Genomic DNA, 499739 nt, shown 5'->3' on the forward strand with positions numbered 1-499739 from the left:
AAGAGTGAGAAAGAGGAAGCGATGGCCCAGGGTGCACTCTGACCCTGGGAGCCCTCTTTGTTATCAACCTGGTTTCAAAAGGCTACACCCTGAGGGGAAAATGAACAGAAGTAAACCTGCCCTGAACTCAACCCCAGGGTACAAGCAAAAGTTGCCTCATGCTGAGGGCAGCTGGTGTTCAACTGAAACCTCCCCAGTTCTTCCTTTTTCCTTAAACTCTGGCCTGATGGTTCTTTACAGTCTCTTCATTTCTATAACATTTTTACTAGGTTTTAAAATATAATTTGGAGTAAAATATATATGTATACATATCTCTATATATTTTGGATTGTATTTACATGCATTTATCACGAGGAAGGGCTTGAAATACCTATCCCAGTGTTATCAGAAACCAAACCTCTTCATGTGGTGAACATATTAAAAAAATCCCTCTAGGAGTTACATACACCGACCTAAAAGGTTAATGGTTATCTGTGGAATGGAAGGGAGGAAAAAGAGATGGAGATGAGTCTTTAGCTTTATTTGTAATGTTTTATATCTTTAAAAGAAAACAAATAATGAAGAAAATTTGCAAAATATTAACATCTTTTAAATCCTGGTAGTAAATGGAAACAGACACCGGTGGATCACTTGCCCGATATCCATTGTCTCTTCCTTATTAATCCCTAGATCAGGTAGATCCTCTGGAGAAGGGAATGGCAATCCACTTGGGTATTCTTGCCTGGAGAATTCCATGAACAGAGGAGCCTGGCAGGCTCTAATCCATGGGGTTGTGAAAGAGTCAGACACAACTTAGCAACTAAACAACAACAATTTTGATGAGGTTGGTAACGTCACCCTTCCAAAGGGTGGGCAAAAGTCTCAGCGAATGGCTTCTTGATGCAATAAAACAAAAACAACAAGATTATGTGTATGTTAAAGGCCCTTTTCTGTCTTCTTCCTACGTGGAATAGAAAAGATGATGGTGGCAGCAGCCTTCTTCACATCATGAGGATTGAAACCACTTAAAGTGAGGCTAAGGGCAGAGGAGAAGCAAGAGAGAAATCTAGCCCTTGCAGGCATTTCTATGGTATTACATCTGCTTTGGACTGCCTCCCTCCAAACTTCTTGTGGCAGCAAAATTAAGTTTTTAAAGTCACTCTTTTTCCTTTTTTGTTAAAAGCTGTTGAACATAGTCCTGCAAAGTACACTGATACCCCAATTGTGTTGTTTGCTATACTGAAATGATTTTAAATTATTCAAAAATTGAAAGAGGCAACAGAAAATATAGGAAAGTAGGAACAATTTTACCAAATGACTTCAGCCTCTCTACTCTGTTTAGGCTAGCTGAAGGGAATTAATGGCTGTAACAGTGTGGTACCCTCTGTCTCTGAGAAGTTTCTTATACAGAATCAGATTTCTGATCCAACTTTGAAAAAGAAACACAAGTGGAGTCATGTTCAATTCTGCTGTGTCAGATCGTTTCTTCTGTGATTCTGAACACTAGTTGGGATGAGGACAGTCTTCTCGCCTGCTTGATACTACATCCCCAGCTTGTGGAACTAAGTCAGTTTGACTGATGTTACTGACATCACTTACTAAACACTGCTTGGTGGCTCATGGTCCTTAATCATATTGTGTCCTAAGGTGAATCACATTAAGGTGTTTTGTTAGCAAACAACAGAAAATAACTAGCAATTACACAGGAAAAGAATGTATGGGAAAGAAGCTCACATGACTGAAAAGGGAACTGAATGAACCGATGCAGGAGGATACAGAAAGAGACATCTTCTAAGATTCTAGTGGCAAGAACAGCTCAAAGGTCTTGGCTGATCACTGATTGACTAAATGACTCCAATCATTTATCTCATCCTTGTGACACTTCAGTCCACATTCAAAGTCACAGATTTGTGTGTGTGAGAGACAGAGACAGACAGACAGACAGACAGAGACATATTAGTTCATCGTTAGCAGACTTCTTGTCTGCTATCAGGATTTAAAGAATAGGACAAACAGAACCTCTAGATTCTGAAAGGAAGAGCATGCCACTGATCTGTCATCTCCATGCACATATGAGAAGGTTCAGTGTTCTGAAAGTAATTTGGGCCACTATGACAAAGGAGTCTGGGTGCCAGGCAGCTAAAACATTACCACTATCTAATGTCATTCTGTTAGGTCCATAAATTTCTGTCCTTTATTGTGCCCATCTTTGCATGAAATGTTCCCTAGGTATCTCAGTTTTCTTGAAGAGATCTCTAGTCTTTCCCATTCTATTGTTTTCCTCTATTTCTTTGCATTGATCACTGAGGAAGGCTTTCTTATCTCTTCTTGCTATTCTTTGGAACTCTGCATTCAAATGGGTATATCTTTCCTTTTCTCCTTTACTTTTCACTTCTCTTCTTTTCATAGCTATTTGTAAGCCCTCCCCAGACAACCATTTTGCCTTTTTGCATTTCTTTTTCTTGGGAATGGTCTTGATCCTTACCTCCTGTACAATGTCACGAAGCTCAGTCCATAGCTCTTCAGGCACTCTGCTGCTGCTGCTGCTGTCGCTTCAGTCGTGTCCGACTCTGTGTGACCCCACAGACGTCAGCCCACCAGGCTCCCCCGCCCCTGGGATCCTCCAGGCAAGAACACTGGAGTGGGTTGCTATTTCCTTCTCCAATGCAGGAAAGTGAAAAGGGAAAGTGAAGTCGCGCAGTCGTGTCTCTTAGCGACCCCATGGACTGCAGCCCATCAGGCTCCTCCATCCATGGGATTCTCCAGGCAAGAGTACTGGAGTGGGATGCCATTGCCTTCTCCCTCAGGCACTCTATCAGATTTCAATAATGGACAGAAATGGTATGGACCTAACAGAAGCAGAAGATATTAAGAAGAGGTGGCAAGAATACACAGAGGAACTATACAAAAAAGATCTTCATGACCCAGATAATCACAATGGTATGATCACTCACCAGACATCCAGACATAGAGCCAGACGTAGAGCCAGATATCCTGGAATGTGAAGTCATATGGGGTTTAGGAAGCATCACTACGAACAAAGCTAGTGGAGGTGATGGAATTCCAGTTGAGCTATTTCAAATCCTAAAAGATGATGCTGGGAAAGTGCCGCATTCAATATGCCAGCAAATTTGGAAAACTCAGCAGTGACCACAGGAAAAGGTCAGTTTTCATTCCAATCCCAAAGAAAGGCTATGCCAAAGAATGCTCAAACTACTGCACAATAGCACTCATCTCACACACTAGTAAAGTGAAGTTGCTCAGTCGTGTCTGACTCTTTGCGACCCTATGGACTGTAGCCCACCAGGCTCCTCCATCCATGGAATTTTCTAGGCAAGAGTACTGGAGTGGGTTGCCATTTCCTTCTCCAGGGGATCTTCCCAACCCAGGGATCAAACCTGGGTCTCCCGCATGGTGGGCAGACGCTTTACCGTCTGAGCCATCAGGGAATCCCACACACTAATAAAGTAATGCTCAAGATTCTCTAAGCCAGGCTTCAACAGTATGTGAACGGTGAACTTCCAGATGTTCAAGCTGGATTTAGAAAAGGCAGAGGAACCAGAGATCAAATTGCCAACATCTGTTGGATCATCAAAAAAGCAAGAGAGTTACAGAAAAACATCTACTTCTGCTTTATTGACTATTCCAAAGCCTTTGGGTGGATTACAACAAACTGTGGAGAATCCTTAAAGAGATGGGAATACCAGACCACCTGACTGCCTCTTGAGAAATCTGTATGCAGTCAAGAAACAACAGTTAGAACTGGACATGGAACAACAGACTGGTTCCAAATAGGGAAAGGAGTACATCAAGGCTGTATATTGTCACCCTGCTTATTTAACTTATATGCAGAGTACATCATGAGAAATGCTGGGCTGGATGAAGCATAAGCTGGAATCAAGATTGCCAGGAGAAATATCAATTACCTCAGATATGCAGATGACACCACATTTATAGCAGAAAGTGAAGAAGAACTAAGAGTCTCTTGATGAAAGTGAAAGAGGAGCATGAAAAAGTTGGTGTAAAACTCAACATTCAGAAAATGAAGATCATGACAACTGGTCCCATCAGTTCATGGTAAATAGATGGGGAAACAGTGGAAAAAGTGACAGACTTTATTTTTGGGGGCTCCAAAATCACTGCAGATGGTGACTGCAGCCATGAAATTAAAAGACACTTGCTCCTTGGAAGAAAAGTTATGACCAGCCTAGATAGCATATTAAAAAGCAGAGACATTACTTTGCCAACAAAGGTTCATCTAGTCAAGGCTATGGTTTTTCCAGTAGTCATGTATGGATGGGAGAGTTGGACCATAAAGAAAGCTGAGTGCCAAAGAATTGATGCTTTTGAACTGTGGTGTTGGAGAAGACTCTTGAAAGTCCCTTGGACTGCAAGAAGATCCAACCAGTCTATCCTAAAGGAAATCAGTCCTGACTATTCATTGAAAGGACTGATGCTGAAGCTGAAACTCCAATACTTTGACCACCTGACTCAAAGAACTAACTCATTGGAAAAGACCCTGATGCTGGAAAAGATTGAAGGCAGGAGGAGAAGGGGACGACAGAGGATGAGATGGCTGGATGGCATCACCGACTCAATGGACATGAGTTTGAGTAAACTCCGGGAGTTGGTGAGGGACAGGGAGGCCTGGCATGCTGCAGTCCATGGGGTTACAGAGTCGGACACGACTGAGCAACTGAACTGAACTGAACTGATCTACTGTCAAGGTGTATGAGCAAAAGAAACTAATTTATTTATCCTAGATATTCTCTTAATCACCATTTTTTCCACAGTTTTAAACTGTACAGATATTGTTGGTTGGGACTCTTATTTTGCAGATTTTTAAAGCATATTTCTAAATATCTCTGTCAGATGAATGCAAAGGTATTATTGTTAACTGAAAAATATACTGCTCAAAGCCTGGACTTGTCAGATATTAGAAAAGAGCACCCTTTCAACTTATTTTTAAGAAGCCTTTATAGCTATGGTAACATGTAACCCCAATGAACAAGGACAATTAATATTACAAAAGCCCAATGGTTATTCCAAGGTAAAGTGTTACCATATAGCATCATTTATTCAAGCAAGATATTTTAAATAAATCAATATGTAGATAGTGATCTTCCATGTACAACATGTTTTTTAAAAAGCCATGAAAATCTTTGAAAATTGCTTTCTAGCAGTGTCATTTCTTTTCCATCATTTTAAAGTTCATTAACTAAATGGTAATTTTGTTTTCCTTAGAACTTAGGTTGACATTTCTATTTATTTTTCATCTGCATTTTTGTTGTACAATTAAAACCACTGAAGAATACAGAGCATATTTAAATCTTAAGTTTGAAAAAACTGTTGTAGTTTATGGTTCAGAATAATGCATGAACACACAAACACATATCTCCTCTTTCTCCAGAGACTACATCAAGATGAAACTAAAGACATGAAAAAGGACAAAGTCAACAACAATCAAGAGAATCCGAAGGGACCACAGATGGATGAGAAATTTCAACACATTTATACAAGATGTAAAGTAGATAGAAATGTTCACTTCTGGGAGCAGAGTGGGTCAAATATTCTGAAGCTCCTGCTAAAAAAGTAAGACCTGCATAAATTACATGACTCTGAACAAATATGACTCTAAATGTATTGCTGAGATCACAAGAAAGTGAACAAAATCTCTAAAAGCTGAAAGTCAATAAAACATGAACAGAAGAAAAGGAGGAGGAGGGATAGGAAGGAGCAAAGAAAAAAAGTAAGTGAGCTAGACCAGTATCACAAAGTTTCATCCTTCATGTCACCTATATGCTTGTAAAAACCACCAAGCTATGGAATTTTGCAGAATAGGAAGAATAGCAGGGGGCTTCCCAGGTGGTTCAGTGGTTGAGAGTCTGCCTTGAAATCCCTGGTCCAGGAAGATGCTACCTGCTATGGGGCAACTACACCCACACGCTGCAACCATTGAGCGTTGAGTGCTGCAACCACTGAGGCCCGTGCACCCAGAACCTGTGCTGCACAAAAGAGAAGCCATGGCAGCAAGAAGCCAACGTACAGTGACAAAGGCCCAGTGCAGTCAAAAAGTAATCATTAATTTTTTAAAAGAAGAATAGGATACAGGATATACAGGAAAGTTAAGCTTTGAGTAACACATTCCAAACCTGTACAGTTTCATTTTTTAAATTACTGAAATATAATTAAGGTAAATAAATATATATATAAATGCTATTGCCAGTTTCATTTTCCAATAATTAAATGCAATAGTAATCGTACACAATTGAATGGTTTGATCTCCTGGCAGAGATCAAACCATTCAATTCTAAAGGAAATCAGTCCTGAATATTCATTGGAAGGACTGATGCTGAAGCTGAAGCTCCAATACTTTGACCACCTGATGTGAATAACTGACTCACTGGAAAAGACCCTGATGCTGGGAAAGATTGAAGGCAGGAGAAGAAGGGGACAACAGAGGATGAGATGGTTGGATGGCATCACTGACTCGATGGACATGAGTTTGAGCAAGCTCTGGGAGTTGGTGATGGACAGGGAAGCCTGGTGTGCTGCAGTCCGTGGGGGTCACAAAGAGTCAGAAGTGGCTGAGCAACTGAATTTAACTGAATGATACACAGAATACATAAGTTTCCTTGCTGTGGTCAAATGTCAGCTTCTGAGTCATGCAGAAAAGTAGAAGGAAGGACAACATCATTCTTAGGCTGAAATATTATGACACCAGATGTGAAGGGTTACAGTTCATTGTTTTCCTTTCTTTTACTCTGGTTTAAAATAGAAACCCTACCTATCTTGTTTCCCAGTTTTTTCCTTTCACAAAGAAGCTGTACACGCAGCTCCAGGTGCTTCCAGACACAGAGTGCCATCTTGCTGCTCTGAGCACTGTAGTTGTTAGCTCCAATCCTTACAAACACTTCCTAAGCCCAACTAGTAGAGAGGAGAACTGGGATGTGTCCATCTCTCCTCTCTTTTATTTTCTTCACAGTGTTGTCTCTGATGGGATACAACATAGACCCCTTCACTCCTAGGATATTACATATCCATTTGTTTCTTTTAAAATTATAGTTCCAGGCTACCCTTCAAAATTTTAAGACTTTCTTTTTTTATTTACCACTTGTATTCATATAACCAGAATTCTTACCTGCATTTGGAATGCTGTCTTAAATATTTATACTAAAAAGAATACATAAGCTTTGGAGAACAGTACAATGCATCCTAGCAGGTTTGATGGATAAATTGAGGAAAGAGGAAAGTTGAAAAGTATATATGTGCATGTATGTTTTGCAGCCTTTCATGCAACATTATGTTTAACAGGGTGGCTTTTTATTTACTGTTGTGTGGTTTTTTTTTTACTCTGATGTTTGGCTCAAGCATAATCAGAGTCAAAATGTGAAAAATCATGGATAGGCTAACACAATTTCTCGGTTTGGTGATTTTATTCTTTTGCTTATTTACCTAGAATGTATAAACTTACTGATTGCAAAGATAGGCACAATAAAGGACAGAAACTGTATGCAACTAATGGAAGCAGAAGATATTAAGAAGAGGTGGTAAGAATACACAGAAGAACTGTACAAAAAAGGTCTTAATGATCCAGATAACCATGATGGCATGATCACTCCCCTAGAGTCAGACATCCTGGAGTATGAAGTCAAGTGGGCCTTAGGAAGCATCACTATGAGCAAAGTTAGTGGAGGGGATGGGATACCAGCTGAGCTATTTCAAATCCTAAAAGATGATGCTGTTAAAGTGCTGCACTCAATATGCCAGCAAATCTGGGAAAACTCAGCAGTGGCCACAGGATTGGAAAAGGTCAGTTTTAATTACAATCCCAAAGAAGAGCAATGCCAAGGAATGTTCAAACTACTGCACAATTGTACTCATTTCACACGCTAGCAGGGTAATGCTCAAAATCCTTGAAGCTAGGCATCAATAGTATGTGAACCAAGAACTTCCAGATATACAAGCTGGATTTCGAAAAGACAGAGGAACCAGAGATCAAATTGCCAACATCTGTTGGATCATAGGGAAAGCAAAGGAATTCCAGAAAAACATCTGCTTCATTGACTATGCTAAAGCCTTTGACGGTGTAGATCACAACAAACTGGAAAATTCTTAAACAGATGGGAATACCAGATCACCTTACCTGCCTCCTGAGAAACCTGTATGCAGGTCAAGAATCAACAGTTAAAATAGGACATGGAACAAAGGACTGGTTCAAAATTGGGAAAGGAGTACATCAAGGCTGCATATTGTCACTCTGCTTATTTAACTTACATGCAGAGTACATCATGTGAAATGCTGGGCTGGAAAAAGCTCAAACTAGAATCAAAACTGCTGGGAGAAATATCAATAACCTCAGGTATGCAGATGACACCACCCTAATGGCAGAAAGCAAAGAGGATCTAAAGAGCCTCTTGATGAAGGTGAAAGAGCAGGGTAGAAAAGCTGGCTTAAAACTCAATATTCAAAAAACTAAGACCACGGCCTCCAGTCCCATCGCTTCATGACAGATATATGGGGAAAAATGGGAACAATAACATATTATATTTTCTTGGGCTCCAAAATCACTGTGGATGGTGACCACAGCCACAAAATTAAAAGACACTTACTTCTTGGAAGAAAAGCTATGACAAACCTAACAATGTATTAAAAAGCAAAGACATCACTTTTCTGACAAAGGTCCATACAGTTAAAGCTATGGTTTTTCCAGTAGTCGTGTATAGATGTAAGAGTTGGACCATAAAGAAGGCTGAGTGCTGAAGAATTGATGTTTTTAGAATGTGGTGCTGGAGAAGACTCTTGAGAGTCCCTTGGACTGCAAGGAGATCCAACCAGTCCATCCTAAGGGAGATCAGTCCTGGGTATTCATTGGAAAGACTGATGCTGAAGCTGAAGCTCCAATACTTTGGCCACCTGGTGCAAAGAACTGACACATTTGAAAAGGCCCTGATGCTAGGAAAGATTGAGGATAGGAGGAGAAAGGGGTGACAGAGGATAAGACGGTTGGATGGCATCACCAACTCAATGGACATGAGTTTGAACAAATTCCAGGAGACAGTGAAGGACAGGGAAGCCTGGTGTGCTGCAGTCCATGGGGTCACAAAAAGTCAGACACAACTGAGCAACTGAACAACAACGGATTACAAACAAAGCAGAAGAAACTGTAATGATGGAAAAGGCAAGACTGCCCCAGAAGTGAATGTTGGTAATAGCTCTGTTATCTGTAGACTAAACCTTTGGCCCACAGCAAAGTGGGTAAGCTAAGTCTTAGATTTATCCATTAAGATTATTAAAGGGGGCTGAAACATTCTTGGTGTCACCCCTACGTCCTAGCAGGACCGGAAACAGTCTTTCTGGCTGAAAGAAATCAAATTTAGGCTTTTGGGATTCCCACAAGCCATGACTATACAGGCATAATATATATTTTTAAATTTCTTACTTTATTCAGTAGTCAGTCAGGAAAAGAAATAAACTTTTGATCCAGCTGTATATATTTCATGTAAGATTTAATGCACAGAGAGGTTTACACAATAATTAGTAAGATTGATGGAGCAAAGATACAGGAACTATTGGTAAGGTGTGAAAAATTAGGAAGGGCAGGAATCATGAGAACCATCACCAATTATCTTTGTTCCATGTGGCAGCAGATAAGTCTCAGAACATCCTATGCCCAGAAGCTGCTGGCATAACAACTCATCTGCCATTTGCTGATACCTACTAGGTTACTAATGCTGAGACCAGTGGTTTCTCCTCCTCCTTTCCCTTCAATTTTACACCAGTGCCTCTCATTAGTACATTTTAGGTTGCAGTACTGCTGGCAACAGGGTCTGAGAAATGTCTGAGACAAGGGAGCGCTTAGAAGAGTGAGAACAATGCTGAGTATCAATAAGTAATATTTGCCACAGCGTCTAAGTCATGTAGTATATGTTCTGAGGTATCCCCAAACAAGGGAGAGAATAACTATATTTATGTGTTCATTTATCCATTCATTCATTGTGTCTGTTAGATGTCGGAATTTTTGCACCTCTAAATAAGATCAAATATGTAAAAGCACTTGTAATGTATGTTATTCTTTTGACTCCATTAACAAATCTCAATTGTGAGTTCCCCAAGTATCCTTCAGACTATTAAGGATGCATAGTAGTACTGTCGAGATAGATATTCTGACAGTGCCAAAGTCATCAAGGAAATACAGGCTTACATAAGTAATCTAGGCTTCCATTTACTTCAACTTTGACTTTTGCATCTGGACTCCTAATATTTCTGGAAACTAGTGTCAAAAACATTTCTGAAAAATCACATCTTATTCTTCCCAACTTTTAAGCAAAATATATGTAAAAGGATCATATATCAAAATTAAGTAGTGATTATTCTAGCAATTCAAAAGTAACTTAATATTTGTGAATAATGTGAATCACCCACGTCAACAAGTAAAAAAGAGGTGTAGATCATATGATAATCTCAATAGGTACAGAAAAAGCATTTGATAATTACTCTTAGCTAATTAGTAATACAAGTAAACTTCCTTAATCTGTTCTAGAGTATCCTTCTAAAAATCTATAGCAAACACCTTACTTCATGTTGAAATGTTAAGAGCATTCCCTTAGAATGGGAAATGAAGCAAGGATGCCTGCTATCTTAACTTTCATTTGTCACTGTGCTGGTTTTAAGGAAAGAAAAGAAATCATAAGGAAGGACTGGGAAGAAAAAAATTCTACTTTATTCACAGATGATATAGTTTTATATACAAAAGTCTAAAAACATCAAAAGGTAATTTCAGAATTATTAAGTAAATTTAGCAAGGTCATTCGATCCAAGATCCAAAACCCTGCTCTTTTTATGTCAGAATAAGCAAATAGAATATGAAAAGTTTAAATGACCCCATTACACTGGTATCAAAAAATTCAAAACTTCAGAGAAATGAAAATAAAAAAACCCAGTCTTACATGACTACCAACCCAATAGAATGGTTACAACAAAAAAGTCAAATGATACAAAACAGTGGCAAAAATGTGGGGTAACAGTAACTCTCCTACACCGTTGGTAGGAGTGCAAATTAGTGCAACTACTTTGGAAAACTGTTCAGCACTATCTAGTACAGTTGAACACATATGTACTCTGTGACCAGTATTACCACTTCTGGGCATATATCCAGTATAGATGTATACATGAGTTCATCAAAAATGCGTAATAATGCTTACTATAACACTCACAATGTCCAACTATTAGACCGACCATAAGTGCCCATCGACATTATTTTCATGTAATAAATACCACACAAAAACAAGAAGGAATGACATATAAGAACACCAACAACAGGGATAAATTTCACAAACAGAATGCTGAACAATAACAGAAAGCCAGGTACAACGGAGAATACACTAAATAGTTACATTTACAGTCAGCCCTCTATGACTGTGGGTTTTGCAATGACAGATTCAGCTGACCATGTATTGAACATGAGGACACAAAAGGCTGATTGTAAGGGATTTAAGCATCTCCTTATTTTGGTTTCCATGGGGGTCCTGGAACAAATTGAGAGACAAGTATATACAAAATTTAAAAAGAGATTGAACTTATCTACAAGTTTTACAAGTCAGAATAATAGTTACATTTGGTAGAAAGTAGCAAGTGGGACTTCCAGGTGGTGATAAAATTCTATTTCTAGATCTAAGTACTGGTTGCAGAGATGTGTTCACTTGTCAAACTTTTCACTATGATTTCTGGATATTTTTGCATATAATTATATCTCAATTAAAAACTTTTTAGAAAGGAAAAGAAAAGGAAGAGCCTAAGAAACTGGGAGGTGAAAGGGGATGATACAGGTAAAAAGGAGGGAGGAAACAATATTTTTATCTTAAAAATTGGGGAGTCAATAGATATTCATGGAACAAATAATGTAGGCTTAACTATTTTGAGGTGGCAAAGGTGGTGAACAGAGAAACAAAGACTAGTGTCAAAACTATAAAATGAGGATGTGTGGCAGGAAGGGGATGAAGTAATGAACTAAATCTTCATTTGTGATAGCAGTAAATTAATGGACAATCCCAAAACCAGAGAAAGAAACTAGGTACCTTAAAACAACAACTATTTGTTATTTCTCATAATTCTGTGGATTTGCTGGGCCCTTCCTCTACTGATTTTGCTTGGGCTCACCCATGGGCTTCATTCTCCCAGAAAGATGGCTGGGCTGGGCTGGATAGCCCAGTCCAAGGCGGCCTTACTTGCACATCTTGCTGTTGACGACGGCTGTCAACTAGGATACTTCAGTTCACCCCTATAGCCTAGGTTGGCTTCCCTAAATGACTATCTCAGTACAGAATTTATCCCAAAGGCCAAAAGTGAAAGCTGCAAGACCTATTAAAAACTCAGATTTTGCAAAAACATCACTTCTGTCTTATGCTATTAAACAAAGAATATACCAGGGCAACCCAGATTCAAGAGGTGGGGCAAATACTTTGCCTCTTGATGGAAGAAGTTGCAAAGTCATATTGTAAAGGGATGAACATAATGGGAAGAGGAACTTGTGGCCACATTTACAATCTACTACCATATTCCCTCTGTTCACAGTTATTTACATTTCCCTCTCATGCAGAAGAACAGAAGCAAAGTTCAAACTGACTGTTTCTGAGAAGTATGTATAATACGGGGTAAAGAAGAGCAGGGGACATTTTTAAAAAAAATTCTAAGCCACATTATTATTGTTATTTTAATTATAAGTCACATTATCCCACATTATTCTTTTAAACACATTCATGTTGTATAAAAATTAACATTTCTAACATTTATATAAGGTTTGGTACTTATAAATTCCTTGCTTTGCAGAGAACAACAGGAAAGGCAGTTTCTCCTATTCTCATTTAATAAACGCTGAACAATATTTACTGAATATGTATTTTAAGATATGTGATGTCATTAAACTACTCAGAACCAATATTCTTCAGTTTTGTCCTACCTACTAAGGATACTGTTTAAAAATATGACTGTATGTATGAAACATGCTTCTTAAACTAAAGATGTTTTATAGCTCACAATACATTATCGACTGCTACTGTTTGTATGCTGTACCTGGCACTTTATTAAGCTGTGCAGAGGCCACAAAAGGACCAGAAAATAAGATTCCTGCCAGCAAGGAATTAACAGTCTAAGTGAAGAGACAAGGAGGCACTCACAAACCAATTATAGGACATTGTGCTGGAATGTAAGGATACATGCAGACAGGGACATTACTCTGTTCACTGCAGCCTCATCAGGACCCCACATATAATAAGATCTTGATAATTATGCATTAATGGAGGGAATGGATCAATTGCCAGGCAGCCCACAATTCAGAGCCCAGACACAGTATTGATGGGAGTGCTGGCACAATCAACAAGGCAGAAATCAGAGTAGTTAGTTGTACTCATCCATGGCATCAAGGCTGGGTTTTATGTCCCATCAGCGTGTGACAAAGTCATAGTGCTACAAAAGGAGAAGACGAATACTCCAGCCCAGAAAAGGAAAGACTCGGAGGTGGAAAGGAGTTCAGACCACCTTGGATGGAAGCAGAGGGCTGTAGGGTCTGGCTGTAGGGTCTTTGAGAGAGCCACCTTCTGCTTCTGTGGCAGCTGAGCAGACAGGAAGCAAGAGTGGGGAGAAGTAGAGAGGATGGGTCTTTGAGAGAGTCCACCTTCTGCTTCTGTGGCAGCTGAGCAGACAGGAAGCAAGAGTGGGGAGAAGTAGAGAGGATGGAGTCGGCAAGGGATGGGAAGTATGCGGGACACCTGAGGAGGAGGGAAGGAACAAACCCCACCTCCCAGAGGACCACAGCAGAGCCCCAGTCACAAATGGTGCTGCCCTCCACAGGGAAGATCTCCCTTCTCCTCACACGCCATTCATACCAGAACTAGCAGAGAAAACGGGTGAGTCGGACATTCTCCCACCCACCAGGGTGTTAAAGCCTTTTACAGTGCAAGAGACACCAGTTACGTGATGACTGAGGGTCTTGGAGCATTCCAGAATGGTGGAAAACCTAGGCTATAAGCGCAGCACCCCTGGGTTCCTATCCTGGTTCCAGTGCTCACAGCTCAAGATCCTCAGGCAAATGAACCTTTGTAAGTCTCAGTTTTGTCCTTTGAGATCAGTCTCTGCCTCACAGGTTGTGAGGATGAAATGAGGCCCTCCATGTAAAGGTCTAGGACCCCAGGGCCCTACAACTGTCAGGGAGAGTCATAGCTGTGAGACCAGGGAGGCTATATGCAGGTGCTGACTTTGATCTAGGGACTCAAAAATGAGTAGAATTTATTTAGTTTTTTATGTAAGCCATCTTTAAAGTCTTTATTGAATTTGTTACAACATTGTTTCTGTTGTTCATGTTCTGGTTTTTTGTTGTTGTTGTTGTTTACTTGTTTTGTCATGAGGCATGTGAGATCTTAGCTCGCTAAACAGGATTGAACCCTGTTCAAGTCAGGTACTGGGATAAACGTTCCAGAGACCTGTAGGTGTTCTCAGACCAAATTGTTTCTTATGAAAAAAATTATAGGAATTACTGACACTAGTAAAGCAATTCCAAAATGAAATCTGATTCCATAAATTTTTTGTGCTGGTTTTAAAGTAAAACAGATTCATAAAACATTATTTCCCTTTTGGATCTGGCAATAAGAGTGTTATTATTGCTACTGATAAGTCCACAAATATCAAGCCATTTATATGATATACATGTGATAAAAAAAAAAATAGACCCTTTCATATTACCCTTTCATATTTTCTCATTGAAAAGACAAGGTTCATGACAACTTTTACTCTCACTAACTCAAATTCTGATTAAGGTTTTAGTCTAGAGTTTAAGTTTTTATCTTCATATTAAAGAGGCTATTCAGTAATGAATGCAAATGTTATAAGACTACGGAACTCATATTTGTCCACATGAAACACTAGAGAGAGTTAAACCCACCATTTAAATAGAACATATTCTTATCTATTCAATCTTCAGTGGGTTTTACCTGTGGCATTTTCTTAGCTCAGATGAAGGTTTTTTATAAAAATTGAAAATAATAAAACCATATTTTAAAACATCTCTGAGTAATTCAAGCTAGACTTTCTTGAGTAGTCTGAACATGTGAAGTTTTATATATTGGCTTTAAGAAAAATTTTGAAAGCAGCCTTGCAGTTACTTTCAAACCATTCAGGTCTTCCCCTTCATCATAATTACTTCATGAAGCAGGATAAATGTGAGAGAATCAGAGTTCTTCCTTGCTGAGAACTAATGTAGACTCAAGAACTCAGGCAGAAAGGGACTATAATGAACACACATCAGAGAGCATAAAGAATTGACAGAATATGTATAAGAAAACCAACAGTTTGAAGGAAAGAAAAACTAGTATAAAACTAAAAAAACTTGATTTTAGGAATTAGAAATAATTCAAGGAACAGAAAGTATCAAATCATGAGCAATTAAGAAAGTTAATACTAAGACAAACTGTCTAATACCTAAAGGGAAATATTAAAATATATTTATTATATATAAATTTTATATACATAAAATTTTAATGCAAATATATGAATTATGTGTACATATATAAACTCAGGGTTTTGTTCTATGTTATTCTTATGTATATAAAAGTTTGTTACCATTTAGCAAGAGTCAAAAAACAAGGTTTGAAATTATAAAAAGTTTAAAAATTTAATAGTAGGGCTAAAAATAAACTAAAAGTAAGTCTTTTACATTAGAAAGCCAAAACCCAAATAGATAAGAAATATGACAGAAAATATGAGACACAGAAAGAGTATTTAAAGATCTAGTAGGCTTACTATCCAACTAATTGGTGTTATAAAAAAAAAAAAGTCTAAAGAAAATGGAAAGAAGGATTTTATCAAAAATAATAGAAAAAATTTCCCCCAAATGAAAGTTTTAAGTCATCAGACAATGACTTTTCCCAGCTCAATAAAACTTCTGAAAGATCTACAACCAGACATACGAATTCAAGACTAAAGAAATATAAAAAGCCTCCATGGTGTTTTGTGGGCGGTGGGGGTACAGAGTACCTACAAAAAACAAGAAACACTCTGACATTGGTATCTCATGAGCAATACTGGATGTCAGAATAAAACTGGAGGGAAATGAATTTTTAAGGTAGAGTTGTATACTCAGCCAAGCTATCAATCAAATGTGACTTACCTAAACAAAAACATTTTTGGACAAACAAGACCTCAAAAACTACTTCTGACTTTAAGAAGTTACTAAAGAACATACTCCAGAAAGACAAAGATGTGGATCTGGAAGGTTGTATAGAAAAGTCCCAGGACAGCTGTACAGAAGACAGAGACAGGTCCTAACTCAGGTCAGGGAGCCTAAGACCTGGAGAAAGACAGGGGCTCTTTAAGAGTTACTATACCTGAAAGGCTTACTAAACTTGAGGCTCTGGGAAAGTCACACTCTTCTTTTGGTCAGAAAGAAAAGAAGAGAGGGTGGGAGGAAGAAAAAAGAAAGATAAAAGATGAGAAATGGCAGGAAGAACAAAGCCTGTTTAAGAAGGTAGTGATCCACATACAGAGCAAAGTAAAGTTACATGATTTTAAGTGACCAACAGAGTGAAAGAAAAGAAAAGCCTTTTGACTTTGATGTTATTGTGACTCCTTCCTTTCAAGTAACCTGACAAAGGACCCTTAGATTGGAATATATAACCCAAGGATACTCCCCCTCCCTGCAGTGGGCAATAATTAGGTAATCATAATAATGTGAAGGCCTTCTTTGTGAATTATAACTTTTAAGATCAACCATAGAGAAAGCAGGGAAGCCCTTATTACAATTGCAGAACAGAATGCAAATCTTATGAATGTTGATAACATAAGAGCAATGTACAGCTGACAAAAAGGGTTCCAGATTAATTCAAATGAAATTGCTGGGGAGGAATCCAGATGAATCACATCACTTTGAAATGCCAAAATCCTAAATTTGGTCGATTCAGCAAATTTGTTATTCATTAATTTGCGCTTTAGAGAATTGGGCTGCTTCTTACAGAAGATAAGAGATTAAAGAGAGAGAGTGATAACCTTAAGGGGACTAAAATTCTCACTGAAGGTGATAGAATAAGAAATAGAGATTTAACCATAAAGTTTAAAATATTAGCTATAGAGGAATTTTAGAAAATAATATAATTATCAAACATCAGGAAGGGAAGAGGTTAGGGATGTACAGGGACATGACTTAAATCCTCATCTATTATAACAAGGAGTCAATAGAATGTTATAAAGCTGATAAAACTAGGCAACAGCAATATAAGCTTATTGTTTTGAATTTCAGACTGAATCACAGAAGAAGGAAAAAGAAACAGCTAATAAAGTTTGTCTTAGAAGAAAGGGACTAGGGCTCGGGTGAAGTAGGCCAGGAGATGTTGCTTTTCATTGAATGCTTGCTTTTGGTATTAGCATTTTACTTTTATACTGAGTGCATCAATTGTATTAATAATATTTCTAGGTGTGTGTATGTGTATTTTCCTTACAGGCAAAGGAATTTTATTTTCCTTAGCTGTCTTTGTTTTCCTAGGTCTATCCTAGTGGTTGGCACAATAGTAATAAAATACCAACAATAATAGTAAAAGTATCTATTTGTTAAGCACCTACCATAACCCAAACATGTGCAAGTGCTTCACATATATATCACTATTCCTTACATAACCCTGCAAGGTAAATATTCCATCTTTCAAATAAAGAAATGGATATGAAGCAGTTAAAAGAAAAAAACTGTCCAAGGACACACATCTGGTTAGTGGTGGAATTTGAACCCAGGTTCTGAAAACCAACAGGATTTGAATCTAAAAAACTGTCTCTAAGAACTTTTAAGCAAAATTTGAAGAAACTATTGTGAATGAATGCGAATAAGTGAATGCATACAAAACTAAAAATTAATGTCAGTTACATTGCCCCATGCCTAAAACAAAAAAATCATTCTATCTTGCTACACGAATCACCACCTAGAACCAACCAAAACACTCTAGATTTATAAATCTCCTGTTCCTGAAATAACTTGAAAAGGCTATTATGTGAGGCAACAAATAAAGTGTGGTGGAAGCCAGAGGGAAAATTTAAATTCTCAGAAGTAAGTGGAGGGCTTCGCTGGTGGTCTAGTGGTTAAAAATCTGTCTGCCCAGCCTTCAGAATGGGAGAAAATAATAACAAATGAAGCAACTGACAAAGAAATAATCTCAAAAATATACAAGCAATTCCTGCAGCTCAATTCCATAAAAATAAATGACCCAGTCAAAAAATGGGCCAAAGAACTAAACAGACATTTCTCCAAAGAAGACATACAGATGGCTAACAAACACATGAAAAGATGCTCAACATCACTCATTATCAGAGAAATGCAAATCAAAACCACAATGAGGTACCATCTCACACCAGTCAGAATGGCTACTATCCAAAAAGTCTACAAACAATAAATGCTGGAGAGGGTGTGGAGAAAAGGGAACCCTCTTACACTGTTGGTGGGAATGCAAACTAGTACAGCCACTATGCAGAACAGTGGAGATTCCTAAAAAATTGGAAATAGAACTGCCATATGACCCAGCAATCCCACTGCTGGGCATACACACCAAGGAAACCAGAATTGAAAGAGACACGTGTACCCCAGTGTTCATCGCAGCACTGTTTATAATAGCCAGGACATGGAAGCAACCTAGATGTCCATCAGCAGATGAATGGATAACAAAACTGTGGTACAGATACACAATGGAGTATTACTCAGCCATTAAAAAGAATACATTTGAATCAGTTCTAATGAGGTGGATGAAATTGGAGCCTATTATACAGAGTGAAGTAAGCCAGAAAGAAAAACACCAGTACAGTAATAACAATGCATGTATATGGAATTTAGAAAGATGGTAACGATGACCCTATATGTGAGACAGCGAAAGAGACACAGATGTATAGGACAGTCTTTTGGACTTTGTGGGAGAAGGCAAGGGTGGGATGATTTGAGAGAATAGCACTGAAACATGTATATTATCATATGTGAAACAGATCACCAGTCCAGGTTTGATGCATGAGAGAAGGTGCTCAGGGCTGGTGCACTGGGATGACCCTGAGGGATGGGATGGGGAGGGAGGTGGGAGGGGGGTTCAGGATGGGAAACATGTACACCCATGGCTGATTCATGTCACTGTATGGCAAAATCCACTACAATATTGTAAAGTAATTAGCCTCCAATTAAAATAAACAAATTAAAAAAAAAAAGGACTGAGAAAAGAAAGAAAGGAAAAGAAAAAAAAGTACATTGACACCAAACACCTACTGTTGGAGAAAATAAAGCGGATTTACAGTACCTACAAAAAAAAAAGAATCCGTCTGCCAATGCCAGGGACACAAGTTTGATCATCCTGGTCACACATACCATGGAGCAACTAAAATCCGTGTGCCACAACTATGGAGCCCACGGTCTAGAGCCCACAAGCCGCAACTACGGAAGCCCACGCGCCTAGAGCCCGTGCTCAGCAACAAGAGAAGCCACCACATGAGAAGCTCGGCACAGCAATGAAGAGTAGCCCCGGCTCACCACCCCTACAGAAAGCTCGTGTGCAGCAACAAAGCACAGCCAAAAATGAGTAAATAAATACATAAATAAATCTTTTTTTAAAAGACCAAATTATAAGGGAAAAAAAAGGCAAGTGAAGAGATTTTGCCCAGTATTAGAACAAATTGAAGTAATACAGGCAGAAGAAACACTGAGTCGTAAATACATATTGAGTCAATCTCAACATTTTCAGCCTTCTGAGTTAAGTATTATTTTCAAGCAGATTTAAATGGTTTAGGGATTAGGGCTTAACACAAAATTAATGTGCCTAAGTGGCTATGTCTTTGAGCCCAAGAAGGTCACAAGGCTGCAAGTGTGTATACTGCCTTAAGAGCACAGTACTGGTCCCTAGGCCCTTTTGATCATCTACTCTATCAATAAAAAAGACATATGTTATACTGATATTGAATTAAGATATGCATTATAGCACATATACAGATCAAAACTCCTTAAAAGAATGAAGTAAATCCAGCAAGTAAACAGAAGTTCTACTTTTTCTTCTTATCCTCCAATGGGTAATCTTTTACAAGCCTACCTTCAATTTAGAAGAACACTTATCTATGTGATTACCACACAATGAGCAAGTTGTGTATAAAATAAAACAAAAATATTATAATTAGAGCTAACCCTTATTAAGCACTTACTTGTACCAGGCTCTGTTCTAAGCAATCTATGTGGTTTTGTTTTAGCTCATTTAATCCTTAAGACAATCTTATGAGCAGTTGTATTATTAACCCCCATTTTACCAAAAAAAAAGCTAAACCGAAAGACTAAATAAGTTTCCTGAGGTCATACAGCTGGTAAATATTGGGTCTGGGCTACTTTTTAAAAAGTAAATGTTTTATTTTGGAATAATGTTTAATTAACAGGAAAGTTGCAAAGATAGTACAGAGTTCCCTTGTAACATTGCACAGCTTCCTCCATTGCTAAAATCCTATATAATCAGGATACATTCAGCAAAACTAAGAAATCAACAGTTGTACATTAACTCAATTCCAGGCTTTACTTGGGTTTCACCAGTTTTCCCACTATTATCCTCCTTCTGTTCCAGGATCAATCCAAAAGTGGTATGCACACTAAGTCACTTCAGTCATGTCCGACTCTTTGCAACCCTATGGACTGCAGCCCGCCAGGCTCCTCTGTCCATGGGACTCTCCAGGCAAGAATACTGGAGTGGGTTTTCCATTTCCTCCTGCAGGGGATATTGCCATACCCCTCCTGATTTGGTGCATCAGTGTTTTAACAGAGAAACAGTCACAGTAGGATGTGGAGGTGGACACGTATATATCGGTCCTTCCCTCTCCCTGATTCTGCAGGTCATCTTTCCTCTATGCATGTCTTTGTGTCCAAATTTCACCCCTGATAAAGACACAATAATATTGGATTAGGGCCCACCCTAACGACCTTGTCTTAAGTTGATCATCTACAAAGATCCTATTTCCGAAAAGTGCACATTAACAGTTATGGAGGGTGAGAACTGCATTTTGGAGGTAGTCACAATTGGAGAAGGAAATGGCAACCCACTCCAGTATTCTTGCCTGGAGAATACTATGGACAGAGGAACCAGGCTACAGTCCGTGGGATCTCAAGAGTCGGACACAACTTAACGACTAAACCACCACCACCACAATTCAGCTCATAACTAGGTACACCTGAAGTCAACAGGGCAGCCACCAGGAAGGGCAGACTAGAGAGACTCTTAGGAAGGGCCTGAGCTGCTGTCTACAGGCAGAATTTCTTCTGCTTCAGAGCATCCTTTGATCTTAAGGCTTTTCAACTGATTCAATCAAGCTCACCCAGATTATCTAGGATAATCATACTCATTTAAAGAAAACTGATTATGGACTTTAATCACATCTGCAGAATACCTTCACAACCATATCTACATTAGTGTTTGAATAACCAGCGACTGTAGCCTAGCCTGACACATAAAACTGTACATACCTTGTAATACATTTGGATTCCTAAACATAAAACATACTCCCTTAACCATGTTTAAGTGTACAGTTCTCCCTTTGTCTTTTGAGGTTGAACAAGTCTTCTACAAAGCCCAAATACTCCTCTAATGTTGACTGGTTTATTATTAAGGCTATGATGACACCTTCCCTTGCTAATCAGCAGAAAGGAAAAACCTGAAATAAATGTTCATAGGCCAAGGCAATAGGCCTTGCAAGATAAGTGCAGCAGGTGGTCCAGGGTTCCCAGGCTTGTGCCTCCACTGGGGGAACGTCCAGATGGCAGCTCTGGGCTAGGGGTAGCAGAGGTCAAGAAGCCAACAGGGCCTAAGCAAACCTCTACAAGATTTTGTTAAGGGAAAATGTAGGTACTGTACAACTTTCTCTTCCTGCCTTCCTGATCTTTAAATTACTGTCAAGTTCTCAAGTGAGAATCTTGATAATCAACCGAAAGAGAGAACAATCTTCGGCTGGGTGTGGATCACCAGAATGGTAGTTAAGGAAAAGCAATCCCACCACCCTATCCACTGCAGACAACAAAGAACTTACTGTCCTGAAGCCTCATCATTAACCAGCCTGGTAACCCCCAGCAATGTCCAAGGCCTACTGAGGTCACATTCTGTACCTTTCACTACTTTACACATTTTTTAACAGAAAGGAACTACTTTTTAGAAGGGATTACAAGATTGTTTCCCTAAAATAGCTGCAGAGACTGGAGGATAGAGTCTTGGGGTATTGAAAAGAGGCTCCTTGGACAAGGGGCCCATCCTACTTCAGTGAAAGGAGCCTCCATTCACCTACAGCTCTTACCTGTTCAACTGCAACATACCTGCAGCTATCATCTGCTCCCCTACAACTCTCACCTGCTCACCTACAGCTCTGCTCTGCAGGTCAGAGGCTGACATCAAAAACCAGGACAAACTCTGAGGACAGAATGAGTAATTCTACAATCCTAGAAATCCAGTCTACTCCAGGTTGCTCATACAATACAACCTACCCCACTGCACAGATGAGATCTAATGCTTTGCCCTCCTTGAGGTCAATAGTGATTTCTCAAATACCACTGTGAACAACAATGACCCAAAGCAGCCCCCACACAGACCGTGGGCATCTTTGGGAACTTCTCTCCTTCTTTCCAGCCAGAGTCTCAGACCCATCCCAGAAAAGCTGAACCAAACATCTCCCCCTCTGCTACAGGAGCTTGCCTGGAGTCAAGGGTATTACAATGTGAGGCTAATTACTGTAGCCTTTTAACATGCTCTCCTCTGAAGCCCTCCCGGGAAGGATAAAATAAAACACTACATAATAATATATGAAATGAACGGTGGACCTGGAACCTTCAGTAATTGTGTGACCTTGGACAAAGCAGTTGACCCAGACTTGCAATCTCATTAACACAGGAGAGAGAGGGGAGAGGCCGTTTCCTTTCCCTTGCCAGGGTAAGAAGGGTCAGGCAGAGCCAGGGAGTTTCAAAGTGGACCCGGGAGAGGCCGCTGCCTTGTGGGAGACACTGAGCCTGGCTATTCTTTACGTACGCCCTACAATTTTTTTCAGCTGACAATCTCAATTTTATCTGCTGAAGTTGGGGTTTTTTTGCCTTGCTTTAACTATGAACTATGTTATACACACAGAAGGGTATAAGAAGCTTACCTACAGCTCTGCTCCGCAGGTCAGAGGCTGGCGTCAAAAAACAGGACAAACTTTGAGGATGGAATGACTAAGTCTACAATCCTGGAAATCTGTCTAGTCTACTCCAGGCTGCTCATACCATACAACCTATCCCACTGCACAGATAAGATCTGTGCAGAAGGGCATATATAAAACGTTTAGAAACCACTAACAACACGAACACCTGTGTATTTGTCTTTGGCAAAGTCCATTAACAATTCCCAGGAAATAAAAATAAAATCAGAGTGGTAGAACAAAATCTAACCGTCCTTCTTCTTTGGTGCTCAGTCTGGTTTCACTTGCTCATACACAAGCCCCGCACCTGGCCCTTCAGACCAGAGATCCTTCTGGGAAATGGCCCAGCGGACACCCGAGCTCCCCAGCTCTGTGCAGAAGCGCCAAGCACGGTGCCTTAATTCAAGATGGCCGCAGCATCCCGGGCAGCAACGCTGCCAACAGTCGCAATCTGAGCCCTGAGCAGCACAGCTGCGCCCAGCCCAGAGAACTCCACCCTCGCCTGTCTTCACCCACCTCAGAGACACCTGGCCTTTCAGGTGGGACTTGTGCTATACAGCAGGGGGTCCCCAACCTCCAGGATGTAATGCCTGATGATTTGAGGTGGAGATGATGTAACAGTAATAGAAATAAAGTGCACAATAAATACAATGAACTGGAATCATCCCCAAACCATTCCCTCCCCCGACACACACGCTGTGGAAAAAATTATCTTCCACAAACCAGTCCCTGGTGCCAAAAATGTTTGGGACCCCTGATGTAGAGCATGAGCTTGCACCCCTCGATTCTTGGATCAAAGCGTAAACCTTTATTCTGCTTCTGAACTGAACTGGATGTCATTCTGTTGGCGCGAATGACACCAGGCAGGAGAATCATAGTTGGGACCCAACTTGAAAGGCTCAGTAACATATTCACCATTGCTGCTGCTGCTACTGCTAAGTCGCTTCAGTCGTGTCCGACTCTGTGCGACCCCAGAGAGGACAGCCCACCATTCGGGAATAGAAATAGAATCTTCCGGCTCAGTGGTAAAGAATCCGCCTGCCAATGCAGGAGAGATGCAGGTTCGATCCCTGGGTCGGGAAGGTCCCCTGGAGTAGGAAATGGCAACCCACTCCAGTATTCTTGCCTGGGAAATCCCATGGACAGAGGAGCCTGGCGGGCTACTGTCCATGGGGTCACAAAAAGCTAGACACAACTGAGAGACTGAGCATGCACAGAAGCAGGTATAGAATCTTACATACCTTAAAATTCCCACTGGACTCCTCCACATCACTTCCTCCTTCTTCCCCTGCTGACCTTACTAGGCTGATTTTGTGTTAATGGTTCTCTCTTTTCTTGTCACCCATGAATGTGTCTCTAAAAAAATAGACTAATTAAATTTGCTTTTTGACATTTATATCAATCCAGTCATACTGTTAGGAGTTGATCTGTGACTTGCATCTTGTGCTCAATTTTATGTTTTTAAGATTCCTTCATGCTTTTGAGGGCAGCTCTTGAGTAAGGCATTCATTTTCACTGCTGTCTCCTATTTCTTAATATATTGAATCAAATAAATCAGAATGTATGTATTCATTCTTCTGTTGATGGGCATTTGAGTTGTTTCCAGTTTGGAATCACTATCAATGCAGCTATGAACACTCTTGCATGTCTCCTGGCACACATGTGTAAGAGTTTCTTCAGCTAGGAGTGGAATTGCTGGACATAGAGTGTGTGGATGCTCAGGTTTACCAGGTAATACTAAGTAATGCTATCCTGTTAGTCAAAGTGATTGTACCAATTTATATTCCCACTAGCAGTTAATGAGCTCCTCGCAAACAACCTCAACACTCTAAATTATCAACTTTGTTGTTGCTAATTTATTAGTATAAAATGGCTTATCATTGCAGTTTGAATTTGTAATTCTCTGGTAAATAATGAGATTGGGCATCTTTCCATATGATTGTGAGTCATATGTGTGTTCTTCTGTAAAATGCCTTTGCCTACTATTTTGTCATTTGTTTTGTTTTTATTGCTTCATAAGAATTGTTATATATTCTGTAGTTATATACACTTGAAGCTATATATTGCAAATCTCTATCTATTGTATCATTTGTTCACTATCTTAAATGTATCTTCTAATAACAAAGTTCTTAAGTTGAACATAGTTGAATTTGCAACAATTTATAGAAGTTTTGATCTGTAATAGGGCCTATCAACTTCTGCAGCTTCTTCAGGATTGTTTGACTATCCTTGGCCTTTAAATTTCTGTGTAAAGTTAAGAATCTTCTAGCCAAGTTCTACCAAAAAATAAGCAAATAAAAACTCCTACTGGAATTTCACTAAATCTATAGATCAAAAAATGAAATTATAAACTCGTTCATTTTTTGATCTATAGATTTAGTGAAATTCCAGTGGTACACATGGTGTATATCTGCATGGTTTTATGACTAAAATCTTTCAGTAAAGTTTTAGAGCTTTAGCTCTACTTCCGTCTCTTTTATAAATGTATTTACTAAGCACTTAATTTTTTATTGCTAATGTAAGTGATATCTTAAATTTGTAGTTTCTAATTACTGCTGGTATATTGAAATACAATTAATTTTTACATTAATTTTATTTGCAGATATCTTGTTGAACTCTTAATAGCCCTAATAATTCATATATATATTGGAATTTCTACTTCTACAAATAGTGACATTTGTTTCTTCCTTTCCAATTTTTAGACTTTTCATTTCTTTTTTTTTGTTTTACTACCCTAGCTATGAACTCCTATACATTGTTGAAAAGGAGTATTAGAAGGGGCCATCTCTGCCTTATCCCTTGAATTTAAATTTTTGACGATTAATAATGATGTTTGCTGTAGGTTTTTAAGAGGTTCTTTTCCAGATTAACAAATGCCTCTTCCATTTTTAGTTTGCTTTAACTGCATTCCAGAAGTTTTAAAACATCATATTCAGTTCCATGTATGTAAATTTCCATTAGACATTTTCTTTGATCTATGAGTTGTTTAAAGTGTGCTTTTCATTGCTAAATATAAGGATGTTTCTCATTATGTTTTGTTATTATTTCTAACTTAATTACATTTGAAATTTATTCATAGGAAATTCCATGAGTGCTTAAAAAGAAGAAATAATCTCCAACTGCAGAGTCCAATGTTCTCCATTTGCCCGTTTTATCAAGTTTATTAATGTGTACTTTAAATCCTCTGTATCTTTACTGATTTTTTAGTTTAGTTCTTACTGTTTAGCTTCCCTGGTGGCTCAGAGGGTAAACCATCTGCCTGCAATGTGGGAGACCCAGGTTCGATCCCTGGGTTGGGAAGATCCCCTGGAGAAGGAAATGGCAACCCACTCCAGTATTCTCGCCTGGAGAATCCCATGGATGGAGGGGCCTGGTAGGCGACAGTCCACAGGGTCGCAAAGAGTTGCACACGACTGAGCGACTTCACTTTCTTTCTTTCTCTCTTACTGTTTAGTTTGTTAATTTTTGATACAAATGTGTTAAGATCTCCTTCTAGTGCAATAGATCTGTCTGGCTTCCATTTGTATTGTTTCTCATTTGTTTGCTATATGTATTTTGAGACTCCATGTGTATATATGTAATATATATTATATACATTTTAAATACATATCTTATTACTAATATATATGAGATGGTATTTCATATATGTCATATACATCTACATATAGCTATGTATGATGTATATATATAAGACATATACCTATGTCTTACAAGTTTAGAATTATTATATATTTGGGCAAAATTAAGCCTTTTACCATTATATGGTGACATTGCTCATAAAACTGTTTGGCTTAAAGTCTGCTTTTTTTTCTTTTTTTAAAAAATATTTTGGCTGCATAGTTGTGGCATGTGTGTGTCATATGGGATCTTTAGTTCCCCAGCCAGGGATTGAACCTGTGTCATCTGCATTAGAAGGTGGATTCTTAGCCATTGGACCACCAGAGAAGTGTCTATTTTTTTCTGATATTATTTTTCCATTTTTCTTTTGATCAGTAATTGCGTATTGTATCTCTTTTCATCCTTTAACTTTCAATATTTCTATATCCTTAGGTTTAAAAAGCATCTCATGTAAATAGCATATGCTAGGTTGTATTTCTTTATCCGAGGTATTGATTTTTGTCTATTAACTCAGGACATAAGTCTGTTGTATTCATAGTAATTACTGATATATTTGAGTTTATTTCTATCATCCTACTGTGTGTATATATTTGTTTCTCTTTATTCTTCTCCATACCCCACATCTTCTGAATTAAGCATGATTGCTGTTTGCATTTCATTTGTCTTTTATTCGTTTACAATTTATCATATCCATATCCTTTTTGTGGTTTGCCCCCAAAATTATAAAATGCATTTCTAACAATTTAATAATTCTATAATTAATAGTTTAACCCCCTCCTGAAAAAGTCAAGGTCCTTAATTTTTTTCCTTAATTCCAATTATCTGCCCACCTAATTCAGTGCTTATGTTGTGTGGTATTTTACTCCTAATATTTTTTTCCCTGAAAATAGGACATTTTAATCATGTTATATGTTAAGATTTATTTAGATTTAAGTTAAGGGTTAGAAGTTATGCTTGGTTGGTTCTTTTTCAAGTCTATTTGCTTCTTGTTCAAATTTTCAAGGCTTGTTCATATTTTGCATAGTTATTTTACTTGTGTTCAATAAATCTAACATCTAATGCTCTGGCTGATCTACTTCTAGTATATGTTTGTTTATTATTATTTCTATTTTTTGCTAGTTCTCTCAATCATAATACTTTGTTTCCTTGTGTGCTTTTGAGTTTATTTGTTTGTTTTAACTATAAGCTGATCATTCTCCTTGGATATTGTCTATGGAAATTCTGAGAGAACTGAGTTACAGCAGGATTCCTCCAGAATATATTTGTGTTTATGCAGCTGGTCATGTCAGATATTACCAAACTGAGAACATGTTAAATGTTTACACCTAGATATTTAGGGCCACACATGTGGAATGAATGTGAATTGCATATACAAGAGAGAGTCAGTTTATGTCTGGTCCAAGTGATTATCGTGGTTGAGACCAATAACTTTTCTTGCTTCTCTTTCTGTGTTCACCATAAAACATTTGTAATCTTTTGGGATTCCAGCTTTATTTAAGGATCTCTTATGATGCACCCTACTTTGATCAAGCTCTGGACTTAAAATCCTCCATCCCATCCCCATCAACCTCCAAAACAGAAGACCAAGGTGCCGGCATCTGGCAGAAACTTCCAGGGTGGAGGCAAGCTTTGGAATTCATTTACCTCTCTGAGTTCTTGGTTTCAGTTTGTTTGGGAGCTAAGAGGATTTCTTACCTCCATGTCAGCTCAGAGAGGCATTTTTAAAGATTTTTTAAAAATATACTTTATTCAATACTTCAGTTTTTTGGGGGGGTGGGGTGGGAAAATTATTCTGGCTATCTAATTTACTCTATTGCTGGAAACAGAAATGATCAAGCTGGTTTATTTTTAGCCAAGGCTAATTTACAGATCAGTCTGCACCTGTGAACCTGAACCAATTTGCATGAATGTGCCTTCCTTTTCCAGCTAAAAAGAATTTCTAAAGATGATAACCAATGGACTTTTGTTGGAGAAAAACAAATAGCATGCCAGTCTGGACTGATGTTGAAGCTGAAACTCCAATACTTTGGCCACCTGATGCGAAGAGCTGACTCATTGGAAAAGACCCTGATGCTGGGAAAGATTGAGGGCAGGAGAAGAAGGGGAGGACAGAGGATGAGATGGTTGGATGGCATCACCAACTCGATGGACATGGGTTTGGGTGGACTCCAGGAGCTGGTGATGGACAGGGAGGCTTGTCATGCTGCGGTTCATGGGGTCGCAAAGAGTCGGACGACTGAGTGACTGAACTGAACTGAACTACCTCTTGCAGAGGCTCCCAGAAATAACAATGCTATCCTACACCTGAAACTATCATGTCAAACGTGTTAATAATTACAATAGCTAGTGTCCTTCAGGGTAGGCTGATTATCATTTGCAGAACCCTAGGTAATGATATGTATTACCTCAGCCTTCACAATAACCATCTGCAGGAGACATTATTGTTAGTTCCATTTTACAGATGAGGAAACTGAAGAGTGGAATGGTTAAGTAATTTGCCCAAAGAATGTGGTGGAAGTGGGAGGTGCTTGGGTTCCAGAACACATGGCCCTAGCCTTATCAGCTCTGTTAGAAGATAAACTATCAGTGAAAAACTAGCTTCCTGAGAAATACAGCCCATATCAGATTATTCAGGAGGACTGAATAGTCTAATATTATTCAGGGGGATTGAATAATCTAATATTCCTCTACAACATGGTCCTTAATTGAGCAGCCCATCAGAAATACTCAGGGAATGTTTAGACATTCTAATCTAGTTGGTATGGGGTGGGGCCTCGACCTCTTTATTTTGTCAAGTCTCCGCAGACAGTTCTGGTGAACACCTTTGATTAGAACCAGGCCACCACCCTGGATAGCCTCTTTTCTCCCTTTGTTCACATGTAAGAACACTTTACTAGGTCTCAACTTCCCAGAAAAAAACAGGCCTTTGGCAGGAAAGAGAGTTGTCATCTTACTAGTCACCATCTGTATGTCCTTAGGCGGTCAAGACTCTCAGGTTTCTGAGTGGGCATTGAATAAACCCTGTCTCTTTGGGGTTAGCACTGTGTAGCAATGGGTCAGGCCAGGGGGAGGGGCAGCTCTGGCTTAAACCCAGGTGCGGGGAATATTTATGCATTTCATGTATCCATCCCTCCTTGCCTGTGGATATTTGGGAGTGAGAGTCACTGTGGAATGCTACACCTAAGTGATCCTGGATGATCTCCAACACATTTCCCTCGCTGACAGTCCATCTTCTCTCCTTCCTAGTTAAGTGCTTGAGAAACGTGAGAAGTACAATTTAACTTGGGAAGAGTCACTAAGGGACAAAGTCCTAAAAAAGAAGGAGAGGCTCAGATTGAGAATGCCACCCACCTCCACACACACACACAGCACCCTTCTGTCAAGGCTTCTGAAGCCATCTGGGCAGAAAGAAACTGCTTTTAAGGAATTTGGCTCTGTTGGGCCTGCATATACAATTCCAACACAGATGTTCCTTGGCAACCAGGCACCTGGCTTCTCTGGGACAACATGGCAACAATCCTCACTCCCCAGCTGGTTCTAGGCCCAGGTCTGCATCACCAACTTAGTCCTTCCATTCAGCACTTCCGGCCTGAGCCCTTCCAGCTGTACTGGGTCCCTCCCAGGAGGTGAGTGAATACTTCACCGCAGGGCCTAGCCTGGATGCCCTACTCAGTGCTCCCTGCTGTGTGCTTTGTAGGGCTTCACGGCTCTGCCCTGCACTCACAGTCTTCCCAGCCCTCAGAGGTGATGGGCAAAAGCCACTCCATGTGCAAATAGAAAGGTGCCAGGGGGGTGGGCTGGGCTTTCTGAGGAGCCTTGACCAGCCATAGGCCCTGGTTCATAATGCAACTTCATCCACTTCAGGCAGGACTCCCCTGAGAGGTGACTGGGCTCACCTGCTAGCCCTGAGTCTGTGTCAGGATCAGCAACGAGGCCTGGCCATATCCCCTGGCCACTTATGCTTCCTGCGGCTGCAGCTGTAGAGCCCAGGTGAGGCCTCAGACAGGTATCAGTTCTTAAGGAGATGGGGTAAGGCCCAAGTTCTGCTCTGCCAGGAGTTTCCTTAGAAAGGCCTCTGGATGGGAGGTTGGAGGGGAGAGTGGCAGAGGGAATGAGGCCATGACGACCTGGTTCTGTGTCAAGTGAGCTAATGTGCTGAGGGCATTACCTGCAGCATTGTGAGCGCTCATTACCTCTCTGCTGTTACCGCAGACTACTAGGCAGTGTGACCGATCTCCCAGACCCTCTACATAGACTCTCCATGAGTCTTAATCAAGTTCCTGCAGGGCAGGTATTAAATTAGAAGTTCAGAGAGGTTAAGTAACTTGACCAATATCACACAGCCTACGACAGAGTCTGAGTTCAAATACGAATGAGTCCAGCTCCAAAACTGGACTCTTTCCTACTTCTAGTCTGTCATATCTCCCTTATACAATGGCAAATTTATCAACACATTTGTTTTTTAAAATGACTAATAAAGCATTTTTTAAAAGACTGCTGCTGCTAAATCGCTTCAGTCGTGTCCGACTCTGTGTGACCCCATAGACAGCAGCCCACCAGGCTCCCCCGTCCCTGGGATTCTCCAGGCAAGAACACTGGAGTGAGTTGCCATTTCCTTCTCCAATGCATGAAAGTGAGAAGTGAAAGTGAAGTCGCTCAGTCATGTCCGACTCTCCGCGACCCCATGGACTGCAGCCCACCAGGCTCATCCATCCATGGGATTTTCCAGGCAAGAGTACTGGAGTGGGGTGCCATTGCCTCCTCCATTTAAAGGACTAATAAGAGCTATATGGAAAAAAAAAAAAAAAAGGCCAAATGCCAATCATTACAATCAATGTGGTGTGTTTGAGCTTCAAACTGCTCTGGCCTCTTGGAACCCCAAAGAGGGAAATAAAATAGGTGAAGTTTGTCTTCCTGGGCCCTCCTTTTCTGATGATTCTTGCTCCCACAACCCCAACCTTTATCCTTCTTACAGAAGAATTCTAGTATATAGTTCTTGATCACCACCTGGAGCAGCATCCCATGTCGTTTTTCATCCCTTGTCCCTACAGCCTGCGGGACATCCGTGATCATTTTCTCCTTCATTCTATGTGAGCATAAAAATCAGAGAATAAGTCACAGGCAGCAAAGAACTGATTTGGGAGCACAGGTAATTACAGGGCAGACCCCAATGAAGGGACAAATTTGAGCTTCAGACAGGAAGGGCAGTAGGCATAGGGCAGTAGGCATGTCTCCAGTGCAGGGAGCATCTCCCCTGGGTGGCAGGGGTGTAAGGGATAATTCAGAGTGGAAATATCTTTGGGGACCCTACATATTGTACCCTAGAGTCCCTGACTGCTCTACCATGGATTGGGCTGCTCATTCTCTTAACAAGGAAGTACAAGGTTAAGTAACTTTCACTAAGTAATCCTGGAAGAACAGAACTTCTTCCCTGAACATGTGTCTATCTCCTGCTATTCTGGTGTGTGGAGCAAAGGCAGCTAATGAAATCCTATTACTAAGATGGAGCAGGTCAACTCATTCTTCCCAATTCCTGGAGACTGAAGGTATTCTGAGAATTCACACGTGCACCAAGCATTTACTGTGGACTGAATCACTAGGTCTCCCACTACTATCAGCACCATTTCACAAAGGTAGTGGATACTACTGAGCTTTTGTGTAGGTTCTTTTGATTTTACGGAACAAAGGGAGAAATGCTCTTTGGTAGCAGTACCATGGAGTGATGCAGAAGGTAGAGTTTCAAGGGGTATCAGTCAGGGCTCTCTAGAGAAAGAGAAGCAAGAGTTGATACTGCCATCTTACAGCAGAATTTCTTCTCGAGGAAACCTCAACTTGTGCTTTTAAGGTCTTCAATTGATTGAGTGAAACTTAACCACAGTATTGAGACAGAACCCCCTTAACTTAAATTCAGCTGATTTTAAATGTTAACCACATTTACAAAATATCTTCACAGCAAAACCTGGATCAGAAGTTGATTAAATACCCAGGTAGTACAGCCTAGCCAAGTTGGCATAAACCAACCTTGACACATGCATACTCAGGAACAGGGGCCATCATGGCTCATGGAGCCAGGAAGGAAGGATTGTCTAGATCTACTAGCACCCAGACATCAATGTGATTCAGCCACCTCATCGTAACTCTTCTATCCCCAGGTAGCAAATTCTTTTGAACATTTGGTTAAGATTTCCAAGAGAGAAAATCTGTTTATTCAGGCCACTTTTACATAGCAGGCTACGTTAAGGCCATAGCAGGCTATGTGAAGACTGGTTGTCCTGGAGTCAGGCAACCTCCCATGACTGAGGCAGTGGTTTCTCCTGTGAAAGACCAGCTAAAAGCTCCATTTCAGAGCAGGTGGCTGTGGGCCATGGAGTTCCTGCTCCAGAGAATGTGGAACGTGGCAAGGCCCTGACTGTACATGTACAACACACCCTCCTGTCTTCACAGTTCCAACCCCGTGTATCTGACTCATCACACACACACAGCTGCACACAACTCATCTGCTCCCAGCAAGAAGACCACCAAAGGCATGCACCCTGCAGGTATGACCAGGTCATGCGTTCACTTATTAAGCTATTTTTCAGTGTTAAACCCATGATCTCCTGACAATACTCAATCCTCTTGTGTTCCCTCCGCTATCCTTTCTAGGGATTACTCCTCATCATTTTGCAAACTCAGGGCAAATAATGAATGTAATCACCACCAACACACCTGATAAATATGGTGGGAGGAATACAGAACACTCTTAAGTTAACAATAGCTAAAATAATAACATCCATCTTGTTTTTAAAAAATGTTGGAGGAAAATGGGGTAAAAGTCTCTCAATTTTCAGATATGTTATCAAATAGGGGAGTGTATACCTGAGAAAGAGGTAGGGACCATGCCTTTAATTCTACAATTGATCCTGAGGCTGTAACTAACATCTATTTCTCCCCTCATCTAAGTTTCTTTCAGTTTTTTCCCAATGGGGTGACTCTAGCTTTTGCTATCAGGAGATCTTTTGGCTGCAAATAATAGAAAATCCAGCTAACAGTGGCTTAAATAAATAGGGATTCATTTTTCTCACATAACAAGAAATTGAAAGCAATTTCTGGGGTTGGTTTAGCTACAGGGTCGGATCTCTGGGTCACACCTCCATTCCACTCTTGCCCTTTGCCTCATGATCAGAAGATGTCACCATGGACATCCTGGCCATGTTCACGGCAGGAAATCTAAAGAGGGATTGAGACCAGCTACAACTGGACTTTTCATCAGCAAAGCCAAAGCTTTCCTTTAAGCTTCCAGCAACGTTTTTTCCATCTTCTTGGCCAGAACCACAACACAGGACCACTCCTGATACACTGAAGACTGCAAAATCAAATATCTAGCAAGGGGGAAGAGGAGGGTCATAACCGAGTTAAAGCAAATGTGATTCTTTAGCTGGATCATGGCAGATTACCTTCCTTTAGTCAAGATGAGCATGAAAAGTGGGAAATGGATCATTGGCACACCTGCTAATCCCTATAATCTGCCTCTGGTTCAATAGTTGGACCTCCCCTGGTAGTCAACATCAAGTTCCTTTGCCAACACCCTGTAGCCTCAGCAGTTAGCACATCTCCAGTTCTCCAGTGGCAGTCCTTGGTCTGTAGGAGTTTATCGTGTCTCTCAGTGGAAGTATCTCTCCACTGGGTAGGGAAACTTGCAGGCTAGCAGGGTCCAGCTGCATGGTGAGACTGCCCTGTCAGGTGTGAGCGTGAGCAACATCCCCATCTCCACCTGGGGATTCATGGCTCTTTCCCCCTGCCTGTGGGGAAAGGTGGCATCATATAAAAGAATTTAAAATTATTAATGAATTCACAGTGGCTTTTTTCATCACCTATTTTCTCAACCAATCATTACCAAGCAAGAGTTACATAAGTATCTCTGAAATGGTTTTGACTTCCCAAAAAATGATTCCTCACAACTGAAGACAGATGAAGACTCACTGATCCCATGGGGAGATGTCCAGGAGTCAGGACACTTTGCGCTAAGCCTGGCTCTGCAGCTAGCTAAGCTGCTGCACAACTCTAGAGAAACTACCTCCCCTCTCTGGACTGCAGTTGTACACACTGTAAGATCAGCAGATTGGACTAGAAAAGTCACCAAGGTCCTTCCAGCTTGCAACATTTTCTACTAATTCACTGGCATCTTGGGATTCTAAAATCCTAAGATCTGATTACTTTCAGGGTTAAACATTCTTGCTCTTCTTAGTTGACTTTTATTTTAGACACCGAAGATAGATATTTTCTCACTTCCTCTAAAGCAAAGGGCTTTCTCTCTAAACTAACTGTCTGGAATGCAGCAGTAGCATGTGAAAAGCCTCCCAGTGGTCATCGGTCCCACTGTATTATTCACAACTTCTATTTTCAAAAAGAAGAAAAGAAAGGAAGGATGGAATTCAGTTTCAGAAATCTTAAATCTCCCCAAAAGAAAAAGGAAGCCAATTGACACTGGCTATTACTGGGGCCTTATACCTTCTAGGCTAATTGCCAATGCATCAAAAGTATCACAAGGTTCTAACAGAATTCATTAATGCCAAAGTTCATTTATTCACACATGGTGCAAAAATGATGATGTTCCATGGCAAAATAAATCTTCACTTTAAAAATAAGTGTCAAAGCTGTTTGAAGATTTTTTTTTTAAATTAATTGTTTGGGTTTTTATGCCCCTCATTCTTACCCATGTGTGATTACATGGTATGCTACAGAAAACACAGAGCTGGGGATCAGTGGTCAGAAATCTTTGGCTGCACTAATTGTGTGATCCTCACCAAGTCCTTTTACACTCTTTAGCTTTAAAATAGAAATTATAATAATTAACCTTCAAGGGCTTTTGTGAGAATAAAATCACACCATAAGAAATATGGTAATGTGTGCCAAAGTTTTTATAAACCATAAAATAAAAGTAAAATTAACTCCTTATGAGCTAACACAGAAATAATAAAAAAAAAGAACAGTTTGTAGAATATGTGATTTGTGATTTATAATTTTGTTTGAAGTTTAAAAAATCCTCTACATCTGAGTTTTTAAAAGATATATTTGCCAAAATTCAAAGCAGTTAAACTCACATAAATATACACACACCCACACATACACATACTGCTTTAGTAGGATTTTATAAATTTGTGTTCATTTACTCAGAAAATAAAGAAAAAAAATTCTTTTCATTACCTTAATTTCAATTATTGTTTTACAGGTATATATATGTCAAAACATCAAATTACACACTTATAAATGTATACAGTTTATTATGTATCAATTATACCTTAACAAAACTATAAAAATATACTGATTCTAGAAGGTCATTTCCCTGTATGTTCCTTCATTTCTAGAAAATTTCTGAGGGACCATCTCTAGTACTGAGCTATTTCCAGTTGGAGTTGACCTAGGGCCAAGACTTCACCACCACCTCTGGCAGTCATGAGGGAGAAAAGGAAGATGGGGACTCTGGAAGAACATTTGTTCCTGGCAGGAACCCAGCTGTGACCTAGCAGGTGGGGGTAGAATGGGCCACTGCCCACCTCTGAAATTTCTCACCCAAATGCTCAGCTTGTCTTTTTCTGGTAATTCAGCACCAAAGATCAGGCTGTCAGCATATTCCTTAGGGAAATAAACAGATGGGGGCAGGGTGAGGGGGTGTAGGGGAGTGTTAGCAGGGCCTGAGTGGAGTTTGAGATAGAAGAGAGAAAAGTCTCTGTAGCACTATTTATAATAGCCAGGACATGGAAGTAACCTAAAAACAGCCATCAACATAGGAGTGGATTAAGAAGATGTGGTATATATACACAATGGAATATTACTCAGCCATAAAAAATAGCAAAATAATGCAATTTGCAGCAACATAGATGGACCTGGAGATTGTCATACTGAGTGAAGTAAGTCAGACAAATTTCATATGATATCACAAATGCAGAATCTAAAAAAAAAAATGGTACAAATGAACTGATATACAAAACAAAGAGTTCTAGATGTAGAAAATAAGCTTATGGTTTTCAGCGGGTGAGTAGGAGAGAGATAAATTGGGAGACTGTAATTGTCATATACACACTACTATATATAGAATAGATAACTAATAAGGACCTACCATGTGGCACAGGGATCTCTACTGAATACTTTGTAATGGTCTATATGGGAAAAGAATCTAAAACAGAATGGATTTATGTATAACTGATTCACTTTCCTGTACACCTGAAACTAAGATAGCACTGTAAATCAACTATACTCCAATGACTGGTACTGACCCCTGTCTCCTAGCATCTGCCCCCTTGTCCTGATGTCTGGCTGCTAGGCACATGGTGGGAGGCCAAACCCAGGACAGATTTTACTGAAAGTCATTTTTACCCAGCACAGAGATCTCTAAACAGATAGACTATTTCAGGCTTAATAGAGAAGAAATCTACTTCTGCTTCATTGACTACACTAAAGCCTTTGACTGTATGGATCACAATAAACTATGAAAAATTCTTAAAGAGAGATATGAATACCAGACCACTTACCTGCCTCCTGAGAAACCTGTATGCAGGTCAAGAAGCAACAGTTAGAACCAGACATGGAACAATAGATTGGTAAAATTGGGAAAGGAGTACATCAAGGCTGTATATTGTCACTCTGCTTATTTAACTTATATGCACAGTACATCATGCAAAATGCCAGGCTGGATGAAGCACAAGCTGGAGTCAAGATTGCTGGGAGAAACATCAATAACCTCAGATATGCAGATGATACCACATTTAAGGCAGAAAGCCAAGAGGAACTAAAGGGCCTCTTGATGAAAGTGAGAGAGGAGAGTAAGAAAGTTGGCTTAAAACTCAACATTCAAAAAAAAAAGAAGATCATGGCATCCAGTCCCATCATTTCACGGCAAATAGATGGGGAAACAATGGAAACAATGACAGATTTTATTTTCCTGAGCTCCAAAATCACTGCAGATGGTGACTGCAGCCATGAAATTAAAAGTCATTTGCTCCTTGGAAAAAAAGCTATGACCAACCTAGATAGCATATTAAAAAGCAGAGACAAAAAAATAAAAAAATTAAAAAAATAAAAATAAAAAGCAGAGACATTACTTTGCTAGCAAAGGTCCGTCTAGTCAAAACTATGGTTTTTCCAGTAGTCATGTATGGATGTGAGAGTTGGACAATAAAAAAAGCTGAGCACTGAAGAATTGATGCTTTTTTTAAAATATAAATTTATTTATTTTAATTTGAGGTTAATTACTTTACAGTATTGTATTGGTTTTGCCATACATCAACATGAATCTGCCATGGGTGTACAAGTGTTCCCCATCCTGAACCCCCTTCTCTCCTCCCTCCCTGTACCATCCCTCTGGGTCGTCCCAGTGCACCAGCCCCAAGCATCCAGTATCATGCATTGAACCTGGACTGGCGATTTGTTTCTTACATGATATTATACATGTTTCAATGCCATTCTCCCAAATCATCCCACCCTCGCCCTCTCCCACAGAGTCCAAAAGACTGTTCTATACATCTGTGTCTCTTTTGCTGTCTCGCATACAAGGTTATCGTTACCATCTTTCTAAATTCCATATATATGCATTAGTATACTGTATTGGTGTTTTTCTTTCTGTCTTACTTCACTCTGTATAATAGGCTTTTTAACTGTGGTGTTGGAGAAAACTCTTGAGAGTCCCTTTGACTGCAAGGAGATCAAACCAGTCCATCCTGAAGGAAATCAGTCCTGAATATTCATTGGAAGGACTGATGCTGAAGCTGAAACTCCAATACTTTGGCTACCTGGTGCAAAGAGCTGACTTGTTAGAAAAGACCCTGATGCTGGGAAAGATTGAAGGCAGGAGGAGAAGGGGACTACAGAGGATGAGATGGTTAGAAGGCATCACTGACTCAATGGACATGAGCAAGCTCTGGGAGATAATGAAGGACAGGGAGAACTGGCATGCTGCACTTCATGGGTTGCAGAGAGTCAGACACGACTGAGCAACGGAACAACAGAGAAGAGATGACACAGGACATTTGCAAGGTGATGGGAAGTCTAAGCAGGGATGGTCAAGAGAAGGCTATTCTGCCCACATTGAGTTGACTGAACAGCAGTTAATGATTAATTCTTGGACTTTAAGGTTTTGACTTTCATACAAAGTAAATTCTTCTAGGAATATAATGTTCAGATAACATTTCTGTTTTCAGATAGGCTTGATAAGGATCAGAAAGCCCTAGCAGTGGTTCTCAGGATTATCTACCCATTGAAAATGACCTGATTATCCGATACCTGCATCACTGATACCTGGATCTCATCTCAACAGATTCTTATTTAGTTGGTCTGGGCTGCAGTCTAGGGCATAGGGATTCTTTTTAAGTCCCCCAGGTGACCCCAATGCCCAGTCAAGGCTGAGAACCTTCTCCCTGGGCAATGTACACACATCTGGCTGATAACCCCCTAAAACAGAATTTCCAAACTTTTTGGCACTGGGGACCAGTTTTGTGGAAGATAATTTTTCCACAGACCTGACAGAGGACAGGGGATGGTTTGGGGATGATTCAAATGCACTGCATTTATTGTGCACTTCATTTCCATTATTATTACATCAGCTCACCTTGAATCATCAGGCATTATATCACAGAGGTTGGGGACCCCTACTCTAAATCCCCCCAGGAGCATGGTGAACATACAGATGTGGGGACCCGCCTCAGACCCTCTGTTCAGGACTTCTGGTAGTTTATCAGGAAGCCCTTGATTTGTCCTGGTACTAATGCCTCCAAGAAAGTACTTACATCCACTGCTGGCCACTCTGATCTCACCCACAGATTAAGGCCAAAAGCAGTGCTTCTCATTGTGCATTCACATTACCCAAGGATCTTGTTAAATACAGATTCTGATCAATATGGAAGAGGTCTGAAATTCTGCATTTTAACTAGCTCCCACCTGATGCCCAAGACACTTGTCTGTGGACCACATTTTAAGGATAATAGCCAGGTGCTGCTGTTAAGTTGCTAAGTCACGTCTGACTCTTGCAACCCCATGGACTGTAGCCCCTGTCAGGCTCCTCTGTCCATGGGATTTCCCAGGCAAGAATGCCAGAGTGGGTTGCCATTTCCTTCGCCAAGGGATCTTCGCAACCCAGAAATCGAACATGAACCTCCTGCTTGACAGGCAGATTCTTTACCATTGAGCCACCAGGGAAGCCCTGATGTCTGGGAAATTCTGATTCAGTTGGTCTGGAGTAGAGCCTGGGGTACACTGGGACTGTTTGAAAGGCTCCCCAGGCTATTCTTAGGTGCAGCCAGAGTTAAGAACTGCAAATAATCAAAAACGAAAAGTGATTTTAAAGGGATACCAGCTTCAGGATTTTGGCAAAGTTCAATGCTTTAAACTTATAACAGAAACAAAAAATGTTAAAGGTATATATAATTTCTCTGCAGAGAGTGGATCTTGGGGAAGAGTGTTTTGTTTGTTGAAAAACAATGGTAAAAATGCAGAAGCTAGTGGTCAAAAGGGAACTCCTTCTACATAAAATGATCCCAATACTGGGTGACATCTGGAGAGAGAGAAAAGGTAGCTGCTGTGAGGCTGGAACTTAGATAAGAGGAAGAAACGTCTCAAGAGCTTTAAGGAAGTTTCACTGTGTGTAGGCCACGTTTCCTCCTTCTTCAGTGTCCTCGAGAAACCCTGAACGAACACCTAGTCCAAACGCCAGACTGCAGTGGGTTTTGCTCAGGTTTTGGCTGCATCACTCCGTCTAATAGGGTCTCTATATCTATATGGAAAGTACTGTCACTACCTGTGTATCACAGATGAGGAAACTGAGATTGAAGGTCAATCATCTGCCCCAAGTCTTGCAGCTGCCATACAGAGCCAGAGCTGAGACCTGAGTCCAGTGACTCAACTGCAGAGCCCAGGCCTCAGGAGTGATCTGCATGAGAAAAGGCCTCCAGGCAGAGAAAATATGGAGCTGGATGCAGGAATGATGATTTTGCTGCAAATGGGAAGTCTACCAGCTCAGCACTGGCCTGTCACTCAGACCACACTCCAGGCCTGAAGACCAGGGAAAGAGGAGTGGGAGAGAGGAGGATGGGAGTGAACAGTGAGAGAGCTTTTTCTTCAGCAATCTCTGGGCAGAGGTGGGTTCACAAGACAGCCTGCCTTGAGATCCAAATAACAGTGAAACACAAAGGTAGGCCAGAAAATCTCCCCACTTTGGCAGGAAACACCGCTTCAAGAGCTCTGTGGAGCACCACCTTCATTCAGCAAAGCATTTACTCAGCACCTACTTTGTGCCAGCATTGAGCATTCAGTGAGGACCAATCCCAGTGCTTGAATAAGGGCACTTTTCCCTAGATGGGACCCTCACCAATCCTTGTGCCTGGCTCAGCCCAGGGCAGAGGTGCCCCCTAGGTTGTTCTGGCTACCCTCACATCTTGAACTTCACTCATCTCACCAGGGAAAAATTATTTCTAACCTCCTTTATGCTTCACGTTTTCTGGAAGGCAAAGACAAGAGGAAAGTGTCCATAAGATTTAAACAATGGCCCAGTGGCTGGGAAGAAGTATCTCTCTTGCTCCTTTAGGAATACACAAAGCATAATATAATCCACAAATCAACAACAGCCTTATTATAAGAGTTTCAAGGGTTATTTCTTCAGTTGTTCACCAATATAAGTTTGCATATCATGCCAAAGTGCAATTCAGCAGAACAATTCCACAGAGGACCATTCAGCAAGAGCATGCCCATGGAGGGGGGGGGATGGGTGGTGGAGCTTCTTCCAGGAAGATGTTAAAATAATAATTCTTACATTTGGAGGTTGGGTGGGGCATGGGAATTCCCCTCAGGAGTCTGAAGAAAGCTGGAAGGAAATGGACAGTTCACACAAATACACAAAATGCTGCCTGGGACTCCTGTTCCCAGAGCCCTGAACCCCAGTCACAGACCTGTTAAAACTGGTGGAACCTAAAGGTGAGTGCCTCACCAGAGGAACAGGCCATCCTTCACAAGTACACCCTCTTTTCAACTGGGCTTTGGAGAAGAAGGCAGCCTTGAGTTTGAGGTTATATTCTCCACAGGAGGCTGAAGCAGCTGCTACTCTACAGTGTCAGGAATGCAGGGGAATCTTCACGACTCCTCAGGCTCAACTAATTCCTGCAGTTAGAATCCCCACCTCCTAGCTCATCTCATGTCAGCTGGCTTTGAAGAGGCATCACCTTCAATAACCCACACAAAGATATAAATGACTAAGAGCCCCAAGCCCTTCCAGGACCATTTCCATTTCAAAAAGTGGTTAACTGTTTATCCAATGGTGACATTTAAAAACAAGTAAAAAAGGAAAATAAACCATTCGAGCTGGAAAAGAGAAAGGAAAATCATCACTGAGCACCTGCCATGTGTCAGGCGCTGATGTATCCATTTGATTTTCTCAGCTGATGAGCTGGGCATTGTCTACTTTTTACTGAGAAGGACTCCTGTGCCCAAAAGACATAATAACTCACTTAATGTCTGAGAGCAGGAGTCTCAACTTGCCTGCACATTGGAGCTTCAAAGACACTGGGTTCCAACCCAGAAATTATGGCCTTTGGCATTTTTGAAAGGTCCTCTGGGGATTCTACTGTGCAGACAGTTTGGGGACCATTGCCAGAGGGTGGGTAGTGGAAATTTAATTGGTCTAGTTCTTTCTTACTCTTAGGCAGTTATTCTACTGGGACACAGCTGTGTGGTCACCCCAGTTGTATAAACTTTGAGCTGGTTTCATATCAGTTGGTATCAAGCTGCTGACTCAAACCCCTGTCCTCTCCCACATCTCTCCTCCTTGCCCTGCCTCACTTGTCCCTCTCCCGCAGAGCTAGAAGAAAACCTCTGACTGGCTCTGCCCAGGCCAGAAATTTTGTTAAATATCTTGACAATCACTCCTGGCAGTTTCAAGGCCCACTTTCCTTTCATAATACCTTAATACATGTGGGCAATATCAGACAGACAATTCCAAGCAAACAGCTTTCCTGACATGAGTTACACAAAGCTGAGAACCTCAACCCTACCTGTTCACATGCTGACACTTACTGGAAATGTCCATAGCAAATTGGAACCTTTGCTCAGGTCTTGCAAGAGACAGCTCCAGATTTTGAGGTTTTGTTCACAAATGTACCAAGTTTATATCCATGTCAACTCCTTGAGTTGTCCAGAGAATTAGAGACACTAAGAAATAAAAAAGACACAGGAAATCATCTCCTATTTCCCAACCAACTACATTTTCCTATAAGATGATGAGTATGCCAAACATATCTGAGATTTGAGCAAGAAATTCCTGTCCTCTTTGGGGCAGAAGGCAGGAGCGCAGTTTTCCATCATTAACCAGAGTAAACCACATTAAATGGGACAATCAGGCAACACAAAACACACTGGCAGCATCTGGCCTCTGCAGATCTGGTCAGAGATAGTAAATAGAGAAAATGAAAACAATGTATTTTACTGGTAGATTTGTGGCTCAGTGGCAAAGAATCTGCCTGCAATGCAGGAGATGCTCGGGAGACATGGGTTTGATTCCTGTATCAGGAAGATCCCCCAGAGAAGGAAATGGCAACCCACTTCATTGTTCTTGCCAGGAAAATCCCACAGACAGAGGAGCCTGGTGGGCTACAGTCCACGGGGTTGCAAAGAATTGGACATGGCTGAGTTACTGAACACATCCTCTTTCATAATTAACTGCAGAAAAATACAAGTAGTGATAAAGGTCTTCATCTTTTTTGGGGTACCTCATCTCTCTATCCATCCCCAGATTTATTGTGTGTAGAAAGTTGCTGTTCAGTTGCTCAGTCATGTCTGCCTCTATGTGAACCCATGGACTGCAGCACGCCGGGCTTCCCTGTCCTTCACTATCTCCTGGAGTTTGCTCAAACTTATATCCACTGAGTCGGTGATGCCATCCAACCATCTCAAAGTAGGACCCTTGTTTATTCATTTAACAAACATCGGTTGAGCAGTTACTATTTGCCAGGGACTCTGCTAGGATCAAGGGTGAAATGCAAGCCTGAGTAAGACACAATGTTGGCTCCCAGGAGCCTATAACCCAGGAGACAGACATGCAAACAAATAATTACAATGCACTCTGGGAAAAGTTGTAGCCAATGCCTGTGCAAGTGTCGTGGGAGCTCAGAGCAGGGAGTAATTAGTTGGCTGCCAGGTTAGGAAGGACCTCATGGGGAGGCAGTATCTGAAACGATATTACAGAGGGACAAGTACAGGTGATTCCAACTCTGTCTTTAACTTATGTAAAAGACAGTGAAAACACACACTAGGAACAGACCTGGATCGAGCATGGATATTTTTTAAAGGCTTAGACCAAGGGTTGGAGACTCCTTATGCATCACTGAGATCCAAAAGACTGGCCTGCTAATATCTGCTGGGTCTTGAAAAGTGTCAGGCTAAGTAAGATATGGCTTGGAAATTATGCCATGACATTAAACAATTGGTCTTCAGGGAGAAAATGGTGAATTCCTTTTCTATGAATCATGTATTTCCCAGAAGCCTCTGATTCCCTGAAATTTCCCTTGGAGATTCCCAGATGTACTAATGAGTTTTTCAAATGGCATCATTTCTGATCATGTTTATCATGTTTGCTTTGGTGTTCCAGTAAGGAAAACTGGATTTACATTGAAGACTCACACTGAAGGTTTGGTAGGGTTTCACTTCTTCATCTCCCGCTGCTTCTTTTTCTGGGCTGCCTTGGAATGGACATTTAAAATAAAATAAAAATTTAAAGGAAACCCTTGATATTCCTAAACAGAGGCCTTGAGGGGAGAAAACCTGACAACCCTTTGGTTTGGGGTCACTGGATGTTCTTCCCTAAAGAAAAGTCCTCTTTCCAGGTCCACTGTCTGGAAGCTGAAGGGAGGTCAGGCAGGGGGAGGGAGGAATTTATTCTAGAAGCAAACCTAAGAGTAGACTTTGGTAGAAGGGAAAAGCAACAGATTCATCAATTCTGATTCCTCTCACTCCCATCCAACCATCTCTGCCGGGAGGGGCTCTTCCATAAATTTAGTTGGTATGTTTATTTCCCTATGCACTAGGACTACAGCCAGGCGCTAAAGATGAAGAATGAGGTTCTCAAAGGAACTTACACTCTATTTATAGACATGCACATTGATTTTACTTTTTAAAAATCTTCAACAAAGCATAGGGCAGTGTGGAATAGGAAAGTATCCTGTTTTGGCTGCTAGACTAGAGCCTGGCATGAGGTGTGAAGAGACAGAAGCAAATTCTGTGACTGAACATGAACTCAGGGAGTCGTCCCAGGTCCGGGGTGGGACAGTTTGCTGAAGAACCAGGAGTGTGGGGTACTCTCTTTGATCAGCTCCTGGAGACTGCCCTCCTCCCAGGCTGTGGGTATCCATGGATTCAAGGCAGCACTGTCTGTGATGGGGCACACAGGTGCTTGCTACATTACACTGAGGATGGTGAGCCCAAGAGAAGACAGATGGCTGACTGAAAGCTTCATGGGGGATAAAAGCACTTCACAGGAAGTCAGGACACCTGGGTTCTGCTCAGCTTTGTCACCCTAGCCCCAAGGCAGACAACCTGCTCAGCCTCTCAACCTTGGCTTCCTCACCTGTAACAATGGAGAATGGTCATATCTTCTCTGAGTTCCATCTCAGGATTCCCCAGGACCTGTGTGAACTGTCACTCCAGGGGCCACCCTGGCCCTCACTGGGGCTCTCAGAATCCTGGGATAACTAATGTAGCTTCCCCGAGAAGGCAATGAATGCCATGGCAAGGAGAATGCCTTTCCTGTTCCAGCTGGAAAGAAGTAAGGTTGTTATCTGGTTCACAACCTTCATCTATCTTCTCCACTCTGGCCAGTCCAAGGTCACTGACAAGGCTGAAGGAATATCACTGGGGTGATACCACCCAGGTCCTCCTGCAGGCACCTCCTGATGACTCCTTATTTAGTTCACTTTCTTCCATAAAGTTGCCAAGTACTTACTGAGACCCTCCTAGCCAGGATCTGCAGTCTAGTTGGGGACAAAGACATTGTTACAGGTTGAATTGTATCCCCTTTAAATTCATAAGTTGAAGTCTCACCCCCAGTATTCAGAATGTGACCTTTTTCAGAAACAGGGTTGCAACAGGTGTAATTATCTAAGATGAGGTCATTAACATGGGCCCTAACTGACATTACAGGTGTCCTTACAGAAAGGATTAATTTGGATGCAGACAGGTACACAGAAAGAACATCATGTAGAGACCCAGGGAGAAGGTGGCCAACCACAAGCCAAGGAGAGGAGCCTGGAACAAATTCTTCCTCACAGCCGTTAGAGGGAATCAATCCTGCCAACACCATGATTGTGGTGTCTAGAAGTCTTGAAGCCCACCGGAGAAGGCAATGGCACCCCACTCCAGTACTCTTGCCTGGAAAATCCCATGGACAGAGGAGCCTGGTGGGCTGCAGTCCATGGGATCGCTGAGGGTCGGACATGACTGAGCGACTTCACTCTCACTTTTCACTTTCATGCATTGGAGAAGGAAATGGCAACTCACTCCAGTGTTCTTGCTGGAGAATCCCAGGGATGGGGGAGCCTGGTGGGCTGCCGCCTATGGAGTCGCACAGAGTTGGACACAACTGAAGTGACTTAGCAGCACCAACAGCATATATATATATATATATGTATATGTATATGTATAAGTGAAGTCAAGTGGGCTTTAGAAAGCATCACTGCAAACAAAGCTAGTGGAGGTGATGGAATTTCAGTTGAGCTATTTCAAATCCTAAAAGATGATGCTGTGAAAGTGCTGCACTCAATATACCAGCAAATTTGGAAAACTCAGCAGTGGCCACAGGACTGGAAGAGGTCACTGTCCAATTTGTGAGGTTAATATGTGTGCCTTTCAGTGTATGTACTTCAAAAATATATAAAGATAATAACCACCATCCCAAATCACACCAGTCAAAGATAATCTATTAAAACTTTTAAAATTATGTTATGGACTTATTTTTCCTTGCAAAGGTAATATAGTTGAGATCATACTGAATATACAATTTTGAATTTTTTAAAGTTTATGTTAAAAAAAATCTTCCTTGATCATTAAAACTGCTTAGTTAACATCATTTTTAAGTAACTGCCTAGGACTGTATTGTTTGGATGTACTATAATCTGAACACCATCCCACAGCACTGGGAATTTAGGTTGCTTTGTTAATAATAAATAATGCCGTGATTAACATCTGTGCCAATACATCTTTGTCTGCAATTCTGATTATTTCGCTAAAAGATTTCTGGTAGAGGAATTACTAGGTAAAGACTATGAATATTTCAAGGTTTTGCAAAGCCTGTTGCCAAATTGCTTTCCTGAAGAGTGTGGGCACAGTGCTTTCCCCCACAGCCTCACCAGCCTTGAGTGCTGTGAGTGCTGCTTCAGTGGTAATCTTGCACAGTGAAGCAGGGGGCAGAAAGTATTTTATTGTCGTGATTGCATTTCTGTGATTACTGGTAAAGCCGAACATTTCCCCATACATTTATAAGCCATTTTTATTTCCTTATCCATGAACTGTCTGTTCATGTCCCATACCCATTTTCCTATATTGATATTGTAGTTTTTTTTTTTTTTAATCAAATAGAAACAGTTTAAAGTTTGAGGCTATCAACCTCTCCACCACATTTGTGACACATACTTATTCCTAGTTGGCTTTTAATTTTCGGGTTTTTTTTTTAACTTGTTCCTAGTTTCCTTTCTTTGTCAGAGCTCCTGGTGACTCAGGGTAGCACATTCTAGGTGGAGCCACCATGTAAGCTACACCTGGAATCTGGAGAGCAGTAATAAGGCTGAAAAAGAGGGACTAAAGATATATATAGATATATCCATTTGAAGAAAATAGACACCTTAACAATATATACAGTGCTATGAAAAAGTGAAAAAAAGTGAAAGTATTAGCCTCACCATTGTGTCCGAATTTCCGTACTGATCTATATATGTATATATGTGCTGTGTGCTAAGTTGCTGCAGCCGTGTCCAACTCTCTGCGATCCCAGGGACTGTAGCCCAACAGGCTCCTCTGTCCATAGAATTCTCCAGGAAAGAATACTGGAGTGGGTTGCCAAGCTCTCCTCCAGGGGATCTTCCCAACCCAGACATCAAAACCATATCTCTTACATCTCCTGCATTGGCAGGCAGTTCTTTACCACTAATGCCACCTGGGAAGCCCATATGTATATGATGTCAATTTTCTTCAAATTGATCTATAGATTCAAATCTATTATAATCAAAATTCCAGATGGCTACTTTAAATAAAGTAACAAACTGGTTCTAAAGGACATAGAATAATTAAAACAAATCTGAAGAAGAACAAAATTAAGTGGCTAACACTACCTGATTTGAAAAATTATTACAAAGCTCTAGCAGTCAAGACAGTGTAATATTATCATAAAGATAGACAGATTAGATCACTGGAACAGAATAGAGTTCAGAGATCAACCACACATGTATGGACAAGTGATTTTAACAAAGGCTCAAGGCAATACAGTGAAGAAATGACAGCCTTTTCAACAAACTATGCTGAGAAAATTAATTAGTGAAGTCACTCAGTCGTGTCTTACTCTTCGCGACCCCATGGACTGTAGCCTACCAGGCTCCTCCATCCATGGGATTTTCCAGGCAAGAGTACTGGAGTGTGTTGCCATTTCCTTCTCCAGGGGATCCTCCCAATCCAGGGATTGAACCAAGGTCTCCTGCATGGCAGGCAGACGCTTTACTGTCTGAGCCACCAGGGAAATTAACTAGATATAAATAAAATAAATTTGAGTCCATAGTTCATACCATATACAAAAATTAAGCAAAATGGATCATAGACCTAAATGTAAAACTTAAAACAATAAAACTTGTAGAAGAAAGCATAGGATAAAATCTTCATCACCTGGGGTTAGAGGAAAATATTTCAAAGGATTTCATATAATGCCAGAAGCACTATACATAAGCAAAGCAAGCTGATCAACATTAAAAAAAAAAAAAAAAAAAAAACTTCTGCTCTTTAAAAGACATTTAAGAGAATGAAAAGAGAGGCCAAAAACATGGGAGGAGCCTTTGCAAAGCATGTAACTGGTAAAGGACTTGTATCTAGAATATATAGAGAACTCTCAAAATTCAGCAAGAAGGAAATAAACAACCCAATTCTTTAAATGTGCAAAAGAGTTAAACAGATATTTCATCAAAGAAGATATACAGATGGCAAATAAACACATAAAAATGCCCAATATCATTAGTCATTGGGGATATACAAATTAAAATCACCATCAGATACTACTACATACACCAATTGGAATGGTCCAAATTTAAGAAGACTAGCTATACCAAGTTTCACAAGAACATGAAGAAACTAGAGCCCTCCACACACCCCTGGTGGAAATGCAAAATGGTGCAACCACTTTGGCAAACACTTTGGCAGTTTCTTAAAAAGTTTAAGATACACCTGCCATATAATCCAGCCATTATACTCCTGGAAATTTACCTTAGAGAAAAGGAAATACGTGTCTATACAATGGCTTATATAGCAATGTTCATAGGAGTTTTTGTAGTAGCCAAAAAATAGAAATTCAAATGTTCATCATAAACAAATGTGTTCATCAACACAATGAAATACTGCCCAACAATAAAAATGAACAAAGTATTGATGCAACAACATGGATGTCTCAAAATAAGTATTCTGAAAGAACTAAGACAGACTAAAGAGTACTCACTGTATATTCCATTTATATAAAATTCTAGAAATATAAACTAATATGTAGTGATAGAAATTGGATCAGTAGTTGCTTGAGAATAGAGACCTGAGCTGGGCAGATAGGGAGGAGGGATCACAAAGGAAACTTTTGGAGGTGATAAGCATGTTCATTTTTTCATTGTGGTAATGGTTTCAGGGTGGATATACATATATGCAGTTTATTGTATGACAATAATACCTCAATAAAACTTTTTTTTTAATTAATGTCTAAAAGATTTTAAAAACCAAACAAAGTAAAAGAAAACACTACCTTAGTCCCAGGACTTCTCTGGTGTCCAGGTTCAGTTTTTAAGAACTCTGGGCAACTCAGGTTGAATTGTGTTAAGGCTAGATCTCGACTTCTAGAACGCCAACTCAACAACAAAGGAAATCCCAACCTAAAACCGGGCAAAGGACTTGAATAGATACTTCCCAACCAAAAAATATACAAATGGCCAATAAGTGTATGAAAAGATACTCAACATTGTTAATTAGTAGAGAAATGCAATCCAAACCACAATGAAACACCAATTCTCACCCATTAGCATAACTGCTATTAAAAAATAAGTGTCGGGAGGATGTGGAGAAATTGTGAGCTTTGTGCACTGTTGGTGGGAATGTAAAGTGGTATAGCTGCTATTTTAAAACAGTACAATGGTTCCTCAAAAATTAAAAATAGAACTACCACATGATTAAGCAATTCCTATCCCAGGTAAACACCCCAAAGAATTGAAAACAGCATCTCAAGGAAATATTTGTACACTCAGGTTCATAGCAGCATTATTCACAATAGCCAAAAGATGAAGACAACCCAAATACCCATCAGATGAATGGCCTGGAAAAAAAATATATGGTGTATTCACACAATGGAATGTTTTTCTGCCTCAAAAAGGAAGGAAATTCTGACACATGCTATGACATGGATTAACCTTGAGGGCATTATGCCAGGTGAAATAAGCCGTTCACAAAGATAAATAAAAATAAAAAGATAAATATTGTTTAATTCTGCTTCTATGAGGTACATAGAATAGTCAAACTCATAGGTACAAAAAGTAGAATAGTGGTTGCCAGGGGCTAAGGAGAAAGTGGAATTGTTTAATGATACAGAGTTTTGGTTTTGCAAGATGATCAAGTTCTAGAGATTGTACAACAATGTGAATAGACTTATTACTAAACTGTATACTGAGAAATGGTTAAGATGGTTAATTGTGTGTAATATGTTAAGTGTGCAGGAGTAAATCCAGGGAAATCTCCTGGAGGATGTTTCAGAAGTGTAGGTTAAGTATGAAGGTGACTTGACCAGATTTGACTAAAGGTGAGGTGGTTAGAAAGGAGAGGAGATAGAAATGGGTGGATTCGAGCAATATTTAGGAGTTCAAATCCACAGAACTTGGAAAGTGAGGAAATGTGGACATCAAGGAAGAGAAAAATATAAATTGGAAGTGAGCGATTTCAACATGAATAACTGAGTGGGTGGTGGTGCCATTTACTGACTTGGGGACATTAGAGAAGGGGCATCTGGGGAGAGAGGAGGTTGGGTTGGGGGAAGGGATGAAATTCCATTTTGATGCCTGAGAGATCCAAGTGTGAAAGTTGGACTGGCAGTTGACAGTATAGATCTAGAGCTAATAAGAGTCTTTCAAGCAGGAAATGAATGCAAGTATAGACTTTCAGTCTGTGCTTGAGTAATATGGTGTGGTAGGTGTGAATGAGAAGCTGGAGAAGCTGGTTGTTTTGAGAAAAGAAAGCCAGAACTGAGCCCTGAGTCATTTCTGGCAAACTGATGTCAAGAATAGGAAAGTCAGCATAACTGTCCCACTTTATAAATGAGGAAAAGCAGAGATTAAGCATCTTGCCCAAGAAAGACCACACAAGTCATTAAGGGGAAGGACCAGAATTGGGACCTGAAATCTACCCTCCCACTATCTTCCTCCCACCACCACCACCACCAAGAACAACAACAAAAACAAGGCAGGAGAAGGCTCAGGACACTGTAGCTTGGGTTGGCCCTGGCTGCCTCTCCTGGCTCCTCACTGCCAGCCGCCTCCTAGGGCAAGTCCCCTTTGCTGAGACTCAGTTTCCTCACTGGCAAAATGGAGATGTGACCTCTCTTAGTACACAAGGCTGTGGTGAAGGCCAGGTGAATCACAGATACACATGACTGTCAACTGTGAAATACTGTTTGATGGAGCTACAGCCTCTGTGCACTGGTCTCTGAATGAGGGAAGATCCTCTGCACGATTGGCCTGCGATAATCTTAAAGGCAGAGGTCATTATCTTCCTGTGATTCTAGACCAGCCATCCTGTTAATCAGTTCCACCTCAGATTCACTTCCTCTTGTTTATCTTTCTCTGGAAACCATTAGCCTAGTTTGCAGTCCCTGCCAGACCTATTCTTCCCCAAGCTGGGGCCACTTGATCCTCCCCCACAGACCTAGCCCCCTCTCTGTAGGACTGGCCCACGGGCTTTTGTTTTCTACTCAGCCACACTCTTACCTGAGTTTACAGGCAGGCACCATGTTAAACAAGCCCTGAACTGTAGGGCTGTGTAATCCTGTGTAATCCTCCCAAAGAAGTGAGGTAGGTTAAATTATTTTCTCCATTTTGTGAAAAGTGAAATGAAAGTGTTAGTCACTCAGTCATGTCTTTGCAATCGCATGGACTATAGCCTGCCAGGCTCCTGTGTCCACGTAATTCTCCAGGCAAGAATACTGGAGTGCTGGAGTGGATTACCATGTACTTAAGAAATAGAGGCAGGAGGTTAAGTGACTTGAGCAGGATCCCACAGCTCATAAAAGTAACAAAACTGAGTTTTTTTTTTTTTTTAAACTGAAACTGTGCTGCTTCATCTTTAAAATATTAGCAATTTGCCCACATGCTCAGCTTGGCTGAAATGTGTTATTTTCAAACCTAGCAATGAACTGCAGAATTCTAGAGGTGGAAGAGCCTCTGAGATGAGTTAGTCCAGGCCAGAGCTACGGGAAAGCAGGAAAAAAGCTGAGCGTACAGGACATAAATCCTTTCCTTCTTTGTCCCTCTGCTACTAAAATAAAACAGAACAAGTGACTAGAAAGTCTCTGGATTTAGAGAATTCAGCGTGTCCCTCCTAACTCCCTGAGATTTTATTATTCAAGATAGCAAGAAGTGCCTATTTCCTGGAGCAAAGAGAAGCTAAAATCCCTCTGCTGGTGGATATGATCTTGAAAGTGGGTGACGCAGAGAGTGGTCCCTCCCTCCAGCTGCAGCCTTTCCCTTCAGCCCTCCTCCCCAGGCTCCGTGAGGCTGAGGACTGTAGATCTAGGGCCCTGAGGACTTGTCAGGATTGGCTGCCCCAGGAAGACAGCCCTGTCCTTCAACAAACTCTCGCCTCCCATCTGCATCCCTAATTGGCATCTTCTGGTGACTTCGTTTTTCACTCTCGGCTAAAAATGGGACTCTGATGAATTATTCTATCCTGGGTGTTGACAAGCTCAAGAAGTTGTGCGGGGCCACTGCCAGGCACTCGCGGTAATAAAGTGTGACTCATCACTCCCAGGTCAGTGAGGGTGGGAGATGGGAGACCAGCTGACAACGGTCTCACTCCATCACCACCAGGCCGCCTGCCCTCTTCTGCGAGGGCTCTCCTCCTGGAAATGGAAGGGCCACTCCCGAGCCCTGGGATGGGGACAGGGCAGGCAGCTTCTAGGTCTGTCACATCTCGAGGATGCTTCTGGTGTTTTTCCCGACTCCCAGTGCCAAATGCTAAGCTGCCTTTCAGAGAGAGCTCTAAAAGGAAGTTACAACCCAGCCCTGTTTGAATCTACCCATCACATGTTCACAAAACATAAGCCCTGGAAGAAAAAAAAAATTTTTTTTTTAATCCTTACAAACAATTTAACTCTATTTTCGTATTTTATGGGAAATAGTTTAAGGCCCAGAGAGGTCAACTTGACCAAGGTCACAAAGAGAGTTAGAGGTGAAGCTGGGACTAGAACCTGGGTCTTATGTCTCCCAGCTCTGGGCTCTATCTGCTGCTGCTGCTGCTGCTAAGTCACTTCAGTCGTGTCCTACTCTGTGCAGCCCCATAGATGGCAGCCCACCAGGCTTCCCCGTCCCTGGGATTCTCCAGGCAAGAACACTGGAGTGGGTTGCCATTTCCTTCCCCAGTGCATGACAGTGAAAACTGAATGTGAAGTCACTCAGTCGTGTCCGACCCTCAGCGACCCCATGGACTGCAGCCCACCAGGCTACTGATCACAATATTATGAAAATTAAACCTGAGCTCATGAATGAGTGGAGACTGACTTCTTTCTCCGTGAACAGGAGCAGGAGGCACTAACCTTTAAGGGACAGACTGCTGGAATTTCAGCTCTGCCCTTTGTTCCTCTCAGATGGGACTCTCTATTTGGCAGTCTTTTCCTCGCTTGTGGGAATCCCTGGAATTCTGGGGGCGCTCCCAGGAATGATATATTAATCATAGGAAGGTGAAAACTAAGGGTGATCCACATACTATTTCTTGGATTAGTCCAAAGCAAGTTGCCCTTCAAACATTTATTGCCTTCTGTCTAGCTGCTCAATGACCCATTTCTCTTTTTCTCTCTGTTGATCATCTGAGTAAACAGTTTGTTATCAGTTTGAGAGACTCAAACTCATGGAGTCTGTAAATCAAAAAGGGCCATGCAGTTCCTTCAATCTGAACCTGTTGCACTCAGTCCAGGGACCCCCGCCACCACGGCCCAGAGGGACACCACCAGGGCTGGAACACTTCTCAGGATGAACGCTTCTCCCTGCCTCCCTCCTCACGGCCCCTCTGCTGGTGCACAGACCCAACAAACAGAGATAACTGCCTAGACCTTCCTGGTGTCAGCCAATCTGCGATGCCAGCTTTGCCCTTTAGGCTGATGCAGAACAACTGCTTTCTAGACTTCAATTGCCTTCTCTAGACTGCAGTTATGACTCATGACTTAAAGGAACAGGTCACACCAGGCAGAACCATTCTTGATCCTCCAAAGGCTGAGCATCCATTTGGTAGACCAGGAAGAACTCTTGTTCAGTTTTCTTTTCCCATCTGATTTCAATGAGTTTGAGAAGGAAAAGAAAAAAAAAAAAAAGCTTGCTCACCTTCTCTAGAGAAATTGAATAAGAAAAATAAGTAGTGAGCCTGCCCATTTGCTCCTTACTAGCAACTCTGGTAAAAGGTCTGACCAAAGAGGAGGTTGAACCTGTCCAAGGTGATTTGCATGGACAGCTGTGCTCTGCAATTAGCCTCTTTCTCTTCCCATCACCATTTAAGTAGACCTGGATTTTCATGAAAGATATTATCATCATTTCAAATTCATTTGCCTTCTCATTCCTTTAGGAAACCACATGTGAATTTCATCCAGTCAAGAAAATCACTTACTTACTATATGCCAGGCAACATTCCAGGGATATAACAGCAAATGAAACAAAGTTCTTGATCCCATGAAGCTCATGTTCCAGAGGAGAAGACAATAGTAAACTAACAATACAGCATCATGTCAGGAACTGGCATGCACTGAAAAGAACAGAGCAATGAAAAGGACAAGTGGTGATGGAGCTGCTATTTTGGGTGAGGGGTGAGGGAAGGCCTGGGAGGTAACATTCAAGCAGAGACTAGAGTGAAGGACTGGATGCCTCCTTGGGAATATCTGGGGAAGTGTTCTAAGGTGAAAGAGTTGTAAGAAATTCCTGATGGGTGTGCCACTTGGATCAGTTAGAATGTTTCAACTGACTTTTCATAGATAACAATCATTTTTGAGGCAAGTATTGCCAATAAAATTCAACATGATATTACTTGTTTTTATGTCTTTAGCCCTTGTAACTTGATTTCCAGTAAGTGGGACCAACGGTATATGAAGTGGCCAAACAACTTTTGTAAAAATCTCCCTAACATGGTATCCTTTTTAAATAGTCACAACAACCCCACAAGGTACACATTATAATTCACAACAGTGTTACAGATGGGGAAACTGAGGCTGCAAGAAATTAATATCTTGAGTATGCAGAGCTAAAACCAATAGTATCTGGTATCCTGACTCTGGTCCTCACCCAAGGCATCAGTATGCAGACGTGCCCTCTTTCTAAAGGAAGTTATCAGGACTGTTCTTCACGGAAACATATGGGATAGAGTACAAGAACACCTAAGCTTGTAATTTTGGAGAAGGCAATGGCACCCCACTCCAGTACTCTTGCCTGGAAAATCCCATGGATGGAGGAGCCTGGTGGGCTGCAGTCCATGGGGTCGCTGAGGGTAGGACACGACTGAGCAACTTCACTTTCACTTTTCACTTTCATGCGTTGGAGAAGGAAATGGCAACCCACTCCAGTGTTCTTGCCTGGAGAATCCCAGGGACGGGGGAGCCTGGTGGGCTGCCGTCTATGGGGTCGCACAGAGTCGGACACGACTGAAGCGACTTAGCAGCAGCAGCAGCACATCTCAATTTGAACACTATATTTTCATCAGAAATACTAGGTCTGTATTGAGATTTCATAAAATTTACCATTAAAAGTAATCATATAACAAAGGTGTTCCAAACAAACTTAATGGTTTCCCAATAAGTTAACTAAATATTAAAAATAATTTTTCTTTCAATATTTGTATCCACATTGAGCAAATTATTGCTTATTTTTTTTTTTAGGAGAAGTGATTTGACTTTGGAGCAAAATCATATCAGTTTCAAAATATTTTTGTTCAAGTTAGATAAATTCACTAATTTTGGGTCATCTCAGTCTTACTGACACAAATTCAAAAGAATATTACATTAACTGAAAAGCAACTCCGAATTTATTAATATCAGCAAAATATCCAAGTTTTTCTTATAGTTTTTCCCAGTCAACTTATACAACACTGTTGACTACAATTAAAATCTTCTGTAATTGACTCATATTAGGAAAAAAGATATAAAATCATTATAGTTGATTTAAATCTTGATTTTAGTCACAGTTTTGATTTCAACTGTGCCTATCCAGCTAGATCAAAAATAAACTTCTCCTTTATTTTGAACTTCAAATTTAGCACGCCCATGTGAAGTGTAATGTGAGTGAGAAAATATAAATCACACTGACATTTTGTGTCTTTGATTATTGACCATTTGGCAAATATTCCTTTTGTTCCAAGAAAAAAAATCTCTGTAAAACTCTTCCACCACTCAAACCAAGAGTCTTAGCAAAGAACATTAGATTCATTAAATCCATTGTATTCTATCTCTTTCAACAGTTCTAGAAACTGAGGAATGGTTCATAGCATTAGTACATCTATAATGAACATCTTAACAATTTCATCCATTACACTTTTCACAGCATCTCTTTCAGAAAACCCAGCCTAAATATTTTCAGTATGTGTCAGAGTGAAATGAAGCAGTAAGGGAAACATCAGTCTCTCATATCAAAATTTCATTAAATTTGAATTTTTAAACAGATATAGCTAGATCTCAGTACATCATGATAAGACTAATTTTTTCATATCTAGCTGATGTTCTCTGATAAATAGAAAAGATTAAAAAAATTCATGCCTTGTGTTCAACTTTTTAGGGCATAAATTGACATTTCTTTGTAAATGTGGAAGTGCTTTGAGAAAAATAAAATCCAAGTGTTACTGTTCCAGTTATAGAACTACCTTCTGCCTCTCCACTCAATTTTAAAGCAGTAGTATGCCTTTGTTTTAAATTTAAATGTTTTTGATCCAAAGGGATACTTGAACCCCAGTGTTCACCACAGCACTGTTTACAGTAACCAAACATGGAAGGAACCTAAATGTCCATCAACAGAAGAATGGATAAAGAAGATGTATCTGCAATGGAACATTACTCAGCCATCAAAAAGAATGAAATAATGCTATTTGCATCAACATGGATGGACCTAGAGACTGTCATACTGAGTGAGGTAAGTCAGAGAAGGAAAAATATCGTAACATCCCTTATATGTGGAATCTAAAAAGAAATGATACTAACGAACTTGTATTTACAAAACAGAAAGAGACTCACAGACTTAGAAAATGAACTTATGGTTGTCAAGAGGGAAGAATAGGGGACGGGATAGTTAGGGAGTTTGGGATGGACACATACACACCGCTATATTTATAATGGATAACTAACAAGGATCTACTGTGTAGCACATGGAACTCCCCTGGATGCGAAGGCAGTTTGGAGGAGAATGGATACATGTATATGTATGTATAAGTCCCTTTGCTGTCCACCTGAAACTATCACAACATTGCTAATAGGCTATACCTCAATACAAAATAAAAAGTAAAAAAAAAATGTTAAATATTTGTCCACACTTAATTTTTAACTAGAAAAATAATTTAATTATATTACATGAAAACAAATGCAAAGTAAACATTTTAATGGGTAATCACCAATTATAATTTACATGAGTATCAGTATAATTCATGTTGTCTGCAGAAAATATTCAAATAAACACAAGTTATATTAGATGCAAAGAAAACAATCATTCAAACCTAACACACAGTAGATGGGTAAAGTGTTTTGGTGTAGACCACCATAAGATTTGATTTCATAAAGCATCTTACCAAAATAACAAAGTTGTATTTCACAGAAAAATATTTTATACTGCTAATGCTTTTCAGTTAAATTAGGTTAATTTATATTAAATTAATAATTCCATTCCTCAGTCACCCCAGGCACAGTTCAGGTACTTAGTAGTCACACATGAGTAGTATCAATATTACAGTGAAGCCCTGTTAGACAAGGACAGGGTCTAGATTACTGGGCTTCTTTAGAGTTACCTGGCATTTCTCTGAGGTTCCAGGAATTTGGAGGGGAGAAAAAGCATTTGCGGCCGGGCTCCTACCTCCCCTTTCACAGCAACCAAAGTGGCTCCACTTTTATCTGCTTTACTTATTAAAATTTGGTTGGAAGAAAGTATCCCAGTGTGTTTTTCTGTAAGGTTTGACAGCTTTGGTCCTGTTTCCTTGCTTCTGAACGTGGCCGCTCTAGCGTAGGCACCCCACCCCAACCTGGAACTGTATGGAAATGCAGATTCTCAGGCCCTGCCCCGGGTGATTCATGCACACTGAAGTTTAAGAAACAGTGGGATACACAGTCTTTTCAGCCTTGTGTTGTCCTCTCCTTCTGAATCGTACATACACATATACACACCCCCAACAGCATCTTAATGAGGAACTAACCCATAGTGAAACCACAGCTGACTCCTGCATTTTAGAAACAATCACACACGTCAGGGGACGCGGCCCCCAGCACTTGCTCTGGGCAGCTGTGACCTGTGTGCAGCTCCTGGATTCTGAGTGGCCGCCCCAGCACTTCCTTCCCACTCTGCCGCTGCTCTGCCTGACAGAGCCCCGAGAGGACTGCGCTGTGGCAGAAGCTTCACGCCTGTGTGTAAGAGGTATAGCAGTACCTCCCACTTAGCAGCAGTTACTAAGTAGTTAAATGAATGTGCCCTGGAACACAACTGAGTGTATTTAAATCCCAAATCCACACTCCAGCTTTGTGACCTTGGGAAATGTTCTTAATCACTAAGTGCCTCAGTTGCCTCATCTATAAAATAGGGATAATAGCAGAAAGTACCTAATGAGCCATTATAATTATTAAATGAGTTAATATGGGTAAAGCATTTAGAACAGCGCTTTGCCTTCTGTATATCCTCAGCCTTCGGTACTAGTCACAGAGTAGGTGCCCTGAATGGTTTTGAGTCAGTGAATTAATGAATGTGGGGAAATACTCAAAGTAGGACTTTGAGTGCTTGAAGGGCTTATACTCCTGGGTAGGTCTGGGGTCTCAGGAGCCAAAGTCAACACAGGCAAGTGTGAGCTGGCCCTCAGCAGTGGGAGGTAACAGAAGGGGACCTAGAAGCCATGTCTTCTGCAAAGGGTCAGAAACAGGAACAAAGAGGCGAATGGGTGGATTAGGGCCTCAGAATTGCAGACACCCAAAAGACACTGTGTGAGGAGGGAGCCTTCCTCTGTGCATAGCAAGCTGGGGGCAGGGAGGCAGCTGCTTGGGCTGAGGGCTCAGCAACCCACCAGTGTCTGTAAAGCTGTTGCCACTGTTTCCTGTTAACTAAAATGCTGCAATGCAGAAGTGGGCCAGGCTGCATCCTTGGAGGTATCACACTAACTTGAGCTCAAGACAATACAGGGTCCTATCTGACCTGCTCCCACTGAGTTATCAGGATCCTTCACACTCTTAGAGCTCCTCTCACTCCAGCATTGTATCTTTTAGATTTCTGCACTGTAGCTTCTTCTAATTCAGGCCTCTCATACTGTCTAAATTCACATTTCCTGTTGCTACCTATTGAATACCTACAGCTTCCTGCCACTCCTTGAGCTATGTTTTCAGTGGAGAGATGAAGGCAGAGGAGAGCAGTGGGCACATCACCCACCCTTCCTCTGCTTTGTGCTTCAAGGAGGAGTTCCCTGGCTCTGGTCCTCACCAGCTGATAGAAGACAGCAGTGATAACGCAAAGTATTTCTGAGGAAAACAACCAGAGAAAGACTGCTATCTTGTATATTAAACTCTGTGTGATCAACTTTATGCTGGAGAATATGGTCTAAAAAAGACCAGAGTTCTTGAAGGAGCCCTGCATGCAGCTTCTGTATATTCCACAGATTCAGTGGTAGGAAGAACACTTTGTGCTGCATGTATGCTAAGTTGCTTCAGTCGTGTCTGACTCTTTGCGACCCCATGGAATGCAGCCCACCAGGCTCCTCTGTCTATGGGATTCTCCAGGCAAGAATACTGGAGTGGGTTGCCATGTCCTCCCCCAGGGGATCTTCCCAACCCAGGGATCAAACCCGAGTCTCTTACATCTCCTGCATTGGCAGACAGATTCTTTAGCACTACTGCTACCCAGGAAGCTAGTTCTGACTTTGAGTTGATAGGGAAGCCATTCCCTATTTGAAGGGATGACACTCAAGGTCCCTGTCCTATATTTTTTAAACCAAGCCAAGGCCCCTGTCTGCTCCAGGCTCTAAAACAGAAGCGAGATGATGGACTAGGATGAGGCAAGAAGAAGGTGATTGAGTTGTTTTCAAATGAGACCAAATTTGCTAGGTGATTCAGGATAAGGTAACAGGTGCTAAAGAGAAAGCAACAGTTCCAAGGAGGCTTCCTAGGTGGCGCTAGTGGTAAAGAATCTGACTGCCAATGCAGGAGACAAAAGAGACACAGGTTCAATCCCCGGATCAGAAAGATCCCCTGGAGAAGGAAATGGCAACTCACTCCAGTATTCTTGCCTGAAGAATCCCATGGACAGAGGAGCCTGACAGGCTACAGTCCATAGGGTCACAAAGAGTTGGACATGACTGAGGTGACTTAGGACACATGCATTGTGCCAAGCATTTGTTTCCTTTCTGTGCAAGTGCTACAACTTCAGTCAGGGATAACTTTCTAATGTTGATGAGCTGGGCTTTTCAGAAGGATGAGGACTTTCTCATCAAACTCGAGAAAACAAAGCTCCAGCAGAGTGGGCCCCAGGCTCTGGCCACAGCAATGTTACACTGCCCAACCTGGTCTCTGCTCTGACAGCCTGCCTGACACTCAGGCCCACTGCTACCTGCAACTCCAGGGCCAAAGTTTGGGGACCGATTGATCCTTTGTTTTTGATGGAGAAAGAAAAATATTTTAGCTCTTCTAAGTTGTCCTTATCAATTTTTAATTCCTAAAGTAATTTATCTTCATTGTAACAACTGAAGCACAGGTTGATATATATCTTTCCTTAAACATAAATGGGAGGTGAGTTTGTTTGTTTTCTTAAAAATAGGATTATCTACACATATGACTTTGGCATCTTTTTCCACTTAACAATATATTATGAGCATTCCTCCAAGTCAATACATACAGATCTAATTTTTTTAAATAGCTGCAACATTGTCCACAGTATGAATGAGTTCAGTTCAGTCACCTAATCGTGTCTGACTCTTTGCGACCCCACAGACTGCAGCACACCAGGCTTCCCTGTCCATCACCAACTTTCAGAGCTTGCTCAAACTCATATCCATCGAGTCAGTGATGCCATCCAACCATCTCATCCTCTGTCGTCCCCTTCTCCTCCTGCCTTCAATCTTTCCCAGCATCAGGGTCTTTTCCAATGAGTCCATTCTTTGTATTAGGTGACCAAAGTATGGGAGCTTCAGCTTCAGCATCAGTCCTTCCAATGAATATTCAGGACTGATTTCCTTTAGGGTGGACTGGTTTGATCTCCTTGCAGTCCAAGGGACCCTCAAGAGTCTTTTCCAACACCACAATTCAAAACCATCGATTTATTGGCGCTCAGCTTTCTTTATAGTTCAACTCTCACATCCATACATGACTACTGGGAAAACCATAGCTTTGATTAGATGGACCTTTGTCAGCAAATCAATGTCTCTGATTTTTAATATGCTGTCTAGGTTTGTCATAGCTTTTCTTTCAAGGAGCAAGCATCTTTTAATTTCATGGCTGCAGTCACCATCTGCAGTGATTTTGGAGCCCAAGAAATAAAGTCTCTCACTGTTCCCATTGTTTCCCCATCTATTTGCCATGAAGTGATGGGACTGGATGCCATGACTTTAGTTGTCTGAATGTTGAGTTTTAAGCCAACTTTTTCACTCTGCTCTCTCACTTTCATCAAGAGGCTCTTTAGTTCTTTGCTTTCTCCATGAGGGTGGTGTCACCTGCATATCTGAGGTTATTGATATTTCTCCCAGCAATCTTGATTCCAGTCTGTGCTTCATCTAGCCCAGCATTTTGCATGATGTGCTCTGCATATAAGTTAAATAAGAAGGGTGACAATATACTTCCTTGACATACTCCTTTCTCAATTTGGAACCAGTCTGTTGTTCCATGTCTGGTTCTAACTTTTGCTTCTTGATCTGTATACAGATTTCTCAGGAGGAAAGTTAGGTGATCTGGTATTACCATCTCTTTAAGAATTTTCCACAGTATCAATGGGCATAGTTAATTCTATTGCTCCAATTTAATGAATATTCAAAATATTTCCTAACTATTTCAAATTATTTATTTTTTGGTTTATTGATTTTTGTTTGGGCCACTACACACATTACTGCCTTAACCATCTTCATAGATACAGTCATACAAATGGATCTCATATTTCTGAAGAAAACATGTACAAAAAATGGAATTGCTTAGAAATGGGGATGTGTTCATTTTAAAATAGGTATTACCAAATTACTTTGCAAAATTAGAAATCTACCCACCCAAATGCAAAATTTAAAAATGTCAGTCTTCCCACATATTCACTAGTACCCTCATTTTATTGTGACTTTTGCTGTTTTTCTAAAGATTACACATTCAGGGGAAAATAAGACAGCAGCTTACCTCCCTACCGCAGCCCTTGTCACATCAGATTCCCATGGCGTCAGACATTTGTCCATCCCATAGGATGTACAGCACCAAGAACAAACCCTGATGTAAATGATGGACTATGGGTGATAATGATGTGTCAGTGCTGGTTCGTCACTTGTAACAAATGTACCGCCTGGGTAAGGGAACTTGAAAATGGGAGAGGCTACCCACGTGCCGGGTCAGGGAACATATGGGAAATCTCTGTACCTTCTTCTCAATTCTGCTGTGAACCTGGAACTGCTTTTTAAAATTACTTTTTTTTTTTTTTGAAGCAAACAAGTATACATTTTATGGTGGACGCTGTGATACACCCCCAGATCCTGAGAATGAAACGCCTCCTTCTTAAGCTGCTGGAAGTGGCACAGGGGACAGTTCTCAGGAGTCAGCCACTCTGGAATTGCCTCTGCTGAATGAAGAGTTACTTCCCCAAAGTCATGTCGCATTCCTGATGGATAGAGGGATATAAATACTAGGTTTCCTTATCTCAACTCTGAAGGGCCATCTATCAGTGACCTGCAGGGTCACTCTCACAGCTTCCCTTAAGATTCCGTCACAGCTGGGCTTCTCCCTCCGCCAAATCCTGCTCCCTTCCCAAGGACAGTTCTGATAAACTCCCCACATGCTCATCTCGTCTGAGTCTGCTTTCTAGAGAACTCAGAAATAGAGAAAGGAAGTCATACAAGTCTTCAATCCATTTCTAACTTACAGAATTTATGACATAAAGTTCTTTTGATTTGGGTGGGCTGATTCCCTGTGATGCCTCCCACAGATGAAGCAGCTGAGGCTGCTTTATACCTCTGTATTTATGGAGACATATATGTACTTCCTAGACAATAATTACACGTTCCCAAGTCCTGTGTTGCTCATCATTACTGTAAGAGAAACCTGAGAGCCAGGGATCATCTGCCAGAACTGTTCTTAGATCTTGCCAGTCATTAGGGTTGTCACTTGTCCTTTTGATTGGCACCTCCCCAGCTAGTGAGGTTGAGAATGTTCGAAGGTGCTTATTAAGCAGATGAATTCCTCTTCTGTGGACTGTCTATTCCTACACCTTTTCCTTTTTGTTTCTCCTTTTCCATAATAACTGGTTTTTTGAATATATGTTTTTCATCACTTTTAAAGAACATTTTATGGTAGGTTTTTGGAGAATTATGAAATTGTTTGCTTTTTTAAAAATCCGTGTATATTAAGGATATAAGGAAGAAAGTAGCTGTCTTAGTCTATTTGGAATGCTGTAACAAAAATACCATACATTGGGTGAGTTACAAAGAGCACAAGTGTATTTTTCACAATTCTAGAAGCTGGGAAATCCAAGGTCGAGGCAACCTCAAGTCTTCCTGGTTCAAGACGGCTATCTTTTTGCCTTGTCCTCACACAGCGAGACGCAGGAGAATGCTCAGGGGTCCTTTGGATAAAAGCATTAATCTCATTCATGAGGGCTTCACTCTCATGACCTAAGCAGCTCCCAAAGGCCCCATCTCCAAATACCATCACATTGAGGATCAGGTTCCAACATACAGATTTGAGCAGGGAGAGCATAAACATTCAATCTATACCAGTAACAATCTCTTAAAATTTCTCCACTTAGAGAAATCACTTAGAAATTTTTCACTTTTCCTTGCAATTTTTCCAGGCCCAGTTTTCCAGAATAATCTTATATCAGTCAATATATAGTTTTGAATTCTAGTTTTTTCATATAATATTATACCCTAAGCATTTTCTCAGATCATCAAGTCTTCATAAATAGCATTTAAATGACTGTCTAATAGCATCAAATGGATAAGCCATCATTTGATGTAATTCTTTCAGAAGTGGCAGACATGTGGATCATTTCCAATTTCTCACTACTACAACTATGATGTGCTTCCTAGGCAGAGATATGTTTATATTTCAGATTTCCTTAAATACATTCTCCAGAGTAGAATTGGTTCGTATTTCAGATTTCCTTAAATACATTCTCAAGAATGGAACTGAGTTAAAAGAAGAACATTTAAATATTTTTGTTATAGATCTGTTTGTTTTTGAGGACTCATTTGTAAACTAATGTTTTATATCTGAAGAGAATTACCACAGTGAAAATATCACACCCAAACTTAGTCTAAGCATTGGTGGTTCCAGCCAATGTCTTGAGGTCTCACATCAATTAAGCAAACATGTCTTACACCTATGGCTTATTTTAGGCATTAGAGGGCTGTGGATAACATTGACCAGGATCCTGCTGTCAAAGAGCAAAGGCCTGAGAAAAAGAGGAACAATGATTGATTAACCATTACAGGAGAAAGAGTGAAATAAATTTTCAACAAAAGGCTAAGTCAGCACGTGTTGGGGGGAAGTGGTGAAATGACACAGCCAGGAAGATAAGTTGTTAGATTTTAGTCTCATAAACACCCTAGAAGGCACCGGGACTCTTCATATAGTCAACACTGGAAGTTATGAATGCCCAGTCTGGGATTTGAGACTTGGTTTTAGGATTTTACGTAATTACATAGGTTTATGGTTTTCACAGCTTTGCTTTTATGATCTACTGTTGGTCATGCTACAGGTTCCTTGATATGAGGTCCCTGGCACGCAGCCCCTGCCTTTTTCCTGAAGAGTTTTATCTGGCAGTGGTCCACTCTGTATTGTGGCTTTGAAGACTGCATTGTGTCTTCAAGGCAAAGGCTGTATTACTCCATAGTTTGAGATACACTGCTCACATCAGTGGTCTCTGGTGAGTGGAAGGAGACCTGCCAGGCTGGCTTCCAGCAAAGCATGCCTATCCACTGCTCAGAAGCTGAAGAGACCCTAAACCCCATGACTCAACCCAAATCACCTAAGGGCAGAATGCTGGGATTGCTCTCAAGTCAGAATTTTTGAATGTGACCCGTGCTTTCCCCACTGACCAGTCATCAAACCTGGACAATCTATTTCAATCTCTTACCTTTCTTTCCCAACTATAAAAGAGGACCAAGAGTGATCATGAGAAGACAAAATGAGAATTAAAAGAAGGAAACTGTCTTTGAAATATCCGCATTTTATTATGTTTGAAGAAATCTAAAGGAAAGATTTTCCAGTCCCTCTTCTCTGAACAAACTTTTATGTTCATGGGAATGGGAAGAGAAGGGTGATAATGCATTAATTTATTCTTTGTTTTTTAAAAGTTGTATCTTAAAGCAAAGTGACAGAAGAGCTATTTTCTTTGTTACATCACTAGAGAGGCAAACTCTGACTAGCTAAGAACCCATTGTTCTGTGTGCCTATGATTTTGAAAGTTAAGAGGAGAGTTTTGTACATATGTACCTCATTTTATTGTGCCTCACCTCATTGTGTGTTTTATAAACTGGGGTTTTGTGACAATCCTGCATTGTCAGATATTAGCATTCTTTAGCAATAAAATATTTTTAATTAAAGTACATATATATTTTTAGATATAATGTGATTGCTTAATAGACCATAACACAGTGTAAACATAACATTTATAGGCACTGGGAAACCAGAAAATTTGTGTGACTCACTTTATTGTGATATTTGCCTTAATCCAGTTGTCTGGAACCAACTCCAAAATATCTCCAAGGTATGGCTGTGGAAGACTAGGTAGGAAAGTTTCTGTAAGATTTACAAGTTGTTACCAGGCTCTACCCCATAACCCTGCAGACATCTGAGCCCTCAAGAATTCCCTTCTACTTGTTTACAAAACAGAGACAGACTCACAGGCTTAGAGAAGGAGCTTATGGTGGCTAGAGGGGAGAGGAGGGGAGGGATAGCTAAGGGATTTGGGATCAACATGTACACACTGCTATATTTAAAATATATAACCAACAAGGACCTACTGTATATCACAGGGAGCTCTGCTCAATGTTATGTGGCAGACTGGACAGGAAGGGAGCGTAGGGGAGAATGGATCCACCTGTATGTATGGCTGAGTCCCTTTGCTGTCCACCTGAAACTATCACAGCATTGTTAATTGGCTGTACTCCAATATAAAATAAAAAGTTTATTTTTAAAAAAGAATTACCTTCTACTCAATCATCTACAAAGAAGATTTGCTTGGGCAGATTTGCTTGGAAAGCAAATTCTAACTTGATGGGGGGAAATTCAGCCAAGCTCCTGGACAAATGAAGCTTGCAAGTGTTCTAGCAGAGACTTTCAGAGAAAGTCTACTTCAGTGAGCGTATGAAGAAACTTGCAGAATTGCTGTTTCTCAGCCTTTTGTTGCATGGAGAAAATATACTGCTCCTTCAAGAGCATAACCAAAAAAGAAGGAAGCCCTGTTCTGGGTGATTTAGGCTCAGGTGGAGGCCAGCTAGAAGAGGCTACACTTTCATTCAGAGATGCTTAGAGAAGAGAGAGGTGACTAGACCCACTCCCCAGTATATCCACCCACCTTCTCACCAACCAACCATGGAACAGCCCCTAGAGAGCAAGGTTGAGGCATCCCTTACCACCCACCACCAAGTCTCCATCCTGGACAGACAGGCGCTGTGCCAGGTTAACTAGGTGCTTCCCAGGGGCCGCTTCCCTTGCTGTTCGCCCACCCACTCTCTCTGCCTGCTGCCTTCAAGAACCTTCCCCCACCCTCTGCCGCATCCCAAGCCACCTGCCTATTTAGATGCTTCTTCTGCCTGATGTCTCCACTGACCCCCACCAGCTACCTGGCAGTGTTAGCCCAGGTTTGCTCTCCCCTTCAGCTTTCATCTCATCACTGTTCCCTAAGGATCCTCTTTCTACTTTCTGCTCTGAGATCCTCACACCTGCCTGTGCTTGAAAGAGAACCTGAGAAATTCTCAGGACACCCTAAGTATAACCCAGTTTCTGTTCTGTGAATCCTCAGCCCCGGTCAGAAACATGTGGAGCCTTGCCTTCACTCTCCACCCAGGAGAGGTGGTATTTTTAGAGGGATTGTAGAATGGGGAGGGTCAGACGGAGCCAAAAAGATGGGTCCACTGAACAGAAACCCTTGCTTAGATGGAAGATCATAATCATAAGAGGAAGAGCTATAATTTTCTGAGACACTTTCCTATTTACCTGCATCATCTCCTGGACTCCTCAGCATCACTCACTGAGGAAGATAAGCAGGTGTACTGGCTCTGCTTTACAGACAAAGAATATGAATGAAGCTGAGAGAAGTTGAGTAAGTGGTTAGAGCAGAAGCCAAAACTGGGGATTGGAGATAGTTGAGGCCTCTTCAGCTTCTTACAATGGAAAGTGAACCCTGCCCTCTCTGGTCTCTGGCCACGCACCAGGACACCCTGCCCAGCAGAACTTACTCCATGAGCAAACCCGCAGAGCACAAGAACTGCAAGAGAATGCCATGCCCCGAGAAGAAGGTGAGGGGCGGCGGCAGTCCTGAGCAGAGCTTCTTATCAGGTAAACGATGTCTGCTGCTGACAACAGACTGTAAAGGCAATGTTTGAAGAGCTATAAACCTCCACCCTCATGTGAAGTAGGAAAACCACACTCCAAACCCACCAGACTGGGCGTAACAGACTGACAAGTTCAGCCACAGATTCCACCCCTCCGCCTGCTCTGCACTCCCCACTGCTTCTCCCTGGCAGCCTGAGAAGCGAGTTCTGTCGTGTGTGGTTTGTCCTTTTCTCCAACAAACGGGAAGAACCTGATCTGGAAGGCCCTGCCTGCCAGGAGCAGATGTAACACAAGAGCCACATCTGTGGCTAGGGCCTTGCTCCAGACCCTCTTCTGTAGGATCTGGGGAGGTAGAGATGTCCCCTCCAGCTCCTCACTCTGGCCTGGTAACACCTTCCCCACCTCCCCCACCCCAGGATGATGGAGGTAGGGATCAGGGGCTCTGAGACCTCCCCAACCTCATGTGGGCAAGGAGGGGACTTGCCCTTCACCCCACAGGAGCCAGGGGTTCCAGCTGCAGAGTCATCTTGTTCTTTTCTCCTGCCCTTCCTAGCTCCAAAGTGGTTCCCTCTCGTGAGTACTGGCTTATCCTACTGGGAAGAGGAAGGTGGGAACTTAAGGATTTACACAGGGTGCTCATCAAAGAAGATGATTCTGAGATGTCATCATTGTTTAGTAGCTAAGTCATGTCCAACTTTTTTGCGACCGCATGGACTGTAGCCTGCCAGGCTCCTCTGTCTGTGGGATTTCCCAGGCAAGAATACTGGAGTGGGTTGCCATTTCCTTCTCCAGGGGATCTTCGTAACCCAGAGATTGAAGCTGCATCTCCTGCATTGCAGATGGATTTTTACCACTGAGCCACCCGGAAAACCCCTGAGACGTTAAGGAGACCCAAATATTACAATACAAAAATCCAAATATGGCTTTTGTGAACAATGGCTCATCTAAGCCTTAGAGAGCCCTGAGGAATAAGTGGACTAACACTAGTATTAGTATTCATATCCATGTTCTTATTGGTATTTGTACTGGAATTACTACTGCTATTCGTATCGCTATTTGTATTCACATTCACATTAACACTGGTATTTATATTTGTATTCACATTAGTATCCATTCTCATATTGGTGTCCATGTTGATACTGGTATCAGTGTCAGTCCTTAACAGGAATAAATGGCGATGCACAGACCACTAGAAAGGCCAGTGCCGTTGCATCTGCCTTCTATTCTCCATAAGTGCTGGAGATCTTTCTTGGGCAGTAATGACAAGTATAGAAGCTCTTGAGTTCTCTTTGCTAAGTCGCTTCAGTGGTGTCCGACTCTGTGCGACCCCATAGACAGCAGACCACCAGGCTTCGCCGTCCCTGGGATTCTCCAGGCAAGAACACTGGAGTGGGGTGCCATTTCCTTCTCCAATGCATGAAAGTGAAAAGTGAAAGTGAAGTCGCTCAGTCGTGTCCAACTCTTCGCGACTCCATGGACTGCAGCCCACCAGGCTCCTCCGCCCATGGGATTTTCCAGGCAAGAGTACTGGAGTGGGGGCCATTGCCTTCTCCATGAGTTCTCTTTAACCTGGGACAAAAAACAAAACGGCAATGCACCCTCATGGAGCTCTCAGACAGGAGAAATTACATAAGCAAAATTGTAAGCACAGCCCCCAGATCCTACATGTGAAGGCAGGTCTATAGCAAGGCGGTGGGGAGTTATGCTGGAAATGAGGATGGAAGGGTACATTCTGAATGATATTATGGGTTATAATAAGGGATTTGTTCTTTAAAAAAAATGAGTCACCAGTGAGGTTCTAGGAGCTCTCTGAAGTCCCAGGATCCAGGACCAAGATTTTCTCTTGCCTAGAACACCAGGACACTGCGCACACACACACAAGTATACCACAGACACACCAACTACACACACACACACACATCACACACACACACACACCACACATCCTCCACACACACCTACCACACACCACACACATATCACACATGCACACTACACATACCATAGACACACACACCACACATACAGTACATGCAAACACACACACACACACACATACCCCACACCACACACTCTGCAGAAAGCCTCTGACAGTCATCTGTATGTGACTCTGTTGTTCTGAGAACACTGGCAGAGCACAGCCAAGCTTGTTAACTTAACCAGAGTAAGCTGGAGGTTTGTTCCACAGATGTCAGCCCCAGGACAACTGGTGATGATCTTGTTATTCATGGAGAGTTCACACCACCCCAGTATTTCTTTGTGACAGGAAACCAAAGCCTTAGGCTGCCGAAAGCATCAAGAGGCCTGCTCTTTATGGTAGCACTTAGCCCATGGGCACATCTACGGCACAGAGGCCTTTTGTGGGCTGCAGGTCCCGAGGTGCCTGCATCACCTTCAGTGTCACTTGTCCTCCCAGGAAGGGCCAACACTGCATCCCATCTTTCCCTCATCTCACATCACGTGGGAGGATGCTGTACAAGATCTCACATCCCTGGGACTTTCCACCACAGGACGCCAATGCAAAGGCATGGGCTTCCTCTTTTCATGTTATTTCATGACATAAAAGAAAGCACCCACCCAGGGAGCCAGAGTCTGAAAACTATGCACGTTCCCCGTATTAGCATCCCTTTGATCTGTAGGTACAGCTGGAGGGAGACACACTGAGCTAGACTGGGGGCCTTCGTCCTTTCCTGTTCATCAGCTTCCCTCCTGCTTTGGGAGCAGTGATGCTCGTGTGTGCCTAGAACCAGGTAAACATGGGAGCAAGTGCAATGTACAGCTTCCTGATGCAGGCTAACAGTCAAGATCAGGATCAGAATTGAAGGTTTAACATCAGAAATACAAGCATCCAGGGCTTCCCTGACGGTCCAGTGGGTAAGACTCCTCACTCCCAATGTAGGGGGCCTGAGAACTAGATCCCACGTGCTGCAACTTAAAAAAAAAGTCTCACATGCCACAACTACAACCCAGCACAGCCAAATAAATACATGTACGCGTGCGTGCTCAGTAGCTCAGTTGTGTCCGACTCTTTGTGACCCCATGGATTGTAACCCACCAGGCTCCTCTGTCCATGGGATTTCCCAGGCAGGAATTCTGGAGTTGGTTGCCATTCCCTCCTCCAGGGGATCTTCCCAACCCAGGGATCAAACCTGAGTTCTTCTGTGTCTCCTTCATCTCCTGTATTGGCGGATGGATTCTTTACCACTGAGCTACCTGGGAAGCCCCAAATAAATACATAAATAAGTATTTAGAAAAAAAAAAAAGAAGAAGAAGAAGAAATGCAAGTACCTTGTGCTTGTATTTCACAGCATTGGAAAGAATTCTAGAGCTTTCTAACTGAAGGATACCCCAGAGCTCATCTAACTTCCACATGCCACAGACAAGGAAATTCGGGAAACTGTTTTTCATGTGTGACCCTCTGATCAGTTGCACCAGAGTCTCCTATGGGCAGATTTCTGAGTCCTTCCCCAGATGTGCTGAATCAAGATTTGCAATGGAAAGCCTAGGAAACTGCATTTTAAACAGACTCCCCAGAGCATTATGCACCTGAGAATATTCTAGAAGTACAGCTGGAGACCATAACAATAATAGTAATAACAACCACAGGATTGAGGGGATGTAAATCTGGATAGCTCCAATGACCCCACTTAGGAGCTCAGCAAGAGCAAATCAGCAGTTCCGAGCAAACCAAAAGATTCCAAGCAAACCCCAGCCACAGAGTCTACAAGGTTACCCCATTCTAATAAGGCTACTATCTCAGCTAGGAAGCCCACTACCCACATGTTCCCTGATGTCCTGTCTGTATAAGGAGGCAAGGTTATTCTACTGACGCCCTTTCCCTGGAATGCACCGTCCTGGCCCTAACAGGCCTATCATTACACTGTTTCCACAAACACCCATTGCAGGAGTTATGTGCCAGGCACTGTGCTAGGTAACAGCAATATCATCATGACCACATGTAGGTCCCCAGGTGACTCTGGTCCAGCTCCCTACCTGGTCCCCACCGATGCCCTGGCTAGTGATGAGATCAAGGACTTGGGAGCCAGGCAGGCCTGATCTACAATCCCAAGTCCACCTCCTCCTAGCTGTTACTTTGGACACTTTTCTTAAGCTCCCTCAGCCTCCATTTTCACATGTGTTCCATAAGGAAAAATAAGACCTCCCTCTACCTACCTCTCAGAGAAAAAGCTGGCTTAAAACTCAACATTCAGAAAACTAAGATCATGGCATCTGGTCCCATCACTTCATGGCAAATAGATGGAGAATCAATGGAAACAGTGACAGACTTTATTTTCTTGGGCTCCAAAATCACTGCAGATGGTGGCTACAGTCATGAAATTAAAAGACCCTTGCTCCTTGGAAGAAAAACTATGACAAACTTAGACAGCATATTAAAAAGCAGAGACATTACTTTGCCAACAAAGATCTGTCTAGTCAAAGCTATGGTTTTTCCAATAGTCATGTATGGATGTGAGTTGGACTATAAAGAAAGCTGAGCACTGAAGAATTGAGGCTTTTGAACTGTGGTGTTGGAGAAGACTCTTGAGGGTCCCTTGAACTGCAAGGAGATCCAACCAGTCCATCCTAAAGGAAATCAGTCCTGAATATTCATTGGAAGGACTGATGCTGAAGCTGAAGCTCCCATACTTTGGCCACCTGATGGGAAGAACTGACTCATTGGAAAAGACTCTGATGCTGGGAAAGATTGAAGGCAGGAGGAGAAGGGGACGACAGAGGATGAGATGGTTAGATGGCATCAGCGACTCAATGGACATGAGTTTGAGCAAGCTTCAGGAGCTGGTGATGGACAGGGAAGCCTGCTGTGCTACAGTCCATGGGTTCACAAAGAGTCAGACACAACTGAGTGACTGAACTGAACTGAACTCCCTACCTCTCAGGTTGTTATGCTGTGGACTTGAGATAATCTTCATAAACACTAAGCACCACATCTGCACAGCAGGTGCTTGGCAAACGAGTCCATCACCATCGCCATCACTCTGTGTGCCCTCGGACAAATGACCTCAGTCCCACAAGGGACTGCTCAGCCAGCCAATATTTGTTGAGCACCTACTCTGTGCCAGGCAGTGGAAATGCACAATGAACAGGACAAGGCCCCTGTCCTCACAGAACTTTGCTGCAGAATAAAAAAGATGAGGGACTATATTAGTTGTATTCGTTTACTAAGACAGCTGTGACAAAGTACCACAGACTAGCTGGCTTAAACAATGACAATGTATTGTCTCACAGTCCTGGAGGCCAGAAGTCCAGGATCAAAGTGTCATCGGGGTTGATTCTTTCTGAGGCTGTTCCATGCCTCTCCCCCAGCTCCTGGTGATGTCTGATATTTTGGATTATGGGTCCACACTCAAGACCTCTTTTTAACTTAATTGCCTCCAAAAAGACTCTACTTTCCAAATAAGGTTGCATTCTGAGGTACTGGGGGTAAGATTTTCAATATTATCTTTTTCTGGAGGAATACAATTCAACCCATAAGAGTGCCTCATTTCATCCACTCACTCAGTCTCATTTGATTTTTGAGTCAAGTTGATCCAGCACAGGCCTCCTTCTAATTCAGTTTAATCTCCTAGAATTGAGTGTGCCCAGCATGTTCAGTGCTCTTGAAGTTCATCTCCAAGAACTATTTCTGTCTCTCTCCTCTCTGCTCTCAGAAAAGTAAGACTTTGACCTCTCCGTCCAGCAGGGGCTCATTCATCGCCCAGTCCCCTTTCCCAGGTCTCCAACTCCAGTTACCTGCCCCACAGGCATGGTGCACAAGCCTTCAGTAGAGGCTACCACATCCTGCACCCGGTATTTCCTGCTTTCACATAGTCATCTCATATAAACGGAGAATTTATCTCTTTGTGAAATTGCCTATCTCCTGCAGCTTAAGTTGGAAGAATGTTTACTTATCTGGCCCCAGGGAATCATATACATCTTGCAGCGTATGTTAACAGTTGCTCCATAACACCATTCATTTTTACTATCCGAAATTACAGAGTTTTCCCCATGGGATTCACCTCCAGTGGTTAACAGACCAATGAGCTCTGTCTTCCTTGTCTCAGGCCTCAGAGGGACAATGTTTCTGGTTCTGGTTTGTCCCCTTCAAAAAAAGAAAAGACCAGCATCTCTTGATGTGAAAATGTAGAGACCAACCACCACAAACAAGCCTCATCACAAAACTTCTATAAATGCCCAAACAGAAGAAAAGTGAAAGTGAAGTTGCTCAGTCATGTTCGACTCTTTGCGACCCCATGGACTGCAGCCTACCAGGCTTCTCTGTCCATGGGATTTTCCAGGTAAGAGTACTGGAGTGGGTTGCCATTTCCTTCTCCAGGGGATCTGCCTGACCCAGGGATCGGACCCAGGCCTCCCGCATTGCAGGCAGACGCTTTACTCTCTGAGCCACCAGGACAGCCCCAGAAGAAAAGTCAGTGACTATAAAGAGTGATAACCTTTAGATTTGGTTTAAACCAGCAGTTTCTAAAGGCTGGTAAGTGAGCGTGAGTGAACCTGAGTTGAAGACACTGGGGACCCTCATGGTATCCTCCCCTCAGGTCCACCAGCCCTTGTGCTCCACAACCACTTCCATCTCCGCACCCCCCACAGTGGGTCCATCACTCTCTTTCTAGGCCCCTACAGCACCCGTGTTCCGCTCTACAGTAGGACTGCCAAACTCACTGTGATCACTGTTCACTGCTCTGTCTCTCCAGTCAGACTGTGTGAACATGGGGAGCATGTATATTTCTTTCCTGCACCCAGCCCAGGTCCTGCTCATCCCATCCTTGCTGCCTGCCTGCATGGTAAACTGCATCCTCTCTCTGTGACCACCTGGTAGGCAAGCTTCCTCTCTCCCTTCTCTTTCTCTGTGTCTGTCTCTTGTCTCTTTCTCTTTCTGTGTGTGTGTATATGTCTCTCTCAATCCCTCTCTCTGCCCCTCCACCCCCCTCTCCCTCCCACCCTCTCTCTCTTCCCACCAATCCCTGCTCCCCTCTCTTTTCTCTCTCTTCCCCTTCCCCCTCCACTCTGACCACCCTGAACTCTCAGCACTGGTCCAGACCTGCTGCTGGGAACTTCCCCACACTGCTGTGAACTGGACCTTGTCTTTTCTGTCCTTCCGTTTGTCTAGCACCATGCTTGCATCCAGTAGGTCCCTGATGCTGTTTGTGGATGACTGGTTGGTAGAGACACAGGGTGGTATAAAGGGGAGAACTCAGAATGTAGAAGACCTGATTCTAGTTCTGGCCTCATATCTGGACAGTGAATTTACTGTGTGATTCTGAACTCATGGCTCTCGGCCTCCTCCTGGGAGGTAGGTGAGTTAGGCTGAGGGAACGTCCTTGGATCTCTGATGAGCTCTAGCTCCCAAGTCAGCTGGTGCAGAGGGGCACTGAGTTAGAAGTACCTAGCCACAGTGGCACATCCCGTGGGCAGCATAACCACCCCCAGACCCCAGAGCAAAGGGGGAGAAAGACAAGGGAAGGGAAGAGGCAGGACTTCCCACTTGGCCAGCAGACCAGCATCAGGGGCTGAAATCAAAGCTGGTCACCCTCTAGGCAGGGAGTCTCAGTCATGCCAAAGGATTGCCATCCCCAAATCCACGTCCCACCAGCTCTTCTGTTTAGCCAAATATTGGTTGAGGCGTCCAAGTCATCCTCCTGAAGCCAGACCTGAGTCCAGTGCACCGCTGGCCCAGCCAACAAACTGCCGGGTAAAAGGCAGTGCACAGTGCAGGTCCGTCTCCACCCTCACAGCCCAGGGATCGAGGTGTTCACCATATCATATACAGTAGGAAGGCATCAGTGCTTCCAGGAGACAGAACTGCTGGCTGAACTGCCCGATGGAAACTGATGCCTAGCAGACACTAGGAACAGACACTGAGATGAACCAACTCTGCCCAGACTGCAGAAGGGAGGTTGATACCCCTCTCCCAGAAAGCAAGACTGTCTGAAGGAGGGTCCCTACACACTCCTACCAGGACCTGAGAGGATGCCCCTGCTCTTTGCCCTCTGGAGCAAAAGGTGACTACACTGGGGGCTTTGCTAAACATCCAGACCCCACAGCTTTCCCAAGACATGTGCAGTGTTCATCCATTGCTGCTGCTCCTGCTAACCCTCCTTATCCTTATTCTACCTTATATGTGGACCGTGGGAGAAAAGCTGACAGAGTGGAGTTGGCAATGTATGCAACTACCTGTTTGCTATGATTTCATTCACTGGTCCTGCAAACACATATAATAGCTGTGCCAGCCTCTCAGGACTGGAAAGCTCACTGACTCTCCTCTGCCAAAGATAGATGAACGTCAATTAGGAGAGACCTGGGGTTCCTTAAAAAGCCAAACATAGTTACCATCCCCCCTGGGCATATATGCAGAGAAAACTTTAATTCAAAAAGATACATGTACCCCAAAGTTCATGGCAGCACTACTGACAACAGCCGAGACACAGAAGCAACCTAAATATCCATCAGCAGATGAACGGATAAAGAAAAAGTAGTGGGTTTTTATCATAAATGGATGTTGAATTTTGTCAAAGGCTTTCTCTGCATCTATTGAGATAATCATATGGTTTTTAACTTTCAATTTGTTAATGTGGTATGTTACATTGATTGATTTGTGAATACTGAAGAATCCTTGCATCCCTGGGATAAATCCCACTTGGTGATGATGTATGATCTTTTTAATATGCTGTTGGATTCTGTTTGCTAGAATTTTGTTGAGGATTTTTGCATCTATGTTCATCAGTGACATTGGCCTGTAGTTTTCCTTTTTTGTGGCATCTTTGTCTGGTTTTGGTATTAGAGTGATGGTGGCTTCATAGAATGAGTTCGGCAGTTTACCTTCCTCTGCAATTTTCTGGAAAAGTTTGAGCAGGATAGATTTCAGCTCTTCTCTTCTCTAAATTTTTGGTAGAATTCACCTGTGAAGCCATCTGGTCCTGGGATTTTACTTATTGGAAGATTTTTGGTTACAGTTTCAATTTCTGTGCCTGTGATGTGTCTGTTAAGATTTTCTATTTCTTCCTGGTTCAGTTTTGGAAGGTTATACTTTTCTAAGAATTTGTCCATTTCTTCTAAGTTGTCCATTTTATTCGCATATAGTTGCTGATAGTAGTCTCTTATGATCCTTTGTATTTCTGTATAGTCTGTTGTGATTTCCCCATTTTCATTTCTAATTTTGTTTATTTGATTCTTCTCCCTTTTTTTCTTGGTGAGTCTGGCTAATGGTTTGTCTATTTTATTTATCTTCGCAAAGAACCAGCTTTTAGTTTTGTTTATTTTTGCTATAGTCTCCTTTGTTTCTTTTTCATCTACTTCTGCCCTAATTTTTATTATTTCTTTCCTTTTACTAACCCTGGGGTTCTTCATTTCTTCTTTTTCTAGTTGCTTTAGGTGTAAAGTTAGGTTATTTATTTGATTTTTCTCTTGTTTCTTGAGGTAAGCTTGTATTGCTATGAACCTTCCCCTTAGCACTGCTTTTGTTGAGTCCCATAGGTTTTGGGTTGTTAAGTTTTCATTTTCATTTGTTTCTATGCATACTTTGATTTCTTTTTTTACTTATTCTGTGATTTGTTGGTTATTCAGAAGCATGTTGTTTAGCCTCCATATGTTTGTATTTTTAATAGTTTTTTTCCTGAGTTGACATCTAATCTTACCACATTGTGATCAGAAAAGATGCTTGAAATGATTTCAATTTTTTTAATTTACCAAGACTAGATTTATGACCCAGGATGGTCCATGTGCACTTGAGAAAAAGGTGAAATTCATTGTTTTGGGGTGAAATGTCCTATAGATATCAATTAAGTCTAACTGGTCCATTGTATCAGAAAGCAGCATAGAAGGAACACACCTCAACATAATAAAAGCCATGTATGATAAACCCACAGCAAAACTATCCTCAATGGTGAAAAATTGAAAGCATTTCCCCTAAAGTCAGGAACAAGAAAAGGGCACCCACTCTCACCACTACTAGTCACAGTTTTGGAAGTTTTAGCCACAGCAATCAGAGAAGAAAAAGAAATAAAAGGAATCCAGATTGGAAAAGAAGAAGCAAAACTCTAACTATTTGCAGATGACATGATTCTCCACATAGAAAACCCTAAAAACACCACCAGAAAATTACTAGAGCTAATCAATGAATATAGTAAAGTTGTAGAATATAAAATTAACACACAGAAATCCCTTCCATTCCTATACACTAACAATGAGAAAACAGAAAGAGAAATTAAGGAAACAATTCCAGTCATCATTGCAATGAAAAGAATAAAATACTTAGGAATAAATCTACCTAAAGAAACAAAAGACTTATATATAGAAAATTATAAAACACTGATGAAAGAAATCAAAGATGACACAAATAGATGGAGAAATATACCATGTTCATGAATCAGAAGAATCAATATAGTGAAAATGAGTATACTACCCAAAGCAATCTATAGTTTCAATGCAATCCCTATCAAGCTACCAATGGTATTTTTCACAGAACTAGAACAAATAATTTCACAATTTGTATGGAAATACAAAAAACCTCAAATAGCCAAAGCAATCTTGAGGAAGAAGAATGGAACTAGAGGAATCAACCTGCCTGACTTCAGACTATACTACAAAGCTACAGTCATCAAGACAGTATGATACTGGCACAAAGACAGAAATATAGATCAATGGAACAAAATAGAAAATCCAAGGATAAATCCACACACCTATGGACATCTTATCTTTGACAAAGGAGGCAAGAATATACAATGGAGAAAAGACAATCTCTTTAACAAGTGGTGCTGGGAAAAATCTCTGTGAAAGAAGGTGAGGGTGGGATGATTTGAGAGAATAGCACTGAAACTTGTATATTACCATATGTGAAATAGATCACCAGTACAAGTTCAATGAATGAAACAGGGCACTCAAAGCCGGTGCACTGGGACAACCCTGAGGGATGAGATGCGGAGGGAGGTGGGAGGGGGGTTTGGGATGGGGGACGCATGTACACCCATGGCTGATTCATGTCAATGTATGCCAAAATCCACTACAATATTGTAAAGCAATTAGACTCCAATTAAAATAAATTAATTAATTAAAAAAAAGAAGTAATAGTGTATATACATATATGTATCTGTGTCTATGCACATACACACACATACATCCACAGCCTATTATACAGAGTGAAGTAAGCCAGAAAGAAAAACACCAATATAGTATACTAACACATTTATATGGAATTTAGAAAGATGGTAACAATAACCCTGTATACGAGACAGCAAAAGAGACACTGATGTATAGAACAGTTTTTTTGGACTCTGTGGGAGAGGGAGAGGGTGGGATGATTTGGGAGAATGGCATTGAAACATGTATAATATCATATATGAAACAAGTCGCCAGTCCAGGTTCGATGCACAATACTGGATGCTTGGGGCTGGTGTACTGGGACGACCCAGAGGGATGGTATGGGGAGCAGAGAGGGAGGAGGGTTCGGGATGGGGAACACATGTATACCTGTGGCGGATTCATTTTGATATATGGCAAAACCAATACAATATTGTAAAGTTAAAAAATAAAATAAAAATTAAAAAAAAAGAAGTAGTGGTGTATATACATATACATATCTGTGTCTATGCACATACACACACATACATCCATAGTGGAATATTATTCAGCCATAAAAAAGAAATAATACCATTTGCAACAATATGGATGGACCTAGAGATACTGTACTAAGTGAAGTAAATCAGATAAAGAAAAATATCATATGATATCACTTATATGTGGAATCTAAAAAAATAGTACAAATTAACTTGTTTACAAAACAGAAATAGACTCACAGACATAGAAAACAAACTTACGGTTACCAAATGGGAAAGGGGGGGTAGGGAAATTGGGAATTGGGAATTAACAGATACTCACTACTATATACAAAATAGATAAACAACAAGGTATATATGGCTAAATCACTTCACTGTACACCTGAAACATTGTAAACCAACTATACTTTTTTAAAAAGAGATTTAGCTATAATATCAGTATCACACCTCTGAAAGAGAAGGCACAGGAGGTCTCTACTAGTCATTTGAACTTCATCTAAATTATCTGCTCTTTTTCAAAGTGAGTTTTCATGTGGGGAAGGAAAAGAAAACAAGAAAACTCATCCTCACCTTTTAAGACATGGTTCAAGTGTGTCCTTGACACAGGTTAGCTTTCTCCTGGTATGAAAACTGCATCTTAATTTTTTTCACAGCTTGTTTGTATCATCCAAGTGCTATGTCTTCACAACATCCTTGCAAGTTAAACATGGAATACAAGTATCACTTCCACACTGGACAATTAAAAACAACCCTGAAAGTGTTTGTCATATTTGAGAGAATCTGACACTTTTAATTTTTAGCAGAAACGTACAAGAGAATTTTAAGTCTATAAATAGCTGTGTCATGTCTAGTAGAACTTGATTTACTATAATTATTCATTTATTGGATACAAGAGTAATTTAAATGCTTAAGAGGGTTTTGCTTATTAATATTGTAAGTGTACCCTGCCAGGCATTTGAAGTGTTTAAAAAGAAAACATATTAAATTGATAAACATGGTTGAAGATGTTTAAGGGAATGTAATTAACTAAGTTTGTAAATGGGACTAATTTTAAACTGTGCCCATGAGTTAATTGAAAAATCAATGAACAAGTGAAATTATTTCTTCTCATTTTTTTAAAAGAATAAATATCTAAAGATCATGGCATCCAGTCCCATTACTTCATGGCAAATAGAAGGGGAATAAGTGGTAGCAGTGACAGATTTTATTTTCTTGGGCTCCAAAATCACTGCAGATGGTGACCGCAGCCATGAAACTAAACATTTGCTCCTTGGAAGAAAAATTTCTTGTCTAGGTAGATAAGATATTAAACACCAGAGATATTAAAACATATAAAAAACCAGAGATATTACTTTGCTGACAAAGGTCTGTATAGTCAAAGCTATGGTTTTTCCAGTAGTCATGTACAGGTGTGAGAGTTGGACCATAAAAAGGCTGAGTGCCAAAGAATTGATGCTTTTGAATTGTGGTGCTGGAGAAGACCCTTGAGAGTCCCTTGGACTGCAAGGGGGCCAAATCAGTCAATCCTAAAGGAAATCAATCCTGAATATTCATTGGAAGGACTGTTGCTGAGACGAAGCTCCAATATTTTGGCCCCCTATGTGAAGAGCCAACTCATTGGAAAAGACCCTGATGCTGGGAAAATGGAAGGCAGGAGGAGAAGCACAGAGGGAGAGGATGAGGATGAGATGGTTACCATCACCGACTCAGTGGACGTGAATTTGAGGAAACTCTGGGCGATAGTGGAGGACAGGGAAGCCTGACATGCTGCAGCCCATGGGGTTGCAGAGTCAGACATGATTTAGCGACTGAACAGCAACAGCAAAAAAGGGAGTAACCCCACCCAAAGGAATCTTGGACAGCTTCACAGAGGAGGTGATAAATGATTAATTCTTTTCCAGAAAGGAAAAAGAGGATGGGTATTTCAGGGAGAAGGAGTGAATATCCAGAGTACCCTGAGAGTGATAGGGAACCAGTGAGTGTTCTCAAACGAGAGAATGGCATGAACAGATGTGTACTTTAGAAGTTCCTGGGTAGCTGTTCAGAGAATGGACAAGAACAGTAAGAATTTGAAGACAGGAAAATTATTTACAATGCTGTCAGTCACTCAGAGGAGAAATGAGAGAAGCATGGAAGGAGGCAGAGGGAAGGAGAGGCAGCAAGGGCTTTGGAGTAAGAGTTGGTGACATATATGATGAAGGTAAGGGGAGGACCCGAACAGAAGGAAAGTGTTTATCTTCAGAATCTTCAAAGTCCCTTTCAGGCCTCCTTCTCCAAAGCTGGCCAGGATTCACCAAGTAGCCATCAGACCCTTGGCTGGTAAAGATTAAAGAAACATCAGACCCTCCCCTAAGTCAGAGGACTTTCAGAGCACATGATCAGATTCCCCACGTCTCTGAAAGTAATTCCTGGTGCTAAGGAAGCAAACAAAGTCAAACACAGGGAGGAAGTAAAGGAAAGTTCTGGAAAAGCAGAGACAGCACCCCTAGATACGACGATGAAAGTACATGTGTGCTCTGTTGCCCCAGTCCTGCATGATTCTTTGCGGTCCCATGAACTGGAGCTCACCAGCCTCCTCTCCCCATGGGATTCTCCAGGCCAGAAGACTGGTGTGGGCTCCCGTGCCAGGGTCTTTCTCTGGATACTTGTTCAGGTGTGGTAAGCACTTATCAGACATGAGTGAATCTCAGAGTTTGATCCAGAGGAAGTGAGTAACTAATAAACTGTAAGGGAAAAAGGCAGGTCTCCTCCAGTCCTATCCCTTGGCATTTGCTCTCAGGTCCTCAAAAAATAGGACTGTGGGACACAAATACCCAGGGTACCCAGAGCCATTCTGTTGCCTGAAACTCCAGGGGAATGTCTAGGAGTGCTCTCAAAGATCCATCACTCAACCACATCACATGCCAGGGTTATAGTTATTATTTGTTTTTTGTAAATCTGCATCATGACAGAACCCAAATGTTAAATATTAAACCCGTAGATCTATATTTCTCTGTTGTTGTCATTGCTGTTGCTGTTCATAAGTGCCAAATACCCCAGTCTCCAAATGTCTGAACACTGTGTCTCCATGTATAACTACCCTTCAGAATCTAAATAAGGCTTCCATCTAGAACTTTCCCTGGTGCCTCAGATGGTAAAGAATCTGCCTGCGATGCAGGAGACCTGGGTTCTATCCCCAGATCAAGAAGATCCCCTGGAGAAGGAAATGGCAACCCACTCCGGTATTCTTGCCTGAAAAATCCCATGTCCATGAGGTCGCAAAGAGTTGGACATGACTGAGTGACTATCACTTTCACTTTCACTCTCTAAAACTGTCTTATGTTATTGAGATGTCAAGTCCTGGAGTTATGAGACCAAGAGTAATAAAGATGCTGAGTTTTTTGTTAAGACTATGGCTGCCCAGCCACTGCAAAGAACCAGAGTATGGCTGGAAGTGTCTCCTCCCCTCAGCCCCAGCCTGTCTCCTCCACTTAGAAGAGAGGTACCCGGTGGCCCTGGGGGACTGACTGCTCCACCATTTCCTGCTGCAAATCTCAGCAATGATTTTTTCACTCAAATTTACCCTGCTCTGGCCCTGCTTTCTGGGCCTCCTCCTTCCTATGAATAGTTTAGCAAACAAGCAAAAAGCAAACAAACAAAATGCAGAAACACTAGAGATTTTCACAGTCCAAAGAGAGACTGGGACAGCGAGTGTCTGGTGTCCAATCAGTCCACCTTGTCCACCTGTTGCTTACTGCCATTTGGTGGTACTACTGAACGTGGTCTTCAGAACGTGGAGAAAGATCCCACACTCCTGCAGAGTTCAGTTCAGCCAGTGAGGCTGCAGCTTAGGTTCCCAGGTTGCAGCTCCCAATGCTCTGTGATTTCTGGTCCTGCACACCCATGTTCCAAGGACTCAGTTGCCCAGCCACTGTGCCAGAGATTCTCACTGCTCCCCTACCTTCACTTCACTCTCTATCCCCCAAAATCACACTACCTTTCAATCTGTGAAACTCAAAGGATGTTATCACAAGCTCTCTCCCCACACAGGTTTCCCCAAATAGGACCACCAGCCCAACTCTTAAAAATGATTGGAACAATACCCTTAAGGGGTCTGTCTCAGTCAACGTGGCCTGTGACACAATGCACCATAAACTGGGTGACTTAAATCATGGAAATTTATATCTCACAGCTCTGGAGGCTGGGAAGTCCAAGGTCAAGATGCCAGCAGATTCAGTTCTTGGTGAGGGCCCAAGCCCTGGCTTGCAGATGGTCACCTTCTTGTGGTGTGCTCACAGAGAAGGAAAGAGAGAAAGGGCTCTATTCTCTCCTCCTCTTCTTCCAACAGCACTAATCCCATTGTGCCCCCTGCCCCCACCTCCATGACCTGATATAATTTACCTCCCAAAGGCCTCACTTCCAAATACCATCACACTGTGAGTTAGGGTTTCAATATATGAATTTGCAAAGAGACAAACATTCAGTTCAAAACAGGATCTGAAATCAAAAAAGGTCTAGTTGTCTCCTTCCCCTTGGGAAAGGAGCTTCTTCAAAGCTAAAAGATTTTTTCCCCCAAAGCTGGCATGATTGACTTGTAGGAACTTCTTCCATGGAACAAATGGGAAACATACACATAACACAAGCGAAACTTTCAGCAGGATGAACTGCTGCTCATCTTGATAAGCTCTGTAGTGATATGGGCCATGGGCCTTGTTTTTCCCAATATCTACTCCGATGACTCTTTGCATTCATGGTAAAGCACATGTGGTGGAGGATCTCACAAAAAGGGAAATAGGTGCACATTCTGCTCACGCGTTCATAGAAGTTAAATCCAGAGTTGAAAGGAATTTTGGCATCACTCTGTTCACCCCCGACTCAATGCTTTAACCCCCTCTGTATCTCTGCCAATATTTATTCAGTTTGCTGTAAATACCTCCAGTGCCACAAAATTCACTGCTTTCTTTCTTTTGTTAGGTACGTTTTTGCTTGCTTGTTTATTTGCTAGCTTGCTTCTGAAAACACACATACATTTTTGGAAGGTTGTGAGTTAACTATAGCAGACAAAGCTTGGGCTTTGATATCAAACAGACCTAAAAATCCCAGGTCTGCCGCTTGCTGTCTGGGTTTAAGGAAATGCTTGAGCTTTAATGTTGTCATCTGCTAAAAAAAGGAAAGAACAATAATACCTACTTCCTGGATTCTTCTGGGAATGTACTAATCATAAAGTGCCCACTATAGAATAGGTGTTACTGTGAGTTCCTCTCCTATCTCCTCATCATCCTCCCTTATAGCCTTTCATTCATTTCTTGCAATATAGATATGTTGACTGGTTATTTGGGTTAATACAAAGACACTAAAGCCAACATACTGTTGATAAAATCATCACAAAAAGTCATAAAGGAGTCATGATGTTGAAAGGGGAGACCCTTGCCTGACAAGTAGACTCATAAGTCTACGATAATAATGAATGTCCTCACTTGATTGCAAATTCTTCAAGGGCATGTATCTTGTCTTATGTCCCCTGTAGAATCTACTATAGGTCCTTGTGTATGGTAGAAACTCAGTAAATGTTTATAAATTGAATTATGTTGTCTTTTATAAATTTCATTTCAGAAATGTATACATATTATGGAAAAATCACAGATAACATTTGGACATGTTATTTTTAGATTATCAGCTCATGCACAGGGATGTAGAGGCTCATTCCTGCATTTAAACAGACAAGAATAAAACTTATATTCTCCAAGATTGGCTGTAGCTCTGAGGGCTATTGCCTTAATAAGTACCAGTCAAACTTCTGCAATATTTGGTCATTTTCACTATATGCATGACTGAACTACATTTGTTCTTTTAGGAAACTGGAGTATTTGAAATATCTATTCTTAGCCACCTCTATATTCCTAGTGCCTAGCACAGTGACTGACAATAGACGGGTAGATTTACAGATAGATTCCTCAATTTCTACTCTACTTTGAGTCTATTTGCTGAAAAACATAATGAAAGTAGAATTTAGGATTATATTAAATGATCTGGTATATGCATTATTTACCTAAAATAATTTCAATATCCACATTATAATTTAAGTTTTAATACTGAATTCTGTATGGTTGATTGAGTTATTTTACAAGGCATGGTTAGAATGTAATTTACTCCAAAATTATAGCAATGTCACCCTCTGTGAATGAATTTGGTACAAATCAACATATATAATGATGAGCTTAACCACTGCAGAAATAACTTTCCGAGAGATAGTTTGTAAATGTATTACTTACAAACCTAAGAATAACCTAAATCCAACTACGATGATTTAAATGTGGCTTCAGAGAAATCAAACTCAAAAGGAAGAAAATGTTAGACAAAGGGATGTGATCTGCAGGCAGTCATGTTGTGCTGCTCTTGAAACTGCACATTATCTTCTTACATCTGTTCAGGCTCCCTTCCCCCATTAACACTATCAGCTACAATACAGCAGGGACCTTTCTTTTTCACAGTGGCACTCTCAGCGTCTAGTATAGAGCCTGGTACTCAGTACAAGTTGGGATTTCTAGAAGAACCTAGATGTTCCACTATTGTCCCTCCACATTCTAAACCACTTGGGAAAAGCCCAACCAGGAATCAACACAGCAGCTTTCTTAATGACAGAGCTGGAAAGCCAAAACAGTTCTTACTATATATACTCTTGCAATGAGATTGTGGAGTAGGGAGTTTGGTCTCCAGAATAGACCCTCTTTGCATGGAGGAGGAAGGAAAGGCTAGGAGTGTGAAACAAATACATGTTGCCTACAGGGAATCAAGGCCTCTTACTGTAAAAAATTGTAGACGGTCTGAGATTTTTATCCTAACAAGCTAACAAACTCCCCTGCAACAGTTTCATGGAGGCTGGCAAGAAGATACGAGTCAAGACTAGATCAGAGACAAAGGCCTTTATTACTCACAGTACATGCAATAGCCAGAGTGTCAGCATGATGTTCACACTAGTTGCCCCCCAGATCCTAAGGGAACAATGCAGGTATTTCTAGATGGACCCTGAATATTCAGAGATTATAGGAGAGGAAGTCAGAGCTTGGATGTTTCACCATTTTTATAGCAAGTAGAGGCAAGTCTCCTCTTTGTCCCAGGAAAGTCATTACCTCGTTTCTCAAGGTCGCTCACTGCCAAAACAATCCTGAGTAAAGCCTGAGTGAAGCGCAATCAGGCTCTTGCATTCATGGCTTACACAGAAAGAACACCTAGAGACGCTCAGGGCCCATAACAGAATGCCTCTTCCAACACCAATCAAATCAGGCCCCTTTCCCCATGAAAACGAAAGTGGTTTCCAACTCTTTGTGACCCCATGGACTACACAGTCCATGGAATTCTCTAGAATTCTAGTAATTCTCCAAAATACTGGAGTGGGTAGCCTTTCCCTTCTCCAGGGGACCTTTCTAACCCAGAGATCAAACCCAGGTCTCCTGAATTACAGGCAGATACTTTACCAGCTGAGCCACAAGGGAAGCCCAAGAACACTAGAGTGGGTAACCTATCTCTTCTTCAACGGATCTTCCTGACCCAGGAATCGAACTGGATTCTTTAAACCAACTGCAATGCAGGAGACCCCAGTTCGATTCCTGGGTTGGGAAGATCCCCTGGAGAAGGGAATGGCTACCCACTCCAGTATACTGGCCTGGAGAATTCTGTGGAGTGAAGAGTTCAGTACGTGGTGTCACAAAGATTCAGACACAACTGAGCGACTTTCACTTCACTTCACTTTCCCATGAAAGGGGGAAAGGAAGGTGAGTATTATTCCAACATTTCTCCCTCCTGGGGCTAGAGCAGCAATCTCCTTGTGGGGATACTTCAAAGATTTTGCTAACAACCCACTGGGATTTATAAGCAGGTCAACAGGCTGTGGCTGCCCCTCTTCGGGGAAGAGAACAGCAGTTTATCAGATAATCCTGCCCCCACATTTGCCAGAATTTGCCCAAACTCACAATTGTTCCTTTATATTATCCTCCTGGGACAGATTGTGGGCAATTCATATTTCACCTGCAATGATGGTTCAGTTACTCAGTCGTGTCTGATTCTTTGCAACTCCATGGACTGCAGCATGCCAGGCTTCCCTGTCCATCACCAACTCCCAGAGCTTGCTCAAACTCATGCCCATTGAGTCGGTGATGCCATCCAACCATCTTATCCTCTGTCGTCCCCTTCTCCTTCTGCCGTCAATCTTTCCAAGCATCAGGATCTTTTCCAGTGAGTCAGTTCTTCGCATCAGGTGGCCAAAATATTGGAGTTTCAGCTTAGTTTTTTGTTAACCTGGCTAGGCTATAGCACACAGTTACTTAACCCAACACTAATCTAGTTGCTGTGAAGGCATTTTGTCGATGAAGTTAACATCCACAATCAGTTGACCTTAAGTAAAGGAAATGGCCCCTGATAATGTGAGTGAGCCTTATCCATTGAGTTGAAACCTTAAGAGCAAAACTGAGTTTTCCCTGAGGAAGAAGAAATTCTCTCTCCAGACTGCAACATTAGCTCCTGCCAAGGAGTTTGAGCCTGCTGGCCTTTCCTACATGTTTCAGACTTACCAGCCCCCACAGTCGAGTGAGCAAATTCTTTGAAATACATCCTACTGGTTCTGTTTCTCTGGAGAAGACTGACTGATATACCCACATACAGAAATAGGTCAGAAAAGACAGTAATTAAATAAACCCACAGCTCTGCTACATCCGTGCTCACCATACGGCCCTCTTATTACTTATTCAGGGTCTCAAGTCTCTGACACCCAGGAGAACACAGACCTCAATAGTCCAGCCACAGTGAGATAACAAGTCAGCGTCTTTGCTGCACTGTGCATATTTTCCAAACCAAAATTTCAGAGCACTAAGCCTGACAGATAAAAATGTACTTAGAGGAAAAATTGGAGAGAATATTTGAAATGGGGTCTGTTACAAAAAAATCTGGGACATACACTCATTGTATGTACGTATCATTCAGGTTTGACCTCAATCAGTTCCCCTGGTCCACATAAACTCTAAATGTACCTCACAAAGCCCAGCTGCTAGACATTGCAAGACTGAGGATCCCCCAATTGTTTAACAAATACTCAATGAATATGAAGCAGGCCAGAAACCATCTTGACATTTGAGATAAAAAGAACAAGATAGCATTCCTAGTCATCAACAGCTCAGAGCCTGCGGAGCAGATGGGCAAGTTAGGAGGTGATTACAAAACAGGTATACTGGTGTCCTGACAAAGCCAAACCCCAGGTACTGCCCAAGACTATACAATCCCACCCTCAAGGCCCCCACAGCAAGGCCTCCCTTCTGTGCCATTTCACGTCTTTGTAAACTCAACAAAGGCTAACTGTGGTGTCCAACAAAACTAAATTCATCTCTCTGCAGGCCAGTCATTTCAGCTGTCCAAGTCCACAGCTCTTGATCACCTGAGAAGAAAACAGGGGACAAGGCCCACCCCAGTGATAAGCCATCCACTGTCAGCCTGGCCCTTTGACCTGCTCAGGCCAGCCTCATGGTCACCAAGGGTTATCCCAGGCCTCTGGGGCCAAAACCCCTTTCTTTACACATTGGTTTTGAGAAAGACTAGACTACTGAGAGTCCCTCGGACTGCAAGGAGATCAAACAGTCAATACTAAAGGAAATCAACCCTGAATATTCATTGGTAGGACTGATTCTGAAGCTGAAGCTCCAATATTTTGGCCACCTAATGTGAAGAGCTGACACATGGGAAAAGACACTGATGCTGGGAAAGACTGAAGGCAAAAGGAGAAGAGGGTGGCATAAGAGGAGGTGGTTGGAAAGCATCACAGACTCAGTGAACTTGAGTTTGAGCAAACTCCAGGAGACAGTGAAGGACAGGGAAGCCTGGCATGCTGCAATCCATGGGGTCGCAGAGTCAGACATGCTGAGCAACTGAACAACAAGACTAAGAAACATTAGCTCCTACTTTTGTCTCTTGTAGAGTGGCCTCCCACACTAACTAAGAGCTCTGAATTACGGAAGCTGCTAGCTGCTTCCCAGAGTCTGGGATGGTGCCCGGTCTAGTCTAAGTGCCTGTGCTGAAGGGATAGTGGCCTGTGCTGAACCGAGGAAGGGAAGAAGGGAGCAAAAGAATGAAAGACTTTTACAGATGAGGAAATTCAGCAGCAAAATAAGAAACACACCAGATTGCTGAAGGTACTAGACTTGAGTAATGTCAGCCTTTCACTTCCAGTGTGATTAAAATTTCCTGACTCCAGTTTCCTGGTCTGTGACTATGGGATCATAACAGTGTCTGCCTCATTAAGATTAAGATGTGATGTCTGTAGAGCACTCAGCCAAGTGTCTGACAGACAATTAACATGCCCGCAATGGCACCCCACTCCAGTACTCTTGCCTGGAGAATCCCATGGACGGAGGAGCCTGGTGGGCTGCAGTCCATGGGGTTGCTGGGAGTCGGACATGACTGAGCGACTTCACTTTCACTTTTCACTTTCATGCATTGGAGAAGGAAGTGGCAACCCACTCCAGAGTTCTTGCCTGGAAAATCCCAGGGACGGGGGAGCCTGGTAGGCTGCCGTCTATAGGGTCGCACAGAGTCGGACACGACTGATGCGACTTAGCAGCAGCAGCAGCAGCAGAAGTTAATGTCACTGTTATAATTCTCATATCACCACTCTGGACTTGCAATTCCTCACCTACACAACAGGGAGTTATATCATATAACCCCCTTCAAGTCCTACAGCTCTGCCACATGGTAGGGCAGAAACTGACTCTTTTTACATCAGCTCCACTTCATAAATGACAGTCGCTGACAAGGAGAGCAGAGGTGCTGGAGCCCAACTCTGAACTCTGCCCAAAGTGCCTAGGCCAGCTCCAGCAACCAGTTTGGTACGATGTTGTTCCTAAATCCATCTGAAAGCTTTCCACCCCTGGCTCTGCCCTCCCCAACTTGACTTGTATCCTGCCTCTTGTTGTAAAACTAATATTAAGTTTTACTGTTCAGCACATACTGTATTGCTATTGATTGTCACATTGTGTCTCAGATTAGCTTTAATGCTTTGTATATATTCAGCCATGCGCAGCTAGCTAAAACCAGCCCAGAGTCACCTCTCAGTTCCCTACAGGCTTATGAATGTTTTTAAGGCTGTGAATTTCTTAGAGAATTGAACCAAATGTTCATTGAACAACTGGCAACTTTCATTGGATAACTGACATTGAACAACTAAGGAAAGGAACCTCAAAAGCTCTGTCTGCGAAGAATATAAATTACGAATGATCAATTTCAGTGACTCCCAGTGCATGAATCATTTCTGTAATAAAACTGTTTGGAGAAAGACTGAAGGATTGTGTCTCTTAATCTTACTCTCCCAGAATTCTGTTATTAAATGTGTCCAGGACCGACAATGGGTTATGGATTCATTTGAAGAATCACATAATCCCTCAAAAATATCAGGACTCAAGAGGAATTTATAAGTGGAACTGCACAGATTTTGTGCTCACTAGAGTTAGTCAGTAGGGCTGAAGCATATGGGTAATTTTTCTCTCATTAACGAATCTTTCAATACTTGAAAAGTAATTGCACTTATCTGGGACAAACAGCCTACAAGCTTTTCTTACTTCATATTCCACAAGATTTTCTTTCCCCAATGAAAGAAATCTTCCATATTTTTCTGTAAAGGTTGCTGTCATTTCTCTCAATTCCTCCCTCCAAAAAAGAAAGTCACAAGTTTAGCTAAAATTGAGATAGCAAAATGTTTCACAAGTTAATAGTTAATTGTCCCGTATTCACTCCTGACTTTTAGTGCTGACTCCTAAGCATGCCTAGAGCATTGGTTCTCAACCAGAGCAATTCTGCACCCCAGGGGACAGCTCGCAGTTTGTGGACACATTTTGATGGTCACAACTGGACTGTGGTGGGGGCTTCTTGGCATCAGATGGGTAGAGGTCAAGATGCTGCTAAACATCCAATGCATAGAACAGCTCCCTCAACAAAGAATTATCCTGCCTGAATCAGTGTTCTCCAGAGGAACAGGATGAGTAAATACTGAATTCATATTTATTTACATTTTATTATGTTTCATCTTAGTTATAATATAACATTTATTATGCTTATATTATAATAATATTAATATATAGCACATTTATAATATTATCATATGATCATATTATATATTAATCATATACTAAAATATAAATTCATTATATATTATATCAATTATAAGATATAATATAATAAAAATTTAATACTTATAGTAGAATGTATAATTTCTAATATAGTATATTTCTAATATAATATAGCATATTTGTAATATAGTATAATTATAATATTATATTATAATAATATTATTATTATAAAATATTGTAATTGTTATAAGGAAATGGCTCGCACTCTTATGGAGGCTGGCAAATCCAAAATCTACAGAGCAGATGTCCCAGTCCAAGTCTGAAGGCTGGCAGGCTGTTATTGAACCTGGAAGAGCTGATTGATGTCCCAGTTCAAAGGCCATCATTCAGAATGATTCTCTTTTATTCAGAGAAGAGTAAGCCTTTTGTGCTATTCAAACCTTCAACTGGTTGGATAAAGCTTACCCAGCATTAGGGAAGACAATCTGCTTAACTCAAAGTTCACCAATTTAAACATTAATCTCATCCCCAAACACCCTAACAGAAACACCCAGAGTAGTATTTGACCAAATATCTGGGTACCCTTATACCCAATTAAATAGACACATAAAAGAGTAACCATCAAACCACTGAAAATGTCAATAGTGCTGTGGTTGAGAAATTTTGATCCAGAATCATTCTAGGCATGTAATAAATGCTCAAAAATGTTTGTTGGTGGAATACAACTGTCTCGTGTTCATGTTAAGACAAACAATGGCTCAAAGTGGGGTATGGTGCTCCGGGGATTCGTGGAGGAGATGGGCCAGGTAGAAACTTGTAAATATGGATGGAACTTGGGTGGACAGGGAGGTCCATTTCAGAAATGGGAGAAACCATATGAGCATGGTGCATGCAAGAAGCCAGGAGGACTAAATCCCATCAGCTAAAACCCTAAAGAAATACTCTGGGATCTTAGACTAGAACTCATCATGAAATTTGAATGAATGATGTGGTCTTGTTTTTAAACCAATTGAAATTATGTGTTTTGGGGGAGGAGAGTAGAAGAAAATGCATCTTGAGCACCATTTATATTTATATAAATAGTGCTGCTAATTTATGGGGCTTCCCAGGTGGCTCAATGGTAAAGAATCCACCTGCCAGTGCAGGGGATGCAGGTTTGATCCTTGGGTTGGGAAGATCCCCTGGAGGAGGAAATGGCAACCCATTCCAGTATTCTTGCCTGGGAAATCCCATGGACAAGGGAACCTGGCAGACTACAGTCCATGGGGTTGCAGAGTCAGACAGGACTTAGTAACTGAGCGCACACACACACACACACACACACACCACATATTTATATTAGCACATTTTACACATGAAGGCACTGAGACAGTGAGACATTAACCACACAGTTTGGAGATTTTTGCTTTACAAGTGTGGCAAATGTGCTTACTTCTGACTGCTGACATGAGTTGTATGTTACTAGAGACAATACCATTAATGCATGGGCTCTGGAGCCAGGGCATGTGGGCTCAGACTGGCTCCACCACTTAGTAGATCACAACTTTGGGCAAGAGGCCAAACTTGTGAATATTAAACAAGTTCATAAATATAAAGCAGGCAGAACAGGGCCAGACAGGCACATAGAAAATGCTCAGTCATGTTGACTGTTCATATTATCATCATTCATTTTAATCCCAGTCCTTAGCCCCAGCAATAAGGTTCTGCCAGATTCCTGCCCATTTAATAAACGTCAAATCGTCTGGTGGCAAAACTGAGAAGGCATTAGCAAGTCCTTTGCAGGACTTTCCTAACTGATTTCAATAGAATACTTTCACAGATATCTCAAAATGTGATTTCAACTGCACCGCTTGGGTTTAAAACATTTTCTCCTGCAGCCTCCATATTAAGCCTGTAGTTCAGACAAGCAAACAGTAAAACAAGCATGTACAAGCTGCTGCTCTGAGTAGCCAGCTGAGAAATGATGCCGCCCAGAGGGGTGTGTGTGAGAAAGAGAGAGACAGAAACACAGATGTGGGGAGGGGGAGAAAAGGAGGATGTGTGCCAGACAAGTTGGGGTTTCTGAGCACAAAGCATCCGGCTGCAGGTGGCAGAGACTCTCACATTTCCAGCGACTGGCACCTTTAATGTAACTTCTGTGTCCAATTTGCAAAACAAACAAATAGCAACAACAACAAAAACCCCCACAGTGTGTAGGGAAGAGGGGGGACTCGCCATCAAAATTAACTCCATGGCTTTTTCAAAGGCTCATCAAATAGGGAAAGATCCACAGGGCAGTCCTAAGCTACTGAGGAGGCTGGAAGTCCTGCCAATGAAAAGAACTGGGCAGACTGAACCTCGAAAACAGACACTGATGGGAGCCATGATGGCTGCCTTCAAACAGCTGACGGGCAATGGTATGGATGGGAATTAAATATGCCATGTGTAGAATCCAGTTGCAATGAGCAGGTACAAATACTATCTTCCTACTACTTAGAATAGTATAAAAGTGCAATTCACTATCAATGGGTAGAGAGTTCCCTGTCATTAGAGTGATACAGGAAGAGGGTGAATAATCATTTGAGGATAATCATTACAGGGTAGTGATTTCATACTTTAAAGTGATTTCTAATTATAGAGTTCACAAATTTAAAACTTACATTGCCTATTTGGATGTGAGGTTTAGATTTTTGCTTATTTTCTTTACCTTCCTTAAACTTAATTCTATACTAGTGATAGAAAAGAGTTCTATTTCCAGATTCAGTTCTTGTTGGTTGTTCCTGGCTGCCTAGAACACTGTGTAATGTGATAGGTTGGTGACATCTGCTAAGAACAAAAGAAAAAGCAAAGGAGTTTCATTTTTCATTCTTATTGTATATGCAGCAGCTATAATATATAATAAGGATAATATTTTTAAACTATTTTTAATCTAATTCTCGACGAGCAAAAATATTCCCTTTCCATCTTTTCTTTCCATTATGTGGGTTAGGACATGTGGATTACTGCCTCAGAGAAAGGGCAGTAGGCTGGACCCACCTAGATCAAAGAGTCCTTAAGTAGGAAAGAAGAAAGTTACAACGTAGAACAATTCCCAACAGACAGAAGAGAAAGTAGAGACCTTTCTGGGAGAAAGTGGAAGGTTCTGGAAAGGATAAACCTGGGAACAAGTAGCTGCCTGAGACACCCCCTACTTCTGAGCCTTAACTCAGGGCAGGGAGTGGGGACAGATAGAAACTCTGAGGGGAAAGAAGGAAAAGCTGAATCCAGAGCAGATCCAGTGCCCTTCCCATTTAGAATTCCTGGGGAGAGCACCTTGTCCTACACTGGGTCACCATGGGGCAGCCACAATATGCAGAGATGACAATGTGGGATGTGCAGAAAGACAGAGGTCTGGACTCAGTGCCCTGAACATCTCTGTTCATACAGAGTGTCTGGAAGTTCCCACCTCACAAGGGTTAAAGAAGGATGCAGAGTTGAGAGCAAGGGGCCCACCTTGGGTGGCCATTGTGAGAGGCCAAGTGACAGATGGAGAGTGTGGCTGATGCTCAGAGGATCTATAAGGTCAGTAAGGTTTGAAACAGGGTCAAATAAACAGGGGGTGCCACCAAGCCCTGAGGGTGCCAAGACAGCAGAGCCCAAGTTACACCACTGTGGTTGTGCCTACACAGATACACAAGGACAGAGGCCAGGTGGACTCCAGACGGAGGTGAGAGGAAGCTGGTAGAAAAGCAGTGTTCCGGCCAGGAGCCTTTCCCTACAGGACGTGACGATGGGATGCTTTCCTTGCTCAGAGGCATCGGGGGCTGGGGAAGGGAGGGGACACAGGCTAAAAGCTCTGCCAAGTGAGCCTAAACTTTAAACTGACTAACTGCTCCAAAGGTCTTTATAACCCAGGAAAGACTGAGTTCCCTTCCATTAGCAAGTGTAAGTCATTGTGGAAGACATGGTCAAGATGGAACTGCTTTTTCCAAACCTGAGCTTGACTATTTCAGCATCTCTGCCACCTCCCTCATACATATACACACACACATACATATGCTCACACACACACACATACACAGTCAATCACTCAAACCTGACAAGATTAGCTAGAACAAAGGTCTGGAAGACTTCTCAAGAACAGAGGAAAAGAAATGAAAGGACTGGGTATGCAGGAGCAATGGCAGGAAAGAATAAGAGGGAGAGATCCACCTGAAGGATAACAACTAGCACTGCTGAATGCTGCCCATGGAACAGGCCCTTTGCATGCTCACTGCTCCAAGCATCGCCAGGAGACAAGCAATGCAGCTGTCAATGGAGCCTGCTAGAAATCCAGTTAGCAGCTCTACTGTGCCTCTATTTTCCCTTCTTCTTTCCAGCTTTATTGAGATAAATAGACATATAATACTGTGTAAGTTAAAGGCATTCAATGTGATGATTTGGTGCGTATATTGTTTACCATATACATATTCATATATATGTTTACCACAATAGGTTAGTTAACATATCCTTCATGTCCCATAATTACAATTTTGTTATTGTTATGATGAGAACATTTAAGATTAATTCTCTTAGTAAGTTTCAAGTACACAATATAGAATCATTAACTATAGTCGCTATGCTGAAATTAGCTCCCCAAACTTACTCCTCTTATAACTACTGGAAGTTTGTGCTATTTGCCCATCTTCTTTTCCCCATCTCCCCTGCCCTCCAGCACGTGGCAACCACTGCCTACTCTGCTTCTATGAGTTTGGCTTTTTCAGACTCTACGTATAAATGAGATCAGACAATATTTGTGCTTCTCTGTCCCTGCTGCATCTTAGCATGATCCCAACTGATCTGTATTGACATGTGAGTTTGAGAGGTACTACTAAACATGATTTAACACAATCAAATCAACAATTCTATGAATTAAAGAGTATTCTCTTCATTTTGCAGATGAGCAAACTGAGACCCAATCAAGATCATATATGCACCAAGTGGTAGAACCAAGACACCAACTCAAGTAATCTGACTCCAGAGCCCACCCCCTTCTCTGTATCAGAAACTTAGGCTTCTTCAGTGTTTTTTTTCTGGTCAAATGAGTGTTTACAATTGCACTGATGCATGCCTGAATATTTTGGATTGGTCTGTGGAGTTACAGCAGTGACAAGATTTCCTGTTCCAATACATTTTGCAAAGAAAAACACCAGATATTCATGATTCAATCCATGCCCAGGATTCTGTATGATCAGAGCCCCCTGTATTTTAAGCTTTTGGGCAATTCATAGCTATCATGTCTAAATTGTTCTGCTTGTTCTAAATTTGCCCTGCATGTGTACCTTTCAAGAATAGTTCTTTTAGCTGATAAACCCCTGTTTTTAAATGCAAATGTGTTTTGAAATATATCTGTTCAATCACTTCTCCCTCAAAATCATACTATAGCTGAATTACTCCAAAGGAATCTGTACTGAAGCAGGGAACATTTTCAAGCATAATCCTGTGGTGCTTTTCATCTAGAAAGGTGACTAACAGCTTGCATAAACTTATACCCAGACTTAAATCTTAAAATCCCTGTGGAGTTTGTAAGGGGCGTTGAGAAAGCAAGCCAAACCTGGGAAACAGAAATGTCTTTGCATACTGACTTATCTACCAGTCACGAAACCAGTCCAATTTAAAATTTCTGTTACTCCTTTCAGCTCCACAACCTCTATTTTCCTGACAGTGAGTTTAAAAAGACTCTTTCCTCTGTTAAGAAAAATAAGAAATGGCTCCTGGCCAGGACATGTTAATTAGATCACGCAAGGTGACGATAAAGGATCTGAAGATGAAACCCATGCATTGCCACCTGATATGAAGTGAGTAATTATAAACATATGTTTGGAAAAATGAATGAAATCTAGCCTTGGGTCTGGAAATTATCCAGCCCTGTGACCTTGGGGAACTCAGTCTCCTCTCCAGGTTCATTTTTTGGGGAGGGCCTCAATGATTTCCTAAGACTCCTTTCAGCTTCACAGTCTCAGATTTTAAATCAGACCTTAATTATGTGCTAAGTAAAGTGTATCACGCTTAATTTGAAGGATGGCATACTGACAAAGATAGTTAAAAAGATGACAAGGCAGTGTGGAAACTAGTCATTACATAATACGGAATACAAAATGTTGTTTATACTCTTTAAAGCTACATAAGATTCTGTGTGCATGTGAACAGAAGCTGGAAGGAAAGAGGGAACAAAAAGAACAGAATGAGATCATGGGTGGGTGAAATTTCTTTATATTTTGATATTCATTAACTTGCTGTTTGATGTTAAAAAACCACACTTCATATTCTATGGAAAAACTACTTGGTAGTTTATTTTCATTTATTTTCTCAGCTTCTAAGGGGATGTTAGCCCGGTTGATCTCATTGTTATCTATGGATTGTGTCACTTTTTAGAGCTCAATAGTGTTTCCAAAGTGGTCACACACCTATGCTGCCGATGGGTAGATCCCCATCTTCTCAGCCCAAACCTACAAACAATTCCTGTGCTTGCATTCACCTCCACTGCTGGCTGAGAGAGGACAGGTTTTGCACATAAGGATTCATCAGAGCAGTGCTCAGCTGCTTCAGTCATGTCCAACTCTGTGCAACCCCATGGACTGTAGCCCGGTAGGTTCCCCTGTCCATGGAATTCTCCAGGCAATAATACTGGAGTGGGTTGCCATTTCCTCCTCCAGGGAATCTTCCCAATCCAGGGATCAAACCTGAGTCTCCTATGACTTTTGCATTGCAGGCAGATTCTTTACCATATGAGCCATTAGGGAAGCCCCTCAATCAGAGCACCACAGATGGAAGCACGCCGTGCAGTTTGCTCTGCCCTTCCTCTGAGGTAGTCCATTTGGAGTATCTACCTTGTTCATAAAGAAGCCGTTCACTGTAGATCCTTGATCCACAACCAAGGGCCCCAGTAGTCACTTTGAACAATATATCTCTGCTCCCCACCATGGCAGCATCTGATTGGACCAGTGCTGAGCACCTGATCCATGATGGCCAATCAGAGCCTCTTTGCCAGACACCTGAAACTGGGACTAAGAAATAGTATCTCTTGAGATGGCTAAAACCAAAACCTGTCAGCATGTCAGCTTGGGTGTTTTGGAATACAGTAAGTCCCCTATATGTGAACCTTCAAATTGTGAACTTTCAAAGATGTGCACGTGCGTTCCATCAATGTCAGGCCTAAGTGAAACTGCAGCTTGCCCTCCATCTCCTATGGCTGATGATCCTCCAACTCTACCACCCTTGCCTCCTCTCCCTCCTCCAGTTAGTTAACTCTTCTTGACTGTGCATTCAATGCCAGCCCCTAAATGCCAGCGGTTTTACTGTACTACTGTACTGTTCAAGGTGCTGTACTGTAAGATTAAAAATGTTTTCTATACCTTTTGGTTTTGTTTACGTGTTATTTGTGTGACAAGTATTACAGTATAGTACTATATAGCTGATTGCGTTAGTTGGGTATGTAGGCTTACTTTGTTGGACTTAAGAACAATTTGGACGTATAAACACACTCTCAAAATGGAACTCATTCATATGTAGGGTAAGTATTTATTACAGTAAACATTTTTGTTCACCCAAGTAGATTGTAAAAGCAGAGGAAGCTCATAAAGGGAACAAAATGCTACTGGGGAGAGATTGAGTTTATATGCCTTTTTGCTTCAGTCCCTTCCTCAAGGATGCTGCAACTTGCCCTTGGGATCCTTAACTAACGGCTCCTTTCAGCTTAAGCAAGGCAGTTGGTTTCTATAACTCGTAATGAAAATTGTCCTAATACAGTTGCCCTCCCTCCATTTATCTGTGGGACCCTCCCAGCAAGCCATACTAGTCCCGGTGTAATCTGGTGCTGCAGAGAGCCCCAGCTTTGTAGCCCGCACACACCCTGGCCACAGGGGGCCTCAGCTGATACTGCCCAACACCTCACTGCCTGTGATCTCTGGGCCTTGCTGGCTGCTCTGCCTGAAAATGTCTTCCAGTCACTGAGCTGCATCCCTAGCCTGCAGGAGTAAGTAGGTAAAAAGCTGTCTGCAGGGGTCCGCTTGCTTCCTGCCTTTCTTCAGCCTTGCATATGATTAAAGCACTCACGCTGAGTGCTGCCTGGGATGCTGGGCACTGCTCTTTCTGATCACGCTAGCCAGAACAGACTGAGATTTCAGAGAGCAGGCCCTCCTGAGAAGTGGAGGGAGACAGCTCTTGTTGCTGCAGCCTGAGATGATGCTGTTTTCATTAGGTTTTGCTGCATCCTTTATTTATAAGGACTTCCTGGGCATCCAGGTTAAAGGCTGGCAGTGCCCAGCATCCCCACGATTAATGAGGAATCAACAGCATGGTGAAAAATGTGTATCTGGGGAGGTTTCTGCATTCCAGGGAACAACAAGTGAAAGAAGAGAGCTTCTCTGAAAATGCCAGGGGAGAGGAATAACTTGCTTCCCAAAAGATTTTCTGAAGAGCAGCAAATATGCACATTTCAATTCTGCCTAGTTGAAATGAAGGGCAAGTCATGATCGTAGACATTATACAGTACAGGCACAGTGCACCAGAAAAGTCAGCTAAGGTAGGAGGCATTATCATCCCTGATTTACAGACAAGGAAACTGAGGTTCAGAGGTTAAGTAACTTGCTGAGCTTACGCAGAGACCAAGTGGGCCTCTGGGTGCAAAGCTAGTCACCTGGTCCCAGTGACAACCATCTAGTTCAGTTCAGTTAAGACACTCAGTCGTGTTCGACTCTTTGCGACCCCATGCACACCAGGCCTCCCTGTCCATCACCAACTCCAGGAGTTTACTCAAACTCATGTCCATTGAGTCAGTGATGCCATTCAACCACCTCACTCTCTGTCGTCCCCTTCTCCTCCTGCCTTCAAACTTTTCCAGCATCAGGGTCTTTTCCAATGAGTCAGTTCTTCACATCAGGTGGCCAGAGTATTGGAGTTTCAGCTTCGGCATCAGTTCTTCCAATGAATATTCAGGATTGATTTCCTTTAGGATGAACTGGTTAGATCTCCTTGCAGTCCAAGGGACTCGCAAGAGTCTTTTCCAACACCACAGTTCAGAAGCATCCGTCTAAGGCAGTGGTAATCAGAATGTTCCCCAGACCAGCGGCATCAGCATCACTTAGGAGGAACTGGTTAGAAAGGTAGATTCTTGGCCCTTAGTCCTAAATCAAACAGTCTGGTGTCAGGGCCCAGCAAGCTGGGTGTTAACAAGCCCTCCACAGGATTCTTCTGTGCTCTAAATTGCCCTGATCTAATGTGGGTCTCAGCGCAGCTGTGACAAGTACCACTGACTGAAACCACCCACCCTGGCCAGGCTGTTGTAACCACATGCATGAGTTCTCTTACAACAGGAGGTGCTGGTAAGGAACAGGGAATTAACAAGCTACCACCAACTGGAAGAATTTGGGAAAGTGCAAAAGAAAGAGGAAATGCCAGTCCATATGTCCTGCCAACCTCCCAGAATCCTACTCACTGGAATCCATCTTGGCTGAGTGATGTGCAGGCTACCAAGAAGAATCTTGAGTCAGAACGATTGATCAAAGACAACCTGGAAACTAATCCCATCACCATGAAACCTGAGGCTGTGAGCCACGTGGCAGAGCAGTCCTCCTGGGTTCTCTTACCCTGCTGCTCTCCACCCAGGCATCCTTCCCAATAAAGTCTCTTGCTTTGTCAACATGTGTGTCTCTTCGGACAATTCATTTCCAAATGTTAGAAGACCCCACTGTTGGGCTCTGGAGAGGGTGCCCCTTCCTGCAACATAGCCACATCAGCATCACCTAGGAGCTCATCAGACATGCAGACTCTCAGGCACTACCCCAGATCCAGTGAGTGGGAGTCTTCATTTTAACATCTCCAGTGACACACATTAGAGCTGAAGACTTAAGGAGCAAGCAGTTACCATTTGCTACCATGTCATTTCAATCCTGTTTGAAGTCCAGAAAATGAGTAGGAATGGGGGAGACTACTCTGGGAGGGAAGATGATGAGATTGTTGAAGGTTCCTTGGTGCATGGGTGATACCTCTTTTCTCTCTTTTACTTCATCATGTAAGGAGGTAATTTAGTGTGACATCTTGTTTGTTTTTTATACTCACATGAAAATCCCTTTCTCGAGATGCTCAAAGTGATTTTATTTTGAAGCACTCTTTTTATTAAGCTGGGGCCATACTTACATGGATGCAAACACAGGGGCTCCTCCAAACCCTGATGAGGTCAAGGGAAATCAGAAAGGGACATTCACTCATGCATGCTTCCTCCTTCCTAACAGAACCTGCTCTCTACCCTACTCAGTGCAGCCATGCTTCAGAGTGTCTCATTGCTCCCAGACCCAGAGTATGCACTGCTTGGTCTACAGAAATGAGTCAGGGACTTCCCCGGTGTCCAGCGGTTAACAATCCACCTTGGAATGCAGGGGATGTGGGTTTGAGCCCTGGTCAGGGAACTAAGATCCCATATGCTGTGGGGTAACTAAGCCCATGTGCCACACCTACTGAGCCCACATGCTCTGGATCCAATGAGCACTGCAGCTAGAGAAGCCTGCATGCCACAAAGAAATCCTGCATCCCACAACTAAGACCCAACGCAGCCAAATAAAAACATAAATACTAAAAAAAAGAAAATGAATCAGTTCCATTTTTCTTATCACCAGTGATTGACTTAAGAGTAGATATGTGAGCATAATCCTAAACAATGGGACCAGAGAAGTGAGAATAAATGTTTCCTCAGTTTTTAAAAGAAACATATGGACCATCTCACACTCATTAGGATGGCTATTATCCCAAAAAAAGGAGGGAGGAAGGGATATAGAGAAAGATTGGAACATTTTTGCACTGTTGGTGGGAATGTAAAATGGTACAATCACTATGGAAAACAGGTTGGCAGTTCCCCAAAAATTAAAAGTAGAATTACCACATGATCTAGTAATTCCACTTCTGGGTATACACTCAAAAAGAACTGACAGCAGACTGTTGAAGAGATATTTGTACACCCATGTTCACAGCAGCATTATTCATAATAGCTAAAAGATAGAAGCATCCCAAGTGTCCACCGGGCTGATGAATGGATAAACAGATGAATGGATAAATAAAATGTGGTTTATAAAGACAAGAGAATATTATTTAGTCTTAAAAAGGAAGGAAATTCTGACTTATGCTACAAAATGGATGAACCTTGAGGGCATTATCAGAAATGAAATAAGCCAGTCATTGAAAGAAATAGACATGTAAGGCACATAGGTAGTCAGATTCACATAGAAAGATACTAAAAGGGTGATTACAAGGAAATGTGAACATACATAACAGTGCTGAACTCTGCACCTAAAAATGGTCAAAATGGTAAATTTTATGAGATGTGTATTTTGCAATTAAAAATAAAAATTTTTTTAAAGAGAGACCATCCCCGGTTCTGCCTCTGCATATTATCATGTCTTTGTGTGGTACCTGGAATAGCTGCCCAAATTTTGGGACCTCCTTCTAAGGAAAGAAAAAAGATGGGAAAAACACAAACCCTTGGTGCTGCCTTTGAGTCACTGTGTTAACAGTCCTGGATCTGCCTTTCTCCCCAGGACTTCTCTAATGTGAAATAATATTTTTTATTACTTAGCTGCTTTGAGTTGGGTTTTCTGTTTCCTCGAAAGGCATCCTAACAGATACAGGGTTCTAAGTATCCAACAAGAAGCCAGCAGCCAGCGTGACTCATGAAGACATAAAGGCCCAGCTTTGAAGCTTTAAGCTCTGCCACCACCATAGTGAACTGGCGGTGGGGGTTAGAAAGGAAGTCTCTATGCCCTACCTGCTCTTGCTGATCGGACTTTGTTTTGTTTTCCAGATATTGCTGTGCAATATGCTTTTATAAATAACCATTGAATTATTGAAACCCCTTGGATGGCTATCATCGCATGGACTACAATACCACAGAAATGATGCTGAAGGGCCTTCCCTGGAGGTCTAGTGGCTAAGAATTCAAACTCCCAGGGGGCCCAGGTTCCATCCCTGGTTAGAGAACTAGATCCCACATGCTGCAACTAAGAGTTTGCCTGCCTCAACTAAAGATCCCACACGCCACAATTAAGACCTGGTGCAGTCAAATACATAAATTTTTTTTTTTTTAAAGAAGAAATGATACTAAAGAAATTTACTCATTAACATGAAAAGCTTCTTACTTGTGCATTAAGCAGGGGTAAATACTAGTTACAAAATGGTGTAATTTGATTTCTTATGTATTAACTTATATTTTCTTATGTATTAACTTCAACTAGTTAATAGATAGGCAGGCAATGACAGAAAGATAAATGGATACAAATATATAAATATATGTGGACAGAAAACAAGAGCAAACAAAAATTAACACTAATTTTATCTTGGAAGTAGAGATTATAGCTATACCTTATTTCCTTCTTTTTGGTTTTGTAGTTTTCTAAATGAAATTATTTTTCTTCAATGAATTATTTTATGATTAAAAATATTGGTCTTTTAAAAAACTGATGTAATATTTTAATTCACTTAACTCATAGACACATGGTTTTTCTCAGAGCTGAGTTTATAATCTGTGTGTGCAACCTTTTAATGTTAACCATTTAAGGAGGACATTTCCATATGTATGACATGGATCCCAGCCCCTAAAAGGCTATCTACCAATCATAATTAACAGTGCTGTCAACAAGGGTTTATTATTCCAGACTGCATTATTGTACTGTAGTGTTCTTGGGTAGTATTCCAGGGCTGAAGCATATTGTGAAGTGAAAGTGTTAGTCGATCAGCCGTGTCTGTCATTTTGTGACCCCGTGGACTATAGTCTCTGTCCATGGGATTCTCCAGGCAAGAACACTGGGGTGGGTAGCCACTCTTTCTCCAGGGGGTCTTCCCGACCCAGGGATCAAACCCAGGACTCCTGCATTCCAGGCAGTTTCTTTACCATCTGAGCCATGCAGAGCTGGAGCATACTTTGAGGCTTACCAAACAACCCTGGTTTGCTGTGTTTTTACTTCTTATATCTGCTTTTAATCCTTTCCGCTTTTTCAGTATTCTTCATTATCCATCAAAGTATGTGTCTGTTCCACACCCTCTCCTATCCTCACCTCTGCAGCCCCCAATATAATGAATCCTTGGAAATGAGATGAACTCCCATACTTATCACTGAGAGTAAATAAGAGTAAAGGCTCAAGGAAGCGTTCTTATGAGGGAGGCCTATGAGCCTTAGTATGTGAGGTTCCTTGTCCTCTCAGCTGCACAAAGCCTTTTCTGGCTTGACTCCTGGTTCCTGTGTGTATTCTAAACTGGTGAAGAAACTGGAGAGTGGAGTTTTTCATAAGTGAAGTGGGAGGGTCTCTGATAACAAATGGCTACTCCATTAAGAAATAGCATGACTGATTCTCTGAACATCTCGATCCAAAAGAAGGAGGCTGCAGATGGCAAGAACAGAAGCAACTGGGGTCCCTTCTACCCCCACCAAAGTGAGGTTATTTAGGTTCACCACCTGGTTATTAGATTTGCCAGATGGCAAGCTTGAGTAACCGCTCAGAAAGAGAGTAACTAGCCAATCCATTACCCCAGCACAGTCAATACCTCGAATTTAACATGAGATGCACATACTACTACATAATATGGGTAATGAGGCGTCACGGAGCCATCATAAAGGCCGCCATCTGGGCTCGTGGGGGACAGCCTTTTGCACAGTGTCCATGGGAGAAACCCAACTGAGCTTTGTACAGCAGGGATGAGAACAAAGCATGGAGGTGGGGGTGGAGATTGGGTGGGGGAGGCAGGAAGTAGGGTGTGTGCCCACATGAGCCACTGTCCACAGTATTAAAATATGTCGCTTGTTATCTCTCAGTCATTGCCACCTTTTGCCCGGGCTCACCTAGTTCTCAGGTTCTCATTTGTTGTTATTTTCGATTTTGATGAAAAAGTCATGATATTTTTATGCCAACCCTGGAAAAATAGAACTGTGACTGACTAGAGGTGGTTTTGAATACTTCAACAGTTCTAGTCCAATTCTGACCATTACAAAAATGACTTTCCTTTAGGAAATGACATGTGTGTATGAGTGGGTAGGGGACGGGTAGAGAGGGTTCACAGACTCTAGCTCGTCTCCAAAAGAGACTTGTGATGGAAAAGCTGCAAGTGTCCCACTGGGGCTGATGCCCATAGGACCTGGACAGCCCAGAGGGTAAGGCCAGCGAGAAAAGAAGGTGAACCAAGCCGTGCTTGAGTCGGGCACGGAGCATGGGGGCGGGAGCATTTCCTGCCACAGCTCCTTCTCATTACCCCACAGTGCCCAGCACAGCACAGCCCAAATTTGTCATGTTTGTGTTTGTGGAAGTCAATATACTTATTCAGCAAATATTTACTAGCTGTAGGGCACTAGGGGAAACCAGGTAAAGGGCAATGAGATTTCTTTTTATATTTCTTAAAATTGCACACAGATCTATGGTTATCTCAAAATTAAAGTTTTAATTAAAAGTTAAATTCAGAAAACTTGAATCCATCTAAAAAGAGAGTGGCTAGGGACTTCCCTGGTGGGTCCAGTGGCTAAGACTCTTGCTCCTGATGCACGGGGCCTAGGTTCAATTCCTGGTCAGGGAACTCGATCCCGAATGCCGCAACTAACAGTTCACATGCTACAACTAAAGATCCGGCTGCAACAAAAATTGAAGATCCCACATGCCACACCTAGGACTCAGCAAGGTCAAATAAACATTAAAAAAAAAACTATACTTCAACTTAAAAATTTTTAACAAAATAATAATAAGAATAAAAAAAGAGTGGCTAACAAGAAACAAAATGAGGAGATCCAGAAATATTGTTTCTAAAAGGAGAAGGAGAGAGAGAGAGACAGTGAGAGACAGACATTCCATAGACATCATGTGGCAAAGTGCATAAGCGTGTGTAAACACGGGGGGCAGGGAGCCCCTGATCCTTCAAGCCCCAAGCAGCCGTTCATCAGGCACCTTCTAGGTTTCCTCCCAACTCTAAGAATGTAGGAGATGTTGACCTATTTTCAAGCCAATTTGCCTCACTGTTCACTTTTTCCCAAAATGACCTGTGCCTGTAGATTGAGACCATCTGTCTGTAACCCAGTTGCTCAGAAGCTGAATACATTTCACGACTGAACTTCTGAGCCGCCCACTGATGTGAGGATGTCTTGTGATGCCCTGCAAGGAGCTGTCACCATTCCTGCAGGTGCCTAAGGAATGTCCCCCTCGAGGCCACGCCCATCTCTCTCGCCATGGCCTCTGGGGAGGAGAGGTGACCACTTTAGAAGTGACAATGGAGAGCCTAGGAAACACCCTGCTCCTATTTCATATCAAGCACACAGAATAAAACAAAGAACACAATGGCCACCATGTTTCAATAATACTGTCTGTACTATGATCATATTTGCTTTAGATCATCAAAAATGTACAGCAACCCAGTGAGGCCAGAAAGGCCAGGGTCTCCCTTGACAGGTGAGGAGACTGAGGCACACAGGAGGAGTAAGAGATGGAGTGGCCATCTTCCGACCCTGGCAACCACTCTTCACTCTCAGCCCCACTGCTTCCAACTTGTGGTTTTGCTCCTCAAGATCAACGTGCTCTTCTTTACCTCCCCCCATCTTGGCTGCACAATCCTGTCATTGACCCGTCCCCGCCCCCTCCCCACACACACATCCTGTATCATCAGTGCTACACCATCTATGTCTCGGTACATAAATATTATGTTCAACTTCTCTCTGTCATTGTTAAGTCATCTAGGCTTCGGAGTCTCTAGACTCTGTGGAGCATCTTCTCTGCTGCCTTACTGGTATATAGTTCCTTTTGGGGAACAACCTGAAAGAAGCCTTTCTCAGATGCCAGCCTGTCTGCCCTCAGCATTTTTCTGTGTGTTTCACATGCAGTGTAGCACAGAGCACAGCAAAGCAAAAGCACGGTGGCAGACAACGAGACGGTTCGACAGCATTACCGACTCAATGGACATGAACTCAAGCAAACTCTGGGAGATAACGAAGGACGGGAAAGCCTGGCATGCTGCAGTCCATGGGGTCGCGAAGGGTCAGACACAACTCAGTGACTGAACAACAATGTGTCAGAGAATCAGCAGCAAGCCATGGTTCCAGGAGTCCATCTCAGGGAGGCCAAGAGTCAATGAGATCCACAAGTGGATGCATGAAAATGAACTATGGATGAGGACCTGGAAAAGTGGCTGATGTTACAGCGGGCAAGCTTGAAGGAAACAAATAGGTTCCTGGTTTGTCTGGCATAGGGAAGCTCTTAAAGGGCCAGGTGTAACTGTCTTCTTTGGCTCCACAATGTCTTAAAGGCACCAGCTGTCACCTGGCGGATGACAGATTCAGCAGCCTGGGAGTTCACAGGGGGCCGGCCTGCCTTGGACACAGCTCTGTTGATTAGAGCCAAAGCATCTCACACAACAGTGATAGGTTAAAGCCAACAGATGTCTTCACACCCTAAATCATAGAGAAAGTCGGAAAGGGAGAGGAATAATTGACAGCATCCCTGATCAAAACAGACACCTCGTCATAGCATATTTAGTGGAAAATACATAGAAAACAAAAGCTGAATTCCCCATCCAGGCTGTAGTACCTAATACATCAATGCTAAGAAGAAAACATTTAGTAAAATATTCCTTTAAGCTTCCCCTGGAATAGGCGCTATTAGGAGCAATTAGACAGCACTGCAATCCCCAAGTTCATAGTCTGGGGCAAACAAACCTGATGTGGACAAACAAGCACAGCATATCCACCCAACAAATATTTGTTGAGCATACATATCAATACTACGTGCCAGGCACCAAGTAAGGCTTTGACATTACACCAGAGCTTCCTTTTAAATTTCAAGTTCACATACACAGTCAAATCTGATCTTCATAAAACCAAGTGACATAGGCATTATTATCCTCACTTTGAAGATGAGTAAACTAAGGTTTGCCAAGATTAGATGAGGTCCAAGTCCATATGACCAGTGTCACTGGGGAAGTGCCACTTTTCTGCATTGGGGAAAATTCTCAGGGAATATTTACTTTTCCTTCATGCCCTGGGATACCATGTACCCTTTCCTATCTGAGCCAAAAGCCTGATTCTCGACCTCTACATACACTGTACCTCAGAGGTCTCTGCACTCTTTTTAGAATAGGAAGCATATGTAATGATATGCTCAGCTTCAAGCAATGGAAAACCAAAATAAGAGTGACTTAATCAATAAAAGAAAATTATCTTCTATAACCACAGATCTGAAAGTACACAATTCCAGAGTTGACACCTTAGCTCAAAATTTTCACAAAATAAATAAATAAAATTGCATGGAAAGAATCAAGATCTTTCCTTCTTTCCACTCTACCATCTGTAGGCTTCTCACCTCATGGTTACAAAATGGCTGCTACAGCTCTAACCTCATATTCTCATAGGACTGTATCTGAAGGCGGAGCCAGGTCACATGACTATCCAGCAGGATGGGTAGGGGGAAGGGGAAAATCTGGTATTTGTGACTTTCATGGGGTATCAGGGAGGTGTGGGCACAAAGACAAAAGCTGGGAGTGGCTATTGAATAATCACCAATCTCTGCCACAGGTCACTTGATGATTTCCAATTAAGGTCAGAGCTGAAAACTACTGCCTCCTGAGCAGAAATGTGAATTTTTTGACACTGTTGGTTGCTTTATTAGTTTTCTGTTGCTCCATTATAAATAACCATGGGCTTAGAGTTTAAAAGGACTTCCCTGGTGGCTCAGACAGTAAAGTGTCTGCCTACAATGTGGGAAACCCAGGTTCGATGCCTGGGTTGGGAAGATCCTCTGGAGAAGGCAATGGCAACCCACTCCAGTACTCTTGCCCGGAAAATCCCATGGATGGAGGAGCCTGGTAGGCTACCATCCATGGGGTTGCAAAGAGTCAGACATGACTGAGCGACTAAACTTAGAATTTAAAACAATACCCATTTATTGTCTCACAGCTCTATAGGCCAGAAGTCTGGCAAGTGTTCTCTGAGAGTGTTCTCTGCTAGGGACTTGGCTAAAATCAAGGTGTTACCTGGGCTGAGCTCTCATCTAGAGTTACTGGGAAGAATTCACTTCCAATGCATTCAGATTGTTGGCAGAATTCAGTTCCTTGCAGCTGTAGGATTGTCTCCATGGCCTTGCTGGCTGTCCACCAGGGATTGCTCTCAACTCCAAAGGCAGCTCTCCATCCTTACACATGGCCCTCTCCACCTCCAACACCAGTAACAGTGCACTGAATCCTTCTCATGCTTCCAGTCTCTCCAACGCTTCCTTCTACCAGCTACAGAAGACAATTCTGTGCTGTTAAAGGGCTCCTATGTTAGATTAGGCCCATCCAGGCAATCTGCCTTTTGTCATGATCACTGAAGTAACACCAGAAGGTGAAGATCATGGGAACCATCTCAAAATTCTGCCTAGCTTGGTCACCAATGAAAAAGCAAAAATCAGGATTTATTCTTGGGATTTGGGGTAGGTTCACCCTTCCCTGAATCATGATAAAGGCAAAAGGACTCCCAATCAAAACTGGGGCTCTACAAGCAAAAAAAAATAAAGAAAATAGGGACTTCTCTGGTGGTCCAGTGGCTAAGACTCAGCGCTCCCAATGCAGTTCAATGGTGTGCAGGTTCAATCCCTGGTCAGGGAACTAGATCTCACATGGTACAACTGAGAGTTCACAGTCCACAACTAAAGATCTGAGCTGCCGTAACTAAGACCCGGTACAGCCAAACAAATAAATAACTAAATATTTCTTACAAAATGGAAAAAGAGAATGGCTGCTGGGTTTACAACCAAGAGTGTCTGATTCGATTAACTTTTTCTCTGTGAACCTGAGATATCCTGATTTAGTTACATAGTGGAATACTATCTAGCTTATGGACATTTTTTTTTTTCTTTTTATGAGAACATGGTGTGTAAGAACCACTGACCAGGACAAGGATTCCTGCTTTAACTTCTCCCACCTCTCCAATGCTCACAGTCTCCCACCACCTGCTCCTCAGCCAGAACTGTGCCCCCAACATGGACTCTGAAGAATGCTGACCAATAGGAAGTTTGATAGAGTTTCTTACGATAAAAGGAGTGTGCCTACATGTCTCTAATGTCTCTTTTTAACTGGTTTGTTTCTATTAGGAAAAAGAGAAAGACAAGGGTTGATGGAACGAGGAGGCCCATCTCTCAGAATTCACATAGAGCAGGTTCCAACACTGCCCATGGTGTTTGTAATGAGCCTTTGAAGACCTTTGCATGTTCTTCTAAAGAGAAATTGCTTGCCCTCTCTTCTACAGAAATGCTTCATTACAAGCTTTTTCAATGCATTTTTTTCTGTTTCACTGCCTTAAATCCAACTCAGGCTGCCTATGTTTTTTATTTCAATTAGTTTTCTCTGTTTTATGACATCTATTTGGATTTAATTTTTTTCCTCCACCAAAAAGCATAAAACCCCAAGTCAGATGTCTCCACAGAGAGGCTATATGGACAAACACAAGGAGATCATTAACAACTGCCAATTATCAACTCAGAACAGCTCAATGCCTTAAAGAATGCTTTACTTTCATAGAAGCTTGTGTTTACCTTTTATTTTAAGTGCTTTCAAGCCCATTCTCTTGAAGTACCTTGCCTTACTAAGGGCCCTGCTCGTTTGTTCTCATCACCTCCTTCATTCAGAAGAACTATCAATCAGTTTTTGAAACAAGGCAGCTTCTTTGTAGAATCAAAAGCCACCACATCACAGCTGGTGGCAAGAGAATGCAATGGGCATTGTTGTTTTTGTACACCGGCCTTCATCTCTTTGAGAAGTACCTCTGTTTGAAATGAATGAGGCAGACAAGAGTGGTGGCTTCAAAAGCAACTGTCCTCTTCTGGGTTTTTCTTGTTGAAGGTTCTGTACAGCACTATTACTAGGAAGAAACAAGACTAAAAGGCAAACCTAAGAAAGCTACAGGTTTCCTACACAAGAGACACTCACCTGGCCTCAGCCAGGCTCTGCGTCTGGACATTTGCCTTTACTTTGTAGATTTCGGTTTGAAAGGTTAACATGAAAGAGGCTCTTTATTTTTCCTAGTGATTTGGCATAAAAATGACATGAACTTCCCTTACCAGAAGCCTAGCCCAGAAATATAACAGGCTCCTCTCTTTACTGATGCCTCTTAAGGGTGTCATTGCTGATAGGAGTGGGGCAGCTATCACTAGCAATGCTATGGTGGTGACTTTTGGACCAGGGGACGGGCTGATCCTTGGCCCAACCCTTCCAGCTAGCTAACGTCAATTCTACAGCAGGAGATTTCCTTATCCCCTGATTCATTTTATATTTGGCTGGGATATTGGAAAGCACTAGTTTTCTGTAATACTTCATGACTCTTATGTAGGTTCTTAATGATCCTGATGTTAATTAGGACATAAAGTCTTAAGTTAGTGGAAAACTTAAAACAGTGTTCAAAGCTTATATAGACGATCATCCTAATAACTGGCTTGAGGATCATCTGTTTCATTTTCTGTCTGCAGAGGGTTTGCAATGACTGCTTAAGAATTTAGCACAAATACCTGGCCCATGACCAGGAAGGGAAAAGAACAGTACAACATGTATTTGATGTGTAATTTCAATCATGAGCTTATCTAATTTTTCCCATCTTGTGTCTTAATTCTTTTGAACAATGCTAAATATAAAGGAAATATAAATGTATTCTCCAGAAATCCATTGGATTTCTTGCTATTAGGATGGGAGAAAAAAGTACAAATGTTTTTCTGGCCAGGAAGAGGAAATTGCCAATGCGAAGCACCTAGAACATATTCTGTGTAAAAATCAAATGGAATAATTTAAATGTATATTTTCTGTTGAAGGAAAAATATATGTACATATGCACACATACTAAAATTGGAATGATACAGAGAAGATTAGCATGGCCCCTGCTCAAGGATGATATGCAGATTTGTGAAGCATTCATATTTTAGATGTTGGTCAAAGGGTACAAAAATCCTGGCTAAAGGATAAATAAGGTCTGGGGATCTAATGTATAGCATGGTGACTATATTGAAAGTTTTTAAGACAGTAGATCTTAATGTTATCACCACACAAGGAAACAGTCCACTGGGTGGAAAGAGTTGGACACAACTAAGCAACTGAGCACACACGCGTGGACTCTAAACTTATTGTTGTCATTGTTTTGCAATGTGTGTGTGTTACTCGCTCAGTCATATCCAACTCTTTGTCACCCCATGGACTGTAGCCCACCAGGCTCCTCTGTCCATGGAATTCTCCCAGCAAGAATACTGGAGTGGGTTGCCATTCCCTATTCCAGGGGATTTTTCCAACCCAGGAATTGAACCAGGGTATACTTTATTGCAGGCAGATTCTTTACCCTCTGAGTCACCAGGGTTTACAATGTATAGTCTTTAGTCTTTAGTCTTCATGTCTTTATGTCTTCATGTCTTTAGTCATGACACTGTACACATTAGACATACTTATATTAATAATATTTCAGTAAAGCTGGGGGAAATTGCCTCAACTACAGAAAGAAATATATATGCACATACACATTTGTATATATATATACATGTATATATATATACATACATGTATGTATATACACACATATATAATTGGATTCAAGAAAATTGGAATTTCTGATACAATGGAGGGATAAGATCATGACACTCCTAAACACAGGGGACCCCTGAATAATTAGGAGCCTGCCACAGATAAGTCACACACACAAGAAATTTGGCAGTCCCTTCAGAAGCTGGGGGTGGGCTATGTTGACACATCATACTATCAAGAAGGTATTTAGTGGGTACCGGGAACCCCAGTTTCTTGAGCACAATAAAAGCTTTACACAGAGTTCCTGGTGGTCTAGTGGTTAGGATTCAAGGCTTTCACTGATGTGGCCCAGGTTCAATCCCTGGTCAGGGACTGAGATCCTGCAAGCCATGCAGTGCAGCCAATAAACAAACAAAAGCTTTACACATATCTGATGAACAAATTGAAAAGATACGTAAAATATGTATATATACACACACTATATATAAATATATGTACACACACACTATATATATGTACACACACACACTATATATATATATACACACATATATATGCATATATATCAAACCACGGTGCCTGTGGGCTAAATAAGTTCACAATCTGCAAACTAACCCAAGAAGAAATGATTAAACAGAATGCAGAAAAGTGGATACTATAAAGGGCTTAAGTTCCTTTAATCCTCTCAACAAATCCTGAGGTAGATGTTTTTATTTCCGCTTTTTTTTTCAGATGAGATTAAGGAAGGTTAAGTAATTTGTGCAAGGCCACATAACTAGGAAGTGAAAGATCTAGGATTTCAGCTCAGAGCTGTCTGATTCTAAAAACAGACTATTCCCTCTACTCTGATTTTTCCCAAGCTTTTCTTATGTTAAGAACACAAATCTGATGCACCATCCCAGAAGGACTGAATCAGAATCTCCCAGAAGGGACTTGGGAACTGTGTTTAAAAGAGATGAGATGATGATTATTATCAGAGGAGGTTAAGAAAATTGCTCTATTGTATCAGGTAGGAAATGGACCCATATCTCCCTCTGACTGATCAAATAGAAGCCAGTAGAGACTTGAAGCTACTGAAACTAAAAATAGATTGAGGTTTTCTGGAGTTTATCAGTTTATAATATTACAGGATATTTATTTCTCAGTTTGGTAATACTGCATTGTCTGATTTAAGGTTATCTGGATCTGAAAATACCAAGACCATTTTGGAAAGTTAAAAATGGACTGTAGTTTAAACCTCGGACTTTCTTCAGTTTTGTCCCTTGTCCTTCTTTTATCCTTAGGAGATGAAGTAAATAAGAATTCAGTTTCAGTTTCTAACAACTGTAACTGATGCAGAGGTTTCAGCTGTGCAGGGGTTGGAGCACAGCTAGAAGGAGAACCGCAGGCTGAGAATCGGTCCTCATGCCTGGGTGCCCACCAGATGGCTTTCACTGGGCGTAGTATAAGTTACATGATCCAGGATGTAGAAAACCCAGCCTGACTTGGTTCGTTTGTTTTCCTTAGTTTCAGTTTTTCAAAGCCTGATGAAAACAGCCAGGCCAGCTAAGCCTGCAGCTTCAATACCCATTATGGGAGCAAATAACGTATTTGTATAGCCTAAACATTTGCTTAATTAAATGCAAAGCAAGGCAGTGATTCCTGACAGGGCTGAACTTAAGTCAAGTTGTGAAACTCCACAGTGCAGCCAGAAGCAGAGACGGACACTTGAACTGAAAACTGGGAACACGTCAGGGCCGCTGGACCACTGCTTCTCAGCCACTTTATTGTAAGTTATTCCTATTATCTCAGAGAGCAGTTTGAGACATGGTTAGAGAAAAGGATGGAGCTAATAACCCCCATTTTGAACAGAGATCTTTGTTTTAAGAACTTGCTTTATGTGCTATTGCCAAGAAACTTGCTTTGAATGATATTTCCAGAGGACAGCTACATTCTACATATAATAATTTAATATGCTTTAATATATTTCTCTTCCTGAATTTTCTTGATCTTATTTACTCTTCACAACAACTCTGTGAGGTTAGTACTCTTAATTAACACAGTTTTACAGATAAGGAAACAGGTAGCCTCCTCCCAGAATCATTAAGTAACTAGCAAAAGTCCATAGCTCATAGCTGCAAGCCCATCTCATATCACTGTTACCTGAATCCCAGAGGACTCTATATAACTAGGCCATTTATTTCTCAAAAAAAAAAAAAAAAATTCCTGTGGATTAAAACACAAGACCCAACAATATGCTCGTTGTTTAAAGATGATATATAACAAAAAAGTTGCAGAATACTAAAAATAAAAAAGTATTATCAAGGAAACGATATAACTAAAAGAAAACAATTGGCAAAGTTGATATCATACAAAAGAGATTCTGATGCCAAAAAGGTAGAGAGAGGATGGTAGGAGGCTTCTGATTACAATGAAAAATATAAAACCTACAGTGAAGACATGGATTACCAAATCTAGAAATGCAAAGAAAAGGGATAAATACTACACAATTAGTGTGTCAGAACAAGTAGACTTATATTAAACTCAATAACAACATAGACTATACATTTTTTCAATGTATTGGGCATTAGTAGATATATACTAACTCTCAAATAAAGCCCCAAAACTAAATCAAGAGAAAATTTATAAAGAACATTTTTGTTATTGTTGTTTAGTCACTAAGTCACACCTGAATCTTTTACAACCTCATGGACTGTAGCCGGCTAGGCTCCTCTGCCCATGGGATTTCCCCAGGCAAGAATACTAGAGTGGGTTGCATTTCCTCCTCCAGGGATTCTTCCTGAACTAGGGATCGAACCTACATCTCCTGTATTGGCAGGCAGATTCTTTACCCCTGAGCCACCAGGAAAGCGACAAGGAAAATTATATCAATATATTTTCTCCCCACAATGCAATAACACTCAATGTTAATGATATAAGTAAAATCAACGAAAGGAGTTTTGGGCAAAATAGTGATCTACTCTATAGCCTTGGGGGCAGACAGTGCAGGATTTGGATTATAACTCCATCCCTTACTGCTGTGTGACCTAAGCAATTTATTGAACCTCTCTGAACTTTGGACTCTTCATCTGAAAATGTGGCTCTACTTTGCAAAGTTGCTATGAACATTAGCTATAAATGGACGTGAGTCTGAGTGAACTCTGGAAGTTGGTGATGGACAGGGAGGCCTGGTGTGCTGCGATTCATGGGGTTGCATAGAGTCGGACACGACTGAGCAACTGAACTGAACTGAACTGATGTAAAATAATAAAATACTAAGACTTACATGAAGACTAAAACTATACATCACACAATATGATACCGTATTTTAATGTACTTATATTTTATTTAACAAGAAAAAAATCCAGGAATTTTGTTGATTGAAAGCACACGTCTCGAATATATACATCTAAATACTAATGATGGTTATCTCTAGGCTCTGAAATTTGAGTGATTATTGTTATTTTGCATTATTTTTCTACTCTGAATAACTACTAACTTCATAATAAGACAGCAATAAATATGAACTTCTTTAGATCATACTACAAGAAGAAAATAAATACTCATATATTAAGTGCCCTATCTGGAGTAGTTTCTGTAAGTATACAGCCACTTCAGTTGTTGCCACTGCCACCTTCATTATTATCTCTCAATTTCTCTCTCTCTCTCTCTATATATATATATAAAAGATATATTATATATAGCAAATAAAATAAATTATAAATTTAAATATAGATGATATACATTTATTTCTATTTATTATTCATATTTTATATTATATATAGTATTCTATTTATTATAACTATATATAAAATACAACATTGTGATAACTGACAATTATGGACTACAGAATTAGAAAATCATATTGTATCAATATGAAATTTTCCAATTTTCTTAACCATTAAATTTCCTTGGTTTTATAAGAGAAAATGTCTGCCCCAGGAAATAGACATTGAAGTATTTAGGTATATATATTACATCTGCAACTTATTCTCAAATGGTTCAGAAAAAGAATTCATATATAGAGAAAGAATTATAAAGGGATCAGAACAAAATAGAAACAAGCAAAATATAAACAAACAGTCAGCTCAGTTCAGTTGCTCAGTCGTGTCTGACTCTGCAGACCCCACAGACTGCAGCATGCCAGGCCTCCTTGGTCATCACCAACTCCCGAAGTTTACTCAAACTTATATTAGTCAAGTCAGTGATGCCATCCAACCATCTCATCCTCTGTCGTCCCCTTCTCCTCCCACCTTCAATCTTTCCCAGCATCAGAGTCTTTTCCAATGAGTCGGTTCTTCCCATCAGGTGGCCAAAGTATGGGAGCTTCAGCTTCAGCATCAGTCCTTCCAATGAATATTCAGGACTGATTTCCTTTAGGACTGACTGGTCGGATCTCCTTGCAGTTCAAGGGACTCTCAAGAGTCTTCTCCAATACCACAATTCAAAAGCATCAATTCTCTCCATCAAAACAAATGGTGAATCTAGCTAAAAGTTAATCTGGTTTTCAACATTTCTGTAAGTTTAAAATTATATGCAACCAAAAATTTATAATAACAATAAACAAATACACAGCTGACAGCTTCTAACACCAAAAACAAAAATTCTCCCGAGCAACAGGGTCAAGTTGAAAATTAAAAACATGATCATAATTTCTGAAGTACTATAAAAAGTGAAAACACCACCTATTAAAAGTAAGAGTGTGGATAAACCAAGAGGGAAAGGTATAGATCTATGTGATTTTATTTTAGAAATAAGAAATAAATGAACTAAGCGCTTGATTTAAAATCTTATGAAGAATGTCAACGTAAGAGGAAATATAAAAAAACGACAGATATAAAATAAAAAATAGAAAATTGGTAGAAGTAAATTTAAATGTTCATTCTCTGAAAAGAGTATAAGATATATTAAAACCCTTGTAAATATAATAAATAAAAGGTATTAGTCAATAAAATTAAAAGACTGGTGATTTAAAAACTGATACAATGGATTTAAAAATATAAAGCATTACAGTCACAACTTAGGATAATCAATTTGAATTGTTTAGCTAAATGGACAATACAAATACAAAATAAAAAGTTAGCAAGACAAAATACAAAAAACATGAAAATACTGATGGAGAAGGAAATTGAGAAAGTTGTTAAGAATTATCTCATTCACCAAAAGAAGTATGGCCTAAACAAATATTCTGAATAATATTTCTATGAGTCAACAAACAGATTTTCCAAATCACAGAGAAACAAGACCTGATACTTAGTTCATTCTAAGAGATAAGTATCATCCTCATCCACAGATTTGTGAAAAATATCACACAAGCACACTCACACATAAATACACAGGCTTAGGATTGTAAATATGCACAAGTATCAATTCCAATACAACTGGTTTGAAAAAATTAGGAGCAGACTCAGGAGGATAGCAGGCACATAGCCGATTTTTCAAAAATAGTTGTTGAATAAGTGAATAAATGAATGCATGGGAACACACTGAATGAAGAAATTAATGTAGTCATTTAGCATTACCTCAGTAGTATCAATAACCTCAGATATGCAGATGATACTACCCTTAAGGCAGAAAGCAAAGAGGAACTAAAGAGCCTCTTGATGAAAGTGAAAGAGGAAAGTGAAAAAGCAGGCTTAAAACTCAACATACAAAAAACTAAGATCGTGGCATTCAGTCCCATCACTTCATAACCAATAGATGGAGAAACAATGGAAACAGTGACAGACTTTATTTTCTTGGGCTCCAAAATCACTGCAGATGGTGACTGCAGCCATGAAATTAAAAGATGATTTCTCCTTTGAAGAAAAGCTGCAATGAACCTAAACAGCATATGAAAAAGCAGAGACATTACTTTGTCAACAAAGGTCTATCTAGTCAAAGCTATGGTTTTTCCAGTAGTCATGTATGGATGTGAGAGTTGAACCATAAAGAAAGCTGAGCACCAAAGAATTGATACTTTAGAACTGTGGTGTTGGAGAAGACCTCTGAGAGTCCCTTGGGCTCTCGAGCCAGTCCATCCTAAAGCAAATCAATCCTGAATATTTATTGGAAGGACTGATGCTGAAGCTGAAGCTCCAATACTTCGGCTACCTGACGCAAAGAACTGACTCATTGGAAAAGACCCTGATGCTGGGAAAGATTGGAGATGGGAGGAGAAGGGGACAACAGAGGATGAGATGGTTGGATGGCATCACTGACTTAATGGACATGGGTTTGAGCAAGCTCTGGGAGTTGGTGATGGACAGGGAGTGCTGCAGTCTATGGGGTCGCAGAGTCAGACTCGACTGAGCAACTGAACTGAACTGATTTACCATTATAAATTATGTCTAATAAGAGCATGCAGTGTCAGACTTTATTTTTTGGGGCTCCAAAATCACTGCAGATGGTGACTGCAGCCATGAAATTAAAAGACGCTTACTCCTTGGAAGGAAAGTTATGACCAACCTAGGTAGCATATTCAAAAGCAGAAACATTATTTGCCAACAAAGATCCATCTAGTCAAGGCTATGGTTTTTCCAGTGGTCATGTATGGATGTGAGAGTTGGACTGTGAAGAAAGCTGAGCACCGAAGAATTGATGCTTTTGAACTGTGGTGTTGGAGAAGACTCTTGAGAGTCCCTTGGACTGCAAGGAGATCCAACCAGTCCATTCTGAAGGAGATCAGCCCTGGGATTTCTTTGGAAGGAATGATGCTAAAGCTGAAACTGCAATACTTTGGCCACCTCATGCGAAGAGTTGACTCGTTGGAAGAGACTCTGATGCTGGGAGGGATTGGGGGCAGGAGGAGAAGGGGACGACAGAGGATGAGATGGCTGGATGGCATCACCGACTCGATGGACGTGAGTCTGAGTGAACTCCAGGAGTTGGTGATGGACAGGGAGGCCTGGTGTGCTACAATTCATGGGGTCGCAAAGAGTTGGACACAACTGAGCGACTGAACTGAACTGACTGAATAAGGGCATGCAAGGAAGGAATGTCTTGTGCATATCACTTATCTGCTTTTACTGAACATCACATCAGGCCCAATGAGCATAGGCAGAAAAATCATTTTTAGCTGAACTTAGAGACTGTAGCTGTAGCAAGACCCTTGCTGACCAATAAAGTAAATTCTAGGAATGCAAAAATTGTGACAATTCACAGAATGCCTTTGTATTGTTTGAAGCTACAGGCACTAGGAAAGCATCCTGTGAGAAGGGCATTCTTATCACTCCCTTTCCTCCTAAAATAGGAGATAAAAATCCCCATGTGGAAGATGGCTTCCCAGTAACAGGAGAAAAGAAACACTTTTCAATGGGGAATCAAAACCAAGAGAATCCTGTACTAACAGACCCTGTTAAAATAATTTTTATCTGCCTTTAGCCTCTCTATATGATTTACTTTTCCACAATTGCCTCTCTTTGTTCAAGCCAGTATAAAAGCTTGTAAGTTTCAGAATTTCTTTGGATCTTATAAGGGCTCCCATTGTCACATAATACTTGGATAAATTTGTATACTTTTCTCTTATTAGTCTGTCTTCAGTTCAGTTCAGTTCAGTTGCTCAGCCATGTCCGACTCTTTGAGACCCCATGAACCACAGCATGCCATGCCTCCCTGTCTATCACCAACTCCCAGAGTCCACCCAAACCCATGTCCATTGTGTCAGTGATGCCATCCAACTATCTCATCCTCTGTCATCACCTCCTCCTGCCTTCAATCTTTCCCAGCATCAGGGTCTTTTCAAATGAATCAGCTCTTCTGCATCAGGTGGCCAAAGGATTGGAGTTTCAGCTTCAACATCAGTCCTTCCAATAAACACTCAAGACTGATCTCCTTTAGGATGGACTGCTTGGATCTCCTTGCAGTCCAAGGGACTCTCAAGAGTCTTCTCCAACACCACAGTTCAAAAGCATCAATTCTTTGGTGCTTAGCTTTCTTTGTAGTCCAACTCTCACATACATATATGACCACTGGAAAAACCATAGCCTTGACTAGACGGACCTTTGTTGACAAAGTAATGTCTCTGCTTTTCAATATGCTGTCTAGGCTGATCGTAACTGTCCTTCCAAGGAGTAAGTGTCTTTTAATTTCATGGCTGCAATCACCATCTGCAGTGATTTTGCAGCCCAGAAAAATAAAGTCAGCCACTGTTTCCACTGTTTCCCCATCTATTTGCCATGAAGTGATGGGGCTATGATCTTAGTTTTCTGAATGTTGAGCTTTAAGCCAACTTTTTCACTCCCCTCTTTCACTTTCATCAAGAGGCTCTTTAGTTCTTCTTCACTTTCTGCCATAAGGGTGGTGTCATCTGTATATCTGAGGTTATTGATATTTCTCCCAGCAATCTTGATCTTATATCAGTTTAATTATTAGGCCTTGCCAAAATACTCTAAGAGTATAAAGGTAAGAATTTACCTCTTCTACAGAATGTTCCTGAAGGAAAACCCTGATGAATCTGACTACGTGAAAATTTTACATTCTATTCAACAAAAGGCATCATAAGCAATATGAAAAGATAATGCAAATAGGGAGAAGGTATTTTTCTTACTGAAAAACACTAATGAACTAATAGAAAGATGGATAAAAGATATGAACAAGCAATGTATAGCAGAGGAAATTTGAATGACCACTGGCACATATAAAACTATGCTCAACCTTAGCAGTAATCAGAAAGATGAAAATTAAAACAACGAGATACCATTTTATATCCATCAAACTGGTAGAGATTAAATAATCCAGTACTATCAAGTACTGGTGATGATGTGGAAAAACTGGAGAAATATTCAATTTTGTTGATGATGTATTCATTGGAACAACCATTTTTGGAGAATAAATTGTCAACATCTAGCAACACTGAAGACACACATGTCTCACAAGCCCTCAATTTCACTCTTCTAAGAGTAAACCCTGGAAGTTCACTTGTAGAAGATGAAAGTCCATTGCAACATTGCTTGTAACAGCAAAAAACAAGCGCAAATTAAACCACACAAATATCCATCAACAGAATGAACAAATTGTGATATACATTGAGACTATTTATACCAATTTTATCAGCAGAGGTAAATCCCAAAAATAAAATGAAAATACAAATTATAGATAGTATAATAATTTCTAAACATATAAAATAATGCTATATATTTATAACCATATACTTATGCTGCAAACATATACAAATAAAGATGAGACTTATAGATACCAATTCAGGATGGAGTTGCCTTTCAGGAGAAAATGAAATTAGGTTAGGGTAGAGAGGTATACAGGTATTCTATTTTTTAATAAAAATAAGAAGCATACACAGCAAAATATTAGGATTTGCAATGTGCTACTCACAAACATTCAGTATTTGTCTAAAGTGGCTATCTCTGGATGGTGAAATTATGGATCCTTTTCACCATGTTTTTATTTTTGCTCTTACTGTCCTTATTTTTCAATAATCAACATTTATTGGTTTTTAGAACAGAAAAAGTAATTAAAAGTAAAACATTCACCAAAATAAGCTTTGGTTGATTGAAGATTTAAATATAAAATCTAATTATAGAACTTGCAGAAAATTGAAAAAAAAAAATGTTCATCGCCTCTCTTTGGAGAAGGAAATGGCAACCCACTTCAGTATTCTTGCCTGGGAAATCCCATGGATGGAGGAGCCTGGTGGGCTAAGGTCCATGGGGTCGCAAAGAGTTGGACACAACTAAGCAGCTAACACACCCACCACCTCTCTGGGGGAATTTTAACTTTCTCAGCTTTGAGGCTATTTAAATAATTGCACTATAAGAATTAGCATTACTGAAGATTTTTTTAAATGGAAAATATTTTTATCAAACATTACAAAGAATTAAGATCTATCAAAGCCAGCTGATTCAAATTTGTAAGATAAATGTCATGATTCCAAAAGACAAATAGGTAAAAGACAGGGCCATTCTCATAAGGGAAATACAATTAGTAGACAAACAGTGGGAATATGTTAGAGCTCACTAGAAATCAAAGAAATGTAAATGAAAGCATTCTGAAGATTACAATTTACATATTCTAAAAGAACAACAACAACAAAAAATGTTGAATGCTAATATACAATGATGGTGAAGTTGTCCAGAAATCAATTCATATAGTCATTTACAGACTTTTGTTCCCACTCTTTAGCCAGAAATGTTACCACTAAGAACTTGTTCTTAAGAAATAATTCTGCAAAAGCAGAAAGGTCCCTCCTCACTGTCCTGACTTCTAAATGCTGAAACTCCCAGGGCTTATCCCCTTGACATCTTCTCTTTTCCATCCACTTGCATTGCTCAGAGGATCTCACCTGTATAGCCAACCTCTCTCCTCATGGGTCTCCAGGGAGAAAGCAGAACCAAGCAGTAATTTTCCTGGGGAATGGGTTGGGGGGGGTGGGGTAGATAAAGGCAGTTCAGGGTCTCAGAACTCAGTTAAGGAAGGGGCAGTGAAGACAGAAGGGGCCAGCAAAGAGAGTCAGAGAGACAACTAAAGCAAGCTTCATTGCAATATTAATTCCTTACCTCATGCGAAGAGTTGACTCATTGGAAAAGATCCTGACGCTGGGAGGGATTGGGGACAGGAGGAGAAGGGGATGACAGAGGATGAGATGGCTAGATGGCATCACCAACTTGATGGACATGAGTTTGAGTAGACTCTGGGAGTTGGTGATGGACAGGGAGGCCTAGCGTGTTGAGATTCATAGGGTCGCAAAGAGTCGGACATGACTGAGTGACTGAACTGAACTGAACTGAACCATGTTAATAACTGGAGGAGGGCATGGTAACCCACTCCAGTATTCTTGCCTGGGAAATCCCATGGACAGAGGAGCCTAGTTGGCTACAGTCCATAGGGCCACAAAGAATCAGACACAACTGAAGCGATTTAGCACGCACGCACCTGGTTAACAACTAAGTGTATCAGGCTTTATTTACTAAGGAGTAGGGTTGAGGTCCCCAGTACTTCCCGCATTGCAGTAGTCCTCAGTTCTCCTGCAGTCCACTAGATCTCAGTTGCCCTTGACCCCCACCTCCTAAGTCTGCAGGAATTATTTTTGCAAGGTAGCCCATTCATGTTTTGCCTTCCTCTCTGAAGCCCATGTAGGGGAGCAAAATTTGCCATTCCAAAACATCTCTTTGGCAGGCAGATTATTTTGAGCTCAAAACAATCAAAGCCCAAAAGACTCAGGAAGAAATTGTGACCTTATCCCTAACTACCTAAAAGAATTTAGATAGGTGCTCTGCTTCCAGAATAGAGCTAACACCAGAGATCTCTGCAAAGAATATGGGTTAGCACTAGTGGGAAAGCTCAGCAGGAACTAGAGATCAGAGTCCATTCTGCGTCCATTGTCTCTATGGTCCAGCAAATGACTGTTTAACAAATGTTGCTTTTTTAACCTTCATGTGAATTGCATTCCTCTGCTTTGAAGCCCCAAACCACTATCCCAACATCCTCATATGTCTTTAGCTGAAGATGGTATTTAAGGTAAGGGCTTTGGCCATTTTGGCAAGTTACTCAGTTTTTCTGGATCTCTCCTGTGTTATTAAACTTTTGTTTCATTTTTCTCCTATTAATCTGCTTCATGTCATTTTAATTCTTAGACCAGCCAGAAGAACCTAGAAGGGTAGAGGAAAATTTCTTCCTCTTCAACACTCATAAACCACCTGGAGTGGGCATTTCAGCATTCCCTCTTTGCCTTCTAAGAGAGTCCTGACCTGCTAGGAACCAGACCTTTCCCTCTGTTGGTGGCTGCTAGCTGCCCTGGGCCCCTGTGGTAACGGTTAAGTATCCTGCTCTGAGGTCAGGAAGCAGAACCACTTGGACCCCCAAGTCTGCTAAAATTTCTATGTTCCACAAACACACTCACCTACTCAACATCCCAGCCTGGGGTCTCTACTTCATGTGGGTTCTTTTATTGCTTAAGAATGTTCAGATATTTACCATCCTTCACTTTCATGACCTTGTGAGGTTGGAATCACAGCTTTCCTTATTCTCATTGTAGTAAAGTCATAACTTACCCAAGGCAGAACTGGACTCAAACCCAGATCTTCTACCCTCAAATCCACATCCCTCTCTGTGGCATATAACCAAAAGTGGGTACTGCTACACATAATGACAGGCTTTCCACTTTCTTCCTTGTTTATACATTGCCTGTGAAAAAATGGACAAGGGAAGTTACTTTTCTATCAAGAGCTAAAACAAGCAGTTTTGCTCTATCAGAGATGATACGATAGCAAAAAAAATAAAAGAATCCCTAGAGACAAGAAGCCCTGTGTAAATCTGACTGTGTTCTCCTAGCCCCGAGATTCCAATTACACACCGGCTGACCTCGGAGATCTAATCTTCACTGTTTCCTAAGGCATCGATATGATGGTTCACTCTCCCAAAATCCTCGCCCTCCACTCAGCCTGACAGTCAGATTAAATGATAGGAGTGGAATTGTAGACTGAAAAATGGCTCTCTTGGGGATATCACTCCAGTAGCCATGCATTCAAAGGAAGCTTAGACACAGAAGTATTTTCCTTCTCCTTTCCTTGAAATTAACCTAGAGGTAAAATCCTAACCCAACCTGGTTCACTCATATCAAGCGCTTACTGGAGAGTCTTGTTTCCTGCAAATCTCAGGCTGCTAAGGAAAGGGGGGGATGCCTGTGGGCCTCACCTGAATAAACTGGCAGTTTCTCAGGGCATGAGAACTGAAATTGGGGCTGATGGCATTGGAACTTTCCTGTTGGGCCCATAATTGTTCTCCTGCCAGGTGTCATTCAAGCCAGTGGAAGGAGACTGACTTTGGTTCAGAAGCAAAGAAAGGCGGAGGAGTAAGAGCTCCTGCTGCAGAGTCCGTGCTGTCCCAGACAAGCCTGAGCGGGGGCTGCTTTCTAGGAATCTCCTCAGCAATGGCGGGGCAAGGAGCTCACGAGAGCGAGGATCTCGCGAGGCTGGCCCAGGGTGTGCAGCTCACCTCCCCAGGTGCAGCATCTCTGCACACGGCCTACCACGGCCACCATCTTGAATTGCAGTGCTGTGTGCAGCACCTCTGCACGCACCCCAGAGCTGAGGTGTCAGGCACTACAGCCATTTCACACTAAGGAGTCTGGTCTGAAGGGCTGGGTTCCAGGCCTCTGCACATGACCCCCTTTGAGCAAGTAAAGCTATACTAAGCACAGAGGAAAAGAAAAAAAAAAAAAAAGAAAGAGTAGGCTTTGTTACCCAGATTCTGTTTTCATTTCTCGGGACTTGTTAATGGGCTTTGCTGGTGACAATGGGGTCAAATCCACATAGGTATTCTGACCCAGAGACATCCAGGGCTTTGAAGAGAGCCCCTCCTCTACCCAACCCAAGGGAGAAAATAAACTTCCCAAAGGCAGGTTTGCACCACCTGTTCTAGGCAGAGCTGTGTGGTCGATTTTCTCCTTTGCCTGCGACATGCTGTGCCTCCCCAAGGGAAGACTCTCTGGCCCTCAGAAATGACCCCTGGGGTCTGAAGAGTCAGACAGGGAGAGACTCAACCACAGAGCTCCGAGTCCTGACTCCCATGAGTCAACCTCCAGGTGGTGGGTCCTGTCCTCGGCACCCCTGGAAGGACCCCTCTGAGGCCCTTTCCCACTCTAGAACCTGCTTTCTCTGGCCATTAACCTGAGAAAAGGAGCCAATTGAAAAGGACTTTTTCAATTTAAATTCAGGGTTAGCTGTTCTAAGACTGATTGTGGAAATCACTCAGAAAACAAATACTTTTTTGGAGAATGCTTTTTGTTTTGTTTTTTTTTTAAAAAGGCATACATAACAACTTATGTAGTTAATTTTCAAAATCAAGACCAAGAAGCATAAACCCTATCTATACGTTTTCAAAACCACTATAAATAGTTTTCCTATTCTTTATCATAGTTAAATGGGCAGAAAAAGAGAAAAGGAAAGAACATATAAGTGTAGGAGAAATAAAAAGCATGATGAAAGACTGTAATAATAAGGATGGTGGGAACTCTGCTAAGCACTGTTCACAGACTATTTCCATTTATTCATCCCCAATACTGTCCCTATTTTAGAGTAGGGAAACTGAGGCACAAAGATTTTAAATAATTTGTTTGCTACTGAGGCTAAAAAAGTAGAGATGCCAGCAAGAAAATCCAGTTCTCTATTATAACAAAATATGCTCAGTCATGTCTGACTCTTTGCAACTCCATGGACTGTAGCCTGCCAGGCTCCTCTGTGCATGGGATTCTCCAGGCAAGGATACTGGAGTTGGTCGCCATTTCCTTCTCCAAGGGTTCTTCCCCACCCAGGGATCAAACCTAGGTCTCCTTCATTGCAGGCAGATTCTTTACTGTCTGAGACACCAGGGAAAAGTGAAAGTGAAAGTGAAGTCACTCAGTCGTGTCCGACTCTTTGCGACCCCATGGACTGTAGCCTACCAGGCTCCTCTGTCCATGGGATTTTCCAGGCAATAGTACTGGAGTAGATTGCCGTTTCCTTCTCCAGGGGATCTTCCTGGCTCAGGGATCGAACCCGGGTCTCCCACATAGTAGACAGGCGCCTTACCGTCTGAGCTACCAGGGAAGTCCAGAAAAGATAAAAGAGCTACCAGGGAAGTCCAGAAAAGATACTCAAAAGATAAATATCAAAAGAGATAGCCTTTCCTCCAGAAGGAGTACTAACCTATTATCTTAAAATTCTGCAGCTAAATACTTCCTCTATCATTTCTTAACGTAGGAATTATAAGAGAAAACTGTGCTTCAATAGAAAACTATGCATTGTCCACACCCAGCACAACCTTCCTATGTTATCTGATTCTAGCATCCATTGCCCTTGAGGCATTCTGAAACTGTGTACATTGTAGGAAACTAAGTGAAAGGGAAGTCGCTCAGGTGAGTCCGACTCTTTGTGACCCCATGGACTGCAGCCCACCAGGCTCCTCCGTCCATGGGATATTCCAGGCAAGAGAACTGGAGTGGGGTGCCATTACTAACAGAAGTACAAAACGCTGTCCTGTAGAAGTTTAACTGACTTTGGAAGCTAGCTGCATTTCTATTTGCCCACATAAATTTTAAGATATAAAGACTCTGATGCTGGGGGGATTGGGGGCGGGAGGAAAAGGGGACGACAGAGGATGAGATGGCTGGATGGCATCACCAACTCCATGGACGTGGGTTTGGGTGAACTCCGGGAGTTGGTGATGGACAGGGAGGCCTGGCGTGCGTCAATTCATGGGGTCACAAAGAGTCGGACACGACTGAGTGACTGAACTGAACTAAACTGAACTGAGCTTTTCCTTTGAACTAGTTATAACACCCTTACCAGCTTCCTCATTAATAAGTTGAATAAAATACTTACCATATGTTCAATTTTATATCTGAAAGTCATGCTTTTACCTTTTAAAAAAATTTTGTCGTAACAGAATTATCAAAGCATGTCAAAGCACCTCATCGTTTTGTACTGGAGGACCCTTAGGCATGACCTGGCCCAGATGGTTTCAAAAATAACCGGATGACCATTGATGTTGTGTAAATTAGGTCTTTTGTAGCATAGTCTCACCCTAACAATTGCCTGTCAAACACTTTGTTCTGTGCTTGCCAAAGTTTATGAGTAAAGGTTCCAGTCCCCTCATCTTGGCTGGTCTTTCTTTATTGCCAATTGGGGAAAATTAATCTCTGTGTAAATTATATAAGTCTACCATAATGTCTCCATTACTTTTATCTTCTGCTATGTTTCATGGACTGTTTCAGGCTACCTCCACTTAGAAAGGGCTTGAAAACATTTGTTTTTAAAATAATGATAATAAACACACAATCTATGTCTTTATCTGCAGTGCAAGAGCACAACACAATCCCATTTTTTAAGTCTTAGATTCATAAAGAGCTGATAGTCAATTCCTACTACTCTTAGCAAAACTACTTTTTGTTGTGTGTACTTTGAATTTAAACAAACACAATTCAGTTTTCATCCCACAGCTTACTAGAGTGTGGATATGGGTGACTGAGTAACCTCCCTAAGTCTCAGTTTTCCTCTCTGTATAAAGGGCATAATCATACATGCATCATCGTAGGGTTATTTTGAGGTTTCAGTGAGATCACATAGAGAGTCTGGCATGTGGAAACAGGCCCCTGAACTATTAACCCCTGACTTCTAGAATTGAAGTCTAGAATTCCTGCCTAGGAATTGATTACTAACCTTGACAGCAAGATACCCTGTGGAAAAATAATGAGTCATTGGCAGCCCTTGAATCAGATCACTGTTCCTAACTTCTTGCAGCCAAGAACTTCATTTGCTAAGCTCAGAAAACTTCCGTGAAATGATTGTGTGACATGGGGCAAGTACCAGCTGCTGTAGAGAAGCTTGGGTCATTTGGATCTAAGTGATACCCCAGAACTGCTTGCTACTCAGAATAAGGATAGTGCCCCTGGCAATCCCATTGTCAGAAGCACTGGTGTAACAGGAGAGAAAGGGGCAGGGCACAACTTTTGAAAGAATGACATAGCCCAACATTAACTGATTAGAATCAAATGGGGCCCAAGATGGCAGACAAGACTATCCCTTGATCCTCAAGCAGCAAGAGAAATGACACACCCAGAGGCACCATGACAGTTCCAAGGCACTGTTAAAAGACCAAGGAGTGGGCAGCGGCCCAAATCCTGGAAATCTCCACCCCTTCCCAAAAATGGCTGGAATCCTCCTCCCACTCAGTGTATTAAATTACCCAGCTTATAAAAACTAACCACACCACATTTCATGACTGTATTCACCCTCTGTGATGACCCACACTCTGTCTGTGGAGTGCGCTTCTCCCTGAATCTGAATAAATCCTTTCTTACCTATCACTTTGTCTCTCACTGAATTCTTTCTGTGATGAGGCATCAAGAACCTGAGCTTCATTTAGTCCTGAAACCAAATACCATAGGTTTTGGCTGGGTTTGTGTCACAGCCACATGGGTTCGAGTCCCAAGTGGGGTTTTGGCTGGTTTGAGTCCCAGCCACGTGGGTTCAATCCCTATCTGAGGTAAATGGTTTCACTGGGACCCCGGGAAAGGGAGCTGCCGTGCTGATGGCCCAACTTCCCAACTTATGCCCTTAGTTTACTGCAATCGGCCAATTCGGTTCATAGCTCGGTTGGCCTCCCTTAGGAGCCCAGTGTGACAACCCTTCACCAAGCCCAATCAACACCCAAAGGAGCTGCAGGACGCAGGCACAGAGTTCATTCTATGCTCACCCTCTTTCCCACGGGGAGAAAACCCTTGTCAAACTTGAAGGAGCCAGCAGTGGTCCGTGTCTACCTAGTTGCTCAAAACCAACTTAAATCTTTACTTCCTTTTGCTTCCAAGCACAATGCAAACAGAGGAAAGGGGGGGGGGGGGGGGGGGGTTGTTCCATTCTACTGGAACTACTAAAATCATAAAGTACACTCTTGGTTCCAGAATATCCAGTCACAAAGAAAGACAGCTTTGGTTTCATTTGTTGTTGTGATTCTTTCTTTAATTGTTCCACAAACCAGTAACTGTAATTCTGATAGAGAGAATAAGTGGGTCAGCCCAGAGCAGGAAACATAAAAATAAGTGTAAAAGGAGATCTCAGTTCTTTGTTCCCTAGCTCTTCAGTTCAGGTTCTGGAATGAGAGAGGATCAGAGTTTATAGGGACCCAGAAGTCCTCAGATCCAATCTACATAGAGACGTGTGACCTCAGACAAGGACTCTCAGGGTCTCAGCTTCCTCACTTGTAAAATGGAGGAAGTACTTTTTGTCTCATTTGTTACAAATGAGAGCTGATTGTACCGAGCACATTCCATGTGATAACAATCCACCCTCACACTTTCATTTTACAGATGAGAAAACTGAGGTACAGAGAGGTTGCATTATTTGCACAAGGTCACACAACTAGCCAGAGGCAGACCTCATGCAGAGGTGAATCTTCAAATGTTAATCAATGCAAACAGGATTATCTTGAATGCATAAACACCTGCTTGAAATGCTTGAAATACTTCAAATAGTCTAAAACAGCATCTGCAATCCTGTGTTCATCTTTCATTTGTTTACCTGCCTTAAAAAGAAACAGATAAGGAAAAGGTTAGATTCCAGTTCAACCTCTTTTCAAATAAGGACATGTTCCAAGCCAACTCAAAGAACTGCCCTACTTGCTTTGGTCATATTTCCGATGCCAAAAACTTGGCCTCTGTGTTGCTGAATTGAATCTCAGAGACAGGGTTTTGGGTGAAGTAGGAAAGAATAGCTTTATTGTTTTGCCTGGCAAATGTGGACACAGAGGGCTCCTGCACTCAAAAACTGTGTGTCCCCAACCCTGGAGGTTTTAGTGAGGAGTTTTATAGCAACAGTTCAAGGATGATTCTGTTGATAAGATTAGAATGTGGGTAAAGCCTGCACTCCTTTAAACTGCTCTCAGATAATCTCTTGATGAGCTTCTCTGGTTCCTTTAATCTGACTTCTCTGATGATCTTCTCTGAAGAAGAATGCTAAATCTTCCATTGGAGGTTTTAATTCTATAAAGAGCTTAAAGCTACTGTTCTATGCATCCACTGAGGTGCAACCAGGACCCTACTCCAAGGCTGCACTATTGTTTCTTGGCTGCTCCCTCTCTCGTCTTTGCATCCCCTCCCTTTGCTGCTGCTGCTGCTAAGTCGCTTCAGTCGTGTCTGACTCTGTGCGACCCCATAGACGGCAGCCCACCAGGCTCCCTCTCTCTGGGATTCTCCAGGCAAGAACACTGGAGTGGGTTGCCATTTCCTTCTCCAGTGCATGAAAGTGAAAAGTGAAAGTGAAGACACTCAGTCGTGTCCGACTCTTAGTGACCCTATGGACTGAAGCCTACCAGGCTCCTCCGTCCATGGGATTTTCCAGGCAAGAGTCCCTTCCTTTATTACTGTTCAAATCTGCCTTTCAGAACTCAGGGAAGGTCATGGAGGCTGAAGTCTGTTTCCTACAAATAAGGAATGGGGGACACAGAAAGTCTTCCATGCCCAGAAGCCCCACAGGGTCCTGCTCAGTTTCGATCCCTAATGGTACAAAAATGTCCATACAGATCAAGCTGGATCAATAAAAGCTTGAGCAGGTGTAAGAGAGGTGGTCATTTTCCAATGACATGATCCTACAGATTTCATAAATTTAATCTTGGAAGTGGAATAATGCTGAAGAAAGAAAGTTCAGTGTGGGGCTGAAAAAGGCCAGGGATTAAGGGCTTGCGGTTGAGAAAAGTGATCCTGGATTCGGGTGGTCTTGATTTCCCTGCTGTCAGCCTTTCACTGATAAAGTATGGTTTTGTCCTAGTTCTTAACCTCTTAAATCTCAACTATGAAGTGAGGGAAATAATAGCACCAATCCAAAACTTACTGTTTTGATTATTTTTCCCTATTATTCTACAAAGAGACTACCATTCTCAGGTATCCCAGTGTCTGATGATAAAAGCAAGAAAATCTGATTCAGAATAGAAAACCCTGCTTCTCTCATCAGAGATTTTTACCTGATACCATGGTTTCTCCCTCCTCTAGCTCTCTTTATCTATGTAAAATATTTTTCCTTCTGAATAACTTTCTTATCACCATTACACTAAAAGGAAAGTTACATTCAGGTCATTAATACCCATCCTCTTGAAATCTCCATTTCTTCAAGAAGCTCTTCAAATTAAAAGAAAGCAAATACTGAGCAACTTTTAGGGATCTAACTATAAGATCATTATAGTTAATGATCAAAGTAAGCGCTCGGCTCTACCACTATGCACAGTGCTGATAACTCTGGAGGCTTCAGGCTCCATGGGATCTAGCCTGCTCCCCTTTTCAGCTCTTGGGAAGTGAAGGGTCCCCCATGGACTGCTGGGCTTTCCGGGGTGCTCCCCAAAGTATATGAATATTTATCTGCTTATAAATTATATAGCACTAATATATTACATGAGCTTCCCTTGTGACTCAGTGATAAAGAATCTACCTGCCAATGCAGGAAAACCAGGTTCGATCCCTGGGTCAACAAGATTCCCCTGGAGAAGGAGATGACAACCCACTCCAGTATTCTTGTCTGGGAAATCCCATGGACAGAGAAGTCGAGGGCTACAGTCCATGGGGTCGCAAAAAGTCGGACACAACTTAGCAACTAAACAATAACAATATATTACATAATGCTATATACAAATGATATAGTGTAAATATATAATAAGCATTATATTTACACAAACAAAATGTTCAAAGGTGATATGTTGGTCCGTTTGACTGCTACAATAGAATACCATAGACTGGGTGGCTTATAAAAAACAGAAATGTATTTCTCACAGCTTTGGAGGCTGGGAAGTCCAAGATCAAGGCACTAGCAGATGTGATGTCTGATGAGGGCCTCATAGATAGTCATATTTTCACACTGTAACCTCACATGGAGGAAGGCTCATGGGATCTGCCTGGCATTCCTTTCATGTGAGTGGTGATCCCATTCCTGAGGGTTCTGCCATCAAGACCATCACCTACCAAAGGTCCTGTATATCTACCATCACCCTGGGGCCAGGTTTTATGTACTAATTTGTGGGGGACACAAGCATTCAGCCCATAGTAAGTGATATGAGAAAAATTAGAAACATCTATTACTTTCTTCTTCCTCCCCAACAGATCTCTTAAGCACCACTCTGAGGCAATGGTTCTCAAACTTTGGGTGAGCAAGAACAATCTGAAGAATTTGTTTAAAATTAAGATGGTCCAGGCCCCAGCCCTGGAAGTTCTTCTTTACTTTTTCATGGGAGGGGCCTGAAGTTTTTCCATTTCCTGAGCTCTCAGGCTAACTCTGATTCCAACCCTCAATCATAGTTTGGAACCACTGATCCAGACCCTTCTGTTTTCCTCCCCTTTTAATTTTCTGCTAAAATTCTAATCCTGTGATCTTGCTGGTACCTACCTCCTGGACACCCTCATGACTGTTTAAAGAACACCCCATGTTCTTTATTAAAACAATAAAAATAACAATAGCTGCTATGTATTATTTCCCGCTTGGCAAGACTGCCTAGGGTTTGAAAGTGAAAGTGAAGTCGCTCAGTCATGTCCTACTCTTTGTGACCCCATGGACTGTAGCCTACCAGGCTCCTCTGTCCATGGGATTTCCCAGGCAAGAGTACTGGAGTGGATTGCCATTTCCTTCTCCAGGGTATCTTCCCAACCCAGAGATCAAACCCAGGTCTCCAGCATTGTAGACAGACGCTCTACCGTCTGAGCCACCAGGGAAGTCCTAGGGTTTACCTCTCCTTTAATCTGATCAAGTAAATAGCTTAGTCCCACTACACAGATGAAAAAATCGAAATCTCGGAATGCTAATGTCTTACCCCAGGTTACCCAGTTAGTAAGCAATAGGCCAGGGACCTGAACCTAGATCTGTCTGATTCCAATGCCTTGACTGCTTCCAAAACAAGCCACTGTAATTTATTGAACCTCTACTATGAACTGAGGCTTCCCAGGTGGCTCAATAGTAAAAATCCACCCGCCAATGCAGGAGACAGTGGTTCAATCCCAGGGTCAAGAAGGTTCCCTGGAAAAGGAAATGGCAACCCACTCCAGTATTCTTGTCTGGGAAATCCCATGGAGAGAGGAACCTGGCAGGTTACAGTCCCTGGGGTCACCAAGAGTCAGACACAGCTGAGCGGCTGAGCACACACACTACTATAAACTCGGCACTTGGCTGGGCACTTCACATATAAATCTCTAATACTCATGACATACCTGTGCTTGCAAAGGTGTGACTCTCAGTCCACAGATTCTGATGTAGAAAAACTAGCTTTGCTTTCTGTAACCCACCCGAATTGTAATTTCAAGCTCCTATTTTTCCAGCCCTCCTGGATTCTTTCTCGCCCCAATCCCACCTACCACCAGTTCTAGGTCAGACACAATACCAAGGCCTGGAGTTGGGGTGAGCACCTGGTCCTATCCCATCAGTCCACATAGATGACCCCCAGTCTCCCCATCTTCGTGACCTGCTGTCACTGGTAGCTCACTGCTACTCCCAACCTATACCAGGCACAGGGGTATATTTTGCCCCCCCTCCCCCGCTGACAAACTCACAGCCATTTCCTCTTTGAGTTCTTACCACCTTCTGGAAGCAACGTACTGTCCCCTCTGCCCTCTAGACAAATCTCCCTTTCCCCAATCTACTTACAAAGTCCAAAAGACTCTCTTTCTAGTGATAGGAAGGTAGGAATATTCTTTCTTCCTTCACATCCCTTTAAAACATTCTTAGCCTTTTGCTTGCCTTTGTTGCTTAGAATTCACTTATGCTAGGTCCTAAGCTTTAGGACTAGACATGGAACAGACTGGTTCCAAATAGGAAAAGGAGTACGTCAAGGCTATATATTGTCACCCGGCTTATTTAACTTATATGCAGAATACATCATGAGAAATGCTGGGCTGGATGAAGCACAAGCTGGAATCAAGATTGCCAGGAAAAATATCAATAACCTCAGATAAGCAGATGACACCACCCTTATGGCAGAAAGTGAAGAAGGACTAAAGAGCCTCTTGATGAAAGTGAAAGAGGAGAGTGAAAAAGTTGGCTTAAAGTTCAACATTCAGAATACTAAGATCATGGCATCCGGTCCCATCACTTCATGGCAAATAGACGGGGAAACAGTGGCTGACTTTATTTTGGGGGGCTCCAAAATCACTTCAGATGGTGACTGCAGCCATGAAATTAAAAGACCCTTGCTCCTTGGAAGAAAAACTATGATAAACCTAGACAGCATATTAAAAAGCAGAGACATTACTTTGTCAACAAAGGTCCATCTAGTCAAAGCTAAGGTTTTTCCAGTAGTCATGTATGTATGTGAGAATTGGACTATAAAGAAAGCTGAGCACCAAAGAATTGATGCTTTTGAGCTGTGGTGTTGGAGAAGACTCTTCAGAGTCCCTTGGACTGCAAGGAGATCCAACCAGTCCATCCTAAAAGAGATCAATCCTGGGTGTTCATTGGAAGGATTGATGTTGAAGCTGAAACTCCAATACTTTGGCCACTTGATGTGAAGAGCTGACTCATTGGAAAAGACCCTAATGCTGGGAAATATTGAGGGCGGGAGGAGAAGGGGACGACAGAGGATGAGATGATGGGATGGCATCACCAACTCAATGGACATGAGTTTGGCTAAACTCTGGGAGTTGGTGATGGACAGGGAGGCCTGGTGTGCTACGGTTCATGGGGTCACAAATAGTCAGACACAACTGAGCTACTGAACTGAACTGAAGCTTTAGGAAGACTAAGATTTATAGACTTCTGTCTACTTTACTCTTCTTAGGTGAGAGGGAGGGTGTGAGGGAGAGTTTGGGAGAAATATATTATTGATATCTCAAAATATTATCTCTGGCTCATGTTCTCTTATTTTACAGATGAAGAGATGGAACTCAAGAAGGTTAAGTAACACTGTGCACAGCTAGTTGGTAGAAGACCCAGGATCTTGGAGGCACGTGGATTCACCAGTGTCTTGGTAAGTTAATCTGCAGAGTGAGGTTGGGAGTGGAGTTGGTTCCTGGCAGTACCCAGAAGACAAGAGATGAGGTGAGCCCAGGGGAGAGGAGCCAAGTAGATAGTCAGCTGTTTTAGGTTCCAGCTTTCTGGGAAATTAGTAAAGTGGAACCTTCAGATCCTGCTTAACAGTGCAGGTAGGACGGAGCCAGCCAAAAAGCCAGCACAGAAGCCTCTGCTCAGGAATCATGCATCCAACTAGAAGGTCTCCATGCCATAGACCTCCAGAAGGAAGGGCAGCCACCAGACAGCACAGTCTTAAGCTTTGCCCTGGGGTCAGTCTGTCCAAACTAATAGGACCAAATGAAGGTCCTGCTCAGTTCGTTTCATCCAGGCAGTGATCATCAAGTTAGCTAAATACCTGCCCAACATTTCAACTTGGATGTCTAAGAGGCATCTCAGACTCCACCTAGCCAAAACTGAATTTTTGATCTTCTACGCCAACTCTGCTCCACTCACAGCCTTTCTGTCTCAGCTAATATCAACACCACTGTCCCACCTGCTCAAACCAAAATCCTTGAAGTCATCTTCAACTCTTCTTTCTCTTCACCCCAGTAGTCAGAAAATCCTGTTGCATCTACCTTCAAAACACACCTACCATCCGTCCATCACTCCCCAATTCCACTTTGACCATGCTGAACTAAGGCGCCATCACTCTCGCTGGATCACTGTAATAGCCTCCTAGCAGATCTCACCACTTGCATCCTAGTTTGCTAGTGATCTGTTCCTAGTCTTACAAACTAGAATGATCTTTTACAAATATTACACAAATTATATCACTCTTCTGCTAAGAGTGAGTCCCCATGTCTCACAGTATAAAGGCCAAAGTTCTTTTAATGATGTTTCCCTAGTCACTGGCCTCCTTGCTGTTCCTGGAAATTCCAGGCATGCTCCTACTTCAGGGCCTTGGCACTGGCTGCACAGGCTATTCTAACTACCTGACGCTCTCCTCCTCAACATGTCCACAGGGGCGACTTCCTCAAAGCCTTGCTCAGAATTCAACTTTCCAACAAGACTCCCCCTAACCATTCTATTCAAAATCACTACCTTCCCCAACCCCCTTAACTCAGCCATACTTATCCTTCTCCTGTCACTCAGATCGTATTCTACCAATCTACATAAATCTCTTATGTATTATATCTATTGTCTCTTATCTGACTTCTCCCATCTCCAATGGTATATAAATACCACAAGGACTGGAATCTTGGTCTGTTTTGTTCACTTGTTTATCCCAAGTACTAGAACAGTGCCTGGCATTAACAGGTATTTTTTTAAAAGTTGAAAAAAATGAATAAAGTTTACCAAGGAATATTACACGAGAATCACATGGTAGCATTTCCCCTGTCTGGTTTCACCAAGTGGCTTTACTTCTCAGTCCTCTACACTGTTAGAGCATCCATTAATACAAAGGAGGAAAGAGTGTGCTTACTCATTTTTCAAAGCAGCCCCCAGCAAAAGCATCCAGTTCTGCATCTTTGCTCCTTTACCAACGCCTTTTTACACTGACATTAGAGGTTTTCTGCCCCTTTCAGTTATAGGAATTTTGCCCATCACTCTTTAACCACAGGACCAGTAGTTTCGCTAAACTCAACAGAAAACAGACCCCATGGGGGCTGTCCTCATAGCAGAGTCCTTTCCTTTCTCTTTGAGTTTAGTCTGCATTTGAAATACCACTGCCTGTATCCCCTTGGCAGTGCTGTTGGAGAGAGACTTAGGCAACTCTGTGGAAGCCACCTACCCCTGACCTTTGACAGAATTTCCAAACATATTAACTTCAAACTGATGCATTTAGAACTGTGACCTTGGCCCTGGAAGGCAAGAATACATGACAAGATATTTTATTTTCAAAATGTATCAGGATAAAAAATACTTCTGTAAATCAACCTTATTCTCTTTTTTTTGTATGAGGCAGATTTAGATTTGGGGCTTGGGTGTAGGAAGGAAAGAGTCTGAACACTAGAGAACATGTTTAAAAGGTTAATTATTAATGGACAGTCTTCCCTAACAAAGTATCAATAGGCAATCTGGTCTCTTTAGCTTCAGAAATTAGCAAGAGGACCTCGGACCCCAGGTGAAACAGAAATGGAAAATCCCCTGTGTGTCTCTATCTTCTTGTTTTACTGCATCTTGATCCAATCAAGTGCCCATGGACAAAGCCTGGGACCAGGTAAGAGCCTGCCTTCTCTCCAGAGATGGGCATGGACTTTCTTCTTTAAATGGACGTTGCAGTGAATCCAAGCCTTTTGACTATGTCAGATAGAGTTTGCTTCACAGTGTATTAGGTGATTCTATGATCGGCATCACAGGTCATAGGGACGTGTAGCTGTAGGTGTTTCCTAAAATTCTGAAATTTAAATTTTAGGAAACCACTCTAGGAGTAGAAGTCTTCTCAAAGCAATGAAGTGCCTCTCATATCTGATTCAGAAATAGTCAGGCTAAGACTTCTTTGGTGGCAAATAATCTGAAAGAGTCTCAGATCTTCCTGAGAGTTAATTTGGTGTCTAATTTGCAGTTGAAGAGAACAGCTTGTAATGAAACCTTCTATCTTGCTTAGGTTGTCTAATTGCTGGCTTTCTCAGAAGAGAGGAATTTATAGAATCTTCTTTCCAGTCAGGTTGAACATGGAGCTATCATTGCACATTTTCTAAACCTCACTTTTTCTGTCAAAGTTTTACTCTGAGACTAAGCAGTCACACCTGTTTGTTCTGGAAATTCATAGGTTGATGGTCAAGGTGATCCAAATGCTTGATTAGGCAGGTGGATCACAGGTTCCTGGCTGAAGAGTGCATTGGATCAATAAATGATGGATCTGAAGTGAACTGAACACTTTGGCCAAATGAGACAGGGCTTTGGGACTTTATTTTTGTGTTGGTTACTGGTTTTTCTTTCCTCTAAGACTATGCTTGGAGAGAGCTCCAAACCCAAAGACATACCTGAAAACTCCAGAACATTTTTTTTCTCCTTTAAGAAAAAAAGCTATTCTTTGTATTTAATTATTATTTTGTATATTAGGTCAGTTAACAACTTATTAGCAGTATTAATTATTACCATTCATTGAGCATTTTATATGTCAACTACCAGGTTAGTTATTTTGCATACATCATCTCACTTACAAAACTGAGTCCAAAAATATTAATAATAACTTAGAGCAATGCAGGCAGAATTGTTCATGATTTTTCCTCCCTGTGTTCACAAGGATATTGGTGAAGGGCCTTTCCTGCCCCTTGGCCCAGAATGTTTTTCTTATCAAAGCATAACATATATCTCAAAAAATACCTATATCATAAAGTGCTCAATGAATGTTCACAACCTAAGCCAGCATCCCAGGAGCCTCCCTTGCACACGCATCCCTGGAACCTTAACATAGATTATTTTGACTTTTTGGAGCTTTTAGGTAATGGTTGCATATAATATGTGCTCTTTTTGTTCCGGGCTTCTTTCACTCAACATCATGTTGGTAAGTCATCCATGCAGTTGCATGTAGTATGACACATTCACTCAGGTCACTGTAGCATCCTGCTGTATGAATATACCACCTTTGGTTTATTTGTTCTGCTTCTGATCGGACCAGATGTTTCAGTAGAGACTTGGGGGTTGGACGCCATTAGAGTCAAGGCAAAGGATGAAAGGCAGGACAGCCTCCCCCGAGGTTGCTGGGTATTAGCCACATTTCCCTCAGCAAAACCTGTGCTGGTCAGCTACTGCTTCCCCAGGGTCCCGGCTTGGCAAACGCTGAGGGAAGTTTCCATTAGCAGGAAGGTTCTTCAGAGAAAAGGATCAGAGACAGGAAGCCTTTTGTTTCCTTGAGAGCAGAACATCTTGGCAGAATTTTTTTCTGCAGAGAGTGAGTCAGATCTGTGTGCACTAGGCTGGTATGACGTCTTTCTCTTCCTGGAGCACTGCAGGCAAGCAGGCACCCCACAACGGAGCCCTAGAAGGTTGAGTATCTATGCCTTGTAGGATAGTTTCCAAACTGCCCCCCAGGCGATGTTTTTGGCTGTCAGAACCAGGGAGACAGTGCTATTGGCAAGTAGGGCTTAGAAGCCAGGGATGTTGCTAATCATGCTACAGTGGACAGGACAGCCCCGACGGCAATGAATTATTCAGGACCAAGTGTTGATATACCAGGAAGAACTCCCATGGGATCCTTCCTCCTTAACCCCAGACCTCCCAGCTTACTTCTTCTTATTATTATTGATGGCATTGCTAATGGACCCACTAATGTATCGTACACCCAGTGTATGCCAGACATTGCACAAACATTTCACCCCACCTTCCCCTTATGGTGGAGTCAGACAGCAGAAAAATGACTTGCCGGAGATTCCACAGGAGGAGCAAGAGGTCCCTAGACTGGATCTGTCTGCTGAACGCTATAGGCTTCTGGCCACTGTGCTCTCACCTCGTGGTTTAGCAGCCATAGATCCCTAGAAATCCGTTCTGCTCAGTTCCTCTCCCAGGAGAGGAATATTGGGTAATTCCTGTCCACGAACGCCAAGGGAAAGAAGATACAGTGAGCATCCCGAAGACCGTAGGACACACAGCCTCCATTACCCTCATCCCCAGGCCCCCCTCCTGAGGCCAACACTGCTTAAATGGTAGCCAGTGCTCCTAGACCCTGGCAGCCCCCACCGCCCAGTGATATCCACCAGCGCTGCCTCAGGAGCCTGGCCCCTCCCTGCAGTTCCAGCCGCAGCCTCCACGTCCCGCCCATCAGTCCCTCACTCATTTAACAAGTGTACATAGGCATCTGCCATACTGAAGACAGTGCTGTAGTACAGCGATTCTCAGCTTCCCAAAAGGTCCCGTTACACTCTCAAAAATTAGCCACAATTCCAAAGAGATCTTTTTTATGTGAAACACAGCTATCAGTATTTACCATATCAGAGACTAAAATGGAGAACACTTTTTAATGTTTTGAATAATAACAACAAACTCATCCCATGTTAGCATATGAAACACGATACTGTGAGGAATATCTGGTATTTGCCAAACAACAACGAAAAATGAGTCAGAAGAGTGACACTGGGTCACAAAGAAATTTTGGTACTTTTTTCATGTTTGGCTTAATAGAAAGGGCTGGGCTTTTTTCATCTGTTTCTGTATTGAACCTGTTGAGAAATGTTACTTTGTCTGGACTACACAAAGAAAACCGGCTTCACGTATAGGGAAAGGGAGTTCAACCTTAGAGGTCCTGCCAAGGCCCTCACTCAGAACTGCTTTGTTTGTGCAGCAGACACTGTACAACGTGGACTCCACAGCCACCCCTGCTCCCCACAAGCTTACTGACGAATCAGGTGGACCAGGGGCAGGAAGACAGGAGCTGCCTGCACTGCCAGAGGGCAATAAGGGGGCCATCATCCACAGAGAACGTGACAGTAATAAAAACTTCTTCTCATCATCACGATTCTAAATAATGCCAGTGATAAAAATTAACACCCCCTCCAAATCAGTTCTTTTGGTCAGAATTGTAAACAACTGCTGTGGTTACAATTGAGTTTTATTAATGTATACAAAAACTTCAAATGATCAAAGTTTTATATCACTTCTCTTTGAATATATGTTCTCTGTTAATGTCAATTTAGAGACCTCCCGGTTACATAGTTGATCCCTGATGTTCATTGACCACGACGTATGCTCATTGCAACTGTCTAATTGTTCAGTATCCTCCCAACTTACCTTGTCATCTTACATCCCAAATTCCATGGTATTTATTGCTTGTTTTTGCCTTTCAATAGAAATGGTAGATTTAAAATTAAAAATATCATACTGATTAAAAAAACAAAGAAATAGAATCCAACCTCAATTCTGTTCTCCTGTGTAACCACTTAGACTTTTGGGTTTAAAACGTAAAACAGTAAAACAGGTTTTACAGTGAACTGTGAGGTGTAATATTTTGTCTGGGAAGTGAAAATTTGGGTTCTTCCAGGAAATATCTTTAATGGATTTGTGCATCTTTAAAGTGGAAATGTATTCTTTTTTTAAATTGTTGTTTTAAAACTAAATAACAAATCAAGAAAATAGTGATTATTACTGATTTTTGCATGCATATAACTGAAAATAGTTCTTAGAGAACAAATGGTATTAAAATGATCCGTTCTGGGTTTCACATGTATAAGGTATAACATAGTCTAATAAAGGAGATAAGATGTATATATAAATTTTTTTTCAACTGGAACATAAAATGTGATGAGTACCACTGGAGAGGAGTACAAAGGGGTGAGTGTTTGTGTCCCCCACAAAATTCGTATGTTGAGATCCTAACCCCCAACAGGATGGCATCTTAGGAGGTAGGGACTTTGGGAGGTGATTCAGTCGTGAGGGTGGAGCCCTTGTAAATGGGCTCCTTCTAAAAGAGACCTCAGAGAACCCACTGGCTCGCTCTCTACCATATGAGGAAACCTGGAAAAGGGTTTTTACCAGAACCCCAACATGCTGGAACCCTGATCTCAGACTTCCAGCCTCCAGAAACGTGAGAAATAAGTTTCTATTGGTTACAAGCCACCCACTCTATGGTAATTCGTTACAACAGCCTGAATTAACTAAGTCAAGGCACAGGTAGCGATGAAGAAGCCCTCACTTCCAAGTACAGGTAGACGAAAGGCTTCTGGGAGGAGTCAGCGTGTGAGCAGAGTCTTGCAGGAGAGAATCTGGACACATAAGAAGGAGGCTTTCCTTGTGCATAAGCAAAGGCACAGAGACAATAAAGTACACATGTTTTCCAAGTCCAAATATCTTCCAAAAACAGGCCTTCTGGGAAGGAGAAAAAACTGTAAGAAGGAGTTGAGAGCAGCAGTGCATCAGAACTGTCCAAAACTAGAAACAACTTGAATGCCCAACAGTAAACCATCCAGGAGGGAGCGGCCAGCTACTGCCAAGTCCTCCTTTAAACAAGCATTGTGTTGAATACCTACTACTGGAAGTGCCAGGAAATGTGTGGAGCAGTAATGATGGGAATCTGAAATAAAAGCCTTGCTGCTGACACTTAGGCACTTACAGTGGCAAATTATCAAAGAGATCGGTGACCTCCAAAAGGTTACATAACAATTGGTCTTGCAGCTTTTAAAAACAAGTATGAGGAAATTTTATATGCGATAAAGTGGGGGAGAAAACAGGACTAAATAAATTATATATTGAATCACAACTACGATAAAAAAATTCATATACTTGTATATCACTAGGGATTATAAGTATATGTAAAGATCGATAAAGACTTTTAAGGCCATGGAATCTGTATGCATGTGTGTGTTTTAAGTATTTATACGTAAAAGAAAAAAATTAAAAAACAACCTGATTAGCAGCAATTAGATCTGTCCTGGATTTGCTGTCCCTCGAGAGACCACTTCCACCCATCCCCACAAGCTCGCGAAGCCCAGAATTACATCCCCAGTGGGGCCTGCAAACTCCTAACAGGCCTCCACAACTGCAGGAAAGGTCAATCACGAGTAACATCCGAGGTGGGATCCAGAGATGGAACTCACCCAGGCGAGTGCATGATAAGTAGAATCAGCAGAAAGTCAGTCCATAGAACTCTTGTGAAATCGTGCCTGCCCTCTGCTAGAGCCCCTCCCACCACACTGCCAGACTTCCTGCCCTGTGGCTGAGCCAGTCTGGAGCCCTCCTGAGGGCATGGTACCCAGAGAGGAGAAGTTTGGGGAGACAGGACCACAAGCCATCTCCTACCCTGCTCGCCTTTCACAAGGGGCTCAGGACTTGAAGCCACATTTAATTCTGGGCCAGGTGGACAAGATTCCCACCACTGCCCTGTTTTCCATACCAGCTGCCACACTGCTATGAGGCATGCTGTGTCCCTGCAGATGAGTCAGCAGGGGGAGGGGAAAGAGAAGCAGGGCTGGGGCAGAGACTTGCCCAATTTTAGGCCTGGTGCACAAGACACGGCTGAGCAGTTCCACTTACATTCTCCAAGGGCACGTGACCACCTTGACCTCAGCCTGGGGTGTCTCTGACATCCCTGAGGTCCACGTAGGACATGAGGCACAGCATTTCTCATAGCTGTATGCTGGTTCTTAGAAGAGTGTTCATTTTAGAGTGGGGCCCTGTCAGCCAGGGATTGCAGTCCAGCCCACTAGGGCAGGGGGCTGGCCAGGAGCAGGTAAAACATCTGAACCCCTGCCAGACATGCTGAGGATCCTGGCCAGACTCTAGCCCCAGGGTCAGAGCCCAGCTAGTCCTGCGGAGAGTGGGGTGTCTCTGTTAAGGTAGACAACAGGTGCCCCAGCTGCTGACACTCAGGCACCCGGCTTAGGACCTGGATTCAGGTCAGGGGGCAGCCGTACTTCTCAAGAGAAGGTGTCATTCTTGGATGTTGCCACGAGGTAGCGTGGCAACGTCTTGGCAGCCTCAGAGTTTCAGGAAAGGATCTAGGTAAGAGAAAACCTGTGTTTCTGGATACCTCTGGAAAACTCAAGGCTACTGACTGACGTCGCTTTCCTCTCTGCTTATGACTATTTCCAGAAACACTCATAGTTTGGATGTTTCTGCGGGATCTGGGGGGAGGGGCGGGAGGAAGTACAGAGAAGGGGAGGCCTCCTTGTCTGCCCCAGCACTTTCTCCTCCATGTGTGCCAGTTCACCTTCAGGGTCCTGGCGAGGTACGCTTTGGCACAGCTTTTAGATAACGTATTGTGGAACTACTAAAAATAGTTCTTACGACCAGCGGTCCCCAACCTTTTATGTCACCAGGGACCAGCTTCATGGAAGACAGCTTTTCACGGACTGGGGTGGGAGGAGGTGGTTTCAGGATGATTCAAGCATAGACATTTATTGCGCACTATTCTAATCTAATGTCGCCGCTGATCAGACAGGAGGTACCAGTCTGCGGCCCAGAGGTTGAGGACCCCTACTTATGATGATATAAAAGTGGCACACTAAGTATTTTCATTCCAAGGCTAAGTGGGACAAAAGTACCATACCTAATTGTGTGTGTCTTCTGATTACAATGCCATGAAAACACGTGTATTTGAGGAAAAAAAATTACTAAAGAAAAGGAACAAACATGTTCATACTTCAGTTGAGTTTACATCTAAATTTCTGTCTTCCAAATTTTATGTAATGTTGTAGTTTGTATATACTACTTTGCTTGAATGATTTGAATAATTTAAAAATTTATATCAAAATGATAAAGCAAAGCAATTTGACTAGTCAGACTCAAACTTTAGTGTACACTAGAAGTCTATTAAAATATGATTTTATTAAATCTCATTTATTTATAAAATAAATGAATTCTATTAAATTTGTTAGCAAGTTCCTGACTCAGTGAGCCTGGGGTGGATCCAGGAATTTGCATTTCTAAAGGTCCCAGGTGTTGCTTCAGGTCTGGGGACTACACATTGAGAACCACTGAAAAACAAAAATAGACAGTTAATGGCAAAACAGTAACTTGACTTGAACCCAGGTCTCCTGACTTCCTGGCTTAAAGTTCTTCCCTCAGAAACAATGCAAACCCTGGGGCAAAACTGGTTTTCATTTCTCAGTATCCTGCAGCGGGTAAATGAAGGGATATCAGTGTTCATGATCCTGAATATTGACCTCCCTCAAGGGAGAGTATGAGTGTTAGTTGCTCAGCTGTGTCTGACTCTTTGTTACCTCATGGACTGTAGCCTGCCAGGCTCCTCTCTCCATGGAATTCTCCTGGCAAGAATACTGGAGTGGATACCCATTCCCTTCTCCAGGGAATCTTCCCAATCCAGGGATGGAACCCGGGTCTCCCGCTTTCTGGGCAGATTCTTTATCATCTGAGCCACCAGGGAAGCCCAAGAGTAGCCATATTCCAAATAATATAAAACCATTAAATATTTGTGACAATTTAGTCCTCCAGAATAAAATATCATCATGCTAAAAAGGCTGTGGTTCTTTAATTGAAAAAAGACATTCCCAAGTTGAGATTTAGTTGTAATTGGTAGAAAAATACTAGTAGCAATAATGAATTAACCATACACAGTAAAGCATGCCTTGGCAGACCTGAAAATAGGATCAAGAAAATTCTTTTGCTATGAGCTGGGCATTACCATGAGTTGGGCAGAGTCTGTGATAGTCCTAGTTGACTAGGACTGGCCTTTCCGTGACTGCGAAAAACTTTCCAGTGACAAATGTTCCAGCTTCCTTGTCCCAAGAGAGACCAAAAGAGTGAAAACAACGTACTTCTTCTGAAATATAACAAGATCAACAACAAACTACAGCATTTATTAACCCCCTACTGTGTACCAGGCCCCATGGTCTGTATAAAAAGGTGTTCCTGAGGATACAAAAATGAAAAAGCACACTTCCATTCATCAAGGAGCTTCCCAGCTGATGAAATCTGAAGTCCCCTACAACTGTGTGTATTAGAGATTGGAAGAGGTATAATTTCAACATGGTGTGATAAGTGCACAATTAGATAGGAAACATCACAAGGCAGGAAAGGTTAGCAGAGGAGGCTTTATAGAGGAAGTGATATTTGAGTTGAGCCTTGAAGGAGAAGTAGAAGGATACAGGAAGCAGAAGGAAAAGCATGAGCCAGTCTTGGAGATTTGAAAACATAAAATGAAATTGGGAATCCCTGAGATGTTTGCTGGACTTCGCTGGTGGCTCAGAGGTAAAGAATCCGCCCGTAATAGCAGGAGATGCAGATTCAATCCTTGGGTCAGGAAGATCCCCTGGAGAAGGGCATGACAACCCACTCCAGTATTCTTGCCTGGAGAATCCCATGGACAGAGGAGCCTGGTGGGCTACAGTCTATAGGGTCATAAAGAGTCCAGCACGACTGAAGTGACTAAAGTGACTGAGCATACACACACTCTTAAATATAAATTGAGTACGTGTACACAGACAGTTGCTATAGCTCAGGGTAGGGCACAAAAGAAGTGGTCAGAGGTGAGGGCCTCATAGGGCACGCTAATGAGTTTGGCCCTCGCTGTGGAGGCAGTGGGGCTGCCACTGAAGTTGGTATTTGGAAAGGGGAGGGACTCGGTCACTGGCTGCCTTTCCTGCTGGGTGGATGGCTCTGTCTCACAGCCTGGCTGAAATTCTAGCCACTCCCTAATGGAAAGCCATGTTATCAGCAGGAAAAGACAGGGGTGGGGCTCAGAAGTTACAGGCTCTGCATCCTCACCTGACTGAGGCCAACCAACACTCAGACTTACCCATGAACAAGTCTGTTTGAAGTTTACGTGTTAATTGCTATCCCTAAGCACTAAATGGTAGGAGAGATTTACACCAATGAAACCAAGGTGGGTACACATCATAGAACCTTGAATAGGAACCTACAATTTAAAAAGTATAATACCTTCTTCTGAGTTTCAAAAGAGAACCATCTGCAAATTCCACATCACACTAGTTTTTAGACCTATAGCAATTTCAACGTTAAAAACTCACTCCTGGGACTTCCCTTGTGATCCAATGGCTAAGACTCCACACTCCCAACTCAGGAGACCCAGGTTCAATCCCTGGTCAGCAAACTAGATCCCACAAGCAACAACTAAGACCCAGTGCAGCCAAATAATTAAGAAAATACTCATTTAAAAAAAATCTTCTTCCTACCTACATGGTATCACTTGATTTACACAATATCCTGGGCAGGTATCATTATGCCCATTTTACAGATGTAAAGATTCACCAGCCAAAGGCTACAGAGAACACACTTGGAATCAGATGAAAGTTAGGATTATCTGGCTTACTGCAACTAGGGAAGACATACACCAGAGAAACTCGAGAGCATCCCTACATGAGGAGTGGAGAGGGGCTTCTTAGAAAATCTGGGCTTGTGCTGGGTGAGACTACAGAAAGGCTGGGGAAGCTGGGGAGCTCCAGAAGGCAGCTGTGCTCAGCACTGCACCACCAGTACGGCATGGTAGTAGCCGTTCTCAGTGCGACTCTGTCCAAAGGGGAGGGGATCATTCAGCTATCCGGTATCTTAATCTAATTAATTGTTGTGAAATCATTAGTGCTTAATTTAAGCCACAACATCCCAGTAGGCGAGGCTAAAGCTGGCATTGCTACAGGAGCAGCAGTCCCTCCTTGTTAGCTGGAAGCAGGCACTGTCTGGTCACGTTTTTGGAGTCAGAGTGGCCTCCTTTCTGTCCTGCTGCAAACATAGATGCAGAGGGTTTTGGTAGCATGTTGCTTCTGTGTTGAGGGCACTGTCTATGTTCAGTTGGGAATATCATGGCTGCCAGCAAGGCTCGTTTTTGTTGCTGTTGTGTTTGTTTTCCTTTTCTCACTTACCCAGTAACCCAGGTAATGTCATTGACACCTCTTGATACCTCTGCCCTAGCCAAACAGCCTTGGGTGGCTGCCTCCACCTCCTGAGCCCACAATCTCTCACCAGTGTTGGCCCTTCCAGCACTGACAGCCTGAGTGTCACCAGGGCTCATCAAGAGCCATCATGGTGCCCTGAGACCTTCAACACCTACCTTATCAGTTGTCAGCTATTTAACCATTAACGGGAGAAAGAAATATGAACACAAAGTTCTACCCACTTTAAACATGAAACACTGACCCTGCCTTAACCCTGGTGCAATGCAGTTGCCTTGAGCCATTCAAAGATTCCCAAACACCAGGGGGACGAAGGTACAGTTCTGTAAGAGCAAGCCAAGCAGTAGATAACCATTAGACCTTTCCTTTCCCAAGGCTGTTTTATACTGGTCCAGACACGCATTTGTTTTTGGTTTGAGTAATAACAATGAAAAATATACATTTGATGTTTACATTGTTTTGAGTAAAAATGAGGTGTATGAAATAATGTGCTTAGCTGCTCAGTCATGTCTGACTCTTTGCAACCCTATGGACCATAACCTTCCAGGATCCTCTGTCCCTGGGATTCTCCAGGCAAAAATACTGGACTGGGTTGCCATTCCCTTCTCCAGGGGATCTTCCTGACCCAGGGATCGAACCCTGGTCTCCTACATTGCAGGCAGATTTCTTTATCTCTGAGCCACCAGGTAAAGCCTCTCCAGGCAAGAATACTAGAGTGAGTTGCCATTTCCTTCTCCAATGCATGAAAGTGAAGTTGCTCAGTCATGTCCGACTCTTAGCAACCCCATGGACTGCAGCCTACCATGCTCCTCCATCCATGGGATTCTCCAGGCAAGAGTACTGGAATGGGTTGCCATTGCCTTCTCTGATATGAAATAATAGTAACTAATAATTTTGAGAACCTTTAAATGTGCCAAATGTTTTGTCTATTTGTTTTCCTTTATCCATGCAACCTTCCTGTAGATAAGTATCATTGTCACTACTTTACAGGGGAAACTGTGATTTAGAGGGACGAAGCTGCAAGCACAGCTCCAGGATCCCTGGGATTCTCACTGGTGCTTATTTCTGGTGATGCTGGCTCCCTTCAGAGCCCACATGGGTACATTTGCTTTCAGAGGTTTCCCACTTTGAATGTTACTCAATGTCAGGGGAGCCTCAGACATACTCTGAGCCTCTCTGGGCCTGGCCCCTTTTACTAGAAGTTTGCACTCATCTTACCCATTGTGAGTGATGTCTACCTCTCAAAGGCCCAGGAGAAAATCCACCCCTGGATAAAGTCCTGGTCACTTTGTGTCTCAGCTTCCATCACAGCCACTGGTTCCCCAAAGTCAAGCTCAGAAACAAGGGGTAAGCCCAAATCCAGGCAGATGAAAAAAAAGAAGAGGCCTCATGACATCAAGCCTGAAAATTCTGGGCCAATTTAAGGCAAACAAGGATGCTGTGAAAAGGTTAAAATATTTTTTTCTTCACCCAAGAATGCTCTAGGAACAGAGTTATTTTCACAAGCTGAGCCAGACCCTCCAACAGAGAGCTTGGTGACATCAGCAAAACAGCACATGAGAAGTCTCCTTTTGTGAGGTCTTGCCACTGTTCCATGACGAGGTCCTCTTGGTGTGTTGTTGCCATGGCCTGGCCACCTCCTTCAGCCACAGAGAGGGGCTCCTGTCCCTGAGATTTATGATCAGAATAAGTGATCTCAAAGTGAAACCATGTAACTCACATTTGGACTTGAACTCAGCCTCACACCTGGTCTCAGCAATTAATGAAACTCGGGTTCTTGATGTCTCATCACAGAAAGAATTCAGTGAGAGACAAAGTGATAGATAAGAAGTTGATTTATTTAAAGAGAAACACACTCCACAGAGTTTTGACTGTCTTAGAAAATGAGAGCAGCCTTGGAATATGACATGTTTAGTTTTTACGGGCTGAGTTTCATAGGCTAATGAGTGGGAGGAGTATTCCAACTATTAATATTTCAGGGAAGGGGCAAGGATTCGAGGAATCGGGCCACCACCCACATTTTGACCTTTGATGACTGGCCTCAGAACTGTCAGGGCAATGGTGAGGATGCCACTTAGCTTGCAGATGTGTTTCAATGATCATATCTTTGTTGTTCACTTGCTAAGTCGTGTCTGACACTTTGCCACCCCATGGACTGCAGCACTCCAGGCTTCCCCGTCCTTCACTGTCTCCTGGAGTTTGCTCAAACTCATGTCCATTGAGTTGGTGATGCCATCCAACCATCTCATCCTCTGTCATCCGCTTCTCCTCCTGCCTTCAATCTTTCCCAGCATCAGCATCTTTTCCAGTGAGTTGGCTCTTCACATCAGGTGGCCAAAGTACTGGAGCTTCAGCTTCAGCATCAGTCCTTTCAATGAATATTCAGAGTTTATTTCCTTTAGGATTGACAGGTTGGATCTCCTTGCTGTCCAAGGGACTCTCAAGAGTCTTTTCCAGCACCACAGTTTGAAAGCATCAATTCTTTGGCACTCAGCCTTCTTTATGGTTCAACTCTCACATCTGTACAAGACTACTGAGAACACCATAGCTCTGACTATACAGACCTTTGTTGGCAAAGTGATGTCTCTGTTCATATGCTGTCTAGGTTTGTTATAGCTTTTTTTCCAAGGAGCAAGCATCTTAATTTCACTGGTGCACTCACCATCCACAGAGATTTTGGAATCCAAGAAAACACTGAGACTCAAACTCTAGTGAAAGTTAACTTGTCCACCATCTTGGACCTATTTTGTTCTAAGCAGTTTATGTGCTGTCCAGGGGCTGTCATTCTTTTAAAGTATGTACCCTGCCTCCTTCCCTCCTGTTTCAAAAGCAGGAAGAGCTGGAGAGAAGACCCAGAAGGGAGGGTGGGGCGCCACCTTTCCACTCACACCTGGAGACATCCAGATGATCAATTGAAGCAGTGAAGTCCACCCATGGTGCCTAGGCCTGTATCTACTCACAGATGTACCCACACACCAGCTCTGTGTGGGTCTCGTGTTAGGACTCTACCACATCCAAAATTCATCAGTATGTTCCTTTGCCATAACACAAGACCACAGACTGGTGGTTCAAACAGAAATTTATTTTCTTGCGGTCCTGGATGTTAGAAGTCAGAGGTCAAGGTATCAGCAGGGCTAGTTTCTCCTGAGGCATCTCTGTTTGGCTTGCAGATGGCAGTCAGGCATGGGGAACCCTGGGGCTATCATTGTTCTGTTTGAGCTTCAGCAATTCCCTGGGGGTGGTAGCACTTCAGGGATAGAAAAAGAAGCTTATAAATACACCTGAGACTGAAAAGTAAGTATAAGTCTATACCCTCCAAATCAGGCCCAAACAGGGGGCTTTTGCTACTGGTGGTGCAGAAAGCTATGGCTAGCTGAGGTGCACAGGAGCCAGCTGGCAGCTTGTGGGGAGGGGGCTCGGCCCTTTCCAACAGCATGATTAAGAGTTTCTGGCAACAGGAGCAATAACTGGCTGGAGACCAAGAAGGAGCCATTTATCTGGCTCCTGGTGGGGGTGAGTGATAAAACTCATCACCCTCTGGCTCGGCACCTGAGGCAGGGTCATCCTCAAGGGAGGTGCTTGCTGTGAGACCCCTGGCCTCTCTCTGGCTTGGGGAGGCGATTTTCCCCACACAGGCGAGCTGTCCCCAGCCAGGCCACTGCCTAGACTCACGCTGGCCTCAGTCAGGGATGGCTGCCATCCTCTCCCAGGTGTCTGCTTTCTCCCTTCAGGCCCCACAGACTCCGAAGGAGGAGAGGATGATCCCCAGCCGGAAGACAGAGCAGGATTGGGAAGATAAACACCGCAGCTTCTCTTCGGGGAAGTGAACCACAGATCGTGGATCTGGAGTCTAAAAACCTCATCTCCGTCCTGGCTATGCCACTGACTGCAGGTGGCCTCGAGCAAATCACTGTAGTCTCTCTAGGCCTCTGCTTTTCAGTAGTGAGTGGGGTTGGTATTAGAGACCCAACAGGGCTGTTGTGAGGATGAAATGGGTCATTTATGTATGTGAAACCATGTAATGCAACTGTGCATGACTGGCCATAAAACAACATTTGTAAGAACGTACTCTTTACTAAGTCGTCCTCCATTACAACACTCATCTGATTCACTGAATACTCCCATTGCTTCCCCAACTTTTTATTACCAAAGTATCCCAGTATAGAAAAAATTGAAAGAAGAGCACAAAGAATTACTGTATTCCCTCCAGATAGATTCAATAACTGTTAACACGTTAGCATATTTAGTCTCTCTCTATGCATATTTATATGTGTGTGTGACACAGAACCATTTGATTTCTATATCTCTCGCTGTATGTATATATATGAAAATGAATGTCTGTAAGTCACTGTTCTCTTTCTTTCCTACATGTATATTTGAGCCCAGTCTCTCAGGCCTCCAGGGGATCTCTCTTGTTCTTACATTACCTGCCGCATCTCTCTCTGCCTACTGGACTAGGAACGCCTCAAAAGCAGGGACAAGGTAGTCACCATTGTATCCCCAGGACTCACAGAAGTTGGCATGGAGTAGGCATGTGACAAGTGATCGTTGAGTAAATCCCTCTTCAACAAAGAACTAACCAACATACACTTTTTTTTTTTTAAGTAAATGAGTTTTAAGTCATTTCATCTGGCAAATTCCAGATCCCTGCTGGTGATAATGGAAAAAACACCCAGAGGTACAGGATATTCAGGTCTTGCTCTACTTCCCCCTCTAAAAGCATGGGACTCTGAAGTCACTTGGGACTCGTGGGGAGAGGCTGTACTCTACAGCTACGATGCAGCTATCTACTTGCAATATGGAAATACTCTCCAGACCACAATCTACTCTGGAAAACACACATGCACAGAGAAGCTGTCTCTGTCCCCACAATGGACCTCACAGAAGTGATGTAAGTCCTTTAGGTTTTCAGGGAGCCAGCAACCCACTTTCAGACCAATAAGGGTGGGAAGAGGGTGTGTTGTTGTCTGGCCTATAAATTCCCTACAATGCTCACGAACTTCACAGGAGTTTTAAGCTTCCCTCAGCCTCAGATGGGGCTTCTGAAATGGCACTAGTGGTAAAGAACCTGCCTGCCAAGGCAGGATATGTAAGAGACATGGGTTTGATCCCTGGGTTGGGAAGACCCCCTGGAAGAGGAAATGGCAACCCATGCCAGTATTCTTGTCTGGAGAATCCCATAGACAGAGGAGCCTGGCGAGCTATAGTCCATCGGGTTGCAAAAAGTAAGACACGAACGAAGCAACTTTGCATGCAGGCAACTTCAGATGGCTCTCTTTAAAACAGAGTTTCTCAAACTTTAATGTGCATATGAATCACCTGAGGAGGCTGATAAAATGAATGTTCTGTTTCAGTGCATCTGGGATGGGCTCTAAGATCTTACGTTTCTACCAAGTGTTTGGGTTGTTCCAATGTGGCTGGTCCCCAAAACACACTTTGAGAAGCAACGTTCTGAAGAACACAAAATAGCTCCTCTGTTACTTGGTGAACTAGTAATTAGCACCTACTTCCAGATATAAGAGCTTCCCTGGTGGTTCAGAGGTAAAGAATCTGCCTGCCAAACTGGAGACATGGATTCGATCCCTGGGTTGGGAAGATCGCCTGGAGAAGGAAATGGCAACCCACTCCAGTATTCTTGCCTGGGAAATCCCATGGACAGAGGAGCCTGGTGGGCTACAGTCCATGGGGTCACAAAGAGTCGGACATGACTGAGCAACTAAACAACAACAACTAGATATAAGGCAGTGTGCCAGCGCTGGTTGTACCAGAAAATGGGAAGAAATGCAAAGATGGACAAAATGCAGTTCTTTGCCTCAAATCCTGGAGAAGGCGATGGCATCCCACTCCAGTACTCTCGCCTGGAAAATCCCATGGACGGAGGAGCCTGGTAGGCTGCAGTCCATGGGGTCGTAAAGAGTTGGACATGACTAAGTGACTTCACTTTCACTTTTCACTTTCATGCATTGGAGAAGGAAATGGCAAGCCACTCCAGTGTTCTTGCCTGGAGAATCCCAGGGATGGGGGTGCTGCCGTCTATGGGGTCACACAGAGTCAGACATGACTGAAGTGACTTAGCAGCAGCAGCAGCAGCCTCAAATCCAGCTGGATCTGCCTCATTACTACGTTTAGGCCTTAATTCTTACAACCTATAATCTACACAGTGTATATTTTTTGTTCTCATTTTGCTTATGAAGAGACTGGGGTTCGTTCAGTCTGTCTTATCCAAGCCAGTGAAAGGATACTGTGAGATCTGAGCTGAGGTCTCCCTGACTCCGAGACCTGTGTTTTCCATGCACCTCTCTCACATCTGGTCTTCATGCACTTCTCACTAAGTGCTCAGATAGAAGGGCAGAGAGTGCCCTTAAAGCACACCTCGGTAGCCCCTGGGGAAAGAAAGTGTGGTGGCAGCAGGCAAGAGACACTACGTGACCACCAGAGAGGGGAGTTAGGACCCAGCGGGTGCCTCAAGGGTGCCTTGCCTTGGGTCTCTGTCTGTTTCAGGTAATATATTTCCTCATACAGTGGATCAAATGCAGCCTACACTAGTAAACTTCAGCCATGAATTATGGCTTGAACTTTGGATAAATCACTGTGCTCACCTGGACTCAAAATTGGAAGCTGTTTAATTTCTTTTCTCTCTGTCAAAAGGTCTTCCAGTCTTCCCTTCACCCTCAAGTCAGGGTGAATGTCTCCTTGGTATGTCCCCACTTGGGGTCCCCCAACCCCGACTTCTTAGCTCAGGACTGGGAGTTTCTGGAGCTCACTCTGCAGTCTTCCTTCTTTCCTTCCTAATTTTACCATGTTTATGAGCACAGCTGTGCCAGATGCTGTGCTGAGGGCTGGGGATGTCAAGGCGATGAGATGACCACCCCCCACACACAGCAGTGTGGCCCAGGGATGTGGAGGAGAGCAACTGACTCAGCACAGGTGGGGACAGGCAGCACTGAGTGGGCAGCTTCCCCACCTGCCAGGGCTTCACTCCCCAGCAACCCTATGAGGTGAGTGCACATGTAAAATCATCCCCATTTTAAAGATGAAGAAACTGAGGCTTACAAAAGTCATCACAATTATTAAGGATCAAATGAAATAATATATGCAAAATCACTTAGCAGAGTGTCTAACAAGTAGGAAATAAATGGTACCTACAATGCCTTCTTTAGGGGGAAGAATTAGGGGAGGAGACATTTAGGGAGTTTGAAATCAACATGTACACACTGCTGTATTTGAAATGGATAACCAACCAGTGCCTACTGTATTATTGCCCAGGAAACTCTGCTCAATGCTATGTGGCAGGCTGGGTGGGAGAGGAGTTTGACGGAGAATGGAAACATATATGTATGGCTGAGTCCCTTCCTTGTGCGCCTGAAACTACTACAATATTTTTAACCGGCTATACTCCAATGTAAAAAAATATTTTTAAATAATAATAAAAAATAAAATGCCTTCTTTAAACAGCAGAACAGAGAATAGGAGCCAATTAGCCTTGCTCTCAGTCACAAGAAACTGGAGAGTTGAAAAAAGGCCTCTTGACTCCCCTGGAGGACAAACACCAGGCTTCGGACTGGCCACACATAATGAGAAAACTTGAGGAGCAAAGTAAAAGGGCCATCGAGAAAGGGCTTGGCAGGGTCCAAAGTGCCCCAGCACACCGGTGAGGGCAGTGTGAGCTCTGATGGAGGGGTGGCAGTGATAAGTCACTCTGCAGGCGGCTCAGACAGCAGTGGCAGCCCCACGGCCCTCTGTCCTTCTTAGACGGCCACTCACCCCAGGCTCGGCTGGTCCACGTTTCACCTGTCACGCTCCCCATCTGGGTAATGGAGTGTTATGAAGCATGTTGGAGGCCATCAATTAGCGCTTAACTCCATGTCTGTTGGGTCGTATTTCCAAGGATGCTCCACTCAGATTCATGGCAGAGGTAAATCTTGCTCCTTTTTATTCAATGACTTGGAGTTAAAATGCCGCCCAACAGCTTCTCCCAAAGAAATTGAGATTTATGGGTCACTGTCAATATCAACGCATGTTGACCATTATTTGAAAGCCTCCTAGGTCCTCGGGACTGATTGCTATTTACTTTGAAAGATGACTGTGGCTTTATAATCCACTCAGGTTGCTGCATTTGTTTCTTCCCTGGGAGACTTTTTATTCCACTTCATGATGCTTTGCTCGGTGGCATAAGCCCCATTCCCCCCACCCTCAACCCCATGGATACTCTAATGTATTTGAGGCTCTGGGACAGACACAAGAGGGGCCCGCTTATCCTCAGTCCAGATGCCAGTGTGACAATAGGGAGAAAGCACCTTAGTAATAAAGTGCTCCTATTTTACGGACTGAAGCCACTAGACACAATCTGAAGTTACCAAGGAGCTTGCTTGAGGGGCAATAGGTGGGGGTCCCCTCATTAACACTTCTGGCATTTGGTGTGGCTGGGCAAGGGTGTGGATACTGATACAAAGGCTGAGTCACTTAGATCAGTGATATTGACATTGGTTCTCAAACATGAGCCAACATCAGAAATGCCAGGAAGGTTTGTTAACAGAGATTTCTGGGCCCCACTCCAGACTTCTTGCTTCAGAAGGTCAAGGGTAGGGCCCAGGACTTTGCATTTCTAATGAGATTCCAGTTCAGTTCAGTTGCTCACTCGTGTCCGACTCTTTGAGACCCCATGGACTGCAACACGCCAGGCTTCCCTGTCCATCACCAACTCCCGGACCTTACTCAAACTTATGTCCATCAAGTCTGTGATGTCATCCAACCATCTCATCCTCTGTCATCACCTTCTCCTCCTGCCTTCAATCTTTCCCAGCATCATTTTCCAATGAGTCAGCTCTTCGCATCAGGTGGCCAAAGGATTGGAGTTTCAGCTTCAACATCAGTCCTTCCAATGAAAACCCAGGACTGATCTGCTTCATAATGGACTGCTTGGATCTCCTTGCAGTCCAAGGGACTCTCAAGAGTCTTCTCTAACACCACAGTTCAAAAGCATCAATTCTTTGGCACTCAGCTTTCCTTATAGTCCAACTCTCACATACATACATGACTACTGGAAAAACCACAGCCTTGAGGAGATGGACCTTTGTTGGAAAAGTAATGTCTCTGCTTTTTAATAGGCTGTCTAGGTTGGTCACAGCTTTGTTTCCAAGGAGTAAGCGTCTTTTAATCTCATGGCTGCAGTCACCATCTGTAGTGATTTTGGAGCCCAGAAAAATAAAGTCTGACACTGTTTCCACTGTTTCCCCATCTATTTCCCATGAAGTGATGGGACTGGATGCCATGATCTTTGTTTTCTGAATGTTGAGCTTTAAGCCAACTTTTTCACTCTCTTCTTTCATTTTCATCAAGAGGCACTTTAGTTCTTCTTCCCTTTCTGCCATAAGGATGGTGTCATCTGAATATCTGAGGTTATTGATGTTTCTCCCAGCAATCTTGATTCCAGCTTGTGCTTCTTCCAGCCCAGAGTTTCTCATGATGTACTCTGCATATAAGTTAAATAAGCAGGGTGACAATATACAGCCTTGACATACTCCTTTTCCTATTTGGAACCCATCTGTGGTTCCATGTCAAGTTCTAACTGTTGCTTCCTGACCTGCATACAGATTTCTCAAGAGGCAGGTCAGGTGGTCTGGTATTCCCATCTCTTTCAGAATTTTCCGCAGTTTATTGTGATCCACACAGTTAAAAGCTTTGGCATAGTCAATAAAGCAGAAGTAGATGTTTTTCTGGAACACTCTTGCTTTTCCCATGATCCAGCAGATGTTGGCAATTTGATCTCTGATTCCTCTGCCTTTTCTAAAACCAGCTTGAACATCTGGAAGTTCATGGTTCACATATTGCTGAAGGCTGGCTTGAAGAATTTTGAGCATTACTTTACTAGAGTGTGAGATGAGTGCAATTGTGCAGTAGTTTGAGCATTCTTTGGCATTGCCTTTCTTTGGGATTGGAATGAAAACTGACCTTTTCCAGTCCTGTGGCCAAGCTGAGTTTTTCAAATTTGCTGACATATTGAGTGCAGCACTTTCACAGCATCATCTTTTAGGATTTGAAATAGCTCAACTGGAATTCCATCACCTCCACTAGCTTTGTTTATAGTGATGCTTCCTAAGGCCCACTTGACTTCACATTCCAGGATGTCTGGATCTAGGTGAGTGATCACACCATCGTGATTATCTGGGTCGTGAAGATCTTTTTTGTACAGTTCTTCTGTATATTCTTGCCACCTCTTCTTAATATCTTCTGCTTCTGGTAGGTCCATACCAATTGTCTAACTCAATGAAACTAAGCCATGCCATGTATGGCCACCCAAGACAGATGAGTCATGGTGGAGAGGTCTGACAGAATGTGGTCCACTGGAGAAGGGAATGGCAAACCACTTCAGTATTCTTGCCTTGAGAACCCCATGAACAGTATGAAAAGGCAAAAAGATAGAACACTGAAAGATGAACTCCCCAAGTTGGTAGGTGCCCAATATGCTACTGGAGATCAGTGGAGAAATAACTCCAGAAAAAACGAAGGGATGGAGCCAAAGCAAAAACAACACCCAGTTGTGGATGTGACTGATGATATAAGCAAGGTCCGATGCTGTAAAGAGCAATATTGCATAGGAACCTGGAACGTGAGGTCCATGAATCAAGGCAAATCGGAAGTGGTCAAAGAAGAGATAGCAAGAGTGAACATCGACATTCTAGGAATCAGGAAACTAAAATGGACTGGAATGGGTGAATTTAACTCAGATTACCATTATATCTACTACTGTGGGCAAGAATCCCTTATAAGAAATGGAGTAGCCATCATAGTCAACAAAAGAGTCTGAAATGCAGTACTTGGATGCAATCTGAAAAACGACAGAATGATCTCTGTTGGTTTCCAAGGCAAACCATTCAATATTACAGTAATCCAAGTCTATGCCCCAACCAGTAATGCTGAAGAAGCTGAAATTGAATGATTCTATGAAGACCTACAAGACCTTTTAGAACTAACACCCAAAAAAGATGTCCTTCTCATTATAGAGGACTGGTATGCAAAAGTAGGAAGTCAAGAAACACCGGGAGTAAAATGCAAATTTGGACTTGGAGTACAGAACGAAGCAGGGCAAAGGCTAATAGAGTTTTGCCAAGAGAATGCACTGGTCATAGTAAACACCCTCTTCCAACAACACAAGAGAAGACTCTATACATGGACATCAACAGATGGCCAACACTGAAATCAGATTGATTATACCCTTTGAAGCCAAAGATGGAGAAGCTCTTGACTATATTAGTTTGGACTTTTGGTCATAAGAACACAGATCCAACTCAAATTAAGCAAAAAGGGGAATTTATTTACTCACATAACAGAAATGACCAAAATACAAGTTTCAAGCACAGTTGGATCTATGCCTATAATAAAAATACAGTGTCTATCAATTCTGTCTCTTTCTCCCTCTCTTTTCCTCGCTTTCCCCCACTCCATGATGGCACTTAAGAGTCCCATCACTCCTTAGTCGTATAGTGTTAGTCACTCAGTTGTGTCTGACTCTGTGTGACTGTAGCCCGCCGCCCCCCCCCACCACCAGCCCCCCACCAGCCCCCCACCAGCTCCTCTGTCCATGAGATTCTCCAAGCAAGAATAGTGGAGTGGGTTGCCATTCCTTCTCCATGGGATCTTCCTGACCCAGGGAGCAAACCTGGGTTTCTTGCCTTGCAGGCAGATTCTTTATGTCTGAGCCACCAGGGAAACCCCCATCACTCCTTAGAGCTTAAAATTCCAGAGAGATTATACTATTTATCACATGCCTCTGGCAGACATTCCAGAAAGGACTCTGCTTGTCTAGGGACTCACCTCTGAATAAACAACCATGGCGAGGAGGATGGGCTTGCCAATTGGTGTGGTTTAGGAAGCATGCCTACCCTTTGGGTGGGATCAGCTCTACCCATAACTTGGTCTTCCCAGGTGGCACTAGTGGTAAAGAACCCGCCTGCCAATGCAGGAGACACAAGTGACATGGGGTCTATCACTGAGTCAGAAACATTCCCCTGGAGGAAGACATGGCAGCCCACTCCAGTATTCTTGTCTGGAGGATCCCATGGACAGAGGAGCCTGGAGGGCTACAGTCCATGGAGTTGCAAAGAGTCAGACATGACTGAAGCAGTTAGCATGCACATCCGCAGCTCTACCCAAACCTGACTGAGAAGCATTCACATGAGAGGGTGTGTCCTCTGATGGGGAGATGTCAGCCTGACCCCAGAGGACTGGCTGTGAATCACGAGGATGTTGGGGGAGGCAAAGATGACTCCTGCTTCCTCAGGGGCAAGCAGAACGACTTCTCTGTTCCTCACATACCCTTGACCATGCGAATCGGGCCCCTGCTCAGAGTTGTGCTGTAGCAGCTTATCTCCATGGCAGAGCTGGTGTGTGAACATGGGGAATATCCTGGATGACCTCACAGACTCAGCTGTTTGTAGAGCAATGGATTTTCAATTCATTCTTTCATACAATGGAGCCCTAATGCAACTTTCAAGCCTTGCTTCCTCCAGGGAAAGTAAATGGGTGAAATAAATAAAATTAACATTTGTATGGCTTCTTCAGAAGTTCAGGAGCCTATTTTCAAGGCTGTGTTAAATATACACTTAAGTGATGCTCTAATCCATACCACAGTGATTCTCAGATTAAGTGATGCTCTAATCCATACCACAGTGATTCTCAGATTATAGTCCCCAGAGTAGTAACATTAACATCACCCAGGACCTTGCTAGAAATGCAAATTTTCAATCCCACCCCAGACCTACTAAGTCAGAAACTGGTGTGGAGCCAACTGTCTATTTTATCAAGCCCTCGGGTGATCCTGATGTGTGCTAAAGCTTGAGAATCTATGCTCTATACACGTGTTTGATTCAATTCACCAAGTTCAAAGGGAACACCTACGATAAAAACTAAGGCTTTATGTTACAGATTTATTGTTCAGTCTGAATTTAGAGAAATACAAATGTGAAACAGTTTTATATTGCTCCCATCCATGCCTTTGACCATGTAAAGTCATACTTTTTCATCTCTTAATAGCATCTTGAGATTTCCTAACATTTGGTCAGTTCTATTATTAAGTCTTTTTTTTTTTTTTTTTTTTGGTCTCACTTTATTCTAAAGCCTCAATCTCATCATCTGATTTTTTGACATTCTTCCTTTTTTCCTTTAGGAGCTAGATTCAGCAAGGAAGTGGGATATGCACTGGGGAGGGGATAATTGTATTCTTTCTATCCTTTTCTCACTGGGGCAACATGGGGTGGGGTGGCGGAGCAGGCCTGGTGCTGAAGTTGCTCCCCCTCCCTTTGCAGGGCTTACCCTCTCTGGGGAAGCTACCAGTGGGGGACACAGAGATTCTAAGTGCTCATTGGCTGTCTGGCCTCACTCAGGTCCAGTCTGGGCCCATCTGCTGCTGGTGGCCTTGGCTTTGAGGATGTGTGTGTGGCTCTGAGGGTCCTGGCAGTGTGAGCCCAGCTGGTCTGTCACCAAGGACAGCTATGACCCCCTTTGGCTTCTCCAGTGGTCCATGCCGCTCCCACTGTGATCTCCCATACAGAGCCTCAGAAACTGCCAGCATCTTCTTAACTTACCCTCTGAGGGCCAAAGGGAACCGAGCTGAGGATCCCCCTCAGACACACCACGTTCCAGGTGCTTCCCTCCCTTGGCTGAACTGCCTGTCTTCAGATAGCTGAAGCAGGCATGATCTCTGTGTTCCCACAGAGACCCCAAAACTCTCTCTATCACTGTATGTCCACCACCAATGGGGCCAAGGGTCTCAACACCCCAGCAAGCATCTGGCCTGAGCAGTGTGACTACTGCCGCCTTCTAAAGGCCTTGCACGCTGTCACCTCCATACATGATTCTATAGATGCCCCCAATTTGATCTTAAGGTGAGAGTCACAGTGCAAGGGGAAGAAGTAAATTATCCTCCCACAAACTCCTACCTCCCTTCTCCCACCTGTCTCCCTACATGGAGCCAGGGGAGGGCAGTAATGCTAGTTGGGACACTTCTTGGGAGCCCCAGAGTTAGGGAAAATTTGGCCTTAATTGCTGACTCTCTTTAGAGAATATGAGTTACTTAGCACCTGGTGTTTCCAGCAAGGTTCCAGTGCAAGTCCTGTTCACTTTCCTCTTTGCTATTTGCCACGTGTTTGCACAAGTATTGGGCTTCCCTCGTGGCTCAAATGGTAAAGAATCCACCTGCAATGCAGTAGACTTGTGTTCCATCCCTGGGTGGGGAAGATCTCCTGGAGAAGGAAATGGCTGCCCATTCCAGTATTCTTGCCTGGAGAATTCCAGGGACAGAGGAGCCTAGCAGGCTACAGATCATAGGTATTATCTGAGTTGACCACACAGTGATCCTGTGAGGCATTTAACCTAAAAGAAGCCGGCTTGAGGGGTTAAGTCACAGGCCCAGTGACACATGCCTGGTCACAACAGTGGAAGAGGAGCCAGCCCTGCAGCTCCTGGGCACCTGTCCTCTCCCTACTATTTCACGCAAATGCCTCAGCAACACTTGTTTTTCAGCTCTAAACAAACTCAAAGCAACTAAGCAGAAAAATGCATGCTTTCAAAGCCACTGAGCAGCTGACAGAGGAGGGTTTAGGGCATGCTGCTGCCCTAGAAAAAACACAAGTGTTTCACATCAGTGAGTCCTAACGGTTGTCTTCCCTGGCAAGGCCGCATGACCCCAGGGAACCTCTAGTTGGCTTTAGTCAGCCAGCCCCTCCAGCGTTTCTGGGGTTAGGGAGGGGGCAGGGAAGGGGATGTAAGCTGGTACTTCTAAAGTGAAAAGCTAGGCAGAGCTGACAGCAGCTGACCCTATGCTCTGGCCTCACCAAACACCCAGCCCAGGTCATACAGGGTCGGGGTACCATCTGTCCTTCTGGACGGCCCTGTCCCAAATGACTCATCTCCTCACATGGTAGGTGGAGGTTCGCAGTTAAACTCCTTGCAATGGCAGAGTGCATGGCAATTTTCTAATCAACAGATGGTGTTGGAGCCCCTGCCACACACACAAGAGGCTCCTTTCATTCCAGTTTAAGTAAGTAAGGACTCATGGTGCACATGAGACCCTCACATGCCCTCATCTTGCGCACAACTTCCCCTGGGGCTGAGGTTCAGTGAGGAGCCACCCAGATCATATTTCCCCACCAAAGATCAAAGCCCTTACCCTTGGTAGAAGCAGTTATTTTATTTTCAAGAATCCTGTGAGATTATTGCTAAGCACAGCCATTATTTTAATATTAAATCATAAAACCTTAAATTATGTTAAGAACAACAGTAGTGCTGAATCACTTTGATGTAAAGATAAACACAACATTATATATCAACTATGCTGCAAGAAAATAATTTTTTCTAAAAAAAAGAACAATAGTAAATACTCAAATTCTTCCACTCCTAATTATTTTACTGCATTTTAATATTATCTTCATTCTTAAGGTTATTGACATTTATGATGTAAATATTATATAATGACATGCTAAACTGCATGTCTTCTCAACTCCTCATTAGTAACATTGCACTGGTAGCTAAATAGAGGCCATGATGACTGTATTCACACATGGAAACTGGCAAATACTACATATGTATTTTATGTAAATCAATACATAAAAATAAGATGAATATAATTAATCAGGGTTTGGTTAATTGTTTTGCTGACTATGTAGAGCAAAGGCCAGCAGATCTTTTCTGTTAGGGCCAGGTAGTAAATATTTTCCCTTTTGTAGGTAATGCAATCTCTATTGCAACTATACAATTCTGCTATTGTAGCTTGAACACAGCTATAGACAATAAATGAATGAACGTGGTGGTATTCCAATAAAACTTTATTTATAAAAACAGGTGGTGAGCTGGATTTGACAGGCCATAAATTGCAGGCCCCTGGTCTAGACTTAAGAAAGGCATGGAGAAAATGTTAGCTATGTAGATTAAACTTAAAAGTATATTGTATCTGTCATTGTTCAAATTGTAAATAGCACTAAAAATTGAGGAAATGTTCTTCCAGGATTTTAAAAGAACTATCTGATACAGTATCTGATATAGCAAAGAAGTAGCCTATGTCATTGTTGAATACCTGTAGTTTGAAACAGGTCTTCATTGTTTAATTTTTGTCTTACTCCATGTATATGACAATATCAACTAACACTCCTATCTGAATTATCCATGTTCATCATTTGCAACCATGGGTTGGCTAGCAATACAAAAGCTCAGCAAAAATTGACAAGAACGTTCTGTAAGAATCAATTGACTATATGAAGTTTATAATAAAGAGTATTGGATGTTTTATATTATATTATTTTCAAATTGTGTAATGAGTATCTTTGATGCTAATAAATTATATAACAAATTATATATGTATATATATACATAATTTTTTTTCCAGTGAGTCAGTTGTTAGATATTTCCCATCACAATACTGCCTAAGGGGCATTTACATAAAAAGAGACGTTACTGTCCAGAGTAGCACATGTGAAGGTCCAGAGGCACAGTCCAGAGCCCAGGGAAGGGGAGGGGTGTCAGGGATGGAGGAACATTCAGGGCCTTCCAGGGTGTCCTGGAAGGCTTCATGGAGAATGTAGCACCCTAGGGATTTTCCAGGCAATAGTACTGGAGTGGATTGCCATTTCCTTCTCCAGGGGATCTTCCCAACCAAGGGATCGAACCCGGGTCTCCCGCATTGTAGACAGTCGCTTTACCATCTGAGCCACCAGGGAAGTCCAAAGAACAACAGGACTGAAAATGAATGGAGGGTGGCTACGTTTCATCCTGCTGCATGAGCGAAAGATCAGAGATTGGAATGCCCTGACCTGGTCAGGACGACCAAGAGAAGAGGGGTCAGCACTGGGAGATGAAGTAGGCCCCGATACACTTAATGACATGGAAACATGCCATGAGGTTGAGCAGAAAAAAAGCAGGCTACAAAATCTGTGCACTTGTGTAAAGGGGGAAAAAAATTTTGAAGAAAAGACACTTAATGCAAATAGCTCTGGGTGACAGGATTATAGCTGATTTTGTTCTCATGCTTCTTAACACTTTTCTGTACCTTCCAACTCTTCTGAAGTGGTGTGTATTGCTTTGATAATCACGGGGAAAAAATGAGGTTTCCAGGTATGAAGTGCAAGAAACAGGCAGCCCTCCAGCACTGAGATAAACCTGCAGCCATAGCATGGAGAGGGCACATTTGCCCTGAGGCAGCCCAGAGGTCCCTGGAGGGAGGTGCTGGGGAGGGGTGCAGTAGAGCCCTGGAACAATGCCCCTCTCCTGGGAAGATTGCAGGAGCACAAACATCACAACCACGGATTCCCCCTACCCCCTGCCCCCACACCCACCCCGCTCCACCACACTCCACCCGGCTCCACCCTGCCCCACCCCGCATACACTCACCCCGCCCCACCCCAAATACACCCACCCCACCCAACCCTGGCTCCTGGGCCTGAAGTACTGCTGTCCATGCAGGGGATCTGCCCCCACCTCTTAGCCTCAGGGGAATGTCTTCTTTCTCTTTTCTCCCCCAAGCACTAGTTTGCAAAGTTTTCCCCTCCATGCTCACAAAAGCAGAACAAATTGAAAAAAACAAGAGATCCTCTGTTTTTTTAGGGCTTCACCATTACAGTTTTCCCAGCTGAAGAAGGATAAAATTTTTTTTAAGTACACCAGATTCATAAAATTGGAAAATTAGAAGGGATCCTGAAGAATATCTAGTTCAATTCACTTTACTAATAAGGAAACAGAAACTAAGGAGGTCAAGTGGCATACCCAAGGGCACAGAGCTAGGTGGAAACTAGTCTCCAGCAGAGGTGACACCCAGGCGTGACACCTCTTTTCTCAGCATCTGAGTCCTATCAAAGGAGCCCAGAGGCTCATCACCAGATGCACTGAGCAGCCATGGGCTTCAGAGCATGGCCAATGCTAATCCTTTCTCAAGCTTATCCATGGATAGCAGGAATGCCTACAAGGCACCCAGAGTTTTTTGTGTTGTTTTGTTTGAATTTTTATTGGAATATAGCTGCTTCACAACACTGTTACTTTCTGCTGTACTCAAAGTAAATCAGTTATGCATATACATATATCCCCTCTTTTTTAAGATTTCCTTCCCATTTAGGTCACCAGAGAGCATTGAGTAGTGTTCCCTGTGTTACACAGTAGGTCCTCAGGTTCTCAGTTATTTTATGCATGGTATCAATAGTGTATATATGGCAATCCCAATCTCCCAATTTATCCCACCCCCTTTCCTCTCTTGGTATCAAAAATTTGTTCTCTATGTCTGTGTCTCTATTACTGCTTTGCAAATAAGCTCATATGTACCATTTTTCTCCACATACAAGCAATATTACAGGATATTTGAACACAACGCAACCTAGAGGAGCCCCTCAGTGCACTGGACTCTCCCCTCCCCACACATGGCAGACAAGACCATCAGAGCTGTCTTCTCCATAATGCCTTTCTTTGACTAAGGCCTTGTTATTTTGTGATCAGTCACCTTACTGTTGTTATCTTTACTTACCAAACTAGCCAGATAATTTTGTTTGGTAATCAAAAGGTCTTAACACACTGGCTTGGTCATTTTTTCCACATGAATTTGGCCAAACTGCACATAAGATGGGGATTTTATCTTGCACCAAAACACCTATCTGCCTCCATAACTCACACAATTCCTTTTCCTCTTCTTCCTGGACCAAAGCCCATTTCTCCCTCTTGCCACTGATGCTGGTTCTTTGGGTATTGTCTTCACATCTCTCTGTGTACATGCCATGTTGTTACTCTTAAATTATACGCTACTAGAGCACAGGGAACTTATAAGCTTATGCTTTTTCTGATCAGGAGCATCTGTAGCTGGAGGATTAAAAAATACATTTTCATGAGCTAGATAATAACAAAAATTAAATGGCAAAAGTCCTTGCTGTTCCCAGTATCTGGAGAGCTTTAAAAATAATAATAATCACCTATTTCAGATGTTTAATACTACAGAGACAGGGAAAATTCTGGAGAAAAACGTGTGCCTGTATATCTCATGCCATGCCTCTTAAAAGAAGCATAAAATTTTAAATGGGGTTGTCAGGAAGAACTAAGTCAATGTGAAGTTCAAACACTGACCTTTGAAGTTTGGAAATGGACTTCTCTGGGCAAGACAGACGTTTGCTATCGTTAAAACAACAGCTGAAGCTCTCCACCACATCCTCCACTTGGTGCGATTAAAGCATAACCCAGGCTAATGAAGGAAAACAAGGAGAGCCACTCCGGCTGTGCTTTGTATCAGTACACACACTAACCGTGTATACACACTAACCATGTATACACACTAACCATGTATACACACTAACCATGTACACACACTAACCGTGTATACACACTAACCATGTACACACACTAACCATGTATACACACTAACCATGTACACACACTAACCGTGTGCATGCTGCTGTTATCATACAGCAGAGAGACTGTCTTCATCCCGGGCTCTTTCCTCCAAGTCGTAACATCTGGGATGACATCTTCCAAAGAATAAGTCAAATGCGAGGTTTTTCCACCTAGTTTAAACCCTCTGTCTTAGATGCTTTCGGCTTTTAGACTAGTTTTCCATCAGAGCAAAAACTCAGAAACCAAAGATTCCCTGTTTCCAAGCTCTTCCCAGTAGAATCTGGGTCACACCGATGTCCCAGGAATTACACACAGAGGACCATCCTGTCCCTTGTCCTTCACCCCAGTGACTCAACAGAATGAGGAATAAAGGAGGTTCCAGCACTTCTGAAAGGGGCCCCGTGTCAACCATCTGCCTGGACTTTAGGAGATGGATTAAGTTATGCATTAGCTCAACCCCAACACCTGCTATCAGTAACATCACTCAGATCCTTACATCCATGCTGTATTATTTTTAAGAGGAAAGGTAATTGATTATAGAATGGTTAAAAGGCTATAAATCTCCCTTTGTCTATGAATGCAAAATGTTTTAAAAGGAGGGATGGGGGAATTGCTTCGTATTTTTCAAGTGAGATATGTATTTTCTTGTTTGGTTGACCAAAAAACACAGCTTTTGATAACTAAAAGCTAATGGCCTAGTAGACATGAGGTGGGGCAGGTCTCTCTTAGCACAAGAAGACTACTGGCAAGCTTTGTCACACTCTAGAGGCCGACCTTTGACCTATCCTAGTGAGCAGGAAGCGACACAGAAAGTGTCTTCCTGGACCCTGATTTGGATGATGCCCACTGAGGAGGCAAGTATTTCCTGGCGAGGTTGTATTTTAGTCCTTCACTAAGTTTCAGTAAAGCCACCTTCTCAAAGCTTTTAGAGAACTGGCTTCATTGTTTTTTCCCCTTTGAGGGCCTCTTTTAGAGATTTAACAATAAATACATGCGCACATTAAACCAAATAAAAGATAAAAAGACATAACAAGTCCCAGGCATGGTCCACGTTTTCAGGAAAAAAAGCAGTTTCTGCAGGAAGTCCCACCCATTCCTAAAAAATGGAAAAAATAAACATGGAGAGTCCACCAGCAAACAGGTGTTTCGTATCCCCTCAAGTCAGATAAATAGATTTTATATTTATGACAAAACAAATAAACATTCCCCCAAATTGGGCTTGGCCCATTTCGAGGTAGGAAACCAGCCTGCGTTCTGCACACTGAGCTCTGGCTGTGTCTACAGACGTCACAGGAAGGAACTGGAAAACCCACCCCTTTCCCAAGGATGTCTGAACTGGCTGAATTTCTTCTCCATTTACTCACTGGGGAGGGACGGAGTTATTGTGGTGCCTCACAGGTCCTGTGCAAGCAGCACGCTTTCTCCTTGCTTTATAGGTCGCCAGCAGCCCTGGACAGGTTCCTCTAAGACCAGAACAACAGCCAGGCATAGCCTCTCCCTTTTTCCTAAGAAGAGTTTCGTCCTGAGGACTCCCCTGCAAGGCCGTGTAGGTCCTGCCTCTCTGCCTCCAATCTCACCCATAGATATCTGAGTACAGCCCCTTGAGGCCTGCTCCCAGAAGTCTTTCCAACTCCTAATGAGCACCACTTCAAGTAAAGTGTTAGTCGCTCAGTCATATCTGGTTCTTTGCAACCCCATGTTCTGTAGCCCCCCAAGATCCTCTCTCCATGGAATTCTCCAGGCAAGAATACTAGAATGGGTTGCCATTCCCTTCTCCAGGGGATCTTCCTGACCCAGCGATCAAACTTGCATCTCCTGCATGGCAGGCAGTTTCTTTACCATCTTATCTACCAGGGAAGCCCAAAAGTCTGCTCTGGAAGTCTTTCCAACTCCTAATGAGTACCACTTAACTGGCTCTACAATAGCTGAAGACATTCAGCTCCCAGGACCTTGGCCCACAAACACCTGGCTTCTGTCTCTAAGGACACTGAAAACTGCAAACTCAAAGTGACCGACAGCTGAGTACATCAGATTTATTTTCTGTCTTGTCTCTGTGTCTCCCAGGGAGGGTCTGGAGAAGCTGCGGAGCTGAGAAATAATAGGGTCCCAGACTAGGGAGCTGGGGGAAACAGGACCATCTGAGAGAGGGAAGGAGTCAGACAAAGAATAGGAGGACTGAGCACCAAAAGGCTTGGAGAACAGCCGTCTCATTCAGCCTCTTGGTCCTTGCTTTTCTCATCTGTAAAAGGGCAATGGGCCAGATGGGTGCTTCTCTGAAACAGGGAGCATCAAAGCTCTTAAACAAAGGAGTGACTGCAGCATAATGCTTAAGGAAGCTGTGTTTGGGGCTGGTGCACAGGCTGGTTTCAGGGAAAGAAAGCAAGCCAGCAAGACTTGCTTCACAGATGTGCAGACACCCAGATGTGAGTGAAGGGGGCAACACTCAGGTGCAGAGAAGGAGGTGGTCCCTGCTGCAAAAGAGAGGTTACTGCTGTTCCCTGTGTGCTGAAGCGAAGACCTCCACGCTCACCTGGGCCTCCGCACTTCACTCACATTGACTGACCTTCTTAGGATGCCTCCTCCTCTCCCTGGTCCAAATTCCCTTTAAATTCCAGATTCTGCTTCTTAAAACTTTCACACCTGCTCTGTCCACCCATCCACACCTACCTGCCACTGTTTCCCACTTGGTTCCCAGGCCTGCTCCTGGAAGTCCCAGAAAGTACTATGCTGGCCTTGCATCCCCTCTCGTACCCAGCTGACATCCACACCTCATCCAAGCTGCATGCCAAGCCTCATCCTTCTGCCCCCAGAGTTAGATTCCTCCTCCTCTTTGCTTCTATCATCTCTTTACCTATTTCTTGCATGTATCACACTGTATTTTATTATTTTTTTTTTTTTTTGCCTACTTGCTAATGTTTCCACCTTCCCTATAACAGTGTGAGCACTTCGAAGACAGGAAGAGGCTGGATCTTAGTCCAATCTGTGCTTGTGTGTTGTGCTAAGTCGCTTCAGTCATGTCCAGCTCTTTGTGACCCCGTGGACTGTGGCCCGCCAGGCTCCTCTGTCCCCGCGATTTTCCAGGCAAGAATTGTGGAGTGGGTTGCTATGCCCTCCTCCAGGGGATCTTCCCAACCCAGGGGTTGAACTGCATCTCGTATGTCTCCTGCATTGGCAGACAGGTTCTATACCACTAGCACCCCCTGGGAGGCTCTAATCTGTGTATGTGCTCAGTCGTGTCCGACTCTTTGTGACCCCATGAACTGTAGCCTGCCAGGCTCCTCTGTCCCTGGGGTTTTTCAGGCAAGAATTGTGGAGTGGCTTGCCATTTCCTCCTCCATCTGTGCATAGTGCATGGTATATAGTAGGTGCTAGATAAATACTGATGAGTGTTTTAATATAATTGATTGAATAAGTGGATAAACATCTAGGTCCAAGAGAGGGGTCCTTCTGGCTCCAACCCATCCCACAAAACAAGATCACATTTCGTGTTTATCCTAAAGGTTTTTTGAGTTGGGATAAGAGTTTATCCTAAACTCTTAAAGAGTTGTTATCACTGGTCTACTTTCTACATCATCTATAATCCATTCCATTGGTTCATACACACATATGCACATACACATACATTCACAATCACACACACACACACATGTACACATTTCTTCCCTGAGTAGATCCCAAAGAAAGAAATATCCCTCCCTGTTCTGTCCCCACTCAGACAAATCAATTCTAAGCACAAGAGGAGAGAGCCCAGGCCGTGCAGGAATGGGCCAGATGAACCCAAGCCCATGCCTTAGAAGTAAGGCTCTGTGGAGCAGGGTAATTGCAAATTGGGTTTTCTCACCTGCCTGGCAGCTCTTGGCTTCCCCTCCTATGCGAGAGGGGCACAACCTGGCTCAGAGGCCTCCCACATTATTCTCCCCTCCCAGGCAGTCTGAAGGGAGCCCACTGGCTAAGCTCTGGCCTCTGCAGGCCCAGGCAGAGGGACTGGGCCTACAGAACCACTTCAAGGACCAAGCTTTGCTCCTCTGCCAGGTCCTGCCTGCCAAGACAGGTCCGTGGAGTCATTCGTGGTACTCACTAGCACTTGTGCAGCTCTTCAATTATTCCTGTGTTACTCAGTAGCCCCCAGAACACTGCAGGAGAATCCAAAAAGTTGATTCCAAGCCCACCCTCCCAGCAGGGACTCCACTGGAGCAGCCCGGGGTTATGGAGGCTGGAAACCAGGGACCATCTGTCCCCCAGGGATAGATGAGACCCACTGTGGCAGAGGGCCTCCCTGTCTGCCTGTTTTGTTCTCATCTTCTGTGGATGACTGAGATGGGAGGGAAATCCCACATCATTTACTCCAGGTCCTCCAGCCGCTAGCTCAGTGCCAAGAAGGCTGGTGGAGCCCGAGTTTGAGTGCCAGCATCAGTGTGCTGGGAAAAGGGGCTTAGTCCATCCGAACACTGGTCTCTAGTCCCTGTCCCGCCTCCTGAGTGGTGAGGACTAATCATATACGTGAGTGGACTCTGAAGTATTAAGGGGCATGTCAGTGTGACTCGGTGGGTCACAGAAAGCTGTCTGTACTCTCCCTACAACCAGACAGTTCAGGGAGAGGGACAGAAGCCAGACCCTGGCTCCAAAGAGCTGGTTCCTCTCTACTGCTTGCCAACAAGGTAACCAGGGAAGACAGCAAAGGACAGACTTCCAGACTGAGGTCCCCCAGGGGCCTGAGCAGGTGTCACCACTGAGTCAGGACAGAAAGTGTCAAGTATGTTGGGTCAACACCTCCTCACAAGCCAAACAAGCAAAGCCAGAAGATCGAGAGCATGCAACCCCTGAGACGCCTGGTTTTTAAATATATGTCTGAGCAGGCCCTGTGCTAGTCTGTTCTGTGTGTGTGAGAGAAGACAGAAAAGTAAGGGAAGTTGATAATTACAGTTTCTAACCCGCTGAGAGCATGGCAGAAACTCATCTAGAAACATCACCCCCCACCCACACCATACTCCTTTACAGCTTTGATTATTATACACATGAACACACCTCCCATCGTCCTTTGCCCTTTCTTTCAGGATGCACAGAGGCTTGTGTCAGGCTTGCAATGACTCCCTGGTCTTCCTAGGGAGGCAGGCAGATGCCCCCTAGCCTCATTACACTATTTGACCTGAAGGTTAGTTTAAAGCAGGCAAGCAACCAACCAACCAACCAACCAACCTGCAAACACTAACCTTTTTCTCCCTTACTGTTTCCTCTGTCCATCCCTTCTGCCCTTACTCCTTCATGACACACTCATGGTGGGCTCACCCCATTTTGCTCCTCTGAGCTTATTTCTGTCAGGCCTCATCCCCTTGCTCAGGTCTGATTCAAGCCTCCCCTCCCCCATGGAGGCTTCTGCCACTCTCTCTTCTCTGAATACTGGGCTACTTGCAGCTAACCTGTCATTTTTTAAATTAACTTTTATTGGAGTATAGTTGCTCTACAATGCTGTGTTAGTTTCCACTACACAGAAAAGTGAATCAGCTATATGCATACATACATCCCCTTTTCTTTGGATTTCCTTCCCCTTTAGGTCACCACAGAGCACTGAGTAGAGTTCCCTGTGCTTTATAGTAGGTTCTTATGGTTATCTATTTTATACACAGAATCAACAGTCAGCTATGTGTTTTGAACACTTAACCATGCCAGGCATTCGTTGTGCTAAACCCTATGAATGAATTTTTATTTCATCTTCCCTATAATCCTATGATCTTTATTCATCATATGACGTAGCCAAGGCTCAAAAGATTACATAACTCACTCAGGTTCACACAGCTAGTAACTGGCAGAGCCAGGATTCAAGACCAAGGGTCCTAACTCTAAGCCAGTGTGGCCATGTGCAAAGAGAGTGGCTCTCCAGTCCACAGACCAGAGTTTGAACTCAAGCTCCAATACTAACAACCTTGGGGAAGTCTCAACACTCTCTGAGAATGGGTCTCTTCATGTAACTGCACCAGCTGTGGTTAGCCTGCAAGGAGCTCGCCCAGTAAAGGCCACGCCCCTTTCCTGGTCTCTCGCTTTGCTATAACACTCCTTCTAATGCCTTGTTCACTCTGACCAATCATCTCACAGGCAGACTGGGCGATCAGTCCTGTCTACAGCCACAACACCCTGAACGTGTCCAATCTGATCTGATCTCGGAAGCTAAGCAGGGTCAGGTCTGGTTAGCACTTGGATGGCAGGGAGATCAGTCCCTTCAGTGGGACACCAAGGTTTATGCTCTGGGTTCCTACAACCTACATAGCTACTTCAAGGGAAAGTTACATAAATGTTTAAATTGGTTAATCGAAGTCTTTAGAAGGATGCTTCATCAAAAACATTTTTGCCTCTGTAGGAGTCTATAACCCAGACCAAGTCAAGCTTTCAGAACCTGCTCTGCTCTCTCCTGTGTGCTCTCCCCCTCCCCTGCAGCCCCTTCTTGCTGTGATGTATCACAACGTGCCAGCCCAGGCTGACTCCGGCTTCCTGCCCAATGCTCACCTTCCAGCTATAGCACCAACCCTCTTGTCCCAACTTGTCTCCTCCATCTGAATCCCTGCAACCAGGCCGGGCAAGCCATGCTCCTCCTCTTAACAGGAAAGAGAGAAAAATGTTTCAGGTCTCCTCTCTGTGAGATTGAGCACGTATTTCTCCTATCCAGTCCTGTCTTTCCAGCCTCTCTCCTGCTCTCTTCCTCAGCAGCCCAGCCTTGGGTACTTACCACCTTTTCCAGTTTCCCATCCAGCCCCTTAGGATTCTCGATTGTTGTGCTCATCTGGGGGAAGAAAACATCAAATAAAGGTACTCATTATTTTTGAACATTTGACTTCACAGTACCTCTTACATGACTCTCAAATATTGAGGTCAATACACAAAAAATCATTTAAATTGCCTGATATTAAACACTCTGACCCAGAGAGGAAAAAGCTTCTTGAATGATAAGTTACACTGATACAAGAGATACAATGACAGGTTTCCAAGATGAAAGTAATGGATCAGAAAATAGAACAGTAGAGAAAACAGATGAAAGGCAAATAACCCCATTTGAAATCCAAAGCTTTCATTTTGGGGGAAAATATTGCCAAAAGCACTATTTTGTGTTAAATAGATCATGATGAGAGGAACACACACTTGCCACCTTCTCAAGCTTTTATCCCCCAATATACATGTCCCTCAGAGAAGGCAATGGCACCCCACTCCAGGACTCTTGCCTGGAAAATCCCATGGACAGAGGAGCCTGGTAGGCTGCAGTCCATGAGGTCGCTAAGAGTCGGACACGATTGAGCGACTTCACTTTGACTTTTCACTTTTATGCATTGGAGAAGGAAACGGCAACCCACTCTAGTGTTCTTGCCTAGAGAATCCCAGGGATGGGGGAGCCTGGTGGGCTGCCAACTCTGGTGGGTCACACAGAGTCGGACATGACTGAAGCAACTTAGCAGCAGCAGAAGCATACATGTCCCTTTCTGTCTTTAAGTACCGTGGCCTTTGTTGTGACTATTTCCTGGACTGTGATGCTGGCAATGTAAGTACTGTGGGCACCTGTGGTTGGACAGTGCCACCTGAGTGACAGAGCCAGGCTCATCAGACCCCAGCTTCCCATCCACAGGGTTAGCGAGCCAAATACCAGCCTGCTCTCCCCTACACTGAGAGCTCAACATGGCTTTCAGTAAAAGAGCACATAGTGGCAAATACTTAACCAGTACAAATAAAGCATTTTATTTAGCCTAAGATTTAAACACATATGAGCATAAAGCCTCTGAACCACTGTTCTTTCGTTGCTATTTATCACAGCCTAAGCCAGTCTTTGAACTTCTCAGGTTTGAGCAGTAGTGCAATTTTCTTTCTTTCTTTTTTAACATTTATTCATTTATCTATTTATTTATTTGGCTATATTAGGTCTTAGTTGCACTATGTGGGATCTTCATTGCAGCTCATGGGCTTTTCTCTAGTTGCAGTTCAAGGGCTCTAGAGCTCAGGAGAGGTGCATGGGCTTAGTTGCCCCGTGGCATGTGGGATCTTAGTTCCTCGACCAGGCATCAAACCACTTCCTCTGCATTGGAAGGCGGATTCTTAACCACTGGTTGTTTCTCAGTTTCTAAGTCATATTTGACTCTTTGTGACCCCATGGATTTTAGCAGGCCAGGCCTCCTTGGCCTTCACTGTCTCCTGGGATTTTGCTCAAACTCATGTCCATTGAGTCAGTGATGCTCCAGGCTCTATGGTAGGGCTAATGATGACCTCCTCCAAGAGGACTTATGCCAATATGCCACACCTCCCAGGACTGCTGCTGCCAATGCCCCTGTCCTCACAGAAGACCATTACTAACCCATGTGTCCACAGGAGACCCTCAGACACTCACAGGCAGGTCTGGCTCAGTCTCCTGTGGGGTCATTGCTCTTTTGCCCCAGGTCCTGGTGCACACAAGGTTGTGTTTGTGCCCTCCCAGAGTCTCTGGTGGGTATGGGGTTTGATTTTAATGTGACTGCACCCCTCCTACTGTCTCATTGCTGTTTCGCCTTTGTCCTTGGACATGGGGAATCTTTTTTTGGTAGGTTCCAACATCCTCCTGTCAATGAATGTTCAGCAGCTAGTTGCAATTTTGGTGTTATAGCAGAAGATGAGTGCACGTCCTTCTTCTCCACCATCTTGAAAATACATGTAACCAGTGGACCACCAAGGAAGTCTCACAATGCAATTTCCTAACTTACCTTCAATCTTCTTGGAGATGATCCTAGAACTTTCAGTGACATCACCAGGCATCAAAACAGTGGGGTCTGTCTTGTACTTTACCTTTCAAGTGCAAATAAAAGAATAGTACTGTTCCTGGTTTGCTCTAGAGTAAATAAAAGCCCTATCATTTCAGCCCTATCACATCTCTGGACCTTTGGAGTTTCTATATCTCATCACTTCAGAGACCGGAAGATTCTTGGTCACATAAGGCCCCTATGTGCCCATGTCACTCCTGTCCTTCCCTTCAGAAGAGGTCAACTTGCCTCACTTCACTGCCTCCCTAACCTTGACCCTTTGCCCTGTGGAGCAGGATATGCTTACTGATTGACCAGGTGGCACCAGTAGTAAAGAACTCAACTCCAATGCAAAAGGTATAAGAGACACAGGTTCGATCCCTGGATCAGGAGGATTTCCAGGAGGAGGACATGGCTCCTCCACTCTAGTATTCTTGCCTGGAGAATCCCATGGACAGAGGAGTTTGGCAGACTACAGTCTATAGGGTTGTAAACAATTGGACATGACTGACACAACTTAGCACACATGCACAATTGGTACTTATTTGTTCCAACGGTTTTCACACTGGCTTCTCACATAGCCTGCTCTTACATAGTACTAATGAAGAGTTAAGGTCTTAAAAACCACATTTGGAAAGAATTCTGTGAAATTCCACAAGAAAATGGGAAAAGTTTTAAATGTGAAATTAAAGTGACTGAATAAATAAAGATAATAGGAAATTACTGAATGCAGGGCTGGTTTGACAGAGGAGACAAAGACCAAATGTCCAACTGAGAGCAGAGCTAGGTATGAGTCCAGATCTCTAATGGTGGAGTTCAAAGATGATACAGTGAGTTGGAGGGAGCCAATGAAGAGCTTGAGTCAGACATTCATGTGCCTGGGAAATCAGCCACAACAGGAAGGTTCAGACAAGTGTCGAGAGTCAAAAGCAGGAAGTTAAGTCACAGAGGGCAATCATCACCAATAACACATCCTAGAGTGCCAAGCTCTCTGTCCTCTGGCATCTACTCTGTGTGTGTTTGTGGTCAAACCAGGTACATATAAGTACATGTGAAACTAGAGAGAGAACCACAGCCCTGATGTCAGTTGCTTCTAATTAACACAGGAGCCAAGGAGTTAGATGTTCTGTTGTTTATCTAGTAATCCTCTGAAGTTCTATCAAGCCCCATCTCCTGATGCTTAAATGCCAGTTCCAAAATAGGAAGATTTACTCTCAAAACCAACAGATGTTTGGGCTGTCATCATTATGCTTGTTTTTTAAAGTCATTTGCAATTTCACTGTGAAGTCCTATCTGTATGATTTATTAGAAATCACTTATATAAGATTATTTGGAAAATCATACTAGTCATGAGGTATCTATCTGTCTCAATGATTTGTCTTTTTACTGCAATGCAATCTGGCATTCTGTAGGAGCATTTGGTCAACTTTCCATCTCATCAAACTAAAAATGTTCTAGAAATCTCCCAGACTTTTTAAGGTGGCCTTAATCAGATACCTCAAATCAGTTGAGTTTCATGAAAGGTAAGACTAATGTTTTCCATCTTAAATACAATGCATTCTCTAATTAGTTATGGGGTTAGCCACTTAGCTCTCTGGACCTCAGTTTCTCACATATAAAATTAATCAATAAACTACATCATTGCCATGGCTCCTAAGTTCTAAGGATCTAGTGATTTTAAGTACTTTGTTAGCTATCTTGACCAAACTCTCATCACAGGAGACAAACAGGCTGCAAAGACCAAAATTCTTCTCTGGTTTATAGTGTCAGGGAGAAAGAAATTTTCCATTCCTTTTAGGTTCTTCTGGCTAGTCTAAGAATTGAATTGACAGGAGAAACATTAACAGAAGAAAATCAAATGAAAGTTTAATAATGTGTACATGATAGAGACCCAAGAAAACAGAGTAACTCACCGAAATAGCTAAAGTCCTTACTTTAAAAACTGTCTTTAATCAAAGACAAAAATGTATGTTGGGTTTAGTGGTTTGGGACTTCAAAGGACAAGAAGGCAATTCACTTGAAAATGGAAAAGCAAATGTCTGGTAAATACATGTTTGCCGGGCCACCACAGAGACAATGGGTGGAGCGGACTCTGGTCTGTAAGCCCTGCAGAGTCTCCCCCATCACACTTAGCCAGGTCTCTGGTGTTAGCTCTGTTTCAGGAATAGGCCTCTATCTAAATTCTTTTAGGCAGTTAGGGAGAAAGTTCAAGTTTTTTCCTGAGTCTTTGGGCATTGATTGTTTTCAGCTCAAAATAATCTGCCTGCCACACTTTCGGGGGTGGAAAATTTTGCTCCCCTACAATACCCATTAGGTCAGAGCCAACCAGTTCTGTTGTTTGGGTTACTTGCTGCTAAACACATCATGATCTTGTCCACATCAAAGGTCATCTTCTATTTTTCTGCCCATTCACTTGGCCCCATTTCATCATTACCAGAGGCTGAGCATCTTAACTCCTAAGATGCATATGGATTCTTGCTTCTCTTACCAGATCAAATAAAACTCATAATTGTTGCAATTACTGAGTAAGGCCATTTTTCATAGCTCTTTGTTCAAAAAATGATCTGAATTTTTGTGATGCCTTTATTGCAGTGAATAACAGTTACAGATTTCAAAGCACTTTTTAGGCCTTATCAGACCCCTCACATAATCCCATTTCCTTTTTATCATAAAGTAGTTTAGGTTTCCCTGGTGGTTCCAAGGTAAAGAATCTGCCTGCAGTGAAGGAGACACAGATCCGATCCTGGGTCAGGAAGACCCCCTGGAGAAGGACACGGCAACCCATTCCAGTATTCTTGCCTGGGAAATCCCATGGACAGAGGAGCCTGATGGGCTACACTCCAGGGTTTCACAAAGAGTTGGACACGACTTAGCGACTAAACAACAAGTTTGTTACACAACATTCCTGTGAAAAGTCAGAGTGTTAGTCGCTCAGTTGTACCCTACTCTGCAACCCCATGGATTATAGCCCACCAGGTTACTCTGTCCATGGAAATCCCCATGTGTAAATGACACAATATTCCTACCCATGTGTAAAAGTTATAACAAATTTTCTTCTAATAAACTTTAGCATGAAACGTTATCAAATTCTTCCTGATAATCAATTTTTTTTTTCATTCATTGTACCCCTACCCAAACAACTTACCTGGGGAAAGAAATCTGGTAGACCCTTGAAGCATGGATCCAGCTTCCAGGTCACCCCTGGATCTAAGAGCTGCAATGATCTTCAGGGATCACCTGTCCCACTCACCCAGCCCTGAGCATGGGGTCTTGTTCCCAGTGACCCAAAGACACCCATCTCTCCAGGGCTTCCTGGTTCAAGGTGCAGAATCTTTGATTATGGCTCCTTATCTCTGCAAGCTCCCCTGAGTAGCACCTCAGCTCATGGTTTCTGATTTGCACATATTGGGTCCCACTGGATGACTTTTCCTGATGTCTCTCGTAAGCATTTTTTTCTTGCTTCAAAGAGCCCTTTCCCCAAGATGGCTGCTTTGACTTAATGAATTTGTGCCAGCCTTTGTGATCTGCTGCCAGGTTTCCAGGAGGCAGCTTTCCTGGGCTTCAGTCAGCCTGTTACAGAGGCCTCTGGTCTTCCTGCCGGCTGTTTGTTCTGCTCCTTTTTTTTTTTTCCTAATTAATGCCTATGTCTTAACTGAGTGGCCCGTTCTCAAACAGAGTTACTGAGTGATTGATGTGTTTTGTTGTGTTTTCTCTTGGAACCCCTCCCGATCTGCCCAGACTTGAATTAATTAGGGTTTGCTCACTGTTGCAGAGTGATTCGCCCACCAGGTATCCCTTACATCAAGCCCTGCTCACCACTCAGAAAAACCACAGCTAAGATACTGCTTGGCAGGTCTTAGTGCTCACAGGGTTTCCAACTGAGGGTCAAGGATAGCTCAGTGGTTGAGAGCTTGAACTCTGAGGTTGGCCAAAACAGCCTCTGACGCAACGCTCCTAACAAGGTACTGAAGCTGCCTAAACTTCAGTCTCTGAGCCTATAAGAATAAGAGGACCTACTACATAGAAATGTTGAGAAAAATAATCAAAATCATGCATGGAGAACATTCAGTACCTGGTAAATTCCAAATGAAATGTATTACTGATTATTCCACTCAAACCTTGGAGACAGGTAAATAGTTCATCTTACCCCCAGATAATGGACAAAAACACTGAGCTCAGAGAAGGCACATGCTCACCCTAGGCCACACAGTCTGTGCACGAGTCATGGCAAAGCCAGGACCTGAATTCAGGTCCTCTACTTCCTAGACTCACACTCTTTCCACTTCACCAGCAACACCTCTCAGGGCCAAGACCTGTGTCCTCTACAACAGTGATTCCCAAAGTGTGGTCCCCAGACCCATCGCATCAGCATCACCTGGGAACATGTCAGATGTGTTGGTTTGGGGGTCCCAGACCTAATGAACCAGAAACTCTCAGGATGAGGCTCAGTAATAGAAGCTTTAGCAAGGCCTCCAGGGGACTCACACACACTCACATTTGAGAACCACTGCTTTGAAATAATAATGCCTCTCTTGATCTAACTCCTGAGATGGGTGGTCCATAAATCCAAATGTGATTCCAACCTGAGTTACCCTTTCCAGCTCTGATATTATGCTCGCCAGGAATTTGTGGCTGATACCTACTGACAATGTTCAACTGTGTTGTGGTTCTCACATCTGGACAAACATTAGAATCACTTAGGGAACTTTTAAAGTGACACAAAGGCCCACTGCAGAGCAGACAGAGTTCAGCCTAAATTGAAAACCCCAGCAAAAGAGCTGCCCTGCACAGACTCCACGGAACTGTGCTGGGCTTGGGACATTACAGCCACATTAAGGCTTGTGTGTTTTACAATCCACTTTCATTAAATTGGTTTCTTTCCTTCCTGTGAACCTTGGCTCCTCTGCCTGGTCAAGCCCTCCACCTTGCACCCACTTATTTGCACAGCTGCTAGAATTCACACAGAGGTGTTGACTTAGTATATCTCAGCTGTGCTGCCCCTGTCCACACCCAGGGCTGTCCTGCTTGATCTAAAAGGTCATGACAAGGTATGATAAATATTAAGCATTGACTCACCATTGTTCCTATTTTTCTTCTAATAACTTAGAAAGGATCAGAGAAAATTGTTTTATGATCATGTTGGAGTATTAAGGATTCTAAGCTCATTTCCAGGCCAACCAGAGTCACAACCATATACCCAGTCATGGTTACTAAGAGCACAGTATCTTGACCCTCTCATTGGACAGGAGCATCTGGCTTGGGCCCAAGGCTATAGTAAGGCCTTCTCTTCCAAAACTCTATGGATTGAACATCAGTTGCTTTCTAAGAGGGCCAGCCCTATTGCCCACCTGGCTCAGAGAAGGAGGCTGAGCAGCTTGGGGTTGCATCACTCACTGCAGGAGGCCTGGCCACCATCTTTACAGCCCAGAGCAGAGAAAGATGCTAGTCTTTACCGGAGTCCCTCCATAGAAGTGACCCACCCACTAGTGACATTCTAGTGATTATCATAGAAGTGGATTCTAGTTATTCATGAATAAGGCTTCTGGAGAAGAAACAAACAAACAAAAAAAGAATAGGGAAAAAGGCAGATACTCCGTTCCCAGCACATTCCAAGGAGAATCAAGGAGTTGGTGACACTGAACACTGTACAGACCAACGAGAAGAGCTTCTCTCTACGCATTGCAGAGCCAGGCTGTGTGAGGCCCAAGCCCCACATTGTTGGAGAGAGGGAGAAGAGGCTCACTTTAAGAAAGAGAAAACAAAATTACAAATATAAAATTAGACATGGAAGTACAAAAGACACCTTGTAAGTGAGGGCCTCAGCTTGAACTTCATTTGCTGGGACTTCCCTGGTGGGAGTGGCTTCCCAGTGGCTAAGACTCCAAGTCTCCAACGCAGGAGGCCCAGGCTCAGTGCCTGGTCAGGGAACTAGATCCCACATGCTGCAATTCAGAATTCACCTGCTGAACTAAAGATCCCGCAGGTCACAACTAAAAAAAGATCCCACATGCCACAACTAAGACCGAGCACAGCCAAATAATTTTTTTTTTTAAGTTTCATTTGCTGCAGAATAAATTCACCTCTACCTAGACTGGCTTCCCTGGTGGCTCAGACAGTAAAGCGTCTGCCTGCAATGCGGGAGACCCGGGTTCAATCCCTGGGTCGGGAAGATCCCCTGGAGAAAGAAATGGCAATCCACTCCAGCACTCTTGCCTGGAAAATCCCATGGACAGAGGAGCCTTGTAGGCTACAGTCCATGGGGTCACAAAGAGTCAGACACGACTGAGCGACTTCACTTCACTTCACTTCTACCTAGACTTTACTTTTTAAATTGCTCTGGACTTTTTTAAATCACAAAAGTGATTGAGAGCACTCAAATAATGGAGTTTATGCCAGTTACATACAGGGATCCTGCGTAAATCAAAGACCCCATATATTGATCACCTCTCAGTAAACATCTTTCCCAAATGCTAGATGACTTTCCACCTCCTCAGTATCTTCAAGGAATATATTCTTTGACTTTTAAGAATAAAGGGTATTCACAGGTACAAACACAAAGACAAGCTTTTAATTTATTGACTTTATTTTTATTAGGCAATATAGTCACACGGTTCACTGTTCAAAAGGTACAAAGGGTATACAGTGATCAAGTCTGTGTAAACAAAATGCATTTTTATGCACTTCCCTAGTGGTCCAGTGGCTAAAAATCCGCCTGCCAAGGCAGGAGATACTGGTTCAGTCCTTGATCTGGGATGATCCCACATGCTGTAGGGTCACTAAGCCCATGCACCAAACTACTGAGCCCATGTGTCCTAGAGCCAGACGCTGCAACAAGATAAGCCACTGCAATGAGAAGCCCATTTACTGCAGCTAGAGAAAGACTGCATGCAGCAACGAAGACCCAGTAGAGCTAAATAAAAGAAAAAAATGTATTTTTTCTATAAAAAAGTAAAATTAAAAAAAACAAAAATACAGAAAGAATCACATTTAACCCCATGATCCAAAGTCAAAACTTAAGATCTAACATATTCCAACTAAAGTAGATAAAGGTGGAGGTTTATCCTTTTGTCTGCTTGCCTTTCAATTTCCTAATACCTAACACCTCTCTCGATAAAGGACAGAAATGGTATGGACCTGACAGAAGCAGAAGATATTAAGAAGAGGTGGCAAGAATACACAGAAGAACTGTACAAAAAAGATCTTCACGACCCAGATAATCACGATGGTGTGATCACTGACCTAGAGCCAGACATCCTGGAATGTGAAGTCAAGTGCGCCTTAGAAAGCATCACTACGAAAAAACCTAGTGGAGGTGATGGAATTCCAGCTGAGCTCTTTCAACTCCTAAAAGATGATGCTGTGAAAGTGCTGCACTCAATATGCCAGCAAATTTGGAAAACTCAGCAGTGGCCACAGGACTGGAAAAGGTCAGTTTTCGTTTCAATCCCCAAGAAAGGCAATGCCAAAGAATGCTCAAACTACTGCACAATTGCACTCATCTCACATGCTAGTAAAGTAATGCTCAAAATTCTCCAAGCCAGGCTTCAGCAATACGTGAACCGTGAACTTCCTGATGTTCAAGCTGGTTTTAGGAAAGGCAGAGGAACCAGAGATCAAATTGCCAACATCCACTGGATCATGGAAAAAAGCAAGAGAGTTCCAGAAAAACATCTATTTCTGCTTTATTGACTATGCCAAAGCCTTTGACTGTGTGGATCACAACAAACTGTGGACAATTCTGAAAGAGATGGGAATACCAGACCACCTGACCTGCCTCTTGAGAAATCTGTATGCAGGTCAGGAAGCAACAGTTAGAACTGGACATGGAACAACATACTGGTTCCAAACAGGAAAAGGAGTAAGTCAAGATTGTATATCGTCACCCTGCTTATTTAACTTATATGCAGAGTACATCATGAGAAACGCTGGACTGGAAGAAACACAAGCTGGAATCAAGATTGCTGGGAGAAATATCAATAATCTCAGATATGGAGATGACACCACCCTTATGGCAGAAAGTGAAGAGGAACTAAAAAGCCTCTTGATGAAAGTGAAAGTGGAGAGTGAAAAAGTTGGCTTAAAGCTCAACATTCAGAAAACGAAGATCATGGCATCTGGTCCCATCACTTCATGGCAAATACATGGGGAAACAGTGGAAACAGTGTCAGACTTTATTTTTGGGGGCTCCAAAATCACTGCAGATGGTGACTGCAGCCATGAAATTAAAAGATGCTTACTCCTTGGAAGGAAAGTTATGACCAACCTAGATAGCATATTCAAAAGCAGAGACATTACTTTGCCAACAAAGGCCCATCTAGTCAAGGCTATGGTTTTTCCTGTGGTCATGTATGGATGTGAGAGTTGGACTGTGAAGAAGGCTGAGCGCCGAAGAATTGATGCTTTTGAACTGTGGTGTTGGAGAAGACTCTTGAGAGTCCCTTGGACTGCAAGGAGATCAGCCCTGGGATTTCTTTGGAGGGAATGATGCTGAAGCAGAAACTCCAGTACTTTGGCCACCTCATGCCAAGAGCTGACTCATTGGAAAATACTCTAATGCTGGGAGGGATTGGGGGCAGGAGGAGAAGGGGAAGACAGAGGATGAGATGGCTGGGTGGCATCACTGACTCGATGGATGTGAGTCTGAGTGAACTCCGGGAGTTTGTGAAGGACAGGGAGGCCTGGCGTGCTGCGATTCATGGGGTCGCAAAGAGTTGGACACGACTGAGCGACTGAACTGAACTGAACTGAACACCTCTCTAGTCTTCTAAGCAAGGGGAAGAAATGGGCTTCCATAAAGAAAGGCAGAAAGAATGAAGCATGGCAGCATTTTGTGGGGAAAATAAAAAACTTTTGAAATGTACAGAGGCCTCAGCACATATCCAGTGATCTAGGAGTCTAGGCCAAAGATACAAATGGCTTTCAGTTCAAGTACCAATTCCATTCCATCAGAGATGACTGCTGTATGGAGGATTGTAAGATGATACTAGGCGTGGTATAGAAGAATGACTAACAATCCATTAGCCATATCAGTCATGGTCACAGAAGGGCAAAGAAATGATCTGAATGCTGCACATATGTCATAGTGATGTAGGGGTGGGTTAAACAGTGACTAAAGAAGTATTTAGAGTCAGTCCTCCAAAAGTTCAACTAAATGAATGAATTAAACCAAACAGAGATGAAGACTACCCAATCCTCATTGTGTAGAGAGGCTTAGGAAAGGCAGGTTGCCTAAGGGTGGGCCTCCAGCCTCCCCATAACCTCACCCAATCCTATATGTTCTTGGTAGCTCTCTCCCTGTAGCCCTTTCCCTCCTCTGTCTCTGCAGGCTCCCCTCCTCCTGCTCTTGCCCATCTCCCCGCTGAAGCTCCCTGGTGGCAGGGGCCCAGCTGTGTACATTTCATTAGCTTCCTTTATGCCTTGCACAGCATCCCTGACAGACTATGGACTTTCCATATTTGCCCAATGCACTTAAGCTCTTTTTCTTGGAGAAAGCAAGAGAATTCCAGAAAACATCTACTTCTGCTTCACTGACTACACTAAAGCCTCTGACAGTGTGAATCACAACAAACAGTGGGAAATTCTTAAAGAGTTGGGAATACCAGACCAAGTTACCTGCCTCCCGAGAAACCTGTACGCAGGTAAAGAAGCAACAGTTAGAACCTTACATTGAACAGTGGATCGATTCAAAATTGGCAAAGGAGTACGACAAGGCTGTATATTGTCACCCTGCTTATTTAACTTATATGTAGAGTACATCATGTAAAATGCCAGGCTGGATGAATTACAAGCTGGAATCAAGATTGCCAGGAGAAATATCAACAACCTCAGGTATGCAGATTATACCACTCTAATGACAGAAAGTGAAGAGGAACTAAAGAGCCTCTTGATGAGAATGAAAAAGCTGGCTTGAAGCTCAGCATTTAAAAAACTAAGATCATGGTATCCAGTCCCATCACTTCATGGCAAATAGATAGGGAAAAAGTGGAAGCAGTGACAGATTTTGTTTTCTTGGGCTGCAAAATCAGTGTGGATGGTGACCACAGCCATGAAATTAAAAGACACTTGCTCCTTGGAAGGAAAGCTATGGCAAACCTAGACAGCATATTAAAAAGCAGAGACATCACTTTGCTGATAAAGGTCGGTATAGCCAAAGCTATGGTTTTTCCAGTAGTCATGTACAGATATGAGAGTTGGACCATAAAGAAGGCTGAGAGCCAAGAATTGATGCTTTTGAACTGTGGTGCTAGAGAAGACTCTTGAGAGTCCCTTGGACTGCAAGGATATCAAACCAGTCAATTCTAAAGGAAATTAACTCTGAATGTTCATCAGAAGGACTGATGCTGAAGCTCCAACACTTTGGCCACCTGATGCGAAGAGCTGACTCATTGGAAAAGGCCCTGATACTGGGAAAGACTGAGGGTAGGAGGAGAAGGGGGCAACAGAGGGTGAGATGGTTGGATGGCATCATCAACTCAACGGACATGAGCTTGAGCAAACTCTAGGAGATGGTGAAGGACAGGGAAGCCTGGCATGCTGCAGTCCATGGGGTCACAAAGGGTTGGACATGACTAAGTGATTGAACAACAAACAACAACAAATAAGGGTGGGTGTTTCTGGTAATTTTGAAACCACCACCACCCTCCAACTCTCCAACACTGGCACAGGGGAGCTGGACAACCCGCTGGAGGGGCAGGGCAGCAGCTAAAAAAAGTATCCACTGAAGTCCCAACTACTCAGACCCAAGGCCTCAACCAAGGACAACCCAGCCCTGGCCTAGGGCCCCAGTCTCTGAATGCTGGGTATCAGCTCAGAGCAGAGAAGGCTGCTGGGAGCGTGCGGTTTCTGCATTTCCTGCACACATGCTGCTGGAGTGGGTTTTATGTGACCAGAGAGAGGCAGAGAAAACTGATGAGAAATCAGAGATCTGCCAGACAGTCAGAGATGAACCACAGGAAATGCTTTTGTCTAAAAATATGCCATTTCTGAAGGGAAAACAGTCATTAGAGGGTGTGAGAAGCCCCCATGGTGAGGAAAGCAAAACAGTACGACTCACTGGGAGGCCAGTGGAACAACAGAGAAGCACATTACCCACCCACTTCCTGTGCGATTAGCAAGGCTTCAGGAGGATGAAAGGCGAGCAGACAAAATGACAACCCACAGACAAAACTCCAGGGGAAATGTCTGGGGACAGCGTGTGAAGATGCGGCCGGGAGGTAGGAGGAGAAGAAGCTGTTCCGGTTAATATTTCTCTCACAGTAGCTGGTTCAGCTATGGATGCGGTGATAGTTTCCCGTGTCCTTACTGTATGTCAGGTGCAGTGAGGGGCTTTGCCTACATCATCTCTTGCCTTCCTTAAAAGAACACAGAGGAGGAGGAATGTGAGCCTTAGAGGTTGGGTGACTTGTCCAAGGTCACAGAGCTCATAAGGGACAAAGACAGGCTTTCATGCCAGGTTCCCTGACCCCAAATCTCTTGCTCATTCCAGTGTACCATGCTGCCTCCCAAAGGATCAAGGGTCTTGATTATCTCCAACCTAGACAAGTCAGGTTGGCCTGACTATGGCCATTTGACAGTCCCTATCTTGTCTCACCGGCTTCCCCACTGGCTCAGCAGTAAGGAATCTGCCTGCAATACAGGATATGCAGGAGACATGGGTTCGATCCCTGGGTCAGAAAGATCCCCTGGAGGAAGGCATGGCAACCCATTCTAGTATTCTTGCCTGGAGAATCCCATGGACAGAGGAGCCTGACGGGCTACAGTCCATGGGGTCACAAAGAGTCAGACACGACTGAAGTGACTGAACACACATGCATGCATCTTGTTTCACATTGAAGCAAATCTGGGTAAAAGGAAAGCTGTCCCCTTTTTGACTCACTGTCAGCTAAAACTGTGTTGTAGCCACGCCAGATCCACCTACTCACCCAAAAGTGGTGTAGTCTTGGAGTGGGAGGGTAACCCTTGATCTGAAGCCCTTCTACATCCAGGGTGAGGCAACCGACCCGCCTCCACTGAGAGCTCCAGGGACCGGGGCAGGGAGCATGGGACCCTCAGGTGGGAGAGGTGAGGACAGTTCTTCCAGGCACCTCCTGACCGCTAGGGAGCGCACCCTCTGTGTTACGAGCAGGCAAGAGTACTTTACACGCATTTCTCTTGACACAGGCAATCTGTCACCATCTCGTAGAGAAAGAAACAAGAGCCCAGATTGAGCATCTCTGGGCTCTCTCTCACATGTCAAAGCTTGGCTTTCAGGAGCACGAAGTACTGCGTCTTCTCCATGAAGACATGAAGGGTCAGGGTGAGGGTAACGGCTTCTTCAGTCCCTCAACCCAAGCTAAACATCCTCAGGCCCCTCCACTCCCCTCTGTGTCAGTCCTCATCCTGCCAAGGACACGAACCACTCCCAGGCTGGGGCAGCCAGAGCCGGCTGCTGGCTGTCCAGGTTCCCATGGACTCAGGACCTCCACCCAGCGGCCAAAGCAGAGAGGCTCCCATCTGTCCACCAAACTGCCCATGCTGAGGGAACAAATGGCTTCTCAGATGCCCCCTCACGCAACCCCTTCTAAACCCTCCCTTGTCAGACCTTCCCAAGCCAGAGCTCTGAAGTCACCCTGGGCGGCTCTCTCTCCCTCCCCACACATCTGGCCAGTCATGAAGTCCACCGACCCTCATTTCATCACAGGTCTCACAGCCTGCCTGCTCTGCACTCCCTGACTCCTGTGCTCTCCACACCCTGACCCCCTCTGCCCTGCACTCCTGCTCTAGGCCCCCAGCAGCTCCCACTTTCCCATCCAACCTTTCTCTGTAATCCCAGTGATGTTTCAAAGAGGCAGATTTAATCACATTTTCTTCCCAGCTCCTCACAGCCTCCAGAGAAAATGCAACTGAGCCTGGTCACCACGGCCCTTCACCCGCTCTCCTGCCTGCTCACCGCCCCTCTCCAGTGGCCCACAGCTTCCTAAATATGTCCTCTTTCCTTTGCTCTGCCCAGCGTACTCTTGCTCTTCCTTCAAGACCAATTCCAATGTCTTTTCTCCATCACCTCCTCCCTGTCCTTTCTGCCCTCATATCAGAGGTGACTGTCCCCTTCCTGTTCCCCACGACCACAGCTTCACCCTCACCCCCCACTGAGGCACCCTGGAACCACACGGCAACTGCTGATTTACTTGTCTGTCTCCATCAGGAAACCGCAAAACTGTGAGGAGGTGGCCTCTGTGCTCGCCCTTGAGCAATAAATGGATTTACAACAAAGGGAGACACTGAAGGACACATGAGCTAGGTCATGACATTCCGTCCCCATGAAACAGACAGCCCAGGACCCGGGCAGAGGCCCAGACCCGGGCAGGTTTAACTGCGAGAAACCTTAGGTTAACAACACCCACCACTGTCAGCACTTTTCTTATGCCAGGAACTAGGTGAAGCTCTTTACCTGTATTATGTTGTTTAATAGGATGGAGTGACTTAATTTATAGAAAGTGGTTAGCACAGTGCCTGACACAGAGTGAGCACTGACCAAATGTTAGCAATAAAAGTGACATATCATTTAGTGGACACTTCTTTTAATTGTTAAAAATTATGTGTTTTTTGTTTGTTTGCTGCCTGGGTCTTGGTTGCTATGCACAGGCTTTCTCTAGTTGCGGTGAGTGGGGGGCTACTCTTTGTTGCGATTCCCAGGCTTCTCATTGCGGTGGCTTCTCTTGTTGAGGAGCACAGGCTCTAGGGCATATGGGCTCAGTAGTCGCAGCTCATGGGCTCTAGAGTGTGGGCTCAGTAGTTGTGGCATATGGGCTTAGTTGCCCCTCAGCAGGTGAAATCTTCCCAGACCAGGGATTGAGCCCATGTACACTGCATTGGCAGGCAGATTCTTAACCACTGGACCACCAGGGAAGTCCAGGGGACACTCCTTATGCCAGACGGAGTGCCAAGCATGGTCCATGCGTTGTCTCACCTCTCACAACAACCCTAGCAGGATAGTATTCTTACATGTCCCCATTTCACAGATGAAGACCCTGAGTCTCAGCTGGGCTAAGTGATCAGTACAGAAATGATGAACTTGGGCTTCCAGCCCAGGTCCATCTGCTCTGGCACCCAGGTTCTCCGAGTCTCTGGTACAGCTGAGAGCCAGGCAGCTCCTAGGGCTCATTTGGGAAGATAGCAGGACAGGTTCCCTCGGAGCAGAGCCTATGAACTGTCCAGGGGAGACACGGGGTACTGGGAGGCTCCCTTTTTCATCCTATTTATTCTAATCTCACATTTTGCATATCATCCTCCAAGAGACACAGCCCCAGGAAGCGATGTAGACTGGTTCCTCTTGATTTCTTCTTTGTGTACCAAGTAGTTATGCCTTCCTTCTGGGCTGGCAATAAGTTGGAATCAGTCCCCTCCTTCATGCAGCTGGGTAAACTGAGGCCCCAACCATTACAGTGATTCACACTAAGAATAGAATACACAGGGGTCAGTCCATCAGCTGGTCTGAGCCCCATTCTGCTGGCTGCATAACAAATGATGGTGGCGTGGTGCCAGGAGAGGAGTGTGGGGTTAGACCCTCTGAAGCACCAGTTCTGCCAGGTGCTAGCTCTGTGACATTTTGAACAAGCCTCTCTGAGCCTCACTTCCTCGCCTATGAAACAAGGCTAAGACCGCCTTCCTCACAGGGCTGGGTCAGAGTCAAACGGATGGCACGTGTCCCCAGTTTGGGAGGCTGTAAAATGTTCTATAATTGCTGCCTGGTAACAGTTGGCTCAAAGTTCATTTGGCCTTGAACTCCATAGCCTCTCTGTTTCTGTTGGCTTGCATCGCGCCCAGGGTTCTGCCTGCTGCTGCTGCTAAGTCACTTCAGTCGTGTCCGACTCTGTGCGACCCCATAGACGGCAGCCCTCCAGGCTCCCCCATCCCTGGGATTCTCCAGGCAAGAACACTGGAGTGGGTTGTCATTTCCTTCTCCAACGCATGGAAGTGAAAAGTGAAAGTGAGGCCGCTCAGTTGTGTCCGACCCTCAGCGGCCCCATGGACTGCAGCCCACCAGGCTCCTCCATCCATGGGATTTTCTAGGCAAGAGTACTGGAGTGGGGTGCCACTGGAGTAGGGTGCCACTGGAGTAGGGTGCCACTGCCTTCAGGCTCGTTCTGACTCATGTCGATCAAGAGCAATGATGTTTCAGTATAATCAGTCTTGCACCAGGGTGGCTGAGTTCCCCATCAGCCAGTGTTCATCAAGCTCTGACTGAGCTCCTTTAGGTTTTCCTTTTTAATTATTATTATCATCAATTTATTTAGCTAGTTATTTTTTTGGTTGCACTGGGTCTTCGTTGCTACACATGACATGGGCTTTCTCTAATTGGAGCCAGTGGGGGCTACTCTTTGTTGTGGGGCACATGCTTCTCACTGTGGTGGCTTCTCTTGTTGCAGAGCATGAGCTCTAGGTGCACAGGCTTCAGGAGTTGCAGTGTGTGGGCTCCGTAGTTGTGGTGCATGGGCTTTAGTTGCTCCTTGACATGTGGAATCTTTCCAGACTGGGGATCGAACCCATATCCCCTGTATTGGCAGACAGACTCCCATCCACTGTACCACCAAGGAGGTCTCATTTTCCCTTTAAAGATATTTTCCATTCAACGGAAGTCACAGGCATTGGATAAGGAATCCAGAAGGTTGTCTGTACAGTTTCTTCCAGGGAAGAAAGGGAAATCTGCCATCTCTGACCTTCTAAAACAAAACCTGCCTTGGATTTCCTCTCCCCAGATATATCTTAGAAGGGGGTAAGGTGCTTCTGAGGCCCCATGAGCCCATGATAGCTGAAGAAAGAAGTGAAAGAAGGAGGCAGGGCTGAGACAACCACCTTAATTCAGGGGCTGGGCCCCAAGTTTCCAAGAATCCCACTTAGCAGTTCATCCACATGGACCAGCCCTTGGGGACAGAGCTGGAAAGGGCTGGGAGAAAGGAGATGTGAGTGGGGCCCACAGCCATTTTACAGGCTTTTGAAATCTATTAATTTGGGGGAAAATATTCTCTATGTCATCTTAAAGGGCACAAAACTCCACAGTGAGGAAAATAAAAGGTTTGACAATCATTGGTAACGCGTCCCCTTTAAGCCTGTAGAAGACTTATGTCTACCCTGACCGCCCCTGTTGGAAGTTCCCACAGAGTCTCAGAGATGGATGATGTAGAAGTTAGAAAATGCCTGTGTTTTCTGCCTTGCCTTAATTTATGGATTTGCCCAGGGAAGCAGTGATTGAATTTCATTTTGGGAATAAAATACTAGATCTCCAGGGAAGCCAGGCCTCAAGCAACAGATTTTCACTTCCCCTTAGCTTATGAGGACTGGCCTGGTTCTTGGGGAAAATTTGAACAACCTGCCAGTTTGCAGGGGCCCACGAATCCCTCCATGACAAGCCACTTCCTTCTCCAATCTCCTTGCACTTCTCCCACTCATGTCAGAGGGACCCACACCCCGTACCCAAACCCTATCCACCTGCCCCGGCTCTGGTTTTCAGCTCCTGCCTGCAAAAGGCCCATCTCCTCCAAACAGCTCAGCTTACCCAAGGCTCACCCATCACAAAGTCCTCCCTGATAACCCGCACCACCACCTGCCTTGCTGTCAAGTTTGGATGATTGATGCCTGAAATCTAAGAATAAACAGTAATTATAAAAGCTTCCATTTCCTGAGCTAAGCATCAGGTAGTTGACTCCTCTAATAACCCCATCATGGCTGTGGTTTATCTCCATTTCATAGATGAGAAAACTAGGACCTAGAGAGGTTTTGCAAACTGCCCAAGATCATATAGTTGGTAAGAACTGACCTCAGAGTATGGTTCTAAACCTATTGCCTGCCATCTCTCCCAAGAACAAAGCTTTCAGACCACAGACCACTTCTACCTTGCACTACTAAAATTAGTATGCATTTGTTTGGTAGCCTTTACAGGGTTATTGCTCAGTGGGCAAAGACAATGCATGATTCTTCAGACCCCCAACAGTACTGAGCAAAAATGAATGAATGAATAAGAAAATGTGCATCAAACTGGAAAGCTAAAGCAACTTTTATAAACATTGAAAGCATGTCATGTCAATGAAGATCTATTAAGCACCAAAATAACCTACATTCTGATGGGCTCTGTGTCCCAGAGATGAAGCCAGAGTTTACTGGACTCTCAGATGTTCAGTGAATTTCCACCTTCCAATTTATAAGACCCAGTTATCTGTTTAGCACTGATTTCCAGTCTCCTAGCAGCTTCTCCGGAGAAGGCAATGGCACCCTACTCCAGTAATCTTGCCTGGAAAATCCCACGGATGGAGGACCCTGGTGGGCTGCCATCTATGGGTCACACAGAGTCGAACACAACTGAAGTGACTTAGCAGCAGCAGCAGCAGCAGCTTCTCTGTTCATTATTGCTTGGCAAACAATGTGATTTATGCATGAGACACACACATTAAGATGCAATGTAGTTATTCCAACTGTCATAACTACTAAATTGGATTGAATGGCAATGCACTAATAGTTCAGGTTCTGCAGGAAAAAAGTCAGCCTGAAAATAATCAATTCAATGGTACTTTACAGCATTGCCAGAAACAACTGTACAAACAGTGCAAAAGGTGATGTCTTGACTGTCATTTATTAACACGTGGAGTTTGGGTGTTCTGCACTGAGACGAAGCCCACTGAAATGGGAAGCTAATTTATCCAAATTCTAATAAATACCTTTGATTGTTCCTTTGTCTCTGTCCTTTACTAAAGACAGGCAATTAGCAGCGTTTGCAATATTACAAGCAAATGAAATTGGGTCTCTGCCCAGCCCGCCTACAAAAGACTTCTACAGCAATAAAAATAATCAATTGGATTCTTCATTTTCTGCTGGGTCCATGTGATTTCCTTAATAATGTCAATGCAGATTGTAATTTGCAGGAAAAAATAAACACCACTTGCATGAGCTGTGAAATTTCAGACCACAAAAATGTCATCTTTTCTTACAGATTGTTTTGTTATAAGGGTATGCAGCTTGGGCAACTGGAATAGACCTCAGGTCTGGTACCTAAATTATCCTTCATAAACTGACCTATATTTTATCTCCCAAATGGGTTTTGTGCATTTTTCCTTCTGTACCTTTGCTTTCTAGCAGTTAGCAAGGGATAATAAGGACCAGACAATAAGGATCAGAAAACCAACATTAAGCTCCCAGCTTGGCCACCCACTAGCTGGGTGACCTTGGGCAAGTTATCTAACCTCCCTGGGCCTCAGTTTGCTTCTCTGTAAAATGAGGCATACACGTGTGAAAATGCCTAGAATCTAAGTTCCCAAGGCTCCCAGTAGGCATGCAGGACTTGTTACTTGAGCAAATTAATTAATGTCTTGCCCAGTATCTGGCATATATGTGTGTGTGTGTTCATTCGGTTACTCAGTCGTGTCCAATTCTCTGTGACCCTGTGAATTGTAGCCCTCCAGGCTTCTCTGTCCGTGGGAACTTTCCAAGCAAGAATATTGGAGTGGGTTGCCATTTGCTACTCCAGGGGATCTTCCTGATCCAGGGATTGAACCCACATCTCTTACGTCTCATGCATTGTGATCAGCACCAATTAACTGTTGCGTAATAACTAAGAATCTGTTTCCCACCTCTAACACTCACATTCTCCCTTTGGCCTAGCAAAATCTTACCCATTCTTCAAGGTTAGCATAAATTTTGCTTCCTCTGAGAGGACTTCCCAAGGCCAAAAGTGATCCAACTTCCCCCAGCCTCCAGAGACATTTATTGTTCATAAGCCTCACTTAGAACCTGGGCTTTCAGTCTTTTGTACTGCTGCTTCTCTTCTCATAAGGGAACTTAGCTGCCCAATTAGATCACAGGTTTCTTAGGGGCAAGTCCAGAGTCTGACTTCTGGTGATCCCTCCAGGTCCTAGTAAAGTACATGACACACAGTGGATATTCCATAAATATACATAGACTGACTGAGGAGGGAAAGCCCATCCGCATGGAGATGGGCAAAGGCCATGTGGATATGGTTCTGCCCCTGCCGTGGCGAGGCCGTGGAACCAGCCCTTACAGCCTTTGCACTGTCTCTCTAAAGACTTCTCTTCCATAGAAAGTTTGCTCCTCTTTGCAAAAACCTTCCCTGTGTGTGAAGAACCAACATCCTCATGCCTTGTGGTGGAAGGGTAATTGTACAACCTCTTCAGGAGACAATATGACAGTATCTCTCAAATTTTAAGCTGCACATATCATTTTTAAAAATCAAAGACATGGGACTTCCCTGGTGGTCCAGTGGCTAAGACTTTACCTTCCAATGCAGCGGGTGCGGGTTCAATTCCTGGTCAGAGAGTTAGGATCAGGAAAAACCAGGGCATGGAACAGAGCACTATTGTATTGAATTCAATAAGGACTTAAAAATGGTCCACATCAAAAAAAAAAATCTTAAAAAAAAATCAAAGACACAAATATCCTTTGATCTTTTGATGTACACTGCTAAATGTTTATCTTACAGACTGACCCGCACAAGTGTGGAAAGACATAATAAGAATATTCACTGTTAGGTTTCTTATAGGAGCAAAGACTGGAAACAATTTAAATATCTATCAATAGAGAACTGGATAAATACATTTTAGTACATCCACATAGAGGAAACATCAAGCAGCCTTTGAAATGAATGAAATAAACCTGTATGTAATGATGTGGAATAGTCAGTGAAAAAAACAAACTACCACCCATATGCACAATCTACTCTTGCCTGGAAAATCCCATGGACGGAGGAGCCTAGTGGGCTGCAGTCCATGGGGTTGCTAAGAGTCAGACACGACCAAGCGGCTTCACTTTTACTTTTCACTTTCATGCATTGGAGAAGGCAATGGCAACCCACTCCAGTGCTCTTGCCTGGAGAATCCCAGGGACGGGGGAGCCTGGTGGGCTGCCGTCTCTGGGGTCGCACAGAGTTGGACACGACCAAGCAACTTAGCAGACTTAGCAGTAGCAGAATCTAACTTATGCTAAAAAGGACATGTGTGCACAAAGGGTCTTCAAAACGACAGCAATGGCTGATGGGAGCCATGGTGGTGGGGATAAGGGGTAGCAAGAAGGACTGGGCTCAGTAGCAGAAGGACATTCATGGTCATGTCCCACATTCCATTTGTACAGGCTAAATTCTTCAGCAAATACATGCATTATCTTTCTCTTCTCTCCTCTTTTAAATTTAAATTTTATTTACCTTTAATAAGGTAACACATTCACATGTACAAAATTTTAAAAGGTACACAATACGTATATGGTAAAAAAAAAAAAAAAGAAGTCCCTCCTATCCTAGCCCTAGCCTCCCGGTTTCTACTCCAGAAGCACCTAGTGGGAACCTTTTCATTTGTCTGCTTTTAGAGGTAGCCCATGCACTGCAGGTATTCTCTTTAAAAATAATTGTAATAAAATGCACGGGGGGAAAGCTTCCATCAACCTCATCTTCTCTCTCCAGCTAAGGCTCTGTGCCTCACTTCTCTACACAGCCAACTCAACTTCTGGACAGTGTTGTCCATTTGTATGGTGTCTATTTATATGGGAAGAGCTTCCTCAGGCTTCAGAGTCAGGCAGATCCGAGTCTTCAATAGTTACCTAACCTAACCTCTCTAGAGGGCTTCCCAGATGGCTCAGTGGTAAAGAATCTGCCTGCCAAGCAGGAGACCTGGATTCAGTCCTTGGGTTGGCAAGATCCCCTGGAGAAAGAAGTGGCAACTCACTCCAGTATTCTTGCCTGGAGAATCCCATGGACAGAGGAGCCTGGTGGCTACAGTCCATGGAGCTCACAAAAGAGTTGGACATGACTTTGCAACTAAACAACAACAGCAAACCTCTCTGGCCACGTTGCTTCATCTATAAAGTGGACAAGGGATACCTACCTACCTCCTAGTTTGTAAGAGTAAGAAACAGTTCAAGAAAAGCAGGTGTGTGGGGCTACTGTGGTCATTAGAGCTCTGAGCACCGGCCCCTGCTCTGCTTGGGCCCACGCACACAGAGCAGTGTCCCTGGGGACAGCAGGAGAACATGATGGCTGTCCCCACCAAACCCACATTCTGGGTTGGCCAAAAAGTTCATTCAGGTTTACTGTACGCTGGTACTGAAAACCTGAATGAAGTTTTTGGCCAACCCAATACATCCTGTGTCTCTGGGCATACATTCTGTGGCAAACATCTGCAGTGAATTAGAAACTTTGTGGTGTGATGTTACACAAATGATCAACACCAGTTTTTCACCTGGGATGTGGGGACCTCTGAAAGGGTTTAGGGAAGTCAGGAAACCTATTTCTGAGACCTGACTCTACCACAAACTGGTCCTCCTTCAACAATTAACTTCTCACCCCAAGCCTTGCACAGAGTGGGTGGGTGTTTTCTCAGACTCTGGACAGCCGTAGACTCTCAAGCAGAGAATGTATTAAGGGAGCCCTTCACTCAGAAAGAGGGTGGCTGGAGTGGAGTCTCCTGGCAGTAAGCATGATTTCCAACCTCAACTATGATGTCCCTACTTACAAATCAAACGATGTGGGTATAGAACAAGCATTTACTAAATGCTTCAAAGCTAACTAACCAAATACCTTCTTCAAAAAGGGTTTAAATATGTGTAAACATTTTAAATTAACTTTAACTCATTTTTATCATTACTGAAATGAATTGCAAAGCCTATGAACTGCTTAGACCATCTCATACTCCTTTGTTCAAATGCTAGGTTACTAAAGATTAAAAAGGGACCATGTATAACAGACGTTCTACAGCCCAGCGGCCACATGGTACAGAATCTACCTGCCAATGCAAGAGATGTGCTGGGATCCCTGGATTCAATCCCTGGGTCAGAAAGAACCCCTGGAGTAGAAAATGGCAACCCACTCCAGTATTCTTGCTTGGAAAATTCCATAGCCAGGGGAGCCTTGTGGGCTACAATCCAGGTTGTGAAGAGTCGGACAGGACTGAGTGAGCACACTGGCTCAAAATAGCAGTTAGAAAGAACTAATCTAAAATCCCAACTCAAAGGGCCTCTGATGTGATACCTGACAAATAGGCAGGTGACAGGCTAGTGCTGTGATTTAGTGACTCTGATGATACTGGAGATAAAAGGAGATATTGCACCTGGCAGAAGTTTCCCAGAAACACAAAAACACATGCGCACGCACAAACACACACACACACACACACACACACACACACACACTACTAGAGACATAGTGGGGGTGGGAGGGGAGCCTGGGTACCCCAGCCATGCCTCTCTCACTGCTGTACCACCATTCAGCATACAGATTTCATTCCCCAAAATAAATCACACATATAAAGTAGAAAGATGGTTTTCCATCTATTCTTTAAGTAAATTTGGGGAGTTAAAGAGCACAGCTGTCTCCGATAATACCATGCTTATTGGGTAAAAATATCTCTTAGCAAGTTGTCCTAAATCAATTTTTTTAATGAGTCCTCTTTTTTTTTCCCTACTTAGTACTGGTAATTTAAAGCTCAGCAAAAGAGGCTATTGAAGCAAAAAAAAAACTGACTAATTCTCTAATTTATTCTCTGGGACATTTATCTGTTAATCTAATATCTTAATTCCCTCCATACTTAAAAAGGGCATTTTAAAGTGACATTCCCAGCCATTCCAGATCACTCCTTGAGTTTTAGTGTCTGTCTTTTAAAATGTATGCCCAGTGTGTTCTTTGTCCTTTAGTACTGAGCTGAGTGAGAAAATCTCTATGGAAATTTTGAGTGGATCTACCGGTGGTGTTGAGTCTACCCTAGAGGGCAGGACACTAAAATTAGGAGCATCTCGCCTTGGACCCTGCCTTTTGGCTCGTCATGCTAGTGGGCATGGGCAGAGTTAAGCATGCCGGCCTGCCTCTGGAATATGATTCTAGTCTTAGCATTTCACCTCCTTCGTCACATGTTATTCCTTTCCTGCACCATTTCTTGCTAACCTACCGTGCACTGAGCACTTTTCTGGGCATCAGCATACAGAGAATGCCTAAACCATAGTCCCTGCCCTCAAAAGGACCTTACAGCTGAGGGAAGCAGGTCTGACCAAACACAACACGATAGATGCCACTCCTGGTGTGTGAACAAAATGCCTGGGAGCAAATCATTTTATTTATGTAACAAATACTTATACAGTGACCTAATATGGGTGAGGTATAGCACTAGTAAGGACTTTTCTAATATTAACTTGTTTAATCCTCACAACCCACTGAGATGGGTACTATTATTATCCCTTTGTACTGATGGGGAAACTAAGGTGGGTAAATAATTTGCCCAAGGTCACAGCCAGTGAGCATCAGTGGTTCTGAGCCCACACTCCCTGGCTTCCCAAGCCCATGAGTCTACCACTTGGTTACACTGCCTCTCAAAACACCTCCGCCAAATGCAGATTCTTAACTAAAATCAGATGCAAATGGAACACTCCGGCTGAGAATGCTACAGAGCACAGTGAGGAAGTAACATATATGCAAAAACTTGAATGATGAGCAGGAGTGAACTAGGCTAATGGGGAAGAAATAGGTTGAAAGTCAAGGTTCTGGGTGGGGAAGGAGTAAGACATGTTCTAGGAACTGTGCAGAGCCACCCACCATGGCAGGAGAGTATAGAGGAAGGAGGAGAGGAACTCAAGGGGCAGCTAGAAAGTGGGCAGGGACCACACCATCTGGCACTTTTGCTACACGCCAAGGATTGTCTATGGTGGGTTCCCCAAGAATTCTAGGAGCCTATCAAAGAGTGTTGGTTGGGCTTCCCAGATAACTCAGTTGGTAAAGAATCCACCTACAATTCAGGAGACCCCAGTTCGATTCTCTGGGTCGGGAAGATCCACTGGAGAAGGGATAGGCTATCCACTCCAGTATTCTTGGGCTTCCCTTGTGACTCAGCTGGTAAAAGTCCACCTGCAATACAGGAGACCTGGGTTCGATCCCTGGGTTGGGAAGATCCTCTGGGGAATGGAAAGGCTACCGACTCTAGTATTCTGGACTGGAGAATTCTATGGACTGTATAGGCCATGATATCGCAGAGTTGGACATGACTGAGCAACTAAGCACACACAGGGAAATACCAGCATCAGTTTTCATGATCTGCTGGTGTGTAGACTGGACTGGAAGGAAGCAAAAGTGGAAGCCAGGACATCCATGGGGACTCAGTGACGAGGAGAGAGCTGATATCCATTGGACGGGGGTGAGTGAAAGTGGATTCAAGGGAGACTTAGGAGGTGACATCAACAGGAAATGGTGACTGATTATGAGGGATGAAGAGAGGAAAGTGTCCATGGTGGCTTTAAAGATTCTAGGTATTCACGGGGTCGGGGAGCACTAGGGATGGGCAGGCTGAGGGTAGAGTTTGGGGAGAAGGCCCCACACAACAACCACATGCACTGTCCCCCGCTCTTCTAGGCCACAGGCTGCTTCGGGGCTCCGTGCCTTCGTATATGAGGAACCAAGTTTTCTGAGTCTCCTCTCCCTCCTTCTTCACCTGGAGAACTCCCCCCTGAGAGTCAGCTTGAATGTCACCTCCTCCTCACACCTACAGGCGCTGAGCGCTGTGCCAGGTGCTGACGCAGTCACTCTCCTTCTTGCACCTCACAGCATCCCTGCGAGGAAGCACTGCCATTCTCATTTTCCAGATTCCTGAGGGTGGCAGAAGGCCCCAGGTCAGCTGGTTAATCAGGCAGCAGGTGGGATATCCCACAGACACCCAGCGCTGCCTTCCCAGTGACACTGCAGGGAGGGTGAGCTGGGCCTGGGGCCTCTTCTTTCCAAGGGCCCTGATGTTTCTCACCACACAGATTAGAGGTGTGAACCTGAGAAACAATGAGAAGTTCTGAACCCCATGCTGAGGGCTGTGAGGGGAGGCGATAGCAAGGAACCCAGATGAGAACCACTGGGCCCAAAGCAGGTATGCACCAAACATCACGCTTCTCTCCATCTCCCAAGCATCAGATACCCAGGGTTTCTGTTCTTCCTAGAAATAAATTCCAATAAACAGACAACCCACAGCATTACAAAGCACAGATGTTGTGTCTTCTCTCCTGCTCCCTCGACACTGACCCTCTGCTGCATCCACGTCGTTTTCTCTTGCCACTGTGGCTTTGCTCATATCCATCCCTCTGCCTGGCCTCTCCTCTCTCTCCCCTTCATGTGCCTGAGTGAAAGTGTTAATCACTAAGTTGTGTCTGACTCTTTGCGACCCCATGGACTATAGCCCCCAAGCTCCTCTGTCCACAGTCTTCTCTAGGCAAGAATACTGGAGTGAGTAGCCATTCCCTTCTCTAGGGGATCTTCTTGACCCAGGGATTGAACCCAGGTCTCCCACGTTGCAGGCACATTCTTTACCATCTGAGGCACCAGGGAAGCCTGGATCGGTCCTATTCTGGCTGGGTCTCACAGAGCATCCTTTCTACTTTTCTGCTGAGTGTAGGGTAACCAGCTGTCCCGGTTCTCCAGGACTAAGGGATTTCCTAGGTTGTTGGACATCTGGTACTAAATCAGGGCAGTCCTATGGAAACCAGGGTGGTTACATGCTTGGTTGCTTGGATTGTGTCAGCTTATTGCAAGCCTAACTAATATCCAAGCTGTCTTGTATCCATTGGTTATATCTCCTCCCTTAAAGTAGATGTGACTTCTCAAGGTAAGGTTCTGTGCCTTGCTCAGGCTTTTTAAAAAATGACTGATTGATTGATTTTATTTTTTTGGCTGTGCTGAGTGTTTGTTGCTACAGGGCTTTTCTCTAGTTGCAGTGAATAGGGGCTACTCTCTAGTTGCATGGGGCTCTCATTACAGTGGCTTTTTTTGTTGCAAATCGTGGGTGTGTGGGCTCAGCAGTTCCAGCTGCCAGGCTCTAGAGCACAGGCTCAACAGTTGCGGCACATGGGCTTTGCTGCTCTGTGGCATGTAGGATCTTCCTGGACCAGGGATCAAACCCGTGTGTCCTGAATTGGCAAGCAGATTCTTTACCACTGAGCCATCAGGGAAGCCCTTGTTCATCCTTGACGTGTGCAGTCAGTGTTTGTGGAATGAGTGTACAATGTGAGCACAGACTCAGAGTGAGTGTTGTGAATGACTTAATCTCGCAGAATTCCAATACCCTTTTGTGTAAATGGGGCTAAACCTAATACCTGTACCCCAGAGGCTTGCTGTGAGGATTAAATGAAAAGAATGCATGTGCAATGCTCAGCAGAGTGCCTAGGACATAGTAATACTCAGTAGACAGTAAATAGTAAACAATAGCTATTATTTTTAATAAGGGTAAGATCGATAGCATTGCTTTTATTGGGCATTTAAAATTTTTTAAAATGAAAAAACTGGTTAGTCAATCTGAGTATTCCACCATGCTGCTGAAGCAAAAGACAGTCTCTTAATAAATAACTTCTGGAAAATCTGTTATTTAAAACTGTGGCTCAGTGGTAAAGAATCTGCCTGCCAATGCAGGAGACTCAGGTTCGATCCCTGGGTCAGGAAGACCCCTGGAGAAGGAAATGGCAACCCACTCCAGTATTCTTGCCTAGGAAATCCCATGGACAGAAGAGCCTGGTGGGCTACAGTCCATGAAGTCACAAAGAGTTGGACACAGCTCACCAACTAAACAACAAAATCGTCATTTAAAACAAAACACTTTTGTTTCTCAACTATCAGTCGAATTATTTCCCACCTGATGGTTCTTGCTTCAGAACAGTGTGGCCCAAATAGGCTGACTAATTATAGCATTTCCAGAGCACATACGATCATTCAGAAGCAACTTTCTCAAGACCTGGGATGGAAATAAATGGGCAATCAGCAGGTTTAACAGGAATTTCTTCCCCCACCCTACCCCCAGAACCCTTAACACATTAAGTTGATCCCAACAGTTATTTTAAGGAAATTCAGCTGAAGTATTCATGGGGTTTGAGGCAATCTTGTGTACACCCTGGATTCATCATGAATCCTGTTGTCCAGAGCATCGTGAGGGTGTGGCAGGGAGGCTGGAGGTCAGGAAAGCCAGGCTCCATCCTCAAATAGCCTGGGGCCTGGGACAGGTTACTCTGCCTGAGGAAACCCAGAGTCTGTTTCCTCATCAGTAAAGTAAGAAAATAGTCTTACTTAATTTAGTCTTAATTTCTAAGGCTCCCTCCAACTCAGGAATCAGATGGTTCTCAGAGGGAACACTCTGATTGGCCAATGAATTACATGTTGCCACCAAATGTATCCATCTCCTTATCTATGCCATGCATCCTACAGTTATTTATTAAGCTCCTACTCTATGCCAGGCACTGTACTAGGTGTTCCTAGTAATCACTCTCATGTCCATCCTATCTTTACCACCTGTAGGAATGCGCTGCTTCCAGAGTTAGGCTCCTTGGAAGTGAAAGTGTTAATCACTTTAGTTGTGTCCAACTCTTTGTGACCCCATGGACTGTACCCCATCAGGCTCCTCTGTCCATGGGATTCTCCAGGCAAGAATACTGGAGTGGTGTGTATATATATATGATATATAAGGTATACAACATATATAAGGTATATAACATATATAAGATATATATATATAAGAAATTGAAAGTCGCTCAGTCATGTCCAACTCTTTGCAACCCCATGGACTATACAGTCCATGGAATTCTCCAGGCCAGATTACTGGAGTGGGTAGCCTTTCCCTTCTCCAGGGGAGCTTCCCAACACAGGGATCAAACTCAAGTCTCCCACATTGCTGGTGGATTCTTTACCAGCTGAGCCACCAGGGAAGCCATATATATATGTATACCTATAGCTGATTCATATTGATGTTTGACAGAAAACAATAAAATTCTGCAAAGCAATTATCCTTCAATTAAAAGTAAATTTTTAAATTTTTTTTTTTTTTTAAACAGAATACCGAAGTAGGTTGCCATGCCCTCCTCCAAGGGATCTTCCCAACCCAAGGATCAGACCCAGGTCGCCTGCATTGCAGGCAGATTCTTTACTATCTAAGCCACCAAGGGCTCCTTGGAGAGGGGAACACTTAATCCCATTTCCTTCCCATCTTCAGAAACTGTCTCTCGATCTGATCCATCCTCTGAAATATGTCAGAGCAGTGACGCTCAGGCTTGAGGCCTTCAGCACAAAGGAACCAGGTCTTAGGGGAGGAAGAAGTTTTAGGAGAGAAAAAAATCCTGGGTGGTTTTTTTTTTTTGGCCTCTCATTTTCCAAGCTTAGAGCAAAATGATTATATAGATGAGCAAACTTCTTCTCCTTAACTATTCCTTTGGGCAATACCCAGGACCCTCTCTGGGAAGGCCACACCCCAGCATCCTCTGACAACCCAAGGATGAATTCCCTATCACATCTTACTGTGGGGAGGAAAACGGGATTTAGCAGTCTTAATTTTACCACTTGAGAAAGGCATTCATCTTGACTTCTATTTTTCTCATCTGCAAAATGCACATGGTATTAATGGCAACTTGATAAAGCAGAGTGTGCATTTCATTTCAAAATTCACTGTAAACCATTGAAACATTAACTGTGATCCCCACCGGCCTTCTTTACTTTATGACAATACAGACCTGACCCTACAAATAAGATGAAGAGATGAACATCTCCAGAGTTTGAATGACATCAGAAATTTCCACCTGTCCAAAAATATTTTCCCCATGTCCTGAAATTCAAATACTGGCGATTCACTCAAGTACCCTATCAGATAGCTTTGCCAGCTCTGACCTACCTACTCATCCTATGAAGAAAATTTATATGAATTGGAACCTCACCATGTCCAGGCCCTTTGTGATACTTACTTCTTTTTTTACCCCACACCAATAGGTGAGACAGGGCTATTACTTAATACACTTTAAAACTTGGGAAACTGATCCTCAGAGAATTTAGGAAACTTGCTTTAAGGCCTATGTGAGTGATGGTCAGGACTTAAGTTTGGGTGGGTTTGGGAGGGTGGCAGGCCCCGGGGAACACACAGGGCAGCTGCCTGGGGAGGGAGGTGCGCAGGAGAGGCACACACCAGCACGGGTGATGCCCAGCCACTGTACAACTTCCTCCAGCCCAGTGCCTCCAAACACCCAGGCCGCATCCACAAAGAGGACCAGCATTTCTGCCAAAAAGAAATAAAGGATGTTGATGCCGTTCATTTTCTGAAACAGCATATCCCCTCTGGCTAATCTGGAAATATTATTTACAGGGCTCTTGAATGCCCCTTTGTCACTGAGTGGGTGGATAGGCATCACGAATATTTGGCACCGTTGCTCCTCTAAGAGCCAGCACCATTCATTGGATAATTACCCTGTTGTCTTCTCACCTCAGGAGAAAATGCAAGACGCCCTCTTTCCAAATCTGGTCCATCATGCCAGCGGCACTTGTATTTTTAGAAGCTGTTTTTCCCCAATAGTTTCACAGGCTCTAATCTGCCACTCTCTAGATGAATATAAATGAAAACACAACAATGAAATATGGAGAAATACTTTCTCCGATCATAATCTCCAGTCTCTGAACCCCAGAGCCAGGAGTGGGTGGAGCCCTGACTTGCCTCCAAAGCTATGGGGAGAGGAAGTCAGTGAGGACAGGCATCACCCAGGGCCTTCTTGCTCTGATAAATGGCTGCCAACCAGCTATTAGGGAGGGCAGAAGCCCTTGCTAAAACTTCATGTCTCCAGGAGCCGGGAGCTGGGAAGCATAGAGGATTATAATTATACCTGGTGGAAGCCTGACCACAGCTCACCTGCCAAGCAAAGGGTGACCCTGTTAAATATCCAGGAAGGAATGGTGTTCATAGGGGATTAGATTTCTACACAGCAGCCTCGAAGTAATTTCTCAAGCTTATCCTAGAATCTGGAGGTAAAGGGAAAAAATGCCCTTTAAGAACAGGTAAAGAGAGCCCTATCCAAAGAGAGAGCTGCCCAATCCTCAGCTCCTGACAGCCAAGGCCTCAGGGGGGCAGACATCTTGTCTACCCAACCCCACCCTGATGGCCCAAGAAAACCCCAAAGGTGGAAGCTCAGAAGCTAGCATTTCAAGAGATGCCAGTGTCCACCCCAAAACAAGAGAAATAACAGTGGCTTAATGCAGCAAAGCAATGCAATAGAGTGGGTGTTGCCTAGGGGTTTAGCCAGACAGCCTCAGGTTCTAATCCTGAATCTACTTCTTACTTGAAGAAGGAAATGGCAACCCACTCTAGTATTCTTGCCTGGGAAATCTCATGGACAGAAGAGCCTGGCGGACTACAGTCCATAGGGTTGCAAAGAGTCAGACATGACCAGGGCAGTAAACAGTCACTTTAGGCAAGTCTCTCAACTATTTTGAGCCTCCATTTCCCAGACTGTAAAATGGGAATAATTATGTTATTACCTTGGTTGTGAAGTTTAAGAGACAAAATGAACACGAAGTGCCCAGCAGACTATCTGGAATATATGAAATGCCAGGATATGTTTAATCTGTCCCTCTCAACCCCACCCCCATACACCAGAAAGCAAATTCCTGATGAATTACTAAGGGATATCTCTGCTAAATACTGATCACAGTTTTGCAACCCGCCGTCAGGCAGCAGTGACTCCACAGTCCTGCCCGCCCTGCTGCATCTTTCAGCACCTGGCACAGCGTCAGGGACCAGAAGCAGAGAACCAGGCTCGAGTGGGAACTGACCCTTGCTGGACCAGAGGCATGCAGTACTGTCCCTCCCCTCATCCTGGGACTGACCACAGACTGCCCTAATAAGACAGTTGGAGCACCGCGAACTGTTTATCCCAGTAAGAGCTGGTGGTACCAACCGGCCTGAAAACTGGGGCCCTCTCTGCCCACACTGTCACCCACGACCTAGGGCCTGGAGCCCAAGCTCTGTAGCTGCTTCTCTGACCAAGCTGGATACCTTGACACGGTCCCAGCAAGCAACAGAGCACCCATTGTTCAGCCCTCCCAGCCCCACAGAGGCACTCTTCCTGCCAAGTCCAGAGGACCCACCCAGATTCTAGCAGCAGAGAGAGACTCCCCAACTTCCACCCAGGAGCACAGCTACCCTCACCCACATGGCCGTGCCCACTTGGCCCTCAGTGCCGGCAAGAAGCCCAAGTCCATCTGCTCTGCTATTTGTGAAGGGCAGGGAGGCAGGGTTGGGCAAGCAGATGAAACTTGAACTTACTCTCTGCTCATGGCCATGGAGATGTTAGAGGCATTATTATTATATAGCTGTAATATGGTAATATGACTAACTAATACTGGCTCCCCATTTGGCTCAGACAGTAAAGAATCCACCTGCAATGCAGGAAACCTGGGTTTGATCCATGGGTTGGGAAGAATCCCTGGAGAAGGGAATAGCTATCCACTCCAGTATTTTTGCCTGGGGAATCCCATGGACAGAGGAGCCTGGTGGGCTACAGTCCACGGGGTCACAAAGAATTGGACACAACTGAAACTTAAACTTACTCTCTGCTCATGGCCATGGAGATGTTAGAGGCATTATTACTAAATAGCTATAATATAATAATATTCCTCTAATTAACTAATACAACTAGAATTAGTGTCACTATAATATATTCAATTATAATATAAACATATAATGTAGCTATAATAGCTAACATTTACTCTTACAAATAAGAGTAAGAGTGGCAAGTTTGTGCCAAATATTATTTTAGCCTAAACTCCCCACATACAAGGTAGGAACTATCATTCCATCCCATTTTAGAGATAAGGACAATCCAGAGAGGCTATACTATTTGCCAAGACCACACAGTCCATAAGAGTCCAAATTCTCACTCAGACAGACGAAACTCCATAAATGTGGGCGCCCAAACCTGCAGGCCGGTCCTGCTGGTGGCCGACTTCTCCAGACCAATCTAAGCACCTGGAAAATCGCTCAGCCACAAGGATGTCACTTGCTCCACCTTCACCTAGTGCCTGAAGTTGCCCTATTTGTGTTCCTTTGTTTTAAAGCTTCATCTTCTTCTTAAACCCAAATATTCCTTTTGGGTTTTTAAAAAATATTTATTTATTCATTTGGCTGTGATGGGTCTTAGTTGCGGCACACAGCATCTTTCTCGTTGCAGCAAGTGAACTCCTAGCCATGGCATGAGAGATCTATTTCCCTGACTAGGGATCAAACCCAGGACCCCTGCATTGGGAGCACAGTGTCTTGGTCACCAGACCACCAGGCAAATCCCCAAAGATTCCTTTTAGACAGGATCAAAATCCACCATCAGATGTCTAAGTCAAACTAATGAATAAGGCCTCTTCTCCAAGCAGCTCACAAAGAGCAGGAGAGAGGCCCTGAGCAGACCTGAAACATCACATCAAAGTTTATTTTTCCCCCAAATGCCTTTTATTTCTCATGTATTTTCATTCTCCCCATCACCTAGAAACTTCATGTTATCAAAAACTGATTTCATAAATGAACTCATGCTGAGAAGTTCTACCCATGTCTACCCACCTCAATGACACCCCACATCCTCATCAGACCCAAAGCATACCCAGACTCATCAGAGATTTTTTTAGGAAAATGAATCCCATGTGAATAGAAAGTTCAGGTGAAAAGCAAGTCATCAGAGCCAGGATCAGCACTCTAGCTTCTTGACACCTATCCAGTGCTCCAACCAGCACTGTGGGAGTTCTAGAAAGAGGCATTTCCTAGTGAGAAAGTTCTCAGTGCCCTAAATGCCTGGAGTTAAACTGTTTTGAAGCTCAGCTTTATTTCCACTAGAATCATGTCATAAAATTGGAGGCATCATGGGGAACTAAAGAAAGAGAGAATCAATAAAGTCTCCATGTACTGCTGCTGCTGCTGCTGCTAAGTCACTTCAGTCGTGTCCGACTCTGTGCGACCCCATAGATGGCAGCCCACGAGGCTCCCCCGTCCCTGGGATTCTCCAGGCAAGAACACTGGAGTGGGTTGCCATTTCCTTCTCCAATTCATGAAAGTGAAAAGTGAAAGTGAAGTCACTCAGTCGTGTCCGACCCTCAGCAACCCCATGGACTGCAGCCTACCAGGCTCCTCCGTCCATGGGATTTTCCAGGCAAGAGTACTGGAGTGGGGTGCCATTGCCTTCTCCGGTCTCCATGTACACTGGACCCATATTTGAGTCTTGCCCAATACACATATATTAGGCCCTATACGTCTCAATTAAAATAAAAAAAATAGGGCTACACTCCCTATAAAAATACAACATTTTTTAAAAGGATGCTCCTTAAGTAGAGACTTCATCTTCCAGGGGTATTTTCCTTGTAAGAGGCCTGTGAAGATGGCCACGGTTAACTGAAAGGGAGGTTTGTCACTCATGGTGGAATTCTGTTCCCTGGAACAACCCAGGGTAAAGGAGGTTTTGAGAGATGAGGGTAGGGGCTCTGGCAGAGATCATCTTACCTTCTAGCATAGCAGGTGTAAAAGTTATCCACTGCCATGTAGCAAATTATTTCCAAGCCTAGCAGCTTAAAACAAATGGGGACGAAGGTGGGAGGAAGGTTCAAGAGGGAGGGAACATATATATACCTATGGCTGATTCATGTTGATGTTTGGCAGAAACCAACACAATTCTGTAAAGTAATTATCCTTCAATTAAAAATAAATAAATCTATAAAAAACAATCTCACCGTTATCACAAATCAGACACCTGGGAACAGCTTAGTTGAGGGGTTCAGGCTCGGGGTCTTTCATGAGGCTGCAAGTCAGCAAGAATTGCAGACACCTCAAAGTTCCACTGGAGTTTGAAAAGCACCACCAAGCCCTTCAGTTCCCCGCTGGCTGTTGAGCAGAGATTGCAGCTCCTTGCCATGGGGAACTCCCATACTCCTGACTGGATGGAGGATTTCTCCAAAGTCAGAGATCACAGAGAGGAAGAGAAACTCTAAGACAGCAGGCTTGGTCCTCTACAACCTAATCCCAGAGAATGACACACCATCACATCTGCTCTGTGTTCCCGTCTCATAGATGAACCCTGGCAGCATGTGGGAAGAGGCCACACAAAGGTGTGGGGACGGGGGCAGGGACCTCTGGGGCCATCTCAGAGGCTGGCTGCCCCAGGAGGGCACCAGGCATGGTGAGGCCCACAGTTGGAAGAATCCACATGGCAGGCCCTGAGCAGGTGCACCCACTCAGCATCGGCTTACACTTCTGTAAGATGCAGGTAATAGAGCTGTCAGGCATCAACAATGGCTAGAAAAGGGCATTGAGTAAAGCGTAGCACGAACACAAGGCAAACAGTATTGTGATTGTTACCAGCAAGAGCAAGGACACGCCGTTCTGGGGCTCCCTTCTCTGTTGTGCTCTTAGGCCTGACTCACCTGTATGAAACAGTGCATTTCAAATTGCCAATACCCCACACCAGATAATGAAGTGTTACAAAATACAGCGTGGGCATGACCCCTTTAATGATCTGTTAGAGCTGATTTATAATTAGCCTTTCACCTGAATTCAAATAAGGCGTCCAGGTTCTTGCTGGTTCCTGCTTGGAAATGATCTGTTCTCTTCATTTAAATGTCATCCCTTCATCCCATTTACTTAGCAACTCTGGCTTTCCTATTTAATAAGCAGTTCAAAAGAAAGCATCAGCCCAGCCCTCTCTGAGTATTACAGGCTCCAAATCAGCCAGCTCTGATGTCAACAGTTCCAACTGAAACCCACCTGACTGTCCTCCCCTCCCTAATCCCTTGCCCTGTTACAAGGGCTCTCAAGACAAGATCTGGTTTAACTCTGGGCTTAGGACCCTGAGAACTTCCTCACTAGGAAATGCCTCTTTCTAGAACTCCCACAGTGCTGGTCAGAACACTGGATAGGTGTCAAGAAGCTAGAGTGCTGATCCTGGCTCTGATCCTTGTCCAAGTGTGGCCTTGAGCAGGTCACTTCACTGCTCTGAGTGATTTAGATCTGCTTATCAAAGACGCTGATTCTACCACTTGGGTATTCACTGTGCACTTCTGAGCCTTTTCCAACAGCCCCATCCCTCAGCTGCCCTACAGCACCTCACTGAAAACAAAGTATATGCAACCTTCTAAGGTTTCTCTCCCTGGGGGGTTTTCTTTCAACACTGGCAGGACTCACCTGTGAGTGGCATGCACTGGGCATGGAACCTTTATAGCACCGACCTGCTAATTCAACCTCATTTTCACAAGCATAGCTGACCCTTACTGAACTTTCACCATGTGCCAGGCACTGTTCTACAGCACTGAGCTTCACAACAGCCCTGAGGTTGTAACCATCACCATTTCCATTTTACAGATGAGGAACTGAGATTCAGAGAAGGCAAGCAACCTATTTGAAGTCACCCAGCCTTCGTGGGGCAGAACCCGGATACAAACACAGGCTGCTGGGGACAAGGGTGGGCTCTCTTAAGGCTGACTTCTTCCTCCACAAAAAGTCTGAACTTCTTGATCACCAGCCCTATTTCTTCTATACACAATCAGAATTCAATCTATTTGTTGATTGATCACAAGCTTCCAGACCAGATACTTGCACCATAGTGTGTGTGTGCTAGGTCACTTCAGCTGTGTCTGACTCTTCACAACCCAGTGAACTGTAGCCTGCCAGGCTCCTCTGTCCATGGGATTCTCCAGGCCAGAATACTGGAGTGGGTTGCCATGCCCTCCTCCAGGGGATCTTCCCGACCCAGGGATCGAACCCACGTCTCTCACATCTCCTGCATTAGCAGGTGGGTTCTTTACCACTAGTCTCACCTGAAGCATAGGGTGAAGCATAAACTCTTGTTGCTTTCCAGAACATATGATCTAATATGTGATAATAGCCAAATTCAAGCTTTTCATAGACTCAGAGGATTTAGAAGAAATGTTTTCACAGTCCTCATCTTACAAATAAGGAAAAGAGGTCTGAAGAGGTTAGGTGAGTGTCTTCCGACCACACAGCTCCCTGCAGCAGAGCCAGGACACAAGCTCTGTCCTATCAGGAGCTCAGGCTAGGATGGTGGTTCTCAGCTGGTGTGACTCTGCACCCCAGGACATCCGGCGTTGTCTGGGGACATTCCTGGTTGTCACAGCTGGGGAAGAAGATGCTACTGGCATCTAGTGAGGAGAGCCCTACAGGGCACAGTGCAGTCCCCCCAACAAAGAACTCTCTGGTCCAAATGCCTGAAGTTCTGAGACTGACAAACCCACCCTCTGGGACTCACCAGTTCCACATAAGGCTCTTTACTTCTGTTTATTACACATAGTCACCTATAGTTGGACATCTTGTCTTAGTCATCTTGGTTCCAGACCAACAAAGTACTTGGTGTGGAATAAAAACTCACTGAATAGAAGAGGGGAAAGGACAAGGGAAGAAGAGAGAGAAAAAGGAAGAATGAGAAAGAACATCATAAAAAGATATCAGTCTTTCCTGGTGGCAAGAAAGTCAAACTCTGTAAATCAAGACCTCTATTCATAAAACACAAGATTATTGATTCTTTGAAATCAATTCTTGCATGTCTTTCCAGAGAGGGGACTAAATCTGAACACCTTCTTAATTATGCTTCAGCATCATTTAGGTTAATACTAACAAAGTAAATTAAAGGGAGAAGCAACTCCTGATCCAGAAATAGCCCTCCTGTGAAAGAAAGCCCTGATTGATGGGTATGATGAAGACTGCTAAGTCACTTCAGTCGTGTCCGACTCTGTGCGACCCCATAGACGGCAGACCACCAGGCTCTCCCGTCCCTGGGATTCTCCAGGCAAGAACACTGGAGTGGGTTGCCATTTCCTTCTCCAATGCATGAAAGTGAAAAGTGAAAGTGAAATCGCTCAGTCCTGTCCGACTCTTAGCGACTTCATGGACTGCAGCCCACCAGGCTCCTCCGTCCACGGGATTTTCCAGGCAAGAGTACTGGAGTGGGGTGCCATTGCCTTCTCCATGATGGAGACAGTGAGGTGCAAATGCACTGCCCTTTTGAAAAATAACTTGTTCCTTAGAGGTGTCCACTGGGAAAATGGCAGTAGTCGCAGACTCTGCTGAGGAAGACAGAATAGACAGCTCTCATTCCAAGACAGCCGAGCCTCCAAGGAGGGGAGGCCAGTGGGCTGTAAATCCACATAGCCAAGTGCAGTTAATGCTTCAGCCCCTAACCAAGTGACAAATGGCTCCCCTGTCAGAGCTGGCAAGTGACACACCACTCCCCCCAGCCTACCCACTATGGTGGGATAATTGGTTAGCAGCCACTAATTCTCAGGATGGGTGGGGAAGAAAAGGGATGTCAGCCTGTGGCTACTGGGCAAGGGGAAGGAGTCTCTGACACCTTCTTGCAAAATGCAGCTCCTGCCCTATGCAGCCAGTAAAGCTCTGCGGTCAACCAGAGAACAGTGCTTCTCTGTGTTCTCATCAAGGGGTGCTGAGCAACCCAGAGAAAACCCAGAAACCATCAGATCAAAAGTCCTTGTGTGGTCCTCTCTCCCTCTATGATTCTCCCCTTATTGTCCATAGATGCACCTCTTCCAGAACCCCTATGACATGCCAACCACCACAGGAGGCTTTCCCCAGGTTTCACATCAAGATGACGCTCTCCACACTCCATGCCCCAACTGCACATACGCCAACTCCATCAAAGGTGCTTGGCACACTTCACCCCCTACACACCCCCAGCTGGCAGTAGCTCAGACCTGCCTGGCTGCCAGAGACTCTATCACCACCTGCTGCGTCCTCTACTCCTGGTGTCCATGGAGCTTGGGTTTCAAGATCCCTCACTTGCCCAAGACCCTTTCAAAGATCTTGTGCTCCTTTTCTTAAAGAGGCCCCCCAGATGGTATCCACGATTCAGAGCCTACAGAATCTCTTTCCTGCCCACAGTGATCTCCAGAACCCTGCATGCCTTACACATAGTCAGTGTTTAAGAAGGGCTGGTGGTGGTTTAGTCACTCAGGCATGTCCGACCCTTGCGACCCCATGGACTGTGGCCCACCAGGCTCCTCTGTCCATGGGATTCTCCAGGCAAGAATACTGGAGTGTTTGCCATTTTTTCTCCAGGGGATCTTCCCAACCCAGGGATCGAACCCAGGTCACCTGCACTCCAGGCAAATTCTGTACCAACTGAGCTACCTGGGAAGCCCTAGAGGATTGAAAAGAATGGATCCTGCCTAGGATCACAACTGATTAGGAATTGGTATGTAACAAAATAAGGAAGATGTGTGCTTCCCTCAAGTAAGCTTTAATCACTCTGTCATCAAGCCAAAAAGAACCGATGGTGTCCTCTATCAGCTACCCCAGTGGTTCTCCAACTCCAGTGTGTGGCAGAATCCCCTGGAGGCTGGGCTTACCCCAGAGTACCTGGTTTAGTAGGTCTCAGGTAGGACCAAGAATCTGCATTTCTCACAAGTTCCCAGGCGCTGCTGCTGCTCCTGCCCCTTGGAGGAGGACTAGACCTTAAGAACCACTTTGAATCTGTACATTTTCAACAGGGATGATGTTGCCCTTAAAGAAGTGAAAAGTGGGTCTTGAGGGAGACAAAAGCTTATGCCTTTTTATAACAAAGCAGATACTCATACAATATAAAAACAAATCTATAGAATATCCATGCATTGAAATCTCATGGATGAGAATCACTGATCTGACCCAGCTTCCTACTTGCAAAATGCAGCTCCTGCCCTTTGCAGCCAGTAAAGCTCCGCTCAGTCAGACATGCCTGAGCCCCACCGTCTGGTGACCCAGACCACACAGCACACCTGATGCTGTGGAAGGAGCGCCGGGCTTGTAGTCAAATCCCAACTAGCTCTGCCCAGGGGCAACGGTGAGATCTATACCCCCAAACTCTACTTTAGCTTCTACACTGAAACAGTATACACTATCCTACCCTGGAAGGGAGTGCTGTGTGTGGATGGGAGAGAAACTTCAGTAAGTTATTACAGGGATGGGGTTAGCGAGCCCCCACAGTACAAGGCTGAGTAACAAGAGCAGCGTCTTCCCAGGAGTAGGGCCTGTCCACCACCTTGCTTTGCTGAGCAACAGGAGTGTGGGAATGCAAATTTCAGGGCAGGACACAGGACAGGACTCCTCCATCCTCTTGGATGTGTGGGAAAGGATGGAGAGGGATGGTGCTGGGGGCAGCCTAGGAGAGTCCTGCTGCTGCTGCTGCTGCTAAGTCACTTCAGTGGTGTCCGACTCCGTGCGACCCCATAGACGGCAGCCCACCAAGCTCCCCTGTCCCTGGGATTCTCCAGGCAAGAACACTGGAGTGGGTTGCCATTTCCTTCTCCAATGCATGAAAGTGAAAAGTGAAAGTGAAGTCGCTCAGTCGTGTCCGGCTCTTAGCGACCCCATGGACTGCAGCCCACCAGGCTCCTCTGTCCATGGGATTTTCCAGGCAAGGGTCCTGTAGTGGGGTGCCATTGCTTTCTCCAAGGAAAGTTCTAACTATTAAAATACACAAACCGATCCTGACATGAGAAGTCTCCTGAGTGGCAGCTAAATAAACTCTTTCTTCATCACCCCCTGAGTTCTGAACTAAGTTTCCTGTCACTAAATAATGATCTGGAGACCAGGTGGTTATTTGGGGGTAGAGTCCAAAGGGGTTGAGAATACATTCATGTTGTTTTGGCTCAAAAACAAAGAGTTGCATGTAGGACCCATCACAGCCCTAAGTCACACTTCTTAGTTTTGTTATCATCTGCCCAGTCTCCCGAGCCCCACACTGGGTGTTGTCATCAACTTCCACTTCTCCTTCAGTCCTGATGTCCAACCAGCCGCCAAACCCTGTGGATCTGCCCCAGGCAGAACTGCTCTTCTGCTCCAGGCTCTCTGATGGCCTGGGACCTGATCCTCTGTGTCTCTCCAGGGAGCTTCTGGCAACTTCTCATCTGGGCCCAAGCCCTGGCTGCCCAGCCCAGAAGCCACCCTGGCCCCAGAGCGGTCTTCCTGTTGTACAGATTGGATGGTCACAGCTGCACAGCCCCAGCCCAAAGTGAGGAAGTGTAACAGAAGTTGTCCAAGCCAACACTGTCCTGGGAGATAAAGTTAAGTTGTAGATAGGACTTGACCAAAAGTCTTCTAGGCAGCAGCCATTACCAACTAAGGGAAAGATCAGAGTCATCCATCAGGAAGGTCTGGTTTGGCACAAAGACGCAGAAGTAGGATCTAACTGGAACAGAGAAAGGAGAGTATAACAGAAACAAAGTGATCAGATTCTTGGGAGAGGATAGGGGGCCGACCAAAACTTAGGGGTCCCCAGATCCCCCAGCAGTCCCTTAGATAGGAGTTTTGGGAGGCAGTGAGGAGTAAAAACAGCATGGATTTGGGGTATCAATTTTCCCTCATGTAAATTGTAGAACCAGGGACAAATAGAATGAATCCCTGAGCCTCAGTTTTCTCCTATGTAAAATGGGAATGATAATGTCTGCTTTGTAGGGTGTGGTGAAGAATGAGCTGTAAGAACTAGCAGATGGTGGTGTTGATGATGGGAATGTGGAGTGGTGACGGGGGGTGGGGAGGGGGGATCTCTAGTCCCTTCACCATCATGCTGGCTCTCCTCTGAACATGCTCCAGTGGCTCCATGTGCTCTGAGACCAAACACAATGCTCCCTTGTCACTTAACCAGCACAGAATCAAACAGCACTGTCATGTCCCTTTACCAAAACATGCGTCTAACAATGCAGTCTATAATCACGTGAGGGCTGGGGGTGGAGTGGGGGGACTCTACAGTATTTACTCCTGTTGAGAATAAAAATCAGAATCAAATAAACCCATGGATCTTCCCACAAATGCTATTACTAGGTCACCGCTCACTGTCTTTTCCTAGGCTACTTGGGTTTAATATCCAAGTTCAGTTCAGTTCAGTCGCTCAGTCATGTCCGACTCTTTGTGACCCCATGGCCTGCAGCACACCAGGCTTCCCTGTCCCTCACCAACTCCTGGAGCTTGCTAAAACCCATGTCCATCAAGTCGGTGATGCTATCCAGCCATCTCATCCTCTGTCGTCCCCTTCTCCTCATGCCTTCAATCTTTCCCAGCATCAGGGTCTTTTCAAATGAGTCAGTTCTTTGCATCAGGTGGCCAAAGTATTGGAGTTTCAGCTTCAGCATCAGTCCTTCCAATGAACATTCAGGACTGATTTCCTTTAGGATGGACTGATTTGATCTTGCAGTCCAAGGAACTCTCACGAGTTTTCTCTAACACCACAGCTTGAATGCATCAATTCTTCAGTGCTCAGCTTTCTTTATAGTCCAACACTCACATCCATACATGACTACTGGAAAAACCATAGCTTTGACTAGACGGACCTTTGTTGGTAAAGTAATTTCTCTGCTTTTTAATATGCTGTCTAGGTTGGTCATAGCTTTTCTTCCACGGAGTAAGCGTCTTTTAATTTCATGGCTGCAGTCACCATCTGCAATAATTTTGGAGCCAAAAAAATAAATAAATAAAGTCTGTCACTGTTTCCATTGTTTCCCCATCTATTTGCCATGAAGTGATGGGACCGGATATCATGATCTTAGTTTTCTGAATGTTGAGTTTTAAGCCAGCTTTTTCATTCTCCTCTTTCACTTTCATCAAGAGGCTCTTTAGTTCCTCTGTGCTTTGTGCAATAAGGATGGTGTCATCTGTGAATCTGAGGTTATTGATTTTTTCCTGGCAATCTTGAGGCCAGCTTGTGCTTCATCCAGCCCGGCATTTTGCATGATGTACTCTGCATATAAGTTATATAAGAAGGGTGACAATATACAGTCTTGACATGCAACCCTGTTAACTTTTATCTTTTCAGTTTTTCCTCTCTCTCTCTCTTTCTCTTTCTTACCTTGTGAAATTTTTGGATTTTTTTTCTGATGTCATGTCCAGCTTCTTGACCTCAGAAATTTGATGTACTCAGATTCTATATTATTATCCAAATCGATGACAAAATTGCTAAGACAAAGGCAAGGATCAAACCCTGAGTCAAAGTACAGGAGCCCTTCCTTCAAGGGCACATGAATCTCTACATCGGTACTGTGGGTATATGAGTCCAGTTAGTTATCCATCAATCTAACCGTTCTTGCAGCCAGTCCTTATTTCTCCCATCTATCCACAGGGATATTGAGAAACCTTATCAAACATGCTGCTCAAGACTTTTTTTTCATCCTTCACTCCCTCATTTAGTAAGTCTCTGAGTCCTACTCATTCCACTTCAAAATGTCTCTCATAGATCTTCCTCTCCTACATCTCTACAGTCAACACACCTCATCAGGACCTTTACCATCTCCCCCTGGATCACTGCAGTAGCTCCCTCATTGGCCTTCTCACCTTTACGCTTTCTGGAAAAGACTTGAGGCAGCTCAGCATATGTATATTCAAATGCCTCCACTCTGTCAGAGTATAATCATTACCTACAAGGCACTCGTACTATTTTGCATTCCTTAAGGTTTGTTTTTCTTTCCAGTTCTACACTCCAGTACTTTTGGGGGGTAATGGCAGATCTGCTTCCAAAGTGACAAAGAATTTAGAAACATTTTTCAATTTATTTTTAACATCTATGTCAGGGAACAAAGGAATCATAGTTGGTGACAGAGAGGGGAAGGAAGGAAAAGGGAACTTTAATAGCTTTAGCTTTTACAGGAACTTGCATCAGTACTGGTTACACTGGTATGTGATGTTAGATTAGGTCTAGCACAAGAAGAAGGGGTACATTAAATTGTCCTGAATATATCTACCAGTTTTTATCATACCATTTTGTAAACTCTATGCAGAAGTCAATTTCCTCAAGAGGAAATTGCCCTACCATGACTTTTTAGAATAAGCAAACCCCAAACTTCTTTCTTGGGCTTCCCTTGTGGCTCAGCTAGAAAAGAATCTGCCTGCAATGCGGGAGACCTGGGTTTGATCCCTGGGTTGGGAAGATCCCCTAGAGAAGGAAAAGGCTACCCACTCCAGTATTCTGGCCTGGAGAATTCTACGAACTGCATAGTCCATGGCGTCGCAAAGAGTCACAACTGAGCAACTTTCACTTTCACTTTCTCTTTCAAACTTCTTTTTTAACATAACTTAGTCATCTGGTTCTAACACCATGATTCTGAGAACAGACAATGGTGCAATCTTAGCGCCTCTAGCTCTCTACCCTTCAGAAATTTTCTGCAGCCTGAATTTAGGTAGGATGGAAAGAATAACTAGATATCTGCCATGCATCTTGGTGTTAGAAGGTGGGTGTAAAATCCCAGCTTGGCCACACTCCTAGGCAGGCCAGAATTTAACAGCATTCTTGGGATGTCTGGGCTGAGAGAGAAGCAGTAGCTGAAGATGCTCGAGGCTAGACCCAAGGCCTGGCTAATTAAATAAAGGGTGGTAAGTTGGAGCCTTACATGGGACTTAATGATACCACAGCCCCTGGAATGCAGTGAGAAGTGGCTGACACACCAGGACATCTTTTCTTCCTCTTTCTCTGCTATTCCTCTGATGCCCCATGCCCATTGAGGAACCCACTGGAGGCCCTTTCCCTCCTCTTAAGGTCCACAGTACTGTCTGCACCTCTTCCAAAGCACTCCTACACCGCTCTTTATATGCAGGACCATGCTCCCCGCAAGACAGTTTGCATCTAGACAACAGGCTTGTGACTTACTCATCTACATATGCGAACACTACCTGGCACAGAGTAAGTGCTGAATATACGCGTGCGCATGTTCAGTCGCTCAGTCATGTCTGACTGTTTGCGGCCCCATGGACTATAGCTTGCCAGGTTTCTTTGTCCGTGGAATTTTCCAGGCAAGAATACTGGAGTGGGTTGCCATTCCCTACTCCAGGGATTGAACCCGTTTCTCTTGTGTAGTATACGTTACAGTCAAAGAAAGAAATGTTTGTAGTGCATCATTACTTAGCTCCTTCACTGGAGTTACATTTAGTTTTCAATCCCATGTAAATTTCTCCCTTTTTTAAAAACACATTATAATTTAGTTTGCCATCACTCTTGCTTTAGGGTCACAAATGTCAACATAGTTAGCTTCAAGGAATGTTTGGACATCAGGGTGTAATGTTCCAAAATCAGAAGTTTTTTAAAACTAAGACTTTCAATGCTGAAGAAAAGGTTTAAAATGAGTAGGGCATATTCATTCATTTATGTTCTCCATAAACAATTCCTGGTGTGTTCCCAGTATGCCAGACAATCACATTGGACTTAGGGGGATAAAGATTAGTAACATATTGTTATCACCACCCCAAGAAACTCTCAGGCTAGAGACCTTCCCTAACCCTTCAGCAAGCATTGTTTTTTAATATTTATTTATTTAATTATTCATTTATTTGGCTGAGCCAGGTCTTGGTTGTAGCACATGGGATCTTTAGCTGCAGCATATGAATTCTCAGTTGCAGCATGCAAGATCTAGTTCTCTGACCAGGGATCGAACCCAGGCCCCCTGCACTGGGAGTCTGGAGCCCTAGCCACTGGACCACCAGGGAAACCCCTCCTTCAGCAAGCATTTAATGAGCCTGAAAGGTACCCAAATACTTCTCTTGGCCTTTTTTCTTTTTCAAGCAAACACTTCCATCATATGTGCTAAGCATCAATGAAGATGGTATATTAACATAAATAATTTACACAGGCACTTTGTAAACATTAACTATTATCTTTATAACAACTCTATGAGGTTTGTACAATTAATTGCCTATATTATACACAAATCATCTCTTTTAATCCTTACAATTAAATAAGGACAACATTGCTAGTCCTGTAACAAAAATGAAGGAACTGAAACTCAGAAAGTTAACTATTAATAATTTTCCCAGAGTCACATGGCCTGTTAAGTGATAGAATCAGGACTTTTTTTTTTCCTAAGAGAACTCAGTGTGTTCCTTAAACCCTGGTTAGAATCCATCACTGGGTTTCCCTGCTGTCTATACAGAGGCTGGAGGAAGAGGGCAGAGGGCAAGGTTAGAGGCCAGTTGGAATCACAGAGCGGTTTATGATAAGACTTTAGGGGTATCATGGCCCTGGGGTGACTGGGATATGGGGACACCAGTAGGTATCTTTGTCAGGAGCCCAGGAGGTGAGGGCTTAGTTTGCATGTGCAGAACTTTGCATCTAGTCCAGGCACCCACCATTATTTTACCTGCCATTCAGACACACAGCACCCCATTCGGGTCTTGTTACAAGCAAGTCAGGTTTCAAATTCACCTGCTCATTTCAGAGCAGGGCCCAGCCCCTGGGTGTCAACCAAGGGCAGAGTGCATATGAGCTGCTATTGACACGTGTCTCCATGAGACCCCACACCTGTCAGGGACCAAGCCACAAAACAAGTATCTGAGAGCAAGTCACCTGAGCAGGCAACAGAAGAAGGAGGCGGCAGAGAGATGGTTAGATAGCATCAACAACTCAGTGGACACAAATCTGAGCAAACTCTGGGAGATAGTGAAGGACAGACATGGGAGCCTGGTGTGCTGCAGTCCATGGGGTCACAAAGAGTTGGACAGGACTTATCAACTGAACGACAAGAACACTTGAGCAGAAAGAATACTTCAGAAGCTACCGAGTTGGGGGGTCTCCTCAGCCTGTGGATTTCCAGGCACTGGGGCCCACAGCACTCAGCTCCCAGGGCAAACACATACACATGCACACACACACACATGCACACACACAGACACACAGACACACACATGCACACACACACATATGCACATACACACACATGCTCATCAGGTGGGCATTTTCATAAGGAAACCAGAGAGGAGCACTTCTGAGTTCATGATCTATTTTAAGAGCTGACAGGACATAACTTCCAGATGGAAAAAAGAAAAGAAATGCTCAGAAAACCCTGTGTACGACAGAGCTCCAAAACCTAGCTTGAAGTCTTTTTCTGTCATACCAGGTCAGAGTGCAGGGCCCTGTGGTGTCCTAACTGGAATAAACGAGCTCTATCCTGGCTCCAGTGAAACCCCAGGCCTGCAACATAAACGTGCCCACTATAGCTGGGTAATTCCTGCCCCACCCAGCGCACTGAGTTTTCCAAGCAGAGGAGCATAAATGTGCCATTATGCTGCAGGAACCCTGCAGCAGAAGTGAGGGCAGCTGTCCATTCTACAATGTTCTTTTTTACCTTGTGGCCACCTTTAGACCTTTCAGAAAAGAGATGGGTTCTGAGTTTCAAGCAGGCAATGCTTCAAGCCAAAGCTACAAAGAAATTCCTGTTTTAGACAAATCTGTCTCTGGAGGTCAACATCACCACACACACATGTAGAAAGGACTCTGAGGTAGTCAGGGTGGGATTCAACAGGCTCAGGAAGAGCCGAGTGTGGTCTGAGGACTGCACTGTCCTGTCGCTCAGCCTGAGTCTCCAGGCCAGCCTGGTCTCCTTGGCACTTTCAACAACTCTTTTTTCTAGATTTTTGATCGTTAAGGACAAATTTGGATCTCTCTTTCTCTTTTTTCCTTCTCCCTGCAATCTCAAATGTGTCAAAAGAAATAACATTTCTACCATTGTTGTCAGAAACGAGATGCAAATAACTTGCCCCCATCAAACACCAGTGTTCTTTTCACCAGAGAGCAGCGCTCCAAGGGCAACAGATCGTTAAGTACCACCCGGTGCGCAGAAGCCCAAACGCCCAATTATCTCCACCCTAGGAGAGCGGGGCAAGCTGTGCTCTGCTTTATAAGGACTGTTGTGCTTCTGATGGGAAAAAAAAAAAAAAAAAAAAAACAATCTCCTGGTTCTTAAGTGGCTTTGGGGACATCAAGAACCACAGCCCTAGAAAGAATAAAACTCATGTGGTCAAATATTTTCATTCACATCAGGCTACAAAACCTGGGTCACAAAGAAATTGGAGTAACCACTGAGGCAAAGAGGATGAAAATTTCCCCAACACTGGGCATCATAAAGTGAAAGTGAAAGTCACTCAGTCATGTCTGACTCTTTGCGACCCCATGGACTAGTCCATGGGATTCTCCAGGCCAGAATACTGGAGTGGGTTACCATTCCCTTCTCCAGGGGATCTTCCCTATCCAGGGATCGAACCCAATGTCTCCCTCATTGCAGGCAGATTCTTTACCAACTGAGCCATCGGGGAAGGGGTCTCCAATTTGGGGGGGCATTGGAAACTTGATGCGACAGCACTGGAAGAGGCCAACCATCCATGAACAGGCAGGAACCAAAGGGGTAGGGATGCTACTGGAAAGCTACCTGGGAGCCAGGCCAGGGGTAGGGGTGGTGGGAGCAGACTCAGGCCCACGTAATGACTGGAGGCTCTGCTACATATGGCCCCAGCCCCACCACTCACTAGCCCATGTGGTCCCAGGCAAGTTATAAATGATCCCTGAGCCTCAGTGTCCTCATCTTTAAAGGTGAACATACGTTATTGGGTTGTTGTGAGGATTGTTGTTGTTTGGTTGCAAAGTCATGTTCAACTCTTTGTGACCCCATGGACTATAGCCTGCCAGGCTCCTCTGTCCATGGGATTTCTCAGGGAAGAATACTGGAGTGGGTAGCCATTACCTTCTCCATGGGAACTTCCCACACCAGGGATCAAATCCATGTCTTCTGAATTGGCAGGTGAATTCTTTACTATTGAGCCATTTGAGAAGTCCATTATGAGGATTAAATGATCTAATACGCAAAAAAGCATTTAGAACAAGGCTCAGCACACAGAAAGTGCTCAACAGTTATTCTTGTTGGACAGTCAGGCCAGTGGGTAGTGAACCATATGAGGTAGAACATTTCATGAGTATAAAGATATGCTGTTCCAATGATCTAATCAATTGCTGTGAGAATGTGCCTCCCTTTATTGTAACATGATCTGTTTCCTTCCTGTTCCACCCTGCCCTACCCTAGCCTTCTTCTTTGGCTAAATATCCCTTCAACCGGTCTTCAGGGGATATGGTTTCAAGTCCCTTTTCTCTTAGGTTCTCCTTGGAACAAGTTCAAGTTGCTATTCCAATGTCCATTTCTAAAGCCAGTTTGCACTCAAACATACATTCCAAGGACAAAATGAATCACCTCCACCATTGACTATCCACTTGCATTTCTGGGACTTCAGATGCATCCTCAGGTCTGCGGAGCCAGCACACATGGCCTCCTGAACTCCCTGCTTGCAGGAGATGCCTGGCCCTCTCGTGCCTCTGGTAGAGGAATCTAAGTGCTTGGAGTGTCCTCTTTACCCAGCCAACCTGGAGGGCTCCCTCAGAGGGGAGGGCAGCAGCCTCTGCCACCCCTGCCCTTGTGGGGTGTGCCCTGCCTAGGCTGTGCTTGGCCCACTCTGCACCACCTGTCTGCTCTGCTCCAGTCTCACAAAAACACCTGTGATGGGCTCCTCCCCCCAGCACCTGTGCCTTACAACTGGGCTCTCTTTAGCCCAGGAGAGGAGAGACCATCCAGGAAGGATATGGTTCTACTGCCTGCGGCATTGCTGGAGACAAGGGCATTGTTTTGCTGCCCATGTAGATCTTTAAAACCACAGCTACACTCAAGGCCAGAAATAGAAGGCACACCCAGCCTGGTATCTGTTCTCCTGCCAGGACCGAAAGGGCACGCTTCCACAAGAGACGCTCAGCCAGCTGTGCGAGTGACAGCCCCAGGGAAGGGGCTGAGGAGAAGGTACCGCAGAGGGGCCCCAGGCCCCCTGCCTGTCCCCCTCCATTCCCAGGCAATTCTGCCCACAAGTCCAAACCCAGACCCCCAGCTTCTGAGAAACCCTTGTGGGCAGACAGCAATATTTTCTTTCTCCGGATGATGCCAACTGCCAAGGGGCACCTCCGATAAAGCGCTAGTGTTCTCCCTGGAAACACAGGCTGCAATTGTGCTCTGCTCAAATCTGGCTCTGTTCCCTGATTCCTAAGCCCTGCTGGCTTCCCCCAGCCTCCACCCTGCCCAGGGAAGACACTACAGGTGCACAGGGGCAACCAGCTACACATCAGCATATTTATGTGTACTTACTGGTTCAAAAATGAAAACTGTTTTTACAATGGCTAGGCCATCTGAAATTCGCCACCTGAAATTCTCTCTTTGTTTCTCTTATCCACTCAGATGTCTAAACAAAAGAGAAAAAACATATTTTCTTTTTTCCTCTCTTTTTAACAAAAAGGAAACCAATATAAGCCAAAGTGATTTGACTTCAGATCAGATCAGTCGCTCAGTCGTGTCTGACTCTTTGCGACCCCATGAACCGCAGTACGCCAGGCCTCCCTGTCCATCACCAACTCCCGGAGTTCACTCAGACTCACGTCCATCGAGTCAGTGATGCCATCCAGCCATCTCATCCTCTGTCGTCCCCTTCTCCTCCTGCCCCCAATCCCTCCCAGCATCAGAGTCTTTTCCAATGAGTCAACTCTTCGCATGAGGTGGCCAAAGTACTGGAGTTTCAGCTTTAGTATCATTCCTTCCAAAGAAATCCCAGGGCTGATCTCCTTCAGAATGGTCTGGTTGGATCTCCTTGCAGTCCAAGGGACTCACAAGAGTCTTCTCCAACACCACAGTTCAAAAGCAACAATTCTTCAGCGCTCAGCCTTCTTCACAGTCCAATTCTCACATCCATACATGATCACAGGAAAAACCATAGCCTTGACTAGACGAACCTTTGTTGGCAAAGTAATGTCTCTGCTTTTGAATATGCTATCTAGGTTGGTCATAACTTTCCTTCCAAGGAGTAAGCATCTTTTAATTTCATGGCTGCAGTCAACATCTGCAGTGATTTTGGAGCCCAGAAAAATAAAGTCTGACACTGTTTCCACTGTTTCCACTGTTTCCCCATCTATTTCCCATGAAGTGGTGGGACCAGATGCCATGATCTTCATTTTCTGAATGTTGAGCTTTAAGCCAACTTTTTCACTCTCCACTTTCACTTTCATCAAGAGGCTTTTTAGTTCCTCTTCACTTTCTGCCATAAGGGTGGTGTCATCTGCATATCTGAGGTTATTGATATTTCTCCCAGCAATCTTGATTCCAGCTTGTGTTTCTTCCAGTCCAGCGTTTCTCATGATGTACTCTGCATATAAGTTAAATAAACAGGGTGATAATATACAGCCTTGACGAACTCCTTTTCCTATTTGGAACCAGTCTGTTGTTCCATGTCCAGTTCTAACTGTTGCTTCCTGACCTGCATGTAGGTTTCTCAAGAGGCAGATCAGGTGTTCTGGTATTCCCATCTCTTTCAGAATTTTCCACAGTTGATTGTGATCCACACAATCAAAGGCTTTGGCATAGTCAATAAAGCAGAAATAGATGTTTTTCTGGAACTCTCTTGCTTTTTCCATGATCCAGCGGATGTTGGCAATTTGATCTCTGGTTCCTCTGCCTTTTCTAAAACCAGCTTGAACATCAGGAAGTTCACGGTTCACATATTGCTGAAGCCTGGCTTGAAGAATTTTGAGCATTACTTTACTAGCATGTGAGATGAGTGCAATTGTGAGGTAGTTTGAGCAGTCTTTGGCATTGCCTTTCTTTGGGGTTGGAATGAAAACTGACCTTTTCCAGTCCTGTGGCCACTGCTGAGTTTTCCAAATTTGCTGGCATATTGAGTGCAGCATTTGCACAGCATCATCTTTCAGGAATTGGAATAGCTCAACTGGAATTCCATCACCTCCACTAGCTTTGTTTGTAGTGATGCTTTCTAAGGCCCACTTGACTTCACATTCCAGGATGTCTGGCTCTAGGTCAGTGATCACACCATCATGATTATCTGGGTCGTGAAGATCTTTTTTGTACAGTTCTTCTGTGTATTCTTGCCATCTCTTCTTAATATCTTCTGCTTCTCTTAGGTCCATACCATTTCTGTTCTTTATCGAGCTCATCTTTGCATGAAATGTTCCTTTGGTATCTCTGATTTTCTTGAAGAGATCCCTAGTCTTTCCCATTCTGTTGTTTTCCTCTGTTTCTTTGCATTGATCGCTGAAGAAGGCTTTCTTATCTCTTCTTGCTATTTTTTGGAACTCTGCATTCAGATGTTTATATCTTTCCTTTTCTCCTTTGCTTTTTGCTTCTCTTCTTTTCACAGCTATTTGTAAGGCCTCCCCAGACAGCCATTTTGCTTTTTTGCATTTCTTTTCTATGGGAATGGTCTTGATCCCTGTCTCCTGTACAATGTCATGAACCTCATTCCATAGTTCATCAGGCACTCTATCTATCAGATCTAGGCCCTTAAATCTATTTCTCACTTCCACTGTGTAATCATAAGGGATTTGATTTAGGTCATACCTGAATGGTGTAGTGGTTTTCCCTACTTTCTTCAATTTAAGTCTGAATTTGGCAATAAGGAGTTCATGGTCTGAGCCACAGACAGCTCCTGGTCTTGTTTTTGCTGACTGTATAGAGCTTCTCCATCTTTGGCTGCAAAGAATATAATCAATCTGATTTCGGTGTTGACCATCTGGTGATGTCCATGTATAGAGTCTTCTCTTATGTTGTTGGAAGAGGGTGTTTGTTATGACCAGTTCATTTTCTTGGCAAAACTCTATCAGTCTTTGCCCTGCTTCATTCATATTCCAAGGCCAAATTTGCCTGTTACCCCAGGTGTTTCTTGACTTCCTACTTTTGCATTCCAGTCCCCTATAATGAAAAGGACATCTTTTTTGGGTGTTAGTTCTAAAAGGTCTTGTAGGTCTTCATAGAACCCTTCAACTTCAGCTTCTTCAGCATTACTGGTTGGGGCATAGACTTGGATTACTGTGATATTGAATGGTTTGCCTTGGAAACGAACAGAAATCATTCTGTTGTTTTTGAGATTGCCTCCAAGTACTGCCACTCCATTTCTTCTGAGGAATTCCTGCCCACAGTAGTAGATATAATGGTCATCTGAGTTAAATTCACCCATTCCAGTCCATTTCAGTTCGCTGATTCCTAGAATGTCGACATTCATTCTTGCCATCTCTTGTTTGACCACTTCCAATTTGCCTTGATTCATGGACCTGACATTCCAGGTTCCTATGCAATATTGCTCTTTACAGCATCGGACCTTGCTTCTATCACCAGTCACATCCACAGCTGGGTATTGTTTTTGCTTTGGCTCCATCCCTTCATTCTTTCTGGAGTTATTTCTCCACTGATCTCCATAGCATATTGGGCACCTACTGACCTGGGGAGTTTGTTTCTCTTTCAGTATCCTATTATTTTGCCTTTTCATACTGTTCATGGGGTTCTCAACGCAAGAATACTGAAGTGGTTTGCCATTCCCTTGTCCAGTGGATCACATTCTGTCAAATGTCTCCACCATGACCTGCCCATCTTGGGTTGCCCCACGGGCATGGCTTAGTTTCATTGAGTTACACAAGGCTGTGGTCCTAGTGTGATTAGATTGACTAGTTTTCTGTGAGTATGGTTTCAGTGTGTTTGCCCTCTGATGCCCTCTTGCAACACCTACCATCTTACTTGGGTTTCTCTTACCTTGGGCGTGGGGTATCTCTTCATGGCTGCTTCAGCAAAGCGCAGCCATTGCTCCTTACCTTGGACGAGGGATATCTCCTCACCACCGCCCTTCCTGATCTTCAGCGTGGGATAGCTCCTCTAGGCCCTCCTGCGCCCGCACAGCCACGGCTCCTTGGACGTGGGGTTGGTCCTCCCGGCCACCACCCCTGGCCTCGGGCATGGGGCGTGTGATTTGACTTAGCTCATTAGTAAACATACAAATGGGGAGCTTCCCTGGTGACTCAGTGGTAAAGAATCCACCCACCAATGCAGGAGACACAAGTTTAATCCCTGGTCCAGGAAGATCCCACATACCACAGAGCAACTAAGCCTGTGGGACAAAATGATTGAGCCTGTGCTCTAGAACTGCGAAATTGCCAACTCCTAAAGCTCATGCACCCTAGAGCCCATGCTCCGCAACAAGAGAAACCACGACAATGAGAGACCCACACACTGCAACGAGAGTTGCCCCAGGTCGCCCTAACGAGAGAAAAGCCCGTACAGCAATGTGACCGTACAACACAGCGAAAAATACATAAATAGATAAAATTATTTTTAAAAACATACAAATATGAGAGCGTCTTTTTCTTGGAATGTAATCTTTCACCTTCCTACAGGTCATGTGGCACATCTGCCTTGAGGGGTGCCTTGCTCCCCTCAAAAAGTATGAGTACTTACCTTACTTGGATAAACAAAAGAGTTCACTAAAGTGGTCGTCCTTAAAACAGAGAGTAGACCCTAGTACAAATTTCAGCCTCTGGAATTCTAGAAGGCAGAAAGAGCAACTTACTAGTAATTTTAAAATCCAGACTCTACCAGCTATTTCCAAAAATTAAGCCAATCATCCCCAAAGTAATTAGTCCAGCCCAGTTCCTTTCCTTTTTTTTTTTTTTTTTTTCCTTTTGCCTGACAGAGTCTTTACCTTGGCTTCCCAGGTAGCTCAGCTGGTAAAGAAACCACCTGCAATGCAGGAGATCCTGGTTCGATTTCTGAGTTGGGAAGTTCCCCTGGAGAAGGGATAGGCTAACCACTCTAGTATTCTTGGGTTTCCCTGGTGGCTCAGATAGTAAAGAATCCACCTGCTCAGTATTCTTGGGTTTCCCTGGTGGCTCAGACAGTAAAGAATCCACCTGCTATGAGGGAGACCTGGGTTCGATCCCTGGGTTAGGAAAATCCCCTGGAGGAGGGTATGGCAACCCACTCCAGTATTCTTGCCTGGAGAATCCCATGGACAGAGGAGCCTGGTGGGCTACAGTCCATGGGGTCACAAAGAGTCAGACATGACTGAGAGACTTAGCACATATAATATCAGTACATCAAGCAGTAACATGTTCTTGAATTCAATCATCTAGTAATTTTGATTAAGAGAAACTAAAAGCAGCCCAAACAATTATCGTAGTACACACTGTTCCAATCCTTAGTCAGAAAGGACTATTTTAAGGCTGGCTGCTGCATCACATAGGTTACAAATTATTATTTACTATTTTTTCATGGATAAAGACACTGACTTTCAAAAGATTTAGGGGAAATTTTGATCCCTTTCTTTCTTAAGAAAATTGAGGTTTTAAAAACTATCTAAGAAAGAAAAAGTCAGTACTGATATATATATGCTGCTTGAGCAAAATGGCAAGTGACCTGAACACAGGCCTCAGAGAGCTTCCCTATTGTGCTGTGGTCACTATGGGGGTGCGGTGATCCTGAACCCTCATACTTTGGTGAAATAGAAAATGCTTTTCCTAGCTCTGTGCCTGTCATAAAGGCACTCTCTTTATTAGCGAATTCATTGACATGGGAAAGTTTGAGCATATCACCTTTGTTCTGGACCAAAACTGTTTTCATCCCCAAATACAAAACTGAGGACTGAGAGGGGTTCTTCAGGCTGAAGCTGTTTCTGATGAAGTTCTCATTAGCCCAGCTCCTGGGACGCCTTTTTCTCTCCATTCTTTCTTGCACCCTGTCTAATCCCATGTGTGAAGAACCAATCAACATGTCCTGACCTTGGTGAAAAAAACATGGGATTTTTACCCTCTGCTCTTGCTACTTTCTCTTGCCATAATTCTTTGCTTCTTTCTTTCCTCTCTCTTGGTGCAAGTTGTAGCCAGTGCTCCTTCATGCACAACAGTCCGGGGCATTTGTCTCCAGTCCTATATCAGAGTGCACCTGGTACAGTAAGTCTTCTAGGCTAATGCAACAAGGACTAGAGGACAAAACAAGCCACCTGAAGTACAATAAGGCATATGTGTGGGGGAAGGTGAGGGACACGTTACTGGAATCTTTTCTTTGTTCAGTTCAGTTCATTTCAGTCGCTCAGTCATGTCCGACTCTTTGCAACCCCATGAACTGCAACATGCCAGGCCTCCCTGTCCATCACCAACTCCCGAAGTTTACCCAAACTCATGTCCACTGAGTCAGTGATGCCATCCAACCATCTCATTCTCTATCTTCTCCTTCTGCTTTCAATCTTTCCCAGCATCAGGGTCTTTTCAAATGAGTCAGCTCTTCGCATCAGGTGGCCAAAGGATTGGAGTTTCAGCTTCAACATCAGTCCTTCCAATGAACACCCAGGACTGATCTCCTTTAGGATGGACCGGTTGCATCTCCTTGCAGTCCAAGGGACTCTCAAGAGTCTTCTCCAACACCACAGTTCAAAAGCATCAATTCTTTGGTGCTCAACCTTCTTTATATTCCAACTCTCACATCCATACATGACTACTAGAAAACCCATAGCCTTGACTAGATGGACCTTTGTTGACAAAGTAATGTCTCTGCTTTTTAATATGCTGTCTAGGTTGGTCATAACTTTCCTTCCAAGGAGTAAGCATCTTTTAATTTCATGGCTGCAATCACCATCTGCAGTGATTTTGGAGCCCCCAAAAATAAAGTCAGCCACTGTTTTCTTTGTTACTATATCCAAACCCACAATTTCTCCCCAGTGTCATCTGTGAGATACACCAGTCTACTTCCAATGCTTCAGATGAAATAGAATTCATCAAATTCAATGCCCTGACTTGTCTCCATAGGATGGGCCACATTCTCTATTCTAATTCCAATGCTGGCCCAAATATTCCTGAAAGTTCATTAACTCTTATTAGACATTCCACAAATCCCAGGCTTTCTGAGTTGGCACAGAGTAGTTGGGAAAGCAGAGACTGCGGAATCAAGAAGACTTAGATTAGAATCCTAGAGAAGCTGCCCACTAGTTATGGGCAGGTTCAGCTCCTGGAGTTTCAGTTTCCCCATTTGCAAATGAAGCAATATCAGCTAATCCAAAGGTTTCTGTAAGGATTACATGCTAGCCTACAAGTGTCAGGTAAATCTGCATTATCCTTCAAGATTCATTTCCCACCACCACTGGCACAGCCTTGGTTCTTTTTTTACAACTTTCTAAAGCATAACAGCCAAACTATGGCTTGCCAGTCCTCAACAAGCCAGGCCCCCTCCACGCATTCTGAGTGCTCTGCTACATCATTTACAGGAATGCAACTCTGTCTTCTCTCCTCTCCAACTTACACTTCTCAGTGATCAAGAATTACTTCTGTCACTATTCCCAGTGTTAGCATGTCTGTGTTTGAAAACTGAACAGTGTTAAGCAAAAGTACATCATAATACGATAATTGAATTGAATTAAATTCTATCAATGGGAGTCTACCCTTACATCCATGAGTTAAAATTTCACTTCTCATAATTGACATCAGTAATTAAATGAATTCAGAATACAAGAGCTTTTTAAAATAGCAATGCTATTTATATACTATTTTATTTCCGTAAGACTTCAATTAGTTTCACAGTTAACCAAAATGTTCAAGTACAGAATCCTATTACTTCCTCCATTCATTTGACACATATTTATTGGATTCCTTCTGTATGCCAACATTGTGCTAGCTGCTGGGCACTGGATGGTAGACACACCGACAAGAACTCAGTTCCCTGGAAGAGGAAAGAGATACCTCATCAATAAGAAGGCACACCTTTCTTGCATGTTTAAAATACTTGTGAAATTGGAATCTATCTTATAAATGCCATGGGCTAGGCCATGGTTGTGAGATTGATCAGATGTACCCATATTATCATCACTTCAGTTGAGTTAAGTGCACTGTTGAGACTGCCTGGGCCAAGCTTAATTGCTGGTTAAAATGTTTTCAAAATGACTAAGCTTTGATTTTTCAGGCAAAAATGCATCAAGATGGTGGTAAGGCATAAATTTTATATTTATTATGGGAGAAATGACTGCCACCCCCTAATTTCTTACAAGGTAACAAACAGATGTTTTATGGAAAGATAATGACAATACATGAAGTCATGCTGTACTGATACATGGGGATTGTCCACACTCTAAGCAAAGCAACGGACAGTAGGAGAAACTGCCAAATCCTCAAAATAGATGAAAGAACTCTCAAAGCAATAACAGCCTGCTGTGAACAAGTCATGCATGGCCCAGGCAGGACTATGATTAAACCATTCATGTCACAGTTTAATTTGTAGCTTTCCTTTATCCCTTTTTAGTGGTATATAAAACAATCATACTATCCATGGCATGTTATATTCAAGGAACCCAAGTGTCCGCATTGTAGGCAGATTCTTTACCAGCTGAGCCACAAGGGAAGACCAGGAATACTGGAGTGGGTAGCCTGTCCCTTCTCCAGCGGATCTTCCCAACCCAGGAATCAAACTGGGGTCTCCTGCATTGCAGGCAGATTCTTTACCAACTGAGCTATCAGGGAAGCCCTAATGAAATACTGCAATAAACTCAAAAGCTTTTGCACAGCAAAGGAAGTCATAAGCAAAATGAAAAGACAACCCACAGGACAGGATAAAATATTTGCAAACAATATGACTGACAAGGGATTAATCTCCAAAATTTACAAACAGCTCTTGCAGCTTAACATAAAAAAAACCCTCAATTTTTTAAAATGGTCATAAGACCTAAATAGATATTTCTCCAAAGAAGACATACAGATGGCCAACAGGCACATGAAAAGAGGCTTAATATTGCTAATTATTAGAGAAATGCAAATCAAAACCACAATGAGATATCATATCACACCAGTCAGAATGGTCATCATCAAAAAGTCTACAAATAATAAATGCTGGAGAGGGTGTGAAGAAAAAGGAACCCTCCTACACTGTTGGTAGGAATGTAAATTGGTATAGCTGATATGGAGAAAAGTATGCAAGTTCCTTAGAAAACTAAAAATAGCACTACTGTATGATCCAGCAATTCCACTCCTGGGCATGTATCTGTAGAAAACCATGATCTGAAAGGAATCATGCACCCCCATGTTCCTTGCAGCACTGTTTCTAAAGCCAAGATATGGAAGCAACCTGCATGTCCATCAACAGAGGAATGGATAAAGAAGATGTGGCACATACACAATAGAATACTACTCAGACATTAAAAAGAACAAAATAATGCCATTTACAGCAACATGGATATAACTAGAGATTATCATACTAAGTGAAGTAAGTCAGAATGACAGATATCATGTGAATAGCACTTACATTTGGAATCTGAAATATGGCACAAATGAAATTATCTATAAAACAGAGACAGACCTGTAGACCTGGAGAACAGAGGTGACGTTGCCAAAAGGGGGAGGCAGGCAGGAAAGGGATGGACCAGGAGTTTGGGGCTGGTAGATGCAAACTATTGTATATAGGATGGATAAATAACAAAGTCCTACTGTACAGCACAGGGAACTGTACTCAATATCCTATAAGAAACCATAATGGAAAAGGATATAAAAAAAGAACATCTATATGTATATACCTGAGTCACTTTGCTGTACAGCAGAGATTGGCACAACATGGTAAATCAACTGTAGTCCAGTCGAAAATAAAAATTAAAAGCAAACAAAAACAAGTAATCAGAACAAAATTTTTCCAGGTCTTGAAAATGTTATAAAACAATAAGCCAGATGCTGCCATAGGGAATACCAGTACAACTTAATCTGTATACACAGGCAGGAAAGGCCTCCCTGAGGAGCTGAAGTCCAAGAGAAGCCAGCCGTGTGGAGAGCCAGCAGAGTATTCTAAGCGAAGGGAACCAGCAGTGCAAAGGCCCTGCAGTGGGAAAGAGGTTGTATGTTCCGGGAGAATTTTATCACTGGACACAAAGCTCTGGCCCGCTCAGAAGCCCATGACAACATCATAAGGCCACAAACCAGCCCAACACATAGCAAGCATTCCACAGTGGTCCGCACTTATCTGTGGTTTCACTTGCCTCAGTTTCAGTTAACTTCGGTCAATCATCATCTGTAACTATTAAAGGGAAATTCCAGAAACAGTTCATATGTTCTAAAGTGCACATTGTTTTGAGTAGCATGTTGAAACCTTGCACCCTCCCACCCCATTGCATCCACAATATGAACAGTCCCTTTGTCGAGCACATCCATACTATATATACTATCTGCCCATTCAGATCAGATCAGATCAGATCAGTCACTCAGTCGTGTCCGACTCTTTACAACCCCATGAATCGCAGCACGCCAGGCCTCCCTGTCCATCACCAACTCCCGGAGTTCACTCAGACTCACGTCCATCGAGTCAGTGATGCCATCCAGCCATCTCATCCTCTGTCGTCCCCTTCTCCTCCTGCCCCCAACCCCTCCCAGCATCACAGTCTTTTCCAATGAGTCAACTCTTTGCATGAGGTGGCCAAAGTACTGGAGTTTCAGCTTTAGCATCATTCCTTCCAAAGAAATCCCACGGCTGATTTCCTTTAGAATGGACTGGTTGGATCTCCTTGCAGTCCAAGGGACTCTCAAGAGTCTTCTCCAACACCACAGTTCAAAAGCATCAATTCTTCGGTGCTCAGCCTTCTTCACAGTCCAATTCTCACATCCATACCTGACTACAGGAAAAACCATAGCCTTGACTAGATGAACCTTTGTTGGCAAAGTAATGTCTCTGCTTTTGAATATGCTATCTAGGTCTGCCCATTAGTATAGGAAAAAACAGTACATATAGGATTTGGAACTATCCAGCTTCAGGCATTCTCTGGGGTCTTGGAATGCATCCCTCATGGATAAGGGGTGGTGGACTACTAATAATTTGGAACTTCTGTAAGTATTTATTGTACTTCACCCTGATAAATATGTGGAGTCTAATAGTCTAATTATTCTGGTAAAGGCAATGCCCACTGGCATCAACACCCACAAAGAAATTCTATAGCAAATAACCATAAGGGGAAAAAATGAAAAACCAGTTCAGATAAGGCAAATCTCACTTCTCTGCCTCTTTAGCTTGAGTGCTTGATTCTCCTATCAACTTCTCTTGGTGTCCTTCACAACCCTACACTTTGCAGAAATGCTATAAATTCCTTCAAACCAGTGGATGGCTTAGTTCAGGAGACTTACAAGAATTTAGAAGCAAATAAACCTCAAATTCACCAGAATACTGATAAATAAACTAATTTCCCATAGCAAATTGGCCTGCTCTATTGGTTTGCTTGCTTTCAGACATTTAGACTGATCCTCCAGGATTCTCTTTTAAGAGCTGTTCCTTTTTCAAGAGTTTAGAATCCTTTCCAGATGGCAATAATAACCACCATCCACCTGAGGCGCTACAGTTTCTGAAGTAAGTTTTGTACACATTATCCTCCATCATTTTCACACTCTCTCTATGATGCAGGTACTAAGTTCCATTGACAGACAAGGAAACTGAAGCTGGGACCAGGACAAGTGACTCTCAGAGCAAAGACGAAAGCCCAACTCAGGGCTCTTTCACATCCTTAAGTAGGTCACATGACCTCACGAGGAGCCAAAATAGATGTTAAAGTGGGGTTGCCAGACAAAATATGAGACATCCAATAAATTTAAATTCAGATAATGAACAATTTTTAGTATAAATATGTCCCAAATATTGCATGGTGCATACTTATACTAAAAACTGTTCACTACTTATCTGAAATTCATATCTAATTGTGAGTCCTATGCTTGGATTTGCTAAATCCTACCAGTCAAATGGATGTGGGCACCTTTGGACCAGTCTATATAGTAACCATTTCTTTGTTTTCCAACCAAATAAGGAATTTGGTTTGTTTGTTTGTTTTGGCCATAAGGGAAAAAAAGACACTGTCTTCATTGCTGCATGCAGGATTTGTCTAGTTGCAGGGAGTGGGGGCCACTCTCTATCTGCAGTGCATGGGCTTCTCATCGTGGTGGCTTCTCTGATTGCAGAGCCCAGGCTCCAGGGCACAGAGGCTCAGTAGTTACGGCTTGAGAGTTCTAGAGCACAGGCTCAGTAGTTGTGGCACTTGGGCTTAGTTTCTCTAAGCACGTGGGATCTTCCCCAACCAGGGATTGAACCCATGATTCCTGCATTAGCAGGCAGATTCTTAACTACTGAACCACCAGAGAAGCCCTAAATAAGGAATTCTTTAACTTAGAGTCCATAAACTCTCTGAGGACCTGTGGATAGAATTCAGGAAAGTTCATGAAATTGAGTGGGAAAAATGATCTTTTCACTAACCTTTAATGAGAATTTAACATTTCTTTTGATTATCAACATAGGCAACCAAGCAAAACAGATCACATTATGGTTGTTGCAAATACTTCCAAATATAATTTATGCTCCCAACAACTTCAAAATTACAGTTGTTATTAGATTGGCTGCTGGATCTTATTTAATGCATGATGCAATTTGTATTCCCCAGGAAGCAGATAAAGAGACAGAATTCAGTGTTCAGAGGTTTATTAGGGAGGGCCTTTGGGATCCATGCTTACTAAGGGAAGAGAAAGAAGCAGAAGCAGGTAGGGGAGCAGTCGAGCCTCAGTAGAGACCCAGAAGCTTTGGTCAACAGCACAGTCAGCTCTGGTGTCAAGTGGGATGTCAGAATCACCCCCATTAACCAAGAAGGCCTGCCTTTTGCTCTCACCTCTGCACCACTGGCTATGTGGATGACCTGGGTGAGGCTCTTCTCTGCAACTAAAGCAGACCCTGAAGGACCCATAGCTGAAGGCCACTTGCTGACCACACTGCCAGCATCCAGGGCAGCATGTCCTTCCCAGAAGAGCATCTGGACGGTGCATTGCCATGACCACTTAGATAAAGGAACTCTATGTGTATCATGGTACTTTATGTCCTACATTTGAAATCAGTTCCTAGGCTTCTTCAGGCTGCCAAAGGGATTCACAGAACAAAATGGTTAAGAACCTCTTAGCTGTTATTTCTCCAAATTCCTTCTCCCCCCCTTTCTCTAGCCCATCACAGCACCAGTTACCACAGTCACATATCCCCAAAACACTCCTCTTCAGTCCAACACCTCAAACCCATCGAGGCTGGAAGAGGCCACAGAAGGTCATTTTCTTCTCCATCACTGACTCCAAATTTTTCTCTTACTTTCAGGCCTCTATATGTGTTTCCACCTTTTCCTCTCTTCCACCTATACCCACCCCACCCCCACCCCATTCTCTGCCTGTGCTGAACCTGGACGCAGACCTCGCTGCGCGCCCTCCACTGAGCACTTCTCATGCTGCTGGCCCGCTGCCTTCTCTGCCTTCTCCACTGACCATCAGCCCCAGAGGACAGGACCATGGCCACGACAGGACAGATCATCTCTGCTGCCCCACCAGTGCCAAGCACAGTGTAGGCATGCCATGTGTCTTTATGGGAAGAGGAAGAGGGAGGGAGGGAAGGAAGGACTGTGTCCTGCTGTGTCAGTCTCAATCATATTTCGCCATAAAACAGGGGACCCCAACCCCTAGGCCATGGACCGGTACCAGTCCTCAGCCTGTTAGGAATCAGGCTGCACAGTAGGAGACGAGCAGTGGGCAAACAACAAAGGTTCATCTGCCACTCCCTAGAGCTCGTGTTATCATCTGAACCATCCTCCCCACCACTTCATCCATTAAAAAACGGTCTCCCATGAAACCTGCCCCTGGTGCCAAAAAGGCTGGGACGGCTGCCTTAAAGGATTCTGGCTGTTCCACCCTCTTTTCCGTTTGTGCACTGGCTTTTCTTCCCCAGGCATTAGCCCAGAGCTATATGTTCACTGTTTTCACCGATGCACAGCTTGCACTGGGCCATCCACCCCAAGTACTCTTCTTACTGCCATGTCTTATATAAAGGGACCCAGCCTCTGTGGTTGGTGCTAACTAACAGGGCAATGCCCAAAAAAGTGTAGGGAAGAATAAGGAACTAATTTCCAGCTAATTCACCAATTCAGTCATCATCCCCAAACAGACTGACTCTGCTATATTCCAAGGAATAGCATCCCCTCAGACCAAGGGGCACCACACCTTGAAAGCTGGCTCCTCAGGCTTCTGCTGGAATCAAACAGGCCTCTTCTCCCACAGACTGGTCACTGGGACATCACACAAGTCTCTGAGCTTCCACTCCTCCACCTGCTCGAGTTAGGTGCTGATGCTGCCTGTGCAAGGCTCTCGGGGACCGAATGGAATTATCTTCCCAAGCGCCTGGCTCTCAGTAGCCCTTATTGAATGGGCGCTTCACCATCTCTTTCTTCCAACCCAACCCCACTCATCAGACAGCACAGACCTGCCATACAGAGGACAGGCACTCTCTCGTTGGCTTACAACATTCTGCAGCTTCCTAACCAGAGGCCTTGCTGGCATCTCTAGTTTTCGTCCCAGCCAAGTAACCCACAAGCAAAGCAGAACAAACAAGTGCCCATAGAGTGTGAGTACCAACCCAAGCTGTGAGAGATAATGTGGGGAGCAGAGCCAGAGCCTCTACCTGAACCATGGATGTCCCCCACCCCCACCTTACCTGCGACCCAGGCAGCCTTTTCCATAAGGGAGAGAACAGCTTTCTTAAGAAAAATCATTTTTTTCCAAGCTGCATTCTCACAGAGAATGATATATGCCCCATACATTCTCCTGGATCTCACTGTCCCAACTTGTACAAAAACTCCTACTAGCTTATTTAATCTACAAGTATACCACCCTGCACACGCCTGATCTTGGCTGATCTCGGAAGCTAAGCAGGGTTGGGCATGGTTAGTACTTGGATGGGAGACCGCCTGGGAATACCAGGTGCTGCAGGCTTTTGGGCTTCCCTCATAGCTCAGTTGGTAAAGAATCTGCCTGCAATGCAGGAGACCCAAATCCGATTTCTGGGTCGGGAAGATCCTCTGGAGAAGGAAATGGCAACCCACTCCAGTATTCTTACCTGGAGAATTCCATGGACAGAGGAGCCTGGCAGGCTACAGTCCATGGGATAGCAAGAGTGGGACATGACTTAGCCACTAAACCACAACTATACAAATAATAGAAAACTGAACCCTCCATATGCCAGGCAATGTGCTAAAGACTTTACAAAGTTATTATTCAATATAAAGTACTATTGTAATGGGATTCCCTGGTGGCTCAGAAGTAAGAGATCCACCTGCCAGTGCAGGAGATGTGGGTTCAATCTCTGGATTGGGAAGGAAATGGAAACACACTCCAATATTCTTGTCTGGGAAATCCCACGGACAGAGGAGCATGGCAGGCTACAAAAGAGTCAAACACAGCTTCGCAACTAAACAACTATTGTAAGGCCGTGAGCACTGTGTCCATCTTATTTACTGGTTTATTCCTGGTATCTAACCTAGCACATAATTAATTAAGAAAGGAAGGAGGAAAGGAGGGAAGGAGAGAGGGAGGAAGAAAAAGGATGTATGTGTGTATGTGTGTGTGAGTGAATGGATCATGAATGAAGGGAGATGATACTAATAAAATGCCTGGTACATTGTGGGCACTCAAGAAATAATAGCTTTCTCACTGTTCTACTGTCTTCATACTTGATCCAGTCTCAGCAGGACATCTAGACACATCCTACTGAATCGAGGCTCCTGTACACTTTGTCACTCTCACTCACTTCATGGATGAGGGAGTTGAGGTTCTGAGGAGGTGGCTTAGATTTGGTGAAGGCCACAAGGCCACTTGTCTTGTGGCCAGGCCTGGGACTATGTCTCCCTCACTAGAAGCCTCAATGTCTTCAGAAATGACTATGCCAAGAGCACCTGTTGGACAAATGGGTTTCCTCATGCATGCCCTTTAATCTAGTTTCTGATGACCTGCACCAGGCTGGTCCGAGGGCCCATAGGCAGCTGTCCTGAAACTCACACTGCCAATGATGTTGCCGACGAAGTCAATGAGGATGACAGTGCTTCCTTCTGGCTGTCACCTAGTGGATACACTCTAGCACACAAAGTGCTGGCACACAACGTCTCACTGCAGCATCTCAATAACCGTGCCTGGAAGGCGTCATTATTATGCGTCTTTTAGAGATGAGACCATTGGAGCTCAGTTAAGAGACTCCCCAGAGTCACTCAACTAATGCCTGGAAGAATCAAAACTAGAATCCAAGACTCCTGACTCCCCATCCTGGGTTTTTTCCTCTGCACTACAGAAAAAGATACAAAAGATGAATTAAATAGCCATCCACATTCATATGTAATTCTACCATGTTTCCAGCTGAGATTTTCTAGGAGAAGACTCTTGAGAGTCCCTTGGACTGCAAGGAGATCCAACCAGTCTATCCAAAAGGATATCAGTCCTGTATGTTCATTGGAAGGACTGATGCTGAAGCTGAAACTCCAATACTTTGGCCACCTCATGCAAAGAGTTGACTCATTGGAAAAGACTCTGATGCTGGAAAAGACTGAAGGCAGGAGAAGAGGATGACAGAGGATGTGATGTTTGGATGGCATCACCGACTCAATGGACCTGAGTTTGAGAAAACTCTGGGAGATGGTGAAGGACAGGGAAGCCTGGCGTGCTGCAGCCGGTGGGGTTGCAAAGAGTCAGACACGACTGAGTGACTAGACCACCACCACCACCACAATGGGGCTCACTCAGCAAACATTCTCCAGGCCTCAGGGCCAAAGTTCTTCCACCTCTGTTAAACTAGGCAAAACAAAATACACTAACCCAAAAAAGGTCACCAGAGAAACGTACTTAGCAAAGGTGACACAGAGAAGCACACGGAAACAAAAAACTCATCTTGTCCAAACTGATGACCATTTCATCCCAAAGGACACTCCACATTTCTTGGCCTCCTGCCCCTGAAGAAGTCCAGTTTTCACAGTCCAGAGCCCCAGATTCCACCCAGCACCACCGGGAATCAAGGAGTACATCTACTGGAAGCTTGGCAGATTCAGGTTTCTCTGCAATTTCACATCCCTTTCTGACAAGGAGCCATTTTGAAAGATGATACTCCCTTGATGTGAATTTTCCACCTGCCCCATTAAGGAGGCTTCCCTCAGAAAACATTTTTAGATCAACCCTGTTCCAGACATTTATTCCCAAGGACAAACTAGAACAAACTCTGCACCAGCTCAAACCTTTCAGAGCTCTTTGATGATCAGAATCGAAAGGGAAAATACTAGAACGAATGTGATTAATCCAAATATTCTCAACAGCCTTCAAAGCAAACCGTTCTTTATTCTGGGAAGCACAGCTCAAGCAAAGCTGGCCCCTTTGGCCCTAATTCCCATTAGCCAAGCCAACCCCTTAAAAAACAGACAGACCTGAGAACAATGGGAGGAAGTCGAAGGTAAGAGGAGGAAAAGGGAAGAGGAAATAGGTACATGAAAGAAGGGGCAGGAGGACTGGAAAACAGACTGCAATTAGCCTGTGGCTCGTTTTATTACAAAAGGGAATGAGGGCTCAAATCCCACAGCCCCCTCAAAGAAACCGCTTGAGTTCACGCCTGTGCAACCAAGAAGTCTGAGGATGCTGGAGGCAGCCAGTACCTGTGTCCTGTCTCCACTCACAAATGGCCAAGCACCAGCCTCACCACATGCAACCGCCTTTCTCTAGGGTGTGGAAAGAGGGGTATTTCCATTTCCAAACCTCAAAGCCATTTGCTCTCAGATAAACAAACATCTCCTCTGCCTCTGCCAGCTCCGCCCAGCCGGAAAGTCCTAATGCTAAATTAGTAGCATTTCAATCACATCTGTGACAAGTTGGCGACAGGCTGGGGTATGATGAGTGGAGCAATCAGCTGTTGTTACAGGAACGAGGCATGTGGACAGAATAATAACAGAGTGGTATAGTAATAATCATCATTGTAATGGTCCGCATTTACATAACATTTTTAATTGCCAGGATAACCAAATGCGCAAGAGCACCCGTTTGCTGTCAAACAGACCTGAGACAGAAGGCCTGTGCTTCTGCTTTCTAGTGCTGTGGCCCGGAGCTGCTTTCTTGACCTTTCTGAGCCTCGGTTTCCCATCTTTAAAAGGATAATGATCTCTGTTTCGTAAGGCTGTTTGGAGGTTTGAATGAAATAATGTCTATAAAGCATTTATACAACATTACAAGTATCCTAGTTGTAGAAATGTTGGTGTTATAAGTAGTATTTTTATTATTTCAACTAGTCTGAAGTGCTGTTTCATTTTGCCCTTAACCTCACATAGAAGAGAAAGTTTTAACACAATTTGGCTGAAAGTAAAATAGAGACCCAGAAAAGTTAAATGTCTCTCCTTATAAAGATGAGTAGTTAAGGGGGAAGAAAGGACTGTGTGTTACTTTCCTTTTGTGTTTGCAACAAATTGCTACAAATTTAATGGCTTAGGATATTTTGCTGTTGTCACTAAATCACGTCTGATTCTTTTGTGACCCGATGGACTATAGCCTGCCAGACTCTTCTGTCCGTGGGATTTCCCAGGCAAGAATACTGGAGTGGGTTGCCGTTTCCTTTTCCAGGGGATCTTCCCAACCCAGAGACTGAATCCATGTCTCCTGCATTGACAGGAAGATTCTTTACCATCTGAGCCACCAGGGATGCCCTAAAATATTTAGCACAAGTTATTACCTGACAGCTAGACAAGTTGAAAGTCCTAAAATGATGGTGTCAGTGGGGCTGTGTTGCTTCTAAATGCTCTGAAGAGAATCCATTCCCTTGTCTTTTTCAGTTTCTAGAGGCTGCCTGCATTCCTTGGTTCATGGCCTCTTCCAATATGTTCAAAGCCAGCAGCCTAAGAAACCACATGGCTACCTTGGGCCCATCTAGATAATCCAGGGTCACTTCCTCATCTCAAGATCCTTAACTTAATCACATCAGCAAAGCCCCTTTTGCCATATAAGTTAACATACTTGGGTTCTAGAGATCAGGATGTGGACAACTCTGGGAAAGAGTCATTAGCCTACCACAGACCGAGTCCTGTTCTGCAGAACATAACTAATTAGGATTTGTTTATTTCTGTTTTTGTTTTTGTTTTGCTTAAAACTATTTATTTAGCAAATATTCTGTGCAGGGCATATTTATAATTTATAACCGGTTCCTCTCTAGGCATAACCACATCAGAATCAAGCTTCATTAGTGTGAAATAGAAGAGGTCTGTACATACATAACCTAAAACAGCACTGAAATCCAGACTTTAAATGTGAAAAGAACTTTGAGAGATCATTAGCCAAAACTCATATTTTGTACTGGGGCAAAGTCAGACCCAGAGAGGTAATATGATGTCCCCAATGTCAAAGAGTGAATTTATGAGATGTTTTGAGACCCTAAATTAGAACTGGAGGAATAAAAGCAAACGAAGAGACATCTTGGAAACAAATATCAACTGGCTAGAAATGAAGTTAAAGAGGTGTAGGAATCAGGGGTGCCTGAAGTCCATAGCATGGAAGTGCCATGAGCTCAGGATATATAGCAGAGGAAACATGTTTTCTAGGGAAAATAATGTATTTAATGTGTTCTGGAACTTGGACCTCTTTTTGTAGGACCGGCTAAGCATCACTGTGAAATTTCCCAGGCAAGAATATTGGAGCGGGTTGCTGTTTCATCATGTCATGTACTCTGACAACTATGGGCATGAAACTGTAACCTTCATCTGATAATCACTGATCAGTGCCTTTTTTTTTTTTTTTAAGTGATATACTTTATTTTTTAGAGCACTTTTAAGTTACAACAAAATTGAGCAGAAAGTACAGAGTTCCAACATATCTCCTTTTCCCACACCCAACTTCCCCTGTGGTCAACAGCCTGCACCTGAACAGCACAGTCATTACATTTGGTGAACCCACATGACACACCATCACCCAGAGCCACAGTTTACATTAAGGTTCATTCTCAGTGTGTTACATCCTCTGAGTTTCAACAAAAGGTTAATGACATGCATCTACCATTGTTGTACCATACAGAGCAGTTTCACTACCCTAGAAATCCTCTTTGCACCACCTGTTCACCCCTCCCTCCCCCTGTCCCCAGTCCTGGTTACCAATTATGTTTTTACTGAGTCTATAGATTTGCAGGCAGTGCTTTTTCTTGCCTGCTGACACTGAGTTGGCCTCTGGCTGATTATAAGATTTTTCTCTTAACCCCTGATTTTAAGCAATTTGATTATGCTGTGCCTCAGCACAATTTTGTGGGTTTGGTTTTTTCTGTTTTGTTTCTTAACATCTATGTGCTTAAAGTTTTCATCAAATTTGGGCATTTTTCTGCCATTATTTCTTCAAGCATTTTTTTTCTGTCCCCTCTTTCTTCTTTGGAATCTCCAGCTACATGAGCGTGAGACCATCTTAAACTGTTCACAGCTTCCTACTGTGCTGTTCACTTATTTTCAGTCTTGTTTTCTCTGTTTCACTTTGGATAGCTTCTACAGCTAGGCCCTCAAGTCCACTGACCTTCCCTTCTGCAATGTCTATTCTGTTATTAACCCCACCCAGTGTATTGTTCATCTCAGACATTATTTTCAATCTCTAGAAGTTCAATCTGTATTTTTTTTAATCTTCCACACTTCTTACCATGTTTACATGTCTTCCACCTTCTTGAATATATAAAACATAGTTACAACAACTGTTTTAATGTTGGGTTTTTCTCATTATAGGTTGTATTTTCCTACTTCTTTGCATGCCTGGTACTTCTAGCTTAGAGAAGACAATATGAATTTTACCTTGTTAGTGCTAGATATTCTTGTATTAAATATTCTCTAGCTTTGTTCTGGGATGCAGTTAAACTATTTTACTGTAATCTTTTTGAGGAGTGCTTTAAAACTTTATTGGATAGGACCAGAGGAACCTTTAGGGCATATTAACCTTACTCTGGAAGTGGTAGCCTTTTATTTATTTATTTATTTTACTATCTGTTTATGTATTTGGTTGCTTTGGGTCAGATCTTTGTTGTAGCATGCAGGGTCTTTATTGCCTCATGTGGGATCTTTCACTGTGGCACAGGCTTAGCTGTGAGCTTGGGATCCTAATTCCCCAACCAGGGATCGATCCCATGTCCCCTGCATTGAAAGGTCGGTTCTTAACCACTGAGCCACCAGGGAATCCCAGGAAGTGATAACTGGAAAGTGAATAATTTAGTCAATGCCTTATGTTTACATGTTTTTTTCACCTCTGCTGGTGGAACACAACTCCTCCCAGCCTCTGTGAGTGCCAGGGGACTGTTCCCCTTGATCCTTTCTGCTCATTCTTTTCCAGCTTCACATAGATTCCTCACGTGCCTGTGCTAATCTCTGTCAGCTGAAGACTAAAGGGAGGCCCTCTGCAGCTCTCTAGAGCTCTCCCCTCCTAGAACTCTTCTCCTTAAGCTCAAACTGCCTCGGAATTGCCTCCCAGCTTTCTCTCCCCCTCCACTGGGAGGGGCCTGTGAGATGGAAACTCTTTATCTTACAAAATGGTCGAGCTCTCTGCATTCATCTCCCCTCTCTGTCATATGCTTACAACCAAGTATTTGAAAACTGCTTAATTATACTTTGCCCAGTTGTTATAAGGTGAGAAAATCAATCTGAATTCTTTTTTCCTTTTTTTTTTTTTCTTTTTAATGCACACCATACATTAATGCTGGGTTTCCATGGTGGCTCAGACAGTAAAGAATCCAGGGAGACCCAGGTTTGATCCCTGGGTTGGGAAGATCCCCTGAAGAAGGGAATGGCAACCCACTCCAGCATTCTTGCCTGGAGAATTTCATGGACAGAGGAGTCTGGCAGGCTACCATCCATGGGGTTGCAAAGAGTCAGACACAACTGAGTGGCTTTCACTTCACACATGTTAATAATCAAGACAATTCAGCTGTTTTTCTCAAGTATGTGTCAGAGTTAGCATATAACCCATATGTGGCAATATTGCTGTGTTTTTAGTCATTTTATATTTAAGAGTCCAAAATATATTATAGGCATAAAATATTAATGTTTGTGAATGTCAACCAGTTTTTAATTTATATTCCTTCAGAAACACGATATCCTTGTCATACACACTAATCCATATCACTGAAAACAACCAAAGATGATACTTCACGAACAGTCTCACCTCTATGTAAAAGTACAAATTGCCCTGAAAACCTGCAGGTCAAGTTCTCAACTTTTGAAAACAAGCAGAAATGTTTCAGAGCAGTCACCGTAGCCATGTATTTGAGCTTTGTACTTACACATTGTTTTGTATATTTATACATATTTATAGCTCTAGATTTGAGACCTGAATTCTTATTCCATCTTGGCTGACAGCAGAAGTCCTTTGGTATACACTTAGGAATACTAGAATTTGGGCTGGCTCTCTTAAAACCATTCAACCAATCTCAACCCTGTATTAAGATTCTTGACAGGGTTAGCTGTGAGCTTGGGATCCTAATTCCCCAACCAGGGATCGATCCCATGTCCCCTGCATTGAAAGGTCGGTTCTTAACCACTGAGCCACCAGGGAATCCCAGGAAGTGATAACTGGAAAGTGAATAATTTAGTCAATGCCTTATGTTTACATGTTTTTTTCACCTCTGCTGGTGGAACACAACTCCTCCCAGCCTCTGTGAGTGCCAGGGGACTGTTCCCCTTGATCCTTTCTGCTCCTTCTTTTCCAGCTTCACATAGATTCCTCACGTGTTGTTATTAACAATTACAAAATACCATGTTGTTATTAACAATTACTGATGTTATTAACAATGACAAAATACCATGCCCCACACTATCCATTACCACACTAAAGTCTCTCTTCAGCACCATATTTAAGTAGAGTTGTTCACTACCTCACCTCGTCTTCTTAAAAAAGGAAAGTTCCCCGATGTTTTAATAAAGCAAAGTTCCCTGATGTTTTAATAAAGACCCAACATTTCTTTGGCACAAGCCCCAGGCCTCTTGCCTCTCGCTCTCTGCGAGTTGTACCGCTCTCCGCATTACCTGACATAGCACACTCAGCTGAACAATATTCCATCAAACCAGTATCGTCATAACATTCCACATCCTCACCCAGAAGGGCCTGTAGCCCTCAGCCTCTCACGTGACAAAATCAAATCCAAGATTCAACCCTAAAAATACCTTTCTTTTCTGAAGCAAACCCCTTTGGAAGTCTCACAAGATTTTAAGAGAGAATTTTCAGACTGTAAGTTCCAGTTTGAGAACTGCAGCCTTAGAGAATAGCAGGGATGTTTGAAGCCCTGCCCACAGTTCCAGGAAACACCCTTTGTGTGTGAGCTCCTTTCCCACACAGATGCAAGAATGAGGCTATGACCCTGGAAACGCAACACAGGAAGACAGAAACCCTGCTGAACGTATTCTCGCACTGACATTAGGTACAAAATCACCCCTAGGCTGGATCTGCCGTCACAGTCCAAGAAAAGAATAACGTGTAAGCATTTCAAAGTGGTTTCATTGACGTTCTCACCTGATCCTGCAAGAAGTCTGTCAGCGAGAGAGGCTGGCAGCACAGTTCCCAGCAAAAGATGAGGAACGTGAGGCTCAACGGTGAATGAGGTCAGGCGGCTACTTGGCGGCAGAGTCAGACCCTGAACTTCCTAGGGTCTTCTACTCTAGGTCAAGAACTCTTCCCATCACGCCCTGCTTCCTCTCTCCCTGTATTAGAAAGCAACCTCCAGATTTCGCGTGGATCCTAGACCAGGGTTTCTCCACTGCAGCCCCACTGACATTCGGGGCTGGAGAATTCTTTTCAGATGTGAGGGTGGAGGGCACGATCCTGCGCGCTGTAGGGTATTTAGCAGCACCGCTGGCCCCCACTTACTAGATGCCGGTAGCACCTTCACTCCTACTCTTGACAACCCACAACATCTCTAAATGCTACCATACCATCTAGTGTCCCCATTAGGGGAGACGGGAAAAGGGAAACCAAATATACTACCCCTCAGTCGAAAAGCACTGTCTTAAATGAAGCCTAAGGATGCTGTTCACCTGACTGAGGGGGAGTCGGGGACAACGTTTGTTCTGTAAAAGGAGAGACAGAAAAGCAGAAGAGGAACTTGCACTTATCCAAAGAGTCTGGGACCTGGAACCCAGCAGTGAGGCACTGAGAATTGTTCAGCACCTGGGAGTTAGCTATAAGGTTCTCTTCTTTTTTTTTTCATCATCTCATGTTTATTAACTTTGGCGCAGTCGAATGATATTCAAGCATTTTTAAACTTTAGGGGTAATGTTATTCAAAAAGTTTCTGATACTTTTTCCTTTTAGAGAAAGTTATTAATAGTTTTTCTTGGCCATACCCTAAAGTTAAGCTCTTGTGTTCTCATTCCCCACCCCTTGAGGCTCAGCTAACTCTGAGTGGCCCAAACTACTTTCCAAGGAGACATTTCCAGGAGGCAACACAGAATTAGTTAACCTGACCAGAGGCAGTATGACATAGTATTATAGTTATGATGCAGGCTCTGTTCAGGCAACACCATGGATGAACAACACATATTAGTAAGTGAGTGAAGTTAGGCATAAAAAAAGCACATGCTGTATGAACACACTTACATGAAGTACAAGACCAGGCAACCCTAATCTCTGGTGACTGAAGTCAGAAGAGTGACTAAGTCTGCAGTGGTTATTACCTGGAGACAGATTTCAGAGGACCATCTGGAAATGGAAATGTTCTCTCTTGCTCTAGCTGGTGGCTACAAGATTGTAAACAGAGGTAGAAACTCAGGCCTACATTTAAAATTTGTGCACCCAACTGTGCATGAATTCTACTTCAGATAAATAGATAAGCTTTATCACCTCCATAAAGAACGTCCACTCTGGAGCCAGACTGCCTGGGTTTGAAGAGGACTCTCCTACCTCAGAGGGTTTTGTGAGAGGCCAGTAAACTGTGTGGGGTACAAGAAGTATGCAGTGAGTATCAGCATCGTTATAATTAAAGGGACCACACTTCTAACCAGCAGCTAAAGCTAAGCATTAGGAGAGGTGCTTCTGCATGGAACTAACTCCACTCAGTGTCATGTGGCAGCCTGGATGGGAGGGGAGTTTGGAGGAGAGTGGTTGCACGTACACATATGTCTGAGTCCCTTTGCTGTTCACTTGAAAAAAAATCATAACAATGTTAATTGGCTATACTCCAATACAAAATTTAAAAAAAAATTAATAAACTGAAAAAAATAGGAGAGGTGCTTCTAGGCCCCTCTGTTGTCCCCTCCTTCCACCCTATCACTGCACTGAACACAGAGTGGTCCATGTGGTTGAGGCACAACAACTCAATTAATCCCTTTCCTTTGTAGGTACCCCCACCCTGGTCCTCAAGACAGACAGACACATCTGCCATGATTCTGTCTTGTTTCACTCCTCCTGAATTCTCTCAGGAGGCGTAGTTAGGCTCTGCCCCCGTCTACAGAGATCTTCATCAATAGACTGAATATTTACAGAACACAGCATTTCTGATCAAATAGTTCATTCCGCTGGAGACGGGGGTATTGTACTGTGTCCCCTTATGAGTTATTCTTGGCAGAAGCAGCCCTGGCTCTTATCATCCCTTTCTTTACGTTTTAAGGGCTTGCATTAGAAGAACAGCTATGAAACAGATGAAATGAGGAGCAGATGGGATCATTCTGTACCTTTCCCCCAGCTGTTTCTTGGTAGATTTACCCCAATATCCTTGTCACTATGTGCTCTTGCTATCTTTTATTCTTCTCTTTGAAAAGTGGTTCAGTCCATAGGAAACAAACACAAGACTATGTAGAAAGAGCATTAAATGGTGTGTCGGGAAACTTGGACGCTGGATCCATTATCCAGATGCATGAGTGGTTTATATGTGTTTTAACCTTTCTGCACCATAGTTTTTGTTTTGTTTTAACCTGTTAGGTGAGTGATTGTGGTTTATGAACATATGTTAGCCATGGAAGTCCTCCTAAAAACAAGACTTCCAGGAAAAAAAAAAAAAACAAACCCTGAAAGCAGTGTTGTTTGGGTTAAAACAGAGGTGGACATCAGGAACCTACCCTCTCAAATTCTGCATCCCCTTCCCACCCACCCACAGCAGCCCCCAAAGTACCTCCACAGAGCCCTTGGGCTTAGGATCCTAGGAGCACAATTTAAAAACCATTACATTTGGTCTTTTTTTTTTTTAATTATTTCTCAGCCAGGTAAAATACTGGGTTTTCTAAAGGGTCCTCCTTTCTATTTATTCCACAATTTTAATTCACAGACCCTCTGGACTTTAAGAAAACACATAAGTAAAATCCTATATGACATATCTGCATGGAAAAAGCTGGAAGGAAATACACCATAAAATTAAGGACAGCAGTCATCTCTGCTGCTGCTAAGTCGCTTCAGCCGCGTCCGACTCTGTGTGACCCCATAGACGGCAGCCCACCAGGCTCCTCCGTCCCCAGGATTCTCCAGGCAAGAACACTGGAGTGGGTTGCCATTTCCTTCTCCAATGCAGGAAAGTGAAAAGTGAAAGTGAAGTCGCTCAGTCATGTCTGACTCTTCACAACCCCATGTACTGTAGCCTACCAGGCTCCTCCGTCCATGGGATTTCCCAGGCAAGAGTACTGGAGTGGGGTGCCATTGCCTTTTCTGCGGTCATCTCTAAGTGATGAGAATATCATAGCAATGATTGCAACAGATGCTGTGTGGTTCTCACGTTCTAGCATCACAACCCATAACCAACGTCCGAGAAGACCGTTATACCTTTCTGTTGGGCTGTGCCCCGCAGGCCTGCAGGTCCTGGAACAATACCTACACTGTGTACAGCCCACAACAGACAAGACAAGGCAACAGTGTTTGCTACTCAGGAGAGAAGGAGGCTGGGCTTCCCTGGTGACTCAGCAGTAAACAATCCTCCTGCCAAGCAGGAGACGTGGGTTCAATCCCTGGGTCAGGAAGATCCCCTGGAGAAGGAAATAGCAACCCACTCCAGTACTCCTGCCTGGAAAATCCCATGGATAGAGGAGCCTGGTGGGCTACAGTCCATGGGGTTACAAAAGAGACAGATAGGACTTAGCAACTCAACAGCCACAAGAAGAGGGGGTTACCATCTGTAGGGGAGTTGACTTCAGGTTGGCTCATCAGTAACCAGGGATACGAGGACTTGGCCATGTCCCTCATAGCGCCTCAGGTTAACAACCATCACAAGGCAGGTATTTCCCTTGCCTTCACTAGAATAGCTTGTCTAACTCTTTTGCAACCCCATGGACTATAGCCCACCAGATTCCTCTGTCCGTGGGATTTCCAGGCAAGAATACTGCAGTGGGTCGCCATTTCCTTCTCCAAGGGATCTTCCTGACCCAGGGATGGAACCTGGGTCTCCTGCATTGCAGGCAGATTCTTTACTGCTGAGCCACCAGGGAAGCCAGAGCAGCTTCCAGACACAGATGAGTGTGCGTGCGGCTCTACAGGATACAGGCACAACGGAAAACACTTCTCAAATGGAATTTCCTCCAGTGTGTTCCATGAGATATCAGTCCCAGAAGTGTTCGACAACAGAAAGGTATGGGGGCAGGGGACAGGGCGACTTACCCCTACTCCAAAGCACAGTTGATGCTTAAACAATGCCGATCTGCATTAAATGGGCTTGAACTGTGCAAGTCCACTGACATGTGAATTTTTTCCCATTTATATAGTACCTGTACTTATTTTACAGATCTTTAAATTAACTAAGTATGGGGGAAAGTTTGTATTCAATTAGAGATCACAATATGGACTCAAAAGATCTAGGATTTGAGTCCTGATTCTATCTAAACTGCTTCAGCTTCCTGCTCCTGGGTGAGTCATTTATCTCCCCCTTTGTTTTTGAGGTAGAGATAGCAGGACAGAGTTTCCACTGCACAGGGTGTCGGCACCCCCGTCCCCCACACTGTTCAAAGGTCAATCACAGCATGCCATTTGTCCCTTCTAGAGGTTAAATGCACAGGAAGTAGCATCTTAACGTCTCTGGCCAGCAGGAAGCCTGATTAATGTTACTCAATACCACATCTCCCAAATTTATTTGACTATAGAACTCTTTCCCCCACAACCCCTATTAATATCTCAACAAATTTCCATATGAGAACAGGCTTCACAAAGGCAGTTTTTAAAAACTGAATTGTGAGGCTTGAAATAAATGAGGAATGGCAAAAGAGGAGAGGAGAGAGAAAGAGATGATTTGGGATCTGGAGGACTTTGAGTTGAAGACAGAACAAAGGACTATTTATGATGCCAAAGAATGTCTGGAACTTTCTTATCTCAGTTCAGTTCAGTTCAGTCACTCAGTCGTGTCCGACTCTTTGCGACCCCATGAATCGCAGCACACCAGGCCTCCCTGTCCATCACCAACTCCCGGAGTTCACCCAAACCCATGTCCATCGAGTCGGTGATGCCATCCAGCCATCTCATCCTCTGCCGTCCCCTTCTCCTCCTGCCCCCAATCCCTCCCAGCATCAGAGTCTTTTCCAGTGAGTCATTCTACTAGTGCCTTTTTTCCCAGCTCATTCCTAGAGAGTAGACAGAGGTGAAGATGACTGTGTTAGTAGCTGAACACTCTTAACCACCAGAAGGGCACTACTAGTATCAGAGGGACACAGTGTAGAGTCGCTGCCTTTACCTCCCTCTTTCTCCCACTGTTGGCTGACTGTGACACATCTTTCCCTAGGAAGAGCAGAAAATTGAAATTATCCTGATAATTCAGTTCAGCAAATACCCAGCTCTGTAGCAGCCTTGTGAACACAGGTGCTTAGAGCATACAGATGCCTAAGGCGTGCACTGTTGTTGTTGTTTAGCTGCTAAGTCATGTCCATCTCTTTCAAGACCCTAGGGACTGTAGCCCATCAGCCTCCTCTGTCCATGGGATTTCCCAGACATGAATAATGGAGTAGGTGGCCATTTTTTCCTCTAGGGGAGCTTCCTGACCCAGGGATCGAATTCACATCTCCAGCTTGGCAGGTGGGTTCTTTTCCACTGAGCCACCTGGGAAGCCCAAGGCATGTACTACTCAAAGCTGAGTCAAAAAGTCAGCAAGAAAACAAAAAATCCCTTCCTCAAGGTCTGCACAGGGGTCTGGGTAGCACAAAGAAAGGGCCCACATGTCTCATTCCCTCCAAGGTGAGGGTTGAAGTGTAGGAAGGGGAGAGAGAACTCCCAGCAGAGGGAACGGTGAGAATGAAGTCATGGAGGTAGGAGCTGGCAGGGTTGCTGGGGGCTCCTGAGCAGCTGGGGCAGCACGGTGTGGACAGAGAAGGATGGAAGTGCCAGGTAGAAGCCCATGGATTACTGCTGCACTGAGCTGCAGTCGCTGATGACAGGAGGAGAAAAAAGAGGAGGGAGAAGGGGGAGATGACTCAGGGGGTAAGCAGGTGCCTGGAACAAGGGGCACATGGGAGCAGGATGAAGATGTGAGCAAAAGCTGGTTGGAGGTAGGAGGTGGAAAGTCAAGTTCAGTCCTCGACAACTTGAGCAAGTTATATAAGAAGTCTAAGCAGTGGCCACAGGACTGGAAAAGGTCAGTTTTCATTCCAACCCCAAAGAAAGGCAATGCCAAAGAATGCTTAAACTACCACACAATTGCACTCATCTCACACGCTAGTAAAGTAATGCTCAAAATTCTCCAAGCCAGACTTCAGCAATATGTGAACCGTGAACTTTCTGATGTTCAAGCTGGTTTTAGAAAAGGCAGAGGAACCCGAGATCAAATTGCCAACATCCGCTGGATCATGGAAAAAGCAAGAGAGTTCCAGAAAAACATCTATTTCTGCTTTATTGACTATGCCAAAGCCTTTGACTGTGTGGATCACAATCAACTGTGGAAAATTCTGAAAGAGATGGGAATACCAGAACACCTGATCTGCCTCTTGAGAAACCGATATGCAGGTCAGGAAGCAACAGTTAGAACTGGACATGGAACAACAGACTGGTTCCAAATAGGAAAAGGAGTACGTCAAGACTGTATATTGTCACCCTGCTTATTTAACTTATATGCAGAGTACATCATGAGACACGCTGAATTGTAGGAAGCACAAGCTGGAATCAAGATTGCCGGGAGAAATATCAATAACCTCAGATATGGAGATGACACCACCCTTATGGCAGAAAGTGAAGAGGAACTAAAAAGCCTCTTGATGAAAGTGAAAGTGGAGAGTGAAAAAGTTGGCTTAAAGCTCAACATTCAGAAAACGAAGATCATGGCATCTGGTCCCACCACTTCATGGGAAATAGATGGGGAAACAGTGGAGACAGTGTCAGACTTTATTTTTCTGGGCTCCAAAATCACTGCAGATGGTGACTGCAGCCATGAAATTAAAAGATACTTACTCCTTGGAAGGAAAGTTATGACCAACCTAGATAGCATATTCAAAAGCAGAGACATTACTTTGCCAACAAAGGTTCGTCTAGTCAAGGCTATGGTTTTTCCTGTGGTCATGTATGGATGTGAGAGTTGGACTGTGAAGAAGGCTGAGCGCCGAAGAATTGATGCTTTTGAACTGTGGTTTTGGAGAAGACTCTTGAGAGTCCCTTGGACTGCACGGAGATCCAACCAGTCCATTCTGAAGGAGATCAGCCCTGAGATTTCTTTGGAAAGAATGATACTAAAGCTGAAACTCCAGTACTTTGGCCACCTCATGCGAAGAGTTGACTCATTGGAAAAGACTGTGATGCTGGGAGGGATTGGGGGCAGGAGGAGAAGGGGACGACAGAGGATGAGATGGCTGGATGGCATCACTGACTCGATGGACGTGAGTCTCAGTGAACTCCGGGAGTTGGTGATGGACAGAGAGGCCTGGCGTGCTGCGATTCATGGGGTTGCAAAGGGTCAGACATGACTGAGTGACTGATCTGATCTGATCTGAGGCATTGATGGTGATGATAATGGTGATGATGATGACAAAGATGACCGTGAACTCTACTTCCCTTCTCTCCCGGTTGTGGGAGTCGTGGGGGAAAGCAGAAGACAATAATCAGAAAAGAGAGTTGTTGGGTCTTCTCTGGAGAACACCTGGGGATAGGTAGAGCTGAAGCAAGCTTCCCCATCCGTCCCTGTTGCTTTCACACTCCCCAGTTGTCCTTCTGCAGAAGAAAGATAGGCCGGGCCCTTCCTGCATCACCACTCCCAGGACCCCAGTGGTGCACATCCAAGACATCTCCTCCCTACTCTCCTTCCTCCTCAGGACCTGCCTAAGCCTAGTCCTACAGGCCTGATGACAGCCCCTTATGGGGTGATCCCACCCTCCTTCTTCTGGCAGGAAATGGTCCTGAGTGGTCACCACCTCAGCTTCCTCCACCCCTCAGCTCCCCAAAAAGCCTGGGATAAGCCATCTCCCTGCAGATGCAGAGAACCAGTAACACTACATACAAAACAAGGTCATATTGAAAACAGAATAGCAAGATACCCTCCTCTGAGAATGCATTATCTCCAGGATAGATGCAGAATTCTAGTAACACATTCCCTGGGAAGTTTTCAAATCCAGACACACTGGAGCCTTGTTTCAGCCTTAAGCTGGGCAAAGGCCCCAAGCTCACCTCCAGCCTCCAACAGGCTCTGGCTGCTGCCCCTGCTCAGTCCTGGTGGATGGCACTTCATAGGCCAGTCTTGCAGCCCCAGTGCTGTGGGCAGCGAGCCCTACCAACTCCAACCCCGGGCCCCTGTTTGTGCCCTTCTGTTTCTTTATGCTTCTGCTCCTTCCTGCTGGCCTCTCTGAATGCCACTGCTTTCTGCCAAGACCTCAGGCACTCACACATGCCAGCCCCATCCGCACTGATTTCGTGGTTCTGTGTCCACTTGAAGAGCCCACCTCATTTGCCACCCACATCCGAGATGACAAGCGGAAGCTGCCTGCTTTAAAAACTTCCCAATTTCCTCCAGAGTTCAATTGCTTCCAAAAAGCCTGGCACATCTCAGCTGCCAGTGTGAAGTGCAAGTTCCCAGAGATGCCGATGGCACTTTCCAACATTTGTCACTTTTGACACATCTAAAATATCCTTGCTCCCAGCACTCCAAGAGCACCAGCCCAGATGGCCTGGCTGCTGGGGATGTGTCATTCTCTGAAAGGCCTCGGAGAGTCCCTGGAAGAAGCTTCCTGACTGAGACGCAACTGCTTTCCTCTTGCACCCCCTCCACCCACCCCTTCCAAAGCTGAGCCAGCTGAGTCCTCTGGGTACCAGAACTTCCTTCTCTGCCTGGCTTTCATGCTCTAGGTAGGCTTTTTTCCATAGAATTCCTCAAACTTGGGCTCCCCACGATGCCAAGCAGTTTGCCATTTGCTGAGCCCAGTCCCACCAAAGAGGAAGCCACCCACTTGGAAAGCTCCCTATGGCACCACCTTTACTCTTTCAGACCACTGAAGATCTCATGGGAAGGAGCCTAAAACCTGACTTGTTCAATAGCGGAAGTCAAGGGCCCCTGAACCCGGGAACAGTAAAGGCATATATATGTCGGTTTATCGCTGGGTTTTTAATTCTGTTCATTGGTCTGTGTATCTACTTTTATGCCAACACCATACTGTTTTGATTACTATTGTTTTATAATATAGTTTGAAATCAGGATGCATGACGCCTCAAGCTTCATTCCTTCTCAAGATTGCTTTGGCTATTCAGGTTCTTTTGTGGTTCTATATGAGTTTTAGCTGCTAAGAGCTGACTCACTGGAAAAGACCCTGATACTGGGAAATACTGAAGGCAAAAGGAGAAGGGGGCAACAGAGGTTGACATGGTTAGATCGCATGACTGACTCAATGGACATGAATCTGAGCAAACTCCAGGAGATAGAGGAAGACAGGAGCCTGGCGCGCTGCAGTCCATGGGGTCGCAAAGAGCTGGACACAACTTAGTGACTGAACAACAATAACATAAGCTCTAGAACCTTTTTTATTTCTGTGAAAAATGCCTTTGGTATTTTGATAGGGATTGTATTGAACAACAAGATTGGTTTGCTTTTGTTTTCAGATAGTTCATTGTTAGTGTTTACAAATGCAACTGATTTTTGTATGATGATTTTGTACCTTGAAACTCTACTGAATTCATTTATTAGTTTTAATGGAGTCTTTAGGATTTTCTATCCCATGTGTTTCAGTTCACATTCCCCCACCCATGGTTTACTTTTGCCTTACAGAGTAACTCCAGGGCTGTTTGACCAAGTTAATGCTTAATGCTTTCCTCATGCTGCAAGTGTTTATCTTTGCAAAGCGTCAGGCTCAGATTCCAGGGCAGGAGAGGCCAGCACTCCTGTGAGAACAGATCCAGGTGTCCCCAGGTCACCCCTGTTCTGACTTTCCCTTTTCTTTTTGCCTGATTAGCTCTGGTCTCAAAAACTCTGGCATCTTTTATTTACTGAAAGTCAGAGATAGGGCAGTCTTAGGAGTCACAAACTCAGAACCAGAGGGACCCTGAAAGCTTCTCCCAACCTTCTGGTTTTCCAGAGGTGGAAACTGAGGCCCAACTGGTTTTAGGGAAAAGCCAGGTCTAGAACCCTGGTCCAGCTGAACTCAAAATGCCAAGGACATCTCACTGTACCACCATGGAGACCTCAGAGCTGGCTGGTCCTATGTCCTCATTTTCTAGATGAGGAAACCAAGGTCTAGAAAATTAAATGACTTGCTCAAGGTCAAGCAGGATGAGTTAATGAGAAACCAGGACCTATGGAGATCTGCTAATATAGATAGTCCACAGTAGTTAAATATAAGTCAGGTAGTTCTGTGTCTAAAGTCACACTGTCTGTACAACAGATGGAGAGGTCCAAACAAGAACATGTTCAGTTGCTTATCTCTTGTGAAATAGCTTCATGTCAGACTCTGAGCTCTCTTCTGAGTCACCATAAACACAATTCAACACAGCCACACTCTAGACCATAGGAATGCAACTGTGAAGACTGATTTCAGGGACCTCATGGCTGGCAAGCCTCCCATGGGGTGCTGAAAGGCCTCGCAAAGGAGTCCCTCGCAAAATGGGTCTGTCCCAGTGGGTAATTTAACTTCGTAGTGTGCAAGAGAGCCACTCTCTGGGGACTTCCCTGGTGGACCAGTGGTTAGAATCCACCTTGCAATGCATTGGTTCAATCCCTGGTCAGGGAACTAAGATCCCACATGCTGCAGAGCAACCAAGCCTATGTGCTGCAACTAGACAGCCCAGGTGCTGCAACCAGAGAGCCTGTGTACCACAGCAAAAGATCCCATATGATACAACTAAGACCCGTCACAGCCAAATAAATAAAGGAGCCACTCTCAGAAGGAGGCTCAACTCAACTACTTCCTGTGCGACCTTGGTCAAGATACTTATCTTCTCCGAGACCCAGTTTCATTGGAGATAGCATCTACTCCCAGAGGTGCTATGAGGATGGGATAAAATATAGAATCCCAAGTTATCGGCAAAAAGTAAGTGATAGACACATAAATAGACCTTTTACCAGCCTTACCAATTCCTCCAGCACCCCATCACACCTTAATGAGAACTTTTGGGTTTTATGGATTCTCTGGGTGGGTAATAATTACAATTTCACCTGTGGGGGACTTATAAGATTGCATCAGCTCCCAAGTCAGCAAAATGATCCCACCATTTAGCCAAGTAATCCTATACCAGGTAATTCATCCTCATAGGAATAACTATTTGAAAAGAAAAGCTCTCTGTGTGAAATTCATTGCAGCTCTGTTACAAAAGTGAAAAGCTGAAAGCACAGTGCTCGTCTCAGATTGGGAAATGGATACATAAATTACAAAGCATTTCCTTGGTGGAATATTACTCAGCCTTTAAAAATGATGAGTATGAATACTGTAGGGATATGGAAAGATGTTTATTACATAATGTGAAATTTAAAAAAGCAAAAAGCAGTTATATTTGCACAGTTACATTAAAAATGTTATTTGCTTCTGATTATAGAATACAAACATGGGAAAATAAAAAGTCAGTCAATTAGGGTGATGAGAATGTGAGTCTATTTTTTAAAATTTGTTTTCTACTGTTACACCACTTTTGTGCAACAAATACCCTCTTTAAAGAATAGGAAAGAAAACCCAATACTTGCTCCAGAAACAATTTAGCTGAAGGCAAGTTTTATTTGTGGGAAAATGCCTGGCACAGAATAGGTACTATGGAAGTGTTGGTAGATAGAATGAATGAGTAAAGTGAAGAAATGAATGAATAGAACACCAAAGCCATGCCATTGGGAAGCCAAATCAGGAAGAAGGATTTGTGTTCTCTTTTTCTATTTAAGCTACTGGCCCAGGTCTGTTTGGAAAAGCTATTCCGGGTCTACTCTTCCTGTGGAGCTGAGAATACAAGGGTAGATGCAGCAGTAGCACACCTGAGCAGGTAGAAGGAAGAGAAAGTATGCGGGAGGCTAGGAAAGTACCAGACACATAGCAGATACTCAGCAAACTTGACCGCCTGCATGACCATCAGCAGCGGACAGAGCAGAGGCAATCTATCAGAGATGACCTGGGTCTACTCTGAAGACGAGTGTTATTGTGGGAAGAAGCTGGACTGGGGGCAGAAGCCCTGTATTCAATCTCCTCTGTGTCCTTAACTAGCTCTATAATCTCAAATAGGTCAGTTTGCCTCTCTGAGTCTCAACTTCCTCATCTTTATATACTAGAACAATTTATTGAGATATTATTATTTTGAATTTATTTTCCTACCACCACCATTACTTAGTTTAGAGGCTTTTAATGTTTTTGGAGGGGGCATGCCTCGAGGTATGTGGGATCCTAGATCCCCGATTAGGGATCAAACCCATGCTCCCTACAGTGAAAGCTTAACCACTGGACAGTCAGGGAAGTTCCTAGAGGTATTTTCGGGACTGAGAACATGAGCCACTTGAGTCTAATATATGTTCTTATCTTTTGTAAAAACCTAAACTCATCAAAAAGATAACTCTAAGTATCCCCAAAAGATGAGAAAGTGAAAGGATGCTTAACTCCCTGACTGGGAGAGGATAAGGGCTGGTGTGTCCCCAGGTAGCAAGAACCCACCCAGAGATTCTGTGACACTCTTAAGGGAGGAGGTGGCATGGTGGCCCCTGCCTCACAGGGCTTCCTATCCCTAAAGTACAACCCCCAAAAGTGAAATTTCTGAAGGGACTGTGTGAAATGGGACTGGACTTCTTAGCAGCTGGACCGGATATAAAAAATTACTAGTTCAGAGGGTCCTTTGCCCAAAATTGGGATAAATGGACTCCACCCAAACCACACAGGATAGGGATTCAATGCCTCATTTAAGCTGACCAAAAGAAAATAAAGGAATGTGCTGCTTGCCACTCAAGCTTTGTGGACTAAGATCTCACCCAGTGGTGAGCTTGTTTTTTAACTGATGTTCTCTCAAAAACAAACACACACACACACCTTGAAATGTAGCCAACTTCCATGGTGTAAATATTCCCATATGGCCAATTTCAAACTACCAACATTAAGTCGCTGAACATGGAGAGTTGAGAAGAGGTGCACACAACTGGCATCAACACACCACTGCAATTCACACATTATGAGCTTTCTATGTCTAGAAAGTTCTCAAAGACCTTTCTCAGCATTAGGATTCATTCCAGGACAAAAGTTTGAGGCTAATTCATAATGGTTAAAGCCATTCACCTCTATCAATTATAATCTGCTGATTTTATTTATGTTGAAATATGGCATAGTAGAAGTGTTGATACTCCTACCTTTGAAAAACACCCCTCCACAAAAATGAGCTGACCCCTTTGTCAATAAGCCAATGTAAATTTTCCAAGCTGTATCTATCCTTCCTTTGCTTATGTGGTCTTGTGACTGAGAACAGACCATGCATCAACCCTTAGGGTTACTGAGAGGAAATCTATAAATCTTTCCTTCAAATTGGTTTAAAACAATATATTTTAATCCATAACTCACAATAACCTTAAGGGTGAGATTAGGACTAGGAGATTACTTCTGTGGTGGTGGTGGTGGTTTAGTCATTAAGTTGAAAAAGTTGAGTCCAACTCTTGAGACCCCATGGACTGCAGCCCACCAGGCTCCTCTGTCGTGAGATAGGACTGACTACTGCTAGTCCCATTTTATAAGGGAGGTACAAAAAGGTTAAGTAAATAACCCAAGGCCATGCAGCTAGCAAACAGCAGAGCTGGGTCATCTGAGCCCAGAGCCCAGACTGCTAAACTCTTCATAATCTCTCCACAACACGAGGTCTCTCTGTGCAGTCACAAGCCATGTACAGGATGGGGTTCATCTTGGGTCTCTTCCATTCATAGGGCCAGATTAGAAAGGAGCCAGCAATCTCTCTTCTTTTCTCACCTGGATATAAGTTCAGTTCAGTTCAATTCAGTCACTCAGTCGTGTCCGACTCTTTGTGACCCCATGAATCGCAGCATGCCAGGCCTCCCTGTCCATCACCATCTCCCGGAGTTCACTCAAACTCACGTCCATCGAGTCAGTGATGCCATCCAGCCATCTCATCCTCTGTCGTCCCCTTCGCCTCCTGCCCCCAATCCCTCCCAGCATCAGAGTCTTTTCCAATGAGTCAACTCTTCGCATGAGGTGGCCAAAATACTGGAGTTTCAGCTTTAGCATCATTCCTTCCAAAGAACACCCAGGGCTGATCTCCTTTAGAATAGACTGGTTGGATCTCCTTGCAGTCCAAGGGACTCTTTAGAGTCTTCTCCAACACCACAGTTCAGAAGCATCAATTCTTCGGCGCTCAGCCTTCTTCACAGTCCAACTCTCACATCCATGCATGACCACTGGAGAAACCATAGCCTTGACTAAACAGACCTTTGTTGGCAAAGTAATGTCTCTGCTTTTGAATATGCTATCTAGGTTGGTCATAACTTTTCTTCCAAGGAGTAAGTGTCTTTTAATTTCATGACTGCAGTCACCATCTGCAGTAATTTTGGAGCCCAAAAATATAAAGTCTGACACTGTTTCCACTGTTTCCCCATCTATTTCCCATGAAGTGATGGGACCAGATGCCATGATCTTCGTTTTCTGAATGTTGAGCTTTAAGGCAACTTTTTCACTCTCCTCTTTCACTTGCATCAAGAGGCATTTTAGTTCCTCTTTACTTTCTGCCATAAGGGTGGTGTCATCTGCATATCTGAGGTTATTGATATTTCTCCAGCAATCTTGATTCCAGCTTGTGCTTCTTCCAGCCCAGCGTTTCTCATGATGTACTCTGCATATAAGTTAAATAAGCAGGGTGACAATATACAGCCTTGACATACTCCTTTTCCTATTTGGAACCAGTTACCCAAAAGCAAAGATCAGGCTGTTACACAGAAACTCTCAGAATGATCATCAATAGGGAGAGTAATTTTTATTGCCTTTTCTCTCTTCATTCAATTGCCCTTGAGCTAAATAAGGTGGCCAACTCATCCTGGTTTGACAGAATAATTGGCTACCCTACCTCAAACCAATCTGGAGTGGGAAATACCCGTGACTTTGGAACCACTTTAGGGAAGTAAGCCCCATTACCCCCAGAGGATTCCAGTACAAAAGGACAGATTTTCTGAATGGCATACTCTTTCATAATCAGATTTCTTGAAAGAAAAAAAAAGATCTGATTCAAGCCAGAGTTCCAAGGAAGTACAGGCTAAGAAGAAAGTTTGGAAGGGGAAAAAAAAAAACCACTTTTCAGCAAGAAAACACAGCCTCTATTTACTTTCTTTCCTGGAATCCACAAAAGGAGAAGCTATAGTCTGAAACTACAGGATAGCCAGCAAGATCAGGCAGAGTAGACAAAGAAAACAGAAAACATCAGACTTGTGAAAACGGTTTTCCTTCCATACCTCATCTCATCATCTTACATGACAACAAAATGGTGAAGACTAGAAAGCAAAAACAAAGAGTCAAAAAGAACAGGTGAAACAGGAATGCAAAAGAGGATGGGAAGATGGCAACCTCTAAAAGGTATAACTTAACCTCAGCAGCTCTAGATCTCAAAGCTTTTTTGAAGACCTGCTATAGAGTTGGCCAAAAGCTTGTTTGGATTTTTCCATATGATGTAACAGAAAACCTCTAACAACCTTTTTGGCCTACCCAGTATAAAATAAATTCATTTGAGGCAAACTTAGGAATGTCTGCTGAGTTCAAAACAATATTCTACAGGGGAATATAGTTAGTATCCTGTGATAAACCGTAATGGAAAAGAATATGAAAAAAATATATGTATAACTGAGTCACTTTGCTGTACAGCAGTAATTAACACAACACTGTAATTTAACTGCACTTCAATAAAAAAATAAAATTTAAAAAAGGAAATTAAAAAATAAAAAAACAATATTCTAATGACCTGGAAAGTTACCCCAGCCATTTCAAGTACCTCATAGGAGCAATTTATGTGTGGGGTCCTTTGGGTTCAATATTACAGTGCAGTAATGCTAGGGTGTCACATTAGCTGAGGGATGCCACAAAGATTAGTAACTGTACTGTGCTCTATAACTACTATATCAGTAACTGAGAAATCCAGGCACAGAAATATTTTTAAGATATTAAGTAAATAGGAACGTGGGATATTTAGGTCATTGCAAAATTCAAGATGGCAGGCATGAGAGAAGCACTGCTCACACCTGGGCAGAAGGAGAAGCCTTGGGCAGAATCTCCTTATCATCAAAGGTCAGCAACAGCAGCTGAATCTGGAAAGGCGCAACAGTGAAAACATTCTCATTCAGGTTTTTCCATCCTGCTGTTGTTCTAGAAATTCTGAAGTCAGTGTTGCCCCTGTACAGATCACAGGTCTGACCACAGCATCCACGGACAGAGCTGTGGCTACGTTCATCTCATAGGTTTGTTCCATCCTAAGCAGAGGATATGGCCCAGAGGATGTTCAGGGTAATCATGAAGTCGAGGTCTTCCAGAGAACCCTCCCACTAGCCCCAGGCCTGGGAATATATTCAGTATGTTAACCAAGTGAAATCTCATGTGTGCGCACGCACACACACACATACAACACACAGATACAGAGTTGGCCATTTAGATAATGAATGTGAAGAAATTTCACAAACAACTCTGGTGGGGGAGGGGCACATTCATCCTTGCGGCTCCCATCTTACGCACATGTGTCCTCAACACCAGCCAATATACACAAGGTGCTCGACAAACATGGAAGGGAGCAGAAGCACCCAGCCCAGGCATCACGGGAGAAGACAGATCCTGACTCCTATCAGGGCTTTTTTCTGTAGAATCGTAGGTTCTGCCCTAAGCCAGCTCAGTTGCCTTCAGTCATCCACCTAACGATGTCCTTCCCCCCACCAAAATAATAATAATAATAATAATTAACTCTTACATGAAATTTTAGGAACACTCGAACCTGGGGGCTGACTTAGGAACAGAGAAATCACTTGCTGTAAGACAAATAATATTAGAAATGTAGTGCCTGCACCCAGCTTCTCCTTCTGACTGATTCTGAAGCTGTTTTGCTGCTCCGGGAACCCACTGTTCAAGGGAGACAACCCCAAGCCTCTCCAGCCCCTCAGCTTGCTTTCCAGGTTACAGGGGCTGACTCCCTCGGAAGGCTTTGACTGTCTGCCTTCCTTAGCATTCTTCCTCTCAAAACCACAACCTCATCCCCAGCTTATCACCGGTGTGTCTTTATCTGTTCTAAAGACACAAGAAAATAACGATTTCAGAAGACATGCCTGAAGAAGGAAAAGTTCCTATCCAATATAATGAGGACAGATTTCCTCAAACATAATGAAATCACTGAACTTCCTAACCATTTACTGATGAGTTGTGAGGCTGAAATGAGTTCATACAAATAAGACTGTTGGAAAAGTGCCTGGCACAGAGAAGGCGCTCGATAAATATTAGCTTTGAAAAGTGCTGAATATCAATTTGGATGCATATGCCTATATAAAGAGATATAAATCAGATCACACCTAAGAAGCCAATGATTCTACTTTGGGGAATCTTTTTTTTTTTTCCTTTTTTAAATTTATCTGGCTGCTCTGGGTTTTAGTTGCAGCATGCTGGATCTTTAGCTGTAGCATGTGGGATCTTCAGCTGCAGCATACGAACTCTTAATTGCAGCATGTGGGCTCTAGGTCCCTGACCAGAGGTTGAATCTGAGCCTCCAGCATTGTGAGTGCAGAATCTCAGCACTGGGAGGACAGGGAAGTCCCTCCATTGGGGAATCTTTACTAAAACAATACTCATAGATTCAGACAAAGATTTATGTATAAAGATGGTCATCAGAACATTGTTAGTAACAGGAACAAAAAAAAGTAAACTGGAAACAACCTAAATGTCCCACGATAATGAAACAAACAATGCTATTTTCCAAGTGTATTTCTAAAGAATTTTTAATGCCATAAGAAAATTATCATGATGTGTAAAAAGGGATATAAAATGATTCACATGACTTCACTGGTAGTCCAGTGGTTAAGGGCCCACATGCCAATGCAAGGGACATGGGTTCAATCCCTGGTAGGGGAAGATCCCACATGCCACAGGGCAACTAAGCCTGTGTGCCATGACGACTGAACCCCACACACACAGGGCCCAATAGCCACAACTACTGAAGCCCTCTTGCCCTAGAGCCCACACTCTGCAACAAGAGAGGCTGCTGCAATGAGAAGCCCACATACCACAATGAAGACCCAGCGCAAGCAAAAAATTAATTCATTAATTTTTAAAAACGTTTCACATCATATGATCTCAGCTATAGACACTCCAAATAAAATCTATGGAACAAACACCTCTATAAGAAAAGGTTGAAAGGAAATATAATACTCCAAATATTACTTGTGTGTTTTTCTGAATAAGGAGATTATTCATTTCAGCATTTTTCAGATTGTTTATCTACAATGAACATGTATTAATTCCACAAAAAAAAAAAAAACCATTAAGAGTCTATTAAAATATCACAACTAATACAAAAACTACTGTGAGGGTTGTCAGGAAGCAACCCTGACAAAATAATCCTGAGACTGTGTCCTCCGAATTTGGTGACCCTAATGGATCACCAAGGGGACAGAGGAGGTATTCCAGGACAGCTCTTAAACTTTCTAGTTTGAGCAGAAGCATGGACAACTGATGGTGTCATGAACCACAAAATGTAGAAAGGAAGGAAGAAGAACGAGTTGGAAGGAAAGAAAATAAATCCAGTTTGGCCTCACTCAGTCTGTAGTGTCAAAAAGTCTTCAGGCAAAGAAGCCCAGTCAAGAGCTGGTTATATTCCAGGTCAATGCCTAGGAGAGAGATTTTTGGTATATACTTCTGAGTTTGAGTCATAGTAGTGCATCCTTTCTTAGTTATTTGTAAGGCCTCATCAGACAACCATTTTGCCTTTTTGCATTTCTTTTTCTGAGAAAAAAAAAAAAGAGAAGTTAAGACAAAGGAGAAAAGAAAAGATATACCCATTTGAATGCAGAGTTCCCAAGAATGACAAGGAGAGATAAGAAAGCCTTCCTCAGTGATTAATGAAAAGAAATAGAGGAAAACAATAGAATGGGAAAGACTAGAGATCTCTTCAAGAAAATCAGAGATACCAAGGGAACATTTCATGCAAAGATGAGCACAATAAAGGACAGAAATGGTATGGACCTAGAAGAAGCAGAAGTTATTAAGAAGAGGTGGCAAGAATACACAGAAGAACTATACAAAAAAGATCTTCATGACCCAGATAACCATAATGGTGTGATCACTCACCTAGAGCCAGACATCCTGGAATGCAAAGTCAAGTGGGTCTTAGGAAAGCATCACTATGAACAAAGCTAGTGGAGGTGACGGAATTCCAGTTGAGTTATTTCAAATCCTGAAAGATGATGCTGTGAAAGTGCTTCACTCAATATGCCAGCAAATTTGGAAAACTCAGCAGTGGCCAAAGGACTGGAAAAGGTCAGTTTTCGCTCCAATCCCAAAGAAAGAAAATGCCAAAGAATGCTCAAACTACCTCACAATTGCACTCATCTCATACACTAGCAAAGTAATGCTCAAAATTCTCTAAGCCAGGCTTCAGCAATACATGAACCATGGACTTCCAGATGTTCAAGCTGGATTCAGAAAAGCCAGGAGGCTTTTTAGTTCCTCTTCACTTTCTGCCATAAGGGTGGTGTCATCTGCATATCTGAGGTTATTGATATTTCTCCCAGCAATCTTGATTCCAGCTTGTGCTTCATCCAGCCCAGCGTTTCTCATGATGTACTCTGCATATAAGTTAAATAAGCAGGGTGACAATATACAGCCTTGATGTACTCCTTTTCCTATATGGAACCAGTCTGTTGTTCCATGTCCAGTTCTAACTGTTGCTTCCTGACCTGCATGTAGGTTTCTCAAGAGGCAGGTCAGGTGGTCTGGTATTCCCATCTCTTGAAGAATTTTCCACAGTTTATTATGATCCACACAGTCAAAGGCTTTGGCATAGTCAATAAAGCAAAAATAGATGTTTTTCTGGAACTCTCTTGCTTTTTCAATGATCCAGCAGATGTTGGCAATTTGATTTCTGGTTCCTCTGCCTTTTCTAAAATCAGCTTGAAAACCTGGAAATTCATGCAGATGGTGACTGCAGCCATGAAATTAAAAGACGCTTGCTTCTTGGAAGAAATGCTATGACCAACCTAGACAGCATATTAAAAAGCAGAGACATTACTTGACCAACAAAGGTTCGTCTAGTCAAAGCCATGGTTTTTCCAGTAGTTATGTATGGATGTGAGAGTTAGACTATAAAGAAAGCTGAGCACTGAAGAACTGATGCTTTTGAACTCTGGTGTTGGAGAAGACTCTTGAGAGTCCCTTGGACTGCAAGGAGATCAAACCAGTCAATCCTAAAGGAAATCATTCCTGAATATTCATTGGAAGGACTGATGCTGAAGCTGAAACTCCAATACTTTGGCCAACTGATGGGAAGAACTGACTCATTAGAAAAGACCCTGATGGTGGGAAAGATTGAAAGCAGGAGGAGAAGTGGATGACAGAGGATGAGATGGTTGGATGGCATCACTGACATGATGGACATGAGTTTGAGCAAGCTCTGGGAGTTGGTGATGGACAGGGAAGCCTGTCGTCCTGCGGCCCATGAGGTCTCAAAGAGTCAGACATGATTGAACTGAACTGAACTGAACTGAGTGCATCCTTGAAGCTGTGGCTTGCCTGAGGTTGCTCCAGTATTCTATGTGTTCTATGAAGGGGTTGATCAGATTCTGCTTCCAAGGCAGTTCAGACGCTCAGACACTGAAGCTCTACTCCTTCCACCCAAAATGTGACCTGAAGTAGCCCTTGCCTCCTTCAGTCATAGGACTGCTGCTGGGTTAGAGCAAAGAGCCTTACAGAGACTCACTGTGACTTACGCTATTTTTCTTACTGTGGGTGCTGCTTCCATTGAAGATTGTTATGCACCTCAGAGTCAACCACATAAAGCTTGCTCCTGTATATTTCACAGGAATGGTATTCAAGACGATGACCCTGCCTCATGCAGTGGCCTCTTTATACAACAACCCGCAGGAAAACCATCTCAGGCTTCAGGACCAAGAAAGTGTGAGCATCTGGACAGCATGAATTCTGTAACTGCTATTTCCCTCTTTGATTTGGCCAATAGGAAGCTCAGAACAAAATCTGTGGCCTGTCTTCTGCAGTCTTATACAATCTCAGAGTGTGCAGTTTAGCTTGCTAATCTATTAACATTTCTGTTAGTTGTTTTGCCACCTTTCTCTTTGTCCTAATTTCTTCAACTATGGATTTTTACAAACCACTTAAAAGCAGAAGTTTCCTTCCATGTCATGCCCACCCACTGACTCTGTTTCTGTCTCCTGGAGTTGCTCAAAAGAATTCTAGGCACTCCGCCCCACAGCAGCCCTTCAATACTCAGGTCACAGAGCCCCTCTTTCTTCAACAATTTCTCCTAGATGTGAGTGCCTACAGAATCTTTTATCCTACCTATTTGCAGAGCAGGAATAGAGTAAATACACATAAGACAGGAATATACATAGAGAACAGGCTTGTGGACACACGGGGAAAGGTAAGGGTGCGGCCAATTGAGAGAGTAGCGCTCAAGTGTATGCATCACCATATGTAAAACAGATAACCAGTGATAACCTGCTGTATGACGCATGGAGCTCAACCCAGTGCTCTGTGATGACCTAGAGGAATGGGATGGAAGTGGGGGATGACCTAGAGGGAAGGGGACATATGTATACTTACAGCTGATTCAAGTTGTTGTATGGCAGAAGCCAATACAACATTGTAAAGCAATCATCCTCCAATTAAAAGTAAATTTTAAAAAAAGAATAGCAAAAAAGAAAAAAGAATCTTTCATCCTTCCAGACTCAACTGATGCCTCATCTTCTCTTGGCATCTTCCCTAGAGCCCCTACACAAGGTGTCCTTCCACTGCCGTACTCAGCAACCACAAGCGGCTGATGCTCACTCTTGCTTTTTCCACTGGACTGGGGACTCCTGAAACACAGACATCAGGCCCTGCTTGCCAAAAACTAGTACCTAGAGAGGGCCCAGGGCAGAATATAATAATATATGCTTAATAAGTGTTTGTTGAGAAACTAAATGAATGAATATATATACAACTTCCTCACTCACACACCTGCTGAAAGAGCCAAGCCCCAAGGAAGAAAAGGGAAAGCCCAGAAGGCAATGGCACCCCACTCCAGTACTCTTGCCTGGAAAATCCCATGGATGGAGGAGCCTGGAAGGCTGCAGTCCATGGGGTCACTGAGGGTCGGACACGACTGAGCGACTTCCCTTTCACTTTTCACTTGCATGCATTGGAGAAGGAAATGGCAACCCACTCCAGTGTTCTTGCCTGGAGAATCCCAGGGACGGGGAAGCCTGGTGGGCTGCCGTCTATGGGGTCACACAGAGTCGGACACGACTGAAGCGACTTAGCAGCAGCAGCAGTAGCAGCAGCCCAGTCCAGGTGTTTATGAGCCTTTCCATCTAACAATTGTTTTTCCCTGGGACTCTCCTGAATAGCTTCAAAGTCCCAGGCACTGAGGCCAGAGCTGATTCTCCCAGCTAAATCCAGAGTAAATACACATAAGACAGAATTGGTCCTACGAGGACAATTGGGATACATTTTCATAGAAAGAATTTCATGGATCAAAAATACAAGATGCTGAAGGCTCTGAGCCACATTTATTTTAGCAACATACCCTTACATGGGTGCTAATCATGTGCCAGGCATTATCCTAGGGTCTTTACAAATACCACCTTTTTTAATCCTTGCAATGACTTCACTAGATGGGTATTATATCTATCCCCATTTTATTTTTATAGTCTTTTTAGCATTCAAGTCACCTATCCTGAAATGAAGGAAGATAAAGCTATTCAATCACTGGATAGAAGAAAATTAGTTACCTTGAGTCCCAATGCATAAATGGCTGACAAATCAAATGAGATAGCCTTTGATCTGAGACCTGGACCCCACAGAATACCACGTCACACGCTAAGCAGTTACTGAGCACCTCAGGTTTGTCCTCCGTGAGTTCACAGCCTGGTGGAGAAAACAGCATGCATCAAAACAATTGACCTTAGGATCAGGGGCCCAGAAAGGTGCTGGCAGAAGAGGCAGTAATTACCTCTGGCTAGAGGAGAAGGCTTCCTGGAGGGGGTGACGTTTGAGTACCATTGTAACAGATCGACCAGAGTTCACAGAGGAATAGCAGAGAGGGAAGTGAGAGTGCAAAGGCTCACGGAAGTGAAATGGCAAGGGGGGAACTGCAGGCAGTCTGGGGCAGCAGGAGAGCATAGAGAGGGGAGAATTTGAGGGATCAGGGTGGTCATTCAGGTGATGGCCTTGGCTGCAATACCAAGAACCTTAAAGTCACTGACGGGTATAATAGTCATTTCTGTTCTAGAAAGAGTCTTTGAGCAGCAGTGTGAGGGAGGGAGGTGAGATTAACCAGAGAGAGACCATTTAGGAAGCTGTGGCAATAAACCAAGCAAGAAACAAGTGTGCGCCTGAGCTAAGGCACTGGATTCTAGGAATATTTGGGAACCTGAAGCTTTGGACTGATTAAATAGCTGCTAAAATAGTGTAAGATGACACCCTGGCTTCTGACGTGGAGGCCAGGGGAGTAGTGCATGCAAAGAGATGGGAGCACCATCTGGGATTACGCTTGCATGAATGAGGACAAGCTCAGACAGTCTGTGAGCTTGGGAAAGCCACTCTCGTGCCAGAAATTTTCTTCATTATCTCAGAGAAGTTATTCAGATTCTCCCTCACTTCTCCTTTTAATAAAATATGATGCATTTCATTCTGTCATCATTGTGAAAAATCATTGCCCTTTGCTGGGAATTAATAACCTTTCAAATTAATAACCTTTGGGTAGGAAAATTGGTTTCATTAATACCTCTCCTCATCATCTTTCTGTCCTGCTGTCCCTGGAAACCAAAAGCCCAAGACTTACTGTTTGAGAAGCCTGAATGACTTTGTGCTCAGAAGGAATGATCAGGGTTCTCAGTAACCAGGCTGAACTGAGTTCACTGACCAAAACTGCTGGTATGGCCTTGTGTTCACCCCTCAGCCACAGGGGAGGGCCCCTCGGCTGGTAGGGGCTGTGGGAGCATCCTCCCCGGCTCTTGGTCTGATTCCTGATCTTGGCAGAAGAGATGTCACCCTTCCTGGGGTGCCACACCTTGGGACCACAGCCCCTCCCTCAGGCCCCACTCCACTCCTGATCACAGGGTCATGTCTCTGACCAACACCATGGTCTTGACAGATGTTGGGAGACTGCTCACCCTCCTCAAAGTGGCTCAGAGTCAGGGTGAGGCTCCCCCAAAAGAGAAGCTAGAAGGCCTTTTAGGAAAACAACAGAAGGTATAATCTTAAAAACAGTCTTTTTCTCCCTACCTCACCCTCCCACAATCTTTAAAAGATTCCAAATGGATATTCATTTATCCTTTTCTACTGAAAAAATCTTTAGCAGCATCTTATCATTAGAGCATAAAGCTCAGCGTCCCAAGGGCCCATAAACTCTGGCTGCCCATTCTTCTGCCTCCTTATACCCACAAGGTCTCCTGGCTCGGAGCCCTTCCTCAGCTCTTCCCTCTCAGAAAGCTCCTTTCACCCACCCATACAGACACACAAGCCCTCATTCAACTCTCCAGGCCAGCATCAGCATCACTCCCCCTGAAAAGTCCTCCCTGAATGCCGCTCCCCCTCAGCACAATTCATCACTCCCTTTGTAGTCCTCCCCACCCCCATCCTACCTGGTCCATGCAAGACTACATGTGAGAACAGGTTGAGCCACACAAGAGAATGCATAGAGCCATCTAACTAAGATGCTCTATGTGCTATCTCCTTGGCATAGGGATGTGGGGAATTGGAGTCAGAGACACTGGGTCCAAAATCCTACTGCTTATCGGCATCACGACTTGGGGTGAAACACTTATCCTCTTTGAACTCAGTCCCAGTTGCTTCTCCCATCTTCCCACTGACCTAGAGTTAGTCTGGGGTCTGACTGGCTGATCTTATGGTCACTGGGATGGCAGGATGGAGGATTTGGACCTCTCCATCTCTGTGTGGGGTCCTCCTAGGTCACTGTCCATCATCTCCCAGGAAAGGAATGGCCATTGTGCTGGAAATACAATGCTTCTTGGGTCCCCCAAAGCCGCAGCCCATGCCTACCTCCAGCACCTTGCAGTAACCTTGTTGCCTAGTGCTCTTGGAAACTCTGGGGTTGTCCCAGAACTGGCAGAGGTGGAACAGATACCAGGTGAAGCATTGTCTGCAATTTTATCTTCCAGAGTCATTTGGAAGGAGATCTCGAGCTGCTGAAACAAACAAAACACCGCAGGAGACAAGAACCAGATTTCTGCTCTTTAGAGGAGAAACCGATAAGGGCTGTCAGATTCGGCTCAATCACTCAGACACGTTACAGCAGTGTGGCTTCAACTCCTCGCTGCCGCTGGTGATGATAGTCCACGGGTGGTTGGTAGGAAGTGCTGACACGCCTTTTTTCTCTCTGCTTTTACTTTTTTTTTCCCCCTCCCTAGTGTGTTCAATTTTAATAAAGAGATAGGGAGCTGGTGATAACAACTCCATGCATAATATTTGTAAAGTACATTCTAATTTTCCAAGTGCTTCCCCATGCATTATCTCATTGATTATCTCAATTTCATGAGTAAGCAGGGCAGGGGAAGTATAATTATCTCCACATTTCATATAATAAAATGTGGCTCAAAGAGGTCACATAGCACATAAGCACCCATAAAAGACTGCAGTTCATGAAGGTGAACCTGCATGTTTCCCAAGAGTTGATAGGAAGCCAGAAGACACAGTCTCCCAATGACATGTTCTATCTGTAAGGGTTAAATTCAGCTGCAGATAACAGAAACCCAGATTGGCAGTAGTTCAGATAAAACTGAAGTTTTTTTGTTTTTTCCATTTCATACAACAGTCCAGATGTATGTCATCCAAAACTAATAAAGAGCTTTAGTCAATGAAGTCCTCAAGTACCCAGTTCATTCCCTGCTCACTATAGTGCCATCCTTAGAGTTTGGTCCTCATCCTCATAATCCAAGATAGCAGCTAGAGCACTAGCTATCACATCTGCATCCCAGGTTGCACGAGGTAGTAAAAGGTATACACCAAAAAAAGTCAAAAAGTAGGATTGTTTAAAAACAACTATATTGAGGTATTATTTTTAACCATACAATTCATCCACTGGCTTTTGGTATACAAGTGTGTTTTTTTAGGTTAGCTTCCCATAAGCATCTCCGAAATGCTTCCAATTACATCCATTGGCCATACCTAGATGGAAAGGTGGCTGAGATATGTATCCTCTTAGAGAAAGTGTAGCTTTTCAGTGATGCTAAAATTCTATTACTGTGGAAGAAGGGGAAAAAGAATATTGTGGGCAATGATTGAAGTCAAACAAATGTTTCCAGGAAGAAATTCTGCCTAACTGGTTTCTAGGCCACCCACAATTTGAAGCTTGGTTCACACTGTGAAACCTGCAGAGATTTGGGGTCTATTTCATGACTTGAAAGTCTTTCCCTACCATCTCTTTGAAAACTACTCTTGAGCCCCCCATTCATCCTACCTTAGAGAGAAAAATGAGCCCATCTGCCCACCACCAGTCTTTCAACATGTATTCACTCATACCCTCCACACGAACAAAACAGACCCTACACCTGGCCTCAGGGGGTAGTGGGAACCACATGATGCCATGTGGGTGTAGCCACAAGGTGGGGTGTCTGCTATTGCCATCCCAGAAAAGCACAGGGGCTCTTGTAGGCTGCCAGCACCTTCCTCCTAGGATTTAAAGGAGACCCATCCTAGGGCTTCCCAGGTGGCGCTAGTGGTAAAGAACCCACCTGCCAACGCAGGAGACATAAGAAACGTGGGTTCAATTCCTGGGTCGGAAAGATCCCCTGGAGGAGGGCATGGCAACCCACTCCAGTATTCTTGCCTGGAGAATCCCATGGACGGAGGAGCCTGGTGGGCTACAGTCCATTGGATCACAAAGAGTCAGACACGACTGAAGTGACTTAGCACACAAGCATGCATCCTAGGGAAAAAGGGCAGGGATTCCACCACAGCACAGGGATGGCAGTGAGGGTGGTGAAGGCTTGCCTGCCCCTAGAGAAGAGACCTAATACAGATGCCCTATAGGAACTCAGCCCTTTACATTAGTCGTCAGCTCATTTAATCCTCACACCTCCCTACATGACCACTTGAGTTAGTCTCATTGCTTAGATGAGGAAACTGCAGCACAGAGGGGTCAAGCAGCAACCATGGTCACACAGCCCTCAGTGGACAGAAATCCAAAACCAGAACCCTCATGCTCCAAAGCCCACAAACCTTTGTCATGGATAGGCTTGACAGGGGCCCCATCACACTGCAACCTACTCACAGCAACCTCTCTCCAGCTGAGCCAAGAGCTCCATCCCTATTCCTTTAAGGAAAGCATGGAATTGAAGCCAGAGGGTAGCACCCTGAGATGAAACTCATCTTAAAGGGAACTAAAGATCAGACATGGAGGGAATTCACTGACAGTTCAGTGGTTAGGACTTGGCACTTTCACTGTGACGGCCCAGGTTCAATCCCTGGTCGGGGAACTGAGATCTCCCAAGCCACGTGGCCCAGCCAAACAGAAAAGATCAGGCATGGAAAGCTTTCCCATGGGAACAGAGTAGATGAGGGGGGACTAGAAGGTCAGCCATTGTAAGGGAAGACCATGCCATCTTTCCTGTTGTAAGGGACCTTCCCTTACAAGAGAAGAAAAGAAAAGAAAACTGGGAAGGAGGAAATACAGGCAGAGCAAAGCTTTGGACAGAACAGAGCTGTGGACTTGATGCCTGACAACTTGAGTTGAGAGTCTCAAAGTAAGGCAGGTTGCACGCAGCAGAACAGGCACGTGCCCTCTGACCCCACCCCTACCACCTGCTCCCCACCTTCCCCTCACCTCTGCTTGCAGCTCCTTCACAGACCATGTGATTTCTCTCCTTCAGGCCTTAACATAGGCTGCGCCTTCTGCCAAGTGTGTCCTTTCTCTTATCTGCTGCTGGACAGAATCCATACTGTCGAATATATTAGGTGCTCTAAAAATCTTTGTTAACTGAATTAATAGCTGACTAAACATTTTGTTTACAAACATGAAGACAGCAGGGTCCTCTCACTGTGATCCTTTTACTAGAATGAGTTCTCTGTTTTCAAAATCTTGTGCAAACTGAAGTACATCTACTGTTGCTGGTAATAATATACCAGCAACAGCTGTTGTCCCTGCCACACACTGAGCCCTCACTGTGTTCCGGGCACTGTTCTAGGTGCTTGATGTCTATTCATTCATCTCATCTTCACAACAATCCTGGAAGGAGGACACTATTATTATCCCCATTTTCCCGACAAGGAAGTGGGGCCACTGCCCAGTTATATGACTTGCCCAAGGTCACCCTGCTAGTAACTAGGAGAGTCTAGATTTGAACCCAAGATGCTACATCCACACAGAAGGTCCTAGGTGGACATTTATTAAATGAATGCATCTTACTCACGAGCCAGACCATCGGTGCTGCTGTCCAGCTTCACTCCTGTTTTCTCATCTTGATTACACCTGACTTTCCCCGTCTTCCCAAACAGACCGCACTGCCCTTTTGAGATTGTGCACCTGTGCACATGATTTCCTCTACCTGGAATCCCCTAGACACCCCCTCTGCCCCCAACCACCTCCATACTTAGCTGCCCACCTGATTCTTCCCTGGAATTCCTATTTATCCTTCAAGACCCAACACAAACATCTTTGCTCTGTGAACCCTTCAGGCATGTCCTGCAAACTGGCTCTCAACCAGGTACATGCACAGAATGATTCTCCAGAATCAATCATCTTGATCGTTATGAGTTCCTACTATGTTCCCACTCACGGTGCTAGTCCCTCCAGAGCAAGCAGAACACGGTGGGTGGAGACAGAGTAAGCGATTGAGGTGCGACTCACAGCAGCAGCCGCACAGGCCTCCCAGAGGAGGTAGGGCTGGCGCCGACCCTCAAAGCACAGGCCATCTTTCAGTACCCCATCTACAAAGACGTACATTGCTTTAAGGCTTGGAAAGTCCTAAAATAGAGAATGTTAAGACAATGGTTCTCATTTGAGGGATGGGACATTTGGAACGTCCAGAGACATTTCTGGTTTTCACAGCCTGGGGTTTGGGGGTGGGGGAGTGATGGGGTGCCGCTGGCATCTCATGGATGGAGGCAGAGATGCTGCTCAATGTCCTACCGTGCATAGGACAGCCCCCACAACAAAGAAATATCTGACGCCAAATGACAGCGGTGCTGAGAAGCCCCAGGTTAAGCCCTTTCTCTTGGACAGAAAGACCCAGAATGAGCCCACAGTTGGAGAAGGGAAGAGGTGGGCAAGAAAAAAGAGGGAGCTTGTCCAGGGCTCCCTCCTCTCTCCCCGGGAGGCTGATGATACTGTGGGCCCCCCCTCAGGTGGATGACATACTGGAAGACTGGGTCTGGGAGATGGTAGCCGCGCTCAAGTCTCAGCTGGCCCAGTCAGTGAATGTGGGGCTGGCAGAATGGGTCACCCTGGCTCACAACCACTACACCACTGCCGTCCGCAACACTCGCCTCGTCGGCCAGGAGATCGCAGCTCTTCTCCAGTGGCTGCAGGTGAGACCTGCCCTGACCTCTCTTCTCTCCTCTCCCTTCCCTTCCCTTCCTCCAAGACTGAGTGAATTAGGCTGGTCTCCTACAGCAGCCAAGACAGGACAACCACTTCTGCTAAGCTCACAGGAATAGGAAGGCACAAGACAGAGACCAGACCCCAGGGCTCTCTCAGATGCCTCCTTGAAGCTCTGTCTTGTAGAATCATCTATTCCTCTTATGCTCACCTCTTTGTATGTGCTAGGGGATCTAAACACATTCTGTAAACTATAAAACTCCCATATGCATGGATGAGATCACTCCTGCAAGGAATTCATGTCCAGGTAAGGGCGTGCAGGAGGCTTCCCTAGTAGCTCAGTGGTAAAGAACCCACCTGCAATGTAGGAGACACAGGCTCCATCCCTGGGTCAGAAAGATCCCCTGGAGAAAGAAATGGCAACCCACCCCAGTATTCTTTCCTGGAGAATCCCATGGACAGAGGAGCCTGGTGGGTTACAGTCCATGGGGTCTCAGAGAGTCAGACACAACTGAGCGACTCAACAAGAACAACAAAGCTGGGCAGACAAGAGGTAGCATCAACAGGCAGGGGCCCAGGTAGCTGAGCCTGAGCAGAAGCAGGACAGAGTCAGCAAGATGAGAAAACAGTTTGGGTCCTGAATAGGAATTAAGCATCTCACTTGTGGTACAAAGAACAGAGAGCCAGAGCAGGCTGGACCCACGAAAGGCTTTTATCTAGGCAGCTCTCCCCCTCCTGTAACCATCTCACCACTGTCTTCCAGGAATCTGTTCAATTTTCTCCAAGCCATGTTCATCTAATTGGGTACAGCCTGGGTGCACATGTCTCAGGATTCGCTGGCAGTTACATGAGCAGAAAGCACAAGATTGGAAGAATTACAGGTAACCATGCCTGATAACTAACAACTATAATCTCCACGACTGCACGGGGGCGTGGAGCAGGGACCTGCTTTTCCAACAGGCTCATAATTAACACACCCCCGGCTCCCTTTGAGCTGTATTAGAGTTCACAGGAGGACTTGTAGCACTATTTATTTCAAACATGACCGCTGTCATAGACTGCTGTTCCCAGAGAATTTAGAGCAAATCACCGCCTTTCCTCAAACAAATGCCTCTCACAGTCATGCCAAATAGGACCTAAAAGGTACACTTTCTGTACACTTTTGTAATAGGAAAGAGTTTATTTTCCAACCTATAGTTTTAAAAGCCCAATGTGAATTAAAGAATGACAGCTATAATAATATCGTATATTAATGCATATACATGGAATCTAGAAAAATGGCACTGATGAACCTATTTGCAGGGCAGGAGGAAAGGCGCAGACATAGAGAATGGACACACTTGTGGACACAGTGGGGGGAGTAAGGGTGGGACGAACTGAGAGAGTAGCACTGACATGCATACACTGCCGCGTGTGAAATAGAGAGCTAGCGGGAAGCTGCTGTGGAGCATAGTCAGCTCAGCTCGGCGCTGTGCTGACCTAGAGGGGTGGGGTGGAGGGTGGGAGGGAGTCTTAAGAGGGAGGGGATATATGTATACACATAGCCGATTCACTTCATTGTACAACAGAAACCAACACAACATTGTAAAGCAATTATCCTCCAATTAAAAATAAATTTAGAAAGAAAAAAATGAATGACAGGCTTACATTTCCTGTGACAGCCATGTTTGTACCTCTGTTTCCACTTTAATGAAACACGTGGATCCTACGCTGGGGCCCATCTGGATTGGGGGAGGGATCCCAGCACCAAAAACCCCAAGCTCTATGCCAGCTTGGAAATACCCCAAGATACCTAGGAAGAGCTGATGACGCACAAGAAGGCCTTTTCTAGCAGGCTGCCCAGATACCCACCTCATCCTCCCCGCCCATCCTCACCCCTCCCCGCTGCTGACCCAGAGTCACATTCAGAAGAACAGGCCTGATGAGCTGACTCCTCAGCCCAGTCTCGGAGGCCCACTGGTTCCTACAGGGTGAAACTTAGGAGGCCTAGACAAGGCCCTTCCCAGCATAGTATCCTCAAGGCTCTCCAACGTCTCCTCACCCTGGTCCCTTCTTGTGGCTCCAGGCTTTCATGACACTAGATTTTTCTTCACTCTACTACAAACACGCCATGGCCTCTTGTCCTTTTGGGCCTTTGCAATCACTATTCCCTTTGCCTGGAATACCAAACCCTAGTCTACCTACCAAATGCCTATTCATCCTTCAAGACCGAGCAGCCTAAAATAATATTTCACAATTTAAAACAGTCTGAACAAAATTGAAGATGAATAGAGTTGCTGTGACCTTTTATTTTATCAAGAAAGAACACTTTGGCAACTGCTATCTACTGTGACCATTCCTTCATAAAAGAAGAGATTTATTTTAGCATTGAGAAAAGATAAGGATGATGGCAGACATTTAAATGAAGCCAGTCTGTCATGATGAGAATTCATTTTCCTTTTTTTTTTTTTTTTTTTCCATCTCATTGGTGACTGGGGAGGCCTGATCATAGATCAGTACGTGGTGCCCTCCATGATTTAACCCTCAATAGGCTGGGAGTGAACACACATAAGAACTTATCACAGAAGGCCAGTGAGGCCCTTCACAGACAAACCAGGCCTAGAAGGATAAGTCAGAACTCCCAGGACCCTCTCCACGCTGGCTGGTGTCACAGGCCACATCAGGCATTATTAGCGAGGCCCACACACATCAGAAGTGACAGGACAGCTAACTACCCTGTTGGCGTCTCATAGTCAGCCTGATGAAGAAAGAAATATAAACCACAGCCTTCACGTGTAACTACAGGTGAGGGTTTGAGAACAGGGACTGTTGTGGCCCCATGTCAATTCCTTCATCCCCACCAAGGATAGAAGCCAGGCCTCATACAGGTCAACAAAGGGTCTTCCAGAAAAGGTAAAGGAAGAAAGACAGACAAAACTCCTTGAGTGCATAAATACTCCCCAACTATAGTCTGCCAGAGACTGCCACTTGTCTCATGCAAACATATCTGTCACTTAAGGACAGAACTGTGAGCAGCCCTATTTGCTCATGACATTTTCCCCAGAGAACAGTAATGTCCCAAGGCTGTTCTGAACATTCCAATGAAATGACATTAGTGTAGAGAGAAAGCCAGCTTGTTTAGGAAAATTATTGACAACAAGCAGGCAAATAAATTCTTTCTTTGATGGGTAGGTTAGAACTACTTACAATAACACAGTGGTTTTTTGTATGCAAACAGATGCTCTCGAAAGTAGCTTGAAAGGTACTTAAAACTGATTTGCTTAAATAAATCAAGCATTCGCTTATAACCTCATTTCTACCACTAGATAGTTCCTGCAAACCTCTTTTCCCCATAGATAATAACCAGTCTGTGTCCGATTTTAAGCACCATGAATTACTTTAATTTTACTGCAAAAAAAAAGTCATGACAAGATTTTCTAGAGAAAGATTATGCCCTAGGATTTTCCTCTTCTTGCTAGCTCATGAATGTGCAATAACATCAGAAAGCTAAAAAGAGCCTTTCTCCCTGCCTCCTCTTGCTCCAATCTGATCCTTCCCATTGCTTTCCTCTTAGGGCTGGACGCCGCAGGCCCTTTGTTTGAAAAAGCCTCCCTCAGTGACCGGCTTTCACCAGATGACGCCAATTTTGTGGACGCCATTCACACTTTTACCTGGGAGCACATGGGCCTGAGTGTGGGCATCAAACAGCCCATAGCACACTATGACTTCTACCCCAATGGGGGTTCCTACCAGCCTGGATGCCACTTCCTAGAGCTCTACAAACATTTCGCCAAGCATGGCTTAAATGGTGAGAAAGAGGCACTAGCCTATGATGGCTTACACTCCCCACAGTTGGTGTGGCCTCTGGATCCAGGGGAATCCAATCTGTGAGATTTGGGGAAGAGTTTGGCAAGGATGGGGCTCAAAGTGAATGGTCACCTAGTCCATGCAGAGAGAGGGCTTGTGTGAGTGGGAAAGGGTGCTGTTTCCCAGGCAAGACCAAGTCTTCACAGGCAGTGGTTGCTGGAGCTCAGACATGGAGGATGAGCTGAGGGCACATCCAGGAATTCCCACTTCTCATCTCCACTCATCATACCCAGCCAAGTCTCTCCTGGGGTATCAGCCCTTCTGAAAATTGAGCCCTGCTGCCTGTGGTCATTCCTCTTCCTCCGGAAGTTTCCTCATTCAAGGGGCTGCCTCTATTCTGGCCCCATGCTAATCCACTTAATAGATCATGGCTTCTTGGTCTCCCAAGTATGAGGTTTAATCAGCTGACCCCACGGGACATTCATTACTGAGATTCTTCTATTTCAAAGTTCAGCTCTAATAGGTCCTTGTGACTTCCTTGGGACTTTGTCTCAGTGCAGAAACTGACTGTGGCATTATCTGGGTTGTGTTTCCCCCCTTCTCTCTCAAACCCTAAAATCAAAACATGACCATGAACCTTGATAACAGGCCCTGGATTAAAGAACAAAAATGTGAGCAAAAACCATACATTTAATAAGCATGCCAAGTTTCTCTTTATTATAAAATAATATCCTGATTAAGACCTGCCAACTCACTCTAAGCCAACTGGAGACCCCCAGACCACCCCCACTTACCACCTTCTCCCAATCATTTGAAAACTGAGCTAAGTACACACTATCTTGTGTTTCCTTATCCACCTTCATGTCTCCTGTATCAGAATGACCTTCACATTCGACATTATCTCATCTTGGCTGGACTCCCAGCCTTTCACCAGCCCACGCCTGAAAACTTTCTGGGAATTTCCCCTTATCATTCCTTAACATCTCTCTCCGATCACTGCCCTCTGGTCACCAGCAGTCCCTGGTGATCAGTCAGCCCTCTTCCCAGATCTATGCCCTCCCTAAGGTCAACACAGACCCCTAGATGCTGTTCATTAGCTGATCACCTGGTGAATGCCTCTGCCCAATTACTACCATTTTCTATTTTGTGCTAAACTTCAGAATGATGGGACCAAGTATATTTATTTAGCTTGCCCACCTTAGGGTGGTTTTTCTCCATTTTCTTTACCCTTATGTTTGAAAGTGATCCCATTCTGGGGTGAACGTGTTGACATGGTCAGTTGATAACTGCTTTACCATCCTCACCACCTCCTGGCTAGGTGAGCTTGCATGAGTTGGAGACTGTCTTTGAAGCTCAGTTTTCTCACTTGTAAGAGCTGCCTTGAGGAGCTGTGGTGAATATTCAGGGAAGGTACTCGGTAGTACCTGCCTCATAGTGGGTGCTCAACAAATAGAGCCGCTTGTGACCAGGAACGGAGATGACTAATCCTGGGGAAAATTATTTGGCTAAGCTACCTGGGGTCCACTTTCACAGGAAGTTCTTGTCATACCTTGTGGTGGTTCAACACTCCTAGAGAACACTAAAGATTAAGATTTGGAGACCCCCAAACAACCTCCCCTCCCCAAAAAAGTCAAAATCCTTGGTACAGAAACCTCCTAAACTTGTTTTGGCTTAGGTCCATTCAGACCTGGTCACTGGAGCACATCCTTCTCAAACCAAATCCCCATGCTGGTCGTCCAGGTCAGTTACATTGAGCAGGCTGTGGCTGCTTTGATACATGGTTGGGGAGGCCTCTGCTCTCACCAGACCAGTAGCCAAGTCCCAAGAGTGTTTGGGCACTGGCTTAGCCAGCTTTATTAAGAAAAAAGGCATTCCAGGGACTTCCCTGGCAGTCCAGTGGTTAAGATTCCCTGCTTCTGCTGCAGGGAGAATGAGTTCCATCCCTGGTCCAGGATCTAAGACCCCACATGCTGTGGGGCAACTAAGCCTGTGCAGCACAACTGCTGAAGAAACCAGCACACCCTAGATCCTGTGCTCCACAGTGAGAGAGGCCACCACAGTGAGAAGCCTGCGCGCCACAAAGGGAAAGTAGACCCCGCTCTCTGAAACCAGAGAAAGGCTGCGTGCAGCAGCGAAGATCCAGCACAGCCAAAAATAAAATAATTTTTTAATTAAATAAATACGAAGAGGCATTCCACACAAGCCTGTTCTGCCAACTCACCCTTAGAGCATCAGCAGTTGTGCATTTTTAACTGTTTGTGACTAAAATATTTCCAAAATGAATTACAATTCATTTCCAAAAGAATTGCTTAAAGAGAACTTTCCTGGTAGCTCAGATGGTGAAGAACCTGTCTGCAACGCAGGAGACCTGGGTTGGATCACTGGGTCAGGAAGAACTCTTGGAGGAGGGAATGGCAACCCAGTCCAGTATTCTTGCCTGGAGAATTCCATGGACAGAGAAGCCTGGCAGGCTACAGTCCATGGGGTCCCAAAGAGTCAGGCATGACTGAGTGATTCACACACACACACACACACACACTTGCTTAAAGAACTCAGTATTTTCTTAGTGACTCAGGGCTCCTATTAAAACAGCTACCATAATATACAGAGTGCCCTCAGCAGGCCTTCAGAGCCTGGGATTATGGCCCTATAGTAAGTGCCTGCAAAGGGTCTACTTTTTGTGTAGTTTTCCATCAGCTATGCCACCCACTGTAGTCAGTGGGCTGACCTCTGACCTCAGCACCCCCATCCTCCTTCCTGAGATGCTGCTACTCTGCACTGAGAAGCAAGGTGATCGTCCAGATTAAGGGATGATAACGTTCTTCTTGCCCTGTGTTCCAGCCATCACCCGGACCATCAAATGTGCCCATGAGCGGTCAGTGCACCTCTTCATCGACTCCTTGCTGCACGCTGACATGCAGAGCGTGGCCTACCTGTGCAGGGACATGGACAGCTTCAGCCAAGGCCTGTGTCTGAGCTGCAAGAAGGGTCGTTGCAACACGCTGGGCTACCACATCCGCCAGGAGTGGCAAAGCAAGAAGAGCAAGAGCCTCTTCCTGGTGACTCGAGCCCAGTCCCCGTTCAAAGGTGAGTGCAGGGGAGCCTTCAGAAGGGCAGAATGCAGCTGCTTGTCTGAAGGTTCACGAGTTCCCTGGAGTCTTTTTCTGGAGCTACTGCCGGATCTGCTGTTTGCACAGATTCCAGCCCGGGATGATGATACATGCCTCTCTCTTTCCCCAAGAATGTGGCCTCCTCGCTGACAAGTGCTGGAGGAGAAAGCCTGATACTTTCTGAAACAGTCCTTTGGTTGGCTGCTCTCTTCATCTATTTTCATGGTCCCCTAGCATTGTTGCAGGAAGGGGGACCCCTTCCAGGACCAGAGAGTGGTCTCTTTTTTAATACTCAGAAATGAATTGTCTGAGCTGATAAAGCAAGAGACTTTATTGGGAAGGGGCACCTGGGCAGAGAGCAGGAGAGTAAGGGAACCCAGGAGGATTAAGGGATGATAAGGATTAAGGGATGCTCTTCCATATGGTATCTCAGGTTTAAAGGTGACGGGATTAGTTTCCAGGTTCTCTGGCCAATCATTCTGACTCAGGGTCCTTCCTGGTGGCACATGCATTGCTCAGCCAAAATGAATTCCAGCAAGGAAGATTCTGGAAAGTGGTAGGACATGGGGTATCTCCTTATGACATTTCCAGAACTCTTCCAGTTGGTGGTGGCTTGTTAGTTCCACATTCCTTACCAGGACCTCCTGTGGTAAAATAACCCTTGCAAGTGATTACTATGGTGCCTGACCAGGATGGGCGGTTTCGGCCAGTGTGTTTCCGCTAACAGAACGCTAGATCCGGAAGGCCTGGATCACCAGGTCTCATTGTACAGGGCCTTGGAAGCTTCTCCAAACCCAGGCTAGAGCCCAGTGCTTTCAACTCTGCTCATGGCTGCCAGGAAAAGCCTGGGCTCCAGACTACACTTGTGGTCCCCCATTTCTTCCTAAATTTGAATCCGCTTATCTTACAAGAGATCATTGTCTCATTGAGGCCCTCCCTAGAAGGCTGCTTCTCAGCCTCAAGGGAGAAAGTGAGCCCCTTCTGCTTGCCAGGTTGAACTGGAGGTCAGAAAAAGGGCTGTGGCCATGATTTGGGCTGAAGCCAGCAGAGAAATACTCCACTGAAACCTAAATCCTCCTGGAGGGAACAAGCCGACATCTGTTGCCATTAACATTTCTGCCTAATCCTTAAAACAGCTCGGGAGTGATTTAGCATCTTACTGTTCACAGTACTGGCTCACGGCCCTGGGAGGAGCCCAGTGCCTTTCGATTGTTACTCTGCACATATCTGTAGCTACAGAAGGTGAACGCCCTCAACACCGCTTTGCATTTGCACAGCGTTTTACACAAAAACATTTGGTGCAGCCACAGGCTCCTCATGGTGCCCACAACAGCCAGGAGAGGTCCGCACGTGCGGTTAGCCTGGAAGGAGGCGTAGAACCCAGAGCCCTCTGACTCCCAGGCTGGCATTCCTTTCATTACCGCACTCCCAAGTTCAAGCTCCCATGCACAGGATTCTTTTGTTTATCTGAACTTTGGTTCTCCAGCCAGATTGCCCTTCTGTGCAGCCCAGGAATGACAGAAATCCGTTTGAGCAGTGGATAGCTTCTGAGAGCACGTGGAGTGAGGGCAGGATCTTTCTTGCCTGAGGGCAGAGGGTCCCTTCAGCTGTCCTTCCTGGAGGGGTGGAGGAGCCTGAGACCCCCGGAGCAGGTGAGGGAATTTGGAAGGCCTCCTGCTTCAGGGAGATCCCCCACTCCAGACTGCCAATTAGACACTCATTTCAGTTAACCAGCTCCTCTTTCAAATGGCAGTGCAGCCTGGAGTGATTAAGCCTCTCAGATAATCACATTTCACTGGATCTACTCTAATCCTGGAATGTTAGCATTTCAAGAAACTGTTCAATTCCACATTTCCCAGACAAGGAAACAAAGGCCCAGATAAGACAAAATCATTTGCCCAGGGACACAAAAGGAACTCTTAGCAGAGCCAGGATTTAGACCCAGGCCATCCCCTGGAGGAGGCTATGGCAACCCACTCCAGTATTCTTGCCTGGAAAATCCCAGGACAGAGGATCCTGGTGGGCTACAGTCCATGGGGTCGCAAAGAGTCAGGCACGATTGAGGGACTAAGCACTCCCAACAATTAGTCAAGTGGTTTTTATCTCCGTAACCTGCCCATGGTCTGTCTATGGGGTTGAGGGAAGGAGGAGAGGTGGGGAAGGGTCTTGCTTTTTCCTTGAGATCAGCTGGAAAGAGGGTCATTTTTTACCTTCCTGGCAGGGCTGTGTATCTGAAGTGAGGGACTGGGTCCTGCTGGAGGACTTCTACTGGGGGCATGGATATGGGGTCGGGAGGTGAGAGAGTCAAGAGAATGAAGAGGGGAGGGAAGAGTAGCTGCCACAAGCTGGGCTGAGTTTTTCCCTTGCCAAGGAGTTCAGATGCCTGATCACCACACATGGCTGGTATGAACTCAAAGGAACCCTTTTCTTATGAAGGAGAACCAAGGAATCGCATTAGGGCAGCACTATCTCACGCAGCAGTTGCCAAAACCACCGTGCCAGGCCATCACTCCTTCTGCATGCATAATATGAGCCAGGGTAGGCAGAGGCCCTCCTTCAGGGGGGCTCAGGGGAGACCAACCCCCTCCCACACGCTGTGCACAGGGTGCTATCTATCCCAAGAAGACGGAAGAGGAGTCCCCTGGAGGCACCACTGGAGTCTCTTTCTCACCAGCCGCTCATCTTGCTCCAGAGATAGCCAGTGAAAATACGGTGTTGGGACTGTGAGATAAGACTGCCTGAACCAAACCCCCAGCCCCAGAGAGATTCCAGGGATGAGCTGCAGCCTGCACCACACCCTCACCTCCCCTGGGCCCTCCAAATTCCCCCCAGATCCACCTCAGCCTTTCCAGTCCTAATCTGCTCAGCCTAATTTCACTTGCTGGCAGGGAGCAGAGCCCTTTGGCCACATCGGGTACCCTGGGTACAGCTGGAAATTATGCCCAGATGAGACTCCCACCCATGTGAAAGCCACTGCTTCTGGGGTGTGCAGCCTGTATATTGATTGCTTGCACTCGTGCATGCTTAGTCGTGTCCAACTCTGTGCAACCCCATGGTCTGTAGCCCACCAGGCTCCTCCGTTCAAGGGATTTCTCAGGCAAGAATATTGGAGTGGGTAGCCCATTTCCAGAGGCTATCTTCCCCACCCAGGGATTGAACCCATGTCTCCTGCATTGACAGGTGGATTCTTTACCACTGTGCCACCTGGGAAGCCCTATATAATGCTACACTAACCATATGTGGCTATTTAAATTACTTAAAATTAAAACCTTGAAACCTCAGTCATACTAGCCGCCTTTCAAATGCTCAACTATGTGGCTGCCATATCAGCAAGTACAGAAATAGACCATTTCCATCATCTAGAAAGTTTTATTGATAGTGCTGACATCAAGTCTTTAATCTAGGCCCCATAACTGCTCCCCTCCTCAGCCACCATGCCACGATCATTGTGACTTGGGCTCCCAAAGTCTATTTCAGTGACCACCTCCAGCCTTTGATGAGTACTTATAGATTCATAAAGGAACAAACTTGCCCATCCCTGGTTACAGAGCATCCACAAGCCACATTTTTCAAGGACATCTAATTGTACTATATATTTCAGTGCAGGGTCTGGCTGGGCAAGATAAACATCGCCTCCTGATTGTAGTTGCAGAAAGGATGACTAACTTGGTCCTCATTCCTCTGGCTCCCAAGATATTTTGACAAAACCATCAAAGGATCTATTTTCTACAACCATACGCCAGAATTTGGGTAAACATGGAAGAGGACAGCAGGAGCAGAAAGAGAATTGGGAAACAGTCGCCGAAGGAAACGAGGCAATTTTTCGCCCACTTCCAATCTCACCCTCTTGGAAGGAAATTTTGCTAGTTTGGGAGCCTTTTTTTTTTTTTTAAGAGAAGGAGGCGGGAAACAAACCTGTATGTAGTTCTGCTAGCAAGCACCTTATCTAATTTAATCCTCACAGCAACTGGAGGCGGTAATGGGGTGGAAGAGAAGGAAGCAGCACTCAGGGGAGCTTACTAGGTTCAGGCACTACGCTGGATGTGTTGCATCAATTATTTCATTTATCTTTTAATCCTCACAACAACCTACAGACAGAGAGACATGGAGATGGAAAGGGGGAGACTGATATTGCCTAATTTTCCAACAGATAAATTGAGATTCAGTGAGGCTAAATCACCTCCCCAAAGCCACCCAGCTTATAAGGAGCAAACGTTATGCTGAAAACTTGTACACTGGTGCTGAATCGAATCTCAGACAGAGTTTTGGGTGAAGTAGAAAAAAAGAGCTTTATTGCTTTGCCAGGGAAAGGGGGCCACAGCTGGCTAATGCCCTCAAAACTGTGTCTCCCAACTGGGGCAAGATAGTGAGAAGTTTTATAGTAATTGTTCAAAAAGGGTATGATCAGCTCGTGGACGTTCTTCTGCTGGGCTGCTGGTGACGTAAGTGGGAGTCAGCATCATCAACCAGTTGCTCTGGGGTCTACATGCTTGTGGGCAGCACACCATTGTTATAACTTCTTCCACCTGGAGCGGGTTTCCAGTATCTGCAAGATAGGTAAAGGATACTGTGGTGTGTATCCCTTGATGGGGAAACAGGACCTTGCCCCCAAGGCCGCACTATTGTTTCTCCTGACTGTTAGTTTCTCCCTGTTCTCGAATCCCCTCCCTCCCCTAATTAGCAACTGCTGGAATCTGCCCGTTGGAACTCAGGGAAGTTCATGGAGGCTGAATGAAGGCTATTTCCTATAATCAAAGAAATGGGGGACACAGAAAGACCTTGTGCCCAGGAGCCCCACAGGGCCCTGCACAGTATCAAACATAATGTTTGACCCCAGGTCTCCCCCATTCCATGGCCTTTGCTCCTTTCACCACACATGGCCTAAGCATTAGGACTGAGACCAGTTCACTCAGTATTATTAACAACTCATTCCTGAGACACAGTAGTCCATCATCCCTCCTCTCCTCCCCGTCCTCCTCCTGCCTGTACTTTCTCCCTGCTCTCTGGGCCCAGCCAGCCAGTGAGAATTCGCACCAGCTGATGAGAGCACTCTCGTCTTCTGGACATATGTATACCTATAGCTGATTCATGTTGATGTATGGCAGAAACTAACACAATATAGTAAAGCAATTATCCTTCAATTAAAAATGGATGAATTGAAAAAAAAATGCTATCTTAAACTAAAATCATAAAAACAAAAAAGCCCATTTCTCTTCTTCCCTTGATCTTGTTCTGAGTTCATTCAGCCAGCCCCTGCTAGTGCTGGCTATTCCTACATTAATCCCCTGCTTAAGACCATCGTCTCAATTCCATGCTCTTCAGCCTCCCTCTCGGGTTAGAGGCATATGAGATCTAGGAACAAGACCATAGTGCTGCAAGAGAACACAAGATCTCATTCTTACCATCTCCATGAAAGAAAAATCTATACATTCAAAAAAAAAAAGACCTCTCTGATGTTTTCAAAGAGAGTCATAATATCTCCCAAAGCCACTATCTAATGATTCAGAATATTTTCCACAAGATTAAAAAAAAAGGAAAAAAAATTCCTTTTTTATAAATTTCCATCACCTGGTGCCCATAGTAGCTACCTTGTAAAAGGAAACTTATTTTTTTGTTAAGTGGCACCAGTGGGGTCCACACGAAACTAGGATCCAGGGTTTCTAGGGTGTCTGAGCCCCAGGGGGGCGATCTGGTGAGGAGACTCTCCAGAGGCCTCATACCTCTGCCCCAAGTGGACTTTGCCTGATCTCATCCAAGGTTAATGGGCTATTTCATGCTTTGCACCATTAAGACCTGAAATAACTTCTCCTGCCTGCACTGAGGAACACGTTGTGCTCCCTGCAGTCACAGGATCAAAAGCATTTCCCCGAAATCATTTTTTAAAATCCTTATTAAACATGCCATAAGGTAAAGTGAGCAAAAATTATTCATGCTTTTTTCCTTAATCGTTAGAACAGCATCATTGTCCTGGGGTGTGGTGGGAAATAAAAGGCAAATGGTCTTTTTTTTTTTTAAAGGAAAAACACAAAATCCAAAATAAGAACAAATAATTAGTTCTAAACATGAAAATCTCTTACATATTAAAAAAAATAATTTCCATATTTCTCCCCAAAAGTGGCTTTCCTAGTGCAGGGCAAAAGGAATTCCTTGTGCTATCACTGTGTGATGGGTTTGGGCATCATGCTTCTGCAGATGTGGGTGCCCGTGTTTCTGCACGTCTGTGACCTCCACGATTTACACACCCTTGATGGTTCTGACCTCCTGCATAGGTCCTGCCCCCAGGGAGACACTGCAGGGCACAGATAATTCTCATCCATAGGATGTGAGTGCTAACAGGACCTTTGAAATTATCAAAGCCAATCCCTTCCTTCAGAATCGTGGGAACCATGACATCTCAGATATGGAAATTGGTCTCTTCCTACTCACATTTTAAGACCAAAGGAAGACAAAAACCCATCTCCAGTGCAGGGACATGAAACATTTATCCCTGCCCCGGGGGCTGGACATTTAGCAGACCAGCAGCTGCAAAGCAGCAGCAACAGTGATAGCCGGGACGGATGTCAGTGGATCAGACCCTGCAGGCACTTGGTTTCAGTGGCTTCACAGGCGGCAGGTGTAGACTGCAGCTTTTCTTCAGGGCTGTTTGCTGTTTGCTTTCAAAGGGAAGATTCAGCTTGCCAGAACCAGAATCCCAGGACACAGTGGGAAGGACCTTTTGGAATCAGACAGACACCTGGGTTCGGAGTCGGCTCCACTTCTAACTATCTGAGTCACCTTGGACTCCTCTCCAAATCTCTGCTTTCTTGTTGATTAGTTGCTAAGTCATGTCCATCTCTCTGCAATGCCCTGGACTGTAACTAGCCAGGCTCCTCTGTCCATGGGATTTCCCAGGCAAGAATACTAAAATGGGTTGTCATTTCCTTCTCCAGGGGATCTTCTTGATACAAGGATCGAACCTGCATCTCCTGCATTGGCAGGATTCTTTACCAAGTGAGACACCAGTGAATCGCAAATCTCTGCTTCCTTATCTGTAATTCAGCAGGATCACTGACACCCTACCTCTCTGGGTCTCAGCAGTAAACAGGATTCTACTCACCTGAGTAGAGAGCAGGCAGAACTCCTTAGACAGGGTGGGTGATATTAAGGAAAGCAACATGGGGTGTTTATGCACCTCAAATCTAACAAACAGGGTACTCGGAGAAGCGAAGAGAAGGAATAGCCGAAGAGAATGTAAGCTGTGGAGGAGAAGCTACTGAGAGCAGCTCATCAGGGAGAGCAGTTACTACAGTCAGGCTTCAAAGCAGGAGGGAGCAGAGAAATACCCTGACCTCTCTCTGCTCTGCCCTGATCTCCTGCTGGTGCATCCTCAGTGGGTCAGTGTGAACCAGAAGCCATCCAATGAGGAAGCCAGGAGATGAGGCTCTGGGGATCAATCACATCCTGGGGGCCAGAACTGGGTAGAAAGTGGACCAGGACAGCAGGGGTAGGTGTAGAAAATGCAGTCTTACCATGTTATCCTCATTTAGTCTGGAGGACAAAAATAATATATGCAAAGCACTTAGTATAGGGCTTCCCTGGTGGCTCAGCGGTAAAGAATCCACCTGCCAATGCAGGAGATGTGGCTTCGATCTCTGGGTAGGGAAGATCCCCTGGAGAAGGAAATGGCAACCCACTCCAGTATTCTTGCCTGGGAAATCCCATGGACAGAGGAGCCTGGTGGGTTACAGTCCAGGGTGTTATAAAGAGTCAGACACGACTTAGCGACTAAACAACAACAACAAAAAGCACTTAGTATGTAGCCTGATGGTTTAGCAGGATCTCAACAAGTGGAAGCAATATTCTGATTAGTCCTATTCGCAATTAGACTCTTTAATGTAACATGTGTTCTGCCTTGTTTTCACACAAAAAGCCCCAGAAGCACTCCTTAGATTCCCAATGTGTGCTGTGAATCGCGGAGGTTCAAGTGTTAACACGACCCCAACACTGCCCTCAAGGGGAGAAGATCCTGGACATTGATGCCCATGAGACTGGATAGGAGGTGACAAGGGTCACAGAAGTGACTCTGCTTCCCAGCTGCAAGCACCTCTAAGGCCAGGACCACAGCTTCTGGTTCTGTTATCTTTCTTAATACTTTTAAAAACTTTTCTTTTTCCAGGAAGAGTCTAATTAGAATACATACTCATTGCAGAAAATGTGGAACTTGCAGAAAATCACAAAAAAGATAATAAAAGTTACTTCTCTCCCCTCCCCAGAGATAATCACTTAATATTTTTGCAAATCTCCCTCCTTCTGTGCATTCTGTTTTATTAGAATTAGTCTCATGTTAGATGTACCATGTGTATCCTGATGGCTGGTTGGGGTTTTTTCCCCACTTCTTTCATAAGCATTGAAACCATTCCAAAAATATCTTTTAATCACTTCATAAGAGTAAATCACATGTTTGGGAATATGAACTTGGAATCAGTAGACTAAAGTCTAATTGCAGCTTCACTAGTTCATAGGTTCACGACAATGAACAAGTTACTCAAATTTCCTAAGCTTCAGCTTCTTCATTTGTAAAATGATGCAAAGGGAGGTTAAAGTAGGCATCTTACAAAGTTGTAGAAAAGAGAAATGAAATAATTTTGAGAAACAATAGTTCAGTGTCTGGAACAAAACAAAGAGCTAAATGGTAATTCTAATAATTGTCATTATTAGCCCATAGTCATTTCTCTATTGGTGAATATTTAGGATGTTTTTAATTTATTTTTAATTAAAAATTCTTTTATGATGTCTTTGAACTTTTGAACTCTTTCCACACATGAACATTTTCCTTAGGGTATATAAAGCTATTGGTCCTGGGTATAAACATTTAAAAGTTCAAGTTCTGGAGTCAGGTGGCCTGGACTTACGTCACAGCTATGCTACTTATTAGCTATGTGATACTGGAAAAATTACTTAACCTCTCTGTGCTTCAGTTTCCTCTTCTCTTAAATGAAATAATAATAGTATCACCTGTCATAAGGATTAAATGAGATAAAAATACAAAGTGCCAGGCACAGGTAAACAAAATAAATGTTAGTCAATGTATTACCATGGATACAGCCAATTACACTATTTTATTCATTTATACCCAACAGCTTTTAGCACTGGGCTGGGTAGTAGATTTCTAATGAATACATATTAAACTGGTTGTTATGAGTTCCTTACATACTCTGGAAGATTCTCTGCCTCCTTTTTTGGGAATTAACTAGAGACCAGTTCTCTCGTGTCATCTGTCCACAGTCTACCCCACACCCCCAATGCCTTGTCTCATATCTTTTTGTCTCAGTTCAACTTACAAGTTGAACTTACAAGTTCAACTTCAACTTGTTCAACTTCAACTATTTACTTGTTACAAAGTTCCCTAGGCAGACCCCAAATAGCATAAGATCTCTCCAGAGGCTTCTGGGATGATAGACCAGAGTCTCTTTCTCCACCACTGTCATTCAAGGGTTTAGGGATCCTTCCTGGGGTCCCTCAGTCCTTCTCTTATTTCTCACCCACAGCCTCACAGTCTTGAGAGCATCTAACTATTTTATTCCAGGCTGGAATATTTGAGCACCTATTATGCAGAGGACTGCAGCCAATCCACTGCAAAACCCAAACAGGAAAATGGGCTTATGCCAAAGGTTAGAGTTGTGTAAATAACCCAGAAACCCAGCAATACAGGCACACAGAACCCTGCAGCTGATGTGTTGGCAATGTGCCATTAGCCACCGCCGCTGCCAGGTCTGTGTAGCTACCAACCTCCAGTGGAAATGTACCATTTGGGAGTAAGTAGATTAATCCATGAGGATGGTGAATTTCCACATGCTGGGTGCATGGAATGGATAATCAAGTGGTTAGTTCCATGATCTATGCTTTCCAGGAGGAATTCTACAACAAAGCTGAGAACTCCAATTTTGAATTCTCTGGGGTGATTTCCATCTTCCTAATGTTCATACACATCTTGATATTCCCAAACAAATTGTCAGTTCATGCATCCCACACATGTTTATTAAGCAACTACTATGTGCAAGCACTATATCAGGATTAGTAGATTAATCATTATCTAGAAAGGAAAAAGCAAATAACAACAAGTAATCATATGTCCCCTATCCTTTGCTTAAGGCAGACAGCAGTCCTCCTAAGAGCCTAGACATGGTCTCACAGCCCATCTCAACATGGGGCCCCAGGCAGTCCTACCAATCAAGTTGACATACTATATTAAGCCTGTTTAAGCTAAAGAGCCACAAGTTCTTAGAGAATATGGAGACAGCAAGATAAAGAAGTCCAAGCAGCCATCAGTTATTTGGAAATGAGGTGGGATAATTTTGAAAACAGCCCCATAGCTGGTTGATGTAACAGTGCAGGCTGAGCAAGGCAATTGCTCCAGGCAGTGAGCACAGACTGTGCTATGTGACCCTGAGCAGGTCGCTTCACCTCTCTAGCCCTGGTTTTGTTCTTTATAAAATGAGGCTGATAGTACTTCCCTGATAGCCAGTGGTAAAGCACCCGCCTGCAATGCAGGGGGACGTGGGTTTGATCCCTGCTCCAGGAAGATTCCACATTCCTCAGAGCAACTAAACCCATGCCCCACAACTCCTGAGCCTGTACCCTAGAGACTGTGCTCCTCAACAAGAGAGGCCAGCCAAATGAGAAACCGTTCACTGCAGCAAAGAGCGGCCCCACCCCCGCAACTAGAGAAAGTCCACGCGCAGCAACGAAGACCCAGTGCAGCCAAAAATAAAATAAATAAAAATGTTTTAAATGAGGCTGATAACAGCAATACCCTCCTCCTAGGGTCATTATGATGAGTAACTGAGATGATGCCATGCAAAATGTTTAACAACACCTGTCTGATAGTAAGTAATTTGCTGTTATTAGCTAAATATAGGCTATGTTTAGGTAAAGAAGAATAAAATTAATTTCCCTATTCCAAACAACACAGAAGAAGGACATTCTGGACACGTGAAAAGATAGGACAATTCTAGGCCCAAGTACTAGAACTGGTTGCCTTATTTCTATCAGGAAATGTGCTGTTGAACCCCACAAAACCAGTTTCCAAGCCCCAGAAGGCAGAGATGTGGTCATCAGGGCATATTTCTTGGCTGTTTCTCTGACCCACCCTAAAACTAGCACCATCAAATACCAGCAAAAGTGAAAACAACAGTGTGTTCTCTTGCTTTTGTCAGCGGCCTCAAAGGCACTGTATCCTTTCGTTTATAAATGGGGACCCTTGCTAAATACGTGGAATAGTGCAACAGAACTTCATCTAGAAATTAGTGAGAATACCAACTATACTCCTATTCTGCCTTTTTTTCTTTTTTTTGCTGGATAATACTTATTATATTACAAACATAAGTCTTCTTAGACATTAAAGAAATTCAGAGAAAGAAAAAAAGGAAAATAAAAAAGCATTCAGAATTCCACCACCCAGAAAACAAAATTGGGGTATCTATTCATCCATACTTTTCTCTCTGCTTTCTTAAATTTTAAAAAATACAAGATTTTTTATTTTAAAAATTTCTGTCTTTCTCTCTCCCTCACCATCCCACCCTGCTCTAGTTTATCATTACCAGTTCAAGATTCGGTTCATCAACCAAACTGAGAACCCTGTAGAACCAACTTTCACCGTGTCATTCCTCGGAACAAGAGGGGAGAGGCAGAAGATCCCCATTGCTCTGTGAGTATGAGATACAGCCCCGTCCGTGGTGAGGACAGGCTTAGTTTTCTCACAGGCTCTGGATGGACTCTGCTTTCCAAGGGTCAGGCCAGGCACAGCTCACTTTCCTCAGCCCAGTACGAGTGTCCCAAACACCCTGTCAGATGGGACATCCGCCCACGCGCGACACCTTGTCACCCCTCCTCGGCCTCGCCCAGTCCCAACCATTACTTTATGTCGCTGCCACCTGTGTTTGTGATGGGCCCGAAGCGACAGGGGCTGAATGGAAAGGGGAACCAGAGGTGGCCAGTCTAGGAGGAGTGCAGAGAGCAGGCGCAGGACACATTCCTGTCCCCAGGAAGGCCCTGAGCACCTTTCCAGTGAGTTCCGAAAACCATAACCCGGAAATAAAACTGGTCTCATTCAACTTGGCACGAATTTTCCACTCAGTCAAACTGCACTGCCAGCCCTCCCCACCTGTCCTTCGCCCTGCTACACACCTGCTCACAGCACAGGCAGTGGCCTCACGCCTCCTGCACGGGCTGGCCAGCTTCACCGGCCGCTTTATTTCAGCATCTCCACCCTCAGCATGGGCTCTCCTTGGGAAGTGACACCAGCCTTCACCTGCTCCAGGGACGGTTCTCAGCCTCCCGAAAATCACCCCTGGTTTTGAGCCTCCAATCATCCCACGGATTCAGTCACTCAGCAAGGATGTGTCAGTGCTCTGCACTAGAGGTAGAGAGGACCCTATCCTTAGGGTGCTCCCAGCCTAGTGGGGTGGGTGGATTCCTAAACGGTGCTTTGCAACATCCTGCAGGAAGAGCTAAGATGAGCTGAGCCAGGGAATCCTCCAGCCACCTGTCTCACCCTAAATCTAGTGTTAACTCTGCACCATCCCAAATCTCTCCCTGGGGGAGCAGGGATTGTTCTAAGTAGTGGAAAGAGTGCCCGACTGCTCTGTCAATATTGGGACATTTTAATGTCTTGGAGATTAGTGAGTAAAGCTGATAATGAAACCTAAGGATCTGCATTTAAATTTTGCTCCAAACTGGTACATCCCTTTTATATATGGTTTTCTATTACTGCTCTACTTGTTGTCTTAATGGAAGTTTCTATTTATGTTGGGGAGAAAGAAAAGCACTGATCTGGAGGGAAGACTGTAGTGTGGTGCTCATGTATTGATCATGAACCTACAGAACCTACAGACAGCTGTATTGCCCAGAGACACCTGCCTTTTTTGGAGGCAGTTCTGATGTGTTAAGCTAGAGATTAGGAAGCCTGAGCTAAACAAAGTTAACTAGATTCATCACTGCAGAACACTTGCAACCTTTTAAACATGCTATCACAGAAAATAAGATGGTTTTCCCAGTATTTCTGCTCTGGAAAACCCTTTTTTATCCTGGCACATCTATTGTTATCTCTATTAATAGTCTGTCCACCACCACTTTGGGAAATGCAGCAGAAAAGACCATCACGAGTCATTCAGGCAAATGTAATACATCCTGAAAATCCCATCCTGAAAGCATCACTTTGCCGTTACAAATCAACTGACTATGTCTGGTTTCCTTTGTATCTTCAAGGAGCAAAGGAATTACTAGTAATGAAACCTATTCCTTTCTAATAACATTGGATGTGGATATTGGGGAACTGATCATGATCAAGTTCAAGTGGGAAAACCGCATGGTGTGGTCCAATGTCTGGAATACGGTCCAAACCATCATCCCCTGGGGAAGAGAGTCCCTTCACTTGGGCCTTGCTCTGAAGAGCATCAGAGTCAAAGTGGGAGAAACACAGCAAAGGTGAGTGCTATTTCAACCTCCTCCTAACATCTGTTGAGCATCTACCTACGTCCCACAATTTAATACTTGCATTTATCTTATGAAGTGGGCATTGTTCTGTTCCAACGGTGGCATACAGATGCTCAGAAAGGTGCAATGACCATCCTGAGTTCCCAAAGCCACAGGTGGAAGGACCAAGATTTACACCCAGGTCTCTGATTCCCATCTAGCCTCTTTCCTCTGCCCACCCCCACCACCCCCCCCCCACCCACCCAGGTAACAGCTACCTGCCTCCAGAGTCTGAGAACCACTCCCTGGCCCAGTGCTCTTCAGATTTCACCCCATGCTGGCCCAAGACCACATTTTGAACAGCAAGGACCTAGAAGTGACATTTCTTCTTTGTTGTTTACCCAGAGAAATGCTTTTAGCAGATCACAATCTCAAAATCTCACACTGAAGTGGCACCTTTCAAATCTTAGAATGCCAAGGGATCACTGGGAAGCTTATGAAACATGCAGAATTCCCAGACCCACCTGAAGAGCTTCTGACTGGCTGTGGTCTATGGAGGGCCACACATTTGGTAATAAGAGCCCTAGGAAATTCTGGTGTGGACCAGCCGGTTACCCTCAGGAGGTGCGGTTCTGTGAATGTCTCCCTTGGCCCACAGGCCCTGGGACACGCAGGGGTGGGTTGAGGGCAGGGAGTTAAGGCAAGAAAGGATGTCCAGCGGCTCCCTCAGTCCTCTCAGCAGGGCAAAGGGATGCTCGGTATATTTTCCCAGGGCTGCCGTGCTTTTCTGTGGTTCTGCAGTTCCGCAGACCCTCTCCTGTCTCCTCCCCACTCTATTCAGGAAATGTGTCTCTCCTTTCCTACTGCCCTCTTTCGAGCAGCCCGCTTTCTCTCTGGAGTGCCGCCAGCGGAGCTGAAGAGCAGCACGCCCCTCACCTCTGAACTGCTCTCCTCCCTTACCCCTGGGGTGTCGCTGCTAGCAGCCGCCCGTGGCAGATTTATGCCCCCTGAGTCCCTCACACAACCGCACTGCGAGATTTTATCTCCCTGGGATACAAAATCCTGGCAATTACTAAAAGCATACTCTGCAGTCAGCCAACAGATTTCTCCACATGATCAATTTGAGAAAATTAAACTGCTTCTCTCCTCTTCAGCGCTTAGCTATTCTTGCATGACTTGTTGGCCCTTTAGAGCAGCTCAGCTTCTGAGCATCAACCCTCCCCAGATTCTCTCAGCTAGAGAGAGTAAATCCTCAGTTTTAGAGGCTGCTCGCCATGACAGTTCTAGGTGCCTCGACCTGAACGATAGTATAAAACACAGGGCTGCCTTCTCCCCTGGTGCTTACCCACACAGCTCTGCAGAAGGAAAGAAGGGAGCAATGAGAGCAGTGTTCCAGAGCCTTGCTGCACCATGGGCTTGAACTAGGGACTCCAGAGCATTCACCTCACAGAAGCTTCCCAGTGACCCTCTGAAACAGGTAGTATTGCTGTGCAGCTTAGGAGCCTGAGGCTCATGGGAGTTACACAGCTTGGGGACATTGCTAATAATTGTCTGAGCCCAGGTCTGAGTTAGTTCGTCTGATCCATTGCCCATTCGTTGCCTCTGCAGTTTCTAACAGCTCCGCCTCCATTAGTCATGGTCCCATTGATCTGACTTTCTTTAATCTAGCAGTGTTGTAGAGCTGGAAATGAATATATATGCACATCACAGCTTTCCTCGGGGCTGTAAGAGGTACATCATGAAAAGGAAGGAAGGGATCTGGGACCTATAGTTTTTTAAGTTTTTAACTCAGTGCTTCCTATGGGTCTTTGGAGTACCCAACGCCATTGGGAAGGATGCCAAAAAAGTCAGAGTTGTGGCTTTGGGCATTAAGAAACTCCAGGACCTAATTAGGAAAATAAGATGCGTTAATTTTACTAATGATCTGCTTCATCCCAGGGTTTCTCAAACTTTAATGTGCACATGAATCATCTGGGAATCATGTTAAAATGTAGGCCCTGCTTCAGTAGGTAGAGATGGAGCCTGAGAGTCTACATTTCTAACAAGCTCCCAGGTGCTGCTGATGCTGCTAGCCCATGGATCACACTCTGAATAGTGAGAGTCTAGTATTGCAGGGTCTAGAAGTCTAAGAAAGACAATGGTTCAGGTTGGTTCTGTGGGTCAATGTTGCAGCAGGCTTCAGGGAGGCTCAGAGGGATTCCCAGAGAAACAGGCAGTGAGAAGAGCAATACGCAGACAGAATCCAATGACCTCTGCATCAGCTGGACCTAAAGTCAAATTTTGATTTCACTGCTTCCACCTATGTCGGCTCAGACAATAACTGTTCCTCTCTGAGACTCAGTTCTTTAGGAATGAATGGGAATTATAATATGTACTTCATGCGGCTAATAACAACTACCAATTTCTGAGTACCTTTTACAAACTAAAATCCCAGAGCTGGGATGCAAATAAACCTCACACTCTTAATCTCTTTGCTAACAATAAGAGAGGGGAAAAAAAATGGTTAAGTGACTTGCTCTTTACCTCTGTGGAAGGAGTTGAATGAGAGGTGACTTTCCTCCCCCTAAGCACAAAGTCAGGGGTGAGAGGACTGTGGTAGGGTGAAGACCGAGAGCAGAGAGGATTGGTTCTATAGCAAGACATGAAAAGTGATTGGCTAAACAAAATGAGAAGATATTTGATTGCCTCAGTAATCATATAAACGCAGACCAAAAATCAATGAAATTATCACTGGTGACCCATTAGTTTTGCAGGAGTCAAAACACAGATAACATCCAGAGTTAGTAAAGGGGTGGAGAAATGGGCATTCTCATGTACTATTCGTGGAAGTATAAATTACAGAGCTTCTGCAGGGGAATTTCATTCAACAACTAACATTTAGTGAACATATATCTTATGCTAGACACTGCTGTGGGCACCGGATATACAGTAGTAAACAGAGTAGATAAAGCCCCTGGTCTCATGGAGCTTATATTATCAAAATTTGACATATGCAGAATCTTGACCCAGAATTTTATGCTAGGTGTCTATGCTGGGGAAATATTCAACATATCCACTAAGGATATCTATGCACTAAAATGTTTGTTGCAGTACTATTTGTAAATACTAACCCATTGGGGAAAATCCAAATCTCCATTAATAGGAAAATGGCTAAATGCACTGTGGTACATCCATACACTGGAATGTTATGTAGCAGGTGAGAAAGAATCAAATAGATTTTTTTTTAATATAATCGATTTATAGTATTTTGGGTATACAGCAAAGTGATTCACCTATCCAGATTCTTTTTCATTATGGGTTATTACAAGATATTGAATATAGTTCTTTGTGCTAAGGTCCTTGATGTTCATCTACTTTATGTAGAGTAGTGTGTATCTGTTAATCCCAAATTCCCAAATTATTCTTCCCTTTCACTTCTCCCTTTGGTAAGCATAAGTTTGTTTTCTATGTCTGTGAGTCTATTTCTGTTTTGTAAACAAGTTCATTTGTATGATTTTTTAGATTCCACATATAAGTGATATCATATGGTATTTATCTTTCTCTGTCTGACTTACTTCACTTAGTATGATCATCTTTAGGCCCATCTGAGAATGAAATAGATGTGTATATACTTATACAAACAGGTCTCCAAGTATGTTATTTGATAATGAGGAAATTTTTTCAGAAAAATTCATACAACAAATTTTATGTTTGTATATGAACATCCATATAAGTGTAAATGCATAGAAAGAGGTCTGGAAAGACAGAAACCAAACCATGAAAACAGGGAGAGGAGTCATATTAGTGAAAGGTGATGGAGAAGACCTTTAATACTCAACTTTATATATTTCTTTACCATTTGAATTTTTCAAATGCATCCATAATTACAATACTTTTTAATGTTAGATGTTTGATTTAGTAAATACTTGACCTTAGATACAATTTTTTTTTTTTTTTTAAAAAAAGAAGCTATAAACTACAATTCTCTGTGACTATTGCTATTTTTTTTTTCCCCCCAAATAGATTCAATTGAAGTCAGTAACACAAAATAGCATCTCAGGCCAAACCAATGGTCAAAGTCATCAGCTGTTGGTCTCCAAGAGAGACCCAGAACCCATGGTGATGTCCTTTGTGGCTGGAAGATCAAATAAGAGGGAAGGGCAGGTTACAGTGCTGAGCCAGGCAGATGCTGGTGACAGGGCCTCATGCCCAGGTACCTTTAAGAAGGCTACTGACCAACTGGAGCGTGTCCAAAGGAGGAAGGCTGGGAGCGAAGCCCGCCTGTGAGGAACAGCTGAAGAAAGTGCGAATGTTTGCCTTGGAGACAGGGTCATGTAGTGAAAGAAACAGTTGTTACTCTCAAATCTTTGATGAGCTGTATAAGGCAGAACAAAGCAGGACTGCCCCAGGACTTTGAGTTCTTTACAGAAGTGAAATATCACACCATGAAGAGCTCCTGGAAGCCTTACACAGATTGCTTTAACTGATTTGGCTTTTGTTTTTCTCTGAAGTTATAAAAATATTTGCGGTCATAAAGACCCAGTTTTGGTTTTTTTTTTCTTTAAAAAAAATAGCATAAAGTTCATGTTACATGAATTGAGTATTTAACAAAGGACGAAACATTTCAATAAGCTCCACCCAAAGCTTAGTGCTGTGTTTGTTTGATGTTTCCTATGCAGAATGACATTTTGCTCAGAAAACATGAATGATCTACTACTTCACCCAGCCCGGGAGAAAACCTTTGTGAGATGTGAAGCAAACTCTGAAACACTGAAACGAAAGATGAGATGAGCTTTAATGAAGACCCAGTGTGAAGAATAAATGATTTTATACCTTATCTGGAATGGTTGCTTTGTTTGGAAACCAAAGTTACATAAAGAATCTTGCATAAAGCTTTAATAGGGTTTAGATTTAAAAGGGAGCTCATTTCACTGTTATAAACTGAGATTTTCCAAACTGTTATGTAACTATATTCAAATATTAGTGTAACCAGAAATTTCCCAGTTTTCTGACTAATTGGTAATATATGCAAATAAGTACAAATTTAAGAGCCATCTGAGATCCACTGTTCTAATTTAAAATGTCTTTTACAATTAAGTCAAATTTCCCATATTTCCTTGCTAGTTTGTTCTGATCAGTTTTTTTGAAGCATGCTGGAAAGGTACTTCTTTACAATATAACTAGCACTTCCATAAAGTGAAATTCCAGTTAATCACAGCTGTGTGTCCCAAAGCACATACCCTTTAAGACCATTCAGCTCACTCAAAGAAAAAAAATTCTACTTAAACTAAGAGTTTCCATCAAACAAATCATACAATTATTTCCCTGAACCAAACCGAGAGTAGCAGAATTCTCCTAAAACTACTAATGATAACCATAAAAGCTGGGCAGTCGGTCACTGTAATGATTAAATTACTATTTAAGTACCATTTTCCTCTTCTACTATTGCTTGCTACAAAAGCTAATGGAAAACTTGGACTATCTCAAAAACTTAGATATCAAATCTCACACTGCCCAATAAATGAAATAATGATGCTTTGACCAGCAAATTCCACCACAGAGCATGTGAAGGAAATATTACATCTGGCAATTACTTGGATCTGTGTTTCACGTAATTCAGAGAGGAGAATCTCACTATGCACGTCAAAGCCTCACCTGACCTTGGCATTGCCCCAGCTCTACACAGCTCATCATTCACATGCTCTTCCCCAGAGCAGGACTCCTGCAGATAAAAGTCTTGAAGAGATGTCTGCCTCTGATGAAATCAATTGCATGATTCACTTTTATTTTTCTTGGAAAGACCCACAGAACTAAAGGATGTGGGGCAAGAAGGACAGCTGGGTCAAGGCTGTATATTTTGTCCCGAATGCTACTCTTGACTGCAAAAGCATCTGACTGCCCTTTTAGCTATTGTGTGTGTCTAGAAATATTAGATACTAAAATGAACAATGTTTTCCATTATGTCAGAAATACTAAGATTTACAATAAGATAACCTTTGCATTAGATTAGCATGTTTTATCATTGACTATCCAGAGAAAACTTTAAATATCCCTTTTGGGACTTCCCTGGTGGTCCAGTGGTTAAGAACCCATCTGCCAATGCCTTCCCTGCTCTGGGAAGGCCCCACGTTGCCTTGGAGCAACTGAGTCCATGCGCTACCACTGAGTCTATGCTCTGGAGCCCACAAACCACAAGTACTAAAGCCCGCACACCCTAAAGCCCATGCTCCACAATAAGAGAAGCCACCAGAATGAGAATCCTGGTCACCACAGCTAGAGAAAGCCCGCTCACAACAACGAAGATCCAGCACAGTCAAAAATATAATAATTAAATTTAAAAATTTATATATTCTTTTGCTATATACCCTGTAGAATCTATGTACAAGTCAAAGGATACTCCTATCGGCCTTGAAAACATCACAACCAGAAACAGTCCACATATTCACCCATGAAATGCAATGAAGGGGGAGGAGCCAAGATGGCGGAGGAGTAGGACGGGGAGAACACTTTCTCCCCCACAAATTCATCAAAAGAGCATTTAAACGTCGAGTAAATTCCACAAAACAACTTCTGAATGCCGGCAGAGGACATCAGGCACCCAGAAAAGCAGCCCAACTCTTCGAAAGGAGGTAGGAAAAAATATAAAAGACAAAAAAAGAGACAAAAGAGGGAGAGACGGAGTTCCGTCCCGGGAAGGGAGTCTTAAAAAGAGAGAAGTTTCCAAACACCAGGAAACCCTCTCACTGCCGAATCTGTGCCGAGCTTTGGAAGCACAGAGGGCAACATAAAAGGGAGGGGAAAAAAAATAAACAATTAAAAATCGCGGATTGTGAGCCCTACGGTAACTCCCCCAGCAGAGAAGCAGCACAGACGCCTGCACACGGCATTAGCAAGCGGGGGCTGGGCAGGGAAGCGCGGCGCGGGCTGTGTCCCTTAGAGTAAGAATCCGCCGGAATGTCCTGAGCGCTATCTGAGCGAAATAATTTGGGCTAGCAAACCAGACTGTGGGATATCTACCACGCGAAAAGCCAGCCCTAACCTAAGACACCGCCAGGCCCGCGCACGGAACAAAGGACTGAGCAGAGATAGCCGGCTGCAGACCTTCCCCCTCCGGTGACAGGCAGCCAGAGCCGGAAGGGGGCAATCGCAGCCCCAGAGAGACACTATCTATAAAACTGTAAGCAGGCTTCTTTGCTAACTAAAACTTCTTGGGGGTCTGGACGGTCAACATCTGCCTGAGAAGGTGCACCGGTTTTACACCCAGATAACCGAGTGGCGGGGAGGCGATAAGTCGCAGCATTGGCGCCTGCCAAACACATCACCTGAGCTGCTCGGATCTGGGAAGAGCACAAAACGCAGGCCCAACCGAGTCTGCGCCTCTGAGGACTACCCGAGTGCCTGAACCTGAGCAGCTTGGACCTGGGAGCTCAGCCCAGGGCCGGCCTCTGATTGTTCCCGGCGGAACAACCTAGAGCCCGAGCAGTGTGGGCAGGGAGGCTACACACAACGTGAGCGGGGGCAGACCCAGTGTGGCTGAGGCACTGCGAGAGCACGCCAGTGTTATCTGTTTGCAGCATCCCTCCCTCCCTCCCCACAGCGCGGCTGAACAAGTGAGCCTAAATTAAAAAAAAAAAAAAAAATAGTGTCCTCAACCATCCCCTTTGTGTCAGGGCGGGAACCAGACACTGAAGAGACCAGCAAACAGAAGAAGCTGTAACAGAGGGAAACGCCTTGGAAGCTACAGGCCATAGATTAAAACCCTGTGGTTACTACGGATTACATAGGAAGGGGCCTATAGATCTTGAGAAATATAAGTCGGACTAAGGAACTGCCAAAAATGAACTGAACCCACAATACTCACAACAAAACCAGAGAAAGACCTAGATATATTTTTACTATTTTTACGATCAATCTTTCTTTCTTTTTTTTTTTTTTAATTAAAAAAGAAAAAAATTTTTTAAGTCCTCTATTGTCCTTTAATTTTCACTTTTATAACTATTACTTTGCAAAAAAAAAAAAAAAGACCCTATTTTTTTTTTCTTCTTCAGCAAACTTCATATATATATTTTATAATTTTTTGACCGTGGTGTTTTTTTTTTTTTTTCTTTTTTCTTTTTCTTCTTTTCTTTAACATTGTATTTTTGAAATTCCAAACTGTACTCTAGATTTTTAATTTTAGCCTTTTGATATATGCTATCAATTTTGTACCTATAGTTTTTTTCATAATTTCTGTGACTTTTTTTTTCCTCTGTTTCTTTCTCTTCTTCTTTTATATAACATCATATATCTGCAATTCCAAACTCTACTCAAGATTTTTAATTTATGCTTTTTGGTATTTGATATCAATTTTGTACCTGTATTTTCTTTATAATTTTTGCGACATTGTTTTTGTTGGTTTGTTTGTTTTCTCTCTTTATTTTTCTTCTTCTTCTTCTTCTTTTTTTTTTTTTTTTTTTAACGTTGTATTTTTGAAATTCCAAACTCTACTCTAGATTTTTAATTTTTGCTTTTTGGTATTAGTTATCAATTTTGTACCTGTAGTTTCTTTATTACTTTCACGACCTTGTTTGTTTTTCTTTGTTCGTTTTTTCTCTCTTTCTTTTCCTTCTTCTTTTCATTAACATCGCATTTTTGAAATTCCAAACTCTACTCTAGATTTCTAATTTTTGTTTTTATGTATTTGTTACCAATTTTGTACCTTTAAGAACCCAATCTTCAGGACCCATTTTTCACTAGTGTACGAGATTACTGGCTTGACTGCTCTCTCTCCCTTTGGACTCTCCATTTTCTCCACCAGGTCACCTGTATCTCCTCCCTAACCCCTCTCTACTCTACCCAACTCTGTGAATTTCTGTGTGTTCCAGATGGTGGAGAACACTTAAGGAACTGATTACTGGCTGGATCTGTCTCCCTCCTTTTCATTTCCCCCTTTTATCCTTCTGGCCACCTCTGTCTCCTGCCTCCTTCTTCTCTTCCCTGTATAACTCCGTGAACATCTCTGAGTGGTCCAGTTGTGGAGTGCACATAAGGAAGTGACTACTGGATAGCCCACTCTCTCCACTATTGATTCCACCTCATCTCATTTGGGTCACCTCTAACTCCCTCCTCCCACTTCTCTTCTCCATGTAACGCTGTGAACCTCTCTGAGTGACCCTCCCAGTAGAGAAACTTTTCATCTTTAACGTAGATGTTTTATCAGTGGTGCTGTATAGAAGGAGAAGTTTTGAAACTACTGTAAAATTAAGACCCATAACTGGAAGTAGGAGGCTTAAGTCCAAACCCTGACTCCAGGGAACTCCTGACTCCAAGGAACATTAATTGACAGGAGCTCATCAAACGCCTCCATACCAACACTGAAACCAAGCACCACACAAGGGCCCACAAGTTCCAGGGAAAGACATAACAAGCAAATTCTCCAGCAACAAAGGAACACAGCCTTGAGCTTCAAGATACAGGCTGCCCAAAGTCACCCCAAAACCATAGACATCTCATAACTCATTACTGGACATTTCATTACACTCCAGAGAGAATACAGTTCCATCCACCAGAACATCGACACAAGCTTCCCTAACCAGGAAACCTTGACAAGCCACCTGTACAAACCCACACACAGCGAGGAAACGCCACAATAAAGAGAACTCCACAAACTGCCAGAATACAGAAAGGACACCCCAAACTCAGCAATTTAAACAAGATGAAGAGACAGAGGAATAGCCAGCAGATAAAGGAACAGGATAAATGCCCACCAAACCAAACAAAAGAGGAAGAGATAGGGAATCTACCTGATAAAGAATTCCAAATAATGATAGTGAAATTGATCCAAAATCTTGAAATTAAAATGGAATCACAGATAAATAGCCTGGCGGCAAGGATTGAGAAGATGCAAGAAAGGTTTAACAAGGACTTAGAAGAAATAAAAAAGAGTCAATATATAATGAATAATGCAATAAGTGAAATTAAAAACACTCTGGAGGCAACAAATAGTAGAATAACAGAGGCAGAAGATAGGATTAGTGAATTAGAAGATAGAATGGTAGAAATAAATGAATCAGAGAGGATAAAAGAAAAACGAATTAAAAGAAATGAGGACAATCTCAGAGACCTCCAGGACAATATTAAACGCTACAACATTCGAATCATAGGGATCCCAGAAGAAGAAGACAAAAAGAAAGACCATGAGAAAATACTTGAGATAATAGTTGAAAACTTCCCTAAAATGGGGAAGGAAATAATCACCCAAGTCCAAGAAACCCAGAGAGTCCCAAACAGGATAAACCCAAGGCGAAACACCCCAAGACACATAGTAATCAAATTAACAAAGATCAAACACAAAGAACAAATATTAAAAGCAGCAAGGGAAAAACAACAAATAACACACAAGGGAATTCCCATAAGGATAACAGCTGATCTTTCAATAGAAACTCTTCAAGCCAGGAGGGAATGGCAAGACATACTTAAAATGATGAAAGAAAATAACCTACAGCCCAGATTATTGTACCCAGCAAGGATCTCATTCAAGTATGAAGGAGAAATCAAAAGCTTTTCAGACAAGCAAAAGCTGAGAGAATTCTGCACCACCAAACCAGCTCTCCAACAAATACTAAAGGATATTCTCTAGACAGGAAACACAAAAATTGTGTATAAATTCGAACCCAAAACAATAAAGTAAATGGCAACGGGGTCATACTTATCAGTAATTACCTTAAACATAAATGGGTTGAATGCCCCAACCAAAAGACAAAGACTGGCTGAATGGATACAAAAACAAGACCCCTGCATATGTTGTCTACAAGAGACCCACCTCAAAACAGGGGACACATACAGACTGAAAGTAAAGGGCTGGAAAAAGATTTTCCATGCAAATAGGGACCAAAAGAAAGCAGGAGTAGCAATACTCATATCAGATAAAATAGACTTTAAAACAAAGACTGTGAAAAGAGACAAAGATGGTCACTACATAATGATCAAAGGATCAATCCAAGAAGAAGATATAACAATTATAAATATATATGCACCCAACACGGGAGCACCGCAGTATGTAAGACAAATGCTAACAAGTATGAAAGAAGAAATTAACAATAACACAATAATAGTGGGAGACTTTAATACCCCACTCACACCTATGGATAGGTCAACTAAACAGAAAATTAACAAGGAAACACAAACTTTAAATGATACAATAGACCAGTTAGACCTAATTGATATCTATAGGACATTTCATCCCAAAACAATGAATTTCACCTTCTTCTCAAGTGCACATGGAACCTTCTCCAGGATAGATCACATCCTGGGCCATAAAGCTAGCCTTGGTAAATTCAAAAAAATAGAAATCATTCCAAGCATCTTTTCTGACCACAATGCAGTAAGATTAGATCTCAATTACAGGAGAAAAACTATTAAAAATCCAACATATGGAGGCTGAACAACACACTGCTGAATAACCAACAAATCACAGAAGAAATCAAAAAAGAAATCAAAATTTGCATAGAAACGAATGAAAATGAAAACACAACAACCCAAAACCTGTGGGACACGGTAAAAGCAGTCCTAAGGGGAAAGTTCATAGCAATACAGGCACACCTCAAGAAACAAGAAAAAAGTCAAATAAATAACCTAACTCTACACCTAAAGCAACTAGAAAAGGAAGAAATGAAGAACCCCAGGGTTAGTAGAAGGAAAGAAATCTTAAAAATTAGAGCAGAAATAAATGCAAAAGAAACAAAAGAGACCATAGCAAAAATCAACAAAACCAAAAGCTGGTTCTTTGAAAGGATAAATAAAATTGACAAACCATTAGCCAAACTCATCAAGAAACAAAGGGAGAAAAATCAAATCAATAAAATTAGAAATGAAAATGGAGAGATCACAACAGACAACACAGAAATACAAAGGATCATAAGAGACTACTATCAACAATTATATGCCAATAAAATGGACAACGAGGAAGAAATGGACAAATTCTTAGAAAAGTACAACTTTCCAAAACTCGATCAGGAAGAAATAGAAAATCTTAACAGACTCATCACAAGCACGGAAATTGAAACTGTAATCAAAAATCTTCCAGCAAACAAAAGCCCAGGTCCAGACGGCTTCACACCTGAATTCTACCAAAAATTTAGAGAAGAGCTAACACCTATCCTACTCAAACTCTTCCAGAAAATTGCAGAGGATGGTAAACTTCCAAACTCATTCTATGAGGCCACCATCACCCTAATACCAAAACCTGACAAAGATCCCACAAAAAAAGAAAACTACAGGCCAATATCACTGATGAACATAGATGCAAAAATCCTTAACAAAATTCTAGCAATCAGAATCCAACAACACATTAAAAAGATCATACACCATGACCAAGTGGGCTTTATCCCAGGGATGCAAGGATTCTTCAATATCCGCAAATCAATCAATGTAATACACCACATTAACAAATTGAAAAATAAAAACCATATGATTATCTCAATAGATGCAGAGAAAGCCTTTGACAAAATTCAACATCCATTTATGATCAAAACTCTCCAGAAAGCAGGAATAGAAGGAACATACCTCAACATAATCAAAGCTATATGACAAACCCACAGCAAACATTATCCTCAATGGTGAAAAATTGAAAGCATTTCCTCTAAAGTCAGGAACAAGACAAGGGTGCCCACTTTCACCATTACTATTCAACATAGTTTTGGAAGTTTTGGCCACAGCAATCAGAGCAGAAAAAGAAATAAAAGGAATCCAAATTGGAAACGAAGAAGTAAAGCTCTCACTGTTTGCAGATGACATGATCCTCTACATAGAAAACCCTAAAGACTCCACCAGAAAATTACTAGAACTAATCAATGACTATAGTAAAGTTGCAGGATATAAAATCAACACACAGAAATCCCTTGCATTCCTATACACTAATAATGAGAAAACAGAAAGAGAAATTAAGGAAACAATTCCATTCACCATTGCAACGGAAAGAATAAAATACTTAGGAATATATCTACCTAAAGAATCTAAAGACCTATATATAGAAAACTATAAAACACTGGTGAAAGAAATCAAAGAGGACACTAACAGATGGAGAAATATACCATGTTCATGGATTGGAAGAATCAATGTAGTGAAAATGAGTATACTACCCAAAGCAATCTATAGATTCAATGCAATCCCTATCAAGCTACCAACAGCATTCTTCACAGAGCTAGAACAAATAATTTCACAATTTGTATGGAAAAACAAAAAACCTCGAATAGCCAAAGCGATCTTGAGAAAGAAGAATGGAACTGGAGGAATCAACCTACCTGACTTCAGGCTCTACTACAAAGCCACAGTTATCAAGACAGTATGGTACTGGCACAAAGACAGAAATATAGATCAATGGAACAAAATAGAAAGCCCAGAGATAAATCCACGCACATATGGACACCTTATCTTCAACAAAGGAGGCAAGAATATACAATGGATTAAAGACAATCTCTTTAACAAGTGGTGCTGGGAACTCTGGTCAACCACTTGTAAAAGAATGAAACTAGAACACTTTCTAACACCATACACAAAAATAAACTCAAAATGGATGAAAGATCTAAACCTAAGACCAGAAACTATAAAACTCCTAGAGGAGAACATAGGCAAAACACTCTCTGACATACATCACAGCAGGATCCTCTATGACCCACCTCCCAGAATATTGGAAATAAAAGCAAAAATAAACAAATGGGACCTAATTAACCTTAAAAGCTTCTGCACATCAAAGAAAACTATTAACAAGGTGAAAAGACAGCCTTCAGAATGGGAGAAGATAATAGCAAATGAAGCAACTGACAAACAACTAATCTCGAGAATATACAAGCAACTCCTCCAGCTCAACTCCAGAAAAATAAATGACCCAATCAAAAAATGGGCCAAAGAACTAAATAGACATTTCTCCAAAGAAGACATACAGATGGCTAACAAACACATGAAAAGATGCTCAACATCACTCATTATCAGAGAAATGCAAATCAAAACCACTATGAGGTACCATTTCACACCAGTCAGAATGGCTGCGATCCAAAAGTCTACAAGTAATAAATGCTGGAGAGGGTGTGGAGAAAAGGGAACCCTCTTACACTGTTGGTGGGAATGCAAACTAGTACAGCCACTATGGAGAACAGTGTGGAGATTCCTTAAAAAACTGGAAATAGATCTGCCTTATGATCCAGCAATCCCACTGCTGGGCATACACACTGAGAAAACCAGAAGGGAAAGAGACACGAGTACCCCAATGTTCATCGCAGCACTGTTTATAATAGCCAGGACATGGAAGCAACCTAGATGTCCATCAGCAGATGAATGGATAAGAAAGCAGTGGTACATATACACAATGGAGTATTATTCAGCCATTAAAAAGAATACATTTGAATCAGTTCTAATGAGGTGGATGAAACTGGAGCCTATTATACAGAGTGAAGTAAGCCAGAAAGAAAAACACCAATACAGTATACTAACGCATATATATGGAATTTAGAAAGATGGTAACAATAACCCTGTGTACGAGACAGCAAAAGAGACACTGATGTATAGAACAGTCTTATGGACTCTGTGGGAGAGGGAGAGGGTGGGAAGATTTGGGAGAATGGCATTGAAACATGTAAAATATCATGTATGAAATGAGATGCCAGTCCAGGTTCGATGCACGATACTGGATGCTTGGGGCTGGTGCACTGGGACGACCCAGAGGTATGGAATGGGGAGGGAGGAGGGAGGAGGGTTCAGGATGGGGAACACATGTATACCTGTGGCAGATTCATTTTGATATTTGGCAAATCTAATACAGTTATGTAAAGTTTAAAAATAAAATAAAATTTAAAAAAAAAAAAAAAAAGAAATGCAATGAACTGTGGTATATTCTTACTAATGGTTGTTAAACAGCAGCAAAAAAGATGACCCAAAGCTACACACATAACAAGATAAGGCTGAGTCTAGAGTGAGACAGAGAAGCATCGAGGCAGCAGAATTTAAGGAAGCACTGTGGGCTTATGCATTTACACAAACACACAAAATATATATGTAGTATGTTACAAGGAGAGCTAAAGTGTACCATTAATGATAGATAAAATAGACGGTAAAGGACTCAGTGGTTAAGAATCCACCTGCCAATGCAGAAGACAGAGATTTGATCCCGTGTCCAGTAAGATCCCAAATGTCGCAGGACAGCTAAGCCCACACGTTGAAACTGCTGAGCCCACACACCCTAGAGTCTGTGCTGTGCCAGAAGGAAGTGGCCAAGGGAAGCCACTGCCATGAGAAGCCCGAGCACCGCAATGAGAAAGAGCAGCCACCACTTGCCGCAACTAGAGAAAGCCCATGGACAGCAACAAAGACCCAGCTCAGCCAAAAATTTAAAAATAAATAATAAGTTTTTCTAACTAAATTAAGTTAAAAAATAAAATCAATTTTATTAAAAAAAAAAAAAAAAGATAGGTGGTAAAATACTAAGTGAAATCAATAACAGCCCTGGCCCAAGAATGAGATTGTAGTAATCTGGAAAGAGGAAGTGCACATTAGAGTTCCGGGTGCCAGCAACACTGGACATGTCACTCTGGATGGTGGTTGCACAGGTGTTCATTGTTATCACCATTCTTTAGTGAATTTCTTCATGTGCTACCAGTATGAATGTCACATTTCATAATACAAAGGAAAAATAAAGGGCAGAGTTAAAACCATTTTTCTACTCTAGCATACTTTCCAATACTAATTAGTTTCACACAAAATATAATTAGAAAGTATTTCACCTTCTGTAGGAAAACTTGAAGTGACACAGGACGTCATAACATTTTGGGCAGAGAAATCATTAAGCAACCAACACGACAAATGGCTCACAGGAACATTTGAGACTCCTCTTGGCATGGATTACTTTTCACTCGGGAAGATGTGTTCATCGACATCACATTTTCTGAAGAACATCTTAGGAGGGAAGTCAAATAGGGAAACTGAATAATGCAGCCACATCTGTTCATTGCACATGCAAAATGCTGGCTGGTTCGCTGATTATACTCACCTCTCCTCCAAAGAATCTGTATTTATGAGCCCACTCAGGAAAGATAACACTGGCATCTTGCCTTTCAGGCAAAAGCCTGTTTGTGCTTTACTTGTAAGAAAGCACAAGGAAAGAAATGGGGCGTCAATTACACTGCAGCTGGGCTCTTTTAGGTGCCCCGAGTCAGAGAGAGGGAAACAAGCATTCCATTCAACACTAAAATGCATGTGCTGCCCTCCAGAGCAAAGCTGCCTGTCCTCAGCATTCACCTTGATAATGTTGCCACAAACACTGAAATTTTGGTGGTCGTTACACATCTCTGGGGTGGCAAAGCAAGAAGTCAGACTGCCCAGCTCAAGGCCAGCTCTCCCACAGAGCCTGGATGAGAGGGAGGTCAGATGGATGGTAATTGATGGGCAAGAAGAAGCCTGAGGGGACTTCCCTGGCAGTCCAGTGGTTAAGATTGAACCTTCCAATGCAGGGGATTTGGGTTTGATCCCTGGTTGGGGTGCTAAGATCTCACATGCCTCGCCGCCAAAAAAACAAAACATAAAACTGAATCAGTATTTGTAACAAATTCAATAAAGACTTTAAAAATGGTCCACATTGAAAAATATATGTTAAAAAAGAGGGATACTGAAGTCAATCCACAGAGTCACCACCTACCTGCTTACCTTATCTCATACTACAAACTTTGTGAATTCCAATGATCTCTGTGTGATGAATGGCCCCCAGCAAACCTCATTCCTTCCACTGGGGCTCAGGATAGGCTGCCCTCCAAAATGCCACAATGGCATATTGGTTATTTTGAATTAAAGTTACTTAGGAAATGGCCAGTGCAAGAGGGGCACCCTTTTGTACCTCCCTAAAAGCAGGGAATAAATCTCTCCTGTGAAGGTGCCTTTTCTGATCTGAAGGTAGGACAGACACTCTTATCACCAGAGACAAAGAAATGGGTCTGAGAAGCCTGTATAAACAAACCTTGTCACTTCTTTAATTTACTACCCCAAGACCAAACTCTGCTTATATTCTTTACTAATGGAACACCCAAAACCTAAGTTTCTTCGTCCTGTCAATTCCTCACAAATGCATTGTCTCTCTGTCTAATAAGTATAAAAGTTGCCTGCTTTGGCCACGTCTTAGGTCCCATTTTATGAGACTGCCATGTGCATGAATTCAATGTTTCTTTTTCTCCTGTTAATCTGTCTTGTGTCAACTTCATTATTAGTCCAGCCACAAGGGTTTCCCAGGTAGATAGTGATAAAGGACTTGCTTGCAATTCAGGAGATATAAGAGACGCAAGTTCGATCCCTGGATTGGGAAGATCCTCTGGAGAAGAAAATGGCAACCCACTCCAGTATTCTCGCCTGGAGAATCCCAAGGACAGAGGAGCCTGGCGGGGTACAGTCCACGGGGTCGCACTGAGTCAGACATGTCTGAAACGACTTAGCATGCACGGCCGTAAGAACTCAAGAGGAGTAGAGGGGGAAACCTCCCCCTCCCGACACTTCTCATCTCTGCCTTGTCTCATGCCTCCTTCCTCTTCCTTCCTCCAGAATGTCCTCCTCCCCGCCTAACTGGGTCTTATTTATCTACCCGGGCAGTCACTTCACCAGTCACTTCCTAGCTCAGCCCAGCTGACAGGGGTCTCTCTCCTCTGAATGCTCAGCCGTTCTGTGAGTGATGCTCTCTCTGGGGCCTCAGGAATTGGTGCCCTGCTGGTTTTCCCGCCACTTCTCCGTCTCCTCTCTGGTCCTTGCCCTCTATTCAGCCTGGCAAGGTTGGCACTCCTCTGGGTCGAGGCCTCCTTCTCTGCTCACTTGCTTCTCCCTCTTTAGGCCATTTTCCCACTTAAATGGCTTCATTTTTGACCCATGCAGGCCAACCACTCCCACATCAGAGCTGCAGTGTGGGGTGCCCCCTGAGTAGAGGGCACTCCTGCATATGCAATTGCCACTCTCAACGGTTCCCCCTCTGCTGTCTCACAAGCTGCAAAGGTTCAGAACTGAGCCCATGGTGTCCTCCCTGCACCCCCCAATCCTGCTTCTCCCCAAGCTGTCTGTCCTATGGCTCAGTGTGTATCATTTACTACATCACTAGTTGCTGATTCCAGACATGGGGGTGGGGAGTGGAGCACCTGTAATACTTCCTCCCCTTTGGCCCTTCACAATGGAGCAATCACCAAATCCTATGGATTCTGCCATACTTCTTTTTTAAAAAAATATTTAAATATTTATTTGGCTATGCCAGGTCTTAGTTGCAGCATGTGGGATCTAGTTCCCTGACCAGGCATTGAACCAGGGTCCCCTGCTCTGGGAGCATGGAGTATTAGCCACTGGACCACCAGGGAAGTCCCCTACCCATACTTCTTGCGTTTACATCTCCCTGATTCCGCCACCATCATTCTAACCCAAGCTGACCCTCTTACCTGGATGTTGGCGACAACTTTCCGCCTCTTCTCGCTGTACCCAGTCCTTTTTCAATCCATTCTCATTACAGCACAGGTGTGTTTTCCTGCTCTGAGCCTTTCAAATGACTTCCCAATGCTCTTCGGAAAAAAGCCCAAAATAAATTACCAATATGGTAGCTTCCCCTTTTCCCTCCAGTCTTGTCGCCCTCACACCGTACATCATGGTCCACCTGGTCCCAACTCAGCCTGCACCTTAGAACTGCTTTGGAAGCTTCCAAAAGGGCCTACTTCTCAGCCCCACTCCTAGGGACTTTTATTAACTTGGTCTGGGTAAAGCCTGGGTATCGCGAGATCTGAATGCTTTCCTGGTGAATCTAATATGTGCTAATTTTGAGAACCTGGGTCTAGGCACATGGGCCGTCTTTCAGTTCTCTGAAAGGTGCAAAGCTCTCTATTGCTTCTCTGCCTTCCCCTTCTATTCTCCCAGCTTCTTTCCATGCTTAAAGTCCCAACTGAGGTGGTACTGCCCCAAGGGTAATTTAATAAAGATTATCCCACCCTACACAAATGTATTGGGCTGCCAAAGAGTTTGTCCGGGTTTTTCTGTAAAATCTTTTAGGAAAATTCGAATGACTATTTTGGCCCCCACCCCCCTATTCCCACCCACTCTTAACATCTTTTAATTCTTCTGGAAAAATTATACGTGACCATGCCATTTTGGAACAACAACAACAACAAAAAATCAGTGATCCTGTCTTCATATAAAATATGGTATTTCATTCATCATAGGTTTTTGCATTAATTTTGATTTTTTTTAATACTGCACTAAAATATTGTTTCTCTTGATAGCTGAGTTTTTGGAGCAACCTTAAACTGCACACCAAAGGTAAGTGCCTCAGTCCCCCTACCCTGGTCCTGACAATGTGTGGGTGTGTTTGTTTAATGGCTCCTCGTCCCCCGTCAAGGACAAACATGTTTTGAAATCTACAAAATTTATATCAAGTTGTCTTTACATCTATATTGTTTGGTACACATAGTCTTAACTAATGCCAATTCTGCATATGTGCTTTACATGGTTAGATAAAATTCCTCTTATGTTGCTTTTAATGTTAAATTTCTCCTTGTCTACTCTTAAATTTGCTATTTTTTAAATTATATTTGCTTAGTATCTTTGTCCATCCCTTTCTTTATAATTTTTTCTTTAAAAGTTTTAGACATTTTCCTTCTAGATGTTGTATAGCTGGTTCATTTATATTTCCAGCTCAATCTAGGTGTCTCTTTTAGTGGGAAAAAACCAGTCCCTTCAAATTTAGCATAATAATTGTACCCCTCTATCTTATTTTAGTTATTGGCTTACTTATTTCCTACTTTTCATTGTATTTATTTTTGCAGACTGATCAAATTGATATTATTTCCCCTTTCCATCTTGTTAACATGACTTGTCTTGTGAATTTTCCTTATATTTCCTGCTAGTGTCCCTTTCCTGTTGCTCATAATCAGATAGCAATGACTTTACTTTGCCATTATATGAAAACCAGACATAAATTTCTCCCATGAAAATATTCTTTCAGCGTTTTCACTCCAAACCTTAGAATACATCCACTTCCCCTGCCAGTCCCACAGCTAACGCTCCAAAGGAGACCTTTGGAACATTCCCCTGCTTCCCACCCACCTGCAATGCCCAGACTTGCTGAGCTTCTCTATGTTTAGTTCCAGACTGTTTTTAGAGGAGTTGTCAAGGCAGATGGTGATGTGATCAGTTCAGGAAAAGAACAGGCTTTCACAGAGAGGAGAGCCCAGCAGCATGCCTCAGTCAGAGTTGAGCTTCTCCAGGCACTGTGTCCATCCAGGTGCTAGTAATACACCCTGATTTGGGTGGTGATCACTTCTACCATTTTACATTTTACATTCTCCTGGCCCTTCGTCATTCTTATGGAGACTTTGACTCCGAGTTTATTTGGTCACTAAGTAAAAGAAATTGGTAATTTATTTCTTGAGTTATTTTGGAAGACTGAGTGAACTAAAAGTTCACTCAATTTCCATAGAGTCCTTTTCTCTCATTGGTGGCAGCATTCCATGTTGTAAATAAGCAGTTCAGTACTAGGATGGCTCTTCCTCCTTTAGGGGTAACTTGTTCTTTGCTATGGAAACTCATAAGATTTTTTTCTATTCTTGTAGCTCAGAGATATAATATGCCTAGGAGTATTTTTTATTATCAATCGTTCTTGGAACTCTGTGAGATGCAAATCTCTTATCAGCTAAGAAACTCCTTATATTACAGATTGCCTCTTCTAGTATATCCTCCACCCCCTTCTCAGTGTCTATCCATCTCCTGATTTATATCTGTGTTTCTGCACCGTGCTTTGAGGTGTCTTTCTCTTATCTTCCATGATACTAATTCAGACATCAACCGTGACCACTGTCTCCTTCATCTCTTGAAATTTTTACATTAAAATCTTTTTTGGTCTCAGAAAATCAGAGTGTGCGTGTGTGTGTGTGCACGCGCGTGCGCGTTGCACTTAAGTCTCAAATTTTCTTATTCTTTTGGTTCAAGGTATCTATGCCAACAGCCATTTCTGCTCTGAGGGTTCTGTTGTAATCCTTCTCCCTGGCTGCTGGGCCCCACAAGGGAGCTTCTTTTCCCTTGTTTGTTCCTTCGGGCTCTGTCCCATGTATTGGGGTACCTTAAGTGGGAGCATTCCCAAAGTAGTGGAAGGAACAGCAGTCTCAACTTCCCCTGGTCACAGCTTAGCAGCAGACAGGTTGCCAGTCCTCCAGGGAAGCACGAGAAGGAAGCCTTTCCTGGTCTTTTCACCTCTTCAACTCAGGGTTGGAAGCAACTCCACTCACCTGCTCAGCTCCTCAGGAACCAGGGAGACCAGGTACACTCCCAAGGACCTCCCCCCACCCCCAACATCCTCTGTCAGGATGGTAACACCTCACCAACATTCCAGGCACTGTCTGCCTCCTGGAGGCCCCAGCAGCTGCTCTGCTCAGGAGAGGCAGGTGGGTTAGGCTGCAAGCAGAAAAAATGCACAATGCGCTCAGGCTGCTAATCTTTCTAGAGCCTCCTGTTCCTCATTCCTCATGTGTCAAAACTTCCTCTCTTGTTGTTTATTTTCTCGTTTCAAAGGACTCAATAACTATCACTGAATAAATGCCACCACTCCTACCACAAATATTTTCTGGTACAGTTTCTATCATTATGCTTTTAGAAGCTAACTCAAACTGGCTTAAATAAAAAACATTAAAAAAAAAAAATCTCAACAAACAGGAAGTCTCAAGATAACGTGGGCTTTGGGGAAGGTTGATTCAGCAGCTCTTTAATATCATTAAGATGAAGTGGTTCCCCCCCCCCCCACCAACCTTGATGTTGGCTTCATCCTCAGGCTGATAGCAAGTTGGATGCTGCAGCCTCAGGCAGCACACTAAGACTTAACAACAACCAGAGAAAGTCAGAATCCCCGCATATCTTCCTGGCCGGACTGGGTTATGTGCCCACACTTAAACTTGCGAGAGTTGACAGCATCAACCAAAGACCAACCATCCCTAACCACGTGGCTATTTGAGAAAATACTTAATCAGTGAACACTTGCTCACAAGCTAAATGTTCTCAGCTCGGTAAGCAGGTTTTCACATGAAAACAAGGATAGCTGGCATTTGAGTGCTCACCATATGCAAGGTGCCTTACAAACATTCTCATTTAATCCTCATCACAGTCCCCGAGGTAGCTAATATTATCATCCTTGTTTCACAGATGAGGTACTTAAAGCTTAACTAACTTTAACAAGTCACTCAGTTAATGAACCATCATTTTCTTCCTTACAGATTCTATGTCTATGAACACAGCCCAGCACTTGCAGCTGGCAACAGAAAATATCCTTTATGTATTAATTCCCTTGGACCCTATCGTGAGAGCTGTCACTAGGTACTCTATGTCTTTCACGTTACAGAGCCTGGGAACTGGCTCACAGTGCAAATCATTCACAGCAAACCCTTAGCTGTGCTCTCCCTGATGCAGCTGGGGAAGTGCAGAGCTGCCTGGCCATGCCTTGGAGTTTCACCTTTGTTTATTATCTATTGAGCTCAAGAAGCCTAATACAAAACAAGCCTCAAGATCTTATTATGATACAGCTGAGCCCTACCCATTAAACACTCATGGCTTGTGCATTCATTTTGTATATTCCTTAAGTATATACTTAAGGGAAGTCAAACAAGTATTTTATACCCCTTAAAAGCAACACACGCTCATGGAACATAAGAACTTATGGGGAGAAGCTATCTGAAGCTCCATTCCTCAGCTCTCTTCCTATTCCCAAAACAATCAATTACTATGTGGTGTATTTCTATAGACTCTTTCTGTGGTGCATTTATTTTTAATTTTAAATTTTCATTTATGGTAATATTCAAAGATACATAAAAGTAGAAACATAGTAAGGAAGCCAATGTTCCAATCACCCAACTTCAACCATCAACAATGACAGTGTATTGCACTATATTTGACATCACACTATATGCAGTCATTTTTAAATTATTTATTATAAAAAGAATATTTCATAAAAGTTCAAATAATATGGAAGAAAAAAGTTAAAAATAAAACCTCTTCCTCTCCCAAGACCCTTAATTCCAGAGCTCAGAAATAATTTAACAGTTTCCAATGTATCAAGTAGACATTTTCTATACATAAATTATGTATCTTTACAAACTTCAAAAATTTCACACAGAAGTCATCATGCTACACATATTTATTAATACTTGCTTTTTCCATTTACTGTTTACTTTATCTTGGAGGCCTTCAGAAGTGAGTAGCTAAGAGTGCCCTGCATTCCTCAACAGCTCTGGTGTTCCATCGGAAAGCATACTTAACCCAGGAATGTGGGGAGGATGAAAGCTACTTGACTGGGAAGATATGTAGATTCTGTCTCTAAAGCCAGAAGTTTACAAAGTGGGCTGGGTCCACACCAAGGTGTGTGCGAGAAGACCTATAGGAATGAGGGAACAAATATCGTAGCTCCCATTAATCTTTTACTCATCCCTTTACATTTTTGCTTATTTTAAAACATAGAAACATAAGTATAACATTTGCATTATTTATAAATATTTCCATATTATGAACGTTTACTCAAGATTTTTCAGTTTGGGATACAAGATCAACAAAGTTGGTAACCATACTCACAGAAAGCAAAGATGCATGTAAGACTGAAGGAGCAGGCTGGAAGCCTGACCTCTGAACCTCTGTGACCCATGCTTCATAGGTGACAAGTGTAGTATCTGTGAAGCTCCAAACCTGTGAGAATTCCTTAGGTAAGAGAACGTGGCCCTGGATGGGGATCTTACAAAGGTATACACCTTCTACACAGCAATACACAATGCTTCTACAGAATCTAGACCCTCGGATGGAGGGGACAGAAGAGAACAGGAGTTTCCTGGTTTGGAAGCACTCTATAAGACCCTTTTAGAGAGCACAATCAGAGTTAATATACAGTATTAGATGCACTTAGAAGAACCTAACTTTTTAAAAACTCAGTCAATAAACAAAAACCCTTTTGACTTTTGCTCAGCATTTTCATTTGACCCTGGAATCCACATCCCCTTGCAACTTATTTTTTTGAATAGTTATTTTAAAACCTATGGAACTAGTATTTTGTGAAATTTATAGAAAAATGTTGATCTGGACATTTGCTGCAGGAAGAGAAAATGTTTAACTTCTACCTTTTATTATGAAATAATCAGACAAAAAAATACTATTGATGATTTAGCTAAAGCAAACACTTGTCCACACATACAAAGAAGCTAGGGCCTTCCCATTTAATTTCTAAATTGAGCTTTAGGAATCTACTTCTTGTGCCAGGAGTTATAATGTGTTGCTTATACACTCCAAAGCTAAGCTGTGCTTTCCCCACTTGTGCAAAACATGGTGGGTATATTTTATATTCTAAAAATACAAATGCATATTAGATTTTGAAAGCAAACTTCTCTCTGGGGGTGAGAGGAGGAAGACATGCTGCCAAGGGACTTAGAATCAGAGACTCCTATGGGTGTGGGTAACATGATGACACTAACTTTTGTGTATTATTTCATGAAATTAGCCACACTGCCAACTGTGCAAAGCACACACCCTTGATTAAAATACAAATGTTTCTTGAATACTACTATATACAAGTTCAAGAAAATGGCGATCAATAAAATTCAGCACTACAGAAGAACCAAGAGAGAAGGGCAATCCAGACAGAGGAAACTGGCTTCCCACTGGCATCAAAGTATAACAGCATGAAACAGTCAAGAAACTGCCTTGCAGTTAAATTATATCTAAAAGTAAAAGTAAGTTTGGGCTTTTACCAAAACTTCAAAATTCAGCTCAAGCATATATCCTTTGGGAAATATTGGCTCACACAGGCGTCTCCTCTGAGTTTCTAGCTACACTGTATTCATAGTTTATGCACAAATACCATTGCATTATGATTGTTGGCATTTTTCCTTTCCACTAGATTATGAGCTCCCTAAGAACTTGGATTACAGTCCCTGGGAGGCTGAGGACAAAACACAGCAGGTTGATAAGCGAATGGGAACTGAAGTAGCCACTGGGAATGGACGATTCTTCTGAGAGCTTGGCTTGGGTGGGGCAGGATTACACCACGATGTGATATGTGCTATGACAGAGGATGCACAGAATGCTGCGCCTGCACGTGTGCTCGCTCAGTCGTGTCTGACTCAACCCGTGGACTGTAGCCCACCAGGCTCCTCTGGCCACTGAATTCTCTCGGCAATAATACTGGAGTGGGCTGCCATTTCCTACTCCAGGGGATCTTCCCAACCCAGGGATGGAACCCGCGTGTCCTGCGTTGACTGGCAAGTTCTTTACCACTGTGCCACCTGGGAAGCCCCAAACAGAATGCCACAATGCAGCAAATAAGAAGGACACCTCACCCAGCACGGTAGGAGGTTAGAGGTCCTGATTCTCAGTTTATGGTAGCCAGGATACAGATACCAAGGTCTGCAAAGCCAAGGGCCTTTTACAACTCTCAAACTTTTGCCAACATCCTTAAGAACAGTAACCAAGTAAGACATCTGCCAAAGTACAAGCCAGCTCTTCAGTAAATGAATATGTTCTACAAAAATGAAAAATCATTTAAAAAAATGCACAAAGGAATCCAAATAGCTGGGTTCACATATGATACAATCAAGAGCAAAAAATATTACCTTTCCCGAAAGAGAAACTAGCTCTCAGTGCCCAATATATAACCATTCACTATTAATAAAAACCCTATTTGACCTATTTAATCTCTCTTCATTCTTCAGATTTGGACTCAAGCATCACTTTGTGGGGATGCACGCCATGTCCTCCCTGACTAGTCCCATCTCCTTCCTCAATCCCATCTCTGCATAACCAGCTCTTGGACCACCAAGGCCTCCCCTCACAGCATTTATCATGGTTGATACTGACATGTATTCACATGAGTATTGCTCAAATGGTGGTTCAGACAGTAAAAAACCCACCTGCAATGCAGGAGACCTGGGTTCAATCCCTGGATCAGGAAGATCCCCTGGAGAAGGAAACAGCTACCCACTGCAGTATTCTTGCCTGGGAAATTCCATGGACAGAGGAGGCTGGTGGGCTACAGCTCATGGGGTCCCAAAGAGTCGGACACGACTGAGCACTGAGCATATGATATAGAATTCGTGTCTGTCTCACCCACCAGCCTTAAGTTTCTCAAGGGCAGGGACTGTTAAGTTCACTACTGATTTCCTATCATCCAGCAGAGGTGCTGGAGCAACCAAGAGCTTAACACAGATCCATCCATCCAGTGAATAACCAAGGCAACCAGTCCACACAAATCAGCACGTTCAGACCACATAAGCCAAAAAATTCCAAACATCTTCTGATAAGGTTTCAAGGGAGAAGAAAAAACGGTTAATAGGTCAATTCAGTTAATCAGAGTTGCTACTAATAGGCACTGCAAAAAATAAAAACTACAATCACAAATCCAAAATAATGAAAAGTTAATCATAACATTGACACTTTATAAAAGCAGGCCTTTTGAGGTTTAGAAATAAAAACTGTCTAAAAGGCGGGGAGGGGGGAATAAAATATACATGAGAACGAAGAATAAAATTGCTTAATTAGTTCTGTATTACCAAATAGGTTTCACTTTTCAAAATGATGTCTAAAACACATACAATAGATACACATTTTATATAAAGACAACTTACACTAGATCAAATTATTCTAATTTCTTTACACAGAAAACAATTTCAAGATAGCTTTTTAAAGATATATTTCCACCTCCAGGGATGATTATCATTTTAAGGAGAAAGACTAGAATCCAGCTTACTGTACTGAGCTACTTAACACATTCTAATATGGGACACACAGGTTAAATGTGGATAATCTGATCATACGCCTTGACATGTTTTAATAGAAAATATTTTCCTTAAATAGCTATTAAGCCCCACAAAATCTAGCGAGCAAGGAGGGATCTAATGGCCTGCTTGCTATGATTACTGAGTGACTGATAGCTTCAAGCACTCACCCTAGCAGTTGAAATCAATTAATCATTCATCATAACTGGAGCAGAATATAATTAATTATGCTTGCTTGACTGGTTCAAGTTTAATTCCACTAAAATCATTATTTAAAAAATCATTATGAATATAGGCCATTGTCGTCAGTTGTTGCTAAAATAAAAACAGTAATGAATGAGCTTCTGTAAGAATAATCCACATTAAATTTTTTTTTTAATTTTTATAGAAAATTTTGAATAGGAACACAGGTAGAAAAGACACTATAATGAATCCCCAAGCAGCCATTACCCAGGTTCAACAATTATCAACTCACAGTCAAAACTGTTTTCAACTTTACTCCCAGATATTACCCAATTGCAGCTCACAACTTTTTTTAAGCAAACACCGTTATCATCACTTTTAGGTATTCAATATACATCTCTAAAAGGGCTCCTTTTAAAAATGTAACCGTGATACCATTTTCACACCTAAAAATAACTGCAAAAATCCTTAAAATCATCAAATATCCAGTTAAGTTTTCCTGTTTTCCCAATGGTGTTATTTTTCATTATTTCAATCAGGATCCAAATAAATCCACAAATTGTACTGGCAGATACACCATCTGGCAGGTATAATATCTTCAGTCTCTCTTAATTCATCTTTTTTTCCTTGCAATTCAGTTGGTGAAGAAACAGGGTCATTTGTCCTGTAGTTTTCCAGTCTGGATTTGCTGATTAAATCTTTTGTGGTATCATTTGACATGTTCCTTTGCATGAATGCATGCTAAGTCCCTTCAGTCATGTCTCTGAGATCCTGTGGACTACAGCCCACCAGGCTCCTCTGACCATGGGATTCTTCAGGCGAGAATACTGGAGTGGGTTGCCATGCCCTCCTCCAGGGAATCTTCCCAATCCAGGGATCTAACCCGAGTCTCCTGTGTCTCCTGCATTGTAGGCGGATTCTTTACCTGCTGAGCCATGGGTGTCATTTCTAGTAAAGAGGTGGTTAGATCCAGAGGCTTGATCAAGATCAGATCTGACTTTTGGCTGGAATGCTTCATAAGTGGTATGTGTTTCCATTAGGAGGCACAAATTATTTGACTGCTTTTTTGTGAGGTTAGTGGTCACTACTGATCATTGTCTGGGTCCCTTAATCATTGTGGGATGAAAATGGTGATACTGTATCACTCCTCTTTATTAGCTAGAATAGTTAAGTTCCAAAGGTAACTAGAGTTTTGTAAACTATCATTATTAATTCATAGAGTAAAAGTTTTGGCCAATGAAAATTTCCTCAAGATGCTTCCTGAATCTTTTCTGATAGACCTCTAGTAGCTTCCTTGCTTTCTGGTATGACAGTGCTTTTTCTCGGCTCTACATACACATTTCTTTCCCTATACCTGGAATTAGCCAGTTATCCAAGGAAGTCAGGTTTCTTTGAAGAAAGTGATATTTAGAGACCACATCAGGGCACTACTTTTGACTTTCATTTGGGTTTTGTCCAAAGCTAACAAAGTCAACTAAGCAGGAGTCTTCTACTATTGTTTCTAATAAGTCCACATGGCTACATGCATGTGAATTTTTAACCAGAGGGCTCTCAGATTTTAATAAATTATCTATATAATATGCTAATTAATATACGTTAATGGAAGAAGTATAACTTGGTACATATTATCTGGAAGACAGCATCATAATTTTTATCAACAACCTTTAGAAAGTCTTTAACTCACATTTAATTCCACTTTTAGGAATTTATTTCATTATTTGGCTTAGAATTTTCCTTAAAGGATTACTTAAAATAACGAACAATCTAAAAACTTCAATGTCCAAACAATAGGTTTTTTAAAATGTACAATACATCCAAAGAATGAAATGTTTACAGTCATTAAAATTATGTAGATACACTATCAATCTATTGTTAAATAAGAAAGCTACATAGAAAAGTGTTGAAGACTGTATCCCAAAATGTTAACAACAGAAACTGGGCTATTCTCATGTTTCCGATGCTGGTTTAGGATTTGGCTTCCCAGGATCTGCCAAGTCAGACACTACTTCTCCAGATGCTTTCCAGAGTCTACAAAATGCTGTTCTTGTTATCTCCAGTATTCCTTATCCTTGTTGGATATGATCTTTTCTTCCCCCAATCACTGTGATTTTAGCAGAAATTTTAGGAAAAAACAGAGGCTGATAAGTATTTTGCTCTACCCTCCATTTTTACCTAGCATTGCATTGTTTTTCATAGGAGAGATCAAATACTCTGAAAAGCTTATCAATTACAAAACATAAATTTCTACTGAAAATAGTGCATACATGTTTGCATTTAACATACACAAATAAGACAGTAGTGCAGAATACAAGGGTTCTCTTGTATCCTAAATATAAAGGTTTGTATACAGAAATGAGAGTGGAAAAACTAAACGGGTAATAAACAGAAAAAGATTTGAATGGAAGCTGTTTTTAAATGAGAACATAAAACCAGAAATGCTGAAACTGAAGCTGAGTTCTGTGAGGCAAACTGATTATCCTTTTTGCTACTCAGAAGTCAAAAGTGCTTTTCAGGAAACTACAATTTCTTGCAACATTAGTGACTTCTCTGAAGAAGAACTGTCCTTGGCAGCTGCTTTAAAGCTAAATCCAACTCGCTCTCTAGTTTTGGGAGACCCTGACTCTTTAAATCTGGATAAGGAACATCATTTCCTAAACCCCTGAAGACGGGCTGTCCAGTTTTATAATGGACTTACTACATTGACTCTCTTATACTTTCGATTAGAAATACTTAGGAAATTAAAACCCTTCCCAAGAACAAGAATCCATAATTGCACAGCTGCCATGGACACTAATCCCACCTTTGGAGAAATAATAATCCTTAGGTCTTAAAATGTACAGACCACAGGGACAAATATAAGAACTTTGAGAGTGGTTTGCTCAGTTTGGAGAAATCTTCAGTTTTCACTAGTCTGTAATATAACAAAAAACAAAGTACCCAAAGCAAAAACTGCTGAAAACACCTCAGAAAACAAGACTGATCAGATAAAGCTGCCATTCCTATAAAGAAGTCCCTCCCCAAACTGTATATTTTCTGACACTATAAAGGGCACTAGTCCAGAAAGTGTAATAATTTATTCCATTGCTGATTTAATCTAAACAAAATTTAAATATGCAGTTGTAAGTAAAAACAGTAAACTTGTAATCATCCGAGTTAATATTGATAGTTTAATAAACATAATTAAACATAATACATATTTTGAGGTTTCTGAATTAAAGTAAAAAGTATTGCATGTTTTTACTCACTTAACAAATACTACTTATTTAAAACTGGCCTCAATATATTAAAAAAATAAGTTGTGTTTGGGGTAGATTATTCTGTGCAGGGCACTATTCCAGGCTTACAATTCTTTTTCTAGGAAGGCTGAAATGTCAAGTCTTCTTACGTGCTATGAATTTGACAAAGCAGGAAAACATGGCTCAAATTTTTAAAATACACAACATCAAACTCAACTTTTAAAATAAATGAAGTATTTAGCATTCAAAACTTTGTAAAAAATATATAAGACCACAGTTTCCAAAATGACTCAGCTCTTCCACTAAGACACGTTTAAGCACTCTGAATACTGATTAGAAATAATGCAAAGCAGTTGAGATTAGTTAAATGTTTTTCAAATGTTCACTGTGTATAGAAAGAGATCTAATCACAAAAATTTTTACATGGAGTCCTAACTAAGAATAAAGATATCTATACTTGTGTGGGAAGAGGCAATTCCCTTTCTGCTTAACCATCTCTTTCATTTAGGAAGGAAAGGCTGCCTTGCGGGACGCTTCTTTTGATAGTTCTTAAAGTTCAAAGAGTATGAAACCTTCAAGTTGATTTCATCAAGTCTATTTATTAATGCATTTCAAGTTTCAAAAAACCTTACATCTTTGCACAATACTTTATTTTTTGCAATTTTAGTAAAAATTTCCAAAGTGAACAAAAAGATACTGTATAAAACACAGTGGACATTAAACTGACAGTAGTATTAGATCTCACTTGTCTCGATCCTCTTGTTTTACCACATCTTGATTTGGAGTGGAAAGAGTTCAGTGCACGTATCTCTTTTCAGAAAACATTTAACTTAGACTCAAAATAAAATAGGGCAGTTGTATACCTGCCAAAACCCTACCACAGGATAACATTTCAAGCAAAAAATGTACATGTTCAAAGTCTAGCACACTCAAGAAGTTACTAAGAACTCTGGCGGAGTAAAAGTCACCATTTTAGAAATGCAAACCCACTTCCAACCTTTGCACAGTCCAAAAACAAAGGCATTTAAATGATTTAAAAGCAATTACATACATATCTACCTACTTGTTTGTTTAGAATTATTTATAGTCTATCTGGGGTTTCATGTACAAAATTTGTCTCTAAATCATGTACAAAAAGCTGTATTTTGAAAAAAGTCACCACATACTGTACAAGTTTACAAGGAAGAGATCCCATTATTTTCTCTAGCATTTTTGGCCTTGCTGGCTTGCGTCACATTATGAGAATGATTGTGTAAACCTTATACTCTTAAGAAAAAAAAGGAAAAAAAAAAAAGCCAAACACAAATCATTTCAACTTTGCCTAAATTTGCCTCCTATGTGAAGCCAGGAAAATCATAGCTGTTTACTTCTAATTTAACATGATGTAGTTGGAAAACAAGCAATAAATATGTCACAAGCTTAAAGTTTTTTTTTGTAATGCCCCCTTCCATTCCTGCATAGCAATAAGCCCGTTAATACATTAAATGCTTTTGACTTCTTTCTTTAAAAAGCCAATTATTTACACCTGTTTAAAAAATAAATTTGGAATGGGACATTGTGCTGTTTCACCTTCATTGCTGATAAAATATCTTAGGGAAAAAAAGTGTCGGAAGGCCTATCTACAATTTTAACTACTAGTTGAGCAAATCACTCCTCTTTAGTGGTTACCAATGATCATGATATGCTGAAAACTCTGTTCAAATATCTTGATAAAACAGACACACAGCTTTTCTTTTCCATATCGGACAAAACCCAAAACATAATTAACATACAAAGAAGAGGCTGCAAATAAAAAGAATCATTTCATTGACCTAACTGCTACCAACATGAATAAAAATTTCACCTATCAATTCAAAAATGGAATTGAATTAGAAAGTTTAAAATAAGTAAGCAGAAATCAGACATTTACATAAAGAACTAAGTCTGAAGTAGTAGTATGCTGCATATGTCCAGTTTTCACAACACTTAACTGTGTTCTTCAGCGTCATCAATCCTGTGCTCTTAGCAGCCATTTGATAAAACAAAATGAATATCAGAACCAACTCCATCATGAGGAAAAGGTAAACTGATTCTCTTCTCATAACTGCCCATGTAAAGCATGACAGAATCCTGGACCACTGAATACCACCATTCTCTGTTATCCTGAGTATGTCAATTAACAGTAATTTTTCATTAAGAGCGGAAAAAATTTTATAATACAAAGAAACATCCATATTGCAATTTCTGTTTACAATTGCACACAGAAGTACAGTGTACGTAAGAAATAACATGTCTGCATATAACAAGGTATGTACATTGGCAAGTGATGTCTCCAATGTTGAGGTGGTCGAGCCTCCTAGCCTTGATTGGCAGTTGAAAAAAATATATATATATTTAAATTTGTGATAAAAGTTTATCGAGAGCCAAGTTTGCCTGCAAGTGAAGAAAATGCAGCAACGAAGAACAGGGACGGGGCACATAATAATATTCTAAGACTTTGTGCCATTAGGTTAAAAATATCTGTCTATAAGAAAATGGGGTTCCTTTTTTTTTCACATCCCACCCCCAAATTGGAATTTTCAGGCTTTAAAATTTAAGTAATTCCACCTGATCTGAGGAAATGATCTCTTGCCATTTTTTTTCTTCTACTGTTATTTGTGAGGGTTTCATTTGGGGATGATGATTTAATAGGTTTCTCTTTGGAGTGAAGTTTTCCCATTGTAGGCACTAGGAAGAACCAAGGCAAAAGCTGAGTTAACGTCTCATGTGTCCCATCTGATAACTCTCCCGGGGCCTCTGACGCTGGGGCTGTTGAATGGGCTGGGGAGGTCTTCTCCTCTTTAAAGTGCCTGTGGGTCACAAACAAAAGCAAAAGAGGTTTATCATGAGCTTTCCAATCTTTTAAAGACAAAGTTGCCATTTCAATAAAAAAAGAGGTTCTAGACCAGCTCTGTCCAAAACAAATACAGTATGAGCCGCATACATAATTTTCTATTTTCTGGTAGGCATAATGTAAAAAATAAAACAGAGACAGGTAAAATAATTTCAATAATATTTTCATTTCATTAACCCAATATAGCCAAAATATTAATAATTATTAATAAAATATTTCATCTTAAAAAGACTAATTCTTCAGAGTTTGACACTTAACCATCTGAGCCACCAGGGAAGCCAGAGTTTGGTAGGCATTTAATATTTACAATACATCTCAACTGAGACTCGCCACATTACAATTGCTAAAAAGCTACAACTATCAGATTAATATGGATTCTGAGGACAGACTGCATGAGGAAGAAACTGCTGGGTATCTTTGAGCAGATGACTTAAACTCTCTGAAGCTCAGATGATTAGTCTGTAAAACAGAGACAATTAACTAACTCATATAGTCTGTTGTGAAGATTATATGATAATTCATGTAAAAGTGCTCAACATCTTTTGTGAGGGTTCAATAAATAGCAGTTAAGAGCTGGCATTTTCTTAAAATGAAATTAAGTAAAAGAATTTTCATTGAATGAGAATAATGTAGTCTCATTCAATAAAATGAACTGGTAGTGTAGTTAAAAAGTGTCACATGGCCCTTGGAAATCCCTAAGAAATTGACAAAAGTTCCTGACTGCTAAAGCAGTAATCTGAAAAGCAATGACATCGAAATCAAATTTCGTCTGCTTCCCTCCAAGATACTGTCCCAGCATGACTACTGAAGTCTCTTACCTTAAGATAGGGAACACAGGAGAACAACTGAGGGAAAATTTTAAGAAAGCCCTAGTTTTAAACTAATATAATTATGTAAAGTTTAAAAATAAAATAAAATTTAAAAAAAACAAACAAACAACTTTTATGTAGGGCAGCGGATTTGGCCTGAGGCAAGAGGCTTCAAGAGGCGAAGTGAGTGGGAGGCAGGAGAGGGAATCCTGGGATGGTGCCTGCCCTTGAACATACAAGAACAGAGTCCAAGGGTCCTGAAGAAAGGGTGGAAGGGACACCCAGCCTGGGGAGGAGGAGGGAGAAATAGGCAGGGCCTAAATAATCTGGTAAGTGGATTTCTTACCCTTCTCCAAATCCATGAAATGAAATGAAAAGTCACTCAGTCATGTTCAACTCTTTGCGACCCCATGGACTATACAGTCCATGGAATTCTCCAGGCCAGAATACTGGAGTGGGTAGCCTTTCCCTTCTCCAGGGTCTCTCATATAAAGGTCTTTCCCATCTCTCATCTCCTCCCAGCCCTGGCTCCCTGAGAGCTAAAGGATGGAGACAAAACCCTAGGAGTTGTTTTCAGAGATGGAGAATAACTACAGTTGTTTGGTAACTGAAGCCTCTACCCTAAGACTCTCCCACAGACTGGAATCTGTATGTCCCCACAAGAGAAATCTGTATTTTTCCCTAGGGAAAATAAGTTTATGTGCCAGAATATATTTCAGGAGCGTGAACACAAAACCCATAACTGAAGCATAGCTATTAGAAAGACCAATCATTTAAAAGCAGTCTATCATAATAAAACCAAAAAGGGAAGATTTTACTATTTTTTTTTTAAAAAAGGATATATTAGCATTGAATCAGCAGCCATAAGCTAGCCTGCATTGATTGGGGGGGGGGGGGGGGGAACCCCTTAAAAATAAACTAAATAATCCATCTAGTAATCCATTCTCAAGGAGAAAGTACTATAAATCAACTACTAAAGACTCCTTTAAAATTCAGTTCTACTTGCTGAATGGTTCTGAGTAATAAAAACATATACCTTGCTCAAATTGTCTTACCTGGAAGAGGTTTAGGAGGAGGCAACTTTGGATTACTACTTGGAGTGTGTACACTGCATATCTTAATAAAACCAGCCATTAACATGATCAGGGCAATTCCCATAAGTAACACTGCCCACCAGTAAGCCTAGAAATAAAAAGATTTTTCCAATGAAAAAAGTATAAAATATTTTAGAATATTTTGTATTATATAAAATATATAATAGGATATATTACATTTTAATTTTTAAACCACATTTGTTCATTGGGAGTTGATCGCTATCACATAAAAGCACATATATAAAAATTTCTTTAAATATAAAAAAGTACAAAGGAGGAAAGAAAAATCACCCATAATTTCACTTCCTAGAGGAAACCACTCAATCTTATTTTCATTTCAGTTACTCTCCAGTGACTTAGAAGATATATAGCTTGCTTTAAATTCTACTAGATTTTAAAAATATTCTTTAACCTATAAATTTTTCTAATCATCAAAGCTAAGTCTGAAATTCTATCGTTTTTGAGGCCCCTCTTTCCTGTTTCTCTATTTCATTAGGAACTCTAGTCTCAGACTACCATTATTAAATTATTTTTATACAATCTATCTTAGTTTTCATTATATATATATATATATATATAAAACATATATATTCATTTATTTAAAGGTTAACTGCCTTCTTTAACATGAAAAGTGGAAGGATATACACATGCTTGAGGCAGGCAAAGTTTCTCTCTGAGAAGGTACTAAAATTTCACTTCCAACTTAAATCATATTAGATCAATTTGCCAAACAAAAAAACTTCAAAAATTACTGGCATAATTTATAGAAAAATCATGCTGCCATTCTTAATAAATCCTAAATCTATTTTGCAATTCAAAATATTCAAATTTTGTCTTAAGATAGCATATAATAAACACCATACAAAATAGTAACAATTAGAAAACTATGAACCTTATATTATTAAAATACATACATAGTTATTGCTAATTTTGCCAATAAAACTCACATTTAAGAAGAGTTTCTATGATCTAGGGCCTTACAACAAACAGGCTACTACTTCCAGACTGTTTTCTTTATCCAGTAGTGACAACACAATTAAAATAAAAGCTAAAAGAAAAATGAATGCTGTGGCGAAACAGCCCAAGCCACCCACTTTCCCCATGTGTGTAAAGCCATGTGTATAAATTTATACATACATATAAATTTGCTTAATTTTGAAAGACCCCCAAACTCACAGAAAAGTTCCAAGTACAATACAAAGAAGTTTTTAAAATCTAGAACCATTTAAGAGTAAGCTGCTTCCATGATGTCCTATTACACTTGAACAATTCAACATATAGTTCCTACAATCTATGGGTGTTTTTCCTAGATAATCACAATATAATCATCAAAATCAGGAAACTGGTATTGTTACATTAGTACCATTAAATCCTCAGACTGACTCATTCAAGTTTTGCCATTTGTCCCAATACCATCCAATTCAGACCCATGTTGCCTTTAGCAGCTGTGTTTCTTTAGTCTCCTGCAATCTGGAAATAATCCACAGTCTTTCCAGTTTATATAGCTTGGACACTTTTGAGGATTACAGATCAGTTATTTTGCATTGGAATGTCCCTCAATTTGGGTTTCTCAGATGTTTCTCCATTATTAGGTTCAGGTCACACATCTTTTAGTTAAGAGTATCTCAGAAATGATGCTTTATGATCATGTGACACACGACTTTGATCTCATTACTGAAGACGGTTTACTTGACAACTTCATCAAGGTGTAAACTGCCAACCTTTACCAAAAAGATACCCTTCTCTTTTGCAGTCAATGAGTATTTCATACAGACATAATTCAGAACTATGTAAATATTCTATTCCTTATAAAACTTACAATTTACTCATTTGTTCATTTGTTTATTCCCTCTTGGTTTCCTATTTTCCTGAATGGGTTACAATCCATTACTATCATTATTATATCTTTTGGGCCTGTCCTCACCATTCTCTGAGCACCGAAGCTGGCATGAGGAGTTCCAGATCTATCTTGTTCTTTCCCTGCCCCAGCCCTGCAATCAGCCATTTCTCCAAGGAGCCCCAGTTTCTCTTAGAACTGCCCTTCCTAAGCAGACAAATTTCCTCTCAACACTTACACTCTGACATCCCAAGCCAGTCACCCCTCCACAGGGCACACAGGGCACCCTGCCCTGTGCCAGGTTAGCTCCCCTCACCAGGCAGGTATGCCTTGCCTGCTTGGCATCACCTAATTGCCTTTAGGAATGAAGTGTTCAAAAAAGGAGAGAGTAAGGGGTGATGAGATTCAGCCTTCCTGCTGAGAGATTTGATCTTTCAAGAGATGCTATAAATCTGAATTTTTATATGAAATTTGTTTTTAAATGCTGACGAGTCATTCAGATTTCTAAAAACAACAAGTAGACCATACAAGGCACATGTGCTGGGTCGAATGTGGCTTGGGAACCAGAGTTTACAATCTACTTTTCAGAAGCCATTTTTTATATCCTCCTGAGAGTGCTACATAGTTTCCTAAATTTTTCTTTTGGTTTCTATAGAAAATAATTTTCAGAGGACTGCTCCTCCCTGTGAGTCTATAGGATAATATACCCTTTCCCTTGTTAAATAAATCTCCCATTGGATCCAGTTGTTCTTCCTGTTTTATTCATCCTCAAATAACGGACCTGCTATTTATCAAAAGGCAGGGTTTAAGTCCTGTTGTTAGTCTTTCAACTCGAGTGCAGGCTCATTCCTCTTTTCATTTCTGCCTACTGTCACATGCAGAACTATACACATAGCTTTTGTCCTATTCCAAGCATCCAGAGGCTTTTGAAATGTGGCATTTAATGCAGTAAGACATTCTTCGACCTTTCCTGTCTGCAACTCTGACACTCTGACCTAGTAAAAAACATTAGGAACCAAAATCACCAGCTTGTACTGCTATAAGCACTCTTTCTGTGGTATAACAGAGATCCGCAACCTTGGCTACCCATTAAATTACCTGGAAAGCTTTTAAAACTCAGTTACCCAAACTAAATCCCAGATTCTGATAGGGTGGGGGTAGATCCTGACATCAGCAATTTTGTTAAAGCTGCCCACATGATTCCATTATGTAGCCAAGACTGGGAACTACCTGTCTCTACCAAGGGTCAGCAAACTTTTTCTATAAAGGGCCAAACAATAAATATTTAGGCTTTGTGGGCCATATGATTCGGTCAAAACTATTCATATCTGCCACTGTAGTACAAAATCGATCATAGATAAGAAACAAACAGGTGAGTGTGGTTGTGTTCCAGGAAAACATTATTTACAATTCAATGTGCTGGTGTAGGGCCCAGGCAACTGCATTTTAAACGAACATGCCCGTGACCAGCATGCAGATGAGTGCTTCTTAGTGTAGACATGCAGGCACTGTGGGAAGGACCATTTTGAGCAATGCAGGGAGTCTAGCATACATGGCTCTCGTCCATCAAATGCCATCAGAGTCCCTCAGCTGCTCTGACAACTACTGTATATTTCCAAATATCCTCTGGAAAGGCAGTATCACTTCTAAATGTGATCCAATCCAAAGCACAAAGAGGCAAGGATCTTCCTACTACTTTCAGGCCGGTGAGCTAGGTCTGTTTCAGGAGACGCAACTTCCATTCCTGCTATTCATTATATTCTCCAACACATTTCCTTCCTTCTAGTCTTCGCTGCTGAAAACCATTCCACATGGTCATCAGTGTTACAGTTACTTAAAATATGGAATTAAGTCACTCCTCTATGTAAAACTTTTCTTCAAAAGCTTCCTACCAAAGATCTCCAAGATAAGTAAGTGGGAGACAGAAAAAAACAAAACCTATGCATACAATGAACTGCAGCCCAATATACATATAATTCTGCTTGTTTTTTAAAACTATATTTTCCTGTAAAAATACAGCTTCTGAAAAATATATAAGAAACTAATCTTGAGAAAACCAGGCACAAGGATAAAAAGAAGGCTTACTTTTCAATGTATTACTCTATCAATTAAAAAAAAAAAAAGGATAATCAGACTTTTCAAAAGGAAAAAAGTGAAAAAAAATTATTTAAAATAGTTCATACTCTGGTTACTATTTCAGGTGCTCCTTCTTCATAAACCATCTACCTGTCCCTCTACTCCTACTAGCCCTTTAGAACTTAGCTTTGGCATCACTTCCATAAAGAAGCCTTCCCCAAATAGGTTCTCTAATTTCCTATGAAAATGATGCAGAACTGAAAATATGTTTCTATGTGCTTACCTTCTCTATCCCAAACTGGACTGACAGCTTTTTGAATTTATATTCTATAAACTCAGTACCTACTCTACCAAAAAGTATCCATTGGACTAGTTATTAACACGTGAATCATTACTCCAAATACTGACTTTTCAGAACACTTCTACCAGCTCATTTATTGTATCTAGATTTCCCACATATACAAATAAGGTAAAAGGCTCTTACAACACAGAACATAAAAAATTGTGGTTCAGTACCTCTTCTGATAACAGTTTTTCAGTACCTACATAATCTTACATAGAAACGCAAGTGGTATGGCAGTAAGAAAAGCAGAGTAGAAAGAGGAAGCTTGAATTTAATACTGGTTATACCTTTGCAGAAAAAAAGGTCAAAAGGACCAAGTCCCAGCTGAGATTTTTGAGACATTTGCAAAAATATGGCACCTAGGTCTCTGAGTATTTGCAGTCCCCTCTAGCATTGTTCCTGGTCTTCCTCTAAAATCTTCCAGGTAACTACATACTTCAAAAGCCCAAAGCTTGAGATGTTTTCATGAAAATAATAGTAGTTTTTCAGAAACTGAATATCACAATGGATAAAAGATAGTAAGAAAAAAACAAAGCAATAGTGCATTTGAGAATGTTAATAAATATAGCCACCTCTGGTAAAGTGAATTTTTTAAATGCTTCCTTTAAAACAGAATTATCAGAAAGCAGTTCAGTTCAGTTTAGTCACTCAGTCGTGTCAGACTCTTTGCGACCCCATGAATTGCAGCACGCCAGGCCTCTCTGTCCATCACCAACTCCCGGAGTTCACTCAGACTCACATCCATCGAGTCAGTGATGCCATCCAGCCATCTCATTCTCTGTCGTCCCCTTCTCCTCCTGCCCCCAACCCCTCCCAGCATCACAGTCTTTTCCAATGAGTCAACTCTTTGCATGAGGTGGCCAAAGTACTGGAGTTTCAGCTTTAGCATCATTCTTTCCAAAGAAATCCCAGGGCTGATCTCCTTCAGAATGGACTGGTTGGATCTCCTTGCAGTCCAAGGGACTCTCAAGAGTCTTCTCCAACACCACAGTTCAAAAGCATCAATTCTTCGGCGCTCAGCTTTCTTCACAGTCCAACTCTCACAACCATACATGACTACTGGAAAAACCATAGCCTTGACTAGACGGACCTTTGTTGGCAAAGTAATGTCTCTGCTTTTGAACATGCTATCTAGGTTGGTCATAACTTTCCTTCCAAGGAGTAAGCGTCTTTTAATTTCATGGCTGCAGTCACCATCTGCAGTGATTTTGGAGCCCAAAAATATAAAGTCTGACACTGTTTCCACTGTTTCCGCATCTATTTGCCATGAAGTGATGGGACCAGATGCCATGATCTTCATTTTCTGAATGTTGAGCTTTAAGCCAACTTTTTCACTCTCCACTTTCACTTTCATCAAGAGGCTTTTTAGTTCCTCTTCACTTTCTGCCATAAGGGTGGTGTCATCTGCATATGGGAAGTTACTGATATTTCTCCTGGCAATCTTGATTCCAGCTTGTGCTTCTTCCAGCCCAGCGTTTCTCATGATGTACTCTGCATATAAGTTAAATAAACAGGGTGACAATATACAGCCTTGACGTACTCCTTTTCCTATTTGGAACCAGTCTGTTGTTCCATGTCCAGTTCTAACTGTTGCTTCCTGACCTGCATATCGGTTTCTCAAGAGGCAGATCAGGTGGTCTGGTATTCCCATCTCTTTCAGAATTTTCCACAGTTTCTTGTGATCCACACAGTCAAAGGCTTTGGCATAGTCAATAAAGCAGAAATAGATGTTTTTCTGGAACTCTCTTGCTTTTTCCATGATCCAGTGGATGTTGGCAATTTGATCTCTGGCTCCTCTGCCTTTTCTAAAACCAGCTTGAACATCTGGAAGTTCACGTATTGCTGAAGCCTGGCTTGGAGAATTTTGAGCATTACTTTACTAGTGTGTGAGATGAGTGCAATTGTGCGCTAGTTTGAGCATTCTTTGGCATTGCCTTTCTTTGGGGTTGGAATGAAAACTGACCTTTTCCAGTCCTGTGGCCACTGCTGAGTTTTCCAAATTTGCTGGCATATTGAGTGCAGCACTTTCACAGAAAGTAGTAAATGTTAAATTACATGTTTTCTATTTTATAGGTACTATAAAATCTGGGAAAAGAATACCAACAAGGCTAATAAATGCAAAATATGTGTTTCATTTCAAAAAAGGGATCGCGATTTGCCCACTTGTTAGGAGTTTAAAAGAGAACTGTCATTCATTAAATAAGCATTTAATGAGCGTAAATTATAAGCCAAGCTCTTGTCTTTCATAGATATAAGGGTGTTAAGTGAAACTTAAGAGACAAAGAGAAGACATCCAAAAGTTAAAAAAAAAAAAGCTTAGAAGGTAACAAAGTACTAAATCAAGTCTGAGAAAATAATCCTACAAAAGAAACAGACAGATGATGTTCAATACATCCACTTATATGGCCAAAAGAAAACAAAGTAGAAAAATGGAGTCAAAATGACAAAATAAGAGGCCAAAATTTACCAGTCTAATCTATTATATTCTAATTAGGATAGTTTTTTATTTAATAATCTAAATAAACAAAAAAGACCTCTAGGATAATAATAAAAAAAACAGGCTTCATCCAAAAAACTGTGAGGGGGAAAGAGCAAGACAAACAATTAAGTATCTTCAGACATAAGATAATCTGAACTGATTTTTAAGATCTCTAGAAAAAGTCAATCACAGAATCCTCTCAGTGCATTTCCAGTGTTAACAACGCTTACTCACAGCAAACTCACTCTAGACTTCCTGTGGGTCATAAGACCATGTGGGGCCCACAGTTCCTTGTCATGATACTGATTATGCCATCCTGCAGGGGCAGAAAGCTTCCCTTCTATCCTTCAGAAGATGCCATTGTCCAGACTCTGACTAAATGTTCTTTTATCCTTCAACCCCATGCACCACTCCTCACACCAATCTGCCAAACGGAAGGCAACTGGCTACTGATCTTCCTGTTACTTTAAACTCAGCTTTGGGCAAGCAGTTAAAATACCACTGAGTGAAATCCGAAAATATTTTATAACTTAAAATTACAATAATATGTACAATTTTTCTATTCCATATAAATCATGACATTCATTCATCTAGCAAATGTATACTGACTCCTTATCATATGCTAAATAAGCCCTGTGACAACAATGCATCTTTGTTGTTAAGGTTTCAATAGGGATGTCCCTGAGGCCTATTCTATCAGGCAATGAAGGACTCTAAAAGTCCACAACCACCTTCCACTTTCAACACAGCAGGATGACAAAGGAGAAAATTTCTGTTACAAGTCTCTTTAAAAGGAGTCATTATATTGCAGAGACTGTAAAAATGGTTCCCAAACTTTAGCATGCATCATCACCTACTGACTCAGCGGGTCCAGGTGGGACCTGATCATATTTGCATTTTTATCTAGTTCCCAGGTGATGCTGATGCTGCTGGTCAGGGGACTACACTTTTGACATCCATTAGTCTTGATCAGGCTTAGCAAACATTTCTTATCAAAGACCAGACAAATATTTTAGGCTTTGTGATGCCATGCAGTCTCTAAGTGCAAAAGCTGCCATAAGCAATATGTAACTGAATCAGTGTGGCCATGTTCTGATAAATCATTATTTATGGACACTGAAATATGAATTTCATGTAATTTTCAAATGAATATTATTCTCATTTTTTTCAACTACTTAAAAATGAAACCATTCTTAGCTTGTGAGCCATATAAAAATAGGCCCTGGGCTGAATTTGGCTCATGAGCCATAGTTTGCCAACCTCTGCTCTACATGAATGATTGGTTCTCAATTCCAGCTACTCATCAAAATTGAGTGCTGGGAGCTTTGAAATGACCCAAACACTTAGGCTCTGTTCCAAGAGATTATGATGTAACTGGTCTACGTTGTTAGATGATTCTCATGTACAACATGAATAAAAATCAGGTAAGTGTGGAAAACAAAGTTAAAAAGATTTCTTATTGCAGGATGTCTCACAATATTATCACAAATCTCCAAGATGGGAACCATAATATGCAATATTTTCCAGGTTCATTTGACAACCAAACACATAATGTTTTGAGAAACACATGGAAACACTGCTCTAAATCTTTCATAAAGAATACCATATACTTAATACTTAGGTTCATAAAATTACAGAAAAATAAGAAATTAATTCAAAAATGAGAAACACATTTGATGTTTGTCAAAAATAATAATGAAAAGATAAACTTCTGATAAATCTGAACAAATTAAAAAGAAAAAAGCCACCAACAGGCAATTATCTTAAAGTGTGGGGGAAACACACCAATAAAACTAAAAAAATCAAGGTCAAAGATGGTTTTCTACGTCAGATCTAACACAAAAGGTGCGGAAAATGTGAATTATGGAAGAAAACAAAAAAGAATTACCAATGCACCTATTTAAAGAAAAAGAGACAGTGATACAGGGTCTTAACAGATTTCCTGGTGAATTTTCTCCAACTTTTCATGAACTAGGTAACTCTCTGATAAATCTAAAGGATGTTTATCATTATCTCCTGGCCAGACACACAGTAGACATTCAGCCTACTTTATTCAAACGTTACTGTCAAGAACAACTTTTCCCCAGAAAAGAAAAAGTCTTTTTAACATAATTTTTTTGGTACCAGTAGCAGGCGGTAACTCATACCCTGAACTATTCAACTGTTAAGGTTCTTCCCACTCTACCTTCAAGAGGGAAAATGCCACCACAGGATACCATGGAAAGGAGACAAAAAAGCCACCAGGTATCAGTGGAAAGGAAAGTCAGTGAAACTAACTCATCATTCCTTTCATTGCTTCTTACACCACAGCAAACTAATAACCTACCTTACTAACTAGACGGACATACCTTATACATGATGAAAGACCAAAGCACAGCTATTAATATAACAAAACAAACTCTGCTATGCAACTGAACTCTACAAATAACACAAATATGACAAATAACTCATAAGAAACTGACTGTTGTTCATCTTACTGTTTGATCTGATTAATGCCCACAAATGCACCAACAGCCTAATGGTACTCAGGTATTACGGACCATGCTCTTCAAAAGGGTGGCATGTGGGTATCAACATTGCTATTCTATACTTACTTAAGGCAAACTTGCATAAACCTAGAAGTGCCTGATTAATCAGTTCCACAGCATAAGAAAAGACTTCACATTGCTAAAATCCATTGCAAGAAGCATTTCACAAAATCCTCAAAACTAAAATATGAAAAAAAGGTCTTAAAAACACTTTAACTAAAAAGATCATTTCTAGTAAACATTTTAAAATAGGAATAAATGAGTTTTTGAAATTCTAAATGAGTCAAAATTAGATACAATGGAGAAAAATGAAAAAAATATTTCTAGGTGACATGATTTACTGTCTAGAAAACCTAAAATATGCCTGAGTTTATGGCACAACATAAACTCAGCAGAACATAACCCTGAGATTCCAATTATCAGATTTTTTTTTTCTTTGAACATACTGCTTCCCATTGTAGACAAGTATACCAGATCTCAACTTTTTCTTATTAGAGATAATCAGAAAAAAAGAAAATAGGAACTAGATTCGATTTGAAAACAGGGAAATAAGTAAGGCGGCCAAGAAATGTAAGTTAGCTGAAATCATAGAACTGTCAAATGTGAGATGGGTGACCTGAATCCCTGTGTAATTCCAAGCCTATACTCAGTTCACTTTAGCACAGAGCCAGAAGGCATCTTTAGTTTAACAGATACTTTCTGAATACACTATACACCCAACACAGGGGTACAATAATGAATCACATACAATGTTTTAAGGAGACCCAATTATCTGGATTAAAACCTAGGTCTCCTAAATCCAACTTCAACAGTCCTCCCACTATTCATTCATTACACATCTAAAAATCACATATTCTAACAAGCAAAGTATTATTCTTCCTATATACAATAAACACCATTTTAATCCTAGAGATAATTCCAAAAGTCTTATTGTAGAGTTTTACTACAATAGTACCCAAAAGGACTGACAACCCAGACAGAGGGCTATTGTTGTGAGTGCTTTTAAGCCATCCTCATTTTTAAAAGTGTAAAAAATAATTTGGGAAGGGGGAGGAGTCAATTTCCAAAGCAGACTTATTCAGTTAAGGCACAGCACACTCTCAAACACATCACTTGCAAATTTCCTACTGTTACCTAAATGTAAACACTTAGAAATATTTAAATGACTTAAGTTAGTCATTCACAGTAATCTTTTTCAAAAATTTCAGGTAATTCAACATTTATACAACTGGGGGAAATGTGGCTTAAAAATAACATAGTTCACTAGATTTAAGCTGAATGAACATCCATAGTCATTAATAAATGTGCAAAAGGCTCTGTATCTGATCTTGCCCTGTTCAACATTTCCTATTATGGACAAGATGAAGATCCAGAAATTACACTGAAACATCAGAAAACATCTTCAGAAAATTTTTCATCTCTCCTGTTCAGCAAGGTAGAACCCAGAGCTGGCTATCTGTTATACTGAGACAAGGGAGAAGTATAAAAAGCAAGTAGGGCTTTCCAAAATCAACTTGAAGAAATTTTACGACAATTCTCTAATCATATGGACCAAAGGTAGAGGTAATGCATCCAAGACATGAACCAGGGAGCAGAGTAAAACAGAATGACTCCCATCACCTACCAACCAAATCTATGAATGATACACATGTGAAGTGTGTTTCTGACTGCTTTAGAAGAAAATAAAGCTCAGGGCTATTTGAACTTTAAAACTCATTCTTCAGATAAAGTACAGCTGACCCTTGAAGGAGACAGGTTAATCATAGTTGGTCCACCACATCCATAGTTCCTTTATATCCATGGTTCCTCCATATCTGCAGATTTAACCAGCTTCAGATTGTGTACTAGTATCCTATTTACTAGTGAAAAATAGCCACCTGTCAGTGGATCCATGCAGTTCAAACCCATGTTGTTCAAGGGTCAACTATAATTCCAGTATAAACAGGAAATAAGTGATTTTCTAATAACACTGGTGACCTCTAACCAAGTAAAATTATGATCAAATCATTTTAAGATAAGGTTTCTTTAGAAATAAAAACTGTACTTACCACAATCCATTCAGCTATGTTTTCATAGAGCTCTGGACTGAAAATTGCTTTTTTAAGCCTCGCTAGAGGACCATCAGCATCTACTAATCTGCACCGCATGAAAACATCACAGTAGCCTCTAAAATCATTGCATGGGGATCCAGGTTGCAGGGTGATAGTTCGACCAAGGAAGTACTTGTTCCACTGCACAGACCCTGTACTGGCACAAGTTGATGGCTCCACTGTAAAAGAAGCGCCCAATATAAGCTGAAGACCAGACTCTCTATTGGGTTAGCTGGGAGAGGGAGAAACTGCCTAAAATCATCATGGTGACATGCTACATAGGCTTTCATTAGTTAGACTGGATAATACCCTTACTTAAATATCACAACATAAACAACTAGCAACTCTTTTGACTTAGAGCCTGCAATGGCTTAAGATCCTTCTAACAGTGTATATATTAATTATTGCAAAAACATTGGCAGGTTTCGTCTAGTTCATCATGTTAAAAACACTGTAGGGACCGCAAAACTGGAAACACAATGCTATGCTACATTTAAATATTTCTCAAGAGAATCAGTTCAGCTGGAAATTATCTGTCCCAACTGTATACCAAAGTTTAACACTTAACATTTAGGAGAAAATAAGGTTTTTCAAACAGATTTTATACTCGTGCATTTTCAAAGCCTTACTCTTCTTCATACAGCAGACATGGCATAATTCCTTATCATCTTTGCCATCAGAACTGGCACAGGTACACTCCTCCAAGCCATGTTTCTCACAGATAGAACCTGCACATTGCTGAAAGAAAAATAAAAGACCAATTATTTAATCCCTATACAGTCAAACTTCTTGTTCCCAGTAACAGACAGATGCCTCCAATGCTAAAATAATTAAGTAAAAATACAAGAGGGGGTGGGAGCACAGATTATAATCAGAAATGGACCATATAAACACATCTTAAAAAGAGCAAGTGCAAATAAGATAGTAAATCTTAAAAAAATGGTAACAAAAATCTAGACAAAACAGAAACAGAGGTGATTAGATGAACATCAACTTTATGTTGGTTATTATGGCTCCTTTATAAGAAGAGAAAAATGAAAAGCTCCTCATGTAGAGGAAAGTGATTGTTTAGCCAAGAAAGCTTTAAAGGCTTCAAAGGCAGAGGAAATAATCAAGAGTCCTTTATTTAGGGTACTAAAATATTAATTTATAAAACTTAAAAGCAGTACAAAGTTACATGCCTAGTTACATAACTATTTTTCTCTAGAGTATCAAACACACGCAGTAGAAAGTTGAAAGACAAGTCAATAACAAATTGAATGCCACCAGGCACTTATGCCACATAATGCAGTCACAGCTTTGTGGGGAAATAGATACAGATGCTGAAACTGGGACTGAGATGAATTACTTTAACTGTGAGGCTTTAAGTATTCTGAAAAAGATTTCATAAAATTAAATGAAAAACAAATCAAATGCTTACCCCATTAATGCACACTTGCGTATGCCTATTACAGTCTGTGAAGTTCGGTTTAGGATCAGAGGCTGGGCAGAGAGCTGTGATGCCATTACATATTCCTTCTTTTGCACAGTCTGAATCATCCCGACACTTTTCAGTTTTTGACTTGAATGCACAATATGCTGTACAACAGGGACCTTGACTTGGACTAAAAGAAGTACTGAGTTGAGTAAGAAAATCACTAGGACATTTCCTACAATAGATACAGTCTTAATTTTTAAATAATAATTATTATCTTTTAAATGTTAAGTATGTTACTGTTATACAACTCTTATTGGAACAAGAGGTTACTAAATTTTAACATTCTGATAGTCAGAGAAAAATGATGAAGAATTTTGTTTTTATAATGAAGGCATACTATATTCAGCATTCTTATTCTATTTGCCTTTAGTAAAAGGTTACAATGGAAAATGGGTTAAATACTAGGCAAGTCATCAGTTTTTCATAGATGTATTACACATTAGTCAATTTATCATTTTTTCTCACATTTACACATTAAAATCAAATTAGGATACACAGAACATCCATTTTAAAAGTACTGCACAAACAATATTCTATTGCTTATATTTATTACTACCAGAATCATTTGAGAAGTGAAATAAATTGTATGACACTAAGTTACAAGAATGTGTGGAATCCATATTACCTAAATATTTAAAACTAAAATTCTAAAAATACTTATGAAAGTCACATTTTTAATGTTACAAACTAAATAATATGTATTTTACTGAGCTGCTTATTTAACTTATATGCAGAGTACATCATGAGAAATGCTGGGCTGGAGGAAGCACAAGCTGGAATCAAGATTGCTGGGAGAAATACTAATAACCTCAGATACGCAGATGACACCACCCTTATGGCAGAAAGTGAAGAACTAAAGAGCCTCTTGATGAAAGTGAAAGAGGAGAGTAAAAAGTTGGCTTAAAAGCTCAACATTCAGAAAACTAAGATCACGGCATCCAATCCCATCACTTCATGGCAAATAGATGGGGAAACCATGGAAACAGTGAAAGACTTTATTTGGGGGGCTCTAAAATCCCTGCAGATGGTGACGGCAGCCATGAAATTAAAAGACGCCTACTCCTTGGAAGGAAAGTTATGACCAACCTAAACAGCATATTAAAAAGCAGAGACATTACTTTGTCAACAAAGATCCGTCTAGTCAAGGCTATGGTTTTTCCAGTGATCATGTATGGATGCAAGAGTTGGACTATAAAGAAAGCTGCGCACTGAAGAATTGATGCTTTTGAACTGTGGTGTTGGAGAAGACTCTTGAGAGTCCCTTGGACTGCAAGGAGGTCCAAACAGTCCATCCTAAAGGAGATCAGTCCTGGGTTTTATTTGGAAGGAAATGAAACATCATTCAACGGATGCTGAAGTTGAAACTCCAATATTTTGGGCACCTGATGCAAAGAGCTGACTCATTTGAAAAGACCCTGATGCTGGCAAAGATTGAGGGCCAGAGGAGAGGGGGACGACAGAGGGTGAGATGGCTGGATGGCATCACCGACTCAATGGACATGGGTTTGGGTGGACTCTGGGAGCTGGTGATGGACAGGGAGGCCTGGCGTGCTGTAGTTCATGGGGTGGCAAAGAGTCGGACTCGACTGAGCGACTGAACTGAACTGAGCATCCTTTGCATGTCTTTAACACCCACCACAAAAATTGTAATTATAAGTAGCTCAATCTGCCAGCAAAGGTGCACTAAATAATCCTATTCCAGAAAAATAAAACAAATAACAAAGTTCCAAAACCACATAATAGAGTTTCTTCTTTTTTAATCTGGTTCTAAATATGACATAACTACTTTCAGGCATCCCTGGTAACTCAGCTGGTAAAAAATAAGCTGGCAATGTAGGCAACGCCATTTCAATTCCTGGGTCAGGAAGATTCCCTGGAGAAGGGATAGGCTACCCACTCCAGTATTCATGGGTTTCCCTGGTGGCTCAGCTGATGAAGAATCCGCCTGCAATTTGGGAGACCTGGGTTTGATCCCTGGGTTGGGAGACCCACTGGAGAAGGGGAACAGCTACCCACTCCAGTATTCTAGCCTGGAGAATGGACTGTATAGTCCATGGGGTCGCAAAGAGTCAGACATGACTGAGCAACTTTCATGAACTACATTCAAGTGACTTCATAGGAACATTAACATTACTGGAATTAACAAGGCACCTGCACTGCTTTCCAGGTTTCAGCTTGCATTTTTTCCCCTCCGGCTGATTTGCATCGTAGCAGCACTCGTCTTTACACTGGTCACTATAACCACAATCACATTCTTCACCTTGTTCTACCATCCCATTTCCACAAATAGGTTGGCCAGATTCTGAAGAAAATGAATAAGACAAAGTTAGCACTGTATGCAACACTTATTTTATTTCAAATTCACAAACTCTTTAAAGCCTCATTTTAAAAAGGAGAAAGGAAAACTTTGAAGATTAAGAAAAGTAGAATAAACTAAGAATCCGGAAATTAGGAGATCTAATTGTAACAGTGGCTCAGTCACTAACTAGCAGTGTGGCCTTAGGCAAGTCACTTCCCACTCGGGGGCTTCAGTTTCTCAATCTGCGCAGTGAGGGAATTTGACCTGATGCTCCCTTCTAAAGTCCCTTCCAGAAGCGACAGTACTCTATTTAGGCCATGCCACACTGAGCTTTACTCAACAATGACTGTACTATTTATAGTACATAACTACAAAGTAAGTCAGTGCTTCATCAACCAGAAAAAAACCAAACCTTTTCTGTTAGAAAATTTCAAACATACAGAGAAGTAGTAAAAAAGTAAGTACAATGAACTCCTATGAACCAATCACTTAGCTTTAACAACTATCAACAATATGCTGTAAACAACTGCATCTAACCTATTCATCTGCTCTTACAAATTCATCTACCAGGATGAATCTATAAAGAGTTTTTTTCTTTTTTAAATCTAACCATAATACCATTATCACTTCTAAAAAAAACTAACAATATGCTTAATAGCATCTAATAGCCAATCTATGTTCAATTTGCTTCAACTACCCCTTTACATCAGTTCATTTGAACCAAGTTTCACATACGCTTTCCCCAACCCCTCTCCCCATAGTTGCTTTTTATGCATCTTAAGTTCTTTTAACAGATAACAGATTCCCTCCTCTCTTGTTTTTACACTATTTGTTGTTAAAGAAATTGGGTCATTGTGTCCTATGGAATTTTCTACATTCTATTTGGCTGACTGTATCCTAGTCAACTAGTAATTTTTTTAATGTACATTAGTTTTGATTGTCAGCTAGACCAAACTCCTTAAGGGAAGAACCATGTATTATTTATATCTTTTGTATTTCCACAGAGTCTAACATTAATGGGTCAAATCTTGGTTCATTAAGGTTAGACTATCTGGTCTAAGCATAGTGAGTAATTTCAGAAAGACTTTCTGGGTCTTTTTTTATAGTGCTTTGATTTTGTTAGTGAAGTTTAAAATTGGAACAAGAATGCTACTCTTAATAAGAACATAAAAATCACAGAACTTCAGCATCTGCAGAGAAATGAAAAGAATCAAATGTCTTCATTTTAGAGAAAAGAAAACTAACTTTTAGAGAGTTTGGGACTTGCTGGAAACCATATGCCCCAGTATGGGCACAACACAAGACTAAATCAAGGTCTCCTAGATCTAAAGTCTGGTGCTCTTTCTGCTACACCAAATCAGGGTGGGCAACAGTTGTAGCACAGACTTCAAACTGAAAGCTGAGTAAGTGGAAGGGAACATACCTCAAGCACAGGAACCCAAAACAAGGTTACTATAGAATCCTTAGCTTTATATTCAGAAATTTCATTCTTATCCTTGGCCACATCAAACATTAAAGGAAATTTTAGGGCTAACTGAAGCTCCATCCCTCTCTCTCTCTCTTTTTTTTTTTTGGCCATGTGGGGACCTTAGCTCCCCAACCAGGGACTAAACCTGGGCCACAGCAGTGAAAGCGCTGAGTCTTAACCATTGGACTGCCAGGGAATTTCTCCTTTCCTTCACTTTATACTATCTCTTTTGTTTTCTAAAACTAGAAGCATGCACATGCACATATATATTAAGTCAATAATAATGATTTTTCTAAAGTTCAGCAATAATCATCTTACAATTCATGTGACACGTAATTTAGGAGAAAAGTAAAAATTGAAAAACTCAGAAAAACCACACATGCAATATTCATTACACATTAGTTTGTGTCTCATACAGAAACGATACTTCAAATCAGCTATTTGCTAACGACTTAAATACAGGGGAAAACATGTTGCTCAAAATGCAAAAATTGTAACAGGTACATATTTCATTGTAATTTAAGAAACAAATTTCTTTCCCATAATACTAAAAAGCAATATGCTCATTTTTTCTATCTTATGGTAAATATTATTTATTTATTCAGGTATTTTTTTAATTGAAGTAGTTATTTTACAATATTGTGTTAGTTTCAAGTGTACAACAAAATGATTCAGTTATACATATAGGTATAAAAGTGACAGTGTTAAAAAAAAAGTGACAGTGTTAGTTGCTCAGTCACGCTAGACTTTGTAACCGCATGGACTGCAGCCTGCCAGGCTCCTCTGTCCATGGAATTCCCCAGGCAAGAGTACTGGAGTCTCCTGCGTTGCAGGCAGATTCTTTACCAACTGAGTCACCAGGGAAGATCATATGTATGTGTCTGTGTGTGTGTGTGTATGTATTTATTTTTCAGAATCTTTTCCATTATATGTTAACACAAGATATTAAGTATAGCTTCCTGTGCTACACAGGAGATCCTTGTTGTTTACCTATTTTGTATAGAGTACATACATGTTAATCTCAAGCCTCTAATTTGTCTCCCCCTCACCACTTGTTCTTGCTATCCCTTTTGGTAACTCTAAGTTTGTTTTCTATGTCTGTAAGTCTATTTCAACCTTATAAATAAGTTCATTTGTATTCTTTTTTTAGATTCCACATATAAGTAATATCATATGATACTGGTCTTTCTTTGACATCTGTCCATACTGGGAAGGTACAGTAATCAAAATAGGAGGGTGCTGGCACAAAAATAACACACACAGATCAATGGAACAGTACAGAAAGCCCAAAAATAAACCTATGCACTTATGGTCAATTAATCTATGACAAAGGAGGCAAGAATATACAATGGAGAAAAGATGGTCTCTTCAATAAGTGGTGCTGGAAAAACTGGACATCTACATGTAAAAGAAAGAAATTAGAAGATTCCATAACACATATACAAAAATAAAATGGATTAAAGATCTAAATATAAGACCAGATACTATAAAACTCCTAAAGGAAAACATTGGCAGAACACTCTTTGACATAAATTACAGCAGCATTTTTTTTTGGATCCATCTCCTGGAGCAATGGAATTAAAAACAAAAACAAACAAATGGACCTAATTAAACTTTAAAATCTTTTGCATAGCAAAGGGAACCATAAACAAAATGAAAAGACAACCTGCAGACTGGGAGAAAATATTTGCAGATGATGGTACCAACAAGGGTTTAATTTCTAAAATATACAAACAGGTCATGCAGCTCAATATCAAACGAACAACCAAATCAAAAACTAAGCAGAAGACCTAAATAGACATTTCACCAGCGAAGACATACAGATGGCCAACAGGTACATGAAAAGATGCTCAATATTGCTAATTATTGGGCTTCCCAGGTGGCTCAGTGGGTAAAGAATCCACCTTCAATTCGGGAAATGCAGGAGACTTGTGTTCGATCCCTGAGTGGGGAAGATCCCCTGGAGGAAGCATGGCAACCCAATCCAGTATTCTTGCCTGGAGAATCCCATGGACAGAGGAGCCTGGTGGCTTACATTTCTTCAGGTCACAAAGAGTCAGACGTGATTAAAGCAACTGAGCATGCACGCACATTTCTAATTATTAGAGAAATGCAAATCAAAACTACAATGAGGTATCACCTCACACCAGTCAGAATGGTCATTATTTAAAAGTCTACAAATACTAAATGTTGGAGAAGATGTGGAGAAAAAAGAAACTTACTACACTGTTGATGAAATGTAAATTGGTGCAGCCACTCTGGAGAACAGTATGTAGTTTCCTTCAAAAACTAAAACCACATAATCTTGTGATCCCACTGCTGGGCATGTATCTGGAGAAAACTCTCATTTGAAAAAATATATGCACCCCAATGTTCAAAGAAGCACTATTTACAACAGCCAAGACATAGAAGTAACCTAAATGTTCATGAATAGATGAATGGATAAAGAAGATGTGTGGTATACACACACACATACACACACAGGAATATTACTCAGACATAAAAAAAAGAATGAAATAATGCCATTTGCAGCAACATGGATAGACCTAGAAATCATCATATTTATTAAGTCAAGCCAGACAAATATGTTCATAATTTTTAAAGTCATTTTCAATCAGAAAGCTTATTGTAAAACTCTAGTTTACAAATGAAGAATCTAGATGTCACTTCTACCACTGAGAATATAACAACAAAAATGATAATATCAATGTAATTTTAATGTGCCCTTTCAAAAGAAAATGAAGGTTTTATAAGAAAAAGTCAATCAATAAAAGTAAAAACTGACTTTGATCTTCTTAAAATTTAAGTTTTGCTCTGGGAAAGACTGTGAAGAGAATGAAAAGACAAGCTACAGAGGAAGAAAATACATGCAGACCAATATGTGACAAGTGACTAGCAGCTGAACTAAATAAGAACCCTCAAAACTCAACAGAAAAGAAAAAACCTCAGTGGCCAAGAAACATGGACATTTGACCAAAGAAGATATACAGATGGCAAAAAACCACATGATATTCAATGTCATTAGTCATCATAAAAATACAAAGTAAAGCCACAATGAATTAACATTATACACATGTCACAGTGGATAAAATAAAAAATACCAAAAGCTGACAAGGATAGAGAGAAATTAGACGACTCATACACTGCTGGTGGGAATGTAAAATAGTACAGCCTTCTGAACAGTTTGGCAGTTTCTGCCAAAACATAAAAACATAAATAAAAACAAACAACTGCTATATTGATCCATCAGTTCAATTTGGAGGCATCTGAAACCTATATTCATATGAAAAGCCTGTTTATAGCTGCTTTATTCATAACAGCCCAAAGCTGAAGTTAACCCAAATATTCTTTAACAGAAAAATGGTTGAATGAACTGAGGCACACACATACTACCTGCAATAAAAAGGAACGAACTAATGACACAGGTAAAAATCTGGATTAATTTCTAAGCAATCATATCAAGTGAAAAACCCCCCAAAGTTACATATTGTATGATTCCATTTATCGAACATTTTTGAAGTGACAAAATTTTAGAAATGGAGAATGATTTAGTGGGGCAGGTGAAAGAGGCAGGAAGGAGGAGGTTGCTTTCTTTTTTTTTTAATGCCACACCATGTGGCATATGGGATCCTAGTTCCCCGACCAGGGATCAAACCCATGCCCCCTGCATTAGAAGCATGTGGTCCCAATCACTAGACGGCCAAAGTGAAAGTGTTAGTCACTCAGTCATGTCTGACTCTTCGTAACCCCATGGACTGTAGCCTGCCAGGCTCCTCTGAACATGGAATTCTCCAGGCAAGATTACTGGGGTGGGTAGCCATTCCCTTCTCCAGGGGATCTTCCTGACCCAGGGATTGAACCCAGCTCTCCTACATTGCAGGCAGATTCTTTACTGTCTGAGCCACCAGGGAAGTCCCAATGGAACTGTTCTTAATCATGGCTATGGTGATGGATACATAAACCTACACATGGTAAAACTGTATAGAACTAAACACAGAGATGACAATATGAAAAACTGGGGAAATCCAAACAAGATCTGTAGACTGTTTATCAATGTCAATATCCTTGTTGTATGCAACACTGTACTACACAGTTTTGCAAGATGTTACCATTGAAGGAAACTGAGTGAAGGAATATGGAATCTCCATTATTTCTTACAACTGCATGGGAACTTAAATTATCTCAATATAAATTTCAATTAAAAACAAAAGGGCATAGTGTTATATCAATTTTATGTCAAAACAAAAAATACAGCTAAAAAAACAAAAAGCCATGCTTATCTGGAAAACTTCTTCAGTTCTTTCTCCTTTGGTGCCATATCTGTGAGAGTGCTATTTATGTGCAATGTGAGCAGGCCTCATTGTTTACCCTGAAGTAACTTAAAATCTTATGAAACAGGAGAAGGATCCCCAAAAATGTAATACAAGGAGGGGTATTTAGAACATATTAAATGCCCCAAGAGAGGCAAAACAGATCAATGGATAGACAAAATGTAGTATATCCCTAAAACAGAGTAGTATTCTGTCATAAAAATGAATGTCATTGGGATACATGCTATAGCTTGCATGAATCTTGGAAATACTATGCTAAGTGAAATACATCAGATAAAAAAGCATAATCCCACTAATATGAGGTTCCTAGAATAGGGAAAGTCGCAGAGACACAAAATAGAATAGAGGTTACTAGGAACTGGGGAGAGAGAGAAATAGAAGTTAACTGCTTAACAGTTACAGAATTTCTATTTGGGGTGATTTTAAAAGTTTGAAAATGGAAAAGTGGTGATGGTTGTACAAATGGTAAATGTACTTAATGCCAATGAATGGTACACTTAAAACTAGTTTAAATATAAACTCTATGTTATATATATTTTACCACAATAAGAAAAAAATTCATAGCAACTTTATTCATAATAGCCCAAACTTGAAAAGCCCAGGTGTTCATTCAACAGGAGAGAGGATAAGTAAACTGTGATAAATTCATATAATGTACTTCTACCCAGCCAAAAAAAAATGGTACAAAACACTAATAATGAACTTCAAAGTAGTATGATGGGTAAAAGCGGCCTTCCACCAAAGAATGCAAACTGTATGATTCCACTTATATGAAAACAAGCAAAATTTATCTATGGAGAAATAAATCCATTTATTATGGGACAGGTGCAGAGATTGGTGGGGAAAGGAAATGAGAGAACTTTCTCGGGTGATAGAAACGTTGTACATCTTGACAGGTGTTTAGGTTACACAGACAGACGTATTTGTCAAAGCTCATCAAATGGTAAAGTTGATTTGTGTATTTCACTTATGTAAAAAATATAGGCTAAAGGGCTTAGACTGAAGTATCCTGATATCCCAAATCCACTTTAAATTACAATAACAATAAAACATGGATTGAGAGATGAATAGATTGATACATATGTGATAAATATTAGTTGTTCGGTTGTGTCCAACTCTTTGCGACCCCATGGACTATATAGCCTGCCTGGCTCCTAGTCTGAACATGGAATTCTCCAGGCAAGAATACTGGAGTGGGTAGCCATTCCCTTCTCTAGGGGATCTTTCTGACCCAGGGATCAAACCTGGTCTCCTGCATTGCAGACAGGTTCTTTACCATCTGAGCCACCAGGGAAGGCCTCTATGTATTAAAGTGCTAACAACTGTAAAATATAAAGGTGGTAGTGGTGGATATACAGGTGTTTGCTATTTAATTCTTTCCAGTTTTCTGAATGTTTGAAAATACTCATATTAAAACGCTGGGAAAATATACATACCAACAAAACAGTTGTTTCTCTTCTTCTCAAGAACTTGACTTATATTTCTAATACTACAGAGTGAGAATTTATTGTTGTTAAGTTTGTCCCCAGATGTTGCTCTTGCATACATGATGTAATTGCCATTTTCTTTTTGTCCTAAATTCTTAGATTCTCCTGGAGTGCACTCTGTTCCAGAATCATGCTGTCAAAAAGAATATAAAGTTACATAAACAGGAAGTTAAATAGGGTTTTCAGGTCATCTGATTAGATGTAATTTTCTCGTCAGAAGAACAATGGAAGCTTGAGGACTCGCCTTTAGACTAGACCTTACCGTTATTTTAGCCTGTGAAAAGGAAAGATAATTTGCTCTTTTAGGGGCCACTGTCTTATAAAAAAGAAAAAAATCAGTGAAGGTCTAATTGCAATGGATACCTTTTTTTATTTTTTATTTTTAATTCACAGGAATCTTTGACACATTCTTCAATTACTTCTTTTAGTTGGGTTCCCAAAGGTAGAGTTACTGCATTAAAAGGTCAAACACTTTAAAGATGTTGATACATACTGCCAAACTGCCTGACAAAAGGGCCATATTAATTTACATTATATAGCAACATGGATCAAGATTTCAACAGGCAGAGATGGGAAGGAATTGGCTTCCTGGCAGAAGTAGACTTTTTTAAATGACTTAATTTGACAGGGAAGAGGAAATAACACAGGAAACATACTTAGCCCCAAATTATGGAAAACCCTATAAATACTAAGTTAAGGAAACTGTATTAGCAATATCAACAGGTATTGGATGTAGGGTTGTAAGCAGAAGTGACATGATCAGAATGACTAGAACTATATCTAGACAAGGGCTTCCCAGGTAGGCTAGTGGTAAAGAACCTGCGTGCCCAATGCAGGAGACATAAGAGACATAGGTTTGATCCCTGGGTTGGGAAGATCCCCTGGAGAAGGAAATGGCAACTCACTTCAGTATTCTTCCCTGGAAAATCCCATGGACAGAGAAGTCTGGTGGGCTATAGTCCATAGGGTCGCAAAGAGTCAGACACAACTGAAGTGACTTAACACGCACATACCTAGACAAAGATTAATCTGCTGAGAGTAAATACATTAAGACTTTCATACTGGGTGACAGGAACTCGCCTCTTGATTGCAATTTCCAACAATGTTTATAAACTGGTTAACAACAGGTGTGTGAACATTTAGGATAGCTTCCCTGGTGGTTCAGATCGTAAAGAATATGCCTGCAATGTGCAAGACCTGGGTTCAATCCCTAGGTTGGAAAGATCTCCTGGAGAAGGCAACGGCTACCCGCTACAGTATTCTGACCTGGAGAACTCCATGGACAAAGGAGCCTGCAGGGTTACAGTCCATGGGGTCACAAAGAGACAGGACTAAGCAACTTTCACATAAATAAATATATGCAATACAGTGAACCACTCAGACAGAAAGTAACATTGACATAGTACAGATATATGACAGAAGACATCAAGACAGATTTTAGACAAAAATGTCAAAGAAGACAGGCTCAGGAGTTCATTGTCTGGCTGAAAACAAATTTACTAAGCACCTGCTACCTACAGTATAGTATTATGTGTACTCTATGTATAGTATCATGAACAATATACACAAAGGAATGAGGTGTATTTGAGGATGACAGAATCACTAGAAGTAGTCTGGTACGACAGGAAAAGATAACAAGGGAAGCAAAAAAAATGTGAACCAATTTATACATTCAACAATAAGTAATAAGTAATATTACATCAATGTATTAAAAAACACCTCTCTGGCAACCAATTAGAAGACAAATTAGATGGGAAGTGCAAAGAGAATATACTATATATCCTACTCCAAGTGTGATCCACAGATCAGCAGCAGCAGCATCACATGGGAGTCTTAGAAACATAGGCACTAAGGCCCCACCAAAGGCCCACTAAAACGGAACCTATACTGTAAGATCCTCAGTAATTTGTATGCACATTAGACTTTGAGAGGTTGAGAGGTCCTAGACTAACAAACCGAAGAGTAGTTGGAAAGATAATAAAATTCCCCTGGATGAAGTTGACTGGGAGAGTAGAGGACATTTAACTGACCTTGAAAATACAAGTTAACAATGAGCAAGAGTTCCCTGCTCATCTTTAAAATTTCAATTACTCTTTTTTAAGAACAGATCACAAAAGCAGCCAAGAGGTAGAGAGATTAGACACATTTTAAATACTTAATCCATCCATTCCTGATTGGAAATAGAAAAAGAAAGACTTGCAACTTAGTGAGAGGACACTTACATTTTACGAACTGTGGAAACATTAAGTAAGAGCTTGAGAATTTTAAGCTATTAGAATTCAATTTTTTTCCTAAACTCAGAAATTCCCATTTTTACAAGTTATAAAGTAAAAGTGAATTTATACAGTTTTTAAATGAAAATTTCCCAAACTTGTAATTTTAATAAGCCCCACCAAAATCACAAAGACAGAATACCTTTCAGTATTTTGTAGTTCCATGTATATTAATCTTCAGTTCACTTTAAAATCAATACAATAGACTATATATTGAAAAAGTGAAAGTAAAAGTGTTAGTCTCTCAGTCGTGTCCAACTCTTTGTAGCCCGCCAGGCTCCTCTGCCCATGGAATTCTCCAAGCAAGAATACTGAAGAGGGTAGACATTCCCTTCTCCAGGGAATCTTCCTGACCCAGGGATCAAACCCAGGTCTCTCCCCTTGCAGGCAGATTCTTTACCATCTGAACCACCAGGGAAGCCCCAGGATATTAAATAATACCAAAGAATTATTCATTTTGTCAGGTATCATAACCACGTGGTGGTTATGGAAGAAAATGTCTCATTTTTTTAAGAAATGCACACTGAAATATGGAAGGGTGAATGACTTTGTTTCTAACACCTCACAAAGAAAAGGAAATACAGAAAAATGTGGCAAACTCTTGATGATCGCTGAATTTGAATCAGAGGTCAGCAAATAGCAGCCCACAGCCTGTTTTCATAAGGCCTAAGTTAAGAGTGGTTTTTCCATGTTTAAAAGATTGTAAAGAATAACAAAACAAAGAAAAATATGCAAATGTTGCCCCACAATATGCAAAATATTGCACAAAAATATGCAAATGTTGCCCCACAAACCTAGTTTATTAGTAGACCCTTTACAGTAAATGTTTGTTGACCTCTGTCCTGTATGACAAGCATAAGATTGTTGTACTACTTTTCTCTACTTTTACACGTTATCAAGTTTTAATACTGAAAGATTTTTAAATAACAGTCTAAGTAGAGAAAGACAAATCTAGTAAACCCCAATAATGCTTTAATAGAAACCAAGCAAAAACTCCACAATTTGCTAACATTCAAACAATGAAAATTTTAAACAATGAAAAGTGATTCTCACTCAATAAATATTTGAATGAACCTTGTACCAGGCACTGTTCCAAGGTCAGGAGTGAATGAAAGAGACAAAATTCCTGCCTTTGTACAAGTCTGGCACTGTTGTGCTTATTTTCTTATTTTAATTACAAGCATTCTATTTTCCTCCTTTTCAGTACTATGGTCAAGTACATTACTGTGTTTTGACATATAAAAACTAAGCATTCATGTGGACTTGTTTTCACTGTAAACAGTATCAACAAAAATTACACAACTTGAAAGACCAGCAACTTAAAAAAAACCCTAATAATTAGGCAATACTTACCGGAGATCCAAAGTTATGTCCAACTTCATGAGCAAACGTAATGTGAGAGACTTTGGGGGGTACATGAGACCCATAGTTCTGAACAGTAATAATTCCAGTGTTTAAAGACTTCTTCTTACCATCTGAATAGAGCTTACTTTTTTCACATATTCCTCCAGAGCTTCCTAAGTCAAAACAAAAAATGGCTAAAATTAGCATCTTTCCCCGTCCAAATAATTCTCTAATATATGCCATATTAACTTGAAACATTTTATATGTATTTTGAGTCCAAACTTGGTATATACATATATCAAGTTCTAAAAAGTTTCTTTGGTCCATGATTAGAAAGTCAAGCAAATAAAAATTTTAATGGCACAAATAAATTCTCAGGATTGAATACAAAGCCCTTATAAAATGTTCCTCTTCATAACCAAAATGTCTCCAAATTTTTACTCCTCTTAATTTAGCAAAACAAATATTTAAGATTCTGTTAAATTTAAATATTTCAGCATTTACACTGGGTCTTTTTCATTTTTCAAGAAGAAAACTTATATTTAAGTTAAATGAAAGCTGACAAAATATTCTCAAGGAGATGCTAAGAAAGTAACTTCTACAAATAATAATAGTGATGGACAGGAGTATGTGATTCATGTCCTAAAAGACAACATACTATATACTCTTTAAAAAGAAAAAAGTAGTGGAGGCTAGGGTGTGGAGGAAACAGGCTGATAGAGGTACAAACTTCAAGTTGTAAGATGAATAAAGTCTGAGGATCTAATGTGTAACACATGTTGACTATAGCTGAAAATGTGGTATTATATAAATTAAATTTGCTAAGAGAACAGAAGTTAAACATTCTCACACACACACACACACACTCACACATACACACAAATGTAAATATGTGAGGTAATGGATGTATCAAACTTGGTGGGGGGAATCATGCATTCACAATGCATACAAATATCAAATCACATTGTACACTTTAAATATCTTACAATTTTGTCAATTATATATCAATAACACTCAAAAAATGTCAAGTAGGTAAAAGAAAAAAGGAACAAAGGACAGAAAGTGGGAAGGGAGAAAAAGCAAATGTGGTAACATGCTGCTGCTGCTGCTAAGTCGCTTCAGTCATGTCTGACTTTGTGTGACCCCACAGACGGCAGCCCACCAGGCTCCCCCGTCCCTGGGATTCTCCAGGCAAGAACACTGGAGTGGGTTGCCATTTCCTTCTCCAATGCATCAAAGTGAAAAGTGAAAGGGAAGTCACTCAGTCATGTCCAACATGTTAACTGATTAATTTATCAGGAGTTCACTACACTACTCTTGCAACTTTTGGGCAAGTTTGAATTTTTTTCCAAAATAGGTTCAAAAAACTCAATTATGATTTTCCAACATGTCTTGAAGATATTTTCAAATTTTAGTCTTCATTTTTCACTTGTATAATACATATGAAACCATTTTGTAGTTCATCTGTTCATTTACAGTTCCTAAACTTCAGAGCTTAATACCAACATGAAAGTGTTTTCAAATCTAAATGCAGTTAATTTTAGAAATTAAAAAAAAGAACATCAGCAAACTAGAAAATCCTTGTTTTTACACACACTGCACTGAGACTTTCAGGGAGAAGTACTTTGCTTTACATTCACTTTTTAAGAGATTATTTGCATTTTTTCATTAAAATACAATCAAATGGATTAGGATATTCTGATAAATGATCTAATTATTTCAAATTAACTTTCTACACACAAAGCTACAACCAAATTACATTTTTTAAAGTCTAACATTTATAATCTCTGATAAAGTATATAATAGGAAAGCAATTCAAAAAAGATGTGCAAGATATGCTATATTTCAAATGCATAACCAATAAGAAGGCTGAATGTGGCAGCCTGGATGGGAAGGGGGTTTGGGAAAGAATGGATACATGTATATGTACAGCTGAGTCCCTTCACTGTCCACCTGAAACTATCACAACATTGTTAATTGGTTATACCTAAATACAAAATAAAAAGTTAAAAAAAAAAAAAGATATCCAAGAATAGCAAGATGCTTCAACTGTTGCCTTGTTCCTTTTAATATTAGAAAGTACGGGAAAACATATCATAAATTTAATGACTATTATGATACAATTTAAGAAACTGAAATGATAATGTGCTTTCACAGAAAACTAAACTGAAAGACTAAGTCATATATGCAGATTTAAAGGGCAAAGGATTGAGAACCTTTATATTTAATATTTACTATGTTTTCTACACAGAAAACTGAATAGAAAGATAACAGCAAATGACTTACAAATATTTAATATATTCTCTTAATCTACTTTTACTTTTGGAGTCCGAAGGACTGTATCACTATTCTAGAAACTAGAAAATATATAAATAAGCATTCTGTATGTAATAATTACAGTCTATATATTATAGTTTTAAGTAAGTAGCAAATTAATATCCTGCCTTATCGAAGATGTGTCATATGCAAATTGGTCCAGTGCTGTACTGTCAGACTTGAATTAAGCACAGAAGATTCCACACTGCAAATCTTTATCAGTTAAAAAAAAAGTAAACAGCACATATTAAAAACTCCAATAATGCAACTCCTATATTTTTAAGGTCTATCTAATTTAAGGAAAGATAATGCATAAATTTGAGTGTAGTCTTCTGAAATATAGTCTTTTTAATTCATATCTAGTTTAATATATTTAACTGCTTTTGGTTTCAATAACTATTGCTTATCTGGAAAGTTTGCTATTTTTACAGACTAACAGCATATGTCAGAATAATTCAGTTATACAGAAAGAAATACAATACTATGTCTAACTTTATTAGTTGTGATTTAACTTTTTAAATACTGCAACAATTTTTGATATGCCAGCAACTCAATTAATGATGTTATAAATACCTACAGCTAAGTCATAACTCACGTTCAGTAACTGCTTTACATTGTAAATTTAGAAGTTTACTACATACAGTCATCACTGAAAAATACAAATTATGAATAACAGTGATGGATGGATAACTCAAAGACCCACAAAGAAACAGAAACATTTTTCTATCTACAAGATAGTCTGAGGGCTAGTCACAGAATATCAGTCCTAAACTTGTTAAAACAATTCCCCAAAAGAAAAAAATTATAAAACGTACAAGGGTAAATTTAATACCTTGAAAGAATCCATAAATACAGTTTTGATGTGAGCAGGCCTAAACATCTACAACAATAGTAGCATGCTGACCATTCAACATTAATCTGAGCAGTAATTCTGAAGCAAAAATTAGTATACTGCCAGACAGGTTCTAAACTAGAAAAACAGAAAAGAAGATCTCTGCCAAATGAAGTGTCCCCCAAAATGTTCTTCATAAACGGTCAGAGGAATACTCAAAGGTTCAGGATTGGCTCTGCAGATGAATTTCACAGTCCGCCTTCTTCAGTGACCTGGCAAACTGAGACTATATTCACTGGGTTAATTGATAACAGTAAGGTGGGTAACAGATGAGCAGAATATGGCCTTAATAAAACAAAGACCCCCTCAAAAATCATGTTAGAAGGGTGTAGCAAATTAAGTACAACAAAGGGCTATCTAATATAAACAATTTACTTTGTGAAGGAACTGACATTTCAGTCTCTAAATAAAAGGCTGCTGCTGCTGCTGCTAAGTTGCTTCAGTCGTGTCTGACTCTGTGCGACCCCATAGACGGCAGCCCACCAGGCTCCCCTGTCCCTGGGATTCTCCAGGCAATCCCAGTTGCCATTTCCTTCTCCAATGCATGAAAGTGAAAAGTGAAAGTGAAGTCGTTCAGTCATGTCCAACTCTTTGCGACCCCATGGACTACAGCCCACCAGGCTCCTCCGCCCATGGGATTTTCCAGGCAAGAGTACTGGAGTGGGTGCCATTGCCTTCTCCGAAATAAAAGGCTACTACCTGCTTAACACAAAACTTTGTTTATACAAAGAGAAGTTTAATCTTTCCAGTTTCTTATTCAAGACTAACTTTGTTTTGGAGACCAGACTCCTCCCTTTCTAACGCTCCCTTCTAGGTCCTGTATGATTTCACATGGAAGCCTCCAAGTTAGCCCAGTTTACGAGCTGTTTCTACTTATTATGGAGTTAGGGCAGGAGGAACTGTTTTTCTCACTAAAAGGAAACTGAAGGCGGAACCCAACCACAATAAGAAATTTTAAGAAAACAAATAAAAAGTAGCATTAAAAAAGACTAAAACACAAGAAACATTATTGGAATGTTTCAACCCTCATTGTTTTTTCCACCTTAACTCAGTCAAGAAGAGGACTACAGCTAGTAATTTGAGTAACTATCCTGTGAAAATTAACATAATAGTATCACAACAAAATTCTTTTCACTACTATATATTTGAATAGTGAAACAGCTGCAGAATTAAATGAAATTAAACTAAATAATACAATAGAAATTAATTAGGTCAAATAAAAATGAAAAAGGTTAAGAAAAGCAACAGACCACAAGCTGAACAGATCAGCTATAAAATACGATTGCAAAAAATTAGGCTAAAACTAGCATTACTAAGATTTGCATACAGAAATATTAAGTCACAAAGGAAGGGCAAAGACAGAAGAAATTACAATGAAAAGTAAACAAGCTGAAACAACATGATTTACCTGAATTTACAGAGACAGAACAGACAAGGACCCAGTACACTAGCTCCCAATGCAGAGCTCTTCTCTTTATCTCATGACAATTACCCAAAACGATGCCTAAATTCTAGTCAGACACGACTGAAGCGACTTGGCATGCATGAGAGCATGACTCCGCTCTTTTAAGAAAGAAGGAAACAGATTCCATCTCTACTTAGATTCAGGAAACATTTCAACTGCTTCTTGGAAATATCTTAGAGAGATAAAGGTAGGATGTTACATTATAATAATACCGAGAAAAATAACTACCAAATACACAAAACGTGGAACCAAAAGGTCCAGATTCTAGGTTCTTATGGTACTGGGTTGTAATCCAACTTTCCTCATCTGTATAATGGAGGAAATAACACCTATACATCACAAGGGAACTGAATTAATTAGTAAGAGCAAATACATAAAGTTGCTTATAAAAACAAAATGCAAACCAAATAAACTCAGTTCAGGTAGTCTAAGGACAAAAGGAAATGAAGAAGAAAGCTGTCAGGGCAGGTATCCTATTTTAGAAAAAGTTGTGTTAAAGGAACAAAGACCCCTTCTCTTTCCCACTCTGGCCCCATTCTTCCGTCCCTGCCTAGCTGTTCTCCCAGAAGCTCCTAGAAAAAGGCTTGTGAGAGCTGGAGTTGGGATTTAAACACAGATTAAAGGAAGAAGGCATCAGATGAAAAACAACAACAAAAATACAAGTAATGTGGCCTAGCATTCTCAAACCAGAACTCTATCTACTGTCACTTCAATAAAATAAACAGTACTTCATAAATTAAGTGGTCTAGATATCACAAACTAGACAGAAAAACTAACTGTCCCCCAAACCCTAGTTCAATCATGAGAAAAACATCAAACACACTATGACAGGGGGGCATCCAATAATATCCCTGACCAATACGCCTCAAAACTGTCAAGGTTATAAAAAATAAGAAAAGTCTGAAAAATCATCACAGCTAGGAGGAGACTAAAGAGAAATGACAATTAGATGTATGGTTGTATCCTGGACAAGATCCTGGAATGGGAAAAGGACCTGATCTGAATAAGAAGTCTGAATAAACTATGGGATGATTTTAGTTAACAATAATGTACCTATTATTACAATAATGTAATAATTAATGTTAACAATAATGTACCAAGTAATACTGGTTCATTAAGTGTAACAAATGTATCATACTAATGTAAGTTGTTATAAAACAGAAAGGTAGGAGAGATAACACTCTATACTATCTGCTCAATTTTTGTATAAATTTAAAACTGTTCTAAATATATAGTCTTTTTTTTTTTAAGTAGACATGCAGATATCTGAATATTCAGAAAAACTTGACCAAGCTCTCTCAGAACCACTACATTCTTAATGAACAACAGTCTGGAGTTGAAAATACAAAATGGCATGAAGTTTTTAGTCTGAAATCATCTAATCATTTGCCCAGGAGAGATTTTGTGAGCAAAAATATCAATATGCTGGTTTTCAAACTTTAGAATGCATCAGAATCACCTGGAGGGCTTCTTCAGACAAAGACTGATGGGCTCCACATCACCCGGAGTTTCTGATACAGTAGACTTGAGTGAGGCCCATAAATTTACTTTCCTAACAAGTTCCCAGGTAATATGGATGCTGCTAGTCCATGGAGCACAGTTAAAGAATCACTATATTAACCACAATATATAAAGACAAACCAAATGAATCCTTGAGTTTCTATAGTACTTACTGATGAATAAGGAGAAGGGATTAAAAACATTGTGATAAAATTATTCAACTAATCTTTTTCCCAAGCAGGGAAAAAGAAATTTCAGCATATACAAGTTATAAAATACATGAATTATCACAGGAAAGAGTGAGACATACAATCTGCTGACAATGCAAGTAACACAAAACCAGCACAGATCACTTTAAGAGACAAATATCCAAAAATGCTGTACTATATAATACATGCAGCCTATGACATAAACATGTATTTTAATGACAGCAGGGATTGAGTACACTTCAAAATGTGGCAGAGAAACAAAAGCTTTGGAACCTGTAAAAAGGATATTCACTGCTGGTTTTAAAAAAAGAGCAAAATATATAAGAGGAAACTATAGTACTAAAGATGTTAAAATATGCATAAAAAATCAAAGAATAAATTAAGAATAGAAGAGCCTGTCTTACCCCATATAAAGCTGAAGTTGATTCTTTTAAAAAGATATATCAGAAGGAGAAACTGCTGTTTACAGCTCAGAAGATGATGGACTACTGATCAAATCCTATATGGCACATTTATATTCAAAGAGTCGGGGATTCTTTCTACTTAATAAATTTGTATTTCTCTAAACTAGGCTACTGAACCTATTATACTGTAAATGACAGATCCCCACTGGACTGCAGTGGAAAGGAGATTATCCTATTCCAGCTTTCTCAATGATAGTGGCTTTCATGGCTAAGGTAGACATCAGCAGAATGTGGGTCCATGCAGTCACACCAATGGATCTATGGGTCCTGGGGTCTCCTGCTCTCATCTCTTTTCAGGCAGTCTCTTTGACTTTTGTTAAAATAAAGGCTAGAAATAAAATAATGATAGTAAAGGTAGTCTTTCTTTTTCTTCCCACCTGCTGTTCTTGAGCAGGATTTCTCTGCATTTTATCTCACTGCAGAACAAAAGCAAGAACATAATTTTCCCTTGTTGACTCTAAGAACCTCTCCCCAACCCCCATCCCATTAATTAATTACATTAACTTCTGTGGAACAATTAGCATTCTGCTTTTTAGTTTCAGAGATAAGTACCACTTTTCCCCATAAAATTATTTATTTCAGCCACTGAATGTACAATACCAAATGTCAGGATATCTCCCTGTCAGTACTCATGTAATTCATTTCAAAATAAAAAGCTGCTTCATCTATTTTTCCATTTACATTTATGCTTATGAATTTTACCTAACTTAACCTGTACAAATGAAAATACTATACGGGCATCACTTTCTCCTATACTTTGTAAAATTCAATCCATCATGAAATTGCTTTTCATTCCAAGTAGTAAGTCAAGACATATTTAGATAAACTACCTGAAGGTGCTCCAACCCACGCCAGACCAAGGACACCATCATCAAAATCTCGATCTGTGAAAACGTAGGCCAAACAGTAGTCATCATGATTCTGCTCAGAATTCAGCTCCAGAAACTTCTCCACACCAATATTTGGAAAACGGAATGGATTTGTAGGGTCCTTCTCATCAGCAGTTGTGTTGATCTAAAATCCACAAAACAACGATTTTAATAAGCAGCTAATGTTAGCAGAGCTTTAGTGGAAGTAATATCCACTACTTAGTCAATTTTTTTTTTTTTTTTAAGTAGCCATGAGGATATCTGAAGATTTAGAAAAATTTGACCAAGCTGGACAATATACTTGGGGCCCAAGGAAGTTGGGGCTAAATTAATGCTTCTATAATTATTCCCACTTCCTCCACCCCATAGCTGATCATAGACACCAAAAAGAAAAAAAAAAATGGAAAGACAAGGTAGGGGAATTAAAACTGAGTATCTTACATTTCTGAGCAAATTTTCACCGCTTTCCTGAACACTTGGGATGAAAAAACAAGTTCTGCTTTCAAAATTTCTAATAAGGAAGTACAGTTTCTCAAATTTAATTATTTGACCGGTTGATCTCCTACATATGGTGATAAGTAAAGGATATAAAACCCTATATTTCACCTAATTAGCAGAACATAAAATAGATATTAAATCCAAGACTGTCAATTCAGCAGACAAATCATATTCCTGGTTCTACTTGCCTAGAAAATCATGAGTCAAGCCCAACTAGCTTCAAGTTCAATTTTTTTCCCTGTTTAAGAATTTTTTTTCTTTGCCCATTTGTTTCTCTATCTCAAGCTGAGTTCCTCCAGAATGTTTCCTTCAACACTTTATCTACTACACTCTTGGGGCAGGTTTCTCTTATACAATGTGAAGAATAATCAACTCTGATACCAAACTTCACCAAACAAAAGCTTTTATTTATGAGTCATTATTTCTTTTCAGAGACCTCTGCCTATCTTTTGAAGTCCTAGAACAATTTGATTTTCTCCAAGTAAGAGAACTACATATAAGACTTTTGATAGAGAATAAAAAGGAATATATATGAGAATAAACATTGCTTAGAAGGCAAATCTCAGTCTACTGAAAATATCAGTGATAAGGTAAGGCTATTACAGTCAATAAAATGAAAACTACAGGTCTTTTTATGATCCACATCTTTCAGTAAAACCAAGGGGTTTTCAAACAGGGTGGCAGAAACCCCTTGAGGGTAACTGCCCAAGGACAGATATGAGAACATCTGGTTTATCCATTAACAATTAATCAAAACAATCAGTTATGGTCATATAACACAAACACGCACAAATCCCAAAACAAGAATACTAAGTATTGTTAAGTAGCCCATGCTTAGAGACATGCTACATATTGCTTTTCCCCACAAAACACAGAAATGAAATTCTGATATTTCTATAATATTGGCTATAAATAAAAACTACATCTAAATTTTAGTTACCTATATTAAAAATGGGATGATGAATATTTAAATATGTGCTTATAAAATATAAATTTCAAATTATTTAATGGGTCACAAACTTCAACTGATGAGATTTTAAACTAAAGTTTTAATCTTGATTAAAGGCTGGAAAAACAACCAACTGCCACATTACCCTTTTATATACATGTGTTTCTTCATAATGCAAATTATTTTACTCAAAAAAATGTACCTTACTAAAACTTCTTAAGGTGTTCTCTATTTTTCACTACTTTGCATTTTATTCCTCTGTCTACTGAACAGCAATACTTATATCACTTATCACTTTTATTTGCTCATTAAATGTTTACATCACTCTCAAAATACATGAAAGCAACTGATTACAGTTCTATCTATAAACCATATTTCACCTTAAGACAACTCAATGTAGTATTTAATCATGTCACTTTTAAAAGTAAAGACCACTTTCAGCTATTTTAAAAAATATATTACACATGTATACTAAAACTATAATCTAGTCAACCATATTTTAAGAAATATAAAGAATTCTCTATGGGAAATTCCCTGGAGATCTAGTTGTCAAAATTCAGTGCTTTCACTGAGAGGGCTAGGGTTGAATCCCTGGTTGGGGAACTAAAATCCTCCAAGCTGCATAGTGAGGCCGAAAATAAATAAATACATAATTTAAAAAAAATTAAAACCATTAAAATTTTTATTAAAAATAAAGAAATTCTGTGGAAAGTACTTTTGTAAAATGATGACTTTTAAAACATGGGTTATCTAGCTTATAAACTCAGATTCCTAAAAGCTATATACTTTGAAAGAATTCACATTTAGAAAATGTTTGAAACAGTGCAATTTTGTTAATAATTGAGTATTTACTTATTAACAATTTATAACATTAAAACTAAGAATCAGCATTTCTCAAAATGTGTACTGCAATTCTTTGGAGTCTCAGATGATGTTAATACAAAAAAGGCTAAATGAGCTTAGAAATGTATGGATTTCTTTCCCAAAGGATTTTTCAAAACCTGGAATACATTAGTGTGCACTGTTAAATTTCAAGAGGAAATAGAATTAAGTGTTTCTCCAACTTCCAATTTTACTTAACCACTGTATCTATCCTTCCCTCCACTGGAGCATCAAATGGGACACATTCTAAAATATACTTTATAAGGAAAATCTACAGAACTACAGAAACTGGGGAAAATGTCAAGTACCGAATCTCTAGATATTAGAGCACTTTATAACTAGTATGTTAATCAGACAAACAGAAAACAGTGCTTTCTACCATACTTCTTCTACAGTCCAGATTAAAGCTCTATAGATTTCATTCTTAAATCATAAGTCCGGGTATCCCCTCTGTGATCATGTACAACCCAAGAGTAAAGATAATCTGTATTAGTAAATACAATTTAAATTATTTAATGCATAAAGATGAAATAAAAAGCAAGCATTCTCATTTTGTAAACATGATCCTTATTGTTTCTTTTTTTTAATGTTAACTATTGAAATTCCTTACTTACTCTTATGCGTTTCACCATGAAACTGATGTTACGGATTCCAGAGAAGTCTGTTGTCTGGTAAATTGTGTCAATTGCTTTAACATGACTGGATATCTATTGATTTTTTAAAAAAGAAAAACATTTTAGGGGCAATGTTGAAACGTGAAAAAGACTGTGAATTTCTATTTTCCAAATCAAGAATTATTCATATTCTACCACATTCAAATTTTAAAATGTCAATATCATATAATAGATGAAAGGATGAAAAAGATTAGTGAGCTGGAACTGAGAAGAGAAATTGAATGACTCTCCCGACTTTTCTCTGGCCAAAACCAAACATGCACTCTTGCCTCGGTCATATAGAACTTTGTTTCCTCAATTCATCCTGCAATGTCATACTTCCATGCCTTTTCACATGCTGCTGCCTTATACCTAGGGTTTTACTCCTTAGACTCAATTCAAACATATTCTGTGAATATCTCCCTGTTAGTATCAGAGCACTCAGTCATTCTCTGACTCAGTCTTTCCACTGCTGCACTGGTACACATTCTGTTAAGTTTTGTCCACCACTTACTATGTAGTAGGCACTGGTGACTCAGTGGTAAAGAACCCATTTGCCAATGCAGGAGACACAGATTTGGTCCCTAGGTTAGGAAGATGCCCTGGAGAAGGAAATGGCAACCCATTCCAGTATTCTTGCCTGGGAAATCCCATGGATGGAGGAGCCAGGCAGGCTACAGCCCATGGGGTCAAAAAAGCATGGAAGATAACTTAGCAACTAAATAACAACAAAGACACCGTATTAGGTGCTGGAGGTATAGTGGTAAACAAAACTGAGAAGATCCCTATAAATTTATAGAGATTTATTTTAGAGGGAGGAGAAAGGGAAAGAAGTAATACAAATATAAACAATACACATTCAGATTTTGCTAAAATTGAGAGAGACAAGCAGAGTGACAGAACACAGAAAGATCCTCTTTTTACCTAGCTGACTCCCAATTTAACTCTCTGGCTTCTAAATCACTATATATGAACCTTCCCATCTTCATTTACAAAAAGCACTCCTGCTACCACTTATGTGAAAATATGCATGCATATATAGTTTCAAAACTATTTTCAAAGAAATTATATAAACATAGAACAGCCAAGTAGAAGCATTAACAATTTAAAAAGTAGCCCAGTTTGCCACACATTGATAAAGAACATCATAACACTGCTGGTAAAGTCCATTAGAAATCTGTGCTACCTACACTCAGCTTGGTTTAGTGATCCCTTACCCAACTCTCTGTTCTTTCTCCACCCCAAACACTGGCGGTTCAAACACTTCTCCACAGATGACTAATTAGATATCTTAGTTTACTGAGAGTTCATCTTGAGTTCCTGCTCTTTTAACCTTCAACTTTTCTATCTTTATCCATTTCTATCTTCCTCAAATGGTAACTCTTCCTTATGGAGTAACTTTCTTTTATTCTTAACCCCAATCCTTACTGGATCTTCAAGAACACTGTCTTACATCAATTTTTCTTTTTCATATCTTACACTGCTTCTCCACTGGATCATGTTCCTCCTCTGACCAACTTCTCGTGTGTCCCCCTTTCACTCAAATATTCCATATTATTCTTGTGAAGTGAAGTCACTCAGTCATGTCTGACTCTTTGCAACCCCATGGACTGTAGCCTACCAGGCTCCTCCATCCATGGGATTTTCCGGGCAAGAGTACTGGAGTGGGTTGCCATTTCCTTATTCTTAATCCACCATATTTCTGGTTTTTCATATCTTTTGAAACCCTAACTGTTCCTGCCAACCAATTCCTTATTGTTCACAATGTTTTCGCCCTCATAACTTTACTGAAAGCTCGCTTAAAGCACATCAACAATCTTCTGATAACTAAGTCAACTAATATTTATAATCATTCTTTCTTTTTTTCAGCATTCAGTTCAGTCAGGCAGTTCAGTCGCTCAGGCATATCCAACTCTTTATTACCCCATGGACTACAGCACACCAGGCTTCCCTGTCCATTACCAACTCCCAGATATTGCTCAAACTCATGTCCATTGAGTTGGTGATGCCATCCAACCATCCAATGCCAGGCTTCCCTGCCCTTCACTATCTCCTGAAGCTTGCTCAAACTCATGTCCATTTAATCAGTGATGCCATCCAACCATCTCATCTTCTGTCGTCCCCTTCTCTTCCTGCCTTCAAACTTTCCCAGCATCAGGGTCTTTTTCACTGAGGTATAATCGACAAATTAAACGTAAAAGATATTTAAAGTGTACATCATGACAATCTGACAAACATACACATTGGGAAAGGATCCCTCCCATCAAGTTAATTAGCACACTGAAGTCATTCTCTTTGATATCTCCAAATATGACACTACTGGCTATGTGTTTAATTTGAAACTTTTCTTATTCCTTGATTGATCCTACTTTATCTCCCACCTCTTTAACTATTACATTTTAGCCCATAGTTTCTCCTCCTCATCCTATTCACTATAAAGAGATTTTATCTCCCAGTTCCTTCCCTTTTGATTTCATTCTCTCCCTTTCATTCTCTTTCCTTGTTTTAACTATCTCTTAAACCCTTAAATTCCATGCAGAAAGCTCAAGGCTAACCTCTCCCATGCTCCAATTCTATATTTTCAGTACCCTAAAGGGACAATCGTGTACATGGGTTTTTAAAACATGTCTAAAATAAGTTCATTACCACCAACAAAACAAGTTCACCATTTGTACTAATGACACCTCCACCAACTCAGTCTCAAATCCTTAGACTCAAAATGCATTCATCAAACTCAATGGATACCTTCAAAATGAAGGGTATTTTGAAGAGTATCTCCAAAAAATTTATACTTTAATAAGGGTTTTTCCAGTAGTCATGTATGGATGTGAGAGTTGGACTATAAAGAAAGCCGAGCACCGAAGAATTGATGCTTTTGAACTGTGGTGTTGGAGAAAACTCTTGAGAGTCCCTTGGACTGCAAGGAGATCCAGTCAGTCCATCCTAAAGGAAATCAGTCCTGGGTGTTCACTGGAACGACTGATGCTGAAGCTGAAACTCCAATACTTTGGCCACCTCATGCGAAGAGCTGACTCATTTGAAAAGACCCTGGTGCTGGGAAAGACTGAAGGCAGGAGAAGGGGACGAGAGAGCATGAGATGGCTGGATGGCATCACAACTCAATGGACATGAATTTGAGTAAATTCCAGAAGTTAGTGATGGACAGGGAAGCCTGGCGTGCTGCATGCAGTCCATGGGGTCGCAAAGAGTCGGACACGACTGAGTGACTGAACTGAACTAAACTGAAGGGTTGAAAAGATACAAATGCAGATAATAGTGTAACTATAGAGTGGGCTTCTCTGGTGGCTCAGACAGTAAAGAATCTGTCTGCAATGTGGGAGGACCTGGGTTCTATCCTTGGGTGGGGAAGATCCCTCAGAGGAGGGCATGGCAACCCACTCCTGTATTCTTGCCTGGAGAATCCCCATGGACAGAACAGCCTAGTGGGCTACAGTCCACGGGGTTGTAAAAAGTCAGACACAACTGAGCAACTAAGCACACAGCACACAGAGTGTTAAGTATAATGAGAATACAGAATAGAAATTAAAAACTCTTATTAGGATTCTTCTACCTTTCTCACCTTTAAGACCACAAATGATAATCTGACCCTCTTTTCAAAGCTAAGCTCCAGTGCCATCATCTTCTTCAGGAAATCATTGTCTTAAATCTCTCTTTTGAACGACACTAAAATATCCTAACTGGTCTTTCAGTTATTTGTGTTCTTATCTTACATATTTTATCACATCACAACTGAAAATACATACTCTTTACTTTTCCAAAATGAGATATGCACTAACTTTAACTTTTAGAGGAAAACACAGGTATAATGAAACAATATGAGAATATCAAAACTAAAACAGTAGCAAAATTATAGATACCTGGGCAATCACAGCTTCTCGTGTTCCGTAATATTTAAAGAACAGATGATCAGTCTGAATATAAAGCTGACAAGTATTTTTTTCAGCTACAGTTGTACGTTTTTTCCTCAGGAGTTCTGGACCATTAATAGCATGTTTTTCTTGAGGTGTCTATATGTCAAAAGAGTTATTTCTGATCATTAGCATGTTTCACTATCATAATTTATATAATCAATGATATACATTTTAAACAACTTCATTTTCTACTTTATATGTAAGACCATAGGTTATTTCCTCACACTGTTAAAAATTCCTAAACACCACTTCCAGTCTCGTAACATTCTACTTTATAGATGATTTATTTATTCAAACAATTCTTTAACTTTGAAACATTTTCAAAACATACCATTTAATATGTAATCATGTGTGTGTGTGTGTATACACATAAAGCAAGTCTTACAGTAGTCTATAATACTTTGACATCTTCCTCTACCAATCTATCACCCAGCTGTGTCAAATTTAGCATCTAAGTACTTAGGGCATCTGCCCACATTACCTCTAGTCCATCACATTAGCCCAAGCCACCATCACTTACTACCTAGAGTACTGCACTAAGACTGATGGGAATCCATCTCTGTCCATGGCTGACCTTCAATCTGATCTTCAAACTGCAATCTCTTCAAAACACGATTTTGAAAATATTACCCATCTGCACCTGTATTTCAAATGACTTCCTATCACTCTAAGAATAAAATCATAAACCCTTTATATGCACCACCTAGTCAACACTACAGACTTTGTTTACCTGTTCAGTTTTGTCCCATTCCACAGTACTTCACAGAGAGACCTTACAACACTACCCAATTCTAGCTCTCTCTGCTACAGCTAAACAGAACTTCTTTCCAATCCTGCAACACATCATCTGTATCCCTTCACAGTATTTTGCACATGGTGATACTGCCTTCCCTGATCTAGTCAACTTCTTTCTTCAGACTTAGCAAAGGTTAAATCACCCATATTATACCTCACAGAACCATGGACCCATGTCCATCACAGTTAATCATGTGGTTATTTATCTTCTGTCCCCAGTCCACCACCATTACTTCAACCACTAGAATATGAGTTCTGGAAAGAAGAAACTATCTCTGTGTTTGCTTCTTACTATACTGCTAGCTGGCAACACACGCTTCACAGGCAAATGGCAGACACTCAGTAAGTATTTGTTTAAAGAAATAACACTGCTGTTGAATCTAAAGATTTAAGTATTTGCTGACATCTAAAAGCACCATGCTAAGTGAACTGTAATGACAGTAATTGAGAGTTCAACTTAAATTTAAAGCCACAATTCCAAATTTACACTCACATTTTATAATTTCCTTCTCCCTTGACAACTCCATGTTTGTCCTCTTAGTTACTGTCTTCATTGTACTTTTATCTATTTTCACTCAGTACATCATTCTAGGATGGCAGTTACTGTTTCAGCACATTCCATTGTCTTCTGGTTTCAACTGTTTCCAATGAGAAACGAGCTGTCATTTTTACTGCTGCTTCTTTGAAGGTGACTGGACTTTTTACTGGTTGTTTTTAAGAGTGTATCTTTTGGTCTTTAGACTTTTCTAATACTGTGTAAAGTATTATTTTCTTCATGAAAGATTTTTCCTGCACTAATAACAGGGTTTACTAAATTTGTTGTTTGATTTTCTCCGTCATATGTGGAAAATTCTCAGCCACTATCTGTCTCTACTTCACTCTCATTTTTTCTCCTTCTGAGATATCAATCATACATACTTTAGAACTTTCTGATGTATCACTATGTCTCTTAAACTCATTTCTGTATTTTCCACCCATTTGTTTCCAAGTGGTTTACTCTTTTTTCTTATGACATACTATCCAGGTCTAAGTTCATCAAATTCTTAGTTTCTGTTATTATATTTTTCAGTTCTAGAATTTCCATTAGGTTCTTCTGTTCACTTTCAATTTTCTGCTGAAATTTTTAATTTTGTCTTTATGTACTTGAACATATTATAAAGTCTGTATCTATGTCTGATCATTTCATTATTCAGATACCTTTAGGTTGTTAACATGTCTGACACCTCAGCTATACCTTTTTGAGGGTATACACCTGTCATTTATCTTTCTTTTTAAATTTCTATTTCTTATTTTTTGGTCGTGCCATACCATGAGGCATGTGGGATCTTTGACCAGGGATCAAAACCATCCTCCTTGTAGTGTCTTAACCACTGGACCACCAAGAGAGACCCTGTCATTTAATTCTGAATGACTAATGTTTGGTAAATAATTTTTTCCCTCTCTTCTACCATGTTGTCTCATTTGTTAATATGCTGACTATTTTGAACTCAGGGCTGGACAATGTACATGGAAAATCATAGACATAATCTGAGGCTTCAAGTAATGATATCTTTCTCAAGATCTATTAATATTTTCACTTCAGGCAAGCAATGAGGCTCGGTGCGTTAGTAATTCTCCATTACCTTAATTCAGTCAGAGATTAAGAAGATGTGGTGAGAAACTCTAACCCCTGTGAGGGGAGGTAGAACACTTTCTGATTCACTTTCACTTCTAGAGAGCAGCCCTTTCTTCATTCACGATCTCAACATAAAGTCCCTAAACAGTATTTTTATCTTTAGCCTCAAGAACCTGGAGACTTCTACTCAGGAACTGGAAGATATAGCTAGAGAAAAGGTAGCCCAAAGTGTCAGGGTCACTTTCCTAAGTGTCCTTTTTCTCCCCCAAAGATCTGTCCCCACACTTCTTCAGAGCCCTGTTATTTCTCTAATGCCTTGAAATAAACACACACATATGCAAATACAAATATATATAAACACATTTTTTTAATATTCATATTTTGAGGTCAGGTTGGTTTCTATTAGCTTTTCTAAGCAGGAGGACTACTTCTCTATTTTTGAAAACAATTCTTTGTCAATGTCATGTATTGTTAACATAGTCTCAGAGTTCATAGTCTTCACTGTAAGGTGTCCTTCACTCTTAATTTTCATATAGTGAAATATACCAATTTTTTAGTAGTCAACGATTTCATTCCTTATTAAAGAGTTTCTCTATCTCAAAATACAAAATATTTTTTAATATCTTCTTTTGTCAAGTGTCTTTTCAAACGCTTTTGCCCATTTTTTAATTGAGGTTTATGTATTTCTTTTTAATTGAGTTCTTGGGCTTCCCCTGAGGCTCAGATGGTAAAGAATCCACCTGCAATGCAAAAGACCTGGGTTGGATCCCTGGGTTGGGAAGATCCCTTGGAGAAGGGAAAGGACCCACTCCAGTATTCTGGCCTGGAGAATTCCATGGATTGTATAGTCCATGTGGTTGCAAAGAATCAGATATGACTTTCACTTTCACTTTAAGAGTTCTTATTATATTCTGGAGAGGCCTTCTGTTAGATATACGTACTGTTGACATTTTGCTCACAGTCTGTGGCTTCTTTTTACATTTTCTTAACTATATCTTTTGAGAAGTTCTTAATTTAACAGAGTCAAACTTGTAATTTTGGGCTGGGGGGGTAGGCTATTTTTCTGTCCTAAGAAACTGTTTTCTATTCCAAAGTTAGAAAAATTTCTACGCTTTAATCTAGAAGTTTATGTTTTACCTTTATGCAGATTTATCATCAATTTTGTATAAGGTATAATGGTATAAACAGGCTTCCCAGGTGGCTCAGTGGGTAAAGAATCCACCTGCAATGCAGGAGACACAGGCAGATGTGAGTTCAATCCCCAGGTCGGTAAGATCCCCTAAAGAAGGGCACGGCAACCAACTCTAGTATTCTTGCCTGGAGAATCCCATGGACAGAAGAGCCTGGTGGCCTACAGTCCATAGGGTCACAAAGAGTCAGACGCAACTGAAGCGCCTGAGCACACAGCACGTAAGAGTATAAATTGAGGTGGGGTTTTTTTTGTTGTTTTTTTTTAAACAGTACTATTTGTCAGACCTTCCCTGATGGCTCAGTAGATAAAGAATCCGCCTGCAATGCAGAGGACGCCGATTTGATTCCTAGATCAGGAAGATCTGCTGGAGAAGGGAAAGGTTACCCACTCCAGGATTATTGGGCTTCCTTTGTGGCTCAGATGGTAAAAAAATCTACCTGCAATACAGGAGACCTGGGTTCAATCCCTGGGTTGGGAAGATCCCCTGGAGAAGGGAAAGGCTACCACTCCAGTATTCTTTTCTGGAGAATTCCATGGACTGTATAGTCCATGGGGTTGCAAGAGTCACATACAACTGAGTGACTTTCACTTTTACTTTCATTTGTGAGACCACTCTTCTGTCCTTTAAATTACTTCGGGACTTTTGTGAAATTTAACAGACCATTTGGATATGGACTCTCTATTCCATTCCATAACCTGTAATAAATCTATCCTGAGGTCAGGATGATACCATCTTGATGACTGCAGCTTTATAGTTAAGTCTCAAATTCAGGTAGTATAAGTCCTCTGGCTTTTGTTCTTTCTTGAAAATTGTTTTGCCTGTTCTAGGTCCTTTACATTTCCACATAACTTTGAAAATCTATTTGTTCATTACTAGCTAAATCCTCACAGGAGGATTATACCTGATTCTTTCATTATAATCACTATTCTCTTCTCTTTGTTTTCAGTAATTTTTGAATATATTAGTAATAGTTATTTTAATGTCCTTGTATGGTAATGCCTATAATTTCTAGTCTGTTTCTATCCGGTTGTTTTTTTTGTCCTGATCATGGATCATATATTTCAACTTCTTGAGCTTCTTGTCATCCAGCAATGTTTTCTGAACACCTTACATTCTAAATATTACATCACTGAGTATCTACATTCAGCGTCCTTTTTTAACAAGCACTATTGAGCATCGTTCTAATCAGTTCAATTCAGTTCAGTCTCTCAGTTGTTTCTGAAGCTTTGCAATACCATGGACTGCAGCACGCCAGGCCTCCCTGTCTATCACCAACTCCCAGAGTTTACTCAAAGTCATGTCCATTGAGTCTGTGGTACCATCCAACCATCTCATCCTCTGCATTCCCCTTCTCCTTCCACCTTCAATCTTTCCCTGCATCAAGGTTTTCTCCAATGAGTTAAATCTTCGCATCAGATGCCCAAAGTACTGGAGTTTCAGCTTCAACATCAGTCCTTCCAATGAACATTCAGGACTGATTTCCTTTACGACTGATTGGTTCGATCTCCTTGCAATCCAAGGGACCCTCAAGTGTCTTCTCCAACACCACAGTTCAAAAGCATCAATTCTCTGGCACTCAGCTTTCTTTATAGTCCAACTCTCACATCCGTATATGACTACTGGAAAAACCATAGCTTTGGCTACACAGACCTCTGTTGGCAAAGTAATGTCTCTGCTTTTTAATATGCTGTCTAGGGTGGTCACAGCTTTGCTTCCAAGGAGTAAGAATCTTTTAATTTCATGGCTGCAGTCACCATCTGCAGTGATTTTGGAACCCAAAAAATGAAGTCTCTCACTGTCTCCAATGGGACCGGATGCCATTTTTTGAATGTTGAGCTAACTCTCCTCATTCGCTTTCATCAAGAGGCTCTTTAGTTCTTCTTCACTTTCTGCCAAAAGGGTGGTGTCATCTGCATATCTGAAGTTATTGATATTTCTCCTGGCAATCTTGATTACAGCTTGTGCTTCATCTAGCCCAGTATTTCTCATGATGTAATCTGCAATATAAGTTAAATAAGCAGGGTGACAACATACAGCCTTAACATACTCCTTTCCCAATTTGGAACTAGTTTGTTGTTCCATGACCACCCAGTTCTAACTGTTGCTTCCTGACCTGCATACAGATTTCTCAAGAAGCAGGTCAGGTGGTCTGATATTCCCATCTCTTTCAGAATTTTCCACAGTTTATGGTGATCCACAAAGTCAAAGAATTTGGCATGGTCAATAAAGCAGAAATAGATGTTTTTCTGGAACTCTCTTGCTTTTTCCATGATCCAGCAGATGTCGGCAATTTGATCTCTGGTTCCTCTGCCTTTTCTAAAACCAGCTTGAACATCTGGAAGTTCATGCTTCACGTACTGCTGAAGTCTGGCTTAGAGAATTTTGAGCATTACTTTACTAGCGAGTGAGATGAGTGCAATTGTGTGGTAGTCTGAGCATTCTGTGGCATTGCCTTTCTTTGGGGTTGGAATGAAAACTGGCCTTTTCCAGTCCTGTGGCCACTGCTGAGTTTTCCAGATTTGCTGGCATATATAGTGCAGCACTTTCACAGCGTCATCTTCTAGGATTTGAAATAGCTCAACTGGAATTCCATCACCTCCACTAGCTTTGTTCATAGTGATGCATCCTAAGCCCCACTTGACTTCACATTCCATGATGTCTGGCCATAGCTGAGTGATCACACCATCATGATTATCTGAAGATCTTATTATTGTGAAGCTCTTTTTTGTACAGTTCTTCTGTGTATTCTTGCCACCTCTTAATATCTTCTGCTTCTGTTAGGTCCATACCATTTCTGTCCTTTATTAAGCCCATCTTTGCATGAAATGTTCCCTTGGTATCTCTAATTTTCTTGAAGAGAGCTCTAGTCTTTCCCATTCTATTATTTTCCTCTATTTCTTTGCACTGATAACTGAGGAAGGCTTTCTTATCTCTCCTTGCTATTCTTTGGAACTTCGCATTCAAATGGGTATATCTTTCCTTTTCTCCTTTGCTTTTCACTTCTCTTCTTTTCACAGCTATTTGTAAGGCCTCCTCAGGCAGCCATTTCACTTTTTTGCATGTCTTTTTCTTGGGGATGGTCTTGCTCCCTTGTCTCCTGTATAATGTCACAAACCTCTGTCCATAGTTCTTCTATCTATCAGGTCTAACCTGTCTATCAGATCTATCCACTCTGTCTATCAGATCTGACCCCCTGAATCTATTTCTCACTTCTACTGAATAACAGTAAGGGATTTGATTTATGTCATACTTGAATTGTCTCGTGGTTTTCCCTACTTTCTTCGATTTAACTCTGAATTTGGCAACAAGGTGTTCATGATCTGAGCCACAGTCAGCTCTTGGTCTTGTTTTTGCTGACTGTATAGAATTTCTCCATCTTTGGCTGCAAAGAATACAATCAATCTGATTTTGGTACTGACCATCTGGTGATGTCCATGTGTAGAGTCCTCTCTTGTGTTACTGGAAGAGGGTGTTTGCTATGACCAGTGTGTTCTCTTTGCAAAACTCTATTAGCCTTTGCCCTGCTTCATTCTGTACTCCAAGGCCAAATTTGCCTGTTACTCCAGGTGTTTCTTGACTTCCTACTTTTGAATTCCAGTCCCCTATAATGAAAAGGACATCTTTTTTGGCTGTTAGTTCTAGAAGGTCTTGTAGGTCTTCATAGAACCGTTCAACTTCAGCTTCTTCAGCATTACTGGTCGAGGCATAGACTTGGATTACTGTGATACTGAATGGTTTGCCTTGGAAATGAAGAGATCATTCTGTCATTTTTGACACTGGATCCAAGTACTGCATTTCAGACTCTCTTGTTGACTATTATGGCTTCTCCATTTCTTCGAAGGGATTCTTGCCCACAGTATTAGATATAATGGTCATCTGAGTTAAATTCACCCATTCCAGTTCATTTGAGTTTGCTGATTCCTAAAATGTCGATGTTCACTCTTGCCATCTCCTATTTGACCACTTCCAATTTGCCTTGATTCATGGACCTAACATTCTAGGTTCCTATGCAATACTGCTCTTTACAGCATCAGACTTTGCTTCTATCACCAGTCACATCCACAACTGGGTGTTGTTTTTGCTTTGGCTCCATTGCTTCATTCTTTCTGGAATTATTTCTCCACTGATCTCCAGTAGCATATTGGGCACCTACCGACCTAGGGAGTTCATCTTTCAGTGTCCTATCTTTTTGCCTTTTCATACTGCTCATGTGGTTTTCAAGGGAAGAATACTGAAGTGGTTTGCTATTCCCTTCTCCAGTGAGAAGACAGGCAGCTAATTTACTTGAAAGGAACTTTGATCTTTCTGAAGCCTGGTTTTTCAGCTTAGTTAGGACAGGTCTGGAGTACTCCTTTAGACTAGGGTGAGATTAGCTTATTCCAAGCATGGGCTGGGACTTCTACCACGTACAATTTTTGATAGTTGTTTAGTTTATAGATTTCTCAGTAGTTTTTCTTTCTCGGGTAGTTTTCTCATAGAATCTCACCCTGTGTGTGCATAGGTTGGAATCCAGCTAAGATTCAAGGTCACCACTGTGCAGATATCTAGAGCTTTTTATCAGCTTAGCTCCCTCCTCCTCCCAGGTACTATGTCCATAAATCCAGATACCTCAGCCTTTCTGAACCTTAACCTATCTCTTCAACTCTGCAAGAGTGCTATGCATTTCGTACTCTTCTTGAAGCGCCCTTCATTGTGCCATTCCTGAAATTTCGCCTCCAGTCAAAAAGTCATAGAAATCAGAGATATTTATTTCTCCTTTCTCAGGGATGTCAATCCTGCATTGCCTGTTGGCCAATATTTGAAAATAATTGGGGCTTTTTTTTTTTTTTTTGGTTTTTGTTTTCCAGTTGTTTTTTGCAGAATGGCTAGTTGGATGCCAGTCACTTTAGCATAACTGGAAAGGGAAATTTCCACCCACTTGTGCTACTAAGAGTTTCAAAGTTTTTGTTTCAGACATGTGGTACTTGCCGAGTTTTGTTTTAAATATAGTATGAGGTAAAGATACAACTTCATTTTTTCTCCAAATGGATAAACATTTTTGGGGGGCTCCATTTATTCAACAGTCTCTATTTTTCCTTTGAGATTTTATCTCTACCACATAACAAAGTTTCATATCTGTATGGATCTGGACAATTAATTTTATCCCTCTGGTCAATCTGTTCATTCCTATGCTAAAAGTACTCTCTCTGTTATTTTAGTAAGTCTTAATATCTTCCAGGGTAAATCTTTTTCTTGTTCACCATCTTTAGATGGGCCTTATTTCTTCTTAGCCTTCACTTTTTCTTGAAACATTTTAGATCCATCAAGTGCTATGATCCATCAAGTGCTATGCATAATCATGTTGTAATTTACATGGAACTGCATTGAATCAATAAAGCAATATGAGGAAAATTAATGTTTTTCTATTAGGTATCAGTTCCATTAATACAGTGTATCTCTCCATAATAAAATCAGTCACCTGTAACATTTCTTATAAAGTTTCATAATTTTCCTTATATAGGTCTTTCTTTGCTACATTTACTCTTTGATACATGATATTCTTGACACTATTTTTAATGATGTCCATTCTTGAATTACATTTTTGGTGGTCTACTGCTAATATAAAAAATATATAAACTTATTTTGTATATTAATGTTATATCTAGCCACTGATAAAATCTATTATACCTAGCAATCTATGGTTTCAGCCTATCTATCCACATTGCCAACACCTCAATACAAGTGACTATCATTTCTCAACTGAATAATTGCAACAACTTCTAATTAGTCTCCCAGTCTCTAGTTTTTCACCCCTAGCCTGAAGCTAAGAATTCTTTACTTGTACGGCTATCTCTCTGGCCTTTATACACTGTTCCTTCTCTTTTCGTCTCTTCATGGTCAATCTAACTTCTCCTTATTCTTTTAGTTTCTGATTATTGTCCTCAAACACTTTTGAGGCTAGGTTAACTAGTCTTTTTGTGGGTAGAATACCACCCACAAGCATTAACTCTTCACTTAATTCTTTATTTCTTACTACCTTCAATTTTTCTGTGTCTCCAATTAAACCATAAATTTTGTGAGGATAATTTCCTTCATCTTAATTTCCACATATTTCCAGAACCTGCCACAGATATTCTAATATATGGGAGATCAACAGAAAATTGTTTAGTGAATATAAGAATAAAATCTCACTTAGACTTGAAAGACCCATTTGAAATGGTATAATCTCATGCCATGCTGCAGATTAAAAAACATACAAATTTGCATTTGTGACTCAAGAAATGTTAATCTACCCTACTACTTTTAGAAAGGATGTTTAAAATACATGATAAATGTTTTTACTATAAAAACAAAACTTTAAAAAGTTTAAACTTGTGTTTTAAATAACTACAAAACTATCACCTATGAATAAAATAAAATTAAAAAATAATCAAAGGTCAATAGTCAACAGCAGAAAAACTTACAATTAAAATGTTAAAAGCACTGTGGTTTTTATTAGGGCAACTAACCATCTGAGTTTGCTTAGACCCATGATTTTCAATGGTAAAATGACATCCCAGGCAAACCTGAGGAAGTTGGTCACTCTAATTTTCATACTAATATGAACAATGACATTTATATGAAACACATATTCAGATTGAATACTTTTAATTTTATGATAAATCATGTAAGAGAATATTTTGGACATGTTATGATTTGGGGGTCATGCAGACTGTATTCAAACCTCAGCATCACATTTTTTATTATAAGCAAGTTATTTGGCCTCTTTGAGCATTAAGAAATATAAATATTTCCTGACAATAGTATAAATATTTTAGAAATCCTAGAACATACATGTTAAATGCAGAAACACATGCACAACTTCCCTTTCATTTCTTAAACACAAACTTGTATTAAAATCTTACCTGTGTTACTTCTTCTACACCAGTCATCTGGTACTTCCTCATTCTTTCAAACACTGAATGATCTGCACAACCCCCCTGTGGACCATATTTATGGGGATACTCTAAAACACAAAGAAGAAATGCTATTACTCTCACATGTTAAGATATCACCAATTATCTTATAAACAAAAATGTAACCGTCATAATTCATGAAAGCCACAAATGCTTACTGAGCACCAATGGGAAAGGCATTATGCTAGGTATTCTAATTTTAAAATATGACAAGTGAGGACTTCCCTGGTGGTCCACTGGTTAAGAAACCATGCTCCCAATGCAGGAGGTCCAGGTTCGATTCCTGGTCAGGGAATTAGAACCCACAACTAAGAGTTCACATGCTGCAACCAAAGATGCCACATGCCACACCTAAGACCTGGCATAGCCAAATAAATAAATAAACTTCCTTTTTTAAAAAGTCTGGCAGGTTCCAAAGTTCTCCTTCAACATCACTGGTCTCTAGGCTTTTTTCATATGAGTGATTTGTGAGGTCTAAAAAAGAACAATAACCGTTCTTTATTCTGGGTTTAAATTTCCAAACCTTGCCCACTTCAGATATATAGAGCATTTTAAGACTGCAATTTACTTCATTTTGTAATTTATAATTTTCCCTTCAAACACATTAAATTTCTTATTCTGCAAATATATAAAACTACTTCAATCTGAACTAGTTAGGCTAATACAATATTTATCTGTTTGAATTCCTTCAATGAATACCAACTAGCCTTAAAGGAAAGTAATCTAGAAACATGTTCCATGGCGTGGTAAAAGTAGACTGAGTTTAAACTTCTTCAATGTATAATTCAAGTGAATGCTTTACAAAGCAGTAACTATTTTATCATCATTTGTTTTCCCTTTCTAATTAAACAGTGATTAATTTTGCTTTAACTGAATTGTTTCTATTTACAGACAGCTGTTCAATTTAGTGTAGTCATTTAAAAGTTTATTCCACTCTCTCAGTTCACATATTCTCCCTTGTTAGGTTCGTCTTAGTTCATGAGCGTATTTTATAACTCAATCTAGTACCCATAATTAAGAGAACCTTATAAGGTTCGCCTTAGTTCATGAACATGTTTTATAGTACCCATAATTTATCTACTACCCATAATTAAGAGAACCTTGTAAGGTTCGCCTTAGTTCATGAACATATTTTATAACTCAATCTAGTACCCATAATTAAGAGAACTGTCAAAATAAAATACCAAGACATGGGTGAGAGGGGAGGCACTAAAACATCTGTAAGTAGCTATAGTTATAATACACAAAATTATAATTAAAAACACTTTCTTGAGTAAATCTAGAACCTAAAGTGGACACGAGTGACCTATTCCATAAGAAATACTAATTAAATATTACAATATAAATCTAAACTAGCTGGTAGGAGGCAGGGGTTATGGTCAACCTATCTACACTGATATACTGTGGCTCTGATTTAAACTTCAGTTTTTACCAGAGGTCAAGACTGCAACAGCTGTAAAATTCCCAACAATAAATGTGGAAGAAATGACAGACTTAAAAATTCACCATTTTACAACTCCATATGCATAAGCTGATATAGGCAAGGATCACCCATTCCCAGGTGGCACCAGTGGTTAAGAATCTGCCTGCCAATACAGGAGATGAAGGAGACCTGGGTTTGATCCCTGGAGGAGGGCATGGCAACCCACTCCATATTCTTGCCTGGGAAATCCCATGGACAGAGGAGCCTGGTGGGCTACAGTCCACGAGGTTGCAAAGAGTTGGACATGACTGAAGCAACTTAGCATTAAGGGGTACTAAAGCCATTAGGTCAAAATGTACAATAACAGGATATTCAAAGTTCCTGAAAGTATCACCCCATAGGTGGTAGTTTAGTCATTAAGTTGTGTCTGACTCTTGTGACCCCAGACTGTAGCCCCCTTGGCTCCTCCATCCCTGGGATTTCCCAGACAAGAATACTGGAGTGGGTAGCCATTTCTTTTTCGAGGGGACGTTCCCAACCCAGGGATCGAACCTGTGTCTCCTGCACTGCAGGCGAATCTGAATGGCTGGAAACAGACAAACTGAGAAGGGCAAGAGTAAAATTGGCACCAACTAAAGTAGCCTAGATTCCTGAGTCATTTCTTGAAAAAAGCTGACTGATGATGAATATTCACATTAAACTGTTACAATAGTGAGAAGAGGTTTCAGTGCATTTTGTCATTTAATTTGGGACTGTCTGGTACTGCAGGCAGCATTACCTTATACACAGTAAAAAGTTTTGTTAAGCAGAATAGAAGAACTCATTCTATATCTGAGTTGCACTGGCATTTAGCAAAGTTTTCCTGTCACAGTCAATATAAAAATACTCTTGGCCCAGCATATCAGAAAATGTTTAGCAGTATTCGTATTTACCACTATTTCCTGAATATTTTCATCTTAAACTAATTTTCACTTATCCCAAGATACAACTTTTGCCCCCGAAAAAATCAGTCATATGGTTAAGTTGAAGACTGATACCTACATAGACTCTACAACACTCAGAGTAAACATTTTGCATGTCTAGAGAAATAAGTGCTATTATCATTTTTCAAACAGTTTTTTGAGAGAATTTACTCAATCAAGATTTTCAGTTTTAGAAACCAAAAAGCTGTGAGGTTCATTAGGAATCTAGTTATAAGTCCCCCACATAACAAATATGTCAAAACAACATTTTTTGTTTTCATATATAATTCAGTTTAACTAACACACTTCAAAATATAGTGAAATCAGTTGATATGCCTGATTTTATTCAAATTTAAGAAATACCAAATATCATAACATAATCATGAAAGATATTAGGATTTACCTTTCATTCAAAGCATACCATAAAATGCATTTTGAACCTCTTCCTACACAGGCACAAAAGAGCTGCTACTCTTTTGGAAGAGTCTCTTTTGGAAGAGACAATTTCCTCGCCAACACTTGAACAAATTCTATGTGTATAGCATTTAACTCGGAGAAGGCAATGGCACCCCACTCCAGTACTCTTGCCTGGAAAATCCCATGGATGGAGGAGCCTGGTAGGCTGCAGTCCATTGGGTTGCGAAGAGTTGGACATGACTGAGCAACTTCACTTTCACTTTTCACTTTCCTGCATTGGAGAAGGAAATGGCAACCCACTCCAGTGTTCTTGCCTGGAGAATCCCAGGGATGGGAGAGCCTGGTGGCTGCCGTCTATGGGGTCACACAGAGTCGGACACGACTGAAGTGACTTAGCAGCAGCAGCATTTAACTAAACATCTTACAAAACTGAGGAACGGAACAAAAATATCCCTATCTTAAACAACTGTAACATCATTTTTAATGCAATGATAAGGGAAGTCAACAAACAATATTTATGTCTGATTTACATATAGTCAGCATTCCCTATTATTAGGATATATAGTATCCCAATAAAATATATCTTCCGGATATTAATAATGTTGAATACTACGCACATCGGCACTCTGTATCATCAATATACCGGTACTGGTGCTAGGCATGTGACTGTTAGGATTAAGGTAATCGAGTAACTACTGTCTAATGGGTATCTCATGTACTTGATAAAATACATAGTTGACTTACATATGTAAACATATACAGATATATACACGTATGTATTTGTGACATTGTAAATACAGGTGATATTGGAGTCAATCTCTTCCCTACCACTCCTCCACACGATCAGAAGTCAGGCAAATACTGGTATAATACCATACCATCAATAGGCTAATATATCAGCAGGAGTTGACAGGAAGCCAGTAGAACAACCATCCATCTAGCAGGCTATCACTCCCCAGTAAAAAGATAGCCTGGATTGAAAAGTAAGATTGCCCTGCCCCTATCTCACCCCTAATAGGCTGCATTTGGCTGGAATCAAGGGAGTCCTTAATGTTCCACAAAATCACTTCCTCTGGTCCATCATGACAGGGGTCAAGAGAATCAGTCTGCAGCACTCCTCACCTCTATCAGGAGGATTCCAGCAAATACCAAGAGAAACCCCAGAACTGTCCCTGTTGATAGGAAGACATTCCCCTGGCCCCCACTTCCTTAAAGACTCACAACTGTCTACCATTTTCTGCCTTGGGCCCATTAGAACTATTTTCATTGGGGCTCAGCTTTTATGGTCATGAGACTATACCACCAAATACTTCAATTTACTATAAGTGTTTGCAGCCTCCAAATCACTACTTCCCTCTATTATTTTTATTTTTTTTTATATTTTTATATTTTTATATTTTTTATATTTTTATATTTATATATTTTATTATTTTTAGCTCCTAATTCACCATCACTCTCTCAGACACTACTCCATCATAATTCTTAGTGATTTCAACATTCAGGTTGATGATCCTTAAATACACTACCTTTTCTCCAATGGTCTTCTCCTACCTTGATTTCTCACTTACATGGTCATACTTGTGAACCTGTCAACACTAATTACCAAAACCTCTTCTTAATCTCAATTTCCTCATCCTACTTTCTTTCCACCACTCATCTTTTCAGAACATTCCCCCTTAGACTCAGGCAATCCTTCAACATCTCGAAAACCCTTCAATCCACCAATGCTACTATCCTGTCCATTACTGGATATTCTCTTTCTCTTTATTCAGCTTAAATCCCAGAGTCACTTATTATTATAATTACTCCATTCATTTACCTTAAACTCCCTTGCCACCTCCTCTTCCCAACTCTCAAACAAAACCTGTTAAAATTCAACTCTCTACTTAAAAAAAAAAAAAAAAAAAAAAAATCAACTCTCTACCTGTACCCCTCCAATTGAATGAAGCTGGAGAAGAAAATGGTAACTATACCTATTCTCATTCAAAAATTATAACCTGTAACTTCAAGCAGTTCCTTTATGCCACCTGGCAATCATACTGCATTTCCAGAGACCCTTCTCAATCCTATTTCACTGTTTAACTTTACCACATTAGTTGTTCGGTCCCTAAGTCGTGTCCGACTCTTTGTGACACCATGGACTGCAGCACAACAGGCTTCCCAGTCCTTCACTATCTCCTTGAGTTCACTCAAACTCATGTCCATTCAGTCAGTGATGCCATCCAACCATCTCATCCTCTGCCACCCCCTTCTCCTCCTGCCCTCAATCCTTCCCAGCAACACGGTCTTTTCCAATGAGTTGGCTCTTACCACATCAGTACAGGCAATAAAATTGACCAAGCAAGCTGAAACTATGCAAAGTGATCTTAATAATCAATGGAGGAAATTACAACTCTTCCATGACCTTCAAAAATTTTTGTCAAAATATTGAAACTCTATTATTTATAAATGTGTAGGGAAAAAAAAATAAGACTATTTATATTTAGTACACCATAATATAAAACATTAGAAACATCAAGAGTTAGTATATTTAAAAGAACTTCAGTTCAGTTCAGTCACTCAGTCGTGTCCGACTCTTTGCGACCCCATGAACCGCAGCACGCCAGGCCTCCCTGTCCATCACCAACTCCCAGAGTTCACCCAGACTCATGTCCATCGAGTCAGTGATGCCATCCAGCCATCTCATCCTCTGTCATCCCCTGCCCCCAATCCCTCCCAGCATCAGGGTTTTTTCCAATGAGTCAACTCTTCTCATGAGGTGGCCAAAGTACTGGAGTTTCAGCTTTAGCATCATTCCTTCCAAAGAAATCCCAGGGCTGATCTCCTTCAGCGTGGACTGGTTGGATCTCCTTGCAGTCCAAAGGACTCTCAAGAGTCTTCTCCAACACCACAGTTCAAAAGCATCAATTCTTCGGCACTCAGCTTTCTTCACAGTCCAACTCTCACATCCATACATGACCACAGGAAAAACCATAGCCTTGACTAGACGGACCTTGGTTGGCAAAGTAATGTCTCTGCTTTTGAATATGCTATCTAGGTTGGTCATAACTTTCCTTCCAAGGAGTAAGTGTCTTTTAATTTCATGGCTGCAGTCACCATCTGCAGTGATTTTGGAGGCCAAAAAAATAAAGTCTGACACTGTTTCCACTGTTTCCCCATCTATTTCCCATGAAGTGATGCGGAAAGGACTAGAACTAGAACTAGAGTGTTAAAAGAACTAGAGTGTTTTATTTCTTTGTAAATTGTATTTTATATATCATGAATTTTAAATATACATTCTTTTGGAAAGCCTGATATTTAGGATTAAAAAAAAAGTTTCCAAAGTCACAAAACAGTATTATATATGCTTCAAAATCTGTCAGCACAATACTCTCTCAATAGAAAAAAACAAGAAACAAGTATAAAATGTTTCCCATATACTTTCAAAACTTCTAAAAGAGCCTATTTTCCCTGGTCACCATATAAACTATGAAAATGGACAATGACATTTCCCTCTAAAATTACTGACAATATAATCCCCATTTCTAGAAAAAGCCTTTGTTCGACTAATGAATAAGCCCTCATTGAGATGCTAAATCATAGGATGCACTGTAGTTCCCCTGAAAAGGCCAAACAGCATATTCTTTCACAAAGAATGAGTCATTGGTGTAGAATATTCAGCCTATTTAAAACAAAGATCAGCTTTAAATCTAAGGCCTTTCTTCCAGTTCCTTTGCATGCCAACCTCTTGCTTTTGCTTTGTTGTAGGAGGCACAGATATAAATAATACATATATTGTGATACCACCTCAAGCAGGAAATAGCTCTAATTAACTCTCAATCATCCACTCCAGGAAGGGGAAATATTTACAGTTCAGATCATCTGCCCCAACAGAGTCATACATAAAACACCCACTTCTCCCTAGATACTAACTACAGTAGACTTAACGTCCTTGCTACTCCCAGCAAGCCATCCCTCCCTCAATGTGACTGCCAGGCTAGGAATTTTACTGCAGAATCCAAAGGCTTAGCTATGAGATAACTCTAACAATCAAAACTTGGTATAATTTCTCTAATAATGAAACAGTTTAGTGTCATTTCGAGGGGCTCCGAAGAGCTCTGGTATACCATAGTCCTTTATGTCTCAGTGCAGAGAAGAATTCAGTAAGAGCAAAGTGATAGATAAGAAGTGATTTATTAGAATAGGACCCTTGTGAGGCTTACAAGCAGGCAGGGAGAAATGCCACGTCCCGAGTACTTACTGGGCTAGTTTCATAATCAGGAAAAGTGGAGGGGGGTGGAAAACTTTGTCTTTCTTGAGTAAACATCATCTTTCCATCATTAGTTTCTCCTCCAGGCTGGGCAGGGGAATTTTCTTATCCCTCCATGGTCAAGCTAAGTCCACAAATTGTTGTTTTTTATGTGTACAAACAGCATGTCCCAGGGACCATTAACTTACTGAGCTCACTGGGCAATCAATATGTGGGTCTCATCCTACCACTGTTTTACTGTTTGGGGGTATGTCCCATGCTTCTGTTGCATGGTTTTGTTGCTAAGAAAGCTGGCTTGGTTTTGTCGTTAAGCAAACCTGCTTTCTTGAGTAATCATTAAATTATAGGGTTCTCTCACTTTTTTCTACTTAAAATCCTCTAGGCAGGATCAACTATCTAATCATTTGTCCCTTTACTCTGTCTCTATCAATAACAGACTATGAATCACTAAATTAATCAAATAACCCAACTTTTATGCTAGTCAGTGAATTTAAAAGAGAGTGGCTCCACAGACAGTTACTGTACAAAAACTTGCTTTGCTAGTATCTGAAAGGTCGATTGGTGAGGTCCTTTCCCATGAAAATGCCATTTACTCCCAAAGCTGCTAAAAACCAGCAAGGATTCACTGAAACAGTAAAAAGGAGGCCTTTTTTTTTTTTTTTCCCTTTTCAAGGAGAGATGATGAGTTTGAAGGAATGGAAGAATGGGTCAGGCAGCCCCCAAATATCCTTCCCCCTTCTAATTCCAGTGGACAGAAGTCCTTTTCTCCCTTTCCCCATCCCTCACAACCAGTCTCTGTTTGGGGAGGGTGGTGAGACCAGGAAAAGAAAGGTATAGTATGAATGTCCCTGGGAAGGAGAGTGAGCTAAAGTTCCCTTTTCCACATGCTCTCACAACACTGATCTCCAAGGAAATAGAAACTTGGAGCTGGTCCAGGCATGTCCCTTCCCACCTACAGTTTTTAAGATGGGCTGGTGCTGGGGGCCAAGGGAGTCATGGGTATCAGGTCAATAGGAAATGTGCTGCTCTACTATTCTGATCAGCAGACTCTAGAGGGCATTAGGACAGAAACTCTGCCTTGTTCATCACTGTATCCAACATATCTAGAAGTGTCTTGTACAGATTAGACACTCAAACAATATTAACTATTAAACTAATCTATCATTAAACCTATAAATCTTAAAACTGAAATGGAATGAAAACTTGTATCATACTGATTTAAAGTGACCGTTAACTCGATTTATTTGATTTGGCACTATAAACCTACACACAGAAAACAGGTCACTCCAGGCCAAAGACTCTAGTTTCTTTTCTGAAGTTCCTGAGCTGCAGCAGCTAAAAATAAATATGGTCCTAGCCAGAATAATATTTATCTTTCTCCTATTATCACAGATTCTTATCTCCAGCAGTCAAAAGTCTACCCCTATCTTCAAGGTTCAAGTTAAATGCCACCTCCACTGGGAATCTTCCTATATATTCCTAAGGGTCCCCCAGTGCATACCAGTGCTTTGAGGACATTTCTGATACAAAACTTATCACATTGTGACTCTCAATTATTAACTGAGACTATTCCTGAAGGTTTAAAAAGAAGTCTCAATCGTTCCTGTATATTCCCAAATCAATAAACACTTGTTAAATTTAATTTTTCAGTCAGCAGTTGATTTCCATGCCTCTTTTCAAAGGTCATCAATTAACTAAAGATCTGTAAATTGTTGGCTCCAACAACATCCTTTTAACCTTCATTCTACCTGCACTGTCTATCATTATGTTCTATATCTCTAACTACTTTACAGATTGACTATAAAATAGGGCACGTTCAAAATTAGGGCCTGTATGCACATAAATTTCCTAATTAAATGTCAGTGTTATTCCTAATGTTATTAATTCATTTACAAAACTAATAATGGGAGGGAGAAACTATTATTATCAAACACAAGCAACATGAGAATAAATGACACAAGAATATATACCATCAAAGAGCTTATAGTCTAGCTCGGGTGTCAGATATGTAAACAAGAATTCTATTTAATTATCTGCTTGCTAAACATTAAGTCTCTCCGCAATCATCCACAGTTTATTAAATAATGGTTGAATTTAATTTACTCATCCAGCCAACAGCAATTTTCCTTCCATGCCTCTTCTCAAAGGTCATCATATGACCAATGATCTGAATTCAAAACATACAGAGGACTCACCAATAGATCCATCGAAGTAAAGAGAGGATACCCAGAATTAAGGGGCCAGAAAAGGTTTCCAGGACATTATACTTGGATTATATTTTGAAGGATGAGTGTGGGTTTGGCCAAGAGAGAATTTATACATAAGTAACATGAGCATTTGTTCTGCTCTTTCGTTTCTACAAGGCTTGTCTTAAATTTCCAAAATGCCCCCTCTTTAGAGTTAAGTCAAGTCAGTTTTAAGGAGTATATAACATATAATTGCATTACATAAAATTCTGCTGCTGCTGCTACTAAGTCGCTTCAGTCGTATCCGACTCTGTGCGACCCCATAGACGGCAGCCCACCAGGCTCCCCCATCCCTGGGATTCTCCAGGCAAGAACAATGGAGTGGGTTGTCATTTCCTTCTCCAATACATCAAAGTGAAAAGTGAAAGTGAAGTCTCTCAGTCATGTCCAACTCCTAGCGACCCCATGGACTGCAGCCCACCAGGCTCCTCTGCCCATGGGATTTTCCAGGCAAGAGTACTGGAGTGGGGCGCCATTGCCTTCTCCGACATAAAATTCTAGATAATGCAAACTCACCTACAGATTGGTGCTTGAGGAAACAGAGGTGGGAAGAAAAGAAGGACTACGCTGAGGAGAAGGAAGCAACTGGGGGCAATGAATATGTATACTATTCTTGATTATGGTGACAGTTTCACAGATATATACATATGTTTAAAATTACCAAACTGTATACTTTACATATTAACAGTTTATTTTATGTCAATTTTTCCTCAATAAAATTGTTTAAAGAAAGATGAGACAACCAAAGACAACGTATAAGCTTCAACTGCATCCTATATATATGTTTTTTTTAATGTCACTTTTGTGGAGCAATTAGAGAAACAGGCCTACAGACTATATTAACACATTATTACATCAATGTTAAGTTCTTTGGTGGAGCAACTAGAGAAACAGGCCTACAGACTATATTAGCACATTATTACATCAATGTTAAGTTTCTAGGTAGAAAAGTATAAATCTGTACAACTTTCTTAGAAAGTCATCTGGCAATATACAATATGCTGAGGGTGAAAATTATGCACAAAAATGTGCACTGCAATAATAAAAAAAGAGTAAACAATCTAGTTGTCCATTTAGTTGATGAGTTGATAAATAATATATTCATCAATGAAACAACTAAATACTACGCAGGCATTAAGGCATTAAAAAGGTAGGGCTACCCTCACCTTCAAAAAAAATAGGGCTGTATTTATTTGTATAGAAACAAATATAAGATATATAAATGAAATTTTAAATGGTTAAGGCTATTCACTAAAATGCTAATGGTGATTGACACACTTCATCTTCTAATTAATTCACAAGCAAAAATGTCTATTTTATATAGTCATTTCATAATCAGAACAGAGAGGGCGATGGCACCCACTCCAGTACTCTCACCTGGAGAATCCCACGGGCAAAGGAGCCTTGCAGGCTGCAGTCCATGGGGTCGCTAAGAGTCGGACACAACTGAGAGACTTCACCTTCACTTTTCACTTTCATGCATTAGAGAAGGAAATGGCAACCCACTCCAGTGTTCTTGCCTGGAGAATCCCAGGGACGGGGGAGCCTGGTGGGCTGCCGTCTATGGGGTCGCACAGAGTTGGACACAACTGAAGTGACTTAGCAGCAGCAGAAGCATAATCAGAAAAGCTAAGAATATTTCCAGCTTTGGAGAAACAGTAGTTTGGAATTATCAAATTTTGGAAGAAATAAGGATGTTAACAATGTAACACCTTCATTTTATAACATGAAGAAAATGAGACCCAGGAAAAGAAGGTTCCTTCCCTGCCTAAGGTCACAAAGCTATTCTACAACATCATCCTGCTTTCCCCTCAAACTGCCTTCTCACACACGCGCCATGCCTCGGTGCTCTAACGCAGTGACTCGCGTGCTTTCTCCCACGTCTCTCACTAACTTCTGTGATTTAAAGTAAATGAATTAAAAACAATTGTAACTGTTGATCTACAAGATCATCTTTAAATCTATGATTCTGTAAGGGAGCAAAATTTGACACCCGAAAATGTCTTTCATTGGTATTTTTTAGCTTTAATTTTTATTTGCTTAAGTTATGAAAGTATGATAACATATTTATAGGAGACTTGGAAAATACAGAACAAAGTTACATATAGTTTCACTATATATTACAATTATTTTTTAAGTGCAGAAACTAAGATTTTTATTTGGAATTTCAATACCAAACTCTCAAAAATTAAAAGAATGAATATAGAGAAATAGAAGGATATAGTACACCTGAAAAGCTCTGTCAACCAATTCAACGTAATTAAGATTTATACAATTTTCACACAATAGTAGGATACAAATTATATTCAAGTTCCATTTTTAAACTAGGAGACACTGGAACATACAGAGGGACATAAAATAAGGTGCAAAAATTTCATGGTCTAAAGGTACTGAAATCATACACAGTCTTTCTCTTATCACTATGGAATTATGTTATAAATCAGTATCAAAAGATATGAAAATAACCCACATATTTTCAAGTGCATGTGACATTTACGAAGAAAGCACTTCAACTTGGCCATCAAAAGCCTCAATAAAGTTAGACTGAAAAAAACACAGAGGGTGACTACAGAGATGAAAGCATCTAAATGAGAAATTAGTATCAAAATGAGAAATTAATATTCAAGATACTTTAAACAAAATCCCATGTATTTGAAAATTAAATTTCTACTATTAAATGATGGGTGTATTTAAGAAGCCATAACAAGAAAAATTAGCAAATACTTGTTTTTGTCTTTTTTTTCCTAATATAAATTTATTTATTTTAATTGGAGGCTAATTACCTTACAATATTGTATTGGTTTTGCCATACATTGACATGAATCCGCCACGGGAGTACACATGTTCCCCATCTTGAACCCCGCCTCCCACCTCCCTCCCCGTACCATCCCTCTGGGTCACCCCAATGCACCAGCCCCAAGGATCCTGTATCCTGCATCGAACCTGGACTGGCGATTCATTTCTTATATGATATTATACATGTTTCAATGCCATTCTCCCAAATCATCCCACCCTCTCCCTCTCCCCTAGAGTCCAAAAGACTGTTCTATACATCTGTGTCTCTTTTGTTGTCTCCTATAAAGGGTTATCATTACCATCTTTCTAAATTCCATATATATGCATTAGTATACTGTATTGGTGTTTTTCTTTCTGGCTTACTTCACTCTGTATAATAGGTTCCAGTTTCATCCACCTCATTAGAACTGATTCAAATGTATTCTTTTTAATGGCTGAGTAATACTCCATTGTGTATATGTACCACAGCTTTCTTATCCATTCATCTGCTGCTGGACATCTAGGTTGCTTCCATGTCCTGGCTATTATAAACTGGGCTGCTATGAACACTGAGGTACATGTATCTCTTTCAATTCTGATTTCCTCAGTGTGTATGCTCAGCAATGGGATTGCTGGTTCGTATGGCATTTTTATAGAATAAAAATGAAAAGAGAATTTACCAGAATCTGTTGCATGCAGCTAAAGTCAATCAATGCAATTAAATACCATGCAGAGTCTTGAAGAAAGTATGAAAACAAATAATGGACACTGGCATAAAATTTTGTGAAATTTGAAGAAAATCTGTACTTAGTTATTAATACTGTATCACTTGTTAATTTCCTGTTCATTTGTTTTACAACATACTACAAAATGTCTTTCTTTGGCATACAGATTATTTTAGACTAATTATTTTTAAGAAAGAGGAAGACTCAATAAGTCTTTCTTTTTACCTCCCCTTTAATGGCCTGAAAGAATTTAGATAAAGGGCCTGGTCTAGGAAGAGCACTATCAACACAAAGATCTACAGAATATATGGAGTAGGTATGGCAGGAGGAACTCAGCAGGGCCTAGAGATCAAAGTCCTCTCTGGGTCCCACTGTCCCTGCATGGCACAGCAAACACCCATTTACCCAACATTTGCTCTCCCATCTTCCTGTAATTTTTTTTGCTCCCCTTTTAAGTACCAAACCCTTAGCCTCTTCACCTCTGAAATGCCATATAAACCTCAACTGCCTAAGTTGTTCTGGGGTCTCATTTTCCTGATGAAGACCTTGTATGTACATAATTAAATTTGATATTCTTCTTCTTCTTTTAAAATTCTTACATCAGCTAGAAGAACATAAACAGAGCACAGGGAAACTTTTTTTCTTCCCCAACAAAATCCAAGACTCTACAGTTGCTGAAAGCAGTAAAATCCACATTAATGAATTCTTAGTCTAATATTTGAATATAAACATAAGATACAAGATTGCTTACCAAGATATTTAATCTCCAAATTTATAAACCATGAACAGAATTTTTACATTTTTATAATGAATATGGTATCACAATGTAAAGAAGTTCTTTACAGGGCCCAAGTCTTAGACCAATGTCTTTAAGACACACTTACAAGGTCACTAAACATAAACATCAAGCACTGAATTGTGCTAGAAGAGATGTGAAATATAAACATATACACACTTTTAATGATACTTCTATTAGTTTTTCTATAAATCATCACTCATTAAAGTTGAACCTGAAATGTAAATTTACTCTATTTTCCAGTAGCAAACACAGCCACAATTCTGCAAAATCAATGATACCAAAAATAAAGCCTTCAGTTCAGTTCAGTCTCTCAGTCATGTCCGACTCTTTGTGACCCCATGAACTGCAGTACACCAGGCCTCCCTGTCCATCACCAACTCCCGGAGTTCACTCAAACTCACATCCATCAAGTCAGTGATGCCATCCAGCCATCTCATCCTCTGGCGTCCCCTTCTCCTCCTGCCCCCAATCCCTCCCAGCATCAGAGTCTTTTCCAATGAGTCAACTCTTCACATGAGGTGGCCAAAGTACTGGAGTTTCAGCTTTAGCATCGTTCCTTCCAAAGAAATCCCAGGGCTGATCTCCTTCAGAATGGACTGGTTGGATCTCCTTGCAGTCCAAGGACTCTCAAGAGTCTTCTCCAACACCACAGTTCAAAAGCATCAATTCTTTGGTGCTCAGTTTTCTTCCCAGTCCAACTCTCACATCCATACATGACCACAGGAAAAACCATAGCCTTGACTAGACGGACCTTTGTTGGCAAAGTAATGTCTCTGCTTTTGAAATCTTTTTAATCCTCACAATAATTGTCTTTACTGTCATAAAGTCCTTTGACTTTAGCCCCTTTAAACAAGTCTCTCCTAACTTACAATGTAACTAATAATGTACTGGAGGGAGTCAGGATCAATGGATCCTTGCCATGAAAATATCTTGCCCAAGCTGTTTAATAAGACTCTTTAGGCTTCAGTTTTGGGCTTCCAAGGTGACACAGTGGTAAAGAATCCACCTGCCAATGCAGGAGATGCAAGAGATGTGGGTTTGATCCCTGGGTTGGGAAAAACCTCTAGAGAAGGAAATGGCAACCTACTCCAATATTCTTGCCTGGAAAATTCCATGGACAGAGGAGCCTGGTGGGCTACAGTCCATAGGGTCACAAAGAATTAAACACACCTGAGCATGCACCTACTGCTGTTACTGCTAAGTCACTTCAGTCGTGTCCAACTCTGTGTGACCCATTAGAGGGCAGCCCGCCAGGCTCCCCTGTCCCTGGGATTCTCCAGGCAAGAACACTGGAGTGGGTTGCCACTTCCTTCTCCAATGCAGGAAAGTGAAAAGTGAAAGTCAAGTCGCTCAGTCGTGTCCGACTCTTAGCGACCCCATGGACTGCAGCCTACCAGGCTCCTCCGTCCATGGAATTTTCCAGGCAAGCGTACTGGAGTGGGGTGCCATCGCCTTCTCTGGAGCATGCAGCTACAAGCACACAGACTTCGTTTCCATCATCTTCAAACTTAAGAGTTTAGAAGTAATTCTCGTGCCTTTTGCAACAGTACTAAAATTACAGAATTCCATTAAATTCAGAACTATCAATACATCAATCTTCCGGTCTATTCCAAAACACTCTTTTTCATGAACAGCTTGCCGATGAGGTATGAAGAAGAAACAATGTCCCCCAAAAGAAAATCCTGATTTTTTAAACACACATGGTTATGAAGTCTTAATTTAAAACTTTCATTCTTCTTACTATCAAATATCTATAATTTTTTCCAAACTCTCAAAACCTGTAACTTAAGAGTATAGTGAGAACATATTCAAACTGCATCCTTAACGTAATATTCAGGTGTACAATGAATTAAATTTTTTATTCAATCTCTTTGTAAAACTATAACAAAACACTGCAAAACAAAATCATGAGGTAATATTTCTCAGAAGAAAAAGAACAAAATTTCCAAATATAATTTTACTTTCTAAGGTGAGTTTTAAAGCTGTTTTATAATGTAAGAGCTTTCTTATTTTTAAATAATCTATGTTTCTGAAATGATCATTATGCAGCTAACATATTTTCTATTTATGTTTTTAAATAAATATATATACCAATATACATGCTAACCAATCATAAAATGTCTTGATTTAAAATGTCTTTAACTTGAGTCTTATTTACATACATAAAATAAACTGATTGAATAATATGAAAGTGCTGGGCATATTTTCTCCAAATTCTGCAAAGAGAATCAAACCCCTTAAATGTGTTCCTGATTAAATATCTCACATTTCTAATTAAATATTTTTCAAAAAGCTATCACTTCTCACAGCCTTCTCAACTTTTCTTCATTTGTGCCTGTGGATTTTTTGAAGAAATTATATTTCCATAGAGATTAACTCAGGAAAAAACAAAAAGAGTCAACAATGCCTCTAAGTTTTTATATTTGTTTCAAATATTATCACTGTGCTTAATAAAACTAAATATTTCAGATCAATGCTAAGTAAAACAAGCTTACAGACTGACAATAAACCTGTATACACTATGGAAGTTCTGATGTCATGGGCACTTCCAATCACAGTTGAGCCACTCTGCGACTGAATTATCAATCAGAACACTTCATTCCTTAATCTTTCTAAGTGTCTACCACTGTCTGTCACAACTTCAATACACATAAGCATATTTCTAAGCTCCAGATTGGACCTTAAGCCCAGATAGAAACATTTCAAGATAAATCCTCAGAATTTCCTGTGACCTCTAGATGAACACGATCAATCAATATATAATGTCAGATTTGAAAAATGCTAGTCATAATCAATACTTTCCAATTCAATTCTTCCTTCCCTCTTTTTCTTCTAGTCCTTGTCCCTTCTTCTCACTAACAGTAACACAAAAAGAGTTTAAAGTCTTAATGCCTATGAGAAAACTCATTTATGTCCACAACTTCCAAAGCACAGTATGGAACAAATTGCTTTTTTAAGGTTAATTAAAACCAGTATCCTTACATTTCACAAATAGAGACTTCTATGTGAAGGAGTCATTCATCTTGAAATGACTAAGTAAAATTTATCAGTCTCAATTATTCAGAACACGAAATAAGGAGTCTTCTCATTGAAACCCAAGATAATGAAGCTACTAGTACAGTTCCAGCTAGCACACAGGCTGAGAGTAAAAGCATCCTGCTTCTATATGAGGCACAGCAAATGCAGGCTCTCTGGGCTTCTCTATTCCACCCAAATGACAATAATCTGAAGTGAAAGAATTTGACTCTTACTCTGCAGTGTCAAATATTTACTTAAAATACCTTTAATTCAGAGGCAAAATAGTTCTTTATAAGTACAGCATGGAAAAATTACTTAGACCTTTGCCTCCCAGAAAGGTAGTCCATGAAAGGGTACAAAGATCCACTATTTACCATTATTTAAAATAATTCCAAGCAATTATACAGACATTCCTAAAAGTATTCATATTAAGATTAGCAGTATAGTTTATGGTATAGTATTGATGCTTTTGAACTGTGGTGTTGGAGAAGACTCTTGAGAGTCCCTTGGACTGCAAGGAGATCCAACCAGTCCACGCTGAAGGAGATCAGCCCTGGGATTTCTTTGGAAGGAATGATGCTAAAGCTGAAACTCCAGTACTTTGGCCACCTCATGCGAAGAGTTGACTCATTGGAAAAGACTCTGATGCTGGGAGGGATTGGGGGCAGGAGGAGAAGGGGACGACAGAAGATGAGATGGCTGGATGGCATCACTGACTCGATGGACATGAGTCTGAGTGAACTCCGGGAGTTGGTGATGGACAGGGAGGCCTGGCGTGCTGCGATTCATGGGGTTGCAAAGAGTCAGACACGACTGAGCGACTGATCTGATCTGATCTGATAGTATAGTTTATGGGACAATGTTTTTTCCAGTTTCTTTGAAATAAACTGGTCCAAGAGGTAGAGAACTAATTTGTATTCTTACCCTGTCATAACTGCTCACACTTCTATGTCCTAGAAAAGTGCTTTTTAACCACCTAAGCACAGAATTGAACAAGTGCTAATTTTAAGCTGGTAACTATATGTAGTTAACACCTTCATGTCAAATTATTGGCACTTAAGTAAATTATATCAAAGCATCTACAAGTTATTAAGTACTTTCACTGAAAACTGGCTCAGCGTTCCTAGATACAGGAATGGCCTCAGAAGCCATTCCCTAAGGTTCTCCAGAACAGCAGTATTATATTCCATGGTAGTCATACATTCAGGCCTAGAGCTGCAAGAACAGTGTTAAGAGGAAGGTAGCCAAATTCTCATCAGGATTCCTATCCAAAGCTGGCATGCCTCCCCTGTAATTTGCTTCTGCTGAAAGTAACACATATAAGGACACCAAATTCACTCAAGCCTATAGACAATGACCTATACAATCACGTAGTACTTTAGTCGTAAAAATAAAACTACTGGCACTTAAGTAAATTATATGAAAATAACATTATTATTAAATAATAAAGGGACATGGTCTCCCTTTTAATTAGTTGTGAAATAAAACATCCACTGCTAAATACGTTAAGGAAAGAATTTGGCTCTGCTGCTGCTGCTGCTAAGTCACTTCAGTCGTGTCCGACTCTGTATGACCCCATAGACGGCAGCCCACCAGGCTCCCCCATCCCTGGGATTCTCCAGGCAAGAACACTGGAGTGGGTTGCCATTTCCTTCTCCAATGCATGAAGGTGAAAAGTGAAAGGGAAGTCACTCAGTCGTGTCAGACTCTTAGCGACCCCATGGACTGCAGCCCACCAGGCTCCTCTGTCCATGGGATTTTCTAGGCAAGAATACTGGAGTGGGGTGCCATCACCTTCTCTGAATTTGGCTCTAAACAGCAATAAATGCAAATATGTGATTTCAAGGAGGCTTACAGATTTCAGAGAAGACCCAGAAATCCTTGGAATAAGGGCAGTGAGAATTTACAGCTTCATTTACAAGAATGAAGCAGAAGACACAGGGATAAGAACACAACATCCACAATCAAGCAACATAAAATTTTCTATGCTCGGTTTCCTCATCTGTAACGTAGAGATAACATGTGTGCCTATATACCTCATCGGGTTATTGTGAAGATGTAAAATAAAGCAGGCAAAGAACTTCATATGGTGCTGGGTATACATTAAAGAATAGTAACTACTTGTACTTCTACTACTATTAGAACCTCAGGTATTCTACATTGAGAGGTTAAAGGGCCAATTAAAAGTAAATTTAATCTAGACAAATATCATGTGATTTCACTTACACATGGAAACTAAAAAAACAAAACAAATGAATGAAAAAAACAAAACAAAAACAGACTCACAGACACAGAGAACAAGCTAGTGGTTGTCAGAGGGAAGAGGAGTAGGAGACTGGGTGAATAGATCAAGGAGATTAAGAGGCTCAAACGTCCAGTCATAAAATAAGGAAGTCATAAGGAAGTAATACATAGCATAGAGAATATAGTCAATAATACTGTAATAATTGTGTATAGTGACCGATGTTACTAGCTTATCATGGTGATCATTTCATAATGTATTTAAATATCAAATCATTATGTTGCATACCTAAAGCTAATATAATGCTGTATGTCAACTATATTTTATTTAACTTAAAGTAAATTTATCTAGCCATCCTCTAGAACAGGGGTAGGCAAACAAAAGCCTACTAGATAAATGAGCTCTTTTGTTTGGCATGAAAGCTAAAGATGGATTTTACATTTCCAAACGGTGGGGGAAAATTAAAAGAATAATATTTTGTGTCATGTAAAATTTCATGAAATTCAAATTTAAGTGTCAATAACTAAAATTTTATTGGAACACAGTCATTCTCATTCATTCACATATTTTCTACTCTGCTTTCATACTACAATGGCAGAATTCAGTTGGAATAGAACTAACATGGCCAATAAAGACAAAATATTTAATATCTGAACCTTTTACAGTCTATCGACCTTGGTCTAGAATCTAGACTTAGAGCAACTATTTAACTAAAAAGTTAACAAGTGTATGCTTTCCTTTCATAGCTAACTTGACAGATTTTCAGGTATTTTTTTGAAAGTAACAGTTTAAATCTGCAAGCATTAAAAATTCTGCTTAAGGCAATGCTTCCCATATTGTCATCTTCACATCACAACATTTCCATTTACCAGAGAAAGTTACAAACAAAATCACCCTAAATATTACTATTTTTAAGCTCTAATACCACTACTGGTATATAATAAACCAGAATGTGAAAAGATCACTTTACCATGAATATATATTTACTAAGACAATTAAGAATTAAGCACTGAAATCAATGGTAAAGTTAAATGCCAAAAGGAATTGAACACTAAGTTGCATTCACTGCCACCAATTCTCCAAGCTGACTCATAACCTTTGGGGAAAAAGAAAGGTTGAAATAAAGGGAGATATCTGAAATTACTAAAAGATGCAAAGTGGAAAAAATGCAATTATATGATGAAGAAGAAACAGAATTCTGAAAAAAGAGCAGGACATGCTTAAACTACATACAAGCAGTACACACATAAAAGGCAAAACAAACATGGTAGAGGATGCTTACAGGAAATAGAAGGCAAAGAACTGCTTGATTACAATATGATAAGAAGGAAACCATGAATTCAAAATGTGTCAATCACTCTCTCCCTCTCCTTTATTTCCCCAAAGGTCTTGTTTGATTTTGAGAAAACTTTCTAGGGAAAATGTTGCAGGACTTTATTAAGTATCAGTGAAGAAAAGTGCTCCAGAGATAAACGACATGTGAAATGTTAAAGGAGGAAAAAAAAAAAACAGAAAGTGTAGTTGAAGGACTTACATACCCTGACAGGGGAAGTAAACCTGCAAAACAATTAAATTACTAAGAAAATTACAAAGTATCATATAAATCAAGTAGATGATGATCCTTTTGGCAAAAAGAAAGGAAGGTAAAGGAATCCATACTCCAGCTTGTGAAGGAAGACTGTAAACTGGAGTTTAAGGAGAATCTGAAATATCAAGAAGGGAAATTGGAACAGAAATCAAATAGAGATGAGCAAAAAAGTGGATAAGCAGCATTAACAACAAATTTATGATTTATCAGGTAGTAGTAAAACCATGAATATGTTCCATCTAGAGCAATTGTGCTTCTTTTCTATAGTAATCAAGCATTAGAGATGACAGACTTCAGTATAGAAACTGTCAAAGCTGACAGAGCAAAAAGTCAACATGATTAAGACTTTCCCATACATTACCAGGGGTGAGAACAAAATTACTGACAACAAAGTTCTATATGCATAAAGGAAAATGAAGCTTGGAACTTGCCAAATAAGGAAAACAGGCAAAAACTGAGATATTAGTCTTATTACAGTCAAAAATAAAATATGAGTATTCCAGAGGCATGTGAATTAGAGGAATGTATTTCTGGGCCATTTCATTTCAGCATTCTTATGATTTAATGATTATGGATATACAGACAATGTTGGGAGAAGGCAATGGCAACCCACTCCAGTACTCTTGCCTGGAAAATCCCATGGACAGAGGAGCCTGGTAGGCTGCAGTCCATGGGGTCGCGAAGGGTCGGACACGACTGAGTGAGTTCACTTCGCTTTTCACTTTCCTGCACTGGAGAAGGAAATGGCAACGCACTCCAGTGTTCTTGCCTGGAGAATCCCAGGGATCGGGGAGCCTGGTGGGCTGCCGTCTATGGGGTCGCACAGAGTCAGACACGACTGAAGCGACTTAGCAGCAGCAGCAGCAGACAATGTTAGAATGAAAAAGTCAAGTCTAAATACATTTTCTACTCTCTTAAAACACAGAAAAAGAACTCTATCAACAAATTACTATCATATAAAGACTATGGTCAAGAATAAAATCTGTAACAATAAATCTGAAGTCTTACCCAGCGGAAGTCAAGTTATCATTTCAAGATCCCAAAAATATTCAAAAGCCTTAGAAATTACAAAAATATCTAAGATATTCTTTAAATGTTATGCAAATATCCACACCGAAATTTACATAAGAAGATGGTGCTTCGGTAGGCCATATACACGCACACGCATACAGGTGTTACAGCATTAAATGACTAGATAACATCAGAATATAGAATTTCCAGTTCAATCAGAGTTGGTTGACTCATAGTTCAAATACAATTGGTTGTATCATGTCAACAAAGTAGAGGCACAGACTGACAATGATATTGTCTTACTATATAAATCTATCATTTAATTGAAATTTTGGTTGTGAACCTATTTTCTATCCTGATTAATAGCTTAGGAAAGAAAACAGCTCAGATTTCATTTGTCTCCACATAGTTTCAACTATTTATATGCTTTTGCAAAATTAAGTACTTACTAATATCATCTTCATGATAAATGACAGAGTGAAATGGCAGAGTTCGGTCTTTAATATATCTCTCTGCTGGTTCAACATAAAATGTGCCACCATGAGTCTGAATGAATCCTTCAAATCTTCCATCAATAACAGACCCATGGCTAAAACTTCCTTCTTCACCTATTAATGAAAGCAACAAACTCTTAACAAACTCAAATTGCACATGAATGTTAAGTTTATTCTCCTTTAAAAAGCCATTCTTATGTATTAAAAAAAACCTAAATACAAATTTACCAGAGAAATTAATTTTCACATGAAATATATCAACCTAAATGTGAACAACTAGAACTTAGTAAATATATATTTTATACATATATATAAACAATGAAATATGGAACATCTGTCTTGCCGACAATCAAATTCCCAGCACCTAGCTCAGAGCCTGGCATGTATGCAATAGTCATCGAATAAATGGCTGCTAAATAAACTTTGAAAGAGACAAGCAGCTCTTTGTTAAAATTCATACATTTAACAGCTCTTTGTTTAAACTACAAGTATAAAATACATACTTTCAAAATAAAGACATTAAAGTATATTTTGAATTTCTGCTTTAATTGTCATTAAAAAAAAAAAAGTCCTTTCCCACTTAATGTATTCTGCATGCGTCTTGGCTTCCTTAGCATAACTGGGTTTTAGAAATACATTTTCAAAATAGAAGAGTGTTAAATATTTTATAAGTATACCACTAATTCTTTTTAAGATACTAGAAGTTTGTGAGTGTCTCATCAATGATACTTCTTTAGGGAAAGAAAATAATAAAAAAGAAAGTAGTTTTGGTTTTTAATACAGTCACAAAACATCAAATGATAAGAGGTGGGAAGTAGGAGGGATCTATAAAGTTTAATTTACCATTTAAAATTTTCTCACTAAAAGCTGAGGTCTAGCTTTTATTTTCTGACTTTGTATGGCTTTCTCTTTTATTCACCATAATGTATTATAACTTTCTCAGATACTAACAATTAAAAGTTATTATGAATATACACAAACACAACTAAAAAAAAAAAATTCTCAATATCAGGGTTTTTTTTTCCCCCAATTTCTAAGCTGTAGATTAGCACTAATTAGTTGACTTTAATCATAGACTGAAGCTGAGTCCAAGACATTTGCATTTTAAATGATACAATGTTTATCTATAAACTCATTTTGTTATACCTTCTCGACTATCACCTAGCAAAATAAAGGGGGGGACGACTACTAAGTTACTTATCCAGCAAGATAAACTATCAAGAAAATAATAAAAAAAACTGTAACATTAGAAATCTTGATCAATGGAAAAACACTTTACTTTTCTATTACACAATTATAACAGTAAAAAAACCTTTAAATTTATTAACTGTGCCCAATCCACAAATGAGAAATTTTAAGTATAAAAAAACCTCATTTACCCTCATAAAAAAAAAAAAAGAAAAAGAAACCTTTCTCAAAGTGTTTAATTTTTCAAGTTAATATTTGAGGGAAAATCTCTCTACTATGTAGAAACGAAATTTAACTTTCAGTTAACTTTAATAACTCTTAATAATGAGGCTCATCTTGAGTATTTACTAACGTACAGAGTTGTAATTCCATGATATTTTGTCCATAATTCCCCCAGAAGACTTTGATTTTTTAGCTTTTTTACAACTTCCATAAATTGTTCTGTTCTTCCTTCATTACTAAGCTGATAAATGTAGTTTTCCATTGAACTAGTAACTGTGCCCTCATCTCCCTAATATCTTTTTAAATCTGGTGTAGTAAGAGAAAGTTGTTAGAATTGTGAACAAAAAGCAAATAGATTCTGAGGACAGAAGGCCTTCAGAGGACTTTCCTATGAAAGACTCTGCACATTATTTTTGGCTGTTAAGATCATTTTACAGTTTCATTGTAGACTTCTTCTCTTATAAAACACAGTTAAGTTACTGTTAATTTCTTTCTTGGAAAATCAGAAAAATTATATAAATCATTAAAATTTTTAAAAATATGTAGCAGTTTGGAAGTAACGAGAGAATCAAAACTTCATACCTTTTAAAAGCCAGACACTACATAATTCGATACTAAACATATATGTAAAAATTGATCCAAGAATTACTTCATCTTTCAAAGACCACTGTTCTTCATGATACAGTCAAATCTGCCCAGGATTTATACCATCTTTCTGAAATATTTGCCTACACTTCAAACAACATGAATTTCCTTGTGTAGAAAAAATCAGAGTTCTTTTAAGGTTCAACTTACCATAAATATGTCCAGTGTAAATATGAGAAGTATCATAATCAAGTACTGCATTTGATGTTTCCACCCTAAACTCCTCACTGAAAAGGGAAGTATCCCTCTTCATTCGAAGGTTGAAATGTCTGCAAACAGGGTGGAAAAGGAAAAAAATGAAATTAAAAGGATCCAAATTTAAACAATTATTTTTTTAAATAAAGGAAATCTGCAAAATGTGGACTGTTCCACAAAACTTGTCTATTTGGGAAATAACTGACCAATTTTCTTATTAAAATTCTGATCTAAAATTCAACCTAACACTGATAAAACTCACATACAAATAAATAATCAGTAATCATCTAGGAATATATTAAAAAATAAATGCCTATAGGCTGATTCCTACATGGTGAAACAAGATCATTCTGAGGGCAACTAAGGTGATTGAAGATAAAAAGAAGCTTCTTAACTCAATTACTGTTATTCACCACTACCTGTCTTTCCTCTCTAGTAATTCCACAGCTTTGCCATTTTCTCCTCTTATCCACAATTCAGATAACACATACAAAAGTGTCATCTAATTAGATACTTAACATCTCCTATCAGAAAAGTAAGTATGCATGCTCTTTCCTACAGACACATACAGAAAGAGACACACACACACACATACATACACACACAGAAAACATTTCAAATCCTTTATTTTTCCCTGGGGCAACTTCTTTTAGTTCTTTTTAGACCTTTCTCAGTTCAGTTTGGAGACTCCAACACAAAGAACCATGATAGCTGAAATCATATTCATTCTACCTATCCTCTATAAAAGAAAAGACCAAAATACTAAAATAAAATTAAGTAAAGAAATCTCAGGTTTTAGAATCAAATTCAGAATCAAAATCTTAAGCGTAAATTTACTAGTCCAGTATTCCTATCCACTAAATAAAGATAACACATTCTCTTTTCTGGAACCATTTTAAGGACTAGGGATTATAATCTATGAAAAAATAAACTCATTAACACGGTACTTGGCACAAAGGAGATGTAAAGGATAACATATTAGCTATCACTAGTAAACTTTTAGAACTAAATCAACTGCCTTAACTTTCATAATCAACTAACTAATCAATTTTCACAACTGCCATAAAAGTGTGCATATAACATAATTTCTACTTAATGAATATGAACCAAACTTTTTAATTAGCCAACCTCCAAATGTTGTAGGACAAGAAATAATTTGAACTGTGACACACTGCTGCTGAAGGTAAAAAATGGAACAATTTGGAAAATTGGCTGTTATTTATAAAGTTAAACATGCAAAAACCCTATGACCCAGAATTCTACACCAAGAGAAATGAAAATATAAAATATATGTCCACACAAACAACTGGACACAAATGTCCAAAGCAGTTTTATTCAAAATAGCCAAAACCTGGAAATAACCTTAATGTTAATCAGCAAGTAGAGAGAGAAAAGGTTGTGGCTTATTCATATAGTAGCAAACTATTCAACAATAAAATGAGTCAGTTCAGTTCAGTTGTTAGTCATGTCTGACTCTCTGCAACCCCATGGACTGCAGCATGCCAGGCTTCCCTGTCCATCAACTCCTGGAGCTTCCCCAGACCCATGTCCATCGAGTTGGTGATGCCATCCAACCATCTCATCCTCTGTCATTCCCTTCTCCTCCTGCCTTCAATCTTTCCTAGCATCAGGCCTTTTTCCAGTGAGTCAGTTCTTCCCATCAGGTGGCCAAAGTATTGGAGTTTCAGCTTCAGCATCAGTCCTTCCAATGAATATTCAGGACTGATTCCCTTTACGAAAAACTAGTTGGATCTCCTTGCGGTCCAAGGGACTCTCAAGAGTCTTCTCCAACAACACATTTCAAAAGCATCAATTCTTTAGCACTCAGCTTTCTTTATGGTCCAAACTCTCACATCCAAACATGACTGCTGGAAAAACCATAGCTTTGAACTATACAGACCTTTATCAGCAATGTCTCTGCTTTTAAATATGCTGTCTAGGTTGGTGATAGATTTTCTTCCAAGGAGGAAGCGTCTTTTAATTTCATGGCTGCAGTCACCATCTGCGGTGATTTTGGAGCCCAAAAAAATAAAGTCTGTCACTGTTTCCACTGTGTCCCCATCTATTTGCCATGAAGTGATGGGACTGGATGCCATGATCTTCATTTTTTGAATGTTGAGCTTTAAGCCAACTTTTTCACTCTCATCTTTCACTTTCATCAAGAGGTTCTTTAATTCTTATTTACTTTCTGCCATAAGGGTGGTGTCATCTGCATATCTGAGATATACAAGGTTGTGTCATCTGCATATCAGCATTATATATTTAATAAAATGATTAAATTCCTAAAAATAGGTACTTTTATAACACAAAAGACTGCACATAGTATAATTCCATATACATGTAATTTAACAGGGAAAATCTATAGTGTCAGAAAGCAGATCAGTGATTACCTGGGATGGAGAGAGACTAAGAGCAAATGGGAATGAAGGAACTTTTTTGCTCTGATGGAAATGTTCTACACCTTGGTTTGAATGGTGGTTCACAAGTACATACATTAATCAAAACTTAAACTATATGCTTGAAATGATAAAACTATACAATAAAGGACAGTGACAGCATGGGCCTAACAGAAGCAGAAGATACTAAGAGGTGGCAAGAATACACAGAGGAACTATACAAAAACGATCTTAATGACCCAGATAATCACAATGGTGTGATCATTCACCTAAGGCCAGACATCCTGGAATGCTAAGTCAAGTAGGCCTTAGGAAGCATCACTACAAACAAAGCTAGTGGAGGTGATGGAATTCCAGTTGAGCTATTTCAAATCCTAAAAGATGATGCTGTGAAAGTGCTGCACTCAATATGCCAGCAAATTTGGAAAACTCAGCAGTGGCCACGGGACTGGAAAAGGTCAGTTTTCATTCCAATCCCAAAGAAAGGCAATGCCAAAGAATGCTCAAACTACCACACAATTACACTCATCTCACACTCTAGCAAAGTAATGCTCAAAATTCTCCAAGCTAGGCTTCAACAGTATGTGAACCGAAAACTTTCAGATGTTCAAGCTGGATTCAGAAAGGCAGGGGAACCCAAGATCAAATTGCCAATATCCACTGGATCACAGAAAAAGCAAGGGAATTTCAGAAAAACATCTGCTTCACAGACTACACTAAAGCTTTTGACTGTGTAGATCACAACAAACTGTGGAAAATTCTTAAAGAAATGGGAATACCAGACCATCTTACCTGCCTCCTGAGAATTCTGTATGCAGGTCAAGAAGCAACAATAGAACCAGACATGAACATCTGACTGGTTCAAAATTGGGAAAGGAGTATGTCAAGGCTGTATATTTTCACCCTGCTTATTTAACTTATATGCAGAGTACATCATGAGAAATGCTGGGCTGGATGAAGCACAAGCTGGAATCAAGATTGCCAGGAGAAATATGAATACCTCAGATATGCAGATGACACAACCCTAATGGCAGAAAGCAAAGAGGAACTAAAGAGCCTCTTGATGAAAGTGAATGAGGAGAGTGAAAAAGCTGGCGTAAAACTCAACATTCAAAAGACAAAGATTATGGCATCCGGTCCCATCACTCATGGCAAATAGATGGGGAAACAGTGAAAACAGTGAGAGACTTCTTTTGGGGGGGCTCCAAAATCACTGCAGCCATGGTGACTGCAGTCATGAAATTAAAAGACACTTTCTCCTTGGAAAAAAAGCTATGACCAACCTAGACAGCATGTGGAAAAGCAGTGACATTACTTTGCCGACAAAGGTCAGTCTAGTCATGTATGGATGCGAGAATTGAATGATAAAGAAAGCTGAGCGCCAAAGAATTGATGCTTTTGAGTTGTGGTTTTTGGAGAAGACTCTTGAGACCCCTTGGACTGCAAGGATATCCAACCAGTCTATCCTAAAGGAGATCAGTCCTGAATATTCACTGGAAGGACTGATGTTGAAGCTGAAACTCCAATACTTTGGCCACCTGATGGGAAGAACTGACTCACTGGAAAAGACCCTGATGCTGGGAAAGACTGCAAGCAGGAGGAGAAGGGGAAGACAGAGGATGAGATGGTTGGATGGCATCACCAACTCGATGGACATGAGTCGGAGCAAGCTCCGGGAGTTGGTGCTGGACAGGGAAACTTAGTGTGCTGCAGTCCATGTGGTTGCAAAGAGTCACACACAACTGATCGACTGAACTGAACTGAAACTATACACTTGAAATGAACGTAATGTAAATTATACTTCAATAAAGACGATTTTTAAAGAAAAAAATCAAATCATTTTTCAAGTGAATAGGGGTCAACAGTTAGGTTTTATCCATTAGCTTCATAATAATGTCACTGTTTTTGAACACTATAATCTTTTTTCCTTAATTTCCAGTCAATATTGGCAATCTTTTATTTTGTGGCTGCACTCACTTCTATTTGCCTAAAACTCTCACAAAATATCTCCTAGGGCTTCCCAAATACTGTGACAATGACTGTAGGCTAGGAAAGATATCCTTAGAACCTTAAGGTTCTAATCCACTGTAGCAAGCAATCAACAAAGCCAAAGATCTTCTAAATGGGAATTCCACAGTTAAAAAAACAATCCTAAACAAATAGGAATCCTGCCTGAATTCTTATTCCACATCCTTTTCATAAAGTTGCTTTCATCAACTGACAGGAAATCCTTGATCATATATACAAGTATAAATATACACATTATTTCTTAAAGGATCATAATGATTTGAAAATCATTCATTTATATTCATTTATGTACTTTTAATTTACTATATAAATAGCACTTCTAAAAGAGCATCTTCGTTAAACAGACTAAACAGTAAAAGTCCATGAGCTTAATCTGTTTGTCATTCAGGATTTGTTTATTATTTAGCAAAACTGTTATACCTTAAAACCATTATAAGCAGGAACTTTTGGCCCAAGGGTAAGAAAAATTACAGTGAACACTGCCTTAAAAAAAAAAAAATCACTGCATTTTGGGAAAACAGTTTGGTGGTTCCTCAAAAAGTTAAACAGAGAACTACTGTATTATCCAAAAATTCTACTTCTAGGTATACACCCTAAGGACCGGAAATCAGGGACTCATGTCCACCAATGTTTATGGCATTATTCATAATAGCCAAAAGATGGAAACAACCCTAATGTCCACCAACATACGGATTTCAAGATGTATGTATGAGTAGAATAAACATATAGTGGATTATTTAGCTTTAAAAAGGAATGGAATTCTGATACATGATACAACACGGATGAACCTTGGAAACACTATGCTAGGTGAAACGAGCCAGATGCAGAAGGTCATGTATCATATAACCCCAGTTATGAGGTACGTAGAATAGGCAAATTCCTAGAGACAGAAAGTAGAACAGAGGTTACCAAGGGCTAGTAGGTCAGAATACAGAGTTATTATTTAATGGGTACACAGTTTCTGTTTAGTTTAATCAAAAAGCTCTGGAAATGAACAGCAGTGATAGTTTGACAACACTTTGAATGTACCTAACGCCACTAAGTTGTAACCATTAAAAATGGTTAAAATCATTTAAGTTACATGTTATTTTGCCAACATAAAAATAAAATTTCAAAAATCATGTATTCCCCAAAACTAAGGGATAAAATAAAATTGTGTGGGCAAAGATACCCATCCCAGTAGTAAAAGCCCCTAGAATATTGGTTGAGATACTACTGGTTGAGATAGCAGTATTGTGATAATGATGAGATTATAACATTGTTCTCAAATTTATGTAGGTTTCAGGGTTTCCTTGGTGGCTCAATGGTAAAGAATCCAACTGTCAATGCAGAAGACACGGGTTCGATTCCTGGGTTGGGAAAATTCCCTGGACAAAGAAATGGCAACCCACTAAAGTATTCATGCCTTCGAAAATGCCATGGACAGAAGAGTCTGGCAGGCTACGGTCCACTGGGTCACAAAGAATAAGACACAATTTCATGATTAAACAACAAAAATAAAATAGTTTCAGAGCACTTTCACACATATTACTGCACCTCATCCTCACAGTAACCTTGCAAGGGAAGCATGATGAATGTTTTTATGAGACTCAGGTCACAAGACTAGAATTAGGACTAGAGCTCTAGTATTTGGTTGCTGCATCTTCCTTTTGACCGTATCACAAATGCCTCTCAAGCATGTGATAGAAGCAGTCAAGTTAATATTTGCTGAGTGCTGAAGTGGGCTTAATGTATGTGATATTACCAGTCTTCACCAACAAGTTACCTTTTAAAATCTGAACAAATCCAAGTAAGATATAACCTTATCTGAATTTTACTGAAAATTTTACTGTACACCACCATACAAAGTACCCTTTGATTATTAATGCCTGAGACACTCTTAAGACTAAGGCTAAACTCTGTCCCCTTTTACTATGCTTCTTTCAGTAAGTTCAGTTCTTTTTTTGTTATTATAATATAGTGCACTGCCACCAAAGATAAATTTTAGATTTCCTTTGAGGTGGAAGATGCTCTGTGTAAGGAACACTATTTGCACTGGGGATGTTTTCCTACTCTTAGATTTAACCACTGTGTTCACTGTATGGATCAATAGTATTTTGTATCTCATCCTGATTATAGTAGTTCTATTATCATTCTTTCTACAGTGCCATATAGTAAAGTTATAAAGAATGGAGTGAAATTATAGGCAGGCAAAATCAGCTAACAAATGACAGTCATTTGAAAAAATACATGAAACGGATTTTCCAAATCTCTGGCTTTGAAAGTTTCATGCTTTGAAAATGCAGTTGTACCATGTGGTAATAAAAGATGGTTTTCCCCTCTGAGGCTTTAAAAAAGCACTCTGAATCTAAGCAGTACTAGAAGTAGGAGAACCACCTTCAGTATGGACAACAAAATAAATTATTTTAGTATATGATTCTGTAAGTTTCTAGATCATATACCTTCTATACTAATGAGGTACCATTCTATAGATTAGAACAGTTAAGATTATAGAGTAAAAAGAAGTTGTCTTTTCCCTCACATGATTATAGGCTATAGACAGTATATGGCTCCGACTCTCAGAAGAAACCAGCAATAGTTAAAGATGCATCCCTCGAACTGGTCATAGTATTAGGGCTGGTGCAAAATTGCGATTTTGCATTATTGTGAAACTTTGCTGTTTGATATTGGAATACATTCTTAAATAAATGTGGTTATGTTATACATCATTTTAATGGCATTTCTCACTTCATGTTTTTCTGCTAATGACTCACTGTTTGCTGTTTATGTTTATTTTAGATTACAGAAATGACGTTAGACTAAAAGCAAATTCAAGCGATTTTTTTAATCCAGTACAAAATGGGTCGTAAAACAGCAGAGACAACTCATGCAATATCAACAAGCGTTTGGCCCAGGAACTGCTAATGAACGTACAGTGCAGGGATGATTCAAGAAGTTTTGCAAAGAAGACTAGAGCCTCAAATATGAAGCACATAGTGGCCAGCCATCAGAAATTGACGAGGACCACCTGAGAGCCATCACTGAAGGTGATCCTCTTACAACTACATGAGAAATTGCAGAAGAACTCAACATCAACCATCCTATGGTCATTTGACATTTGAAGCAAATTGGAAAGGTGAAAAGGCTAAGTTACTGGGTGCCTCATGAGTAAAGTGAAGTTGCTCAGTTGTGTCCGACTCTTTGCAACCCCACTAGCCTACCAGGCTCCTCTGTCCATGGGATTTTCCAGGCAAGAATACTGGAGTGGGTTGCCATTTCCTTCTCCAACATGAGCTGACTGCAACTCAAAAAAGTTTTGAAGTGCTGTCTTCTTTTATTCTACACAATAACGACAAACCATTTCTTGATTAGACTGTGATGTGCAACAAAAAGTGGACTGTTTACAACAACCAGTGATGACCAGCTCAGTAGCTGGACCAAGCAAAAGCTCCAAAGCACTTCTCAAAGCTAAACTTGCACCAAAAAAAGGTCATGGTCTCTGGTGGTCTGCTGCCAGTCTGATCCACTACAGCTTTCTGAATCCTGATGAAACCATCGCATCTGAGAAATATGCTCAGCAAATTGATGAGATGCACCAAAAACTGCAACACCTGCAGCCCGCACCGGTCAACAGAAAGGGCCCAATTCTTCTCCACGACAATGCCCGACCAACACGTCACACAACCAACATCTCAAAAGTTGAACAAATTGGGCTACAAAGTTTTGCCTCATCCACCATATTCACCTGATCTCTTACCAATCCACTACCACTTCTTCAAGCATCTTGACAACTTTTGCAGGGAAAACGCTTTCACAAACAGCAGAAAGCAGAAAATGCTTTCCAAGAGATGGTCAAATCCCAAGATGTGGATTTTCATGCTACAGGAATAAACAAACTTACTTCTCGTTGGCAAAAATGTGTTGATTGTAATGGTTCTTATTTTGATTAATAAAAATGTGTTTGAACCTAGTTATAATGATTTAAAATTCATGGTCCAAAATCGCAATTACTTTTGTACCAACCTAATAGGACAAAAAAGCCTCAGCTAATGAAGTACCTTGTTAACTGGGGAAAGAAATCTGAGAGCAAAAGCTTTGCTTCCAAGTATGTCAGAGTGATCTGGCAGTCCCAGAGAGGTCTACTGTGTCTAAACGGGACAGGTTTGTCACAGGCCTGGAGAATGACTCCTAGAAATAAAACAGGACTTAACAGGCCTTCCTTAGAAAATAGACGTTTCTAGGTATTCTATCCCTGGAACATTCACCTTCTTCTTCATAAAGATGCTTGACAGAGTCCGCATCCAAATTATTTTTGTAAGACATGCTGCCAGTATTAATAGCAAATATTATTATAAGTCAAATAGTACACTTTTTGAAACAGGAAAGTCCTTTTTCAAATTATCTTAAGGGAGCCACCCCCCTGAAAAAACATAAGAGGTTGATAGAAAGGGAAAGAACAGTTAGCCCAGGTGTAGGCCATTGGGCCAAACCTGAGGCATCCTCCACAGAAATTCTAGGGCTCTATAGTTTGAAAAACACAGTTCCAGGCTTTACTAATGGTCCTGAGGTAGACAGATTGCCTCAAATAAGCAAAAATAAACATATAAGATTCCTTAAGAATTACCAAGGAAGATAAACGTGAAACTAAAACTGAAGTTTGTAGTGGTAAGTGCTATGACGAAAAACAAAGCAGGATAAAAGGACAGAATGGAAGAAGGAAAGAAAGTGCTACTTTACAAACGGTGCTAGGCAAGATTTCTCTGAATGGATGACATTTGAGCAGAGATTTGAATGAAATGGAGGCTCAAGAGCCATGTGGCTATGGATGGAGGTGGGAAAGAGCTGTGAGCAGCAGAAGTACACACACTGCGTGTTAGAGAAAAATCACTTGGGCTGAAGTGGTATATAGAGCGGGGAGGGGAGGAGATATGGTAAGAAAATAGAATATAGCACACAGAAGATCTTTGTTCAATTAATGAAGACCTGGGCAGCCAGCAAGTTATTCTTTATGTGACAAACGCTGTTTAAAACATCTCCATGAATATATTTCTTCAAACTGCAATATTCCCTGTGCCGGCTGTGGGAAGTGAGAGGAAGGAAGGGGACTTGTCGTCCTGCTGCACATTCTCATTATCTCAAATCTCTCCTTTTAAAAGATAAAACTTGCCGTCTCCTCCCCCATGCGCCTCAAGGATTTTACTCCCATACACATTTTTCTGCCTTTGTTATCTTTCCAATCCAGGGCGGCCTGAAGATTCAAACCCCTCCTGCAAGCCCCACTCGTGGGCTCTTCTCATTCAACTGCAACCATGCAAGCAGTTCAGGTCTCCTTTTATTTGGGTAAGTGGGTTCTACACTGAATTCTTATCCTCAGCCTCCCTCCCACTTAAGATAAAGTTTCTGATGAAAAAGAGCTACTGCCATTCTGCAATAGCAAACTGTTTAACAACTTTTTGATTTTGCATTACTGATAGTATCAACCTCCAAAAGAAAAGGAACACAATGATGAGAACTTCTACTAGAGATTTAATACTGATATACTGTGAATAACTGGTTGATGATGAAGTAGCAAGAACTTAAGAAGACAACACCATCATCTTATCATCATGGAGTTTGTTAAAACAAGAAATAAGAATAAGCCTAAGAGAAAAAGTAAGTTCTAAGTTCAGCCACTCATGCTCGTGTCCGACTCTTTGCGACCCCATGGACTGCAGCACGCCAGGCCTCCCTGTCCATCACCAACTCCCGGAGCTTGCTCAAACTCATGTCCATCTAATCAGTGATGCCATCCAGCCATCTCATCCTCTGACATCTCCTTCTCCTCCCGCCTTCAATCTTTCCCAACATCAGGGTCTTTTCTAAGGAGTCAGTTCTTCTCATCCAGTGGCCAAAGTATTGGAGTTTCAGCTTCAACATCAATCCTTCCAATGAACACTAAGGACTGATCTCCTTTAGGATGGACTGGGTGGATCTCCTTGCAGTCCAAAGGACTCACAAGAATCTTCACCACAATTCAAAAGCATTAATTCTTCAGCGCTCAGCTTTTTCTATAGTCCAACTCTCACATTCATACATGACTACTGGAAAAACCATAGCTTTGACTAGATGTACGTTTGTAGCAAAGGATTTAATAAAACAGATTTTTAAACATTCACACAGAGTATGACTAAAATCTCCTGTTTGGGGACTTAAAATATATACAAGTGAAGCTGAATGACTGACCATGTCTCCAAAATGTCATCTGAGTTGGAGAGAGCAACCTCTGAAGTCTCTAAGATGAACAATGTGAAAGGCTCACTGAGTTTAATAACAAGTATGAGCAAGCTACTGCTGAAAGCAAAACATTAAAAAACTGGTGGAGTCGTGTCAGAACAATTTTATCATGGACAATTAAAATGTGTTTGTATTTCTTACATTTGGGGAAAAACTAGCCAAGCTATACTCAAAAACTAACCAGGTCCTTGCATTCAATCACCACAGAATTAGTAGAGATGGTTTTTCAAAGATACTGGCCCAATATGCTCTTTTAACCAAAATGCCCAAAGATACCCTGGTTATTATCATAAATTATTAGAAATTCAAACAAAAAAAATGTTACTTCTTTACCCTTATACATGACTATGAAGTCCCCAAATTTGACTTACTTTGTATAACTAGATCAGCAAGATCAAACAAAACTAGAGAAATTCAAAGGATTATTAACGCGGACTAGGAATACTGGTAATGTTTAGCAAGACAAAAGCAAAAAGCAGTAATTAACCACTCCCTTCCTCTGAACGCTTTTCCCTGGCTTCTAGGTATTATGCTCTCAGGTTTCCTACTTTTCTTACCACTCTTCAGTTTTTGCACCCCCTCCTCCACTTACAACTTAAAATACTGGCATTCAGCAGCACTTCAGCAACTGGGCCCTCTTCATAAACGTCACATAACATGTTCAAAACTGAGCTTCTGACTTCTCCTCAAAACTTATAGCTGTTCCAGTATCCTATCTCAGTAAATGGCTCCAGCAATCACTCATTTGCTCAAACTAGAAAAAGTCATCCTCGACTCCTCTTAGGACCTCACTATGTATGAACTATGCCCAATAAATTCTACCTTCAAAATATCTCTCACATTTATCCACTCTCCTTCATCATCTCTAGTACCATCCTAATCCAGGATACCACTTCTCATGTTAAGTTCAGTCGCTCAGTCGTGTCCGACTCTTTACGACCCCATGAACGATGAACTCCCTGTCCATTACCAACTCCAGGAGCTTACTCAAACTCATGTCCATCGAGTCGGTGATGCCATCCAGCCATCTCATTCTCTGTCATCCCCTTCTCCTCCTGCCCCCAATCCCTCCCAGCATCACCGTCTTTTCCAATAAGTCAACTCTTCGCATGAGGTGGCCAAAGTATTGGAGTTTCAGCTTCAGATCAGTCCTTCCAATGAACACCCAGGACTGATCTCCTTTAGGATGGGCTAATTGGATCTCCTTGCAGTCCAAGGGACTCTCAAGAGTCTTCTCCAACACCACAGTTCAAAAGCATCAATTTTTCAGCGCTCACCTTTCTTCACAATCCAACTCTCATATCCATACATGACCACTTCTCATGAGGATATCTTAATCCCTTTAACATTACTCCTTTCCAAACTATTCTTCATCTGCAGCCAGACCAGACTTTTTTTACCTCATAAAGTTACTTACCATTAAAAATGTTCCATGGTTAAGTAAAAAAACTATCACCATGACTTACATACACTCTCAAAGATCTGGCTCCTGCTTATGTCAGCCTAATTAGAAACCATTCTCCCTCACATCTTAGGAATCAGCCATATGAAATTCCTTCATCTCAGTATCTTCACACATGCTATTTCCTCTGTCTAATCACCTCCTTCTTTGTCATCTTTCCCGGATCCATTTAAAGTCATTTTCTAAGACCAGTGGCCTTCCCTGACCTCCAGACAAGATGGTATTCCCCTATGCTTCCACAGCAATCTTTTAATTCTTAACATTTATCACAGCTATTATTCCTAATATAATACCTCTATTTCTCATGAGTCCATAAAATTCTGAATGTAAGAACTTCTCTTGTTCAGCTTCTCTATTCCTAGCAGCTACTAAAAGTGCCTGAAAGGGAATTCCCTGGCAATCTAGTGGTGAGAACTCCACAATTCCACTGCCAGGGGCTCAGGTTCAACCTCTGGCTGAGGAACTAAGTTCCTGCTAGCCGTGCAGCACAACCAAAACTAAAGTAAAAGTAAATAAAAGCACCTGAAATACACTGGATGATTAATAAATACATAAAACAATGAAAGGATTGAAATAAAACATACAAGTGGACTTAGTAAATTATGGCATACGAAAACTAGAGAAACATCTCTTGTAGCTTAAATAAAAATAAAGGAAATACACATTTGTTCATTCAATCCAAGGATCAAAATTCCATTTAAGAGAATTTGTGATTTAGGTTTTAAAAAAAGAAAAAAGACAAGTACTACTACACATAACACAATTATTTGTCTAAGATTTAAGATTCCTGATATGCTAGACTTTGTGTTTATATTTGATTTGTTGTTTCAGCATTATTCTCCCAGTACAGACTATTTTAGAACCTAACTAGTACAAAGTGATTGGAGAAGGCAATGGCACCCCACTCCACTACTCTTGCCTGGAATATCCTATGGATGGAGGAGCATGGTAGGCTGCAGTCCATGGGGTCACTAAGACTCAGATATGACTGAGCGACTTCACTTTCACTTTTCACTTTCATGCATTGGAGAAGGAAATGGCAACCCACTCCAGTGTTCTTGCCTGGAGAATGCCAGGGACAAGGGGAGCCTGGTGGGCTGCCGTCTATGGGGTCGCACAGAGTCGGACACGACTGAAGTGACTTAGCAGTACAAAGTGACTAGGACTTAAGAAAATTTCAGAGATGCACACAGCAATTCAAGTTTATCCCTACGAACAAGTATCAGAAATACATGTCCATCTAAAAAGCAGAAAAAAAGTTGAAGAGGTTATAATACAACCAAGTGAGGAATCTTGGTGTCCAGAGCTACTTCAAATAGGAAGTGTATATGTGATTATCAAAGATTTTTAAAACCTATTTAATGTTTTAAAATATTACATTACTTACAAGATTTCACTGATGCTTAATAAAACAACCAAGCAGGCATAATATTACCAATAAACTAAACATATCCATTCAACACGGTTATATTAATCAGGTATAGTGAAATCGGATAAACATTAGTCATACAAAATCCTTGCTATACTTTTAAGAGACAGCACAACAACTTAGAGAGGGCTTAGTCACTTAAAGAACAGAAAAAACAAAGCTGCCTATGAATCTGAATTTAGTCTGAGTTGGGGAGCTTATTTCACAAAAAGAGCACACTGCAAATCCAACATTTTAGTGTGAAATATAACTTAAAACTGAGGATTATAATTGAAGAATGATGGATGGGCTTTCCTACTAGGCATATACTTAATTTCTGACATTTACGTGTCTAGGTCACTGACTCTAGAAACTCTGACATTCAATATGCTATCAGATACAAGCCTGTTTTAGATCAACTTTCCAAAGAATTGAAAATAGTCAGAAAAACACTTTTACACTCTTATTTCCATTCCTTTTTCAAAAAGAAAGGAAGCTCAGTTTAAGTTTTTTAAAAAATTCATCTTCTCTTTTATATAAATCCTACTTAGTGCTTAAAAACATGTAAAATAAAAATGCTTCATGTTAAAATCTTATCTAAGAAGCTAAGTTCAGAGCAATCATCAGCTCTCAATTTAACTTCTTCAACACAAAATTACATGAACACAACTAAGCTCTTCCTACTCTTATTTTAGTAAGTAACTCAAGTAGCCAGTGTAGCCTTCACAGTTTTAAAAAAAATATATTTGTTAGGCTTTTACTATCTGTGTAAGCATAAAGAACAGGATATCTTAGAAAACCCACTGCAGAGACACAGTGGTATGAAATGAAGTCTGTGCCAAAAGGCACTGCACCTGACGTAAAGTTAGGTCCAAAGAAGTACCATTTTCCCTTCAAAACTTTTGCTCTAACTTGCTCAAATTTTGTTGGAAGAGATTTAAGTGGAATAGATTTTAATAGATTAAATTTAAAACCTTTCAAAATTCTGTTTTTCCATATCCATAACAACAGCATTTTTACGTAACTCAAATTTATCCTGTTTCTCATGAGTTGGCATCCATTTCTACTGTCTAGATTCTTATCTCTTCAGGTGTGCTGGTTTGTCTACAGAGTTAAAAGGGTCCTGGGTTTCTATTACCCTACTCATGATATGTCAAAGATCAAGTCTAAGATGCTACCTGACTAACCCAACTCCAGTCTTGGAGAATATCTATGCCTTTTACAAGTTACCTGGACCACATTCTTGACATCCTTATATATCAGAGGTTGTGAGAACCTAAGTCACAAACTGCAAAGAAAATTTCAAATGAAGTATCAGACCATTTATTTTTAGCAGCTTGGAAATGTACAATTGAGGCTACAGGAATAATTATATTGTCAAAACCAGAAAAAACTATTGGTTTTAGAGTATATAAGTACTCTAAAATATTATACTCATATCGGATCAGATCAGTTGCTCAGTTGTGTCTGACTCTTTGCAACCCCATGAATCGCAGCACACCAGGCCTCCCTGTCCATCACCAACTCCCAGAGTTCACTCAAACTCCCATCCATCGAGTCAGTGATGCCATCAAGCCATCTAATCCTCTGTCGTCCCCTTCTCCTCCTGCCCCCAATCTCTCCCAGCATCACCGTCTTTTCCAATGAGTCAACTCTTCACATGAGATGGCCAAAGTATTGGAGTTTCAGCTTTAGCATCATTCCTTCCAAAGAAATCCCAGGGCTGATCTCCTTCAGCATGCACTGGTTGGATCTCCTTGCAGTCCAAGGGACTCTCAAGAGTCTTCTCCAACACCACAGTTCAAAAGCATCAATTCTTCGGCGCTCAGCCTTCTTCACAGTCCAACTCTCACATCCATACATGACTACTGGAAAAACCATAGCCTTGACTAGACGGACCTTTGTTGGCAAAGTAATGTCTCTGCTTTTGAACATGCTATCTAGGTTGGTCATAACTTTCCTTCCAAGGAGTAAGCGTCTTTTAATTTCATGGCTGCAGTCACCATCTGCAGTGATTTTGGAGCCCAGAAAAATAAAGTCTGACACTATTTCTACTGTTTCCCCATCTGTTTCCCATGAAGCGGTCGGACCAGATGCCATGATCTTCGTTTTTTGAATGTTGAGCTTTAAGCCAACTTTTTCACTCTCCTCTTTCACTTTCATCAAGAGGCTTTTAAGTTCCTCTTCACTTTCTGCCATAAGGGTGGTTTCATCTGCATATCTGAGGTGATTGATATTTCTCCCGGCAATCTTGATTCCAGCATGTGTTTCTTCCAGTCCAGCGTTTCTCATGATGTACTCTGCATATAAATTAAATAAACAGGGTGACAATATACAGCCTTGATGAACTCCTTTTCCTATTTGGAACCAGTCTGTTCTTCCATGTCCAGTTCTAACTGTTGCTTCCTGACCTGCATACAAATTTCTCAAGAGGCAGATCAGATGGTCTGGTATTCCCATCTCTTTCAGAATTTCCCACAGTTTATTGTGATCCACACAGTCAAAGGCTTTGGCATAGTCAATAAAGCAGAAATAGATGTTTTTCTGGAACTCTTGCTTTTCTGATGATCCACTGGATGTTGGCAATTTGACCTCTGGTTCCTCTGCCTTTTCTAAAACCAGCTTGAACATCAGGAAGTTCACAGTTCACTACAATTAGATAAAATTTTGATATCTTTTATATTATATGCAAAACGTATATTAGATAGAAACAAGTTTTGATTTATTGATTATGTACCTAAAAAATTAAACAAAGAGCCAAAAAATAGTTTATTACAGACTCAGTTCAGTTCAGTCGCTCAATAGTGTCTGGCTCTTTGCAAGCCCATGGACCGCAGCAGACCAGGCCTCCCTGTCCATCACCAACCCCTGGAGTTTAACCAGATTCATCTCCATTGAGTAGGTGATGCCATCCAGCCATCTCATCCTCTTGTCGTCCCCTTGTCCTCCTGCCTTCAATCTTTCCCAACACCAGGGTCTTTTCAAACGAGTTAGTTCTTGCATCAGGTGGCCAAAGATTTGGACTTTCAGCTTCAACATCAATCCTTCCAATGAACACTAAGGACTGATCTCCTTTAGGATGGACTGGTTGGATCTTCTTGTAGTGCAAGGGGCTCTCAAGAGTCTTCTCCAACACCACATTTCAAATGCATCAATTCTTCAGTGCTCAGCTTTCCTTATAGTCCAACTCTCACATCCATACATGACCACTGGAAAAACCATAGCCTTGACTACATGGAACTTTGTTGACAAAGTAATGTCTCTGCTTTTAAATATGCTGTCTAGGTTGGTCATAACTTTCCTTCCAAGGAGTAAGCGTCTTTTAATTTCATGGCTGCAATCACTATCTACAATGATTTTGGAGCCCAAAATAATAAAGTCTGACACTGTTTCCACAGTTTTCCCAAGCATTTGCCATGAAGTGATGGGACCGGATGCCATAATCTTACTTTTCTGAATGTTGAGCTTTAAGCCAACTTTTTCACTCTCCTCTTTCACTTTCATCAAGAGGCTCTTTAGTTCTTCTTCACTTTCTGTCATAAGGGAGGTGTCATCTGCACATCTGAGGTGATTGATAGTTTTCCTGGCAATCTTGATTCCAGCTTGTGCTTCTTCCAGCCCAGCATTTCTCATGATGTATAATCTGCATATAAGTTAAATAAGCAGGGTGACAATATACAGCCTTGACATACTCCTTTTCCTGTTTGGAACCAGTCTGTTGTTCCATGTCCAGTTCTAACTATTGCTTCCTGACCAGGATACAGATTTCTCAAGAGACAGGTCTGGTGGTCTGGTATGCCCATCTCTTTCAGAATTTTCCACAGTTTATTGTGATTCACACAGTCAAAGGCTTTGGCATAGTCAATAAAGCAGAAATAGATGTTTTTCTGGAACTCTCTTGCTTTTTTGATGATCCATTGGATGTTGGCAATTTGATCTCTGGTTCCTCTGCCTTTTCTAAACCCAGCTTGAACATCTGGAAGTTCATGGTTCACATATTGCTGAAGCCTGGCTTAGAGAATTTTGAGCATTACTTTTCTAGCGTGTGAGATGAGAGCAATTATTACAGACTAGATAGTGTTTGAGCTTTTTGGTTTTTTTTTTAATTCAGTTACTTTGGTGTTACTAATATATTTTGTAGAATTTTAAAGCAGAATAAGCCTTAAACAGTATCTCATCCAAACATCAAGGTTTTACTAATGAGCAAACTAAGGCTCAAAAGAAATCACTAGACAACACATGTCAGGTGACAGGGGAACACCAATCAGTCTCCAAATTACCACAATCCTCCTTTCTCTATCTAGTACAAAAAATACACACACACACACACACACACGAAAAACTGAAATTTCATGATGTATATGAGTCAAACTATTATGCTATACACCTTAAATTTATACAGTGCGTGTGTGTATACTCAGTCGCTTCAGTCACGTCCAACTCTACAACCCTGTGGACCATAGCCCACCAAGCTCCTCTGTCCATGGGATTCTCCAGGCACGAATCCTGTAGTGGATTGCTATGCCTTCCTCCAGGGGATCTTCCTGACCCAGGGATCAAATCCACATCTCCTGCACTGCAAGCAAATTCTCACTGAGCCACCAGAGAAGCCCCCATGTCAATTAAATCTCAATAAAACTGCAAGGGGGAAGAAAAGGGAAATGCTTTTTCATAGAATTGTCAAAAATGGCCTTTAGGCTTAAAGAACCTTGACATTTCTTCAGTGATATTTGTAAACCTGGGGTATGGTACACCCTTTTTTTTTTTTTTAACTTTGAACAAGTTTCTTTTTTATTTTTTAATTAATTTATTTTAATTGGAGGCTAATTACTTTACAATATTACAGTGATTTTTGCCATACATTGACATGAATTAGCCATGGGTATGCCCTTTCTTTTTGAGGAAACTTGGAAGACAGGTTGAAAGAAGTGTGTTCGTGTGCCTAGGCATGAAAACAAACAGAACAAAGAATAACTTAAATACTGAAACATATGCACACATACTCACATACCCACACTCCTAAGAAGCTCTGCTTATACCCCAAACTAACATTCTGCATATGGTAGGGTAGGAGAAGAGATTTAGTAGAAAATCTGTAAGTATACTAATCGAGGTCATTTTTACAGGTCTATTTCAAGGAAAAAGAGAAAACTATCAGGTCATCACATTTTTAACTAAAGTATGTTAGAAGGTAGTAGCAATAACCATGTTTAAGGGCACAAGCTCTGAGACACTGTGGCTATACAAGTATAATAATTCAGACCAAAAAAATCAAATTTCTCAATTTGTATCTATTGTAGAAAATACAGTTCATGTATATAATCTACTAGATGTCTGTTGAAAGCACCTAAGATAACCACTTATACACACAATGAGGTTCCTTGGATCTGGGCTCTTTCTGACTGCCTCAGTCAGTTCTCTCTTCTATGAACACCAACAGCATTCTATCTGTAAAGCACCATATCACTTTTATTCTTATGCAACGACTGACATTCATCTTGCAGCTTCTATTAGGATAACTAAATAACAGCATGTACGCGCACACTCCCTCTCAGTTACTCTAACACAAATTAAAAAAAAACAGAAGGATCTAAGATTTGGTTTTGCATATATCAATATGAACTATATCATGGAGCTAATAAAAATCTAGCAATGTAATAGAACTGTGACATACAAACCAAAGGCACCTAGAATCTCTACTTTTCCTTTTGGCAGTCACAACATATTTGCAATATAGCATTAAATTTATTTTGAGATAGCCACTAAAAACAGGAAGGATTAATGACCACTTATTATTTCATGGTACCAATAAGAATGGGTAATTAAAATTTTCTCCGAGGTTAAGGGTCATAAAAATTTATATGAATTGCCATAATCAAAATTTTTATCTCGAAGCTCAGATCCTAAAATGAACTTTTTTCTCCTTGAAATGAAAGTAGACATGTAACTTGAAAGTCCTTTTTTCTATAATGATCATTGCTTTGTAATATGGAAATTAAGTAAACCATTTATTACCATTTGTAAAATACTTTAAGTATCACAGCATTTTTTATAATCTTATTTTTCTATCCATTAAAATCTTTCTTGAGTACCTGTAATATAAGGGCAAATAGTGGACATACTAAATAGTAGCAGGTATTTTGCCTGTGATGAAGAAAACAGTTACAGAAAAATAAACACATGAAGAGATACCGAATCAAATGTGAATGGAACAGATAAGTAATTTAGAAGTTCAGAGTAAGGTATAAATAAAGCTTGAGAGAAGCAGAACTTGAATTGTGCATTAAAAGATGATCAGAATTTATTTAAGATAAATAACACAGGGAACAAACCTATACATGATATACTCAGCAATGAGAAGCTCACTCTGAATGAAACAGACACTTGATTTTGGGAAGTAGAACAAAATAAGTTTAGAATTGAGTTGAATTACTTTACAAAGAATCATTGCGTTAATTGACAAAGACAGACGGGTCTTGGTGGAGAGGTCTGACAAATGTGGTCCACTGGAGAAGAGAATGGCAAACCACTTCAGAATTCTTGCCTTGAGAGCTCCATGAACAGTATGAAAGGGCACACTGAAAGATGAACTCCCCAGGTTGGTAGGTGCCCAATATGCTACTGGAGATAAGTGGAGAAATAACTCCAGAAAGAATGAAGTGACAGAGCCAAAGCAAAAACAACACCCAGTTGTGGATGTGACTGGGGATAGAAACAAGGTCCGATGCTATAAAGAGCAACACTGCATAGGAACCTGGAATGTTAGGTCCATGAATCAAGGCAAATTGGAAGCAGTCAAACAGGAGATGGCGATAGTGAATGTCAACATTTTAGGAATCAGCAAACTAAAATGGACTGGAATGGGTGAATTTAACTCAGATGACCATCATATCTACTACTGTGAGCAAGAATCTCTTCGATGAAATGGAGTAGCCATCATAGTCAACAAAAGAGTCCAAAATGCAGTACCTGGATGCACTCTCCGAAACGACAGAATGATCTCTGTTCATTTTCAAGGCAAACCATTCAGTATCACGGTAATCCAAGTCTATGCCCTGATCAGTAATGCTGAAGAAGCTGAAGTTGAACAGTTCTATGAAGACCTACAAGACCTTTTAGAACTAACACCCCAAAAAAAAGTCCTTTTCATTATAGGGGACTGGAATGCAAAAGTAGGAAGTCAAGAAACACCTGGAGTAACAGGCAAATTTGGCCATGGAGTACAGAATGAAGCACGGTAAAGGCTAATAGAGTTTTGCCAACAGAACGCACTGGTCATACCAAGCATCCTCTTCCAACAACACAAGAGAACACTCTACACATGGACATCACCAGATGGTCAACACCAAAATCAGATTGATTATATTCTTTGCAGCCAAAGATGGAGAAGCTCTATACAGTCAGTGAAAACAAGACCGGGAGTTGACTGTGGCTCAGATCATGAACTTCTTATTGCCAAATTCAGACTTAAATTGAAGAAAGTAGGGAAAACCACTAGACCATTCAGGTATGACCAAAATCAAATCCCTTACGATTATACAGTGGAAGTGAGAAGTAGATTTAAGGGAACAGATCTAATAGACACAGTGCCTGATAAACTATGGACAGAGGTTTGTGACGTTATACAGGAGACAGGGATCAAGACCATCCCCATGGAAAAGAAATGCAAAAAGGCAAAATGGCTGTCTGAGGAGGCCTTACAAATAGCTGTAAAAATAAGAGAATCAAAAAGCGAAGGAGAAAAGGAAAGATATACCAAGATACACCCATCTGAATGCAGAGTTCCAAAGAACAGCAAGGAGAGATAAGAAAGCCTTCCTCAGTGATCAGTGCAAAGAAGTACAGGAAAACAATAAAATGGGAAAGACCAGAGATCTCTTCAAGAAAATTAGAGATACCAAGGGAACATTTCATGCAAAGATGGGCTCAATAAAGGACAGAAATGGTATGGACTGAACACAAGCAGAAGACATTAAGAGAAGAGGTGGCAAGAATATACAGAACTGTACAAAAAAGATCTTAATGACCAAGATAATCACGGTGGTGTGATCACTCACCTAGAGCCAGACATCCTGGAATGTGAAGTCAAGTGGGCCTTAGAAAGCATCACTACAAACAAAGCATGTGGAGGCGATGGAATTCCAAATGAGCTAGTTCAAATCCTGAAAGGTGGTGCTGTCAAAGTGTGCACTCAATATGCCAGCAAATCTGGAAAACTCAGCAGTGGTCAAAGGACTGGAAAAGGTCAGTTTTCATTCCAATCCCAAAGAAGGGCAATGCCAAAGAATGCTCAAACTACCACACAATTGCACTCATCTCACACGCTAGAAAAGTAATGCTCAAAATTCCCCAAGCCAGGCTTCAGCAATACATGAACCATGAATTTCCAGATGTTCAAGCTGGGTTAGAAAAGGCAGAGGAACCACAGACCAAATTGCCAACATCCACTGGATCATCGAAAAAGCAAGAGAGTTCCAGAAAAACATCTATTTCTGCTTTATTGACTATACCAAAGCCTTTGACTGTGTGGATCACAATCAACTGTGGAAAATTCTGAAAGAGATGGGCATACCAGACCACCTGACCTGCCTCTTGAGGAACCTGTATGCTGGTCAGGAAGAAATAGAACTGGACATGGAACAACAGACTGGTTTCAAACAGGAAAAGGAGTGTGTCAAGGCTGTATATTGTCACCCTGCTTATTTAACTTATATGCAGAGTATACATCATGAGAAACGCTGGGCTGGAGGAAGCACAAGCTGGAATCAAGATTGCCGTGAGAAATATCAATCACCTCAGATATGCAGATGACACCACCCTTACAGCAGAAAGTGAAGAAGAACTAAGGAGCCTCTCGATGAAAGTGAAAGAGGAGAGTGAAAAAGTTGGCTTAAAGCTGAACATTCAGAAAACTTAAGATCATGGCATCCAGTCCCATCACTTCATGGCATATGCATGGGGAAACCATGGAAACAGTGAAAGACTTTATTTTGGGAGGCTCCAAAATCACTGCAATGGTGACTGCAGCCATGAAATTCAAAGATGCTTACTCCTTCTACAGGTGTGACCCTGATTTATTATTCACCTCCTAATAGGTTTCCCAGCTTCCATTTCATTTATCCTTAAAACTATTCTAAGTACTGCTACAAGATGACTTTTCCTTAAATGCTTCCTTTTTCATGTCAGCTCACTGCTCTAGAGTCTTTAATTAATGATTGTTAGCCAGATTTCCTAGCTTGGTTATCAAGATTCTTTGTTCAGTTCACTCCAGTTTAGTTTAGTTTAGTTTCCTTCCTTTAGGAAGGAAAGTTATGACCAACCTAGACAGCATATTAAAAAGCAGAGACATTACTTTGCCAACTAAGGTCTGTCTCCTCAAGGCTATTGGTTGTTTTTCCAGTAGTCATGTATGGATGTGAGAGTTGAACTATAAAGAAAGCTGAGCGCTGAAGAATTGATGCTTTTGAACTGTGGTGTTGGAAAAGACTCTTGAGAGTCCCTGGGACTGCAAGGAGATCCAACCAGTCCACTCTGAAGGAGATCAGTCCTTAGTGCTCATTGGAAGGATTGATGTTGCAGCTGAAACTCCAGTACTTTGGCCACCTGATGCGAAGAGCGGACTCATTTGAAAAGACCCTGATGATGGGAAAGATTGAAGGCAGGAGGAGAAGGGGACAACAGAGGATGAGATGGCTGGATGGCATCACCGACTCAGTAGAGATGAGACTGTTAAACTCCAGGAGTCGGTGATGGACAGGGAAGCCTGGTGTGGTGTAGTCCATGGGGTCATGAAGAGTTGGACTAAACTAAACTGAACTGAACTGAACAAAGAATCTTGATAACCAAGCTAGGAAATCTGGCTAACAATCATTAATTAAAGACTCTAGAGCAGTGAGCTGACATGAAAAAGGAAGCATTTAAGGAAAAGTCATCTTGTAGCAGTACTTAGAATAGTTTTAAGGATAAATGAAATGGAAGCTGGGAAACCTATTAGGAGGTGAATAATAAATCAGGGTCACACCTGTAGAAAAAGTACAAAAGGAACAGGTTTATTCATTATAGTGGGCAAAGCAGAGTGTCTGCCAAAGAATACTTAAAGATTTTGTATTTAGATACAAAAAGTACTCAGGTACTCCTGTCAAGGCTGTATACTGTCACCCTGCTTATTTAACTTATATGCAGAATACATCAGTAGAAACACTGGGCTGGAAGAAGCACAAGCTGCAATTAAGATTGCCGGGAGAAATATCAATCACCTCAGATATGCAGATGACACCACCCTTATGGCAGAAAGTGATGAAGAACTAAAGAGCCTGTTGATGAAACTGAAAGAGGAGAGTGAAAAAGTTGGCTTAAGGCTCAATATTCAGAAAACTGAGATTATGGCATCTGGTCCCATCACTTCATGGCAAATACATGGGGAAACAGTGCAAACAGTGTCAGACTTTATTTTTGGGGGCTCCAAAATCACTGCAGATGGTGACTGCAGCCATGAAATTAAAAGACGCTTACTCCTTGGAAGGAAAGTTATGACCAACATAGACAGCATATTAAAAAGCAGAGACATTACTTTGTCAACAAAGTTCCATGTAGTCAAGGCTATGGTTTTTCCAGTGGTCATGTATGGATGTGAGAGTTGGACTATAAGGAAAGCTGAGCACTGAAGAATTGATGCATTTGAAATGTGGTGTTGGAGAAGACTCTTGAGAGCCTCTTGCACTGCAAGAAGATCCAACCAGTCCATCCTAAAGGAGATCAGTCCTGGGTGTTCACTGGAAGGACTGATGTTGAAACTGATACTCCAGTATTTTGGCTACCTGATGCGAAGACCGGACTCATTTAAAAGACCCTGATGTTGGGAAAGATTGAAGGCAGGAGGAGAAGGGACGAGAGGATGAGATGGTTAGATGGCATCACCGACTCGATGGACATGAGTTTGGGTAAACTCCGGGAGTTGGTGATGGACAGGGAGGCCTGGCGTGCTGCAGTTCATGGGATCGCAAAGAGTGGGACACGACTGAGCGATTGAACTGAACTGAACAAAGAAAAAAATACAGGGTTTTGAGTCAGCCAGATCTGGGTCAAATCTGTGCTATTAACTTTTCTTTTGGCCGCACTATACAGCACACGGGATTGTAGTTGCTGGGTCCCTGTGCTACATAACTTTCAGTTCAGTTCAGTTCAGTTCAGTCGCTCAGTCGTGTCCCACTCTTTGCGACCCTGTGAATCACAGCACAGGCCTCCCTGTCCTACATAACTTTAAAGAAGCTATTTTCTCTGAGTCTTAAGTTTCCTTGGATATAAAATGATTTACCTTGTTTGGATGTTGAGAGAGTAAATAAGAAAATACATATAAAGCATCCATGTCCTTGTACGTGGAACACAACAGCACTAAATAATTGTGATTTTTACCTCTCTCCCTTGGCTCCCTTGCTCTTTATTCCTTAACAATACTGAGAATTAAGCAGTACAGTAGGTCATCTGTCTACAAGTTGTCATTTTAGAGCTGATAAAATTGAGTTAATGAGAAATTAAATGACATTCAATGGCCTACAACCAGCTACCTTCACTGTTGGCACCACGGAATAGACATATAGGCCATAAAACACATAAAAAATAGTTGGAAATCACAAACACAGACTCTTCTTTAAAGACATATCCTCTAATAATACAACTGAGGATCTGAGTCATGAACTTAAAAACATTTAAATGTGATTGTTTCCTTAACAATATAAAAAGGCCAATCTGTTTTAAAAGAAAACAATTTCTAATGTACACACCAAATTCCAGTGTAGGTTGAATTTACAAATGGGGACCTTTCCATTAGAGAAGGAAAATGAAAGGTATAAATTTCCTCTCTTAACATACACTGAATACACTGGAACTTCAGACATAATCAGCAATAAATTTACTTACCTTCCATGAGCATGAAAATCTAGCCGTAAAAACTGGTCCTCATGTGAGACTGCTCTTTTGGCACGCTGGTGTTTTTGGTGTAATGAATCCACATCATATGATAATCCTTCATAATGTCTAATGTATTTATTTAAAGGATTTCCATACTGACCTACAAAAAATAAACAGTTTGAATTAATATCTTCTTATGGTTTATTCTAGTTCTAAAATGATTTCACAATTATTCTGTATTAAACAACTGTTTCACCAATCTTAATACTTTATTTTCATAAACAGTTGTTAATTTTTGTTTGTTTGTTTGTGGTCACATCATACAGCATATAGGATCCTAGTTTCCTGATCAGGGATCAACCCCGTGCTTCCTGCAAGTGGAAGCAGAGTCTTGACCACTGGATCACCAGGAAAGTCCCTAAAAGCTTATTATAATGGGAATTTTAACCACACACAAGGTTTGATGTTAGCCATAGGTTTGTCTAGGATGTCCTTAATCAAGCTGAGGAAGTTTTATACTTTGCTGATAAAAACTACCAGGAAGAGATGTTGATCTTTGTCTACATCTATTAAGATGATTATAATAGATAATCAATAAAGACCTACTCTATAGCACTAGGAACTATTCCTATATGGGAAAAGAATTTGAAATATATATACATATATTTATGAATAAATGAATCACTTTGACATACACCTGAAACTAACACAACATTGTAAATCAACTATATTGCAATAAAAATAAGTAAATAATTTTTTTTTAAAGATGACTATTTTTTTCTTTTTAGTTTATTAATATGTGAAATCAAACTGACTTATTCTCATGGGCAGAAGAACTAAACAGACATTTCTCCAAAGACGTACAGATGGCCAACAGACACATGGAAAGATGTTCAACATCACTAATTATTGGGACTTCCCTGATGGCTCAGCAGGTAAAGAATCTGCCTGCCAATGCAGGGGATACAACTTTGATCCTCGGTCTGGGAAGACTCCACATGCTGCAGAGCAACTAAGCCTGTGTAACACAGCTACTGAGCCCGTGTTCTAGGGCCCCCGAGCCACGGCTACTGAGCCCGCATATCCTAGAGCCTGTGCTAACAAGACAAGTCACAGCAATGAGAAGCCCTGGTATCACAACAAAGGGCAGCCCCCACTTCCCCACCACTAGAAAAAACCCACATGAGGCAGAGAATACCAAGTGAAACCAAAAACAAATAATATGTAAAAAAATTTTTAAGGTCTACAAATAACAAACGCTAAAGAAGAGGTAACTCGCCTACACTGTCGGTAGGAATGTTAGTTGATGTAGCAGAAACGGAGAATAGTATGGAGATTCCTCAAAAACTAAAACTAGAATTTCCATATGATCCAGCAATCTTACTCCTGGACATATATCTGTACAAAACTATAATTCAGGAATATACATGCGCACCTATATTCACAGCAGCACTATTCACAATAGTGAACACGGACATGGAAACAACTTAAATGTCCCTCAACAGATAAATGAATAAAGCTGTGGTACGTATATACAATGGAATGTGACTTAGCTATAAAAGAGAGCAAAATAATGCCATTTGGAGCAACATGGATAGAACTATAGAATATCATAGTAGGTGAAGTTAAGTCAGAAAAAGAAAGACAAATACCATATGATACCACTTATATGTGGACAAACTCACAGACACAGAGAACAGACTTGAGGCTGCAAGGGTGGGGAGGGGAGGGAAAGGATTAAGTGGGCGCTGAGGGGAGCAGAGGCCAACCATTATATACTGAGATAAACAAGGTCCTGCTGTATAATATAAGGAACTCTACTCAATATCCTATGATAAACATGGGAAAGAATTTTTTAAAAAGACTGCATATATATATGTATAATTGAATCACTATGCTGTACAGCTGAAATTAACAAAACATTGTAAATCAGTTATACTTCAATTTTTTAAAAAACTGTTGATTTTCTAATGTTAAACCACCCTTGCATTACCAAAATAAATCCAACTTGATTATAGTATATTGTGTTTTATAATAGTTAGATTTGATAAATTTTGTTTAGAATTTTTATTATGTATGTTCACGAGAGACACTAGTCTGTAGTTTTCTTGGACTGTCTTTGTCAAGTATTGGTATCAATATAAAAAAACATTTTGAAAGTATTACCTCTTCTTCAATTTTCTGGACAAATTTATGTGGAACTGGTATTATTTCCTCCTTAAATGTTTGATAGAATTCACCAGTGAAGCCATCTTAGCCTGGAGTTTTCTTTGTGAAAGGTTATTAATGACATCAACTTTATACATAAACAGCTATTCTGGTTATCTATTCCTTGAGTGACCTTTGCTAAGAATTTGTCCACTTCACCTAAGTTTTTTAAGTTATGGAAATAAAGCTGTTCATAATATTCCCTTATGCTTTTTAATATCTTCTGAATCTATAGTAATGTTACCTCCCTCATTCCAGATATCAGTAATCTATATCTTCTCTCTTTGGGTCCTAATCAAGATAGCTAAAGAATTATTGATTTGACTGATCTTCTCAAGAACCAACTTTTATTTCCTTTTATTTTCCTTCATTATTTTTCTGCTTCCTATTTTTTAATTTTCAACTTGATCTCTATTTCTTTCCTTCCACTTACTTTAAGTACAATCGCTCTATTTTTTTTAGTGAAGACCATTGATTTAAGTTTTCACTCCCATCCCAAAGAAAGGCAATGCCAAAGAATGTTCAAACTACTTCACAGTTACACTCATCTCACACGCTAGCAAAGCAATGCTCAAAATTCTTCAAGCTAGGCTTCAACAGCATGTGAACCGAGAACTTCCAGATGTTCAAACTGGATTTCGAAAAGGCAGAGGAACCAGAGATCAAATTGCTAACATCCGCTGGATCATTGAAAACACAAAAGAATTCCAGAAAAACATCTACTTCTGTTTCATGGACTACACTAAAGCCTTTGACTGTGTGGATCACAACACTGTGGAAAATTCTTCAAGAGATGGAATACCACACCACCTGATCTACCTCCTGTGAAAACTGTATGCAGGTCAAGAAGTAACAACAGTTAGAACTGGACATGGAACAACAGACTGGTTCCAAATTGGGAAAGGCATATGTCAAGACCCTATACTGTCACCCTGCTTATTTAACTTACATGCAGAGTACATCACGCTAAATGCCAGGCTGGATGAAGCACAGGCTGGAATCAAGATTGCAGAGAGAAACATCAATAACCTCAGATATGCAGATGACACCACCCTTATGGCAGAAAGCAAAGAGGAACTAAAGAGCCTCTTGATGAAAGTGGAAGAGAGTGAAAAAGCTGGCTTAAAACTCAACATTCAAAAAAATGAAGATCATGGCATCTGGTCCTATCACATCATGGCAAATAGACGGGGAAACAATGGAAACAGTGACAGACTTTATTTTTGGGGGCTCCAAAATCACTGCAGATGGTGACTGCAACCATGAAATTAAAAGACGCTTGCTCTTTGAAAGAAAAGCTATGACAAACCTAGACAGCGTATTAAAAAGCAGAGACATTACTATGCCAACAAAGGTCTGTCTAGTCAAAGTTATGGTTTGTATATATGTAGTCATGGTAGTATACATGTAGTCATGTATGGATGTGAGAGTTGGACCATAAAGAAGGCTGAGTGCCAAACAATTGATGCTTTTGAGCTGTAGTGTTAGACAAGACTCTTGAGAGTCCACTGGACTGCAAAGAGGTCAAACCAGTTCATCTTAAAGGAAATCAGTCTTGAATATTCATTCATTGGAAGGACTGATTCTCAAGCTGAAGCTCCAATTCTTTGGCCACCTGATGGGAAGAGTTGACTCATGAGAAAAGACCCTGATGCTGGGAAAGACTGAACGCAGGAGGAGAAGGGGACGACAGAGGACAAGATGGTTGGATGGCATCACCGACTCAATGGACATGAGTTTGAGCAAGCTCCGGGAGATAGTGAAGGACAGGGAAGCCTGGTGTGCTGCAGTCCATGGGGTCTCAAAGAGTCAGACATGACTGAGCAACTGAACAACAATGATTTAAGACTTCTGTATTCAGTTATTCTACTTACTAACCAGGTGCTATAAGTGTCCCCTTAATACTGTTTAGCAGCATCCCACAGATTCTGTTATGCTGTGTTACCATTTTCATTCTCTTCAATATACTTTCTTATTTCCTTTTTAATTTCTTCTACAATTCATATGCTATTTAGAAGCCTGTTATTTAGATTCTATTAATAAATATGAGGAATTTTTCAGTTATCTTTCTGTTACTGACCTCTAATTTAATTCTACTCTACCCAGAGAACATACTTTGTATGACAATCCTTTTAAATAGAGATTTATTTTATGATCAAGAATGTGGTCTATCCTTGCAAATGTTTCATGCACAGCTGAAAAGAATGTATATTCTACTGTTAATGGATGAGTATTCCAGAAACGTCAACCTCTGCACATATTGAGTACAGTGTTACATAAACAACAACCAGGTCAGTTGGTTTACAGTGTTGTTTAATCTTCTATATCCTTAATGATTTTCTACCTACCTGTTCTATTACTAACAGAAAGGCACTGAAATCTGTCTATGATTACGGCTTTTTCTATTTCTCCTGGCAGTTCTTTGCTTAATTGATTTTTGAAGTTCTATTATTATGTGCATAGGACTTCCCTGGTGCCTCAGACAGTAAAGTGTCTGTCTACAATTCGGGAGACCTGGGTTCGATCCCTGGGTCAGGAAGATTCCCTGGAGAAGGAAATGGCACCCCACTCCAGTACTCTTGCCTAGAAAAATCCCATGGACGGAGGAGCCTGGTGTCCATGGTGTCGCAAAGAGTCGGACACGACTGAGCAACATCACTTTCACTTTATTATGTGCATAAATGTTAATGATTTTGTGCCTTCTGGATTAATTCACTCCTTTATCATTTTTAGATGATCTTCTTTATTCTTTGTAATAGTCTATGTTCTAAAATCTACTTTGTCTGGTATTAATATAGCCACTCCCAGTTTTTTTTGTTGTTTGACTAGCATGGTCTCTTTCTCTTCCATTCTTTTCCTTTTAGCCTATTTGTGCCTATGTATTTAATGCAAGTTCACTGTAGGCAGCATAGAGTTGGGTCTTGCTTTTTTGTCCAATCTTTTAATTAGGGTGTTTAGATCACTTACATTTAAAGTAGTTACTAATGTGGTTAAGTTTAAATCTATCATATTGCTATTTATGTTTGTCTCATCTGTTCTTTGCTTCCTTCTCCTTTCTCAGGATTAATTATTTTTTTATGATTCTCTTTTTATTTCTTCACTAGCTTATTACCAAAACTCTCTGGTTATTTTAGTGGTTGCTTTAAGTAAACATCTTTAACTTACTCTACCTTCAAATGATCTTATAGCACTTCAGGTATAAAAACCTGACATTACTGTATTTTCATTCCTCTCCTCCTACTGTCATCACATACTTTATTTACTTATATCTGATGAAGTCCACAATACACTGTTAATGTTTTGGTTTAAAGAGACAATTATCTTTTGAAGAGATTTAAATAACAAGAAAAAAATCTCTACTTCTCATTTCCAGGGTTCTTCATTCCTTGGTGTGAATCCATATTTTCATCTGGTATCATTTTTCTTCTACCTGGATAACTCCCTCTAACATTGCTTCTGCTGGTGAAGTTTTTCCAGATATTGGATGTCTCAAAGTCTTTATTTCATCTTTATTTTTGAAAGATATTTTTACTGGGCATAGAATTTCAGGCTGACAGGTTTGGGTTTTTTTAATGTATTTTTTGAATGTTGCTCCACTATCTTTTCACCTGTATTCCTTCTGACAAGAAATCTGTCATCCTTACCATTGCTCCTCTGAAGGTAATGTTTTTTCCCTCCCTAGTGCTTTTAAGATGTTCCTCTTTAACACTGGTTTTGAACAATTTAATTATGATGTGCTCTGGTTTCTTCATACTTACTAAGCTTTAGTTTCAGTAAACTTCTTGGATCTGGGGTTTTATAATTTTTCAACTACTATTTCTTCAAAATTTTTTTCACTCTCCCCACCCCCACCTACCCAAGGAATCCAATTATTAATATATTAAGGTCACCAAATTCTTCCCAGAGCCCACTGATGGGTATTCTCATATTTATCAAAAATTCTTCTGTTTCATTTTGAACAGCTTCTAGTGCTGTCTTTCAGTTCAGTAATATTCTCTATGTCTAATCTGTTGTTAATGCCATCCGGTATGCTTTCCATCTAAAACATTGTTAGTTTTCATCTGTACAAGTTAGATTTGCATTTGTTTTATATCTTTTATGTCTCTACTTAACTTTTTTAACATATGAAATACAGTTATAACAAGTCTTTTAACGTTCTTGTCTGCTAATTTTAATGCCCACGACAGTTATGGGTTGGTTCCAATTGATTGCTTATTCTTTTCGTTAGAGAATGTGTTTCCCTGCTTCACTGCATGTCTCATAATCTTGCACTGAATGGATGGTAGATGCTGTGAATTTCACCTTGCAATGGCTGGAACACTTTTTGTATTCTTATAAATATTCTTAGGCTTTGTTAATAGGACAAATTAAAAGGTATTTTAATTTTTTAACTATTGGAAACAGTTTGATCCTTTTGGGTCTTCCCTTTATGATTTGTTACATGCGTCTGCAGCAGTGTTCAATGTAGGGCTAATTTCCCCCTACTACTGGGGCAAGACATATTTGAGTACTCTATCCAATGCTCCACAGATCATGCATTTCTCCAGTTTGGCAGGTACGAACAAGCACTATTTCCGGCACTATGTGAGCATGGGGCACGGTTTCTTTCCCTGGCCTCAGGCAGTTTCCCCACATATGTACACTGATCAAAAATACTCTACCAAACACTCCAGAGGAACCCTCTGCAGATCTCAAGGATTCTCTCCCTATGCAGCACCCTTCATTGTGATATTCTGTCTGCAAACAAGCTGCTTTGGTCCAATTCCATCTCCACAACTCTAAGTTTGCTGGTCTCCACCTAGGTTCCCTCTTATAGATGGAAGTTCATTCCAAGCAGAAAGCTGGAACAACCAAAGGTCTTATTTCATTTGTTTCCCCTCTCTTGGGGATCATGTCATTCACCACCTGGAGACCAGTGTCTTAAAAACCATTGTTTCTCACCTAATGGATTGCATAAAGCCTAAATGTTTCATCACTAAATTTTCTGCTTATACAATCAGCTGCCAGTCACTTCATGGTTAAAGATACAAGCTCTTAAATCATCTGGGTTTAAGTTCTGGAGACGGCATAACAAGGTAACTATACTTAATACTACTGAACTGTACACTAGAAATGCTTAAGATCATAAATTTTATGGTACATAATACTTTGTTAGGATAAAAAAATTACCTGGGTTTGAATCCCATTACTCTCCTTTATTAGCTTGTTTTCCTGATCAAATGGAAAACTCAGCTTCATTTTCCCATCCTTAAAATAGAGAGAAGTAGAATACCTTGTGGAGAAGGCAATGGCACACCACTCCAGTCCTCTTGCCTGGAAAATCCCATGGACAGAGGAGCCTGGTAGGCTGCAGTCCATGGGGTCACTAAGAGTCGGACACGACTGAGTGACTTCACTTTCACTTTTCACTTTCCTGCATTGGAGAAGGAAATGGCAATCCACTCCAGTATTCTTGCCTGGAGAGTCCCAGGGACGGGGGAGCCTGGTGGGCTGCTGTCTATGGGGTCGCACAGAGTCGGACACGACTGAAGCGACTTAGCAGCAGTAGCAGCAGCAGAATACCTTGCTTTTAAGGCTGTTACAATGATCAAATGATTTAAGCCATGTGTGGCAATTAGCTAAGTCTCTTCAGTCGTGTCTGACTCTGTGTGACCCCTGAGACGGCAGCCCACCGGCTCCCGCATCCCTGGGATTCTCCAGGCAAGAACACTGGAGTGGGTTGCCATTTCCTTCTCCAATGCATGAAAGTGAAAAGTGACAGTGAAGTCGCTCGGTCATGTCCGACTCTAGCGACCCCATGGTCTGCAGCCTACCAGGCTCCTCCATCCATGGGATTTTCCAGGCAAGAGTACTGGAGTGGGGTGCCATTGCCTTCTCCGAGCAAAGTCCCTACCATACAATAAAGGCTCAATAAATTATTCACAGTTATCACCATCTCTTCCCTCTCCTCCCCTTCCATTTCCTCCTCCTTTCACACTATCTTTGAGACCTATTTACACAAATTGAGGCCACAGATTCAGGAATAAAGACAGAACTAAGTTTGAATTCTGACATTTCCTCACCATGACTACATGATCCGGTAACTATTTAACTTTTTTAAACCTCAGGGAGTTTTTTTGTTTTGTTTTAATCTGTAAAATAAAGGCAACTGTGAATACCTTAAATGCAAGTAAACTGCTTAGCAGAAAGGGTAGCATGAAAAGACAACTCAGTTTAAACTACTGAGTCACTTCACCATACTTTAGAATGCACTGTTCTCAAGAGAGGTGACCAAAATGTAGTCCAAAACTAGAATTCAAAGCTACCTTACAACTAGCAAAGAAAATATAATGAAGCTAAGGTATAAGAGAAAATAAGCCTCCTGATATGGAACTTTTAAAAATCAGGACTAAATAACAGAATCATACATTGTATCAATGTATGTTCCATATTCCTAAAAAATATCTTTACATTTATACACGGATTTTTAAAAACAACCCACACAAGAGAAAACATCAAGAAAAAAATCAAGAATGGGGAAGTTTTACTAAGAGAACTTTAGGGTAGTTTCTTCCGTTTTAAAAATCAAAGTAGGGGAATGTCCCTAGTGGTACAGTAAGAATCTGCCTGCCAACGCAGGGGACAGAGGTTCGATCTCTGGTCCAGGATGATTCCACATGCCCCCGAGTAACTAAGCCCATACGCCACAATTACAAGAGAAGCCACTGCCAACGAGTAGCCTGTGTACCACAACTAAGAGTAGCACCTGCTCACCACAACTAGAGAAAAGCCCATGTACAGCAACGAAGACCCAGTGCAACAAAAAATAAATTATATTTTTCAAAAAATCAAAGTAGGATCACTAAGTTATATTTCTTTTAAGTGGACTGAGTGGCCACAGTACAATCTTAGCTTTGTAAAGTTACTTTCCCACTCCTTTCTCAGCACCAAAAAGTTGACTTTTTAAATCACAGTGCAGATAAAGTATTTTGCCACTTTTAATAACTTAAAATAAAACAGTAACTGTGGCTGTTCTAGGGAAGCACATGTCATAAAGGCTCAATTATTTGCATGGATAGAACACTTCAGGGAGACATTAAAGGAAGTCATCTTTTCTCTATCCCACACACAGGAATTTTATAAAGCAACATAATGTTTACTTGCACTTGAAAAGGACCTGAGTAATGATTTTCAGAATCTTTATAACTGAGATAAAACATGATTTCACAGCATTTAATTGGGAAAGTTAAAAATGCTACCCAGGTACATACAGTTAACAAGTCCGCTTCATTATCAGACCTATGTTCCTTTGTTAACTATGCCTAACTATCAGTATTTATGACATGATCATGGTAATACTTTAAGTTATTGAACACAATGTACTAAATGAGGGAATTCCCTGGCAATCCAGGGGTTAGGACTCTGACACTTTCACTGCCAAGGCCTGGGTTCAATCTCTGGTTGGGGAACTAAGATCCCACATAAATAATAGTATTTAGGCATAGTTAACAAAGGAACGTATTGAATGAAACTGTATTATCTTATTTCTCCTTCTAATACTTAATGAAAATGGGGAAACCATGGGGGAAAACATTACATATATATATATATATATATATATATATATATATATATATATATATATATAAAGCAGCCCTCCCACACTAAGAAAAAATCCTCAAGAACTAAAACCAAATAAGAAAAGGATATAATCAAGTGTATGTTTTTTTTGTTTTTTTTTTTATTTAAATGACAAGTTATTTAATTAGGTTCTTTGCAAGAAGTTCAGAACACTACTTTGTGAGGATAAATTCCATTTGTGAGAGCAAACACGGAGCGGAGGTAGCCCTGGAGCTGAGGGACAGCTTTGATTCTTCGCAGAATTTGTGAGTCCACAGCTTTCTGATCAACCTTGCGCTGCTCTGTGATCTCGTATTTCTCTCTCTCTGTGTCGAAGATCTCGCCCTCCTGGTGCCTGGGTTTACGCAGCTTCTTCTTCTTGAAGTAAGTGTCAGTGAGATGTTCTGGGATTTTCACACCACTGATATCGATTTTGGTGGAGGTGGCAATGTCAAATTTCTGGTGTGTTCTACGCAGAGGAACTCGATTGAGGGATAGAGGCCCAGTCACAAGTAGCAAGCCACTGCCCAGCTGCTTCAGGAAAACGACCCTCTTGCCTCTGTGGCGCCCAGTGAGGATGATCAGAATGGTCCCAGGAGTGATGCTGGCACGCAGCTTCCTCACATGCTTACTGAAGGGTTTTTTGCCATGACTCAACAGTTGTTTCCGAGGCACATCTTCAGTAGGGTAATACCTAGGCATTTTGCGAAGTTTGACCACTCGGGTACCACCATTCTTGTCTCCACCAACTGGTTTTGTGACAGTAGCAAGAACACGAACCTTCTTTTTCTTTTCGACCTTGGATTTAGCTGCTGAATACTTTCTCTTGTACAAGGCCTTTCTGGAGTACATGGCTGATCGGGAATATCTGCCAATTCCTCTGACCAGGACAGGATTTCGGCTGCAGTGAGGCTTCCCCTTCTTAACTTTCTTCACCTTTTCCACCTTTTTAGCCTTTTTGCCAGCATCAGCCTTCTTGGCTTCAGGTTTTTTCTTAGTATCTGGTTTCTCAGCCTTTTCACCCACCATCTTGCAAGATGGGAAAGAGCCAAGTGTATGTTAAAGCTGACTGATACAGGCTCAATTCTCTTCCCAACTCTGTTTAATGACGTGTTGGTGGCTCGTACTTATACTACTGAAGTTAGAAATGCTGCAAATCAGAGGGTTTATTTTTTTTTTTTCCTATTATCAAGAGGGTCAGTGAACTAATAGAACACAGGGTATATAACCTAATGGTATAATCTTTCAAACAAGCAACCAAAGAAATAAACAGAATACTCTAATGAGAAAGTGGAAAAGCACAGCACACTGAACTCCTAATGCTGACCCTAGCTGCAAAATTCACTTTTTAAAAAAATTCTCTCTTCTGTTTTACCTACTTTTCTGCAAATCAGAATTGTATGTACCTGGGTAGCATTTTTAACTTTCCCAATTAAACGCTGTGAAATTATGTTTTATCTCAATTATTAAGATACTGAAAAATTTCAAGAGAACAGAACCCTGGAATTGTCAGATTGTATATGATCATGATTCCTGATCTGCCAAAAAGTAGGTAAAACAGAAAATAATGAGTCCCTCAAACTATGACTTAAAGGAAAAAAATACACTGGTCTCAGAGACAAAGAAAAAAGAACTTACCCACATTATATCACAGGAAAAACAAAAGAACAAAGAAGAGCCTCACAACCACAAACATGGCAAAACCTAGCAGAGTAAAAACAATGAAAAAAAAAAAAAACCAACAACAATAAAAACAGAAAAAGCAAAAGAGAAAAAACCCAATTGAGAAGGAAACAAAAACATCTGGAAACTATCTGGAACAAAGCAGAATCAACCAGACTTACATGATATTAAGGAATTCTTGTTAATTTTCTTAAATACAAAAACACAGTGGTTATATAGTAGGAAAATAATCTGAATTTGGGGAGATATATTTTGAAGTACTTAGGAGTAAAATGACATGCATAATTTTCACTGAAGTGATTCCCAATGAGACAGAAAAAGGACATAAATTGCTATTAGTTTCCACTTCTGACTATCATGAAGAAGAACTAAATCTAACCTACCACCATAAAAATTTAGAAAACCTGATGAAATACATGGGAGGATAAACAAATGAGGTAAGATCTACAATTGGCCCAACTTAACTACCTGGAAGCAGTTTAAGGTCAATATGCAGAGTACAGGAACCAAACAGAACCTGCTGACAGAGAGGCCAGGCATTTAGAATTCATGGGCCAGAGTGCCAAAGAGGAAGCTAACAGAAAGGGAGCTCAGAGATCTAAAGAAGGGTTCCCCTAACATGTTTGGCAAATTTGTATCTGATCATGTGAGAATCAACTATCCCAGACCAGAAAAATAAACCACAAAAAAAGTAAGCAGAACAATCTTGAAAGTTTATATAGTTAGGGCTGGGAAGTGTTCATATTCCCACCATCCAGAGAACAAAGACTTGTAATATACGGAGCACTGGGTAGAGCCCGCAGGAAAACATCATCTTATTCACAGGGCAAAATTAGCCATAGACTAAAGGCTGTTTGGGATCCACCCTAACAAAGCTTAAAGCACTTCCTCCAAAGAACTCAACTGATTCCAAGTAGTTTAACTGTATAACAACAAAATCTGACCATGTTTAAAGGCAAGACAAAATCAAACACAAAAAAAGTAAAAATCAAAAATGAACTGCATCCAGTCAATAATTACCATGCATGTAAAGACTCAGGAAAACACCTTTTTCTCATACTGTTGGATGAAGAAGTCAGACATTAGCAACAGAAACTATAAAGATGACAGAATTAACATACAAAGAAATTGAAACAGTTATCATGGGCTAATAGTTAAAAACTAAAGACAAAAGAAACCTTAAAATCAGCTGGTGGGTTAGGACAAAAGGAACTAGAGAAAGAGACACACTACATATAGAAGAATGAATGTACAAATGATAGCATGACTACATAACTCAGAAGGTAACTCACCAGCATGTTTGAAATACTACCAAAAAAAAGATTCTCAACCTAAGATTCCATACCCAGTGAAACATATCTCATAAATGAAGATGAAGGGGGAAAAAGGTGAAATGAAGGCTTTTTCAGACATCAAAGCTGACAATTTACTGCCAGTAGACCTGCATCGCAAGATATGTCAAAGGAAGTTTTCAGGCAGAAGGAATATACCAGCTGGAAACCTGTGTTGACACAAAGAAGAGTGCCAAGAACAATAACTATATGAGAAAATAAAAAAGATTTCTTTTCTCATTCTTTAACCTCTTTCAAAGTTAAATGATTGTGTTTAAAAAACAAACAATGTGCTATGGCAGTTATGACACACATAGAATTAAAATGTATGATAATACAGCACAATGGAGGAGAGGAAAAATGAAAGAACACTGTAAAAGAAATGGTATTTTATCCAAAGGTACACAATGACAAGTTACAGGTGTATACTGTATACCCTAGGAATAACCTCTAAAAATACATAACTAAGCAGGTACATTACATAAGCCAATAACAGAGTTAAGATTAAATCACTTTTTAAAGCAAATTAATCCCAAAAAACATAGACAACGAAGGGCTAAAAAAAGGGCTTATGAACAAATGGAACAGAAAACAAACAGTAAGATGGTAGTTTTAAACTCAATCATATCAATAATTACATTAAAAGTTAATGATTTAAACATAATTAAAAGATAGAAAGTCACTTTCTTATTTTTCAAGAAAGGTACAGATGAGTTAAACTAAAAAATGGGAAAATTATACCATCCAAACCCTAATCCAAGAAAGCTAGAGTGGCTATAGCACTGTCAAAGTAAACTTCAAAACAAACCCAAAAAAGGAGAGAAAGGGATTAAAAAAAGACAGTTCAGTTCTAAATCTGCTTCACATAATAGCTTAAAACTATGTGAACAAAAAGCTAACAGAACTGAAAGACAAATTTGTAATTATACCTGGAAATCACAACACTCCTCGCTGAACAAGTAGACAAAAATAAGGACTGAACACTATCAAGCAATCTGACTCAATTAACATTTTATAAAATAGTCCACCCAATCATAGAGTATGTATTTTCACAGGCACATGGTGTATTTACCGAAACAGACCTCAATTCTAGGCCACGAAGTGTATTTCCATAAATTTTTAAAGGCTGAAATCATAGATCATGTTTTCTGACTCTGTTAGTGAAATTAAAATGAAGGAAGTCTTGTTCAGGCTTCAGAAGCAAGAGAACAGGCCTCTGACTCGCTTTTAACCTGCCTGGACATTGCCCAGATACCATCCCAGTCTGCAAGCACAGCAAGTCAGGTAGCACTTTAGATAAGAAAAAGAGTAGGTCTTAGAATTCTTGAGCCCATGGAGGTCTGGCCAACCCCCTTGGGTCTAAAGAAAGCCTATGACTCACAAGGTGAAGTAAACATCATTGTAAAAAGGGTAAAGTAAAAACCAGAGAAGGATTTTTGCGCGCAAACCATTAATGAAAGCAGTTTGCGGCTTGCGATTATAAGGAGCCACTGAAACAGCAATTTGAAGCCTCACCCATGGGGTGAGCATACAGCCCAGGACCCCTTCCCAATTGGGACTCCACACTGCTTTTAATGAGGGACTTCCCAGCATTATTCAAGTCTGAATGAGGATCCATTTTGGTGATGTATACACTATTACTTCTATTGTTTCTTTTCCTTTTTTTTTGGAAAAAGTGAAAAGTGAAAGTGATATTTGCTCAGTCATGTCTGACTCTTTGCGACCCCATGGACTGTAGCCTCTGACCATGGAATTCTCCAGGCAAGAATACTGGAGTGGGTAGCCATTCCCTTCTCCAGGGGATCTTCCCGACCCAGGGATCAAACCCAGGTCTCCTGCATTGCAGCCAGATTCTTTACCATCTGAGCCACCAGGGAAGCCCATTTCTTTTCTCTTAATGACTGAAAGTGGAAATTAAGTTAAATAATCTTCTAGAAAAAACATGAAATTGTTTTTATGTGTAACGAGTGGTTTCTTTTGTTAACGAACTCTTCAAACCTAAAACGAAAGTAAAACTTCTGGAAAACATACCCTGGTGCAATTAAATCAGTAGCAGATATTTGGAAAAAGTCCCCAGTATTGGGAACTTAACACATTTCTAAATAGCCCATGGATCAAAGAAGAAATCAAAAGGGAAATGAGAAACATTTTGAATTGACTGCAAAGAGCACAAGGGAACTTTATTGGTTGATGTCAAAGTTCTAAATTATTATTATGGCAGTGGTTATATACCACTATATACCTTTCTCAAAATTAATTGCTGAATTTTATTTATGGAAATTATACCTCAATAAAGCTAATTACAATTTTTTAAAAGAAAAACAGTGAGCCGAAGTGGTAGGCATGTTGGGTATTTGGCCTTTTTTTTACTTTTTCCCAAGGTTAGAAACTTTTTCAAAAAAAAAAAAATCCAGAATCTAAAACAATTCAAAATAGTCCAACTTATTAATCCTCCCCTTTGAGAGAAAAATAAAATGAACATTCTACTGACCTTCAAGAAACTATGAAGCATCCTATAATGATTCATTATTCACAACTGTATTTTTGTTAATATGACAGACATAAGTAGTAAAAGATGGAGGAAATAAAAGATTAAATGACAATCGGTGATCCCAAGTATGAAAAGAACACTGGGGGAAGCCAAATATCAAGGAAAAGTATCAGCTGAGAAGTAGCTACTAGACCATTCTGAAGAATTTCTTGGCAGTACAAAAGGTCCAATTAAACATTTAAGCTAACAAGCTAAAAGAAAACCTGGAAGCCTACTACTCATCAGACTGTTACCACTGAGATTGGAAATTTGTGTTTGTGAATGTTTGTCATTACAGAACTAAATCTTCTTCTGTGTACAGTATTTTGCAATTTTGTCACACATAATACCTTGCTATTCATACTGTGATTCAGGAATCAGCTGCCTGGGTTATCTCCTAGGAACTGTTAGCAATACAAAATCTTGGGCTTGTCTCAGATCTTCTGATCCCCAAGTGACTCGGGTCCTACCCAGATGTACCTGATCCCCAGAATGATCTGTATGCATATGGAAGTTTGAGAAGCTCTGTAGCTTTTCTCTATACAGAAATACCCTAACTTCTACCACCAGCTATATCCTTCTTTTTCTATGTGCTTGCTTTAACCTAAGCCTTTAACAGTATATCATTAGGGCCAGGTACCACCGGTTCTATCATTTAAGCAAGAAATACTTAATCTGATGTGACAGGTAAAGTACTGATTAGAAAAAGCTCCCAAATAATATAATACAGAGGTAGACAAACTATAAGCCCAAAGGTCAATTTGAACTGGTCACCTGTTTTCTCAAAATAGCTCTATGTTCATTCATTTATGTATTTTCTATCACTGCTTTTCAATGGCAGAGCTGAACAAGCAGAGCACTGCAAAACAGGTATCAAATCTACAGAAAGTTACTTAAGCACTCAGCTTTATTACTGTGATTGGTTATAATCATCTTTCCCCCCCTCCTCTACAATAGGATTTCTAACCCTGAGATCCATGTGCCTCCCTAGGGGATTCATGAGCCCCACCCCCCATATTTACATGCAAATATTATGAATAAATGCATGTGTTTTTATATATGGTATATATGTATGTTTATAGTTGGTACTTTGCTTCTGCTTTTCATATTTAAATTTTTTATTCATCTATTTATAATTCTTTTTTATTAAACTTACTATACTAGCTAAGACTATGAAACCACACTGAATAACAGTGAGAGCATTTTTACTTTGTTCCTGACTTTAGCCTTTACTTTTCATTATATAATACATTCATAATACTATGCTAAGGTTGTTTCTTCCCATTCCTATTTTAGAAATGCAGTATTTTAAAATTCACATGAAAACTAGGCTAAAAGACATTGCTTTAAAAAAAAAAAGCTTCACATTTTCAGTTTTAAATGGAAAAATTAAAAAATCCAAAACTATAAACTTTTGTTTATAAATCCAAAAAACTGTTCTTTTTTTTTTTTTTTTCAAGAACTCAGTTTTTATGGGTCAAGCCAAATGCAATGCAAAGTTGTCCTTGTTACTTTTTTTAACCAAAATAAATAAATCAGATTTGTCCCTGTGACGGGTCAGGGGAGCTGGCCCCTTGGCCTTGTACTGCCCCTCCTCTCCCTCTCTGAACAGCTTTGGCACAGCAGAGAGAAGGCGGCTTCGGAGTCTCCATCGTGTTGAAGGGGAAGAGGAAAGGTGGTGGCTTGGAGGTGAAGGGAGAGCAGGACCAGAGGAGCAGCCGGCGCCCCGGCTCTGAGCGGCACTTCCTGGCCACACCCAGCCCCAGGTGGTGGAGTGTGCACAGCCCCGCACGCAGGCCACGCACACAGCCGGGACCCTCTGGAGCGGTGGAAGTGGTCACTGCTGAGTAGACCCTCCCGCTCTGTGCCAGGTCAGTCTTGGGCCATCTCCCAGCAGCCATCCCACAGCAGTGTCCTTGGTCCACCTCATGATGAGGGTCCTGCCAGAGCCCACCCACCCCACAAACCCTCAGACAGAGATGGCTCCTGCGAGGGGTTGGGGGCTTAGCTTGGGGAGAGGAGGCCACCCTTGTCCAGGTGCGGGAATCTCTTGCTGGGTAACCAGGACGGCTGGCACAGGGGGATGCGGCATGAGGCTGGTCCTGTGGGGTGAACTGGGGGGACAGGGTGAGGGCAGATCTGTCCCTCCGAGGACACCTGCAGGGGCTCCCTCTCCTCCTCCCGCTCCCCAGTGTCTCCATGAAGGCTGGTCAGCTGGACAGAAGTTGTAGAACCCAGGGAGCATCTGGCTTGAGGGGGCAGCCAAGCACAGAAGGGGGAAACTAGTTCCTAAGTGAACATGGGGCGTGTGCAGTACGGATGGGCAGACGTGCGGGCAGTGCGGAGGAATCATGCTTTAGTTGGAAGCAAGGGGCATATACATGTCTATTTTATTTGTAGAAAGTATTCAATTTTTTAAATGGACACTGATAGTTTACTATGTACAAAAAAAAAAAATATATATATATATATATATATATATCCTGACTAGATAAGCTTAAGTTGATTAAACAATGTTTATAAATTAGATGTAATGATAACTAAAACTTCCTATCTTGCTATCAAGCACTTGCTATCTTGCCAAGTCTAGTAGTTGCTCTACAGCTTTTCATTTAATACACCCAACAGACCCACGGGATTTCCCTGGTGGCTCAGACAGTAAAGAATCTGCCTGCAATGCAGAAGGCCTAGGTTCGATCCCGGGATTGGAAAGATCCCCTGGAGGAGGGCATGGAAACCCACTCCAGTATTCTTGCCTAGAGAATCCCGACGGACAAAGGAGTCTGGCGGACTACAGTCCATGGGGTCGCAAAGAGTCAGACATGACTGAGAGATTAAACACAAACCTACACACGGACCTACTAGCCCATTTTAAAGAAAACAGAGGTCTGAGAGCTATGTAACAAATCTAATGTCATTTTGGTTTCAATGACTTCATAACATTCTACAATAATTGAATTACTCTCATCATAAACAAGGTAAGTTACCATTCACATTTCTGATGGGACAACAAAAAACTGAAAAGAAAAAAAATTACCAAAATAACAGTACATGGCAGGGAACTTTAAAAACCTAAACTGATACCTACCTCAAAGATGCACAAAAATGAGTAATGAAATATCAGAAAAGAATATGCTTTTTATAGACAAAAAAAAAAAAAATATATATATATATATATATGTGTGTATGTATACCCTTGATTTCCACAGCTAGTGATTGAAATTGGCACAATTTACTCCACAGGGGCCCATGCCAATCTCCTACCCTTGCACTACTTAGCTCAGTCAGACACCACAAAATTGCCTGTTCCCACATGCAGAGTCTCGACCTACTCAACTGAGATTTGTTCTTATACTTTAACAACCAGTCAAAAAATTCAAGAAGTAGGAACAGAATGCAACTCTATCACTAAATCTTACTGATGCACTTAAATAATCACTCATCTCCTCAACTGTATCTGAACAGACCCAGGCTTCTGACCTACTCATCATTGTATCTCATCTTCCCTTTGTTACAGATTTTCCTGATTCCCTAGTTCCAAGCTGCCTACTTGTCTACTACAATTCCTAATCAGCCTTGTTACATGCTAGACTCTCCCAGGTTCCAGGAACCTATAAATATAAATGCCCTAATACTAAAAATCATTGCTTCTAAGGACTTCCCTGGTGGTCCAGTGGCTAACACTCAGTGCTCCCAATGCAGGGAGCTCCGGTTCAATCCCTGGTCAGGGAACCAGATCCCACATGCTGTAACCAGAGGTCCTGCAATGAAGATAAAAGATCCTGCTTGCTGCAACTAAGACTCAACGCAGCCAAATAAATAAATGTATTTTTAAAAATCACTGCTTCAGTCTTGAGAAAGAAGAATGGAACTGGAGGAATCAACCTGCCTGACTTCAGACTATACTACAAAGCTACAGTCATCAAGACAGTATGGTACTGGCAAAAGACAGAAATATAGGTCAATGGAACAAAACAGAAAGAGCAGAGATAAATCTACACACCTATGGACACCTTACTTTTGATAAAAGGAGGCAAAAATATATAATGGAAAAAAGACAATCTCTTTAACAAGTGATCCTGGGAAAACTGGTCAACCACCTGTAAAAGAATGAAACTAGAACACTTTCTAATACCACACACAAAACTAAACTCAAAATGGGCTAAAGAACTAAATTTAAGACCAGAAACTATAAAACTTAGAGGAAAACACAGGCAGAACACTCTCTGACATAAATCACAGCAAGATCCTCTGTGACCCACCTCCCAGAGTAACGGAAATAAAAATAAACAAATAGGACCTAATTAAACTTAAAAGCTTTTGCACTACAAAGGAAACTATAAGCAAGGTGAAAAGGCAGCCTTCATAATGGGAGGAAATAAGAGCAAATGAAACAACTGACAAGAATTAATCTCCAAAATACACAAGCAGCTCATGCAGATCCATACCAGAAAAATAAATGACCCAATCAAAAAGTGGGCCAAAGAACCAGACAGACATTTCTCCAAAGAAGACATACAGATGGTTAATAAACACATGAAAAGATGCTCAACATCACTCATTATCAGAGAAATGCAAATCAAAATCACAATGAGGTACCATCTCACACCAGTCAGAATGGTTGCCATCAAAGAGTCTACAAACAATAAATACTGGAGAGGGTGTGGAGAAAAGGGAACCCTCTTACACTGTTCATGGGGATGCAAACTAATACAGCCATTATGGAGAACAGTGTGGAGAACACTATGGAGAACAGTTAAAAAACTGGAAATAGAACTGCCATGAAAAAGTGAAAAGTGGAAGTGAAAGTCGCTCAGTTATGTCTGATTCTTTGTGACCCCATGGACTATACAGTCCATGGAATTCTCCAGTCAAGAATACTGGAGTGGGTAGTCTTTCCCTTCTCCAGGGGAACTTCCCAACCCAGGGATCAAACCAAGGTCTCCCAACATTGCAGGCAGGTTCTTTCAGCTGAGAGACCCAATAATCCCACTGCTGGGCATACACACCAAGGAAACCAGAATTGAAAGAGACACATGTACCCCACTGTTCATTGCAGCACTGTTCACAATAGCTAGGACATGGAAGCAACCTAGACGTCCATTGGCAGATGAATGGATAAGGAAGCTATGTTACATATACACAATGGAATATTACTCAGCTATAAAAAAGAACACATTTGAGTTCAGTTCTAATGAGGTGGATGAAACTGGAGCCTATTATACAGAGTGAAGTAAGTCAGAAAGAGAAACACCATACAGTATATTAACACATACATATGGAATTTAGAAAGACCTAATGATGACCCTCCCAGGGACAGAGGAGCCTAGTGGGCTGCCATCTATGGGGTTGCAGAGTCGGACACGACTGAAGCGACTTAGCAGCAGCAGCAGCAATGATGACCCTATATGCAAGACAGCGAAAGAGACACAAGATGTAAAGAACAAACTTTCGAGCTCTGTGAGAGAAGGCAAGGGCAGGATGATTTGAGAGAAAAGCATTGAAACATGTATATTACCATATGTAAAATAAATGACCAGTGCACGTTTGATGCACGAAGCAGGGCACTCAAAGCTGGGCTCTGGGACAACCCAGAGGGATGAGGTGGGGAGGGAGGTAGGAGAAGGGTTCAAAATGGGGGGATACATGTAAACCTGTGGCTGATTCATGTTGATGTATGGCAAAAACCACAATATTGTAATTAGCCTCTAATTAAAATTAATTAATTTAAAAGAAAAAAAATCATTGCTTCTCTAATACCAAGTGTGAACCAAGAGAAATCATGAATCAAGAGACATCAGACACAAATAAGAATCCAAGATTCTGTGTTCCCTGCAAATCAACGTGTAAATACTACACAAGAAACCTGACCGAGAACACATTTCCTATTATGATCTTAATCAATTCCCTTACTTCTCATACCATTACCCAAAGTAATATTCCCGAAGTATTCCATTACCCGAAGTAATATTCTACTTGACGTTAATACTGGAACCCTCCCCCATTTTTATCTTCCTCAAAACTACCCAGATATCCCCAACAGCAGCAGTACACACCATAATTACTCCAAAAGTATCTTGTGAAAAACACCAATACTGCCCTGCCACTCCAATGCCAGGTCTGTACCAGAAACACAACCTTAAAACAACTAAGGAAAAATCTGTCATAACGTCTGAGAGATGCACATTACTGGCAAAACTTTGCAGGCATATCTGTAGGCTCAGTTCAGAATCCAGGTCTCCAGTGATGCTTCTGACCAGAAGAGCCTAGTTCAGAAGACTAGTTTACATGTCTGTGTCCTAGTTGCAAATGAAAGGCTGGGGAATCTAAATTAGGGAGGTGGAATTCGTAAGGCTGAAAATGTGGCGAGGTTCAAAAGGTTCTAGACAGAAATCATAACAAATACCTGGCCCCTTAGCTTCCACTCCTGCCCCACTACAGTCTATCTTTCACACAGCAGAGTAACAATGTTCAAGTAAAGTTGCATCATATCACACTTCTGCTCAAAATCTTCCACGCCTCACCCTTGGTTCCCCCTCCATGGCCTTCATCTCAATTTATAATTTGAAAATTAAAAAAGTCCTAACCATGGCTCACAAGGTTGACTATGATCTTATAAGAAGCAGCATTCCCCTACTCCACTTCCGTATCAGACTTATCTCATCTTCTACCACTCTCCCCTTCCTGTGAGCTACAGTCACATTCGTCTCCTGATCGTCCCTCTGCCTGGAATATCTTCCCCCACAGCCAGTATCTTGGCTACCACACTTCATTCAGGTATCCACACAATTTCTTCAGAAGCTTTCTCTGATTACCCTATCTAAAAGCATAAGTTCCAATCATACTCATTCTAATATCCTGTTCTATCTTTCCTGATATTACTTTGTACTGACATATCCGTCTACCACCAGAAGTTCCATGAGAACAAGAACTCTGATCTGTTCAATGATGTACCCTCATTATCTAGATCAGAGTAAGGAAGAAAATAGGCGCTCAGTAAATGTTTGCTGTAAGAATTAATGGATACACTCAATGTTTCACAGAAATTTCCACTTTCACTTGTATTTATCAAAAGAGCAGCTGGTATTTTGCTGCTGAGAGAGCCATAAATCAACCAACAGAAAATGTGACCCTATGATACTCAACCAAGAAATATCAGAATTTCTAACAGGTTGAGTATTTGCAAAGTGCTATTGGTTAAAAAATAAAATTATTATAAATCTATTCATTAGTTAAGTGTTTTTTCAAATCTTCTATCAACGCTATGGGTGCATTTCACGTATTTGTCTCTGCAATCATCCATACAGCTTTCATCAGTATTTTGCATGACTTTATAAACTGTCACACAGCATTCCTTTTTGCAACTAAGTTTATCAATAACCATAGAAGTACGTGGTTAACATATCTTACTCCATGTTTCAAAAGTTTAGCGCAGTTTAGCAAAAATTATCTTTATTCATGGGCTCCCCTGATAGCTCAGTTGGTAAAGAATCCGCCTGCAATGTAAGAGACCCGGTTCAATTCCTGGGTCGGGAAGATCCCCTGGAGAAGGGATAGGCTACCCACTCCAGTATTCTTGGGCTTCCCTTGTGGCTCAGCTGGTAAAAAATCCACCTGAAGTGTGGGAAACCTGGGTTTGATCCCTGGGTTGGGAAGATCCCCTGGAGAAGGGAAAGGCTACCCACTCCAGTATTCTGGCCTGTTCAATTCCATGGAGTCACAAAGAGTTTTTTTCAAATCTTCTATCGATGCTATGAGTACATTTCAGATATTTGTCTCTGCAACTATCCATGCAGCTTTCACCTCTATTTTGCATGACTTTACAAACTTTCACACAGTATTCCTTTTTGCAGCTAAGTTTATCAATAACCACAGACGTACATGGTCAACATCTTACTTCATATTTCAACAGTTCAGCAAACATTATCTTTATTTATAACTAAATACCATAAGTTAAAATCCCAACTATGCTACTTATTAGTTGTGTGATCTTGGACAAGTTACCTAACTCTGTGCCTCATTTCCCTTGCCTGTAAAATAGATGAAATAGTAATAATGCCTGTAGCTATTAGTGTTGTTATATGGATTCAATTATCTAATATATATAATGAGATTTAGAATAATTTACAGTACATAATAGGTAAGTATTTAGTAAATAATGGCTAAATTAATCAATGAACATGTATTACCTCATTTCACCTTAATAGCAACTTTGTAGGGTAAGTATAATTAATCTTAAAATGAGGCACAAAGAGGTTAAGTAAGCAACCCAAGACTACAAAACTTCCGTCTTGCTTTAACATTCTGTGACTCCTAAACTTACCCTAAAATGAAAAGGGTTTTTTTAAAGTTTCATTTTAGTAACATAACCAAGTTTACAAGCTTTGTTGAGTAAAATCAGATAACCATGAAGACATTCTACATTTCCCCTTTTAGGATAATTTTTGCAGTGAATGACAAGTGCCAAGTGTTTTAATAAATATTTTTAAATATTAACAGAAACACAGAGTAGTTGAGAAAAAGCAATTTGGTTTTTAGAAAGAAAATATAACCCATTCAACCTACTAATTCCTTTAATTAACTGGGGATATAAAAATAATGAGCAAAACCAATACAATAACAAAAATGGCATTTTCATTCCATTTTAAAGTCAATTAAAATAAAAAGATTAAGTATAAGCTTTGGAAGGTTTTTTTTTTCCAGACATACTCTTAGAAAACTTGGAATTCTCATGTAGTTCATTAAAAAAATGAAATTATTTAGTTCAGTAAACATTCATTTATTCACTTAACACATATATCGGGCACTTACTATCTGCACTATATACTCTAAGGGCATTGTTTTTAGATGCTGGGAATACAGAAGTGAACAAAACAAAGTTATTGACCTTATGAAACTTTATTCTAGAGAAGGACAGCAGACAGTATAACAAGTAATAATTTAATTTTTTTGGTTTATAAATTTTTCTTATTTTATTGAAGTATATTTGATTTACAATGTTGTGTTAATTTGTTCTGTACAGCAAAATGACTCAGTTATATATATATATATATATATATCTTTTCATGTTATTTTCCATTATGGTTTGTCACGGGATATCAAGAGAGTTCCCTGTGAACAAGTAAGTAACATCAGATAGCTCTAAGACTGTTATCACAGGGTGAGTGGATAGAGAATGCCAAGTAAGGGTTTGTATTTTTATATGAGATAATCAAAAGACTTCATAATATCTGAGCAAACACAACAGAAAGAGAGCAAAGCATAACAATGTGAATGTACTTAAACACTACTGAACAGTTAAAAATGGTTAAGCTGGTAAATTTTATGTGTATTTCACCACCATGTAACTTTTTTTCACTTAAAAAATAAAAAGGGGACATATGTATACCTACAGCTGATTTGTGCTGACATATGGCAGAAACCAATACAATGTTGTAAAGCAATTATCCTTCAATTAAAAATAAATAAGTTTTTAAAAAAATAAAAAAGAAACAGGGTTGACACTATAGCAATCTAGGGGGAAAACTGGTCCATGTAAAAGGATTGGCAAATACAAAATCCCTGAGACAGGAGCAAGCTTGGCATTTTTTTTAAGAGCTCTGTGTGGTAGGAGCAGAAATAAACAATGGGGAAGCACTTGGGGAGGGGGGTTGCGGGCGGGATAAACATACATGTACACGATGTGGGGCCTTAAGAGCCACTATAAGGACACTGGCTTTTACTTAAAATAGTAAGCCACTGAATGGAGTTTTTTATTTTTTATTTATCTTGCTATTTTTTTGTTGAGGTACAATTCACATAACATAAAACTCACCATTTTAACCATTTTAAAGTATACAAAGTACCAATGGATGGTTTTGGCCAAAGTAGCTTCTGAACAGGATCACAATGACTGCTATGCTGAGAGAACAAGAGAACAGGAAGAAGAGTTAGCAGGTTTTACAGTAATTAAAGTGAAATGGATGTTTACTTGTATCAATCAGGGCAGCAGCAGTGGAGCTAATGCGAAGTTGTCAAAATCTGCATATTCTTTAAAGGAGGAACTGACAGGATTTGCAAGCAGGGTGTTACAGAAAACAATGAATCAAAGATAACTCAGTTTTTGGCTTGAGCAACTGAAGAACAGCGCTCCCACCTACTGAGATGGGAAATTCTACAGGAAAAAAGACTGGGTAAGAGGAATCAGAGGTCTGATTTCAGACATGTTTAACTCCAGATGCCCACCAGACATCTAACTGGAGACATAGCTGGGATAATGGAGTCCAGAATTCAAGGAAGAGTCCTGGGCTAGAGACACAAATACGGGGTCACCATCATGCTGTATGCTGCTGTGCTTAGTCGCTCAGTCGTGTCTGACTCTCTGTGACCCCATGGATTGTAGCCCACCAAGCTTCTCTGTCCATGGGATTTTTCAGACAATACTGGACCGGGTTGCCATTTTCCTCCTCCAGGGGTTATTTAACACAACCAGTAAGTACCAACACAGAAACTACTTCTTCCAAAGGTCTACTGCCATTTAAATTAATATATGGTTTGTGGCCCATAAAAGACTACTATTCCTCCTCTAATTTAAATCCTTTATTTACATGAAATAGATCTGTACAAAAGGAATCATAGCCTACAAGTCTAGGAGTAAAGAAAACAAAACAACGATGAACAATGAAAAAAAATACTAACGTTCAGTTGTCCATGAATACGGAACTAGACGTTCTTTTATCACTCTGAAATATTACCCAAGCGGGGCAACATGAATGAGTAAAGGTAAACGGAAGGACTCAACAGATGGCAATCTTTAACTCCTTTTCTCCCTTCTGATAAATGGAATACTCACTGAAGATGTTCTCATCATGTAAAGTCCTTAACAATGGAGAAACAAATCTGTTATCAGACATCAAACCTAGAGTACAGTAAGATGTTTGTAATCTAACATCAAATGAAAATGAAAGGTTCCAATGAGGAAAATTTCTAAACAACTGAAGTTTACCTAGGTGCCAAATACCTTTCCTTTTGAACTAGTACTGATTTTTTTTTCCTGCCTCTAACATCTTCTTGAGCCAGGTTCCTCCTTATTAACATCTTCAGCCTAAGAGGTCATAACAATGTGATAACCTCTAGGCTATTATGTTATTGTACCATTGTTTCTACATAATAGCCCCATCCTGAAGTGCAGTTATTCTGTCTTCTATCTCTACTGTTAACCTTTTTTTTTTTTTTTTTTACTAACTAGAAAAGCAGACTAACACTGTTTTACTTTCTAGTCCTTAGCTGTGGTTGCCAGAAATGTGGCCTTCACAAAGCATATATTACATTTCCTTGGTACCTAGTACCTACAACCTCCATGGGAAATTTGGACACTTAAAAAACAGAAAACAATTTTCTCAGTTATTTAAAGGTAATGTCCTCAGCCTTATTAGATGCATACTGAAGTATTTAAGGGCACCAACTTACTTTAGGGGTTCAGAACGAAAAAAAAAAAAGAATGTATATATTAAGAGTGGTACAGCAATGTGGCAAAAGATAATCATTAGTAATCTTAATGTTAGCTGGCCTATAAATACTTCCAACCCTTCAGAAAACATACATGTTTTTAAGACTAAAAGTTAGGGGGAAATTAGCAGTATATCAAGCAAATGCCTCTGTGTAAAACTGGTAGAAGAATAATGGGACTGGACCTATAAGACAAACAAAACATATAACTAAGTTTTAAGAAAAACTGGGTAAAAAGTAAAAAGCAACACCAAAAAACTACCTACATACACGAATGGCAGAAAAAATGACCAGCGGGATCAAAGTAGAAAAAATGTAACTTGGTCTCCTCACCACACTGGAGAGCTCAAGGACCTCACTTCCTTTTTACAGAAAACAGTATTTTATTTCCTATAAGTGTTCTCAAAGTCACCAGGATACTGGTATTTACTAAAGGTAATTTGACTTTAAAAAAGGTTTTTCTCTGTATCAGAAAAGTTTTGTAATAGATACTTCTGTAAAAGATGGGGACTTCCCTGGTGGTGCAGTAGGTAAGAGTCTGCCTGCCAATGCAGGGCACACAGGTTCAATCACTGGTCCAGGGAGATTTCACATGCCTCAGAGCAACCAGTCCATGCATCACAACTACCGAGTCTGCATTCCAGGGCCCATGAGCCAAGGCTAATGAGCCCCCCTGTCCCACAACTAGGGACGCCCGGGTACCCAAGAGCCAGCAAGGCGCAACTCCTGAGCCTGCATGCTGCAACTCCTGAAGCCCAGGCACCTTGAGCCTGTGCTCTGCAACAAGAGAAGTCGCCACAATGAGAAGCCAGTGCCAACCCAACCCAAGAGTAGTCCCCTGCTCTTGTAACTAGAGAAAGCCCACATACAGCAACAAAGACCCAGAGCAACCAAAACTAAATAAATAAAAAGAAATAAAGTAGGGTGTACATGTCCAAAAAAGTTAAAAACAAAAAAAGATATAACCTATATCTCATCATCCAGAGATTTAATATCTGTCCTCAACCTCTTAAAACAGGAATACATATATAAATTTATCTGTGACAAACTGAAATGGTACTGTGCATAAAATGTTCTCTGAGGTGCTTCTCTCATCTTAATTGTAAATATTTTCTAATGGCAAAAAAAAAAAAAAAAAACTTTCAAAGAACTTGACTGACCAAAAGTCAAATGACTCAAATACCAAACATAAAGAGCCTAAGTTACACGCTGATGGTAAAATAATCCAATCTTCATACAAAGGCAAAATCTGACAACCTCATTATACTTTTTAAAGCATGTGTTTTTTAGAGGCAGTAAAGTTTTTAAGAGTATGAATTCTGGAGCCAGACTAACTATATTCAAGTCCTGGCTTCCACAATTAGTAGCTCTAGGGCTTTGTGACCTTGAATAAATTACCCTCCCTGATCCTGTTCCCTCTTTTATGAAATAAGAACAACAGAATCTTATGTCAATGTTGTGAAGACTGAGTTAATACAAAAAATTCCCTAAAATCATACCTGCAATAAAATAAGTATGCCATAAATGCTAACCACTATGATTATTTTCCTTATTCCACAGGTAGGCAGGAATGGTTGCAAACAAAAGCTTCCTTCCCAACTCCTGAGTCCAAAACCTACAATCTTCTGTTCTAATCAAATTAAATATAAGAACAAGGGGGGAAAAAAAAACAATGAAAATTTCAATAACGTCAGAAGGAAAAAATAATCAGAGTATATCTTACTGATGGTGGGTATCATCTTTGTGTGGGATAGCAATATTATATAAGGAAACAGACTTTAATTTTTTTCCTACCTTTATCAAACAAAGTTGACAATGCTAAGAATGGAGGAAGAAAATCTGTAAAAATCTTTTGACATTACACATCTCCCTTTATTTATTTACAGAAAAACTCAATTACAATAAATGAGAGGATGTGTAAGAATAAGCTAAGGCTGGCACACTTCCATTCATCAGAAAAATTACTTGTAATCAAGTTGTTTTCTACAGACTTTTCATTTGTGTAATTTTAAAATTAGGCACCAAGAGCACTTTTCCCCAACTATCAAGTGTACTTCCTTCCTAAGGAACTTGAGTCATCAGCTGTGTCTTAGGCATCACACTATGTTGACCAATGCTTCTTAATACTTGATATACAGTCACTCTCATCTTGAAGCACTGAATACCATTAACAAGCTGTTCTCTTGTATGACAAAGGTAGACTTCAAGAACTATAAGGTCCTGTATTTCAGAAACATACATAAGTTTCTTTACTACAGTCTTAGAAAAATTACTTCTACAATGTGACTTCAAACTTAAGCCACAGTACCTGTTTCTTCATTAGAAACCATTCAAATCATTTTCTACAAATATCCACACCTAACAGTTACAAGTGAAAGCTCAAGACAGGAGAGTATGTCTGAATTATAAGCATATTACAATATACCCACTTTTTCAGATAAGCTAGTCTCTAAGAATTAAAAATAGTAAAGCTAGCTGGCTCAAAGTGAAATCATAAACTATAAATTATAAAGTAAATCAACCACAAAAATATAAAATATCAATAGCTAAAACCTAACAATGTATTAAATTTCAACCACTTATGAAATACAACTTAAAATTCCAAAAATGGAAACGTGTACATAATTTAGATTTCTATGGTGATTTGAAACACCTTTATACCCTATCAAGTAAATGCAAACATAAGTACAGACAAGAGACTATGACTTTCAGCCCACCACACACACACAAAATGGCTTCAGCTACCACCCCAAGTTGACACACATCTACCCCACACTTCGCACGTTATCCTAAACCTACTCTCATTACCTCGCTCTTCCCCCGTATTATACCCCAAACCATCTGCCTCTGCCTCCTTCCAGGAAATCTGATGTGTAAATAAAACAATTCAGCCAAAGATGTTACCAATGACAATAATGGTAGGGAAGGATGGAGTTATGAAAAAGACATAAAGGTTTTTGAGGACTTACTATGAGTTAAAATTCTGAAGAAAATAAATTGTGAAAAGTTAAAGCTGAGTAGAACTAATTCTGAAGAGAGATTTGCAGAGTAAACTGCTGGTCAAAGTATCTTTCACCACAGAAACCAAAATCCAGCTAATCCATGGCTTTTCTAGGTTAACAAGAAATTGGTTTGGTTTTTAGATAATCTTTATGGGCTATCAGTCATTTAAGCATTCTTATAAATTAACAATCAAATGTAAACTCAAAGCTGAAGGAAGAATGGGCAATACTGGGAAAAAAAATTTTTCTAACTGCAGTGCATAGAGCACTCCAAGAGGAAGGCTTCAATAGGATAAGAATATGGGATACTTAAGTGATTGCCAACATCCGCTGGATTATGGAAAAAGCAAGAGAGTTCCAGAAAAACATCTATTTCTGCTTTATTGACTATGCCAAAGCCTTTGACTGTGTGGATCACAATAAACTGTGGAAAATTCTGAAAGAGATGGGAATACCAGACCACCTGACCTGCCTCTTGAGAAACCTACATGCAGGTCAGGAAGCAACAGTTAGAACTGGAAATGGAACAACAGACTGGTTCCAAATAGGAAAAGGAGTATGTCAAGGCTGTATATTGTCACCCTGCTTATTTAACTTATATGCAGAGTACATCATGAGACACGCTGGACTGGAAGAAACACAAGCTGGAATCAAGATTACCAGGAGAAATACCAGTAACCTCCGATATGCAGATGACACCACCCTTATGGCAGAAAGTGAAGAGGAACTCATAAGCCTCTTGATGAAAGTGAAAGAGGAGAGCGAAAAAGTTGGCTTAAAGCTCAACATTCAGAAAACGAAGATCATGGCATCCGGTCCCATCACTTCATGGGAAATAGATGGGGAAACAGTGGAAACAGTGTCAGACTTTATTCTTTTGGGCTCCAAAATCACTGCAGATGGTGACTGCAGCCATGAAATTAAAAGACTCTTACTCCTTGGAAGGAAAGTTATGACCAACCTAGATAGCATATTCAAAAGCAGAGACATTACTTTGCCAACAAAGGTCTGTCTAAGTCAAGGCTATGGTTTTTCCTGTGGTCATGTATGGATGTGAGAGTTGGACTGTGAAGAAGGCTGAGCGCCGAAGAATTGATGCTTTTGAACTGTGGTGTTGGAGAAGACTCTTGAGAGTCCCTTGGACTGCAAGGAGATCCAACCAGTCCACGCTGAAGGAGATCAGCCCTGGGATTTCTTTGGAAAGAATGATGCTAAAGCTGAAACTCCAGTACTTTGGCCACCTCATGCGAAGAGTTGACTCATTGGAAAAGACTCTGATGCCGGGAGGGATTGGGGGCAGGAGGAGAAGGGGACAACAGAGGATGAGATGGCTGGATGGTATCACTGACTCGATGGACGTGAGTCTGAGTCAACTCCAGGAGTTGGTGATGGACAGGGAGGCCTGGCGTGCTGCGATTCATGGGGTCGCAAAGAGTCGGACACAACTGAGCAACTGAACTGAACTGAAGTGACTTGTAATCAATTAAGATAGCAAGCTATCAGAAATAACAACAAAAAAGGATGATAACAATGGTGGAAAACTTGTGCTAGACAGAGCAGGGTTTCTCAACCTCAGCCCTTCTGACATTTTGCCCAGATAATTCCATGTTGGATGGGGGCGGGGCGGTGGGGGGGGTGCCCCCGTTCTATGAATTGTTAAGATGTTTCACTGTATCTCTGGCCTCTACCCACTAGATACTAGTAAGTATCCCTCAAGTTGCAACAACCAAAACTATCTCTAGACTTACAGATATTTTGGTGTCTGCTTTGCAGGTACATTTTAACTACACATTAATTTTTCAAAGCTACAATACCACATAAATACTATGATGTAAATTCACAACAGACATTTTAAAAGATTCAATGATTAAGTGACAGAATTGTGTTCAAGAGGAAATTAAGGATTTCTTAAATTCTATTTCCTAATGTGTGGTAATGATGTTCTAGTAGTTCAACTCCTATAAATACATTTATTTAACTATATTCTGTAACTAATAGATTCCAAATGAAATTAGGCTTGGAAACAACATATTTTTAATAATATCTGCACAGCACTTTACAATCTCTTCAGCAATTTTACAAATTTATCCCACTCAATTCTTAGGAAAAGAAGCAAATTATATTCCACCCAATTAAAAAGTATAGGGTTCTACCTGTATTCTTTTGAAAACTAAATCCGAAGTTCAAAGCTGTTAAATACATATATGTGTGTATGTGTATATCCCTTTCAATCATTAATGCAAACAAAGATAAATGGAAAGAAAATTCTGCTCCACAAATCATATTTGTACATTTGGCTCAAGTACAGAAATCACATTATTTTCCCCAATTTGTGTCTGAAATAGGAATTTCACAATTCACATATAATCAAAAGTATCAAGCATATTCTTAGACTGAAGAGTCTAATTCCAATTTATGTATCTTTAAATCTAACTTATCCCTCCACCTCAAATTCACCAAACTTCTATGTCTCAACTATCAGGAACAATGCTTCCTAAGTTTTTGTTTTTAATTGCTAAGTCATGTCCTACTCATGTGACCCCAAGGACTGTAGCCCGCCAGGCTCCTCTGGCCATAGGATTTCTCAGACCAGAATACTGCAATGAATGCGGAGAAGGAATGCCATTTCCCTCTCCAGGGGATCTTCCTGACCCAGGGATCAAGCCCAAATCTCCTGCACTGCAGGAAAATTCTTTACCATGGTGCCACCAGGGAAGCCTGCTTCCTAAGTGACTAGCCACAAATTATTGAAGGACTGTGCAAAGTTTTAGCCAACATTCAACCAAAGTATTGCTTCCCCGGCAGCTCAGTAGTAAAGAATCCACCTGCAATGCAGGAGCAGCAAAAGACACAGATTCCATCCTTGGGCTGGGAAGATCCCCTGGACAAGGAAATGACAACACGTGCCACTGTTATTGCCTGGAGAATCCCGTGGACAGAGGAGGCTGGTGGGCTACAGTCCACAGGGTCTCAAAGAGTCAGATACAACTGAAGTGACTTAGCAACAAAAGTATTAACATACAAATCAGACACAATTCAACTCTAACATACATTCCAACTTTGAACCTTCAATCTAGATTCAAAATCTTAGACACTTTCAACTACAAAGTCTGAGGTCCTCGAAGCTTTATAAAACTACACTCTCCAATACAATAGCCTCTAAGGTCCAAATTCAACACAGAGTGAGCCCTCAATAAACTGTGGTATCTTTGCATTAAACATCTGCCAAGTTTTACCAGTTATTCTTCCATATGATTTCTTGTGTACTCTTCTTTATTTCTACAATCACTACCCCAATCCAGGACTCAATCACCCAGTTCATCAAGTAGCTAATTTATTCCTTACTGTATCATATCCCAACTGCTCAGTTCAGTTCAGTTGCTCAGTCGTGTCCGACTCTTTGCGACCCCATGGACTGCAGCACACCAGGCTTCTCTGTCCATCACCAACTCCCAGAGCTTGCACAAACTCATGTCCATGGAGTCAGTGATGCCATCCAACATCTCATCCTCTATCGTCCCCTTCTCCTCCTGCCTTCAATCTTTCCCAGCCTCGGGTCTTTTCCAGTGAGTCAGTTCTTCCTATCAGGTGGCCAAAGTATTGGAGTTTCAGCTTCAGCGTCAGTCCTTCCAATGAAAATTCAGGACTGATTTCCTTTATAATTGACTAGCTGGATCTCCTTTCAGTCCAAGGGACTCTCAAGAGTCTTCTCCAATACCACAGTTCAAAACCATCAATTCTTTGGCTCTCAGCATTCTTTATAGTCCAACTCTCACATCCATACATGACTACTGGAAAAACCATAGCTTTGACTAGACGGACCTTTGTTGGCTCAACCAACCAAAATTCCACAATACCCCATAGTTACCATGGCCTATTATATGAAAAATGAGAGTTCCAGTCATCATAGCCCAGTTAGCATTTCTCCTTATTTCCTACCGTAAACTCTCCATTCCAGGCAAGTAAACCTATATGTATCTTACTACACCTTACGATATTTTCTTCTATCTCAAAAAGCTCTCTTCAACTGGTTGATGTCCCTCCAGCTTAATAAATCCTCATTTCAACTACAATACATAATTGGAACTCTTATTTTTATACTTGACATTTATGTCTACTCTGGCAAGCTCAATACTTTTTACCTCTTTTCTCTCTCAAGACTGTGCCTTCATGACTCCTACTAGCCACAGACACACAATAAACATCGATGACTAAAACAACAATGTTCTTATTGTACACGTTCTCACATTGTTTAGTTGGAACTATAGTAGCTTCAGAATGGAATCACCCAGTATCAAAGGGAGTCTACACTTCCTGAGAACTGTTCTCAGTACTGCTGTTTCTGCAACCTAGCTAGGACAGAACTGTCCCCACTAGTCCTAAGGCAAAGCCTTCACACTGCTACATGGCAGTGTTACTACCTTCACAACTCTAAATGGTAGGATTATTCCATTTATCCTTAACGTTGCTCCCTTTCCCTAGTAAAAAAATTGACAGCCAAACTAAGTTTAGCCCAAAACAGTAAGCTGTTCTTATACTAAATCTCAATCATTTAAAATTAAATTCAGCCCCTTTAAAAGGGGCACAGTAAATGTGTTTTATAAAAACTTTATAAAACTTTATCATTTTATAAAAACTTTCATCAAAAGCACAAAATATTTAAAAAGTCTGGTCCCAGAGACTTGTCATTCAGGAAATAGTCTCAAGGCCAAACTTGTGATCTCTCAACAAAGTTAAAAAAAAAATGGAGTTTATTCTTGAATTTATTACTCTGTTTCATTTTCTCAATTTCAAAAACAGAGTTTATGTTTATAACCAATTCTTAAAAGAAAAAACATCTAAGTTATGTACAGGACTCTCAACCCATTTTTTTCTGAGCCTTATCCCAGCATAAAAAGATGTGGTTTCTTATTTTCTCATTGAGATAAAGAGATGTGGAAAAATTGTAACTATCATTATTTAAGACCTTCCAATTGTTACTATTATGCACACAAGAATTTTTTAAAATATCTAATACCCTAATGCCAGATAAAAAGTATTGTGTATGCCACAGTTTTTATTAACAAATTTCTAGGACCATAAAAAAATTAATATTATAAACAATATAATAAAAATTGAATAAGAGGTCTCAATCCAAAAAAAATAATTTTATGGTTGCTGTCGGGACTGCAAGCGGCATGGGTTTGATCCCTAGTTGGGGAACTAAGATCCCACATTTCACCCAGCACAACCAAATAAATAAATGGTGCTGTCATGTTTGCAAGATGAAGCTGAGGCAAAGATGCAAATAACATATCTACAAGGACTGAGGCAAGTAACAAAAATGAGTGCAGCAGGTTAAGCGTAAAGCCAGCCAGCCAGATTAAGGGGAACCACGCTGATTCCCAAGTCCAGTTTAAAGAGGGGAATGGCTACTGCTCTGCTCCAGACAATAGGAATATTTCTGAACAGTTAACAGGATTTTCAAGTCTTCCTCCCAAAATACAGAAATCCATAAACTTCACTCAGAAATTTCCCAATTTGGGACTTCCCTGGTGGTCCAGTGGCTAAGACTCCATGTCCCAGTGCAGGAGGCCTGGGTTTGATCCCTACTCAGGGAACTAGATCCCATATGCTGCAACTATGGATCCCACACGCTGCAATTAAGACCCAGCACAGTCAGTAAATTTTAACCAAAACGAAGAAAAAAAATTTTTAAGAAGTTTCCCAATTTTTCAAAGCTCATCAGTAGTTGAAACTTAAAGACACTGCAAATCAAACAAAACACATCTCTAAGGTGATTCAGTCCAGAGAACACCTTTGAACTAACATGTGAAAACTGCTTTCAAAAAGGCATGAGGGGGCAATAGGTAAAAAGTCTAGGTTTAGGTCAAACTGGCTTGGGTTTGACAGTCTAATTCACCACTGAGCAGGTGGACAATGTCAGAAAAAAATATTTCTTCAAGTCTGTTTCTTCAAATGTAGAATGTCACCACTCTTTCATACAAGTTGGAAAGTGAAACTTTTAACACAGTATCAGAAATATAGAAGACATTACAAAAATGTCCCTTACTCTCCCTGCTCCACCCTGCAAGTCTGTAAGATAATTTAAAAGATATTAGGTAATAAACACCCTGGAAGATGTTAAACAAGTTATAAAAATGAGATCAGAAAAGAGAGGGGTGCTTGCCATGCCCAGTTCTTTGCTACTCAAAGAGGTCCTTATACACACAGAAAAGATACTGCTAACTAATGGCCTGAAATGGGTCTTCTCAAGATGGTACAGCTAGCTGGATTATCAATATCAAGATTAAAAAGATGAAGAGTCACAGCTCCTTTTTAAGACCAAAAGTCTGTCCATTTTATTAACTTCATAGACCCTGACTTGCAGGTAGAAGTGAGAAATAATTTAAGCTTAAACTTTTATACTTTTGGCCAAACTTCCATAAAACTTATTTCTTTAAGAAGCATGCTACAAAGCAAAGCATTTACACCAGACTTTTTAATATAAGAAACATGCCGGGAATTCCCTGGTTCTCCAGTGGTTAAGAATCCATGTTCGCAGCTTGGTTTTGATCCCTGGTTGGTAAACTACAATACCCACCAGCCCAGACACCACAGTCAAAAAAAAAAAAAAAAAAAGTCATACTCTACGAGTTCATTTAAAGTATGATTTCATTAAACAAAAACAGGGGATTTAATTTACTGGTACAGCTGAAATACCTTTGGACCTCTCAAACACACCAATATTTTTAAAGAGAAAGAAAAAACATCAACTCACCAACATATTTGTGTTAAAAAGTACAATTCACATATACATAAAAGTTCTTTGGACTATATATAATCAGAATAGTTCTAATAAATTTCTAATGCGGTTGCATATAATAAAGCATTTATTCATATATTTGAGTACATGTCTATATAGATGCTAAGCTCTAGAGAATTCATGGTATCTTCCTACAAATAGAACACAGGTGGACATGTGTGAGAAATGGACAGCACTGGGAAAGTTGAGTTTCAAGATTCTAAACACATTCTCTTTTCTAGCTTCCCACCATCACACTAAGAGCAAGAAAAAACTAATGCAAAACAGGATTGACAAATCACAAAGACGAAGCAACTAAAAACGATTATTAAGTATCTAAAACGACTTATACTTTAAAGTTAAATTCATATTTCCATGATAGCTTGTCCTAATCTACACAAAATATTCATTCTCTCATAGGAGAGTCTGAATGCATTCTATTCTCATATCACCCTTACATAAACTTCTTACAAACGACCATAAACAGCGCAGACCTGTGGATAAAAATACATTACAAATATCTCCAGGTACCCCATAACTACAATCTTGATGTTAATTTTAAAATAAAAGATTTCTTAGTGTTTTTCTGAAAAAATTCTGCTTAAAACAAACATCAAAAATTAAGCAGCCTTTTAACCAATGTTTAATGCAAAATGATACTTTAAAAATGACTCCAGAGTTCTGAATTTAGAAAATCTTTGTTTAAAAAGGGTTTTAGCCCGCAAAGATTACGCTGTCAATTTATACTTTTTCTTCAACCATCAGAAGAGACCAGTGTCTACTCTTAACTGTTTCACTCTTTAAAAACAAAGGACATTTTACATACTACTAATTAGTAGTTTAAACTGCCTCACGTGGATGTCTTACTTTTTACCACCTCATAGAAATCAGCATGTAACAAAAAGTGAAAACAGAAATTTGCTGGAAGTCACATTCAGAACATAAATACAATGTAAAAACAAAGGCCCTTTTAGAGGTTATCCAGCACAGATACTTCAAACTGAACATCTACCAGAAGCTCCTAATCTAAAATGTTTCTCTAGCCAATGAACACTACAAACTGCAGCAGAAGTCTACCTACAAAGTATCTTCAGACTAAGTAGAAGACTGAACAAAAATATGCTAGGCTATGCAGTCCTAAGTCAGAGAAAAGAACAAAAACAATCCACTACATGAAACATTTAGACATTTTCTAAATTATCAAATGAGTCTATACTCATCCAAAACATTCCGGAAAAAATTTCAATCCAATTCTTTTAAACATACTTTAAGGTCTTTATGTATACTCCGGTGGGAAGTGAAAAAGTTAACCAAAAATAAAGCACTTCACACAAGAATAAAATGATGCAGTTGGTCCTCGGACAAACTGGAAACAAAAAACGTCTTCAAAACCGGAGTCATCAAGAAATTATACGCTTTAGCACACTTTAACTCCAACGTGGGGAGGGGAGGTGGAGGACTGCCACTGTTTTGACAATCCATTAATTACACTATATGTCTATTCCACCTGAGAGTTTAAGAAAACTCTTCAAGTTTAGGTCACCGAGGGACCGTCTCTCTAAAAGACGCAAAGCAGCCTACAGATCAAAGAACATCCCGAAACGACTTAGCTTTCTCTCCACGAAACCCTTTCCCCTGGGCAACAGAATGTTTTCACAGAACAGAAACACACCCTCCTGCTAATCTTCTCGGAACAGTCGGACAGAGGCGGGGCACTCTGGAGAGCCATAGCCGCCCGGCTCAGACCAGCAAGAGACCACTGTTACCCCTCCTCGGGCGGCCTCTCCACAGAACCGGGTCGGTCTGGATCGCCGCGCCCGGTAAAGAACAATACAATCGCAACTTCCCACGAGCCTGCGCGGTGGTTCTTCGCGGCGGAGGGGACTCCGGAATTCGCCACGGGCAAGGGGCTGGGGCAAAAGGGTAAGGAGGGTGATCACCGGCCCCGCAGCAGCTGCCCGCCCCGGCGCCCGGCGAGCCCGCTGGAGTGATGGTGCCAACCGGCCTGAGCTCCACGGCTCTCGCTTGGCCACCGGATCTCCCGACTTTGCTTCTCTGGCAGGCGACCCCAGCCTCCCCTGCTGCTGGGGCGGCAGGGGGCGGGAAAGGCCTCGCCGGAGACTCAGAGCTTCCTCGGCCCGCCACGGAAGGGAACGCGGTCGGGGCGCGGGGGACAATAGGGAGTGGGGAGCTCTGCGCGCCCGAGTGGCGCCGCCGGCCGGCCGGGCTGACTGACGCACCCGCCGCACGGCGCGACTGGGCTCCGCTCGGCCCGGCCGCCGCTGCCGCCGCGCGGTCCGCTGAGCTCACGGCGCCCCCGGCACTGGGGGTCGTGCCTCACCTCCCAGCCCCGCAACCCAGGAGAGGAGCAGAATTAACACTCTCAGCAACACCATCTTCCGCTGCCGCTGCCGCTGCCGCTGCCGCCGCCGCCGCCTCCTCACGGGTTAACAGCAGCACATCGAACCGGAGGGAGAAGCTGAAGCGGCTTGGTCCGGAGCCTCCACGGGAAGCCGGGACCTCCCCGGGCAGGAGAAACGGCGAAGCACCTCCCTCTCGCCCCACTTCAAGGGCCGGCAAAGCTTCCAGCACCTCCAAAACAGGGACCTCCCTCCCCCTCGTTCGTTTCCTTCCTCCCTTCCCCGCTTTCCTTCCCTCGCTCCTTCCCTCTTCTCTACCTCCCTCCCCCGAGCCCGGGACCTCCGCCTCCTTCCTTACCACGTGACCAGCCGGCGCCCAACGGGCAGGCAGAGCCGCACCCCTTCCTCCCGCCCCTCCCCCTCCCCCAGGCGCCCCAGGGGCGCGCGCATGCGCACTGGGGCCGGTTCCCGGGCTGCTAGGCCCGCCGCCGCTTCCTGTCCGCCGGCGGAGAGCTGGGATTGGGCTTGGGAGGTGGGGTTTCCTGGGGTTCAGCCCCCGGACTGGAGCGCAACTCTGTGGACCGTACAGGGTTCGCTCTTGGTGCTGCTGAGAACTGTGTCTTGAGCAGAAGAGGCAAAGTGAGTGATGTTAAGGGGCCGCTGTCCTCGTTTTAACTTCACAGGGAATGGGGATTTTCGTTACTTCTTTTTTTGCCTCCCTGGGTGCACAACTTCTACCAAATAAACAAAAGCAAAACCTCCCCCACCCCGCAAAAGAAGCAAAGTCCCAACAAACAGTTATTACTTTGGAGACAGCCGACAAAGCTCAGAACCTGAATGTAAAACCCTTCAAGCAGCAGAAACATACAGCGTTAAGTCCTATTTTTCGGAATTCTGTAAAACTGTGTCACAGACCAGGCCTTGGCCATTCTAAAAGCGTGCAGCCTCAACCACAGGTACCGAATCTAGCCTGAAAAAAGTCCTAGTTACCACTTTCTGTTCCTTCTCTGAAGAGAACTCTGGAGTCTCCTTCACCCCAACTTCTTTGAAGCTCCTATTTGAGCTCACAGTAACTTACTTTGATTTTTTAAACTTGTATTCCATGGACTAAAGACTTAAACATAAAACCTGAAACCGTAAGACCTAGAAGGAAACAGGGAAAACTTGATGTTGGTCTTGGAAATGATTTTTTTGGATGTGATGCCAAAAGCACGAACAACAGAAACAAAAGTAAATAAGTGGGCCCACATCAAACTAAAAACCCTTGGCAGAAAAATCAAAATGAAAAGGCAGTGTTTGGAATGAGAGAAAACACTTCAAATTGTTTCTCTTACAAGGGGTTAATAATTAAAATATACAAGGAACTCTTAAAACTCAGAGGCTACAAAGCAGACAATCCAATTTGAAAATGCGCAGAGGAACTTAGTGCTTTTTCAAAGAAAACATCCAAATGACCAATAGGTGCTTGAAAAGATGCTCAATACCACTAATCATCAGGGAAATGCAAATCAAAACCAAGGTGAAATAAGGCCCACACTGTTAGAATGGTTATCCTCAAAAAGATAAGAGATATGTGGACTTAGGTGGATAAGAATCTGCCTGCCTATGCAGAGGTCACAGGTTCAGTCCCGCATCTGGGAAGATTCCACATGCCCCGGAGCAACTAAACCCCTGCGCCACAGCTACTGAGCACTCTAGGGCCCAGGAGCTAGAACTAATGAACCTGTGTGCTGCAACTACTGAAGCCCATGGAGTCCCCACATCACAACTTCTGAGCCCTCGTGCTCCAACTATTGAAGCCAGTGCATGGCAAGGAGGAGTAGCCTCTGCACACCACAAGAGAAAGCCCGCAGAAAGCAGTGAAGACACAGCACAGCCAAAAATAAATAAATAAATATATACATATATATGTATATATATAGAAAGACAAGAGCAACTTGTTGGCAAGGATATGGAAATAGGGAAACTCTTGTGCATTTTTGGTTGGAATGTAAATTGGTGTAAGTATTACAGAAAATAGCACAGATGTTCCTCAAAAAATTAAAAATAGAACTACCATAGGGCCCAGCAACACCCACTTTGGGGTATAAAACCAAAAAAAGTGAAATCAAGGTCTTGAATAGAAATCTACACTCACATATTCATTACAACATTATTCACAATAGTGTCCCTGTATGGATGAATGGCTAAACACAATGTGGTATATAGATAAAATGGCATATTAATTCAGCAAAGAGAAAGAAGGAAATCTTGCCCTCAGGGATTAACCTGGAAGGCATTATGCTAAGTGAAATAAATCAAACAGAAAGACAAATACAGTGTGGTCTTATTTATATGTGGAATCTAAAAAACCCAAACTAAAAGAAGCAGAGAGTAAAATGGTGGTTACCAGGGTCTGGGAGGTGGGGGAAATCTGGAGATACTGGTCAAAGGGTACGAACTTCAGTTATAAGATGAGTAAGTGCTGGGAATCTAATACTGGTAATCATTTTGCAGTACTTAAGTGTATCAAATCATGTGTCATTACATGAAAAACATGCATACAGTTTACATGTGTATCCATGCATACAGTATTACATGTTTACATGGATATACCCAAAGATATATCCATTTGAATGCAGAGTTCCAAAGAATAGCAAGGAGAGATAAGAAAGCCTTCCTCAGTTATCAATGTAAAGAAATAGAGGAAAACAATAAAATGGGAAAGACTAGAGATCTCTTCAAGAAAGTTAGAGACACCAAGGGAACATTTCATGCAAAGATGGGCTCAATAAAGGACAGAAATGGTTTGGACCTAACAAAAGCAGAAGATATTATGAAAAGGTGGTGAGAATACACAGAAGAACTATACGAAAAAGATCTTCATGACCCAGATAATCACGATGGTGTGATCACTCACCTAGAGCCAGCCTGGAATGCGTAATCAAATGGGCCTTAGGAAGCATCACTACAAACAAAGCATGTGGAGGTGATGGAATTCCAGTTGAGCTATTTCAAATCCTAAAAGATGACACTCCAAAAGTGCTGCACTCAATATGCCAGCAAATTTGGAAAACTCAGCAGTGGCCACAAGACTGGAAAAGGTCAGTTTTCATTCCAGTCCCAAAGAAAGGCAATGCCAAAGAATGCTCAAACTACCACACAATTGCACTCATCTCACACGCTAGCAAAGTAATGCTCAAAATTCTCCAAGCCGGGTTTCAACAGTACGTGAACCGTGAACTTCCATATATTCAAGCTGGATTTAGAAAAGGCAGAGGAACCAGAGATCAATTGCCAAAATCTGTTGGATCATAGAAAAAGTAAGAGAGTTCCAGAAAAATATCTACTTCTGCTTTATTGACTACACCAAAACCTTTGACTGTGTAGAGCACCACAAACTGTGGAAAATTCTGAAAGATATGGGAATACCAGACCACCTGACCTGCCTCTTGAGAAATCTGTATGCAGGTCAAGAGGCAACAGTTAGAACTGGACATGCAACAACAGACTGGTTGCAAATTGAGAAAGGAGTACGTCAAGGCTGTATATTGTCATCCAGCTAATTTAACTTATATGGAAAGTATATCATGTGAAATGCCAGGCTGGATTAAGCACAAGCTGGAATCAAGATTGCTGGGAGAAATATCAATAACCTCAGATATGCAGATGACCCCACCCTTAGAGCAGAAAGTGAAGAGAACTAGAAAGCCTCTTGATGAAAGTGAAAGAGGAGAGTGAAAAAGCTGGCTTAAAACTCAACATTCAGAAAACTAAGATCATGGCATCTGGTCCCATCACTTCATGGCAAATAGATGGGGAAACAATGGAAACAGGGAGAGATTTCATTTTGGGGGGGCCTCCAAAATCACTGCAGATGGTAACTGCAACCATGAAATTAAAAGACCCTTGCTCCTTGAAAGAAAAATTATGACCAACCTAGAGAGCATATTGAAAAGCAGAGACATTACTTTGCTAACAAAGGTCTGTGTAGCCAAAGCTATGGTTTTTCCAGTAGTCATAGTTGGATGTGAGAGTTGGACTATAAAAAAAGCTGAGCACTGAAGAATTGATGCTTTTGAACTGTGGTGTTGGAGAAGACTCTTGAGAGTCCCTTGGACTGCAAGGAGATCAAGCCACTCATTCATAAAGGAAATCAGTCCTAAATGTTCATTGGAAGGACTGATGCTGAAGCTGAAACTCCAATACTTTGGCCACCTGATGCTGGGAAAGATTGAAGGCGGAAGGAGAAAGGGGTGACAGAGGATAAGATGGTTAGATGGCATCATGGACTCGATGCTGGCGTGCAGCAGTCCATGGGGTCGCAAAGAATCGGGCATGACTCAGCATCTGAACTGAACCGAATTAGTCTTCAGGCTTCCTGGATGACTCAGTGGTAAAGAATCCTGCCAAGCAGGAGACATGGGTTCAATCCTGGGTCAGGAAGATCCCCTAGAGGAAGAAATGGCAACCCACTTGCCTGAGAAATCCTTGGACAGAGGAGCCTGTGTCTGTGGGGTCGCAAAGAGTCAGACAGGACTACGGACTAAGCAACAAATTAGTCCTCATCTTTAGCATCCTGCTTCAGTAGGCTGAATTAGAGAAGATAGGTATTAATACTAATAATAATTTGGAATTCCTACTTTTTACTGTAGGTTTTTTCAACTTATTACCACGTGCTTTTTTAATTCTCATTTTGAAAAATGAATTACTCTAGTTTTGCTCCAACATCAGTAAGCTCAAAAATACAGTCAAAAGTTCTAAAATCATCATTAATAGTGCCCATTTACAATGAGATGTCTGGAAGAATGGCAGAATCTCATGATTTTTTTTTTCTCTTTCTTAAAAGATCCAATCTTAGGAAAGATGAGTTACATGGAAATATTACATTGCATATACCTATGCTTGTATTTTCTTCTGGTGGTGCTATCTGCAAATGTTTTGATTTTTTAGCTGTTATACTATCTTGTGGCATGTTTAGTTGTGCAGGAACTTTTATAGTTAATTTCAGTGGTAGAGGTAAATGGTGTTTTCTTTTTAATTTCAACTGGGTAAAAATATGTTTTGTATTATCAAGGTGATCATCAAGAATTATGTTTAAGATTGTATTTCTTTTCACTTAAAAACAAATTGATCACATATCAGTATCATAATGAAAGGGATTCAATGTTACAAGTTTGAACCACTGTTTTATTTGACATTTTAACTTACTACCTTTTCTAACCTCAATGTTTCTTTTTTTTATGAGAATGATAAAGTATATCCCTGGTGAGATTGTTTTGATAATTAAGTTTAAATTATTTAACATTTGTTAAGTGATTATAACAGTGTCTGGCTATTACTATGTAAGTGTTTAAATAAAAATATGTAAGTATCATGGTTCTTCCATTCAAAAGCAGTGATTAACAGTATTATTTCCTTAATGACAACATCCAGCTTTGATACTATCAGTATAAATGAAAGTTATCCCAAATTTTAATAATGAGGAATTCAGCTAGGAAGTACATGGCTGTACACAGTATATTACATAAGTAATACCACCAGAAAATGCTTCTTGGACAACTTAAAGCCAATCCTAGCAAACATTTCAACAATTACATTTTAAATTTTCCAACTCCAACTAAAGACATGCCTGCTGCATGTCTCACTGTCATGACAAACTCAGTATGTTTAACTTATCTCTGATAATGGCACCAACACTCTCAGTAACCTGGGATGGGGAATGAAATTATCTGACTCTTCTTCCCTTGTCTACTCATAACCAGTCACCAACTATTGCTGCTGCTAAGTCGCTTCAGTTGTGTCCGACTCTGTGTGACCCCATAGACGGCAGCCCACCAGGCTATTAACTCTATTAATTCAACTATTAATTTGTCCCTAAAAATGTTTTTCTTGTGCCTTAAATCCTTCCCTACCTACTATTGTCACTCCAATTCACACAATTATTTTCTCTTGCTTACTGGACTTTTAACCCATCTCACTCCAGTCTCTCTCACTTCTGGTCCTGCTTTCAAATCTCACCTCAATCCACTACAGTTTGCTTCCATCCCCATCAGCCCCAGGAAGCTACCCTTGCTGGGACCATCAAAGATCTGTTAGTTACCAATGCCACTACACACTTGTACTCATCTAATTAGGCTTTTTGGTCAATTAACATTCTCTCCTCAAAATTCCCCCTTCCAATGTTTCCCAAGGCCGTGCTCACCCGTGATTTTCCTCCTTACTTTTAACTGTGACTTCTGCATCTCTTGGCTTCCCTGGTGGCTCAGACAGTAAAGAATCTGCCTGCAATGCAGGAGACCCAGGTTTGATCCCTGGGTCAGGAAGATCCCTTGGAGAAAAGAATGGCTATCCAGAAAAGGGAATGGCTACCCACTCCAGTACTCTTTCCTGGAGAATTCCATGAACAGAGGAGCCTTGTGGGCTACATACAGTCCATGAGGTTGCAAAGAGTTGGACACAACTGACCAACTAACACTTTCCCTTTCACTTTTCTGCATCTCTTCCCTAGGGTTTCTTCTTCTCTTTATCCTTTAGATATTATATTGATGTTCCTCAGGATTTTATCTTTGGCTTTCATATTTTCTCATTCTTCATGTTCGTGACTATTTTTTACTACCTCCAATGTCTATGACTCACTAGGCTGTAAACTCCATGAAAACAAAGCCTGGACCTGTATTGTTCTGAATCCTATCCCACTACCTAGCACATGCTAAGCTAAGTCGCTTCAGTCATGTCCGACTCTGTGTGACCCCATAGACGGCAGCCCACGAGGCTCTCCCGTCCCTGGGATTCTTTAGGCAAAAACACTGGATTGGTTTGCATTTCCTTCTCCAATGCACGAAAGTGAAAAGTGAAAGTGAAGTTGCTCAGTCATGTCCAACTCTTAGCGACCCTATGGACTGCGGCCCACCAGGCTCCTCCGTCCATGGGATTTTCCAGGCAAGAGTGCTGGAGTGGGGTGCCATGCCTTCTCCAACCTAGCACATAGTCAGCACTTTTCCTACACCTGTGCCCCAAGCACCAGCCCTATGTACCATGTACCCTATGTAACCTAGTTACATCGTTCGCCAGTACGGCAACCTTGAATAAGTTAAGGCATCTGTATCCCAATTTCCTAATGTTTACATTAGGAATAGTAGGAGTAGTAATACCTACCTTTGAAGGTAGGGAGTTAAATAAATTAATAGAGGTAAGCCATTGAGAATATTGCAAGGCATTAGAGCAAGCATTGTAAAATCTTAGGTGTTTTTTACATATCTAACATGTACTAGCCAATTCCTTCCTGGCGTTACATGGCCACACCAAATTCAGCATGTCCCAAAGTGAACAAACCCCTACATCAACCTACCCAAACTGTTTTTTTTTTTTTTTTTCCTTCTAAATTCCCTATTTGGATTAAGGCAACATCATCTATGCAATTACCTAAACTTCTCTCCCATTGCAGCAGACAATCAAGTCATCTCTATTCTCCACTGTATGCAATTCCACCCCTTCCACCTACTTCTACTCCCACAGCCCAAGCTCTGGTCTCCCCAGTTCATATCACCTATTCCCTGACTTTTTGACACCACTGCTGCCAGAGTGACCTTTTTGAAAATATATCCTTTTATCTCCAGGATAAAATGCAAGGCCTTTATGATCTAGCCATTGCTTTCCGTGACAGATTCATCTTTCATGGCTCTTTTCCTACTTTATCTTCTAAAAGTAGCAGGGACAAAAATCAGAGTAATAGTAGTAGCTGGTTGTTGGGCTTCCCTGGTGGCTCAGATGGTAAAGAATCCGCCTGCAATGTGGGAGACCAGGGTGCAATCCCTGGGTTGGAAAGACCCCCTGGAGGAGGGCATGGCAACCCACTCCAGTATTCTTGTCTGGAGAATACCCATGGACAGAGGAGCTTGGCAGGCTACGGGTCATGGGGTCGCAAAGAGTCAGACACTACTGAGCGACTAAGTGCAATAGCTCGTTATTAGTAAGGAAATGGAAGCTTAAAGAACTTAAATCACCAAAATCTCAATGCTGGTACCTGGCAGAGTCAGCACCCAAAGTTAAATCTGACTCCAAAGCATGTTCTCTAATCACTATAATACGTTGCTGTTCAACTGCAGTTGTCTTCTCAGACGCACATATCACTTCCCTCTTCAGTATCTTTGCACATTTTCTTTCCTCCATAAGGAATTTCAATAATTCATTTTATGACACTTTTTTTGGTCAGGATTTTGCTTTCTGTACAAAAGATGGCTCAGAGAAGAAAAACACTTGTAAAATCCATTTGGGGACTTCCTTGGTGGTCCAGTGGCTAAAACTCGGAGCTCCCAATGCAAAGGGCCCGGGTTTGATCCCTGGTTGGGGAACTAGATGCCACATGCTCTGACTAAGATCTGGCAAAGTCAAATAAAAATAATAAAATAAAAATGAAAACCCACTTTTGAGGAAAAGAGAACAGTGGAAAATGGTATTTACAACTTAAGGCATTTAGAAGAGTGTTATAAATATCACTTTCCTTTCAAATGTAAAGGAGTAAATATTGTTAAACATATAGCTCAGGTTTCTCCTTTGTAACATTTTCACTAACTTTACCACTAGACAAAATTTAAAATCATTTGCTCAATAACCATGACATTCAAACCCAACCTGCTCCATGCACAGCATACTGAGAAAACATACAGGGGGAGTCAAGGGGCTAAAAAAAAAGAAATTTAAGTATACCATGTCCATAATTCTAATGTATTTGTATCAAACGGTACTGTATTTGTTTATTTATTTTAAATCTTCCTTAATTCCTAAGGATAGTAATGAATCACATGTTATAGGGGTTTTGAAAACAGAACCTCAGAGAGTTAAGCAAATATATATCCAACAAATGTTTATTGACTCTTAATGCCAGAATAGAATCAATTTCACTAATATGTTCAAAACCTAGGAGTGATTACTCCCCTCACTGTCTAAAATCGTATCTTATTCTAACATTCAAGATGCTCCAAAAAACTCAATTGTCCAAACTTTTCTCTCGTCTCCTTACAATACAGCTTCTACTCCACCCTGTCAAGCTGCATGTGGGAATGCCACGATATCGGCAACCTTCTCCCTTCTACATTTTCCGTCTCTTGTTTCCCCCCTGCTCCTACGGTATATTTAAAAAAGAAAGAAAGGCAATGGGCCCAAAATGGAGTTACTTATACTAGGCCTCTTGTCAGCAAACTAAGATTTAATAGTTTCAGTTCTCTCAGACACAGAAACTTATAAACCAGTCAATCAGGAATCATCTGATCAGCACCTGATAGGTAATATACCTAACTGTATATTGGGTCAGTCCCTTATTGTCCCCTAAAGGAAAGTAGCTTTGCGATAACAAACACGCTCTTTTGCCTAATATAACTTCCTTGTTTTCACTCCCTTCTGCCTATAAAAGTCTTTCATTTTTTACAGTACCTTTCTATCTGCTAGATTGAATGCTTCCTGATTCAAATCAATTTTTGTTCAAATAAATTCTTAAAATGTTTAATATGCCTCAGGTCACCTTTTAACATGTATTTCATACATAGGTTTTAAAGCGCTAATGACAACCTGGTAGCTCATAAACCAAATTAGACTCACAGACAAGTTCAGTTTGATTTGTAGTTGAAAATACTTTTTTTCTTAATTATATGTCATTCTTCAACAGTTAGGAATGTTCATGTTAAAGCCTAGATGCCAGATTTTCTGTGAAACCTGAAAGTTTAAGCAGACTGAAGTTCCTGCAAAGCATCAGTTGGCTGAGACTGAGTAGAGGCAGCCCTCCTTGGATGGGGCTGGCCTAATGTACCTGTAGTCTGTATTATCCCTTTCAGTATTTTACCTTCTGATACTTGTTTTAAAAATTAGACCAAGTTCCAAATAGTCCTGAAGTGTTTTCCTAGAATCTTGGGGCCCCCGATCTCAATCACATTTAATACAAAACACCTATTACTTATATCCTTCATCTGCAATTAATCATGTGTTACTTTATTGATGAAGAGGCTTTGAGGCGGAGCAGAGGGCACTCAGAAAACTTTACAGGATGACAATGATAATTATAGGTTATTCATGCAACCAAAATTTGTTCTGTTCCTGCTTTGGGGATTTCCAGACCACCCAGACAATATTCTTGACATAGTGCCAGGCACCAAGGTAAGCAATTCCCAAACACGATCCCATTTACTCTTTCCAACAATGCTGTGAAGTAGGTAATATCCCATTTTATAAATGAGGAAGCAGGGGCAGACCAGGGTTCTAAACCAAGTATGTTTGACTCCAAATCTTGTAGTCTAGTCTTTTGAATTACTGGATGAATTCATTCTTATTATCACTGCCGTGATCCAGATCTACTTCTTAGCTTTGAAGTTCAAGAAGCTTGATTTTTCTCACCGCACTCTGAATTGATCAGCCAACAAAGACTAATTCATAGGAACTAAACTTCAAGGGACTTACATCTTGATCAAAATGTCACCTTATTGTTTTACAACATAGATGTTCATGTTAAATCAATAATACATTCTCTTTTGTAATCTTCAACGCTTCAGAGGCTAAGTCATAACTGAAAGTGGCTTAGTAAACAAGGTATCAGTACAGAAGAAATTAATAGAATGATTTTACTGATTTGTTCATCCAACTATCCAACTGACTGTGCTATATAAGAATCTATCAAGGTACTAGACCAGTACAAGGCCATCCACCTATTCAGGTGCCCCACACACACCATGCCCTCTCCCCACCCCGTCTCCTTCAGATCAGATCAGATCAGTCGCTCAGTCCGACTCTTTGGGACCCCATGAATTGCAGCACGCCAGGCCTCCCTGTCCATCACCAACTCCCGGAGTTCACTGAGACTCACATCCATCGAGTCAGTGATGCCATCCAGCCATCTCATCCTCTGTCGTCCCCTTCTCCTCCTGCCCCCAATCCCTCCCAGCATCAGAGTCTTTTCCAATGAGTCAACTCTTCGCATGAGGTGGCCAAAGTGCTGGAGTTTCAGCTTTAGCATCATTCCTTCCAAAGAAATCCCAGGGCTGATCTCCTTCAGAATGGACTGGTTGGATCTCCTTGCAGTCCAAGGGACTCTCAAGAGTCTTCTCCAACACCACAGTTCAAAAGCATCAATTCGTCGGCACTCAGCCTTCTTCACAGTCCAACTCCCACATCCATACATGAAAAGCCTATCGTGGCAAACCCTTATGTTTTGGGATCTTCTCTAGATTCCATAAAGACTACCATCTCCCTTTCTGTTATTACTATTTGCTTTCTTCAGTTGTAACTGATTAGGCTACAACTTTTTACACCTATTCAGATTTAATTTCCAGAGCTTACTTTTGCTTCTTTTGAACTTGAAAAGTATTCCGTTTTCTAAGGGAACTATGACAAATAGCTAAACTGATTTATTTTATACTTATTTGGTTTTTTAATTCTCATCTTTCTGGGAAATACCTTATAGTAGCCCTTATGCACTGCCTTAGGTGTCCCATTTCTATTTCGCTTTGTAGATGCTTATGCTTTGTCTTCCTAACCAGATTGTAACCAGTTTGAGGGCAGTAACAGCAATAATATCTTTGAAGAGCTTTACTCTCTGTTCCCATTTTATTTACAAAAGCATCTAGCAAAATCATTCATGCTATTATTTATCACATGCTTTTATTTTTTTCTTTTACAAAGGGTGAAAACCGAAGTTAGGAGAAGTAAATTGACCTACCCAAGTTTATAAAATTAGTCAGTGGTAAAACCAGGTTCTTGTCCCAGTTCTTGCAGTCTGCTCATCACACTTTCTCTGAACATCACACTGTTCATCACATAAGGCTGCTTCTGTGTGCTCATGCTTAATATCTCTTCTGTGCCCCCACAATACCAGATTGTAAATATTGAATAAATAATCACAGGTTTTGTTTGTAATTATAAGCCAATGAGTCTTAATTCTTACTATTTGTTTGTTAACATATTAACTATACATCTCAATAATGCAAATGGTTATTATCTGATATTGTTTCAGATGAGCATGTCTCAATATATGACCAGTGGCACAACAGCATTAGAGTCACCTAGACTGCCTGTCAAAATTGCGGATTCCTAAGTTTTCTCCAGTTCTGTTGAATGAAACTTCTAGGGGTAGAGCCCAGAAACACATATTTCAATAGGCTTTTCAGCTAAGAGTTAATCACACTGACATTTGACAATCACTGTTCCAAATAAAAATAATGAGGGATAGGGTGAATGTAAAATACGAGGTTCTCTTGGAAAGCTGATAATGGTGGTTAAAAAGAATGAGGACAGATAAAGGAAAGCTTTTACTATCAGGCCAACTCATGATATTTAGTGGTTAAGGAAGTGCCTTTAAAGGTTTTTCAGCAGTAGGAGGAAATAATAAAAGCACTGCTTATCTAGAAATATACATAATGTACTCAAAGGAAAAGAAATCATAGCGAAATCAGTTAGCAAGTTTATTCCAACACACTCAGTAACCTAGGACAGCAGAGAGAATGGAAAGCAAAGCTTGAATAAAACACTGAAGAAACAGTCATATTCTGACTTGACTTCCACTTCTAGCAATTTATCTGATGGATTTAATTATATGTACAGTTATAGAGATTCAATTCCAAGGACATTGATCACAGTGAAGTTCATAATAAACAATGAAAATGATCTAAATATCTAAGAAACAGGTATTGTTCAGCCATATATTAGGATATTATTAAGTCACTAAGAATGTTGCTGATGACTGGATATTAATGCATAAAGATGTTTATGATATATTGATAAATGAAACAAATGGTTCACTTCAGTTCAATTCAGTCGCTCAGTCGTGTCCAACTCTTTGTGACCCCATGAATTGCAGCACACCAGGCCTCCCTGTCCATCACCAAGACCCAGAGTTCATTCAGACTCACATCCATCGAGTCAATGATGCCATCCAGCCATCTCATCCTCTGTCATCCACTTCTCCTCCTGCCCCCAATCCGTCCCAGCATCCGGGTCTTTTCCAATGAGTCAACTCTTCGCATGAGGTGGCCAAAGTACTGGAGTTTCAGCTTTACCATCATTCCTTCCAAAGAAATCCCAGGGCTGATCTCCTTCAGAATGGACTGGTTGGATCTCCTTGCAGTCCAAGGGACTCTCAGGAGTCTTCTCCAACACCACAGTTCAAAAGCATCAATTCCTCGGTGCTCAGCCTTCTTCAGAGTCCAACTCTCACATCCATACATGACCACTGGAAAAACCATAGCCTTGACTAGACAGACCTTTCTTGGCAAAGTAATGTCTCTGCTTTTGAAGATGCTATCTAGGTTGGTCATAACTTTCCTTCCAGGGAGTAAGCGTCTTTTAATTTCATGGCTGAAGTCACCATCTGCAGTGATTTTGGAGCCCAAAAACATAAAGTCTGACGCTGTTTCCACTGTTTCCCCATCTATTTCCCATGAAGTGATGGGACCAGATGCCATGATCTTCGTTTTCTGAATATTGAACCTTAAGCCAACTTTTCCACTCTCCTCTTTCACTTTCATCAAGAGGCTTTTTAGTTCCTCTTCACTTTATGCCATAAGAGTGGTGTCATCTGCATATCTGAGGTTATTGATATTTCTCCCGGCAATCTTGATTCCAGCTTGTGTTTCTTCCAGTCCAGCATTTCTCATGATGTACTCTGCATATAAGTTAAATAAGCAGGGTGACAATATACAGCCTTGATGTACTCCTTTTCCTGTTTGGAACCAGTCTGTTGTTCCATGTCCAGTTCTAACTGTTGCTTCCTGACCTGCATACAGATTTCTCAAGAGGCAATAAGGTAGTCTGGTATTCCCATCTCTTTCAGAATTTTCCACAGTTTATTGTGATCCACACAGTCAAAGGCTTTGGCATAGTCAATAAAGCAGAAATAGATGTTTTTCTGGAACTCTCTTGCTTTTTCCCTGATCCAGCAGATGTTGGCCATTTGATCTCTGGTTCCTCTGCCTTTTCTAAAACCAGCTTGAACATCTGGAAGTTTATGGTTCACGTATTGCTGAAGCCAGGCTTGGAGAATTTTGAGCATTACCTTACTAGCATGTGAGATGAGTGCAATTGTGCGGTAGTTTGAGCATTCTTTGGCATTGCCTTTCTTTGGGATTGGAATGAAAACTGACCTTTTCCAGTCCTGTGGCCACTGCTGAGTTTTCCAAATTTGCTGGCATATTGAGTGCAGCACTTTCACAGCATCATCTTTCAGAATTTGAAATAGCTCAACTGGAATTCCATCACCTCTACTAGCTTTGTTTGTAGTGATGCTTTCTAAGGCCCACTTGACTTCACATTCCAGGATGTCTGGCTCTAGGTGAGTGATCACACCATCGTGATTATCTGGGTTGTGAAGATCTTTTTTGTACAGTTCTTCTGTGTATTCTTGCCACCTGTTCTTAATATCTTTTGCTTCTGTTAGGTCCATACCATTTCTGTCCTTTATCGAGCCCATCTTTGCATGAAATGTTCTCTTGGTATCTCTAATTTTCTTGATGAGATCTCTGCTGCTGCTGCTGCTAAGTCGTTTCAGTCATGTCTGACTGTGTGTGACCCCATAGATAGCAGCCCACTAGGCTCCTCTGTCCCTGGGAGTCTCCAGGCAAGAATACTGGAGTGGGTTGCCATTTCCTTCTCCAATGCATGAAAATGAAAAGTGAAAGTGAAGTCATTCAGTCGTGCCCGACTCTTAGCGACCACATGGACTGCAGCCTACCAGGCTCCTCCGTCCATGGGATTTTCCAGGCAAGAGTACTGGAGTGTAGTGCCATTGCCTTCTCCAAGAGATCTCTAGTCTTTCCCATTCTGTTGTTTTCCTCTATTTCTTTGCATTGATCTCTGAGGAAGCCTTTCTTATCTCTTCTTGCTGTTCTTTTGAACTCTGCATTCAGATGCTTATGTCTTTCCTTTTCTCCTTTGCTTTTCACGTCTCTTCTTTTCACAGCTATTTGTAAGGCCTCCCCAGACAGCCATTTAGCTTTTTTGCATTTCTTTTTCTTGGGGATGGTCTTGATCCCTGTCTCCTGTACAATGTCATGAACCTCAGTCCATAGTTCATCAGGCACTTTATCTATCAGATCTAGGCCCTTAAATCTATTTCTCACTTCCACTGTATAATCATAAGGGATTTGATTTAGGTCATACCTGAATGGTCTAATGGTTTTCCCTACTTTATTTAATTTCAGTCTGAATTTGGCAATAAGGAGTTCATGATCTGAGCTACAGTCAGCCTCTGGTCTTGTTTTTGCTGACTGTATAGAGCTTCTCCATCTTTGGCTGCAAAGAATATAATCAATCTGATTTCGGTGTTGACCATCTGGTGATGTCCATGTGTAGAGTGTTCTCTTGTGTTGTTGGAAGAGGGTGTTTGTTATGACCAGTGCATTTTCTTGGCAAAACTCTATTAGTCTTTGCCCTCCTTCATTCCGTATTTCAAAGCCAAATTTGCCTGTTACTCCAGGTGTTTCTTGACTTCCTACTTTTGCATTCCAGTCCCCTATAATGAAAAAGACATCTTTTTTGGGTGTTAGTTCTAAAAGGTCTTGTAGGTCTTCATAGAACCCTTCAACTTCAGCTTCTTCAGCATTACTGGTTGGGGCATAGACTTAGATTACTGTGATATTGAATGGTTTGCCTTGGAAACGAACAGAGATCATTCTGTTGTTTTTGAGATTGCATCCAAGTACTTGATTTTGGACTCTTTTGTTGACCATGATGGCTACTCTATTTCTTCTGAGGGACTCCTGCCCGCAGTAGTAGATATAATGGTTGTCTGAGTTAAATTCACCCATTCCAGTCCATTTTAGCTCGCTGATTCCTAGAATGTCGACATTCACCCTTGCCATCTCTTGTTTGACCAATTTGCCTTGATTCATGGACCTAACATTCCAGGTTCTTATGCAATATTGCTCTTTACAGCATCGGACCTTGCTTCTATCACCAGTCACATCCACAACTGGGGATTGTTGTTGCTTTGGCTCCATCCCTTCATTCTCTCTGGAGTTATTTCTCCACTGATCTCCATAACATATTGGGCACCTACTGACCTGGGGAATTCCTCTTTCAGTATGCTATCATTTTGCCTTTTCATACTGTTCATGGGGTTCTCAAGGCAAGAATACTGAAGTGGTTTGCCATTCCCTTCTCCAGTGGACCACATTCTGTCAGATCTCTCCACCATGACCTGCCTGTCTTGGGTTGCCCCACGGGCATGGCTTAGTTTCATTGAGTTCAACAAGGCTGTGATCCTAGTGTGATTAGATTGACTAGTTTTCTGTGAGTATGGTTTCAGTGTGTTTGCCCTCTGATGCCCTCTTGCAACACCTACCATCTTACTTGGGTTTCTCTTACCTTTTGCTCCAGCAAAGCGCAGCCATTGCTCCTTACCTTGGACGAGGGGTATCTCCTCACCGCCACCCTTCCTGACCTTCAACGTGGGATAGCTCCTCTAGGCCCTCCTGCGCCCACACAGCCACTGCTCCTTGGAGGTGGGGTTGGTCCTCCAGGCTGCTGCCCCTGGCCTCGGGCGTGGGGTTGCTCCTCCTGGCCTCCGCCCCTGGCCTAGAATAGTCTAATTCTTGTTTACAAAAATATGTAAGTGTTCAGACTCCTAGAAAAGTTTGGGAAGAATAAATGTACAATAAAGTATCACTAGTGTTATTTCTGACATTTCATTCCACATAATTCGATGAAGGGTGTTTTTTATTTTCCTCTTTTTCCTTGTTTTCTAATTTTTGGAAGATGAATATGCTTTGGGTTTGTACTAAAAAAAAAAGGCAGAGTTAATTATTTCTTTAAGCATTTATGTTAAAAAATAGGACTTGATAATGAGGAAACTAAAACAAAACTATATGAATGTTTTAAGCCTGGGTAACAGAGACTGATACTAACATGAAAAATGGAGGAAAGACAAGAGCAAAAGAGCATTTTGAAACTGGTATTACATACATATCTCAAGGGAGAGTATATAGAAAAATAGCCAAAAAATTAACTTTAGAGCAGTGTGGAGTTCTGGGAGAATAATAAAAAATAACACTGGCTGTAGAAGATGAACTTAGAAAATTTTTGTCTTGCTGAGATTTATTTATTAGCAGTAGGGATGAGGAGGGGAGGCTTCCACTAATGCTACAACAGTAATTCTCAAACTTTATCATGTACCAGAATCACCTGGAGATCTTGTTAAAACTAACCTCTTGTTGCTGGTGTCTACACCTTGATTCTATAATCTGGGGGGAAATAGAGAATTTATTTTTAAATCTTTTTATTTATTATTTTTGGCTGTGCTGAGTCTTTGTTGCTGTATGCAGACTTTTCTCTAGGTGTGGAGTGCAGGGGCTACTCTCTAGTTTGCAGTGGCGCAGGCTTCTCACTGTGGTGGCTTCTGTTGTAGAGCATAGGCTCCAGGGCACGGGCTCAGCAGTTGCAGCACATGGGCTTAGTTGCTCCATGGCATGTGGACTCTTCCCAGACTGCCAGGGATGGAAACCATGTCCCCTGTATTGGCAGGCAGCTTCTTAACCACTGAACCACCAAGGAAGTCTGAGAATTTGCATTTTTAACAAGAAGCTCTATACCAGCAAAAACAAGATCAGGAGCTGACTGTAGCTCAGATCATGAACTCCTTATTGCCAAATTCAGACTGAAATTGAATAAAGTGGAGAAAACCACTAGATCATTCAGGTATGACCTAAATCAAATCCCTTATGACTATACAGTGGAAGTGAGAAATAGACTTAAGGGACTAGATCTGATAGACAGAGTGCCTGATGAACTATGGATGGAAGTTCGTGACATTGTACAGGAGACAGGGATCAAGACCATCCCCAAGAAAAAGACATGCAAAAAAGCAAAATGGCTGTCTGGGGAGGCCTTACAAATAGCTGTGAAAAGAAGGGAAGATATACCTATTTGAATGCAGAGTTCCAAAGAATACCAAGGAGAGATAAGAAAGCCTTCCTCAGCGATCAATGCAAAGAAATAGAGGAAAACAATAGAATGGGAAAGACTAGAGATCTCTTCAAGAAAATTAGAGATACCAAGGGAGTATTTCATGCAAAGACAGGCTTAATAAAAGACAGAAATGGTAGGGACCTAACAGAAGCAGAAGATATTAAGAAGAGTTGGCAAGAATACACAGAAGAACTGTACAAAAAAGATCTTCACAACCCAGATAATCACGATGGTGTGATCACTCACCTAGAGCCAGACATCCTGGAATGTGAAGTCAAGTGGGCCTTAGAATGCATCACTACGAACAAAGCTAGTAGAGGTGACGGAATTCCAGTTGAGCTATTTCAAATTCTGAAAGATGATGCTGTGAAAGTGCTGCACTCAATATGCCAGCAAATTTGGAAAACTCAGCAGCGGCCACAGGACTGGAAAAGGTCAGTTTTCATTCCAATCCCAAAGAAAGGCAATGCCAAAGAATGCTCAAACTACCGCACAATTGCACTCATCTCACATGCTAGTAAAGTAATGCTTAAAATTCTCCAAGCCACGTTTCAGCAATAAGTGAACTGTGAACTTCCAGATGTTCAAGCTGTTTTTAGACAGAGATCAAATTGCCAACATCTGCTGGATCATGGAACAAGCAAGAGAGTTCCAGAAAAACATCTATTTCTGCTTTATTGACTATGCCAAAGCCTTTGACTGTGTGGATCACAATAAACTGTGGAAAATTCTGAAAGAGATGGGCATACCAGACCACCTGACCTGCCTCCTGAGAAATTTGTATGCAGGTTAGGAACAAGAGTTAGAACTGGACATGGAACAACAGACTGGTTCCAAATAGGAAAAGGAGTACGTCAAGGCTGTATATTGTCACCCTGCTTATTTACCTTATATTCAGAGTACATCATGAGAAATGCTGGGCTGGATGAAGCACAAGCTGGAATCAAGATTGCCGGGAGAAATATCAATAACCTCAGATACGCAGATGATACCACCCTTACGGCAGAAAGTGAAGAACTAAAGAGCCTCTTGATTAAAGTGAAAGAGGAGAGCAAAAAAGTTGGTTTAAGGCTCAATATTCAGAAAACGAAGATCATGGCATCTGGTCCCATCACTTCATGGGAAATAGATGGGGAAACAGTGGAAACAGTGGCTGACTTTATTTTTGTGGGGGCTCCAAAATCACTGCAGATGGTGACTGCAGCCATGAAATTAAGAGACACTTACTCCTTGGAAGGAATGTTATGACCAACTTGGACAGCTTATTGAAAAGCAGAGACATTACTTTGTCAACAAATGTCTGTCTAGTCAAGGCTATGGTTTTTGGAGCCAAAGGCTATGGTTTTTGGACTATAGCCAAGGCTATGGTTTTTGGACTATAGTTGGAGTATAAAGAAAACTGAGCGCCAAAGAATTGATGCTTTTGAACTGTGGTGTTGGAGAAGACTCTTGAGAGTCCCTTGGACTGCAAGGAGATCGAAGAACTCCATCCTAAAGCAGATCAGTCCTGGGTGTTCATTGGCAGGACTGATGTTGAAGCTGAAACTCCTAATGTGAAGAGCTGACTCACTGGAAAGGATCCTGATGCTGGGAAAGATTAGGGGCAGGAGGAGAAGGGGACGAGAGAGGATGCGATGGTTGGATGGCATCACTGACTCGATGGACATGGGTTTGGGTGAACTCCGGGAGTTGGTGATTGTAGGGAGGCCTGGCGTGCTGCGATTCATGGGGTTGCAAAGAGTCGGGCACGACTGAGTGACTGAACTGGACTGAACAGGAATCCAAGTGATGTTGGTACTGCTAATCCCCAAACCATATTTTGGGAACAGTCATATTAGAATTGAGAGAGATCAGGTAAATTGTTGGGTTGACAGGGTAGAAGTTTGAGGAGAGAAGTCTAAGGAATGAGATATGTGTGCATGCATGCTCAGTCGCTCAGTCATGTTGGATTCTGCAACCCTATGGGCTGTAGCCTGCCCAACTCCTCTGTTCATGGGATTTCCCAGGCTGAATACTGGAGTGGGTTGCCATTTTCTTTTCCGGGGGCTCTGGAACCCTGGGATCCAACCTGTGTCTTCTGTATCTCCTGCATTGCAGACAGGTTCTTTACTGCTGAGCCATCAGGGAGGCCAGGAGATATACTTGAGCCAATTAAAAAAAAAAACAACAAACTGAACTAGATGAACAGAGCCACTTCCAAAGCCCCTTTCTCATGAGGCAGAAGAGTTTTGATCACAGAGGAGCAAGGTGCACTAGGCAAGGGAACTGGGCTGGAATTGTACACCAAGAAGGAGCTGGTGTGTAGGGAATTAAAAAAAAACAAAAACAAACCTTAACATCTGGTGTAATACCAGGGGAACAAGGATTCTGAATTGAAGGTGATGGACTCTATTCCTTTAATTCACTCCTGGTGAAACCTATCTGGACTCATATTTAGGTCCCACTTTTTAAAAAGTCTACATAAGTAAAATTGAGAGAAGTTTTATTAATGCTGTAGCACATTAGAGCTACAATAAAAGGGAAAAGAAGGTCACTTCCCTCCGGTCACCATCATGCATCTTGAACACCACCAGAACAGACTAGCATCTGGTGAAACAGCATGTAGTAGAAGCAGCACCTGGTAGAATATCATAGGATTGGATTTGTTTCTGAACAGGTGTGGGACTCCTCATGGGGGCTCTCAGAAATAATTAAATAGGGGATGTACTTTACAGGAGGCTGGAATTTCTGCATAGTCACTCAAGGGCCAGAGCCAGGGCAATTTGAATTACATGGAAACCCTTGAATTTAACTCAGAATTTTATCACTCTATCTTGTGTAAAATGCTAAGAAGAGCAAAGGTATACATGTCTTGTACCTGTGCAGTAATCAGAGCCAATTTTGACTCAACTAACAATAAAGAACCACTGCATTATTTTTAGTAGAATCCACAAAATAAAACCAAGATGTTTAAACTATAGCTCTGATAGGTTTATGCAGGATAAGGTGAGGAAGACAGAATCATAGACTGGGGAATAACTAAAATGCTGCTAGATTCTAGTAGAAAAATGCTAAGGACTCAGTGAGAAAGTGACTATACATAAATGAACTAGTAAAGGGGTATACAATATCAGCAAGACTTGAGAGATGCTGCTGCTGCTGCTGCTAAGTTGCTTCAGTCGTGTCCGACTCTGTGCCACCCCATAGACAGCAGCCCACCAGGCTCTGCTCTCCCTGGGATTCTCCAGGTAAGAACACTGGAGTGGGCTGCCATTTCCTTCTCCATTGCGTGAAAGTGAAAAGTGAAAGTGAAGTCGCTCAGTCACCGCGGACTCGTGGCGACCCCATGGACTGTAGCCCACCAGGCTCCTCCATCCATGGGATTTTCTAGGCAAGAGTACTGGAGTGGCTTGCCATTGCTGAGATAATAGTAAATAAATTTGTGTAAAAGCCAGATATAGCATCAATTTTTTCTGTTATGGTAGCTAGAAAAGCCATGATCTAACTATGAAAAACAGATAATTTTAAAAGAATTATCATTCTGATGATAAAGATGAATTTATTTCCCAAGCAGGAATAAAGACACAGACGTGGAGAACAAACAAATGGATACCAAAGGGGAAAGGGAGAGAGGTGACATTAATTGGGAGATTGGGATTGATATATTTATACTACTATGTATAAAATAGATAAATAATAAGAAACTACTGCATAGCACAGGGAAACTCTACTCAGTGCTCTGTGGTGACTTAATAGGGAAGGAAATCCAAAAAAGACAGGATATATGTATATGTATAGCTGATTCACTTTGCTGTACAGCAGATATTAACACAACATTGTAAAGCAATTATACTCCAATGAAAATTAATTTAAAAAGAAAAAAACTATTATTTTGAGAGTAAGAGATATATTTTTTAGATTTCTTAAGGCTGAAGTAATAATCAGCCTGTGATTTTAATCAGGAGAGTGTAGTTTAATTACTCCTTCATTATCTCACACTAAAAGATTTTTTTTCTTATCTGAATCTTTTTAAGTTACTGCTTATACCACTCCTTCAGTATTAACTATTAATTAACTTGTATTCTTAATGACCAATTCACGTGAATGTCTTACTTCTCAAAGTAGATTTTGCTGTCCTACAGAATAAAACCAATGTTTTACACTATATCTCACACTCTCTGGTACTATATCCCTATATCTCACACTCTCTGGCACTACCAATAACTCCATACTAACTAAATGATACTATTTTATAGTATATGGTTCAAACATCCTTTGAAAAATATAAAGGATACATTAAAAATTATGATCAGTATTCTAAGACATGAACTAGAAGGAACTCTTGGACATTAAATATACAATAGTGTCAATAAGTAATGCATCAAAAAGAATTGAAAGATAAATTTGAGTAAATCTCTTAGAAAGCAGAACAAAAAGATAAATACAATTAGAGAAAAGATAAGATTAATAAAAAAAAGGAAAAAGACATTTCCCAGACCTGAAGGATGTGTCTCTACATTGAATGTGATCACCAAATACCCAGTGCAATGAATAAAGCAAGACCCACGCAGAGGTACATCGAATACTGAAATGGTGGAACACCAAGAAGAAAGAGATCAAGTAAATGTCAGAGAGAAGAAACAGATTATATACAGAGGTTTCAGAATCTAATAGTATCAGACTACTCTATAATCACCTGGAAGCTAGAAGACAGTTTCTCATCAACTAAAATGAATAAAAAGTATCTCCAATGCTGAGTTTTATATTCCAGCCAAACTATATGAAATAAAGGTAGAATAAAGGTCTAGCTATTTTCAGACAAATATGACCTACAAAAATATGCTTCTTATGCACTCTTTCTCAGGAAACTGAGAATATATTCCACCAAATCAAGGAAACAGGAAGACAGGAGATCCAAGAAAGAAAGGAATCAACATAGAAGAGAGGAAGAAGCAATTCCTAAAACAACAAAAAAAAGAAATCCCAGGATGACAGCTGCTCAGCAGGCCTATAAAACAACAAGTCCAGATCAGAGCAGAAGTGAGTGTTCAGGAAAGATGTACACAAGATTAAAATGGGTCTGAGAAATAACATGATATGGTTGACAGTACTGGTAACTCTGGCTGAGTTAGTGGTAAGCCCAAGTAAGACGGTAGGTGTTGTAAGAGGGCATCAGAGGGCAGACACACTGAAACCATACTCACAGAAAACTAGTCAGTTTAATCACACTAGGACCACAGCTTTGTCCAACTCAATGAAACTACGCCATGCCCATGGGGCAACCCAAGGTGGATGGGTCATGGTGGAGAGATCTGACAGAATGTGGTCCACTGGAGAAGGGAATGGCAAACCACTTCAGTATTCTTGCCTTGAGAACCCCATGAACAGTATGAAAAGGCAAAATGATAGCATACTGAAAGAGGAAATCCCCAGGACATTAGGTGCCCAATATGCTACTGGAGATAAGAACTGACTCACTGGAAAAGACTCTGATGCTGGGAGGGATTGGGGGCAGGAGGAGAAGGGGACGGCAGAGGATGAGATGGCTGGATGGCATCACTGACTTGATGGACGTGAGTCTGAGTGAACTCCGGGAGTTGGTGATGGACAGGGAGGCCTGGCGTGCTGCGATTCATGCGGTCGCAAAGAGTTGGACATGACTGACCGACTGAACTGAACTGAACTGAAGAGTTTTAAAGCCAAGCAACAAAATGATAAGGCAATTGTTAATTCCAGGGAAAACAAAACTTTAGCAAAAAAAGTAATCAGAGTCACAGTAAAATACCTGATTTTGTGGTGAATAAATCTAATGCTTTACATTTTGAATACTTTGATCAAAGTTTTGAAAAAAATTGGGAGGTTGGAGCAAAAGGAGGAAAAAATGGTATAAAAAAAAACCCCTAAATCCTCATCTTTATAGGACTAAATCAATAAACAATATCTACAACTTTTAAATGAAGACATCAGAGTATAATCATGTTACTCAGAAATATGGGGATAAGGAGCTAAAGACATCTAGGAGTTGAACGGGGGATAGTTACTGCTCTGTCCCTCCATCAGTGTGGAGGGACAGAGCAGTAACTGATTTTTTACATAAACTATCTGACTTTTGGGTTTTCCTGGTGGCTCAATGATAAAGAACCTGCCCACCAATGTAGGAGATGCGGGTTCCACCCCTGAGTTGGGAGGATCCTCTAGAGAAGGAAATGACACCACCAGTATTCTTGCCGGGAAATACCATGGACAGAGGAATCTGGTGGGCTATAAAACAGCTCATGGGGTCATAAAATGTGGGACAGGACTTAGAGACTAAAATAACTAAATAACAACAACATTTGAATTTTTAGGCTATTGCATCTGTAACCCTGAAAAAAAATTAAAAATTATGGATTAATAATCAGTTTGTTTTTTAAATGATCTATTTTAACTAGATATGCCAATAACCAAAAAAGAATGGGATATTTTCCAGTTTAGTATCTTCTGAGAATTCTCCCTAGATGCTACTCGCCACCTCTCTTAGAAAATACTATGCGCATTTTCACAAACTTAAATAAATATATATATTTGGTCATCTTGATTTATATAATTGCTATGAATAAAAACTGATTCTGTTTTTATTATAGATAAGCTATTAAACTATGCATGTGAACATTTGAAACATACTAATAAAAACTACAAGAGCAAGAAGGTTTAAGTAGCATTTTTGAAAAATGGTGAATGGTCATTATTTGAGATGCACTTTCAAGATTTTTAGCTCTACTGTGGTTTCTGGCCTGTAAAAATGATTCATCCATTCAATTTTTTCATGTAATACACTTTTATAAATATCATTTTTATAATCAAGGCAGCATGCTAACTTCTGAATTTCCCAAAATCTGTAATATTCTCACTTGTACTTAATGATCTTAAATACTGTAAAGTGCTTAATCCAGCAACATGTATCTTAATCTCTTAACATTTGCAATTCTTTTTCAGGGAAAGATTCTAATTTGAACGATAGTATTTATTGCTTATGGATTGACATGGAGACCAAAAACACACAAAACTCCTAAATTCAATATTCTAAAGAAGCTTTCTATTCAGTTCAGTTCAGTTCAGTCGCTCAGTCATGTCCGACTTTTTGCGATCCCATGAATTGCAGCACACCAGGCCTCCCTGTCCATCACCAACTCCCAGAGTTCACTCAAACTCACGTCCATCGAGTCGGTGATGCCGTCTCACCTTCTGTCGTCCCCCTCTCCTCCTGCCCCCAATCCCTCCCAGCATCAAAGTCTTTTCCAATGAGTCAACTCTTCGCATGAGGTGGCCAAAGTACTGGAGTTTCAGCTTTAGCATCATTCCTTCCAAAGAAATCCCAGGGCTGATCTCCTTTAGAATGGACTGGTTGGATCTCCTCGCAGTCCAAGGGACTCTCAGGAGTCTTCTCCAACACCACAGTTCAAAAGCATCAATTCTTCGGCGTTCAGCTTTCTTCACAGTCCAACTCTCACATCCATACATGACGACTGGAAAAACCATAGCCTTGACTAGACGGACCTTTCTTGGCAAAGTAATGTCTCTGCTTTTGAAGATGCTATCTAGGTTGGTCATAACTTTCCTTCCAAGGAGTAAGCGTCTTTTAATTTCATGGCTGCAATCACCATCTGCAGTGATTTTGGAGCCCCCCAAAATAAAGTCTGATACTGTTTCCACTGTTTCCCCATCTATTTCCCATGAAGTAATGGGCTTTCTATTATCTCTTCTAATTTTCCTCTTTGGCAAGAGTTGGATAAGTATCGTAATATTATGCCACTATAAAAAAGGTGGAAGGAACATCATTTCTGCAGGAAATAGCATTTCCCAAGCAAATATCAAAAACGTAGCAATAAGAAAAAACATTAGACAGTAAACAGCAAGAAGATGTGAGCCCTTCTTATTTACCAGGCATCCCTAGTGCCACAGAATCCGGCAATGTAATGGGTACTGAAATATGTTAAATGAGTGAATGAAACACTGCTTAGTAACTTTGTCTATCCTCTCTAATCAAGAGATACAGAAAGACCACATTCTGTTAGATACCAGGAACTGATACATCTGACTAGGAAGGAAGATAGGTCTTGCCATTTCCGGATCCCCATTACCTAAAGAATGTTGAAAGGCAAAAAAAGAAAAAAGCCCCTGTCAGGAACAGATCACAGATAAGAGTAGCACCAGCCTACTTTCTCCTCTCTGAAAACTGAATATCCATAAGAGGAGTAGACTCAATAGAAAACTGACTTTTTCTGACACAGGCACTTCCCACTCCATGCAAAATGAGGCCAAGTTAAAACCGCAAAGACTTGGCTAATGCAAGCACAAGTTAATTTATTATGATTGGCCCAAATCATCCACTTTTTTTTTTTTTAGCCGCGCAGGCCAATATCCACAACCGCACTG

The 499739-nt window shown here is 41.4% G+C and overlaps 3 protein-coding genes, 4 long non-coding RNA genes and 2 pseudogenes across 8 annotated transcripts; 4 read left to right on the forward strand and 5 right to left on the reverse strand.

Moving 5' to 3' along the window:
- Window positions 1-112617: 112617 nt before the first annotated feature.
- On the forward strand, window positions 112618-112717 carry LOC112577912 (annotated as a pseudogene).
- Window positions 112718-138720: 26003 nt separating this feature from the next.
- On the forward strand, window positions 138721-303463 carry LIPC (lipase C, hepatic type). Its single transcript, XM_025295677.3, has 9 exons — window positions 138721-138887; window positions 273924-274111; window positions 278107-278289; window positions 279063-279180; window positions 281853-282086; window positions 284927-285172; window positions 296764-296881; window positions 298441-298659; window positions 303306-303463. Exons 1-9 carry the CDS (start codon window positions 138803-138805, stop codon window positions 303415-303417), a joined length of 1503 nt encoding a protein of 500 aa, XP_025151462.3. The 5' UTR covers window positions 138721-138802; the 3' UTR covers window positions 303418-303463.
- On the reverse strand, window positions 143674-178598 carry LOC123328064. 2 transcript variants are annotated; one of them, XR_006542801.2, is made up of 3 exons: window positions 177030-178598; window positions 175040-175093; window positions 143674-146076 (listed from the first exon to the last, which is right to left on the reverse strand). It is a non-coding gene; the product is annotated as an uncharacterized LOC123328064 (long non-coding RNA). The 2 variants fall into 2 exon arrangements; XR_006542800.2 differs by lacking the exon at window positions 143674-146076 and adding an exon at window positions 151560-152215.
- On the reverse strand, window positions 232018-273915 carry LOC123328063. The gene is made up of 3 exons (XR_006542799.2): window positions 273805-273915; window positions 271533-271668; window positions 232018-233142 (listed from the first exon to the last, which is right to left on the reverse strand). It is a non-coding gene; the product is annotated as an uncharacterized LOC123328063 (long non-coding RNA).
- LOC112577843 lies at window positions 240103-240221 on the forward strand (annotated as a pseudogene).
- LOC112587835 lies at window positions 289459-317279 on the reverse strand. Its single transcript, XR_006542798.2, has 2 exons — window positions 317052-317279; window positions 289459-289741 (listed from the first exon to the last, which is right to left on the reverse strand). It is a non-coding gene; the product is annotated as an uncharacterized LOC112587835 (long non-coding RNA).
- Window positions 317280-317531: 252 nt separating this feature from the next.
- LOC123328065 lies at window positions 317532-323646 on the forward strand. The gene is made up of 3 exons (XR_006542802.2): window positions 317532-317804; window positions 317883-317919; window positions 323522-323646. It is a non-coding gene; the product is annotated as an uncharacterized LOC123328065 (long non-coding RNA).
- Window positions 323647-329392: 5746 nt separating this feature from the next.
- Window positions 329393-473740, reverse strand: ADAM10 (ADAM metallopeptidase domain 10). Its single transcript, XM_006056746.4, has 16 exons — window positions 473405-473740; window positions 434449-434599; window positions 408942-409060; window positions 406692-406850; window positions 384737-384837; window positions 374196-374345; window positions 370279-370371; window positions 367297-367480; window positions 359630-359793; window positions 355953-356136; window positions 348570-348720; window positions 346362-346545; window positions 345571-345679; window positions 344900-345120; window positions 333550-333676; window positions 329393-331641 (listed from the first exon to the last, which is right to left on the reverse strand). Exons 1-16 carry the CDS (start codon window positions 473457-473459, stop codon window positions 331547-331549), a joined length of 2247 nt encoding a protein of 748 aa, XP_006056808.1. The 5' UTR covers window positions 473460-473740; the 3' UTR covers window positions 329393-331546.
- Window positions 444374-445311, reverse strand: LOC123464680 (60S ribosomal protein L6-like). Its single transcript, XM_045162082.1, has one exon. The coding sequence runs from the start codon at window positions 445273-445275 to the stop codon at window positions 444412-444414; it is 864 nt and encodes a 287-aa protein (XP_045018017.1). The 5' UTR covers window positions 445276-445311; the 3' UTR covers window positions 444374-444411.
- Window positions 473741-499739: the final 25999 nt, after the last annotated feature.

This window comes from Bubalus bubalis, chromosome 11, assembly GCF_019923935.1.
Source record: "Bubalus bubalis isolate 160015118507 breed Murrah chromosome 11, NDDB_SH_1, whole genome shotgun sequence".
Lineage (NCBI taxonomy): Eukaryota > Metazoa > Chordata > Mammalia > Artiodactyla > Bovidae > Bubalus > Bubalus bubalis.

Bases quoted from the DNA above. Each gene is read 5' to 3' on its own strand.
- ADAM10 (XM_006056746.4), bottom strand. From the start codon at position 473,459: ATGGTGTTGCTGAGAGTGTTAATTCTGCTCCTCTCCTGGGTTGCGGGG. The intron at 409,061-434,448 runs GTAAGTAAATTT...CCCTGTTTGCAG, and splicing joins GATTTTCATGCTCATGGAAG to ACATTTCAACCTTCGAATGA. The intron at 370,372-374,195 runs GTATCTATAATT...AAAAATCAATAG, and splicing joins GAGAAGCTGTGATTGCCCAG to ATATCCAGTCATGTTAAAGC.
- LOC123464680 (XM_045162082.1), bottom strand. From the start codon at position 445,275: ATGGTGGGTGAAAAGGCTGAGAAACCAGATACTAAGAAAAAACCTGAA.
- LIPC (XM_025295677.3), top strand. From the start codon at position 138,803: ATGGAAAATCCCCTGTGTGTCTCTATCTTCTTGTTTTACTGCATCTTG. The intron at 278,290-279,062 runs GTGAGACCTGCC...ACTGTCTTCCAG, and splicing joins CTCTTCTCCAGTGGCTGCAG to GAATCTGTTCAATTTTCTCC. The intron at 285,173-296,763 runs GTGAGTGCAGGG...ACCCTGCTCTAG, and splicing joins AGCCCAGTCCCCGTTCAAAG to TTTATCATTACCAGTTCAAG.